Genomic DNA, 520,349 nt, shown 5'->3' on the forward strand with positions numbered 1-520,349 from the left:
GACTTCCCAGTCTGCAGAACTGTAAGAAATAAACATCTGTTGTTTATAAACCACCCAGTCTGTGGCATTTTGTTAGAGCAGCTCAAACTGGTGCAGACAGAGGGGGAGTGGCAGGGCAGCAGGGACGTCAGGAAGCCAGAAACCTGTCTGTGATCCCAGAGTGAGGTGATGGTGGTGCCAAGAGGTTGTTATGACTCTTGGCTCTCAGTCCAAAGATCCTGAAGCCATGAGAACCAAGAGAGTTTTCGAGGGGTCAGGGGTGGGCAGGGGTCCCACAAAGAACAGTTCTCAGAAAGCAAACCCAGGTGAGGAGTATGTAGGGGGTCGTCTCTGGCACTTTGGCCTGACTTTCAACAATAGCCCTAACTTTAACTCAGCTCAACAAACACTTATAGAACATTATTTTATGTGCCATACACTGACTGTACAAGACATTAGGAATACAAAGATAAATAAGAGTCACTCTCTGCCTCAAGAAATTTACAGCCTAAGGAGAAATCAGGAATGCAAACAAATAAATTCTAATACTCTCTAGGATAGGTGCTGGAACGGCTATCTAAGGCTGATGCTGTGGGACCACAGGATAGGACTGTGGGGTCAGCCTGGAGGGTCAGGGGAGGCTACACGGAGGAGGTGAAAGTTTATTTCCCCATTCAGAGAATGGAGTAAAAACCGTGTGTGCAGGGCACAGAGGTGTGCAAACACATGGCCTGCTTGGAGAGGCAAGTGTTTCGGAGGCAATTGTCAGAAGATGAGCTGGAGAGATAAGAGAAGGAAGCCTGAGAAGGTCTTTGAAGGGCCACCTAGGCTGTTGGAATTTTAGAAAGGCCACTTTGATGGTGGCCTGGAGGAGGGCTTGGGTGGGGAAGGGTGAGGACACCCCTGCGGTAGCCTTAGAAAGAGACAAAGCCAGTGTGGAGAAGTAGAGCTGAACCTTCTCGGCCAGGCTACCTGGGCTTCAGTTCTGGTTCCCACTCACTGTGTGATGCTGGGCAGGATCTTCAGGCTCACTGACCCCCAGGATGCCGTGTGTAAAATGAAGATACTAGGGAATATACCTTTGTGATTCTGGTGAGAATTAACAGAGATAATATTATCAGCTGCCTGATATCAGGGGTCCTGGCTCACACTGCAGGCACTCAATTAAACAAAGGGTCATCTTACGGCAAAATCGCAGGAGGGATGAGTTCGAAGTGAAGCACATAGAATAGCGTCTAGCACATAGTGGGCACCCAAATCATATTTGCAGTCTAACAAATTGAATCAAGGAGAAGAAGAAAAAAGGAGTCTAAGATAATTCTGAAAGCTCCAGAATGATCTCTGGATGGTGCTCTGACAGCCAGGGGGAGGTGCATGCTCAGGGATGGGTGGATGTGGCTTCCTTGGGATCTTACTTTTCTGGCTCCCATGTTCCACCACCCATTCTCCCCAGGTCCTGCAGGTGGCTTCATCCCTGACATCACAATCAGATGACTTTCTCCCTGGGGAAGGTGCTGCTCCTAGCTATATTTAATTCTCTATCCCATTTTTTAAAGGAAAGAAAAATAGATATTCCTGCGGGTACAACCCTGCAGCTTTCTGTGGGTGGGCGGCCATTCTGATATCTGGTGAAAAGGGATAGAAACAGGAGTCAAGCTCAATAGCAGAAAGGGAGCGAATCCATACTTATTGGGTACCTTCCATGTGATGGGCTCACAGCATTATTTTATGTAATCCTCGCAATCAGCTTGTGGGTTTTGGAATTATTATTATCATCCACATTTCACTGAAGGGGAAAATGAGGCCCAGAAAAAATAAGGAATTATTGTAAGGTCACACAGCTAGTGAGTAGGGAAAACAGGGTCCAACCATATCTACCAGGCTTCAAAATCCATGCTTTTTTTCCACTGCACCTTTCTAAAGACCCAGGGGCTAAGATAGTAAAAGGAAAGGACAGTAACACAAACACTAAAAGAAAGTGTCAGAGTATGAAAGAATAAAGAGTGGGTGGGGTGAGGGCACCTTTCTGGTGGGTCCCACCCTCTAGCCTTGAATGCGGCAGCACCTCTGGGCTAAAGCTGGTGCACTGTCTCCTTGGATGGCAGCTACGGGCCCAGGTCCTGCACTGGGCATCTGCCTGGGTCACTCACTGCCCTCTCCTCTTAGATCTCTCCCTCCACCCTCCTCCCTGCCCCAGAGCTCATAGGAAGCTGGCTTTCTTCACAGAGGCTCTCCTTGTTGCCAGCTGCTCACTTAGAGTCCTAGAGGGGCTGAGGCCAGCACACCAGGGACTAATCCCCAAAGACAAACAGACTGGACTGGTTAACCCAGACCTCTTCATGCACAGATTTAAACACTGAATGAGCTCCTGGAACCTCAGAGGCCCAATTAGGCCCAAAGAGACCCAGTTAAAGAGGGCCCTCTTCTGAGAGGCCCTCCCTGACTGCACCATCTGGAACAATGATTGTTGTTTTTATTGAGGGCTAACTATGTACCAGACAGTATGCAGAGCACATTACATACATTTCCTCATTGGATACTCAAAGCAATCAAGGTAGGTATTACTGATCCCATTTTAGAGATAGGGTGACTGAGGCTTAGATGGGTTAAATAATTTGCCCAAAAGCCCACAGCTAGGAAAGGAGGCAATGACAACATCTGAACCCAGGCCTGCCTGACTCCAAAGCATTCTTTATTTTTGTACATTATGATACGCTCTGTCTTACAAATATCTCCGTGTCCCCCACAGTGATGAGCCATATGGCAGGTATTCAACAACGTCTGATGAGCGACCAGCTGATTAATAGGGCATGAAGATGCTGGAGCAGCACCACCCACAGGAAGGGTGATTGGGTCCCACTAAGGAGGAGGGGCTGTGTGGACAGATCTGGGGAGTCCTACCCGGCCCTGCCCCGCCCTGCCCTCATCTCATTTACTGCTGAGGATGCGAGGAGGAAGGACAGGTCCTGGAAACAGAACCAGGTGATACCTTTGTTCTTTATCTCGATGGGCTCCCTCCAAGTGTCATCTGAAGCAAGTCACTTTGACTCTCCAAGCCTTACTTTGTTCATCTCAAAAATGAAAATGACAATTCTCTGCATAAGACACAGGGCTTCCTGGGACTTAATGAAATAATGGATATGAAGTGCTTTATAAACTGTAAAGCACCACACAAATGTGAGGCTTTGTGCTTAATTATAGGTGAGTGCGCACATGCCCACACACCCACATCTCTAGGCACCCATGCATTCATTCACACTCACAGGCTCTTGCTCCAAAGACAAATTAGCATCACGATGCAGCCCCTTTGAAAGTCCCATGCTGGGACCTCCCTGCACCTTCCCTCCTCCCTTTGCCATTACCCACTTAGACTGAGTGGGTTTGGGAAGATTGAGGAGGGGCTGAAGAGTTTCAAGGAGAAGCAGGTGGGTCTGGAACACAGACTGCTCGACCCACACCTGCCTGCTTTCCCTGCTGTTTGCGTTTGTTTGCATTTCCTTGACACACAGGCACCTGGGAACCACAGCGGCAGTCTGCTCCCTCAGAGGATGCTCTGTAGAGCAGGACTAACTCTGCATGGGAGGTTCAAATCCAGCAGCTTCCTTTGGCGCCTACAATTCATTCATTCATCCTCCCATTCAAAAAAAATTATTGAGCACCTACTATATTGGCACAGAACTGCACCTTCATGCTGGGAATCCAAAGACAAGGTAGTCAATTCCTGTCTTTGAAGCTCACAAAGGCAAACAAAGGAGCCGAGGCAATGAGCTGTGGAACAGCAGGCACATCCCGGAATGGCAGGAGGCTCCACAGGCTATGGAGTAGATGGGCTAAGCACAGCCAGATGATGTGACACTGAAGAGGTCAAAGGCAGGGCCCCAATCCCAAAAGACTTTCATGCCACACCCACAAGTTTGGACTTTATCCTTTGAGCAAGACTTTATCCTTTGAAGGAGATTGGAGAAGGGAGTGGCAGGAGCGAAGTGGATTTCCTTTCCTTTTTCATATAATTTTTTCCCTATTACCATATTCCCCTTCAAAATTAATAGCAGTTACGTAAATGTACTAAAGCCAGTGAAATAATATAATTGGTTTTATAAAGAAAACTTTCATAATTTCTCCCACCCCACTTCTAATTGCCCCAGTAATCTCTATACCAGTGGGTCTCAAAGTGCATTCCCTGGAAGAGCAGCGTCAGTATCCTCCCGGAGCTTGTTAGAAAGGCAATTTCTTGTGCCTCACTCCAGACCTATTAAATAAGAAGCCTGGGGTGTGCCCAGCAATCTGCTACTGTCCTTCAGGTCATTCTGACACTTATAAAAGCTTGAGAACCGCTGTCCTAGAGCACCCCAGGTGCCCAGTCATTCATCAGGCAAATATGAACATGTAGACATATATGCCGTTTTTAAACTACTAGTTTCTTGAAAAAGGCATCATATCCTTTATTCAGCAATCTGCTTATGTCATGTTGTGATACTCCTTCTAGTCAATAGACACAGAAATATTTGTAAATATATGTATAATTTCCCAGCGTATGGTTGTAGTAACATTTATTCAAACATTTATGGTTGGATATCAAGGTTATTTACAATTATGTCAATACCTAAAATAATGCTACAATAACTCACATAACTCACGTAGTCTTACATACCAGTGCTTTTATTTCCATAGGATAGACCACCCCCCAAAAAAGTAGGACTGCTGAATCAAAGGTTATGGTGTTTTGAATTTTAATAGATTGCCATCTTACTATCCCCTAACATTGTAGGAATATACCGTCCCATCAGCAAAACAGAAGATGCCTGTTTCATCACATCCTCACCAACTCTTAATCTTGTAGCTCTTCACATCTGCATTTTAGAAAGATCACTACAGCAATTCAGTGGAAAATAGATGTGATCCAATGGGGGAGAAGTACCACTGGAGGCCAAGAAACCAGTTAGAGGATTATTGGATTAGCCCAGGTGAGCGATGATGAAGGCCTGGATTAAGAGAGTGGCCGAGGATGTGGAGAGGAGGGGTCAGATCAAGGGAAGCACTTTCACTAATTGGTTCATTTCACCTGCCTGATAATGTGCTTTACAGATGAGGAACCAGGAGAGTTTGTTGTGGAGATCTTGTGACTTGCCTACATGTCCTAGGATTGCTGATCATTTACTAACCCATCTAAAGCTCATTCTAAGGGAATCCACCCCACTCCAAGCCCCCTGGGTAGCACATGACTCTGTTTTTCCAGCCACAGATGACTGATGAGGGGCGGGCATGGGACCTAAGAGTAACTGATCCATAGAAAGGCTAGTGACCTATGCTCTTGGAGGCTGAGGACGAAGATCAGGCTCTTTCTGGGTTTTGAGCAAAAACATTTAGAGGAAAATTGCCACTGGTGGTTGTATTAGTCTATTCTCACATTGCTAATAAAGACATACCCGAGACTGGGTAATTATAAAGGAAAAAGATTTAATTGACTCACAGTTCCACATGGCTGGGGAGGCCTCACAATCACGGTGGAAGGCAAGGAGGAGCAAGTCACATCTTACGTGGAGGCAGGCAAGAGTGAGCTTGGGCAGGGGAACTCCCATTTATAAAAAAAAGTCTCATGAGACTTACTACCATGCGAACAGTGTAGGGGAAATCCCCCATGATTCCATTATCTCCAGCTGGCCCCAGCCTTGAAACGTGGGGATTATTACAGTTCAAATTGAGATTTGAGTCAGGACACAGCCAAACCATATCAGTGGTAGTGGATGGTAAAACAGAAAGTTTGCGCAAAGATAGGGCTAAGGATGATGTGGGCACAAATAAGGTGAAATTATTAGGTGAGTAGAAATGAGAAGTAAGCAATGTAAGCTGACAGAATGGAGACAGAATAGAGCAGATGCACACAAAAAGGCCAAAATGCTGAGAGCGAAAACCCAGGCTGCCCAAGGGAGGCAGAGAAGCTGTTCCCAGGGGCTACTGTGAAACTAGACTCACCTTCACTTGTCTCCCACAAGGCTCGCGGAACCACAGCCCTGCACACCTACGAGACTCCACATCCTTGACGGCCCCTCCCTCCCCTTTTAGGGGTCTCTGTTCCTTACAACCCACAGCTCTGGCAAGAACAACAGGGCCACAGGGTTCTTGAGTATTAGAGTTCACATTTACCAAATCTAAAGTTCTTTTGACTCAAGCTACCCAAATTAAAAATAGTACCTTGGTATATCATTTACAAAGTGCTTTTTGTCTACATTATTTATTTTAATCTTTTCCCCATGAGGAAACAGAAAGTCAGAGAAATTAAATAACTTCCACAAGAGAACACGGTTAATAAATGGAGGGGGAAAGACTTGAATCCCGGCCATCTGATTCCAAACCCCACCAGCATTCCACTCCACCGTGTGAGATGCACCAGAGCCACAGGCCTGCTGCTCTCCTCCACTCCACTCCCCACCTGTGTCCCCTTCATCCCATGGCTGTGGTTCCAAGACCTCCTGCTCTGTGCTTCAGCTGGGGGATGAGAGTTCCAGTTCACATAAGATTTTTTTTTTTTTTTTTTGAGACGGAGTCTCGCTATGTCACCTAGGCGGGAGTGCAGTGGCGCAATCTCAGCTCACTGCCAACTCTGCCTCCCAGGTTCAAGAGATTCTTCTGCCTCAGCCTCCTGAGTAACTGAGATTACAGGCATGCACCACCACGACCGTCGAATTTTTTGTTTTTAGTAGAAATGGGTTTTCACCATGTTGGCCAGGCTGCTCTCAAACTCCTGACCTCAAGCAATCCACCTGTCTCTGCCTCCCAAAGTGCTGGGATTACAAGCGTGAGCCAACACGCCCGGCTCCAGTTCACATGAAATCTTAACAGATCCAAATTTCCAACTCATGACCCACACCTGGAGCCTGAATGTTCTCTGAGGAGGTCAGAGAGAGAGACACCTCCACCACTCTAGGGGGTCCTCCCTAAGTGTGTGACTCAGGGACTAAAGTCTCCATACCTTTAAGGCTTTTCCTCAATTAGATCTCTGTAAAAACACATCTATTTTCTTGTTGAAGTGAGTCATTAGCCTCCACTGAGACAGGAGCATGAATAGGTTTAAAAACTAAAAATAACTAACATTTATTGAAAGTTTATTATGCTTCAGGCATTGTGCTAAGTTCTTTACATAAATTCATTTAAAGCTCCCAATAACCCTATGAGGTAAGTATTATTATCCTCACTTCTCAGATAAGGAAACTGAAGCTAAGAGAGGTTAATTAACTTGCTCAGAGATACAAGGCTCATATGCAGTGGAACCAGGATTGGAACCTGGGCAGAGCACCCTCCCTAAGCCTGTCAGATTAGTGGGATCTTCTTACGGAGTGTGGGCCCTAAGGAAACGGATGGTGAGAGAGGGAAGTCTGCGGGTGAACAGCGAGGGGTGGGGGACACCCACAGTGTCTGGATCTCCTCAGGAGATAAGACATGGGCCAGGGTGTTAGGAGGTCCTGAGCATCTGGGGACAGGCCAAGGGCACTAGGTGACCAGCTTGGAGAGGCAGAGCAGAAAGAGGGATGAGATTCCACAAGGAGGAGAAGGGAAGGAAGAAATGGGTCCGATGAGGCAGAAACAACCCCTCTCCACACACTATTAGCTGTGGGCCAATTGTCATCCCTCCTAGTTGTCAGTCACTCTAAGGCTGCATCAGGACCAGTCTAAGGGACAAACAGGTACCACATCCCCAGCAAAGCCCAGGGGCAAAACATCCCACCTGGCCCCCACCAATCGCCACCCCAGCCCCTTCCCAGGGAAACTCTATAGGATTCCTGGTCTTCCTTCCCTGGGACTTTGCCAGCATGGCACTTACCCCTGGCTCGGGGATCAGGAGACCCTGGGTCTTGACTGTAATCTACCACCTGTGTGGCCATATAGCCCTGTGGAAGTCAGCTCTCCTCTCTGGTCTTGAGATGCCCCTCTGGGAAATGAATGCATTTAATGATGCTGTGATCCAGTTCCAAGTGCCCTGAAAAGGGAGAAGATCCTTGGCTCCAGAGCTAAGAGGACGTAGGTTCAAGTCCAACCTTGTCACTCACAAGCTGCATGACTTTGGGTGAGTTACAGACTAGCTTAGCACCTCACTTTCCTCTACTGTGCAATGGGATAAGCTGCTCTGCCTTTAACCTAGGCTTGCTTAAAGTGATGAGAACATGCTATGAAAACACTGTGAGATCGGTAAAGTTCTGTAGACACACAACCATGAGGACTAGATATCTGTGATTTCCTCCTTCCCCAGCCTCGCCTGAAGTTAGACCTGCCGGGATCTTATACCCCACCTCCAAAGCAGGCAGAATCCAGAGGATGGGATGGAGCCAGTGTCACCTTGTCCCAGGCCAAGGTCCACTCAGAACTTCACCCAAGGCAGGTGTACTCCCAACACAAGAGGTGGCTCTCCTTTGCCACAATTCCCAGAAGACTCTATGCCTCTCCTCTATCCCAATATTTGCCACAATTCCCAGAGGACTCTATCCCCTTCCTGTATCCCACAATTCCCAGAGGACTCTATCCCAATGTCACCTCTGAAAGTCAGTTCTGTTCCGTGGGCTGTAGTCACCTCCAGGTTGAACTCGGGGCCATGTGGGTTTGCAACAGGAGGTGCCCAGCCCCATCTGTTCTGGAAAGCAGAAAGAGCTCACTTCACAAACATCTCACAGTCCATTTTTCAAAGTTTGACGTAAATTTGCAGCCTTAGATTGGTTTTTGTTTCTCCGTACTTTGTTTTCTTTTTCGTGATGAATGGTTATTGTCAAGCTGGCTTAGAAGAAGCGATAGGCAGAAGGTGGGGGCTGGGGTGGAGATAGCACAGTGGTGGGTTTCACGGTTGGGTTATTGTTTGCATTTCTTTTTTAGGGACGAAAATGGAGTGGGAGGTACCCGAGGTCACAGCTGGGTCACATGAGATGTATACCAGGGTCATGCTGTAGCTCTCTTTCCCCTTCGTCCAGGCCGGGAGACACTGAGACCTCTGCCCCTTTCTGTCCCCACAAGTACATGCTGGTCTGGGAGACAGGCGGCATGTCACGGCTGCAGCGGCTGATGCTGTCAACTCCAGATAAATACAACCAAAACAGACCCAGAAAATTATTTCCTCTTAATGGAAAAATTATCAGGCCCTGAGCAGCCTGATCTAAGGGCTTTTAGAAGTGCACAGAGAAATATACTTGGGGCTTCTCTCAGCCCTCTCCTCCCCACTTCCCCTTTGGGGAGGGCTGTGCAGACACCACCTCCTCCCAGACTTCTCTGCTGGGGCAGGGCATGCACCACTGGCTTGAAGACAACAGCCTCTCAAAGATCTTGGATTAGGATCATGAAGACTGGCTTTCTTAGAGTCTTCAGAGGTGTGAGTTTAAAAGGACATTGGAAATCTTCCTATCCATCTCTCTCATGTCCCAGATAATTAAATTGAGGCCCAGAGAGAAGTGACTTGCCAAAGGCCACTTAGCAGCTGGACAAGAAATGAGATTTTTTATTCCCAGTTCTCCCTTTCCATTATCTAAAACAGCCTGGCCAATCCTAGAAGCTTTATGAAGCCTCTGACACCATTCAAACAAACATAGGCCTACAGGGGCCCAGGGCATTGGCTTTTAGGCAAGTAGTTGTCTTATTAGAGATGGTACCTGTGGCATATTATGTGATTTTCCACAGTTCTCCCTTCCTTCTTACCCTGCCATGGCTCCTAGTATGCAGAGGAAATATCTCCACCCTATTGACTTTGGGCTTGTCACTTGCTTTGATAAATGCAGTGTTAGTGGATGCACCATGAGCAGAAGCTCCAATGTGCTTGTGTGGCTTGGCTGTGTGGTGTGTGCTTCTGAAGCCTGCTATGAGGCTCCTGACCCCAGAATCAGCAGCACATGGAGAAGATTTGAACACAATTCTCAACCTAAAGCAGAGCTGCCAGCCCAGTCAACCCACAGATTTGTGAATGAGAAATATAAATGCTTGTTGTTGTAAGCCTTAGTTTTGCATCAGTGTTGTAGCAGAAATATAAATAATACAATATTCCAACGCTTCCCCTTGAGGCAAGGTCTGCCTAGGTTTCTTCTTCTAAGTCATCGGGATCTCCTTGGGGTTACAGAAGAAGAGAAAAGAAGGATCAAGAGATATTGGTAGGACTAGAAGTGGCCTTACCCTGGAGGAACCTTCACTTGCCTTCACTATACGGGCTGAGTGTGGTCCAGGTCTACCTGCTTCTTTTTCTCCTAGGGGTCCTCATGACAGGATGCCTATTATATTAGTCATGACAGGCTAACTTCTGTCTCAAACAATCCCAAAATCTTAGTGGCTTGACACCGTATGTGTTTATTTCTCAATCATGTCACAATCCAATATGGTGGTGGGGTTGGGAAGAAAGGCTGTGCTCTACAGAGTCATTCAGAACCTGTGGATCCATCTATCTAATGTCTTTATCATCCTTTAGATCCTCCACTAGATCCACTCCATCCAGCCAGGTACTGAGCAAAAAGAGATAACATAGAAGACCTCTTAGGGGATTTTGGCATGCATCCCTTTCACCTATATTTATTTGCCAAAACTCAGTTAAATGGCCCCATCTATCAGAAAGGGAAGAGTGAAGTGAATGTAGTTTGTGTGACAGGACTAAGAGGAGAAACACTGGTATTGGTCAGCAACCAATCTTTGTCACATAGATAATGTGATTCAATCTATGGCCATATGTAATTCTATCCATGGTTTATTTAAACACTCCCTCTTCTCTGCCCAGGGCAGCAGATTACTCTATAAATATTCCCTGTGGCTTACCTCTCATCAGCTCATGGAATTCCTCTAGGTTTCTCCTTCAATTGAAACTGCCTCTCTTCTAGTCTTCTCAGAGTCCACTGTCAAAAATCCAAATTCCTCCTCTATACCTAGACTCTTCAAAGCAACTTGTTGTACAGCCTGCCTGACTCTGGTCTAGTTTCCCCCTGGGGAGACTTCTTATTGGATCCACCCAATCTCACCTTCTTCTCCAGGCACTATAGCCACTCCTAATCTTGACTAGTCTTCTGAGATACCATACTCTGGCCATGCCAAGGGGAAAAACTTGCATTTAATCAGAAAATTGAAAGCTATTTTGAATTCTTGATCAGGGGAATGAAAGTAGTGTTTTAAGAAGTCATTTAGCCGGATGAACTAGAATGAACTGAAAGGGATTGAGACTGGAGAGTGGGAGAACAAGTCAGGGATCAACGTCATAATCCAGAAGACAGATGTTGAGGGCCTGAACTCAAACTAAGGTTGTGCGTTGAAGAGAAACGAGGCATTCAAGAGATGATTATGAAGGCAGAACCTATGGTTAGAGGTACATTTTGGCTTGGGGGATGGAGGGAGTTGGGAGGCAGGTCCACATCCCAGGTTTCCAGCCCTGGGCTGGCTGTGCATTTCCAGCATCTCTAATTGCCTCAGCCCACCTGCCGGCCCCTCCCAACTCAGCTCCACCAAGTAGCAAGACTGCCCAGCCCTTCCAATCTACTTGGAAGGAATGCGGAGTTACATTTAATTAAAAGTATCTACACAGAAACGAGATTAATTAAGTCTCTTTTACCCAGGAGCCCTCTCTTTGTGTTCACTTAAATGAGGTTTTAAATGTTGTCTCAATGTTATATCTGGGCAAGATTTCTCCAGACAACACTTCATGTGGTTCTGAGGCTCCCGCTTAGCTGGCTGGAAATTGTTTAGTGATGAGAACAATCCAAGGACAGTCTTCTCCCCCTCAGTCAGCCGAGCTCAGGCAGGTGGGGGACCTCAGGCCATGGTGAGTGGAATTCTGTAATGAAATGGAGGGAAGTTCTTTCAGACAAGAGCTGCCTCCCAAGACCACCTCTCAGTGCAGAACAGGTGGTCTGGGATGGTCTCTTGAGTCATGTTTCTGGAGCACTCACCTGATCAAAGTTGTTCTGAATACAAACATGGCCTCCTGTAGTGAAGTGGTGGAGGCAGCACCACCTACAGGCAAGATTCCTCTTGCAGTCAGCGTTTTGCTGGGACAGCCCAGTGCTGACGTTGGGAAAGAGGTTGAGAGAGTGTGAAGCACCCCAACCACCCTCACCATCCCTTAGGCCCCTAACCTTAACCCTTCACCCACAGATATTGCCACTATCTATGTGGCAATACCCTAGAATCTTTCTTAAAACTAGTTTTCCAGAAAAGTTCATGCAGCTGGGCCATTTTCAGAAGATTCCAGTGTGGTGCATTACGGAGATTTACCATCATGTAAGCCAAGTGTCAGAACCCACCGCAATGCTAACTGGGAGAGGTGGAGACAGGGCAGGCTTAGCTGCCATCATTACCTTACCCCTCAAGAAGTCTTAGCTAATGACCAGCCATAAGGCCAAAAGAAGCATAGCAGTCCCCAAGCCTTGAATTCAACCCTGAACTTTTTCAGCCTAATTATGACAGCAGTCTGTACATGCCCTTCCATTCCTGCCTGTGATGGTTAATTTTATGTATCTACTTGACTGGGCTAAGGAATGCTCAGATATCTGGTAAAACACTATTTCTGGGTGTGTCTATGAGGGTATTTCTGAAAGACATTAGCATTTGAATCAGTAGACTGAGTAAGAAGATTGCCTTCACCAATGTGAGTGGGTGTCATCCAACTGGTTGATGGTGTGAATTGAACACAAAGGCAGAGAAAGGGCTAATTTGCTCTCCCTGCTTGAGCGTAGACAGCCACCCTCTCCTGCCCTTGAACAACAATGCTCCTGCTTCTTGAGCCTTTGGACACAGAGGGAATTATACCTCTGACTTTCCTGGCTCTCCAGCTCACAGACAGCAGATTGTGGTACTTCTCGGCCTTCATAATTGTGATTCCCGTAATAATTCTCCTCATAGATAGGGAGGTAGGTAGCTAGACAGATAGAGTGACAGATTAGATAGATAGATAGATAGATAGATAGATAGATAGATAGATAGATAGATAAATATATAGATGATAGAGCGACAGATTAGATAGATGCAGTGACAGATTAGATAGACGACAGAGTGACAGATTAGATAGATACAGTGACAGATGTAGATAGATAGATAGATGATAGATAGATAGATAGATGATAGATAGATAGACAGATAGATAGACAGATAGATAATCTTATTGGTTCTGTTTCTCTGGAGAATCCTGACCAATAAACTGGCTCTAGGTTTATCATTAAAAAACAAAGGTGGCTGGGCACGGTGGCTCACACCTGTTATCCCAGCACTCTGGGAGGCTGAGGCGGTGGATCACTTGAGCCCAGGAGCTCGGAGACCAGCCTGGGCAACAAGCAAAACCCCGTCTCTACTAAAAATACAAAAATTTAGCAAGACATGATGGTGCATACCTGTAATCCCAGCTACTCGGGAGGCTGAGGGAGGAGAATCACTTGAACCAGGGAGGCAGAGATTGCAGTGCAGTAAGCCGAGATCACACCACTGCACTCCAACCTGGGTGACAGAATGAGACTCCATCTCAAACACACACACACACACACACACGCACACACACACACACACACACAAAGGTGATCTTTTTTGGATAAGACGGTCCCTTTTGCAGTGACAAACAAATATTCCACTTCATCTGTATTGCCAAGACTTGAATCATTATTAATTTCATTTGCTAAGCATTTCTTGAGCACCGAGAAGCATGAGGCATTGTGTTAGATGCTAAAGTTATAAGACCCCATGAGACAAAAGCCTCATTCTTGGCCTCAATTAACTTAGAGTCTCTGGAAAAGAAGATGACAACCAGGATGATGGAAGAACAGGATCGGCACTAGGAAAGACTTCTGCTCAGAAGAGATCTCCACACCATAAGAGTAGAGAAGAGGGGGCATAAACTCAGCCCTGGGGGTGCAGGATCTTGGAGAACTTCCTGGGAAAATTGTACGTCAAGCCTTAAAAGATGAGTGGAGATGATCTGGAGAAGGAGGTGCTCCACAAGACGAAACCTATTCTGCTTCGCCAGAGCAACTGGAGCAGCGTGGTGCAGTGCAAGACTCCAGACGCGGAGCGCGGCCACCTGCCACTTACAGACCAGCCAGCACTCTGAGCCCGAAGCTCCCTTAACTGCAAAGTGACGGGAATCATTTACAGATCTTGTGAGTATCAAATGGCACAATTTCTGAGCCTAGCTCACACCAGGCTCTCCAGAAATACGAATTTCCTTCCTTTGCCTCCTGTTCTGTCTGGTAAAACATGTTGTTTAAGTCAGGTGTGTTTGCAATAGAAACCAACTCTGGCAGATCTAAGCAGAAAATGAATTTATTTAAAAGGTGGCCGGGCACAGTGGCTCATGCCTGTAATCCCAGCACTTTGGGAGGCTGAGGCGGGTGGATGACCTGAGGGTGGGAGTTTGAGACCCAGACTGACCAACATGGTGAAACCCCATCTCTACTAAAAATACAAAATTAGCCAGGCGTGGTGGCGCATGCCTGTAATCCCAGCTACTCAGGAGGCTGAGGCAGGAGAATTGCTTGAACCTGGGAGGCAGAGGTTGCAGTGAGTCGAGATCATGCCATTGCACTCCAGCCTGAGCAACAAGAGTGAAACTCTGTCTCAAAAAAAAAAAAAAAAAGTGTCCGGTGGTCCCCAGTTATGTGGAAGGTAATCAGCAAATCCAGACTTGGAAAACAGGCGGAAATGAAGAGAGCCTATGAGGCCAGGAGTGAACATTACACCTGCCCCCTTCAGATGGTGCCACCAGCCTTGCCAGCACCCATCACAGGGATGAGGCTCCCCCAACCACCAGCATCAGAGAAAACTCTCCCTGGTCCCTGCTGCTTTGCCTCCTGAGTGGGTCAGCTTAGAGTGGAAGGTCAGACTGGCCTAGCCTGGGGCATGTGCCATCCATGCTTGGAAAACAGTAGCTGGAATTTCCTGTTCCTTTAGAGGAAAATCATGCTCTGCCTCCCACCAAGACTCAAATGATGGGGGAATCCCCATACACACTGGGCAGCTCAGATGCTGTAGATCCCACCCTACAAAAATAACCCAGCAGATGTCCACCACCACAGCCCTCCACCCCCACGTCCTCTCCTCCACAGCAGCCTTCCCTGTGCTGCCCACAGGACGGCCCGGTGGCAGGTGCTCCTTCCTCTTCCTGAACTTTCTCCCCTGCATTCACCATGGGCCCCTCCCACCCCAGGGTGGCCAAAGCATGGACTCCATGAGGATGAGATTCTCCAGCCCAGAGATTCCACAGCCATATTGGTGATGCTGTCCCTGTTTCCTGTTCCCCATCACACTCTGGAGCCCAAGCCCCCATTGATATGGTGAGCACGAGAGCTGCCTATAGCTAAAGATTAATTGGTGGGGGATTGGGAGATCTCTCTTCTTTAACAATGGGCTTTTCTGCTTGTATTAATAAGATGCCAATTAGGATATTGACATTTTCGGTTCAACCTCAAGTTATGCCCACTTTCCCAGAGGTAGGCCAGAGGGTGAGGCCCTCCTAACTGGGCTGTCATCAGTATGGACATCAGAGTGGCCTCCAGATGTGTGAGCCCAAGCCACTCCCTGAGACACTGGGAAGGCTGCTAGCTCTGGGAGGAAATTCAAATGAAGCTGAGCCCCTCACCCCATTTTTTTAGTTAGGTTCCAATTCCTTGGAGTGGCTTCAGGCAGTATCTTATTACATATGCCAAATGTTCTTTCAAAAAAAAAAAAGACACAGAGAGAAAATCTCTATTAGACATGAGAAATAAATTCCGTTTTAATTTATTTTCACTCTCCTCTGTATCTGCACCCCCTGCCCCACCCTTCTCGAGATCACATCTAATGTCATTCTCCCTTCTCCTCCAGTGGAAAATCCCAGCCCAGGAAGTCTGGACATCCTGGCACTCAGTTACTGGTCCTGCCTGGGCATGGCCACTTTCATTCTCAGGACAGGAGGAAAGTGGCGGAGTTATAGAGTACTTTCACACTAATAGTACGCATAAAAGGCAGGGGCTCAGAGGCACTTGGGGAATACATTATGTCTGCAGTTAGGTCCTCTCCCTGGGCCACCTGCAGAGAAGCCAGAGCATGCTGCAGTCTGTGCTAGAAGACGGACAAACTCAGGAATTATGGTGCACATCTTGCAGGCAGGCACTTCATCACACACTGCACTGTTCCACTTGCTAATTGAGTCACAGCCAGCCTGCGAGCCTCTTGAGGGCATGGATCCAGCTTCTAATTCTCCCCTAAGTCCACCGCTTCAAACACCATACTGAGGGCTCAGTCAATACCAAATGGTTGGCTGAACCCAGGAACATCCCCGCCAACCTGATCCTCCTTGGAGGCAGAGGCCCTTCCCCGGGCTGGTAGCTTGGTGAGTTTTGGGGGTGGGGATCTGAGCTTGCCTCCCCATACACATGGGCTTACTTCCCAGCTCCTGCTCCACTACCTGTGTGAGTTTCTGTGGCTGTGGTGACACAGGACCACCAACTGGGTGACTTAGAACAATAGAAATGTATTCTCCTACGACTCTGGAGGACTGAAGTTTGAAACCAATCTTAGGCTGAAATCCCAGGTATCAGCGGGGCCACATGCCCTCCCGAGGCTGTAGGGGAGAACTTGTGCTTTGCTCCCTGCAGCATCTGGGGGCTTCTGTGATTCATTGGCTGGTGGCTGCTTCATTCTAATCTTCAAGGCCAGCATCTTCGCATCTCTCCCTGCTCTGTCCTCACCTCACCTTCTCATGTGTGTGTATGTCTGTCTGTGCAGTGTGTGTGTGATCTCCCTCTGCCTCTCTTTTCTAAGGACACTCTGAGTATGATAACATTAAGGGTTCACCTGGATGATTCCCCCCATCTGAATGTGGTGGCATCGAAGGTTCAACCTAGATGATGCTCCTCACCTGAAGGTCCTTAACTCAATCACAACAGCAGAGTCCCTTTTCCCAAATAAGGTCACTCTCCCAGGCTGCAAAGGCTAGGACCTGAGTCCTTTGAAAGGGCACTACTGAGTGTGCTGCACTGCTCCTCATTGGCTCCTCTGGTCCTGAACTTCTAGAGAAGCCAGCCCTTCTGCAACTCAGTTATCCCTTCTGTGGTACAGGAATGATCTTCCCTGTCTTCCCACTTGTTCGAAGAGTGGTGGTGGAGAGAGAGGTTTTATATATACACATATATTGAAAGCATTTTCTGAGCTGTAAAGCCACACGCACATGCATGAAAATATTATTGCACTGGGAGAGTGGCAAGTTCAGCACTTGAGAAAACTATCAGATTTTAAAACATGTGAGGGAATAGGAAACCAACGTTATTCGAAAACCTCATTTGCACCCCACACCAAAGCCTCCCACCCTCCCTGCCTCCACTCTCCCCTGTGGCTGGAGGGTTGTGACAAAGGCCTGTCTTGGGGGTAGCTTTGTGGCCTGAAAACAAATCATCCTTCACAGCTTGCTCCCAAGTCCAATAAGCCAGAAGGAATTGGTAGAGAGATTTAATGATATGTATTTCAAGAAAAAGATGAAAATGTGTCTACTTTTAGGAGATGCAGTAAAAATGCATCAGGCCCACAATAAACTTTTCAGTGAAGATGCATAGAGGGGAAACATATAACGCAGTCATGGCAATAATGTCTCATTTATAGGGAAATCTTCTCAGAGATCTATTAGAATGTGCACCCCCAGCCCATACCTTTAGCACAGCCTCTGCAAACTGTGGGGTCTCACTCCTCCAGGTGCCTTCAGCCTCTGCGGGAAGCCTGTTGGCTCAAAGGCAGCCTGCCCTTTGGCCTCCCTTTGAAGGTCCCATAAGACACATAGGCTCAAACAATTTGCAGATCAATTACACTAGGTGTGGGCAACTACAACCCCAAAGACCAAATCCAGACCACCCCCTGTTCTTATAAGTTTTATTGGAACACAGCCATATTCATTCCATCTGTGGCTCCTTGGTGATACTACAGGAGAGTTCAGTAGTTGTGACTGAGACCATACGACCTGCAAAGGCTAAGCTATTTACTTCCTGGCCTTTTACAGAAAAAGTTTGCTGGCACCTGAGTTAGATTATTAGATTACAGATTGTCTTTAGGCAAAACTGCTCATAAAATTCACAACCGAATAATAGCTAACTTTGTTTAGCCTTACTGTGCGCCAGGCACGGTGTCATGCACCCGCTATGAATGCTACTGGATGTAACCCACATAAGCAGGTCTGCGAAGTAGTGCAGATGAGAAAACTGAGGCTTGGGGAAGTCAAGGAGCTTTCTCAAGGTCTCAACAGCTAGAAACCGATAGCACTGGGATTCAACCCTGTGTGTGTCTGGCTGCAAAGCCTCACTCTGACCACTGCTCTACTGCTCTAAGACCATCTTTCATGTTTCCAGGTGTGCAACTCCCAAATCCTCTTCCAGTTTTCAGCAGCTTCCAGTTGTTTGGAATATTATTTCCTCTACCCAATTCAGCACTTCCTGCATCATAGCCCACATACCGTGTCCCCTCTGATAAAATGTAGAGAAAAGGAATTCTTCCCTAGCCTGCTTTCTCATCTTTTCCCATCCTCTGCTCGCCACCAGGCTCCCGCCTTCCCATCAACTGCTGCTTGCTGGCCCGGCTGATTTTGTTGCACGTTTCTGCACGATCCTGCTTCCCAGCTGGCCCCCCTGCTGGCCCCACTCCTGGGTGCATTTCTGATTCTGTTCTGAGTCTCCAGCCTGCCCAGAGTGGGCACCAGTAGAGCTGATGGGAAGCGAGGCATTTGCATTCCACTTCCCTGGGCTGTTCCGATCTTACCTGCAATTCTTCTGACAAATCCTTATCAGCGATGCCCATGGCAGAGTCTGTGGTGACTTTGTTCATTCTTATTAGCTCTGCACAGATTAGCTCTTCACAGCGCTTGGCTGGTTCATACCGATTTCTGATAAATGTTTTGACTGATTTTCCTGACTTGGGAACAATGGGGGACTGGGGCTGGGGTGGAGGTGGGGGACGTGAGGAGAGGGGTGCTGGACAGGGGAAGGAGAGGGAAGCTTGGACGGGATTACATCTGGGCTATGAAATATTCATCACATGCCCGCAAGAGCAGGGTCAACACTGCTTCCCAGGAACAGCTTCTCCATCCAGGCAGCGCTTTGAAATGCACCAGCCCAGGCAGACTGGAAACACTACAGTACAACTCCCCTGCCCCGCCTCGACCTGAGAAGCTTCTGAGAGAAGGGGCAGAGGAAGTTAAAAGGAAGAAAAAACAAACCAGCTCACTTGGGCTTTGCTGTCCTCCTTGGTTCCTCCTTTCTTACCTGCTCTTCAAGAACAGCTTTTGATGGTGGAATGCTGATGTTCCAGGTAGACTGTTGCTTTTCTTTGTTCGGTTCCTCTTCTCCCTCTCCACTCCACAAAGCCTCCCTGGAGCTCCAGCCCACCCTTCCTCTTTTTTCCATGAGCTCCTCCAGCTCCCTAATTGTAGACAAACACTGAAAAGAGTGTTTTATCATGGTTTCCTGTATTTCCCCAATTTGAGTGGACTCTGCTAACAGACTTACTTACACTCACCACTACACCCAAGTTCCTAGCACAGAACGGGGCACATGTCAGAGATGTTCAAAACATCTTTGCTGAATTAAATATGCTCCATTTCCTTGGCAGGGTTGGCTAGCAGATACCACTACGTAAGCTGTACCAATGCGGGCATCAGGAAACAAGTTCTACACTTTCTTCCTAAGCCTAATTGAAGCTCTCTGTTTTGTGTTTTGTTTTTAACACAAGGCTCCAAGAGGCTACTTCCAATCAAATGGAATTGACTAGGAGGTTAAAACCTATTTGTCATCCTGGTTCTTTGGTGTCCCTCTGTAAAGTTCCTTGAAAACAGGGATCACCTTTAAATTCTAAGAGCCTGGTACCATGCCCAGCAGAAAATTAGTGTTTGATACATATTTGGAGATAAAAAAGATGACTATTCCCCTGCCTAAACATGCGAGTGAGTGTGCATTCTAAACTATCCCTGGGTCTACAAAGAAAAGCTCTTGCACAGCTTTCCATAAATATCTGGTCAAGGCCTACTGTCTGAAAATTCCTTCAGCTGTCTACCCCAAATCCTTCCTGCTGCCATGTAGGTGAACTGCCAGGCTTTTCATGCATGGCAGATAAAAGCTGTATGTTTTGAGAGGTGGAGATCTCCTTCCCTCTTCCTTCCCCACCGCCCAGAAGTCTAAACTCCAGTGCCCAGCTGCTGCAATCTGGAAAAACCCAACTCATACCAACCATATGCCCTCTCACTCCAGTCCCCAGAAGATGACCCCCTCCCTGCAACTAGAAGGCCTGGAAAGTCTTGGAGGCCATCTCTTGCTGCAGCCACCTGCAGCCACAGTTCACTCATTAGCCTTTTGCCAGATTTATCTTCTCCCCGGTAGCCTGCAGGGCTTTGATTTGTCCTCTTGTCACCAGGACTAATGTTGATGGCAGCACCCCCCGGGGGCATCCGGCTCTCCAGCCTCCTGCCAGAGACCTCAAGGAAAATGGATGAGCAACTGACCTGCAAAATAAATACCAGGCTTCTAGGTTCTGATAAAGATTAAATATTGGAGGAGTCATTTCAAATGAATATAAAAAAGCAAATGGAGGAAGCCTCTTAGACACCGCCAGAGTGAAATACAGGCAAACAAAGAGAGATGTCTTCGGAGAAGCTCAGTGGCAGGGAAGTTGGAGGCTCAGGATGCCATATCTTCACAAATACCCAGGCTTCAGGAAAGATTCCAGAACCGCCATCTCTGCTTCCCTCCCACTTCCCCACCCAGATCGTGAAGAAGAGAAAGTGCTAAGCTCCAAAAGCCTCATGCCAGCCTGACGCTGAAGTCAGCTCTGCTGACGCTGGCCCATCCAACCAAGGGAGAAGCCCCATTACTCAACACCATCTGCCTTTGGCACAGGGCAGCCAAGAGCCAGGATTATTGGCAGGGATGGGGTTCTGAGGCCCCTAAGGAGATAGATGCTGGGGAAGCGCAAGGTCAGGCATTGCTGAGGCAGAACGGGGAGCGGGGAGAAGCCAGTGTCGGCAGATGGAACCAGTGCTCCTTGGGCCTGGGGCAGAACTTGGTTCCTTTTCAGAAACTTATGCAGATGGATTACATATCCAAGAACCCCAATTAACCAGAATGTCATCTCCAGAATCAAAGGATGTTTGAGCTGGAAGGGAACAAATGGGGAGACAGAGTACACAGGAGGAGAAAACCTCAAATTGCCTCCTGCCTGCTATGGGCCTGGCATGTGCCAGTGTCTCCTTTAGTCCCCATGACAGCCCTAGGAGATGGGTATTGTTACCTGCATGGAATGCCCAGGCTAATGGGATTAGTGGCCTCAAGGTGGGGCAGAGAGAGAAAAGAAAAACTGCATTGACTGAGCTCTTACTACTGGCTGGGCGATGTGTAGACTCTTTATCTCTTTTTTTAATTTAAAATTTTTTAATTTGAATTTGAATTTCTCCTTAGAGACAGGGTCTCACTTTTCTGCCCAGGCTGGAGTGCAGTAATGCAATCATGGCTCACTATAGCCTCGAACTCTTAGAGTCAGGTGATCCTCCTACATGAGACTCCCAGGTGGCTGGGACTACAGGTGCTTGTCACCACACTCTGCTAATTCTTTTTTTTTTTTTTCTTGTAGATACAGTGTCTTGTTATGTTGCCCAGGTTGGCCTTGAACTCCTGGGCTCAAACCATCCTCCTGCCTCAGCCTCCCACATGCTGGGACTACAGGCGTGCTTTAACTGTACCTGGCCAGACTCTATTTCCTCTACTCCTTACAACCCTGTGTTGTGGGCAGAGTGACCCCATTTTACAATTAGGCAACTGGGACTCAACTGAGGTTGACAGTATGCAGTTTCAAAGCAGCGGTCCCAACTGTGTCTGGTTCCAATTTCCATTCTCTAACAGGGATGATTTGTAGACAGCCTTAGGAAATGGGGAGATATATTAAGTGTCACTGAGTTTTATGTGGAACTTCCAAGTTGGTTTGAGACATAGAAACTAAGCTTTAAATGGGTTTGTGTGAGGGGGAAAATTGTGGAGGGAATAAAATCTCTTCATCCTCTTCCTCCAGCAATGGTAACAGTCCAGCCAGCCTCCAGGGCCCTGACTCCCCTGGCCCGAGTGGTCACCAGGTGGTAGGACTATAAGCCCAAAGTGTTTTGTGGGTGAGCTTCTCTCACCATAGTCTCCATGTCTTCTCTACTCCACCCAAAACTGGGCTGCCAGACATGCTGGTTGCACAACTCCAGGGACACTGTTCACATAGGATACAAGCTTGGGGACACCGTGGCTGCCCAGACACAGCCCAGTCCCCTAATCTTTCCCCTTCAAGGGTGCCACTCTTTCCTTGGATGTAGTAAAAGGGGAAAGGGGTGTCCAGTAACAAGGGCCCAAAGGGCAACTTGCAGTGCATTCCCACCTTTGGGGATCAGGTGATCCTGTGATGGGCTGGCAGGGAGCAGCCTTAGGGCATGCAGATCAACCAGTATTGGAGAGTAGCACACTCTGTGCTGGCCACTGAGCACACAGAGACCAGCAGAAAATTCCCTGCCCTCAAGAAGCCTCTCACTGTCTGGTGAGGGAGAAAGATGAAGAAAGATCATGGGCAGCGTGGTCTGTAATGAAAATAACTTCGTTATCTCTGCAAATCAAATTACCCTCCCCAGCACACTCTCCCATCCACTTTTCATTCCATTCTCCCAAAGAGTCGATGTTGTTTTTTCCATTTTGAGTCAAGGAAACAAGAGCCTAGCGAGGTTGTGGGACCTGCCCAAAGCTAACCAGAAGCTGGTGACAGAGCTGGATGAAATCTGGGGACATTTCTTTCTGACCCTCTGTGACTCCATCCGCTGCACCGGCCATGCCTCTCTGGCAGACAGCAGGCCTGGTTCCTCCAGAGAGCCCAGAGCCCCCCTCTCAGGCCCCTGGTGGCCTTGCTGGCTCCAACAAACCAGGTCACTGGTCTGGCAATCACAGCAGAGAGGTTCTATTGAGTCAGGGAAGAATGAAGTGTCCAGACCAATTCCCATCTCCTGGCCTTCACTTCCCTTCATATTACTGTGCAACTGTTTCCTTGGGCACCAGGGCAATTTAGCAAGTGTATTTTGCATCAGTCCAGCAATTTCTGCTATTAACTCTCCCCAGACTTTCTCTGGGCTGCCTCTCCTGCTCTTACATGACCTCTCTTGACTGCAAGAGGCAATGGCAGCGCCACCTGGGGCCAACCCTGCTCTCCTGGGAGCCGGACCCACCTCAAGACGTCTCTTAGGGTGAAGCCGCAAGGCTCTGATGGCTGGCCGGGACCTTTGCTAATACAATTGCATTGCTTCAAAGCACTTTTACAGCAGATACAAGCAGGCCCATTTTACAAAGGCAGAAACTGAGTTGCACAAACCATACTTGACCTGCCACACTGAGATGCTGTCTACTGATTTCCACATCCAATTATGTATTTTTTCCCTCTTTCCATCTTCCTGCAAACGAAAAGCAGCCTCCTCCTCCGTTTTTCTCCACGCTTTGGCCCAAGGTGATATTCAGAACATTTAACATTTTCTAAGGCAAAGGCACCAACCAAGCAGAACAAATGCCTTAGGACCCAGCATAGTTCTGAAAAACCCCCTGATATGCCACGTTAAATCCTTCAGTGTCTACCTTTCCAGCTCTATGGGGTCTCAGCAGAGGGGCTGGGCAGACGGAGCTGGGGACCTTATGGAGGTGAGTCCATATGTATTTCAATATTTGATTAACTCGCACAGTCCTACTCCTGCAATATCAGCCCTAGTTGTGAATGCTAATACCATAGCATTCAATTTCAATCACTCTTTCCCTCTCCCTCCCTCCCTCATCTTCTCTCTCTCTCTCACTCTGTCCCCTTTTCTCTTTGGCCCTTTCTCTTTCTTTCCTTTTAATATAAAGATGAAAGTAAGGGGTGGGTTCATTCTAATAATTTGAGATGAGGACACGCCAAGATTTTCCGACGAACAAAAGGGAAAGTTAGAAGAGGCTGGAAATTACCGCATGCCTATTAAAAATCAGCCATGCTGAAGTAGTCCTGACTAGCAGGCAGGGCCTGCAGCTCCAGGGAAGTGGTACTTAAGGGAATCTGCAATTAAGAGAAGCTTGGATCCTTGCCACAGATTGCTTCCCTTGCCTTTTTTTATTTAAAAAAGAATCACAAAGCAGGAACGTAAATGGAAGATGACAATAATATAAGGTGACAGATGTTAGTTTGGCAGGGAACACCGGGAAGACCAAGTCACTTACCTGTAGCATCCATGCCACTGCCACGTGCCCAGCACTCCATCTCAGTCTGGAAGGCAGCAACTTGGTGGCTGTCCAGGGACAGCTGTCTAAATTCCTGAGAACTAGGCTCAGCGTCCAGGTCCCTCCAGCCCACCCTGGATAAACATGGGCATCTGCAGGCGGGACCCCCAGCCCCAGCGGGCATGCCTGCTCCAGGAATCCTGCCCACCACAGCTGTCCGGCGGGGTGGGGAGGATGCCACCACCCACAGCAGCCTTTCCAGGGACTTGGCAGCCCAGCCTGTCAGGAGCCCCATAAATCTTTGGAGAAGGCTCATTTCTGTTTTCAGGAGCAATTGACACCAGGTCCTGGGAGAGACCATTTAGCGCTAAGGGCTGGGACACTCGGGAGAAATAGATGGCCAGCTTTAGGAGCTGGCAGCTGCTCCATGCGAGAGGCCAGGCTGAACTGGGCATCATCACCACTTGGGGTGCTCACGAAACATGGACTTCCAGGACTCACCTTCAGATATTCTGAAAGTCTGGGTGGGACCTGCGGATCTCACACTCGTACATGAGTGTGCCAGGCAGGCAGGTCTGGGAACCAGTGGTCCCCGTGGCAGGATTTGGAGGCTTTTTCTTTCTAATGGCCACCCCATTGCTGCCACCGCTGCCTCAGTGCCTGCATCTATGGTGTGCCACCCTCAGTTATGTATACAAGGGGGGGCACTAGGAAACCTTAATTAGCCTGGTAGCTCTCACCATGGCACCTGGTTGAAACTGGTATTGCTGAGGAAGGGGTGTGTGTGTGTGGTATGTGTGTGGGATATGGGGTGTATGTGTGGGGTGTACACAGTATGGAGTGTGTGTGGGAAGGGTGTTGATATGGTTTGGCTCTGTGTACCCATCCAAATCTCATCTCTCTTTTTTTTTTTTTTTTTTTGAGACGGAGTGTCACTCTTGTCACCCAGGCTGAGGTGCAGTGGCATGATCTCTGCTCACTGCAACCTCCGCCTCCCAGGTTCAAGGGATTCTCCTGTCTCAGCCTCTTGAGTAGCTGGGATTACAGGCGCCTGCCACCACTCCTGGCTAATTTTTGTATTTTTAGTAGAGACAGGGTTTCACCATGTTGGCCAGGCTGGCCTCAAACTCCTGACCTCAGGTGATCCACCCACCTCAGCCTCCCAAAGTGCTGGGACTGCAGGTGTGAGCCACCACGCCCAGCCCCAAATCTCATCTCAAATTGTAATTCCCACATGTTGAGTGAGGGACCTGGTGGGAGGTGACCAGATTATGGGGGAAGTTTCCCCCATGCTGTTCTCATGATAGTGAGGGAATTCTCACGAAATGATGGTTTGAAAGTGTGGCACTTCCCCTTTGCTAGCTCGCTCTCTCTTGTAGCAGTGTAAGACGTGCCTCACTTCCCCTTTGCCTTCTGCCATGATTGTAAGCTTCCTGAGGTCTCCCCAGCCATGTGGAACTGTCAGTCAATTATACCTCTTTTCTTCATAAATTCGTCTCAGGTAGTATCTTTACAGCATTGTGCACACAGATGACCACAGGTGTTACGTGTGTTTATGTGCATGTCTCTGTGGTGTGTATGTAATCTATGTGCATGTGTGGTGAATGTGAACGTCTGTGTAGTGTGCGTGTGTGTGTGGTCTGTGTGGGGTGTGGAGTGTATGTGTGAAGTGCGTGGTGTGGTGTGTGGAGTACATGGGTATGTGTGTGGAGTGTGTGGTGTGTGCGAAGGGTGGAGAGTGTGTGTGAGTGTGTGTGTGATGTGTCTGTGTGGTATGTGGGGGATGTGTGGGAGGGTGGAGTATGCGTGGGGAGGGTGGTGGGTAGAGTCTGCATGTCTGAGATGTGGTGTGTGTTGGGTGTGGAGTATGGGTGGAAGGGTGGAGACTCTGTGTGTGTGTGGGGGGGTGGTATGTTGTGTGATGTGTGGAGCATGTGTGTGAGCATGTGTATGGAGTATGGAGTGTGTGTGCAGTGTGTGTGTTTGTCTATGAGACAGAGAGAGATAGTGAGAGATGTGGTGTGTGGGGGATGTGGAGTGTGTATGGGACAGTGGAGTGTGTAGGGGTGTGGAGTGTGTGTGAGACAGTGGAGCATGTGTGGGGTGTGGACTGTGTGTGGGGAGTGGAGAGTATGGGGGAGAGTGGAGTGTGTGTGGGGCGTGGTGCGTGTGGGCGGGTGGAGTGTGTGGGGGGTGTGCAATGTATGTGGGAGTGTGGAGGGTGTGGGAGGGTGGAGTGTGTGTGAGGTGTAGTGTGTCTGCGGGGTGTGGTGTAGGGGGGTGTGGAGTGTGTGTGGGAGGGTGGAGTGGGGGGGTGTGGAGTGTGTGTGTGAGGTGCGGAGTGTGTGTAGGAGGGTGGAGTGTGTGTGGGAAGGTGAGGTGTGTGTGGGGGGGTTGGGGAGTGGGAAAGGTGTGCAGTGTGTGTGGGAGGGTAGAGTATGGGGGGTTAGGAGTGTGTGCGGGATGTGAAGCGTGTGTGGGGTGTGGTGTGTATGTGGGGTGTGAAGTGTGTGTGGGGTGTGGAATGTATGTGGGGTGTGGAGTATGTGTGAGAAGGTGGAGTGTGTGTGGGGGTGTGGAGGGTGTGGAGTGTGTGTGGGGTGTAGAGAGTGTGTGTGAGGTGTGAAGTTGTGGGGTGTGGAGTGTGTGTGGGGTGTGGTGTGTGTGTGGGGTGTGAAAGTGTGTGGGATGTGGAGTGTGTGTGGGGTGTGGAGTATGTGTGGGAGGGTGATGTGTGTGTGGGGTGTGGAGTGTGTGGGGGGGTGTGGAGTCTGTGGGGTGTGGAGTGTGTCAGGGGTGTAGAGTGTGTGTGAGGTGTGGGGTGTGGAGTGTGTCAGGGGTGTAGAGTGTGTGTGTGAGGTGTGAGGTGTGTGTGGGGTGTGGAGTGTATGTGGGAGGGTGATTGTGTGGGGTGTGGAGTGTGTGTGGGAGGGTAGAGTGTGTGTGGGGTGTGGAGCGTGTATAGGGTGTAGAGTGTGTGTGGGAGGATGGAGTGTGTGAGGTGTTAGTGTGTGTGGGATGTGTAGTGTGTGTGGGAGGGTGGTGTGTGTGTGTGGGTGTGGAGTGTGTGTGGTGCTGTGGAGTGTGTGGGGTGTGGAGTGTGTGTGGGAGGGTAGAGTGTGTGTGGGGTGTGGAGCGTGTGTAGGGCGTGGACTGTGTGTGGGATGCTGCAGTGTGTGAGGTGTGTAGTGTGTGTGAGGTGTAGAGTGTGTCGGGGGAGGGTGAAGTGTGTGTGGGGTGTGGAGCGTGTGTGGGGTGTGGAGTGTGTGTGGGGTGTAGTGTGTGTGTGGGTGGAGTGTGTGAGGTTTGGAGTGTGTGTGGGAGGGTGTAGTGTGTGGGACAGTGTGGAGTATGTGTGGGAAGGTGGAGTGTGTGTGAGGTGTGGAGTGTGTGTGTGAGGGATGGAGTGTGGGGTGTGGAGTGTGTGTGGGAGGGTGGAGTATGTGTGGGATGTGGAGTGTGTGTGGGAGGGTGGAGTGTGTGTGAGGTGTGGAGTGTGTGTGGGAGGGTGGAGTGTGTGGGACAGTGTGGAATATGTGTGGGAGGGTAGAGTGTGTGGGGGGTGTGGAGTATGTGTGTCAGAGGTTGAAGTGTTTGTAAAGTGTGGAGTGTGTGTGGGAGGGTGGAGTGTGTGGGACGGTGTAGAGTATGTGGGGAGGGTGGAGTGTGTGAGGGGTGTGGACTGTGTGTGGGAGGATGGAGGGTGTGTGTGGGGTACAGAGTTTGTGTGGGAGGGGTGTGTGTGTGTGTGTGTGTGTGTGACAGAGACGCTGTGTGTGGGGTGTAGAGTATGTCTGCAAGGTTGGGCAGGAGAAGGGTACTGACCACAGGGATGGAGCCGGGCACTGACCCAAGCTTGCCTCCCAACTCTATGGGGCAGCCTGGCCTCCCTGACATCCTTCATCATCACTTTGTCAGCCTCAGCTGGTCACCACCCAAGGCCACTTCCCTGTAGAGCAGGCCCAGTTGCCTCTCTGGTCTTGATCTGTAATATCTAATGGCCTCATATAGCACTTTATGTTAATAAAGTTTAGAAACATCATTTCATCTTTATGGCAACTTGCATATCTTCATCTCCCAGATGAAGAAACAGGTTCAGAAAGCACAGGAGACTTCCCCTGGGCCTCACAACTTGTCAAGATGAGGCAGGGTGTGGCCCCAGGCTTGATCCCAGACTCTAAATTCCACGTTTTTTCCAAAGTCTTGTGTAGCGTTCGGTGAGCAGGGTTCAGGGTGCCAGCTATGTGCAAGGTGTGGGAGCCTGGGTTTATCAGGGTCAGGCTTGGCATTTATCCCTTAAGTAACTGGAGTAAGATCCTATGCCCTCTTTCAAGAGGACTAAGAATCATAGGACCGTTCAGCTCTTGCATTGCTCAGAGGGGAATGGCTGTTTCTCAGGATCCGTAACCCTGAACAGTGTCCTCAACTTGCCTATTTGTGATCTGAAACCATGGGGGCGGACACTCACAAGTGCACACAGTCCAGTCCTCTGGGTCACAGACACCAGGCCCCTTCCCTCACCATGCAAGAGCCTCTGCAAAGACAAAGACACTCCTCCCAAGCAGATGCTTAAAGAGACTCAGGTTGCTGGATTCTCCATGTTCCGGGAATGGGGCCGTTGTCCTGGACAGGTGTAGGAGACTGGTTAAAACATAGTGCAGCTGGCTCCACTGCGAATTCAGGGTCCTGGATTCTGGCCCACTGTTGTTGTTGTTGTTGTTGTTTGTTTGTTTGTTTGTTTGTTTTGTTTGTTTGTTTTGAGACAGAGTCTCCCTCTGTCACCAGGCTGGAGTGCAGTGGCACAATCTCGGCTCACTACAACCTCTGCCTCCCAGGTTCAAGAGATTCTCCTGCCTCAGCCTCCTGAGTAGCTGGGACTACAGGCGCCCGCCACTACGCCCGGCTAAATCTTGTATTTTTAGTAGAGACAGGGTTTCACCATATTAGCCAGGATGGATGGTCTCGATCTCCTGACCTTGTGATCCGCCCGCCTCGGCCTCCCAAAGTGCTGAGATTACAGGCGTGAGCCACAGCGTCCGGCCTCTGCCCCACTTTTGTAACTAGTGAGCGGAGTGACTTTAGAGTAGCTGCTTAACCTCTTTTTGCTTCTATTTTCTTAACTGAAAAGTGTCATGGCCACACCAAGCATCCTTTCAGGGGCAACACTGTGAGTCTGTGATTTCTCTATAGTCTCCTTCTTAAAAGTAGCAGTGAATATTTCTTGGGCCTGTACTATGTGCTAAGAGCTTTGTGCACACCATGTCATTTAATGTACATAATAAGAAGCTTTTATTAACCCTAATTAGTAAACAGAATACAAGTTCAGAGAGGTTAAGCAATTTGCTCAATGTCAAATGGCTATCAAGCGGCAGAGTGTGGACTCTAGAGCCCAGGACTCTCTCAGCCACCTTGTCATACTTTTTTTTAAAACCACTTAAGAAAAACATTTCTTTCTTTCTCTTTGAAACAATATTCCACTTCACAGAAATAAAGTCATTTTGGGTAAGAAGCAGAAAGATTGTAACATAATGAAATTCAATGCTATCTTTCAACCAGGATTATTGTTGAAATACACAACCAGAATAGTGTCATAGGTGACATCTTGTTATACTTTTGTCCCACAGAGTCTTCTCCTGGAGTGTGTAGTGGGTGTCTTTTGCTTTTACTAATGGGCAGCCATTTAGCCTTTTGCAGGGTAAAAGAATTCCAGTTTCTCTCTGGGGAATCACTCTTCCCCCTGCTTTGGATGTTGTGGGCCCCATGAGGTGTGGGGGTGGTAGGACTGGCCAGTCCTTTTCCTAGTACAGTGATAGCTTCTGGGATGCTCCTGTGATCTAGACAGCTCCAAGGAGATGCACAGACATTATTTAATAAAACAAACCTATAGGCCTGTTGAGAACTATGTTCTCTTTTGTTGGCATTGAATTTAGCCCTGGGCTTACAGCTGAGTCAGCCATCTTGCTTCCACCTAAGCCCTGCCTGAGAAAGAAGCTGACTTAGAAGACAGCAGGGCTGGCAGATGAAAATGTCACATACCCTTGACCACCCCACCCGCTGCACTCAGCAATTCCTGAAAATCAAGATCTACCCCCTGGAGTTTTCAGTTATCTATGCCAATAAAATCCTCCATTGATTTCAGCCTATTTGAATCCTGTGGTCTGTCACTCACCAACAGAAAAGTCCTAATCGATTTTTTTTTTAAAGCAGAGTGAAAAGAGTAAAAGTCCAATTATCTGGCTTCAGCCCCCCATCCTGGTGGGAGGGTGATCCACTTCCAAGGTGAGATCTCCATTCAGGAGCAGACCACACTCTCCTCAGCATTTCTGGAAATGCCTGCTCCTCTGAACTGAGTGAGCATGTGGATTTTATCCAAGAATAGAGGCTGCTTCTGGGGGCTGCCAGAATAACCTGGCTGCAGAGTACCAAGCCCTGAGTTAGCTGTGGAGAGGTAGCCCTTCTCCCTCCCTTTCTCCCACCCTGGGAAGAGCCAGTGCATCTGCAGTAGTGCTCCCTCTCCCCAAGCCACTGCTCTTTAAGGCCAAGGGCTATGGAACCCTCTGGAAGGAAATGTGAAATCAATCAATACATTTATAAATGAATGTAAAATCATATATGTTATGCGTTGAATTGTAACCCTCCAAAAATCTATATGTTGAAGTTCTACCCCTAATACTTCATAATGTGGCTGTATTTGGAGATAGACTGTGTTTTAAAGAGGTAAAATGAGGTCATGAGGGTGGGCCTCAACCCAGTATGACTGGCATCCTTATAAGAAGAGGACATTTGGACAAACATATGCATACAGATGGAAAACAGTGTGAGGGCACATTGGGAAAGGGGCCATCTACAAGACAAGGAGACAGGACATGGAGGAAACGAACCCCAGTCGCATCTTGGTCTTCAACTTACGGTCTCCAGGAGCATGAGAAAATACATTTCTGTTGTTTAAGCCACCCAGTCTGCGGTACTTTGTTATGACAGGCTTAACAAATAAATATAATATATGAAATAAATTGTACAAATAGCGATACAGGCTGGACATGCCTATAATCTCAGCACTTTGGGAGGCCGAGGCAGGAGGATTGATTGAGGCCAGGATTGATTGATCAGCCTGGGCAACATGGCGTGACCCTATCCCTACAAAAGTTAAAAAATTAGCCAGGCATGTCATTGCTTGCCTATAGTCCTAGCTACTCAGGAAACTGATGTGGGAAGATGGCTTGAGCCCAGGAGTTTGAGGCTGCAGTGAGCCATGATTGTGCCACTGCACTCCAGCCTGAGCAACTAAGCAAGGCCCTGCTTCTAAAACAAACAAACAAAAAAAGTTGATATAAATATACACTTTTTTTTTTTTTTTTTTTTTTTTTTTTGAGATAGGGTCTGGCTCTGCCACCCAGGCTGGAATGGAGTGCAGTGGCGTGATCACGCCTCACTGCTACCTCTGCCTCCTGGGCTCAAGCCATCCTCCTGCCTCAGCCTCCGGAGTAGCTGGGATTATAGGCACACACCACCACGCCCACCTAATTTTTGTAGAGATGGGGTTTTGCCATGTTGCCCAGGCTGGTCACGAACTCCTGAACTCAACCAGTCAACGCACCTTGGCCTCCCAAAGTGCTGGGATTACAGGTATGCGCCACTGCACCCAGCAATATATTCTCTTTCGGTCTATCATATATGTGTCTGTGTCTGTGTGAGCATATATATACGTGTGTAGATCTATACCTATCAGATTCATCTATATTCCCACATCTCTATCTCTGTCTTTGCATGTATATTCTTGCCTGGAAACTTCCAATGCTTCTTCATTGTCAGAGAACGGGATGTGATGCCTGGCGCTTGAGGCCCTACTTTCCTCTTCAGTTCCCACCACTCCAGTCCAGTTACCCTCTTCCCCCAACGACTGGGCTTCCTCAACACCCGCTCCTCCCCATTTCCCAAAGGGTCCCCTTCTTGGCACAAGCTGTTCCCAGCCGGGATGCCTTCTCCACCACCCCACCTAATGAACTTCTGCTTACCCTGCAAGGATGCAGAAATTGCACCTTGTCTGTAAAGCTTTCATCATCTTCCCAAGAGAAGATGAGTCACTTCCTTCTCTGTTCTCTCTGGCATTTTGTACACACCTCTATTAAGACGTTTATTTCATTGTGTGGTAATTATTCGTGTATGGGTTTGTCCCCCAAGCAGCCTGCCAGTTCCTTAAGGAAGGAACTTGTTCCCCCTCATCTTTGCAGCGGCAGGCACAATGCCTGGCACACGGAGGACGGATTTCAGGTCAGACGAAGAAGGCACAGAATCCAGGTGGGTGGGAGGGGCGCAGTGGGGGATGCCTGGGCTCCTGAGGCCGCCCGCTTGAGGGTGAGGGGTGCAGTGGGGGACTCAGCCCGCGATCGCCCTCGTGGGCTGTTTTCTCCCACCCCCTCCACCGCAAGGAAAGCCCGGCTGATTGGACAAACAAAAGCCTTGAGTTAAACGTCGTTGGCGGGAAGAGAATTGCAGGAGCTCTCGACAGCAAATTAGGTAACTAAAGCCAAGCGTGGTGGCTTTCGGAGATTAAATGCATTATAGATTTGCTAAACCAGAGGCAAGCCAAAGAAAAGGTAGTCAGATCAATGCTACCCTTCAGGCAGCCGGGGCGGCCTGGGGACGCGCAGCGTCCGTCGCGCAATCGCTCCAGCTTGAATGCGAGACACGCGGGTTTAATTTTTCATTTACAATCAAGACCACATCCCCCACCTCGGAGTCCCAGAAACACGGTCCTTCCTCGGGTTCTTTTCACAGGCCGCATCGCGGAGAGGAGGGAAAATTATCCAGAGATAATGGTGCTGATTATGGGACGGCAAGTGGCTGGGAAGCGCAGCGGACGCCTGTAGATGAGGAGTTGGGGAGGCCCGGGGCGTGCGCTGGGCAGGGGCATAGGCAAGGCCAGCCCGGTCCCGCGCTCCCGTCCCGCGGATTGCAGCCCCCGTTCTGGTGCCTCAGCCCTGAACCCAGGGGAGATGGCCCAGTTCAGGAGGCACGTTTAGACTTCGTTGAAAGTTCTTTTTTTCAACCCCACCCACCTTTTCATTCAGGAAAAAGAACAAAGAATTTCAGAATGCGAAGAACTCGGAGAAGGCTGTGGCCCAGAATGCCTGGGTACAGGAGACAGGATTATGGGAGCAAGATTCAGACAATCTGAGGACCTGGGTCCTGGTCCCTGCCCCCGAGGCAGACTCTCTTTCTTGCGTCTGGGCCAGACAGGGCCCCTGGTCTCTAAGGTCTGGACCTCAGAAGCAGGACCAGGAGCAAGTGAGCACGATCGTTCTCTCTGCTCCACAGCCTGGAGAGGAGAAGGTTAAAGTCCTCATGCTCCTGAAGAAATACCAGAAGGGGAGCGGGTGATTCTCAATCTCTTCTGAAAAGGAGACAAAAGAATATTAACTCGAGTTGCAGCTTGAGGGACTCAGATTCGACCTAAAAAAAGGAATTATCACAGAGGGGAGTTGTTAAAACATGAAATTGGATACAACAGGAGGTTTCAAAACCTCTTTTTCTATAGAACTTTAAAGAATCACAGTATTGCCTGAGTCTGAGATGAGCCATACATGGGGCCTCCTCAGAGGGTGGATGGACCCCACCACGCTCTGAGCTTCCCGACCTGATTGAATTCTCTCTACTGTTGATTGAGTTCCTTCTGTGGGCCTGGCTCGCATCCGGGCACTCTGGGCATGATGTTCCACTTAACCCCTGATTCAGACCTAGCAGGTGGGTGTTGTAGCCTGAAAACGAGGACACAGAGGAAGGTCACCAGGAGCTGCACATGAGCGTTGAAAACAACCCGGAGCCTGGCTGGTTTCAAAAGGCACACTCTGTCCAAGCAACACATCCTCTCTCCTTGGAAAGAGGCAGAAGGGGAGGTGAGGGAGTGTTGTCTCTGAGGGCATTTCTTTTTTTTTTTTTTTTTTTTTTTTTTTTTTTTGAGACGGAGTCTCACTCTGTCGCCCAGGCTGGAGTGCAGTGGCATGATCTCCACTCACTGCAAGCTCAGCTCCGCCTCCCAGGTTCATGCCATTCTCCTGCCCTCTGAGGGCATTTCTACACAGCCTCACAGGGGTGACACCCAAGAGGCGAGAGGCGTGATTCACGTGCTCCCTTTGCAGAGGTGGCTGCAGGGCCCCAGGCTCGGGCTACGGACATGAAGAGGGGCCTCACAGGACTCCTAGCAGACAGGAAGCACCCGACTCTCAGGACTTCAGAGACAGCAGCGCTGACAGCAGCCACCTGTGATCAAATATTCCTTTTGCTCCTTTTTCAGGCTTGGAGAGTCACTGCCAGAAGGCCACGTGCTTCCTGACAGCATAGTGGCACAGGCTGTTAAGTCCTGGGAGAGAGAGGCAGGGCTGCCACCCCTCAAAGGACAGAGGGGAGGTGGCCTCAGAGCCCCACTCACAGCCCTGGGAACTTGAATACCTCAAAGGCTGCAAAGACCTAGGCCCACACCCTGGCCACTCAGCCCCTGACACAACAGAAGCCCTCCTGGTCATATGGCTTTCAGAGAAAGGAGCCCAACTGCCACTGCTTTTCCCAACCCACTGTCCCCATAGGAATAGGAGGCTGAGATGCTCCTGGGTGCTGAATGGGAACCCCAGGCTAAAGGCGCAGAGGCAAGGCTGCAGGTGAGTAAGGAGAGAGGAGCCACTAGAACCAGGCACAGGGCAAGCAGCACCCACCAACTGTGGGCTTGGCATCCTTGGACACAGGGAACCTTTTTTATCCTCAGTTCTCTCATCTGCAAATGGCAACAATAACAATACCTATGTCAAAGGTAATTAGGAAGGTTAAAGGAGTCAGGGTCTCTAGAGTGTTTGGAACTGTGCTTGCAACATAAAAAGCACTCTACATGTGTTAACTGTTATTATTACCCCATTATCACTACTAAAACTACGACTATGAAAAGATAAGGAAGAAGCAGTATAAACACAGGAGCAGGAGAAACAAAGAAAAGGTCTTTTTTTTTTTTTTTTTTGGTAATATAATCCCTTACCAGAATCCTGTCCCTGGGCTCCTTCTGGGCTGTTAGAACACAGCCTTACTCTAAGGCTCAGGCTGCAGGGAGATGGGACTGAGCCCTCCATAGTCACCAAGTGGGCCCAGCCCAGGTTTTGGCAGTCAAAGTCTCCGGTCCCAGGAGCCTCCTTATTCCTAGCAAACTGGGATGGTTGGTCATCCCACATCACCTCTGAGAAGACAGCAGTGAGGCCCCACTTTCACTCACTTATGCAGTTGCTTAGTATGCACAGTACTGAGTTGAACATACTCCCTCCCTCCCTCTCTTCCTCCCTCCTTCTGTCTTCCCCTCCTTCTCTCCTTCCTTCCTTCTCTTATTTTGTTTATTTAGCTTAGATTCTGCTCATCCCCTCTCCCCCTTCATTTGCTGACCAGCAGCACACACATCTGCAACAGCAGAAACTGTGGCCAGCTATTAAGGGATGGGGTTGCTTGGGGAGCCTGCCAAATTACCAGGCAGAGTCCGGTGTCTGGAAGGGGGTCCAGTCCAGCTCTATTGCTTATTGTCTTAGTCAGTTTGGGCTGCTTTAACAAATACCATAGATTGACTGGCTTAAACAACAGACATTTATTTCCGACAGTTCTAGAGGCAGAGAAGTCCAAGATCAAGACAATGGCAGATTTTGTTGGTGGTGAGGGCCCTGGTTTAGAGACTGCTGCTTTCTTTCTGTATCCTCACAGGACAGAGAGAATGAGCTCCGTTCCCTTTATCCCCTTATACGGGCACCACCTCATCATGGGTTCCCTATTCTCATGACCCCATCCAAGTTCAATTACCGACCAAAGGCTCCATCTCCAATACAATCACATTGGGGATTACGACTTTGATGATGAATTGGGGTGGGCGGCAAACATTTAGTCTGTAGCACTTATTAATACAAAGGCTTTTGAATATTTTCACCAAGTCCAAACTCTCTCTGGATGGCCCTGGGGAACTAGCAACTGGATGCCCTTCGCTCCCTGAGGTGGCAGAGAGTAGAGAGGAGCTGCAGCTCCAAGCTTCCAGCCCTGGGTCCCATTCCTTCCAATGTGGGCTTAAGTGGCTGTGAATTTTCTAGGCTTCCTGGCAAGTTGGACAGACTGTGCCTTACTGTCCGGGTGTCTGTGTGTGTTTATTTAAGAGAAAGTGTGGAGGCCAGAGAGCAAGCAAAGGGCCAGAGTGCGGGAGAGAGCAGGCTTGTGTGTGCACAGGCAGGTGGGCAGGTCTGATTGACAAGATCAGAACAGAGCTCCTGGATTCAATCAGTCTCCCTCACCCTGGCAAACAATTCTGAGAGGCAATTAGGTGAGAGTGGAAGGGGGACTGGGGAGGGAAGCCAAGAAAGGGGTGCTTGGGGAGGGCTCCTAAGAGATGGGGCCCAGGGCTCTGGCCATAACCCTTTCCTGCTATTCCTGAGATCAGAGATTAGGACATGGAGGGGTGTCACAGTATCACATCTGGGATCCACAAAGCCTCTGTGCTTCTGTCCTGGGAAGCTCTGACCCAGACCACAAGGTATGGCCAGTGAAGTTCAGGTGGGGTGCCGTCCTCTCCTGGCACACAGTATGTGCTTCTAACATGGCTGACGTTCTGGCCCTTTATGCAGGGGCTTTGGCTGTTTTTCCCGCCCCATCCACCCTGATGGGGACTTGGTGAGTCCTAGGGAGTGGGCAGCACAGTTGAGCATCTCTCCCCTGCAGTCCTGCTCTGCATTGCAGATGGGAATCAGGAAGGAGTTCCGGAAGGACATTTCCAGGATTGCAAGTGTTGCCTTTCATTGGCTGTATTCTCTGACCTCCTCCTGGAGTTCACAAGGTACAGGGGAGGAAGGGCTGCTGACCACCGTCCGCCAGAGACAGCACTCTGGGTAGCAGAGCCCTGGGCACTGGTTCTCTGCCATCTGCAACCCTCATTCTGGATGTGAGCTGAGCAGCAGCTGCCTTCTGGAAGCTTCAATTGTAGCCCACGCCTCACAGAGGGAAGCAGTGCAAGAGTGGGGATGGCTCAGCGCTGGACAGTCCCCTTCAGGACTGAGGCAGCAAAGCAGTTCCAGGGACTCCCTGGGTCCACTGCCTGGGAAATCAATTGGGTCACCCTTGGTTTTGAAGAGGCGTGAGCCTGTCATGAGTATCCCAGACGCAAGCACCCTACCCTTGTCTTATTTATTTGTTTTACTTTCCCCATGAAAATGTAAGCTTCCTGAGAGCAAGAACTTCTTTAAAAACAAACAAACAAACAAAAAACACTCTGTCTCCCTAGCACTTAGAAAAGTGCTGGGCACAAAGCAGATTTCAATAAAATCATTCACCAAATGAAGGCATGAATAGGGAAGCATTATTATTCTATTCCAGCCTCATTTTACAGATGATGAAACTGAGATAAAGACGGGTTCATGAACTCACCCTAAGGATCCCTCCTAGCCTTAGGCTTTTGGGGAAGATGTGCTTACCAACAACCCTTACTCCCTGGAAGTTCTTCTGCTAGTCTGACTCGCTTCCTTCCTAATACAAGCATGGCTCATTTCCACCAGTGAAGTTCAGCTGAGAAACACATTCATCTGGAGTCCCTTGAAGTGAAGTGAACGTTTCCAGGTGAGGCTGCCATCTTGGAGGGAGGTTCCTCACCCCTTACTGGAAAGTCGCTGGTAGTAATAAGAACTGCCTCCACTATACATCTGTCTTTTTCTGCATGGAAGGGGAGGGCGCCTTTAAATTACTTTAGCTATAGATCTCACAATTACTTTCCCTCTCTCTAATTTGGATGTTAATGTATTAGCTGCAGCTTTGCCTTCTAGGCTAGAAATTGTTTTTCCCCCGCCCTGAAATTATACATCCAGATAGAGTAGTGTTCATTAAAGTAAGATTAGGAGAGGATAATATGTGAGAGGTATGTAATCTTTTGCAAATGGTTAGTAAATTGGAACTACCCCAATTACAATCTTGTTCATCACACAGGGCTGAATTACTCTGCCTGGGACGGGAGTCTCAGCCACAGCTCTGCTCAGCTCACATTTCATAAATATTGTATACACATGATATTCTCAGCCATCTGCTTCGCAGGTCGCTGGGCACGTTTTCTGACTTTCTGGTTGACTGCAGAGAGTGACAGGGCAGGGCGGCCATCCTGTGTGTTTACCTCAAAGCCCAGTGAGGCTGGCCTTCCCCTGGGGCTCTCCTGATAGCATATGCCTCAGGCTCGATGCCATGGACACACACCAGGCTCGAGGGCATCCTCTTTGCCCCCACTAAGGCCTTGCCACGGCCCCCAGGGTCTTCCCAAGCAGCGACCTGGGAGGTGTGCCTTGGGCTGTCCCTGAAGGGTCCATCTCTAGAAGGAACTTGGAGGCGGATAAAGGTGATTTAGAGAACCTGCCTCACTTCCTGGCTCAGGGTGGCTGGGAACTGGGCAGTGCCCTGGGTTGGCTGTGAGGTCCAGCTTCTGCCTCTCATGGGCAGATGGTCTGAGAGCATGGAGGGTGCGCCCTGCTTCTTACAGGTGTTCTGCTCAGCATCAGTGGCTGGGTCCATCTCTTCCTCCTACTCCTTGGATCTGACCAGAGCAGCTCCCTCTAAACACTTTGTTTCCCTAAAAGCTCATTTCTTTCCAAGAGAGAATGAAAGATGTGACTAAGAGCGAGGACCTTGGACTCAAAGTATCTGGGTTTAAATCTCTCCCTGCTATTTTTTTTTTTTTTTTTTTTGAGATGGAGTCTCGCTCTGTCACCCAGGCTGGAGTGCAGTGGCACGATCTCGGCTCACTGCAAGCTCCGCCCCCCGGGTTCATGCCATTCTCCTGCCTCAGCTTCCCATGTAGCTGGAACTACAGGCGCTCGCAACCAAGCCCAGCTAATTTTTTATATTTTTAGTAGAGACGGGGTTTCACCATGTTAGCCAGGATGGTCTCAATCTCCTGACCTCGTGATCCGTCTGCCTCGGCCTCCAAAGTGCTGGGATTACAGGCGTGAGCCCTGCCCTACTATGTACCAGTTGTGTGGTCCTGAACAAATAGCTTAGCCACTTTGTGCTTGGGTTTCCCCATCTGTAAAATGGGTAATAATTGTATCTATCCCATAGGGTTGTGCTGAGTTAATACTTAGAACTGCAACTGTCATACTGTAAATGCTCAGTAAAGGTTTGTCATTATTTCGTTGCAAAGATATCTTGGCTTTCTTCCTGCTGATTGCAGCATCTCCAGAAGACAGCATGCCAGAGAACGTGTGCTAGATGCGAGCTCTAAGCAGGAGGGAACCAGACAAAGACAAAGGGCTGGATCATTTTAAGTGTTAACAGTGTGCTCAGCACCATGTTTAATGGAGGTTACTTTATCCCATTCTCACAGTTTTTTGAAGCGTATATATTATTATGCCCACTGTACAGATGAGGAAGGTAAGGCTCAAAGCTTTTTGAAAAACAGACTTCCTGCTTCTGCCTTGTTTGAAATTTCCAGTTTGCCATTTGTTTTAGGATAAAATCCCAAATCCTTAACCTGGCCCATAAAATCCTCCATAATCTGATTCTAGCCCACCTTCTTGTTCACCCCTGCTCACTCTCGGCACTCCTATCTTATCGGCCTGTTCGTCAACATCCTACACCCTTCCACTTCCAGGCCTTCGCAGAGGCTCTTTCTTCTCCTTGAACCTGACTTCTCCTTCCCTTTTTACCTAAACAATTCGTATTCATCCCTCAGGTCTCAACACTTCTCCAGAGAAGTCTTCCTTGAACTGACAACCTCCAACACCCCCATCCCCACCTCCTAGATAAGGCTCCACTCACATATGACTTCACAGTAACCCATGGCTTCTTCATAGCACCTCTTACAACTGTAATGAAGTGCTCAACTGTGTGTGTTGTTTGTCTTACTAGAATGCAAGCCCCATCAGGACAGGGTCTGTGTTAGTCAGGAGAGACTGGACTCTGTGGTGGAAACATAAATCCCAAATCTTATGTTTCTCCCTCATGTAACGTGTCCTGTGGGGTTGAGCAAAGGCTTCTGCTCCACCTTGTCACTCAGAGATCCAGGACAGGGGAGGATTCAGTACCTTGTGTCTGCACCGTGTGGAACATTGACATTTTCAGTGGCTGCAGCAAGGCAAGGGAAACATTGGGGAATCATGTGGGCATAGGTAAAATGCAGGTGCAGCACAGAAAGGAGGCACGCACTCTGCCCAACTGCAAGGGGGCTGAGACCTACAGAGGAGCAGGTGGATTATTTGATCCGCCATAGGGTCTTAACCAACGTGTTCCCTTGTGTGTTCTCCATGTCTAGCACATTGCTTGGCACATAGTAGGAGCCCCAGAATATCAGCTGAATGAATGAGCGTGCCAACATAAGTCTATCCAGATCGCGTAGCCAGCACATGGTGATGGAGGTGGGCTTTGGACCACGATCCTCCTATTTGCAAAATCTTTGGCCTTTGCACTCTACCTTGTAGTCACTCCTGATTTATGGAATGCCTTTTTTCCTCCCCATGTAGAGAACAGAATATCATGCATTTAGCCACTTAATAGATTTGTTTTTCCTGATGAAGGTGATGAAAGTTGCATGTCCTCCAATCAGCCTTGCAATCAGCCATTCATCCACTCACCCAAGACAAGTGGCAATTCAAAAGCAGCTAACATTTCTTAAGTGCCTACTGTGTGCCAAGTGTGTGATTCCAGCTAAGGCACACAAAAGCTTGGTGAGGTGAGTGCTGTGTTTCCTGCTTTGCAGATGAAGACACTGACACTGGGAGTGAAGCCTGGACCCAGATGCAGGTCTGCTGGCTGAAGTCCAGAGCTCTTCCCCCAGAGCAGTCAGTGGCTGTTACAGTGGAGCAGGCATCGGAATCACCTAGAGGACCAGAGCAAATGCAGATGGCTGGGCCTTGCTCTAGTTTTCATTCAGTAGAAGTGGCGGGAGGAGGGGGGGGTGGCCTGAGAATCTGCATTTTTAATGCACTCTCAGGTGACACCAGGTGGCAGGCCCAGTGCCTATGTTTTGAGAATGGCTTCCCTACAGCATGCTGCCTGGGGAGGGTGAGGAGGGTTTCCTCTGTTAACTGGGCTCTGGTGTCGTGGCTGGAGGAGCTTGGGGGTCAGGAACATAACATCTCGGGTGGCTGGTATTTGGTCCTCCTCTGTGAGGCTGCCTGCAATCGAAGTCTGTAAAATGAAGGGGTTGGACGGGATGAGCTCTGGGGGTGCTCTGCAGATCTGACAGGCTGTGTTCTGTGATTGGATGAGCGAAACCAAAGCTACAGATTCCATTTAAGTCTCTTCCTAGGTGGGAAGTGCTACAGACTAAAGATTTTATAACAATAGATACCCAGGGAAGTCAAGGAGTTATCGAGTAGCCACTGTGTGCTCAGCATATTGGAGGGCTGTGGGGAATCCAAGACAAGTGTATGATATGACCCTGCTACTCCAGGTACCAACAGCCTGGTTGTGCAGACAAAACACACACTGGAAACAATGAGAGAAAAACGTGTCAGTATATAACCAAGTGCTAATTGGCGTGAACCTGGTTAGGAGCTACCTATGGGGTTTAGGGAGCCCCAGGGGGAAGGTAAGCCTCCTGGAACCTAAGAGTTTGAGAACCTATAACTAATATTTGTGTACAGCACAGTATTTTAACCCACGTGAGCCCCATGGCAAGGTGTGAGGTGGACATTTTAAAGATGAAGAAACAGACTCAGAGACTTGCCCAAAGTCAACTTTTATTAAGTAAAGAAATTGGGATTTGAACCCCAGCCTGCTGATAACAGAGCCCTTGCTCTGCAAAAGGTATGGGAGGTGAAGCAAGGGAGAAGGGAGGGACAAGCAAAGACGTGCCAGGTGCATTCCATCTAGGCCATGTGCAGAGGCTTGGGTGAGATGAGTTGGCAGAGAGGTTGGGTGAGCAAAGTGAATGTCAACTTGATAGATCTGAAAAGCCGCCCTGGGATCCTTGAGTACAATGAAAATACTAAAATCATGGAATGGGTACAAGGAGTGTTTTATTAGGTTGGTTCAAAAGTAATTGTGGTTTTTGTCACTTAAAAAATGTCATGGCAAAAAACGCAGCTGCTTCTGCATCAATCTAATACACCGCTAACACTTTCGTCTCATCCAGGGATGTTTGTGGGGAGTGGCCAGTGTTCAGATACATCCGTGCACAGTAGCAGAGTTACTCCAGATCCTGGAGGCTCTGAGTCTCCACCACATCTCTCCAGGCCACTGATGGTCCAGACATCTTTGTGTGAATTAGAAAAAAAGATATCCCTTCCTCCAAGAAGTTGCAACTCCATGTCAGGACACAAAGCTTGGCTAGAGGGTAGGCTGGATCAGTGTCCGCATCCATCCCTGTGCACCCCTTTGATCCTGTAGCTTGGTCAATTCCTAAGTCTGTACCGCTGCATCTTGTAGGCTTGTGTCCCTACCACTGTGTGTGCATGCACGTCCACACCACACACACACACGCACACAAAGGAGTATGCATAAACCAACACCCTCTCCTTGCCCCAGGGAATTCTTTACTTGTGGGGTAGGGATACCAGAAACCTGTGTGACTTCAAGCTGTTTCATTTCCTACTTCCCAGAAGGCTTTTTAACAGAATTTCTTCTAAGAGGGTTTGCTGGCTGGGCTGGAAGCAGCTACAAGAATGAAATCCACAAGGTCAGGGAGAAGCAGAGCAGGTGATGCTGTATGTATCTGACTCTAGGAATACAGTAACAAAGGAGATGGTGCAGGGAGGCACCAAGTCAAGGGCAGATGAGGCTTGGGAGGCTCTCCCCTCCCCCATCAGACTGTTAACATGGAATACAAAGCTCAAGTCTTTATTACCAGAAAAAAAAAAAAAAATAACAGTAGGAGAAGAGTGGGAGCCAGTAAGAGGGGAGAGAAGAGAGAGCCACATGCTGAAATCAATACCGCCCAGGACAAGCATTATCCCATGTGGAACACCTCAAGCCTCTGCCTAGAAAATTTGATTGGATCTTCAGAAAAACCTATTAGTGTGTTGTCAGGACCTTCTGGTGATAACTGACCAGCTCTCGCCAATCGATGCTCTTCACTTGTGGAGCTCCTGATTTTTTAACAGCATAATAGTTTTTTTAATAATGGGCTGGCTCACCCACTCCAGCAAGCAGGGAGTCAAAGTCAGACTCCCAACTTAAAATATAGAGAAACCCGATGCTCCAGCCACTTCTTCCTAATTGCACAATTACTTTATGAAGCACCAGGGATGGAAGGCTACAGTGGGGAGGGGCGGGGGGGGAGGTGTGTGGCTTTTTTTCAGTGAAGCGAGGTTGTTAAGAAAAGTCACAGAAGTAATTACACAAGTCAAAATTATTTACTAAATGAAAGCCATTCTTCACCAAGGAACCTTTATTTATTTTTTTATAAAGGAAAAAGGCAAAAATTGGATGATCCCAGGATGGTGAGGACATCATAAAGCAACAATGGAATTAGTCATCAATTATTACAGCTTTTTAATTTTCAACTCAAGAGAGGGCAACCCATACTTTCCTTAGGGTTTTAAAACAGCAGTATTTTTGCTCTTTACCGCGCCTTGGATCTGAGATGTCAAAGTACTTTACAAACAAATACCTCCAAACACTTTGGGATTGAGGCTTTTTACAGATGGAGAGCAGGGCCCAGGGAAGAAGCGATTTGCCCAAGGTCACGGCTGAATCAGAGGCACAGCTGGAAACACTACTCATGAATACTGGCTCCTGGAGTCGGAGCTCATCAACACCAGCCTGCCACCTCCCACACACACCAAAACAAAACCCCAAAGCCGGAAAACAGCAGCAGGAAGAAAAGTCACCTGCCCTCCACAGCCCAGGGTGTCCACACTGACAATTTGCTGTACACATTGGAAGCTGGGTGTGCAGGTCAGATATCTCTACAGATTGCCATTGCTGGACCCAGGAGAATCAGTCATTAATGAAAGCTGAAAGTGCACTCTGCATATTTGGGCAGATCAGCTTTCCATCCTGAACCCCCAGGTGTATATGTCAGAATTCTGGGCTTCCAGGAGGCGTTGATGGTTCATGCGACAGTTTGCTCTGCCTACGTGGCAGGTCTGGTTCTTTTCTGTGGTGGCTCCCTCCAGAACTTGCTCTACGTGCTCAGAGTTGCAGTGCAAGATTCAGAGAAGACACAGTTAACAAGAGAGGGAGAGAAAGAGGAAAAGAAAAGAAGGAAGACAGAGGAGAGACTGCTTTGAAACCTGTGCAGGCCCTAGAACCTCTTTTTGTGAAGCCTCCATTCCACACTATGTCACATACATTACAGTCCCACGTTGAATACAGTTTCTGATTATTTACCAGTTACGTTAGGTTGCAGTTTGCTGATGACAACGTTATGGTTTTGTAGATATTTAATTAAACATTTAATACATTTGATTTTACAGTTTTCTTGCCTTCCCTGGATTTTAGAGCTCATATATATACATTTTTTTCTTTCCAGGTCTCAGATATGTTCACAGGCTCTTGAAATGTTTCTATGGCATAGGCACTGTGCTTTCTGACCTTAATGGATAAAACAGCTTAGAGAGATAGGAGAAGGGAGACGTGGGGAAAAAATGATGTTGACGATGACAGAGCAAGAAACAAAATTTTAAAAACCAAACCCAAACAAAAATTTAACGAAGCATACAGAGGGAGTTCTCAAAACTTTAAAATTGCTGGTTAGAAAGAAAAAGGAGACCCAGGGCTTACCAAGATATTTCTAGGAAAGAGACAGACACTTGAAAGACCCATCCAACCACGGATGAAAAAAAATCTCTCTCTTATTATTCAATAATTTATTGAGCACAGGGCCAGATACTGCACTTGGCTTCGGAGATACAGAGCTGGATCAGATACAGTCTCTACTCTCAAGGAATTTACTGTTTTTATTGAGGGAGACAGAAAGGTAAACAAACAGTTCAGATATGTGATAAGGACACAAATTGAGGTAAGCATGAGGAATTGAAAAAGCACAGAGAAGCAACCCGAAGGATGCAGAGACATTCTCAAAAGGAAGAGGACACCCCTGAATATTCAAAGGCACAGAGGTGGGATAGGGTAGGGGCCAGGGGCCAGGGGCAGTGGAGGATCACGGGGTGACACTGAAAGTCCAAACTGAATTGATGGCAGATTGTGAGGATTTGGATTTAGGCTGCAGTCAAAGGTTAACCAGGAGTGGTTCCCTGGCAAGGGAGGGACTGGTGATGGGGCTGGGGAAGGAGGAGGGGAAGCCAGTCCAGAGGCTGCCACATTCTTTTGTTTGAAGGTAAAGGGCCTGGACCAGGTGAGTGACATGGAAATGATGCATTCAGGTCAAGTTTGATAAGCATTAGGGGGGCAATGGGCAGGAATTGCTAACCACTGGAGGCAAATAACCCAGGTTTCCAGTTTGGGAGACTGATCATGCTATTAAATCAGATGGAATATAAAGGAAGAAGTAAGTTTGGAGGAAGCTTTTCATTTCCCCAAGCCTCAGGATCCTAAAGCGGGTGCCATGCTAGGGGGGATGATGTCCCAAAGATTCCCCCGAAAAGTTGCTGGGAAAACCCAGCAAACACTTATTGGGTGTAGGGACACAGAGTCCGGATAGGTTACGAGTTTCCTTTCGGGTCCCTCTAGCCAAGACAGAAACACAGCTCTAGAAGCCCAACACTAGAAATCTGTTCATTCTGCCTCAGAAGAAAGGGGCTTGAAGTGAATAGAGACAGGGAGGGGGTGTGATAGATACTGCTAAGGCCACGTGGAGTGCAGGGCGGAGGCTCTGCTGTGATTCATGGTTGAAGGGAGTTTATTGGAAGTTAGCTAATAAAAGCTCCCAGCTATACTCAAGCATCTGTGTTCTCCCTGGCTGGCAACACACCCTACATAATAGTTGGTGTGATGGCAGAGTCGAGTGGAGACACAAATATCTATCCATCACACCAAATTCATTGGGTTAAACTCCCATCACCCAGAGCTGACCCTTTCCTTCCGGAGGAAGTAATGAGCTAGAAATAAGTGCTATCGGAAGCTGAGTCTAAGTAAATCTGTAATCACAGACATTTCAAACGGTAGCTTCCTTCAGTTTGGGCTTTTCAAACAGATGGATACTCTACCATGAAATTGCCAAGATTAAAAAGAGAACACTAGTTTAACACACATGGCTGGGGAAATGGCCGGGGCCATCTACAGAGCAGGATTCCCACATCTTGGCCAGAGACTTGCTCGGCATTCATGGGAGGTAAACAGCCCCAAAGAAAAGCAACTGCATTTCTTTCTTGGTCTTCCATGTTGGCAGAGGGGAGACAAATGAGGACACTCTGGTTTGGGGATGGCATGAATGAACCACACATGTCCATAAATAAACCCGGAGCCCTCCAAACACACTGCTTGTTTGTTCACACAAAAGCCAGCCTGGCAGCCCTCTGGCCCAGCCATGTTCACAGTTGGATCCTTAACGCACTGTGAGTGTTCAATCAAACTTTTAGTGGTGAAACTCTGGGAGCAGAAAGCCAGCTAAGCCCAAATGGTCCCTTTGCTTTTCCATCTTTTGTGGCTGCCTGGCTGTGCTCTTACGGGTTTTGTTGTCAACAAACTCCTGGCTTGCCTTTGAGCACTCCAAATTATTGAAAATGACTACAGCTTAAGACTGGCAGGATGATTGTTAAAAACAGCCCTGGCATTAATCATAGCTTAAGAGCTTTTGGAAAATGATTCTAATTCAGAAGGGGTGGCTTACAAAGAGCCTTGTCGAAAGTGAAGCAGACATCAAATTCTGAAAGGCAAAAAGCCTCCTTGGTACCCACACCTGGCTTCTTCTGCAATCCAGTTGGCAGAACTGCATGGGGGGCACGGCTTACCCCACCAGCTCACCCCATCTGAGACCACCTTGGGTTTTGCCCACGAGTCCTGTATCACCCCTACCTCTGATATGGGGACCTTGAGATGGGAGAGACTTCAGGGAGCACCAGCAGTTACAGTCTTCCTGGCAGTCCTGGGACTAAGGAAGAGGTGGCCTTGTTTTCTGTCAACAGTTGGCATGCCTTAGACCAGTGCTAAAATAAGCTGTGTGCATAGAGGCAGCTGCGTAGGCAAACACATGGTCAGCATTTGCAAGGAGCCAGGCAGGGCGACGAGCTAATACTTCTGCCTTTTGCCTGCCTGGCACAACAAAGGAGAATGATTTTTGCCATCAGCATTCTCCCTATCACGGAATCATTGCACAATTTAGTATGATTAATGGTTTCCATTTAGGAGAAGCTGAGAATGAAAACAGTGGGGGAGTGGTGGCACTCGCTGGGGGTGTCTGCGGGTGATACTAGAGTGAAAGGGAGAGAGAGCTGGCCGTTGCCTGCCAGCCTGTATCTTCCAACCTTTACTTCCAGGCACGACTGGGGAGACACGGTGGGGCAGAGACACATGGCTTTTGACATGCTTTTGCAGAAACAGTCTGAAAGCTGCAAACTTGTGAGGCACTGTTTGCTGTTTCATTCTTGCATCCTTCCCAATGTTTGTGACTGTGAAGCCACTCCCTTTTACCTGCCAAAGGGAGTGCCAATCCCAGAAGTTCCTAACTAAGGGCTGGGGCTGAGAGTGGTCAGGGCACAGTGATGAGGATAGTGGAACTAACTACACCACTTCTTGACATTCCTGATGGCCACGCGGGGATGCCACACAGGGAGGGAAGGACCCCACCCATGTGCTGGGACTGTAGGGGTGGCCTCCAACGTAGCCGTCTGTCTCTGGAGCACCCAGCTGGTGGTAGACCTAGTCTCAGCTCTCATCGGGTGGCTTTCCTGGGAGTTCTTCTTCTCCCCTCAGTAGCATCCTTTTATTTCCACTTCTGTAGGCTTCTTTTTGGGTCTCACGGCTGCTGCAGGTGAGTGGTGAGACAAAAGGTGCCATAGCCAGGGACTTGTGGGTGCTGATGGAAACCAACCAGGAAAACACAGAGAATTCAAAAGGGTCTGCATTTTTTTTTTTTTTTTTTTTTTTTTTTTTAAGGCATAGCCTTTGTAACTGAAGCCAGATAGAGAGAAAATTGGTGATCTTGGCTGGGGCTAACGTGACTCAAGGCCCTTCTCGATGCATTGGTGTCTCTGCAAGGAAATCTATTATTTTCCATAAACTGTCTTAAGCATCTCCCGGGCTACATTTCTGGCTGTGTTAAGAATCAAGCCATCAAGAACAGCTGTGAATGTTATACAATTTCAGCAGCAGCAATGGGCTTTGGCAGGGAAGTAGGAGCAAAAAACCCAAGTAGGACATTTCAGTTGACAGTAATGGCATTTTCCCTTCCTTGTCCAAACGATAAAAGATTCATGTTCCTAATTGCAACACTATAGCTGCCCTCATCACTTTATTCTGGGAGAGGAGGTTAGAGAAAACAGGCCTAGAGAGAGGGAGAGAAAGAGAAAGAGAGAGAGATGGATAGTAATTTCGTCACTAGCTAACAGAGACTGATTAGTGCAGAAGATTCCCTTCCATAGCAATACTTTTTAATCAGGTCTGCTGTGTCTGGGCAAACAGCTTTTGTGGATTAGCTAGACTTGCACTTGCCAGCATCCATTGCAGGTTTAAACGATGAAATACACAACTACAGAGAAAACAAACCAAAAAGAGTAATAAAGTCACACATTTCAATATTCAGCAACCATTAAGGGATTTAAATATTTGCTTGCTATTAAAGGCCTGCATTAGGCTCTTCCAACACCAGCTCTGGAAGACTGAAATATCAATTACGGATCAATTTTCCCCCTAAGTAAACACTAATGCAGGATAAACAGTATTAGAAGATGCAATCGTAACATTGCTGACTTCAGGATGGACTTCCTGCTGGTAACAGCAAGTTTAAGCCTGGTGATTAATTAACCTGAGAAGATAGCACTTAAGGAAGATTTGAGGCGGTCACGTCTGAAATATGACTGTGAGCCTGTGCACGTCTGGAGGGCAGCTGAAGTCCCGGGCCCAGAGAACCGGTTGATTTGCCCCTCAGTAGTGGTTCTCACCTTCCCCAGATCAACACTTCGAAGGATTAGGAGGGAGTAAAATGGGAGGCGCAGGTAGGTGTGCATGTGTGTGAGAGAAAAAGCAGTAGACAATGTCAGGTTCCTTGTTGGAATACATTCTGCATTTCAATAGGCAAGGCTCGAGTTGTATTTCCCAGCACTGACCACCAGGGGCAGTAGACATTTTATGTTTTTTGGGAATGAAAAAAATAAATAAAAACATAAAAATGAAACAAAGTTTCCTGTGTACTGAAGAGGCTGGAAGCTGAGGTTTGGAACACCTGAAAACAGAGAAGATTCTTGCTTTCAGGTCTCAGTTCAGGGATGCTCATGTGTAATGATGTGAGTGTTGGGTGGGGGGTGGTGGGGGGGGACTGAATCCTGCAGTTCCTATTAGAGGCACATTTCAACATTTTGAGATAAACACAGATAAGGCAAGGACTATAGTTTGCATTTTTAAAAGAGGCCATATTGCATTCTGAAGGCCCCTCACAATATATGATAGCAATACTAAGGCTTTGCTTGGCCATTACCCAAAATGATATTCCCTGATACTATTCCAGTGGGTCCTTGAGAATGATAGGGCCAATCGCTCTAAACTCAGGACTGGCTGGCTTGTCCCTTCACGGCCAACCTGAAAGCCACCTGTAGTAAGGATGGACATGCAAACATCAAGGTTTGAAATACAGCATCGGTGGCCCATTCAGATTAAGTGTAACGTAAGGCTCAGTCAGCCAGGTGCTCGACTCTTCTCCCTTTAATCAGCTGATACTTGCTGGGTGACTACTGCGTGCCTGACAGGAACTTTAATATGGTATTGACCTACAAGGTCATGGATGAGCCAAGAGTCCCTTCTTTCTTCTCCTGTACGGGGGGCCAGCGCTTCAAAAACTATACATGTATGGCTGTGAATACAAATTTCACCCTGAAGGAATGTGGCTGCCAGTTCTTCATGACAAAGGGCTGCGTATTTGGGATCCTGGCAAAAAGGTGTATTAATCTTGGGCATGATTTTATAATAAAACAAAAATACCTTCACTTAAGCAGGGTCTTTCTACCTGTAACACAGTGGCCACATGGTTTCTTTGAGGTTCTTGATGACAGAATCAAAGGAGCATTTCTCCATGGAGCAAGTCCACAGCGGTAAAAGAATTACATTTCAGGTAGACAGAGGACAGTGAAAGATTGCACCAATTAACACCCGCATATCACCTCAGGGTTCCAGTTGATGTATTTGGAGAATGCCAGGCCAAAACATTTGTGAAAACTCTCTGGGGGAAACGAGGGCCATTTTCACTCTCGTACGCACTCTTCTCAAATGAAGGAGTGGGCAACTTATCAAGATCCTTTGAGCGGGGACGGCTTCTAGCACCTTCTCATTTGCATACCCTGTGGAGCTCAAAAGGCAAATGTACAGCAGTCACCACCTCCTGTCTGCCTCAGCTCAAGGAACTTCTGGGACTTTTTTCTGTAGGGTACAGCTAAAGCTGGAGCCTCATGCTGCAGACAAGAGGGAGAGGGGTGGGGAGACTAAACATACTGCATGCCACGTGGCTTGGAATAAGTCTGCTAATGAATGGTGAAGAGAAAAGGGTCATTAAACCTTCTAAGTCGTGGTTTGCAAGGGCATGATGTGTCTATATGCAGAGGAGCCCTCAGAGCTCCCTCTGAGTAGTGACCGCTTCTTCGTAGCCCTGGGTAACCTTCTATCGTTTTAGTCACCATTTGCCTCTATCCTGTGACTGACATGTAATGAACAAGTAGTGTGTGTCTGGCACCTTTTTGGCTGAGCGCTGACTGCATATCTCACTGATCTTTCCTAACAACCTTCGAGGCTATGGTGATGTCCACCTTGCAGAGCAAGAGACTGAAGCCAGGTAGGCTGGGCTACTCACCCGAGGTTTCACTGCTACATGGTGGGACAGGGATCTGAATGCAGGCAGCCTCTCTCTAGTGTGTGCTTTTGATCCTTATTCTATCTCTCTGGGTCTTTTTATAGAGATGCAATGAATGAGTACTCCCTACTGCTCCTTGCCCTCTGGCAGAGGCTGGGAGAGGTCACTGAAGTATCGAGTCCTCTGCCCGGACTTTTCAGTACAGCCACAAGACCCATCCCACCCTGCACACGGAATTGCTTTCTTCTCCCCATACAAATCAGCAGGCTGGCTGGGCTTGTTGCCCTCTGTACTTTTGACTCACATTCCTTCTCCACGAAACCATCCTTTAAGATCCAGCTGGGGTCCCAGCTCTTTGTGAAGCTGTCTAGGGACTCACCAGCCTTCACTGATTACCCTTCTCCAGAAAATTCTCATAGCACTCTCTGGGCTTCTCTGTGTTCAGTGGGGCACCCATGGCTCAGGGTCACTTCAAGTTTTCAGGTGATGTAACTGATGCTCTACTTGGCCTCCAGAGACCGCCTTATACTTCTCTGCATCCCTCACCATGCTGGACATACAGCAGGTGCTCAATAACTGCATATCTGATTTTTTTTTTTTTTTTTTTTTTTTTTTTTTTTTAACAGAGACAGGTAAGAGACCAGGCCAGGATGGAAGTGGCTCAAGGGGAGATGCACAGCCTTCAGTCTTTCTGGAGCTTACCTTTGCTTTTCCTATGGAACTTTCCCCATGACGTGGCCAAGGGAGAAAAGGGGAACTCATCAACCACAGCTGAGGGGATGGTGGGAAAAGGGCACTTTGGGCCTGGCCAGACGTTATCTGCACATTTATAAGATCGGCCACCATGAAGTGTAGTCATTGCTCACTTCAGCCTGCAAGGCAAGGACGATGACAACAGAGCAAATCCTGCTGTCTACCCAGGCCTGGAAGTCTCAGCAACCTAAACAGCAAGTGAGAACAATCTTCTGCAGGCAGCCAAGCCAGTCCTCCACAGCTCACGTCTTCTTTTTATGAAAGGAGAGAGAACTTTCAAGGAAGAAGGCAGAATGAATTGTTAAGACACAAACTCCCAAAGTAAGAGACAGGTGGAGCAGCCAACACAGGGAAGTTGGTGAGGGTGGGGGGGCGGTGAGAGAGGGGATGAGTGCGGAAGACACATCTACGGGAGCGGCCTGTTCCGGCGGGCCCGCCACGACAGCTCGCACACCTGCACAAATCGCTGAGTCCACGTGGGAGCCCAGACTCAGCCACGGCACAGCACTTGGCTCACCTGTCCACTGAGAGTGGGGAAGAGAACAAGGACAGGAAGGATGAGCGGAGAAGGAGAGAGAGCGCGGCCCCCAGCAACCCAGCCGGCAGCATGTCCTAGCATCTACTGCCAGCGTTCCTGGCCCCGTACATGGTCCTAAGGAGGAAGCTGGGACCAGAGGCCCATCTCTTCTCTCACTCGGAGGCGTCCATAAGAAGTCCATAAAGAGATTAAAGGATCACTTTGTAACATTAATTTTTTTTTATTAAGAAGACAGATATTTTATAGTACTTCTTTTTTTTCTTTTTTTTTTTGTAAAAATGGTATACATGAACCAATACAAAATGCGAATGGGAACATATGGATATGGAGTTTCTTACACTGTAACATTGTCCATGTACACCTTAAAAACAGAACTGGCCTAAAGGGAAAAATAAGACGTCGGTGTGACTAAAGAACAAGCTTATTTGGCATCAATTATACATCCTTCATTATTTTATATTCCTTTAAAAAACACAAAAAACAAGTTTGTTCTTTCTTCACTCTAAAAAAAGTGATCAACCTGTACAAAGTAATACTCAACAATACATTTCAAACAGTGCACTGTATACTTAAGAAAAAATACATAAACCAATATACAACTAAAATCCATAATTTCCTGTTTTTGCTTTGTTTTATTATTATTTTTTCCAATGTGTGGGGCCTACACTTTGCAATCTACCTGAGACGGAAAACACCAATCGCAACACATGAACCTGAGACATGTCAACATTGTAAGCCATAAAGTTACATCAGGAACACTGCACTACTGTACACTTTTCAAAACAGAAAGATGGGAGGTCCCAAAAATGAGATGCCAATTCTGTGAGCAATGGTGTGATTTTTTTTTTTTGTTTTTGTTTTTGTTTTTCTTTTTTTCTAAAAAGAACAACTGAAAAAAAACCTTTCAACAACATGCTAAATGATTCTCACCCTTTGATATGATTATACTATGGTCGGAATGGGTGCTAAGGGCTCGGAATAGAGCTGCAGATTATAAAATTCATTGAAAAAGGGATGTTCATTGTGGCTTTTTGTCTTGGTTAAGTGCCTAGGGATAGGGGAGGGGTAAATAAAATGCTGCTCGATAATGGATTTTCTTTTACATACCAGTCCGTTCCCAAAAGGCCCCCATATTGCAATGGTTCTATCAAAGGTTAAAATAAAGACAAGAAAAATAAACATGTTTTCAAATAACAAAGAGTTGACACTTTTTCCCCCTTAAATAAATCAGCATAAGTTTTCCACATAATGTAACAATAGTAAAAATGCACCTTGCAAAATCCAAAATTACTCACTGAAAATGTAATAGAATATATATTTATATATATATATAGATCTATCTTTTTTGATGCCATCTTTCCATAGGGACTGTTAGCTGGAGTCTGGAGTCTTACCAAACATATGGTAAGAGTTTAGTTTCTGTCCTTCAGGACTACTTCTAGATTTCCTAGACGTTTCAGTGAAAATCCCCACACTTCTTTCTTTAAAACATGTAAATGGTAACGTGACTCCTCTACCTTTTCCCGAGGCTCCCCATCTAAGATATGTTCAAGGTCACTGATTTTAGTAGCTATGCACTATGGCTGCCATCATGCGAGGATCAGTAATTTTTGGCAGATGGTTCTTAAGGCTGAGGAAAGAGGCCAAGGCTAGTGTATGAAAGGTAAAAAGATAAAAACACTCACATTTGAGTTTTGATTAAGTAACTGAAAATCCGTACATGCTGTTTTTCCACCTCTGCTCTGACCTATCGAGAACTGAGAGCGACAGCAGACCAGTGTGAGAACAATACCAGCCCTTCTTTTGTACCTCCTGCCTTTGTCAAGCCAAATCTGAAGGAATGAAAGTTTCACACAGATTCGAGTTGGAAATCCCAGCATGACAAATATCTGTAATATACAGTACATGCAGGCCACATCCTACTGCCTTCCTAACTAAGCACAAAGGAAAAAAAAAAAAAAATCAACTCTGTCCCATTCAGTCATTCGCACAACAGACGAACTTGCTTTTTCCTACAAATTAGTGAGAAGTAAGGCCGATTGGGAAAGGTGGATGGAATCATTTGGAACAGAAACAACCAGAGCAGAACTGTATTTCCCCCCTCCCTACTTCCCCTCCTGTGGCAACTCAAAATTTGTCCACTTATATAAAAGGAACAGACCTCACCTGTCAGGTCTGTTTAGGGCATGGAAAAAGGAGGAGTCCTTTCTGCCCCAAACCTTTCTGGACAGCGTAGGGTATCTATACTGAGCCGTCTACAGATACAGAATTAAAGACAGTGAAATTCAATCTCATTGTGACACACCTCACTTGCAGATAACCCTGTACAGTAATGTAGTTCCACAGCAAACAGAACATTTTCTGAATCACAGTCTAATTTTCTAGTCTTCACTGCTCTAAGTATTTGAAACATGGGCAGCAGCAAAGAGTTTTCATTGTTTGTTCACCCAAATCTTTACGACAACAGAGAAGAATGCATTATGGATACACTAAATTCTGAACTATGAAATCTAAGCTGTGCTGGTTCTCCTTTTATGAAACTGAATTTGGAACAGAAAGCAGTTACCATAAAAATAAACAAAAGTAAAAAACTAGAACAGAAAAGGGAAGGAAAAGAGTCTAAGGAATCCCAGCAGGCAAATTCCAAAATGGGAGATTTTGGAAAAAATCCGAAATTGGGGTAGAGGGAGGAAATAAATGTGCACAAAGGGGGAAAAGAAAGGAACGCAACAAACAAACAAAAAACAAGGCACAGAATTTTCTGCAATCTACTGAAACTAAATCCAAGTATCCAAGTTTGACTTGGTAGGAAGAAATAAAAATTAAACAAACAAACAAACGAAAAAAGAGGTGTCAAACAGCAGAGTGTACTTTCCAAAGAACATTTTTTTTTTTTTTACACAGCAAATCCCAAGCCTTCCCAGTCTCACACCTTTCCACCCATTCATAAAAAAACACACGAATTTCTCGCAAGTTCCAATATCACTGTCTCTTTATCATCTAAATAGGGCCAGTTGGACACCTCATTGAAACAAAAAGGCTGATCTAGATGAAGTACTCTTTCTTTTCTTCGGAGTTGTTCTGTCCTCCTTCTGCATTGATTATAGCTGTGTCTGCGTCTGCTGCGTCATCGGCTCCTTTGGCTTCATGAGTGAAGTATGTACCTGAAAGATGAAGGGGTAAAGCACCGTGACTGTCTGATGGCCTCTGTGTAAAGTGGTACAGAGATGGCAACTTGCTTTATGGCCATCATCAGCCGAAGTGGTGTGCAGGCAGCAGAGGGGAAAAAACAATTGGAAGAAGAGAGCGGGGTGGGTGAGACAAAGGGGGATCCGGGGGTTCCAAAGGCACCACTCCAACTGAACCGCTGCGATATAATTCAGCAAATGAGACATTAGAGCAGTGATTATGACCAGAGGATGTCAGCAGAAGAAGACGTGAGTGGGAGCTAAAAATGCAGAAAGCTGGAGAGGGGCTGACTAACGTATAAACAGTAAACACCAATGACCAATGACCAGATATGTGCACGTACATTGTTAAAGACCAAAGCAAGGAAGAGCAATTAGCCAATAAATGAATTAGGGCCCTGATGATGCTTCTGTTGTCACCTCAGCTCATTTATTTGAACCACCGTCCCGTGTCTATATGAATCATTGTTGCCTACCCATAGGTGAGAAGGTGCTTGAACTTGCACAAGTATGTTTGATTTTCCTGTCTTCCACTTCAGAGTGAGGTTCCAGATTGAGAAAGAATTTGACATTATAATAGCAGGGATCAAGGTTTGGGATCTGTCTTAATGAGCAAGTAGGTCTCTCTCATCGTATAACTCTAGCCCGGACCCGGATTCATGGATTTGCTAATTGGCACAGCCACTTTATAATGACAATAGACAGACATTACACAGCTGGGGACACTCTTATCACCAAATCCCAACAGTTTACATGGAGAACAACAAAGACTGCACCTCAGTATGCTATATAGGTAGAAGTTAAACTGCCTACCATAATCAAATAATCTTCCTCCCATTACATACTGTATTCCTGAAGAGTCTTCTATTTAAAAAGGTTGAGACATTTGCTATATTTTCAGGTTTTCAAAGTAACAAATCTGAGAAAGCAAGAGGTCAAACGCTTCTCAGTATCCTTTTTTCTTGCTGCAGAGTGACACACATGTTCCCCTCCCCTGGTCCTTCACAGCTGCTGCTCGGATGCTGCCCTGCTCTCTGGCCTTACCTCCTGTCTCTGTCAAGCTTACCACCGAGAGGCTGGGAGCTCTTGGCCAAACAGACTGCCTCCTGAGTGTGGGCAGAGGGCGAAGTATGGACAGCTCTGATCGTCCTAAACTGTTTTATGCTTGAGACAGGCACTCTGTATCCTAAAGGTGCCTAAGTACCTTAGACCTCCACTGCTGTGCTCAAGGGACCTTCCCCCAAACCCAAGTTCAACAGTCAAGCAGTATGCAAGCACCTAGAAAACCCCGCAAGCTCATTGCACAGTGCTTGAGAAAAATAACTGAGAGAGACAGGGGCGGACAAAGAAAAGGAAGAATAAATTACCAAGAGGGAAGAAGAGGATCAGAGCAGCATGGGGCAGACAGGAGGGGCATTGGAAAAGATGATTGCCCATCCAGACTGCACAGTTGATAAGTGTGATGATTAATGGCAATTTAAATCAATTGCACTGATAATTTTAAAAATACATATTTATGCGGCTTTTAAGGCAAAAAATTTTCTTTAACCTGGGCACATCAAACCAAGGCAGTCTTCTCGCCATTGTGACCAGCTTACACAGAGTCTGGGGACAGGGGATAGGGGGAAATCCTCTGCCTCCCAGAAAACAGTAGGTTGTGGATGTGCTTTTTCCATGTTTATCCTTTGCGGCTTCATGCCACACCTTGCACACCAGCCTCTACTTTATCATTTTTCCTCTATCCCCAATTATGGATGGCAGAATAACAACTCTACAAAGCTTTATATTTAGAGAAAATCCAAATCAAGGAGTGCTACTCATCAACTCCCAGAGTCCTAATCAGCGGCTGCTAAGATTTCTGGTTTTGTTTTTTTTTTTTTTTTTCTCTTCTCTCTCTTCCAGTTTCAGGAATCAGATAGGCCGTGTGGCCACATACATCAAATTGCCTATCAAGGACAACCTTGTAAAGTCTCCAAAGGCAGAAGCTGTGGGGACACGCTGCTTCTGTCTGCTGAAGCTTTGCTTACCTTTATGTCTGGCAAAATAGCGCCCCAGAATGATGAGCAAGCACAGCATGGCGAACACCACCACCGCCACGACGCCACCGATCACGGCATGATCCACTGCCCTGATCGAGCCTTCTTCACCTGCTCGGGAATCTGTTAAAATCAGAAGAGGAATAGGGATGTAGAGCTTATTACAAGGCACCAGAAGCCCCGGCGACACTGTCTCCAGGGTCAGAGGGTCACCTTCTTTTTTAATGGAGGAGTCACAGAGAACAATCGAGATGGATCAAGTTACACTGAGGTAACAGGCTGACCTGTCCAGTGCTGAATCGATCTGTTCTCCCCACGAGGCAATTTCATGATAAGCAGCATAGGAGGGTTAATGCATGTGGAACAAGCTTAGGGAGGCAGGGAAGGAAGAAATAGTCTATCCGGCCCTGACCTAGTCTTAGCGTTCACTCTGTCTGTATCCAGTTGCAGAGCCTAATTAAGGGGGCTGACCTGACTATTTGAGGGTGCTCTGAATGACACCTTTAGGCAACAGAAGGGTACAGCATCTTTCTATAGACGCCCAATGACTTTTATTATCTGGTAGATTAGGGATATGCATAGGAGAAGTAAGGTGCTCAAAAGCCACAGTTGCCTAGAGATAAAACAAGGATTATAAGACTAAAGACAAATGACAGGCTTGCTACATTTAGGATGTATGAAGGAGTAAGCCTCAATTTAAAACCTAAAAACCTATTTCAAAAGAGACAGCAAGGAATAATTGTCCATTGCCACCAACGGTTTTTATTTTATTTATTTAACACCTTGCAATGCAATTAATTTTCCTTTATAAGCATCACCCCCTCAGGATGTCTTCTTCTGACTGAGGAACGACATGTTTGGCTGGGGAACAACTCCAAAATGAACCCAGAATGAGCTATGGTGATGCAGAATGGATGTATGGCAGTGTAAACAATTTTAATTTAGGAATGTGGCTACATCACCCCTTGCTGAAATCCTAATGGCATTTGAGATTTATAATGTAGTAAAAAACAATTATTCTCCCGTTGATTAATACATTAACATTTTGGAGTGGAAGCTAAACCATTGTCTTTTTTTTTTATTGAGTCAAGTACGACACCTCCATTAAAATGATTTACTAGCTGTACCTTACAATTTAAGCACAGCAGCAACAGAAACGGTAAAAATCTTTTAACTTTACATGATTTGTGAAGTCATATGTGAAGGATTTACCATTTGAATCTTTCAGTACAAGAAGCACATGGCCTATAAATCTGTCCCCCTTGCAGTTGCTGGATGCCTAAGAGAAATGCATTTCACCAGGAAGACTGAGAGTGCAAATTCAAGTCAATTTTTAAGAAAGATTTATCTCTGTCTCTCTCCAAAGAACAGAGCAAATCTCTGAAGCCTCTACCTCTAATAATATTTGAAGTTTATCGATCAAGTGTACAGATCCGTGACAGCTAAAGGTAATGGTGCTCTTTTGAGCCGAAACCTGATACAACGCTTTCAGCAGGAGGGCATGATTTACACTTTCTATCGATATTTCCAATTCTGCTCCGAGATTAAGTACTGAAGGATGTGGGGAAATAACTCGTGACTGAGGGTTCCATGAAAAGTGCTTTAATTAAAAGAGTTTAAATTTTAAAATGGAGTATTTAAAGTGTTTCATTAAGTTATCTTTGAAAGGACTACAGAAAAACCAAAACCAAAACCCAAACAGAAATGCCAAATCAGAGGCAGCAGCAGGTCGCCCAGGACAACAGGATGATGGGAGTTTAATTGGAGAAGGGAGCTGGGTTGGAGGCAGAGTGCACTGCAGCCAATTAGCCCGCTCTGAGCTGAGCGAGCCCCTCCAGCAACGTGTCTAATAAGCTCAACTTGAAAAGTGGTGGAGAGGAATCTCCCTCCTCAGCCAAAAGTGTTGCCAACTGCAGATGCTACAACCCCCATTGTCTTGAAAGTCATTTCAACAAGGCAGAACTCGGTCAAGGGATTTTTTTTTTTTTCCTTTTTAGAGACGACAAAGCTCGTTGAAGGGGAGCATTCCCCGTGGGGTGCTGCTGGACACGGGGTGTCTGCTGGAGGAGAGCGCTTGACACACTGGAGATGTTCAGTCCAACTGCACAGATGCAAAATTGCTCATGGGGGACAAAAGTAACAGAAAAGCCAGCAAGTTGTGTTTTCCTTAGGGAGCTGTCAAAATAGGGAATCTTGGGGGAATGAGAATTAACTCATCTCCAATGGCCATGAGCTTCAGACCTATTAAAATTTATGTGTCTTTCGATGAACTCTGTATGTTTTAAAATTGGGGGAGGAAAACAAGTGAGACTAGACATTGAGGACAGGGGAAAGTTAGGCACAAGAGGCAAGAGGTGAAGAGAGGTTCCAGGAAGACTGAGAACAGAGAGAAGCTTCGAGAAGCTGTCCAGGACAGTTCTAACCCATCTAGGGGAAGACACTATCTTGTCCACTCTTAATAAAAGACCGCCTCCTCTCCATGCCTAGACACAGGAATATTCTGGAAGCCTGAGGGGGGAGGGGGGAGGGGAGAGACAGAGAGAGGCTCTGTGACAAAGAAAAACAAAAACCTCCCTCAAACAAAAAGATCTCACGAGGTATATGTATCTGTGAGATTAATTTCTTGAGCCGAAACTCCTTACTTGACCTTTGCCCTCCATGAACTTTGAGCTAAATATGCTCAGTGTTGCTATTTTTCCCTGCACTTTGCCCAAATTAAACTAGAACCTTAGATGTTCTAGTTATCTTCCCCACCCTCAAGGACATACATATTTTACAGATACTTATTTATAAGGGTAATCTCTCCAGCTATCTTCTGATACCCACTTTGATCAGAAAGTTTACTACCACCAGTTAATCACCAAGACATTTCTCCTGCCTTCAATTACTGCAGATGGACACAGAAGGTAACTGATGTTTAATTTACAGGGAACACTGCCGGTTACGAGCGCCTCACCGCCTCTTCCCACCCCCACTCCCACCTCCTGGGTTTACGTGGGAGGTGTTAATAGAGTTGTGCCTGTTCACTGAGTGCCTCTGTCTTGGCCTTCCCTATGAAAAGCAGAGCTGTTTCTGGAGTCATCTCAGTCCGTTCTTTTATTTCCACGTGTGGGGAGGGTGGGGGAGTGTTTATAATGCCATGGATTGGCTCAAGGCAGCAGGGCCGGGGTGAGCTGCCTGCACCTGCGGGCTGTGCCTCACTCATGACATGAAGCAGCCGTGCAAGATGCTGCCCAGGGGGGAACTGGGCTACTGGAGTCGCACGAAAACCAGAAATGGAAGGAAATACCGAGCACTAAGAGAAGCATGGCTGCGACAAAGTCTGTCAGCTGCTTGACCTTTCCTTCCATTCCCAAGGCAAGGACTCTAACCAATTCCATGAGAAATGACTTCTAAGTGGGAAAGCTATGGGTTTCCCCATGAGCCACAGATCCTGGTCCTGCAGGGTGCAGACCCCTTCTTCAGGTCCCATGAAGTGCTGGCTTTCCTGGGGACATTCTCTTCAGATTCCCGGCTCATTTTCTGAATCGGGCAGGCAACGAAACCAGAGGCAGATTCTACAGCTGCCCCTAGCTTGTCAATTGAAAAATAAATGTGGGAGTGGAAAGCACTTTTAAACATGCCTGATGCTCAGGCATATGGACATCACTTCGGTTTAGAAAGCCATGTTTTCTTGTTCCCTAAGAGGCTACAAGTGTTCCTCTTACTAGTAACAAGTGTAAGAGTGTTTCTTTTCTGGGACTAAGCCCTGCCCCATCATCCTGAAAAGTAAAGCCATGTTTTTGCTTGGTGAATGGTTCCAGCATAAAGGTTATTCCAGCCTCAGTGAACCAAGCATGATTGCATAACACAGTTCAACTGGAGTTAAGAATCTCATCCAAATTATTTCACATGTGACCTCAGGTGAATTAGGCCTAGTCCTTGAATGATTCTGACTTGCAGATGAACCCTGTAAAGGTTATTGTGTATCGCTGTGTCACCCTTCACTCCTCCTCAGAGGTAGAAAGCTTGGTGTCCTTTTGGCAAAAAGACTGACCTTGGACTCTGTAGTCGAGGGCTTCAGGGCGGGCAGGCAGCAGTTGCAGGGAGGTGTTCCTGACAGCTCACAGTTGTGGTACAACCCTCCCTGCCTGTCGTGTCCCATCCCGCAGCCACTTCCATGGCTCTAAGTGTGACAGATAAATCATGAGGTGTTTAGTATTCGTGAGTTAGCTTTTCTTTTGGCAAAAAGCTGAAACAACTTGGCTCCAGGTGAGAGTTTACCAGCTGCTTGCAGAATGTTAAGTTGGCCACTACTGCTTGGGTCACAGCTTCAACAACCCTGGGCTCGCTTTAGCATCTTAGAAATTGCGGGACAGAGAAATCTCAAAGAAACTCCCAAGAGTGATGCCCCAAACTGCTCAGATTTCTTTACCTTGGGCCAGTTGACCTGGCCCGATCCATTCCTCATGGGCAATAAGAAGGGGAAGTTCTAAAGGCAGTAGTTCCCCAGGGCGTGACAAGAAAGGTGACTGCTAGTGGAACTTCAGTCTCCTTTCCCCTCCTTCTAGGAGACTTTTCTTTCTCTACTTGTTTTCATTCCTCAAACTCCTTGCCAGAGTCGTCTTAAACGCAGCACTCTGGCAGCCATGCTGCCTGTATTAAACAGGGCTCTGCAAGAGATCCTGGTTTCTATGGCTACTTTACCACCTGGCATGAGATGTGTAGCATAAACCGCCATGCAAATGCCATAATCATGGATCTGTGATAAGCCTAGAAGGCTCTGCTGCCAAAGTGGGGATCCATGGATAACTGGAGAGTGGCTAGTACATCCTAGACAAGCTCCTGGCAAATAGGGACTTTGGCAGAAGGACTCACTGAGCAGAACCTTCACTGCAACTGCTGCCTGCCCACCCTGAAGCCCTCGGCTACACAGAGTCCAAGGTCAGTCTTTTTGCCAAAAGGACACCAAGATTTCTACCTCTGAGAAGGAGTGAAGGGTGACACAATGATACACAATAAAGTATGCAGCATGAGGCATGACAGCCACATTGCACTGGGTCACCCTCACATCTCAAACATCCCTGGCTCAGGCTGTAAGGCACATTTAGCAACATGGCGCTTAAACGCACACTTTAACTCTTTTCATAGGTCATAAACTACCTCAGCTCTCATTTTTACGTTTAAGCCATGGGGAGGTTCTAACGGTATTAGTCTTCCTACTTCTGTTTAGGGACAGTTCAGATGCTCAGCGTTCTGTGCTTCCCCCATCCGTGGATGACTGGAGGAAAAGAATTGTTGCGGACTTTTTTGCAACAGTTCTGTCACGTGGCTCAGTTTTAGTTCCTTTCCTGGGTGGAGATCTTGCTGGACAAGTCAGTTTAATTACAAACTCTCAGAATCGGTGTTTGTAATGGAAATGCTGCCTCCAGCTTCCTAGGGTTGTAGGGATTAGTCTATTTCAGAGAAAGCTTAGTGACTATGATGTCATTTGTTACTTCTTGCTAGGAAGAAAGAAAAAGCCTGGTAGTGGATTTCCCAAATCTGAAGCAAAACCATAATCTGACCTAAAAAAAAAATGACACTTAAGAAAACCTGGCACCATCTGAAAAATGTAGCTACCCATTCTCATCATCTATTGTAGCTCCCGTCCATGGCAACAAAAATAAGTGTGCATTTTAAAAAGCACAACTTTATTACTGAAGGGGAACAAACTGAATGGCATGCGCTGACAAAATGCCACATTATTTGCTAATCCTAATATGTTATTCTTCTTTAAGATTTGCTTTTCTCAGCACCAATTCAATTATAGATGCTACAAATCCTTCTGACATTTAATTCCCTCTTGTCAGAGAGTAGTAAATGTATACAGTACATGCACAGCTTTCCCATTAAGATGTTAATATATATTGGAGCACACTAGCCTTTATGCAGCATAACCTTTCTTTTCTGTCTTCTTAGAAAGTGGACGAGAAGGAATAAACGTAAAGCAAGAAAATCATGAAGACTCCCATATAGCATCCCAGGCATCTACTACTACACGTCAGCTGCATTCAATTCTAGCAATGTAACTGCATCTATACTAACGTTTCAAAGGAGCTATGTTAAGCTACTTAAAGGAAAACTGCAGTGATCATCCTCATGGTGCCACCCAGAGCTCAGTATGTGTTCATTTAAATTAGAAGTACTGCACACAGATTTTGGCTGTACCTTGTCACTACTCAAATGATCAGGACTCAGGGCTCTCTTAGACTATCACTGGCTACATTGCTTTCCAGAAACAGGCCTGAACAGGGGACGAGCTAGGAGCTCATCTCCTGCATGGTCCATTGGAAAGAGCACTGGACTTGCTGTCATTTCTGGGACAGAACTTGAGCTTCATTACTTTTCTCTGTGACTTCAGGCAGGTCAATGAGGCACTCTGAGCCACTGAGTACAATTACGTACTTCACAGGGTCACTTTGAGAGGCCACTGTTTTCATTTCCTGAGCCAAATGAAAGTGCCTATTTGGCTCAGGGCTTGGAGTATCATAGGGACCTGGTGTTTGCCAAATTCAAATCTCCTGTATTAGAGCCTAAGGAGGGCTTTTCCAGTTCTTATCACCGACCCAAGGCAAATAATTACCAGTTCGTTAGGGGTAAGCGTGGTACTGCATACTCAGCATTGCCCACACATGGTAAGATGCCCAATAAACACTTACTGAGTTGAAGTCACCAAGTTCTTTTCATTTATACAGAATTGACAAACTGTGTAACTAATGGCTTAGCTGTCCTTTATGAAGGTCAAGGCTGTGGGCCTGGCAGGTGAAGGCCGTCTGATTCAGGTTTCGATTCGGGTGTACCATTTGAGTATCAGGATATTAAATACTATTGTAGCTAAATATGAAAACAAGTGTTTTGGGTTTTTTCTTGTTGATTTTTTCCCCTCTCAAATTCCTTGATTTAGTTAATTTAACCATGAGTGGAAATGACTTGATCCAACAGGATGCAAGATTTCTCCCAAGGCATTTAACACCGCCAGAGACACCAGAAGTCGTGCTTGAGTCCACTCTGTTCATCTCATGATAGCACAGATTTAGAAATGTGATCATCTTTTCCATTTTAAGCAACAGGAAGGCACTGAGGATGACACCAGAGTTTCCCTTAAAGGAATATACGCCTGATAAACAGGACAGTTGTCGAGTATTTCCAAACATACATTTCCCACTAGAATCTCTCTCTGGAGAAAGATGCTTCAGTGGACCTCAGGCATTTGGGGGTGTGAGGAGGATGGATTAATGAATATGGTGAAGTCACCCCAAAGCAGTGTCCAACCTGTAGAACTAGAATTCACACTCACCGTGGCCTGCCAACTTTTTAACTTTGGAAGAAAAGTTCCCGTTTGATGGTCTCCTCCCTTCCCACGGTGGAAACAGGAGCATGTTGGATTATGAGAAAGACCAGCAGCAGGATGCAGTTCAAACACATCGTGGGGAAGTCGTGGGTGAGCTGGCATGGACCCAATGTGATTTCTTCAGTCTACTGCCTTGTATGAAACTCAGTTTTAAAAGGGAATTGATGTGGTTTAACCTTTTCCAGCCATCACTTTCCCATGGCACTTAGGGTCACCTCCCAGGGGAAACTGATCCCATAATTTAGGGGAATCAGTGGGACAACAGTACTAAACTACTGAAGCAGAGTTTAGGTCTTCTTTGAGGAGAAAGAGCTTGATTTGATGCTGGGAAAAAAAATCTTCCCAGGTTAGTCAGCACATTGCTCTATGCCTGATGGGCTGCAGAGAGCCTGACTTTTCCCTCATTCCCCGGGTGCGCACAGTGAATTGAAAAGGGTCAAGAGGATTACCAAAGGCTCCAGCACACAGGAAGCTGTGGATTTCATAGGGGGAAAGGTGGCCCCTGCAAACCAAAGTCCTCTATTTCCTCTAGAGCCAGGAAGACCCATGCTTCGCTTCTCACTGTCTCCTAAGCAAACCGTTTAGCCGTTTGGGTCCCAGTTTCCTCATTTATAAATGGAGACCAAGAGCCCTTCCTTAACAATCTCAGGAGATTTTCATGAAAATCTTCTATTATCTGGCTCATTCTCATCTATCTGGGTCTTCCTGTCCCAATGGCCTTCCCTGGTAAACTTTTCTAAACTGACCTCCACCTTCTTCCAGCCCCAGCCCTCACTTCCACTTTATCCGGTTTTATTGTTTCACAGCATTTGTCACTGTCCAAGATTAACTCGTGTTTTGGGTCTGTCTCCCTCAGTAGGGTGTCGCGGTAGGAGAGCAGGGGCCCTGGCTCCTGGACGCCATGGCAGCTCCAGCTCCTGTTGGTCTTGTTCACTGCAGCATCCCTGGTGCCCAGCCCAGAGCCCAGCACAAGGATCTCAAATAATTTTGTTGAATGAATAAAGATCAAACGAAGTAATATGTGTGAAAGAGCTTTCTAAGTTACAAAGTATGATACAGATACAAGCCATATCATGCCACACTTTAGATTTATGGGCTATAACTTAAATATATCTATACAGCTCATCTGGTTTTTAATGTTTTATTATCATTATTGTTGTTATTACTCTACCAAGGGAATAAAATAGCCTGTTTGCCAAATCTGGGCCACTCTTTATGTGGGGGTTAGGAAAGAGTTCCCCCTAAATGGTACAGCTACTGACAGTTTCTCACACACATTTCAAGTAAGTTTAGCCAGGACTTAAGACACTCCCAGTAACCGGAAGGCCATATATCCCCACCTCCGGGACTGATAATCTAGATCAAAAGAGCTTTAAGTGCTCCTATTAGCTAAATGTAGGTTTGTTATTTTATTTATTTTTTGAGATGGAGTCTCTTTCTGTTGCCCAGGCTGGAGTACAGCGGCGTCATCTCGGCTTACTGCAACCTCCACCTCCTCGTTCAAGCAATTCTCCTCAGTCAACCCCTGCTCCCCCGCCCCCAAGTAGCTGGGACTATAGGTGCATGCCACCACGCCTGGCTAATTTTTGTGTTTTTAGTAGAGATGGGGTTTTGCCATGTTGGCCAGGCTGGTCTCGAATTCCTGACCTCAAGTGATCCACCCGTCTCAGCGTCCCAAAGTGCTGGGATTACAGGTGTGAGCCATCGCGCCCAGCTAAATATAGGCTATATTTTGAAGCCGTGTTTCTTGTATAATCCATTTAGGGGACTGCAGTTGGTTCACCTAGATTCTTCCTAACACCTAGATGAGGGTTAGCAAAGCCATTTAGAATTGCCCTCCGAGGCCCATGCTTTCTTTTTTGGATCGTGAGGGACATGTTGTAGGAGTTTTCCAGATCACTTTCTTGTCTGTAGGACAAGAGCTGATAACATGTTTTGAGGAATCATGACAGCTCTGGAATTTCTTTTTGGTGCCTTTGCTTCCAAATCAGAAGACTGATGGATTTCTTGAACTGTGCTGGAGGGCCATTTTCTGGCACACTGTATATTTACCACCTCACTCCACTAAACAGTTCCCCAAGGCCCCTCCACTGCTGAAGGGAGAGAGGCAGTTGGAGACATTTTGAAAAAGTTTTAAAATAAAATAGAAGGATAAATATGCTTAAAGCTATTCTATTCCACATGAGTGGCAATAACCACCAGCTGTCACCAGGAAAGAGCAGATGTAATTGACAAAACAATTCAAAACTCTTATGGATCCATCATCAATAAAGTTAACACCCAAAAAGTAAATGAAAGGGTTCAAAGTAGAACTGGGTAAGCTCCCCAGGCCTGCCAATAATTAAATCACTGAACTACATACGAGCATAATTTCTTTATGCAGATTAAAGAGGAGGATCAGCTGGGCAACTTGCTTTGCTGGGTGAGAATGGAGCACCATATGTTGCTTATGAAACTGTCATTAATGAAGGTAGCACTGGTGCGTGGGGGAGGTCGGGGCAAAGGGGACAAAAGGAAAATAGACCATCATTATTTGGAAGGAAATTGAGTACGTAACATTTATCCATAATATGGAAAGGAGGAAATTTCTACCCTGATGCAGCAGGGAATGGATGATATTATTCATTACCACAGTTTAGCATTAAATGTGCAACACCTACTCTAATTTATTGATGGACTGTTTAAGACGGGTGTTAACCGGTTTGTCTTGTATTATAATTGAATTCAGTCTCTAGGCTACAGAAATTTGAGAAGTTCATCCTTTCTCAATCAATATGCTCCCCTTCAGTGACCCATTTCAAGACAGCTTCATAAAAATAATGTATTTTGTTTTAATAAATTTAAACACTATGACAGCTGCTCAATTTTTATTGGTTGTTTTTTTTTTCCCTTCAGATGTCTCTTTGCTGCTGAGTGAAGCCAAGCTCACAATCAATAGTAATTGATTAATCAGCATCCCCTTCGAACAAAGGTGCTAATCAGTTTTTGATTAGTTCATCAAACCAGATGCAAAGGCAGCCCGGCCCAGCCTGATAGTTCATCAGTGTTCTACATGACTTACGGCTCCTGAGCAATATATGACTGCAGTGTTCCTGCAGGGAGTGGGGGAGGGGGACAACATAATTATTAATTTAACTGAATTATTATGAACACAAACAGTTGTTGGTTTATTGCTTCTGACTTGGGTGATTGATAGAACTGCAGCAGGGACCCATCTGACATGGCGCAGTGCTGAGGCCCAGAGTATTCCTAATTGATGATGCTGGTGGAAGGGGTGGATGGCTGATTCAGTCACATTTTCCTAAAGAGGAGAAAAATGACTTTTGCATATCTGAGTGATCCTTGTCTGGCTATTGTGCCAAGAGGGATCAGGGCCAACACACCCACCAGCTTTCTTAGGATCTTTGAGAAGATCCAATTGCCAGGGCTACTGTATCAAAGAGAGTTGTTTTCTTTACGGTCAACCAGAACTGAGACTGTCTATTACCAGAAATGCAAGCAGAAATTGCTTACTTCCAGCATCACATTTTACGTAGGGAGGACTTATCCACCCTTATTTTAAAATAAAACTAGGTAAATGTTTTTGCAACTTCTCCAACTACACCACAAAGAAGTGGCAAAAAATGAAACACTCTCTTGATTGGCTGTCTATCTTTCTAATCTATTTATTTATCTATGCATTGGGATTTGGAAATTCATTCATTCATCCAATAAGTGTCAACTGGGTACTTAGTACATGACAGGTGTACAACAGTGAACAAAACCAGCATGGCCTCCTGGAGCTTCCAGTCTGTAGAAAAATAAATCCGACAGCTAAACTCAAACTACAGGCTACATAACAGCAAAGTGAAGATATCCCTGAGGTTCGTCAGAAGCACGTAGTTGGCAATAAATCAATTGCACTTTGAAAAATCGAGTAGTACTATCTTATTCTCTCACCGGGTCAGACTTATAGTTAAGGACTGCACCTCAATAGCCAACTATTAAAAGGAGCTTCAGTAAAAGCGCCTCTGGAATCTTTCTTTCCAATAGGCTTGAGTAAGTGTCTACAGTCCTATGACTTAATTTCTCCACTGCAATAACAAGAAGGGCCTTGCTTACTGACTTATTAAGTGATGGATGGAAAGGTTTAAGCCATAGCTGGTTGGCAGTTAAGTCCCACAACATCATGGAAGCTCATATAATTGTTTAGCTCTGACCACTTTAAATCTCCTCCCTCCCTCCTTTGTAGGATATGCTTCTTATTCTGGATTAGTAACACCTAAATCCTGGAATCAAGCATGAAACCTACTTTTGCAAGAGCTCAGTGTGCTGTGAAAGAGGTCTGAGGTGGATAATTAGTTTACATCATGGTGTGTGACAAAACAATTGCTTCCCCCTCCTCCCTGCCCTTCCCCACCCCTGACTTCTAAGATAACTACAACATGGCTATTCTAGTCCCCTCCACAGAAGTAGGCAGTCAATGAGTTGCTTGTTTTTTTTTTTAAAAAAGATCTTGTCACATAATCCAACATCCTTAAATTGCTTTGTAATACAACAAAATTTCTCCCGACACATTATATATCTAGGACATAAACATTATTTGAAGCCACTGAACAGAGGGGCTTTAGTACAATCCCAAAGGTAACTTGTCCTCTCCTGCGTTAATTAAATTGTCCCCATTCCGAAATATAAATATCGCTACCACAGAGAAAACAGGTGAGTGGGTGACCGGGGAGGAAGACAGTATTGATACAAATTTGTTTTTTGTTAGTCTCAAAATCCACACTGATTGCTCAGCAAACCAAATGGCCATTTTGTAGAAGTGGATAGAGCACCCACAGGTTGGACACTGCAGTGCCTTACCTAATGACTAGCCCTTACCTGAGAGGTCCTCACTGTCCAGTTCTTCTGCGGAATTGGGCAACTGAGTAAGGCCTTACAAGTAAAAACAAATCGTTTTTCTTTTCATTCCTCGAGGGACATAAACAAAACACTTAAGAACTGAGGATGAATTTCTTTAAAAACATGAGCCAAATCTCTTGCTATCTATGTTTTTGATAGCATGAATGTATTAATCCATAAGTACATTTCTTCAATTATGTAATTTTGTTCTTAATACGCAATCGAGGCAGAAAGATTCCTCAGTCTCCACTGTTCAAAGGACATGAAACATGAAGGTGAATGCTTAAAATCACTCATTCGTAACAGCATGCAAAAAGAAAATCAATAAAGCCTGATTGTTAGCTGTCGATGCTCTGATATCTCTTAAATAAAAATGTATTTAGATGTTACATACTGATGTATGTACATTTTATTTCGCATTTTACTGTAAATTGAAATCCGCTGCCAATACTGACAAACACAGTTCATTATCAATTTATGATGATCTTGGATCACATATTTCAAAATGGTACAGCATCTGCTAACTGCAGATTGCAGGTTATGCCTTCATCAGAAAATCTGATTCGCAAAATGATTTTTTTAAAAAAGAGAATTTCATAAATCAATGGTATTCCTGAAAAATAAAACCCTCAAAGCTGAAAAAGCAGTTAGGTCAGGAGGTAATCAAATCGGGGCTTGAAATGCCTATATCCGAGTCAATTCCAATGCTGGCCAGCTGAGATGCTTCTCAGCTAGCTCTGATTTGAATTAAAAGGGGTGAAGAGGGAAGTAGATAAACAATGGGAGGCTCAGATAGGAGATGGTTTCCATTTCCTTTTGCTTTATTTGTGAGCTGATCCTTTAATGAAGTTTATTTAATAACACAAAATGTTAGACATTCAATGTGGCTTTACTTGTTCTTTGCTGTTCTGCTCAAAGTCCAGTGTGACTAACTGCTTAGGTCTTTTAAGTTGCACAGCAGTTTGCTCATACTTCTCTAGTCAGATTTGTCCCTTTTGAAGATGTCTGTAGACCTAATAAACTGCAAGGTCTTTGGAGAAGCAAGTTGTGTTTATTTTTGCATCTTTCCCTTCTGCTACAGCCAACCCACAAAGTGTATTCTCAGTGAGTATTTGTTGAATTAATAATTTGGGAATAATGCCCAATCAGAGCATAAAAGCAACCAAAACAAATGCTTTTGAAACAAGTAATGTCAAACTGATCACTATTTTTAAAGGCCCAAATGAACCACAACAGTCATGTGCAAATGATCACTGAAGCCTGCATTTTGTAAGTTGCTTTATAGAGAAACCAAACGAACATTGATAGCCAGGTCAATTCTGTGAAAGACGGCTGTCACACCATCAACCCTTGAGGAAGAAGAACTTCCATCATGACCCTTGGGTGCTAATAGTTAACAGCAGGTGCTGATTAAAAATGGGAAGATTTTGAGCCCACAGGTATTCCCAAACTATAGATTTAGGCAACTAAAGGGAAAGCAGTGAGCAATGCAATCAATTATAGAGGCAACTGAGTAGAGATGATATCCATTTGTTCTGAAATCTGATTGGTTGACAATATTCCTATTTCTAATTGGCTTATACATTGTATAAAGACTGATGAATACAATTATTTAAATAACTGTTATAAATAGGCAACATAAAGTACTCCTTTGTAGTTAATTATAAATTTGCAGTTCTCAGAAGGCTAATCTCTCACTTCTACCTGGCCCAACAAATATCAAAGCGTCCTACATATGTGCTTGGTGCCCACTGAACCACATTAAACAAGGATGTTTCAAGTAGGTAGCTTTACTGCTGAAGGCTTATTTCCTCGGGGAGGGCATTAGAAAGCTAATTAAAAAACCCAAAAAGACAAATATGTTTATGAAATATCATTGATATGCAAAGGTTTCCATTAAAAGCAACAGACAGTTGATATACACCTCATTAAAGTGGAAACTGTCATTTTTAATGGCATAAACTTTAAAATATATCAAGTTATCTGGAATCTACTGCTCGGATTACGTTCTAAAGCAGGAAGCCATTTAGGCTACTGGCATTAAATTTGTTTTTGTAGCACTATTATATTGTGTGAACCTACAATACTCTGCCATAGTTGGACAATTTCTGAATAAATATAATTCAAAAGAATTTACTGAAGCACTGGGTGTGCAAGTGGGGACGAGCAAAATTTATCTCCTAAAACTGATTTGGCTTAGGTATTTTTCTTTCATGTTAAAAATTATACACTTTTCATTTTCTCAAAGAAAAAGACAAAGACGTATTTTATGAAGCAGAGAACATTCTTCAAAAGGAGACTTCACTCTAACAATAAGTGGGAAATTACTTCTTGTGTATTCTCTTGAAACTTTCATATCATCCATTAAGGCCTCTTTCTAGTCACTGCTAATTAAAATGTATTCAACATATGTCTTTAAACTTTGTTAAACAAATGAAAGTTTACTTTTTGTCCATATGGGATTATTTTTGAGCAATTAATAAAGTCCTAAAGATGCAAACATGGTAATTTAATATATGCATGATAGCCATCTCTTCTGCAGAGATGAGTATTTAACTTTTTCATGGTGCTACAATGTGCTATAACATACCCTAAGCCCGCTCAGGTAATGCTTTTGCCGTTGTGATTCTTCCTTTTCAACAGTAATTGCTGGCTTCTAAAAGTGATACAATGTGGCCATTTAAAACCAGGGTAAGAAAAACCTCAAAAAATTAGAAACAGTAAGAAATTCTAGAGATATTAAATCAATTCAAGGTCAAATACGATTTAAATGCTTATGGGCTCAGTTTTTCAGGGTATCATTTTTTTTTTCCAGAAAATTTTGAAATAGAATGATCGAATAAAACCTCCAGAAAACAAAAACTTAGCCCACCGGCCCTAGTACCATTCCCATTATGAAAAACAAAGTAGGCGATGGTCTCTCTCTTACCTAAGCAGCATACATCTGATCACTTGGCCATATTATGGAAACTCTTACTTCCACCACCAGCCATGAGTTCAGACGCCCCCGGGAGTTTTAATCTAAAAACTCAGTCATCCTGTTCTTCCTGCTTTGTCAGCTTTTGTGGAGAGTTTTCCCTTCTTCCCATTAGCAGAAATTTGGTTCACGCCGTTAGACAGTAGCACATTGTTTCCAAACTGCATATCAAGGCTGAAACACAATCTTCAGGTCCTGCAGCCATTCGTAAACCTCTTGAGCTTTGCTCTTGTGTAGAACGTACAATGTCTGCAGAGTCCCGTGACTGAATGACAGCCTTTGAATGCCATTGTTATGTGCTCATACAGAGAGATGTACATAGAGGCACATACACAGATGGTGGACATAGCGGTTGTAGTAATGCGCACTGCTGGCTATGTTTCTTTAAAATGGGCTTAAGAATTTCCCCACAACTGAATATAAAGTATAATAAGAAAATTGTACGTGCTTTTAGAATTTGACCATGGTTTGCATTATTTATAAACGAGTCAGGAAAAGGAAGAGCTACAGGGGCAGTTTTCTAAGGGCTGTGCTCGTAGGGTACGAGCATGTAGCTAGCACAGGCCAAACATTCTGAAACCAAAACTGAAAATGAGAAATTATTCTTCAGAGGGGTTTCCAGTTTGCGTCTTACCACAATTGCATACTGAATTAAGAACAATTTAAAAACTCATTGGGGATATGAAAATTCATGAGATCATCAGCCTCTACTGTATTAAGAGGTGAAAAAGCAAGAGGACAGGTAGACTTGAAAATAATAAAATGGAGAGGGGAGAGAAGGGGCACAGAGAGAAAGAGAGAGAGACGGAGACAGAGAGACCTCAAACCCAGAGGAAGCCAGCTGACTGCAGTGCAGCAAAAGCACAAGCACTATTCCAGACCATGGGCATGCTGTCACCCGACCCCTCACATTGGGGAGGAGGGTGGGGAAGGGGAGAGGGGACACACAGGGCAGAAGGAACAAGGCACAAGACACAGAAGCGCCCACATATGAACAAACGAAAACCATCACACGCACCCACACATCAAGAACATAATGACTACACCATCCGTGCGTTAAATCACTCATGCATTTCTCAGACCATGTGGTATCAGGATTTGGCAGAGTGTTTTTTGCATTGCTCAACATGCACACATAACACAGGATTCTTCCTGTCCAGGCCTTAAGGATGAGCTCCAAAAACACAAATGCTCAAGATCCTTATTCAAAGAAGATCCCTTGTGTCAGCCTAGTCTAAAAATCCCATTCTTAACACTCACATTTATCTTTACTATCAGTTAAATCCTTAAAAGCACATTGTGGCTGATTGTTGTTTGGCTTTCTTTTTGGAGAAAATCCACTTGATTTTGAATCATGCCCATGCACTTCTAACCTTCCAATACATGCTTATTCCAATCAGATATTGGTAAGAACAAATGGTCAACATACATAAACAACTGGTATAAACTTCATACATACTCTAGCAAAACAAGCTTGAATAAAATATTTTAATGAGTCTTCAAAGGGAAAGCTTTAAAAATTTTTATTTTTTCTTTTCCTTTTTATAAAAACACAGAAATATAGAAGGAAATCCAGTATGAAAACTTTTAAGACCAAATAAGATGCCCATAGCTGATTGACTTAATGTCTTGTCATTTAAGTTGCTAAGTTATCAAACCTTTCAACATTTCTAGGCCCAGATCACCACAACAAACATCTCGAGATTATTCTCAAATGAATCTAAGTCAAATGGTTGCTGTAATGAAGAAGTTGGGTTTTCAGCTACAATTCATTAGAATAAAATCAGTTCTGTATCATCATCTCTTTGGAAATCTCAGATGTTGCTTTGTAATTTCCACCACGTTCTATTACCTTTTCTATCCTGACAACTGACCTGGAAGTTTTTCCCCGACATCAAGCAAAATTTTAGATATTATCTGGCTTTCATTACAGCTTCTTTGCTGTGGGTTAAAGAGTATGCTCTTTAAAACAGTGGCTGGAGCCCTTTGTGAAGATGCTACGAGGATTTTGGACAAGGTAAAGAATGTATTTATAAGTGTATTATACAGGGATCAGCCTAGATTATCTATCACTTTTCTATCCCTCTGCCATTAAGAAGTCAAATTCCAAGTATATATATACAAAATACAATAAATCCCTTGGCTCTAGGTGTATTCTTCATGCACTGCTAGTCAATAACATCCTACTGAGGTTTCACCAACTTGAACATCGTCTCCAAACTAATAGGAAGGCAGTTGCTTCTCACAGTACACAAACACCTCTATTACCTGCCACAGAAATGCTATAAAGTCCCATTCCAAGTGTCTCTTCCTTATACCACAAAAAGAGATCACCTTCTCTTTCTCTCTCTCCAGGGAAAGACCCGATTAAAACTAGTACTCTAAAATCAGGATCAGCCTGTAAGTTAACTTCTTATTTTTCAGATTAGGGGACAAATTTCCTACTTCGAATAGCCTATCCAACTCTGAGACCTACATCCACTAGAGTCACACTAAGAACATGAATTTTATTGAAGGGACCTAGAAAATAGAATTCTGGAGCTTTAGGAGACAAATGGTCAATATTTCTTCAAGGATCTCACAGAATTTAGGAATTGTATGGTTACATTATATCAGGGGTGTCCAATCTTTTAGCTTCCCTGGACCACATTGGAAGAAGAATTGTCTTGGGCCACACATTAAATACACTAACAATGATAGCTGATGAACTAAAAAAAAAAAAAAAAAAAAAAAAATCACAAAACAATCTCACACTGTTTTAAGAAAGTTTATGAATTTGTGTTGGGCCGCATTCAAAGCCGTCCTGGGCCGCAGGTAGCCCATAGGCTATGGGTTGGATGAGCTTGCATTTTACCTTGTAGTTAATTACAGTAAGCTCAAAACTTAAAGTATCTTAAAAAGAAACTTAAGTATCTTAAAAAGAATAGAATAAAATCTCTCTAACTACATTAAAATAACCCTTTGAGAATAATAGATAAAAGTCAGGAGGTGCTCAATTAATGATGAAATCTACAAATAACTGAGCTTAATGGACTGCAATGCCTGAGATGTAGCAAGCACTATGGGGCATTACCTTAGAAAGTGGAAGTTTTATACCTAATTGATTTCTCATGACTGTCAGCACACCTAGCCCCTTTAAGTTATTTTATGAACTTTTCCCTTTGCACCAATGACCAGAAAGGGCAGAAAGAAATAGGAATGGGGTGGGGAAGGATATATTGCTCAGTACCCAAGTTCGTTTTGCTTTCTCAGAATTCGTCATAGGAAAGTCAAAAGATGGGGTGACCTGCCAAGCATCAAGGCCTGACCTTCAAGGACAGCTCCTACAGAGCTCAGAGATTTTCCAACTGGTGAGTTATCAAATGTAGGTCTCTAAGTGAGTCAGTCTGTGCCAGGAAATGTTTCTCTAAAAGTTGAATTAACATGGCAGGGTTGGCTGATCACCTCTTGTCATTTAAATGATAGATTTCCACCCTGTACAACAACAGGCAAAGCGATTAAAGTAGGCCCTTTACCAAATAATTCCCTTGGATTCAATTATTAAAATTCAGCCCAGTTTTAAACATATCTTTTCTAAGCAGTCTTGTCAGGGCTAGATTTGAGCTAAGTAATAAAGTAATATACAGATGAAACATGATTCTCATTTTCTGATTGGAGAGACATAGAAAAGTTAATAGACTTATTCCAATCCAGTAAGTCATTGGTGAGATGGGGAAAAAGAGATCATATTTCCTGATGCCCCTCCTGAGCTTTGACTCACCCAGTTTTTATCACTTTGTGGTTAAAAACGTATTACTATTTTACCTGCAAGCCACACACACACCAGTAACTTATTTAAAGTCCCAGTTAATGCTGATAAAATTGACACATGGTATCATTCTTGGTTTGGAGGAGTTTTCTGCCAAATGTGAGCATAAAGTTATATGAACACATAGAGATTAGGAGTGAACCAGTGAGGGGTGGTGGGGTACATATGATTAGCAACATAATTAAAGTCATGACCTTTCTAAAGAAGAACAATGACCTTCCTCATCAGAAGCTCACGATTTTAAACAGGAATCTTCTTCCCTGGTCTACCCTTCCATCTCAACTTTACTAAGTGACACAAATGACTCCTCTTCAAGATTTACCTGGGACTATGGCCTATATATAAACAAAGCAACTGGGCCTTTAATTCAGATGTTACAATTTTCCTGCGAATACTCGTTTGTTTGAAGCCCCATGTATTTCAAGGTTTGGTGGAGTTTTGTAAGGAGGACTCTGTGCCACTGAAACTCCTACAATTCCAGCCACCCAGTGGGGAGAAGGTCTCATCTCAGCTTGCATCCATTGGGTACTGAACTCACAACAGAAATGACAAGACTCGACATCTTTTCAAACCTTAAAAAATTATAGTATATTTATGAGGTCAGTCTACTTGAAACATGATTTCCCTTGAAGACTACATTTCTCTTTTTCCCAGGCTTGCCTTGCCTCTCAGCAGTGCTGAGAAAGTAGATAAACAGTAATGTGATACCAACCGTGAACTGCTGGTTCTGTCGTCGCCGTTGTGTCTACAGACGGGAACAGAGGATTGGAGGAAGGGAAGAAACAGGAGGAACGGCATGCAAAAAAAGGGAAAATGGAAAAAAAATGGAACAGATAATATATGAGCAAGCTTTCAAAGAACATCGCGTGACAAGCAATAATAAATGAAAAGCAAAAAGCATTTGAAGTGAGTTGCACTGTTTTAAGACATGCCTTGAGCTCAAAGCTGCGAGCCAGTGAGGAAAACAGTAAATTCTTTGGTTCTGGGGGTCTTGCCAGGACACATATATTTGCTAGTCAATAGTCAGGTGGACATGCAAAGTGATGAGAAACACCAGTGCAAACTCAGTGGCTGGTAGATGGCTCTTAAAGCATCAAGGCTCAGGACTGCGACAGAAAAGCTCAGTCGAAAGGCTGGTTAAACAATGGATTCATAACATTCAAACATTGCCTTTGTTTTAACCCAACCCACCCGGGCACTTGGGCTTCTTGACTGCCAATTAGGCATCACTGACTCAATCACACTTTTAGGATCCTTTTACTGCTTATGCTCAGATGCCTGTAGATGAATAGACAGGTTTAAGTTTTCCATCCAGTGTATTATTTCAGCATAGTTTAGCCAGAAAGTTCAATTAACTGGGAGGCCATGGCAATGAACATGTTCAAGGTTTTCACAGATTAGTTTCTATACACACACACACACAAACACACACATCCATTCTTCACTCTAAAGCTCTTCATGTTAAAATCCAAGAGCAGAAGCCTTTAATGAAAACACCCAAGTTCACACAATCTGCCAAACGCTGCTTCTAATCATATGACATTCCAAAAATTTAAGTATCCAGCCATCCTTTCGCTCACAATTCAGAACCACGTTCACCATTCTGAGGGGCTGGGAGTCCTGCTTTCATGGCTGGAGTAGGAGAGAGTGCAGTTTTTTGTTTTTGTTTTTTTCTTTTTCCATTGCTAGATGAACTTGCTGTGGAAGGAAATGTATTTTGTCTTTTTCTTCTTCTATTTCTGATGCTGTTCAAGTTTTCTCCTTCTTCTACCAGGCTTCTAAGCCAAGCTTGCTGTACTTGCTCCTGTTCACAAGAAATTCCTCCAAGGAGCTCAAGGAATTTTCTCTTTATTTTTGGCTACAGGGGAAGTGGAATAAATATCTAACAAAATGCAGGGTGACATTCTTTTTCCAGAGTCATTTTATCACCACTCTTCTAGTCAACCTCATTCCAATGTCAACCCATCTGGCCATACTTTCATTTTGAGTTCTAAACTTCCCAGGCACATTCCTTCTACGACTCATTGCTGGCAAAAAGAAATGGTGAAACTGAGACAGGAGTTAGTTATCTCTAGTCAAATGGTGGTGGTTGAAGTAAGATTCTGGGTTAAACTGCAAGCAAGCAGTTCACTGTCCTTTTGTAGAATGCAGCTATTTAGCTGGCAATTGCTTTCATGAGCTGTGGAGACGCCAAAAGACTTTCTGATTCAACACAGGCAATGTTTAAATGCACTGGAACTTCATATGAAGCTTTTTTGGGGGGCAAATGAGCCTGGTGCTTCTGATGTATAAATGTGACACATGAATTCACACCGGCATTCCCCTTCAGTTGGCATGCTTTCCAGAGGATCCTATACCATCAAAAATTAGATCCCTTCTAAGGAGCCAGAATTAACCAGAAGTCTGAAAGGCCAATGCAGCTTAATATTACTGATAGCTTAGTTTCTGATGAATAGATGAAGGAAAGAGAAACATACAATATACCGCATAAGAACAAAATACTTACAAGTCAAGTCTGTGTGCATAAAATAGCAGTAAAAAACAATAAACTGTACAGTTGAAACACACTCTGTCACAGATTCTCCTGACACAGATGACACATTTCCTTAGTTGAAACATCCAAGTGCAGCATTAGGTACTTTAAATTTGAGGGGCAGGATCAAATGCCCATTTGTACAGAAACATTTATATGCATGTTAATACATTTTATAGATAGGCATCGGCTCCTTTCCAAAATTACAAAAAAGCAATCAACACTCTGGCTCATTATTTTTGTAGTAGCTCTTCTAATGTGCTTTCTTTTCTTTTCTTTTTTTTTTGAGATGGAGTTTCGCTCTTGTTGCCCAGGCTGGAGAGCAACGGCGTGATCTTGGCTCACCGCAACCTCTGGTTCCTGCATTCAAGCGATTCTCCTGCCTCAGCCTCCCGAGTAGCTGGGATTACTGGCATGTGCCACCACGCCTGGCTAATTTTGTATTTTTAGTGGAGACGGGGCTTCCCCATGTTGGTCAGGCTGGTCTCAAACTCCAGACCTCAGGTGATCCACTGCCTTGGCCTCCCAAAGTGCTGGGATTACAGGCGTGAGGCACCGTGCCCGGCATAAGCTTTATTTTCACCAGGTAAATACTTAAGTACAAATGATAGAAGGGCGGGGGGTGGAGTAAGACCTAAGGGTTAGAGTCATCAAAAATAATATCAGCATTAACCAGTGACCCCAATTTACTGTCTTCCTACATCACAACATCATGTCAGCTTTAAGATGAAATTAAACCAAGTGAAGCTAGGCGTCTGCTCCTAGGTGAGTACTAGAAAATAAATGAAGGAAAATCCACAGTGCATCTTGCTTCCCCGTTCTGGGGATGGGAAATCCATCAACTGCACCCAAAAGGGGAGGAAAGGGGGATGTTGAGAAGAAAAAACACATTCTAAAATGGTTAACAGCAAACACATGTTCAAGTCACACACACGATTACTGCAGCTGGAAATGGCAAAACCCGGAGCAGCAACGGGGTAGGAGACTGCAGGAGAAACACAGGCTGGCTACAAAGTTCAGAGCAAGATTGATGGTGTGTCTGGGGAGTCACTGACTCCATTTCTCTAAGAGCATCTGGTATGCTACTTGAACAGAGGTTATTTTCAAGTAAAGAATTAAGAAAACATTCTTTAGAAGTAACTTTGTGCTCCCTGCAGGAGACCACGATGACAGAATCTAATTCTCCTTCATAATTGCGTTATGACTTCATGCAGAAACCACAGACACCCTGGCTCTGAAGTGAGTGCAACTCTGTGAGGCAGGATTTATTAGGGTATCTTAATCAGAAAACTGGAGAAATGTGCAAACACACCCTGTGAATCAACTTGTGTGGTGACCATATTGTTGGGTAACATTCTAAGCGTAGAGGCAAAATGCAAATACTAAATTTCAATGTAAGTGATAAATGCTATAATCAGCTTGAAAAATGAAAATGTCTAATTGCCCTAACAAAGCCTTTTTAAAACCTCATCTTGCTGCTGCCTTAAAAAAAAAAAATCTTTGAGCTAGCCCATGAGAAAAACAGGTCACAAAAAATTGAGCTGGACTTATGGTGGTGTTGGGTTATATAGACATTTAAAAGGCCTAGCTGAGCTACTGTCTCTTAATTTTAATTACAAAGAGAGCAAATTTATTATACATTTATATTATATGGCCAAGAAAAAACAATCCCATCTTCTTGAAAACCCATTAAGTGTGTACGGTCTTAACAGTCACTCTCTGGCTATTTTATGAGTACAGTCAAACAAGGTATCCAAAGAAGGGCCCAGCAATATTATTTGAAAGATGCACATTCTACTCAAAATTGACTTCTCTTCTTAGTCTCCTAGTCCTACAGTTTATCAGACCCCATCTTGAATAAATGAAACATCACATACATTTATTGTGGCAGTATATTTACAAAATAAAAAAAGCTCTGACAATGTGTGAAATTAGAGACACTAGCAATTTAACTAAGTAGCAAAAAAAAAAAATAATACTGCAGGAGAGGCAGCTGGGCAATATTTAGTTGAAACAGTCATGTGTAAGCTCCACTGTGGCACATTCTAATCCTTTCATATGGATTCTCTCCAACTTAGAATTGTTCATTGAGTGTGACAGACTGGGGGTTTAAAACTAATCCATAAATTGGTCCATGTTCTCAAACACAACGGGTGCCATAAATGAAAATGAAAATCCTAGAACAAAATTAAATTTACAACCTTAAATATTTTTTCCCCCAATTGATCTGCGGTGCTCCTGCTTTACAATGCGCAGACTGCAAGCCTGCATTTTAGGGTGTGTTTGAGTAAGGTGTACATTAAAAAAATGCACGGTGTGATAACCCACAATCTACTCAAAACCAGAGCTTAATTGTAAAAAATTTAAATTCTCTCATTTTTGATTGTCATAAGCCTAAATGAAAGCATACTAAGCAGTTAGACATATTTTAATACACTTTCTCCCAGTTTATTTTCTTAACTAAAGTCAATAAGAAGCCAATGGGTTTTCTTAATTGAATTCCCCTTCAGTTTGTGTTATGGAGGTGCTTTAAATCTAGACACTAGGGCAGGCAAGGAATTCCCCTGACAATTTTATTTTCATAGTTGTGCTGTGCTGGCCAATATATATTAAATATATGGTGGGTTTTTTTTTTTTCTTCTCTTTCATGTTATTTGAACTCGATCGAAAACAAAAATAACTGCTGGAAAATTAAACTCTGGAATTTATTTTCTCCTGGTTTCCTGGCTAATTTTCTTTCCATCTATGTTATGTTTTAATCAAACTCCCCTGTCTTAGGGATGGGAGAAGTGGATAGGAACAGAATGAAAACTAAAAGGCCAAAATAGGAGAGACAGGATAAAGCTCTCTTCCTTGTTAAAGTCACCTCCCCTGTGAGTGAAGAGATTGTGTGCTACAGAACAGCAGCAACGGGGGATGATTTTTTTTTTTGGATAAGCAATTTCAAGTTTTGTTAAAAGCTTCTTCAGAATTGTTCACTAGTGCTGTTGTGCCCCTGAGATCTTTTCATTTGCAAACCAGATGTTCTGCAAAATAATAGGAATCTGTATAGTGGTTTCATTTAACAAGAAAAACAATTCCTATATCATGTTGTGTGTGAATGCTCAGTGGAAGGGGGTACAGAAAAGAGGAAGGCAGAGGGGAGGGAAGGAAAAGAAGAGGATGTTGCCACGAGGGTAGTGATGGAGACAGGAAAGAGGCTCTCTGTAAGTTGTAGCACATTTTTAAGTCTTGGCAAATTTTGTGTTAGATATGGGAGGGCTGGGTCCTTCCAGTCAAGTCTTTTATTTTTCACTACCAAGATAGCTGTAAACATCACTTTTTAATTCTGGGAAACCTGTATTCACAGTATTATTTGTTTGCATTGTTGATTAGGTCTTTAGTATGAAAACATGTCATATCTTTATCTCCAAGATTATTTTTAAAATAAAGAGCATAAAGTTATTGAAATTATGATAGAGGCATTAAAAACTTTTCCACTAGCATCACATTTCTCATTCATTTTTTAAAAAATATGGGGTCAGGTGGCCTCCATCACTGTAGTATTCAAGTCTTTTCTCATTCCCTCCTAAATCAATATAGGTCAAAAGCTGGTTAGCTATGTTGTTATTTGTAACAGGTTTACAATTATCAGGAAAAAAAAATGTAGACACTTAAGACAGTATGAAGAAAAATGGACACATACTTTTTGGAGTAAAAACTTGAAAAGGTGGCTTATTATGTAAAAGGTGGCTCATGAGTATTTACTAGTGCCCCCAAAATATTCTTGTCACTAGGTATACTGGCATATCAATAACACTTGATGAATATTCCATAAATGCTGAATGAAAAATAATCTTAATGAAGTAGATGTCAACTCTAGAGAAAAAGGCAATTTAGTAAACATTCTAGGATGAAGATGTGTATCTCCTAGCAAGAGTGGCCTAATCTATGCCTGAAACATAAATACATGCAAAATAAACACACATTGAAGATAGATGCTTGAAGTAACATTGGACCTTCATGTGTAACTTCCAAAATGCCATCCTTTCTTATCCACATTTTGTCCCTTCTTTGATGGCACAGACCAAAGTCCACTGTGACACTCTCCTCAGCATCTGCGGCACCTTCTGCCTGTGCCACCGAATCACCCCAATTGTACAGTATCTCTTATTGGGTTCCAATGTGTGTAACCTGTTCTCGCAACCACATGATAAGGGGTTTAGGGAGTATTTTGTCTCCATAAGCACTAGCATCGTGCTGTACATATTATGGGCACTCAATATTTGTTGAGTGCATAACTAAAAGCAGACCAGCTCTTGAACCATGCAAATATCAATAGCAAAGAGTAGGAATCATTAGGCTAAGACCCTGGGGAATAGCCAGCTGTATTTGGAGGAAAGCTCTCTATCATCATTTAGATGGTCATGACATAGATTCAGTCTTAAGGACAGGTGTGCTTCTTTGCTTTGTACCTAAGGAACTAAAAACATGTGTTCTGGTGTCAAGTTTCCCCACTTGGGCATATTCTATACATATCACTGAAGGATAAAGGCTATACCCACCTTCTTTATGTGATCCAATCCACATTACACAAAACAAAAGCTTATGATTTCAGACTATGAAAGCCAAAAATAATAATGTGGGCCTGGGGGTAGGAATCATTTGCTACAAGCTATATTGGTTTTTGAGTACTTAGATACCAATAAGAAAAGCCTGGCTATTTTCTTTTCCTAGGAACACAAAATATTTAATTGGGTACGTACTTTTAAAAGGTGGAAAACTCATTTAGAAATGACCTACTTCATTCTTATGAAAGGATTTTTTAATGTGTTTCACAATTTGGCCCTATAGCTATTCATTTCTTATTCTAAGGTGGTTTTAATTTTTTAATTTATGACAGTCACATGTCTAGTGTGACCTCCAGGTTGAACTCCTCCCAGCCTGAATTTTCTCTGTAAGTTGCTAAGGGTATTTAAAACTGAGTGTGGAGTCCTTTCTATGATATTCCTCATCAAGCATCTAACTCAAGATGCAACCAGGTACAAACAAAACAACAGCCACGCTAACTAGGAAGGGAAACACAACATGCTTTCCTGAGATGATTACAGGAAAAAGTTTGATCCAACTGGAAGACAGGGGCTAATACTATCACAGAAATGGGTAAGTTTATGTACACCTAACACACAAAGTCAACTAATTACAAAGAAAGTTAAAAACAAGACAGAACAAACACTCCCTACTCACTCACACTCCCCCACCTCCTCCCGCCACCCCAGCATGGCATCAGGGTTTTCTTCTATTCTAGTTTTTGACAGGAATCTGTGTGAAGGACTCTTACCCGGGGTAATGGCTGGCTGTCTCCACTTTTTCACAAAGGATTCCAGGGACAATTTAAATTATGCAATTTATGCTTCCACATGACAGCATATGTCTTCATGAATGAAACCACACGGACAATTTGACACAATAAAAAAAAGGAACAGGGGCTTGCCAATAGCAATAGTTGAAACAGAAATATATGGTCAGACTATCAATACACAGGAAAGAAAACAGACTCCAAGGAACCTCGTGGCAAATCATAGTGAGGCTCTGAATGGCTCCCAATCTAAAACTGTTTTATAGTTGGAAAAAAAATTTAATGGTACTATAATGGCTTAATGGTTTTAAAGCCACAACAAGTTGATACGGCAAGTTGACATCAAATACAGATGCTCCTTGACTTTCGATGGGGCTATGTCCCAATCAACGCACCCTAAGTTGAAAACATTGTAAGCTGGAAATCCATCTGAGACACCTAACCTACCAAACATCACAGCTTAGCATAGCCTCCCTTAAACATGCACAGGACACTTACATTAGCCTATAGTTGGGTAAAACCATCTAACACAAAGCCTATTTTATAAGGTGTTGAAGATCTTATGGAATTTATTGAATACTGTACTGAAAGTGAAAGGCTGTATGGGTACGGTTTCTGTTGAATACGTATTGCTTTTGGACCATCCTAAAGTCAAAAAATTGTAAGATGAACCATCATAAATCAGGGACTGTTTGTATTCCTTTCAGTACTTTAGAGACTACAAAAATTTCTCCCTAGATAAGGCCACATTTAGATGTGTGCCTTCACGTGTAACTCTCCAGACCTGCTCCGTGTAGGGTAAGCAGGAGGCAGAAAACGCCCTGTGCTCCCACCCATGAGGGGTATGATTCTGGGTGGGCAAAGCAGAGTCCGATTTGGCTTATAATTTTTCTCTCTGAAGGGTCTCCACGATGAAGCTTTAACATGTTTCAAGGAAGTCAGGCGACTCAGAACAGAATGTCAGTCTGCCTTCCTAACAAGGGGAACAATTTGATTATCCTGGTTACGGAAGATAAAAGATAACACTGGAACACTTCCTTTCAGAGAAATCAGAAATCAACTATGACTTCTCGAGTTTAAAAATATTTTTCTATTGCATGTGTACATTTTTCTTGTAATGAAACCCTGACCTAGGGAATGGGTTTCAGTTATTGCATTTGACTGGCAGAAAAGAAATAGATGACTGTGGACTTCTTTTTTTTTTTTTTTTTTTTTTTTTTTTTTTAAGCTCAGGCTTTATGTTACTGTCACCGAATTTGGCTGCTGCAGCTTTTAAGGCTAATGGTGGCTGTAATGTACCAAACAGTGCAAGAGAGAAGAGGAGTGGAAATTAATTTAGCTATCCATTTGTCAGGATTCAGACTGGAAGATTTTTTAGGAACTAATCTAAATCTAGGGGATAGCCTGGACCTTTAAAATGGGACACAGAATCATTCAGCTGCATAACCTTTAATCTGTTTGGAGAAAGGAGCAAATGTTAAATTCTACAAGTGTACTTTCTGGGCAAGATAAATATATATAAGACTGCTTGTTAAGACACAGTAAGCCTAGAAGATCACATCCATTAAGGCAACGAATTCTACAATGTTGTGTTAGTAGCAATTTTAGTTTAACTACTCTTGGGTGTGCCAGTGAGATTCTGGGCATTCATTACCACAAATGTATTTTGTGCGCAGGGAGGACTCAACTGCTAACATCAAGAGGCTAAAGTGCATCTATGAGATCATCTTACATTACCTTGAGCTGAGAGTCCAGTAGCAGAGAGACAGAAGCAAAGACAAGTTTCTGTTAGAGGTACCTTTGATGTGGACAGAAATAGAGCATTGTTTATTTTTTAAATTTCCTCTTAAATGGAGTCTCTGCAGTCGGAACTGTGATAACAGTGAGTTGTAGCTGTTTGAGGACATAAGATTAGCTTTAGTCTGGAGTGAAGGATTAAGAGCTGTGAACTGAAGCGACTCTGCTGAGTTGCTGAGATTGATTGTGAGGGGGAGGAGTTCAGCGAGTGCTAAGAAAGGTCTTAAAAAAAAAAAGCATAAGCTAGTGAGAAGGCCAGCCGCAAATGAAAAGTGTTGTTCCATATAAAAGAGAAATGTGGTTGTTTATATACCACGTGAATAAGGTCTCGACTGCCTTAAAATGTAAACCTGGATAGCTACCTAACTGGCACCTTCTAGAATGAGTGGTAATAAATGCTGGCTCATACCTGGGCAAGTTCTGCGAAGATAAAATAGACTGGTGATATATTTTCTTAAAGGGTTAATATATGTAGGGCAATGGAGAATTACGCAGTATATTTTACACTAGTATCTAAAGGGCACTTCACAAGAGTACGAGTCTAATTTGGCTTACGAACTGGGTAGCAGGCAAGAAATGTGAAAAGGTAAAAACCTAGTTCTTAGTATGAAAAGCTGATAGCACAGTTACTCTGGAAATCAGAGTTAGGAAGAAGCATCTTTGATATGCTGGTGAATAGTATAGAAAATGGAAAGAATCAATTCACTAGGTCAACAAACTGAGTTTACTTAAGTTTACAGAAGGAAGTAACAAAGAGCCAAAACAGAAACACACACAGACAAGAATCTAGGAAGCAGCCTGGTTGGAGCTGAGTTTAGAGTGAGACATGAAAACCAACTGATGGATTTTCAGAAGATTTTAAATTAAGTGCTGGCACTGATGGTTTTGTAACCAATGTTGAGAAGCACTGGCTTCCTTAAGGGTTCTTTTTTCCACTGTAATGGGTAGAAAAGTGAAGAAAACTGAGATTAGACAATCTGTTGTATATTCTATCAACTGATGAGGCCTCCTCTTTCTTTGAACACTCTGAATTTTCATCATCTCTATCTTACTGACTCCCATGAAAATTGGAAATGTCTCTAGCATGTCAATGAAAAGGACAGCAATGATATCTAGGGTGTTAAAAGGAGCTGACCATGAAGGGTGGGGAGTCAAATACTCAGTGTTCATAAAGAAGTCCAGAGACAGGGGTGGGTACCAGGGCACACGGTTCAGATACCTTGCAGTCTCACCAGCTAACAAAATGCAGCGGAAAAGTTACTCTTTCAAGAGATATTTTTTTCTCACAGAATAATTACTTTCACATGTTTTTGTGTTAAGTCCCTGTAAACACAGGTTGGGAAGGCCTTATCTAGGGAAATCCTTCATGTCAAGTGGACATAGTGTGGCCAGAAGCTTTCCTACTTAGGTAGGCAGAAGAAACCCCATGGCTCCCAGACAAGCCACATCAAGCAGTATGAGAGAGCCACTGGATGCCAGGAAGGGCTGGATGGCATGCCACCTCCCTCAGTGACAGAAACAAGAGACAGTAAAACTCATGCTGAATAAGAGTTTCAGACAGTCCAAAAAGATAAAGCCGCAGAGTTAGAACCACAGTGGCTGCCTCTTCCACTCTTCCAATATGTGACCGAGGGCAGGGAGGGGCACATGAGTGCTCAGCATGGAAAAGACAGTGACTCCCTCTGATCTCTTGTGACTACCTAGGCAACACAAACAGGTAGTATCACTTGTCAGCGGGTACTCTCTGGAGCAGGAAGGATGACTATGCATTTAGTAGCATGGCCCAAATAGGCACATTGAAGTTAGGTGTGTATATTTTCCCTTACATGGACTGAGATGAAACTAAGACAGAGACAAGATTGAAAGCCACAGTACTTACCATTTCATCAAACATGTCTAAGCAGAAGCTATAGGCGTGTTCTCTAGTAGCCAGCTGCCATTTTCCCTAGCATTTTGCTTTCAATAGTGATGCTTAAAAAAGAATTCTTTTATGCATAAGCTGCAAAATATCTGACGTACTGTTAAATGCTGGGATGTTTCTGAGGTCCTTAAGATTCAACTTAAGAACATAGTATCTAATGTCGTTGGAGTTCCAAAATAAAGGAACGATTAAATTCCAAGGATTTAAAGGGAACTTTTCGGCTTCTTTTTATACATACCAGAAAGACAATATACATTCAGGACATTTTCAATGGTAATGAAGATACCATACCTGTGATGATGGTAAGGATGGTGGTGGTGGTGGTGGTGGTGGTGGTGGTGGTTGTTGTGGGAGGAGGGATAGTTGTGGGGGGATCTGGATAGAAAAAAAAAGGAAAATCAAACCCACAATGCTGAACACAACAATGACCAGTAATGACAAAACAAAGGCATGAGGACATTGAGATGTTTGTTTGATGGCTTCCCCCTTTAAAACCAAAAGTTCTTTCCCTGCAAGATTTATGTCTTGTAATTATATCCCAAAGCCTTAGTTGGAAGAGCTGAGAAAAGAAGAAAAGAGAATTTTCATTAATGAAGTGAATTAGGGATGAGGAGATGTGAAGAGAGGGGAGGAAAAATCAAAACATACGACACCCCTCTTCCCTACCAGATTTCAAAGGTGAGGTTAAATCAACTCAGTACCAAGAGGGTACAATGGTTGTCATTTCGTTTCAGCTTTTACAGATGGCAGGAAGGAGGAGGAGGAGGTGGTGCTGCTCTATTAGGGGGCTCATATCAGCCAAGGATGAGCGTGCCCCTGCACACTTGCTCTCTGTGACTGTTAACTTCATTATTCTCCATCAATACAACCCAGCAGGAAGTAAAACTACTTCTCTACTCATAATAAATACAAAGAAGAGAGAATGTCACCACTAAATATCAAGTTCCAGGCATGTGAGATTTTACTGAGATTTTATTCTTTAAAAGTCAATAAATTTTACAACTTATAAATATTAATAAGTTGCCTTTGCTCATATTAAAAGCTTGACCTAAGTAGACTACAGTGATAAAACTGAAAGAACGTTTTCCATCTTGTAAACAAGAGAACTAAATATAAATGAGACTCGACCTTCAAAGCCAGGAACCTGATAGGGAACCCTCTGTCAGATATTTGATATACTGTATATTCTTCTATCATCTCAAAAATTATTTGGAGACAAGGGAGGGGCAAATATGAAAGAGAAAAAAAAATTCTAAGCCCAAATGATCAAACTGAATGTGTTAAATTGTCAGCAAGACTTTGAACTAAGCAATCATTCTGCTATAATAGAGCATAAGACGATTTGAAAGCTTTTGATTTTAAATTTTATCTAAAGCATGTCAACTTTTTCTCCCTGACACATCTGGTGTCCTTTTATCTTCAAGTGAGCTCTCAGATTGTCTAATTAATACATCAAAACTTTAATTATATACTGCACCTTTATTGGGTTTGGTGCAACTTCCCAAAAGTTTATAGAAATATTATTTTGGTGCTTGGTTGCAAAGTCTACTTAAAATGATATCTACCATCGATCAACAATCTGAGCTTTTAATTTTCCTCACAAATTGCTTCTCTCACACAAACACACTTGGATGAAATTAACAGAGAAGAATCAACTGTTCTGTTCAATGGGAGGCTCCGTTCCTTTAAGATGGGGATACAAGCAGTTTACACTTTCATTTAAAGCAGCCTCACGTGAGTCCAAAAAAGGATGTCGTTTAAAAAAAATCTCATTCTCCTCCAAGAGGTAAAAATGGTTAAGTTAGTGATTTTAAACTACCTTTTTAAAAGAAAGGCAGAATGAGAAATACGGTGATTCAGGCCATGTGTTCAGTCTTGCTCCTTCACACTTTTTATGGAGGCCACAGGTAGGGAAGCATTTTGTGACCTGGAAACTCATTTGGATGCACCTACACACCTGCTGCAGGTGTCAGCATAGATATAAATGAACCAAGTGCACTGACCCCTGAGCCCAGCACTAAAGACGTCCCGCTCCCTCCACTACACAACTAAACTATATCCAGAGAGGTGCCTGCTGCCCAGCACAGGGTCAGTTAATGTGATTTTTCTGTTTTGCTTCAATTACTATATCTACTACTGAAAAGGAACATTTGTTCCTGGGAGATTTCCCCTGATATACTATAATCCTATTTCTTTTTTTTTTTTTTTTTTTTTTTAGACGGAGTCTTGCTTTGTCGCCCAGGCTGGAGTGCAGTGGCATGATCTCAGCTCACTGCAATCTCCGCTTCCCGGGTTCAAGCAATTCTTCTGCCTCAGCCTCCCGAGTAGCTGGGACTACAGGCATGCGCCACCACACCCAGCTAATTTTTGTATTTTTTTTTTTTTTTTAGTAGAGACGGGGTTTCACCATATTGGCCAGGCTGGTCTCAAACTCCTGACCTTGTGATCCACCCACCTCGGCCTCCCAAAGTGCTGAGATTACAGGCGTGAGCCACCACGCCCAGCCTATAATCCTATTTCTGCACCTATTCTAAAAGTGTTGACATAAAGTGTGTGATGTCCACAATACAATAAGAGTAGATCTGAAGGTGATTTGAAAATATGATTATGAACCAAGGGGTGGACCAGACTAATGAAGACACAGACTTCAGAGAAAGGTCATCAGTCCCTCCCATTTTGTGCAAATCACACACTTTCAATTATCTTTATCACGACTGGGGCAACTGTTGTCCTTCACATCTGGCTAAAGTGACCTGAAAGAATTAGATTCCTTTAACAGGTAAAATAACTTCAGTGCTTAGATCATTTCTAGCAATAAGAGCAATGTGAGGCCACCACTTAAGAAAGTACAGAGTTGGAGTTAATGAGCTGTGCTTGACATGTAGAGGCTAAAAGAATAAAATCAGTTGGGGCTCAGGCACTAACCAGCTAGATTCTTCATGTGTAGAAGTTGCTTCTAGAGAGTTAAACTTTATGGGGGCTTGCTAACTTTTAGTTCATAAAATACTTCCAAAATTATGGTAGTAATACAACAAATCAGCTTTGGAAAGAAAATCTACTCAACACCTTCCCAAACTGCTAGAGTATTTTGTTAGTAGACTAGTAATACCTTAGGCTAATATTCTAATCTGTCATCCCAAGTATTGTTACTAGGACTGATTAGGGGAGATAGGTAGTATATTACAGATCTAGCAAATCCCTAGACAAGGATAGGTGTACCATCTTGGATTAGGGAGACATGTGTATGTAGCTGTGTCTGCCTTTAACAGGTGGATCCCTATATTTCTTGGTTTTCAGATAATGCACTCTGGCCCAGACAGTTAATTCTAAAAGGATCATCTCATATTGAAGGGGATTGTTCTACTGGAAAGCAGTGAGAATAAGAGAATATACAAAGAAAGACATACTTTGTTGTGGACTTTAGAGCCAAAGTATTTTGGTTCTAAAACACATTTAGAAACCTGGTGAAGTTGGGGAAAACTGTACAACCTTTCTGAACTTCAGTTTATCATCTGTAAAATGGGATCGTGATAATGCCTGCCTCCTGGTGTTATTGTGGAGATTAAAGGAGACCATGCTTGGAAAATCGTTACCATAGGGCATGGAATAAAGTGAGCACTAAATAAATGCTAGCTATAAACTACTATCCAAAATTATTCAAATATATCTGTCCATCAAACCCACAAAATGTTTCTTCTCTTGAAATGTAGGGGCAGTAAGTACAATAAATCAAAACTGTTTATCCAGATAACTTAGTGTTCTGAATCAAGGATGCACATAACAGACTAATGGAAATTTGTCACTGCTTTTTATAACCTGCAGTTTGTAAAGAGCTGGACTGAAAGCCAGTAAACCCGGGCAACAGCAATGTCGGGGACTCCCATGAGGCGCAGGCCCTTGTGTGAAGAGAGCACATGCAGAAAAAGGGAGGAATGTACTTTTCACCCCCGCCGAGCAGTCTGTGGAAAGAGGTGGCTCTGCATATCGCCAGCTGAAAACGGGCCATGCTGTGTCCCCTCTCACCTATGTAGAAAAGCTGTTTGCTTCACATGGATTTCCTTAACTACTGGGAGAATTAATGTTATTATGTGTGAACAGACATAATACAACCACGGACAACATTGGTAGTGCGTAAAGATAAAACATACTTCAGAAGTCTACAAATAAGGTGATTAGATGTGATCTTTTAATTTTGCATTATGCTAGGAAAAAAACCTCAGGTATAGGCTAAGGATTATATTTTAATATCCATGCAGATATGGTGTAAAGCATGCTTCTATTTGATTAAAAAGACTGCCACTCCTATTTTCTTCATAAGCAAAGTACCCTGGTTCTAAGACACTGTGGTGTGGATATTTCAAAGGTATAATTTATGTGTATCTAAACATTTATTCATATATACTTATATTTGGATTATTTACACTGGTAACATCAAGAAAAAAATACCCCCTTCACACACACACATTCAAATATTTATAACACATTGAAATGCCGATGCCTCTGGTTACTCATTCTTTGTCATGTCAGTTCATGGCTATTTTTTGGCATATGAGGCTTCAATTGAACAGAAGAGACTTAATTTGATATTATAAAACTAGAGAGGAGGTGCACATCTCAACTAAATAGAAAATATTCACCATGTGCAAAATCAACAGTAAGTTATAAACAGGAAGTAAGTTTAAGATGCCTGAAATGTAGTAGATGCTCAATAAATATCTGTTGACTAGAGAATAAAATTCATGATGTTTTAATAATCCTGTAAAATGATATTAAAAAAACAGACACATTTTTTAAAAAAGCTTTTGTTCTGAAGCAGTAGCTACAGGTGGTTCATGTAGCTACAAGGGACCTTGTATTTGTTCTGAGTATTTACTGGCTTACAACATCTTTTGGAATTAATAGCTTCATGCTGAAAATAGAATAGTTCTGCTCATCAAAGCAGGAGAAAGCTAGCCCAGGTATCATAGTAAAATACCACTGGGAATAAACTTTCTGAGCTGAAAAGCTGCTAATTGGTAAGGCTGAATGTTTCAGTCATTACTTCTAACGTAATCTCCATGGCTTGTGCCTGAGGACACAGCTTTCCTTCTCAGCATGACCAAAGACTGTGATCTAGTAGAAACACCCACCATTAGAGGGAGAGAAGAAAAGTCACTATCCCAGGTGGAGACACTAGGGTCCACCTCAGGCCAGGCTTCTTTAAGTTCTAGAAGGAAACCAACTGGTTTTTGATTTTCAACTTGACCAAAAGCTTTGAGAGTAAATCACAAGTAGCAGCTCCATGTGACTGACTCTAGTAGAAGAGCATTTTATCTTCTCACGTACCGTATACATACAGCATATAATCCGAGTGAGCTTTCCCCACTATGTTTGAAGCTTCACAGCGGTATGTACCATTATCTGTTTTGTTTAGGTTATTGATGAACAGGTTGGGCCCAGACAGTACGGCGTGTTGAGGCATTTCATCATCGACTCTCACCCAAGTTACCATCACAGGCCTGCAGGGGGAAGGGGAGGAAGACAAGTCACATTATCATTCCCCATTGCATCAAACTGCTCACCCACATGCAGGGTGACACAATTAATGAGGACCTACTGGAGATATTTTAAGTTCACAGAATTACAACTGTGAAGTCTCCAAAAATCTGTTTGGTATACAATTTTTTTCTTTTAAACACGATCAGGTGTTGAAAAACTTTGAACAGACCACAAGCAGGAGTCTCATTATTTCCAATTCATGTTCGACAAATCAACAAATAAAACAGTGTGCCTATTTTTATGCCCCGCTGTGTGGTTTCACACCAACTCAGGCAGGACAGACCTCACCCATTGTTAACATCTCATTAATTAGGAAAGAAATCAAGTTCTTGGCTAGTGATACATGCATTCATCTGATGGTTACTAACACACCAAGACTTGTTTAGAAGCCTCTTGTGATATTTAGATGGATTTTGAGTTTCACCAAAAGGAATGGACTTTTATATCTGAATAGTGCTTTTCTTGGGCCTCTGTTTGAAAAACCACCTTTGATTCTGGAAAGATGTAATCATTTCCTCTTCCCTTTAACCCCTCCCCATAACCTGCATCCCCCTACCCAGAATGCCACCCCTGTCTCTGATGCCCTAGTCCACCATGTCTATCTGTTCCTTGGCAAATTGCCTTCTTTACTGGCTCTCCAAGGCCTGCATATTGTGAGAACTTTCCCTGTGTGTGCACCTGCAGCTCCCCAAGCTCGTGGGTAGGGCTCTCAGGCTAATCACCATGGCATGCATTCCACATGGATCCCTTAGGGCCCAGGGCATTTGCTCATCAGAGACAAGTTTGTTTTAGTGATTTAAAGTGCCACATTTGTATCCATCAGGAAAAAGCAAATTTCATAAGATTCGCCAAAGCTAAAAATGCATACACACCAAGTATCTTTTGAAAACTTCCATTCTTCAAGGCACTTCCCTCAACCTCCTATGAAGTTGAGGCCACATTTAGAATTGTGCCTGAAAACTTTCATTTTGAAGGAAGGACAACAGAGATCCAGCACACAAGTGACTTCCTTCCAGTTCCTACAGCTGCCTCTAGGAGCAGCGACACGACAAGAGACCCATGCTTAATGATGAACGGATCCTCAAGTTAGCCCTGTCAAGTAGCATTCCAATTTTCAAATGGGATGTGAAGTTACAATTTTTCTTTAATTACACATGGGTTTGTCATCACAACCCAGTAAATTATTTAAAAATTAGTACTGCATATGTCCTCCTTGTAGGCAATGGCAAATGGGCCTGCCTGGCAATCAGACGTAATGTCCTGCTGCTTGACAGCTGAAACAATCAGTAGGGGTAACTGCTGAGAATCTTCACAACATTTAATGGCAAGTTAAATTACCATTTTTATTGTATGCAATTTCTTGAGAAAATAAATAAGTAACATGCTAGAAGGGGTAGCAGTAGAGTAATGTGAGCTTGCTCACACAACCATATACTGGTTCCTATTTGAAAGGAACAAACAAATCCCTTCTCTGGCATAAATGTCCTGAAGGAAACATGTAATTTACTGTCCCCGTGGCACATTCAATTGAACGAAGTACCTTCTTCAGGGGAAAAATACAAAAACAAAGTATAGGTTAGCAAGCCATAGACTGTAACTGTGGTTAATGTGGCCGAGCACGGGTATTGCAAGCGGCAAGAGGCCTCTGAGAATTTTTTTTTCTTACTCCATTGGATTATTCTGGAAGAAAGCTGCTAATTAGGGAATAATTCAAACTGTTTACAAAAAGAAAGATCTGAATCTTTGGCAGTGCTCAAACGAGAAAAAGATCACTCTGCTGAAGCTCGAAGCATTCAAAACCAAATAACTTGGAAACACCAGAGGGAAAGTGAAACAGAACCAAGACCACTTTCCAGCTCCTAAAGGTCATTTAAAACTCCACATGGTTAGCACAGAGGGAAGGAAATTCCAGCACATGGAGAGGTAAGTGCAAAGATAGGGAGGGTTGAAATGAGAAGAGAGAACCAACAGCAGGCAGAGCCCCCTTTGGCTTTCTGGTCTCTTGTCATAGATCATTCCTTAGTTAAAGTAGGGAGGCTTCTTTCCAGAGATTTCTGGGGAAGCTTTGTTAAGATGCTCTGAATTCTTTATATGAAAACTGTGATGACGCTGGCTAGCAAAACTCTTTGAGGGAAAAAACAAAATCATACTACGGGGACAGCAAAGGGAGCTCAATGCTGTTTTTTGTTGGGTACCACTAAAGTTTGAGCGTCCTTAATCCCAACATTGACCTATTATTCCATTTCATGAATCCTCAACTTGTTTTTTTCTTTCCCCCACTAAGGAACAGTTAAAAACAATCTTTACTAGAAACACTAAAGAAGTGTCCCCTGCCCAGTAAGTAAACTGAATAATAGTTAAAATGGTACCACTGTGTGGCTTTTTTTCTTGTATTAGTGATGATATATGTAGTTCCTCAAATTCACTTTGGATCATTTCACAGGGCAACTCAAGTGGCTCCTTTATACTTTCAATAAAATAAGAGTCTTAGTTGTTTCTTCTTTTTCTCTTATGAAGTGGCATATATATCCTCCTTAAGAAAAGTTCCTGAGCTTTTCCTTACTAACAAAAATATTTCTGGGAGTCAAGTATGAATGACACTTTTCTTTGAGGGAAGAAGATGCAAAATTAAAGGTAGGGCAAATTCATTTGCCTACAGCTGGCCCTAAACATAGCAGCTTAATGTAAGTCTTAAAACCATCTTTCTAGCAGCTTAGACATTAACACAAAAGGTGGCAGATATATCATTAGATTGTAGGGACACCAATAATTTATTAGGATTATTTTTTTGTGTGTGAGAGAAAATAGTCCTGACAATCATGTTGATAATAATAAAATAGAATTAGCTGAGATTTCAATCTTAGCGGGCATTTAATTTTTCTCCCAGTCCTGACCATTAAGAACTATGGATATTTATTTCCACTCTCACTGAATATTCTTTAGTTCCTGAAAAACCATCCATCCTTTGCAGCAGGAGACAGGTGACAGGCCAAGGACTGGTGAATGCACATGTCTGTGTTGTGACATTTACTGCGCATGACCCTCTGCCAACTTTGGCCTTCAGAACTTACTGGGGCTTCCCGATGGCTTCACATGTTAACTCAAGCGCGTCCCCTTCCCGGGTTAAGCCTTGTAGAGGATAAGTCATCTGAATGTGCACTTGAGGCTTATCTGTGTGACAAAAACACAAAGTATAATGTTTAGCAAATGATATCATCAGGCAAAATCAGACTCACACACTGCCTCAAAACCACAGTACCAGCACTTACTCTCTCCCATCCGATGCCTTCAGTAACACCCTTCTAATTAGTTGGTAATCCTGGCATTTGCTCAAATTAAATTGACTAATAACTCTAAGGAGTGAACCGCAAATAGATAAGAGATTCATAAGCCAACTGCGCCACATCAAACATTTCCTGTGAAATACATTTTGTTACACTGAAGTTTATCTCCAAACTCACTCAAGCTAAAGGAAACTCATTTGCCTTCATGCTGAGGTGAAGCCATAGATATCTGTGGTGCTCAGAATTGATACATTTTATCATATATCATATATTACTATGTGACAATATGTTGTGACACTGCATGTTAATAAATTTGCCTCTTCTATGTTCTTGTTTTCAAATGAGAAAGGCAGACTGAATGACTTTAAGAAAAAACAACTGGGATATTTTGGAAGCCCTCCCAGTGAAAACTCTGACATCTCAGTGTAAACATTAAAAAGAAAAAATACTGACATTTACTCAGCATCTACTCCCCTAGGAACCATCATTGGGGGTAGAATAAGCCTAGTTTTAGGGATGGGAACTCTGGTACCCACAGATTGAAGTAGCTCATCCAAGATCACAGAGAGAGAGACAGCCCCATAAGTGTATGTTGGGATAGATTTCTGATCCATAAGTGCATTTCCAATGGCAATCCATAATTAAAGCCAGGTATAGCTTCCTAATGCAGTGAGGTACTTAGGAAGGAGATATAAGTATTCTCATTTCCACCAGCTACTTAAAACTGTATTTGTCAGTGTGGGGATATGGCTATGAGAGCTGAATAATGGGAGGTTCAGGGAATAGGGAGGGAAGCTACAGAAGTTGGAATTAACATAGATACACATACAAATACATTAACAAATAAAATCTGAATGTAATTAGGAGATCGTTTTTTTCAGTGCTGAACTAACAAGCTATTAATCCCTAAATCGGTTTTCTCATTTAATTCTGTGGCTCTGTAAATGCATATTTTTGGAAATGTACCCAAGAGTAATAAATGTGAGAGGGCAAGACATCGGTTGGCTGAAAGGTCAAAATAATTACCATAGTTTTACTTTCTCAGACAATCATACCACCTAAACAACAGCCCCTTGGCCTTTTACAAGCTGTGGTTAGCTCATTAACATTCATCCTATGGAATAAGGGAGAAGATAGAAATATTACGGCAAGGCTCAACCAATCTCATCTTGTACACAGCTATATAAGCTGCACAAGGAAGTCCTCACTAGAGATAGCTGCTTTCTAGATGCATTCTTATAGTCTCTTTCCTATCACAAATCTTTCTCTCATGTCTCTAAAAATTACATGGCATTCAAAACCTTTTAAGAGAGCCCCCTTGTTCACCCACCAGTGTGCACTGCATACTGAGAATTGGTAGTGCTTTCTGAGAAGCTAAGTCTCTTGCCAGAGAACGTAAAGTTAACAAGCCCAGAAGCTCCAGCTGACCCTTGCAAGTTACACAGTTCTATTCTTGGACACGTTGGCAAAGAAACTGTTTAAGAGCAAAATGGTGTTGAGGTTTCCAGATACTGATAACTGGGTCGGGAAGGTAGTCATTAAAGAAAAGCAGAAATGCTTGTAAAGGATAAACAGGATGACCTTGAACCAGCACTGGGTGGCTCAAGAGCTCCTGGGCACCCCCTTTCAGAGACAGAGGCCACATATTAGGCTAACTACAACTGCTGGGCATCAGGTGTGGGTTTATTGTTTGTAGTCGTGTAACACACACACACTAGTTAGTGAAGTTTAGTTTTTAAAAAAGATACAAAAAAAATGAAAGAAGAAGGTTATGACACTGGACACACAGAAAACAGAAGACCTGCTACCTCACAGTTCATACCCAGAAACAGCAGCACTTACTAGAGTTCCTAGTTAGGGGACCTCTATCATTCTTACCCATGAACCTTCTGGGTGAGGCTAAATTTAAAGCCCAAAATTTGGGCTGAAATGTAACATCTGCTTATAGGTTAATCTCTGATCTACAGAAAGGCTACGTTTTTCATGCACTGCTGACTTTGGCCATTAATTAAGAAGAAGCAGAATGCTTGCTGGCCTATGTGGAAGGATTTTGTTTTTCTTCTTTTTTCCTTAATGTAATTTACAAGCAAACAGAGAGGGCATATTTTTCAGCATAGTGCACTAAGGATTTTACATGCTCAACTTCCATCAATAATAAAGACAGTGTTGAAAAACTTAATCCACCCTGCTTCTTCAGTACCACTGAGTTTTAGTTAAATGCTTTTTTATGTTCCTAATGAGCTGTTTATCAGTTGCCAATTATTCACATAAATTGGGAAGAACAAGCTAAGGATTTGTTATACCCAAAATTTATTTTAAAAACCATTTACTAAATCACAAAAAATACACCTTCAGTTTTGATAACTGATTTTCCCAATTTACTCTTTAAGTTCTGGAGAAACATCTACTATCTACTTATGGCTACAGCTGCCACAGTTACCGTAATAGCTGGCTGAAAAGGTAAGCGTTAGTCTTGCCTGCATTATACAGAAAAATGTTCCCCTCTGTTGACACATGCAGTATTTATAGGCATATTATCTGACCACGGGCAGATGAGCTATCCTCTCGCCCAGCCTAGGAATCAAATATTATAGAAGGTCTATGTGCCGAGATCTATCCCTGGGTGATGGAAACTTAAAAATAAATTCTGTTCCCCTTCCTTTGTCCTGAAAGAGAAACTTAAGCGTTTTCAACAGGTGGAATAGAAACCCTGGGATTCCACTGGCACCTCTAGAACTAAGGGACATTAAATTTTCCATTGAAGAGCCTAACTACGATATGAATATGTCAAAATACCAAACAATCCAGATGGCTGATTGAATAGCCCAGAGCTCATCATTTATATTTTAATTATGTTCATAAATCAAATGTTATAACCCACCAAACCTTTTCTGAAACAGAACCAGCCTCCAAGATTTATTTTTAAGTAATGAGGTAAAGCCTAGTACATTTTCTGGGGGATCATTTTACGCCTCGGTTGGTGTTGTAAGGCATGAGGCCAAAAGCCAGACGATACTTTCTACCCAAGTGCAATAACTGCCCAGAAATGTATCACTCAGAATGGCTTAATGTCATTATAAAATGGAACTGCTATATAAAAATAAGAAAAATAGTTAGGTCTGTACACTTAAAGAACATTACAGTTATAGACATGGCATCATCAACAGCCAATCAATTAGGTCGAGGGATCTGAGGTTTTCATAATACACTGTGAATTTTTTTAAACCCTGTAAAAGACATTTAGCAAGACTGCTATAGCAGACAAATTTGTTCATTAGTCAAAGTTGCACAGAGGGTTAAACACCAGGAGGCTTTAGGTCACACTACAGTAGCAACCAATTAAAAAAATAATATTAGAAAGACATTCTGATTTGATGAGACTTTCTTTAAATGTACTTTGCTCTCTCTATAAAGGGAAAAAATATATAAAAGGAAACTCTTAAAGAGGTTGGAATGGGTTGCTGGCAGATTACAATTGATTTCATGCCAGTCTGACCTTGCACCACATTCTGTGATCTTTTCAGAAGATGAAACTCAAGATTCTGAACCTGTATTTCAGTTTCCTATGTAAATGAAAAGACACAGTCTCCTCTGTAGGTCCAAACACTAACGTATCAGGTCTTTGCATTCCTTTATTTAGAAAAAGGTACTTTGCAGTTTCTTCATGACTGGGATGTCACCCTTCCAGGGTAGCAGAGAGGAGCAGAGCTGAGTCAGTGGAAAAGGCATCCTCATACCCTGGCAGGAGACATGCCAGCGGGAGACCTATTATCCCTGGAGTCCCCACAACCTTCCCTCTCTTCCTAAGAATTTCTAAATCAGGAAATGCAGGTGTCATATTTTCTTTGATGTGCTCAATGCAACTAGGTCCAGGGGCTTGAGTGCAAATCTGTTTCTGCAACTGCATTTGGGACACAGGCTCTTCTTCATGTTTCTTACTTAGATTTCACCCAATATTCTGAAACACCAAGGAGTATGGGGATTTGATGCTTGTGGATCAAGTGCTAATTGTTTCAAGTCCTACCAGGGAGAACTCAAGGGCAGCATGAGCACAGATGATATCAGAATGTCTGGGTAGCGGGTCTGGGTCAGCCCCTGTGCATTCAAGTGAGGAAGCATTGACTGAAGAGTCTTTGTCAATCATGGAGGATTATTGGAGTTTGGAGTAGAACGACAATGCAAAGATTAACCTGAGATTTGGTGAGTGTTAGAAGCTGTTTGAGCTCAAAGCAAGAATCAACCCCTACAATATGGCTGTCTAAATTGTTGGGGGAGGACAGCTTTGCAACTAAAGGAGGGCAATGTCTAGCAATGCCAGGTGACTGGGATTGGTGAATGAACGGAGTCACACAGAGCTCTCAGAGGAGTTAAAGAGAACATCTTGCAAAATATTTGCTTTCTATTGTCATAATACATTCATGAATAATTTTCACTGCCGTTTATTTTGTTTGTTTGCAAGGTGAAGAACCTCCTGCTGTTACATCTGTTGTTATGACTCATAGTACTGAAACTGGGCTTCCTGAAGAGGGCTGAACGATTGTGAGTGGGATGAGTCAAATCTGGTGGGACTGACGTAAGACCAATACCACAGTAGAATGCAGTCTTCTCTTGCTGCAACTTTCAGGTAGGTTTGTGGGTATTAGAATTACTGTTTACAAAAAAGAATCAAATTTGATCCCATGGTGTGGTGGCAGAAAGCTTTGTTCCCACTGCTTTTTAAATGGGGGTACATACTCACAGAATATTCTTCCATGTCTTGGAAGCAATTCTCATCATTTGTAAGCAAACACTGGGCAAGAAAATCCCTATAGCAAGATTTTCTGTACAAGAATCTTCCCTCTGTAACAAGAGAGGGGTTTTTTTGTTTTGTTTTGTTCTGTTTCTTGAAGTCTTGGTAACTAGAACGGTGCCAGGGACTGGCACACAGTAAGCATTCAAGACATAGTTGCTGGATGAATGAATGAAGGAATAAGTGAATGAGAAAGTGAAGAAACATTGGGGCATGGACTTCTCCTTCCACCTTTACTACTGATTAAAAAATAAATAAAATCAGATCACGAGTTCCCGTTAGTCCTCATCACAGAATATAATTTTGTTTTTCTTTTGGAAGGTCAATCCAGCCGCCCAAATCAGAGGTTCAGCCCAGGTGTTCTGCTTTACATATTTCCACTTCACCATACATTTATTTAGCACTTCCGATGTGTCTCTAAGTGGTGTCTTACAGGAAATCAGAAAGGATGTTGTTTGACCATTCCTTTTAGATTTTTAGATGCCAGCTTCACAACTATTTAACCTTCCACACAATCAAAATTTAACCTTGAGTTAAAAACCATTAAGTGAAGTATGTGCATTAGAAGACTGGTTTCACTATGTAAGTATTCAATGTCCACAGCCACACAGACACATCTTTTACAAATACATTAAGGTCAGTGAGATGAGAGGAGGTGGTTCTTAGTAAAACAGGCCTCTTTCTGCAGGGTATGCATTCAGAAGGCAGGTATAAAGGCAAAGGCTTTTCCCTTAAGGGTTATTCCAGTCTTGCTCACGATGTATTTGCCCAACACTCACTCTTTGTATTTTGAATACTGGTTACTCAGCCTCTTGACACTTTTGGTACTGCAGATTGTATCACTAACAATCTATAGTCCTTATAATATCAGGAACTTGGAACCAACACTACTCTGTGTTAACACAAAGAAATAATAGGTTAAAAAATTAGCTTCAATCGGGGTTCTTCATTCCTTGATTATTTCTCATAAGGAATCATAAATACTAAAATAACCTCCCTGAAACTCAATTCACTGCTTTAAAAAAAAAATAAAAGGGAGAGTGGGAGGAAGAGCGTATTCCGTTTAAAAAAAAAAAAAAAAGAGAGAGAGAGAGAGAGAGAGACTGGAGATCAGAGAGAAACAGGCCAAATCTGAAAACGCCAGCTATTATGCTCTGAAGAATACAACCTGGAAACAGAATTGATGAGGGAGAGGATTTGACATAGAAGCTGCTCTTGGGAACTAAGTGTTATCCTCCACTCCAAATAGGAAAGATTTTCTGATTTCCAGGTTTTCCTCTCTCCTTCAATGCAGGGCACTATCGATACCAGAGAAACATTTATTTTGGCACAGATAAAGAACAGGTTTTGATCATCTCCTCAATGCCCAATTTTCCTCCAGTTGAGGGAATGAAAGAAAAAAAAAAATCTACCCTTCTCTGGACCTTGGATGAACAGGGCTATGGATTTATAAAATACCTAGCTACATTCAGTCAATAAAACTCATTTTGAAAATGATGCCCACGTATACAATTAACTGTCAGATGATAATCAGAGCAGGCATGGCATTCAAGCACCCATTTCTAGAGTCTTTGTTTTCATTCTTCTTTTCAAAACTCATCTCTGAGTTTTCTTTCTTTTTTTAAAATATGCACAAACACAAAACCCTCAAAAAATGAGGATTTTTGCCAAACATTTTAAAGAGCAAGGCTATGATGGGTGAAAGCAGAAGCCACACAGCAGTAATTCAAGAGCTTCATATTCACCCCAGTCCAGAGGAAGGCTTTCCTCCCTTGTGCAAAGCAATCTGAATTCCATACTGAGGGTCACAGCTTTTCTTTGAATTCCCAGCTTATGTCGCTATGTGTTGCCACCTTGATGCTATTTAGACAGTTTTCTCTTAACGCTCAGACAGTGAACTGTTCCCATTTAAACAGGCTTTTATTTGACAAGAGTACATTCCCTCAGATCTGAAGCTCTACTAACCGTGCTACAATTGTATCACACTCTGCTATAATCAACCATGTTGTAAATTTGGGCACCACCACCTGTACAGACATTCGCAAGAAAAAAATGCACTGAAAGATTTTAGGGTCATACAGCTCGGAACATTAAAAAGCAAAACTGTTCTCTGCATAACATCTAAGGAAAGAGAGCTTTGAGCTCTTCCAGCTTGGGAGCATAATTATTTTCTGTTTTAAACATTTAACTGTGTGCTGCTGCTGTACCCTTGCTGAGTCTCAGAATGAAAGCTAGAAAACTAAGAGACCTACTGTATGTTCTTCATTCCCGGCAACGTTCCTATGAGAAAACCTTATTAATGAGCTTGCAAACGAGCACCCAACAGGGAAATGTCACAAACAAGAGCGGCTAATGCCCCAGAAAATCAAATAACTGAACACTTGGCTGATTGTGGTGCCTTTCATATTTATAATAAAAAAGGGGGGGGGACTTTAATTCACTGATTCTGAAGGGGTCAACACCTTGCTGAACAAAACAACTCATTTATTTATGTTCAGAAATCTCCAGATGATAAATTACATTGATGTTAATCACTTCAATGCATACTACACAATTAATATCTGTACTCACCAAAAACTTAAGGATTATTAAAAGTATGACAGCATACACATCTGGCTGATTTTTCACATAATTGGGCACAACAATTTCTCCTGGTATCACAAATAAGGGTCCTAACAAACAAACACTGCAAAATCCTGGTTCAATTAATTAGGACTTAAATCCACAAGACAAAAGCAATTCCAAGTTGCAGCTCAAGCCTTGTCTTCTATGCCATATGGTAGCACTCCATTTTAAGGACAGAGGTGCAACACTTCCTTTCTTTTTATCCTTCCTCTCTTTTTTCCCTGTCTTACTTAAAGTAAGATATTTAATGACATATAACGCAGGTTTTCATTATTTCATTTCCTTTTTAATAGTATTTTTTAAAAATTACTTGATGTAGAATTCAAATCCATGATCTGTCATTTAACCCTATTCATGTCCTGGTTAACATCCATTCATCTTAGATGGGGATAAAGAGAGGTTTCCATAAACCTTCATGGTGTAAAATCAGCCAGGCTTAAACAAGTGAGCATATTTAATACCAATAGTATCAGATTAGATTTGCCCCCAAGGTAGCCTTATTTACTCGGAGTAGACTCTGAGGTCCATGAATGGGATCAGTATTTCCTAGTGATAACCTATTGTTTCTCACCGAGAACATAAGAAATCTTTTTAGGTGACAAAGGAAAGGACATTGAAAAATATTAGTTGTACATTTATTTTAAAGCTTATTAGACACTATATATAACAAATGAAATGTGTAATTTAATAGATATTTTTACATAGGCCCTGGTTAGGATAAAGCAATAAAGTGACTTAAAGAAAAATTCTAAATCAGGTAAAAATACAGATGATGCATGAACATGGCAAATTTGTGAAAGTGGTCCTCAAATAACTGAATTTAGGAAAACCCTGAGGGGTAAATGGACTCCTTAGATTGTAAGTAGAATATGGTGAATATGTGATTGTATTCATCTTTTCCAGGTCTATAGCTATCAAAGGGTTTTTAAAGGGGCCAATGATCCCCAAAAGGTTAAGAACTGCTGACTTCAACGGCATGAGTCAACATTAAAATACAGGTGCAATGTTACTCCTCACAGGCATCCAAAATAATTCAACCTCCATGCAGAGTGGCTACTGAATAAATTATTCTAGGAATCTCATGTATTCGAGTGTCTCTTCTTTCCTCATGGTCATCAAAATATGGTGCTACTTGTCTGCAGAGAGAGGACGGCTGTGGGGGGCACTGGAGTTGAGCCATCAACAGCACTGGGCAATGACTGATCAGACTTCAGGGCCCAGTGACTGAGTGCTTCAGGCATTTGAGGAATGAAACTTTTTGTTACTGCATAGCTGCTAGTGTTCAAGGAGAGTAAAGCTGGTAGGAAATGATGTAGAGAATTCCAACTGTGTTTGAAGAAGCTACAAAAGGAATTCCTGGCTGACTCTGCAAAGTTCTCAATAGTGCTCTAGGAGTGGAGGGTAGTGAACTTTCTTGAGCACAGAGAGCCTTACTTAAGATATCAAACCAGATGCGAAGTTCCATTCAGGTTAATATAATGCATTGTAATTATCTTAGCTTTCCTTTATACAAAAATATTTTTCCTTATGTATATTCTGAAAAGTGGAATAAAGGCTAAAATATTTGTATGATTTTCTTGGATAAAAAACAGAGTCTCCCACAAAAAGGTGCCATATTAGAGTTTAAAGTATCAATTGGTGCATCCTTGTTTTTGGAGGGCATTAGAGTCACTTTCCTGCAATTAAAGGCTCGCAGTACTTTGTTAGATTGAAGTCAAATGGATTCAGATGTGGAGCCTTATTCCTTGTCTTAGAATCTACAGATTATGGAAACCAAGGCTTATAAGGATCATTATCAAGTTTTCCAAGGAGTAGGAGGTGTAGCGCTTGAAATATTTTGCATTTGGGAGTGAGGGTAATTTGGTAGGTGGGTGGGACTATATTCTATTTAAAAGATATTCTGGGAAAATACTGAAAGAGTTTAGGGGTGGAAACTGGGTGAATATCTACTCAGGACGTACAAAGGAGCTAATGTATTATTAAAGCTAATGGGCCCCTACAAGGAAAGTTAATGGATATTAAGTTTGCTTAAATGAATTACATATTAACAAAGTCACAAGAAATCTACTATCTGCTAATTTAGATAATATCTGATCATTTCCGTTTTCCCATTATAGGGACATTATACCACAATAGTTTTAGTGATATGAAAATTATAAGCATGATGCCCATATTGAAGCAGATTAAATGAATTAACGAGGAAACCCTGCATTATGTAATGTTAAATTGAGCCAAGCTCACGGAGTTAAGAAAAGGTTGGAATGGGATGGTTTCTTAGAAGCAACTTTTTATAACTTTTCCTGCCTTCCCATTTTGCTCAGATCATTTAGACAAATAATAGGGCTTGTATGGAGTTGAATGGTGGCTCCCAAAGATAAGTCCATGTTCTAACCCTTGGAATCTGTGACTGTAGCTGAATTTGGAAAAAAAGTCTTTACAGATGAAATCAGCTTAAGGATCTCAAGATGAGGCCATTCTGGATTATCTGGGTGAGCCCTACATCCAATGACAAGTGTCCTCAGAAAAACACACAGACGAGAGACCCACAGAGGAGAGGGGAAGGTCATGTGACGATGAAGGCAGAGAGTGGAGTGGTGAAGCCACAAGTTAAGGCGCTCCTGGGACTCCTAGAGCTGGAAAAATCAATGAACGATCCATCCCTACAGTCTTTGTGGTGGGAGGGGGTGTGGTCCTGCCAAAACCTTGATTTTGGACTTCTGGCCTAAAGCGTTGTAAGGAAAGAAGTTTCTGCTATTTTAAGCTACCAAGTTTGTGACAATTTGTTATGGCAGCCCTAGGAAATTAATCCAATGATTCACAAAGGGTAAAGCTTTTCCTTTATCAGACATCCAATCACTACCATCCCAACCAAACTCTGGTAACATTTCAGTATGCATACTCAAAGATCACCTTGATTTTTCAGAAGCCAAATACAAAGTGAGAAGCTGGCTACTTAGCCACAACCTTGGCATAAGAATGGCTTTGTGCAGAAAAAGACTTTTTCCTTTTAAGCAGAAGGGTCCAGAGGAGAAGATGAGGAAAACATATTCAGTCTACAGGGCATGGTAAGGAGAAAACCTCACTCACTACAATCTAGCTTTTATTGATGAAGCCATCAAGATTGTGGCAATGATCCCAAAGAGTCGACTTTTCAACTCATTGCTCTAATTTAAGCTAAAATAGAGGAGGAATGTCATTTAAAACAAAATGCCGACGTAAATGGGAAAAAAATCCCTTCTATAAAAACTTCAGTACTTATGATGGGATAAAAAAAGGGGGAAAATTACCCTAGATTTTGCAGTTGGCATAGAAATGATGACAGTCTATATGCAAAGAAATTAATTAAGTCACGTGTTAGAGCAGATTGATATTATTTCAGTTTTACCTTTGGGTTCAATGTAGCATTTTCAAATCCTCATTGGCACTCTGTAATATGGCAGTACAATATTTCAATAAAATAATCCTTTATTTTTCTAGCAAAAATAAGAATTCTATGTATACTATATAAAATGAATGCATTGAATAAATGGCTTCTGAAGAGTTTCTATGTAACTGCAACTCTACGCCCTCAGAATAAGATACCAGGGTACTCACACTGTACTTCTAGATACCGCTGGGTCTGCAGGTTTCCAGTGACCGCAGGGTGCTCCACCTGGCAGATCACTGGGACCCCATCGTCCTCCTTGTGCACCTTCAGCATCAGCTGACTGGTCACAGTGTACATGTCTGACCACTCTTCCACCTCCGATTTGCCTGGGGAACAGAAAATGTACCAAGACACCAGAGTTGGGTGAATTTCCATCAGTTTGTTTTTATGTCCTCCCCTCTGTCCTCTAACCCCAACATTGCTATTTTAACAAATATGATGGCAGTTACTTGGGATGAGAGTAACCTGTGGATAGTTACCTGATAAAGTTTTTATTTCCTTAATTTATGACTTTTCAACCAGGCAGCATAGTATTTAAGATATATTTCAAGTCCAAATACCATACACTATTTTTACTGAAATATATTATGTATGGTTTTTCTATCTTAAAACCTCCCAGAAAAAGACAGCTGAAAGTTGAAACATTCTGACATCTGGCTGCTCAAGGTATTCAGGAGGAGAAAAAGAAAAATGTTTTTCACCCCTACAACCATCTGAACTTGAAATATTGACTAGGCTGTCATGCCATTTAGAAATTCTAGGATATTATCCAAATCCCCTAAGTAATTCAACAAGCAGTAGAGTTACAAACAACCCCCTTTGCCTACTCCCATCATCAACAATTAAGAGAGAAAGTAACTAAATGGATTTACATAATTGAAATTGTAATTGAAATGTTTAAACTCTGAGACTTTTGGAAGACCTCAAAAATGCAGTGGCAGTGGGCTAGAGCAAAGTAAGATACAGGGCTTGGGGCCAGATGGGAGACACATCCAAGAACACCCAGAAAAGGAGGGAGGAGGCTTCCGGATGGAATGAATAGGCCAAGGCAGTCCCTTCCTGAACTCAGCACTCCCAGGAACATGGCACACCATTAACTTTCTTTTAATGTTTTGTACTTATCGGTACACATTTAATGGCTGAATTCACTTAGACAGAAAAGCAGAGAGGAAATGAGAAACTCCTTCCTTCCAAAACCATACCTAGGAAGTAGGAGATTAAAACAGAACAAGCTTCTTGAAACTTAAGCTGTTATATATAGATTTATCTGCTTCCAGATATAGATTTCTATATCCTCTTTCTAAAAGGGCTGATTCTTTCATTTCTCACGCTCTTTATTTATTTAACAAGCACATATACAGCACTTACTTTGGCCCAAGTATTAGCTAAATACTTTACAACTATTCCCTCTTTTCATCTTCATAAAAATTCCATAAAGTATGTAATACGATTAACCCTATTTTAGAGGAAACTGAAGCATGCCACTAGCATTTCTGTCAAACAATTAGAGGAGTTCAGCCCCTAAGACCTTTGTGCAGGGTACTACCTGCAGGGTAACTTTGAAAAGGAAGGAATCTCAATGCAGAAATACATGCGGAATTTAAGATAACTGGCAAAAAATGGTCAAATAGGGTATAGGCTGTCTCCTTTATCTGATGCAACACCTGAGGTGCCAGGTATTTGAGGATCCAGGACCCGAACCCGGGATGGCCCAGTACAGAGGTAAAGATGATCAGAATGGGGCTGAAGGAGCTGCCTTGTACTGTCATCACAAAATCACAGCCTGCATAAGAACAGACTGGTGAATTGGGCAACTGAATCACAAATTTCACAAGAAAGGTGGTCCCTGTAAATTCACAATTTAGATGAAACTGTTAGTCCACTTAGTGCAACCACTCTTGCAGGAAAGCATATAGTCAACACAGGTGATAGTGCAATAGACGTCAGAATGACTTGGAATTTACCATATGAAAGACTGTTAAACATTTTTTTAAATGTATACCCTGAAAATGTGGGCTTCTGGTCCCCTCTAGGTCTCTGCAAAAGACAGGGTAAAAGCAATTAGAATTGAAGGTACAGACAGAGACAGCCTGAGCTCAGGAGACAGCCCTCATGAAAATTTTTCCTAGCCTAAAGAGTTCTAGTTTACAGTTTTAGTTCTTTCTGGGCATCTGAGTAGAGCGACAGCTATCACCATGAACCCTCAAACAGCAGAATGAGGACATGGATTAGAAGAATAAAATGCTTTTATGCTTTGGCCTCAGACATATTTAGTAACTGATTATAAACCATATCTAAATGAATACTTTTGTTTCATGGGCATGTTTTGTATTTCTCCATGATTTTCACAAAGGCATATCTGCTAGAATCAGCTAACTACTTCAGTGTGTGGCAATCTGCAGCTTACCTTTTAGCTCTGTGTTCCCTTTGAACCACCTGATAGTCGTGGCTGGCTTGCTGGCCATAGCAGTGCAGTTGACTTCAATCTCCTCACCTTCCACCGCAGTGTCTTTCTGGATATCGATCATCAGATTACGTGGTGGGACTACAAATTAAACATATGTGCTTTATAAACACAGAATGCATTTTTGCATTGTTGCTATCAAAAAGGAGAAAAACAGTAGACATTCCTGATGGGAATTTAAATCATCACAAGAGGCGAAAAAGAAATACAAAGTAATCATCAAATAAAGTGAGTTATGCAAAATCAGTTAATTTAGAATTTCTATCCTAAATTTATGTTATAAAATAACCAGTGTGGCTGGGCATGATGGCTCACATTTGTAATCCCAGAACTTTGGGAGGCCGAGGCGGGCAGATTACCTGAGGTCAGGAGTTTGATATCAGCCTGACCAACATGGAGAAACCCCATCTCTATTAAAAATACAAAATTATCCGGGCACGGCGGCACATGCCTGTAATCCCAGCTACTTGGGAGGCTGAGGCAGGAGAATCGCTTGAACCTGGGAGGCGGAGGTTACAGTGAGCCGAGATCGTGCCATTGCATGCCAGCCTGGGCAACAAGAGCGAAACTCCGTCTCAATAATAATAATAATAATAATAATAATAACAACAACAACAACAACAACCAATGTCTCACTCTTATCACTGAGCACATTATATCAATATAGATATTAGTCACCAGTCATTCAAAAATTAACCAGAAAGTAGATATAAAAGGGGAGTACATGCTATTGAAATGATCATCCTTACCAGGAAACCCCAGAAAGCAGTATTTCTCCTTGAACTCAACTCTTGAATTTCAATCTTCAAATGAAAGATTCCAAAGTCAACGGAGCAAAGATAAAAATCTTTGAGTCCCTTAAAAGAATCACTCACCATAAAATGCACAGAAAAATTGTCTCAAACCAGTTCCATGTAATCAAATAATTCACAGAGATCCAGAATGTAATCATAACCTCTGATGGATAATGTAGTAATAAAGTCCTTTGGATATGAAGATGCAGTAATATAAGAAATGCCAATTAGTTTGCAGCAATTTTCCATATTCTGAATTCCAGTGCTCCAATTTTGGAAACCAAAGACGAAAGAGACTCTTAAGTGCTTATAAGTAGATTTACATATCAGAATTACAACCACCCTTCTGTAAGCATATTAAACATATATGTGATAAAATGGTCAAAATAACGGATTGGGAAGTTAAAGTACTGACTATCAAATCAAGAGTATGTAGTGTGATAGTGATAGTGATGGTGACAATGATGATGATGATAAAATATGTTATCTTTTATGAAACTGAGTTGACAGTAAAATTTCATATGCAACCTTACCTCAGGACTGAGCCTGTTGAAATAAAAATCAGTAAGAATACTGAATTTAGTACAGTGAATCTAAGAATATATGTCCTGACCACCATGAATAAGCAAAGACAGTTCCGAGACTTATGATTAATAAGTTTCTCAACTCAGAAGAGAAACAAGAAATTAAATATGTATAAACATGCCATCCTGATGATCAAGTTGAATAATAAATCTCTGATACTGCTTCAATAAATTATGGTATTAAACCAAGTATTTGGGATTTCCAACTGTTCTAGTCCACAATGTGAAAATTCTGCCCAAAGGAAGACTTTTACACTGAATTGGAGCAGTTGAAAATTCCTATAGAGAATGATAGAAAAGTAAAAGTAAAATGATTTGTTGCACATACTTCCTTAGCAAGATAGTGTTTGGTGGTGGTGGTGGCGGGGGGTGTAATGAGCAGAGCCAAAGGATCCCTCTTCTTTGTTTCCCGTGTACAAGGAAAACAACATTGCTCAAATGGATGTGTTGCTAATATGATATGGCCCAAATGAGTAGTTAAACATGGCAAAGAACTACCCTAGTCTACATTTTAAGAAAAAATAAACAAAAAGATAATTTAACATCTAATTTAGAGTTTCACATCTGCTAGCATTTTATGAGACACAGAAAGGCTTTAACAAAAGAAATGGAATGACTTCAACTAGCTGTATCTTTCACATAGTTCATCCATGCTAGATGACAGTCACGTAGGTTATAGATTTTCATCATACATACCTAGATGGTTGATAGGGGATACACAGAGAGACTAGATGTTTAGGACTAATAAATACTACTGCATTCTGAGTGCAGTATTATAGGAATATTTTTTACATGCTATTGTTAGATCAAATGTCAGAGGAAAAGCCTAAAGAAAATAAGACCTTAAAGAGTGGTATAAGAAAAAATGAAAACAACTAAGGTGTAACAAATATAGGAGTGTCTTCTCAACTAAGGAAGGAATGAAAGTAAAAAAAAAAAATACCTTTCAAGGTCCAGGAAAAAATAGGAGTGATGAAAATAATTTTTCATGTTGAAATATGCAGTGGTTCCTAATGAGAACTGTAATGGAGCAATGTAACTGATGGGATAGGAACTTAGGAAGGTGGCTCTCTTAGTATGTGACAAAGAGGGCAAATGGCTAAAGCCACTGGCAACCCGGGAAATCCCTAGGGAATGGACCAGATCAGATCCCACTTTATCTGTATAACTTTGGGAGAAACACTTTGATGCTCCCTCTGTGGAAACACGGGAATCTTCTTGATGCGACAGTCCAGCAGTTGTTAAAAGACTCCTCTATGTATCTCTGTTGAGTCTTAGTGGAATTTACCCTCAAACATACTCAGATGGTTGTTTCCTGTGTTCCTGGATACCTTTCCTTTATTCTCTGAGTTTTCAGGCTGAGCCTGGAAACCCCTTGTCTCTGTTTACCCCAAGCTTCTCCTAACCTTCACTACCTCGTTCATCTTCAATGATATTTCTCAGTGGAAAGTCTTTATTGCCTCCATTTGGTTCATAAAGATGAGGGTGTGTTCCTTCCACATTATCAATAACGTCTGCTGGTCCAAAGTAAGGAAATGAAAAGGGACAGGTACAGATAAGGATCGAGGAAAATTCACCAATGTCTCCTCCAGATTTCGTTTGGGGGCTGAGATCCTGACAGGCAGCTAGGTCCCCATCTGGATTATTTGTTGTTTGGCATTATCCAAACAACTGCAACAGATAAATTCTACTCTGTAACTCTTCAGAGTGAGTCCTGAACCAGTGCTAGTTCCTAGGATTATATGCCCAAAGAGCTGACATCATCTTCAAATTTAAGGCTAAGGTAAAAATGTGGAAAACTTCAGAAGCATTAGAAAATGTGCCCAGGTTTGAAGTGGCTCACGCCTGTAATGCCAGCACTTTGGGAGGCTGAGGTGGGTGGATCACCTGGGGTCAGGAGTTTGAGACCAGCCTGGCCAACATGGTGAAACCCTGTCTCTACCAAAAATACAAAAATTAGCCAGGTGAGGTGGCGGGCACTTGTAGTTCCAGCTACTCAGCAGGCTGAGGGAGGAAAATCACTTGAACTCAGGAGGCGGAGGTTGAAGTGAGTCAAGATCACGCCATTGCACTCCAGCCTGGGCGACACAGGGAGACTCCGTCTCCAAAAAAAAAAAAAAAAAAAAAAAAAAAATTTGCCCAGTGTAGAAAAATGAAGGGCTTATTCATTGTTGAGATCACCATCCTGTGAAATCACTGAATGATTTTTTTTTCCAAGCCCATAAATAGTTTTCTCAAGATTGTGACCAGTATTTCTGATCTTAGCTAAGGTTAGAAGAAGAAACAGGCATGTATACTGGGAGTTGTTTGGTTTATAAAATAAAATCTGATATTGTGAATCATAATAGTTTATTGATATGTTACAAAGCTGACTTTGCTCAGTTTTTTTTTTTTAAGAGCAAGAAAGCTTTCAAAAATATAAATGAGGTGATTTAAATCTGCTTTTCTGAAAAAAAAAGGGTTGGACAAGAAAATCTTAAAACTTATTTGGTCTATTAATTCTATCCTGTTTTTCCTTTAGCTTCACAATGTCTACTCTAATACAAAAGGTTAGTAAAGTATAAAAATCCATTTATAAGAAAAATGAATTAAAACTGCTGCTAACCAGAGAATATACTTATGCATGGTCCACTAAACAGGCACATTTAGTAAAAACTGCCTGCAGCCATTAATGAAAATAACCAAAGATATTTCTAAGGAGGTGCATATAGATGAAAACCTGAATGAAAATCACATAGAGGGAAATACTAGAAAACAGTAATGAAATGTCAAGGTTCTTCTCAGCTAACCTCAAATCTATAAGAGTGCTAATTATAAACATTACGCCTACAACATTTAACAAAAATCAGCAATATCAAGATGAGTCACATTAATTACAACAAAAGAGGAGTCTTAAAGCTGATCCAGTATGTGAAATCTCACTCTAAGACCCTTTAAAATAATTAGGTTCTCCTGTTCCTGGAATCTTAAGAACGAACACTAATCTTAGAAGGACAGGACTGTGATAATATTAGCTACTATTACCAGTAACTATATTAATCTTAAAGAAGTGTATTCTCTGTCTCATTCATCTCCTCTTATGAATAGTAGTATAAAGAGAGTCCTACGGTATGTTCTGGAGAAAGAAACAAAATCGTCACAAGTGGAAGGAATGAATGAATATCCTTAAAGGCAACAAATGCATACAAAATATCATAGGAGAGTCTTCAGATTTTACATGGATAAGATCATGAGCATAATAGTAACTATAGAATAGCATAGACAACATTAACAAGTACCCGCCTCCATATCTTATAATTATGCTGAAGTTTTTACTGAATGTATCAAATAACTAATAGACACATGCACTAAAATGAGCATCTTCAACCTATCAAGAAGTTTGACAGCTGTGTAAGTACGCATGGAGTCCTTTTCAGAGAACTGAAGATAGCAACGAAGATGCTACTGTCATTCTTCATTCATTGTAATATCTGAAAACTCTAAACCTTACGAGAAACGTTGGAATATACGAGTATCAGTGGAAATTGTCAGATTTTGGAAAATGAAGGACTCAAACACTGATGACAACAATTTTACTCTGTCAAGGAATCCTAGAGTAAATTAAATGGAAAGAATATTAAGTGAATGAATAATATCTACAGAAAGAATATCTACTACTTTTTATACTTGAAAGTGCTACTTTCAAGTATATTTAAGTTAATACTTCTATAAAATACAAGTAGGAACCTATTACTTCTAGAATAATCAGACCTCCAAAAGGATTACAGGCATAATGCCTCTCAAAATTCTAGTGCTGGCACACTGGCTCCCAAGCACATGGTGTATTCGGAGCCAAACTGATCCAAAGCAGTTGTTTTGAGAATAAATGTATCAGGCACCAGAAAATGACAGGCAGTAGTAACTGCTTGCCAATGGCTAGACATACTCCTGAAAACAAAAGATGTGTGCCTTTAGGAAAAAAAAAAATTTAAAACAAAAGCATTCGGTATTTAACTGAAAACAACCTAGACTGGAAGACACAAAGGTTGTAATTTTAAGACAGAATTGTAAGATTTATTCTGAATTCTAAGATTTTTGGTTCTTACTGAGTGCTTTGTAACCTGGGCAAGATGTCTAACATCTGTTATTATCATTTTACTTCTGTGAAAACAACATATAAATACGTAAAGGTATATGTAGTAAAATACTCTGAAAATTCAAAATGCCATAAATAGATTTTATTTTATGACTGTCACTTTTGTGGAAATGCCATAAACGATGATGAGTCAAAGGGTGGATGAGTGGATAGTCAATTTGAAGTCTATGCTGCTAATGACTTACTCCAATAAGCAAAGAGCATTTTCAAATACTCTGATACAAGCAGACAGACAGAAAACTTCAAATTTATGCTTGCGAATTTGGTACATCTGCAAAATACCAAAATAGTCATCCCACTAAAACCTCCCATGCTTACTATTTCTACAGGTCTAATCTGGAGTAAAACCACAATAGTGACAAATATGAATACGTGAAAGCCATCTATCATTAAACACAGACCAGATTAGAAATTGTATGGACTGGTTTTAAACACATCTTTCTAAAATTGATACTCCTCTTGTCAAAAACATATATGTGAGCATTAGGGTTATGTTTTAGCTTAATGAATAAAAAAAATTTCCCTTCTACAGCTGTGTTGAAGTAAAGTAATGAGGCAGCAGCTCAATATGTACATCCATAAATACATATATGTGCACACATACCAAGCAAAAATGTCCTTCATATTTATCTTTCCTCTTTAATCTTCCTATCATTACACTGAAAAGCTGCAGTCTGCCGCCTCAAATAGACTTTGATTCATCATCTTCCCGAAGGTGTAAATCAGAGATCTTGCCTCATGCTATAGTGTATGTCCTTGAAAATTCAGTTTCAAGAATCCAAATCAGCTGGTGTTATGCAGTAGAGTAAGCTTGTCTAAAGGTGACTAATTCAGACCACCTTCAACATAGAAATATCTGCTGACTATATTAAAATTGAACATGGAAACCTGGCTACTAGGATTTTGCTGAAACTCACAATCTGGTGATCATAAATGAAGACACTCAGCTCACTGGAGGTGTACCTAGCAGCCCGTCAACAGTTCTTTGCTTATTACCAGTTAAAGTGCTCTTAACTCTTTTATGTCCAATGACTGCAATTTGTGGCAAAGTATATGTTCATGGAGTATGATTTTTTTACAGCATAATCTAGAGTATAAGCAATAAACAAGGCCGTAAGTCAAGCCAATGAAAAGGAGATCAACAATATTAAAACGAGGATGTAACTCAGAAGGAAAAATCATTACGTGGATTTCATAACTGAGCTCTGCCATGGGGTATAGATTTGGTAGCCCATCTCCCCTTCTCCTGCACACAAGGAAGAAAAAAATCCCGGTAGTTAGAAGTAATAACATTTCATGTGGTGAGTGATTCATTTGAGGGCTCTAAATTCTCTTGATCTTTGCTTCTGAAGCTTGAGGGTTGAAACCCAAGAGCAGGTGGAATCTATAAAGACTGCTGATTGCCATTCCTTACAGCATTTGGTAAAATAGGCTATTTTTAAAATTCAGCAAGATGGGCGGTGATTCTTCCTGAAACAAGTTTGAACAGGAGAATTCACCATTAACCTTTTCCTTGCTGCTGTAAAAGGGCCATCTCTATTCCATTTCCCCGGGTAAGCCCCACATGCGTTTCTTACCCAGGACTGTGATGGTGGTGTAACTTTCCTGTGGGGGATCGGTATAGAGCTGGCAAAAGTATCTTCCTTCATCAGAAATTGAGACGTTTGTCAATGATACTTTGAGTTCACTGCTAGAAAAATTCAGCAACTGAAACCTGCTGTCCTTCAAAGCTGTGAAACAAAACAGAGAGTTAGTGATTGTGAGAAGGTGGACGGACAGTCTATTTTCCTTAATTATTTATTACATCTTGCTGTATCTGATACTTCTTGACTTACTATTTTGGGTGTTTGCAGTAACTTCATGTAGACAAATAACCTTGTCCAAAGGAAACTTACACATATCAGTGTATGTGTGAGTGTGTGTGTATGTGTGCGTGTGCATATATATATATATGCACACATATATATATATGCACACACACCCAGCTACGCACCCTTCTAACTTGGCACAATTCCAAATGCTGTCAGTTTTCAGCACTTACTCATACATGTTTTCAGGTTTTATACTAGAGATAGACAAAAAGAAAACAAAGGGAAAAAGCAGGTCATGAGTCCCCTGAAGCAGGGAGTGCCAGGGCCCCCTAGCCTTTGGGCACTGGAAGTTCAGGGACTAGGGCCTACAGCCTTTTAAAATGCCTCAAAAATTGTAAGTAAGGCCTTCAAAAAACAAGGGTTTCAAATTATGAAACAGAACTAAAAAAGCCTTCATATTAATTACAAAAGCAACATGAAAAATTATTTTAAAAACTTATAATCTAATAGCAAAATAAACCTAATCAACTTGGATGCACCTTAACATATTTGACGTGATTTGAGGTGGAGCTGCCAAAAGTGGATGACCTCGAGCCTACGGAGGCCTTAAACTGGTCCTGTGGTTTCCTAAGTACATTTGGCTTCACAGTATGAAACTGATTAAGCATTAAGCAGGAAATCAAAATCACTGCAAAACTGATACATGTGGGCCTCTTATTTAGTTCAAATGTTCTCTTTCAAAATCCTTTCTTAATTTTGGCAAAGACTAACTTAGTATATGACAAAAATTAACTTTAAGAAAAGAAGCTGGCTTATTTCCTTTTATCTTTCCTCAACCTTTTAAATGTTCCTTAGGTTTATCAACGTTTTCCACAGGTCATGAATGACCCTGAGGTATTGGGGAGGAAGGGGACAAGCAGCTGGGAAGAGACATGCTTCGCTTTGGTTAGGCACCGATGCTCTCCAATAACAGTTTTTGGTTTTTTTTTTTTTCAAAAGATTTGATTCTTGCTCTTACTAAGCCCTGACACTGATATGAACCATTTCTATTCTATACAAGTCCATTGCAATTTTGTTTTTTGTGATATTACATTTGGAAAGATTTCAGCATGTGGACACTTCTATATGCCAAAGGCTATGATGAGAGAAGACTTGGTTTTATGCTTATAGGCATTTATTGCCTTGGAAACTTCAATCTTCAAACCAAAGGGATTACCTTTCAGAATGCTGTATTTTCCTTGCCTTACCCTGTTGAGTTGTTTGTGTCAGCTAAGTATTTGGGACTCGATTGCAATTCACCTTGAATTACTACAATCAATTTCTATTGCAAAGTAAGACTGCCTTACTTTTAAAAGGGGCCATTCAAGGTTTCTATTAAGTAGAAAGATTATGATTGCCTGTCTCTTCTTCCCTCTAAAGAACTGACTAAACTTTAAGCATCTAACATTAAATTTAAAAAAGGTGGCCTTAGCAATCTCTTTATCAAGACAACATGTAGGTAAAAAAGTTGCCATCTACAACTATAGAGATGGAAACTTACGCCTGAAGTCCCTGAAATAAATGGTCTGCCTGTTGGGATTCAGTAGCTGAATCACAGAGTCGTCACTCTTATTGACTTGGCAACTGATGGTCGCAACCTCTCCCTCGATCACTGTCACGTCTTTCGTAAACAGATTCTGCCCATCACCTTAAAAAAAGGGAAGAAAAGGTCAGAGGAAAATTTCCATCAATTAAAATGTGATCAGTGGGATCTATTAAAGTGGGAACTAGGCATATTAGAAAATGAACACAAGTAGCAACATTTAGCATGGCTCTAATACCTTTCTTTGTAGTCTACAAAACGAGTCTGTTAATCGAAGACAGATCAAGGGACAAAATACAACTAAGCCTGGAATCATCATACTCTCAAAAGCTGTGGTACAAAAGGTTTCAGCCTCTAGTACTTTGTACTAGTTGAGTAGTATATTGAGGAGGTATTGGAAAGGTCAGAGTACCAGCTTTTGTGAATGCTGAATCTCTCACAAATGGAGTAGGGAAGATAGACACAGCCAACTTTAGCTTACCTGCCCTTGAGCTAAGCTATTTGGTCAGCCTCACAGAAACTCAAGGAGCCACTTAATAGAAGTAGGTAGGAGGGTTCAATAAATAATCTCGTCTTGTTAGTTGATGTTGACAGTCCCAATGTATAGGCAGTTCATCGTGTGTGAGTGAGTGACTCTTTGGGATCTCGATGAAATCCTGGGAAGGCTTAGGGTTCGGAGTTTGTTACTCTGCTCTCCGAAACTCACACCTTCATGATTCACCCAAAGCCCCAGGCATCTCTGAACTGACACCCCTATCTGCAAATCACCCCCCACCCCCTGCCAGCCATTTAGAAAATCTCCCTCAGAACATGTCAAAAAGTCGAGGCTTTCAGATTCACTGATATATAAGGATTATCTTCAGATCTGCCCTAGTTTGTTGCTTCTAAGATTAGTGACGGCAGCCTGGGCCACCTCATAAATGTCCTAAATGATCCACCGTACAGGTAGGAGGAGAAGTGAGTTCAACTCAGAACCAAAGGATGAAGTAATTCTCCAGTGTTCAATGTCACACCTGGCATAGTAGGGGATACAGAAGTATATGTTGTCCTAGCCTTTAAGAAGCTGCCACGTGGGTGAAAACCGATACCTTATCCCTACTTACAGAACAAAAAGTGTGGTATAGGCAGTAGATGTAATGGTCAATTGGGAAGGGGAGAGAGAGAGACTGCTTTTTAGCTGTGTGATCTCTGGAAAATTAATTAAAGTCCCTGAGCCAGTTTCCCATCTGAAGAATGGGGATAGTAATTAAAAGCTATCTCACAGGGCTGATGGGGGGATGAAAAAGGATAATAAATATAAAGCATTTAGCACTGTGTCTAGTTTCTCATAAAAGTGAATAAATGGCAGCTGCTGCTATCATCATCATCGTCATCATTTCTCTAGACATCAAATACAAAGATTTATTAAGCCATTATGCATTGGGAGTAGTGTGGATCCAAGAATAAGGCTCCTGCTCTCAAGGACCTCCCTATGCAGCTGTTTTACACCAACTCGGGGCAGATTATTTGCTCCTTAAAAAAATGTTCCCACATAAAGAAACAAAGGTCAAAGATAAATACTCATCTAAAGAAAATTTGAGACAGTATAAATAGAGATGCAATTAGAATAAATGGAAGGTTTCTACCTGCTATCATATTTCTGTTGAAGGATCCTTTTTTTTTTTTTTTCCTTTGCTAGGACACACTGGGAAAGTGTGAGAGGGGTGGCTAAGATGGCTCTAAGCCAAATCCACCTAGAAATAGACCAGCCCCTGGCAGAGGATTAGAAAAGAGGAAACTAAAAGGATAAGGAAAAAAAATTATTAGAGCCACAGATAGACAAAAATTTCTGATGCTTGAGGAGCAGACCAAAATGAAACCCAACCTCGAGCTCTAGGATCCAGGGAATTAACCCAGGTGTGAGAATGCAGGCCCACCGGGCTTGCAGTGAGAGGGTAAATTCCCGAAAGCTTGATCCAGCAGTGGAGGCTTAGTATGCCGAACAGTGTTACAGAATAACAACAAAGAGAAAAGGTGATCAGAAAAAAAAAAAAAAAAAAATGAACAGATGCTTATTTTTTCCTTAGTGCATTACTGTGACAAACACAGAATTCAGAACCCAGCTGGAGAAAGTTTATTCCCAGATTGGAGAAAAGAAAAAGGAGAAGAAAATTTCTACCAATCAAGTGAGGTTTTCAAGGTGGTTTTGCTGGCCCTGGCAAAAGTGTGTACAGAAAAGCTACCACTCTCACAGCCTCAGGTAATGCGCGATCTACTAAGAAAATTAAGAAAAAATTTAATTGTGTGATTCAAGGGCTATAACTGTCTTAAGGCATAGGACTTGCTTTGAGTAGACAAGAATACCAAACACGGTCTTACTGGGTTATGGGAGGGATTTCTTCTATCAAAGGAAGTATATTAGCAACATAAATAATCTTCAGTTTACAAAAGGTACATGTGGAAAGGCCTGGTGACGGGCATTAATCCTTTCAACATAAACCAAGGCCTTACAAATCCTGACTACTATCTTGCAGCCACTGGGACTTAAAGCCAGTTGCAATTCAATTATGCTTTAACAGAATAGTTCCTGTGGAAATAACTGTATGCTTTAATTTTAGCTCTTTATTGAAATCCTAAGGCTAGCATATTCTGAGAGTAGAATACTCCACTCATATTAAGGCTACAGAACATGTATATAGGGGATGGGAAAAGAGGCATGTTGTCCATGATTTTGTCTTTTAAGCAATGACAACAATAAAACAGAGTGAGGTTTTGTTTGTTTTCTAGAAACATTCTTAATCACTTATAATTGAGTACTATAAGGCCAGACTATTTTAATGTGTCACTACTGAGTGAATCATTCAGGTAAAATTTTTCCATCTGCAAATGTTTGCCCTTGCTGTGCTCTGGCACATAATGCGCTCTGCAAACCCATGGTGGTATCATCATCATGACTGTATTATTTTCTAAAATTGCTAAGGCTAACCTAAAATCCAGTGTCTCAGAAAATGCCAATTCCTAGCTATGTTAACATGGTTATAATACTAATGCTAAAAAATTATAAGTGATCATGAAATATTTTGCTGAAAGATATCAAAGGGCCTTGTCTGATGGTGGTGGCCCAAGGATGTCATTCTGTAAATATCACCAATAAATTATATGGGTCAGCTGGACGGCAGTTATGTTACACAGAGCTCCACACTTTAAGGCACCATAAGATGGCTGCAAAGGAATAATAATGACCTATTTATTTGAGGCAAAGGAAGTGAATGACAGTGATGAAAATACGGTATGTATGTCAGTACTCTTAACTGCCTGAAGCCTTTATGTAAAAATAATTTCTGCTCACATCCTCAAATATTTCTTCCAAACAGAAGAGTGCACTGTGACTTGATAAATTTCCCCTTGAAATAGATATCATGACAATTAGGTAGCTACAAAACACAATTTGATGTGTAGCAGAAGGGTACAAACAGGCAACTTTGGTGCCTTTCTTCAAGAATCCATTTTTAAAACCTTTCTGATTTTCTAAAACTCAATTAGCAGATATAATGTCAAGGCAGAAACAGGACATGTTCTGGGCAAAAGAAATCAAATAGGTACAACATACTGTAGCCATTAAATAAGGCTGTTAACAGGAAGGTGATTTATTTTAAGGGTGGAACAATATCTGGCATTTATAGACTAATCGGTGTATATGGGTGAGGTTTAGAAGACAGAATCCAACTGGATTTTTATTTGTATCAGCAACTATATTCCCTATAACTCCCCGATTTGCCAGACGATTCCTAAAAATAAAACTATGGCACTGGAGAGTCCCATTCGCTTACAATCAAGCTTCCTGTAGTAAACTAGAAGTTGTTAGGGCACTCATCACAATGAAGAGAAAGCTTATTGTCTAAAGAAAGATAAAATATATTTTTATGATTAGTAATGACCATGATAGCAGAGTTGTTGGGGTGGGGGTGCAGCGGGCACATAAATCCCCTACTAATTCAATCTTCAATTAACATAGTTTACAAATGCTTTCCTAAAACCTCATTTTGTTATAAACTCCATTTCAGTGACATTACATAAAACACTTGCCTGGATTGGAATCTATTCAGTCAACAATATGGCCACCGTAGGGAGGTGACAAGGCAAATCTTAAATGAGACATGAGGAAGGGAACAAATGTTTATCCAGGGCTGGGCACTGTGCAGGATGCTTTACATACTTTTCTCTCTCAAACTCCTGGAGTTTTCAGTATCCCCGCTTTAGAGATGAAAAACCTGAGACAGAGCGATTTAAATAAACTGCCTGATGTCATTCAGCTAAGTGGCCAAGCTGATGCTTGAACCCGGTTCTATCAGATTCTCCGGCCCACACAGCTTGCACTCTTTACCAGCCAGCATCAGGCTTTGATGCCAAGGTTCATACTGGCTCTGCCTTGGAAAATGTACTTGTTTTTAAAGAGGGTTGTTTGCCTATGAGCAACTTCTGATTTTTTTTATTTCCATATTTTATCCAGAACACAATTACACACTTTAAGATGAGAGAGAAACTGTCCTGAATGTAAAAGACCTTGTTTACTACTGCTTCCTTCTTTCAGTGCTCGGCACTCTGCCCCTAGAGAAAGCCTTTATTACCAGTGCATGGCGGCCTTTTGCCAGCACCACAAGCTCTCGCCCCCGCTGCCTGGCTGTTCATCAATAAAGCACTTCATTTACACCGGGGGAGTCTCTCTAGTCAAGACTATAATAAAAGGGCAAGTCATAGTTAAAACAGAATTGAGTTTATACTATGGCAACTACGTAAACTGTTACTGACATAGAGAAGGAGCACCAGCGACTCTTCACAGGGAAGACAGTTTGCCCAGAGAAAGGGCAAATACAGTCCCTTGTAGCAAAATCATATTAGGAAAACTAATCATATTAGGAAAACCTTCTGCTCTATGGAAGACTGAACCTAACATTAAATCAGCACATATTGTCTAAATAGGAGTCAAACCAAAACTATTGATTGTTAAAAAAAAAACATTCTGCTAATCAATATAGTAAGTTACTACTTTAAAAACTCTACTATAGTTCTTGAAATTTTACACAAATGAAAGGCTCAGGGTTATTCATTCCTACCCTCCTAGGTTGGAAATTTTCAAAGAAGCATGTTTTGGAAAACTTATTTTCTTTAGATGTGTGAGCCTTCGCTGACTTGAAGCTTCAAATGACTTGTCAATTATGCTCATTTCTGTTGGATACTATTTTTACAACCCTGTTCAGGGTGGGCCCAACTTGGAAGAAGAACCTCTAATCCCTACCCGAAATAAAACCATCACTAGTAGAGGCACTGCAATTCCTGCTAACGTTTCTGAGAGCTAGTACAGAGTTGAGTACGTTCAGGAAAAGAATGAAAAAAATTAAGATTCTGCTGAAACCCAGAGGGAAAAATCTTTCTAACTACGTATGTTCCCCCAAGTCAACGTAAACACAGTGTTCACTACAAATCATTAACAAAGCCATTAAGATTTGATTTCTATCTAAGCAATTATTGTCAGCATATTTTGTACATTTCCTTTAAAAGACTCAATCCTATCTTTCAATTCATTAAACTGTTCCCTGCATTTACAGAGTTTTATATCAAATCAGAAACCTATTTGAATTAATAAGAATTACAGTAAAAGTAATTTGAAAATAAATTATTCGAAGTTCAAGCCACGAAAGCGTTTGATGAAAGAATTTAGTTCTATTTAAATATTACAGTAACATTTTTAGGCATCCAATGTGCAGACAAGAGACAGTGAGAACCAGGGTCCAAAGAGAGGGGCCCATCAACTGTAGATTTAAGGTTAAGGGTGTGACCTCTTCAAGACAAATGCAATTCTTTATTTCTGAGACAGGCAAATATCAACCTGCATGAATACTTTAGTATTTATCTAAAATCAAAAGCAATCAATCTGTCTGCTGTTTACAAAGCCCCTCTTAACCTTTTTGATCCTCTCCATGTCTTGTTACACCAAACAGTTAAGTCAAATATGTTGATTGTCTGCTCCAAAGACTGTCTACTTAATGGTGAAAATAATTATGAATGCCAACCATACAGTTCACAGGCTTAGAGATAAAATAAACTAAACCAACTCAACAAATAATGGAGTGAACAAGAATATGTGACATTGACCCAAACACTTCATCTGTATCACCTTGTTTTTTATAGAACCCTATGGAATCCAGAATCAATAGAACTGAGTAGAAAGAAATTTGGAGATCAACTCTCTCACTTTAGGCCCAGGGAGCAGATAGGCCTGAAATCATATGACAAGCATGAGGCCCAGCCACGAGTAGATGCCAGACCCCCTGACCAAGTCATCAAGATATTTCTATTCTTGGCTCTTTCTAGATAACACCTTTGATTCATTGCTAATTACAAAAGCAATATGTGCTCAAAGGCTTTTGTTGTTGTTGTTTTGACAGTTTTATTTTATGTAGCATTTATAACACTGTATCCTATGGCATGGAGATGGTCAGGATCTCAAAAGAATCTTCTGCTATATAATTACTGTTGTGTCACTTGAGCTTATAAAAGGAAAAATATTTTATTTAATTTAACATTTTATAATCAGTAACAGGTGAGGCAAATTTTTGAATGGCAAGTTTAAGAGTAATCCTCCTCTGTGCTGGATTTTTCTTCAATTAAAATTGTTGATTTCCCCTGAATACACAACAAAAAATATCATCTGACACAACATTAAGCTATTCATGAATATTCTGTATACACGTTCTTGTTTAGCTGACTAATGGCAAATTAACGTTCTCTATTTTCGCTTAAACACATACTATAGGTATGTTTGATTAGCATTGAATTCCAAAAGCTGATTACTATGCATGGTTTGATTATGTAATTACATAATAGAGTATAATGGCTCCTTTGGAGTCATTATGATCTATATGGCAAATATGTTTCAGTTTTGCTATAGTTTAAATACACGTTGAAATGACAGCTCATAACAAGGTTCCACTTTTCAGTCTTATTGGGCATTTTCCCATTCATCCTAACATCTCCTTGACACCAATTAAGGTCTATTGTGTCAAGCTGCATACACTTTTGAGAAATTCCTTTTGTTTTCTTGGCATTCAAAGGAGGACATTAATTTTAAAAGCAGTATTAAGCAAAAGGCCTGGTTTAAAAAAAAGGCTGAAATTCCATCCTTCATCCACCCTTTGAAAGGTCTGCAGGGAATCACATCTAGTTCATTAATCATTGTTCAGACAACCACAAGGGGGTTAAAGATGGAATTTCACCTTTAAGTCCAAAATGCACATGAAGGGAGAATAGCCAAGAATACTGATGCTTAGGGTGGTGGCTCACCACAATGCATTCCACTCAGGGTCTAACTCAACAGCAACCACAGCAAATAACATGAAGACCCATTTTCTCAAACCTCATGTCTTCTAGTGTCCCTTATATTCTGAAATTCCTTTGGGGAGAGGCAGCTCTGAAATAGCACAGCAAGGTTTCTCCTTCAGAGTCCCCAGACTGGGTTTTCCACAGCTATAAGGCCAACAAAACTTACCTAGTGAATAGATTTTTGACAATTCCGCCCTCAACTTACACACTGGAAAGTAGTCAGGTTTTAAAACACTTACTGGAAAGAATTATGTAAATTAGGAAAAAAGTTATTGGAAAGAATTATGTAAAGTTTCTTTTGTCCCCATGAAATTCTTTAACATCAGCTGCAAGAAGAGTTATTTCTGCTTTTCTCTCCCAAGAGAATGATCTCCTACACCATGCCAAACCAAAGGTGACCAGAGTCTTGACTTCAAAGACTAATATGCATCAAACCATTTCTACCTTTGTGTGTATTGGTTTTTGACATTAAGGCTGAAGAACGGAGGTCAAGCACAGTCCAACTTCTATTTACATACAGGATGGGTATCTCTTGTGAAAGAAAACACTGATTAGATGGGTGAAAACTCTTTTCAAGGAAGACTGTGACAAAAGAAAATAGTTATAGCATCCCTGCCTGTACTATTACAATTTCAACCATCACATTAGCTGCCTTCCCTTTAAAAGACTGAGCTCAATATGACTTTTTAATCAGGGCCCACATCACTAAAAGTGCCAAACAATTACGACGCTGAAGGTCTGAGCTATCTGATCCCATAAAAGGAAGAGGTGCAATTCTCTCTATAGAATGTTTATGCGGAGTGACACCCATCCACTAAACTTGAAGATCTGAATTAGCTTTTCCATTAAAATTCACTTATCAAAGAAGCTAATGGCAAAAAAAGAAACAGGAATATAAAAATAAACCATAAAAGATAATAATAATCATTGAATCCTTTTGCTTTGCACACTGGTAGGTGAAAACCTGAGACTTTTTTCTCTCACTTCTTTTCATAGCTGGATAGGTTGCATGGGCTTTTCGTTCATAAGCAAGATAGCATCTTTTTTAGAGAGAAGATAGGATAACCCTGAAGAAAAACTCTCTCTAGTGGACAGGTTTTATGAGAACTAAAAGAGAGAGAAAAAAATCGAGCCCCCAAAGTAGAAAAGCCACTATTTCATTTGTTTGTGAGATGGCATTGAAATCACCTTGTGGAAGAGTCATTTTAAGCCTGCTAAATCTGCTTAGAGGCCCTTGGGAGAAGGGGGGCTCTTAAAAAATATTAATTAAACAATAACTGCAGCCATCCAACAAACGTGGACTTTGGAGAAGAACAATCTGAAGGCAGAGGCTTCTTATGAAACTAATTGTGTTGGCAAAGCAAGCAGTTTCTTCTCAATGGATTTGATTCTGTGATGCTCGTTTATGGCAAAAAAAGAATAAAAGAATAGTTTTAGATTGAGCTGCTTTAGTAGCAATTCAAAGCTGGGTGGTATTCCAGCATTTCAAAACATATGAAGTTTCTTTTAGACAAAATGGAGTTGTGCTGAAGGCCAATTGTTGATCTTCTGTATCAACCACTTTGCTAATGAACTTATAATATGATATTATACTCTAGGAAACATTAAGTGACTGCTTTCTAGAGTGAAAACCGGTTACACAAAATTCCACTGTTGACAAGCATGGACTATTGAGAAGGAAACTCACATTCTTTTAAAAGGGATGAACTGTGTAAATAGCAGCTGATAGCTGATAAAGCACAAACCCTCACTTCATCCGGTGTTGTTGGTCACAGGCCCCAAAGTTAGTTGAAGTCTGGGATAATAGGAAGCGACTGATTTAATTCAATATAGAACTATCTACATTTCCCAAAACACAAGCTATTCACAACTAAAACAAAAGGTTTACTGGATTAAAACTCAAAACACATATTTGAAAACCACAAAGGAAGATACAAATATTAGGTTCTACTGTTCCTACAAAATCTAAGGGAACTTAGATTTCTCTTTTACCCCAGAAGAGATCTTAGTAGCCAAACTACTTATTATATATACTGCAGCAGCCTCTGGTGAGCTCTTACTCTGTAAAAAATATAACATTGGCTTTCCCTAACCAAATTAAGGAAAAATTTAGGATTTCAAAGCTATGGGGATGGGTGACCCTACTGTGGTCTCTTCTACTTTAATGGATACTTCTCAATCCCCCTGAGTCGTAAGTATATCAGAGATGTAGGCTGTTCACAATACTTGCCATTACTAGTTATTCTTTGAGACAGAGTCTCCCTCTGTTGCCCAGGCTGCAGTGCAGTAGTGCGATCTCGGCTCACTGCAAGCTCCGCCTCCCGGGTTCACACCATTCTCCTGCCTCAGCCTCCCAAGTAGCTGGGACTACAGGCGCCCGCCACCACCCTGGCTAATTTTTTGTATTTTTAGTAGAGATGAGGTTTCACTGTGTTAGCCAGGATGGTCTCGATCTCCTGACCTCGTGATCTGCCTGCCTCAGCCTCGCAAAGTGCTGGGATTACAAGCATGAGCCACTGTGCCCACCCTTACCAGTTATTCTTTATAAAATTATTTAAATTGAATTTCTTTACAACCTCATCCTCAAGTCTCAATGGAGATAACATATGTATTTCCCTTATTTTATATATCCTAATTTTAAGTACCCAATTTAATATGATTTTCTCTTTGTTAAGAGGTACTGTGATTAAACTTGGGTCACTTTTCACTTCAGCTCACTAAAAGCTGGGTTTTTCCCCCTTTACATTTGTCTCCAGGGTGTTAAAAGATTAACAACTAGTGTAAGATATTTAAAATCATAAGACTGTAACGGGTAACAATAATTACTACATAAAGAGAAGAAAAGGAAAGTGGCTGCTATTCTCCACATGTATAGAGGCAAGAAAAACAAATTATTTATTTTCCAAAGCACTTATTATTAATTTTTCTAATATTAAGAAAACTCTCACTGCTATCTGGAGGAGGATATTCTTTTAATCATCTGCATGATAACAATAGCTAATGTATTTTTAAAATGTTTTCTATGCAAGGCGCTATGCTTCTTTTTTTTCCCTTTCTTCACATTATCTAATTTAAACCTCACAACAATCTTATGTGGTTCAATATCCCATTATCATCTCCATTACACAGACAAGGAAGCTAAGATTTACATATACTGAATAAGTGGTTGGAACCAATATCTGAATCCAGGTCTGTTTAACTCTAGATTGGGTGCTATTAACAATTATACTATATTAATAAGGTAGCTGAAAGGACAATAAGCTTTACGATGCTAAAAGAATGAAGGAGAACTAATGAATGAATTTATAGTATCTCATTTTTATAACTCAGGAACAAAACTAAAGTAACATTCTCAGCATATCAAGGAATCTGAAGCCAAACAGCCAATCTATCAGCAACCAGCATGTTCCAATATGTGATACTGATAAAATTAGCTCTACAACAGGGTCTTTAGTATTTAGAGAGGAGATGTCTGTTCTGCCAAAGGACCCAAACTCGAAAGGCAGCTCAACTCCAACTTAACGGCATTTACAGTACCTGCCTCAAGGGCATTCATTAGTATTGACAGTCTACGTGGCTGAAATGTGGCTGTAATAGCAGTCTCTCTCTACACCTCCTCATTCATTTTTCCTGCCAACAAGAGTCATTGAAAACCTTCCAAATTTAAAGCTTAGAGCCGACAGGACAAGCAAGTAAGGATATCAGTTGGAACACATCAGATATGGACTCAGAGTGAATGTCAGTTTCAACTGACATTACTACAGAAACAGAAAATTGGGAAGTGGGAGGGGAGAGGTGTTTTATATTCTTATTCTAGAGTGTATTCTGTGAGTGTGTGTAATATGGTTTGTTCAAGAAACAGCTGTAAATCCATGATAATCATCATGCTGAATAATGCTGCAACATTCAGCTTATCCACATCTCCTACCAGGAAGCCAAGCAGCTTTGAACTATTATATGAAATGACAATTTCTTAGCTGGAAAACTGGGGTCCATGACTAAGGCCCTTATTGCTGAGTTATTCACTCTATCATCTGTCAATCATAAAGCAAGTGCTAGTGGTTTTTTGTTTGTTTATTAGTTTTTAAAACTGGTTTCCTCAGTTGCTGGTCCCAGCTCAACCTGGGAAGACGTATAATAGAGGTAGAAAGCTCTTTTAAGCCACAGTTTGATGAAGGAATTGCATGTGGAGAGAAGTCAGTGGACCAAAGAGATTCCAGATTCTACTCTTATGCCTGCTGACTCCCCAGTGCAAAGCCTATGTCAGACAATTATGCACAGTAACTACACAAACTGGTGCCATTATAACAATAACTTGATTAGTATCATCTAAGTGTGGGCTGCTGATTAATCATCACTGAAATTAGAGATAAGTGAGAAGAACATTACCTATGACTTATTTTTCACTAATAGGGGGCAGCTAAGAAGAAATGAGACCATCGCACTTGGAAAACAGGAATTTTTGTTGTAGTTCTGAGCTTACTGGTGGTGAAAACAGGAAAACCTCTGAAATTCTGAATGTTTCTATATTTTAAAATGGATAAATGTTATCTCTCCAAAAGGATTATTATGAGAATTGAGTGAAGTAATGCCTATGAAAGTATTTAAGCTCCAAAAATGCTAAATAGAGAACTATGACCTTCTCTTCCATATTCTTCATCAGCATCACCACCATCTATGCACTCTCTGTCTATTTTATTAGGACCTTCTTATGATCTTCCATAATCTGCTGAATTTTTTTTTATTTCAGAGGTTTAGCTATAATTGTTTTAATTCTAAGGCTAACTAAAAAGCAGAGAGCAAATTAAAATATCTTTATCAAACATTTATATTGAATTGCAAATTAAAAACCACAAGTATGAAACATATAAGGTAAATAGCAGATGAGGGCAGAGGACCAGACATTTGGAATTGCAATCTACAGCATTAAAAACATGACTTATCGTCTGGGTTTCCTCCCTTTCTGTATAAGCCCATAAGTAGTTCAGAGAGCAATCACCATATTCAAAGGGTGTGAAGGGTGCCTAGTGTTAGGCTGATAATGCAATGCACCCTTCTCCCTGTAAAACCTAAAAAAAAAAATCAATATTTCAGATGCCAAACATCTTGAGGGAATACGGTGTTTCACAAAAGTCAGCTTTCCATATAACTAAACCTCTCTTTAAACACTGAGACTAAGACAAAATGAAATAAATGACAAATTGCACAAAAGCTTGCTGTCTTCCAATTTTCTCTGTTCTATGCTTCTATACAGGGAGGACATCCATGAGTTACTGAAATATGCACGAATACTTGGCCTTCCTCTAAGCCGGGGGTGTCCAATCTTTTGGCTTCCCTGGGCCTCACTGGAAAAAGAATTGTCTTGGGTCACACATAAAATACACTAACACTGATGACCCCTGATAAGGTTAAACAAACAAACAAACAACACACACACACATCTCATAACGTTTTAAGAAAGTTTACAAATTTGTGTTAGGCTACATTCAAAGCTGTCCTGGGCTGTATATGGTCTGTGGGCTGCAGGTTGGACAAGCTGGCCCTAAACAGTCTTAGCCTGTTCGGCTTGCACGTGTCCTCTGCTGTTTCCCTCGAATGCTGGCTGTCACATCTCACAGATAATTCCTGCCTTTAGGACTAAGTGCATGAGCTTTGAGAAAGCTATCAGGTATTGAGACCTTTCCTGCTTTCTAATGAGTTCCTGGGTATGTCTAAGATGTTTGGGGTGTCTGGAAACCTAACCTTCACTAAGTGGTGTGCTCCTATGGCATCACGGGACATAATTTTCCCCTTTCATTTGACATCAAACAAAGAAAAGTTGCACAGACAAAATTTAATTGAATAATAATATTTTGTTTAGTTTGATAACTATACAATGACACTAATAGATATTCTTAGGTAAAAATATACCCTTGAATGTAGGAAGCAAATCAATATGTAATTGATGACTGACAGTAGTTACTGACATAATTTCTTAATTTATTGCTTAATCAAACCCACCTATTACTAATCTACTCATCACAGCGGAAAACTGACCATGGAGGAATTCCTACTTGTCCTGTAGGATTGAGCTCAAAGCCATCAGCTTTCTCCATGAAGAGAGCTCTGATGACTGCCCAGGTTTCTTGATGTCTAACTCACACAAATCGTTATGTGTCTCAGTCTCAGTACTCATTACATGGATAGCTCTGTGATTATTTGTTTATAGGGTTATTTCCTTCATTTGATTTTGATCTGGGTTCAATCCTAGCTCTGCCAGTTATTAGGCAGACCTTGGGAAAGTTAAACTCTCTTAAGCCTCAGGATTCTCACACATAATAATGGGTATGAAATACCTCCCTTGCTAGGTTATCTTGAGGTGCAAATGAGATAATCCACATATTTGTACAGCTTGAGTCTTGACACAAAACCTGTGTGCCAAAAATATATATTGTTATTTTAATTATCTTGAGCTCCTTGAGAGCAGTCACACTATCTTAATCATCTTTGTATCTCGAAAGCATAATACAGTATTGGCTAAGAGGGCGAATGTTAATAAATGTTTATTGAATAAAATTACTAAATGATAAGCTGTTTTAAGACTTCATGGGTGCTAGGCGCTCTCACTTTTTGAAGTAACTGGTCCATATAACATCAAGACTTATTAAGTATCATCCATATCTCACACTAAATATAATTTTGAATTAAAATTTTCAAAGGGTTTTTGCTTTCAAAATTATTTCCAATTGTATATTTTATTTTGAAGCCAATACTTTTCGATATCTCGGGGATTTTCACAAGACTCTTGGAAGGAAACAGGCCTTAGTATTGGACCTAGAGTGCTAATAGAGAAAACAGCCCTACTTTAAGAAGTTCCTAATGCGCAAGGGAGACAAACACACACACACACACACACACACACACACACACACACACACACAGAGACAACAAACGCATACTTGTAAGTCACAAGTTACTAATATGCTATGGGTACCATAGAAAAGGATGACCAGCTCAGTTGGGATAAGGGTGCAGCTTCTAGAGAGGGGGAAGAAGGAGAGGAAATCTGAAAGGAGGATCGTGGCATATTTGGAACAATATGAAAAATACAGTGTGCTCTGAATAGAGACAAGAAGGAACGTTTTCTGGAAAGGTCATTAGGTCCAGATATTGAATGACATTGCATGCCAGGCTAGGGAATTTGCACTGTATCTTGTAATCAATAGGGGGCCATTAAGTGATTTTAATCCAGGGAATGATTACACCTGTATTTTGAAAGATACCTTCTATGTAGAGAGGGATGGGAGGCTGAGGAGGAAAAGGGCTGGAGTCAGGAGGATCAGTTAAGAGACTGCCACAGAGTGCTCAGGAGCTGATAAGAGTCAGGGAAAAGAGTATAGAGAAGAGGAAGCAGAACTCAGGAGAAGGAAAAGAGAGTGAGCAGGAGTCGAGAATACTTCAGAGGTCAGGCGCACGGGCTTTGGCATCAGTGTTCCCCTTTTAAAGGAAGAAATGAGCGTTACTTGCCTCTATAAACGTCAGTTAAGGTCTAGCTGCCTTCTAAGGAAAGACCAGCAAAGAGCTAATTTCAGAAGTTAAAGGGCAAAGGACACATACATTCTGCAATATGACTCAAGAGGGTTTTCCGTAGCACCCAATTGTACCAAAAATATAATTAGGACACCTGTCCACCAGTCCCCTCAGAGCTTTGCTATGCAGTGTTGTTGACCAGCAGTCTTGACAATCCCTGGGAGATTACTAAAAATGCAGAATCTCAAACTCACACGAGACCTACTAAGTCAGAAAGTGCATTTTAACAAGAGACTCAGATAATTCCTACGCATATTAATTTGAGGAGCGCTGGCCTGGAGTATATTAATTCCAATCATTCTTTTATATCACAGTCATAAACACAAGACTAACAGCTAAACCAAAGGAGATCCTAGAAAGAGAAATATTCCTAGATAACTTGTTTTGAGGAAACTGGTGAATCTTGGTGTAATGGGATAAAGAAGATCATGAATCCTAGCCACCAAATTAGGCCAGTTTCCAGGAATAAACATGTTTAAAAACAAATTTTTAAAAATTCAAGGTTGCAGGAAGATAAATTGATGTGGCTCATGGATAAAATCAATAGGAAACTGAATGTATCATTCTTCCTTAAGTTGCAAACAACGAGCAATGCACAGATGAAAAATAACAACAACCAATGCACAAATGAAAAATCCTCTCCCAAAGCAGCTAGCTGACTGTAACCAATGCAAATAGATTATTCTGCACTTAATTGCAAAAATGACTACTTCTAGCCAGCGCTCTCACCCTTAGTGGGGTCTGTCAGTTCACAAGCGGTAGCACCCTAGCTGAATTTTTGCTTACTTGGTTTTATTGTTACTGTGTGTTTTGTGTTTGTGAGCATTAGGCCAGTGAAGACAAAAACAGCAAATAGAGAAATAAAGCAAGTGTTCCAAAATGAAAACTGAAAAGAGGCTGCAGAGGTTTGTTATAGAAGTGATGAAATTCAGCTATATGATTTGAAGGCAGGAAAAAAATAAAAGCTATCTTACCCATTACAACAGGCCTTTTCACTCTGGCTAGCAGATAAAAATTGCTGTAAAAATATAGGTAACAGCATAAACCAAAGTTTAAGAGAAATAACAAGAGTCTTAAGCTTGAGGCAGAAAGAATCAGGCTTGGAATGAGCCTCATAGAATGTCCAGGAGAAGAAAAAGTAAACACCAGTTTCATTTCACACAGCCTCTTAATGAATATCCATGGATCAGCCTGGACTGCTGGCCCTGTTCTCAGTCACTGGAGTCAGCGTGCCTTGTGCCATCCGGATATAGGCTAACAGCATCGTTAGCAGCTGCTCACAGGGGGAAGTAACACTTACCTTGAAACCAGAGAATTCACCTCAGAGTGAAAGGCTCAGTGTGGGGGAGGTTCTTTCCTATCACTCTGAAAATTTATATACCTAGGACTTCAATTTGTTTCAGTTTTCCAGTAAACTTTTTTTCTGGTTGGAGGTGGGCAGGGAGAGAGAGCCAGCAACAAAATGGCCATTGCCATGTTCTAGTTCCTATTGTTTGTGTTCCTTAACATATGGCAATTGCAATAGGTTCACACTTACTCCTTCCTCTAAAAAGTTTGTTCTTATATGAAAGCTGTTAGCTGTTCTTACCACTGGTATGTCCAGATGCCTTCATTGCAATGGGAGCAGATCTCTGAACAGTTTTCTGCTGGGTTACTAAGTGCAGTTTCAGAGAGAATAACATTCTGAATTTTGGTCTCTTAAAAAAGTCGTTAGGTTTATGGGCAGTCATGCTTGTCACATTTAGAGTGTGAATTACGTACTTCCTGGAAACCCAGTTAAGCCCTCACAATTGTGCACAGCCATAATTTCTGCAGAACAAGCACCAACAATTGAGGCACTTTATTACGACTACTTTTCATGTATAAGATGCCAAAATCAACACTTCCAACTTTATACGGTAGTTTTTCTTTTTAAAAAAGTTTTTTTTTAATAAAGAAAAAAATAATCTAATGGGCTACTTGCTGTTCTATTCACTTTTTAGATTTGCCAATTTTTGAGTGACTGCCAGCACCAGGGACTCTTTGTAGCACCTTATACTTGGGATATAATAAAATCATGAAATGATTAAAAATACTGTGAGTGTAACTGCAGAAGGAACTATATATTCTGGGCCCCAAGGAAGGCCATTTCTTTGCAGAATCAGACAGACTCCATTTATGTTATTAAATTGTAGCACTATTCACTGTCCAGACTGGAAGCTTCCTGACATGTCAAAAGCACTAAATATGTCCAAAGCACACATTAGAACCTTAACCTTTAGAATGCTGGTATTCTCTAGCACTGTAACCAGAGGAGCATAGGAGTTAGTGTATCCAGTTCTATGACATCTTTTAAATGTCAAAAATGTTTATCTGTCAGAAAATGTTTATTTTTATCACTAATTCACCAGTGAATGAAAAAAGTATGAAGAATGTAGGGCTTGTACACAGAGTAAATTATTAGTATAAATGACAGGACCAAGTAATATTAATAGTAATAAAAGCAGCAGTTAAATGCTGCTGCTTTGAACCTTAGCTCTATGCCAGGCCACCCTTTTAAGGGTGTTTGTTGGTTGTTTTGCATACATCTGCATTCTCAAACGTTGTCACATGCATCAGCATCACCTGGAGGGCCTGTCTGCTGGGCCCTTCCCAGGGTTTCAGATTCAGCAGGTGCGAGGTGGGGCCCAGGCGTTTGCATGCCTAGTAAGCTCACAGGTGATGCTGACACTGCTGATCCAGGGTCTATGCTCTGAGAATTGGCATACGTAATCTAATTGAATCCTTTACCAACCATCAAAGTATTTGCCTATTTTATAGATGAGGAAACTGAGGCTTACAGCAGGGCTCTTCCACAGACTAACCGGATAAACTTGGGAAGGTTACTTAACTTCTCAGGCCTCTGAGGGTGATCATTTCCATGAGGACTTTTCTCATGGCCAGATCGTGTCCTTTCCATGTAAACGACCCCCTGACTTTATCCGAATGTTAATCCATGTCCCTTTTTTTCTGCTGCCCATTACTAGTACCGTATCAGCTCAGATTTATGATCTGCCAGCTGTGTTGTGATTAGATGTCATCCCTGTCTTTCTATTACTCCGATATTGATAGATAAAATTCTGTGGTGATGCATCGCCTGCCCTTTCAAAGGTTACTGCCAGCAGATGCTAGGAATCAATACAGTTCTTATCTGTCACAAACCACAAGAAAAGCATGGCAAACAAGGCTCAATGAAAGGCCTGTGAACAGGTCAAAGAGGGAACTCCGAGATGCACTCTGCCACCAGCTCTGTTTCCCGACCTACTCCAGAACCCAGCTTTGTTGGATCTCAACTGTCTAAGATTTGGGCCCTATAGCTTAGAGCCAGGCCCAGAGTCCAAAACCATCTTTGGTGAACCTTGTCATGGACACTGGCAGCCAAAACCAAGAAGCTAAAACTCTACTTTTATTATAACGTGTTACCAAGATCAATAAGATATCTGAGTTCTTTGGAGCAAGTACTAAAGAAATCTAAGGTTTCCTTTTCTCCCTCCGTCTCTCAAATCTAAGGAGATGTAGCAGTTCACATATACTTTTCCTTTCCTCCAACCATCTTTCAAATAGGAAGAGTCCTACTTTAGGGGAAAATGAAGATAAGAAGCACAATCATTTTTATTTTTAGATGATTGTAGCTCAAAGCATAAAGAAAAACAAATGGTAGTCATAGGTGCCCTAGAAAGCTTTTAATTTTTTTAAAGAACATGAAAAAGAGAAAAATGTTAACTTTCCAACTTTTTTTTTTTAGATGGAGTCTTGCTCTGTCACCATGGCTGGAGTACAGTGGTATGATCTTGGCTTACTACAACCTCTGCTCCCCAGGTTCAAGCGATTCTCCTACCTCAGCCTCCCAAGTAGCTGGGACTATAGAAGCGTGCCACCACGCCCAGCTAATTTTTGTAGTTTTAGTGGAGACAGAGTTTCACAATGTTGGCCAGGCTGGTCTCGAACTCCTGGCCTCAAGTGATCTGCCCACCTCAGGCTCCCAAAGTGCTGGAATTACAGGCGTGCGCCACCGCACCCAGTCTTAACTTTTTTTTTTTTTTTTTTTTTTTTTTTTTTTTTGAGACAGAGTCTTGCTTGGTTGCCCAGGCTGGAGCACAGTGGTGCCATCTCGGCTCACCGCAACCTCTGCCTCCCAGGTTTAAGTGATCCTCTTGCCTCAGCCCCCCAAGTGGCTGGGATTACAGGCACACGCCACCACCCCCAGCTAATTTTTATAGATTTAGTAGAGATGGGTTTTCGCCATGTTGGCCAGGCTGGTCTCAAACTCCTGAGCTCAGGTGATCCACCCGCCTCGGCCTCCTGAAATGCCAGGATTACAGGTGGGAGCCACCATGTCCAGCCAACTTTTTGTTTTTTTTAAAGGAAAGAGGTGCTTAATCTACAGATGAAAGCAGAGCTACGGTCTCTACCTCTCTGTTAGGAGTCTACTTCCTTAACGTTCGGTATAGCCCAAGAGGAGCTAAAGAAGGAGCTTTCCTCCAAACACTGTCCAAGCAGAAATCCTGCCATCTAAAGATCTCATCCTGAACTCTTCAGCATCGTTTTCTCCCTCTGTAACTCCTGGCTCCATGCCCTTCCCACCTCATTTCACTTTAGCTCTAGCCTTCTCCTTTGCTCAGTCCTGTCTCCATCTCTGAGATAATGGCTCTTAACCCTCTCTGTTTTTGTTTTTTGTTTTTTTGACAGCGTCTCACTGGGTCACCCCAGCTGAAGTGCAGAGGTGCTATCATAGCTCACTGGAGCCTTGAACTCTCTGGGCTCAAGCAATCCTCCTGCCTCAGCCTCCTGAGTAGCTGGGACTATAGGCACATGCCACCATGCCTAATTTTTTTACTTTTAATTTTGTTTAGAGACGGGGTCTGTCTATGTTGCCCAGGCTGGTCTCAAACTCCTGGACTCAAGAAATCCTCCTAGCTTGGCTTCCCAAAGTGTTGGGATTACAGGCATGAGCCACCATGCCCGGCCACCCTTTTGTTTTAATGTGCTTAGATTGACCTCTCTGGATTAGTCCCAGGACAGTCTCTAATGATCCAATGTGCAGAGAGTAAGACAGGTAGAGCTCAACACTCTAAGAAATGGTTCCCTTCCGTGGTTTGTATCAGGTAATATGTCACATCATACATATTGGTTGTACGCTGGATGTAACAGAACTCTCAATGGTTGTATCATACTGTATCAGGTAATATGTGGCCAGTGGGCCTCTCTATCTTTGTGCCTGGTGGCCTGAATGGCCGAGGCCTGGCCAGTTTTCAGAATAATGAGGAGGTATAATTGCTAACAAGACATTAGGTCAAATGGCTACATGAGAATGACCGACACTGATTGATGAGGGGCTGTGCTTGTTTACTGAGTCATAATCAATTTTAAGAAAAAGATTCCTAAGTGCTTTTTTTAAATTTTTATTTATTTATTTTATTTATTTTTTTCAGACGGGGTCTCGCTCTGTTGCCCAGGCTGGAGTGCAGTGGCACGATCTTGGCTCACTGCAAGCTCCGCCTCCCAGGTTCACTCCATTCTCCTGCCTCAGCCTCCCGAGTAGCTGGGACTACAGGCGCCTGCCACCACCCCCGGCTAATTTTTTGTATTTTTTTAGTGGAGACGGGGTTTCACCGTGTTAGCCAGGATGGTCTTGATCTTCTGACCTCATGATCCGCCCGCCTCAGCCTCCCAAAGTGCTGGGATTACAGGTATGAGCCACCATGCCCATCCTACCTCCAGGTGCTCTTAATCAGACCTTTGGTAGGTACCTTTTTGGGAATTTGCAATGTAGAGTCTACCCACTTGTTACATAGGCCAAGTGCTTCTCAATGCCTGAGACTTACAAGCTGTAAGAGAGCCTACCATGAGGTAGGCTAAATGTCATGAGGGTACACCTATTATGGGCACAATGTTTCTTCCTATATAAAACCATCAAAGATGTTATTTAAAAACATATTGAGAAATGGTATACAAAAATAATGCTAACATGAAATTATTATTTAGCTACACAGGGAGACCTAGACTAGCTTTCCTGAGCTCTGATTCTCATTTCAATTAGAGCATCTGTTACTGAACCCATACATTAAGAGTCCCAGGACCTCTGTACCACTACTTCTTAGAATTAATGCCTCTCTCAAAAATTAACACAGGGCAATTTCATTCTAATTATAAAAATTATATAGTCATGGTAGAAAAAGTAAAACAAAGTAGTATAAACAAATCCCACAATCCCATAACTCTGAGATAAGGATTAATATTTTAGTGTATTCCTTTTTCATTTTCATATGTTGAAGGGGTGTATGTGTGCAATGTGCACATCTACATAAATTCTGTAATTTTAATTACTATCTTATGTGTCCGTCATATAGGAATACGAGAAGTCATTTCACTGTCTCCTTTTTGTTTTATATTTACATTGTTTCTAAGTTTCTTTTTCTGAAAATGTTACATTGAAAAGACTTTTGTAAAAATATTTGTTCTTGTTTCAGCCTATTTAGAAAACATCTTTTTAACATCAAAAATTTCATGCACTCCAATAAGATTTTTTTTTTTTTTTGACAGAGTCTCACTCTGTTGCCCAGGCTGGAGTGCAGTGGTTCAATCTCGGCTCACTGCAACCTCCACCTCCTGGGTTCAAGCAATTCTCCTGCCTCAGCCTCCTGAGTAGCTGGGATTACAGGCACGTGCCACCACACCTGACTAATTTTTTGTATTTTTAGTAGAGACGGGGTTTCACCATGTTAGCCAGGATGGTCTCGATCTCCTGACCTCGTCATCTGCCCACCTCGGCCTCCCAAAGTGCTGGGATTACAGGCGTGAGCCACCGAAGATATTTTTACGATTCAGTTTTTTTAAATCACAGCAGCATGTATATATTTTGTGTCACACTTTTTTTGTCTTTTTTTTTTTTTTCCTGCTAAGGAAAACTCAAAGTAACAAATGATTCCAACCCAAAGGGATTTGAGACCCCTTTACTCCTTATAAAAACTCTGTGTTACCAACTAGGATTTTATGGATACATATAAACAACTTATGCTATTCTTACTTTTAAAGCACTCACTTTCAAGGCATTTAGAATCTAAAAGGATGAAATCAACTTCAAAATGTAAGTCATAAGTATGTTCGTCCCATAGAAAACACTGAACACACTTTAAATGAAAGATTAAACAATAGGCTTACTTATATTACAAAGGCTGATCAGGGAGCCTTTTGTGGTCTCCCACGACTAGGTTAAGTGCCTCTCCTGTGTGTTTCCATAAGCACCTCACTTGTCCTGTTTCAGCACTTATTCAAACCTCTGCATGCCACCCTAGGCTGTGATACAGTTAAAAGCAAGCGATGAACAAATATCTCCTCTGAACCAGGCATTGCGTACCAAGCTCTGCAAAGCCGTAGTGGATGCTTATTTTCTTTGTTGGTACTGTGTCTGGCAACAAATACTTCTTGAGTGAACAAATGAATGAACAAATGAATCAATAAATGAATGAGTTGATAAATGAGGATTCATTTTAGGGTTTCTTCACCTAAGCTTTTCTATGCCCTTGATGGGTCTTTTTTTTTTTCTTTAAACATTTTATTTTGAAATACCTAAAGACTTACAGAAAAGTTGCAAAAATAATGCAAAAAGTTATCATAAAGCCTTCTTCATCCACCTTCTCCTAATGTTAACATCTTATTTAGCTGTGGTACAGTTACAAAAACTAAGAGATGAATGTTGGTACAACACTGCATGATTGTGACAGTTTGAAGAGTACCGGTCAGCTATTTTGTAGACTGTCCCTCAATCTGGGTTTGTTTCATGCTTTCTCATGATAACACCGAGGTTATGAATTTGGGGAAGAATGCCACGGAGGCGACGCGCCCCTTCATTGCATCATATCATGAGGTACATGACGTCAAAGTCTTACTATTGGTGACATTAACCTTGATCCATCGGTCAAGGTGATGTATGCCAGGTTTCTCCACTGAAAAATTATGACTTTTACCTTTCCAGAGTCTGTTCATTGGAATTGGAGTCACTGACATCCAGCTCATCCTCACAATGAGGGGAATTTATCCTCATCTCCTAAGAGGGAGCAGTATTAAAGAATTTGTAGATATATGTGTATGTTAAAACCACCAGAGGAATTAATAAATATTTGGGGGAAAATACTTGGAGGCTGTGAAACTATCATGTTTCTCCTTAAACTTTCACTTGTTAATTTTAGCATCCACTAGTGGATCTTGTCTGCAGAAATTACTTCAGTGTTCAAGTGGTAACATTTTTATTTCTTTCACTCCTTAAATTGAAATTCTTCTGTAAGGAAGACATTTGTCTTTCCTCCCATTTATTTATTCAGTAATTTAATTATATCAGTATGGACTCATGGATATTTATTTTGTTCTTTGGTTTATAATCCAATACTATTATTACTAATATTTTTGTTCAAATTCTTTCACCTTTGACCATTGCGAGTTCTTTCTGTTATATCCAGCATAACAGAATTAAGAATTAAGGAGAACTTAAAACTAAGTTATCAAGAACCACTGTAAACAGAAACAGGCAAACAATGAAAAGGGAAGAACAGAAAATGAGTTAATTGAACATTTTATGACAAGATTTTTAGGAAAAGATAGAGGAATAGTAGTACGTTGTTTCAAAATAAGAACAACGATAGCAAAAGAGCTGAGAATCTGCTATAGTACTATGTCTATATATATCTTTTCTGATTCCAGTGTGACAGTTTACATTCACAGAAGGCAGCTGGGTGGTGAGGTCCCTGTAATAAGAGGAGGAAGATGAGATCGAGAGTCAAATTCTAACAGACTCAGATGCTCCCTGCAGACTGCTGCCTCCACCCCGTATGTTTAAATACTACTCAATTAGGATCAACATTCATTTTTTATTAATGCTCTTCTGAGACAATGGCTCTTTTATCTGCATTTTATCTTCCAGCTACATTAAGACCAAGGACACTCTCACAGAAGATCTAAAGGAGGAGACCCTGATGAATTGGGAGTTTAAAATACAAACGGAACTTCCTTTGTCAGTCTTGACTTGTTTTATTAACATCTGAAGGTTGATTTATAACAGATTACCAAGCAGGAGAGAACTGTTTGTCCAATCACTTTACTTAACACACACAATTAGAAAAAACAAACATTCAAAAATGTTTCCTTTCTGTGGGCTAATGGATGGCACATTCAGTTCTAAAATAGTCACTTCCATCTCTGTCATCTATTGTAGCAACCAAGGACAGGTGTACCCTATCTCAAGACCACAGAAAAACATTCTCTGCAAAAATGAAGGTTTCAGAGACCTAGTTTTTCCATGAACACAACAAAAGCTCCTGTACAAGGATATTTGTGCTGATGATGAGAGCTCTGGTGGTGGAACCAGATGGAGCTAGACTCAAATCCTGTTTCAACTTGTATAAGCTTTGTGACCTTGAGTAAGTTATTTAACCTAAGCCTCCATTTTGTCATCTATAAAAATGGAAATATTAAGAACCATTGTAACTGATGCGAGGATGAAACGAGACAATGAACGTGCTGTTTGACATTATAAGGATTCAATAAACAGCAGCTATCATATGACAATCATGATGATTTCTCTTACTATCCTTCTTTCCACACCTACACAAGAGAACAAGCTGGAATCGGGTGGGAATGGGGAAGGAGAGTCTACTGCCTGACCCCATTTACTAAACAAGGGTGCCATGAAGGTAAGTGAACAACACCACAGTATTTCTCCATCTCTTTGGTGGGACACACGCACACACTCAAACCATTATATTAGGAATGAAAAGTCTGTTAGCATTAAGAAAAATATAAGGCATTCACTAGGCTATGTTTGCTCTCGAAATATTGTTTACTGGACTGCCTCCCACCTACCACATGCCCCTCCCCTTCTTGAATATACACACTTACATCAGGAAAACAGTTTTCTGCCTGCCTGTTTTTAAAACCAAGGAATCATAACATCTCCCTATTTTTAGGAATTCAATACCAATACTGAAATTTCCCCTTTTCTCATGAGGAAAGGAAAGAAGTGACTTTAACCTCTAAGAGAGAAGGAACCTGGGTGTTGTGTTCATGGTGGTTTCTCCAGTGCCTAGACCAGTATCTGGCCCTTAGTCTTCCTGGGCCTCTGGCTTCTGGTCTATAAGATACAGGCTATGCCAAATCTGGGAACCTTGGGCAGTGCATTCTTGCTGTTGTATTTCCTTTATATTCTAGCTTTTCATTACTCAGCTATTTAGCCCTGCCTCTATCCACACAGAAAACGCTTTTGGTATGTATTTCTCATATTTTTACGTGCTCCAGTGTTCATCCCTCATAAAATCATGGAAAAGTTTCCCTGTCTCCACCATTGAATACACCTACCTGTGTTGTAAACACAAACACTACTTCTACAATACAGGTTGTCTAATCTGTATTTGGGACCAGTAGTTCACTGGGTTAATCCAAAAGAATGACTTATGGTGGGAAATCATAAAAAGAGATACACACATGCCATAAACATTTTGACTTAAAATATATGGCTGTACATTCATTTAATCTTTTGGTGTAAAGTCCAGGTCTTTTCTCACCACCCCTCCCCTCTCAGGTCTTTTCTTTGAGGTGGTTTGTTAATCAATGAAATGGATAATTGGTAACCATGTAGCTCAATTAGGAGGACAGTAGTCCCCAGTGGTCATTCCTGGACCACAGCCTCACATCATGAGGAAGCTTGTTAGAAATGCAAACTCTTGGGTGTCCTTTCGGGTTGAATGCGTCAGAAACCGTAGAAGTGGGGCCCAACAATGTCTTAATAAGCCTTCCAGATGATTCTGAGGCCTCCTGAAGTTTGAGAACCACCGTGGTAAGAGATGAGTTACGAAGGTGTGCAAAGGCAGCCTTACCCGCCAGCATTCAGTGTGCTGTGGGCATCAGCCAGTAGGATTTCCAGAGGGGCTGGACTGCACCAGTTATTCCAGGGAGCTGCTTATTGTGCTCAAAACAAAGGTAATATTACTCAGCCATGTCTTAACATTAGGTGGCTTTGACAGATGTTACTCATAGCAGTGAAATGTAACATTTTGAAGCATAAACCAGCATTTACAATGCTCAATTGTTCTAGAATACTATAACTTTTTCAGCTAGGATCTCTGTGCAGCACTCCTGTGCTACTGCCTGGGGCCTGCTGGAGTGCCATGTCTGCATTATGACAGTGAGAGCCCCGTGGGAGTGCTGGGTTCACAGGCCATCAGCCACGCAGGACTGGGCCACAGAGGAGGTTCAGTACCTCTCCATGAAGCAAGATGTACACTGAGTGTTGTCTTCCACATTTACCAACTTAATGCTTGTTCTATGCCAGCCAACAAATAGCAATCTTTCTTCTACTACTTAATTTATAGCCACATGAGTATAAGCATTTCCTGGGTTCTTTTATCATTCATAACTTTGTTCTGTCAGTAATATCTGTCATTCCGTGCAGCTCAGTAAGCTCTTTCAAACCCAAGATATCTATATTTCTAAATGGAATCTGAGATGAATTTTGATAAACATGCATTCTGTATCTTAATAAAAAAGGGATTTTCCCCCTTAACTACCTGCATATATAAATGTTTAAAAAGTTTCTGAAACCTGCCTTTGCATTAGGTGAAAATTCAATGTCAATATTAAAAATACACAAAACTAGGAAATTGTTTTAACCGTGATGTGATAAATAATAAATCAGAATACAAGTTACTCTGCGATTATGGGTTTTCTCCATTCTTTAAGCTTCTTGCCTGTTGCACATGAGTAGATCGACAGCCCTTTAACAATTATGCACTGCAGCAATCTTGTTAGGGCTTGATAAAACACTGTTACTGTCTTTGTCCCTGCCATGCAAAGATGCTATAGTAAAAGCTATGATGTACCAAGCTGCCATGCACTGAGGTGATGTACCCAAACAAGAAAGTTCAAAGCAAAATTCCAGCGGGTTAAATGTCAGTTTGAGTGCTTGAGGGCAAATGTAGGAGGTACAACCCAAATATTACTTTCTTTGTAGGCAACGCTCCACAATTATAGCTCAGACAAACTTTCGATTTGTTTGGCTGGCTAGCACACCATGCACTCTTTTGGATGCTAATGTATTTCAGGTGCTGAGCCTTTTCCACAAGCCAAGAGCTTCATTTTTAGCAGCCGTATTCTCAGACGAGGCCAGCCAGTGTGCTATCTCCTTGAGGGATATTTACTTACATATTCAGTTCAAATTTACAGTGCCTGGCTTGCGAATGAAATGCCACTTAGGAAGAGAATGCCATACCATTGTGGGAGATAAATCAAACAACCACTTCTTATTTTAGCACACGCTGGAAATCACACATTTCTAAAGCAGTATGTAGGTTATCTGCACAACAGAAACATGGTCCACCCCTTTCAGTACATTTCCCTGGCTACTACACAAACTAACCTAAAATTGCTTTCTTTTTTTTTTTTTTTTTTTTCTAAAATTGCTTTCTTCGGCAAAAGTCTCTTTACTGAAGAAACCAATTAACCCCTTTGGTTCCTTTAAAAAATATGACGAATATAAGGCAACATGGCTGGGTGGACAGTTTAACCTCCGAGAAGGACACGTGCAAAAGAACTCAGATTCAGGAACAGCCCCCTTGGAGGTCAGAATGATATTTATGACACGGTCACCGGGCTGAATTCAAACCTCAAGGGAATGAAAGTGAGTAAATAGGGTTCGTCTTGTTAGCAAAAGGATTATTTACTTCTGAGAATATATCGTTAACACATCCCAGGCTCAGAGAAGCAGTGGTTTCACACAGCTGCTCGCTTCTGCTGATGATGGCACTGAATCATCTCCAGTAAGTCTTTACGAAGAATTGTTTTTCCAGTAGTGTTGATGGGTTTGCATTGAATCATTCACACCACTGGCCTTGTAGCCAACAGCCCACATATTTGTGACGCAGCTGGCTTGGGGTAAGAGAGTGCCCAGAATTATTAGCTATAGATAACTACTAACAATTCAGAGATATTCTGTGTCCTTAGAAGAACATTCTTGATTTTTTACACTTGAGCTTCTTCAGTTTGGCCACTGTACTAAAGTATTTGCAGACTTTGGGATATGCATTTCAGCCTGTGAGGTGGAAAGGTTGCTGGACAATGCTAGAGGCTTGTTTTCAGGTCATCCTTTTCAGGCAAGGAAAAAACCAATCCTCACCACCACAACCAAATCTCTATCTGCACTCTTCAGATTTCTCCTCATTAAGTCTTAAAGCTACCTATTTGTACTAGGAAAAGGGCCACAGAAGTTCTCAGGCTCTGTGCTCAATAAAAAAAGCCACAGGTCCTTGAAGCAGGGAAAGGACCCTACCCCAGCTCAGTGCTCTGGAAGCACTATTGAGGGTAACCAGAGCAGGGCCCAGCACTGCCTCCATTTATTGCCTGCAGATTTTCTTCTTTGCTTTCTTGATGAAACTGTCAATCTTCATAATGGTGTTAGCAATCACAGGGATGTGCTGCGAAGCGGCTTTAAAGGCATCTGATAAAGAGAAAACCTGTGCTCTCCCGTTCCTGAGCCCCTCTTTAGAGTCAGTTACCAGTGATAAGGTTGGGCATTCTGACTTGTACAGAGTACAAGGAATTTGACTTGGCAAGTCAAACTGCCACCACCTCAACAGAATGAGTGGGGCTGCAGAGCTGCCGTCTTTTCAGTTCGACACACAGGTGGAACTTGACATCACCATATTGCGCTCTTCTGGTTGGCTACGTGGCCCAGCAGGAGGTAAACATGCTTGGGTGTCACATAGGGACCAGTGGGCTTTTTGGATCCCATAGTTCGAAGTATTTCTCTCCTCGGCCATAGCTTCTAGACTGGACTCCCAGGAACAATGGTTTCTATAAATGAGTGTGGCCTGGTGCAACTTCAGCGCTCCAATCTAAGTGTACAATCCACATGCTGTCATTCAAGCAAATCCAGACTAACCCAGTGGCCCACACTTGCTCTTGTGAAAACACACATGGCAGGATAGAGGCCCCAAGGGGTCATCAGAGTTCCCCAACTCTCTAAATTCCCCCAAATCAACATCAGAGACAAGCTACCGACCTGAGAGAGTCTGCTGTTTCTTCCCAGAGCAATTCCACACCAGCAGCTTACCCAAGCCAAGTGGGCAAATTATCAAACTGCAGCACGCTTCGATGCCCTCTTTGTAGGCCCTCCATTTCCGTTATTCAGGACTCCTGAATTGCAAACCATTCAAGGACAAAATGAGGTTTATGCTCCCAATTAGTTATTCTTGAAAACTAGGAGCTGTACTACACATTAAAAAAGGAAAACTGCTCAGTACATACTCTGTGGGGGCCTCCAAACAGCAGGTGATTCCATACACCATACGTGATTCAACATTTAAAGGCACCAAGGGGAGTAGAGGACAGGGTTGGAGCTTCAACTCTGACTCCAAACCACAGAAGCCAGGAAATTCAGATCAGAATTGCAAAGTTATATGAGATTTCATATACCATAATACCCATCAAGTCATGTGACTTAAAGCATCTGTCACTAGCCTGATATGCTTTCCCTCTGCAAACTGAAAGAATCTTTAGCCATGCCTATTTGTATACATTTGAATTGGAGCACCAAGAAGGAAAGCTACGTCCCTCTGGATTTGATGAGGCTTTTAAGAACAACCTCTCTACTCCGGTGTCTTAGGAAGAAAGTTGACTGCACCAAAATAGGTCATTTGTCAAGCGGTTATTTACTGAATTTTTCCTGCTGGAAATTATGCCCTCTGCAAGGAAGGTTTAGGCGACGAAGAGGATTTGTGTAAAAGTGTGCAGGCGTCAACTCCCACTATTTCCTTCTCTTCAAATACATCCCAAAAGGGACATGCATTTAAGTAGCACAGCAGGCCAGTATGACCAAAATGACAGCGCTCTTTCCAATTTAGACTTCTAAAAGAGAATACGCAGACACACAATAACAAAAGCCTTTAGTCTAGATTTCATATCAGACACTTTGATGAATAGTAGCCTAAAGGGCAACATATTTATAAGTTTTAAGTCTCTCCTGCAACACAAACTGTCCTGATTTATCCCTATGATAAAGGCAGTTCTGAGAGCTACTTTACCATATTTATTATTTTACAGAGGGGGAAAAATGTTGATTCAGCCCTCAATCTGCTACTGTTGGAGTTATAAATGTTGGTAACAGACCATTGCTGATGTCTATAAATATCAATCTATTCCCCATAACTTCTGGGCACCCCCTCCCCTTTTCTTCCAGAACATTTCCTTCTTATTCTTGTTGCAACTACAGGATTTGCTTTATTGGTGAAAACCTTAAAAGGAAGGAAAGAGTGGCCTCTTTGAAGCCCATCACTGACTGGATAGCTGATGGCCCAGCAAAGCTCCAATTCAATGTTTATTAAAAAGAAAGCTTTACAGACAAATGTTGATACCTCTTCTGTTAAATGATAAATGGGCATTCTTATCTCCCTGTACATATTCCCAACTCTCACCCCCACTCCCAATAAAAACGTTGGTATGGAATAATATCTAAGGTTATTAAGCTCGTTTATTTAAAATATCCTTCTTACTTTGGCCCTTGAATTCAAGAGAACATTCCCACTTTCTCTAAAATCCAGTCCACTTGGTTTACAACATGGTTAATAAATCACTTTTGGGATCTACCTCAAGTCACTGCTTATTTCAGCTAACTGTGAACCACTGGGAGTTTATTCATTAGCAGTATGAAAAACATCTCAACACAACCACCAGATTGTGTTTGTGTACAGTGTCAAAGTGAACTGTTCATTAGCATTTGTAAGAAGCAATCAAGTCACCAAAGGGTATTAAGCCAACCTGGATGAGGGACAGAGGCTTAGGGACTGATGTGTTAATTCACTCTCCTGGATTAAACATCCGAGATAGGTCCTTAGTACAGCTTCATCTTTATCAGGCTAAGCATCAGGTTAGAAATGGATGCCCTCTCAGGAAGTAAAGGGTCAAGTTCATTCTTATAGCCACTGCCAAATACTTAAATTGAAGCTCTGTATATAGTTTATGTTGTTGTTGTTGTTTTGTTGTTGTTGTTGTTGTTTTTGAGACAGAGTGTCACTCTGTCGCCCAGGCTAGAGGGCAGTGGTGCCATCTCGGCTCACTGCAAGCTCTGCCTCCCGGGTTCATGCCACTCTCCTGCCTCAGCCTCCCGAGTAGCTGGGACTACAGGCGCCTACAACCACGCCCAGCTAATTTTTTGTATTTTTAGTAGAGACACGGTTTCACCGTGTTAGCCAGGATGGTCTCGATCTCCCGACCTTGTGATCCACCCGCCTCGGCCTCCCAAAGTGCTGGGATTACAGGCGTGAGCCACCGCGCCCAGCCTAGGATTTTGATCAGTACAGTCAACTAATACTCTATATTGCTATATAATATTTGTGCCCATTATAGATGAACACAGGTTACAATCTTTTCTATTCCAAGAAGCATTTATTGGAGGTAGAAATTCTCAAGAGAGACTTTATAATACAAAGAGACTAAGGATTTTCAGGGCAGTTTTCAGAAGTTTCACTGGTACTATTCTTGGCTAAATTTGAAAAATGCTTGGTATAAACACTACATGTGCTTGTTGGATAGGCAGCCAAAGATCCACTGAGATGTGGTATTCCATGTGGATATGCATCTTTAATTAGTCTCAATAGATTTTGTATGTATTCAACATTAATCTATACCACCTGTCCCAGACTAAAAGCATGAAAATGGTTCTTCCTAATCACTCTTACACAGAAAATTACTCTGTTCCTTCTTCCAATAAATTCTGCAATCTCTCTGGAAGGTCTTAAATGTTAGTTTAATATCACTTTTTCTGGTTCATTATAGATTTTTTTTTTTTTAGGAACTTGCAAAGACCATTGCTCTATAATTTTGTTAAAGGCAAAAGAAAGCAGTTCACAGATGCATTATTAAAATCCCGACCTCAGACACAAGCAAGAATCTCAGTTCTGTGTTTTAATTGTGGTCAATGCATTTCTCATTTCTATTAAGCCTCTTAGCCAAAGGATTATACTCAGTTGCAACATTTCTCCAAATTGTGCATTCAAGTTCAGAAATCAGTGAACACTCTACTCTTGATTTTTGAGCTAAGATGAACAGATTTTTTTTTTGCTTATTATCTAATAGTAATGAGTTCCACATTTATTCAGGTGTATATAAAAACTGTTTTCATATTTTAAAAGAAAAAAAACATTAGTTTAATCAGTTAGACCTAACTAGTATACAGCTAGATTATTATGAGTTTAACCTCAAACAAACAAACAAAAACAAACTTTTAACTCTCCAGCATTCCATGAGGCTTAGATTTTTAATAGGATCTAACATTAGCAATTTGAAGAGGACAAACTTCATGTTATTCACAAATAATTCCGTATTTTTCAGAAATATTGAGACTCAAAATAAGATTATTTCTACGATGAAACACTTGAGAAGAGACCTATTTCGATCTAGTTTTATTTCCTGTAAAGAAAGGGGAACATCACACTCTGGGGACTGTTGTGGGGTGGGGGGAGGGGGGAGGGATAGCATTGGGAGATACACCTAATGCTAGATGACGAGTTAGTGGGTGCAGCACACCAGCATGGCACATGTATACGTATGTAACTAACCTGCACAATGTGCACATGTACCCTAAAACTTAAAGTATAATAAAAAAATTTAAAAAAAAAGCAACGACGTGAAGTTTTTACCATGGAAAGGCAGACAGAGAGAACAACTTTAACTTCTGCTCATTGGTAGGCTGATCAGAGGCCGTCAATGTCAGGGCAGGTAGGGTCAATACCGGGTCAGAAAGATAAACCTACTACAACAGCAGACTTGTTTCCAAGAAAGCTACTTAGTCGTCACACATGAACACAGTAGATATCCTAACAAGATACTAAGAGCTATTTCTGACATGAAGACTAAGAATAAAACTGTTTTGATCTATTAAGTGACCTACTGTATGATGATAAACATTCCAAAATGTCTAAATGGCTAAAAATAAAACCTTGCTTGACCACAACCAAGAGGCCTAAGACATCATCACTGTCTAGATAAAGAATGTCTATACTACAGTGGTGGTTTATTTTTTTTCCATCATATTAAATTCAGAAACATCTCTTAAATGTTCCTCATTAACTGAACACATTATTCGATTCTGTGCTACCTTTCAAAATAGCTCTTTTAGCTAGAAATGAGAAACAAGAAGTCATACCAGATATCAGTTCGATAATTAAGTGAGTTCACCAATATTTCAGACAGAGGGAAATAAATGAAACCCACTGATCTTTGTTACTAGAAGTATCATGATTTTTATCACATATTTAACCAAAGAACTAGGTACCTTAAATGCCAGTTACAAAAATAAATTGTATTTGGTTCTTAATTAAGTCTTTATCATCGTGTTTAAAAAAAAAAATTTAGCCCTGGGGTTTAGATTGTCATTTTATACAAAAGCAAATGGTAAATGCCTTTCTACATGCGAAGCCATTAGATATAATTATGCAATGGGTAAAGTGTGTATCACACTATAAATGTCATTTGGTTTTACAGTTATAAACTCATCAACATTTATCAAAACATCGCCTGGAGAAAGAATGAGATGGCTATAGCTCATGATAAATTCAATGCCATCTTTGAAGATACATGACAAAGGAGTGTCACAGTAAACACACACTGACATTACATACTAGAGTGTTGGTCTTCATACCCATTAAATAGAAGTTGTGTTCTCTCCAGAAAAGTCCCCCAACCACAGTACATTTTGGTGGGTTTCAAGATCTATTTTCCTCCCTGAAAATCACACTTCCTACCCGATGCTTTTCAACATTGACATAAGGTGTGCATAATTCCAGCCAACTTCTGCAGGTAAAGGAGCATGTGAATTCATCTAGATAAGCTTTAGGGTTTGATTTCAATTGCTTATTCAACCACAAATCTTAGTGCTTCTTAGTTAGTAATCTCTTAATGGAGTTCTGTTCAAATGGAAACACAGAGACTATTCCTGCTAGGTTCCCTTTAGACAACAGGGGTTTGTTTCCTATTTCTTGCTCTGAATCACGGAATGGCACAGGTGCTTAAGCACGAGCACCAGGCTCTGCCCGCACACTGTGTTAACAGTTCTCCTTTCTGAGTGCCATTTCACTATCCCCATCAATCTGGTAGTTATCGCCCAGGGAGATTTGTCCCTTGAAAAACAAAATGGCTGGGCTTAAAAAAGTCTACTTCTTCCCTTGTCCGCATTTCAGTTTCATACAACTTGTTAATACAAAATCTTGACAATGGTCCAGGGTAATAATGCCATTGGCAATGTTTCTGTCAGAGCCACTCCTGGCCTTTGCAGCACGGTGCTTAAAAACTGGGGGAGACAAGACAACAGCAACAACGAAAACTGGGAGAAATAATCACTAGCTCTTGAACGTGTAGTAAAGAAGGTAGAACCACAGGACGAGATTTTGATTTTATATAGTCCTCATAGGATTAATAACTTCATTATATCTTTCTTTACAGGCTGGATGCTTTAGATATCTATAAATACCGGTATTTCTTGGGTGGGGTGGCAGCCCAGGACCCCGCAATGACATCAGAAGTTCAGATCTTGTGTCTTCCCCCAGATCTGTCCTGCTTTCACCATAAGCGCTCTCCTTTTGGCCCCATCTTGACTCCTGCCCTGGGTCCTCTACAAAGTCCCTTCCCACGAATTTGTCTCAAGGCCGTTTGCTGCCATGGTATTTTCAGTTGAGGTAACTGAGGTCTGCAATCAGGATTACATTTCAGCCACTCTAAATGGTCATGCCATTTTCTTAACCAGCTCAAGAGAAAAAATGAGCATGGAAAAACTTGGGAAAACCCACTCCTTTCAATTTCACAAAAATCCTTCCCCACATTGCGCCACTGCCCAGAATCAGGCCCACTAACAGCATGGCATGGCCCCTCCCCGTGGGAGCCACATACAGTCATTTCTCTATGCCTACCTCCTCTCGCTCACGTCCTCTCACCCATGTCCTCCTCTCGCCCACGTCTTTCTCACCCCTTGGCTGCCCAATCAATTCCAACTCATTTTTCAGATCTCAGTGCAGGTGCGATTTCCTTCAGGAGGCCTTACCTCACTCCAACCTCCCTAGACAGGCTCGCGACTCACAACATCCTGCCCTTCCCCATCTTAGGACACATAAACTCGTAACATGCTTTACAACGTGACCTTAGGAGATAGATGCTTTACTGTTTCCCATCTATGAAATAGAGAGAAAAATTTCTGTCAATTCCATTTGTATGGCATATAAGATTGAAGATAAAAGGTGTACACAGTTCTTTGGTAGCATAGGGACACATGAATTCAAGATATAATTGTTGGCTCTTTAATTCTACTCTTGTATTTTGCAAGTAACTTATTAAAGAACTAGTGAAGCATAACTAAAAATAAAGGTGTTTTTAAGAGATTTTAGAGGGGTTGGAGGGGAGGGAATAGAAATGTATCTTAGTTAAAGGTTCATTTTAACTTCTCTAAGAGGACCCAGTAAGCCTTAATAAGGAGAAAAATAAGAATGCGTTAGAGGATAATGGTGCGCTTGCTACTTAAGGTTCCACGTTTCCTGTTTTCCACTAACGGAGACATATTTTTTTCTTTAAATTCAAGCTGGTCCCATTAGCTGCAATTTTCAATTTACTAGTCTTTTCAAATAGCCACAGAACATCCAGGAAACACAAAAATGTGTCTATTCCATGACTAAGGTTAACAGAAGCTTAGTTATTACCATTACTTGTATTTAATTTCAAGCTTGCCAACTCATAGCTTCAGAAGGAGAAAAGGAGAAAACAGGTTATTTAAAATTGATGTGTTTTATCATTACCCATCATTAAAAAATGATGCTGTTGTACCATTTCAGAAGTAGCAGGCAGTGAATATTTAATGCTTATACTAGTATTTATTAATTTCGCATCTCTACAATTCTTCATAGAATGACTATTTTAAATGACTATGATTTACATTTTTCACAGATGCTCTGGCATTTAATTTCCACTTGCAATGCATTTGTATTTGTGCTTAAAAAGCTACCCAGTAACACCTATAAATCGAGGAACTGCTTAAAACAATAGGCACCATCAGGATTAGGAGGGGGAAAGTCACATGTGTGGGCATTTGTTAAAGAGACAGCATATGGGAGAAGGAAAAGAGGTAGCTGCAGCATGCCACTCACAAATCTCTTTGTAGAATACATTAGATGAATGAAACAGAGCCAAGTCAACAGACAAAGCGGCGTGGAGACAGATAGAAAAATATACACAAGAATACACGCACAGATCCTCACAGTGAAAAATAAAATATTGTATGTAAAGCCATACATATTCATGGTGATTTGGGGAGCATCAATGTTATTTTTGTGTTCTCATTACATCATAAAACTCTGGAGGGCAAGAACTGTCTTATACAATTAAGTTTCCTTATTTGTCATGTACCTAAAAACTAACTTACAAGTATTTTTATTGACAAATATCTTTCTCTGACAATTAGTTGTTGATTAGAATGCTGCCAAAAGCCCCGTGGGTACAAATAAGCTGTTTCTACCCTAGATGCTGCTCCAATCATCTCTACACTAAGCCAGCATTCTGGTTCTCAGCACCCGAAAACCCTTATTTTCCTGCCCTCATACTGTCATCTGTCCCCTGTTTCTTCCCTGCACCAAGCATCCCACTAGCTCTGCAGAAGCGGAAAAAGAAAAGTCGATCTGTGCCGAACACTAATAAAGACCACATTTTCTCAACAAGATTGCATCCAGTAAATTGCGAGCCCGAGGGCAAAATACAGAATGGGGAAGGCTTGTCAGCAACGAAACATCTCACAGTTGGTAGCCAAAAGCCAGCTTGAGTAGACGGGAACATATTGCTGACCAGCAACACAATGCCCCACCACAAAGTAAGCCATAGCAACATCTTTTGCTCCTACAAGTTTCTGTTTTGTTTTGCCTATTAGTATTATTATGCAGCATTGATACCCTGAAAGCTCACATCAACCACCAAGCTCTAATGTTGTTACGGAGACTCGATGAAAGCCATGGCTTGACAAAATACACAGGGCTCACAGCTCCCTGAAATGCATGCTAAAGAGTAGGGTATGCTTTCTTCTTTAACAACAACAGAATGTGCAGAACACTATCATTAATAATAATAACAACAATAATCTACAGTCCAGTGAAATTATGGGGACTATTCCACTAAATGTCAAAATTAAAGCAGATCTTAACTAGTAGAAATGCTAGTTATAAATCCCTTCATCGAATTCAGAGATTAAAACAATACAATTACTAGGGTCGAGTAATTGTGAAAGATGAGAGGAAAGAAGCTCTTCTATTCTTCATAAAGTTCCTGCTCCAAATAGGTTTTATACGCCATCCTCATGCTTGGTTCACATGAAGAAGGCTTCTGTTAATGGAGGAGAGACTGCCTTTTGTAATATTTTTATTTTTTCCTCTCATACTCGTCATCAAATGACACTGACTAGGCATTTAGTATAGACTAAATGCTGAAACTACCAAAAAGAATAAACTGCATTCCCTTTCATCAAGGACCTTAGGATCTAGCTGTACAGACAGAATAGACAAAAAGAAGAATATGAAGCCATTTGTGCTAAATACTGAGCAAGTGGTCTAGGCACAAATCTCTGCAGAACTCCTTTCTCTACTGCTTGCCAATGTACTTAATACAAGATTCATCCTCATCCTCAGTTTCTTCCATCCCTGGTATCAAACTTCCGATGACCATGCCCCTCTCTACCTATCCTGTAATTCCCACCCCTCCCCAATCACATTTTCATCCCCTGCAGAGAAGCTTATCTCTACAATAAATTCCCTCACCACTATATCCTGTGGATTGCCATGAAACCTTGCCTGATTATGTTGCATAGAAGTGATCATTTCTGCCTCTTTAAATTCCATGTGCACTGTAATAAAGGGAAAGAATAATAATACCCGCCCTGTGAACTAAGATGAGAAAAAAATATGTAAACACTTCGAACAGTAACTAGCACATAGAAAATGTTCAGTAAATGTAAGCTATCATTATTACTAGTCACAGTTTGTTAGAATTGTATGTGGTGGATATAAGCAAGTAAAAGAAATAGAACTTAACCTCTAGCAACTCAGGATTTAGTAGGATAGATAAGAAAGGTCTTCATATAACTAGGATAAGGAGCAGGGCATAATAAAGATCATATGAATATTTCAGAAAGGACTGGTAGGAGTTAAGAGAGAGGAAGAAGGGCCTTATTTTGTCATTACTATGGAGGGTTCTGAATGCCAGAGCCAGAAATAGAGACTTTATCCTATAGATGTTGAAAAATGACTGAAGGTAGTTAGAAGTCGATGAGTATAGAGGGAACAGGGTAAAGAGGTACCACATTCCACAGTGTATTCCACGAAGAACAATTCTACAGAAGTTTGTAAGAAGGACTGAATGTTGTGTGATAAGGGTGGGAAATGCGGACCATGAAAGTAAAAAGACTAGCGAAGAGGTTACTGGAGCATTGCCAGGCAAGTCAATGCTGGCCTGAACCAGGGAGGGAGGAGCAGCAGTCTCCACAGGAAAGATCAGATCCTAGAATTACAAGGAAGGAGTTTATACAATGTGGTTGATCACAAAATGGTGGTGAGAGAGGATGGAGGGAATAAAGGAAAATGCCAAGATTGAGTCTGGAGGACTAGGACTTACTGCCGAAGATGGGAAGCCTGGAGGACGTGGGCAGGGAAAAGTAGATAATGTGTTCCACTAGCTGGATGGTGTGTAGGACTACATTTTCCAAGTGAGCTCAAGGGTGAAGCTGCAGATTTGGGAATCACCCAAATCAAGATGACAGTTGAGTCAGACCTTCAGAGACCACTGGTAAGACGATCCTGTCCCTAAGAATGTCATCCTCTCCAATCCCACATTCCACTAGCCCTTTGTGGACAGACCCTTTAACAACCCATAAGTCAGAAAACTAGACTCATTAGCACTTATTTCTAATTGTAATATATTAAGTAGACGTTTCAAGGTTGCAAAAATGGATTTGGGGGTATAGTCAATGCCTACCAATGGGTTGTCAAGTGAAATCAGATACTTAACATTTTTACCCACCTCCTCCCCAACCAAATATTTCACAAAGACCATGTAAGAGCAAAGTTTCAGGCTAAGAAAGGGGAATTATCCTGTACACAGTCCCAATTTTCTCCTGAATATCCAAGATCTACTTTATGCTATAATTGCTTTTCTTTTCTAAATGAAAAACAGTTAAAACCCCAGGGATTTGTACAATAGATTCTGTATTAGATAATGCAAAGAGATTTTGTTCTTTCATTTTACAAGTTATAGGTGAAAACTGAACTCTTCCCTTTTCTAAAGAAAAACATTTAAGGGCTGGGGAAACTGTTACAACTCTTCAGATTTTATTGTGCTATGAAATACCTTTAATGACATAATTCCTCTATGGTAAATGATATCCAAAACAAAAGCTTTTTGTCAAGGATGGGGTGGGGACAAATTTATAAAAAATATATGTAATTTTTCACACATACCCAAATATATTAAGCGCAGATCTTGCCATGGGCACCGCATTCAGTTTAATTAGAACAATATTCCTTCTTACATGTGAAATATTTAGCTCCTACCCAGCTCATCACGCTGCAATGTTCCCCTGTCCCCAAATGAAATTACGGCAAGCCAGTACCCTAGGATGAGTGCGTGACTCGCATACTGCACAGCTGTAGAAAGCTAAGCCCCTTCTCATCAAAGGACAGCAGACTTGGCCGCAATGCATGCTAACATCAAGCCACTGGATTTAATCCAGTTAAATACATGCCTCAATTAGTAAGACATTTGCTATCCAGTTAAGGATGTGAATCTTGAGTTGATAACCTCTACAGACTATCTTATTTCTGTGTTTCAAAAGTTATAAAGCAAGAGAAACAAAACAGACAGTGTGGTGTGTACAGGAAGCTCATGGATAGTGGGAATAGCTTTAACAAATATACCATCTTTTCTTTGACTCTATTGGACAATAGAGACTCATCAGTCACAGCCGGTCATCTCATTCTCCCAGAACTTGGTTTAGGTAGTAGATGTAAACATGGCCACAAAATGGAATGCCTTTTTCACTCAAATGGAATCTGAGCAGCTTTCTTTCTAGAGGGGTTATAAAAATAAGCTTTTTATGGCTTGCATCTCCAAACTGCTTTATGTGGCATAGTGATGAAAAATGCTGGAATTTGTATATAATGTAGCCACCAGATAAGAAAGCAGGAAACAGAAAGAACAGGGGATTAATTGTTAGTCCTACCGAATGAACTTTACCCTGATAAGGCAATCCAGTCCCTGTAGGCATAGAAGAAGAAAAAATTACAGCACTCTGAATACACAGAGAGTTATTCACATTGTATACAAATCAAAGCAGGCCTCCTGCAACAGCTACGACTCAGATCTTCACAGATCCGTGGTGTATCTCCATCAACAGAATTAAACAAGGCAGTCTGTTCCGAGTGGGCAGCAACATTGCTGACCAGGCTGGCAGACAGGAGGATGTCAAGAAGATACATTTTCTATCAAGATGTGGCTTTATCAACGAGTTTACTTATTTACCTAGGAATTTGGTCTTTCAGTGATTAATGACGAGGAATTCTACCATGAGAAGTGACCTATCCTTAATGCGTTCTGCTCAAAAACAGGCAGCTAGAAACTGCACATCTCCCTAGACAGTTTGTCAATTTCAGCTTCTCAATGGAATAGAAATAAGAGCTCACTAATGACAACTGCGAGGGCTATGGCCCCTCTGGCCTTGACCTAATGTTAGCTATAAATGGATTGAACTCCCGGTAGATTGGGAAAATCCACCCAACTACAAGACAGAATCTGTTTCTTTCATTATGGAAAAGGGCTACAGAAAGAACCACACTGTATCTTTTTGCCTGAGCATTCCTAAAGCTATGGGTCCTGGAAGATGCCTGACCATAGTTGTGTCAAGCTATTCTGAACAGACCTAACAAACTTATCCAGAGCGTAGGAGGCAGGCTCTTTTGTAGCACAGGGAATGCCCAGGAACTCCCAATAAAAATAATAAATCATGGGAGTATTAATTCAGCCAAAAGAGTTTAATTTTAGGGAACTGTCCCCCTCAAGACTTGAGCTTAAAGAGAACACTAAGATAAATGCTATTTTTACATCTTGCAGAAAAATAGATTTTTAAAACGGGGGCAAAGCCACTTTCAAAACAATTCTCAATTTTTTTAACCATTTTTCTATTATAAATTTTGCATGAATTTATTTCAAAGTTGTTGAGCTTTTAAAAATCGTGTGATCCAGCTTAAGATTCTGAATGGCCACCTCCAGTTTCATCTGCCAAATAATGAAACTTGTTCTTCAAGGAAATCATTTAGTTCTATGAGAGTTTAAAATGAGTCTGCTAAAAAAAAGATGGATCTTCAGATCCAGGGCAAATATGCAGTACAAGGTACACCTTAAGTGGAAATACATGAGCTGTCTATAACTACAGCAGTTTTCAATGAAAAAAAGCTTAGTTCCTAATAAATAAAAAGAATGTACTTTTCAGCTAAACAACTGATGTGCAAAAGGTAAGTTTAAAATCATAATACTATATTTAATGGCTAACTGAAAAAAAAAAGAACACCATGTCACTGACATTTAATCATGAGGTTAAATAAATAACTGGTTCATTTTTTGTTAGGTGTCCTTCTGTTTACAACACAATTTAAACTAGCTCTACAAAGTAAAACATGTATCAAAGACACACAAGCCATCCATCTTAGAGTTTTATTGAAAATGTTTGTCTAGATTTAATAAGATCCTTCCAGTTCCTTGCTTTATTATTTTTTTTGGTAGACTCTTAATAAAAAGAAGAATTACTGAATAAGTAATGCTGATTACCATGAACCAAGTACTATGGTGATGTCTTATATGGATTATCTTTTTGCTATCGTCACAGTAATCCTATGGGATAGGTTCAGTGAGTAATCTTATTTTGCAGATGAAGAAAATGAGTGGTTATGTAACATGCTTAAGGAAGCACAGCCAAACTGGTACCCAAGCCAGGATTCAAACCCAGCTGCATCTACCCTATGGCTGGAACCTTTAGCTTCCAGGATATTATCTTGTACTTTTGAAAATGTGACGTGATGACCTAGATACATGATTATGAGTAAATGTAAAGGTCAGACCTCATTATTTAAATATGAACACAATATAAGAGGCATCTTAAGTTCTGACGACACTATAGTTAGCAACTTGGGTTCACAATCACCAGTGCATTCTTATCACAACACTATAAAAACATAGCCCAGAATGCCCACAGCTTTGTTCCCTCATTCATTTCTAGGAAAGTGTTGGCAATTTGCTCTCTGGGGAGCTGTGATGGGAGGACCAATGGTTCTCCTAGGGTGTTGTTAGAGGAGACAGATGACCAAGGCAGCTCTCCATGGAGGCTGCATTTTGGGTTTCTGGTCAACACATCTTCATACACCAATCGCCTTAAATGGTCAAAGTAGCTGAGACAAGAAGGACTATGAATTAGGGAACAGTCAGGATCTTGGCAATTATTTACAGGGGATGGAAGAGGTTATAAATGGGGACATGCTTATATTAAAATGGAAACGAAAGCTAAGTGGGGTTAAGAAAAAATCCAGGGTTTATAGTAAAATACAGTATTCTACAGAGCATAGAAATTACTGGCCTTTAACGTACACCAAGGCAAATGGCCCCATGAATCCATCTTTAGCCTCTCTGTGGGCTGAATTATGCTCCACACGATATACTAAAGACAGCCATGAACAGCTTTTATAGCTTTGATGAATGGCTTTTTAGTTTAGGTTGCATTATGAGAACAAAACAAGTGGTTGTGAATCATAACATTTTATGGGTCTGCTGCTTCATATAGTTTTCTAAAATTAAGCCTCTAAATTATATTCTGCCCTCATTAGGAAAACAGTCCCTGAAAGAGGAAAGCATTTTAGAGGCTACGCAAAAAGAGGTGATGGTAGATCTGTGCCTGGAGAGCCTGAAGTATAATTAAATCGATGGGAGCTGAGGAAGAAAGGATAGGTTGGTAGAAGGAAGTCATGTTGCTGCCCAAGAACCCAGGGCCAGAAGACAATGACTATAATCAGCTGGAGTTCACTGCCCCTAAGCAAACAAGGTTCAGAGGCCAGCCATTTTCAAATTATAGAAGGTATTGGAAGGAACGCAGTGAGGGGAAGTCATCCCTGTGTAAAGCCACAGAGGTGGAGGGAAGGGAAGAGGGTCTAAGCAAATCAGTGAGTGTTTACTGAGTATTTACCATCCACTGAGTGCTGTTTAAGACCCTATAGGGTTTAAAAAGGCAGCATAAAAATAAAATGAAGTCCATTATCCTCAAAGTAGTTACCATCCAGCCAGGGAGATAACAGACAGAAAGAAAACAATGCAAGGCAGCAAAAAATTAAATGCCAACTTCCCTGGAAGCTACTAAAGCCACGCCAGACATTCAGGGCAAAGTGGGATCGGTGCAGAAGACTAGGCAAGGTCTGGGCAAGGCTCCCACAGGGCCCTGTGCCACCTGTCGTAGTGTCTACCATGCTGCTGTAAAGGCCTGGCCTTGCTTACAAGTCCCCACTACACTGTGAGGTCTCAGTACAGAGGCTTGCCCACCTTGTTCAGCGTGGTATCTCCAGTGCTCAAATGTCTCTTGAATAGGACTGAATGCAATGGACAAGTGAAGAAAAGCTTTAAGGGATCGGGTCCTAGACTTGCTCCTGAAAAATGGTAAAATTATTGAGGCTGAAAGTGGCGTTCCAGGCAGGGGGGCCTGTGAGAACCAGGGTGAAGATCTACAAGCCCAGACACTCTCTCTCTCTCTCTCTCTCTCTCTCTGTGTGTGTGTGTGTGTGTGTGTGTGTGTGTGTGTGTGTGTATGGTGAGGAGGCAGAGAAAGCAGACGTGGGCAGACAAGAGAAGCACTTGTAGTTTGAAGACTTTCTGCTCCTAGAAATGGGTCAATTATTTTGTGGCCTAGAGATGATCCAGTATTACATTATTACTAACAAAAATAGATGTGAATTATTTTAATACTACTACTGTCGATGTTGTCTGTTGCCAGCAGAAATAATTCCCACACACAGCACAAGAGAAGGGAACAATAGGCTAGCCAGTCCTTTACTAGAATAATGCTCCCGGCTTCCATTTCTTTTCAATAGATTTTCATGTCAGTTTCACTGCTCTACTTTACCAATTATTTAAAGGTTATAGTCAGTCAGACAAGGTTTGTCTAAAAAAAAAAAACAGAAAGGAAAAACGTAAGAGGAAGATAGTTTTCAAAAAGGAATAAAGCACATTCATGAAAGTTTACATACTGTAACCAAGCACAATTCCAAATGTCTAGTTCCTCCTTTTCTATTTTTTCTTCACCACTACAACCACCCCAGTCACTCTGATTAATTTTTTTTAAAAAAGAAAGAATACAAACATTTTCTAATGCTTTAAAGTTACAATGTAGGGTGTGCATTAAAGTCAAAGGTATTATGTATTATTTCATGCCCTAATATTTTTGATTTTTAAAGGAGTTTAGTTAAATAACTAATGTTCTCCTATTTTCAATACGTCTAAGTGGTTAATGCAGGATTTTCTAAGTTCGTTCTTATTAAATGAACTGACCAAAGTCTTTACTTCCTAGTTAAATGGACTCTATCCAAGAATGCCATGGAAGACAAAGAAATACAGCTGGTTCAGTGAGTCAATCCAACGAAGCATTCACCCTCAGCCTCTGACAGCTCAATCTCAATGCTGCCTGACAGTATGAAGGATTGCTAATTTCTTATGCTCTCACTGGTGGTTCTTAAATGCTCACCAATGAACCAAATGTTGATCAGTCAATGCCAAGGAATCAGAAACCAAATTGCCAACCCCCTGATTTATACAGTCGAAGGACTCAGGAGAGTATGACTTTACCTTTCAGGCTTAAAATCAGATCGAACACTTAGAACTTACTAAAACGTTTTAATAGACACATTCACACTGAAAACAATTGTGAACACAATTTATAATCTAAAGGAGAAAAACTAATATAGCTCATAATATGTAAACTTCGTTGTGTACCTACTCTGTGCTACAAATTGTTCTAAGTACTTTAGATACATTAGTTCATTTACCCTCAATAAAATCCCAATGAAGTAGTAGTCTTATCCCCATTTTAAGTGAGGAAGCTGAGGCACAGAGAGTTGAATAACTTGTTCAAGGTCACCTGGCTAGTAAGGAGTGAAGTCTGGAATCGTTGAAAGAGTTTTACAAGTGTGGTGTCTATGATGCAAGTTGGTATAAGGAAAGAAGAAAAGACATGGGCTAGAAATATAAAGAAAAATTTAACACTCACTGAGTGACTGCTATGTGTTTTCATATATTTCATTTAATCTGAAAACAAATACAAAGAGGGTATTCAGTAGCCTAAGTTTGATAGATGAGGTAGAAGAGAAATTAATGTGTCTAAGAGCACACAGGCAGCTGGGGTTACACCTGGAGCTTCTGAGCTCTCGGTGAACCCCTCCCTCTGAGCCACTGTAGCTCTCTCATCATGTGGGTCCTGTGGGGCAGAGCTTGAATCTTAGCATGAATCCCCGGTGCCCCGCCAAGAGCCTGAAACCTTGGCACTCAATATCAGCTTTTACAGAGTGATGTTACTTTACTTTTCTGAGCCTCAATATTTTTCATCCATAAAATTATCATAGACATGGTTGTTTTGAGGGGAAAATGAAATAATTTAGCAGAAAGCACCATGATATACTCAAAGGCCACAGACACCTGTCAATCGTAAAAGCATAAGTAACAAGAGACATAATCAGCTCTTAGTTCTTCAGTTCTTCTAAAAGAGGTGGTAGTTTAGATATGTGTAAATAAAATTAAATTTTAAAAATGTTTTTATATAATCTTTTTAAATTAGCAAACGAAATTGCTACTCGTTATATGCACACTGAAGTTTACTTTGCAACCGCAGCAAATCTGTAGCACCCATTATCATAAATTTATTCAACAAGGGCTAATATAATACTACAGTATAATCTTTTCTCCCCCACATCAACACTCACACACTCACACCCACACTCACACTCCAGAACAAATACACAAAGAGAACCAAAGGAAATTTCATTTTGTTTAGGCCAGGAAACACCTATTAGCCATTCTGTTAAGGCTCAGGGCATTCAGCTTATATACAAAACTGATTACTATATGCATTTTCAAAGGAGTTTAAATGCAGTGACCTGACAGTGGACACAATAATGAAACAAAAATTCTCATGACCCTGCTCAAAGTAATACTATTTTTAAAAATGGAAACCTCAGTAATATTTTAATTTACAATAAGTGCCTGCTTCAAACGCAGTCCATGGCTGCTTAGGATTTCTAGTTGAAACAGAACCCAACTGGGGTAAAACATACATTCTGGTAGTTCAATTTGTTATGTTCTGCATAGGGCCTGTCTTTACAGAACTACCTCTCCCCCCAGTTAAGGAACAATTTTGCCAATCAGTTTTCCTGGCAACTCAGCCTCACAAAAGAGAGAGGGAAAGGAAGAAGCAGGGGTGTTGGGGAGGTTGCCGCACCTCCTGTCACATCACTACTGATTAAAGAGGCTCCAAAAGAACAGAAGGAAAGTGCATTTCAAGAACAACAGAACCTTTCAGCAAAAGTACATTCGCCTAATTGAAAAGCTACTCGAAGCTGTTATTTTTATATCCCAAAATGCTGAATCATTCTTCAAACAATTTCACAAAATCAATAAAAGAGAAGTAGTTTCTCCCGACCCCTTCTCCCAACTATTGCCTGTTTGAAACACTGCCTTTCCTTTCTTTTCTGTTTAGATTTAGGGCCAAGCATCCAAAGAAAAGCAGGAACACATTGCATTCTCTCAATTAAGAATGACATGCTATGCAAGAAAAGGAGCTTGTATATCTTGCACTGAAGTTTTTCTTCTGAAGTTTATACACTGATATTCTACAGCACTGAAAACCAGGTTGATGGGGATGGAACTCTAACACCTGCCTCCATGGGGATGATTTCATTATTAGTTGCTGTTATTCTATTGAAAGGTATGATGGACGGAAGAAAGAAACGAAGAAAGGGACAGAGGGTGAGGGGACGGAGGCAGGAAAAAAGGCAAGCCCAGATTACCTGGTTTAAAACCAGAAAAACAAGATGGTCCTTTGAGAGCTCCACGCTCCTGGCCTCACAGGCACACTCTGCTGCTTCTCCAGCGCACTCTAGTCATCTGCCAGAAGAAGCGTTCAAACACAGTGAATTGTATTTGAACACTACCACACTGGAGACAACCAGGCAGCTGACAAACAGCAACAGAGCATCAGTTTTGCTTAACAGTTCTTTGGTGTGGTGAAGATGAGAGTGGCCTCTGAGATTAGGTTACTGAGAATTACTGAGTTACGAATTGCCACAAAACACCAAGTCTCAATTATCTTTACAAAAGGAATAGTGAAATGGATCATCAGAAAGGTTAACCTAACCATTTTTTTGGGATCCATAACATAAATCAAGATAGAAATGATTCGCTCAGTATCTATTTACTGAGACGTACTACATGCCAGGGACTCTTCTAGGTGTTGGGCATATGACGGTATATACATCCAAGTCCTTGTCTTCAGGGAGCATATATCCTAAAGATGGGAGTCAGGCCATAAATAGACAATAACATCATTATGTCAGGTGATGATCAGTGCTTTGAAAACTTTAGGAGAGTTGGGGCAGTGTGTGGGGAGGCTGATATTTCATATAGGGTGGTCAGCAAGGCCTTGTGATGAAATGACATTCTGTGTGAAGAAATTCCATCAGAATCTGGAGCATGTGAAGGAGACAGCCAAGTGAATATCTGTGAGGAAGTGTGTTTCATTCTAGGCAAATGGAGCAATAAAACAAGGGCCCTACAGGGAGAATGGCCTTGGTGTGTTCCAGAAACAGCAAGGAAGCCAGCATGATCAGGAGTAAGAGATGATGTTGGGGAGAGAATGGGTCATCTAGAATTCTAGCAGGACCTCACACATAGCTCCAAATGAAATACTTTTCTTCCAGAAGTCCAGGAGAAAAAATTACATTTTACAGCAAACATTTCAAAGGAACGACAGGGTTTTGTTACTTGCAGAATTTTATGAGTGCTTATTTTATGAAATCAACAATCACCTTCGGGATTTAAAAAAATACAGCATCACATTTATGATTAAGAAAAAAAAAAATCACCAACCCCTGTTTCTATATAACTTGGCTTTCAAATCAGTTTATGCTAAAGAGGGTTACATCAAAGACAAGCAAACTAAAACTACACTGCCCACACAACTTGTGGTCCTTCTCTGATGTACCTCTTCCTATTTCTCTCCCTTGTCCCCACTTCACAGGGCAGTCAGGTACAATGTCTTCCAAGTTCCCACAGTCTCTCAGGCATTCCTATATCATGGCACTTATCATGCTGCCCTGTCACTGTTTGACCCTTGTTTCCTTCCACTACAGATAAAAATATTGTATTTACTTCACTGCAATTGCCTCTCAATGCCTAAAAAAAGTTTCTGGAAACAATGAATGAAAAAGTGGATTGGTACTCAGCTTTCCCACCTTGACCTTCCTCTTTAACCTTCCCATCTTGACCTTCTCCACTGGAGGCAGATGACTCAGGTAGCTCAGAGGGAGCCTCAATTTCAGCTGCCCTCCTCCCTCCTGTTCCTGTAAACCTCACACTACCCCCAGGTTAGGATAAGGAACATGTTGATTTTGCTTAGCTGACTGTTCTCAGGAAGAACTGAAGAAGCCAGAAAAGCTTAAACGTTTCTGGAGATGAAAAATAAGAGTTATTGCCAGGCTCGGTGGCTCACGCCTATAATCCCAGCACTCTGAGAGGCCGAGGCGGGCAGATCACTTAAGGTCAGGAGTTTGAAACCAGCCTGGCCAACATGGTGAAAACCTGTCTCTACTAAAAATACAAAAATTAGCCGGGTGTGGTGGTGGGCGCCTGTAATCCCAGCTACTAGGGAGGCTGAGGCAGGAGAATTGTTTGAACCCGCAGGGTGGAGGTTGCAGTGAGCAGAGATTGCACCACTGCACTCCAGCCTGGGCGACAGAGTGAGATTCCATCTCAAAAAATAAAAAAATAAATAAATCAAGTTATTTATTTACAGATTTTCCTCTGTAATAATTGTCTACCTTTAAGAATGGTGGACGATCTACACTGACACTGTTTAGTATACCTTTCTGGTACAATGAAAATGTTCTGTATCTGCACTGTCCAATATGGTAGTCACTCAACATATGGGAGCACTTGAAGTGTGGCTACAGCGACTAAGGAACTGAATTTTCTTTTTTTTTCTTTTTTTTTTTTTTTTTTTTGAGACAGAGTCTCGCTCTGTCGCCCAGGCTGGAGTGCAGTGGCGCGATCTCCGCTCACTGCAAGCTCTGTCTCCAGGGTTCACGCCATTCTCCTGCCTCAGCTTCCCGAGTAGCTGGGACTATAGGCACCCACCATCACGCCCAGCTAATTTTTTGTATTTTTAGTAGAGAGGGGTTTTCACTGCATTAGCCAGGATGGTCTTGATCTCCTGACCTCGTGATCCGCCCGCCTCGGCCTCCCAAAGTGCTGGGATTACAGGCGTGAACCACCGCGCCCGGCCCTGAATTTTTAATTGTATTGAATTTTGCTTAACTTAAATTCAATAGCCATAAGGGCTAAGTGCTTTCTGTGACACACAGTGTGGGTCTAGAGCCTCCTACAAAGGTATCCTCTCTTTCAGATAGGTCAAAATTGATTTGAATGTAGATTCCACGAGCGCCACAGCGTCGTGCTCAGATCCTAGAACAGTGCCTGGGAGGACTTCAGTGAATGTGGAATTATGCATGCACATGTAAACAGATGGAGGGAAGGGCAGAAAGGTGAGAGCAGTGTCTGCAGAGGCCTGGTGGTTCTGCCTGCAGATAAGCTGGCATTTTCTATACACAGTGGCTCTGCAGTGTTGAGACACTTCTGAGGGGAATGTTCATCTACGTGGTCTATACAACACGCTACTGGGTTAGTTTTTTTTAAAAGCAGGGTATTTTTAAATTAGAGAGGAAAACAGAGCTGATGACTCTTGCCATAGACAGTGGCAGGAAGTCTGCTGGATGGAAGTCACTCAGCTCACTCCTCTGCTTTCCCTAAACATTTAAAAAGTCAGGCATACTGTGCGGGAGAAATGCATTTTTTTAAACCTCATTTGTGATTTTGAGTAGGAAATTAAAACCTGTACACAGGAAAAGAATGAAGCCCTGATGTATTTGATCAGGGGTGCTTTATGAAGAATTTATTATCAGGTAGGAATATCAAATGAGAAACAGAAACAGCACAGAAGCCCCAATAAAACACCAGCATTTGACAAAATAAAACACACACTGATGGGCTTGAGCTGTTGATGGCTGGGGAGATAAGGAAAATAAAAGGAGGAAATTAGAACAAATAAGATGGATGATGTAATTACGAACAGAAAACAAGTGGAGAGGAAGAGAAATTTGAGCTTGTTGGCTATGGAAAGTAAGCTATTTCAACTTGTTTAAATCCAAAGGCTTGTTTAGAGTTCACAAGTGTCATAAAAAACTCTATATTTAAATATCTAAACATCAAATTGGGCCCACAGTGGGCTAAGGGCTTGCATTGACTGGCATCCCGTCTTCAGCATACCAAAACATCTCCAAATAGAATAGCGCAGATCACCTTCAGCTGCCTGACATTAACTCTATACTGCTCCCCACTCCTTGTTCCCATCTGATTGCCTTCAAGATAGCGTAGTGCCCAACATGAAAGGATTACTATAGCAACATAGGAAGCTCTTTTATGGGCATGGAGGAGGCTCTGTGGAGTGGCGCAGGAAATCCAGAGGCGAGAGCAACGAGGAGTGCCCACTGTCAAGCCTTCCTAGAGATTCTTAACTGGAGGATGTGTGTTCCAGGAAATGATTAATGCTTTGAGGGAAAAAAAAATGTTCTAATTGAACATACAGTAATTCTGAATTTTCTCTTTGTGTGACAGATAAGATATAATCACTGAATTTCTTTCTCCAGAGGCTTTGTAGAAAAAAACCCTTTGTGGAAGCAATATCTTCAGTGTCTGAAAGATAGTCTTTTTATATGAAACAAATTCTGCATTGGGTTACTAAAAGCATCCACCTGCTTATCAATCTAAAAGCTGCATCTTTAAAGGTCACAAGTGAAGGAAAATCAGATAGACTCATTCTAATTCCTAGCAAACGGGAGCTCATTTCTCACCAATCCACCCCGCAGCGCTCAGTAGCATGACCTTTCACTTACAAAGAGAACAGCAGATTCTGTCTCTCATGTGCTAGCCTTCCTTCCTCTTCAAGAATTAAATGCAGTTTTGATATTATCATTACACACTTCCATAATATTCCACTGCCCAGGCCTATAAATTAGCATTGCTGTACCAAAATGCCCAGCCAAATCTCTCTCTCACCCTCACTTGGGCCTGCAAGAGAATATTAATTAATACTATCAAAACAGGGTTTAGTATACAGTACTACACAGTCAGAGAAATCTTATAAAACCTGTGACCTGCAGCAGTGAGTGACAAAAAAATTAAAAATGAATATTTAATTGCCTGTTGCTCTTTTAAATTTGGACTGACAAATTCAGCTGGGAAAATAATTCTGAGAGATTGCAGAGCAGCCTTTCTTTGGCATTTCTGAGAATATAGGTGTCTGCATGACATTAGGAAGTAATTGGTATATTGGGAACCTATGGAAAACACAATTGGGAGAATTTTTCACACCTAAGAATAATGAAGACTAGGGGCTTGTCTTCTGTTTCTTACCACCCACTGAAACAACAGCTGGAGGGGTCATCCACCTGGTGTGATGGCAAAAACACTTACTTCCGCACAGTCGCTGACAACCTTGTTCAAGTCTAAAGTCAAGGGATTCCAAATACATACAAGCACACCAAGATGGGAGTATTAAATGGATCAGAGGCAGTCATGTTTACATTAAAACTAAAAGTACCTGTAAGACTGTATCATTTCATTGTCAGAAGAAATTATTTTTTGTAGCTTCATGCAGTAATTTCAGGCAATGTGAATTTAATTGATACCAAGTATAGTAAGCTCATTAATAGTATGCAAGGAGAAATGATTTCAATGGAAAACAAAAAGCAGTCAATTTCACATCTACATGCCTCAACTTCCCTAATATGAAAGAGGGGAAGCACGGCACATCCTTATCTGAGGCCAATTTAAATTCTATGTGGAAGCCAGAACAAATCGGGTGCTCAGAACATTTCAAATTAGTAATAATTAAAAATTCAGAGATGACAAAGTTTCTCCTGAAATAATAATAATCTACACTTGTATGGCATGTTATGATATACCAAGTCATTATCACATTCAATCCTCCAAGGGATATGTGTATCAGGCAGAACAGACATCAGCATGCCCATTTTGTAGATGAGAAAAATGAAACCAGGGGCGGTAGTTCAAATGACAGGCAGATCAGTCAATGGGGGACCCAGAACTCAAATCCTATCAAAGCTTGGCAACCAGTGTCTTTTCCACTATCCTGAAGCAGGATTAACATTTGTTAGAAATATTGTTTTCTTTTTGAACATGTTGAATCAATATTGATATTCTAATTTAGGAGACAAGGACGCCCCTTGCTATTTGCATACTGTAATAGCCTTCAGGATAATTACTGGATAGATCTTTTGAAAAAAGATGCCACATGTTTACACTACTTCACTGCTTTTAGAAAAGTAGATATATGACATTTACCAAATGCTGCAGCACAATTAGCCATCATTTAAACTACTGTGAAGAAACGACATTAAAAGAGGAGAAGAGGCAGAAAATCAAAGTTTCCAATGACTTTTTTTATAGCTAAAAGATCCAGGGCCGGGTGACGGTGACTCACGCCTGTAATCCCAGCATTTTGGGAGGCCAAGGTGGGTGGATCCCGGGGTCAGGAGATCAAGACCATCCTGGCTAACATGGTGAAACCCCGTCTCTACTAAAAAACACAAACAATTAGCTGGGCGTGGTGGCGGGCGCCTGTAGTCCCAGCTACTCGGGAGGCTGAGGCAGGAGAATGGCGTGAACCCGGCAGGCGGAGCTTGCAGTGAGCGGAGATGGCGCCACTGCACCCCAGCCTGGGCGACAGAGCGAGACTCCGTCTCAAAAAGAAAAAAAAAAGATCCAGTATAACTATTCTGCCCTCCAGAGACCCCAGAAACTCTTCTGAAGATCTCTGAGGTTTCCATCCCTTATTCCACAGCACATGAACAAAAAACCCAACTTGTAATTAAAGTTTCTATCCTACAGTCTCATCTAACCCAAAATCATAAATTTGAAGCAAACATACAAAATGTTATACTGTAAATGCCCTGGAGCCAGTATTATTGAATGAGACAACCACAGTAGTTTTTGTCTCATTATTGCTTAATAATATTTATTATTATTGGCTATGATTAGTTGTGTTATTATGCTGCCTAAGCCAAGGATTTAGCAGACTTCAGTTAGTAATCAACAACTGTAGTTTAAGTCCCAAATTCAAGCACAGAAACAGAATAAGAAGCAAACTTTTTATTTCTCAGGCATAAGGCCAGTTATTCTATATAAATGATCTTCAGACTCTATGATTTAGAATCTGAAGGTACTCTACGGTCTGAACTCACAGGGTTCAGATTCTGTGATTTAGAGAGGTAAATAAGGAAATTAAAACAACATATCTTAAGTTATTTCACAAGCAAGAATCAGATATTGAGATTCATGATGGCTTCCTGATACCCACCACTGTTCAGTTTGGAGTATTAGGTGGGGTGAAGTATCTCAGCAGTGCAGGTAATAACCAGGACAATGCTCAGATGGCTACTGGCCAGGAAACATGATCAGGATGAGCCTGCCTCTCCAGACGTAGCCTCTGGTGACCCCTACCACACCCCTCTAGACTCTTCACAAGGAACCTGGGCTGCCTTCTCAAGTCATGCATTTGCCAGAGGAGGCCTCTGCTAGCACCACTGAGAAACACAGCCTGTTCTCCAGTGGTGGTGTGTGTACACCTACAGCCTCCACTTCCTCACCAAACCCTCCTTCCTTCAGCTCTTACCATTTTAATGCAACTGAACTACTGAAACTACTCTCTTGAAACAATTTCTTCTTAAACATTACACTCAATAGCCCGTTCTCATCTACCGCCATCTCTTCTAGTATTTAATACTGTGCTGACCCACTCCCACCTCAGCACTCTCCCTTTAACTTTGGGAAGGGCCTTCCTCTTCCTCTGGCTTTTTTCATTTTTTTGTACCACACCCACCTCCAATTCCTCCTTTGCTTCCTGCCCATTAAATGTGGCTATTCTTCTGAGGGTTCTTATAAGGTAATAAAATAGAGAGGGAAGCCTCAGGTGATTATAAAATTTTCAAAAAGATCTCAAAAAGCCTAAATAAAAATTTTACTTGTGATAAGCCTCCTCACTCATACACAGAATTATGTCAGCTCAGCTGGGCGCAGTGCTCACGCCTGTAATCCCAGCACCTTGGGAGGAGGAGGTGGGTGGATCATCTGATGTTAGGAGTTCAAGACCAGCCTGGCCAACATGGTGAAACTCCGTCTCTACTAAAAAAAATACAAAAATTAGCCGGGCATGGTGGCATGCACCTGTAATCCCAGCTACTCCAGGAGGCTGAGGCAGGAGAATTGCTTGAACCTGGGAGGTGGAGGTTGCAGTGAGCCGAGATCACGCCACTGCACTCCAGCCTGGGCAACAAGAGTGAAACTCAGTCTCAACAACAACAACAACAAAAAGAATTATATCAGCTCAATGACACAGCAATGCTTATTAGTTAATCTAGTTTGCTTAGAGATGTTTTATCAGATGCTATCAATTCAACCATGAATTGTTTCTACACTCTGACGCATTTCATCCACTCCCAACTCCATGTTGACAATAGAGTCCTGGGCACTTTCACTTGCATCAGTGAGCATTCAACAAGTTCACGGCAAAATCCATCACATCAGTACGTCCACCTGCTCTTCCTTCTGGCCTCTCTCTAAGTTACTTTCACTCCCTCATTTGTGATCACTTGCCCTGCCTTTGTACATTCCACATCCTTGAGGTCAGTCTTCATGTCTCTCTCCCACTGCTTCTGCCCTGGTTAAAGTACTCAGTACTCCTTGTTGGACTATTAGGATCTCCCAGGCTCCACTCTCTGCCGTCTGCAATCCATACTATATGCTTTGATCAAGATATTTTATATATATATATATATATATATATATATATATATATATATATAATATATATGTATATGCACATATATAATATACACACATATATAAATTCTGCAATTTCCCTTCTTAAAAGGCTTCAATTACTTCTACTTCCTGCTTTCTACTGAAGAAAATCCGAAGTTCCTAACATAATATTCAAATCTCTAAAGGATCTACTACAATCTGCTTTTTCAGCATGATTTCTCATAGAATTACTCTCTCCAGGTTTTTGATCAAACTAGCCTACAACATACTGTTCTCTCACCATGACTTGGGGTTTCCTGTTTCTATGCTTTATCTAATGCTGGTCCTTCTATTTAGAATACCTTCAACTATTAATACTATATTCTTAAATGCTACAAATCTTCCTCATTTGTCAATGCTTAACTTAAGGGCTCCGCCTTTCATAAAGGCATTTTCTTTCTTTTCTTATATATTTTTTAAGAAACAGGGTCTCACTCTGTCACCCAAGCTGGAGTGCAGTGGTGCAACCATAGTTCACTATAACCTGGAACTCCTAGGTACAAGTGATCCTCCTGCCTCAGCCTCCCGAGTAGCTGGGACTACAGGTGAGTGCACCCATGCCCAGCTAATATTTTTTGGCCTTAGTAAGACAGGGTCTTACTACGTTGCCCAGGCTGGTCTTAAACTCCTGGGCTCAAGCAATCCTCCCATCTCAGACTCCCAAAATGCTGGGATTATAGGCATGAACGACTGTGCCTGGCCCATAAAGACATTTTCTATTAGCCCCACTGGAAGTGAGTTCTCCCTCCACTGGAGTAGTGCTATGCCTTAAGTTTGCCCGCACCAAAACTCATGTTGAAATCTGGTCCCCAGTGTGGTGGGTTTGGGAGATAAGGCCTAGTGGGAGGTGTCTGGGCTATGAGGGCAGATCCCTCATGAACATCTTGGTGCTGGTTCTTGCTGCTTTTGCAGTAGTGAGTTCTCACTCTGGTGAGACTGGATTAGCTCTTGTGGAAATGGATTAGTTCCCTAGAGAGTGGGTTGTTATAAAGCCAGGACACTCTTCAGGTTTCCTCCTCTTTGCACGTGTCTGCATCTCCTTTGATCTTCTCTACCATGTTATGACACAGCATGAAAGCCCTCACCAGAAGTCAGGGACATGCCCTTAAACTTCCTAGCCTGCAGAACCATGAACTACATAAATCCCTTTTCTTTATAAATTATCTCACTTTGGGTACTCTGTTTTAGCAAGACAAAACAGAATGAGACAAGTACCATGCCGCTTTTTGAGTATTTTCTTATAGAAATCAATGTATAATGTTTCTCTTATAATTAATCTACATGAATCTCATCTTTAGAGTGTGGACAGTATCTCACTCTTGAATCACACACAGTCCTATACATAATGGGTTTGTCTTAATAAGTATTTGACAAGGGAATACATAAATAAATCAGTGAATTAAATTCCTGACTTTCTACTGCCAATTTTTTAAAACAAATCAGTGTTTAGCAGATTGCAGCATCTATGTAGAACAAGCTTCTTTTGTATCCAGTAAATATAATGCTTCAAGTATTCCTATAGTACATTCCCCTCCTTGCTATACAGTATTTGGCTTTGAAGAATAAATTAGCACAAGGGTTTCACTGGATATGCAATAGAAAATTAGCTTCTCATAAAATGGTTCAGTTCAAGTTTATTAGAAAGCTCTCAGTTTTACTGTTTTGCTTTGTGGGAAATTTTGTGTTAACTATGATCAGAAATGGTGGAAAGCAGAGCTGCACTGACAGACCGTCTAGGATCAGAGAGACCTGGATGATGCAATTAAAAGGTGGACAGACAGGTAGACAGATGTTCAGCTGCATGATCAGGAACAAGATTGTATAAAAAAGGCTTCTTTGATCATTAGAGATACTGCTGTAATGAAGCCCTGGATACCTACTCGGTGTTTGTGCCGGCTCTCATCTCCAGCAGGTGTCTTATAGAGAAAATAAGGCAAACACAAACAGATCCACTGCCAGCTAGTCAAAGCCGCTTGGCATTTTTTCCTGTTGATTAAGCCACAGATAAAATCATACATGTTGTGCTTCTGACACAGGCAGAGTATGCAATTCCTGAATCGTTACAGAATACATCTTTCTGAAATATTTCAGCATCCATTACTCTACTGAGATCAAGAAACTAATATATGTTCAATAGATTATCCTATGTGATCCAATGCATCCCTAAGGGCCAAGAACATGACACAAACTGTAAGCACCAAAATGGATTTAAAAGCCAAACACACTAAAGGATGGTGAATTTGAGAAATGCAGGTAAATTGTGCATGAGTAGACAGAACACTGGGGTTTAAGAATAACTAACTCTTGGTTATGTAGAAGAATGGAGAGCTGCACTAATGTGGAACAGCCAAAACGGCAGAGCTAAATGTCATTCATATTTACCTCTGGACTGCACTGCATGGTCCCTTAGAAGTAACATTGGCCTCTCATTTCTGCATAGTTTAAAATAAGAGTGGATTCTCTCATCACACAGAGGCAGAATATGCAGTTTGTGAATTGTTACAGATTCACCACCAACTGACAGGGATGTAGGTGGTAATTAGGGATTCTCATGGGAATAATTGTTGCCGTGAATAATCCACAAAGTAGAGACTTAGACACAAGTCTCAGCAATGCTACTGACACCCTTCTGTATTGGGCATGCCAATTTATCTCCTTGTCTTGGCTTCCTCATCTGAAACACAGAAACAATTTTAACACTTGTTATTTGTCTGGTAGGGATTTTAGGAACGTAAATAAGATGCTCTAAGAAGCTATGTGATTCACAGTAGCATCATTTCTTACTGAATCTCTTGACTGATTCTGGCTCTAAGGATAGAATGAGGAGAAGAAGAAAGGGAAGGAGGCAGGAAGAGAAAGACGATGAGACCCAGTCACTAGATCCTATTTTCATGGCTTGGGGCAGAGGTGAATGCCTCAGTAAATCACACTTTCAAAGACAGATGGTCCTCTTTAACAATAACTTCTCCTCCTAGTCACCACTTCATCTTGTAAGAGACTTTAGCTCCGTATGTTCATGAATCATTGATCCTGTTACAATTGTAATGACACAAATCTGAAAGATATGATGACATTTTACCAGCGTGGTGAGTTTTTGAGAAAGAGTTGGAAAGATGCAACATTTTAAGTTACAGGTTGGAAAATCAGCGAAGACACCATTGTTTTCCTATTTCCTTCTCTACAGTTTACAGTTACAAAGCTCACTCCCAACACACTTTAATTAGCCACTCACTGTCACGTGGTATTTACTAAATATAGAAGGATGAGGAGAATGGCTGGCTGCCCTCCTTCTCGGTTACAGTGGTTCTCTCTGCACTAGCTTTCCGTGAGCAGCCCTTTGCACCACCACTTGAAATCTCAATATTATAGCCCACTCTCTGATGTTACCTGAACACTGCCAGGTCAGACTCTCTCGGAATACTAATATCAAGAAGATCACCATGACATCTGCCTACTGTAGGTAACAATGACCAACCATAAAGGTAATCTTAAATTGGGTTCTCTTTCAAGATATCACTAACTCAAATTGCTTTTGTCATAGTTCTTTTCAAAAAAATATTTTCAATTTAGAACTGGAAGGAAACATGAAAGACTGGGCCTGACTGCCCGTGAAGTTCACTGCTATTGCAGTGCTAAATGGGCATAGACTGGGAAGACAAATGAAATAAGACAAATGCACACTCTCCCTTATGCTCAAGTACAGTATTTAATACAGCTGAACATGGCATTTATTTTTATCTTTGACAGAACCACAAATGGCCACTGACTTTATCTGCAGATGGGATATTCTCAAAAATATTTTCTCCCTGCCCCACAGGGAGAACAAATTTTTTTGTTTACCAGCAGTGAGAATTGGTGAACATGGTGTATGTACTTTTTCTCCCCTTCAACCATCATTAAAGATTAAACATCAGTAACTCAATAAATTCTAGAAATAACAGCTGAAAATGCATGAGAATGGCAAGACCAGACACCAATACGCATCATGGTGGAAAGATGTTTAAAAGGTATGTCCTGTAAATTAGGAGATATTTATATAGTATATAGAATCTCAAAGTTGCACTGCTTTATTATTTTGAAATCCATTCTTATATTCCTGCAGAGTTTTGCAGTCTGACCTATTTGTCTTAAGGTTGGACTCCATTATACATTCTTAAGAAGCAGAAGCAAGACGGAGATGGCCTTGAAAATCACCATCAACATTGTAATCAGTCTCTTTGATAGAGGTGATACAGAGCACTGACACTTTAGCCGCCATTTTCTCTTAAAATGGTATTCTCATTCATTTGAAGACAGAAGCAGAGGACCCTGCCTTGAATTTGCAATGTTTAAAAATGGGAGAAATACACTATTTGATTCAATGTTCAGACATTAACAAAGTGCATTCAAGGAATCTAAATCAGAAAAAAAGGAAAGAAAACTTAGTTTGTAGTAATCTTTCCATAAAAGCATCCAAAATTCCTTTCTGATTGAAAACTGTGATTTCAGATTAGCTACTCTAAATGTATTATAAAAAGCAAATGCAACAGACTTTTTTTGGTTGATCCAGCCTAAATTAGGCTACAAAAAGGGAAGTAAAACATTAAAACAAACACAAACATAGATACATACAACTCTCAGTACTGTTAGCTACTCGGTGATGATGTGAATAACATTCCTAGAGACCTCCTGAAGATGAGAATTTTCAAGGGGCTCCTGCGTCTAAATTATGGTAATAATTCCTACCCTCTTAATCATGAATGGTAACTACAAATAGAAGATAGAAACTCTTTTCTTGGCTTTTAGGCTTTAAATACATCCTCACTTTAAAAACAGATCCCATCATCTGTCTTTAGACAGGAGTGTGTTTACTCACAGGAGTGAAGGTCTAAGATGCTGCCTTGAGAAAGATAAAATTAAGGCATCAAAGAATCCAAAATACAATTTTATGTTAATATCTGGCTTCCTTTATTTTATACCAATATACAGTGAATCTTACTTCTTAAGCATATATATCACAGAAAGCACATACTATCGAAATTCTGTCCTGAAGAACTCTTGAAACAAAATTTGCTGGAGTAATATTTCTCAACCTATACAAAGGGAATGCTCGTATCCCTATTTACAATGTACCTTAACAGCCTATGTCTAGCATCATTATAATTAAGAAGCAAAACTATGAAATGGAAAGACAACAAGAAAACGAGCACATGGAGGGCTGCTTCCTCATAGTTTCACCATGATCATCACTGATTATGATCATCCGGAAGAGGTGAATACATTATTTAAAACTGTGAGATATGCATGTAGGCTCTGGTCATAAAACTACATTTGTCCTAGTAAAGCTCAATTTAAGGTTGGGCTCCAAATTGCAAAAGTTCCGAGGAGAAGGGAGTTTCTCTAACCATCTATGAAGCACTAGCCTTTCCCTGAGCAAAGCATTTTGCCTCCACCGCCCCCCCACCACTCAAATAGAACTTTAGCACCTCCTTTATTGCTCACAGTTTCTCTTGTACTTCAGGGGATTTACACTGAGTGAGGGCAGGAGAATCCCTAGTCTAAAGCAAAATTCTGTATTGATATTTAGGATGATTTCAGCATCAGCACATTAGACTGAAGGCATGGATGAAAGATTGTGGTTATTATTCCTAAAGCTGACTCACCCTCACAGAAGAGCCCACAGCTACTGAAAAGGGTTCTATTTTTTTTCAAAAGAGGGATAGGATAGTGTGAGTTGGCCATGGCAAATGAAAAAGCCCAGCTTCACTTTCTATGTGTATGACACAGCCCGGGAGGGAAATAGGCATGACAGTAATGAGACTTGGGTGTTGGGAAGTTTAGTTTGAAGAGCAGAGCACTAATGGTTTCCAGTTGAGATGTTCAATTCAGTCCTCTTACTAGTCTTACTTGAAGTCAAAACAAAACAAAACAAACAAATAAAAAATAACCCTAGTCTTTCAGAGTCTTTTGAGAGTGCATCACATAAAAATATCTTGTGATCATCTACAAGGTGCAACATCACATTTATATCATATAAAACTGACATGTAGACCTTTGTACTTTACTGATCATATAGCCCCCAAGCCATGTTCTGTGAGCAGTAATATGATACAGTGCATAAAAGCTGGAATTCTAGGCTTAGACAGAACTTAGCTCCAAGTTCCAATCCAGACTTCGCTGTTCATTTGGTGTGTGACTTTGGCTTATTCAATTTCTCTAAGTCTCACCTTCCTCAACAGAAATTAAAAATAAAACAGTAAAAAAGAGATAACAGTACACACCCCATAACATTATAAGAATTAAATAGCAATGCACTCAAAATGCTTATCACAGATCATGAGGAAGTTTTTTGTTGTGACAGAATTGTTCTGTGTCTTGAGAACATATATATTTCTTAAAACTTCAGAACTATACATACACAAAATAAAATGTTACTGTATAATTTTGAAAATGAAATGAAAATATATATGTACATGTAAAAATGATATCAGGTAAAGCATTCAGTAAACGCAGACACACACACACATACAAACACATTACCACGGTGCCTAGTACCTAATTTGAAAATGTTCATTACTACACACGGACACATAGAGGGGAACCACACACACCGGGGCCTATTGGAGGGGGAAGGGTGGAAGGAGGGAGCGTATCAGGAAAAATGACTAATGAGTATTAGGCTTAATACTGGGGTGATGAAATAATTTGTACAACAAACCCCCTTTACACAAGTCTTCCTATGTAACAAACCTGCACATGTATTCCTGAATTTAAAGTTCAGAAAAACAGAAATGTTTCTTATAGTCATTATGTGAAATAGAATTTCTCAGATTCCCATGTTTGTAACCCCAAACCTATAATAAACCTACAAATAGCAAGTGCATTTTTTAAACTGATATATCAAAGAAACTTGATGGGAGTTTTCCAGATTTTTCCTACGAAAATACAGTGGGAAAGGTATTATGGAGTCATATCAGGCAATTCAAACCATTATATTTTCTAGATTTTGTGAAGTTTATAGTATGTGTTAGCTTTGTAAAGTTTGTACTTTGTTGTTATTTATTTTCTCATTCTAAATAAATGCTCATTTTCTTACCTAAAAAAAGAAAAAAAGAAAATGTTCATTATTGATATAGTTTTTGCTACTGGGGTTATTGTCATTAGCAAACCTGATAGAATATAGGTAACCAGGGTGACAAAAATAAAGGAGGCAACTGGTTGGCCCAGGAAAGGTTCTCAATGAAGGGAGATGGAGTGATAGACAAAGGGTGATGCACTGGGTCACCATTGGTGACCCAACGGTGGCAGCATTGGATTATAGCCAGGAGTAAGGCTGTGTATGAGTGGAGCAATGTTGCCATCTCTGTGCTGCTTCCAGGTTAGGAAGAAGACACATTACCAGTTGCAATTACAAGATGCCAGAAGAAAAAAGGAAAGAAAAAGAGCAGCTATTTCTGCTGCTAGACATGAAAACAAACCAACTGAGAAAAGTGCTTTGATGAGCAGAGTGTATGCTGCTGGGTGTGTGGGCTGGATTCTACCTCATCCCCCAAAAGGGGGGCAACAAATAATCTCCCAGGTTCAGATGGGTGTGGTACAAAAAAGCCAGCCAAGTATACATTCTCTTCTTAATAACCTTAAATCCTGTCCTCCTTTCTAGTGTAAACGTTCAGCATATGAAGCTGGAAAGGGGAATACTTTTAAGGAGGCAAAGTATAAGGGAAACAATTCAATACCAGATTCCAGTATGCATGTAATCACTGAGATTTTCTATGCCTGCATTTGAAAAAATGATGTTTTTGCCCAAGAGCCAGTAAGTCATTGGCTGCCACAGATCATATAATGTGTTGACGCTCCCCGGTGGGCAAGCAGACAACAGGAAAGCACTTATCTGGTTGTGAAAATGCATTCCTTCTCCATATGCAAGTCTATTTTTCTTCCTGCAATAAACTACATTTATTTGATTCTGTATCTGATAGTTTTATAGTGTTTGTTCACATACTCACTAATTTGCAAGATTGTGTAATTTGCATGGGTCTCATAGGTCATTAGTGCAAACTAACAGCATTCTGTAAAAGATAAAGCAAGAAAAACTGGCACTTTGTCATAGTGTACAGGTAAACGTCACATCTCAATTTAGGAACTTGACACCCCAAATCTACTCTTTCCTCGGAGAAGAAGCAGATTTTACTCCCCCTCCCCACAACCCTGTGCCCTACCGGGAGATGGGAAGCATTAGTGAAAGAGATTCTAACCTACCTCTTTAATCTCCAGGTTGTGATATATTTTGAGAATATACAACTGTATTCATATCCTGGCGCTTGTCCACCCTAAATAGTTTACCATTTATATTTGAACCTGAAAAGAAGGCACAAAGGCCTCCTTCCTATACAATCCCCTAGGCCTTCTTTTTGGCATGGAAAGCACATACATTTTTGCAAAATTATTCAGTGTATACAGCTGCATTCTACAGTTTTCATTAAGAATTCAAGAGATGAAAACTGTTGGCTTCTATAGGAAAGTGACCAAATCTACAGGGATATTATGTACAAATAGTCTGGTTAGAATAATAAATGCTGCATGTGCTTTATAATGTTAGACATGTGCAACATGGATTCATTTGTGATCTGAGTCTCAGATTTTAAAAAATGGATCTTTGCCTGCCTTGAGATAAACTTAAGTAAATAATGTTTGCCATCAACTCTAAATGAAGAATGACAGTTAAATTTTATAATCATCTTCACAGCTTCAGGACTTACTTTATATTTTCTCAGGCTCATGACCCAAAGGTTGCCATAGCAACTAGGAAATCCTACCTTATCAAGCGCTTACATTTACATTCCTTGCAGCAGCTCCCCGTTATGAATTAAATCCATCATGGTCTTCTATTCTCAAAATAAAAAGTTCTTAGGATTATCTTGCAGAAACAAGGATCAAATGCTTTGATAGAAAAACACCATGCAAAAGTTAATTCAATGGTGGTTTTCTTTAGGAAGAGATATAACTATGGCATAATAAACAGCTTATGTCCAAACTTCCTGGCTTCAAAGAAAACTTAAATAGAGATATTGTGCTAAAAATGACACATTTACTCCCTATGCATTTCATCTTAGAATTATCAAAGCAATAATCTGATTGGATATCATACCACAAACAGGTATACAAAGAATTAAAATTGTGTAAGATAAAACCCTGTTACATACGCTTATAAATATTAATAACATAACAAATGTTAAATTCACAACTCAAATTAAAAAAAGGAAACAAATGACAAGCTTCACTTTTATTAAGTGCCTATTGTCAGACAGTTTTTGTCCTTGATTTTGGAGTAGTTAAATTACCAGGTAATATGAGGTCACTGCCTTTTTGCTTATGGCTGTATGGAATCATTATGTAAACAATGGCAAAAACCTATCAACTGTCCATCTCTGACAGAAATGAATGGTAAATTATGACTACTCCTCTTAGTCACAAGTACAATTCAAGACTGCACAGACTGTCTCAACCATGCACGAAATAGACACCTAGACAGGAGACATAGAAGCTCACAGATGGTGAAATGAGAACTCACTCAACTAAGTGGGGAAACCAACTTCTGAGAGATAACACCGAAATCCAAATCACCCGGAGCCCTCAAATCAAAGCTTGACAAGTGCTTAATATGAGATGATGTTGAGATAGAAAAAAATTAGATTCTAGCCTCACCTGCCATGCAACACCCAGAAGGCCACAAGATTATCTGGACTCCTGCCTACGGGCGCCTTCCAGCTCAGACAAGTATCTGATTATATACACAGACCTCAACCCAGTTCGCATTATCAGAAAGCACTTTCCTCTCTCACTGGTTTTAATATGTATCTATCCAATTCTGTCTTTGAAATTCCTCTCCTTTTCTGTGTTTTCAGTCCTCTGCTTCCTCTAGTCAGTTTTTGCTTTTTTGTCCTTTTGGTCTCTACTGCTTATTCTCTGCACCTTGATTCTCAATCTTTTCTCTCCTCTCTAGCTTGGAGAGCCACAGCACAATGAGATAAGGGATAAATAGAGCATTGGCTGGCCACAATGAAAGAGGCATTCTTTAAAGTTCTGTTAAAATCCAGTTTCTTCTACCAGCACTAGCTCCCTCCTCCCCTCTGTGTTTTCTGCAGCTAATAGGGAACTAGTATCTTGACTTGAGATTTTTTTAGGATGGGCAACAGCCTTAGAATTCTAAGGCATTCAAAAAGGTGAAGCACCAAAATACTTTATTAGTGACTCATGTTAGAGCTAGAAACAGACCAGCCAGTCATTCGTTTCAGGATATTTAGTTCTGATCAAATTCTGCTACAGTGTAAAAAGAATATGCCAGCCTGGGCTACAGAGCGAGACTCCATCTCAAAAAAAAAAAAAAAAAAAAAGAATATGCCATGTAAACTTTCAGGCACTATAATATATAATTTTGATTATATAGAATTCCTACACATTTTCCTATATATCAAACCACTTTCAGCAATAAGCATTACTAAACTTCAAAATTTTAATTAAGGGATATTTGCAGAGGATATATACCACACACACACACACACACACACACACACACATACCGTCATGTGCCATATAACAATGTTTTGGTCAATGATGGACTGCATACAGGATAGTGGTCCCATAAGATTATAATACTGTATTTTTAGTGTACCTTTTCTATGTTTAGATATGTTTAGATACACAAACACCATTGTGTTACAATTGATTACAGTATTCAGTGCAGTAACATGCGTACAGGTTTGTAGCGTAGGAGCAATAGGCCATACTATAAAGCCTAGGAGTGTAGTAGACTACACCATCTATGTTTATGTAAATAGACTCAGTGATGTTCACACAATGACAAAATTGCCTAACAACACATTTCTTAGAATGTATCCCTGTTGTTAAGCAATGCATGACTACATCACCTACTAAGATTAATGGTCATCTACTCACTTCTAGCAGTTCTATATTAAAGACATAGATATAACAGAATTCTTCTAAAATTTTTCATAGTCATTGGTACAGAACAGAATCTGGGATAACATTTATCTAGTACTGAACGTGGTATAAGAGAAAGGCCTTGTTTTCTATGTCTTAGACTTCCGGGTCATTAACAAGTAGGATTGTGTAGGACTACTCTTAAAATTAGTAAGCAAGATGAAGTGTCACAGAATTATCTCCCCTGACTAAACTTAGAAGTTAACCAAAGCTTTAATACAAGGGAAATTTCTGGAAAGCTCTTTGATAAGCATGACTTCACTATCCAGTAATGAAATTCACAGACATGTCAATGTCCAAACATATAGACATGCAACAGTTTTAATTTGGTTAATGCACTTTCTATTCATTACTGGGCCTCAGTAAAAACTCGATATCCAACTTATGGATGCATTGCTTAATTACCCATGCTTCACTTTCAAATTGAGAAGGATTTAAGTTGTCCATCAATATTCCATGCAGGGTAGCATGGAGTGAGTGAGTGATGTAGTCAGAATGTCAAAGAGAGAGCTGGCATCATGCAATAGCATTCAAATAGTTACAGTATTTCAGGCCAATCAAATGCACATGATATTTATAACATATATTTAAATGCTTTCATTTCTACTTATCTGGATTTCCATATTTGAGGGCAAACTTAAGTTTCCACATTGCAGAGATAGTTGTTATAGATATGCCCCTAACCCATTTAAAAGTAAGTGTTGGCTATACTTGGTAATCAGCATTTACAATTACAAGAGCCCAAATAATTTTTAGCAATTTTCCTTTGCAAAAAGTAACTTGAAAAGTTTAAATGTCCCAGGTATCCAGATCTTGCAAATCAGAAAACATGTTCCTCAAAGGGACCTATCCTCTCTCAGCAAGAACACCAAAAATGCAGTTACCCTGTTTCCTATGAGACAAGAAGACAAAAAATATAAATACAAAATTTAAAAATCAGAAGAACATTTTTAAATGAATTTTCAACTATTTAAGCCAGGAAAAAAAAAATATATATATATATATATGCTGAGACCCAATTACTAAAATAGGCTAATGCCAAGGTTGACAGTGATCTTTATGTTGCTTCAGGTCTTTAGGATTAACTAGATCCTAAGTATTCAGGTTCTTCTTGTCCTGCTGTTGCACATCAGTCTTTGAGTCTATGTAAGGTGAGACTTTAAAACTTTGAAGAAAAATCACTGGAATTTATAGATTTAAAATTTTAAGAGAGGATTACCTTTCACAATAGTTGCCTTGAAGGGTCATATGTTTATTCCAACATTACTGTCATTGGTCCTGCATATTTTCAACTACTCCTTATATCCTTTCCTTCTATGACAATCAATGTGTCACACCTATACCCTAGTGTTTGATAGCTACAACTGGGCTTTCTTTTTTAAAATCCACAACTTCAGTGTCCACCTTAACAGCATGATTCCAAATAACTTTGGGCTGATTCCAAATAAATTATCCTAAAAAATAAAGATCTGCTACTTCTGAGACTATTCAAATAATACCCAAATAAAATTCACAAGGAGAAGTAGAAAAAAAATTTTTGCTCAACAGCCTCAATAAAATAAGTCTACATGAACTCCTAAAATGATTCCTGTAAAAGACACAAACTCTCTCTCTGTGTGTGTGTGTGTGTGTGTGTGTGTGTGTGTGTATATCACTCATAGGTGTGTATATATATATATATATACACACCTATGAGAAGGTTTTTGTCCTTAATTGGTGAAAGTTTCCAACATCACAACAGAATATTTCAGTACTCTGGAGCAAAACACTCCACTGTCTATTGAAGAAACCCAACTTGCTTTCTAGAAATAATTTTTGAAAACCTCATGATTGAAGCTCAGACATAAAAAGGGTTAAGTCAAAGGCAGTGGTAGATGCTTCATATATACAGAAATTGTAACCACTGTTAATTCTTTATCTGTCTTTTTACTCAATAAATATACTAGAAAAACTTTAAATGAAGACAATGCAAGATAATTTCCATTTCATGCAAAGCTGATCTGTGATATGGCACGTCTGCAAAACAGTAGTGTTAGAGTGATTTTTTTCACAAAGTAACCTATTTTTCACATTTTAGTTTTCTCGTAGAAAGGTATAGATATCTATGGTACCAACAACTTTTCTGTAGAGTGTGAGTGCTATTCCTGTTACACACAGTATAATAGTAACACAGCAATCTTTTACTTTTTTCCTTCCTTCCCTCCCTCCCTTTTTCCTTTCCTTTCCTTTCCCTCTTTCCCTCCTTCCCTCCCTCCCTTCATCCTTCCTCCCTCCCTCCCTCCCTTCCTTCCATCCCTCCCTTTCCTTCCTTATTTTATTCATTTATTCAATCAACAAATATTTATTGAAGCACTATGCTAGATATGAATGATGATTTACCTCTCTTAATTTTAAATTATCTATATAGACAATGAGTATTCAGTTAAACTATGTGTTACACAAAAGGTAGAGATTTGCTTCTACAAACTGGCAAGAAACATTTAAGCAAGATGTAAATGGTATTCACAATTTAGAATTAAGTCAGAAATGCTCTGCTGAAACCAATAATTTGGGGTTTCAATTTTCTTTTATATTCTTTATTCTTATACAAGCTATAAATCATATCACTACCCATTCATTCTTCCAAGATATGAGAACATTTAAATGAAAAGTTCTGTTTATTCTTTCTCCAAACCAGTGACTAAATTTAAATAAAATGTTCTTAAGGTTAAAGAAACATGCCATTTCTTTTAAAGTTGTCAACGCTCCAAAAAAGTTTAGAAAAGGAAAACCAAAAGAAAGATTGTCAATGCATAATTTTAAACATATAAGATTAGCTTTAACCCATGGGCTTTTTAATATACAAGCCAAGAATGCTGTCAAAGTAAAAATGAAAAGAATAGGTGAATTGGGGAAAAAAGTATCGTGAAATATTACTGCTTTTAAAACGGTTCATTTTCTTTGAGCTAGGTATTTATGCCAATTCAATCATTCAAAGAAGTTTAATAACGGATTTCAATCAGTCCTTTGTTTTTCTTTTACTTTTTGTCAGTTAGGAAACACGTATCTGTTTTTATGTTATGTAGAACTGAAATGGGAAATCCAGAAATGCCGAGCTTTTCTTGAAGCTAAGCAGTGAGGTTTGCATCTAGGACAGTCAGACACATGGACTAAAGGGCCAGCCGTGAGATGTTAGTTCCGGTTCTATCCCCCGGCCGTGTGACTTAAGGCAAGTCACTCAATCTCTGTGAACCTCCACATCCTCACCTATAAATGGGGATAACAACAATATCTATCTCAAATAACTGTTGCTGTGAGAATTACTGAGCACTTTCTATGTGCATAGCATGGTGCTAAATTCTACTGATACTCGAGAATAATCCCTAGCCTCATGCTTAGAAATCCAGTCATGGAGGGAAAGCAGATGCTGACACAGCTGGGTTTACTGTTGTTCTTTAGTATTTGAGATGGGGTAGTTAATGCAGAATGGCATGGTACAAACTAAAAATACCAACTTTGGCAAATGTACTATTCAAGACTTGTTAAGTTTCTCTATTACCTAAATGTTTATTTTTATTCCTTCGATGGGAAAAAAATAAAGGTAAGAAAGAATCATATATGCACGATGGGGAAAGGCAAGTAAAGGAAACATATTCATAAGTAAAAGGTCAAGGTTATGCCTATAAAACTTCATAAATAGCCAGAAATAACAGAGAAAATGGAAATGTCCAATTTATCTGGAATCATCATGACAGTTTTTAATTAAATTATATTGATGAAAATATTCCAGAAGTTAATAGAGTACCTGCCTTCTTAAACAGAGTGAAAAAAATAATAATTTTACCATTATTGCTGACTCAAGTCAACACTTGCATCCTGCTAAGTGTTATCAAGGAATTCTTCATGCTACTTGAGCCTACTTGTATCTAGCAGCACCCCCCAACTCTGTACCTCTCAAACCTCAAATTTTCTAGTTCCCATGTATGTATGGGGGGGTGGAGAAAAGATAACAAAGACAGATAAGATTTTGAACAAGTTCTACAGGATTGTAAAATTAAGACAGATTTGCTGTCGGTGAAACCCCGGGGCTTTTCTTTGAGTAGTGTGCATAGGCCTTAATGCAAAGACTGTGTGACACCTATGGCAGCTGGAGGCCTTTCTGGTTTACTCCTAAGCCGCAGCTGTGTTCCAGGTAGCTGAGGTTATCTGATACATGGCCTCCAGATAAGTGAGGTGGCACTGCACCTCATCACTAGATCTTAGAAAGAATAGAAAACAAATACCTGCTTCAATAAAAGGTTAGCAGAGAAATGCTTAAATACATTTCAGTGTCTGACCCAGAAATACACACTTTAAAATGAAGAAAAAAGAAGAGTAATATTTGTGGGTAACATAAAAGTCTGTGGCATCTTATCATTTCAGTGTTTTGTGCAAGCTTTCAGAACCATCTGATACCAGGAGATTCTATTTGTTGTTACAGGCATTACATGCTGGATAAACAAACAAGTACTACTTTACATAGTTCAACTACTTCGTGATATGATATCCCTACAAAGAGAGAGAAAGATTATCTTATTATCTCCTGTTTTCCATGACTGTAGATAGCTATCCTAACTTTCCCTGAGTTCTAGTCATGGTAATGAAAGACACTATTTGACGATTTCTGTCGAAATGAACTATTTAACAGTAAAATCAAGTAAAACAACAACAAATAGGTAATAAAAATTTTTAAAAGATTTAATAATCATGGAAGACGTCTCAGGAAATGAAAAAATCTACAACGATCCTCATGATTGTCATGACTAACATTTGTTGGGAGCTTACTATGGTGTGAGGCACTGGGCTAAGCACTCCACAAAATATAATCATCCCTCGGGGATCATCAGGGGTTCAGTTCCAGGACCTCTGCATATACCAAAATCCATGCATATTCAAGTCCTGCCATTGGTCCTGCAGAATGTGAGGATAGGAAAATCTGCCCCTAGTGTAGACCGTGGGTTTCATATCCCGTAAATACTATATTTGCCATTCATGTTTGATTGAAAAAAATCCAGGTATAAATGGACCCACGCAGTTCAAACACATGTTGTTCAAGGGTCAAATATATCTCATTCAGGCCTCCCAACAGTCCCAAAAAGCTAAGTCCCATTATGCCCCCAGTTTGACAGATGGGAAAACAGGCTGAGAGTGGGCATGGAGCTTGCAGAAAGTCAGAGACACCTCAGTGAGGAAAACTCTCTTTTTCATGTTATCATTTTTATCATTTTAGACCAATATACATGGTATCTGTATGTTTTCTTGATTTTTAAGAAAACTAAGATTAATCAGATGAGCAGTGATGGGCAACAAAAAGATTCCCTATATCCAGAAATCACCAATACCAACTTATTTGTCCAAACTTTAAAGGAATGTCATCAGATTAGTTTTCACCTATCGGCACAAGGATAAGATTTTCCTACTCAATGTATTTAATATGTTTCTTCATCTTTTAATTTGTTCATCAACTATTTAGTGACTAGGAGTTCCATGAACATGAATACAACACATTCCCGTCCTACAAGAAGCTCACAGTCTGGTACAGAAGAGAGAAATGTAAACAGAGTATTACAGAACAATGTGACAGTGTAGTGACAGCCATAGGAGCTGCTATAATAAGTGAGCCGGGAAAGGTGGCAATTGGTTAACTACCAGAAAAAGAATGATTAGTTTCTTGCTCCAATGCCGCTTTATTTAAATTTCAGGGACTCTATTTTTGGATAACTCAATTTAACATGCCCTAGACATTAAGCACATTCACAAGACAGTTAAAACAGACTAATATCACCACTAGAGAGGTGTGTTTTCTCTCCATCACCTCTAGCAAGCAATTCTACACTGAAGCATCTCATGTTTTGATTACCGGAGGGTAGGATGCTAAATAAATACACTGCTGGAATGTACTAATCCATTAGTAGTAGCCTCAATATAGCTGAAATCACAGGACTTATAGTAAATCATACTCAGGAAAAACACCTACTTCTACTTCATGCCGTATCAATATTAGAGCAACAAGATATATCAAGGAAGAGTATATTTAAAATAAAATTACATTCTACATAAAACAAAGAGCTTAGAACACACTTGATTGATTTCTTGTCCCCACCTTACCAAAAATAAAACTCCAGGTGATTTGTATTGGCACAAAACCAAAATTAAGTGTCTAGTTGTGCTAACACCTAAAACATCAGATGACTAATAATCTAAATCCTACCTTAAAAATAGAATATATTGCATAGCAAGAACTCTGACAACCCTTTGTTTGTGGGAACGTAGCAGAAGAGACTAAAGCCAGTCTAACCACAGGTTAAAATGTCCAAAGATTTTGATATATTTCACCCTAAAGCAGCCAAGAGATGGCTGGGAGTATAATTTCTCTAAACAATGTGAGCAGAAAATCAGACAATGTTTCTAAAATCTAATCAAAGCAGAGGAAAGTATGCTGTAAATGATTTTTTAGATCCTTGGAGAAAAAAAAAACTAGAAAAGCAGCAAGCAATAATATTGGCAACAATTTCTCATGTCACCTCAAGAATTGCTTCTAAACAAAGATCCTGAAGGGAAACCTAATTTTACATTAGGCAGTGACCATCAGCATATACTATATAATAATATTTGCAGACAACAGTGATTATGCCTTCTGGGTTTTCCTATACAGTGAATGACTAGCATACCAGTAGTACATACAATATCTTCCCAAATGAAGAAGAAATCACAAATCTACAAAAATGTCCCTATTCTACCATGTGTCCCAGACATAAAAAAGTGGAAGGAAATGAAGCAACCATTCAAATGTTAATTTATCACTTCAAAGGGTAAAAATATGTCTGTGCAAACTACTGAGTCCTTGACATTAACCAGAAGAAGGTAAGCTGAATGCTCTGCCAGTTAGTACAATTTATAAATAGCTTGGACCCAAAGAAACCTAAAGGGGGGAAATTATCATAGATAGTACTAGATATTATTTAAAGTCTAAGATCAACTAGCTTTACAATATAAAGCTGCTGGACAGCTAACTGACTGGGAAAAACCTAAGGTCCAAGAGACTGCTAACTGTCCACTAAATCCATTTTCCTCTTCTTCCATGCAGCCTGGCACAAGGCTGGCCTGCTCCTCTGCATTTCCTGGTCTTCCCTGAAGCGGGGTCAGCCAGGCGACTAAGTTCTTTTCCATGTGGGCAGAATTGATGTGTGCCATTTCCAGCCTAGTGCCTGAGGTTGCTCCTCCTGTACTTTCTCCTTCCTCCTTCTGGGAAGCTGAAACAGTAACACCAGAGTGCCTCCAGAGTGACATGCAAAAGGTGGCAGAGCTGCCATTAACTTAGGTCACTGAACAACTAGATGAAGCCAACCCATCCATAGATCTGGACCACCCACCCTAGACTAGTGAGTGAAGGTAAGAAAATTTCCAAACATTCAAGCTATTGTAAATGTGAAGCTCTCTATCCTCACTAACACAATCCCAGAGAACTGCTGATAGAGATGCAAGATATTGATAACAATATTATGGATAATGTTCTCAACTGACTAGTCATGAGTGACCATGCATCTTCAAGGTCAACAAGTGAGTCCACTGGGGAACTAGTACCCCAGGAAAACCTGTACAAACGCCACCACTATGCTCGTATTAGCAGAGGGAAAGGCAAGAGTAGAAGCCCTTCTCAGGATTCTTCACTCAAAGCTCATGGGGAAATACTGTGAAAGGGCACATGGGGGGACACTGGGGGAGAGAAGAACAGTCAGGAGCCACTAAACAATTAAGTTAATGAGCTCGGGTCCCTATTATGCATCAACATGGTTGCCTTTTCTTCTCATCCCCAGTAAATTATTTCTTCTATGAATATAAAAAGTTCACACGCATAAAATAATTGCCCCTGCCCTTCAACTTCAAAGGACATGCTTCACTATAAGTAATACAAGTGAGCCTTACTAATTTCTGAGAAACATAAGCAGAGTAGATAAGTGAGCCCTCAGAATCAAGAGTCTATGACTAAGACTATGCAGTATGACTATGTAGAAAGTGCTCATTCCTCGTTTGTATATGAAAGATTTATTTTAGGTGGCTTTCCAAGGTACTATGCTGGATGTCATGGATATGGTAGTAAACAGAGTGCCCATAATTTCTGTGCTCAGACACTCTTAAAACTGGAATTCTCTGAGCCAGCTTGTATGACAGACATAGCACCAGTGGAAGGCAAATGGTAACAAAAACACCCACCAAGCGTTCATTCACAAACCCTGCCAGCAGGAATAAAAACTGCAAAGATGATTTTGTTTCATAGGCAAAATGACCATACAAAAACAAATAACTTCTCAAGCTAAGTCAATTTTGACTGTGACATATTGGCATCTAGAACAAATGGTCACTTTCAGCAGAAGCTTGTTTCATAAATTAGGGGAGAAAGTTCATGAAATGTTAAAAATTCCAACCAAGCAACTGGGATGTAAATTGTGATCGGATTTGGAGTTGACACGTTAAACAGTTTAATCTAGGTACAGCTCTCAGCAGTGCTAGGCATATGCAAGAGAAACAGATGCTTTGAATCATTTCAAAGTACATCCCTGTCAGAAATGTCCTTTGTGACACTAAAATCAATTTCCTACGCCTTTACTAACTGTTCTACCAAAAGAAAAAGGAGGGAGGAAGAGAAAAAAAAGGACTCTTTTAATGGAAACGTCTTCCCACTGAGGCAAAATTAAACCCAAACCTATTAAACAGTACAAATTTATGTTCAATTTTTATAATTAGTGTTTCTTTGATAGAAAAGATGGCAAAAGGACAGGATGGGACACGACACATTTTCATTGTGGAGAACTACAAAGTTTTTGACTTGTCCTGAAGAAATGAGAGAAATCCAACAAGAGTTGTTAATGTATAAAAATGAGATTCCAGCTCCTGTCCAAACTAGCCCAGAAAACTGCATGAGAACAGATTCTGTTTTACTTGGGAATCTCAACTACTTATACAAACTCAGAAACTTTTTTTTCCCCTCTCATTGCAGATTGTTAAATTCACATGGCCACCTCTCCAGAAAACCTGCAGTGTATCTTTAAATATACTTTTTGACAGGTGCCTGTATCGTTGCCTTGGAAATTCAATTAAACACACATCACATATGTTTAGCCAAAAAAAAAAAAAATGGAATAATCAAAACACCACCAAACAAAACAAAAATGGGAACACAAACTGAGTATCTAAATACTATAGCGTGTCACAACTCTCCTGAAAAAGAGGAAAAGTTTCTCAGTCCCACTACCTGGAGCAACACGAATTAAAAACACAATTGTTTCTTTCTTTCCCATTTTAGTTATCTTGACCTACCACAAAGCCCATACTTTTGCTAAAAAGGGAATAAGTCATAATACAGTGCAATTTTCATTCAACTGGGAGGGTGTTTTCTGCATGCTTCTCTCCTCTTGCTTCCCGGTGTTGGTTTAATATGGAGCATTCCAGCTCCTCCTGTAGACAGGCATCCTGCGAAGAGTCTCCAGAGAGTCATATCCCACCAAAACCCAAATAATTTGGCCAGCCATGAACATGCCTGAGAATAATGCCCATTTTCCAAAGGATTTTGTCATTTACTGGACTAAGATACACACATTTTTTAAAATGCTCAGTATGTAAGGTTTTTCAAGTTATTTGGCTTTGGGGGACTCACCCCTACTATTTAGGGTCAGCAATTACCTTGCATCCTATAATGTCTGATCACAATCAAGTCAGCTAGAAACATCTCCACAGTGAGTTAGCTATGTCTAATGAGAAAAGTTCATCTTGGGAGAGTGAGTAACTCAGTTGCAAAGGAGGCATTTAAACATCTGAACAAGGCTCTGTTCACCTTGTTCAGCTTGTTGATAGTTTTCATTCTTTCCACAATGGCCAAAGAATAGAAAAGGAAGAGGCAGAGGTTTGGGCTACAGTGTGTGATAGTTCCGAGGCGGAATTCCGATCCTTCCATTTGGCACCTCCTCTTGCTAAAGCCAAGAGGAGACATGGGCACAAAAGTAGCAGCAAATGCAAAGAATCTTATCCAGACACAAGCAGCAATAAATTCATCCTTAAAATGTATAGTGTTACCGTGAATAGTCATTTTGAGCTAAAACCCAGAAAACTGTTATGTTCCTTTAGTGACGCTATCTGGTCACCTCTAATGCAATGATACAAATGCCAAAAATCTCTCCTTAAGGCCCTGAGAAGACTTGGACCAGAGGAAAAGATTTAGCATATGAGACAGCAAGAGAAGCCATCTTAAGGAAGTGTTCTACTAACATCTTTTACAAGGAATAAAACTGACTATATAGCAAGATAAAGTGAGAGAAAATGCAACGTGCTATACTGACTTCCTAGTCAGCAAAAGTTAATGAATTGCAGATCACGAGCAACTCAATGTAAAACCACAGTGTGTGCATGTTATGAAATTACTCCACAAAAGATTGCTTAAGCAAATTTACAATGAAAAACAACATCAAAACACCAAGGAAGTGGAATGAATATAAATACGAAGCACACTTAAACACCTAGGACATTTATTTTAAGAAGGCGGAAAAAACGGCTCCTCAACCTTCAATGACTTTTAAAAACTATAAAGGAGGATCAGATAAGCATCTAGGTCTTCTTCATAACAATATATATTTTACACAAGCAAGTAAGCCCAGATACAGAAAATTGATCTTCAATTGCCCCTGCAGCCTTGCAGACAGCATGCAAAAATCCAACCGTGGACAGTCTTTAAAGGGTCAAACTGAATACACAACACCTGGAGATGAACACGAAAAATTTAAATAGGGCCTGTGGGTCTCTAAAGAGCAGTTTTTAACTGGCCTATAAGCTAATAAGAGTGGTTATAAACTGTGAACAACCAATGCCCTACACGAAGGAACATTTATCACACTAACACGCCTGTAAAGTGGAGAGGGTTCATCCACATGCTCTCTGCAGCTTCTATTAGAACGTTAATTGTTCATACTGAAGAAAAGGAGACATAAGGAATGGCTTTTACCATCACGTGTTAAGTTTATTTTTGTTCCTCTGACCAGTTCCCAAGGGGCAGGAGGCTAATGACTGTTCTTCATCATCAACTGCAAAGGATATTTACATCCATCCTGTAACCATGACAGCTGTGTCACTAATTCCCTAACTACCTCCACCACATGAACCAATCATCTGGCATGAAGCTGCAAGATGGAGTGCCCTGCAGTCATTATTCACCAAGCACTTTCATTAACAAACTGCCCTTAATTACAGTGGTAATTGCAAAATTATTTCATAGCAGCAATTATTTTTCTCAGCCAATCCAGGCTATATAAGTAGGACATTGCCTATGAAAATGGCATAAGGCCAAGTAATCTATGACCAAAGATATGTTTTAATTGTACTACCAACTTAGTTTCAAAATATTGCATCAGAGGGCTTTGAAATTACATTATACATCCTATTACACACTACACACACACACACACACACACACACACACACAATAAAAGTAAAGCTAACCTTCCCTACTTATTTTTTTTAATTTGAAAGCAAAATGCGTACATAACATTCACATTAAGTACCTAAACTAATGCTACTGTCTAGCAAAGTAAAAATAATGAGTCTCTATATCTAAACCTATACTTTCAGAACTGCTGAACAAACTAACCCATCCATTAGAAATGCATCAATTCCCTTCCATCCATTCCTTTTACTTAAAAGCCCTTCGTTCTTTCATATTCATACATTTAGATACTCAGCTATGATAAGAAATACTGGAATACCTGTCCATCTGTTGGCCTCATAAATAAAATCACAAAGGAGTTTCCAGAAATCACATCCTAATGTTCAAAATTATAGGCTGAAACACATCTATGCTTAGTTTCCTCAAGTTTCAACTTGAAAATTCGTAAAAATTTACCCTGAAGATGAAACTAGAGTCATAATGTCCTATTTGGGGAATAGTGAATTTTCAGTGAAGTTAGAGTACAAGAAGTGTGTGATCTGGAGACTAGGGAGATGTGGCGGAATCAAGATTAAGCTTTTAATACTTCAATCAGACTACATGAAGACATGAATACTATTCTAAGGAGTTTGGATGTGATCTTGTAGATAGTGAAGACGGGTAGAAGGCAAGGAAAGATGACGGCTTGAATTCAGATACGGGAATGGAAATGGAGGGACAAGTTTGAGAAATCCATGAAGAATTTTGCAGGCAGAATTATACTTGATGACTTTTAGGTACAGACAGCAATAAAGACATACTCAAAGATTGCTCTGAGGTTTCCAGCCTGTTGGAATAGGTAGGTGGTGAGCTAGGTAATGCAGTAAGGATCTGTAATACACATAAGCATTTTAAGTATCTATAGGACATTAACCTAGAGATATTAAGGAAGTAGCAAGAATAATAATTAACATTTATTGCTTACTTATATGCCAGACACTGTGCTTAATGCATTATATGCATTAACTCACTTGATACTCAAAACAATAGGATCTTGAATTAGATCCTGTTTTTACAACCATTTTTTATAGACAAGAATGCTGAGGCTCAATGAGATGAAAGGATCCAAGGTCACTATGGCAGAGAATGCTAGTTGCCTCACAAACATCCATTCTTCTTTCTGTCCTTGGTAACAGAACCCCTCTTTTTAAGCTGTGCCTGGTAAAGATAACATTTCCTACCTCCCTCACATCTAGGTCATGAGCTTTAAGAGGAAGTGTTGCGTGGGTTGGAAAAGAAACTGGTTGTGCCAAAAGCAGCTCTTCTTTGTCTTTCCTGCTGCCTAACAGGCAGCAGCACTGGCAAAAACTCCATCTTGGACCATGAGATGACCATCAGTAAAAAAGTCACCAACTGAGGATGGTGAAGCAGAAAAAAGAAGGCTGAATTCAAGATTTTTGTGGAAGCACCATACGTGCCCTGGATTGCCCATCTCTCCACTTCTTTCTACTTTAAATAATGTTTTAAAAAACATTATTTAAATCACTATTTTGGTGATTTTGCAGGTAGAATTATATTCCCATTTACTCATTATATAGGTACCCTGCCAATTCTTTGGGAGCCAAAAAGTACTCCTAAAATAAACAGTCACACGGCTAATAAGTCACGTAGTCAGAAACTGAAGGCAGTTCTTTGATTCTAAATTCTATGATCTTAACAAAAAGGGCCAGACTGCTCAAGGGAGCAATTGAGGCTATAGGTACAGATTGTCAATTATTGGTTTATGTACATCCTGACAGATGTTGTTACTTCCTCTAATACAAAAATAATGCAAAAATGCATCATTCAAAAAAGGTATTGCCATTAGATAAACCATGTAGATGATGAAGAATTAACATCTTACCAATTTTAGAGAACTAAAATAAATAATCCTAACAACCCTAAAATTATCAAACATAATTTTATCTTCCTGTTGGGGCCTTATTTGGAGATTCTGTAGTGTATTTTTATTAAACAGAGCTACAAAAAAATCGGCAAGTTACCTATATGCTGAGTAAACGGGAAACAATCTAGTTCCATCTTTTCTAAACTTTATTTATTTATTCATTCATTCATGTATTTTTTAGAGACAGTATCTCGCTCTGTCACCCAGGCCGGAGTGCAGTAGTGCGATCATAGCTCACTGCAGCCTAAAATCCTGGCCTCAGGCGATCCTCTCACCTCAGGCTCCCGAGCAGCTGGGAGTACATGCCACCATGGCTGACTAATTTCCTTAAAATTATTTTTTATAGAGACGAGGTCTCTCTATGTTGTCCAGGCTGGTCTGGAACTCCTGGGCTCAAGCAATCCTCCCGTCTTGGCATCCCAAAGTGCTGGGATTACAGATGTGAGCTACCATGATGAGCACTTTTCTAAATTTTAATTAGATGAAAATCTAGTTCTATAAAGAAATGAAATACCAATGATTTTGCAGTAAAGCATGTTTCCATATAAATAAAATTTGCAATTTCTTGTGTCAGAATCTTGAATAATTTATAGGATAAAATCAGTTATTATTTTGAATTTCCTATGCAGATAGGTGTTTATAGTATTTCCCTATACTGTATTATAAACCAGTATTAACTAAAAGGTTAATAATGTTTTATTCCTACAAGAAGAATTGCAGAATTAGTGTTTAGACCTACAGTTTTATCTTCAATGCTTGAGTATCCTGAAGTTGGTGGGAATCCAGAAAAAAAAAAAGTTTCATTTAATTAAATATAAGTCAGGTCTCCAAGCAGAAGGATGATGTAGTCACATGTTTTTGTGATGAAAATACCCCTAAAAATAGAAGGAAAGAGATTCCTTATGTAATATAGGGGAAAAATCAATATAAAATGTGGGTTTTTCCAAAGAGAATTTATATTCTCCTGTTAAAATATTATTTTTGAATTTCATTATTTTACTAGAATTCCAAATCTAGTCTTCCTTTGTAGCAAAGACATGAGATAAATAATTATTCTATCTAAAGCAACCATTGCTATATTTTGTAAAATCCACATAGTTCATACTTTTAACAACATTACAGCCAGTAAGTGAATGTATTTCATTTTGATGATTTCATATATTGCATTAATGAGAAAAATTGAGGCATATTATCTTAGGTTCTAAAATATTGTGCAATTGTAAGTTTTATGCCAGCCTTCAAGTAATTCAGTTTTTCAAAGATAGTAAAGGGAAAAGAATCTGACCTAGGCAGTCTATCCCTTAACAATGAAAGTAATTCTACTTACCAATTTGGTTTTCTTCCTAAAGAGTTGCAAGATTGGTAAGAAGTACTGGATTAACTCTATATTATCTCTGCTTAGGTATGTTTTCAACATCCTATGGAGTAAATATGCTAGTGGTAAGTGCACAGTACTTGGGGAAAAATGCATTTTGTAGGACACTCTAGGCCCTCTGTAGTGACTAAAAGCAAACATAATAAAACAACCTGACATCAATTCAGTATTTCTCCATTTACTGAAACTTCTCTGAGCACTTTAATACATGCAAATCATATTCCAATGCATTTTTAATGTTTGACCCAGATTACACGAAAGAATACTAGGGTAATAAAAATCTTCATATACTTTATTTGCAAATATTGGAAAGTAAAGATGGGTAGTAAATGGCTACAGCCGTTATGTCATGGATTCCTCTCCTTAATATCCTAGTTCCAGTAGCTGCTAACTACTAAAACTCCTGTGGAGTTCAGGTCCTTTTCTAAACTGTCCTCCAAGATTTTCTGACTACATTATTACAATGTGTTTGTCTTCCTGGTAATTTTGCAACAGTGGCGTGATACTCCAGGCAAAGCATTCCATAGGGTTAGAGTGCTGCTTGAGGAAACCAGTGGAATGCAATCATCACCCACAAATGCACCATCTGCTGTGTCTTACTGCTTAATTAAACTAAAACTGGTAGGTTCTTAATTCTCACAGCTCATAAAAATAAAGGTCACAACAGAGCACTGGCATCATGCATCATCCACATAACATACAGTCGCTAAAGTACATTTTGCCAACCTATCACTCAAAAGAAAAAAGAAATATACCATCTAGCTGGCGTCAAAGCACAGAATGATTCTATCAGACTGACATCAGATCAATGACAGGACAGCTGAACTGTCAGCCTAAGTGAACAGGAGGACAGAAGCTTCAATTCGTGGCCATTGTTCTTTACCTCTCTCCTGTAGCACTTGCCAAAAACAATCCTTCCACACACTGTAACAAGACCACTCGTGAATTTGTTTGTTCAATCATCCACTCATTCATTCTTCAACCATTTATCAAAGGCTTACATATGCAAGGCATTGTGTTTAGCATTTTGGAAGACACAAAAATGAATCTGACGCAGGCTGTTAAGCATATACAGCTGCCAATGACTTCATTAGATATAGTCTTATGTCAAGTATATATAACACTTTTATGGAGATATAATTCATATATCACAGAACTCACCTGTTTATAGTGTACAGTTCAATGACTTTGAATATATTCATAGAGTTGTGCAACTATCACTACTATCTAATTTCAGAACATTCTCTTCATCCCAAAAAGAAACTTTATATCCACTGATAGTCACTTCTGGTTCGCCTCTTATCCCAACCCGTGGCAACCACTAATCTACTTTTTGTCTCTATAGCTTTTGACTTTTCTGGAGATTTCACATAAATGAAATCATAAAATATGTGGCCTTTGGGCTTCTTCCACTTAGCATAATGTTTTCAAGGCTCATCCATGTCATAGAATGTATCAGTACTTCATTCTGTTTAATGGTTGCGTAATATTCTGTTATTTGGCTATACCACATATTGTTTGTTCATCAATAAATGGATATTGGATATTGTTTCCATTTTTTTGATTATGAATCATCCCTGCTTAATAATATAATGCATTACATTATAAATAATAATATAATATTCATGTACATGTTTTGCACAGACACGTTTTAATTCTCCTGGGTATATAACTAGGAGTGTAACTGTTGTGTCATATTGGTAACTCTATGCTTGACACTTTGAGGAACTGTCAAGCTGTTTCCAAATTGGCTGCACCATTTTACATTACCACTAGCAACATATAAGAGCTCCAGTTTCTCCATATCCTTGTCAACACCTGTTATTGTCTTCTTGTTAAATTCTAGCTATCCTACTGGGTCTGAAGTGGTACTTCACTGTGGTTTTGATTTGCATTTCTCTAGTGACTAATGGCATTGAACATCTTTTCATGCTTATTGATGATGTGTTTATCTTCTTTAGATAAATGTATTATAATTTTGAGCAACTTTTAGTCAACTATTCGGTAGAAATATATAAAATATTGTATCTATAATCTTCCAGCACTGTGTGACATTTCCCAACAAGCCACTGATGTATTTTCTTACCCTAAGTTACTTTTGATGTTTAAATAAAAACTCTAAGATAATATCTAAAACCAGTCTTGAAATTCCACAGCATAAACATGGAAGTGGGGTGCAGGGAAAGTAGATGGGTGAAATTTCACTTGATTAGATAGCTCTTTCTAGCCAACAGCCCATTTCCCAAATCTACTAAAAGTCAACTAGTAAGAATTTCTGGAGCTAAATGATGCGGAAGAGGTTGAGTTACAGAAAATTCAAGATGATGAAATGATGGTAAGAAGAATAAAGCACAGATTCAGTTTCAGATGAAGGAAGTTCACGAAACGTTACAAAGGTAAAGCAACTTATTTGGACTTAGTAGTAGAGAGGTGTTGAACTGAGAAAGATAACTAAGAATTATTTCCTAGGACAGTGGATGATTATAGTATCGCTTGCCCAAAGGAAGAGGGAGGAGGAAAAGGAGAACAAAACAAAACGTAAATATTCTGAAGGAGGATTCATTATGTGGCAGTGGTTTCTGCTGCTCTTTTAAGAGGAGAGATACGAAAAAGGAAAAAAAAAAAAGTGGGATCAATCTAATTTGGGCCACAATGGACTTGGTCTAGGATATGTTAAGTTGCTGTTCCAGGAGAAGCAGATAGCCATACAAAGAACCCAGAAGGAGTTCAGGAGAGGATCTGGGTTAAAGATGCTGTGGGAAAAAGAAAGAGCCACAGGCATTCATATATGAAGGAGAAAAACCCTGCATTCTTCTTAACTCCTTTCAAGCCAACTCACTCTTGTTTCAAACAATGGGGAACAACTTAACTCAGTGATATAGTTATGAGATGCTAATGAATGAAAATAATTGATTCTAATTATCTCTTCAACACCCTTAATGTACCCGTAAAAGTAATCACATGTCTTCCTTTAGACTTCTCTGAACTGCATCATGCATCTTGAACTTTCTTTGCTATGTAGGTTTTTAACTACCTAACATTTTTCTCTAAATAAGGCAAAAGAAAACAAAATCAACAACATCAACAATAAAAATGATGATTTTGGTGCCATGCTCTCTCCAACAAACAAAAGAAGGCAAAATTGTGAGTAAGTCAGCACTAGTACTTTTACATGCTATATACTACAGAGCCCCAATCGGTAAGTCTGTTCTCTCTTGTTGGTGTGTTCGTGGAAAAGAACATGACAGCAGAAACAGACAGAGACCTTAAAAAGCAATTAAGGGTGAGGAATCTCCTGCCAAACAGCTAGTGCAGATAGAACCTTTTCTTCCATAGACCTTAGCCTCATTCCATAGCCAAGAAAAAAGCTTGATAAATACTATATGATGAACAAGTGATAAAATGTATAAAAACTGCGATGAGGAATGACCAATGGAAGAAACCAGGTGTCACTCAGAGACTGAGTGGGTTATTGTGCTTCCTGTTTCCTGTAGGTGGCGACAAACTCCTTGAAGAGGAAACAGAAAGCAAAGTTAAAAGGCTGGTGTGTGTCTAGATTGAAGCGCTGAAGAATTTGCTTGAGAGTTGGCAATTTCTCCTCCAAGGCAGCTCTTCTTCACTGGTATTGGCAAGCTCTAGATTTCAGAAGTGATTCACCTGCGCCACGTTATTTATGAGCTGCTTTTTCCCCTTTAAGTGCCCAGCTTCACATTAACAGTATGAACAGCTTCACTGCAGAGCTCAACCGTGCCTATCACGTAAATGGAAGGTTCGTTAGAGCATCTATTAAGAGGATTTTCAAAGGCAAAATAGCATTTTAAAGCCATTAGCATCCCTTAAGTTCTATAGAAGAAATGTTAACCAACTGCTATTTAAAACCATCAACCAGAAATGGCCATAGGTCACCAACAATCCCTTAGATTATCTCCCCAGAGGGCTCTCACACCTCTATATGCTCCCGATCTTTCAGGCCTTGTAGTGAGAGAGCATCAACGTGAACTCTAGGAGCACGTCCCAGACGTGCATCTCCTGGAGGCAGCCAGGGCTTGGACATCAGTCATCAATAAGGGTCCTTGCCAAAAAGAAGTGGTGGGGGGCAGCAGGAAAGCAGGGTGCTTGGTCAAACTGCAATAAAAGCAGGATGAAGAGAAGGGTGTGTCTTGGAGGGCATACACAAGCAACCAAGAATTAGATCTTATGTCCTAGGTTTTCACTATTATTCTCAAGATACAATTTTTATAACAAATATTTTCTGCCAACCTCTTAAAATTTTTAAACAACAGCAGCCAAGACTGACTTCTACTCGGCACAATTACATAAGACCAAGCAGTGTGTTGCTCTCATTTTTGAAGCTTTGTTTTAAGCTCCCTCATTAATCTTTCAGTCTTTTCTCATCTCTGCCTGACTATAACTGCCCTGAATTTATCCAAGCCTGCAGAATGCCAGGCTCACTGGAGTCTAAATCACCAAGAGCTGAATACACAGTCCACTCATGGGACTCTACACTTCCATCAGAAAGAACCAATCACAGCTTAGGAGAGGTAAACCTCTTTTTAATTGTATTCTATGATACTAACAGGCATTCATTACACATGGACCTTAAAACAAGATTTGCTCTTGGCTGCTCATAATTGTATTTCTACAGCAGTTTAAACCGTTGGCACCTGCAATTGCTAGCAGGCCTAGGCTAAGAATTTCTATTATCCCAGTTTCAAGGGTTACATTTAAAATAAAACTCAGAGGGGCAAAACATTACATACACACATATTTACACAAATTAAATACTATGCACAAGTCAATACCTTCTGCACACAAAACTACATTAAACTCAATTAGCCCTAAGCAAAACTACAGGAAGCAGGTATTCTATGAACCAACGGAGCTGTTCTGTATAATAAAGAATATAAAAGCAGCTAGATTATAGAGTTCTGCAGAACTGTCAATAAATGCTTTTAAAGAAATCATTATCAACACTGATTTCTAAATTAATTAACTTAAAATTAACACAAAACAATCCAACCCAAGGTATTTATATATAAATAACCTCTGGTTTCTGGGTTCTAATAAAGAAGAACTTTTGAAGCATGTATGTATGTGTATGTGTGTCATTCAGGGCTTTTCCAGAAGGATATTCCTAAGTCACAAAACAGCCACCAGACTAAAGTACAATGTCCTTCTTGTTATGGTTTACTACTTGATTATGACCAAAATTAAATTATACAAATATTTCACTAAATATCTTCTCAAACCTTATAAATATTAATATGAACTCAATTTCCTATGTGCCCAGCATTTAAAAATCCATTTAAAAATCTCAGAAACTAATTTAAGATTTCCATCTAGAATACAAATTAGCAAGTCCTCTTCCTAGCTCTGTTTTGCTCAGCACCCATATCTGCACATTTAGTACTAAATGTCAGTTGGTAGCACTTAAAGATGATGAATATTAAAAGCATGCTTCTGCCTGCTAACATATTAGAGCTTGGCAACCATTGAATTTGTCATAAGCTGCATTTTCAGTGAACAAACGACTGCCTTTAAAACACCAAAGCATTCGGTAAACTCCCAAATTGTGAAAAGGGTACACAGAGGGTGAAATTTTACTATCAAATATGTTATCTGAGAGGACTGTATAAAATTAGAATCTTTTTTAAAACTTACCACCGGGCTATACTTTCTAAAGTACTTACTTGAAGATTGTATCTGGATAATAAATAATAATAATGCCAGCTACTATTAATCAAATATTCATTATGTGTCAGGCACTGAGCTAAACATTTTACATATAAAAACATACATACTATTTTTATATACATGTTATCTTATCTACTTGCCATCTTTACATGCATACTATCTAATTTGCATATGTGCAGGCTACCTTTACATATACGCTATCATGTCAGATTCTCTACTCCATGACATAAGCAGTGTTGTTACTTCCAGAGGGGTTAGGTGACTTACTTGAGGTAATAAGCAAATGAAAGGCAGATCAGGAATTTCGACCCAAGCCTCTCTCTCCAATCCCCTATACACTACCATGCAGCCAATTTTCCAGCAGATAAAACCTCCTGCAAGGCTGGCACTTGCGGGATGCTGCTCACTCTATCGGGTCCAGGAGCCTAATACCTGTTTATTTTAAATCTGCATTAAGAATGCTTTTTCATATACAAATCTTGTTTCTGCAAGGATTCATTCATCCAGAAGACTGAACAAAAAGTACACTTTTGATTGGAATACATAAGAGTTTTTTTTTTAACTTAATTAAAATGGCTTGTTAGAATCACCTATTCAGCATTTGGAAAACCAGCTGGGTTATTCTGTCAAACCTCTACACAACACACCTACTGAGACCCAACTTCATGACTAGAAGGCAGGAGAGTATAGTGATGTGGACTGAACTCTAGAACAAGAGTTCAAAATACGGCACTATCTCCTACCAGCCTCATGTGACCAAGCCTCAGTGTCCTCATTTGTAAAGTGAAGATTGTATTAGTACCTACTTCACAGATTACTGCAAGATTAAATGAAATTATGCATACAGAGTACCAGATACATTGTAAGTACTCAATAAATGTTAGCGCTTGTCTGTCTTTGGGGTGTCAGATTCTATCAAAACAACTTTACTACCTTCTTTGGAATGCTATATGGTTCTTTGTCTGTCTATTAAGAACTGTCTTACACTCAGTATTTTTTTCTGCTTCATTTTATGCCATCAGCTCTACCGCTCTACAAAGCATTCTAAATTATCCTTCTGTTTCTCTGGGTTTTGAGAGATTCAAATCCTTTTTCCAAATTATATACTAAGATCTTCTTTCTGAGTTAATTTTCCTAGCTGCTTAATCACTTCTGTTGACCTCCGATTTTTTTTTTATATCAGATTGGCCAAGTCTCTCTGATATGAAGACACCCAGAACGAAAATCCAAATTAACCTTTTGAGGGCCTAAAACTTAGGACTTATTTACGTCTCTTCTGATTTCTGCCTTCCCCAGCATTTACTACCATGTTCATTACTGCATGCTAATCTCAACATTTCTTCCATGGCTTACATAATGACAGATGTTTTGTCCAGATTTCACAGTAAATTTAATGGGCGAGAAACAGTGCAATTATTTATAAAGTTATTGTTTGTAGATGAAATTACATTTTCCAAGTGTATAGCTAGTTAAGTTATACATGTCTTCATTCCTTCAACAAGTATTTCTTTAGTGCCTACCATGCACCATGACAGGTGAATCACATACTTTTTGCAAAAAGACAAGGCAATACCTTATGTGCTAAATTCCCTTGTCTGCCTACATCACAGAGTTGTTTGAAAGGAATGTTGTAATTTTTATGAGTCAAATTAATTATATACTATCTAAATATAAATATATATATACACACGCACACTATATATATATGTGTATATATATGTGTATATATATGTATATATATATGTGTATATATATGTATATACATATATATATATATAGAATCCAATCTCTTTTGGGGGGACAAAAGAACTTTTAGTGGGCTAAAAAAGTCCCTAAGAAAGTTGTCAGTATATCTTATGGGATGTGGTAAGAAGATGTACATGAGAGACAAGGAAAGAAAGAAGAACAGTTCTGTTTCTCTGTAGCCGGATGAGATTATGGCATTTTATTTGATTCTGTTTTCTATATTAACTTTTATGGGCATCCTGTTTTTTACTTCTATTAGTTATTTTTATAACTTTAATAAACCTTCAATAAATTTTAATGAACTATTAAATTTAAATAAATTTTATTAAACTTTCAACCACCACTTAACTACTCTCAACATAATCCCAAAAGATCATTTTAGTCTCTCTTAAATGAAGGACAAATAATTTAGCACTTTTATACTTCCTTACTCTACCTGCAAGTTTTCTAGTTAGAAAAAAAAATCTGAATATTTTTCAATGTTGATTAATAATTAGAAAGTGTACCTGGAATGTAGTGTGGTATATCAGTACCCAAGATCAGGTCTTTTAGAACTGAAAAATGTCCCTCCAATAGTTATCACAGTGGATTGTTTTGCTGTGTCTTCCACAATAATCTCCATCAGTTTTAGGTTGGATCTGTGTCTTTCTAGGCTTTTTTGTTGCAGTCTGGGCATTTTTTTGAAGTCTATCCTCTATCACTATGAAACGGGAGAGTTCCCTGACCCCCCTCACAAGACATGCAACAGGGGTGTGGCTCGTCTGTTGGGCTGCTGCATGCTCTAACACCTTATGGGAGGGGGAGCACACAGAAGGGCAGGTGCAGGAGCCGGGGAGAGCACTTTTGGGAGCTGATCCCATAGTAGCGTCTAGGGCTGGGTGCCCGTGACTCCCAAAGCCCCAGTGGGTGTGCTACAGTGCTCTTTTAGCTCTGCTGTCCACAGACAGCTTAAGTGTTAACCAGCTCAGTGCCCTCTTGGTACCTGGGATTTTGTCCAGTGTCCAAGAAGAATCAGGTCACACAGACAAACTGAAGGATGGTAAATGCGGAGGATTTTATTGCTGGATGGAGATGGCTCTCAGCAGGATGGATAGGGAGCCGGAAAGGAGATGGAGCGGGAAGATGATCTTCCTCTGGAGTTTGACCATTCCATGGACCATCTCCTCTCCAGCTATCCCCAGCTGAACTCCTCTCGGTGTTCAGATGTTCCTTCTCTTCTCTCCTTCTCTACCACGTCACTGCTGCTCTTCTGCTCCTCTGCTCTTCTGCTTGTGGAGCCTAGGGTCTGGGGTTTATATGGGTACAGGATAGAGGGGTGCAGCAGGCCAAAAGAGAACATTTGGGTGTGAAAACAGGAAGTCCTGTTCTCATTTAGAGCCATGGGTTTCTGGGCTTGAGAGTGGGGCCTTTGCCAGGGAACCACCCTCTTTTACCCAGTATTTCCCTGCCTCCTGTCCATATCAACTGGATGAATTTTCTAAGTACAGTCAGCTTTTTATTTACAATGGAGATTTATTTTATCTACTATAATTTTCACTTCGTTTTATTCTTTTTAAAGTTCTCATTTACTAGATGTAAACTCTTCAGGTATCTTACTGAGTTTACAAAGCACAGCTTTTATAACTGTCTCATAAAGGAAAATTGTTTCAGAAAGATATTGCTGCAGATCTCTACAATTTCTTTGCTTTGGAGCTGCAGAATTTTGTTTTAATTATTCATCTATAATGTGTGATTTCATTTCTTTTTTACATCCTTGGGCTTGGTTTGACCTTGGCCTTTAGTGCTTACCATGCTTCAGGACTGCTTTTAAGTCCTTCCCAACGATTGAGTTACATTAATGAGTTTGATGCGTGTCTTCAGTACCCAACATGTGCTAAGTACTATTCTGAGTGTTGGGGATTCAGTGAGAAGGAATATACTCCCACCCTCATCTCTTCCTTCCCCACCCTCATGGAGCTCAGTCTAATGGAGGAGACAAGAAAATCCTACACTAGTGACCGCATGTAGACGTCTTTGCAGATGCCCTTGTGTTCAAAGTGGAGCCAAAGGATGATTGGAAGCAGGTGCAAATCCTGGTTCTTGACTTTCAAGCACCTAAATTCACAGACCAGCCCAGAACCTGGGTGGGAGCCAGGAGTCAGTTCAATGAGAACCACCTCCACCCAAGAAGGAGCATGTTAGCAGCTGTTACAGAATCAACTAACACTCAGCAGCACTGGACATGAACAAAAGGGTACAGGGTACATGTTGAGCAGGATTCCATGACTAGTGGCTGAAACAGGGAAGTGAAGAGGAGGAATCAGGTTGCAGGTTGGGGGGCCTGGTGAAGAAACGGCAACTCCATCTGATTTCAACTACAGGAAAGAATGTAAAAATTCCTTCCAGAAACTAGAATGGGCTCAGTGCCTGCCACTCATTGTAGTTACTTCTGGGGATTTGGTTTTTTTGAGACAATTTCATGGGCATTTTAAAGGAAATAAGGAAGACATTGTTCATAGCACTTCCACTCACTCTGCTATATTCTTGGAAGTCAGTGGTTCAATCTCAAATTAAACTTCTCACTAACATTATGTTCAGTTATTTATGCTCTCTAAACAATGAGTGTTTTTAGGCAAAGATTTCCTAGCCTTTCCAACTAAACAAAAGAGCCTCCCACACACAGAGACACACATTTCCATTCTGAAAGCCCTGCAGGCAGATCTGTGAAGCTTGCCATCATAAGACTCATTTAATTTTAAATTAAATTAAGGGCCCAAAAGGTAAGCACATTGTTCAGGTTATTCCAACTAATGTCCTAAACTTACAATTTCAATGATTCTCCATCCAGTTGATGACTCCTACTATATATAATAAAGAATTCATGAACCATGGAAACAACTGACAAAAATAAAATAAATAAATATCACTCATGGCTTAGAAGAAAAAGCATTCACACAGTCCAGTTCCTAACTCAAATAGAGTAAATATGTGCAGAAAATTTTTATCAAGATTTTACCAAGTCTATACCTGTAAGGAAAAAAAATGGGTACAAAGGCTGATTTTCTAATAGAAATAAAGGTATGAAGGACCCAAATTTCTGACCACTATCAGGTGACACACATACAAATATTCACATAGGCAGAGCTAGTTGAGATGTAACTAAAATGAAATATAGACCTTTTTTTTTGTTTTTTTGAGTTCAACACAGCCCTAAGCTTCCCCTCCCCTGCGTGGGGAAGGATCTGATAGATTTCTTTATTCTACATACATTTATTGATCCAATTGTCCCAGTTTTTATGAAATTTACTAACAATGCCCAGGTGCCTGAGCGTAACAGTCGGGGAAAAAAACAGGAAAAGAACCTGAGTTGGAAATTCTCAAAGAATACTATGTGAGGAAGTCTGCAGGGTAAGCACAATCATTATTGAACCATCTGAATAGTTGTGGGCTGAGTACGGAAGCAGGGATTCGAAGAGAGTTGCCAGCCTCTTCCCTCCCCTATCTTCCCATACTGGAAAACAAGGACAGAACAAGGAATGGAACAAGGAATGGAAGAGAAGACAGGTTGAGGAGAAACATGGATGGGGCAGGTAGAAGTTAGAAGGCTATTTCAAAGAGGAGACTAATAGAGTTTGAAATATTCAAAGTGGAGCAGATCTATTAGGTGTGGCATGTGTGTGCACAGCCAAAGTGAAATGAAGATGAAGGTCATTTTAGTTGAGGGATTTAAAGAACTACGAGATCTGGGTATTAGTAAAGCCATCAAAAGGAATGCTCTACTTACTGAGGATTCTGCATTGAATCACTGAGGGAAAAGTCAGCTGATCTTAAAGCAACCACGGTCCCAGAAGTGTTATTAGGGAGGTGAGGTGCAGCAGGGGTGGTGAGAAGTATGTAAAGTTGGAATGGTATGGCACTTACATATGCTCGATAACGTGTCAATTTCCACATCTAAGAATGGAGAAGATCATATTGATTATAGGGGAGTACCCTTAACCCATCCTTTGCTTGACGCCTCCACTGAGCAGAAGGTAGATTAGAGTGGTATGACTGATTTTTGTAAACTTCATAAATTTAAAGTCCTTGAGAAATAAAAATATAAATAATCTGATAGTAAATGAAGAGGGTTAAAAAATATATTTAATCCCTACTTGTCAACCCAGGAATACAGAGAATGGGGGGAAAAAAGCGATGTTCCTGGATCTCCCTGCGCTTCCCTAAGACCATCACTCCAGCCAAACACTAGCTGACATTTTCTCCCCAGGAACTCTTCACTTCTCACTCTATACACCCTGTGCGAGGTCCTCCTCACCTCACCAGTCCCAGACTAGAACGTCCAATTGCTTACTGGTCTTTTCTCCCTGATGTCCCATCAGTTCTTCAAAATCAAAGCTGTTTAGCAAATTCCTCCCCTCTTTTCCAATCTGACTGCAACAAACTCAAGGCCAACCATCTTTTCTTACCTGATTTTCCCAATGGTGTCCTAATTAGCCTCCTACTCCCCTAAAACATCCTCTACACTACCACCAGGGCAATCTCTCTAAAGGACGATCTGATCAGATCACTTCCTCACTTAAAACCCTCAAAGGCTCCCAGTGCCTACAGGATGAAGCACAAAACCACTTAAGCTCTGAGTCATGCTCTTCTGTTGAGAGATCGAGAGAGAAAGAGAGAGAATGCCCAACATGCCTCCCTGAAAATCATTGGGAGGATCAAATAAAAATGTATGGAGAAGCACTTTCAAAACTATAAAGCTTATCTAGTGGTTCTTAGTCTTTATGAGATCACAATCCCTTTGGAGAGTCTGATAAAAGCTCTGGAGTTTTCTCAAAAACACACATCCACCTACATGTAAAATTTGGCATCCAATTTCAGAGCATCCATGATTCCTCAAAGACAATCTTGACCAACAACCTTACTTAGGTATTTTATTATTTTCACGTTGGTATATAGAATGGGAGTCGGTATCATCTTGATAGCATTTCCAGCCTTACAAACAAGCAAGCAGCTCTACTGTGGGCAGTAACATTATTCATGAAGATGTCTAAAATATTCATCAGCAGAGTCACTGGGCACATAGTAAATATAGGCAGAAAATTAGTACAGTAGTTAGCGTATAGGCTCACAGTCATTTCATCAGAGTGCAGCTGTCCCTACACACAACTGTTAGAAAAGAACAGGTTATTTTGAAAACAATCAGCTGAATTGAGTCAAAAAACTGACCAGTGGGCCTTCATTCTAACTGAATGAAAACGAAGTGAGGTTCCTTCCTTTTCATACAGCTCATGGATGCAAAAACACAAGCTATGCCATAGCATAAATGTTCATTATGCATGAGCCTGTTTCTTGCAGCTGCATCTCTCATGACTTGGCTAAGGCTGTATTTGTCTATATGTCCTTCTACATGTTTGTGCATATTTACACTGTGTATTTTAGTGCTCAAGAAAGCAGAAGGCAAGGAACAATGTTTACTCTGCATGTTTGTACAGGACACATCACACAGAACTACAGTGATGTAGTATTTAAGGGCAGCAAATTCAAACTCTTCACCAGAGTGTGGACCTAAACTCCACATCATAAAGAATTGATCACATTTCCCTTTAGAAAGAAGAATATTATCAGCCAAGTTTCTGGTATCAACCAATGACTAAACCTTAAGTCAATCACAAGTGATGATACAGTAGTCCCCCCCTTATCTGTAGTTTTACTTTCTATGGTTTCAGTTACCCTGGGCCAATGGGGGTCTAAAAATTGATGAGTACAGTACTCATCAATTGATGAGTACCCCATCAGGTGATGGAGAGACCACATTCACATAACTTTTATTACAGCATATTGATATAATTGTTTTATTGTTGTTGTTAATCTCTTATTGTGCCTAATTTATAAGTTAAGCTTTATCATAGGTATGTATGTATAGGGAAAATAGTCTGTATAGGGTTCAATACTATCCTCAGAATCAGACATCCACTGGGGATCTTGGAATACATCCCCTGAGAATAAAGGGGGACAACTATATGCCACCAGAATATCACCACAAACATTTATCAGTGTTTTGAACAGTAAATACACATTCGAGTAGTCTATAACATCACATACAAAGGGGCTCAGTGTAATAGGAAATATACACACTGAACATAAAAACTAAATGTGTTCTTAACAGAAGACTGGCCCCAAACCAATGTCAGCCCTTTAGAAATATGCATTTAATTAACTGTTTTTTGCTTACCTTCTGAAAATTAATATTTTTGGCACATATATTTTAAGACATAGCCCTTGGAAATCTGAACTTATATCTTTCTCTTGATAAATTTCCAACAAGTAGTCATTAGAAATCACTCCAAGTCCTTAAAGATGAGCTTTTCAAAAATACTTGCATTTCCCTATTTTGTCACAAGATGGCAATCTCATGCACTGGTAAACCATAAAAATTCATAGGAAAATTTAATTTTACCACGTCAGGGGTGTGGTTCTCAAAGTTCATAATGTCAGGATCACTTTAAACTCTTAAAAATAAAACTGATAATATTTTTTAAAGAATCTTATGAATCCACTTAATAAACCCATCGCGTGTTAACACAAAGGACATGTTTTTGTGAAAATAACTACATTTTCCACAGCAAAAAAATTAGAAAAGAATTTTGCAAATCTAAAGTTTGGCTTAATAGAGAACAATTGGCTTTTCACATTTGCTTCTTCATTCAATCTGTTGTGATCCATTGTTTATGTTGAAGTATATGGGAAATAAAATAGCCTCATGTATATATATAGTTGTAAAAGGAAAAGTATTTTAATAGTCTTTTCAGATAATTATGGTTTTATTCTCCTTTGATACTATACCAAAACTCAACAAGTGGTGGCTTCTTCATGGTTAAATTGGATTGTGGAATCTGAAACCACATCAAAGAACTTCTCATACTCTGTCACATTAAAATTCATTAGTCAATCCTGCACTTTGAATGGATCTTTTAGCCACTCATGATGTTTTAAAATCATGCACTGGTCATTTGGAAAATATTAGTTCACTGAGTTATGCAGCACTCTTCCAAATGGTGACACATTTCATTATTCAGTATCAAAAAAGTCACATTCATTAGTATCACCACCAATATCATAAGAAAAGTCAATGGTTCATTAGGAAGCTGTCAAGTTCACAGAGGAAGATGCAAGTTTTAAAAAATTCACATTTCCACTTGAAATCTTTAATTTTATCACTGACAACAATGTCCATTGTTTCTCTTAAAATGACAGGCTCACTGCTTTCCAGAAAATGTCTGCCAAATACGCGTCTGAATAACTATAGTTTAACTCAATCTCCCCAGTCTTCTTCCTTGAGACAAGTATGTAGCAAAAATGCTTTATTTGTAATTCTCCTTCACACAAACTATTTTTAAAAACATGTAACTCAAGGTCAAGCTTTCATAAAATTAATAATTTTTACTGCTTCATCAGGGATATTCTTTTTTACTGTATGTGGAGGTGAAGAATACAATGACTTCTAGGACAGTTTAGTGCCACTAACTCGATTCAGGCTAAGGCTCCCACAACTTTCCCCACCATTGCTTTTGCACCATCAGAGCAAATGTCAACACACCCAAAAAAGGCAATTACGTCTTAGTATTATGAGAACAGTTTTCATCTCATCGATCCCTCAAAAGGAATTTGGGAGCCTCCAAGGATCCATGGACTGCACTTTGCGAAACATGCTTCAGAGGTTATAAAAGACTTTCAATTTATGTCAGCATTTAAAAATAAAACCGACTGCCACATTTGCAGAAAAAGAACAAGTGGGAACTCCTAATACAGTAAAACCTCTATTACTAAAACACTTGGTTAATGAGTACCCTTATTTAATTTTCTGATTAACTCTTCAATTATACCTACTCTTGGTTTCTACCCTTTCTGAAAAAAATTTAATTAATCAGAACCAAAATAAGTCAGGAAACACTAGATTTAAGTTCTTTCCTGATGTGTTTGTTCACAATTTAATCCTTTTAAAAGGATTACTAGATTTCACAGCCAGAATTAGAAGCACTGTCATTTCACAGTAGTAAGGTTAAAAATAAGTATGAGTGTTTTTCCAACTTTTTCTTAAAGAAGTGGAACATTAGTTAACATTTTACATGGCATCTCAAGATGAAAAAAAATTAAATTGAACTTATTCTGTCTGGTTGAAACATACTCTGTTGCTGTTATTATTAGTAACCGTTAAGTAAGTACTGACTATATATTTGAATTTGTAAGAACTTTACATAAATTACCCATTTCATTCAATCCTTACACATTTCAAAGATGCCATCTTCAAATTAACCTTATCACCATTTTACAGATGAGGAAATTGAGGTACAGAGAATTAATTAATTAATGTTTCCACTAATACAACTAGTAAGTAGCTAAACTGAGTTTAAAACCAAGTCTGTCTAAGCTTGGCTGAGTCCAAAGATGAAATTCTTAATTCCCGGCTCTTTCAGGGTTTTTCAGGGCCAGCAGCTCTGATATGCTTCTGCAACTAGGTCCTTGATGTTCTCCAGTTCCTTAGCTTCTGACTGAGATTTAGCTGGCATTATCAGTGCTTAATACATGTGCTAATTTGATAGGTTGTAGACATTAGGTGTTGCAGGTAACAGAATTTCTTTCTTTCCACATAATTGTCTGTCTTCCAAACTTACCAACTTGCTATCCTATTAGTTCTCAACAGCACCTCTCTTTTCCAGAGAAACCAACTTGCTCATGGTTTCTCTTAATGCACCACAGACATTCTTCCTCCACCATTCGACCTGCACCCCTCCTTTCTGTGTATTGAGATCCTGCCTTCTATATTTCTATTTCTGCCCCAAGACTTAGGGCAGGCATTCTGTTTCCTTACTCTAACCTCCCTTGGCTCTTTACTAATGTTTTTTCTTAATGCTGTTTAACGTTTGATATGCATTTGTTATGTCTTCCCAACTAAGTTATACATATATTTTTTTCTTTTTTGCCCTCTTTGTATTCCCCATGACTTCTATCACAATACTATAAATAAACTAGAGGGCCACAGATGTGGTTAAATTAATACACCATGGAGTAGTGATAATAATGCTGTTGTGATAATGGTTTATTAAAAATCCATTTCTCAGGAAACTTTTAATAGATAAAAATGTTATGAGAGGGTCATACTGATACGTCTAGTAATAAATCACCTTAGGGATGACCAGAGAAAAACAATTACCATTACTGAACTGAGGTTGAATTTTGACTCCGGCTTTTAAGAGATTGGTTGGAAATAACCTAAGCTCAAAGCTGGTAGCATACTGGTTGGCCCTAAGTGGGTATCTCGGGTTGTAAAATACTGGTCAGGAAGACTGGCTCTTCTCAGATGAAGCGAGTAGATGAATTGAGAGAAAGTTCACACTTCTACAAATGTTAGCAGGAGGAAAAGGAGAAAGAGGAGGAGGAGGAGAACATCATTACCACCATCATAACAGCTAACACATGTACGGTGTTACTATATGCTAGAAACGATTCTAAGTACTTCGCATATGTTAACTCATTTAATATTCACAAAAACCCTAAGAGGTAGAAACCATTGTTAAATATCTTTTATAGACAAGAAAATTAAGTCGCAAAAAATTCAAATAATTTGCCTAAGGTTACTTACACAGCTAGTAAGTAATAGAGCCAGGATGCAATAAACTCATTTAAACTGTTTAAATATTTGCCTAATACTAAATTACCTAGTGTTCATGTCTCAAATTTTAGAGAAACTACCATTTGGAGAAAGACTTAAAGAACTAATATCTAAGGTACACACCAGTGTACTCTATTTTACCTTGAATTTACTGTCTTTTAAAAATAGATTATAAATCCTTGAACCCAACATGTTTTCAAGTATCATAATCACTTCAGCCTTTGGAAGGCCCCCACTGACCAACGGCAGATGCTCACACGTAGGAAGCACACTGTGTCTCCGCCTGCATAACTGGTTATAGCATCCCTACTGTGGTGTGTGCTATGGCTCAACTCTCCTTCAGTATTGGGCAATTACATCTCACACTGCTTTGTCTCCAAATATTCAAATTTCTTAATCCTTCCTGGCATAAAAGTGATAAGAAGAGGGGAGGAGACTGCAAGTGCTATATGCTTTGTAAGATCCTGTACTTTCTATTTTAAAGAGGTCTGTTCCACCTTCTTTTATTTTTTTTATTTTTTTTTTTTTAATTTTTTTTTTTTTTTATTATACTCTAAGTTTTAGGGTACATGTGCACATTGTGCAGGTTAGTTACATATGTATACATGTGCCATGCCGGTGCGCTGCACCCACTAACGTGTCATCTAGCATTAGGTATATCTCCCAATGCTATCCCTCCCCCCTCCCCCGACCCCACCACAGTCCCCAGAGTGTGATATTCCCCTTCCTGTGTCCAAGTGATCTCATTGTTCAATTCCCACCTATGAGTGAGAATATGCGGTGTTTGGTTTTTTGTTCTTGCGATAGTTTACTGAGAATGATGGTTTCCAATTTCATCCATGTCCCAAGTCAGTGTGGCGATTCCTCAGGGATCTAGAACTAGAAATACCATTTGACCCAGCCATCCCATTACTGGGTATATACCCAAAGGACTATAAATCATGCTGCTATAAAGACACATGCACACGTATGTTTATTGCAGCACTATTCACAATAGCAAAGACTTGAAACCAACCCAAATGTCCAACAATGATAGACTGGATTAAGAAAATGTGGCACATATACACCATGGAATACTATGCAGCCATAAAAAATGATGAGTTCATGTCCACCTTCTTTTAAATAACCATCTAAACATGGTGTAATTAAAAAAATCAAACAAATGTAATCATAACTTCATGGAGCTTTTCTCATACCTGCTTCATAGAGGCCACCCCTACCTTCTGCCTCTTCACTAATTTTACTTATGCAGAGTTTAGTTTTCATTTTTAACATGTATCCAATTATTTCATCATGTATAGTCATACAAGCAGCTATCTAATATCAAAGTATAGAAAATGAAAAAAAGAATATTAGATCCAAAGTTTAATTACAAATTGGGCAACTTTCAGCAAGTCTCTTCACCACCAATTAAGAGAGTGTATTTCCTTTTAATTTATAGCACAGAATAAGTAAATCCAAGCTTTGACCAGAGAGCTCGGACACAAACCCTCTTCAATTCACTACCTCTCATGCCCAACTGAGATTCATAGTATTTTAGTATAAAAGAGGTAGAAAAAAAAAAGTATTCATCCCTCCACGTATTCTAAGTTATTCTTTTGTTTCCAATAAGATCACTAAAGTACCTCAGATCAGATTTCAAATCAGCCTACTCATCAGGTCCACTCTACCATGCCAGACCAGGCATCCAAGTTATAAAGATGAGATTCCAAATTACCCAGCTGCCATAAAGCTCGCGTTCCCGTGTGAATCCTGAACTCTGGCTGACGACATCTGGAGTCCACTGCAATCATGTGTTCCCTCAATGACTGAAAAACCTGAGCATAATGACTACCTAAGATTCATATCTGTACATACCCAAAATGTTTATTAAATAGAAATAAAGATAAAATAATGTGTAGGTTTATGGCTGTATTTTTGCTTTTATGGCATTTGGGTCACTTCTATGATTATCTCTGTTCCATCTTTGATCACAAATGCAAGCTCTATTGTTCCTTTAAGGAAATACAAAATCTTTCATGACAATCTCTTTTAGGATGTGTCTTTCTAGGAACACTCTGAAAAATAACTAGAATTGGCAATGCTAAGAGTTTTTAATGATGAAGCTTACTCAGTTGCTGAAATGTATTAAGTGTTTTGGGGTGGGGTTGTGGAAAGAAAAAAAAAAAAAAAAGCCAGGTCATAATATACGCCATATAAGGGGGATTTATTTAAAATCAAATTTCCCCTGGTCTCAGAGTGGAGTCACACAACATAATAAATATTATATATATATATATATATATATATATATATATTTTTTTTTTTTTTTTTTTTGAGACAGAGTCTCACTCTGTCGCCCAGGCTGCAGTGTAGTGGCGCAACTTTGGCTCACTGCAACCTCTGCCTCCCGGGTTCAAGACATTCTGGTGCCTCAACCTCCCCAGTAACTGGGATTACAAGCATGTGCCATCACCCCCAGCTAATTTTTGTATTTTTAGTAGAGACGGGGGTTTCTCAATGTTGGCCAGGCTGGTCTCAAACTCCTGACCTCAGGTGATCCCAGCCTCCCAAAGTGCTGGGATTACAGGCATGAGCCCACTGTGACCAGCCAGAACATAAAAAACTGTCAATACATGCAAATGGAAGAAAATGTTGTTATAAAGTCTCTAAAATGTAATATATTTCAAAAAGAATGAGTTCCCAGGCCTACTTAAGAACTGATGACATCGTCGCATTCTAAAAAATTAAATTCATACTAGCTCAAATAGAAAATGTTCTAAGTTACCAACTCTCAGACTGATGGTAAAATCTGCATATTCTGAACTACTTTTTAAGACTTGCATCCTCCTAGGTCATTATCAGTTTATTCACTTAACAAATATTTCTTGAGTATATTTCTGTTGCCGGCACTAAGTATTATTTCAGTGACTAGGATAAGCTTATATTCTGATCAATTTAGGTGGCCTCCTCATGAGCTACAATGAAGCAAAAATAAATAAAACTCAGTAAACAATTAGTAATGACAACTACCTTTAATTAATAAGATTTGAAAGCTTTAAATAGGATATTTATTCTACCTGCAGAAATGTTAAAGTTAAGTAGAATATAAAATAAACCACAAGATAACCTCTATATAAACACTGTTCTCCATCAAGGAATGTGAGAACTAGAAAATTCTTTGTTTTGCAATTTTCAGTTTCAGTAAGATAACAAAGTTTACAAAGAAGCACTGTGTTTTTGCTCAGGAGATAAAACATTAATCTAACTGTTGACCTAGAAATAACATACAAAATTATAAATTTGTCACATGAAAGCTTTAGGGAAACAAGCAAACTAAGCAGCTCACAGCATTGGTTCGTGGTGGATTTGGGAAGACCATGTATTTACCGGTGTGTGACAGAGAATAATATAAAGATCCTTTTTTCATCTGTTTTTGAACAGAAAATAAATAGCAGAACTTCCCCTTAACCTTCTGGAGTTCAAGTCTAACACATGCTGAAATAACTGTCAACTCTTATATATGTAACTTAAGTCCCATAGCAATGCAAAATTACCAATACAAACTTAGTGAATTGGGTTGGTTGCACATTATTATACAAACTGGATCAGAATACAATTTACTTCTTGCTTATCAACATAAATGCTTTAACATCTAATCCAACGTCTTAGGCTAAAATTCTATAAATTCATAAAAAATGCATACCCAATATATAAGATCTCCAGTTATATCCATCTACAAACAAAAATAAATTATGCCAGCCATTTGTCCTGTCACTGAAAAATAAGTAACAACTGGAAAGGCTTTAACTTACCTTAAAAATTGCGACTACATTAAAACACATATACTTGTAAAGCCTTGCCATCAGATCATACCAACAGATTAACTTTTCTTCAGATAAATCAGATTAAAGTAATCATGGAGAACCTAGAAACTGAATTCCAATTTGACCAACTCAAGAGTTGTATGTGTACTCTGGCCTGAATCTGTCTTAAGTAATACACGATGTAGTATCATGTTTCTGAGAGAAACTAGGAAATCCAAACATTGCCTGTGTCCTGAAGGAGATGGAAGGAAGATAAAGAGATTCTACATGGAGGAACAGAGTGAGTGGAGAGAAGATAAGCTCCTTACCGGTCTCTAAGTCTCCAAAGTCAAGGGCTAGTATATGCACTTAAACCCTAAGGCCCCAGTGACAGAAATGGCCATATGACAAACCTTGCTATGCCAAGGATATGCTTCACTATCTTCATCTATCAAAACACTATGCATCATAGATATCTAATTTTTTCATCTCTTGCATGAAGTCTTTCCTGATTTCCCTCTGCTGAAATTTCTCTCTTCAAATGATGTGTTTCCATAGTACTTTGTCCCTTTTCAAAGATATATCTCACATTGCATATTTTACCACAGTTAGTTTCATTTCTTAACTCTCACACTAGATTACAAAGTCAATATAGACAAAGAAATGTTCAACCTTATATAACCTCCTCTGCCTATGCTGGTAAATTGCACCTACTATGTGTTCAATAAGAGCTTGTCTTTTTCAATATACAAAACTTTGTAAAGATTAAAGACCTTGTAGAAAGTCAAGAGGAAGATAGCAATTTCACTTCTAAGAACTTACCCTAAGGAAACATTCATGAAGAGATACAAGGGGTTATGTGCATGGATGTTCATTATCATATTATTCTTCATTATGAAGATTATGATGGTAATAATGAAAATGATTATCTTGTATTGTGTCCTTATTTGAAGTCAAGCATTGAGAATGTACTTTATCTGCATTATCTCACTGAGTTCTCGTAGCAGCCCTATAAGGTACAGACTGTTATCTAAGCTTAGAAAAATTAAGTTAATTGTCCAAGGTCAAACAACTAGTAAAAGATGGAGTTAGAATTTGAATCCAAAAGGTCAACTCTCAAGGCTATGATCTTACATATATAGAGCTTGCCATGTGCCAAAGACTGTTCTAAGTACTTTACATATCCACCCTCATTTAACCTTCACAGTAACCCAATGGGGTAAGCACCATTATCATCCTCATTTTACAAATAAGAGAACTGGAACACAAAGGTAAGAAGTTTATCAAAGATCTCATAGGTAAGAAATGGAAGAGCTCAGATTTAAACCTAGACAGTCTGGTTAACTTATACAGTCTCTTCCCATTTATAAGAGCAAATGACTAGCACTGACCTAAATATTCAGAGACTGGTTTAAATACATTTATGAATATATAAATGAATCAGCACAATAAAAAGGGAAAAAGCTGGGGACTATCAATATCTGCATTTCTCAAAATTATTCTATCAGATTATACACATCATTTATCCTTTATTTCTATAAATAATGTTCAAATCTGTATCATACAGATTGTAAAAAAAAAAAAAAAAATAGCATCGAATACAGAAAAAGCACTTAGAATGAAAATCACAAGACCTGAGTCTCAGGCCCAACCATGCTACCTATTATCTCTGTGATATTGGGCAAAACTTTAACGCTTCTGAGTTATTTTTCTTCTCTAATAGGAGTTACGATTGAGTTTCTTCTTAGTGTCAATATTCTATATAATCTCAAAATAGCAGACAAGAGACCTGTTGCTCAAGTCAGTACTAAAATTTGGTAATTAATAAACAAGGTAATATTTAAGAGTTTAAATAGAGTATCGTGGAGCTTTGTTAAAATTTAAAAGTTGTAGACAGAGAACCCCAAACACTCACCTACTTCCAAATGCTTACTATGCTCAATTCACTTCTGGTCTCCTTACAATGTGACTCAAGATGTAAAAATGTTCACAATCAGTTCAGCATTGATATGGACACAGAATTCAAGTTGACCTCTACTAATTTACCCCCGCCCTCTCTGGTTTCCCACCCTCAATCCAAATTGCAAGAGTAAAATCACCTATCCATTCTATACAAATCACCTCCAATCCAATCTCTGGTACTAATCGCAGTCCCAAACTTCAATGTCATATCTTTGTTTGCTGGATATTTCTCCTTTAACTATCATTTCTCTAAGTCCGGTCCGCCAGGCTTAAATATCAGTAGTCTTTTACACCCTCCATAATTTACTGATTCTTAGTACTTCTCCCATTACATTGTGGATTATATCTACCAGAAGCAACATCTGCACAGAAAAGGTGTCCCCCTTCTCCATTGTTTCAACCATGGCAGACACCACTAACTGTTCATAGAACTCCTCCCCTACCTCACCCTCCACTGAGGCCAGACAAAACTTTACAAAATCCTTCCTATAGTAGTGTACTCCAGGGAGCCACTGCCATTGACTGGAGTCAGGGTGTGAGATGAGGCCCATCCCTCATCCTGATCTATATATTTTTGCCACGACTACTCCTGACACTCTAATACAAACCATTTCTCATACCCTGACTAGATTACTACAACAACCCTCTCTAATACAAGTCTTTGATACTCAGACTCTTTGATACAAGTCTCCATTCAGTCCATCCTTCACATGGTCTCTCTCCTGCTCAGTCATCCTCAATGTTTCCCCATTACGTGTCTACAGATAAAATAAAAATATATTCCCCTTTGTCAGGTTTCAAGGTACTCTACAATTTGGCTTGAATCTTCCTTTCCAAGCCCATCTCTCACAATTCTCCAGCATCCCAGGTTTTCATGCATTCTTCAGTGTTAAAACTCTCTCATCAAACAAAGTATTCGGCAGAATCCCAATAAACTAAACTGACAAAAAGCACCATCTGGGCTGCAACAGGCCTAGGCTGTCTAGGGACAGCAAACAATTTGGTCCCCTTTGTCCCACAGCAGGGGCTGAGGCTCTTCTGCACGACCACAAAAGACTGCCACCACGCTGACCAAAGAACATGAGGAGAAGCTAAATTAGACTCTTAACCAGCACTGGTTTATAAGCACTTCTGAGACTACAAAATAAACCAAGGGCAGAACTAATCAAAAGAGCCCAAACATTTAAAACCAGAGTACAGCAATACACACAGATGTACCCCTCCTCATACATAAATTTAACATGATTTTCCTCTGCTCTGAAAATGTCAGTGCTCAGCAAGGGACAGGACAAGGTTAAGAGAATCTGACAGAAAGAATTGGATGGGGTTGAAAGCTGAAGTCCTGTAAGTTTATCTACACAAGCAGCACAAGTTCTCCTGGCATATTCCCAACTCAGCCCATTGCCCTCCAGCTGCATAATAGCAATAATTTTTTTAAACACCCTCATTCTGTCCTACCACATCTCATAATGTGTAAAACTCAGCTGGATAGTGTGTAGGATTTTGTCAAGCTGTCTTTAATCTTTAGCTTTACCCACTCCCAACAACTGAGCTGGCAAGTACTTAAGTTGCTGATGTTTACATCCTGTTTGTTTTATTATTTGTTTTCTGAGAAGCACTTTGGGTTGATAGAGGCCAGTGGCTAGGGGGACATTTGTCACAGCCTCACTGTGCTGCTCCATACCCTTCCAAGGACCCTCTTGCTCTACCTCCCAGATGCTCAAGCATTTCTTCACTCAAAATTATGTTTGTGTTTCAACTTGATTTTTTTTAACTCTAAATTTAAAAGGAAAATGTACATGCATCTAAGCAATTATCTGAAAAGATAATAAAGTGAAGTCTTCATTAGGTTTCCAGGATGTCTTTTCTTTGTATCCTCATTATGCCTACCAATTCAGTACATTATCTGTTGATCATCTCTACTGAAACCAGACAGCCTCTGATGGGCTCTTCTGCTCACGTGAATCATATTACCTTAAGAAGTTCCTTTTTCCAGAGACTTCGGTTTGCAAGCTGGACAGAGAGCAAAGTGGGGTGCAGCCACCTCTCAAATATCCACATGTGGTTCAGCATTATCCCTGACAGCCTTTTAATCCCAAATTGACTTACCTTGCCACCCACTGCATGGCTTGGCTTGTATTCAAAAGATACGTGCTTAAGGACTGCAAGTGAATGTCAAAGTCAGAATAAGCAAAACAGAATTGGATTAACCTACTGGGGTAAAATTTCATAAAACATTACAAAATCAACTCTAAATAACTTCAGGAAGCCATTGTGGGTTTTTGGTTTTTGTTTGTTGTTTCTATAGAGATGGGGTCTTGCTATGTTCCCCGGGCTGATCTTGAATTCCTGGCCTTAAGCTATCCTCCCCACCTCAGCCTCTCAAAGTGCTGGGAATACAGGCTTGAGCCACCACACACACCTGGCCTGCTTATTGTTTTGTTTTTTCTTATTTTTTTCCATTGTTGAAAGACATTTCATGAAACTTCTTTTTTGTTGGGGTGAGTAACAGACAGCTAACCAGCACTTTCTGAATATCAACTTTTCCCAGGTTTCTTTAAAATGAATGAAAGCTGTCAGAGAGAGGCCCGGATCAAGCCAAAGGGTCACCGGCTAACCTCTGGAGTCCCCCAGAATCCATCACACCTTATATGGGCTTGCCCCACAATTCAGTTCCTAAGTTTTTGTTTTGTTGGTGTTCAATTGTTCCAGTTTAGAAGAGTGACCATTACTAGCAACAACTGTTAGCAAACTGCCTGAATGACTTTCTTTGACCCAGATCAGACTATGTATAGCCGTATTTAACAAAGAATAATAATACCAAACATTGTCAGAAGGAAAAAACAAAAAAAAACCCTATTGATTCATCCTAAAGGTGAAAGAGACAGAACGAAATTTAGAGTACCTAAACTAAATAAGCATATAAACATATACTCTCAATGCAACACCAGTAAACTAAGATGCGGGTACAAGTGAATAAAACAATCTTCATTGCCAACACAACGCTCCAGGATAGACTGCTATAAAGAATCTAAACTTCTTTTGCATCCTCAGGTCAAAGGTCATGGATGAACCACAGTGACAAGCAGGCTTCCTGCGCCAAAGACAATCCGTTTACTCATCATGTTGTGGGGTACTAGCCCCCCCAACTGCTTCTTGGCATACGTCTGACTCCCCTCCTTCCCCATTATACTCACCCATTCAATAACTTAATGAGACTGACATAAAGCTGAGAGCAGGTGTGTGCAATATGTTGTTTTCATCTCCCCACTTGGAGTTATTAGCACCTCCCATCACTCAATTTGGCAGGTCCATTTTAATATTAGCATCACATACAAGCTGCATCCTTGAGAAAGGAGGCCATTTCAGACTTTTCTGGTGAACTATTACTTAGATAATAGAACATTTATTTTATGTCATTATAAAATTAAACTTTACCTCTGGGTCTTTAAAGGCTAATAGTTCAAATTCCCTTTTTGACATGCAAGAAGATAAGATTTTCCTGACATGAAAATATAAAAGGGCATTTTTAACCACTGTAACAATTCTGCTAGGCTGCTTAGTGCAATGGAATATTTTTTCAACTATATAAAAACATGTACATTAACATACTTTTGAAAACTACACCATGTCACTCATGTAAGGAAAAGTTTAATGCCCTCACTATACTGCCATGCTACAATAGTTTTACATCTCAGTTATGTACATCCAAAGTAGGATTCAGAATCATTCACAATGTCAATCATATATATGGCACTGCTTTAGCCAATAGTATCCTCCATTACACAATTACAATCTGTTTGAAGAGAAAGAAAAACATTTGACAAAGTGGTGCACGAAAAATAAGGCGAACATATGATATAATGCTCTACTTCCTTTTACACAATTTCATATATTTTGAGGGAGTGCAGGAATGTATTCAAAAGAACAGATTATTCATTTTTGGAAGTTAATTACCTATTATTAAGTTCTAAGTACCATGGGAAATCAGTGTGAGCGTTTGAGTAGTGCTTGCCTATTGAAAAGAGAAACCACACCAAGATTTCTTTGTTAAAGGTAAGGTAGGTTCTTACTAAAGCCACACACATGGGTTACTTCTACATAAACCTTAACTACCAGAATAGAGTTGACATGATTGAAAAGATTACTATAAGAAGTTTTCTAAGTTTGCTAATAAAGATGGTAAATTACTAGGCTGAAATCTGTCATTTGTTAATCAAATTTAATAGTAATTTCTTCCTGCAGACACATGCAGAAGACAAATTATCAATTTCTGTAAATCATAATTAGTTCAGAGGCAGATTCCAATTCTCCTAAAGATTAGCTCCGTGTAGTTTAAATTAAAGGCACTCAGTTACCACACAAATTGTAGAAAACCTTACCCTTCACTGAGGTACTTGAAATCTTGGGTTATGACCACTTGAAGGCTTGCGGTAATAATTCAAAATGCTTTTACTTTGTTATATTCACCGGTGCCAATTTTCACTAAGTGCACAGGCAAGAGACTGTGTAGAGGAGTATCAAACGCAGCTCTTGTCTGCTATGTTTTCCCCCATGTAGATGGCTTTGCTGCCACTGAGACGCAAGGCCCTTTCCAATCTTTAATTTTCTTTAAGAGTGGATAAGTGCCGTGAGCAAAACTGCTCACCACTGCTCTTGAGGTGCTTATTTAAAAAGAAATAAAACATGATTAATTTCAAGTGCTTTACAATTAAAAATATATGACAGGAGGGTCATCTGGGCAATTTAACTACATCGGGAAGGGTCATGGGCCTCTGAAGTTTGAGAAACCGTGAGCTAGACTCAGTGCATGTATTTATTGTCACTGGTAGCATATTAGATTATTAAAAGGGACATGCTAATGTGACATTTTACTATTACAAAGGAAACTCAGTACTAAAATTAGAGCATAAATCAGGCAGATATACTTCCAGACATGCAATCAACTCTGTCTTCCACTTATCTTCCTTTACGCATCAAGGGGTTATATTCGATTTCATTTTGTATTTATTTGTTAACTATATGTGTCGCTCCTTTCTAAGTTCAATGTGAGTAACAAAAATTCAGCCGCATCCCAGTAAAACAGATTTAACTTTAATGCACATAAAGCAAGGTGGTTAGGATGTCAGAAAAATATACTTTAAAAATCAAGACTAAAATATAAACCTATTAGTTTTGAATATTTATCCAGATTACATTTCATATGCAAGATTCTCTTCAATAAAGCTTTCTTCTTTATTACAGGAAAGTATTTCTATGCATAAAATAGTAAGATTTGTCTTTGAAAAGAGCATGACAACCCAACCAATTCTGTTCCTAAAACAATGGCTAGTTTGGGGGCGTAAACAGTAGACAACATAAAGTAAATCACTGTCAGGAAATAATAATTAGCATCGTAAAAATAACCTCCACTGCCTCAGCTGACTAATGCACAATGCCTGTTCAAGCCCGTATTTCAAATCTGAAAGTCACCAAATGAAATTAGCACTTTCATTCCGAAGCCAGATTCTGTTGGTATTTTTGCCTGGAAGGAAAGGGAAACCATTTCGTACACTCTCACTAATCCAAAATAGCAAAAACTTGTCATCTTTGTTGCTTAAAGGGAAAGCTGTTCAAGGGCTTGACAGACAAGAAGATCCCAGTTCAATTCAGCATCATTCTCCTTCCTGTCCTCCCTATTTCACTGTTCTAGGTCCCTCCATTAGAGGGATTAATGACTCATATTTTGTTCAGAGTATACATGTCTATGGAACTGTCGGGGAGGTAGTTCACAATAAAAAGGCCAAAGTCATGGCTTTACACCACATGGGCCAATTAGTCTTCATTTGTTTCATAGCCTTACCATCTTTTTCTTTGTTTGTTTTGTTTTTTGTTTTTTTGAGATGGAGTTTCGCTCTTGTGGCCCAGGCTGGAGTGCAGTGGCATGATCTTGGCTCACTGCAACCTCCGCCTCTTGGGTTTAAGCGATTCTCCTGCTTCAGCCTCCCGAGTAGCTGGGATTAGAGGCATGTGCCACCATGACTGGCTAACTTTGTATTTTTAGTAGAGATGGGGTTTCTCCACGTTGGTCAGGCTGGTCTCGAACTCCCAACTTCAGGTGATGCACCCGCCTCAGCCTCCCAAAGTTCTGGGATTACAGGCGTGAGCCACCGCGCCTGACCAGCCTTACCATCTTTAACATTAAAGATGTATAGCCTAGCCATGCCATGGCAAATGCATGCTATTGGTCAAAAGGGTGATTCAGGAAGTATGTGAAAATGGTTCAGTGGATATTAAAGGGAAGGAGGGAAGAAGGCAGGGAAGGGGAGAGGTGGAAAGCCAGGGAGAGAGGAGGTGCCCTGTAGAAATCCTAAAAGTGCTTTGCCTCACTATCTGAGAGCCTATGACCATTCTTTTTTTCTTTTTTTTTTTTTTAATAAAAACCACAACATATTTAGGTCATATATATTTAAACATCAAATAGGAATACACAATAATTAAGAAAATGGCTAGCTGGCTAATTTATTCTGAGTTTGTCCCATACTAACTAAAAAAAAAAATTAAATCTATATAAAACGAAACAATGCTTATGAATTAAACACTGTATTTCATGCCTTAAAAGAACTTAGCGCATTAGCAATTAGCATTTTCTTTGTTTTGAATTCATTGAATTTATATCATCCTTCAACACTGTTTAGCTAAAGCAAACAAAAACAAGAAAATCACATTATTCTTTCTAAGCCATATAAAAGTGATCTGGAAAGTCACGTTTAAAATCGCTATCATGGATTAGCTTAAGGCAATTATTTCACTTGCCGCATTCTTTTACGAGAAGTTAAAAAAAAAAAAAAAAAGTCAAGCTTCTTGCCTAACAAGAAAAATGAAATCCCATTAGTTGTGTTTCCAGTGTATATTAACATTCCTTTTGTTTAGAAAGGTTAATATCCCCCAAATAAAGGAGCATACAGTGCCTGTTAAAATAATTACATCATGACATTTTAGAAAGGTTGGCAGATAGACATGGTTGCAAAAGCAAGGAAACAAACAAAAAAAAGTAAAAGCGAGTAGTTTTTAAATTATCTGTGACTTCAAAAAATGAAAAAGACTGGAAATTCCACCATGTTTGCAATTTCCTGCCACCTTGTCTGGTCTCTGGTATTTGGCTTTTCTCCTTCTTCTTCAATATCTTTCTGTCATAGAAACTTAGGAAGACGTACCTTCATGCTCTAAATCAGATGATCTACTATCTGAAAAGGAAACGACAAATCTGACAACAAAAGAATTTCACAACAGATAGGCAGTTGATAGCATGAGGCACTAACATTAAACCCAAGTCTTTCAATGGCCACTTGGAGTCCCAGGGTACAGAATTTGGTGTCACGATAAAAGAATAATTTTTGTATTCTAGCAAGCTGATCTAAGAGCCCAACATCAGTAAGACTGAAATCAGCGAGCAATGAAGTCTTCAGATTCTCCCCTATAAGACCTAGAGAAAACACTTCAAATTGTATGCAAACAAAATACAGAACTCTGGCCCTAATGCTTGAGGCAGAGAGAAGCAATTCTCCAGATATGTAAAATAAATTATTAATCTTTTAAACCTCTGGACACACAGAAAACATTCTCTTAATCAAAAATAGGCACAGTAGTAATATAAAACCTAACCAGCATGCTCTTTCTCATTCTCTAGGGCATAGGAGCCCCTCTGCAGCTCTGGAATTGGACGGCCTCTTCCTGCACTGCTCCCAAGAAAGTAGTGAATGAAGTAGGCAAGACAAAGATGAGGAGGAAGAAAGACAATGGTTTTCCTCACCACCACTTAAACCATAGGAAGCTTCCTCAGTTAATGACAGCTCAACCTCTGGACAGCAGGTCAGAGAAGCTAATTGAACAAGTACTTTAGGAGTTTATTAATATTCCCAAAAGTCATAGACTGCTTTACATCCGCAATTCCCAATAATGCCAATAACAAATTGTGCAGATGTAGTGATGAAAACACCACTGCCTTAAGAGTCTAAAAAAAGAATCCAATAAAATCAAATTAAAAGCCCCCAAGTTACCATAACAAAATCTCTGAAACTGTATAAATCTACTAAAGGGAATTCAGTGCAACATCTCACCTGACAGTTTCATAACAAAATTGTGACGGAAAGTCTGTCCCAGTTCTATACAAAAGTGGAGTACTGATCCCTTTGGCAGAGGGCTTGTCAGCACGGAATGATGATTCTAAGTCCCCATCTGATGCAGATATAGTGCCCTGCATTTAAGAAGCAATCCTCACGCACTTGTGCAAGAATGAATGAATGAACCAATGCATGGCTTACATGGAATAGTCTTCTAAAACAATCTCTAACACATCTAAACTGATATTTTTATATAACTGTCACAGGCTATGCAGAGTGCTGGATAAAATAGAGGAAATATTTTCTTTTCCCAGAAGCCAGCTAAGAGCTCATCTCCAGGAAAAATATTACAGGATGAGCAAAGTAAATTCCTTTCTCTTCCATATTCAAAGAATATGTGTTTCTTAGTAAAACAACAGAGAAGACTTAGGAAGAAGAAGAGGAGGAGCAGGAGAAGGTAGAAAAAACACAGCATTGTACAGTGATGGGCACTGTTTTTAGTATTTTTGTGTATTTTACACTAATTGGCTTAATCCTCACCACTGCCATATGAAATAGATATTATTATTATTATCCCCATCTTGCAGTCGAGGTAAGACAGAGGTAAGTTTCACTCAGCTAGTGCCTGTCACAGCCAGATTTCCAGGCCAGGCAGTACAGCTCCATAGTATTCCACGGTGTATATGTACCACATTTTCTTCATCCAATCTGCCACTGATGGGCATTTAGGCTGATTCCATGTCTTTGCTATTGTGAATAGTGCTGCAGTGAACATATGCGTGCATGCGAACTTGATTTCTCTTGAGATAACTTTTGAATTATTTCCTTATCTTTGTGTTCTGGACTGAAAATGCTAAAGGCTTTTTGAGTTTGATAATTTCTATTTATGTAATTCTAGCAAATTAAGCTTCTACAAGATGTAGAGAAGTGTTTTTGTTCAAGAAAAACGGAAATGGGTACAGACAGGATTTCTTTTAACTGGCATGAGTGGACACATTAGAGATGTTTAGGGAAATCTTCTCTGTAATGTACTGGTGATGAATGACCCATGTTACTGTGTTTATAACAGCACTGTCCAACAGAACTTCCTGTGTTGGGAATACTTTACATCTGCATTGTCCAATACAGACATCACTAGCCACATGCAGCGATTGAGAATTGCAATGTAGCAAGTGCAACTGTGGAAGTGAAGTTTTAATTTTACTTAATTAAATCTAAATAGCGGCATGTTGCTATTTAAACTTAAGTTTAATTAATTCCATAACATTTTGTTAAAGCTTTCTTTTGGTTCAGTTAATGGAATGCAAGACTGTTATATATGCCACTCTTTGAAATCAACTCTTAGCAAGCTCCTTCTCTCATGTCAACTTCAATCTTTAGTGCAGTTGGCCAGAAACTAGTAAGATTCCCAGACTGAGATAGAATACGCAGAGAAGTTGAAGGGTGACTTGAGTTCATGCCTCAATCCATAATCCAATCCAGCTTTTATCAGAGCTCTGACCTGGAGGTTCAGGGAGTGGTATTCAGATTCTCATTCTGCTCCTCCTTGCATTGGGAAAGGAGGGTGGTAAGTGGGTAGACGTGATTGGTAGGATGGGATTTGAGCCTTCCTGAGTCCCTGGATATCGTCTCATCCCAATTCCTAACAATCAGGAACTAGGAGTATTCAATTTGTAAGGATTGTTAGGTATGTGAAAGGCATGGCACAAGATAAGGCTAAAAAACTAGGCTACGGCCAGACTGTGAACCGAAGCAGTGATGGGCTGTTTTTGTTTGTTTAAAATCATGCACAGGAAAGAAAAAATCTAGTGTCCAGCACACAGTACAAAATTAATAAACATTTAATCTGGCAGCAATATCTCTGCTGATCTGGAAGCAGAAGAGACTAAACAATAGGGAAAACAGTTAACAAGAATCTAATGCAGTGAAAGAATTTCAAAAAATTACTGAAGAAGGTGAACTGATTAAAAGATATGGGGAAACTATCATTTACTAAGGACCTACTATGTGACAATCATGCTAGTCATTATTTTAATTAGTTCTCACGACTCTATAAATTAAGCATGATTATTCATGTTTTCAAATTGAGTAACTAAGGCACAAAGAATATGTAATGTTCCGAAGGTCACACAGTTGATAAGAGATCAAGTGAATATGCAAGCCTAGATCCGTCTGCAACAGAGGACGAAGCAACTTCTTTCCACCCACATAACCCTGATATTCTTAAGACCTGGAAATAAACTGGACAAGGCAGGGCAAGGAAGGAGGGTCAAGAAATGGTAGGAGGTTACTGAGCCTTGATGACGGACCCTTCTACTAGGACAGCCAACAACTGCTTAAAGCCCTGATGGGAGCATTGGAGACACAAACTTCAATAGGACACAGTCCTTTCTTTGAAGGGATTTACAGGTGGCCCAATAATTACAATATAAAGTGACCTAAGCCCTAAACAGCAATAGGGAGGTCATGGGAAAGAGCCAAGTTTATGTATATCACATATATCTCTGAAAACTATAGGACTATAATAACTAGAGGTTTTCAAATAACACTGAAATTCAAGATAACCACCTTCAGAGTGATTCAAGATAACTGTCTCCAGAGTGTTTCTCCATATCATTAAAAAAGGACTCTCAACAAATTAGTAATAATTAACTTAATTATAAGATTTTATGCATTCATTTCATTCATCCCAATACATTATAGAAAGAATTTCCCTAAACATCTCTAATGTGTCCACTCATGCCAGTTAAAAGAAATCCTGCCTGTAATCATTTCCCTTCTTCTTGAACAAAAACACTCCTCTACATCTTGTAGAAGCTTAATTTGCTAGAATGAGATTAATAGAAATTATCACTCTAAAAGCCTTCAGCATTTTCAATCCAGAACACAAAGATAAGGAAATCATTCAAAAGTCATCTCAAGAGAAATCAAGTTCTCATGCACGCATATGTTCACTGCAGCGTTATTCACAATAATAGCAAAGACATGGAATCAACCTAAATACCCATTAATGGCTGATTGGATAAAGAAAATGTGGTATATATACACTGTAGAATACTATGCAGCTATAAAAAAGAATGGATCATATCCTTGGCAGGAACATGAATGGAGCTGGAGGCCATTATCCTTAGCAAACTAACACAGGAACAGAAAAACCAAATACTAATTGTTCTCACTCATCAGTAGGAGCAAAGTGATGAGAACACATGGATGCAACGCAAAAAGGAGAACAACAGACACTGGGGCCTACTTGAGGGTAGAGGCTGGGAGGAGGCTGAGGATCGGAAAAAATAACTATTGGGTACGAGGCTTAGTACCTGGGTGATGCAATAATATTTACAACAAATCACTGTGGCGTAAGTTTAACCATATTACAAACGTGCATATGTACCTCTGACCCTAAAAAAAAGGTATAAAAAAGAGAGAGAGATCAAGTTATAGGCAAACTACCTACAAATCAAAAACTAAACAGATTTAGCTCAAGTTTAAATTACTAACACACACACACACACACACACACACACACAGGCACAAATTCAGAAAGCAGGCTGATTTTACTGAACAGTTCTCTTATACTTTATGCATCGTATTACTCTTTTCCTGAGGTAGGTTTTGTTTATTTTTGTTTTTTGTTTTTTGAGACGGAGTCTCGCCCTGTAGCCCAGGCTGGAGTACAAGTGGCGTGATCTTGGCTCACTGCAACCTCCGCCTCCTGGGTTCAAGTGATTCTCCTGCCTCAGCTTCCTGAGTAGCTGGGATTATAGGCATGTGCCACCACGCCCAGCTAATTTTTGTATTTTTAGTAGAGACAGAGTTTCACCATATTGGCCAGGCTGGTCTCAAACTCCTGACCTTGTGATCCACCCACCTTGGCCTCCCAAAGTGCTGGGATTACAGGCGTAAGCTACCGCGCCCGGCTGAGGTACACTATAATATAACTCACATAGGATAAGAAGTTACTAGCCCATTTTATGAAATTAATATTCTATATTTTCTAAGTATTTCCCATATAATTATATGATTTTATATTATATATATTATATAATACATATTATATAATATAATGAGGACAGTAAGGTCAAATAAGTTGACCTAAATAACCTGCGAATTTGGAAGAAATTACAAGCAAATATAAAAATATTAACAATTTTGATACATCTAATGTCTCCAAAAGCAAAACTACAGGAGGAAACGACAAGTACCCTGCAGTAAAGCAGATGTCACTTACGAACATTTTTCACTGGCCCTCCAGCACCTGACACAGACCATGGCACATAAAGTGTCCTTGATAAATATTTTTTGAATGAGTAAATAAATAAATAGGGGAATGTCAGTGAATGACAGGTCTAATGAAATCAGTGGTATATTCCATATCCTTATAAGGGATTTTTTTTAAATGTGGCTATACAACATTTCAAGTATTTGTTTAAAGTAGCCCTTTCAACAGGGAAAACAGCAGTCCATGTAAATCCCAATGTGACCTCTACCTAATAGTATATGAGAAATAACTACTGCTTTTAAGCTAAACTAAAAAACTTTTGTCAGTGTTTGTGTTTAATGTACTACTATAAAATATACACACGAGACAAACTGATGCTGTAATGGCTTTTTTAAGAACACAAAAACACCAATTGCCTGAAGAAATATATATATTATTTTCAGACATGTAACCATTCTTTGTATTCTACAATTCTTATAAGATAGCATTATAACCAAAAGGGAAGACTAAAGTGTATTCCAACTGTGTTATAACATTACAATGCAAACATTTTTGTAATCCCTTTTTGGAATTTTAATACTGGCTTACAAAAATCAACTGTCTTTTAGAGGAATCTAACAAATAATACAACTGTGAAGAAAATTGAAATATATGCTCTCTTCATCCCCCTCCTGGAACAAAATCTCCAATATGACAATGGAGAAGCAATGTCCCTCGGGCCTTTCAGGAACCCCAGCTAGATGTGCTGGCAGAAGCCCAGGCTCCCCCAAAGGCATTCGCTCCTGCTGTACCCCAGCCTGCTTCCCATTCAGGTTTCTGCCAGTATAAACAGAGCCACGTGTAGGAAAACAACGCTGCTCTATTAATACCGGGAAAGTAAACAGAAGGAAAAAGATTTTCCCAGACTTTCAGCACTGGGTTCATTCATTCAGTTTTAAATGTTTACTGAAGTTCCCATTGTGTTGAAAGTGTGGGGCTAGGAAGTGAGTCTTATATCCTTGAAAATTTCCCTGTCACAGCTTTAAAAATCTATACAGGCCATAAGGAGATGCCAAAGGGTCCAAGCGCAGAGGTTACCACCACAGACTTTCAATCAGTCAGCCTTGATTTCGGTGTTGTCCACTTATTAGCTAGTGGTCTAGGGCATGTTACTTAACTGTTCTAAGCTCTGTTTTCTTTTCTGTAAAATGGGGATAACAAAATTGCCTTTCCCAAAAATACTGTTTGTGACGATTCATAACATAATGTATTTTGAGCACAGCACCCAGCATATGGCAAGTGCTCAGTCAATAATAGCTGTCTGTGCTTTAGCTAAATAACACGTCTATTTACTTACTCAAAAGTATTAAACTATGTTTAATATAGTATTAAACTATATTCAAACTATGTTTTAATTTAATGAGTACTTAATAGGAACCTCTCACAGGTTAGACATTGAGAACACAGATAAAACAGAAAAAAGTCTGTCTTTTGGGAGCTTACAGTCCAGTACAACAGACAGACACTAGATAATTACTTGATTATAATGTGGTAATTGCCATAAAATTGCATTTTATTCCTAATAGCTTGATTGAGGTCTAATAAATGCATAATAAAGTCCACATATATGAAGTGTACAGTTTAATGAGTTCTGGCACAGCTGTACGCAGCTGCAAAACATCACCACAATCAAGAGAAGAAACATACTCATCACTTCTAAAAATTCCTGGTACCCATCTGTCATCCTTCCTATAGCAGCACCATCCACCACCTCTCAAGCAGTCATTGATCCTCCTTCTCTCACTCATTGTCATTTATTTTGAATCTTTAAAATAATTGTATAGAAAAAGATTCATAAAGTATTGTATTAGCCCATTTTCACGCTGCTGATAAAGACATACTGGAGACTGGGTAATTATAAAGAAAAAGGCCTCACGTGGCTGAGGAGGCCTTACAATCATGGCGGAAGGTGAAAGGCATGTTTTACATGGCAACAGACAAGAGAGAAGAACAGAACTTGTGCAGGGAAACTCCTCTTTATTAAAACCATCAGATCTTGTGAGACTTATTCACTATCACGAGAACAGCACAGGATAGACCTGCCCCCATGATTCAATTACCTCCCACCAAACCAGGTCCCTCCCACAACATGTGGGAATTACGGGAGCTACGATTCAAGATGAGATTTGGGTGTGGACACAGCCGAACCATATCAATTATTACACTCTTTTTATCCGGCTTATTTCACACAGCATAATTATTTTGAGATTAATGTATGTCACATCAGTAATTTCAAAACATATTGCACAACAAGATCACCTAATCTAGTCTACTGTACGTAGACCTGTACCTTTTCCTTCAAATATCATCTCTCCACCTAAATTCATCCCTGTGAACTCTAAGGAGTATAAGTAAATCTAAAGTTAGCCACTTTTCTAAGAGTTTCCTTTGCAAATGCAACATGCAAAATACTATTTCCCTTATCATTCACTGCTTCGCCCACCGAGTATTTCATACCAACTACTATTTCTATTGTCAGAACATAAAGATAAATGTTTTGTGCTTCCCATATCAAGCAAACAAAACCAAGATGAGGAGTGAGTTTTCAATCAACCCTCAAAGAAGACTCTCAGGATAGATTTGTATACATACATGCATTACCATCTTGTTAATATACTACAAAATGAAGGCACATCTGTGTGGCTTTTCATAAGATGGTAGAAATTTTTGAGAAACTGTTCCATACAGGTTCTAGGATCTAAAATGTTGTTATGAAGACTGACAGTTTTCCAGCTGAGTGGCCAAGTATATCACTCAAAGGCATGAGCTTCTGATGGAGAATCCACGTAGAGGGAAAGGACAACTATTCCCTTTAGCAGATTATTAAGTAATTTGGGGATATAAAAATTAAATTAAAATTTCTCTTTCATTTTAATATGAAATTTCTTGTAATTCTCACTAGTACAATGTATTAAGATGAGATGATATTGCTCGAGAACCAAGTATAATAGTTGGTATATAGTAGATACCCCAATAAAGCATAGCCATGTCAGTAACAACCTTGATAGAAGACCAGCCCAAGGCAAAGACATGACACAGTCATATTAGAAACTTCCTTAGAGAAATGGGTCCCACCGTGATTACAGTGACTCCTACATTTTTAATTGGTCATTCAACAAAATTGAATATGTCTTATATTCAGCACCAAGCTAGTGTGCCAACAAATATTTACTGAGTGTCTACTATATGCCTGGCACCAAAGAAAGCTTTTTTTTAAGGATGAATCAGATAAAACGCTCCTGACTCAATCTTTGTTGAATGTTTTAAATTTATTTAGTTTAAATGTAAGAGAATGGCACATGCAAACACTGACATATTTGCTTTGTACTGTTCCAAATACAGTTTCTCTCCTAGTAGGGTTAAGTTTGAGACCTACGAAAATAATAAGGCATGTGCTAAATCATGACATTACACAAGCTTCACCCAGTGTTCCTCAGTTATCCTCACAATTGCCTTGATATTTCAATTTCTAGGTATCCTTCATTCAATCACATGTTGAGAGCCTTGAATAAAAACCACAACAATGGTTATATCCATTCATTGTTCACCTACTATGTGCCAGGCCCTGCCAGCTTAAATTCTGGCCAAGAGCATTAATCATGTAGAGGAGAGGATAAAGAAGCCTCTCTTTGGAAATAAAATAATATACCTGCTACTTTGACATTTGTATAAGTCACAAATCCAAAAGCTGACACTGATACTGTATTTGTTATTGAAGACACTTAAGAGCAGTGAGGTACAGTAAGTATAACTATAATACAACTGAGCCATCTAAAAACAACTTGCACTTTTGCTGACTTTGTTGGCTGCATCCTAACCAAAAACGTACAGTGAAATTAAATTATATTGCTGATAAGAGTTTTATGTTCCTCGGCATAGATGAAACGGTGCATTTGCCAAAACCTGCTAACACTGCTTACATGATTATTAATGATAACAGGGCCTGTACATGAACAGCATCAAATGGGTTACTTGAGACAGTGATGGAGAAAACTATATACACACATATTCCAGATGAAATCCTAGAATTAAATGCTGACACCAAAAAGGCATGCAGGTTAAGCGACTACGGCAGATGAAAATATATCAAAGCCAGATACATTTCCTGTTGAAATTTCCTTACATTCCATGACTAAATCCTAATGGCCACAAGCAGCATTGCAATCTCTGATTGTGCTGATGCACAGAAAGGAAACTGTACTTGTGTGGTCGTGCTGTCAGCAGAACCCCTAGACAGAACATAGTTGCAGTCTTAAGGCAAAATAAAAGTGTCTGGAAGGCAATTCACACGTTTTCACAGGAGTGCCAACTGTGACCTTGAGCCCCTTCTAAAGGTTCCTCTGCCTTAAAAATCTTACTAGGTTCCTAAAACCTACTCATAAAATACAGCAAGAATTTTATTTTATGTTTTTTAAGATTTTAACTGAACACTAGGATAAAACTGTCTTGATACAGTTGTAGTCCTCACGGCAATCACTATTTACTGACTACATAGGTACTAGGCATTCAGAGTATTCAAACTATGTTTTAAACTATCATTTACATTTTGATTAAGAACCCCCAAAACATTCTATAATGTCTATATGTAATTAATAATGCCCTACTTCTTGATCTCAAATTCTGCAAGAGCAGGGTGGGGAAAGAGGTTGCTAAAGAAATGGAAAATAAAAAAGTACCCTGAAGCAAAACAACCACTCAGACAACATACAACATTGAATCACCGTCAATATCTAGTGCTTGTCTGTGAAATCTCATTAGCAAATCATCCTTTATAAACTAGAGCTACTGACAGGATTCAGGACATTCAGAGCTGGGTACCTGGCAATTCTCTTACCAGAAAGAAGTCAGTAGGATTATAATGAAGTAGTATCAGAGTTGCAGTTAATCTATAGCCCATAAAGGAAATCAGAATGTATAACTCAGATTCTACCTATGACTATCCAGCTCTCACTTGAAACATTTTAAGAGTCCCACAGTAGATCCAGCACTGTGACTGCTGGATAAAATTGAGTGACTTGTATTTTGTTGAAGGTGACCCTGAATGGTGTATACAAGCCAGTATTTATGACTGCTTATGATTCTTCACCATATTTTGCATGTGACTGAGAAGAAAGCAATTCTAAGAGCCAAATTTATTTCGAGGAAAATGCCTATTATGTCTTCAGATTGTGCATATGTCTGTCTAGGCATATGCACACCCACAATACACCCGTGCATGCCAAAAACACTGCCCCAAATCACACACCCAAACCTTATTATTATTATTTTTTTTTTTGAGACAGGGTCTTACTCTGTACCCTAGGCTGGAGTGCAGTGGCACAATCATGCCTTATTGCAGCCTCGACCTCCTGGGCACAAGTAATCCTCCTAACTCACCTGCCCAAGTAGCTGGGACATGGGTGTGCACCACCACACCCGAGTTTTTGTTTTGTTTTGTTTTGTTTTGTTTTGGTAGAGTTGAAGTCTCTCTCTGTTGCCCATGCTGATCTCAAACTTCTGGGCTCAAGTGATGCCCCCACCTCGGCCTCTCAAAGTGCTGGGATTACAGGCGAGAGCCACAGCACCCAGGCCCTAAACCTTATTTTTCCATATTCTGAATAATCTTAAACTCTGTTGACTGAGTTTGGGTAAAGGTAGTTTGTTTCATTTAAATACTGGAGAAATATTATTCAGAAACAAGTCCTAACAGTGGCTTGTAATAAACTTTTCACTGAGGTTAATGATGCCTACATCTACAGAATATTGATGAGGCAGAATTGCCTAAGAAGCACTTAGTATAAAATAAAATAAAACCAAGTACCAAAACATAGTCAATTTCCTTTGCCCTATCTTATACCACTGAGAGTTAACCAGATTGGCCATTTGGAATGTTGATTCTCAAAAAAATGTACCTTGATATCAGAAAACTGACAGTTTGTATTTTACTTTTTAAACCCAACAAGGCATCCTGTTTTCTGTCTTATCTTCAAGAGAAAAGGCAGCTAAGTACAATTTCTACAGGCCTCAAGAGCACTGCGACCTAGTCAACAAAAATAGTTTTAATTAACAGATAAGTTTGCAGTTTAGTTGGTAAGAAATTTACTTAAAACTGTTTTAGGGAAAAGCCTGGAGAATAATAGTATAAACAGATTATTAGAGAGGTTTTTTTTAGTATCTCTATTATACAGTCTTCCATATCGAGGCAGATCTTGGCAGAGACAGATGGCCTAAGCCTCTATTTAACAATGGATGATTAAAAGCAAAGGAAAAAAAAGGCAAGATACTATTTAATCCTTCTTCACAAACAAACATCAATAAAGCAATGAGGTTATTGAGTATTTTTATACTTATAACCCCAAAGGAAGTACTCCTCACTAATTAAATGTATACTGGTACCATCATTACTTTTACAAATCCAATGTAGATATTAATTCTATTATAAGTCTACCTAGAAAATGTGTTCAGTTGATTCTTCATTCAATAGTCAAGCTCCTACTAGGTGCTAGGTGACAGAAATATAGAGCAAAGCTGTTGTTATCTGCTAAGGAGACTGAACTTCATGTTTATCTCATTCACCAATTTCAAGTCCCTACCAACAAAAAAAATCACAGATTCACCCAATCCAGATCAATCTTCCATTAAGAATCAATCTTATAAGCCAAGCGGCTGAGGCTCTTTAGCCTCTTGTCACTATACTCAAAGTTCCTTTGGCCCCACTGAGTGAACCTGGCACCTGTTCCATGATCAGCAGGACGTGGCATAGCTAGTGCCAAAATACCGCAAGCATTCAAGCACCAGTGACCTTAAATCGAGGTCATTATTACCATCTCCTACCGTTTTTCTGACAGTTGGCTGCTGTTCTCTGAATGTCAGAATCCTCTAAATTCTACTGCATCATTCAACTTGTGGACCAAGGTTGATTAGGGGTGCTCCAGGTAACGTCTTTTCAATATTAAAGAAAATAGTTCCCTCTCTTCTTGTAAGAAATGGGTTAAGGATTCAGAAACTCTGGACAGTGATCGATTTGTTTGTTTGCCCACTCCATTTTAGGCTAATTTTCCATTTTAAGCAGCAATCTGGATGACTAAGTTAAGAATAATAGAAAGAATAAGATGAATGCATACAAAAGCACAATTGAGAAGGCTTAAGATAAACAGAAATTTGTTTCCTTTGATTCAAGGTCCACTGATCATTGCATCAGTTCAACTAGGAAGTCTGAAGAATGCCTTCATTCACTAATGGGAAAAGGTAAGATTCTTGGACTATTTTAGTGCTTTATTGGGGCCTGAATCAAATGACCTTGGGATTGTGTGTTCTTATAATTTTAAATACAGTCATGCACCACATAACAACTTTCGGTCAACAATGTACAGCTTATACAACAGTGATCCCGTAAGATTATAATACCATATTTTTGCTGGACATTTTCTGTTTAGATATGTTTAGATCACAAATACCACTGTGTTACAATTGCTTACTATATTCATTACAGTAACATGCTGTACAGGTCTGTAGCCTAGGAGCAATAAGCTGTAGCATATAGCCTAGGCGTGTCATAGGCTACACCATTTAGGTTTGATTAAATCCACTCTATGATCCACAAAAAAAAAAAATCTACATTTTTGCATTATGATGACATTGCCTAACAACGCATTTCTCAGAACATACCTCCATCGTGAAGCAACACATGACTGTATATCTGTGATCTTTCTCAGTGAAATTTCAGATATGTTCATTCTTATTCTGTCTGGCAATGAGTGTGTCTCAGTTTCAAAACCTACAGTTCTTAAATTATATGCTTCTATAAACCTCTTTTCTAAGGCCAAGTTATTTCAAATGTGTTCCTAACATTTACATTTATGCCCATCCTTAAGTCTCCTTTATACTTGAAACCCTCCCAATTAACATTCTCTCCTATCCATTTTCCACTCTTTTAATTTTCCTTTTTAAGTAATCACTTGCTTAAATCAATTCCTTCCATGTATTCCCAATGGAAACACCTGGACTTGGTCTTGTAGAAGCACACATCTATCATGGCCATAAATGTCACCATTTAAAAAGTCTTCATGCATTTTCTATAGTGGGGGAAAATATAAAGCACTAGGAAGAAAAAAAAAAGCCTTTTTGTTTAACTTGTTTAGCAGGGACCACATCCACTCTGGTCATATTATACTTGTGACATAGCATATTGGTATCTATGATACTTCTTGAATCCTGTCACTGTCAGTCAGTAGTAACACTTAAGTCGTTGACAGTTTCACCTCTGCAATTTTATTTCACATTTGGCACATTATCACTCTCTACTGTTGAAAAATTTTAAACAGCTTCACAAAGCAATCAATTAATATACCACATACATAATATATGTACAAAGTAGTAAAACGAACAATTCAGAACTTATTAATGTTGGCGTGTACCTCATTTAATAACAGTTTTGTTAGTATTTACTTAGCTATATCTGGCTTTTCATTTGATAAAGAGAAAACAATATTAAATATTATATTCTTTATCCATTTTCACCTGTAGCTATTTGTAGATGTTTATGGAAAAACGTGACAGGCTTAATGAAGCGATGATGATGTCCATTCCCTCTGTAGAACATGCCCTGATGTGAAGGGCATTCTGCAGAGTCATCCTGGTGGACTTCTCTAATGTACCCAGGCATGGCTAGCCCCACCAGCTGAGTCACACATTCACAAGTGTACTGGGTTTGGTCCCAAGCCTCTTTACTCCAACTGTATGAATTAAATAGTATGTGAACAGATTATTCCATATAAATCCATGAAATACGAGGTAAACAGAAAGTGATTCATTGTTTCTATCAAAATTAAGCAGAATGTTTGAATGGCCTTCATCAAAATGAGTCATTAAAAAATACTAAAGCTGATGTAGGTTAGATAACTAAGAAGTTTTGGGGAAATTTAGTAAAAATCTAGGAGGATTCTGCATTTAGATTGGTTCCCAATATCTTTAAATTACCATGCCAATTTAGAGAGACAGAGATTGAAAATCATAAAGATTAGCATTGTGGGTATTGTTTATACAAGAAAGATGTCAGGGAATTTCAACTAGGCCTTGACCTAATATCAAATATTGGCAAATAAAAAAACAAAAATATATATATACAGATTTAATATTAACATGAAAAGTAGAAGGTATGTATTTATAATTTGTTATGACTTTTTTTGATTAACCAACTACTAGCATCAATCAAACCAGACAGGAAGACTTCTACAGTAACTTTTTAATTACCTCATATATTAGCTAAGATGTTCTGAGCGCGGCAAAAAATAAAAAAAAAATTCTTTGTTTAAACCCCAAATATATAAACATTTTCAAAAAATCAAACAAAAAAGCTGAAAGGCCCACATTGCTAATCTTGCTTAAACTAAGAATCAATTTTTAGGATAAGACCATTTAGAAATTCAGGATCATTAACATGGGAAGATTTTACCCAAGTGTCCCACACGGTCACAATTAACACTGGGGCAGCTGTCTACTGATTGATTGGGCATTTGTGGGAACACAGAATAGGTTTTATGTATGAGGGCCATTGCCATAAACTGCCAAGATTAATCTGCCCACTGTGTGGTAATATTTTCATTCAGATTAATGACTCCTTTTTGCCAGGACACATTTATTTCTGTCACTCGGGTCACATGTTATCATCCAGCCTTGCACAGATAGCACTGGCATTTTCTATACTCTGCTCTGACCATATAATGCACGCACATTTGGAATCATCAGAAGCAAACATCACATTTCTCCGCAGCACAAAAACAGGTGAACAAAAAGACTTGCTAAGCAAATTGCCTGTCTCAGTGCCTCCTTGATAGGAAAAGTCAGGAACCTACTTAAATATTTATTTTTAATTCCTCTGGCTAAGATTCTGACATGCAAAAATACAAAATGCATAGCTTTTTAGTGTCAAGTGATGTCCAAAGCAACAGGCAGTGCATTTTACACACAGGTCATCTGTACAGGATTTTGTAAGGTTGTAAAGAGGCTTAGTCTACTAGTACCTGGGAGTTCATATCCCCTCGGAGATCCTGAAATGTCTCTTTGTATATGCAGAGAGTTGCTAATTTTTTCCTTTCTTCCACTCATCACACAACATGCAAAGAAATACGTCATTTTGTTTCCAAATCTGTGTGATGTAAAAAATGGCACTAGAGAAAGGAAGAGAAATAGCATCCCAAGGATACACTTGTGTTCAAATTTCTTAGAACATGCATTTCCTCCAAATAAGGCAATTTACAAAAACAAAACCAAAAACTTTCTTAAGATGTCAAATGAGGAGTAACACAGAGGAAACTGGAAATATATGACTTGAGTTACTCAAAGTCAGAGTAAGTCAACACCAAAAAAAAAGAAACAAAAAAGGCCTAAATTACCTTTACCCCTAAAGTCATCTTTCTACATTATTTCACTAGGAATTAATGTGAAATAGTCTGAAAAGTGCTGAGCATATTTAAACAATTTTATGTGTGGTCAATGCTTCCTTTGAGTGTCCTAACATCTTGTCAGTTGGAATTTAAAATATTTCAGACTTTGGGATAGGCCATGCAATGTTACCCAGATATGCTGAACAAAACAAAAGTCTTAATAACTTATGTAAAGCCAGGCACAATGGCCATGTGCCAGTGGTTCCGCTACTCCAGAGGCTGAGGCAGGAGGATAGCATGAGCCCCGGAGTTCGAGGCTGCAGTGAGCTATGATTGCGCCTGTGAATAGCCACCGCACTTCAGTCTGGGCCTCATAGCAAGGCCCCATCTCTAAAAATAATCATCATATATGTAAGAATTTCCAAGACTTCTCTTTTGTATGATATCCTGAACGTTGTTAGAGATTAAAAAACAAACAAGGTGTGCTGGCTAGACAACCTATTTTCTCTGAGAAAGGTATCCAATGCCCACATGGAATTAGTTTTTGTACAAAGAAGTTTCTTTCCATTTGCTTAACCTACAAAGGATGAACCTATACATCAAATCAAGTGTTCTCTTTAACATGTGCTTTTTAAGTGTTCATTTACATTTTCTTTTTATTCTAATTATTAAAATAATGCATATTATAGAAAATGAAACAGAAAATAATAAAGGAGTAACGAGAACACGAATCCCACTGCCCAGTCAACCACTGTTAGCATTTTGTTGCATTTCTTCCACGTTTTTCTTTTCTGTATACTTTTAGCATACTTATATGCATATAAATTTTATATATTTTAACATGATTTTAAGAAATTATTCAGTAGTCTTCTGATTTCACTTTCTGTAGTTTAATAAATTTTAATCAATTCTCTGGAAATGCTTAGAATTTCTTAGAAAAAAAAACAGTAAGGTTATCTCCAGAAGTAGATACTTTATATATCCAAATTCAAATTTAAGTGAATCCTGAATATAAGATGATCTCTCATTTTCCATATGAGATGATTTCCTCAAAAAATAAGTTTTTTTAACAACTTGTTTACATTAACTTTTAAGACTGAGATTGAAATGGTTAAATGTCTAGGTATAGTATTTCCTTCATTTAGTTGTAGGCACATTCAAAATCACATGGCATATTATAGAACATATTTAATTTAGAAAAGCTCCTTGTTTTCTTTCCTCTCACATTTCATTAAAAACTCCCCAGGCACAAAAATGTCTTTATTATCACTAGAGTCTTTTTTTTTTTTTTTTTTTTTTTTTTTTTACTTTCCGGAGGAAATGGTCTTCCCTTCCAGATTGTTTGGGGGATAGCCGTTTTTAAAATTCAGGTGTGGCACGGTTACCACAAGTACCAATTTGCTAAATAGCAGGACAGTTTGTCATAGATCCTGCAGGGGTTGTGATCTCCATAGCAATGACACTTGTGGTGTTGCTTTATCTGTTCTTAAAAAGGGTTGTTTACAATAATGCCCAACACTTGTCGTTGTGAGGTCATGACCAAATTACTAAATTTGTGTTAAATCTTTCTTCTTTATAAATCTGATTTTACCAGTAACTTCTTCAAGCATCATAAGCAAACATTCATGAAAGCCATTTTGATGTTCAAAATAAAGTACTGTAATTGAAAGATTAGTCAGTAACATGAGAGCCTTTGTAAGAACCTGAATATATGTAATGACTTCTTTTTTGAATGATAATGTTCTGTGAAGAAAATCCTAATATTAGGGGCACATACAGTAACAAGAACACCTGAATAGCCCATAATAATTTTCCTTGTAGCATATTTTTGTTTTCCTATCCATCTTTGGGTTAACATGACTCTGAGACTAAAAACACTACTACAACAACCATATTTTGTGGGTAAATAAATCTGAATAATAACTCCTAGTACAGTACTGTCCAACAGAAGTTTCTGCAGTGTCAGGAATGTCCTATATCTATGCTGTCCAACATGATAGCCACTAGCCACAAATAGCTATTGAGCACTTGTAATGTGTCTTGTACTACTAAGGAACTGAATTTTTAATTAACTTTAAATTGAAATAGTCAAGGTGACTAATGGCTACCCAATTTAGTAGTGCAGTTCTAGAGGGGAAGAGGTCCTCTTAGTCCTTATAGCTCCCCAGTGCCTAGCAGAGTGAAAAAAAATCTAAAAAAAAAAAAAAAAAAAAAAAAAAAATTAGGTAAGCAATAACACTTTGTTAGATGAATCCTAAAAACGGAAGCCTCTTTCCCTTTATAAAGGCATCAGGGAATCATTGTAAGTAGCAGATTGTCCTAGGTACAGGAAAACTAAAATGCCCCTAATAGCCCAATCTCACTGCAAACATGCCACTAAAAGAAAGCTAATTTCCACAGCACCTTCTTTGCCTATATCTCCAAGGGCACCTTCATATATTTCTTATGGCACCTTCTTTGAAACCTTTGGGCAAATGTGAGAAACATTAAGAAAGCTGTAATTTTTAAACTCTCCTAGGATTCTATGGGAGTGGTTAATCGGTTGTTCAGAGCAAGTAATATGAACTGGGCATGTAAGATTTTATAATCCTATTTGCCTTAAGAAGCCTGGCAGAGAGTATTGTTTAACTTAACAAAACATAGTCACAGTTTTATTTTTCAATTAAATTTTAAAGCCGGGAAGAAAAATATCTCTCAGATGTTTAGAGAAAGAATAGCTAACAAGTTACAAAGTAAATTAAAATATAAAAGTATAATCCCACATAAAATTCTGAACAAATTTAAGGGCATATTGGCATCCTGGAATCTCTGTAACAAAATAAGTAGATTTGCAATCACCTAATATTAACAACAGAAATAAAATTCAACCACCTCACTCACATGAAATTTCTCAATTCTTTAATATCTTTACAGGTTTCACGGGTCCACAGCTTTGGTTAGGCAGAAAAAACAGCACTGTGTCTGATCAGGCTTCTGACTCTAATATTAACAGAAGGGAGAGGCAACAGCAAAAATTGAGCTACAATACACAATTCTGAAATGCTGCCACGGAAAAAAGACTTAGCACTTTTTCCTACCATTTCCATTTTCTTTGCAACAAATCTGTCCTTTAAGACTAAGATGTTAAGATATGACTTATCCTTGCTGAAGCCATCTCCTTATAAATGCAGATCTCCCAACAGGCTTCATAGCCCTGATCTCTCCTTCAAGTTGCTCCTGATTCAAGCTGATAATTTTGCTCTCTTTAATCCAGTGAAACTAAATAAGTTCTTGACACTTCAAAAAGAATTACGGGAACAAAAATTCTCTCTCCAGACAAGTACAGGTAAGGTTCTAATCTATTGATGGGTAAAGTGTTCCTTATATTACCACAGAGATGCCTAGAGGGGTAAGAAAGAGATCAGAGCAGATGTATGGCTCTGGTCCTTAACCACAAACTACACAAGTTATAAGGAGAAAGCTTCAGGTTCACAGAACACTATAACTTGTGGCTGCTGATATACACCAAATGTTTGTATCCGCCCAAAATTCATGTTGAAGTCCTAAGCCCTGACGAGGGGGTATTTGGAGTCAGTCCCTTTGCAGGAAATTGGGGTTAGACAAGGTTATAAGGGTGAGGCCCTCATGATGGCATTAGTGCCCTTAAAAAAAGAGCCATCAGAGAGCTTGCTGTGTCTTCCCCCATCACATGTTCATGTCCAAAGAAGAGGTCATGCAAACACACAGAGAGATGCTGGCTGTCTATAAGCCAAGAGAAGAGTCTCAGAATCAAACCAATCTTTCCAATGCCTTGATCTTGGAAGTTCCAGCCTCCAGACTTTGAGAAATACATTTCCGTTGTTTAAGCCACCCACACTATGGTATCTTAATATGGCAGCCCAAGCAGACTAATACAGCTACACTATCTGTACAGAGGAATACAACCTGGATTTTATAGTTATCCACCCTGATCCCTATATATTGACCTCTGAAGGAAGTCAGAGGCACCCACAGTGAATACCTAATGTTACTGCAACTCAGCTATTAAAGAATTCAGCATTAACTACCGACAACTTAACCTACATTTAAAACTAACGAAGACTTCCATTTCTCACCAAAATGAAGTTAACAGGGACAAGATTTACTGTCCTGCCTGAACAATAACAATTATAAAAAAGGAGATGGGGTGCAAAATAAAAGCAGCAACACTTCATCAGCAACAGACCCATATTTCAAGCAAAGCTAAAGGAAGTTATCAGGCAGAGGGAAAATAATAGAAATATAGGTTGACAGGGAGGAAAAAAGTGCACCAAAAAATGCACTTTATATATAGTAAATATGTAAGACTTTTTTGTTATTTAAAAGATATTTTAAATTATTTTTAATTTTTAAAAGATAAATTGAATAAACAATAATAATGTATTGTGGGGTTTATAGCATATGCATAAAAGTAAAATGTTTGACAAAAGTAACAGAAAGGCTGAGAGAGGAAAATAGAAACATACAGTCATGAGGTTCTTAGACTACAAATAAAGTGGTATAACATCATTTGCAAGACTTTGATAAGTTACAGATATATACAATAAGCTCTACAACAACCACTAAAACAAAGAATTACAGCTAATAAACCAACAGAGGAGATAAACTGGAATAATAAACAATACTCAACACAAAATAAGACAGAAAAAGAAGAAAAGGAGAACAAAGAGCAGATGAGACAAATAAAAAGAAATAGTAAGATAATTTAAAAATTAATCATGGGAGTAAGAACATTAAAAGTAAATGATCTAAACACGCAATTAAAAGGCAGAGCTTGTCAGACTGGATTTTTTTTTTTTTTTTTTGAGACAGAGTCTTGCTCTGTTGCCCAGGCTGGAGTGCAATGGTGCGATCTGGGCTCACTGCAAGCTCTGCCTCCCGAGTTCACGTCATTCTCCTGCCTCAGCCTCCTGAGTAGCTGGGTCTACAGGCACCTGCCACCACGCCCAGCTAATGGATTTTTTTTTTAAGTAGACCCAACTACATACTTATAATAAGAAAATCACTTTAAACATAAAGACTAATAGGTTAAAAGTAAAATAATGAAAAAAGATACATTGCATCAACACTAAAACCTAGTGTAAATGCTTCACTTAAGCATATATCTTGTACCTTTTCATCTGATATCATCATACCTAAAACCTTGGCAATGAGTTCATGTGATAATGGTTAAGAAGAGTAAGAAAAATGCTCATTTGAAGTTTACTTTTATATCTTTTACAAAATTAGCAGTGAAGGTATAATTCATTGTTACAGATATCCCCTAGTAAGATCATATAATATATTCTTCACAGAATTCAATGCCAAAAAAAGTCTGTACTCCATGCAAATTCATGTGCTTTCTTTAATCAGATAAGTATTCTATGAGCCAAAGTTTTCCCTTTATGTCTTGGCTAACAAACAGAAAGCTCAAAGCCAGACTAAATTAACAGAATTCTCACTTCCTTCTTCTAATCATTTTTGACCTTTCCTAAAATTATTTTTCTTATATTGTACTTTTGGAAGCAACTTTGAATTCTTTCTTTTTAAGAGTGTGCTTTATAACAGAAAAAAATACCAGGAATCAGACTGAGCAGTTGCTCCCCCACTTATAAGATGTGTGATCTAAATCACAGAGGTCAAATAATTGACCTGAAGTTCCATTTTGCATCATAAATTGAGAATTTCTTTGCCTCCCTCTCAAGAACATTGATAAAAATGTGAAAGTTTGCAAATTTAACATAAAACAAAGCTAATATTAAATGAATGTAAAAGATTATCAAAATTAATGTGGTTAAATTTTTAACCAAAGTCTGATCTTATGGTGTAGTCATTTCCAGGCTAATTAACTTCTTTTTCACCTATTATCAATACAAATCAATTAGAAGCTAAATGTTCAGATATAGATCTATAGTCTACTCTAAGAGAGAGAAGTGATAAAATGACCAGCCAGAGTCAAATTTTAGAACTCTGAATGCAGAAACAAGAACAAGGAAAACACTGGAACTCTCAGGTGAGCATGGATGAAAGAAGGCATAACCTAAACCAGGCCTGGATCTGCAGAAGTATTCAAGATGGGCCCCAAAGGCTTGTGAATTCAGGTATGCACCTGTTACTCCTTTGATTGTCAATTAACATTTCTGCCTAAGAGGAAAGAAAAGGAACAAGGGTACAAGGACATAAATTGCTCTGATATTTTATCAAATGCAGAGTTGCCTTTAAGCAAATCTACTCCAGTACCAGGCATTCTGCTCAAAGCAATGAGGGAGGATTCTCTCTCTGGCCTTGGGCAGAGCCTTAGTTGTGAGGTTCACCTGTATTTTAGCATTTCAAGCGGTCAAAGATAACTGCAGCCTGGCTTTCACAGAAGTGAAATAACTCAACTTTACTGTCAGATGCACAGACCAATGAGTTAAACAAGAAAAGAATTCAGATTGTACACAGGTGGCTCATCAAGAATATGGTCAACCTTGGCCAGGCGCACTGGCTCATGCCTGTAATCCCAGCACTTTGGGAGGCTGAGGCAGGTGAATTACTTGAGGTCAGGAGCTCTAGACCAGCCTGGCCAACATGGCAAAACACCATCTCTTCCAAAAATAAAAAAAGTAGCAGGGTGTGGTGGTGCACGCCTGTAGTCTCAGCTGCTCCGGTGGCTGAGGCGTGAGAATTGCATGAACCTGGGAGGTGGAGGTTGCAGTGACCCAGATCATGCCACTGCAGTCCAGCCTGGGTGACAGAGCAAGACTCTGTCTCAAAAAAAAAAAAAAAAAAAAAAAAAGAAGAAGAAGAAGAAGAAAGAATGTGGACAATCAACAAAGAAAAGGGGGATTCTAAGAAGAAAATGGGAGGTTCCATTTAAGTATCTATAACATAAAATAGTTCGTAAAAAATAGATCAGTGGTTCTCATCCTTGGGTGAGTATCAGAATCACCTGTGGAAATTGTTAAAAATGCAGATGCCAAGCTTTACCTCCCAGAAACTACTGTGCGTATGATGTATCCCAGTTTAAGAATCTCCAATGCTGGTGTCAGGATTTTTCACATGCATGAATGAAAACACAAATACATGATTTTAAGTGAAAGCTACGTAGTCTTGAATTTGAATTGGAAGAGTCAAAATGGAGTCCTTATACATTTTATCTTTAAGACAACAACAATACATTGCCTAGTTCTGTACACTAAAAAGATCTAAAAACAGTGACCTATCCAGTAGGAATAAGCACATCCCAGGGACCAGAGTATAGTTTCTAATTTTCCACTAAAAGAAATGAGCTTCTAGGAGAAATAGCTGATTCCAGGTTTGAGGCAAGAACAAAACAAAACAAAAAACCTTCTAAGATGAGCCTGGAATATCTTATCGCAACCAGAAAAGGATATTAGCAAAGATTCTGGGGTCATAATAAAAGAGTCTTCCACTAGCCAAAAGCAGGATAATTTGAGCATCAGTAAGAATAATAATTGAATGGATTGAAGCATGTTTAACCCTATAAATTCAAAATAATACTAAAGCAAAACAAAACTTTCATAAATACCTTTGAAGGGTGCTGAGAACCAACTAATTATTTTGAAAATCAGTAAATAAAGGTAAAGAATCAGTCATTTGTCTGGCCATTCTATGTATATTGCACTTAAGTTAAATGATAAGGGGAAGTTTCTCTTTATGAAGGAATGGCAGAATAAGATCCTCACCATTTTGCAGCCCTCACTGAAAGAATAAATCTACGCAGTGATCTTCAAATGGTTACTGACATCACATGCATACAAAAAGGTACAGACATTATATACCTACCTATGAAGTATTCTTACCCTTTATACCCTCCCATACCCCAAAAAAGAAAAGTAAGCCTGAATCTCATAGACTTATTTGACTAATAAGAAATAAAAAAATTTTTAAAAAACATGTTAAACAACATCAGGAAGACATAATAAGCAAAATCAGACTGTGGGCAATTATGGGACAAGCAGTCCAGTTTCTTAAACTTCGAGGGAGAAAAAAGGGATGAAGAAGCTATAGGCTAAGAAAAACTTGGCGTGCTAATCAAGTAGTTATACTCACGGACTTCATTTGACTCTTGACTCAACAAATAAAAAGGTTTTTTTCAAAGTAATAATAATATAAGGCAATTACAGAATTTTAATACTGCCTGGATATTGTTGGTACAAAAGTATTTAGGTAAGAAAATATTATTGTGGTTATCTTTTTAAAAAAGAATCCCTGTCTTTTAGAGATACATACTGAAATCTTGATGGAAAGATAGTACAATGTCTATAATTTTCTTTAAAATGATCCATGGTTGGGGGAGTGGGTGAGATTACAGGTGAAATAATATTGGTCATGAGTTAATAACTGTTGAAGTTGAGTGATAAGAACATGATATTCAATACACTATGCCCTCTGCTTTTGTGTGTTTGACATTTTCAACAATAAGAAGTTTTTAAAATGTCAAAAGCAAAAGCAAACAAAAAAATGTAGAACTATGGCATTATAGTTCAAATCCTGGTTATCACTGGGGAGGAAGGAAGCGCAGTAATTTTGAGAGGCCATGAGGAAGCCTTCTGGGGTGCTGCTGGCAAAGTTCTTGACCTCGGTAATGGTTACTCGGGTGTTCATTTTGCGACAATTTACTGAGCTGCACATTTACACTATGTGTACCTCCCTGGTGTTATACTTCAACTAAAAAATAGTTAAGAGTAGACTACTATTCAGCAATATGAACACAGAGATGTATTTGATACGATGACAATATTTAATACTTTGTGATGTATAATACTTACATAGTGTTTAAGAAAGGTATGGACATTAACCAAATGGAATAAAACAATGTGTTGTTAAAGTTGTAGTCTCTAATTATATTGGAACCAATCCTGAAACATAGACCCATGACAGAATCAAGATATATTGCACGTAGGGAGTATGCTAATAATAATAATAATAATAGGAAATACTTATGAAATATCTATCATATGCCACTTGAGTTAAAAGGTGGTTATAATTTCTCTTAACAAGTCTCTCGAATAAGCTATAAATACTCAACTTACAATATTAAATTCATATTTGCTGGTATGCTGTCCAGCATATATTTATTGGTATATTGCATAGCACAAACATGAAATAACAATTCTTTCTATTTAATAATTAAAGGTGGTTATAATTATTAAATAATAAATAAATTAGAAGTTTGCTATACTTTATCTTTCCAGATAGCAAACTTGTAATTTATTTTGAAAAAACAAAAGTGAGAAGCCATGTTGCTTGGTGGTCACTAATAATATCTTTGGTGTCAGTCAAGATTTGAATCCTGGTTCATCTACAAGCTATAAGACAGTAAGCAAGTACTTAATCTTTTTGTGCTTCAGTTTTCAAATTTGTAAATGGGGAAATAGTGCTATAAGCTCTGGCTACCATGAGGATTAAATGAGATACAACTCTTAGCATAATGCCTGGCAAACAATACCTGCACATTAATGTTAATTACTATATATTTATTACTGTTATAACATAAAAGGATATCCACCTGCAATATCTCCCTTGGTAGCATTTCAAGATATTCTTCTAAAAGAAATATGATGAGAAAATTTTTTAAGATTAGAGGATGTTTCTACATAGTTTCTACAAAAAATGAAAATTTCAAATACAGGGAGAAGACAAAAGAGAGGTATGGCATAGTGCAAACAGAGGGCTAAGAATTTAGAAAGCCAAGATACAAAAAAAGCTAAAATCAAAACATAATTGCTAAATGGTTTCAAGATGAAAAAATAAAACTGCTTCTAAAGACTTGAAAGTTTACATATCAAAGCAGGTTTAGAAGAAATTATTCAATAGTCATAAACCACTGATTGAGAGAATCGTGTCACGTGGTATAAAAACCCGTGGGAAACCTACCTGAACCAGAGAGCCATGAAAAGTACATGAAGCTCTTGTCTGAAGCAGGTACCACTTACCTGAGTACAAAGAAATAGTGCCAGCCACCGGGGATTCTGTCAAGTAATTCCACAGGACACTGGTGGTCTTGGTGTCTCTCTGAGTCTCCATAGCTTCTCAGAGCCCACAGGACTTTTAAGGTACTTAAATATGTGGTATATTTTGACAACAGCATGTTTTATAAGTCATTTGTCATCAGCAAACTTTAGACAAGGTTAATGAAAGTTCTGTCACTTTAATGTCTAGCCGGCTTTAAATTACAAATGTCATGCGCCATGACTAAAGAAAGGGCACTGCAATAATACCATAAACCATCATCTCCAGGGACATACAGGTAATTGCATAGCTCATTAAAAAACTGTTTTAATTATTAATTGACCGTGTCAGAGTTGTCCTTTGAAGTCAATTTTAATTTTTTTTTCCTTGCAAGCATGATGATTTCAAGCTGACCTACAGAACTTTGTGCATCACCTACAACATTGGCAAGGGTGGCTGAGAAGAAAGCTCTCCAATACTTGAAATTATTTTCAAGTCACTTGCAAATAATCTGCTTACTGGGAGGAAGGAAACAGCAGAACGCTTCTGAGAGGTCTGGTGTGTTCCAATCACCTATAGAGAGAAACCACAGGACTAAAAATAAATGAATAAATAAAAATGCCCAGGAGTTACAGCAAGTATGCATCTTTTTGTTAAATTTTCTTTCATGATGACACAAAACAAGGACTAAAAATGTTTGCAAGAAACCACAAGGTGATCTAATCAGAACTTAGCTAAAATTACAAATCTGACAATGAATAAAATTCCCTACTTAATAAATAATTCTAGAAATAAGCTGATAATAATCGCCAAAGCTCAGTAGTCATTCAAAATGGGCAACAGTAATAATTCATATACCTAGGCCTATCTTTAAGTTCCATTATTCAAGAAGGAAACTAGTATTCTCACTTTATTTTTTTCTGAATGAATCTAGAAAATACTTTATAGATAAGAATATGTCCACTCTTGCAAAAGATACCAGTGGCAAGCTTCAGTGTGAAAGAGACAAGTATCCATGTGTCAGATGACAGAGTTGCCACTGATTTATTAGCAAATTGAACTTTTGCTTTAAGAGAAAAAAACTTCTCAAAATCTGTATCTGATAAATTAACCCAGTCCTTCATGAACACCATTTCAAAAAGACACTGCCAACCTTAAGTTTGAATGATTCATTGTACTGTAAATATTTGAGGTGAATATGTCTGGTAGCAAGTGTCTGAAACAAGAACCCTCTTGCAACACAACCGAAAAATCAACGGACAATGTATGAGACAGTTAGGGTGCAGTAATGAAGCTGACCTCAGACTATTTCCATCAATACAAACACTGACAGCAAGTTTGTTCACCAAGTTTTCAGGGCCAACAACTTACAATTCAAACCTGGGATCAATTTATGGACTCTGCTATTGTTAATGACCACGCAGGGAGAGTAATACCAGAAAACTGACAGCATCCTCAGGACTAACAGATCATCTCCCAGAATGTGAAAATGAGATAAGTCAATTCCGCCACCTTGTCTGCACCTTGAGAATTAAACAGCAACTACCAACTGATATCAGAAATTACTCTCATTGGAGGTTGAACACCTGATTCTCCTTTGCCACATCAAGCAGAGACTGTCAGATAAGAGAATGACAGGAAAATTCATTCCATCCACATTTCCTGCACTATGGAAAACTGCACGGATACAGAGCAAACCATCAAAGAAGTATAAGTCAATAAGTACATAAATATATAAATAAGAAAACTAAAATACAGTAAGAAAGGAAACTACAGAATAGGGGTCAGCAAACTAAGGCCTGTGATCCAAATCCAGCTCACCATGTGCTTTTGTAGAGCCTGGAAGCTAGGAATAGTATTTGTCAATGGTTGAAAAAATTCTTAAGAATATATCACAACACCCGAAAAACACATAAAATTCAAATTGCAGTGTCCATAAATAAAGTTTTATTGGAACATAGCCATGCTCATTCGTTTACATATTGTCTACAGCAGCTTTCACACTACAACAGCAGAGCTGAGTAGTTGTGAAAGAGACCGTATGGCCCACAAAGCCTAACATATTTACTACCTTGCCCTCTACAGAAAAAGTTTGCCAATCTTTGCTATAGTAGAATGAGACCTAAATTCCTAACCTTTGATGGCACATTACGTGAGCTAGCCCCATCTTCACCCCTTCAAGCAATCCTGATATTTAGTAATTTAAAGAGGTTCCCAAAAGAGGAGATTTCACAATAAATGATAAATGTCTCTAGCTAGATGATGTAGCATGAGTGCTTACAAACTGATTATCAAGTTTTGTCTCTGGTATACACATATAAGTGCAATGCAATGTATAATATTCTAATTAAATTAAAGAATGGCTGCACAAGCCATGTTTCTATTAGCCAGGTCTTATTTGATTTAGCAGCAGTAATGAATGCTGAATCAGGTTAGGGTTGCTAAGATTATCTGGCTTTGCCAATCTACTAAAATTAGGATAATAAAACTAAAGATATGTAATACTGAAGACATTTAAAAAGAAAACTCGTTTATCTTCAATTAAAATATCCACAATACTGACAATAAACTTACTACTCTTCCCTATAGAAAGGTTGGGTTGAGGAAAACAGCACATTAAAAAGAAATTCAGTCCAGCATGGGGACAATGGAGTTACATTTTAGAAGACCAAATGTAGTCTGATTTTCTTGTGATACCAACATTTCCCACATTTGTGTAAAAAAGCAACAGGGAAAATAAAGAAGCTCACAATATTCACTGACTGACAAAGTACTGCACTAGATTTTTTGACTCCAATAAAGCTAAGCCCCTTACATTGAACAGGGAAGGGGTGGTGATTGTGTTTCTTGATATAAGCAAAACCCTGTGTTATGAAGACATGTTAAATTATTTACTTGTTTGAGCCACTGGGAGGAACTACGTGGTCATGCTTCTGCTCAACTTCACTTTTTGATAGTAAAAATGAGATTATGACTCATTTCATTCTGCAGATTTTATGAGTTTATTGACACAAACACAGAAAAACAAAAACTCCCTACAGAAACTATATCAGTCATCTTGGTATGTTATAAAATACAGTATCTTTAATACTATTTGTTTTAGGCACCAATTAATTTTATGAGGTAATAGTAAAACTGCAGGCTCTTCCTCCCCCTACAGTATAGACTATATAATAAAAATCAACACATATAGGTCAGATCAATGGGGTGAAATAAACTATTTGAAGTCAGTTCTGAAGACGTACTAGTTCCGGTCCTTAAAAGACATTGTATTCCTAGGGTTTACAGCCCCTTCGCGTTTAAAACCAGAGCATCCAGATGCTACACTCAGAAAGGAAGAAATACAGTTCCTCTATTTCCTTATTTCCATAATTTCAAAGATGTAAAGTGAATTTGGAATATAAGTCAAACAGGAAACCAAGAAAAATACAATCGGGGGAAGAAAGAATTATAAAATGGTCAGTTGGCAGCCGAAGAGAAGTTACACAAAACTGCACTTACACTAGCTCTGATTTTTGAACTCAAGCAATTCTCAGCCCTCGCATGCCAGTCCTGATTATTCTCTTAAAAGTGCTACTGTGTGCCATCTTCAAAATATTAAACCATCCATCAGTGTACGTGATCCCATTAAACCATCTCTGGGTACGCTATCCAGCTGAATGAAAATGAAACCCTAATGATTATCTGAGATGGAAACCAAGTGATTTAAGGGGAAATAGAAAATGTTTTCTGAATTTATCAAAAGGCAAACAATATTTTTACAACTTTTTCTATTCTCTACCACCAAAATAAATAAATTAATTAAGCAAACATTAGGCTCCCTTGCAACTTTTAAATACTAGGATATTAGCATTAAAAGACTATGGCTGTCGAGGCCCTCTTTCATTTTTTAGTAATAGCTAAAGAGGAGACAGTGAGAACACCATAATTAGAGGTAATCAAGCAATAGCTAGATGATCATACGTGTATGCTGAAAATGGAACTCAGGCACTCATTTTGGATGAGAATCAAATCATCTCCAGGTTTCATCTCTGAAGTATAACATGATTTAGGCTACATAAAATGAAAAACAACTACAGAGAGAGAAGCTACCTCTAACTTAAATAAGAAGCTTAATATTTGTCTAAACTCTTAATTAGCAATACTTTTTAAAAATCCAAAACAAACATATTCCTCTTAGTAGTGCTAAGAGGTTCCCTTTCATACAAACCTTAAAAATAAGGTGGTAACAGGCCAGGCAAGGTGGCTCATGCCTGAATCCCACTTCGGGATTCTGAGGCAGGTGGATCACAAGGTCAGGAGTTCGAGACCAGCCTGGCCAAGGTGGTGAAACCCCATCTCTACTAAAAATACAAAAAAATTAGCTGGGCATAGTGGCAGCCACCTGTAATCCCAGCTAGGGAGGCTGAGGCAGGAGAATCACTTGAACCTCGGGGGTGGAGGTTGCAGTGAGCCGAGATGGCGCCACTGCACTGTAGCCTGGGCAACAGAGTGAGACTCCATCTCAAAAAAAAAAAAAAAGAAGGTGGTAACAACAACTTTCAAGACTGTGCAAAATGCAATTCCAGAACAAGATGACAAACTGTAAATACCATTCAGGGTCAACTCTATTCTAACTACAGAGGAATAACAACAGGAAAGCAGACAGTAATGCACAAGGTTAACCCACTAATCACTGAGAGTCCACAACATGTAGCAAAAACAGTACAAGCTTTGAAATCAGATAAACCTAGGTTCATAGCTCAGCTCTAATTTTTACTGAACTATTTGACCTTGGGAAAGTCACTAAGCCTTAGTGAGCCTCACTTTCCTTATGTATAAAATGGAGACATCTTTCTCATTCGGTTGTTATAGGGATTAAAAGAGAAACCATATGTAAACTATTGAAAACAATACCTGACACACGAAGTACATTAATCTTATTCCCTCCCCTCCACAATTAAACAAATAGTGACTACATGTGAGAATGTGCAAGGCTATGCTAGGGCACCATTCCTCAAGTGTGATGCATGAGATGACTTTTAAGTGGTATACAAATAAAAATCTATAAGTTCTAATAATAGGATTTTTTTTTTGAGACAGAAGTCTCGCTCTGACACCCATGTTTGAGTGCAGTGGCCCGATCTCGGCTCACTGCAACCTCTGCCTCCCGGGTTCAAGCCATCTCCTGCCTCAGCCTCCCAAGTTGCTAGGACCACAGGTGCCCGCCACCACACCGGGCTAGTTTTTGTATTTTTAGTAGAGACAGGGTTTCACCATGGTGGCCAGGCTGGTCTCAAACTCCTGACCTCAAGTGATCCACCCGCCTCGGCCTCCCAAAGTGCTGGGATTACAGGCGTGAGCCACCGTGTGTGGCAATAATTAGGATTTTAATGTAAATATTAATATGTATTAAAAGAAGATACAGCCCAACAAACCTGTAATTTCATGGCTAATACTGATTTGCATGAGGTTGGGTAAAAAGGTAAACCAATTTAAAGAGAAATATTATGTAAATAATAATACTGTTAATATAAAGATCCGGGGTAAGTCACACAAGAAAAAAAAATACATTCTAGGAATATAAAATGCACACGAGAGGTTTCCTGTCCTCAAAAAGCTTACAGCTTAAGGGCTGTGCAGATCAAGAATGAGCAAACAAATGAAATACCCCAAGTAAGAGTTCAGAAACATGTATGTTATATTCAAGAAGAACAGTGCTAAAAGTCCCTCTCTTCTTGGCTCTTTTAACATGTATCACATATAAAAGCTCTTTAAAAATAAATGAGTTTAACAATTGTCATGCTGAGTTGTAACATAAGCTGATTTGCAAGTCCTTGTATAGTGGCATGTTAGAGATTTTATGTTAAATCTTCTCTTTGAATTATCCAGGAAATCATTATTTTCTCACCTTTATTTCCTTTATAGGAAACTAAGAAAACAAAGGTTTCTGCTGGTTTAACAGCCAAATCACTCAAGACACTTGGAGCAAAACAAGGAACAATCTACTTAAAACTGTAAGATCCAGGAACGCTAAATAGTTTTAGACTTCAGCAAGTATCATCCTTAGAGATGGTACACGTGACAAGAATAAGCTGAATTTGCATTTGAAAATAGAGTGAAACAAACCAAGTCTCCCTTTAAAGGGAAATGGGTAGCAAAATAGGGAAGAAAAAGAAAAGGACTTTACATGTATTCCCAAGGAAAATCACAGACTCCTTAAAAGCTCTCACAATAGGCTAGCCCTTCTTAAAACTCTGACATATCTTAAAACAAAAGTCTTATTATCATCTCCTAACTCATACAATGTATTAACTTTTGCTTCTTTAATCTATTTTAAAGTTGTCTTCCTGCATGATTCTTCTATAACATTTTAACAGTAAACCTGCATCATGTCAAAATTTATCTGTACATAGTATTAGTTTAGATAAATAAACAGGTAGATAGCTACAGGCAACTGAAGCTATGTTGAAAGGGATCGAATGCTATCCATGCCCAGGAAGCGTACAGCTCTATTTCAGAAATGTACAAAAGGAGAATATTCAATGCGAAAGGAAATACATAAAACAGAATAAGTGAAAAGGTAACCAGCAGTTACATTCTCTGAAATACAGTGAGATATGCTTCTATAGTTTGGACCATACAAGGTAAGAGCATGTTAATGGCTAATTAGGATCCTGTATTAGCTAATAGGCAAGAAGAATAAAGCTTCAAGACCATATCACAAAAATCACTGTCATACTGACATTCATTCCAAGTGTCGCTACAGCATCGATTTTCTTAGAAGCTTTATGATTCAGCTGCCTTTGAACCACAGAGCAATGCCCACCTGCATCAGTGGCTAAGTACAGCTGTAGAACAGACAGACGTGGCAGACTTTAAAAATTATCTTTTCCCCCCATGACTTGCTTAGAAAATATGCACAGTGCAAAAAAGTTTATAAAAATTGGGTTGGAATTTTAGAGAGTCTCTAACAGAGTTTCTTAGGAATTTCTGAAACACAGATTTTATTAAAATCCCCTGTCTTCTGTTAACCCAAATGGCTGATCTTTATTCTGGTTCTTTTGCATCTGAATTTTTAAGTTAATCATCCTTAATTACCTTTCATAGCAAGAGCCAATAGCAAAGGACTGAAAGAAACAGGTTGGAAGCTCAGTAGATCCTAAGGTTTCCCTAAGAGCTCCTGGAAAAAAAAAAAAATTGCAACTGATCTTCATCTGTGTAGAGAAACACAAATCCCAGGGTCACTGCCACTAAATCGGCAGACCAACGTGATGAGCACTGCCATCAATATGGCTATTCTACCTTGACTTTTGAATGTCAAAAATAATATGGACAGAATTGACTAAGCAGTCTCCGAGGTACTGCCTTTAAAATTTTTAACTTCATGGCCATTAAATATTGAACAGATAATTGGATTTATCCCCTTCAGTGCTTTATGGATGTACAAAGTACCTACCTTCTCCTGTTTTATTCAAATTAATGGTGCTCTTTTAAAGTGTCTGCCCTGAGTGCACACTATAGCCGACTCATTAAAAGGATGCTTCATCTTCTGCTTACCAACTCTTTTCTCCATTTGCAGTGAGAGGGCAAAAACCACACTCAAACCCACATTGACAGTTAAGGGCAAATCCATTGAGAGTCACCCTTAAACCTAGACTCTTCCCTCCCTAAACTCAAGTACACAGTGTGATTTGGCAGTCGATTGGCTGTTATCACAGAAAACCACAACACAGAATCCATTCATTCTGTTTTTAATTAAAACATTTACAAATGCTTCTTTGCAACTGGGTAGCTTACTGCTACATTTTAAAATCAAGTTTGAAGAACACAGGGATGCCAGTACCTCTCTAGAGGATTAGCCAAGTGAAACCCTGGATTGTGTATTGGACAAGGAAAAAATATATACCCATGGAAAGGCTGTGCAATTCACACTTGTGATAAGGCATTTCTATCAAGTATGACTAACACCTACAAACGTACAGTCTGAAAATAACTCTGGTGGAGGTGTTAGTGGAAAGGGGTTAATGGAAATAATGTTTTCATTTTAAACAATATAAATCCACAACTGGCATTCCACTGGCCCGTGACCTCCCTTTACCCAATCCTTGTTCAAGTCATTTGCTAGTGTAATTGAAACCTTCTTTGAGAGTCTTTAGATTTCATTTCATGTTTTGGGGACAATACAGCTAAAAGACATTTACCATCCATCTTTCTTAACATTCCTAATCTAAATAGAAGACCCAAATCTAAGACTGTGCTTTTGATGGATCACTCGCCTCCCTATACAGTAGAGCTTAAAGAGATCCTATTATTGTTTTCAGAACCCTTACAGAAAACATACATTCATACTCATTTTAGTTTTTACCACCTAGCCACCTAGCTGAACAGCCTTTATTTGTAAAATGTGCTTTCCAAAAAAAAAAAAAACAGATTTTCAATTAAAAATTTCAAAAGAACAAGTTAGAAACAACTGACCCATTAAATGCAGATGGGAAAAAAGGCTTAACAAGATAACACACTAACAAATACACAAAATTGTGGAAATAGGATTTGCTGCTCCTGAGTACAATGCTAAAAATATTCCAAAGCTTTTTCTATGTGTGAGTACTTCTAATACAGGTCTCCATCTGTTCATTTCTCTCAAGAGTTGAAACAGACAATAAAACAATGCCTCCAGCCAGCCAGCAAATGCCTTCACTATGACTCTACTAAGGGACATGCATCTGAGAATCATCTCAATTATTCTATTACATATTTGAAAATATGATTTTTACTTTATGTTTGCCTTGGAATGTATACAAAGTCTGTCTAATAAGAAGTGGACCAATTCATAATTTATAACAAGAAAATGTAAAGGATTAAAGAAAAAAAAAAAAAAAAGCCCGCCACAGGTACATATTAAACTGGGGCTAACTTAATCAAGATTTTGCAATCTGCCAGAAAATTCCTCCCAAATATAAGTAGATAAAGCCTTAATTTCACCACTCAAATTGACTGCCCAGACCAGCTAACTGGCTGCACAAAGGCAGCCTCCCTTCATCTAAATTTCTAAGTTCTTTGACTTAACAAAAGTCACAACTGACCAGTATAAAAAATAGAAGCAAAGCTTGCTGACAGCTCCCTAGACTCTACCTTTCTAGTATCTTTGGTGTTCAAGCTACTTTATTTCTTCCCTGCATTGGGATTTCCTGTATAAGAACAGGATAAAACTGAACACATTCAGATATTAAGATTACTTGAGTTACCTCTAACAAAATTACCTGCTGGAATGAAAGAAGCAATTTTGAAGTTTGTTGCCACCCTTAATTCTACAAATCAAGATCTGTCCTAGAACACCATTTCACCTTAACCTGTCTGGCAGTTCATTAAGTCATTCAGGATTAACTGTTGTGAGTCCATCATTCCACAAACCCGTTGTAATTTTGAAAAAGAAAAGGACATGAGACTATTGCATGGGCAAAGTCCATAAATTCCAAATATTAAAAAAGAAAGCTTATATATCTGACCACAACCCTAAGTGGGAGGAACACTTATATCCTATGCAGAGCTGGAATATATGTCAGCCTTTATATTAAATGTATTTTTAAGTCTTATTGTTAAAAAAACAAAGACACATGTCTTAGTCTATTTTCTGTTGCTTATAACAGAATACCAGAAACTGGGTAATTTATAAAGAAAAGGAATTAATTTCTTACAGTTATGGAGGCTGAAAAGTACAGGGTCAAGGAGCCACATCTGGTGAGAGCCTTCTTGTTTGAAGGAACTCTCTGCAGAGTCCCAGGACGGCTCAGGGCATCACATGGTGAAGGGGCTGAGTCCGCTAGCTCAGATCTCTCTTCCGCTTCTTATAAAGCCACCAGTTCTACACTTCTATTATAACCTATTAGTCTATAACTCATTAATCCACTAATCCATGAATAGATTAATCAATTCATGAGGGCAGAGCCTCATGACCCAGTCACCCCTTAAAGGCTCTACCTCTCAATACTGCCTGCCATACTGGGAATTAAGTTTCAACATGAGTTTTGGAGGAGACAAACATTCAACCAAAGCAACATGTGATCAAGAGCTTAACCCTTGAAAAATGCATATAGTTGATATACCCACTATTCAAAGATGTTTTCAAAGTTAAACTAGAAGAGTGGGAACTAATGAAATTTATCACCAGTAAGCTAGCATCAAGAAGTAAAATATAAAAACAACAACAACAACCAAGTAGCAACAGTGTATGGAAGCAGGGAACATAACCCATTGTACACAGACAAAGGGGCTAAGCAAGCCTCTGTCGTGAAGTGCCTGTCACTTGCCTTATCTGTGAACCAAACATCTCTTATTTTCTACTATACAAAAAGCTAAGGCTGGTCACAAGAATCAAGGGTTGCTTTTCTTCTCTTTGAATATCTAATAAGTATGCTTGATTAAAAAATAAAGTTGATCATTTTAAACTTGAAGAGATGAACCCCATTTGCTATAAATAAATGACCAACTTCTAGCAGTAATACATGTCTCAGTATACCTTTATACAGAGTTTTGAATTTGGAAAGCATATTAGTGTTCCACATATTCAAAAAATAAAATTAATAAACAAAGATGGGAAAGATAAAAACCTAAAATTGAAAGGAAAATGAAGCAAAGGGAAAATGAAGCAAAGGGAAATTGTACTTCAAATTAAAAACATAACCACTATGAAGAGAGGTGAGAAAAAGAATAATATAAGTTACGAACTCAAAATTTTACTATCTACCCTATTCTAAGAAAGTGTGGAGGGAAAACATGTCCTGAACTTTTTAGTAGGTCTTTTTCTGTAGTAGTATGGGTGACATAATTTGAATCTATTTTTAGATGTATTAAAGGACTGAGTAAATGAACAAATGTGTTAGGCAGCAGGGTTTTCACTGTGGAAGAATAATACATTATAGAATGGAGATAAGCATTCTCTGTGAAAATGGTTTGAACTTGGAAGTATTAGTGTGAACTCACAATTCCTAAAATATGTGCTTGTGTATGCACACATGCATGTGTGTGTATATTATTTTTCCTGTCTCCTAAAAAAGGCCTAGAATCAAATCTACCCTGTTAGTAAGCAGCACACCTAGCACCCCAATATTGGTTTCTAATACCTTTCTCCTCTAAAAAAAAAACAAACAAACAAACAAAACTACCCAAAAAACAAAAACAGAAGTCATCAGAGAAATGGTTGATTACAGGGCTAGGGCAGGGAAAGGACAAGATAAGCCTAGCACATCTCACACCAGAAAAAGTTAGTGCTGAGAAAATGATGGGAGCATATTAGAAGAACACAAGAGACAATCTAAAGGGGCCCCCACCAATTAAATCTAGGACAATTTGAGCACCAAAATAATTAAGAAAAGTAGTGAACTATACACCACTAAAAAGGGGAGTCTATAAGTCAATACGACTGACAGACAGGCAGACAGACAGATAGATGGATAGACAGACTGACAGACAATGAGAGTGGGTGGGTGGATGGGTGGATGGGTGGATGAATGGATAGAAAAATTCTTTATAGGAGAATGCTAACTACTGACTGGTAAAGGTTGATGAAGTGTTATAGTTGGAAAATCACCATAGAAAAGACTGGTTCAAGCAAGGATCATCAATAGATGTTAAATCTAAGGGGTGAGTTTTGAAGAGGAACAAGATATTTGCATGCTCTTAAAGTGCCTTCCCACGGATTGCTTATTAGTTGTAAGGGTTAATATAGTAACTATACAGTAGAAAAATCAGGCAATGCCCTGATCAGATAACCAAAATTACTATCACCAACAAAGGGTAGAAGGACATTGGGTACCTCTGGATGTAATAGTGTAATCTCCAGAATAATAGTGAAGGACATGTTACTTCAGTATTATTCTGGTTGGGAATACACAGCCTTAATCTCATCATGACAAAACATCAAACTCAAAACTTTTTTACCTAAAAAATAAAAGAGGTGGGGGAGTTCTGTATATTTTTTAATGTCAATGTCACAAAAGACAAAGAAAGCCTGAAGAACTGTTCCCCATTAAAGTAGATTGAAGAGACATAACAGCTAGATGCAATATGTAATCCTGGACTGGATCTTGCACTGTAGGGAGGAAAATTGCTATAAAGGATATCATTAGATCAACTGACCAAACTGAAATATGGAGAATGCTGACAGAAGATTAGATAAAAGTATTATGTCAATGTTAAATTTCCTGAAGCTAATAATTATACCATAGTTACATAAGAAAATCTTATTCTTCGGAAATATACTCTGATGTATTTGGAGGCAAAAAGACATGGTGGATGCAACTTACCCTAGAATGGTTCAGAAAAAATGCACAGAGAAAGATGGAAGGGAAAAAGATAAAGAAGGAAGGAGTGAAAAAGACAGAGGGAGAGTTCACAGACACAAATGATAAAGCAAATGGAACAAAATGTCAATAAGAGGCGAATCCGTGTAAAATGAATACGGGTATACATTGTACTATTTTTGCAACTTTTCAGTAAGTTTGAAACGATTTCCAAATAAAAAATGTAAACAACAACAACAGACAAACAAAACAATGTCTTCACTCACACAGCCTTGTGAATTTAAAATAACATACACGGTGTTCCTAATCTCATAACTTTATTTCTGGAAATATCACCTCAATGTGGAAAAAGTCATATGTGCAAAGATATTTGTCAAAGCATTGTTTATAAAAGCAAGCAACTTGAAAATACCACATGTAGTTTTCAAAAACTGAGGAGAATGGTTAAATTATGCTATGTAAATTCCAAAGAACATTATGCAGTATTTAAATGTGTTTACAAAAGTTTATAACAATTGAAAACACATGACATGATATTAAGTGCAAACAACAGGACTAAAGATGATACATATAGCATGATCACAACTAAGTAAAACAGGCAGATAAAAGGAAAAACCTTAGACAAAAATGCCTATAAAGAAATCCAAGAAACTATCAATATTGGTCATCTGTTCCTAGGAGATGGTTCATGGATGATTTTTTTTCTCTTCTACTAATAATTAATTAGATATATAATCTAATAATTATATAATACAAAAGAAGCTTTATTCTTTAAATTATAGAAGTTAGTAGGAATAAGTTACATTTACTTATCTTCAGGAACACCTGTTATGTAAGTAAATTATACTGTGGATGTGCGACTATCAAAATCGAATCTGAGCTACTTGTAGTCTCAAAGATGGGAACTAAAACAGAGAAGTCATAGTCATACTAGGAGACAGTCGTAAGTGGTACTTATTTAGAGTTGTGCATCCACACATTCATGAGCCATTAATGCCTCTTTTCTCCTTATTCTGAGCCATCAGAGGATAGTGGGATTACTGTGTACCCTCCCATCCCACCTCCCCCCATGTCACAGGAGAAAAAAGGAAAAGCAGTGGTGCTTACAAAGATGGAGCATGTGACAGTGGCTTCACTGATTTCAAGCTATTAATTTTTGAGCTAAACAGTCACATTTCTTACCACTCCTGCTCAGAGTATATGTTCAAGCTGAAATTCTCCAATATTCTACAAGTCGAACTGGACAAGCCCAATTATATTGGGAAATGGTGATATTCACTGAGAGAGAGGGAGAAGGGGAAAGGGTTGGGGGGCAGGGAGGAGAGGGAGGAAGGGAGGCGAGAGAGAGAAGGAGAGAGGAAGTGTAGAGGAATATAGGAAGAAGAGAAGTAGGGGACAGAGGGAGAGAAGGAGAAAAGCAGGGGAGAGACTGAGGCAGAGAAAGAAGGGTAAGAGAAAACACCTGTGCTTTGAAAAACTAAGTGACAATGATCAGATGTAAGTGTTTAGTTAACTGAAAGGCTGAAAGGAAAACTGAAACAGCACCACCATTCATTTTCTAATAGGTTCCCGGAGTCACCAGCAAAAGGTTAGGCTACTCTTAAAAAAAAAAAAAAAAAGGTTGGGGGAGGGTGGGAGTATTAAGAGAATAGTGTATAGCAAAACAAAAGAGGAAGTTTCTAGATTAAACAATTATTACAGCTCAGTTCCTGTTTAAGACCTTCACATTTGTGAGCATTTAATTGTATTTATTTCTAAATGTACCCTGGTTTGAGTAATCTTGAACTATGAATCTCATAAACTCAGCCAATAAAATAATTAAAATTCTTTTGCCAAGTTGATATGTATGAAAAAGTCAAACACTTCATTTAAAACTTATGTGAGGCACATTCATAAGAATACACTAATTTCTCATTCAGATTTCAAATTGAATCCATTTAATGACTGCCGATAGCAAAGCAATAGAAATGCACAGAATAGTCATGCAATCGACAATTACCCAAAGTTCCTCTCATGTTTTATGAATCAACAATTGTCTCCTAACTTGTGAAAGAAATCAGTGTGAATTAGCGTCTAGAATCTTATAACCTGTCTGCATTAAACTATAAAAAAAATGAGTACAATTAGACATACAATTTAAAGAATTCATCAATTTAAATGAACAAAAATAAAGAACTTCTCTGTGATCTCATGTTCCTTTTCAAGACAACACACTCTCAGGGCTGTCTGGTTTACCACTATTTCTTCTTTACATTCATGTTCTTTATCAGCAAAACGATTACAATGGTCTTTCAGACTTGAGTGATGAATGACAAAACAACACAGTTCCATTCTAAAATGTGAATGGCCGTGGAGCACAGCTCCAAAAACGAACTGCAATGGTTATGCCAGAGAATAAATAACATCCAGCAACAGAATCAAATTCTAAAATTAAGCAAGAAAAAGAAGTAGAAATAAAAGGAGAAGGAGGAAAAGGCAAAAGAGAAGAGGAGGAGGATGCGGGAGGGAGAGAGGAATCCAGAAATTTCAACACCTGCATCATGAAAAATGTTTTTTCCTTTTTCCCCAAAACAAAACAACACTAGCACTTACTGCAAGACAGATTATTTCTCACCAGGTGGTGAAGAAATCTCACTCCACCCTCAGATTCACACTGACAAAACTTCTCTTACAGCTATGCACATTCTGACATACAAAGGCCACAAACTCAGTGCTCTGGTGCTACAGCTGGTGGAGCCTGATTAAAGGCAGAGTTCCCGCCCATGCATGCAGACAGGAAGATCAACTTACAGACCCCTTCAACAGTGTACAGCAGGGCTCTGGACCAAGGTGATTCATTTTAGCTATCCTAAAAAGGAGATCACCCACAGAGCACAGAATTAAATCTGTGTTATTAAAAAAACAAAATATCAGGCCCACACTAACAATATCACCACAAAGAACAAATATTTCTATACAAGAAAAACAACAAGTCGTTTCTGTTCACATGTCATATTCTCATTACAGCCAGTCCTAACCATCCCATTTAAAATTGTAATCCTTTCCCTAGTACTCCTAGTCCTTCTTACCTTGCTTATTTTTTTCCATAGTTGCTGTCATTCTTAAAATACTATACAATTTGTTCATTTATTGTGTTAATTGTTTATTTCTTACTCCCCACTCAAATATATGTTCTATGCAGGGGGAGATATTTGTCTATTTACTCCAGTGCCTGGCACGTAATAGATACTCAATAAGTGTCTGTTAAATAAATGAATCATTCATTAAGTTCAATGATTTCTTAAAGCTTTTCCTATTCAAGCAGAAAAGGCAAAAATTAGGCAGAGAATTTCTAAAGAGTTATAATAGGACATATAAAGGCTTATTACCTCTACTCTAAAAAGCCTATTTACATTGATTAAACACCACACAGACACACATATACGTACACATTAAACATTGATTCAGAAATGGGTTAAAGAACCTAAAACCCTACTGAAAAGAAAACCAAATGGTTAATAAACTTTTGGAGGAAAACAACCTCGCTGACAGCAAATAAACACAAATTAAAGCAAAATTATATTTTTCCTCTGCATAATTATCAGATACTTTAAAAACTAACATTCGCATTCCCAAACACAAATGACCATGTGGTGAGATGGTCATTTCCAGCCAGGAGGAAGGAAATCAAGACAACCATTATCTGACCCAGGAATTTCAATTGTGAAACCTGCAAAGAAACACTATATAATAGAGGCAAAGATCAAATACAAAGATATTCATGAAAGCAGTATTTACAATAGCAAAATTCTGGAAAAATCTAGAGGATTAAAAGTGGTGAAACAAGCCAGGCACAGTAGTTGTGCACCTGTAGTTCGCATGTGCTCAGAAGGCTGAGGCTCCTGGGCCCAGGGAGGATCTCTTGGGCCAGGAGCTCAGGGCTGTAGTATGCCATGCTTGCACCTGTGAATAGCCACTGCAAACCAGCCTGGGCAACATAGCGAGACCCCATCTCTTCCAAAAAAAAAAAAAAAAAAAAAAAAGGAGAAATAGCCCATTCAATTATGATACATCCACAAAATTAATTATTATATAGTCTTTAAAACATATGCTTGAAGAATATTTACAAAGACAGAAGACTGCAAATAATACAATATTAAATAAATAAAAACAAGAAGAGTCTAATCTGAACTAGGCATGGTAATATGCATGGAAGGTGAAAAATATTAATATCAAGAATATTTTTCTCTGAGTGGTAGGATTATAGCTGAATTTTATCCTCTAAACTATACTTTTATGGATTATCTTTTTTATCAACATAAAGATATTCTACCTTTAGAATTAGAAAAAAATTTTAAATGAAACAGATTTCACAGAAGACTGAAGGAAAGAAAGACTTAATAGAAAAGTTGGGATAAAATATACTTTTCGGGGTTGTCATTAATCAAACAGAAGAATGAAGTCTTAGTAAATAAAGTATTAGAAAAAAGAGCAAATGTTAACAGTATCTGAAAAAAAAAAAACATAGAGGTAGCATTTTTTAAAAACAGAATGCATTCTTATTCCCCTATTAAAAAAAAATCCACAGCTCTGAATAACCTTATAGGGTCCATTCATTCCAAAATTATCTCATTAAAATTTGTATCTTAAAATTCAATCTGAAATTTGACAAGGGATCTTTTCAGTTTTAGTTCCTAATCCACATAGCTATGAAAGAGGAACAAACCTGAAAAAAATGAGAAAATACAAAGCATTATGGCATTAGCACTGTCCTTACCATGAATATAAACTAAAGTTACTGATAATAAATGGACTTTTCAATAAATCAGCCAAATACAGAGTCACCGACCACGGTAATAAATCATCTGCTATGAAAAGGCTGAATTTATTGAAGAAAAAAAAAGAAAACAAAAAACCTTTCTGGATGGTCAGAAGAAAAAACTACCCAAGCTCTTAGGGAAGCCCTTTTTCATAGTATGTACAGGTAGAGTAATCATTTTGACTATCTAAAACAAATTCAAACATTTAGAACAAAGACAATGGTTGTGCTTACAGATCTAGATCTACAGACTTAACATCTGCACATGCTCATTGGAAATCTACAAGGCAGTGTCAACAGAAATATTAACATCCTTTGCAGTCATCTTACAGCACTGCTTTATAAAATTACATCAGATCTCTATCTAAAGCAAGTATTAGAGCTATCCATAGATGCAGTAAAAGAGAATGTGAAGGAAAAGTAAGAAAATTCAAGCAAACCTATTACTTTTCTTTTAAGCTCAAATATATTTCTTAAGGCTAAACATCAGAAGCAAGATGCTTGGATACCAACACTTTCCTTTATGACTTTAGCTTTCTATCTAGCTCCAGAGGGAAAATCATGTTTACAAGAACCACGAGACATGTGAAAAGCAATAACCAAGATAAATGAAAAAAAAAATGCCGGGTTAAGTTTTAGTCAGAACTTTATTGCAAAGGTAGTTTGTTTTATGAGATGAAGAAATCTACTTCTCGTCTTCTCTAGCGTTACATATTGAAAAACGAAAACATGATTAAACTATTCTTTTAATGTCATCTTATTTATAAAGAGCTTAAGGAAAACAATCTGCATGCAGACTGAGCACACTACAGAGATGGTGCATAGTGTGGAACCCAATGTCAAAAACTAAAGTTCAATTTCCAGTGCTAATCAAGTTTCTGAAACAGGAGCTCTGTTGATTTCCCTACGAGCCACATGACTTTGTTTTATAGTCTTGATGCAAAATTTCCTAAAATTTTGAAGCCAATTTTTTTAAAAAGTAGAAAATAAAAAAACAAAACAAAACGCTAGAGATAATTAATGTTCATCCATTATTCATTCCAAAAGAAAGGGAAAAATTCGTGGGTCAGAGATTGATTACTTTTATAGCATGTTCTTATACAGAGGAAATGAGACTTGGCATAAAGTAGGAAGGGGCACAACAGATTTATAAAAATCAAATACACGTGTGATATTTAGACTTGCCTTTGATAGTTCAATTTTCAGCTATTCATATATAGAAAGCAGAAAGCAAACTTGTCTGTATATTAGAATCACTTAAAGATATTTTTTAAATGCCAAAGCCCAAACCACACCCCCAAACAATTAGATCACAATCTTTGGGGGTGACAGCAGGCATTCAGGATTTCTTGATGCTCTCCAAGTTTGGGAATCATTGACGTAAAGTACAGAAAACAAACAAATTCTTCTACCTTCTTTCAGATTTCTCATTGGGATTATCCCAGAGAACTGAAGGGGGAGAAAAAGATAAAGGGAAAAGGAAAGAGTTGGGAAAAAATTACTAAACCAATGCATTAATCTACATCTGCTTTTTAAAGCAAATCATTTACACACATACTCACTGCTGTTTCTGAAGCTGGCTCAACAAAATGCTGAAAAAAAATCATTATAGAGGTACATGGCATATTATGCTGACATGAGTTTCTACAGCAGAGCCCCAGTCCTTTAAGAAGGATTTGGGTGAGAGAGCAGAAGACAGATTATTCTCATAAACACAAAAAAAGGTATGCAGATTCCAAGGTGACTACCACAGCTTTCTAGTGACAAATCGCCAGCAATCGGAGATGTTTGAAATGTGAACTTGCTTAACCTTGCCTACTTTAATGGTTTATTTTAATAAGGGGAAGGATATTAAAACTCTCTATTAAGTTCAAACATGGAAGAAGAGGGCAAGAAAAAAATCCTAAACCCTGTAATTCCAACTTTTTTTAAAAAAGACTCACTGTAGCTAATTTCCTAATTTTACATATTATTTAAACATAGTCCAAAAGATTTTAGTTGCTACATAGCATTTTATTCTCCTTCTGTCCCGTATTTCTTTTTTAAAGAAATGATTTAAGGTACATGCATTCCATTTGTACCATTGGTTCATGACATTCAAAGAGTTCATCATGCACACAGGATCACCTGTGTACTTAGCTTAACTCTGTAGAAATCTCTCATCCCTAGGAAAGAACCTAGATTATTTTTATGCCATCCAAATGGGAGACTGTCCCAGATACCAGATGATGAAGGGGCCCCTGAGGGACCATAATGCTAACGTGCTATGAGCACTACAAAATTTGACTTCAAAGATGCCTCTCAGTTTGGCAGGGCCTCCACATATGTCTGTGAATAATAAAGATGTGGTTGTCATTGGTGGTGGAAGCAAAGGGCGCGTGTCCTTGTGAATGTGACCACATTAGATTTAAGATAGAAGAAAGTCCTTTACAAGAAAACCAGAAAAAATGGTGTATCAATTTATGTGCTACAGACATGGTTGTGCTTCATTACTGTAGCATAGGATTAAAAACATAAATCTTGACCACTCTTCAGAGAGCCAGGGTTGAGCTACATAACATTTTTTCCTTAGTGCTGGCTTTTTGGCATTTTGGTCATTTCAACAATATTCGTTGGCCAACCTTCAACAAGTCACCACTTAACTAACTTTATTTATTTATTTATTTTTAGGAGCACATAAAGGTGAAGGGAATACTTCTTTTCCAAAACAGATATGCTGGAGATTAACTTTAGAGTTGTTCTATTTCATCCTAAATTTTCCACTGCTTCTGTCCTGCAGTGAAGTCACAATACATCTGTGACAGAATAACTCCCATGGCAACAGGCTGACATCATAAACACCAGATTAAGACTTGGCTGCAAAGCCAAAGGAGATGATGGGCTGGGAAGGAAGAGGCTATAATTCAAACAAATCTCTGCCATAATAGCTATGGGAATACTAAACATTACTGGCCAAGTAAATTGCTTTCTGTATAAGCGTTCTCTTTTTTTTTTTTGAAGTTTGCCCCAGTGTGAAAGTCTCTCTGTAAGTCAAAACCTTAGCATTATTTTAATGTACTGTGCTGTATTTAATAATCTTATGCTTCAGACATTAGTCTGTTACCATGGGAATGACAGCAGCATAAATACAGGATTATGGCTATCAAGCAGGAGAAAAGAAATTATGAATAAGCCTCGTTATGTTCAATAATTAGCAGCTACATGGAAAAAAACAAAACCATGAATTTAGGTTGATGCATTTATCTCAGTGTTTGAATACAACTCTGAGTGTGTTATTGCTTTAAAATGAGATTCTAACAAACTGCCAAAAACTTCTTGACTAGCAGTTGTTACTCAGTGCTATAATTTAAAAATTCATCCTGTCCATCTCTTTTTTCTCCTATTTATATTCTTCCCCAGCAGAAGATTGGTAACTAATGGGTAATACACAACATTCCAAGATAGATTCTGGTATCTTGAGCCAACATATCAGGAGAATGGTACAGAAAAACTGAACATTACCAGCCCCTCTACCTTAGCTAACTGCAAAATGAACAACTTCCAAGGACTTGCTGCTACTCTCCCACAAAATGAAAAGTCTATGTATCAAGATGTAGAATAGTACAGCTAAGCACAAGGCTCCTCCCCAGTCAAAGAGGAGCAGAGAGTGAAGATCACTATCAGTAAAAGCGCTGGCCTAGAGTTCCATCACTAAACTGATATGTAACCCAAGGCAGGTCTTCTTTCTTTGAGTTTCAGTCTCATCATCTTTGAAGTGAGAATAACAGAGCATAAAAGTCAAACTTGAACCAACACATGATCTGTATAGCTCATTTTTTTATTCTCAATGACAATAGAGACATTGTACTCTATCAGTTACGTTAATGACTAGGAAGTGTACCATACAGTTGGAACTCTTAACAGGCATGCACCCCTTTGCTAATTGTAGAACAGATTAACAAAATGGTGGATAAAAATTTTGAGACTAGCAAAGATGGTTAAAACAATACCTCCCTAAACCCAGAGACTACATCCAAATATTGAAGAAAGTACTGCAGCAATGCCACAGCATCAAGTCTTCCCTGAATATTTGGGGAAATGGGCACATCGCCATACTTTTGGCATCCTATGGAATCACTCACCCTCTCTACAAGAGTATCATTACTCATTTTCCCATCCAAATCAGATGACAAGAACGAAATCTTAATCTACTCATAAACCAGTAAACACTTGACTAAGATCAACAGCTCCTTGGTACTTTCAAATTTCCTTAATCCCCTCTTCCGTGAGGTTTCTGCATTCAATGGCAGTGGCACAACACATCATTGGGGGAAAGTAATTTTAGAACGTGCCATCCAAATTAACTGGTCGTGAATAGGCTCTGATTAAAATATAAAAGGCTTTTAAAATAATTTAAAATGATTCACTGGAACTAATTTGGAGATATTTTAATCTCTGAATGTGCAATGAACTGTAGTCTCCCTTGGCCCCAGCATCTCCTTAGAGAGGAACATTTCTTGTCAGGCCTTATGCCACTGGATTAGAGGTATTTGAGCCATATGAACTAAAATGGCCATGCCTGAATCTCCCCCTGACTTTTCTGACTTGTGTCTCTCCAACTTAAGCATGGTTCTCTTCCACGTTCCAAACCAAATTGTATATACTTCCCCTCTCAGTGAATATTGCTCATCTGTTTACTAGGCCAGATAGCTAGATAATTCTAAACACAACAATGTGACAATTATTTAAAGAATCACATGAGATCAAACAATCTCAGCTTACATTCTTTAGTCATTTGTTTAAATTCCATTTTAGATTAAACAAAACAATATTTTCCCAACCTAATATTCTAACATATTTATTTACAGGGATTCCACTAAGGCCACTTGTGAAACAATATCTAAGCCACATTTAACTAGGCTCTTTTAATGTGACTATGACATTCAAGAAGATGGCTGATGCTTTAAAAAGTGCCTACTTAGACCCACTACAGATTCCTTTACAAAATCCTTTGGTGCCTGGTCTCCAAGATTTCCTGAATCTCAGCCAAAGACCCTTCAGATAACAGGAGGGAGAGTTAGTCTCTATTTTTATATGTTCTAGACATTGTTGTTTCTTTCTGAGCCATGGGATAGAGCTGGAAAGAAGAAATGAGCAACAAAATCTATATATTGGAGCACTGTGATAAGGATAGATATTCCCTGATTTAATCTTCCCAACAATCTGATACGTAGTTATTATTACACCTATTGAGTAAATGAGGAAATAGAAGAAGAAAAAGATATCCAACTGAGTTATCACACAGTAATGAAAAAGTGAAATTCAAACCTAATACAACTCCAAAACCCAAGTTCTTTCTGTTGTATCCTTACGAAAATCCAGTCTTCTTGAAAGTTGGAAGCTGGTCCTTTTATTCTTCTGTGCAATCTCAGAGACTACACATACAAAGAGTTCTTAACAAAACACGTATATCAAGTAAAAGAAGCAAAGTGTTTACAAGAAATTATCTAGTTTCTTTTGTCAAGCCAATCCCCTGGCCCAGACCAGACCAGAACAGAGCACACATGAGAAGTATGACTTACTGCTACAGCATCAGAGAAGAGGAATGAAACCCTCAAAATCCATCCATTTTGAAGCTGATGTATCCAAGCATAAGATTGTCACTTACCTAAAAGAAATATGAGAGAAAACACCATTATTGTAAATGTAGACATTCACCTCTCAGAAACTTTACCTACTAATATATTAAAACACACTTTAATTTTATAGTCAATGTATCCTGAGCACCATAGTATAAAAAGAGCTGTTTTTTTTCATCTTTCAATTTTTCAAAGCCATCCTCATTCTTTTTTTAACAGAGTATTTAAATTCCAGTCTTTTTTCTCACCTTTACCTGGAACAGTCTAACTTTTTGTGATGATAAAACATCTTTAAAATTCATGTATCTTCTCTCCAGAAAAATCACATATAGAAACCCTCTTTCACATAGCGTTAGCCAGTTCACAGTCCACCTGCGGTCTACCCACTGACCTATATGATGAACATGACATGAGAGCAGGCTGTAGGATATCCCTGAATCTTACACATGCTGCATAATTTGCTTTAGAAGCCCACAAAAACTTTAAATTTCCAGAAATGTGTGATGTACATACAAAATTCTGCACCCAGCCTATATAAAATGCTCATTCTTTTTCAGAATAAATGACATATCAACAAAGAATTGGTCGATACTAGGTGGCAAAGAAAGTCTCTAGAAATAGCAAAGAAATGCTAGCTACTTAGATGCCAACTAGGTCTGTTGGCTATAAAAACTTAAACAAATTAAAAACAAACAGACCAAATAATTACCAAGAAAACCTAAAAAAGAAAAACAGTGTACGTGTGTGTCTGTGTTCTACATCAGGATAGGGAAGAGGCAGGCACAACCAGATATTTCAAAATATTATACAGCTTCTACAAGTGAAAGAGTGTGGTTTTGCTGCGTGAAGAAACAGAATAGAATAAAACAAAAAGCTCAGAAAGTGAAAAAAGTATACATAGAAAATTGGTATATGATGAGACGTCACATCTCAAATCAATGTGGGAAAAGATGGCCTTTTTAATAAATGATATTTGGACAACTGGACAGCCAATGGAAAAAAATTAAATTGCATTCATACTTCACATTATATATCAGAATACTGTCAAAATCAGACCTACATATATATATGGTGGTGATATATATATATATATAATATATATATATATCTCTCATATATATAATATATATCTTTTATATATATGTATCATATATATGTGTGTGTGTGTGTGTGTGTGTATATATATATATATATATATATATATATATATATATATATATATGCTTATTTGCTGGTGATATATATAAGCATGTAAAAAGATGCTCCACATCAGATTTCATCAGGGAAATGCAAATTAAACAACAATGATGTATCACTGTATGCCTATTAGAATGGCCAAAATCCAGAACACCAATAACACCAAATGCTGGGGAGGGTGTGGAGCAGTAGGAATGCTCAGTTACTGCTGGCAGGAAGGCAAAATAGTACAGCCACTTTTGAAGACAGTTTGGCAGTTTCTTAAAAAAATAAACATACTCTTACCATACAATTCAGCAATAATGCTCCTTGGTATTTACCCAAGAGTTGAAAACTTATGTCCACACAAAAACCCGCACGCAGATGTTTATGACAGCTTCATTCGTAATTGCCAAAACTTGTAGGCAACCAAAATGTCCTTCACTAGGTGAATCAATAAACAAACTGTGGTATACACAGACAATAGAATAGTATTCAGCGTTAAAAAGCAATGAGCTATCAAGCCATGAAAAGACATAAAGGAACCTTAAATTCATATTAATAAATGAAGAAGCCAAACTGAAAAAGCAACCATACTGCATGATTCCAGCTATATAACATCCTGGAAAAGACAAAACTACAGAGACAGTAAAAAGATCAGGGGTTGGCCAGGCGCGGTGGCCCACGCCTGTAATCCCAGCACTTTGGGAGGCCGAGGCGGGTGGATCACGAGGTCAGGAGTTTCAGACCAGCCTGGCCAACATGGTGAAACCCCATTTCTACTAAAAACACAACAATTTAGCCAGGCATGGTGGCGCACGCCTGTAGTCCCAGCTACACAGGAGGCTGAGGCAGAAGAATCGCTTGAACCCGGGAGGCGGAGGTTGCAGCGAGCCGAGATTGTGCCACTGTACTCCAGCCTAGGTGACAGAGCAAGATTCCATCTCAGCAACAACAACAACAAAAAGATCAGGGGTTGCCAGGGATATAAGGGAAGAAGGAATGAACTGGCAGAAGGCAGATGATGTTTAAGGCAGGGAAAATACTGTATAATGATGAATATGTGTCATTATACCTTTGTTGAAACCGACAGAATGGACAACACCAAGAGTGAACCCTGATGTAAACCATGGACTTTGGGTGATAACGGTGTGTCAGTGTAGGTTCATCAACTGCAACAAATGTACCACGCTGGTAGAGGATGTTGACAACAGGGAAGGCTATGCATGTATGGGGACAAGGAAATCTCTGTACCTTCTTTTTAATTTTGCTGTGAATTTAAAACTGCTACAAAAAATTAAGTCTTTTTTAAGAAAAAGCCCAACACCCCCACAAAAAAAAACCCACATAACTTTTGAAAGAAAACTTGAAGTCTGTTATAAAGTTAGAGAAAAGGCAGATCCAGAAATAATAAAAAATAACTTTGTGTACATAAAAATGTATTTTATAAAAACCCTTGTGCATAGCAAAATAAAACAAAATGCCATCAGCCAAAAGACAAATGATATACTTGGAAAAACAATGTTCGCAACCTATCACAGACAAGGGAATTATAATGCCTAACATATAAAAAGCTCCTAAGGTCCAGGTACGGTGGCTCACACCTGTAATACCAGCACTTTGGGAGGCTAAGGTGGACAGATCATGAGGTCTGGAGGTCGAGACCAGCCTAGCCAATATGGTGAAACCCTGTCTCTACTACAAATACAAAAATTAGCTGGGTGTGGTGGTGCGTGCCTGTAGTCGCAGCTACTCAGGAGGCTGAGGCAGAAGAATAGCTTGAACCCGGGAGGCGGAGGTTGCAGTGAGCCAAGATCATGCCACTGCCCTCCAGCCTGGGCGATAGAGTGAGACTCTGTCTCAAAAACAAAACAAAACAAAACAAAACAAAAAAGCTTCTAAGAAATCTAAAAGAAAAATACCAGCATTCCCACAGAAAAATAGGCAAAGGACATAAACAGGGAGTATACAGAAGAATAAGCAAAAATGGCTCAAAACATGTGAACTGATGCTCAACTTTATTCATAATAAGAGACATAACATTTTTTTTTTCACTGATCAGATTGGCAAAACTCCAAGTTTGACTACATACTCCGTTTATGAGGCTGAGGGGAAATAGCACCTTTGTATGTTACTGGTGAGAAGGCAAAAGGGTATAAAACTCTAAATGAAGGGAGTTAGGTGCTAGCAGAGATGTAGAAGTAGATTTATAAATCAGTACAGAGGTAAACATAACTCACTAGAGAAATGATGGACTCTTCAATAAATGGTACTGATAGAACTGCAACTAACAAATGTGGAAAGGATGATGGGAATAGAAATCATTTAGCAAACACCATAGGAAAGAATGCATGCTAAAATTACAAAGAGAAAAACAGTAACTTCACTGTGGAGAAACGTGGCAGACACCACCTTAGCCAAATGATTGAAGTTAACGTTGCCAATAACAGGATAAATGGGTATTATAGACTTCCTCATACGTTACACTGAGGACACAAATCACATTCTTGCAAACAAATGCATAACAAATTCAACCATGAGAAAATATCAAAAAAATCCAAACTGAGGGACATTCTTCAAAATATCTGGCCAGTACTCTTCAAAACTATCAAGGAAGGTCATAAAAGACAAAGGTGGAACTGAAAAACAGTCACAGATTAAAGAGACATCACTAGTCAATGCAATGTGTAATCCTGAATCGAATCCTGGAGCAGCAAAAGGTTGTTAGTGAGAACAACTAAGAAAATTTGAATAAAGTCTGGAGATTAGATAATAGTACTGAACCACTGCAAACTTTCTGACTTGATGGTTCTACAGTGGTTATGTAAGATGTTAACATTTGGAGAATCTAGATGAAACGTCTATGGGAATTTTTGGCATTGTTTTTGCAATTTTTTTTTTGGTAAGTCTGAAAATAGTTAATTTTTTTGTTTTTAATTTTTTTTGTTTTTCTTGAGACGGAGTCTCCCTCTGTCATACAGGCTGGAGTTCAGTGGCGCTATCTCGGCTTACTGCAACCTCCACCTCCTGGGTTCAAGCAGTTCTCCTGCCTCAGCCTCCCAAGTAGCTAGGACTACAGGTGTGTGCCATCATACCTGGCTAATTTTTGTATTTTTAGTAGAGACAGGGTTTCACCATGTTGGCCAGGCTGGTCTCGAACTCCTGACCTCAAGTGATCTGCCCTCCACAGCCTCCCATAGTGCTGGGATTACAGACATGAGACATTGTGCCCGGCCTGAAATTAGTTTTTTAAAGTTCAAATTGGTTTTAAAATTTCAAAAACAAAAGTCAGTTTTTAGAAAAAAAAAAAGTATTTTTTTATGTGTGTTTTTCAAAGCAGCATGGAAACAACCAGATATCCTCATAGAAAAAAAATAAAATTAGGCTGGGCACAGTTGCTCACGCCTGTAATCCCAACACCCTGGGAGGCTGAGGCGGGCAGATCACTTGAGGTCAGATGTTCGAGACCAGCCTGGCCAACATGGTAAAACCCTGTCTCTATGAAAAATACAAAAATTAGCTGGGTGTGGTGATGCACACTTGTACTCCCAGATACTTGGGAGGCTGAGGCAGGAGAATTGCTTGAACCCAGGAGGTGGAGGTTGCAGTGAGCCAAGATCATGCCACTCCACTCCAGCCTGGGCGACAGAGCAAGAATCTGTCTCGGAAAAAAAAAAAAAAAAAAAATATATATATATATATATATATATATATATATATATATATATGGCCCATTTGCATATCATACACAAAAATTCCAGATAGGTTAACAAAAGTAAAACGCAAACTTTTAGAAGAAAAAAAGAGAAAGGGAGAGAAAGTACCTTTTATGACCTCAGAAGTAGGAAAGGCTTTTTAAATAAGCAAAAAGCAAAACCATAAAGGAAAAGATTGAGTTTGCCTGCATTAAAATTAATATAAAAGTTTTATAAAACAAAAAATAACATAAATAAAAATAAAAAAAAACAAGCCATATACTTAATTGCATATAACCCGCAAGGATTAGTATTCAGAACATAAAGAATTTCCACATTTCCACATTATCAAGAAGGCCAGGCACTGTGGTGCACGCCTGTGGTCTCAGTTATTTGGGAGGCTGAGTTGCGGGGATCACTTGAGCCCCCGAGGTCAAGACTGCAGTGAGACACTCCAGCCTGGGCAACAGAACAAGACCCTGCCTCAGGAAAAAAAAAAAAAAAAAAAAGACAAAACAAAATAATCCAATAGAAAAACAGCAAAGGATTCGGCATTAGGAAACTGAGAGAAGAGAAAACTCAACAGGCCAATAAATGTGAAATGATTCTCAACCTTACAAGTCAGTGAAATGCAGATTTTTGTTGTTGTTAAAGAGTCAGTGTCTCACTATGTTGCCCAGGTTGGTCTCAAACTCCTAGGCTCAAGCAATCCTCTCACCTCAGTCTCTCAAGTAGCTTGGACTACAGGCATGCAATCCTGGCTAATTTATTTTTATTTTTTTAAAGACGGGGTCTTGCTGTTGCCCATGCTGGTCTCAAACTCCTGGCCTCAAGCCAACTTCCTACCTCGGCTTCCTAAGTAGCTGGGATTACAGGTGCAAGCCAGTGTGTCCAGCAGAAATGCAGATTAAAACAAGAAGGTATGTTTTCACTACCATCAAATCAATGAAAATTTTATTTTCTGGCAATACCAGTACTGGAATTGAAGAAGATACGAAGCTATGAGAGTTCTCCCACAGCACCTATGCTACCAGCCATGAGCACAATCACGTGGGAGAGCTTTATCCAAGAAAGCCAAAGATGTCCAAAGCAACTCCACTTCCAGGTGTTACCCTAGAGAAATTCCTACCCACATTCAAAAGTAGAAGGCACACAGAAAGACACATATAAGAATGGTCATCCTTTCACTGGATGTAACAGTCTACTGCAAACAAGAAAGAGTCCATCAACAGGAGAATAAATAAATAAACAGCGATATTCACAAAACATAAAATATATATAGCAGTGAAAATAAGTGTACCAGAGCCACAGGCATCAAGATGAATCTCACCAATGAGTATGAAGGTAAAAAGCAAATTTCAGAATACAACAGCATAACAGCATTTATATCATTATGTTTAATATTTTATCTAAAACATGCAAAAATACTACACCCTACAGACAAACATGTTCGTAGGAAGATGACTGAAATGGACATGGGATTGATAAACAGTAAATTCAGGATTATAGTTCAATCCTAGGAGGAAGGATAAGGAGTAAGGTGAGGGAGGGGGCAGACACGAGAGAGGACGTCCAAACACGGCATAGTGTTAAGATGTGACAAAGCTAGGCGTGGTTCTATAAGCTTTTCTATATATGTGAAATATACAACTTCAAAAGGCATCTGCATCATAAAATGTAGGCCTTTACTCTTAAATGATTCTTCAATTAGCTTTTGCTTAACTTTGGTTTCTTCAGTTTTCTCATGGGGATATTTCTTTTCTCCTTGACTTTATATTGGTATAAAAATGTAAATGGTATCTTTAGACCCCATATGCTAAAATTAGGGCTGCCTTTTTGTTTCCTTAAAAATATCCAAATACTTCCTCCCTCATTATTCATATATTCACTCGCTTCCTTAAGGATTTCTATTCAGAAAAATTTTAACCAAATCCCTCTGGAGTATGCTAGACCCCAGAATATATAAAAGATGTTAAGATGTTTTAAAGAGGTTTGATTTTTAAAACAAAACAATTAAAAAAAATCCAGATCATTTAAGATGCCTTTACTGAAGATTAAACTAACAAAATCCCATTTCCATAATAAATTTAAAGAATAAATACATGTGAAATATACACTTTTAAAAGGCATCTGCATTACAAAATATTTATAAATATTATATATTATATTTATACATTATAATTATATAATGTAATACTTATATAATTACATAATATTATATACCTTATTATAATAAATAATAAAATATTTATAAAGAATAAATATTAGGTTATATATTACTAAGCAATTTGTATGTTAAGAAGTGATATGGCCAGGCGCTGTGGCTCACGCCTCTAATCCCAGCACTTTCGGAGGCCGAGGCAGGTGGATCACCTGAGGTCAGGAGTTCAAGGCCACCCTGGCCAACATGGTGAAACCCCATCTCAACTAAACATACAAAAAAATTAGCTGGGCATGGTGGTGGGTGCCTGTAATCCCAGCTACTTCAGGAGGCTGAGGCAGGAGAATCACTTGAACCTGGGAGGTGGAGGTTGCAGTGAGCCGAGATTATGCCATTGCACTCCAGCCTGGGCAACAAGAGTGAAACTCTGTCTTAAAAAAAAAAAAAAGAAAAAAAGTGATATATAGTCATAAAATGCCCCCACAGTTGAAGCATGGTAAAATGTAATCATCTAGTGTCGGGTGTATGTACAAGAGAGGCACTTTCCCATATCACACTAAAGTATTAAGTGTGATTGCTGCTGAATTTCACCAGGATTAACTGTAATGATTCACTACCTGAAAGATCAACATACTCTAGCCATAGACATGCTACAGAGGTTTGGGCGAAGGCTAAAAAAGACCCCATTCACCTCTTCGCTGAACTTTTCCAAGACTGCGGGTGCTATTGGTTGATAATGTTAACAATGAATCCATTTCTCTGAAATATTAATTTCACAAGGCAAAATAATTTAGTTCTATGGTTCCCTAACCTTGGCTTTTGGTCTTTGAAGCTGAACCGCTGGATGAGTTCAATGCAAATCTACCATCACCATAAGGAGAAAGAACCAAAGCACAGGTATGGTGTGTGGGCCAGCAGCATCTTGGTATAGAAAGGCTGGAGCATTTGTTTTCATTAAGTGCTGCCAAAATGCCTAGATATGCACCCAACAATCTGATATTCCACATTAGGAAGGTTTCAAAAATCCAGCCAAGAGGACCACTTTTATTTCAAATTTAACTTCGAAAGGATGAGCTATCATGTAAAGGCAGAGTTGGCCAGGAACGGTGGCTCATGCCTGTAATCCCAACACTTTGGGAGGCAGAGGCAGGAAGATTGCCTGGGCAACATAGTGAGACCCTGTCTCTACAGATAATTTAAAAATTAGCTAGGTATGGTGGTGTGTGCCGTTTGGTCCTAGCAACTTGGGAAGCCAAGGAAGGAGGGTCACCTGAGCCTGGGGGGGTTCGAGGCTGCAGTGAGCCATACCATCGCACTCCAGCTTGGGTGACAGAAGGAAAGTAAGACCCTGTCATTTAAAAAAAAAAAAAAAAAAAAAAAAAAAAAAAAAGGCAGAGTTGAGTTGAGTTTTTGTGTATTGAAGAAAGGTAAGCAATTTTAAATGCCAAAAAAGCTCCTTAATTATCAAATTCCTAAAAAGTCTTCTTGCTCTAAAAGGGCTGGGTGTTGGGGGGTGGTAGTAATTTGCCTGTAGGCTCAGAAACTAAATGACAAGTTTCAAGTTTCAGCCCTAAGCAAATTTTCAGTCAAACAGAGCCGTTTTAAAAAAAAACTCTAAAGGAGGTGGTAAATGTTGGTATTGGCAACAGCTTAAACAAAAGCCCCACTCTTTCTTATTTTTACATGTGAACACTGGAAATGAGAATGGAATGACGTCCCCCTTAAAAAATAGTAACACTCCAATGTATTAACTTTCCTCTGCCTAAAGGAAATGTGTCATTTTTAGTTCTTCAAACAATTTTTCCCCCAAGCACAACAGCTCATTTCTTTATACTACAGCTAGTTGGCTGTCCCTGATCAGTTTAAATCCCTGCACAGTTCAAGATCTGGGACTGAAACCAAAAGGAATAAATCAATGAAGGCCTGGATTTCTATCCCACTATGCAGGCCAGCACTCTTCAAAGATGTGGAGCGGCCAAAAGCTGTGGAGAAGTTCCCAACTGTGTTGGTTACTGACCTAAAATCACATGACATAGGAAGGATATGCCCCCATCCCAATCCTGAGAAATCTCATTTAGTCCTGCTTTTACTATGCCATATTACATTACAAAGGTTCTACATAGCCCCTCCTCCTAGTACTTATTCATAATCAACTCTACTCCAAGAAAATTAGTTAAGACATCCATTTCTTATGTGAAAGGGCTCCTAAATAGTCCAAATCTTGAGCTAAAAGAAGCCAATGTTATTTCATCACACAGAAGCCAGGGGCAGAGGGGGAGATGTTGGCCAGAAAAATACTTATTCCAACAGAAAAGTTACATTTTTGATAGTGTTCCAAAAAGAGAATATTGGCAGGAACCTCAAGATTTTGTGCTTTCTGCTGCTACTGGAATGAAATAGATTTTCGTTTTAATCCGGTAATATGAAATAAACCAAAAGCATACAGATTGGCAAATACCAACTCTAGTTGCACAGTGTCACATGTCACACATCATCAGCCCAAGGAGGTCAAAAAGGGAGCCCAGGCAGCTATAACGTATATGAAGAGATGAACAATGAACATTTTTAAAATCCTGATCTAGTGAGAAGGCATAAAGGAATCCACCTGTGCAGGAGACTTCAAAAGCCAGATAAGAAAGAAGAAAGAGGCTTAAATGGAAAATTCATCAACAAGTCAAGAATATAATAAAGCACAACTCCAATTTCTACAAGAACACTGGCATTTCAGGCACTCAAAGAAGACATCACAACACCTCTCTACATAACACACAAAGACAATGTAAAATCCATGCAGCACAGAGTCACTTTAGCAACTGCCAGGTAGCGCTAATCCTCAAAGGAGATTTCTTAAGAATTCCCGTTCTTCACTTTATCCCTTATTTTTCGTTTTTTTTGTTTTGTTTTGTCTTTCTTTTCTTTCATTGTTAAATATTAGCATACCAAAGAAAGGAATGTTGAGAAACAATCTTCATTCATTCACTCAAGGGGCTGAATCTAGTCCTCTTGAATCCAAGTGGCCCACCAAGATAAAAGACATAGGAATTATGGGTTTTTAATGAAGCAGTAACCCAACTAAGTAACTGGAGAAAAGTTCAGGAAAGGTGCTGAAATCTGACCTGGTGGTCAAAATAATCCACGGAGAATGCATGCAGTTTTAAGGAATCTGGGTTCCTTGACCCTCAAGACGATCTTCCTCAGCAAATGCTTCCATAAGCTTGAAGAAAAAAAAAAAAAAATTCCACTGCCTGCTCCCAGATATATAGCATTAGGGCAGGGATAAATTTCAAGCTGGCAAAAGTCCAAACCCAACAGTTGCAGCTGTAGTAGCTGCCTTGTTTACAAAGCAATTCAGGAAGCTTTTAGAGGGCAGAGTGCACCAGACAGAAGGGGGTCTGTACGCAAAACATGGATGCATCCCAATGCTTTCAGAACAGACAACACATCTGTTCCCAGGTCCCCCTTGGAAACATGCCGCATACAAATCCAAGTCAACCTTTACTGCTCATGTTTTTTCAGGAAAACATATCTACTTAAGCACTCAAATCAAAATTATACACTGTTAGTTATTGGGCCCTTGGGCCATCCCCAACATCCTAACCAGAACACTGAATACAACATGCTGCACAATGTTTTGAGCAGACTCAAATCAACTATGACCTGAACCTCTCTGCCCATTAACGATGCTAAGCCTAAGTGTGTCTTCTATTACCCTTTTAAGACTCTTACAAATTGTGCTTCTTAGCTTCTCTCCGATAACATCTATGTCCTGGACAATTATGTGGGTAAAGGACACATCGGAAAATTAACCTGTGTTATCCTCATTATTCCCTCACACTGAGATTTCAATAACGTAACTTACTTCTATTCCCCTTTAGTCCTCTATAATGTTGTACCCTTGCCATTTTCATTTTCTTGCATTGTTTAATTTAGAATTCCTCTCTAAGAAAAATAAACAAAGTCTAGAGGCAGAATGGGAGGGTGGGGGGAAGAGCAACAGAATAAATGCTGAAAAGGAAGCAGAGGGTGCATTATGTCTGTTTACAGAGCTTTAAAAAATGTGAAATGATGAGATGGACAAGAACATGACATACAGATGACGGCAAAAAAAGCAGAAAGGTGCTCTTCGATGTTTAAAAAAAGGGAAATTTAGCTAAGAAGGAAAGTAACCAAACACATAAGAGACAGAAGAGAAAAAGGTTATTTAACAGATGAGTTTAACATGGAGCTTAACACATTTAATAAACAAACAAACAAATGAGTAAAATCTGTGCATTCCAGGGTGTGGCTGGCATACAGCAGTGTTGCTCGCATACACAGAACCATGACAAACTTTTCTTCTATGGGTTCTCTGGGTGGAGTATTTGATATAGCCACAGTAAAAAACAATCATAATCCATTTGCTGCCATGACCATAAAAAGGATTCTTAAATGAAAAAGCATATATACCCTGGTGACAAACCACCGTAGATTTACAGTGTGAGAAAATATTCAGCATAAAATCCTAACTGTGTCTTTGTGTAAGCAGCACCTATACAATAAATCAGCATAGAGCCCAGCTCTGCCATGACTCTATGTAATTACACATATTAATTACATGTTTAATCACATATATTAATAACACCCAGTCTATAATTACAATGTATTCATGTAAACCTAATCAAGGAAAACTAGAGGATTTGCATAAAACTTGTAATGAAAAATATAACGACTACACTAACAAGATAGGGAGATGAATGCATGTCTGTGACAAACTGTTTGTGTCAAGAAGAACAGAAAGTGATTCTCTTTCCTGAACATTATTTCAGGCCCATTTAACACAATCTGTACCACTCAATGAATGTGCAGTACCCTACACACATCAAATCAGATTTGGATAATGTTCCTGACTTCAGATAAAATTTCATTACTATATTTAGTTATGGAATGATAGGAAAGGCATAAATTTTTAAACTTAATAAAAACTGGAAATATGTTAAGAATTAGGAGAGCCTTACTACAATCTGCCACATGAAATCTAAACAGCAAAAGAAGGCCTACCCAGTAGGGACCCTGTAGAGTCTCTGACTGAATTTCACCCCTAAAATAAACAACTAAGAAAAAAGTACAATTCTTTGTGGCCAAAGAAAGTGGAAATTCTATTTTATTTTTTTTTATTATTTATTTTTTTGAGATGGAGTTTCGCTCTTGTTGCCCAGGTTGGAGTGCAATGGCACAATCTCAGTTATCAACGATTTGGGGCCTCTAATTTCAAATACCCTCACTGGTAAGCTGGAACTCCCTAAGTCAGTGGTTTTATTTCTCCAAATAGGACCAGAGTTTGATAAAAACAAATACAAAGTAAATTAAAACACAGGAAAGGCTTTGAACTCAAATAACTTAAGACTGAAATTCCCTTCATTCTAATTGCCTGGTTTTTATGAAGCACCTCTTGACAAGACTAAAAACAGAAATTTTTACAAAACCACTAATAACAGACTTCAAGATTTTTTTTTACACATAAAGCTTGAAAATATGCTAGTTCACTCTTAGCAATATATGCTTTTTATTCTCAAAACTAAGTTGATGTGAGAAAGCATAGAAACAGCTTTATAATGCGAACTTAAGCAATTAAAAAATGAATCCTGAATCTGCTTTTATAAACAGCTTTATGAAGCAAATTTAAGTATTTTAAAAAATTATTTTGAATCTGCTTTTGAGAACAGAATTTCACTCTGTTGCCCAGGTTGGAGTGCAGTGGCACAATCATGGCTCACTGCAACCTCTACCTCCCTGGTCTCAGGTGATCCTTCCACCTCAACCTCCCAAGTAGCTGGGACTAGAGGCAAGCACCACCATGCCCAGCTAATTTTTTAAAATTTTTTTAGAGATAGGATCTTGCTATGTTGCCCAGGCTAGCCTTGACTAGCCTGGTACTCGGGCTCAAGTGAAACTCTCAGCCTCCTGAAGTGTTGGGATTACAGGCGTGAGCCACTGTGCACAGCCCCTGAATCTGCTTTTTAAAAATGATTCAAAATTGCTTGTCTATATGAAGGAAAACAATGCAATCTTCCAACCAATTCTAAAATAAGGAACTTAGTATAAGACAAATTTTAGCAGTAAGACTGTACTTCTCTCTTTCCCTGAGAGATAATAATCCACAGGAGGGCTGTGCCACTTTTGTGCCGACTACCTCACTGGAGTTACAAATGCAATGTGGTTGTCAATCCAGTGAGGTCTCTAATCATTTACCATTAATCTATCCTAAGCCAATTTAAAACTACAGGTGTTTTACAAGCATCAAGGGTCTTTCCCCACTAAAGACAGCTAATAAACAGCCACGCACCATAATGGAAGAATGCAATATTTTCCACAAGAAATGATATCATTTATCTTTTCCAAAATTTTATTCACACCTCAATTACTGTTCATCTGTCACCATCACTCCTAAAACCTGAAGCAAGTAATCAACTGAAAGATAAATTCTCACTGCAATTTCACTGTATTTACACATGAGAAAAGACATTTAAAAGTACCATTTCATTCAGCCATTAAATTATTTACTTTCAGGTTTCTTCGTAAAAACCTAAAGAAATATCTGGTTTATTTACCCACAGGAGTGGGGCTGGGAATAAAGAGACACAGGAGGGAAGAGAGGGTGTGCATAAGAAGCATTTAATACACTTAAATGGTTAGAAGACCTAAACATATTTGCTCAAAAATATTATTAGTTTTTTATATATCATTCAACAGCAAACTTAGGTTTTTCCTTCAACAAATATTTCTGAGATTATTACTTCGTTGACAACAACAACAGAAGACTTAACATTCTCATGCCAACTTAAAGCAGTTTTCTTCACATTTCCTTCTTCTGCAAAACCCCTATAATATTCATAATAATTCTTAAACAAAAATCAAATCACAATAACTCCTAACATTTATTGAGTGCTTACTATGTGTCTGGCACTGTTCTAGACACTTTGTACATTAAAATCTTGAAAGAACTCTATGAGGAAGATATGATAACTGTCTCCATTATCAACACAAGAAAATTCTAGCATGGAGAGATTACAAGACTTGAAACATGATCACACAGGTAGTAAAGGGTGAAGACAGGACAAAATCCCAGGGAGTGTGGCTCCAGCTCAGTTCTTTTTTTTTTTTTTCTCTGAGACAGAGTCTTGCTCTGTCGCCCAGGCTGGAATGCAGTGGTGCAATCTTGGCTCACTGCAACCTCTGCTTCCAGGGTTTAAGTGATTCTCCTGCCTCAGCCTGTGGAGTAGCTGGGATTACAGGCACACGCCACCATGCCCAGCTAATTTTTGTATTTTTAGTAGAAATGGGGTTTCACCATGTTGGCCAGGCTGGCCTCAAACTCCTGGCTTCATGATCCACCCGCCTCGGACTCCCAAAGTGCTGGGATTACAGGTGTGAGCCACCACACCCGGCTCCAGTTCAGTTCTTAACCATTATGCTAAAATTAATCTCAAGCTGATTTCCACCATCAGTCTCATGATATCACACTCATAAGGAATAATTCCTTATGCAAATACTGCTTAAATAAGTATATACACACACACACAAAGCATACAATTGTTAATCTGTTAACTAAGGCAAATGCTGCCTTAAAATGAAGCCCTCTTCTAGAACCATTTGCTTATTTTTTGTTACATCAATTATATTTAGCCCAATGGACTTTTATTTTCATGAAAGTAGATAATTGCGGAGTAGAAAAAAAACACCCAACACTTCAACTATGTAAAGAACATCAATATGATATTTTTACTAATTCAGGGAGCCCTAGTTATCTTAATATTCATCATTTAAGCCCCCATAGTTAGAAGGCCAAAGTCATCATAAAAGTAACACAGAAACCACTTAAAAAATTAATCCCCACCCAAATTAACACAACAGTCTATCTCTGTCCACAGAGTTATATTCTTTGTAGGTCTCTGGACGATTCTATACCACATATACAAAGAAAACAGACTGCAATATAGAAGTGCAACTCTTAAAAAAAAATAATAAATAATAAATTTGTAAATCTCATCAAAGGAACAGAATTTGGTAAAATCAATGAAAGTGATGATAAGACAGCTTGAATAACAAGCCAAATCATGAGCCAAAGAGTTTCTAGTAAAGTTAGACCAAAGAACCACTAGAACGGAAAAGTCACAAGAATAAATTCAGGCTAAACACTTACAATAAAGGGAAGGACACTGTGGCATTTGTCATCCAACTTGTCAGAAAAATTGCCCTGGAAAACAATCAACACTTCATTCTTGCTCATTCTAAGAATTGGCACATAGATGCAATTATAGTTTAAATGTTGTTAAATATAAAAGGTATTCCTCATTATTAGTTTCACTTCCACAATGAAGTTCAAGCAAATCTCTTTTTCTCTATTTACTGTGAAATTCCGGTGCCTGATTTAAGTAGATTCACTTAGGTGACCTTTTCTAGGCATCAATTATCCCCTAATAAGGAGGATCAGCATTTTAAAAGGATCTACGACTTTAGACTTGGATGAGGAAGAACTAGCATATATATCTTCTAGCAGAGTGGTCTAATGAGGGAAGAGTTTTGAGCTTGAAAAATTGGTTTCAAATCCCAGTTAAAATATGGAGTGGTTGCAGTGACTTTGGGAAAATCTCTTAACCTCTGACAGTTTTCATACCTGGAAAGTGAACTATTCCCTACCTCATAGTACTATTATGAGATAACACATGAGAGCAAACGAAGTAACACATATGAGAGCAATTTCTAATCTATAAATGGCTAACCAAATGTTGGCTATTCTTAAATTCATCACCCTTTCTCTATATAACTGACAGTTAATTTCACCAAGTGGTCATCATTCATATATTATATACTGATTATTTGTTGCACCTGTTAGATCCTATGGCCGGTAGCTAAAACCTAAAAAAAGAGATGTTTTAAAGAGTCTGCTTGAGTTACAAGTTTTCAAAAGTTAAGAGAAGACATATGCAAGGCAAATAAGGAATATGACAGAACAGTTATAAAGACAAGGAACGATTAAAATTTTTAAAAAGACTGATTCTGGACAGGCCCAGTGGCTCACATCTGTAATCCCAGCACTTTGGGAGGCCAAGGCACGTGGATCACCTGAGGTCAGGAGTTCGAGACCAGCCTGGCCAACATGCAAAACCCAGTCTCTATTAAAAATACAACATTTAGCCAGACATGGTGATGTGCACCTGTAGTTCCAGCTACTCAAGGGGCTGAGGCAGGAGAATCACTTGAACCTGGGAGGCAGAGCTGAGATTGCTCCACTGCACTCCAGCTCAGGCAACAGAGTGAGACTGTCTCCAAAAAAAAAAAAAAAAAAAAAAAAAAAAAGACTTTGATTCTAAGTGGGATAATCAAAGTAGCCTTCCTGGAAGAAGCTGCATGAAAGAAAAGGCCAAGGTGATCTTAGGGTAGAAAGACCTTATATCTGCCTCACTGTAGTTGGTGCATCCTACTCCTTTTGTGTTCATACAAAAGGAAAACCGAAAACAAACAATGGTAAGAAAACACCACAAGGCTTGTGAAAACTTCAATTCATTATTATCTACTGTACCAGCTGCCATGTCTGGCATGCAGTTTAAATACTGTAGTGGCATAGCTCTTCCGCTGATAATGCCAAGTCAAACCATTAATATACAACTCCACAGAAGACACTGACAGAAAATTTTAGCTCCAGGTCATGCATTTATGAAAAGATAATCAAAGACATATTTTTGTGAAAAGCAGGAATCATATTCAAAGCTGAGTATCTTTGGCCAATTGTCCGCTGCTTTCTTATATTAAATCTCCAGAGTGAAAAAAATATGAAACAATATATTTCTATTTTAGCCCATCAGAATCACTAAACCCTGATATGAAGTGAACTGTTCAGATTGTAAACATGGAATGAATAAATCTGCTGGGTAACAGTAAACTCAAGTAGCACAAATCACATCTAGTATTCTTGTAGACTCTCCTTATCAGTATTTAAGCAGCACAGACAGAACAAGCACAGATAAAGCACACTACACTATTTAAATTCATCTGGCATCCTGGTATCCTAGTATTCTGTCCTACACAAACCTAGATGGCTTATTTTCAGACTCAGCATACAGTCACAGTACTAACTTGTTGAGTTTACCATCCAAGACTGTAGCCTCAAACCCCCTTCATGCTGGTCAGTTGTAAGGATTAAATACACACACACACACACACACACACACACACACACACAGATAGATATTGTACTCACAGTGTAAAAACTCAGGCATGCAACAAGACATGACCAGCTAGTAAAAAAGGAAAATTAGAAAATGCTCTAAATAATATTTTGACTTTTTCAAACTATTGATATAATTATTGTTTAGACTGAATCGAATCAGCCACAGGGCACTGAATTTAATTGACAGTAGAGATTAAAAAGAGGGAACAGTCTCTAAACCAATACAGTAAAAGCATTTTCAGTAAGTTGAGGGGCTTTTGAGATGAATATTTATTAAATGTAAACAGAGATTTTATGATAATTCAATATGGAAGTATAGGTGTGTTTAAGAAACACAGGAGAGGAGGAGACATTTAGGAAGAAATGTGGGCCAATATATACCTTTCTTTAACCATCCAAGGGAAAATAGATTTCAACTCACTTGAAAACTGTCTGGCTGGGGACTACACAATTTCCCACAGTAGCTCATTAAACTGTTATATCACCTTGACAGTCAATTCCTGCAAAGTTAAATGCAAATCAAAACATTTTTAATTGAATCATGCATTACATGACTAAGGGAGCTCACCGTTTACGGGAAACTTGTGGTGAATCTTTACAAACTAATTCATGACTATGCTAAAGTACCTAACTAAGTAGTCCTCCTTATCCTCAGTGGATAACTTCCAAGACCCCCAGTGGATGCCTGAAACTCCGGATATACCAAACTCCATATATCCTACGTCTTTTCCTATACATCATACCTAAGATAAAGCTTAACTTACAAATGAGGCACAATAAGAGACTGACAACAATAACCAATCATAAAACAGAATAAGTAAAATGAAGGTGACTTGAGCATAAGCACTGAAATACCTCACAGTCAACTTCATAACCAAGACGGCTAGTGAGAGACCACCAGGCAGGTGGCGTACACGGTGTGGAGATGCTGGACAAGGGGATGATTCACAACCCAGTGGGACAGAGTGGGATGGCTTGAGATTTCATTATGCTCCTCAGAACAGCGAGCCATTTAAAATTTATAAATTGTTTATTTCTGGAATTTTCTATTTAATCTTTTTGGATCATGTTTGCCATGGGTAACTGAAACCAACAAAAGTGAAACCATGGGCAAGCGGGGGCTACTGCAGATCATGCCTGATAGATTTAATTCAAATTTTAACATACAAGTCACCCTAAAGCAAACGACACCTGTAGTGAAGATGCATTTATCCTTATTATATTATAGTGTGGATCTGATTACCTCACATTATGGTTTGGGTCTGACTATATAACATCTAATTCAGATGCGGATAAGAAGCAATGTTAATGAATAACAAAATAATTCAACTTGACGTGAAGAAAAATTTTGCTCTCCTTCCTCTTTTACCTTTTGCACATTAAAAGATGTCTTTCTTCAACAAAGTGTGATCTTACAGTAAGAGAGAGAACATTTGCCTTGCCCATCCTGGAATGCAAAAGTCACTTGTGGCTCAATGGTTATGCTCTATATATTTTGATAATCCGAAAAAGAAAATGAAACTTCTTTAATAGTATAGCCCGAGGGTATAAGGGGAGTGGAACACGCAAGTGGTTAAGATTATTACACTTAACAAGAACGGCCAGTCTACTAGTCTACTGCTTCATGTAACCTATTTACAGTCAAGATGGCTATATTTAGAAAAATCCTATAGTACATGAGAACTGAGAGATAAATATCAAACTACTACCCTTACAGGCTTCCAAAAAAATTCTATTAGCCTCAGGAAAGCATAAGCCATTGGGGGTTTGCTTCAGCTAAGCTCTACAGCAGAATCTGGACCAGAAATACTATTTCACATTATATATTTAAAAAAAATTCGTGCTGCAAATTGCATTCAGTGTAACACTTTAAACTGTTCCATATTTGAGGTCAGAGTTTATACATATTAATGTCAAAGAGCCTATAGCCCAAACCCCAATGTTTGTCACTACCTGAAAAATTAAATTAAATATACCACATTAAAGGACCAACCAAATCCTATCTCCATTACACCCAAGCCAAGAGTGAGGCCTTGACAATAGAATTGAAGAGATTAGGGTTTAATTTACACAGAATGACTGCAATAAAACAATGCAAATGTGAGACTTTACAAGAGCAAGTACTTAAAGCACGTCAAGACAAATATTTACATAAACTATATAACATCATAGTCTACTAAAGATAAAAGATTCAAGAGCCCATTGAATCATAATTTAGAATACAAATATTACAGAAGAAAGGAAAAGGAATCTGAACTGTTAATTGGGTCCCATAAATGAATGCACACTGAAGGTTTTTTTGAAGACAGGTGATGATCAATAAGGGGAGAAAATGTAAATGTATTCACAAAAACTAAAATGGGTCTCTAATTTTGCTATGCTCTGCTACAGAAGCATATGCTACTTCCCAGAAAGACCACTTAGAAGTTTTTATACTTAGAATTTCCTTCCTCTTTCAACCCATCTTTATGCTGTTCACAATTACACAGTTTTTGCTTTTCTCTAGTTCCTAATAACTTCTAACCATTTGCTTCTAATAGACTGCCCCTTTGTTTGGGTCACCTCTCCACATTCCCTTCTCACAACAGTGTTCAATCCATCATACTCTGAAGTACACAAGTAACTTTAGAAAACATTTCTTCCTTTTCCCCTCTTCTTCAATCCCAGTAGAAGATTCTTTAAAAATCCAAAAAGTTTGTTTGTGACCCTTTTGATGCCCCTCCCCTGCCTTTAAGAAACACACCATAAAGAGACATAATCCTTTTGAGTCTTTAAGTTCAAACTACATTTAACAATTATTACAAATTACAATTATCAGATATTTCCAGTTTGCAAAAGTCTCCCAGTTGGTGAAAGCTCTGTTTTCAGGTTCATAAAGCCAATACCCCATCTTGTCTTTTAAAGTAGGAAATTAACTGAATTCTCTAAAGTATTAAGAAATCTTTGACCGTGAACCCGAAAATGAGCCCCTGAGACTCAATAATCTGATTAGTTAAACTGGGTGAACACGATGACAGAATGGACCTTAAATGGGAAAATCCAGAGTTGGGAACAGATGCTAAAATCAGGAAGTGGCTGATGTCCAAACCCAAAGTCAGTGGCCTTTCTACAGAAATTAATCAACGGGACACATTTTTGTCCTTAGCCACTTTCATCTTGACTGTGCCCAAGCTCTGAATGTTTATCTGCATAATGAGTTGATTTCTTGATCAATAAATTCAGTTCGAGCCTTCTCATGACCTGGTCCAGAACCTCATGCTCTCCTCCATTGTTAACTTGAGACACATGTGAGATTATTTCTCAACCAGGTGTGTATACCTGGGGTGCTTTTTAAAATATGCACATGCCCAGGGTCCCACAACTACTGAATTAGACTCTCCAGGCAAAAGCCCCTAGAAGCAGGCATATTTCTTAAGCTCCTTTTCTCCTTAAGCTCCTCTGAAACATACCACTGGTTAAGAACCAATGACTTAGAATTTAGAACAATGTGTATAGTGTAACAAGGAAAGACGTGTCCACACAGGAGATCACCACACAAGCAAGGGGACAAGTTATAGCAGAAAACTTGGAATTGACTTGCTCCTGATCATTGTGAACTTCCTCCTGCTCCTCAGCTGGTTAAAAGCTGTCAGCCAAAGCTGGCATCCCGGGGTGTCACAGGTGTATTGATAATTGACTCAGTCTGTTTTGTTTACAATTTTCTGCCCAACAAATTGCATGTTTCTGCAGATGTCTAACAAATTCAGGACATTTAATTCCTCAGCTGCCACCATCCTGCTGTTTCCACCCTCCTCATCCATTGGTTACGATGGTGTCCAAAGACACATTCACCAGCATTAGAAAAGGTCATTAAAAAGCTCTTACAACCATCTGTACCCAGATGGACAGGTCTCCAGCCAAAACAGGAGAGGTTCCTACTCAAAGAGGCCCAGAGGACCTGACTACATGCAGTGCCGCAGTTGGTTTTTTAATTATTGTTTGTGGGTCCTGAATTATTTACATTTGAGCTGTAAATCTTAATGACCCATGCCGTGATCTTCTTGGCTTACTGATGATGAACAAAGCCAAGGCTGTTTCGTTCTCCTGATTCAATGCTGCTGTAGGATGAGGGCCAAAGAAAAGTGCATCTTCCTAAATCGTCTTACACTGGTTCTTGGAACAAATCATTCTTGCTTGGATCCTTGGCTAGGTCATTTGCCATACACTTACCAGTTAATTCCCTACTGCTTTCATACTCTATCATCCAGTGGAGCATTTTCTATGCAAATGACTCACTTGTGCAGGGATGTTTTTTAATGCCTTTTTCCTTGACCTTTGCATTGCATACAGAAAAAATTTAACTTAATGTTAAAACAAACTGCAATTATTTTCTACAGTGGGTCTATAACATGTTGCACATTATTCAATTTGGTGGCACCAGCTTTCAGAACAAAGGGTTTGAAGACCAGAATGCGCCCTGGCAAAGTTTGGCAAGATCTTTGAAACTAAAACCAAAAGCACAGAAACAGAGAGTCAAACGGCCTTGCTAAAACAATCTTGCCCAGAGAAATCAAAGCAAGCCAGTGTTTCAGCTAACCTTAACCAAATGAATGAGGGAAGAAATGATTCTTTTGCTTACAACTACTTGACAAGTGGGAGATGTCTCTCTTAACTACTGACCTTCAAAGCACTAGGAAAAATGAATTCTGAATTCTCGACCTGTCGCATCTCAACACAGCAGCTCAGCCACACCTTTTCACAGTAGCTGCAGTGCTTCACTACACTATTTCTGCCTGCCCTTCAGAACTCAAAGCAGACGCGCTCACCAGCGGTGCCAAACTGTTAGACTCATCAAGTTTATGAACACTGCATACAAAATGCAAACATTTTCTTCCATTTGGGCAAACATTGGCACAGGAAACTTTCTTTCCAATGTTAACAGCAGGGAGCTTAAATAAAAGTTCAGTTTCTAGAAGGGTGGGGGAGAGAAAAAGCTAATTCTAAAAATATGTCATCAGCAGCATGCCATTGCCAGAGAAAATTGTACATGTTTCTCTCAAGCACAGTTCACTCAAATGAACTTGACAGCTTTGGAGATCACTTAAAAGAAAGGAAATTTGTTGCATGAGGCCTGCCAGATATAAAAGGGATCACGTCTCAACAGATAAGACTTGATAGATTCCCATCTTAAATATTTCGGTACGATGATTACATAAACTCAAAATTAGGGCTTTGTCACAGATCCGCACACAGGCTTATGCCCTAAGGGTATGCTTCCAGCCCATTCATGGGACTTGTCCTTGAATCTAGCAATTAACTTTAAAATCTTGCTACTGTCATCAGGTCCCCAGAAAATAAATTAAAGGACATCTGAGCAAACAAGTAAAATTACGCAGCTGAACTTAAAATCAGCAGCTTGCTTCTTGTCCACAGGTGTGTCCAGGCAAGATAAACGAGTTTAACTGGGTTACAAATTACAGGTGTCAGTGCCTTCTCTCAAATCCACCAAATGCTGGAAAATGCCGCTCTCAGACAGACTATTTCCTAAAAGGGGACTATTCAGGATAGTTTTCCATTTAAACATAATACTCAAGTTGCTGAAAAAATACTGTAAAAATCAGGTGTGAATATGTTCGTTTGACCCGAAGCTGCAGCTCTCAAACATCTGATTAAAAGGAAAAACAGGCAGGCATTACAACTCCCCAGAAAGCCACAAAAATAAAAGGCTCCATCTTCAAGAAGATGATCTCCAATTACAACACTATGCTGGTTTGAAGAAATGCCTGATGCAGCGGTGAGCTGTAACATACCAATCAGAAAGCTTTCCCATCTCAACAGGGACAACATGGCCACTAAACTACCAAGTCAGTTGTAGAAGCTGAACACATCTATTTGTTATCTCATCCTCTTAGCCATAACCTACATTTCTGGATCCTGGTCTAAATTGAATAGACCCTTTTACAAGTGCAACTCTTTGGAACAGCACAGATAGTTCGCTGTGCCCTTTGAAAACATAAGAGAAAAACTATAAGCTGATCTTTAACATTAAATATTTAATGTGTTTTTAACACATCAGTCCTTTCGATTTAATTCTAGACTTGATGCACCTGTCAGGAAACTGACTGCTATGATTTTATTGAAACTGTACATTTTTCTGACACTCAGAAACGGAAGATTTTCAAGATTCTGTTTGTCAGAAAACCCCAAGCGAAGTTCAGTTTAACTGTTTTTAAAATATATACTTGGAAAACACTTTCTCCTACAACAAAAAATGAAAAGAAAGTTACTGAACACAGTAAAATATAAACCTAGAAAACGCTACGGTCTGTTTTTTTTTTTAATGTTTGTGCATTTTTAATAGAGCAAAGACAAAAGTCGAGGCCTTAGTGCCAACTGGATAAAATTTAAATGAGTTTTGATTTACATACCCATCAACCTTCAACATTCGAGTGAACACCTGAAGAGGACAATTGTAATGTTAGTTTGATGCTGGAAATCCTACATTTCCATTAAGTGACAAAATCACAGAACATGCATACATGATGTGACCGTATTTACAAACCACAGTAATTTTGTTATTTGAGTTTCCCCCCTCCAGAAAGATAATCCTCAACTAAGTGCTTTTAACATTCATCTCTATGGCTTGTACTTGCCCCAGGAGAAACTTAAAACACCCGTTACTTAACAAGAAGAAATGGAAAAGAACCATTTAGACCTAACAAAACCCAGAACTAACTTTCTCCTTACTATGCATGGTGACAGAGAAAGCTGCAAAGAGGGCACATAATTTACATTAATACATTATAAGCATTTCCAGGAGGGGCAACAATTTTAAAAATACACTGTTATCTATCCCCCCACCTTTTTTAAATTTGAAAGAGAATATGCTTTCTTTATCCTTGCATCATAGTTCTTATTTTATCAAGAGTCTGATGGTAACCTCACTTTGAACCTTATTAGGTAATATTGATTTAAGTAGAGGGGAACTCTTGAAGTTTTTACTCATCTGAAATGCAGAACACATACATGTTTTACCAAAAGGTTTACTATGCATATTAATCTTTTATGCATTTTATTTCTCCAAGCGTGAAAAGAAACAAGTTGAAGTAATAGAGGTTGCCAGGTGTTGGTGGCACCCATTCCACTGTAATGACAGCCATGACTTAAGGTTTTGTCTCGCTCTACTCTTCCTATGAATTGCAAATCTTCAGGTTGCCACAGCAACTCTATATACTGACAGGTAAGCTTCAGGAAGCATCCTGGTCATCGTTTCCATCTTGTTTGCTCTGCCTCATAGCACTTCAAACTCCCTGTTGAATGGGAGTACCAGGGGATGGTTCCCCTTATTCTAGTGCACTGTCCAGTTGCAGCAATTAATCATTCCTGCTTCTTGAGCTGACATATCGAGGTGGGGAAACGACATCCTAAATGAGCAGAGCTGATTACCTGGGAAAGCAATTCTTCAAGATAGCACAGCTAACTAATAGCTCCATCTGCTACACATAAACACATTCCAAAGCCCCAGAAGTAACGTCAGAATACAGCTAACAGAGTCGGGTCCTGTATGCCAGATTTCTGTGTGTCATCACAGGTCTCTGACAAGCACAGAAAGTACTTGAACTTTTCTTCATCTCTAGGATAACAGGTGCTATATCATGTTAGGATCACAGGCCACCCACAGAGGATATTTTGGTAGAATTCTCAGTTTGACCTTGTTGTTTTTAATGTAGTGAAGTTAGACTTCCATATGAAGCTACATATACTATACATAAAGAAGTAGTAAGACAAACCTGTAGGAAAACACACTTTTCTTTTTTTGTTGTTTTGTTTTTTGGGTTTTTTTGAGATGGAGTCTCGCACTGTCTCCCAGGCTGGAGTGCAGTGGCGAGATCTCTGTTCACTGCAACCTCTGCCTCCCAAGTTCAACAATTCTCCAGCCTCAGCCTCCCAAGTATCTGAGATTACAGATGTGCACCACCATGCCCAGCTAATTTTTGCATTTTTGTAGAGAGGGGGTTTCGACATGTTGGCCAGGCTTGTTTTGAACTCCTGACCTCAAATGATCTGCCCACCTCGGCCTCCCAAAGTGCTGGGATTTCAGGCATGAGCTACCACGCCCAGCCAGAAAACACACTTTTCTATATATACAAACAACAACAACAACAAAACCCATGATCCAGTAAGGATAAGAAGATTTTCTATTCCCATCAAAATATGCATCAGTATATAGTATAAAATATGTGCAGATTGTTTTAATGTGACTAGACAAAAAGAGAACCTTTAAAGATCATGACAATGCACCCCGATTCTGTAAATTAAACAAACTTAAGAAGACTGTGGTTAGAATTCAATAAGCTCAGCAGATAAAGACAATTTGGCTACAAGAAACAGGGCCGTACTAAGCTATTATTATAGATGAAACGATAAATGGCTCCCTGAATGTTTTTAAAAATCTAAATAACTGGCTGCTTCTTAAGTCACCACTACAGATTCTGTCCGCTCTTTTATTAATAAGTCTTTGATAATATAAATCAAACTCTAACATCTCAATGTTGAGTGCTTAAGGAGGCTGCGAGTTTCTATTTTCCTAACCAAAGTATTGCCATTTTACAGTAGCAGCATTTAACAGTGCTTCTGTATCAAATGAGAACAGGCTCCAGTTCTTTCCACATTAGCTGTGATTTTAATAACATGCCAAGCCAAACAGGCTAGCGTAATAAGTTTCATTGCACCCACTTCAACAACAGATAAGCACCTCATTTTCATACAGTTTCCACTTGTTGCTAGGTAACCGCATCGTAACGAGACATCTCTAGGCATTATGCAGAATGCATCCTCTTCACCCAAATTTAATGTGCTTTGGGCATTAAATACTGTTATTTTAACTACACCTATCACTCAAACAGTTTAAGCTTTGGGTTAGATTGCAACATAGGTTTGTGGGATTGTTGCTTCTGAGGGGATTTTGATGTGCGGAGTTTCTAAAAGATAAGCCACAATAATATGTACCTCTCTTCCAAACCCACTGCATTATCCAATGAATTAATAGCTTGACACTTCATAGAAAGACAAAGTAAACCCTCTCAAAAGATGTCCACACTATGCCCTCTTAACAGTAGACAATGTCAATTAAAAACTTCCTTACTGCTTTACGTGACCATGAAGGGAACTTTGTAAGCAGGGGTCTGTGTGGAGTTGGCCTTCACCTGTGGGCTTCAAACAGAAACCCTTTAACTAGGCGCATCTAGGCCAAAGCGGGAACCCCATCTGTCAGCCAAACAAACCAGCTTTCTGCTGGAGGAAGGGAACGCTCTGCGGGAACAGATGCAGCCCGACCTAAGACACTGAAGGACTCAGGTGACAAGGAGGCAGGAGGGCTACCTGCAGGAAAGGCAGCAGACACTGACATTTTAAAAAGAAAATAAATCTTAGCAGCAGCACCAGGCATCTCCCAAACACGAATTTTCTTTTGAGCTTCAGGAATGTTTTATCCTACATGATTAGTGGATGCTAGAAAAATGTTATATCGCCTCTTGCCAGTGGGTTAAAATGATCTCTCTCACAGATGATATAAAATTGAAGAAACTAATTACAATTAGTAGTAGTAACAAGACACAGGACCAGACTCTGACCCCCGGCCCCTTTTTCACAGAGACTTTTGATTTCAGTCGCTTCCATGTCACCCAGAGTAGGGCTGCCCCATCTCTTCAGAGGGTAGGGGAAGTGGGGTGCACACTGTAGCTTGACCACTGGCCTTAACTAAGTCTTAGCCTGTAAAGAAAGCCTTTCCCCTTTTATTTTTACCCCTGTGCTCTGAGAAGCAAGAGTTCAAAGGATTTTGCCTCCAGATCCTCTTGTAGGTGTACTTAGCGCAGAAACACCTGTGGCTGGAGAATCACCCTTTACTCTCTTTCCGCTAAGACAAGGTCACTCACTGCATCCTCTGCTGCACCAGTTGAGTTTCATCCATAATACTCTCTTCTTCACCCACCCTCCCCTGCTTCCCCCTTTACCCCCTCTGGGCCCCTCCACAGCTTGGATGGTTTAGCTCATTTTGGTTCTTTTTAAAATTTGGATAATTTCCGTTAAAATGACAGGACTGGGTCTCTGCCATTCACAGGGATGAACTAAGATGAAGCAGGAAGAGGCATGTGATGGGTAAGACAAGAGCCAGGGACAGGTTGCTGTGTTTCCTGGCATGTATATTAACAAATTTCACTTAATCTGTTCTAAAACTCCATGAAAGGTGCAGATAGGAATGCCACAGGAATACAGGAGGATATAATGAAACGATCTTTAGTTTTGTTCCATAGGAGAACATTACTTGGTTCAACTCTGTTCATTAAAAAAAGCAAAAACCTAGTTCCCGAAACAAAGTTTAAAATGACCAGCAGCCAAGCATAGCAGATATAAATTAAAATTTACAATGTGCACCCTCTATGGCCCAGCAATGCCATTTCTGGGTGTGTATCCTAAAGAAACTCTCACACATGTGCACATGGAGACACGCAGAAGAATCTTCACTGAAGAACAGTTTACATGAGGAAAAATCTTCAAACAACCCATATGTCTATCAATTGGGGAACAGCTAAACAAACAGAGGTATATGTGTGCTGAAGAAAAAACAAGGCAGCATTTAAATGGAACAAGCAAAATCAGCACGTAGCAACATGGCCAGGCTTCTAGGACACTGCTGGCTGAAGACAGCAGGTGTAGAATGATGAGGACAGAATGATACTACGTATGCTGTCCCATAGGGTTTCTATGGATTTTACGTTTATGCCTCTATCTAGAAGTAGAGATGATAGATAGATGGATAGATGATAGATGACAGATAAGATGATAGATATGGGGGCAAACATAGAAGAATACAGAAGTTAGCTAACATGGATAAGGGGTCATCAGTGGAGACTTTAGCATTATCTAAAACATTTTGTAAAGGGGAATATATTCATGTATTAATCGACAAACAGAAATTAAAGAAAAAGAAAATATATTAATAATGAAGTACAATGTAATTAAAGGGCCAGGCACGGTGGCTCACGCCTGTAATCCCAGCACTTTGGGAGGCCTAGGTGGGTGGATCACAAGGTCAGGAAATAAAGACCATCCTGGCTAACACGTGAAAGCCCATCTCTACTAAAAATACAAAAACTTAGCCAGGCGTGGTGGCACACGCCTGCAGTCCCAGCTGCTCCAGAGGCTAAGGTAAGAGAATCCTTAAGCCCATGAGGCGGAGCTTGCAGTGAATCAAGATCATGCCACTGCACTCCAGCCTGGGCGACAGAGCAAGACTCCATCTCAAAAAAAAAAAAAAAAAAAAAAAAAAGAATGTAATTAAAGGGGATGTCCACAACTAAAGAAAATATGTCTGAGTCTTCCAAATGTTGGCAAAGGGCTATTAGATGAACCTGTTCTACCTCCTCCAAAAGAGATAATTTTGAAAAGCATTGCAAAGACAAAGGTACAAATATTTATGAAAAAACGTATCATTAGATTGTAATCTTATATAGGTTTAAAATATCTAGACATTTCTGGGTTGCTATCTAGATATTTATGGGTTCCTTTAGAAAAAAGTCAACTTTACCAATGTAACTACCCTACTACCATGTGGCAATACATCCACTAAATGGAAAAATAATAATAAAATCATAATTCTTATAATGCCCTCAGGATAATTGGCCATGGGAGGAAATATATAAATGGGACTCATTTATATAAAAAAGAATTCATTAAGAAAGGCAAGAGTCCTTGCATCTGGTGAATTTTTTTTTAAGAGTTTGGAATGATGCCTAGAAGTCATCAGATTTGTTGCTCATGAACCCCCATCTGTCATAGCTTGCATCTAAACTATATATAGCTCTTATTCCCCAAATCAATATGTTGTGTGTTCATGTAACCTAGCATCCAGTCTAGAAGCCTTGCAATTGTCTATAAGCTCCTCAATTCTTATTTTCACTATTTCTTGCCTTGTTATAATTCTTAATATACCACTGACAGAATGTAGAGATATCATTTTAAAGGTTTCACTCAATAAAGCTTAGCTATAGAGAAAAAAAACTAGCAGTGTGTGTGTGCGTGTGTGTGTGTGTGTGTACGTGTGTGCGCATATGAGCAGACTAGGAAATCCAGAAAGGATAAAATTATAAAACATCGTACTATGTTGCAATAAAAAGGTTACTGCCTCAAAGGATTTCACAGGAAAATATTTTGGACAAGATAGTTTCAGTAACATCTCACGTTTGAGGCCCAGTACGTGGCAAGCCCAACTCTCCAGAGTGCCAGAGAACCTACAAGGGAGTATCTAAGTCACTCAAATGTCTTGGTTCCATGTAAGTGCTACTGAAGTCATGGGAAAGGATGACGAGCTGTCACCATTTACTCTATTAACATACTTTTCACACACTTCTAATAATCTTGGTTACCTTGATTTCCAAACTACAATAAAATCAAAATAAATTTTTAAAAAGGGAAAAAGCAGAGAGCAAAGAAACAGAAAAAAATGATTTATTAAAAATTGCTGAGAACTAAAAAAAATAGCACTCTCTGAATGCAGAATGAACAAAACAACAAACCCATATAACAGTCTATATGCAACATATATTATTATTCTAAAAGATCCTGGCTGGGCGCGGTGGCTCATGCCTGTAATCCCAGCACTTTGGCAGGCTGAGGCGGGTGGGGATCCCCTGAGCTCGAGACGAGTCTGAACAACACAGTGAAACCCCATTTCTACTACAAAAATACAAAAAATTATCTGGGCGTTGCGGTGGGCACCTGTAATCCCAACTACTCAGGAGGCTGAGGCAGGAGAATTGCTTGAGTCTGGGAAGCCGAGGTTGAGTTGAGATCGTGCCATTGCGCTCCAGCCTGGGCACAAGAGCAGAAAAAAAAAAAAAAATAGAAGCCGAAGTCATTTATTTAAGTAACATTGAAATCAAACATTGTTTTTCAAAGGCAGAGAATTGTGTATTATATTTTAGAATAATTTTCTTCAAACAGTATGCACTAAGCTCTGCTGAGCTCTACTGAGCTAACAATGCCATGAGGTTACAAAAAATAATAAAAAATTAGAAGTAGATAATGTGATTTTAGGTGGTCCTAGTAATAGTAGTGTCCAAAGCAGGGATGTCCATGAGAAAACTCAGTGTGGTTTGTTCCCTGCTTACATCCCCCAGACCCGGAGCAGTGTCTGGCATGTACTCCTCTTGAAAGGATGAGTGTTACAAATAAGATGAGGGCGTGAGGGGGGATGAAATTTATGTATCAGCAAACTGGAAAAAGAAATGAACCCAGGATTTCTCCACATTCTACAATCCTATAGTGCAAATTAAATGTCAAAAAAAAAATCATACCAAATAGGGTAACCTTTGGAAAAATAACTTGTAAGGAACCCCGCAAATGAAACATTATGAAAAGAAGGTAATGTCAAGTAAATTTAGAAAGAGGAGAAGATACAAAAAAGTAATGTCTTTAAATGCATGACTTATTCATAAGGCTCTATAGCTTCCACATCTTGTCTCTTCACTTTCTCATTCTCCTCCAGCCATTTCCCTCCAGCTAAAGGTGGAGGAACTATCCTATAGAGATAGCTAACGCTGGGCGTTTAGAGATCCTGACAATCTTTATTTATTTAAGATTTACCTCAAAACTTCATTTGTTACTTTGAAAGGTTTTCTTCCTATAATGTGTTTCAAAAATAAATTCCATCAACATTAAATCACATCTTCTTGAATTATAAACCTATCAAGCTTGGAGAATTAGCCTTAAGCTGCCAACATCAAAGCAAAAGAGTCCTGCCTTAGTGAGAACCACCTACCTGATTTATAGCTCTGTCCACTGCATTCAGAATCAGGCTAAGTAAAAAACAAAGGGGTTATCAAATTTCAGTAATTAATATGAGTAAACATGAGTTGAGCTAACAAAAGCAATTACTTGGAGTTTTAGTACTATTATCTCAATATTTCATGTTTTGCCTTTTTCAATGGAAAGCAGAGATTAAAAATGAATGCCGCAGGACCAGAGATTTGGTCATTTCATTCAATAGTTACCATCCACCTGTATAGCACGGTTGACAGCTAATTTAATACTCTCCTCCAGATAAAATAAATTACTCTGACTTAGTTTATAAGGAATAAAAGACTCTCTAGTATTTTAACTCATTTTCGATATGAGAAAAATCACTTAAATTTTCTGAATTAAAATCGACAGAGAAGGTAGGAGGCAGCAAATGTTTGTTTCCGATATTGTCTTTACATTTTGCTGATATTGCTGGAAATATTTTAGTTTGATATTATCTTCTGGCTTGGAACTGCTTCTTTTTGCACTTCTTATTAGAGTTGCAACTGAGTACTTTCACCACCTTAATTACATTAAAAGGAGAAAAAAGGGTAAGAACTACAATGTCCTTCCTAAATGGCACAAAAAAAGTACCAGAAAAACTGGAAAACAGATTGACAACTACTGTAAAATATATGCAAAGTTTAACTTTGAAGACGCAAAATAAGGATTATTTCGTGTTATTTAATGTCGGTATGTCATTTATATGGCCTCATAACTATATTATCCTTATCTTCTTCTTAACGGCCCATACCCAGCCCATCACCAAGCTTGTAGATTTAACCTCCTAAATAACACTTTTCAATTCCACCTACCTCTCCATGCCTACGCTCAAACCCACCACCACCCTAATACAAGCCACTGTTACCTCTTGTCCAGACAGTAGTTCTTTGTACCTGTCTGCAGCCACTCAAGCCCCTCTACAAGGTAACCACAGTGATTTTTTTCCAGAAAACATCTAGGGTCATGTTACCCCTCATGAATTGCTTCAGACCCTCAAAGGCTTCTTATAACTCTTAGAACAAGGCCCCCAGTCCTTCACACAACCTGAAGGGCTTTAAGCAGTCTGAACCTTCCTACCTCTTCTCTCCTCTCTGCCCAGATCTCTGACTCCAGCTAATGGCTTTCTTTCAATTCCTTTAAGGCACCCTGTTCCCTCTGGAAAGTTCTTCCTGTCTTTTTCAACCTGGTCACACCAGCCCTTCATATCTCAGCTCAATCTTCACTTCCTCCACGAAGCCCTCCCTGGCCTACCTGATCAGATCAAATGCTTTTGGTGCATGATTTCATTGTACCATGGGCTTCTCCTCCATGACACTTGTATCATTTACAATTGTATATTTGTGTGACTGTTTGGTTAATAAATATTATACCATATATATATATAAAACCATATATATAATATATATAATACCATATTTTGAGACAGATTCATGCTCTGTCACCAGACAGGAGGGCAGTGGCGTGATCTCGGCTCACTGCAACCTCTGCCCCTCCTGAGTTTAAGTGATTCTCCCACCTCAGCCTCCCTAGTAGCTGGGACTACAGGTGCACGCCACCACACCTGGCTAATTTTTGTATTTTTAGTAGAGATGGGGTTTCACCATGTTGGCCAGGATGGTCTCGATCTCCTGACCTCATGATCTGCCTGCCTAGGCCTCCCAAAGTGCTGGGATTACAGGCGTGAGCCACCACACCCGGCCCTAAATATATTTAATAACTGATCCCTGACCATAAGGAGCATGAGGGCCAAGTCTGCTTTCGCTCACCATTGTCCCTTTCTCCCCATCCCACAAGTCTTTCCCTCCCCAATGCCCAGCATCTAGCACATACTAAATAAACAAAAATCTCTTGAATTAATGAACTTATGCATTATAATTATCCATGTGGGATCAGCATTCCTTAGTGTTCTATGAGGTCAAGGATTCTCCCTTTTGCCCACTTGGCATCTCAGCATCTAGCCTACAGCCTGGCTGTAGACTGCTGATCAATAAGTGTTTAATGAACACCTAAGAATAATAAACAGAATTTTTTAAAATATAAAAGTAGTAGCTCTGCCCATCACTTGGAATAATTAAGAATTTCAATATTTGTATTGCTCAGGAGAATCAATTACCCAAACTTCCTGCACGGTTGTTATATGAGAAGGGATTTATTGAAATGGTGGTTCTGATAGCCTACGGGTATTACACATCCACCTACTTAAAACTGCTCCCTTTAGACAAATGCAACATACCCAGCTCACGCATGACAAACGAAAATCTGTCCACACAAATTTGTATTTAAACAAGAGTCTATCGGCTTACAAAGAAAAAGAAATTAACTTAACTTTTATGCACTTCTGAGAGTTTGTTTTCCTCTCGGATTCACAGAGCACAGTTACTCAAATGATCAAGGCCTATCTTCCTAGTCACAACCAGGTGAACAAAAGGAATGCTCGTATTTAAATAGCATTCCAAATCATGGTTACCAACATCCAACTTGTCAAGTTCAAGATCCCTTTAATAGATGTGTAAGTCACAAAGTCTTAAAATACAGCCACACAGCTGTTTGGAGTTTTGGTGGTGGGGGAAGACACAGACCACCCCCCCACCCAAACATCACACACACACTATGAGACTTCCTCTGCTGATTGCTGTACAGTGACTTTTCTTCTTCTTCTTCTACAAAGCCATGCAGATAATATTTCAACAATAACCACACATTTCTCCCTGTGGTATAGACACATACAAAATGCATTAGGAAAAATGCCAATAACTGAAATGCTTTTCTCAGTAGCTCTATTCAAGTGAGTGTCTCACAGGTGCCACAGAAGTGCACAGCTTTCTGAATTTGGTTCCAAAGGGAGCTCAAAGTCAATAAGCCTCCTTAGCTATCATCCAGCATGACTAAATCACTCCAAGGGCAAACCTTTTTGAGTTATGTGACCATTTCTTTCAGGGAGTTTTACCGAAAACGGCATGCCATAAACCAATTTAATTCAAGGTAACCCAAGCTGCTGGATGAAAAGGAGCCCAAGAAAGGAACAGAAGGAAGCAAACGCACATGTTTTGAGTTACACAGGATCCTCAATCACATACAGAAATGAGCACAAACAGACCAAGAAGGTTCCCAGGACCTATATAAGGTATCACTTCAAATATAATCCCCACTTCCCATATTAGAATAAACTTGCCATTATGTTGGGATTTCTGCCTTTTAAAGTGGAAGAGCTGAGGAAATTCTTTGCGAAAGAGCATTACACTGTGCAAACACGTCGGCTGGTTCAATGATGTTCAGAGGACATTTTAGGATGCCTTTTATGTTGTTCTCTTGTGAGCCTTGGACAGGAGGACAAGGGAATTCTCCACTCAGAAAATACTCAATTATTTTAATAGGATTACATTTTAGATTGACAATGTTTCAAATAGCCCCCTGAATTTATTAACCTGCCAGCACTTCAAATAAGTAATTTTAATGCTAAGATCTTTTAAGTTTATGTAAATGATTGGCAGTAAGTCAAAAAAATTTCCTCTAGTCTTCTGAAACATGACACTCTGGCCGTCAAGTGGAAGTTCATGAGCTTCATGAGCTCAGTAGTAAGGACTTTCACACTGGCTTCCCCATGTCTATGACTTGCCACATTTTTAACTGCATGAGTTTCTCTGATCTTTTATTTTTTTATCACTCCTCTTTGGTTCCCAAAAGCATATTCTGGCTTGATTAAGACACAGGTTGATTACAAGATCCAACTGAAACTCTAACGAAGGTATCATACTCTTTGGTCCCTAATGCTTTAATACTACTTCACCCCAACCCTCCCCTTTTGCTACAGACAAAACAGTAATACATATATAGGACCTACCATATGCAAGGCACCAAGCTAAGTGCAGTTAATCAGCCAACTGACTTACATTGCCCGACGCTGACTACACACCTCACAGCGTCAGACAGACTGGGTTGAAATCTAGTCTCTGCCATTTATTATGCTATCTTCAACAAGTTTCTTAACCCACCAGGACTGGTTTCTTTTATAAAACAGAGATGAGAACAGTTCTCACTTCATAGAAATCTTGTGAGGACTAAGGGAGATAATCTGGGTACAGCCCTTACCCCAGCGTCAGGGTGTAGTAGGCATTCAGCAAGGACTTGGTCACCATCAGCCCTTCCTGTGGCTGGTTTTCACCTCTCCCCCTTGCCACTCTTCAGGCCACTGAGAATTCGTACCGCAGCCCCAAATAAAATGGAATGAACTATACTCTCTGTAGGAGTTTTCCTGGAGAGTTGAATTCTGACAATTGTATCAGTTCTCTAAGTATTTTATTTTATTATTATTATTATTATTTTTTTTTTTTTTTGAGACAGAGTCTCACTCTGTCACCCAGGCTAGAGCGCAATGGTGCAATCTTGGCTCAACACAACTTCCGCTTCCTGGGTTCAAGCGATTCTCCTGCCTTAGCCTCCAGAGTAGCTGGGATTACAGGCGTGTACCACCATGCCCAGCTAATTTTAGTATTTTTAGTAGAGACAGGGTTTCTCCATGTTGGCCAAGCTGGTCTTGAACTCCTGACCTCAGGTGATCCGCCCACCTCGGCCCCCGAAAGTGATGTGATTACAGACGTGAGCCACTGTGCCTGGCCCTCTTAGGATTATTGTAAATGTTTCACTTTCTCACACAGTTACTACCAAATTTAATTATGATATGGTAAAGCTTCCAATTAAGCAACAATATGGCTTAGAAAGCATAGACAGTAAAGGGTCTGGAACTGGGGTTGGCAAACTATGGCCTACAGGTCAAAGCCAGCCCAAAAGCTAGGAATGGTTTTCACATTTTTTAATGCTTGATCAAAATCAAAAGAATAATATTTCATGACACATAAAAATTATATTAAATTCAAATTTTCAGTGTCCATAATAAAAGTTGTATTGGGGCTGGGCGTGGTGGCTCACTCCTGTAATCCCAGCACTTTGGGAGGCCGAGGCAGGCAGATCACTTGAGGTCAGGAGTTCGAGACCAGCCTGACCAACATGGTGAAACCCCCTCTCTACTAAAAATACAAAAATTAGCTGGGCGTGACAGCTGGTGCCTATAGTCCCAGCTACTCAGGAGGCTGAGGCAGAAGAAGCGTTTGAACCTGGGAGGTGGAGGTTGCAGTGAGCCAAGTGCACCACTGCACTCTAGCCTGGGCCATAGAGTGAGACTCCGTCTCAAAAAATAAATAAAATAAAATAAGTTGTACTGGAACAGAGCCAAGCTTTTATGTATTTCCTATGGCTGTTTTTGCATTACAACAACCGACCTGAGTGATTTTGCTGGAGATTATATGGCCTACAAGACCTAAAATATTTACTATCTGGCCCTTTGAAGAAAAAGTTTGCCAGTATCTGGCCTAGATCAATGTTTTTTGGCTTGGAAAAAGCTTAGCACACGACGGTAAACATCTAAGAAACCTACAAAATCTCTGCAAAACTACACATGGTATTACTTGAGTATCTCTACAAAGACACTCTGCAAGAGAGCTTACACTAACCTACGCCATGGTGACAGGGGCTTTAATTGACAAAGATAACTACTGTTCTATTGCATCTTACTCACTGACCCACTTCACCCTGTTAAAATAAATTAGAATATATAAATACACACATACATACATATTCCCCACATAAAGTAATGCTCACTTTATGTCCAACATAGAATGTAAAGAAGCAAAAGGATCCCAAGTTCTCCATTTTTTTCTAATTCTGGTATCTTTTATAGATTTTTATGTAAGATTTTATTTTTATTTAAGAAAAATCTAGAGGTTTTTCCAAAAGTGTTCCTGAAAACACAATTCACCTTCTTGAGTTTCTTTGCTGCTTTGCTCTCAGATAATAATTGCAATTCTCATATTCAACTCCCCCTCCTAATTTACTGGATTTTGTTTTGGGGGGACCCACCTGGCATTCTCTTCCTGACTCTCTGCTCTATGTTCCACGTTCCCTTGTCATGAACTGTGATTCTTTTGTACGAAAATACAGCTGAGGTAATAACAATTACAACAAAATATGTGGTTTACTCTGTCCACTTAATTCTCAGTGGACAGGTTAGCTTCTCTCTCCCATGATTTGGCAATTTATGCACTTAGCTATCAGGAGAATCAACTAAGAGAATGAGGGCAGACACATGCAAATTCATCCTCTGTTGTACCTCAATGGTATGGTATGAGAGCTGTGCCTTCTATGTGTATAAGTTTCTGAAAGGGTGGGGCTTTGACATACTAATCTGCAATCCTCTTCCACTTGTAACATAGTCTGGAATGCAGCAATAGTGTATTTAATTTTTGTTGAAAAAAGGCATCTTCCAGTGGTCAGTAAATAAATGAAAGCTGCTACAGAAGGTACTTAATCTGATTTGAACTCTGTTCATTTTACTGATGAAGCTGACAAGAGTAAAGTGAACAAAGTTCTGTGAAAAGCATTGGCAATACAGATAGGAAAGAACAACAGAATCCAAGGAATTCTTTTTGTAAGTGAGTAAAACGTCTGTTAGAGAAATCTGAGCAGCATCAAGAATTATATAGACTAATATACACAAAATCCAGCAGAGTAATAAGTTCTAAGAGAACTTACATGCTTGGATGAAATGTTTCTTCTCACTTAGAGATATTTCTACTACAAAAGATAGGGTAATGGTAAGAAATGCAAGACCTGCCCCAGAGGTGGAATAAAAAACTCTTATCACATTATTGAATACATAATTCTGAGCTTGTTCAATCCTTTCTTGGTCTGAAAAGGAAAGGCTTTTTCTTTTCCTGTTTTAAGGAGAAAACGGGGAAGACAGCTGGGCCTAGATAGACAAGACATGAGTCCAATTCTCTCTGGACTTAAGAAACTAACACCATTTAAAATTACACTTCCAAACCACATCAGCCAAAAACTGCCAGTTGTTTCCCTCTGATTAATTTGGGATATTTCTACAAAAACAAATCAGCGCAGGAAGACATTTTCTCACTATGGCATGCTATCCTAATCTCATCCAAAAGACATTAGGTAACCAACAGTTTCACAGAAGCAGGAGAAACGGGAAGATACCAAAGCGATGGGCAAATCAACATCCCTTAAATTATCTTTCATCACAAAACATTTGACTCCCAAATCTTCACCAGACCAAAATTAAAATTCCAAAGTTGGACTACAGAGGAACTAAAAAAATAACATGCTTCTTGCTGGTTTGCTTTTCTTCGTGACCATTTTCCTACCACAGATTTTATTTATTACCATAAAAATGATACTTGTAACAGGAAGTTATGGTGTAGACTTTACACCCAGCTCATTATCAAGGCAGAGGAAAGGGGAGAATTTGAGGAAGTGTTTCTATTCTCAACCAAAAGAGGTACATATGTAATAGAGAAAGAACTACAAAATCAGGGAAACTCAGCTAACAATACGTAGCTTTAAGGCTCCACATGAAAGAAAACAGAACTCCAGGAGCACCGTGTAACGCCTGATTGCTGAGCGAATGTATTTTAGCATACTAGTTGTCACAGCAAGTCAGTGGGATTTGAAAGCACATTTCTGTTTTGACATCTGGCCCATAACAAAATTACTATTGATCTGTTGTGAGCTTCCAGCAAAACAGTATAACCTAGTCTCAGAACAAAGAGTCATCCACTAAATAACAGGCAATAATCATCCTATATCTGTGCCTTTAGTTCAAAATCACCACTTTGCTTGTGTTCTGCTTGGTCCATTTTGGGATAAGCATTCTATTCCTGAATAGGGTTTCCAGATCTTTTTTTATTTTTAATGAATCTTACCAGCCCAGGATTAATTCTGTCTTTCAGTAGCCTGGTGGCAGCAGCAGTATAATGCTGACATCTACCTTGTGCGCACACTTCGGTTTGCTGCTGATTCTGGAAACTGACAGGACAAGCATTATTTTCCAACAGATGTTCTACAGGCAGTGGAAGGCAACGATGAAACAAATCAGACAGTCAGAGCTGTTCACAGAGCTTTGGGAAATGTAAAAAAAAATAGAAGAAAGAAAAACCATTGGCCTCTTGTCTAACTTATTTTCATAGCTCTAGAAAAATTTATAGGCAAGTGCCACTCACAAATGACACAGCTTTCATTAAAATGATCATTTAGAATTTTTAGTAGGCTACATTTTCTAATGATACTAATAAACTGTTAGAGAACTTTTACATAATATGGTTTGATCAAAAAAAAAGGTCCATTTATAGAATGCTTTAGTTGGATATTGATTATATGTTGTCCCAACTGGTAAGTATCCACCTCATTTCAGGCCTTGGCCATATGCATCCTCAAATATATCACTGCCTCCTTTTCAGAACAAAGCTATATTAACCGAGAAGCTATCTGATGGTTTCTTTTGCCTGCATCAGTCAAAAAAAAGACAAACAATATAGATCAAGTGCATCTGTTCTCTAGACTGCATTGATTTGTTGCATATGTGGTTAAATCCTGTCAAGCAATCTTAAAGGTGAAGCATTATCATCAGAGAACCCACTCTGGGAGGGGTGCACTGGGTCTTCTACCTGCCACGCACAGCAGCTACAAAACTTCACCCAAACCAAAAAGACTTTTGAAACATGCGATCTGAGCCCCCAGACCTACTTCCAGCAAAGGGCTTTTAGTAAAATGATGTCATAAGTAAAGGCTAACCAGGTATCCATTACCACCAAAGAGAAAACTGGCCCAAAATGTAAAAGGGTAAGTGGAGGCAAAGATAATATTATGGACATACAGAAGAAATTCCTGTTCCTAAACGTTTCATGTCATGGCATTTCAAGAAGAGCCTAGATAGGTGTCCATCTCAGATGGTTTGGGTATAGTCTTGACTGCAGGGAGGAGGTATACTAGCTATCCCACCCTGTTTTAGCAACTGTTTTATTACTTCAAACATCTTTGCCTCCTAGTTCCTCTATCCTGCCCTTGTTGGCCCATGAATCACCAATTTGCATAGATGAGTACACTGAAGCATTGCAAGTATTTTCTCATGGCCTCAAAGGACGTGTGCTGTTGACAGACTGCAGCTGAAAAGGACCAATTACTTAACTAATGTTTTGCAGAGATGTCCACATGCTGACCACAGCAATATTGAAGGCATAAATTATTATGCAAAGTCATGAATGTACATCCATTTCAGAGTTATCTACGGGAAATTGTCAGGTCGACTTTAGTGACAAAGCACAGCCAAGTGGTGTTTTGAGAGAGAGAATCCATAACACTCCAGTAGCACAGAAGGTCTTTTAATAATATCTGCACTGAGAACATGAACAATTGCTCATTTTTCCTGGTTTATTTTTTCCCATCAAAACATTGGAGTAGGGCTCAGAATTTCTAAAGTAAATCAGACTTTTAATAAATTCTGTTATGCTTTTATTATATGCTAATAAATTTCTTTTTAAAATCTGTTCCCTGAATTAACAGCTCCATAAATTCAGCTCTACAAGTGGCAGAAACCAGAAAGTACAGCAAACATTTATCCAGGATTTGCCAGGGCAGGCTTGATTTCAAATATTCTACCCGTTTATACTCATAAATTACTTAAATGTCCCAGAAATTCATATATTTTAATGTCCAAACTGTATCTTTAAAATTTCCATCCACACATGGTCTTGGCAAAAAATTAGTTGGCATAATCATCTTTTTGGCATTATCTTTTGTGCTCTAATTTTGGCTCAGAATACATAATCACTGTATGGATACGCTAAACAGCAAACATTTCATCTCCTGACAGAGGCTTTCCCTATCCTTACTTACCACACGTGATAAACTGTAATTGTTTCATTGCCTGTATTCCCACTCGATGCTAAGCTCTTGAACAGGGATCCTATCTGTCTTGTGAACCATTATTTCCCAATCTCCAGCATTGTGCATAGCACATGATAGATGGTCACTAAATACTTCCGGAAATATTTGAATGAGAAAATCAATCAAATTCAAAGAAAGAAATTATAACCTGGAGTTTACCAGATAGATCTCAAAGTCATTAAACAAATGCAATAAGATGCTTTACTACTTCAGAGATAAGAACTGTTCCTCCTCATATATAAGCATTCATGTATTAAGTACACACAGACAGCTAAGGGGAGTTTGGAGGAAACACCACTGAATCCACAGAGGGAGGCATTAGATTCAACAGGACCCACAGGCCACCATTTGAATAATCACCCAACTTATCCTTGTTCTTGACATTTTCCTTCTGAGTATCTGAGAAAACTGTGGATACTCAGTCGCTTTGGCTTTCATTCATTTTTATTTTTATTTTTTTAAGATAGGGTCTCACTCCATTGCCCACGCTAGCGTACACTGGCATGAACGTGAGTCACTGCAGCCTCAACCTCCTTGGCTCAAGCAATCCTCCCGCCTTGGCCTCCAGTGTAGCTGGGACCACAGGTGCACATCACCACACCTAACTAATTTTTTTAATAGTGTGTGGAGACGGGACCTCATTATGTCACCCAGGCTGGTCTCAAACTCCTGGGTTCAGGTGATCCTACCACCTCTTCTTCAAGTACAGAAACCTATGTCAAGTTTAGTTCAAGATTTTATCAATCACTGATTTTAGCAATATGGACATGGTGTTTTTTCTTCTGGGAAAAAAAAAAAAAGTAAAACTAATGACGAGGGCCAAAGGAGTGAAGTCCTGCCTGCTCATGCTTGTACCTATAGGCTTAGAAATCATATACATGCTGGCTGAGGGCTTCTCCCATTCCATGAAAAGGGTGGGGTGTGTTGTATCTCACAGAAATGATGGGACACACCAATGAAAATGATGACTCAATAGCCTTGAAGTTTTAACCATTCAAATACAAAATGTGTAAAGTTTGCAGAGATATTGAATATAAGACAAACACAGATTTCAAAAACAAAAAACCAGAATGCTGTTTCACCTCTACCCAAGACATTTAATAATGATAACTGTAACTCCTATGTGGAACTGCAAAAACACTGAAGAAAAGATTAAGCTCACTGCTTGGAAACAGTAGGTGGTTTTCTATCATGAAATAAAGATACATTGAGGAATTTTTGTGTGAGAAATTTATCACTATGCTATTAAATTTGTGAATATGATCAAACTTTATAGAAAATGAGCAAGGTACTGACTTACTCACGCCAATCACTTGGATGCTACAGGCTAATATCCAGATAGAAATATGGACTCTGAAATCAATGAGAAGTTGTTCTGGGACACCTCTAGCCCCTTCCGTTATTTTACAATTCCCCAAACCCTGCATCAGGCAACTCTTGACAGCCCTGAGAGTTTCAACTGATCTTAAGTTCAATGGTCAATGTGTAATCAGGCATCCTAACAGCTATACCTATAGGAAAAACAAACAAGCAAAAACAAACAAAAAAAACCCATGATAGTTCTATTTTAAGCTGATGAGAACAATACACATTCAATAATGTATATTATTGAGGACTGGGCATTGTACTAGGCACCCAAAATTCTATGATGCATTACGATCTGATCCCTACCTTCACAGAATTCAGTTCAGCATGGAGCCAAGTGAACACCAAGGAAATGTAATATGGTATATAAAAAGTACAGAAAGATAAAAGGCATGTGCTAAGTGGTGGGAGAGAGGGCCAGGTTGAGTCAAGGGCATGCACAGTCAAGGATGTCACACTAGATGGATGGTGACAAACAAGGATTAGACCCTGGGAAGCAAGGCAAGGGACCAATGAGTGAACATCACAGAGAATAATAAATACAATCATAATATATGAAAAAGCATTCTAATATTACAGCTACCCAAAATGAAAGGGCTCACTCTAAAGCTTTGGGATGTTGTACTATACTGAGTCCAATCCCTAAGGTCCCTTCTAACTCTGCAATTCTATGACTGACCAATCCCAAATCCCAACACTCCACCCCCAACAAAATGACACAAGAGAAGTTCTCATTTATGTCACAAGCGAATAGACAGAAAATCATCATCTCTCCATCAGTGCAGGTACATTAGCCAAATCCGAGAGCTCTTCTCCCATTGGAAGACCTAATGTAGCCTTAAAAGTAGATACCTACCACAAAGAATGATTTATGACAGATCGGCAATTACGTGTGTTTATTTCATTGAGTTTACTCCTCCTATCACTCCTGGGAAAGAAACTAGGAAAACCATTTGCAAACTGCTAGGGTTTTTTGCTGTTTGCCAAGCTAGACTATATATTAATATTCCCAGTAAAGAGCTTGACTAAAAGTAACTCTTGATATTATAACAACTCTTACAAAAGGCTATTTGCTGCTTCTGAAACAGGAGACTACAGTCATTAATAAGGATAAGCGCAGCTGTTCAGTCCACCACCCCTGAGGACAAGATACATGATTTAACACCTTTTACTTAACAAGGTTCCCAGCCAAAAGAATCCATTTTCATCAGTATGTTTATAAGCTTACTTGCATATTCTAATGGCAACAGTACCAGATGACAGTTTTATAAGTAGATACAAGAGGGTATCATTTCTCCTCTAAGCATATGCCAAGGCATACATCTGAAGAAAATGTTGCCTTATTGTTTATAATGTACTTCAGTACCTCTTTCATTGAAAATTAAGTTTATTCTGAAGCTAAAGTCGAGTAAATACAAATATTCTTGGGCTGGGAGCCAAAGGCTCCTGTGAATTACTAATTAGGTGAATGAAGGGGAAAGGATTTGAACACCAAGGGAGAAAAAAAAATCTGTACATAGATCTACACAGCTAATAGACCTCATCCATTAACCAGCTTCTCCAAAACCAAAACAACCGATCTTCTGACCATCATTCTCACCACCACTCTCTGTGTTAATTATACATCAAAAATAAATCAGTGACATTTTTTGATAATAAAAGTAATGGCAGATTGTACAATAAGCAGAAAGACCCAAAGCTGTGTAGCCTGGGGAGAAAAAAGGGCTTGGAACCCAGAAGTCAATGGTTCCAATCACAGCATTGCCTCTCTCTGGAGTTCTTAATATCATTAGTAACCTTTGATCTCAATTTCTCCCACCTGGAAAATTCAAAGGCTACCCACTGCATGTAAAATTTTTCTATATGGAATAAATAAAACTACACACATAATTGTAAAGGGTTTTAGTGTTCTCAGAAGAGACTAGACTTCAATATTGTTAAATAATTTTTAATTACAAATAGTCCCAAAAGGAAATTTTAAAAAGCATTGAATCAGTCATTCGAAAAACATTTTTTGCATACCCAGTATGTGCCAAGCAGTCTGCTAAATTTGTGGATGCAAAGATAACTCAGCCAAATAGAAAGGTATCCACAGTACCAAGATTTCAAATTACTGGGGAACATGAAGATGAAGTCCGGCAAATTACAACATGACCTATTAGAAGAACGGACAAACTGCTATGGGAGCACGACTTTTGGGGATACCCAACTTTTTCAGTATCACTTTAAGGCAGGAGACAAAAGGTGGTTGGTCGGGTCTTTTTGTGTGTCCTATATTTCTAATAAATCACATTCTGAAATCCAAATTAACATAGTCTGTAATCAACATTAGGACCACTAATATAACTTCAGTTGGAATTAAAGAAATACGGCTCCATGCAATTCTAGTAATCAAAAAAAACATAAAAGAAGAAAATGAGTATAGCTTCCAGAGAAAACCAAAGTAAATCCCAACCAACACTCAGCGATAAAAAGAAAAAAGGAATTCATTTGGAAAAATGCATTCCAGAAGAAATCAGTAAAGAGTTAATAAAGCCTTCTGCAAACTTAAGAGAAAAATATCTCTATAAAAACGTACATGTAATAAGGCTACAGATCATTGGTTAGCTGCCAGAAAAATGATGGAATATGGTATAGTTTACTTATTTCTTTTTAATGGCTCCAACATTCCACCTGAAAAATTGGTCCTGGAGCTGTATAATTGGGGATAAAAATTAAATGACAGTTTCCATTTGTCATGATGAAAGCTGATCACTTGTGTTTTTTCATTTATCCACACTGACTAAAGTGGTTCCTTACGTCTACCAAGCCAATCTTTTTCCGAACAGTGAAAATAATGTTGTTACTAAACTAAAGGGAGAAATGGAATCATCTGTTGGCATCTGAACATACACTTCATTCAGGTTCCATAGTTCTCTGTTCTGTATGTCCACACGACTAGAGGTAGGGGCTAGAGGACAACTTCTGGGAAGTCAATAATGTAATCTGAGACTAGGCCATTGGTCCCATTTTCTTATTTACAAATATTGTGAAATTAAATCGCTAATTTTTCACATTACTAGTAGAAAATCAATTCGCCTCTCTTCCTCATGTTTAAAAGTCAGCTTAAATAGCAAAGGTCAGTAAGCAGATTAGGAACACTAGAGGGAGAAATCAACCATAGCTTCTACGTAAGGAAGATGGGATGTACAAAGCTAAAGTTTGTTGTTGCTGTGACATATTTGCAGGGGGCAGGCACGTGGAGGGGTGAGGAGAGGCTATGTGTGAAGCACAGTAGGGGACTAATGACTATAACATAGTGACAAACACAGTTTTAATCTCAAAACATAAAAAATATGTGTTTGGCTTTTGCTCATCCTGATCTCAGAACGTATTTGGAAGGGGGAAAGCAATTCTCAAAAATGTATTTAAATGACTAAAAATAGATTTATGTCAACCTGTCCTGAAGTATATGCCTTCCCTTTCATTCTAGACTCAGGCTGATTTGGGTTTGACTGGGTTTTCATCAATAACCTCTGTCTAGTAAAGTGTCTCAAAACTAGAGTTGAACTAAGCAATATAACATAGCAGTGATAAGCAGTCGGCTTGGGGACAGACCACTACTTCCCCACTTACAGCTCAGGACCGTGGGCCAGTTACTTAACTGGCTCGTGCCTCAGTTTCTTATATAGACAATAGAGGTAATGAGAAGGCTCTGAATATTAAAGAAATTAGTAAGTATGAATTGCCTGGAATAATGACTAGCACATAGTAAATCCATAATAATGTTATACTATCACTATTATACCATGCAATCATTGTTTAAAAAAAAAAAATCAAAGAACCGTGTAGCCCGAAAGTTACTAACAAGAAATTTAAGGGGCCAGGTTCAGTGGCTCAGGCCTGTAATTCCAGCACTTTGGGAGATTGAGGCGAATGGATTACCTGAGGCCAGGAGTTTGAGACCAGCCTGGTCAACATGGCAACACCCTGTCTCAACAAAAAATTTAAAAATTAGCTGGGCGTGGTAGTGTGCACCTGTAGTCCCAGCTACTTGAGAGGCTGAGGTAGAAGAATCACCTGAGCACGGGAAGGCCGAGGCTGCAGTGAGCCGAGATTGTGCCACCGCACTCCAGCCTGGGTGATGAAGTGAGACCTGTCAAAAAAGAAAAAACGAGAGAGAGAGGTAATACAATTATAACAATGTACTGCTTTAAGACAGAAGAATATGTGCAATCCAAACTTATCAAATAGATAAACTCCAGGGTGATTATTTACATAAAAAGTATTTACTTTATAAAGATTCAACTTGGAAAGGACTTTCCTTCAGTTCAAAAGGGTGATATTACTAAGTGCCTGTTAGATATCTAGTACTACCAGTAATTTAAGGATGACTAAGACAGAGTCCCTGCCTTCAAGGAGCTTACAATTTCATGGGGAATAATAATATCTATCATTTATAGAACACCTACTATGTGCTAGCAAGTGTACAAAGTGCTTTACATATTATTATCATTTTCCTTACTCCTCATCAGAATACAGGGGTCAGGCATTGTTGTTCTTATTTCACAAAGGAAAAGGCTAAGACACAGAAAAATAAATTACTCACCTAAGGCCTCATAACTACTAAGTTCTGAGGTGCTAAGATTCCAACCCTTTTGGGTCTGAGTCCACAGTCACATTCTCACTAGCACATCACACTGCCTTCCATTTATTTGTAATCCAGCAACTACTTGCCAGGGACAGGATCAGCAACTGAAGGCTCACGTGTTTGGAACTGCTGCCAAAAGATGTTAAACTAGAAATAGGCACTGAGTGTTTTTAAGATGAGAGGAGCTTTATAAAGGCCATTCCCCTTTATAGATTAAAGAATGGATAAAAGAACTAAGTCCCAGAGAGGTTAAGTAACTCACCCAAAGTCAAGTGATAAAGGAGTTCTAAAAGTTATAGTGTAAATCAGTATGAAAATGACACTTCTTTTACAAAAATTTGAGGTATGAATCTATTACTCAAAAGTGAGATAAACCTATGTAGCCTAAAAGGGCCACTGCTCTTTCGAAAGAGCAAGGCTGTACCCTCAGCCTCGACTAGGAGACAACCAAGGGTTGCATGTCCTGGAGGGGTATCCCTGAGGAGAGAAGCTAGGTTGAGAAAAAGTAACATTTCAAATAAAAAACCAGGATCCATCATCGTCTGCCCCTACCCTCCAGGGAACCCAATTTGAGACCCCTGGGAGCTGCCAAATGAGCAAACAGGTATGAATCCTGAACTGTAACTGATAATAACACAGCTAAGGTACAGCTAGAAAAAAAGAGGTTTCAGGGACTCCACTAAAGTAGGTACAAACTATTCCTTTAAGTTTCAGAATCTGATATATGGTACAAACATAACAGGTACTCACCTGCATAACTCCCCTCATCTGTAGGACCAGCTGGAAGTGAACTAAATAATGAATAAATAGTGATCTCTAGTATAATACCTAGACAAGAACATATGGCACAACTGCCAGTTTCTAGACTTGTTAGTATCTGTATTCCAAAAAGGCTGATGGAAAGACATGGGCCTTAGAAAATAGCAAATCTAATTTTGAAATGTGAACCTGCCATTTATTAAGTATATGACCCTGAACAAGTCACTTAATCTCTGTAAGCTTAAAGAAATCTTTTCACCTGTAAAATGGGATATATAATCCCATTTCACTACTTCTAGTCTCTTTAGGATTAAAAAAGCAGCAGCAAAGACTTCTGTGCCCATCATCAGTTTATTGCCTCTCAGCTTCAAAATCACCCTTTTTGTCTGCTCTGTGAAAATGGATCTGGGCCCTTCAAATGTTTTTCCTTTACCCTCGGACACAAGGTTAATCTTTATCAGTAGATGGTGCTGGAGGCACTGAAGCTTCTCTAGCATCCATCTACAGGTACACACAGAACTGAGCTTCTCTAGCATCCATCTCCAGGTACACACAGATTCCCCAGTGCCTGGATCCTGCAGAGCAGAGCAGCCAGGAGCAAACGGTGGCTGGTAGCTTTGCTGGCACCCTCCTCAGACAATTTTGTATCAGAGTGCCTCCAAAGAGACACCTTCTCATGAATGGTTTTCCCCAGCATATTAGAGGGTGGAATTCCAGCAAGTTTCACAGCACCACAGCAACTTCTCTGCCACAGTGAGCCATAGCTGTGTCCTCTCCAATACTACCTGGATCTCAGCTTGGGAAAGGTGTTCTTTCTTAGGTGCTCTTTCTTAGCACAGGGTAATGGTTGCTCATTAGATCTGCTGTTTCTACATTCTTTACAATTCTCTTTACTTCTTACTAGCAAGTCCCTCATTATTCCAATACCTTGTTACAGTTAACGAGTCACAGTAAGCTTTCCCTATTCAAATTACTGTGTGGTTCCTCTCTCGACTGCACACAGATTAATACAGTTTTCTAGACCAGTGCCTGGCATACAGTATTCCATAAACAGCACATATCATAAGAATAACTATAAATGATTGAGTACCTCTCATCCCTATTCTTAAAAGGCAATTGTTTCCCTTTCTCATTCTGTTTTGATTAGAATATGGGCGTATTTTGACTATCAAAATTCCTATATGGTATAAGTAGAATATGAATAAGTTAGGGAAAAGTGTGAATAAGTTAGTTCCAATAGTTTCTGCTATAAATCTGATTAGAAAAAAAATGAGGGCTGCCTCAGAATTAACTGTCTCCTTATTCAACACACAGCTTAGAAAATTCTTTCTGCAACTTGCTTGTCTGACCTAAAGACAATGCCACAATGTGTGAAAATGCCTGCTTTTTCTTGCCAAGGATATTCCCAAAATGATCTAAAGAATCAAATTGATTAATATATAAAACATTAAAAAATTAAGTAGTAACCATTTTTTCTCATTTTTCAACTCATAAACTGCAATATTTTGAAAAATTATAGAAAACAGAACATTTCCCAGCCAAGAATAACCCATTAATGTGTGTTGGGGGGTAGGAGGGGGTGGGGTGGGGTGGAGCGCCACTCCCAAGAAAAGAAAAAGAATGGGGTTACTAGCAATATCACAAAGTCAACATGTATTTCCTCCTCTTGCAAATGTACCAGCTTAATTCTTGGGTAAAGGAGTATAAAAATACATTATTGAAGGTGTCATGTATTATTGGCACATATTGTGAAATAAAATTACTATAAAAATATAGAAGATCTCAAATGTATTAAGTTTCTACTTCAAATTCTTTATTTCAATCCTCAGGATTATTCTTCCCATGAAAGAAAAGCTATCACCTTAGACACAATCCCATGTCATCTGTATTTTTACTTCTGTCTGAAAGTCTCGCCTAATTACCAATTTAACAAGGAGCAGAGACCAAGAGGGAAAAAATATCTCATCATCTTTTATGCAGGCACCTTGTCCAATTTCAAGAGCTAACCCCCATCTTAAAACGCCCCAAAATAGATATTGCAAGCCACCAGCGGACCCCAACATAAAGCAAGACTCCTCATTAAAAGTTGGAATGGAACCTGCCAGGTATGCCTGCAGGGATGCTCAACAATAGCGGTTTATATCCCATGCCTTTTTCAACCTAGATTAAATTACTGACAAAATGGACAGACTACCCAAAACTGTGAGCAATACATTTTGCCAATGAAAATAATGATTGTGCTTGGTATAGCACAGATGCTCTCTGCTCAACTTGTCAGCATTTTCAGCTAAGAGGCTCAATGGTCTTACCAGACAACCCTTTCCCTGCCAAAACCAATAAGCCACCTTCATTTCTTAAGCCCCCTCAGGGCTTTGAATTACTATCCATTTTGCACTTAAGGTCAGTCCTGTAAAACTGTGTTTTCCCCCTAGAAGAGTCATAATCAGAAGCAGCTCCAGCCTAACACCAGCCTACTTAAAACTCAGATGGAGAAAATTCAAGAATATGTAAGCTTCTTGTAATTTTCCCCTGTCAGTTTTTCAAATTTGCATTCTTAAAAGTTGCATCTACTGCTTTAGAAGGCAAGGTGCATTTCCCGACAATGCCACCGAAAATGCTTTCGGTGTTTTATACGAAAACATGTATTTCCCTAAGCCAATGTCTAACAGAGGAATATTTCAAAACAGCTAAACTTTATAGTTCCAAACATTCTAGAGAGTTCAACAGTCTCATTATATATTATAGTGACATACACATGTGCACACACATCCCTTAAGTATGCATTTTGCTAGATTTTATTTTTCATTTTATGCCAGGGAAAACACAATTATGCCATATCTCTTTATAGGAAATAAAACCTTTCCAAGAAAAACAAACCTGGCCATTTTTTTTTTCATTCATTCATTCCATTCATTCACTCATGGAATAACTCCTCACTCTAAAAACCTGCTAAAAACGCTGAATGGAAAAAAAGCTGCTTTCACCCCTCCCTATGTCTTTCCATACAACATGAGAATCAGGCATAGTGATTCTGTTTGACCCAGCAAGTTCAACCACCAAAAATAAGGTCCTTTGCCTTAAGGAGGGGTGTGACAGGTGCTAGTTTCAAGAAATAACTTTCAGCCTTCAGTGGAAGATACTGACAAGAGCACCAATCATAAAATACTGGTCCGCACAGGCCCATCTTTCTGTTTCCTTCACTTGCATCCAAATCCAAGTTTCCAGGCCCAGTCACTCCTACTTATCTTTCTACTTCCAGGCCTCCCACAGTTTTTAACTTCATTCATAGCCTTTATTCCTAGTTCTAAAACTGTGCTTCTATCTTAGTAATATGGTAGGAGGAAACCTGCTAAATGCATCCTTGATGCTGATGTGATCTTTCCAGTTATTGAACGTTTCATTGAATTTTACACTATACAACTTCAAATGCGGAAAGCAGCCAATTCATTTTGTTAACTGTTGTTCAGTATAGATAGCCAGCTCCATAACTATACACTTTGATTTGGTACATGAGAAAACGTATTTTTCATTACATCCCTTATCCTCCTAATGACATTTCCAAACAGGATTTTAAGAACTGTGAAGCAGAAATAAAATTATGCTCAAGTTCCAAAGTGATCTCATGGAATGGAAAATGGCTATCATTGCCAGTGAGTATTAACAGGATTCAAAGCTTGCAAGTTTCTAGTTCAGAAACATTTCTCAAATAACGATCATCTTTCAAATGCTCCTTACGTTACCAATCACAACAGAAATTCTATAAAAGAACTTAAGGGACTATGGTGAGATCTTTCCCCCACAACCCCAATTCCTTTATCCTGTATCCAGAGCTCACCATCAGCTTTGGTGTACCTCCTTCCTTTTTAATCATCAATCAAGGCTAACATTTCAGTTATCTGAATTTACACAAAAACCTAAAGGAGCCATTACATTGCTTCTGTAAAGCTCATTCTGTGGTGACTTTTAAATAGCTTTAAGAATAATCTGGAAATAAAAATACTGCTGTAGCAAGTTTTATGTCTTCTACACACATATGCTAGAGCAATTTCCTTCTCCCAGAGATAGAAGGGAGGAAAATGTCTAAACTTCATAATAAGCAGCCAATTATAGTCAACTGTCATCTTGGTTGTATTAATTATCTGCCTTGCCTAAGTTATCAAGACCTGAAAGAAGCCTAACAGCCACTTATTTTATATTACGATTGTTCCACTATGGAAAGGGCTGTAATTTTTTTGAGGGTCTTTCTGCATTGATACAGGTATGTAAGAATTCAGCACAATCCCAGGGTTTTACCACGTGTAGCCATTTGAAGATACCCGTTAAAGCCACAAGGCTAATTTCCCCTTCTTGATTATCCTACATTTGCTGAGGGCTCACAAAGTAGGAGGTCCCAGGCGAAAAAGGACATAGGTAGCAATTTGTGCACAAGTCCTAAACTTCAGTAAGTTGTATGAAACAAAAACATTATGACATTATTAAAGTAGCAGCAGCAACTACTGTTATTCATTCAAACATCCCCTACAGACCACTTAACAGGTATAGTGTAGTCATTGGCTTCAGTTTAAGACATGAGCAATCCCCACAGAGATTGTTCTTGAAGTAGAGACACCATGACCATGGAAATGGGGGAAACAGTTTTCCTTGCTAATTTAGGCATATAAGAGGAGGTTCCTAACCAGCCTGGGCTTCTTTCCTAACTACAGGGAAACAATCAGAGGAGTCAATATGTATAAAACACCGGTGGAATTAGGATTACACTCAGGAAACCATCAAAAGCCAGTCCCCTAGAGAGTCCTGGAAAGAGTCAGGAGAGCATCTGGGGCTGGAGGGGAAAAAAAAAAACTTTTTGGAAATTTCCTCAAGGCAAGAATGGAGGACCCAAAGCTGGCTGTAACTTCTGGAAGAGAAACCGAGGGAGAACTATTCAAGGAATGAATATGGATTAACTTACAAGATATGTCCTCCCAGGTCTAGAAGGTACTCCATTTACTTGTTAACTATCTTGACCACGTTAATTTCTTTTTTAAAATTTCTAAGGTTTGGCGGGGCCAGCGGGGTGGGGTGGTGGGGTGGGGGGGTGGGGGGGCTGGGAATCATCCACAAAGACAAGCTCACTTACACAAGAAATAAAGTGAAAATCACTGGTTTTGACACCCACTTGTTCAGATGACCCAAGATTTCCTCTGATTATGTGAACCAGACTTTTGTTCCAGTCTCCTAGCCCAGAACCTATAAAATCCATTTGAATTACAGCTCACCAACTGCACTTTAACCCGGAAACTAGAGGTGAAAGTCAAGTGCTTTATCTACTCAGACAAGCAGCTTCTCCCCAGATCAGAAGCGTTTTAATGAAATGAGACTTAAGTGAATTGTTGACATAGGCATTAAAAGTTGTCATTTAATATCAACAGTATGTTTGATTTGTACACAGTTATGAAATGTCATTCGGACCAGAGAGTTATATTGAGGTTTACCACATTATAGGGATGGATTTCCAGAGGGAAGTGAGCTGATCTGTCTCAAAATAAAATGTGTTTACATTAACACTTGGGGGAAACAGGCAGCCCTGCAAACATAGATGGAGAGATAAAAATAAGACCAGCACAAAACTCAACTTGGAAGAATAATAGAATAAAATATAATCTCTAGGCTCTGTGCATATGTAATATTTTACTATACTTTTTTTCCACCTTTTAAGAGATAAAGTACAAAGTTTACATTGGTGAGAAATATCACTTCTGGGTAAAATCTATTATACTTTGGTCTCCAAAATAATTTTTAAGGAGAAAGGGTGGGAGTGATTGACATGGGGATGGAAGAAAATACTCAGGAGGTATCATTGCTTTCTTGAAAGAAAAGCCAAACCTATAAGCATGTAATGCTTTGCAGTATAAATATATATAATTAGATAAATTTTATCTAACTAACCAGGTAGATAAAATTACATTACTAGTTAGTCTAGGTGTGATAGAAACATTCTGGCCTCATAGAAAAGGAAGCACTCGACCAGGTGCAGTGGCTCATGCCTACAATCCTAGCACTTTGGGAGACTGAGGCAGGCAGACCGCTTGAGCCCAGGGGTATGAGACCAACCTAGGCAACATGATAAAACTCCATCTCTACAAAATTTACAAAAATTAGTCGGGTGTGGTGGTGCATGCCTGTAGTCTTAGCTACTTGGGAGATGGATTGCTTGAGCCTGGGAGCTCATGGCTGCAGTGAGCCAAGATCAAGGCTGCAGTCCAGCTTGAGTGACAAGAGTGAAACCCTATACCCCCCTCGCCCCCAAAAAAAACCAAAAAAAAAAAACAAGAAAAGAAAAGAAACAGCAGCACTTATCACGGGCTATGTGCCTTGAACTGTTTTCTCCAGAAGTGGCTATGAGTTAGGCCAAATAACTTACTTGTTGTCATTGTTTTTGTTTTTGAGACAGAGTCTTGCTCTGTCACCCAGGCTGGAGTGCAGTGACAGGATCTCGGCTCACTAAAACCTCCACCTCCCAGGATCAAGTGATTCTCCTGCCTCGGCCTCCAGAGTAGCTGGAACTACAGGCATGCCCCAACACACCCAGCTAATTTTTGTATTTTTAGTAGACACGGGGTTTTACCATGTTGGCCAGGCTGGGCTCAAACTCTTGAGCTCAAGTGATCTGCCCACCTCGCCCTCCCAAAACTTACTTTCTTATCACAAATCCAAGTCAAAGAGGTAGAGCCTCATCAAGTATTTCCTGCCATGCTACAACCTAAAAAATGAAATTTAAACACTGTAATAATTCCTTAGTGTCAAGATTAACTGACTCAGCTAAACAAGCACTGGCACTTTTGGGAATGGATTCACTTATAAGATATATCCTTCTAGGTCTAGAAGGTCCTCCATTTGCTTTATGCCTTATCATTTGACATGAGAATAGAGATGAAAGAGAAGTTCATTCATTGGTCATTTTTTCTAAAATGTTCTTTAAAAAAAAAATAAAACAAAACAAAAAAAAAACAAAGCCTTGCCTCTTCATGGATTTGGAAGCAAAATTAACAAAGGTCTCTCTTTTGGAGAGTCTAAGTCTAAGCAATTAAAGTTGACTCTAAGGAAAACTTGAAGGGAGCTCTTGCAGCATAAAAAAAAAGTGATGAGCTTTTGTTTACAACAGATCTTAATTCTTTATCTTTCACTTGAGGAAGCTGTAAGGTCTTTGGCACTTGGCTAAAAATAGCAGAAGTAAAACAGGTGACAAAGATGAATAGCTCCCAGAGACACAATTCAAAGCAGAGGAATTTAAGAAAAACTTCAGTAGTGCCTGCAAAAGATACTTTCCTGCCAGGTAAATCAAAATGGAAGTAAATTCCTCCTCTTGGGACAGAATCACAATTTGCCAGACAGACATTTCTCTTTCAACATTTCATGTTTACTGTAGGGCTAAATTTTTGAAAATACGTTCATCCTCTTAAAAGCTGGTTTTGCTATAGGGTCAAAAGAGTTTCATTGTAATCTCATAAAATGTGAAGATCCTACATCATATCAAGTTCCAAATTCTTTGAAAGCTACTGGCAAAATGGCAAACCAAATGGACTTAACATACATACCTGCTGTCTCTGACTAAAGGCCAGGATTCTCCCATCCATGGGCAAGGTCCTATCTTCTCTTGGTGCAGCCAATAAGGCTTTGGTCTTTCCAAGAGTTCATTTTAGGTCAGGCAAACAGGATTTGGTCAAAGATCAATTCTTCAGTCAATTTCATCCTAAAAGATGTGCCTCGTACAGGAGCTTATATTGTATATCTGTCCATCTATCTTAAGGGACAAGTGTGGCACCCTATCTTCTGGTATTTTAGAAAGAAATCATTTCCCTTTCTCTCCCAGTTTCCTTGCCAGCCCATAAAATAAGAACTTTCACCTTCTTGGAAGTGCTGGAGAGGAAATTTCTAAACCTTCCTTCAATCCATAATGATAGAGTGAATAACTTCTCTAATAGGTGAGACTGGAAAAAGCCTCAAAGGAGTGGCAGTGAATCCTTTCTAGACTCTTTATCAGATACATTCTTTTCTTTTTTCAGATTCTTGTTATTAACATGGCAAGTCCTTGTTGGATCTCATCAGCTACTAGCTTGAGGTTTCCTTCGTTTCCAACCAATTGCAAAATCAAAACAGAAACTTAAAAGACCGCATAAAAGATGCTTTAAAAATCACGTGCAACTCCCACTGAAAAATTCATGTATTTCTTTGGATGTCTTCAGTGAGTTTTGGGAAAAAAAGAAAAAAAAGTGGAGGGTGGTGGCAAAAGTATCTCTAAGAAAAGAGGTACTTCAAAGGCAAAAAAAAAATCATATATATATATAGAGAGAGAGAGAAATATTGGTCTCTGGTAGAAAATGCCCATATATATCTCTAAATAGTAATGTACTAAGAACTCAAAATGTAGATGAAGCCCCTGGAATGTTCAGTGACAATTGCAACTGTGGAAAAGATTCCAGTAGAGTCAAGTTTCTTAAGAAATTCTCTGAATATGCCAGGAAAGTCACACATGTTCTGTGGCCAGAGTAGCCAACACTCACACCTGATGAGCCTTGTCCCTAACTAAACAAAACAACTTTAAAATAACTTCCCTACAAAAAACAAAAAGAGACAGTCCCTTCAAAAGCTCCTCCCCCTAAGAGGAAAGAACCTGTTAATTTGCTATGTGGCCAACATGGTGAAGTACTTCACAAATCGCTGGTTCATTAGCATTTCTATCCACAACTTTGTATTCAAAGATCAAGTTGACAGCAGCGTGTTGCGTGCTCTGCATTCTTATTTGGAAATGCCAATAACTGGCGGGATCCAGAAGCAACTCCAGGGTTCAAATAAGTTCCCTCTGAGAAGTGGAGCCTTTCATGCTGAACATCCTACAACTGGCATAGTGGCACAGTTCTAAAGAGCAAAAAGAATGGAAGTTGATGTCCTGAGGTGATTAGTTTCTCTCCTGAGCACTTAACTTTTTAAAATTAATGATGGTAAAGGAGCCATAATCTTAATAGTTTCCAGCAAGGATCCAACATGTTTGAATCAAGTATAGTAAAACAAATGTGGGCCCTTAAAGATAATACACCCAAAGATGCATTATTGCCATTAAAGGAGATAAACAGTAAGAACTGGGTAGATGAGGCAATTACTTGCATACTTACCAGATATGAATATACATAAAAGTATGTGACTTAACCATTCTGTAAGACATTTTAAAAGACACTGATACAAAAAAAAAACTGCATATAAAGTAAAATTAGGAGGTAACATTTAGATTCTACATACTTGATAGGGTCAGGGAGGAGAATAACTACACTTTAATTTTTTTTTAATTACAGTCACAAGTGACATATATACAGAGGCTAAAGTACAACCTCAATTTGATTTTATATAATTTTATCTTAAGTCAGATGAGTTTGAGTAAAAATGTTTAAGTAAAAAGAACATTATAAAAGTCTCATTAAATTATCATTAAAGGCTTAGCACTTGTATATATAGATAAGACATAGGACTAGTTGAATGTTACAGTAGAAAGAGCACTGGATAGGAAATGCAAAAAACCTGGACTTTAATCCTGGCTCTTCCACTAGCTGTGTGATTTTGGGTAAATCACTAAAATCCCTTATAAAATAGAGACAGTAATCCCTGTCTGCCACATAGGATTTTTGCAAGGATCAAGTGAAATAATGTATGTCATGTGTATTATAAACCTCAAAAACACCATATCAATGTAATATTTCCAATTATATTAATGTTAAGATTAGGGACACTGGAACATTAACAGGTTCCCAAATAACCAAGCACTTTCTAGATTTCAAACCTACTGTTGATCATGCTGTTCCCTCTGCTTAAAATGCTTTGCCACTGCCAGACTATCAGCTCAGTAAGGACAGGAACCTCTGTCTTATCCACCTGTTAATTCCTGATTGTTAACATAGTACCTAAGTGCAGACTTCATAGTTACCACATACTGAGTGCCTACTAATTGCCAGGTACTATATATTAAGGGCTTCTACATACATTTCCTTAATCTCCTCCACAACCCTAAGAGGTGGCTTACAAAAGAGAAAACTGATCCTCAGAAAGGGTAAATAACTTTGCAACGGTGACAGAGCCACATAAGTGGCAGAGTCAGAATCCAAATCCAGTCTTTCAAATTCCAAAACTGTATTCTTTCCACTCTGCTGTTTTCCTCTGCACATTAGAGGTGCTCGATAAGTCGAATCTGGTAAAAGTGTGCATTTTAACCATAATATACATAAAAAGACATTACTCAAAGTATTTGGATACAATCTAAAATTTCAAACTTGACTTTTAAAATCCATGGACTTAGCCAGGGTAAGAACTCCAAAAGATGTTGCTGGATTTGCAGATATATCAAAATACAAATGAGAAATTCATTCTTAGTTAGCCAGCACAAAATGGGACTGAAAATTCTGAGTGAGGGGTAGGAGAGAAAACCCAGAACCTTTTGTCTTGCCAGCAAATCCTTAAATAATTCAGCTCCCATTTATTTAAATAATTAAGCAATTGCAACTTTATTTAAAGAGCACTTACATGAATCTAAATGTCTAGGCTGCCAAGAAAAGTGGAACAGACTTTAAAACCTCCCCCCTATACCTCCTTTCTGAGCAGAAAACCAGCCTAAGGAGTTTCAGCCTGATAGGTAATTGTTTTGTAAAATTAAAAGTCACAGAAAATTGGAGTTTAGAATGGGAAAATGTCATCTCAACCGTAACACTAATAAAAACGGCTAATGAATAAGTGCATTCTGGCAAGAATATATAAAAACTGCAAAGCCCAATGTGGACAGTATGGAATACAGAAGGAATACATGTGAGTAAACATAAAATGAGGGATTATCCTTATTTGTGAAGAATCCATTCCAGCAGGAAATTGAACTAGAGACCTTTTGCATCCAAGAGCAGCATGACTACCTGTGGCGTTTACAGAAAATATTTATGGGTGTACTCTTCTCTTTCCCCTGTGGGTCTCAGCTGTGGAAGCAATAAGCTGATGTTTGGGGGATACTAAAGTCTCTCTCTCTCTCTCTCTCTCTCTAATTACACTGAGCTCTGATTAATTTTCAAAAGTATAAATGCTCATATGTAGTGAGGAACAACGTAACTATAATTATAAAGGCTTTAAAACAATGAGCTATGCTTTACCAATATGTTCTACAGCAAGCAGCAAAAGTGAAAAGCAACTGAGATCATCACATCCCAGCTTTGTTAGGTGTGTGATCTTCAAACAAGAAAATGTAATCTATCCAATGCTCAGTTTCCTCATCAGTAAAATGAGGATAATAGTAGACACTAGAATAGGGGTGAGAATTAGATAAGACAATAAATGTAAAATGTTTACTTAGCAGGGTGCTTGGCAGGCAGTAGGTATTCCTAAATGTTAGCTGTAATTATTATTATTATTATTATTATTATTATTATTATTATTACATTATACCCTGCCCCTAGTCCATGCAAGCATTTTATCTTGCAAGCTAGACAAAAGTCCCTGGAATCCACTGGAAAGTCCTATATAAGGGGAGAGTGTTTTCCCCCCATCCACATTTAGCATTGATCTCATTTCTAGGGGTTCAGTAACCACATACCTCTTCAGGAATACCACTTCTGTGGCTTGTAATCTAATGCATGTACCAATAACATCCCACCAGACATAATTTCCATTAACAGGTCCTCCAGAATCAGATAAAAGACTAGCCCAGATATCAAACTCAACTGATATTTCCATTTACATATTTCTAAGTTAAGGCATACATCCTCACAAAGATCTAATAGATTTTTTAAATTAATCAAAGCCCTTCAAAGTTAGAACAGAGTAGATACCCCTTTTCACTTCATCTTTGCATACAACGCATAGCAAGGCTTCACAATTCGGTTAATCACTCATCATGTAAACAAAGAAACCTCTCGAGAGCCAAAGAGCAACATGTGCATGGATTCATGATGCATAAGGGTTTTTAAAACAGGAACAATGCAATCTATTCACCAGAGAAGAGTACACTGTGCCAATTAAATATGTTGGGTTCCATAATTATAACTGCAATAATGAATGGAAAGGAGTGTTATTGCTGCACAATGCACTTCTGTATTCCGGTCAGTGATCTGTCTCTGGTCTGATTCCTTCAGATTTTCCTCTGATTAGATCTTACTGCAGATTACTCTCTACTATCAGTGTATTACGTGTGTTCTCCCCACCCAACAAAAGGCCTAACTTTCACAAATAACTAAGGTGAAAATATTCTATTCCCTTGATAGAGTTTTATACTTTTTAAACATTGAATTTATAGCTACAATGTCACAATTACATTTTCCAAAGAGAAATGAAAAAGCTATGAATAAATTTTCACTCAGACCTGCCTTTCTCTCAAGAAAAGAAATGTAGAGATCTTCACCCATCCCCTTTGCTTCCCAGAGAGAGAGAGAGAAAGAAAAGAAAGAGAGAAGAAAGTGAAAAAAAGAGAGAGAGCATACTCTGAGCAAAGATAAGGAGGCTCTTACTTCCCTGCTGGCAGTCCAGTCTAATGGTGGCATGGACCAGTTGATTCTTTCCACCACTAGTGAACCTGAAGAGACTAAATTGGAAGGATTGAAAAGACTTTCACACACAAAGTTAATTCAAAATGGTTTAGTCACTACTTGCAACCATCTCAGAAATCTGAAGAATTTCATTCTGGACCATATGTGCATATGGTTTTCTCTTATCCTCACACACTTATGCTTCAGTGGGTTCAATAAATTTTAAAAATAAATTACCTCCTACTACTTCACCATAACACTCAGACTTTCTGGCCTTTCCATACTCAGGCCAGACTACTTCTGTGTGTTTATATATAATTTGTTTAAGCTTCTATTAAACCCTCTACTGATTTCCCACAAACAGGATTTAAATTTTGGAACTGAAAATGTACTTAGGTGCTTTGGAACCTGCAAAGCAGATCTGAACACCTAGCACCCTTTTTTTCTAGTTGGCAGGTAGACTCACAAAAAAGATTCTGTTTCTAGAGAAAGCCCCCCTACCTTCCAAACCCCCTCTCCTGAGGTTTAGGCTATCGTAAGCTTCTCAGTCTTACTTCTGGGCAGCAATTGCTGCCGCACAGCTAGTCTACACAAGGGTTGAAGGACACCGCACACCCACCCTTTTAATTTCAGTTTGCTCTCTAACGCAAACCTTTTCCCTTTGGCCATGGGTATTGGTTCACACAACGTGAACAGCTCTTAAAATCAGTCCCAAAGGCCAGGCTTTTCAGGTGCTAGAAGTATGTCACACAATACAATATTTACAAATAGCCCAAAACAATACAACTCAACTACACACAGCTTTACTAGCTTGACAAAATCCTCTCCCACAAGTAACCAAGGGCTATAGAAATACTTGGGCCAAAAACCATGCATTAACCTTTCGCTACTGGATTTACATAATTTTCTCTGAAGATCTCTAAATGCACTGTCACCAGAATTGTTTTAAGTGGCAATAAATAATGGAACTAGAAATGATAATAACAGCCCTAATAATAACAAAAGTTATTTATTGAGTAATTAACATGGTGAAGCATCATACTTTCTTTCTCTAATGTACCTCTTATTCTCCCTTTTCTCAGCTCTGGTGACAGTACTGCCATGATTCTGGCCTGGGTCACTGGAGGTAAAAGTAACTTTATACTGCCTATGCACTAGAAAGAAAGAAAAAAAAAAACACAAGGAAGCACTTATATCAACTGGACACTGGCTCAATGTTTTCCATTTTTCTTTTTCCTGAAATCCATATACAGCCACAGCCTTGTTCCTTTCAAGTACGGATTAATTTATTTCAGGTTCTGGGCCTATGAACCCATGCTAATTTGCATGGCTAAATAGAAAGGCTCCAAAAACAATTAGCAAAAGATCTTTAGTAGGAAGAGATCTTCTAAGCCTGCTAACCAACCTGAAGTAAAATTTCAGTGTAGGCATTCATTCATTCAATACAGATTTACTGGGTTCCTAACGTGTACCTGGTACTGTGCAATGGAAATGGAAACACACACACACACACACATACTTGTATTATATAATAAGTATATATATAATAAAGCTCCCAATCTGTCAATATTTGTGGTTTAGTAGGGTGATTTAAAACTCTAAACATAATTGGATAGTATACATCTCACAAAAAATAATAATGTAGTTGAGATAAAGCAAAGGTTGTCAGGGAAGGTGTCATCTTCATATAGGAAGGTAAAGGGTAAATAATATCTCAAAGAATGGATATGGGAGAAGATAAAAGCTGAACAAAATTCTTAAAGGTGAGAAACTGCAAACTGTGGAGAATCGCAAGTTAGGAAAACAGGTGAGCAGCTAACGGGGAATGGTATAGACCACAGCCATGAGGGAATAAGAAACTGACCCTGAGCAAAGCAAAAGGAAGTCCGGATGTAGGCAATGTTTTATTACCAAGGTCAGGAAGATCTGGCAACTACTTGCACATGAAGCATGAAAAGAAGATGAAGATGTCTGCAGAGATTTAGGTTCAGGGGCTGCCTAGGTGAACGGCGGTGAGCTATGAAAGGAAAAAGAAATGAATATGGATGAACCTGTTGAGGGACTTGCTTTTTGGTGATGGCCATAGGGGCAGCCTTTCTAATTTGGGGTTTTGTATTTTGAGTATATTTGTATATTTGCTTGGGAAGTGAGATAGTGAATAGTTGGAGGTAAGCTCTTTTTTAAACAGGGAAGTTTGAGAGGGCAGGGGGACTCCCAGGGGTAGCAGGAACAGCAGGTAGTTGACAATGCAGTTCAGGAATTTAAAAAAAGAAAAGAAAAAAGTTGGGCTGTAGGGAAAAGCAACACTTGAAGTTGTGAGAGGGAATAAGATCTAGAACACCAAAGAGAACCCATGGAAAAAGGGAAGCAAATAACCGAGGACAAAACACTGGGAAACATTTAGCCGGTAGAGGGAGAAAAAAGAGCTAGCCCAAGTGCTGCCAAATAATGCTATCCAAAGAGGTACAGGCAGTGCTGCAGAACAAATGGAGGAATTTTTAAATGGAAACAGAAGTTAATGGTGCCAAATACTGTGGGGCGGGCAAAGAAGATAATGCTTAACTAAGGGCCACTGATGCTTGGTGACCTTCGAAAGTTTCATTTCAGTACAGCGGAGGCAGCGGCAATTAAATCGTGATCTATTTCAGAAAGCTGACTGCTTCCGCCGGACAAATGAATGGCTGAAAAGCAGCCCAGGAAGAGGCGAGAGTTAAACCGGAAAGGAACCGCCTTGCATATCACCTGCACTACATACAGGGCTAAATGTGAGCACCTCGGGTTATCTGTGAGTTCTCCCACTCGACAGAGTGACGCTCCTTTGGCTGAATCACCCAATCTGGCTTGCAGGCCACCGTGACCTGTGCTCAGTAAGGTGTACCGACATCATCAGCGGCCTCTGCTGACAAGTGCCGCATCTCATCTCACACAGAATTAAAACAGATAACACCAGAGCAGAGCCCCATGAACCTATTAAATATTCCACAAATAATTTATTTTTGATGTGGAGGAGGAGGAGGGAGGAAAGTAAGGGACATTAGAAAAACATGATTATGTTGAAAAGTATCTGAATATCAACGAGGTAAGGGTTATAATCACAACAAGACTTAATTGTTCTGTCCAGGCAGAGGCTGGGAGCCTATTTCCCTGACTTTCAAGGCAGGAAGGTTTAAGAGAGGCCCTTCCAGTTTGCGTGGCAGTCTATATGGCTAGCACCTAGACCATCCTCTTTTAAAAGGTCCACACATAAGAAAGGCAGTGGGATCAAGAATAGAAAGGGGAGAAAGAAGGAAAGGGGATGAAGCAGGATGAAGAGGGATGAAGTAGTAGGTGCCCACTAGGGAAGGGGATGGTGACTGGGAAGAAAGGGGAGAAATAAATTGAGCTAGAGCTCATGGGCTCCTGTAAAATAGGCACTTGGAGATAGCTGGCAGGAGTAGCTTTACTTCAGCATGGTCTCTACCCCTTTAAGAATCTAGTTTTAACACAGACTCTCCCCAAAAAAATGCATGCAAAATATTGCATGTTATTTCTGGGGACTCACCAACCTCCTGAAGGCTATTGATTGATCCTATGGACCCCACTCTGGAAGCCCTCTGCTTTAACTCATCAAACTTATTTTTTCAGCACTTAGACACCTCTGACCACAGCCCTTGAAACAATTCTATCCCCACCTCAGTTTACTAATGTCTTTCCTCCAGAAAAAAGAACAGCTCAGACTAGCTACCAATGTCAACATTTGTTAAAACATATAATATTTTTATATCCTGATTTAAATAATTTCTTAGGTGCCATTCACCTCTGGTTTAAAGAAAAAATCAATTCAAAGCAAAAACTGATGTCACTGTGAGTTCTTTTCACCTAGACACAGCAGACAACAAAACAACCTCAAAAGAGAATGAGATATATATGTACATTCCTGTTTCAGAATTGTATTATAGGAAACAATACAGATTTGCCTTCCTTTCCTTTGTAAAAATCCAGGTATCTGACATTTCACTGCCATTGGGTTCTCCTATGAAAGGTTATGTTTTCATAATGGAAAAATTCTCACTGACCCAGTGGGGTTTCTACTTCCTTACTCATCAATTACAATCATCTGCAAATTTCAGCTTGCTTTAGTGAAGTACAGCTAAGTGTTTTAACGCTCCCAACCTGCAAAGGAGATAAGACCAGTAAAATGTCACATCCATTTTGTTATCTTTCAATCTACACCTGGAGCCTGAAAACAAAAAGCTTTTTTTTTTTGGGCCGGGGGCGGGGTGCAGCCAAATTTTCTATAGAAATAGATCCTCAGCTTTCCAGCTGCCAGGTGCAAATTAATTTTTCTCCCAATTTTGGCCCAATTGCCACTTGCAAGAAATGCTATATTATCCCATAGGCCTTTAAGTCCCTGAGATGAAACATCTTCAATTCAGACCTTCCAGTCTTGTTTGCTGAAGTCTGCTGACAGAGACTGGAGACAATCTGCATCTATTCCCTTTTCCTTTACATTGAACCAATTAGCAATGTTAAATATTTAACACATTAGTCTTATTTCACTGAACAAAACAATCCACAAGCAGCCTAGGTAGTGGCAGTTCAAGACAGGAAATGGATCAGATGTGGAGAAAACCGAAGGAAGGGAAAAGTATGTTATAGGTGCGTGTGTATTTTAAAAAATATAAAAGTCTATTCACAGTTCACTAAAGATGGATTGCTTGTTTCTTTCCTTCTACTGACAGGTCCTGAATCTTTATGGAGAACATTAAATTAAAGCGCATAATAGGTTTATGTAGTGTACTGCACGTTGGAGACATTAGTCATGTCCCTTAAGCATTTTTCTCATTTTCTAAGCCTGACTTAAGCTCCATTTCCCCATTGATGAGGGAAGGCCAGACTAACCCACAATCCACATCTGCAGTCTGGTGTGCCATTTTTTATATTTGTCAACAGAGGCTGTGTCCTAAACTCAAAGACCTCATAGATTATTATATTTCTGGCATGGTTTACAGAAACCAGTGTAAAGCTAATAGGGTCATTCAAGTGGAACTTTTTTGTTTTTCACTCTTCCCTCTTCAAAACACACTGTGGCATTAAGGGGGAATAAAAAGAGAAAAAGAAAACAATTTACAGTTGTCTTGCAGAACCCTGACTGAATAGATGAGTAGGGCAATTTCTTCTCAACCACATAGGCCAAATTTATATGTAATACAGCCAGAAGCTTTGAACCAACAATACCAGATCACTTAAAAGATGTTGCTCAGTTATTCTAGAACATTCTATGCCAGTATCAGCATCCTTTATCGATCTCCTAATCTGGTACCATGTTTTCAAGAAATTTCCAGGAGGCACTCCTATCTACTGGGCATCAAGTTTACAGCATTGTTGGGCTGACCCAGAGGAATGCTATTTAAAATATACACAACCTGTACAACCACTTATCTGGGCATCTAGGCAAATCTGATGCTAATGAGGAAGCTGAAAAGAACAGGTTGCTTGCCATGTACCTAGATTTCATTAGCATTATACAGACTCCTGCATCATATTATTTTTATTGTGAAATAATTAGAGCCGTTGATCTCTGCCTATGAGTGCTACTACCTCAGCATACTACATCCGGGCTTGAAGAAAAAGACATTTTGATAACAGTCAAAGAGAAAAACAAGATTACTGCAGCAAGATTACCCAATAACTTACTGCATGAATTTGGGCTAGTCTCATTATATCCTAGATCCAAAAAGCTCCATATGATGAACTTACTGGTTCTAGATAGCTCTGTTCTGAGTGACATGAGAGGTGTTTAGTAAACTTACAATCAGTAGAAATAAGATGTCTAGTTAATGTCTTGGCATATGACACCCACAACCTTTCCCCAGGTATTAAAAGAAGGAAATAAATGTATTTAGGTTACAATAGCTAACACTAATAGAGCCCTTACCAAGTACCTTCTACCATGAAAAGCATATAGATATAAAGATAGTCCCATGACCTCATGAGATAGATATTATTATCCCCATTTTACAGACAAGAAAACGAAGGTTCAGGCAGGTTAGGTTACTTGCACAAAGTCGCACAGTCGATATCAGAAAAAGACAGATTTTAATCCTGAAGAGACTTACTTCAGAATCTGCCTCCCTTAGATTTTTTTTCCCCAAGCATTCAATTTTGATGAAACAGCCTCTATAACTTTTTACAGGCAGGAAAAGTAGAACCAGTGTTGTAAGTTTTAACCTGGGAATTTGGAATGCCTTTGCCTAGGTTTTTCTTAATGTTTTGATGAGCACCACTGGCTTTAATTCTATAATAGAATTCTGCTAAAATGGATAACAAGTAATTTACAGACTTCTAGTTCAGAGTGAGCAACAAACATGACTTCCATGTATTCAACCCATAATGGATTATAAGACTCCAGCAATGTGACTATGATTTTCAGAGAATGTTCATTTAGCCATACAGGTAATTAGTAATTTGTTATTTAGTTTCTGGTAAAGACATGATGAGCCAAAAAAGCTATGAAAAAAAAACTTCCACCATTTCCCCCACCCTGTGGCACCCCAAAATCAAAACTGCAATGACTTGTAGCATCGTAAGTCTGCAACAGTTCCTGTCCACCAGAGTGAATGAAGGCAGAACTAGTTTGACATTTCCTGCTGGCTGTGATTAGAGCATCTTTTAATGAAGCTCACTTCAAATCATTTTAAATCCATTTGCTCATGTCAACATCAATGTACTCAGCATTATCTACCAATTAGTAAACCGGAAAATATTCTTTAGATAATCTGAAATCTCAGTAAAATATTCAGCATGCCATTCATTTACTACAAACTGCCCTGTAAAAACAAATTAGCAAAACCAGCTGTCACAGGACAACATAAACATCCATTAATACAACCCAACTACTTCAGTCGCTGGCTAAGGTTTTTCAGGAAAGAGAAAACATGGTGGAAATATAAATCAACAAGACTTTCAAATGTTTAGCACGTGTCTTCAGAATAACATGTTGCACCAATATTAAGGTGTGCATTTACCTTCCCCATGTGTGAGATCAAATTTGGACGAGGAAGAAAAGGGTTAAATGAAACACTCTTCAAAATTCTTTCAATTAGGATCTCGAGTTTTTGTGCTGCAATAAGTCTAGAAGGCCAAAAGAGTTCTAACATTTGTCATGCTTCATAAGGATCAGAAATATCAAAGAGCATGAAAGCTGACCAAATATGAATATGATTATGATTATGCAAAGGAAAATCAATTGAATCGTAGGTCTCAGATTTTGCACAACCCACTTATATACACTGCGGAAAGCACCACCCGAACTTACAGGAAACCTGTGAGTACATCACTTACCAGCCAACATTGACTCGTCCTTTCCACAAATCAGCCTGACAAAATTCTATAATTTAAATATGGCAATATTTCAATAGCCACCTTCCACTTAGGACCCTTTCAGTATTTTTCATTTTAATGCATTAGTTATAAATAAACTGCGGCAGCACCTGTTAAGAGGGATTAAAAATGCTTTTATATTATGAGAGACCGGGTGAGAGCTTGTTCTCTGATGAAGACACTCATGATATGCACAAGACGTCTGTAGTGGAGGAGCAGTATTCTTCAACAATGATTTCGATTTAAGAATCTAAATTAGGCTTCAGTCACTGATGACTACTTCTACCTTCTAAACGATAGGGAACACTTCAGAGTGGGTACCTAACACAAAAACTGCCAATCATGAACTGGAATGAGCTCGAATACGCAAACCCAACTGATTGAAGATAGAAAGGCTTGAAGGTGCAAGGCTGCTCTTTCCTCAGAAGAGCTATGATCCCAAAATGATGGATTAAAGTACCAGAACCAGTACACAAGATGACCACAACAGTTTCACAAAATATTTCCTAAATGCTCATGGGGCCACCCAACTATGAAGCTGTTCAATTTCCAGGACATTTCCATTCTGAGATGCACTAGGCATATTAAGGCATAAAGAAATAAATACACTTGAAAACAGGTGGCGTGTCCCTCAGCCCCTCCTCAAAGGCTGTGTTGAGCATGGAAAAGAGAGAAGCCGTAACAGGGACCACTTAGGCTAAGACCATTGTAATTTTAAAATTGTCTCAAAGGAGAAAAGAAATCTACAATACTCTCATCCTATTCTGAGTGAATGAGTTTACAGGGTTTTCTCCTTACTCTTCAGCAAGCCAAGGCAAACGCCTAAGGACCTTTAAACAAAAGAAAAAAAATCCAAAGAACTTTAAAAATTTTTTAAATCACATACCCAGTCACATCCATACATCCTCTGGAGAGAAGTCATAAAGTTGTCTAAAGTTTACATTTCTCTTCTTAACATTAATTATTAAGAAAAGCATTTCATCTTGATTATAGCCACCAATAAAAGTGAATATATTCTATAAGTACAAAATTTCATAACCAGGTGCTACACTCAGCTTACGGTTTGCATATAGAAAAAGATGTAATAAAACAAAAGCATTCTGTATCTGGTATCTACAAGAAAGATAAGTAAACTGTAATGATAATTTACAATTTTGCACATTTTAATTTCCTACTTCCAGTGTTTACCAAAATTTTATTTAACAGTAAAATAGATTTTGTGAAATAGATACATGTTCATTGGGGGAAAAAATCAAGACACAGAAAATTACAAAGAAGAAAAACTGTGAGCATCACAATCTCAGTCTTATATTCCCAGCACCACGTTACATGAGATGAGACGGGTGCACTGGAAAGAAAAAAGCTTGAAGATAGTAGATTTGAAGCCTTCTCCAAAATAATGAAGACTCTCCTAGAACAGGTGAGTTGTGAAATCCAGAAGAAAAGAACAGACAAAACTTCATGAATAGGATATTTGTTAAAATCCTAAAAGACTTCAATTTTAAAGAAAGGAATTAACAACAGTTTCATGAAAATGGCCAAGGTACCTTATGTCTTACAGGGGTGTGTCTGTGTGAGTGCTGTGCATGTGTTTTTTAAGAAAGGCAAAAGGGTCTATGGATAATGGAAGGGGGACAGCACCTTACTGTAGTTTTGTGGGTTTTGAGTTTTTAGAAAGAGAAATCATACAGGCATGCTCCAAATTTTCATTTATCCCAAGGTTAGTAAATGAACATAAGTCTACAGGAAAACCCAGACTAGGGCATGATACCTGTATTAGTCTGTTCTCATGCTAATAATAAAGACATACCTGAGACTAGGTAATTTATAAAGAAAAAGAGGTATAATGGACTAACAGCTCCACATGGCCAGGGAGGCCTCACAATCATGGCAGAAGGCAAAGGAGGAGCAAAGTTACGTCCTACATGCAGCAGGCAAGAGGGCATGTGCAGGCAAACTCCCCTTTATAAAACCATCAGATGTCATGAGATTTATTCACTATTAAAAGAACAGTACAGAAAAAAACCCACCCCCATGATTAAATTACCTCCCACCGGGTCCCTCCCACAACACGTGGAAATTATGAGAGCTACAGTTCAAGATGAGATTTAGGTGGGGACACAGCCACACCACATCAATACCTAAGATGCAAAATATACATTCTGCACTATTGAACTCTTATAGAAGCTCTGATTTCTACTTCTCTAATTATAAATATGGCTAAGTATACTCACCTTTCATATAAAGCACTTCAGCCACTCCTCTATAAAAAATAATAATAGCTGACATTTACCTACTTACCTAGCACCTTCTATGTCCCAGGCATTGTTCTAATAGTTTTACATATATTAACTCATTTTAATACAACAACTCTATGAGGTGGATGCCATTATCCTTCCCCATTTTATAAATGGAAAGACTGAGGCTCAAAGAGATTGAACAACCTGACTGAGATCATGTAGAAAGGAAGTGGCAGAATCAAGGTGTGAAACCAGGTGGTCAGTCTCTTGTTCCACATAAATAAGCTGTGGGAGGCAGTGCTTTAGGATGACATGAAACTGTAAATTGTCTACATGCATTAAACCGTTTCAAACTACTCTGCTACTTGGTTCTTTATTTAGTTTTTATTCTTTTCCTAATCATGAGGAAGTGAAACTTTTACATAACCATACTATCCTCAACTTCTGGGCTTTTTTTTTTTTTTTTTTTCGAGACAGAGTCTCTCTCTGTTGCCCAAGCTGGAGTGCAGTGGCACTATCTCAGCTCACTGTAACCTCCGCCTCCCAGGTTCAAGAGATTCTCCTGCCTCAGCCTCCCGAGAAGCTGGGATTACAGGCACCCGCCACCATGCCCAGCTAATTTTTGTATTTTTAGTAGAGACGGGCTTTCGCCATGTTGGCCAGGCTGGTCTTGAACTCCTGACCTCAGGTCATCCCACCCGCCTCGGCCTCCCAAATTGCTGGGATTACAGGTATGCGCCACCGTGCCCAGCCCTGGGGCTTTTATTTTACCTTCTGCTTCCATGACCTTGGTCATTAAGCAGAGCAGCAATTTTCTAATCAGCAAAATAAAAAAATAGTAATGCCTACTTTTTACTCTTATCAGCAAAATAAAAATAATAGTAATGCCTACACTGTGAGATATGATACAATGCATGTTAAAGTATTCTGTAAACTACAACATGCCAGACAAACGTTAGCTGCTATTATAATGATTAAACTTTTCATAATGTCATCTTCTCTCCTTCTCCATGTTAGACCACTGGACAGTTCCATTAATTAGGTGTGTTAGGAAAAGAATAAAAACTAAATAAAGAACCAAGTAGCAGAGTAGTTTGAAACTGTCTTCAATAATACTGATTAAACTAGCCATTGGCAATGAAACAACATTCTTGGGAGGGCATTGTGTCAAAAAGCCCATTTAACCAGCCTAATTTATTCTACTGGAAAAAAACCTTTCAGATACTATTAGAAAGTAAGCTATCATCCATTAAAACTAAAGTTGAATGGAAAATTTTTAAGAAATGCAATAGATTTGTCAAAAAGTCAAGTAATATTTCTTACCATTCATTAACAATTATAAAGCACTAAAACTTGAAGCCCTGTACAAATTAGGACATTTGCACAGACCAGAACCATGAAATGCCATATATATATATCATTCAATACATTTACTAAGGGCCTACTATGCAGCAAATAGAACTGCTTTTGTGGAATGATTTTTTTCTTTAAGTGTGCTGTCCTGGTAGAGTTAATAAAAGCTACCATTTATAGAGCACCTAATGTAGGACAGGGATTGTACAAGGACATTACCTACCAAATCTCACTTAATCCTTGCAATATAACAATCATATGAAGTAGACAGTATTATCCCAATTTTTTATCAGGAAACTAAGGTCAAACAATGGGAATCAATCACTGGAAGAAGTGAAGGACCCCGAAGTCAAAACTGGTCCCCCTCTCTGCAGTACGTGCTCCCTTTCCTCGTGTCAGCAGAGGTGCCCCAGACTTTTTAACCAGGACACCCTCCAACATCAGAGGAGAGGGAATTAATGAATACCCTGAGTAGCCTAAGACATAGCCAAAAGCTGCCCTAGCACAAACATCTTCATTCTTGGCTATTCATGTACATTTTCCTTTCTACTCAGGGACATATTTGCTGTGTTGACAGTTAAATTTTTTTTTCTCCGACCTATTAGTGAAATTGACAGACCAAAAATTTGTACCAAATATAGCCTGTGCCATTTTGGGGGAACACATGTCTGTCAAAAGGACAGAACATACATACAGCAGTCAACCAAAGTCCTTACAGAAAAACATGATCAACAAGGAGAAAAGAGCAGAATATAAACCAAGCACCTATTGCTCAAACAGTGAACTGAGACTGCCTCGAGGAAGTGAATTTTGGGACTGACATTTTAAATGAGGAATTAGAAGTGACTAAGAAAAGGAGATGCAGGTATTCAAAATGAAAAAGCTCACAGAGGCTGAGCAATGGAAGTGGGCTGAAGAGAGGTAGGGCTACTCAGCCTTTCACACTGAGTATGTGAATCTGGGTTTACACAGTACACTGGTTCTCAAACATTAGCTGGTGTCAGAATGACCCCAAAGGCTTGTTACACACAGATTTCTAGGCTCCACCCCCAGAGTTTCTGACTCAGCAGGTCTGGAGTGGGGCATTCTAACATGTTCCCAGATTCTGTTGACGCTGCTGGCCTGGGCACAATATGGGCTGAGATCGGAGGAGAGATGGAGTTTGTTGACTGGAGTGAACTGGAGGGTTTCAAACGTGAGATGGCAGTGAGCTATACTTTAGCTTTCAATCTGCAGAGATAGTGGGGGAGAAGGAAGACACCATGGATGGAATGAATAGCAAGACCAGTGGTCATAAAACAAGAAAGATTGGGTTGGGCATGCAAAGAGTTCATGTACAGAAGCTAGCAGGCATTAAAAAGGTGAACGTAAATCAAGGGAGGAAGAAGAGGGCAAGGGGCCATGGCAGGCACTGCAAGGGGAAAGAGGAGCTAGGTCCAAACCAACCAGGCACAGACAATCAGCAGAAATTGACTACAGATTTGACCACACCAGGGTCCCAGAAAGAGAGAGTCAAAAATGATTCTGAGGTTCCAAAGAGCAAGTCTATCTTCAAGAAAATAAAGGGGAAACTGAGAATGGTTGCTTATTTGTGAGGATGAGGAGAAACGGAACTCAGTTTTGTGTATAAGTTACCAATATCAAAAGGTCATCCTAGTAATTGTATCCTATAGCTAAGTAGATGTCAGAGCCCAGGGAGGGAAATTAAGTTTAACAGTGGATCACAACACAGATATGGGTTTGGAGTCATTTGCCTTTGGAAGAAAGTTGGATCTGTGACAGTAAATGGGTTCTCAGAAGGAAGAGCATATATTAGAACAGAGTACCCAGGCTGAAATCACTAAAGATGCCCCTCAAAAAACATATATATGTATATAGGGGGGGGTGTGTGTGTGAGAGAGAGTGCACATGCACGTGCACATGCATGCCTAGTTATTAACAAATCAATGTACAGGCTTAGTTTGTAATAATCAGAAATTAACTAAATATGACATTCTTCAAAATTCTCCGGTTTGCCAATATTGAAATGTTAATTTATTATTCACTGCCACAGTAGTGTCACTCTGTAACCTCTTACCAAGTTCCTTGCATGAGCCCTCTGGATGCAAATCACTCTTAGCCCATCTGTGTTCTCACATGCACAAACCCTAACATCCTTTCCTTGCTGTACAAGGAACATATATTTATGTTGCTCTATTTAAAATAAAGAAAAATGATATACAGCTACCTTGGATTTAGAAAAGAATATTATACCTTGTTAAAGATATTGAAAATTAATTATGTCTGGTAATTAATGGCCTAGAAAGCGAAAAAAAACCTTAGATTTCTTATTTCAGATAATTTTCTGTGATCTACTTGTCATATGTACTCTTCCAAAACCATACTGTTCAGTTTCTTAAAACCAAACATTTCAACCAGAAGCAAAATAACTAAGGTAAGAACAGGTGCTAACATAGCTTCTCAGCACAAGTTTCATAGTCAGAAAACTCGCCCTAGTTTAAGTATTAATGCAATCATTTGCTAGCTGAATCATCTTAGGCAAGGTACTTAATTTGACTAAGACTCCTTTTCCTCATCAGTAATCTGAGGTTTAAAAAGTAAGCAGGCCGGGCATGATGGCTCACGTGTATAATCCCAACACTTTGGGAGGCCAAGGCAGAAGGATCGCTTGAGGGCAGGAGTTTGACACCAGCCTGGGGAACATAGCAAGGCCCCCTATCTACAAAATTTTAAAAAATTCGCCAGGCGTGGTGGCACACACATGTAGTCCCAGCTACTCGGGAGGCAAAGGCGGGAGGTTCACTTGGGCCCAGGAGTTCAAGGTTGCAGTGAGCCATTATGCCGCCACTGCACTCCAGCCTGGATGACACAGTGAGATCCTGTCTCAAAAAGAAAAGTAACTACCTCAATTGGCAGAAAGATAGACAAGCTTTAATCAGAAAGAATCCAAATACAGAACTACACAAATATGGTCAATTGACTTCTGACACAGGTGCAAAGTCAGTTAAAAGGAGTAAGAATAGTCTTTTCAACAAATGCTTCTGAAACAAATGAACATTTATAGGCAGAAAAGACAAATTTCAATGTATACCTAATACTTTATACAAAAAGTAACTCAAGATAAATCACAGACCAAAAAGCAAAATCTCAAACTATAAAACTTTTAGGAAAAAAAACAAGACAAAATCTTCATGACTTTGGGTTAGACAATAAGTTCTTAGTTACCTCATCAAAAACACAACCCATAAAATATAAAATTAATAAACTGGACTTTATAAAAATTAAGAACCAGCAAAAGACACTATTAAGAGACTGAAAAGAAAACCTACAGTCTATGAGAAAACGTATGCAAATCATATATCTCATGAAAGGCTTATACCCAGTACTCTCAATACTTGACAATAAGAAAATGGCCTAGTTTTTAAAAAATAGGCAAAATATGGACGGGCACAGTGGCTCACACCTGTAATCCAGCACTTTGCGAGGCCGAGGTGGGCGGATCATGGGGTCAGGAGATCAAGACCATCCTGGCTAATATGGTAAAACCCGGTCTCTACTAAAAATACAAAAAATACAGGCGTGGTGGTGGGCGCCTGTAGTCCCAGCTACTCTGGAGGCTGAGGCAGGAGAATGGCGTGAACCTAGGAGGCAGAGCTTGCAGTGAGCTGAGATAGCGCCACTGCACTCCAGCCTGGGTGACAGAGCAAGACTCCATCTCAAAAAAAAAAAAAAAAAAAAAAAAAAAATTAGGCAAAATATCTGAATAGACACTTCACCAAGATATTCATATCGCAAATAAGCATGTGAAAACTTGCTCAACATCAGTAGTCATTTATTGCAGCACTATTCACAATAGCAAAGACTTGGAACCAACCCAAATGTCCTTCAATGATAGACTGGATTAAGAAAATGTGGCACATATACACCATGGAATACTATGCAGCCATAAAGAAGGATGAGTTCATGTCCTTTATAGGGACATGAATGAAGCTGGAAACCATCATTCTCAGCAAACTATCACAAGGACAAAAAACCAAACACCGCATGCTCTCACTCATAGAAGGGAATTGAACAATGAGAACACTTGGACACAGGAAGGGGAACATCACACACCAGGGCCAGTCGTGGGGTGGGGGGAGGGGGGAGGGATAGCATTAAGAGATATACCTAATGTAAATGACGAGTTAATGGGTGCAGCACACCAACATGGCACATGTATACATATGTAACAAACCTGCACGTTGTGCACATGTACCCTAAAACTTAAAGTATAATAATTAAAAAAACCATAATGAGATATCTCTACATACTTACTAGAATGACTACAACTAAACACACACACATATACTGACAATATAGTGTTGACAAGGATTTAGAGAAACTGGAATCCCTATATATTGTGGTGGGAAAACAAAATGGTACAGTCACTCTAGAAAATAGTTTGGCAGTTTCTTAAACATGTATAGTTGTCCCTCAGTATTCATGAGAGACTGGGTCCAGGACCCCTTCTCACACCCAAATCCTCAGATGCTCGAGTCGCTTATATAAAATGGTATACTATTTGCATAGAACCTGCCCATACTCTCCTGTATACTTTAAATCTCTAGATTACTTATAATACCTAATAGAACGTAAATGCTATATAGTTGTTATACTATATTTTTTATTTGTATCATTTTTTATTGTTGTATATTTTAATTTTATTTTTTTTCCTCTCTACCTTAGGCTAAGAATTTTTATTTTTTCAAATATTTTCTATCTGAAGCTGGTTGAATACACAGATGCAGAACCTTTGGATATGGAGAGCCACCTGTACTTATCAAATGACCTGGCAATCTACTTCTAGGCATTTAGCCAATAGAAATGAAAACTTATGGCTCACAAAAAAACCTGCACCCAGATACATAGCCACATTACTCGTATCGCCAAAAACTGTCAACAGCCTAAATGTCCTTCTGTGAATGAAGGGATAGACTATAGTACATCCATACACCAGTGGAATACTACTTGGCAATAAAAAGAAATGAACAACTGATAGATAGGTACATAGAGTAACACTGATGAATTTCAGATGCAATATATTAAGTAAAAGAAGCTACATTCAAAAATTGCATCCAGTATGATTCCACGTATATGACATTCCAGAAAAAGCAAAACTATAGCAACGGCAAACAGATCAATACGGCTGCCAAAGGTTAGCAGTTGGAAGGAGGTTTGACTAGAGAGAGACACCATGAGGGGATCCGGGTGAGTGAGGAAACTGTATATTGACTGTGGTAATCATACCACTGTAAAGTAGATATACAATTCTATGCATGTGTCAAAATTCACAGAACTCTACCCAAAAAAAGTAAATTTCAGTTTATGTAAATTTAAAAATAAATCCTTAAAGGTGTAAATTAAAATTACTGCTAGCAAAAAGGTTCACTCTTATAAAATAGTAGTGGGAACTCAATGAAATGATGAATGTAACTTGCTCATAGTAAGCACTTAGCAAAATTTTTAATTATTATGGTATTACCAAAGTCTCAGTATTTAATATGCAATTCACATTCAAATTAAATCAATATATTTATCAAGAACCAATTATGTCCTGGCACAGAGTTGGCTTCTACAATATATACAAGCCATATATAGTATCTGTACTCTCAAGAGTCTCAAGAATATAACTTATATTCTAATTTTATAATATAAAAACAAAGGTTAAAATTCAGTTATAAAATTATCTTGGTCAAAGTCAATACTAAAGTATCTAAACTAAAAGATGACCAAGACCAGATAATCCACGATCATTTCCATGTGGTTTGTAACTATACTAGAATGATTGGTGATTTGTTTGTTTGATTGTTTGTTTGTTTGTTTTTCCTCTGAGGCAGGTTTATCTTAACTTAGAGGTGGAAACCCTTTGTTACTTAGTCCAGTGTTACAATGGGTTTGCATGCTCTCTGCATGCATCAGGAGATGGCAGCAGGAGGGGGCCAGGAGCACGCTGCGTGGTAGGAGAACATGATCCTAGAATTAAACATTCTGTAGGGCATAATTTACACTAAGAAAATGCAGACCTTATTAGCATCACCGGATACACAAACAGACTACTCAACATTTACACAATGATAAGAGAATCAGGGTGATAAAGACTTCCTAGTTAAAAACTCTCCTGGAAGAACGATAACTTAGAAATCAACAACCGTATATATCTCATAATGAGGTACTTAACTTTGTCATCCTACTATGCCAGCAAACAAGCCATGGGGCACACATAATAACTGAGAGTTAACAGCATGCTGACGTCCACTGAAAGAGACAGATGACACTCAAGAAATACATAACATCCAAGCCCTTTGGTAATTTTATTTATTATAATCTGCCACCTTCATATCAATGATTTTCAAATGGTAAATCTTAAAATAAATATAATGGGCCACATCCAGCATTTCTTTAAAAAAAAGAAAAGAAATAGACTAGAACTGAAGAGTACAGAACAGAGTCGGGCAGGATAGGGCAGGATAGCATAGGGTAGACAGGATAGGATGGTGCACAGATTAAGGTGGACAGGATATAGTGGATAGGTTTGGATTGATAGGAAAGGGAAAGGAAAGGAAATATGAGAGCACAATGAAGAAAAAAATCAAGGTACACAGAATGCAGTAAAGGATAAATACACCATATAAATTTATTGTGCATACAGTTGCATGGATCATGGAAAAAAAAATTAAACACTGCCTTAAATCTTATCCAAGGTATAATAACATCTTAACCAAAACCTCTTTAAAGGCTATTTCCATTCTCTTCCCAAGGACAAGAATCCAATGGTTATTTCTAAGAAGAGGAATTGCCTATCCAGCTTCATGTAACCAAAGCAGACAGGAAGAAAATTAAAAATGTAAGCCTGTTTTCTAAACTTGCATTAAGTCAACAGATCCATAAAATATATCCACAATGTCAACACTGTGACCTAAAGTCTACCTCACTTTGTAGCTTTCTCCTAACAGATATCATCACTGTATTGAAACAGTAAACTTCACAGCAAGGGTCTGGAATAGTGATTTCTGCTCCACTCTGTGTGCTAACAAACTAAGCTTATACATTGAAAATGGCAATAAACGGCCAGACCATGTGCATTTTCTTCCTAATCCTATTTGCATTGATGACTCCTCTGCAAAAAAACAAACTGGCTGCACTGGAGAAGTGTCTTCTCCAGATTGCTGCTGCAGCTGGGGTCCAGGCAGAGCCTGGGACCAAACACACACAAACACAAGAAAACTTTACATTCAGTGCAATGGAGGCAGAATCTAGAAAATTGCATCCAGATGAAATCCTGCAGAATACAGATTCCATTCTATTCTTGTCCTTGGGAAAAGGGTGGAAACATGCTTTTAAAGAGGTTTTGGATAAGAGGTTCAATTCTACTCAAAATTAATTGCCTAGGAATTAAGTCAAAAAGGTAATAAGTTAATGCATTCCTGATCATTAATCAGAAAGTATCCTTTGTTCAAATTCTACATTAAAATATTCCAGTTTTAAGAAATTTCACGTATCCCAATAATCATTCAAATACTTTTAAACTATAAATTATACATAAAATTCCTAAATCTTCTGGTATTGTATATGGAGATCATATAATTTTAAAATAAAACAAATCTAGTAATCAGGCCAGCAATAATGCTTTAAACAAAAGACAAAGTCCATCAAAGCATACTCAATAGCAACTAAAATGTAAATAAAACAGGTTACCTTGCAAAGTGATAATCTAAAGTAAAGGATATATTCAGAAAATAACTGAAAATGTGAAGAAAAAAAGGGGTAAATATCTAGAAAAGGCTTAAAAATCTGTATGATGTTTCAAAAGACATAAATATAAATACCTCTTTAAACTCCTATGTATCTAGACAAAAACAAAGAGTAAATAAACGATTACTGCAAAGCCTAATGTATTTACATACCACACCCATTTCAACTGATCTTTTTAGACCCTTTAAATACAGCTTTGTATCTTCTCTCTTTCTCTAATTACCAAGGTAACCCAAATTCACTACAGAAATTTTAAACAATATGCAAAGTTAACTCAGAAAGTAAAAGTCCTTCATAATCTCACTCTCTAGAGATAGCCATTGTTAAGAGCTTTCTGTTGATTCTTCACATTTTAAATGAATATGCCAATTAGATAGTATGCATTATAGATTAATTATATATAAAATACTTACACAGTGTTCTACAGTATGCTTTTCTTCACCTACTGATACACCCTGGAAGTCTTCTCTTGTCAGTAGATATAGATCTACATCACTCTTTTTAATGGCTACCAAGTATTCCATTGTATGGACAGATCATAATTTATTTAACCAGTCCCTTACTGATGGACATTTGGATTGCTTCCAATTTTTTGCTATTAAAATCTATGCAGCAGTTACATCTTTCTACGTATATATTTGTGCACTTGTAAAACTATGTCTGTAGACTGAAGTGATTTTGTTTGGGGGTAAAAGAATACAATAAACGTATAAAAAATTATTCACTTAGCTTTAATTCACACTACCATAAATCATCTAGAAGTGGCAATTGCTCTAATTGCTTAATTATTTTGATTTTTATCTTTAAGACTTTTTTGAGAATAATTTATTCTACTCAAAATTAATTGCATAGGAATTAAGTCAAAATGTAATGTTAACATATTCCTGATCATTGATCAGAAAGTATCTTATGTTCAAATTCTACATTAAAATATTCCAGTTTTAAGAAATTTCATGTATCCCCAAAATGATTCAAATACTTTTAAATCCCACTTTAGACTTGGAAATTCATCTTAAATAGATTCACTGTAATCACAGTTTCCTATTTGTCTTCCAAAAAAAGAAAAACACACAAGGATCCCCATCACACATAGAGCTTCAGAACCCAACCCAAAAAAACGTACAAAATTGTCCCTCCTAAATGAGTACATAAGAAATTCAAATACAAAAAGTCATGACATTTGGAGTCTGATTTCCAATAAATAACCCTGGACACATTTCATGGCAAACAAAATACTTGCTGAGAAATATAGTTACCAGGGCAACCATAACTGTCCTTTTATGTTTTATTTATCAATTGTGTTGCTGAACTATTCTCATTCTTGGAAACAAAGGGGAAAAATGTATTATAAACAGTGATAATTAATTAAGGTTCCCCTGCTCCAAACTAAATCACTCCTACCAAATCTGTGTTTATCCAAAAGACATTCTATTTTCTGCTTCTTAGTTCTTGTCTAGGCTAAGGACATGGATGGTAGATCCCAAAGAAGCATTCACAAGTTAACAATATTAACCTTAACACTCTAGATGGAGAGACTATTAATATAATCATCAATTCTCAACAGACAACAGGAGAGATATGGAAATTCTTTGCTGTGGCATCATCACCTAGTAAATCCTCTTGAAATATGGAATGAAAGAATTTTAAAATGTGTGAATAAATCTACTTATCTTTAAAATTATAAAGTTTGTAAGAACAGAAATTCCAAACATTTCAGCATTTAAGTTTTACCTTTTTACAGGTCCCAAATAATATTCTCATCTAATCCAGTATCATCTCCACTTAAGAAAAGATACCTAAGTCTATTTATTTTTAGCATCCTAGAATACTGTTATACCTGCTTGAACTCCACAAAGAAGAAAAACAAAACAAAACAAAAAACTGGAAGAGAAAGAAAATGGTGTAGAATTCCCAGTGTACAAAATGGGAAATTAAGAGCATTTATAATGAGTGGGATTTACTAATAATCCTTATCAAGGAGGTAGCAAGGGAACAACAAAGAAAACCCTGAGCTGCAAGTCAGGCCTGGTCTTAGCCCTGGCCTTGGATCCACTTGAATAAGTCATTCACTTTTCTGAGCTGGTCTCCTCATTTACAAGATGAGGGAGTTCTGTGTGCTCTCTAAAGTCCCCTTCAGCTCTAAATTTCCATGATACATTGACCTGCCTTCCCTCTGAAAGGGAAGGAAGATATCAAGGACATCTCAGACTGGTCTCTGGGAAGAGTGACATTTCAGTCTGCTGCTCAGACAAGGATAATCAGCACACAAGGGGCCTTGGGTCACTGCAACGTAATGTTTCCAGCCTCAGCTGGTTGCTTCCTAGAATTTCTGAGTTCTCCTGGAGGGAGAACATTTCAAACCTTCCCAGTTTCTCACCCTGCACAGCTCCATCTCACCATCAACAGGTTTAGCATGGGATCCTACTTTCCCAAGAAGGTTCTCCCTCCCTCCAGGCCTCAGCCCTGCAGGGTGCAATCTTATCTACATCCACCCTCCTTCTTAAAGCCTTGCCCATTATCTCCACCTCAGAAGAAAACAATGGTCTCTTGCCCCCACCCCTCTCAGCAAATGCCTCCTCCTGAGCCTCATCATGGCCCTTGATGGTCAGTGATCAACTCTCACTTTCCTATTTTTCATCTCCCTCTGTAATATCTCTTATTTTATGATATATATAAACCTTCTCACACCTCCCTAATTCAAAAAAATACATACTTTAAAATTTCTCTAAGTTCTACACCTCCTTATTTCCAGTCCCCTTCTCCCTCACCCTACCTTTACCAGTCAAGCCTCTTCAAACATGTGTCTACAGCATGCTTCCTATTCTGCACTTCCATTTGCTCCACGCATTGCCATCTGGTTCCCACACTCACTGCTGCACTAAAATTGTAAGGTAGAGGTCCCCTATGAATACCTAAGTTCTATAGCCATGGTGGCCTCCCTTATCTTATCTGAATTCCCTGTAGCATTTGACACTGTGGCTCACTCACCTTCTTAGATGCCAAAACAAAAGGCTTTCCTGGCTTTCCTCAAAGTCTCTTGACAGCCCCTTCTTCACTCCTCTCACTAGTTCATCTTCTTCTGCCTACCTTTAATTGTTGACGTTCCTGACATTCTGTCCTTAGCTTCTCTTCCTCTTCCATATACATTCTTCTTAGGAGATCTCATCCATGGCCATGTCTCCAAATGAGTGCCACAGAGTGCTGCTAGGTATCTTCACCTGAATGTGCCTCCAGCTCAACTTCTGCAGGGTCAAGCACATCCTCTTTAATCCCAACACTGTCTGCTTTCTAAATTTCCTGTCTTAGTTACTACACCCATCACCTACTTAGGCAGCCAAGCCAGAACCTGACCATTAACCTAGACTCCTCCTCTTCCCACTCTCTTGATCAGTTATGAAATTCTACTTTCCTAAACATATCCTGAAACCAACTTCCTCCCAAGCTGCCTAGCAACTACCTGGGTTCTGGCCCTCAAAATTTCAGCTGGCCTTCCACAGCTGCTCCCTAACTGCTCTCCTACCTGAGTCTCTAATCCTCCAGATTCGTCCTGCACCCTCCCGCTCCCCTCATTGACACTCTCCATGGAATAAAACCCAGACTTCTCTTTATTACCAAGTTGGTCCTGTATGATTTGACAATTGTGTACCCTCTCCAGCTTCATATTTTGGTGCTCCTTCAAAGGCTATTCCCCTCAGCCATAGCAAACTATCTGCAGTTCCCAGAATCCCCCATGCTTTTGTCTTTCCGCCCATTATCTCTCTACCTGGAAAAACTCCTCTAATACCGTCTCTATCTGGCTATCTCCTACCTACCTTTCAAGGCTCAACTCAAGAGACCCCCTAGAAGTCTTTCCTGACTCTAAGTCTCCATAGTGAGTTAGACATTCCTCTTCTATGCTTCCACAGCACTCCTGAACTATATCTATTATGGTTCTTGGCACATGGTATTGTTATTTTTACTGTGTCCTGCAAAAACATCTAAAATATAAGTTCCTTGATGGAAGAGAGCCTATATAATTCATCTTTGTAAACCTAGTGCTTATCAGTGTCTAGCACATAGTAAGTGATACACACACACAAACACATACACACACAGACATGCATGCATTTTCTCAAAAGGATGAGGACAAAATTTAGTCACATTAATTTTAACTCTTAAACAGTACTTCCTGAAGCTTCTCTATATTCACTGTAGCCCAGAGCCTTCTTGAGTTGAATCACAAGATGATTTCATTTGTCATTGGAAGTAGAGGTATTTATAAACGTGTTTCTCTTATAAGATGGTTAATTCTGTTTGGAAAATGTTTGCTGTGCACTAGACATCATGGAGTCCCCTAAAGAGTTAGCTCCTTTAAGGAGCTGACAATCTCACAGAATCTGGAAGATATACGCCAAGAAAAAGGTTGTAGTGAGGTTTTGGCATATATGCATTTCTGTGCATTAATATTTTTAAAAATATAATAAAACGAATAGGACTACACATGAAAATTTTGTTTTCAAAGAAAATACTCATTCCTTATATTAAGATTTGGAAGTTAATTCAAATGTCCTTCTGCCATCTCTCAGTTTTGTTAGTTATTAGGCTTTAAATCACTGTCATTGGGCAAGCAGTGAACACGGAATAATTATTTCATACTTTTCCCTCTCCTTCTCTATCATCTTTAAATCCACAATATCTCAATCCAACTGATGTCAGTAAATCCAGTCTGTCCCAACTTTTCTCTAAAACTCTTAAAACTATTTGAATGAGGTGTTGAGCAGCTGTCAGTTATGGATTTGAAAATAAAGACGAGTCTGAAAATTATACGTTCAGTATAAAAAGATTAGGTGAAGCAATTCAGAACGTTTAAGAACTTTAAATCAAGTTAAAAGCAGTTACTATGGCCAGACCTCATGAAGCTCTGCTTAAGAGTTGCATTAACCTGGCAGTCAAAACTATTTAAAATGAATAATGTTTTTTTCACATTTCACTCACTTTCAGCATCACACACACACAAAAATAACAATGTGAATTGGCATACGGCAGTAGAGTCATGTAACAGTAACCTTCAAGATTTACCTTCCTAAGGACAAAGCTAGAGCTATTAATCTATGCACTAGATGAGCTACACCCATCTAAGGCCAAAAGGGGTAATTCTTCAAATGAGGAAAGGACTATTAAGATATTCCAAAGGCTTTTAGACATGAAAAGCAAGAGGAGAGTCAAGAAAAATTCACAAGCCCACAATAGCTCAGTCCAATGTTCAATATAAACCTACTAAATTTGGAGTGAATATCAATATAACTCAACCCTCTTCCAACCTCCTCTCACTAGTTAAAAATACCGATGAGCATGAGAATTTGGCTTTTTAAATGTTTTTTAGTCTAGAGCTATGCAGCCCTATATGGTAGCCGATAAACACACATGGCTACTGACCTATAAATTAATTAAGATTAAAAATTCAGCCCCTTAGTCACACTAGCCACATTTCAAGTACTAAATAGTCACACGTGACTAGTGGTTACTATACTGAACAGCACAGATATGGACTATTTCCATCATCACAAAAGTTCTATTAGACAGCACTGGAGGCATAGCCAGAAAAAGGATGCCAAACTAGCCAGCCCAGGTTCCAGAGCTCTACTGATCAACTGAGCACTTTTTGGTCATCCTACCCATAGGAGACCAGTCATCTCCTAAAGGTAACATGCAAAATGTCCACAAGGATGTGTCCTTTACATAAAGGAGTTAAGAAAATGCAGACTACAACTCAGCATGTTTCCACATTAGGCCTGAGCTACACTCTCTCAACTGTAAATCAAAAGGCTCCCACACATCAATTTCATTCATGACCCCCTACTAACTAATATGGGCTAAGGAACCATGCACAGTCTTTCTGGATGTCGTACAGCATGCTGAAAACCAGGGGGCAAACATTAATCTACCTAAAGAATAGGAGTTGCCATTAAGCTGACCTAGATTCTTCCTGCCATCCGGAAAGTGCTCCCTGTGCTACACTAGGATTTGTTTTTGCTCTCTGGTGGTACTTGTTAAAAGCTGCACATGTCCAGAAAAACAGCTTCCATCTATCCTCCCTCCATGCTTAAGCCTGCCAAAGCTGCCATTGGTCATGTGAAATACAAGGATAGTCGTGAGGTTTATTAAGTTTCTCTGTATCCAACAACTTCAAGTATCTTAATTAAACATTTTAAATAATATGGACAGGCTGAACTGGCTCTTTCTAGTTCCCTATACCATGGTAAAGACACAATTTGGCGTACTGGTATGCTACAGTGAGAAATGGACTCCAATATAAAAACCTGGGCCGGGCGCGGTGGCTCATGCCTGTAATCCCAGCACTTTGGGAGGCCGAGGCGGGCGGATCACAAGGTCAGGAGATTGAGACCATCCTGGCTAACACGGTGAAACCCCATCTCTACTAAAAATACAAAAAATTAGCCGGGCGTGGTGGCGGGCGCCTGTAGTCCCAGCTACTCAGGAGGCTGAGGCAGGAGAATGGCGTGGAACCGGGAGGCAGAGCTTGCAGTAAGCCGAGATTATGCCACTGCACTCCAGCCTGGGCAACAGAGCGAGACTCTGTCTCAAAAAAAAAAAAAAAGAAAAGAAAAAACAACCTGGAATCTTGTTCCGGTGTTGCCATATCCTAGCTTTGTGACTGGCTAAATCTCTAAGTCGAATCCATTTGCTTAAATAACCTCTTCCCCAGAGTTCATTCACTTTCAAGACAATACACTCACCTTCGATGATTCTTCTGCACCTTGGTTAACAGGCTTTCACCCCACACCAATCCTGCCCATCTTCCACCTGGTACTGACTCCCTCCTTCTTCCACAACTTTAACTTCCAGTCCTCTGACTAGTCCTTTCTGGCATTCATCACAGGCTGTTTATCTTGTTACCAACACACCTTCCTTAAGATTCAACCTCTCTGCAGCACCCCTTAAGGATCTCTCATACACTTCTGCCTGTCTTCAGCACCTAATACAATGATTGGCACACACTGGGCCTTTGAATAAATGTGTATTAAAGAAGTAACTAAATAAAAGCATAATGTAAAACTTTTGCTACCATCTTGATATGGTTTGGCTGTGTCCCCACCCAAATCTCATCTTGAATTGTAGCTCCTGTAATTCCCACGTGTTGTGGGAGGGACCCAGTGGGAGACAACTGAATCATGGGGGCGGTTTCCCCCATACTGTTTGCTTGTCAGTGAATAAGTCTCACAAAATCTGGTGGTTTATAAGGGGAAACCCCTTTAACTTGGCTCTCATTCTGTCTCTTCTCTGCTGCAATGTAAGATGTGCCTTTTGTCTTCTGCCATGATTGTGAGGCCTCCCCAGTCACATGGAACTGTGAGTCCATTAAACCTCTTTTTCTTTATATAAACTACCCAGTTTCGGGTATGTCTTTACCAGCAGTGTGAGAACGCTAAGACACATCTCTTTGCAGATGACTTTCAAATCTGTATCTGCAGCGCTGCTCTCAACCTTTCTACTAAACTCTTATTTCAAACTGCTTTCTAAACATTTCTACCTGAATGTTCCAGTGATAACTCAAGTTTAACATATCCAAAACCAAGTTCATTGCATTCCCTTACTAAACCCACATATAACATTTACATTTTTGTTCATTAGAGTAGTCATTCTCCTAGTCATTCAAGTCCAAAATCAAAGCACACCTTCATTTCTATTATTTGTTTTCCCTCAATCCCCATTCTCTAGTCAGCCATCAATGGAGGCTCCATTCTACCTCCTATTCTTCCTTCACTGCCCTAATTCAAGTTTTTGTTGTCTTGCTTGAACTATTATACTCCTAACCAATCTCTCCATTTCTAATGGAAGATCCTCTCAATTTCTAATCATTGTAGGACTCATGAACCTCTCAATTTCTTATCATTGCAGGATTCATATTCCTAAAAAACCAACCTGATGTTACTTCACTGTTCAAAAAATTTAAGACTCCCCAATGACCTCTTGAATTTATTTATTTGTTTATGTATTTATTTTTTGAGACAGGTCTCACTCTGTTGCCCAGGCTGGAGTGCAGTGGTGCAATCACAGCTCATTATAGCCCCCATCTCCCAGGTTCAAGCAATCCTCCCACCTCAGCCTCCCAAGTAGCTAGGACTACAGTTGTACACCACCGGGCAATTTTTTTATTTCTTGTAGAGACGGGGTCTCACTATGTTGCCCAGGCTGGTCTCAAGCTCCTGGGCTCAAGCAATCCTCCCACCTAGGCCTCCCAAAATGCTGGGATTATAGGCATGAGCCATAGTACCTGGCCTTGAATTTCATTTAAACCTGACATTCAAAGTTTTTCCACAGTCTGGCCCCAAACTATCTGTTGCTAATCCCATCTCTCACTAGCCATTTTAGTTTTCCTACCTGTAAGCCTTTATTCACATGGTTCTCCTCAACATGGAATGCCTTTCCTTCTCACCTCTTTCTCAATAGCAATCCTTCCCATATTTTCGAGACTTTGTTTAAATGGAAAGCCTTCTAGGCATCCCCACTCCAGGCTAGCTCCCTCCTTTATATCCCTCTAATGGAAAGATAGAGGTGCCCGTGATCTGAAATCTCAGCTCCTGAACCAGTTCTCTGCTGTGGCCACAGTCCCACCTTCCAGAACCCCAAGGAGAATACGAAGAGAGGAAAGGTCAGGCAAATAAGTATTCTTTGTTACTGCCTACGGCTTTGGTCTTAGCCCTGATGTGCTCTCCCAGTAACCAGGCTTCATTTGCTCCAGCCTTGTTGTTTGGAAATTGAAAGATTCATTAAGTCCAGTGGTTTTTAAACCATTTTTTAAAAAAGTAAAACACTTTTTTCAAAGAGAATCTTATGGGGGAGATCCAATGTATGAACATGGAGTTTCTCTTGTTGAAATGGTAGAGTGCTTTGGGAACTAGCACCAGATAAACGTTATCAAATGAATTTAACTTCGATCAGTTATTCCATTATAAGTACATTATATATTCATCTTTTTAAAAAATTTATCTTTTTCTTGCTCCTTTAGTTCATGAAAAGTTCAGGTCAAAATCTTGAAGGTGATGACCTCATTTAAAAAAATCCTAAAACCTTGAAAAATATTCTATTAAAACATAACTCTATGCACTCACCTTATGAAACAAGGATAAAGAGATGTAATCACAGGTAAATTAATATGAAAATGGGAGATCATTTTCGGTTAAAAAAGGTGAAAAAAAATCTGCTACTATCTTAGTCTGAAATTCTAACTTTCTAGATCTGATTCATGCTGTTGCATGAATGGAATATAATGCTTGAGGAATAATAATTCAAAAGGAAAAGAAAACTGAACAGTGGTTAAAGAATCATCAACTTGTTTTCATGCAAATGACCAGAATAATGAAATAAGCAATCCTGCCGACAGGCCTACATGTAATTGTTTTTAAATAGGATGCTTGAAGCATTAGCCACCTAATTCTAGAAGAAATTGATTCATCTTTTCTTCTTCTTGGATAATACCAATCATATACTATACATTAAGACACTGACAAAAATTTGTATTTCAAAGATACAATTTTTCTTGAACATTGCCATCAAATCATTATTTACTTGACAGTAGGTCATGCTGAAAAAGATATATCTGCTGAGAGTTATGATGGAAAGAAAGGTTAATGCCTCTAACTTAAAAGGTCCTTTAAAAGGCAATCCCTGGAAAAAAAAAAAATCTACCAAGAAAAAGAATATGGCACTTGGTAGAAATCAAGGAAGACATAGCATTCCTCTCAAAACTTCAACTAATTGCAATAATCCACTCACAATGCCTAAGAAATGCAAGCTGTGTAACCTAAGACAATATAGAGCTATGTAGCTACAAGGCAAGCATCAATAAAATACTAAGATTCTCCATAATTCAAAGCATTTAAAGTACCAAACACAGACTAGGCTGGATGCAAGCCTTAGGCAGGGAAAAGGGAAGTCTAAATGGATGGATGTGACTATGAAGGGAACACTTTAGAACTAAGTCATACAAAAACAAGTTATGAGAGGCCCTCCTCCCCCTCCCAATAATGTCAGGAAGTTAGAGTTATTGAGTAGGCATCACTTATGACAGTGAGAAAAAGGGCTTGCCACCCCCTCCTCTCAAAAACTCCTTCACAAGGTCACAGATACATCAGTGTTACAAACGCATTTAAAAAATATTACAGCAATAAACTCTGGTTAGAGTGGTTCCACCTCTATATTCACAGGAAAGAACAAACTCCAAACTTCTCCTAAATTAAAAGGTAATGTTAGCAAACACATACTCTCTCTGCCTACACATGAAATCTCTCCCCTCTTCTACACAAGACCAAAAGGAAACCTACTTTCTGTTTAAAGCTAGATCAGTTGTAGGCAATTAACTTTATAAGCTTAACTTTGCCAGTCCTATTTCACAGACTGTATAGTCACACAAATAGTGGAAGCATCGCCACAAAACAGACTGCCTTACCCATGTCATTTTTTTAAACACAGCAAAAAGCCATTTCTCAGGTTTGATCCGATTACTGTGATCTATTTTTTGATCCTGTAGCCACTGACTCCAGATACATCTTTATTACTGTACAAGGAAAACTGTTACCCTGAGGTTTAAATTTCCGTATGTTCACCATGCCTCTTCTAAGAATATATATATCTCAGTTTTAAGACAAGCCTCTCATGAAAGCTGAGGTGAAGAGGAACAGATGACCTCAGAGATAAGTTTCTTGGTTTGTTGCTTCAACTCTAAAGTGACGATATAGCCTCAGCAATGACTCAAAGTCTAGGTATCCCAGGACTGTGAAGTGATTAAATAAATGGAAAGAGATTCTCTTATCTGGACTGCTAGACTAAATCTCTTTAATGATTGCCCAACAACCAAGTATGAACAAACACACTAGAAGTCATTCCTTCAAGATACAAAAGTCAGGCACGTTGATAGCTCTTCATTCATTATGGGAGAACAAACAACTTCAACTAAGAATTATAGCCCTAAAAAAGCTGATAATAAGACCACCACTAAATTAAATTCATAGACACTAAGGCCTTGGCATATTCTGTATCCCAACAACCAGTATTTATAAGAAATGAAAAGGATAGGATATATACATATTAGAAATCAAATTGTGTAAAAAATGTTAAATGTCATGAAATGGTTAGAGAAGTTGTGACAGAAGTTGAAAGGAAAACATATTCAAGCTGAGAAATTATGTAAGACTTAAAAACACTGGACTTCGGTCTTTACATATACATGGGATTTAAATATGCCTACGTGGAAGGTATGAGGATAGGACATGTCTATTGGTGGAAACAAGTTGGACGAAATGTGTAGCGGGCATATAGAAGAGACTCAGGCCATTCAGAGAAGTCTGTTTGATAGGAAGGAGGAAGATAAGTTAGGAGTAGCCCTTAGGGAAGTACAGAAGAAGGGTTCAAAGAAAAGATACCTAACCAGCCTGAGTAATCATGGAAGTTTCCTTTCAGAATGCAGTGCTTGAGGTGAATCTTGAGAGAGATGTAGGAACTAGCCATATACATTAAGGTGCTTAAGGTAGAGGAGGTAGCATATAAAAAGCAGAGAGGCATGGGAGAGCATGGTGCATCCAGGACACATTTACTCTGGTAGTCCTAAAGCAAAAACAATGGTGTGGAGAGCCGGCGAGGCCAAGCATGAAGGACACTGCAGGACACACTGAAAGAGGGTAAGCCTCACCTTTAGGGTGCCAAGAAAAACATTTAAAGTTTTGAGCAAGAAAGTGACATCTAAGGTGTATTTTAGGAAGATTCCTCTAGAATCAGTGTTAAGGATGCATTACAAGGAATGAGGCTAGCAGTAAATGAAACAATTAAGGGGCTGTTATACCATTGTAAGTCTACTTTCCTCGTCTGTAAAATGAAGACAGGCAGGACCTATAGCTAATATAGGGGGAGATGATAACAAAGGAGGGAATTCTCTATGAGGACTCCCAGGTTTATTTAACTCATTGGATGGATGGTGGTACCCTTCATCAGAATAGGAAACATGGAATAGAGGGAGATGTGGGAAGAACAGATTTTTTTTTTTTTTTTTTTTTTTTGAGACAGAGTCTTGCTCTGTCGCCCAGGCTGGAATGCAGGGGTGCGATCTCAGCTCACTGCAAGCTCCGCCTCCCAAGTTCAAGCAATTCGCCTGCCTCAGCCACCCGAGTAGCTGGGACTACAGGCGCCTACCACCACGCCCGGCTAATTTTTGTATTTTTCAGTAGAGACAGGGTTTCACCATATTGGCCAGGCCGATCTCGAACTCCTGACCTTGTGATCCGCCCACCTGGGCCTCCCAAAGTGCTGGGATTACAGGCGAGAGCCACCATGCCCGGCCAGAACAGATGTGAAGTTCAGTTTTAGACGTCTTGAATTTTAGGAAAATGCAGTTAAGTGTTTAAAACTGTGGGTTTTGAACATAGATATAGTTCAGATCCTGGTTCTGATACTTACCATTTGTGTTTCTTGGACAAGGGACCTATTACTGTCCTCTCCTCTTCCTCTTCTGTAAAATGGGGCAACAGTGGTAACTATAGGGTGACAGTGAGGATTAAATGAGATCATGAATACAGACACTAAATATAACTGCTGTTTTGTCATTCATATTATTTGAGATAACTGGAACATCCGGACTGAGATGTCCAAGAGGCACTTTTAGAACATAGTCTGAGGTTTAAATGCAAAAGACATCTTGGTTGTGCACTTAAAAGTAAATTATACTGCAATTAAAAAAAAAAGTTGGAAGAATTGGGGTTTGAGGCATTTATTTGCCAACTTATTGGATAAGGAGAAGGGTTAAAAAAAGACAGCCGATCAGAAGCAAGGTAAGGCATGGTTATTAAATATCAGAGACACGTTATATTGTATGAAAAGGGCAATCCTTATTTTCTTGCAAGTAACTTGATGAATTAAAAGAAAAAAAAGGCCGGGCGCAGTGGCTCATGCCTGTAATCCCAGCACTTTGAGAGGCCGAGGTGGGCAGATCATCAGGTCAGGAGATCGAGACCATCCTGGCTAACACGGTGAAACCCCATCTCTACTAAAAATACAAAAAATTAGCCTGGCAAGGTGGTGGGTGCCTGCAGTCCCACCTACTCGGGAGGCTGAGGCAGGAGAATGGCATGAACCTGGCGGCGGGGAGCCTGCAGTGAGCCAAGATTGCACCACTGTACTCCAGCCTGGGCAACAGAGCAAGACTCCATCTCAAAAAAAAAAGAAAATAAAAAATGAATTCCTTCCACTATCCAAGTAAAACTATGAACTTGGAAGGAAGAAATGGGAGAAAAGTGAAAATAGTAACTTGGAACCAACCCAAACTTGGAATAAAACTTGGAACCAACCCAAATGTCTATCAATGGTAGACTGGATTAAGAAAATGTGGCACATATATACCATGCGATACCATGCATCCATAAAAAAGGATGAGATCATGTCCTTTGCAGGGACATGGATGAAGCTGGAAACCATCATTTGGAGCAACCTATCACAAAGACAGAAAACCAAACACTGCATGTTCTCACTCATAGGTGGGAATTGAACAATGAGAACACTTGGACACAGGGCAGGGAACATCATACACCTGTAATGGGGTGAGGGGCAGGGGGAGGGATAGCATTAGGAGAAATACCTAATGTAAATGACGAGTTAATGGATGCAGCAAACCAATATGGCACATGTATACCTATGTAACAAACCTGCACGTTGTGCACATGTACCCTAGAACTTAAAGTAAAATAAAAATAAATAATTAAATAAATAAAAACAAAAGGCTTCTAAAGTAAAATACAGCCAAATGAGGAGGAAGGTCATCATAACAAATACGAGAACCTAGGATTTGTCAAATAATACATATTATAGGCAGATATTAACAAAGGCTGTGTGAAAGTTTAAGAGAATAGAACACTACTCATTATATTTTCAAAAGGAAAAATTGAAAGGATATACAAGAAATGTATGAAATTGGCAACTATAGGAAGTTGGGTGGGAATGGTACAAAAAACATAGGGAACGAAATGAGAATGGACAGTTTTGATTTTGAGCCACGTTAATGAGTTATATGTTCAAATTATAAATCAACAATGATAGGAAAGAAATTAAAACAAAATATAAACAGAAATAAATGATCCTAACTGTATACCTATTGATACATAACACACACACAAAAAAACTAATCTGTAAATTTGTGAACATGATACTCATCTACCCTCAGTGGGATCTATTTTAAAGACAAAAAGAGTGGCAAAAAATCCTGCGCTCTACTTGGTAGATTTGTTGTCTACAATGGTCTTGGTGGAGTAATTCCAAAACTATTTTGTACTAAAAAGACGTTGCTATCACTGGGAAACAGAGTTTTCACCATGGGAGAAAGAAAACACAAATAAGGAATGGGAGATGGAGAGAAAGTACCCTCAGATGTTAGACTGGAATTGAATGTATTAGCATGACATTGTGATTTAAATGAATAAACATTTTTAAAATACACTCACACAGTTGACCCTTGAACACAGGGCCCCTACCCCCATGCAGCTGAAAATTCACATATAACTTTTTTTTGAGACAAAGGATATTTTATACACACACACACACACACACACACACACACCCTTGTTTGCTCACGGAAAAGTTTAGAAACAATGACAAGTCAGTAGCAATGAGCACAATTCTTAGATGTGTCCGCTGTCTAAATATCATTCTTTGACTAAAAGGAATCAGGATTCCTTGGAGAAATAACTGATTCCAGGTATGGGGGCAGGAAAATACAATGTAAACATAGATATCTTCTTGTGACATGAAATACAAAAGAGCTTAAAAATTAATGAGAATATATTAAAAGGATACAGGAGCCACTCTGAAGGGGTTCCCACTGGCCAAATCCGATGGTAATGAAACATACCATACTGAACCCATTGTAATTTTCTAAAAAAAAAAAAAAAAGAGGGGGAAGAGTAGGGAAGGCAAGCTCTTCTTTATTCAGAAATGCCTCTACCCAAGTAGAGGAATTACAGAATTAGAAAATCACAGTTTTATAACCACGGACATAATATTTGATTCAGACAAGGTTTACCAATGCTGCTCAATCCATTAAGTAAAGGGCCATTAGAGAACAAGATCTTCAGGCTCAAAACTAAAGAAGACAGAGGGCTCTTCACAACGAAGTTTGCTCACAAGATATGTATACACAAGGTTACTTATTAATTATAAAGGGACAAAAATGGAGAACCCTACAAATTCACCTACACTCAGTAACTAAATTTATATCTTGAACCAAGGATCAAGCTAGTAATAGGGCAAACTGATATTATGTCCCTCTTGAGGCAGTGTTACAAGGAAGTTGGCAGTATCAGCTATGCAGGGTTCTTGCAAAAGATGTTTAATCTGAACTGAACCATGAGGAAATGATCAAACAATTTGTAGAACTACAGAACATTCTACAAAAGAGCAGGTGGATTCATCAAAATGTCAATGCCATAAAAGATACCCCTTAAAAACTCCTTAAAGAAAAAACAGGTGGCAAGCAGGGTAATGGTTCTAGATTAAAAGAGACTAGAGACCATATCCAATGTGTGATCTCTGATAGATTCTGCAGCAGAGAGAACAAAGTAACTGGGGAAATATGAACATAGACTATATAATTTCAATGTAATAATGGTATTGCGTGTGCCCAGGAAAATGTCTTTATTCTTAGGCGCTACATGCTGAAGTATTCATCATGATGCAATGTGCTTTCATGTGGCTTAGGGAAGAAAAAAGATGAGTATGTGTGTATACATTATTGAGAGAGAGAGAGAAAGCAAATGGGGAAAATGTTAACAGTTGATGGATCTAGGTAAAGTAAATACAAGTATTCATTGTATTCTTCTTTCAAGTTGCCTGTGGTTTTGAAATTTTTTGAAATAAAAGTTGAGGGAAAAATAGACTAGAACCTTCTGAAAGACAAAGATGAACCTAACACAGTGTCTGGTATAAAAGCAGATACTCAATTTTAAAGTCATTTTTAAATGCTCATTTTTCTACCAAATGTCTTATGGGTTAGCTACAGAAACACCATTTCTTTATTAAACATAGTATATAAAATATAAAAAACTGCATGAAACAATATGTCCTTTCTGTATTAGAAGACCCAGAAATTAGAGATTATAATCATTGTCAGTTTCCCCAAGATTACAAAATGATTCCATTTACTTATCAAAAAACATTCAACTCCAGTTAGGATCTTGCTGTCACGGTGTTCTTCAGTTTCACCTTAGAGATGACTGAGTACATCCTGAATTAATCCTTTTTACATAGTATTTTCTTTTTCAGTATTCCCTAATGTGGAAGACTTACAAAAGTTATTATTATTAGCAGTAGCCAGAGAAATAACCCCCACCACTAGGTATTGCTGTTTTAATAAAAGTGATTGATAAATAGAGATAGGTAAATAGGCAGAAAACACTTCCTACTTAAGAGTGTTCATATATATTATTTTATTTTTGCCATCTTGTAAAGTAAGCAGTTTGATTAAAGCACTGGGTTTTACTATCCTGTAATCTTAACTGGGTATTCCACTTGCCAACCTGGCCCAGAGATGGAGAGATTTGCTTCAGGAAAGGGAAATAAACAGCAACTAACAATTATGTGATTACTAACAAAACTAAAGAAGACAGAGAGCTCTTCACAATGAAGTTTGCTCACAAGATATGTACGTACAAGGAAAAGTGAAATTCAGTGTATTTAAGCTAATCTCTACTTGAACCTTTTAAAAGATAAAACCATTTGAGCAGTAATTTAGTACTAAATTAACTTGGTTTTTTTCTCCCTATCTTTGAAGTTTTCATTGTTTAAATAAGGGTTTCTGCAAGAAAAATGAAGCAATGCTCCTTTTTTATTCAAAAGAAGAAATCAAGGGGATGACTTGTAACATCCAGGAGGCTGGATTTATACAGCCATATTCAGCAAAGAGCCAAATAAATATATACCACATAACCCATTCCCCAAAACTGTCCCAAAATACTTCAAGATAATCAACTTTTAAAATCACTGTATTATCATGCTGCATAGCCTTTTTCTACTAGCAAGAACTGAACTCTGAAGGGAAGGGTGTCAGGCAAGCAAAAAAGGAAGGAAGAACTCTGGCAGATATTGCTCCCAGATAAAGGCTTTGAAAAGATCCTTACGATAACAAATTTAGCAGGTAGACTGAGAAAGAAAGGTTTCATTTTTTTGTTTCTTGAGCCAGTGATAATCCACCCTCTATGTTATCTACCAAAATGCAAAATGTAACTAAATTCCTAGACCTGTCCCGATGCTGGCCTGGCAGTGACTGATGGCGGTAACTTCATTTAGCCAGGCAGCTCTGCTCCCAAAGTCAAACGTGTTGAAAACACTAGCTAATAAAGGCCTGGGTTTTAAAGCACTTCCCTTCCATCTCTCTGGGTAGATTTTTTAGGATTTATTTTATTTTATTTATTATTTTCTGGTAACTAGGTAACTACACGCACCAGACACAAGCACCAAATACTCCTCTAAGGTGGTGGTATCTCTTGGATCATCTTCAGAGGAGCCAATCTCATTCACCCCAAGTCAGCAGTTCCACATGAGGCCCTCTGACTGTGACCCTTAAAAAGTCTTCCTACTTCTAAAGGACTTCACTTTTTGTCTGAAAGTCTTACTTTGACAGCTTGTAATTTGTTTAGTCAATTACACAATTTTCATGCTGTAGGAAATCCCCATATTCAAATACAAACTACCAAATGGAGACAATACATTTTCATGAATGTATTGTTTTAAATTTTCACGAAAATCATGGCCATAATATCAACACAGTTTGGCTTAGCATCAAGAAACATAATCATGTATAAACCTGTGAAGTCAAGAAAGAAACTTGTGGGTTGAGGTACCTTTTAGGTAAGTATGTGTTAGTTAAAATGAAAGATGTAAAAGGAAGGTGTTTATTCTCAATGTAGGCAAAGAGAAATCAGCCATCCTACACCTACAAACCAAGACAGTTAGTTAAGGGAAAAAAGATAAAGAGAGTATTTTATGCAAAGGTAACCAGCTGAAGGCTGATAGGCAGAACCACTTTCTTCCTCAGTTTCACTGGAGAATCATCAGTCTTCCAGTCCCATCAGGATTAAGCTGAAAAGTAATAAGAAATGAGGGCAATAGAGAGGGAGTGGGAGAGCAATTGAGGAAGAACAACCTAAAGACAAAACAGTGTGGAGTTTGAATCTGATGCAAGAAGTAAGAATTTGAGATTAGGTTTCTGAATGGGAAATGTTATGATCCTGTCCTGAAAAGAATTAGAATTGCAGTAGCTAGCAGAGGACTAGAGTAGGGGGAACTGGCTAGGAGCCTCCTGTTAGCAAAACACAGTTTGGAGAGGGCACTGATGTTTCCAGAGAATGTCACTTAGAAACAATCAGCCCCATTTTATTTCAGTGCAAGCAGGAAAGCTAAGGAGGGGAAAAAAGACTCCAAATTTAGGGGCCTTGGAGACCAGGATGTCAATGGTGTCATTGGTAATAATGGAGACTTTGAGAAAAGTTGATACCTACTGCAAAAAGATTAAAGGTTCAAATTTTTTAAACGTTAACTTTTAGGTTAATCCCAGCCAAGTGGAGATATGGCACAGACAATGGGAGTCAGGGAACTGGAGAACCCTTTGTTTTCAGGCAGATTCTTCCCACCTCCTCTAGGGACGGCATAACTCAATTCCAACTAGACACTGCAGTCCAGTGCTGGACAGCCAACGAGGAATCAGAGCACCTACCTTCCCAAGGAAGTCTGCCAAGAGCAAGATACTTATTCTAGGCATTTTTAAAAGTCTATGTCACTGGAATATCAACTTCAAACACTGAGTAGCATTTAAATATATATCACAGCACTTTCATTTCAAGCCTATTTAACATTTCTGAAATACCTAGATCAAAATGTTAGGTCAAATGCCTGTATTCCAGTAAAACATCTACTAAAAGAAAAAATTTCTCCCACCTTATCTCCCTTAAGATAATCACCTCATTCAAGACACCTGTCAGTCATAACAGGTTTTTCTCAGTGCTGGGTTTTTCTCAACCTTAACACCAAGTTTCTTTTGAGTAATAATAAAGGCCACACGTCATTTGAGCTGTGCATTTGTATAAATATCTACATCGCCCTTTTTTCTAACCCTAGTTCAAGGCCAACTGCACCAAAGCTTTTGAGAACCAGCACTTGGAAGATCTTCAAAGAGAAACTGCCCATTAACCACAACAGCAGCTGCTGGCTAGAGCCTGCAATTTAAATCTCTGAAAAAGAAACTGTGGCTTCTGAAATTTAAACAAGGAGGTGCCACTTGTAATTACAAACATTCCAGTGGGTTCCTTCCTTCATTGATGGTTTCCAAACTAAGGCTTTTTATTCGATTTTGCTGGTGCTCCCCAAATCGTGAATGTAGGCATTCCTTTGTGCTTTTCTTGTGGCCTGGTCAACTCAGAGGGGGCGGTGCAGGGGGCAGGTTTTCACCTGTCCAGGGCCATTCGGACCCCTCAAAATCATCTCATGCATAATTCCCTGTTTGTCTGGAAACAAAAAAACCAAATGTTAAATGCTTCAGATTTATAGTCCATATTTAATGAAATTTTTGAGAAAGAGCCTCAAAAAAAAAAAAAAAAACCCTCACATTTCATGAACCTTGGAAAACGGAACAATTTTCAGAAAAACCAAAGACTTTTTGAAATTAACACTGAAGCATTCCAACATTTCTAGCTGAAGTTAAAAATTCACATTTTAAATCAATGGAGCAAATATTAAGAAGTAAAGGTAGTAACCTTTTCTCTCCCCACCATCCTTCACCACCATCCCACAAAAATAAGGCCCAAATACTTACAGCCTGATGCATGAGTTTCCCACACCAAAGAAGGCATTTTGTGATCACTTCAGTTACAGAATAGCGGCTGAAATTAGCACTTAGCCAGTTCGAAATGGAAAGAGACATTTTTATTTTAAGCAATATATTCACAAAATGCAAAGGTATTTATACCATGGAGGCCTTTAAAGACAAATATACGAATGGGGTATCTCATAGTCATCAAACTAACATGAGCCTTTCCTACAGAAGTCCTCACATGGACGGTAATCATTATGGGAACAATTGGAAATGGCCAGTCTCGCCAACGGTGCTTTCCAGCGCACGCCACAGTTGAGGGACTAGCTACAATTACTGCATATTTACACAACTGTATTTGCACAACAATAAAACTCATCTTATCCGATCCAAACAAAACCTTGCTCAAAATAAACCAAACCATAGGAGAAGGTCTCCTCAGTAGAAGCAATAATCGTGCTGTAGCTTCTCTGGCCTCTGCCTTTGCTTTCACCAACTGCAACAAGCCTTCATTCTCTCTTCCTCAGTAAAGCTAAGGCAAAAATTCGGTACATCCAGGTGAGAATACTGTGCGTACGGCCAGATAATAATACTGTGATAAGGAGTGGAAAAAGAGGGGCTGTATCTTAGAAATCATTCTAAAAGTAATTATGGAAGAAATGATAGGATGTTCAGGATTTATTTAAAGTAATCTGAGGAAAGGAAGAAGCACAGAGGGGATAGAGCGACCAGGGGTGGATAATTATTGAAACTGGGTGATTTGCATGCATGGTTAAATATGGTATTCTTCCCACTTTGTATACATATTTGAAATTTTCCATAATAAAATGGGAAAAAAGAAAAATCTGATCAATGTAAAAAAAAAAGTCATCCTTCGAAAATAAAACTTTTTTTTCTTTAAAAAACAACAAAAAAAATTCTCAGCTTTTTCTTGGTTTCATGAAAAGAGGCAAGTTCCTGGTAAGAAAATCAAGCTCTGTTCTTGTTCTTAAGAACATTTCCTTTTTTCCTTAGTTATACAGAACCAGTTCTACTGCTAATATTAATCCTTGAAAAGACAAATAAAAAACTGTAGAAATCTAAATCTGAGCCTTCAGAAGCCTGGTTTTTGCATATCAGACTTATTCCAATGACACAAATCCAGATTTCTCCCCTATGAAGGTGCTTTGGATGACATTTCTGTTGCGGCTGCCAAATAAATTCCAGAGGTTTCAGGATCATTTGTCAACACCAAAGACAATATTACCAAGAACTGGTCCTTTCTTCCCAGAGGTCACTCCTCTGATCCATGGGTTTATTACCTAGAGCAACAATTAATCTTGCTGCCTTCAAAATACAAAATATTTTTAGCCAAGATAGTGTCTATTCATGATCCATATCTCTGACCAGGCATCCTTGCCAGGAGGCGGAACAGAAGGTCCACTGGCTGGACATCAAGGGACCTGTCCCTATCCAGGATCTGTCGTTAACCTAGCCTTAGTTCAACTGCAGAGTAAGATTCTTCCCTCCCTGGCCTTCGGCTACTTTACTTCAAAATGGGATTTCACCAGATGATTTCTAATATCTTTCCCCTCTCAAAAATTCCATGATTATAAGAATCTCTAATTCCTCAAAAGGTAATATTTTTAAAAACAGCTTTAGTCCCAAAATGTTACATTTTCTATTACATAATTTTTAATGTGAATATGAATATTGTATGTGGGCAAGTTTTTGTATCCTGTGCATATATATGTATATATAAGTATGTATATGTATGTATTTGTATCACTACTTATACATACACACAAACACACACACACTGATACCATTAGGTGCTTATATGGGACTAATTGCTTCCAACTCAAAGCAGCAAATTTTCAATTCTGCAACAGATGTCGCTGTGTGATTTCTCCTTTCTGTGCTGGATTTTCAGTTAAAAATGCCCAGCATAATGGTCAAAACTATTCTTCCCAAGAAAAACGTACAGCATTTGAATCCTTTGGATTTATTTTGAATTTTCTTCATCTGCTGGTAAATTTCCATTCAAATTATAGCATTGATTAGTTTGGCCCAATTTAAGAGAATCCCCACATTAAAATGCACCTTTTGCTAAAAACAGACACACACACACACACAAAATCATTTCTAAAATGTAAATTCTAAGTGACCAATTAGGCATTAAAATGTCACGTACAGAAATCCCAAGAGAATGAGACAGTTTATATTCATAGCAATCTTATCAATTTTTAAAGCCTAAAAATCATTTAGCAATATAGGCCAAGGAATAATAAAAATTCACTTATGTATGAGACTAAAATGTACCAGGTGTGGGAAAAAGTCACTAAAAACTCCAAGAGCACCATCAATAAGAATACAATTTTTGGATGCTGGTTTTCACAGCATTTCTTTCCAAATAAATAATAAGGCTAATGTTATAATTGCAAGACATCTTACCAATCTGACATTCACTATCAACCACTTCTTGACACATGTCATAGAAAAGTGACATCTCTTTCCCTTCAACCAATATATCCTCCAACAACATCAACCTCAACAGGTAGCTAGCATTGTCTTCTGTTGAAATTTAGAGCTGGAAGAAAGGATTTCACAATCTCTCTGTGGAGACCCAGGAATCCGTTACCTTCTGGGATTTTAGAGAGTGTGGAGAGAGATGAGCAGGCAGTGAGCCGGGGACCAACTCCGATAAGAATATGAAGTCAGGAAGTGAGAGAGGAAACGAAAGTGTCCTGCCTGTTGGCGTCTTCCCTGTCCCACTCCCCTTTACCAGGAGGGCCATTGGGGAAAACTGGATAAAGCATGTACAACATCCATATGAATAAAGCTCTTTGTTCCAGAGAACTGCCTGCTCTTTTATTCCCCCCCTTTTTCGTATTTGTTCATTTCAAAAGATTGCTCAATGGGTCTCTTGTTCCTCCAAAACGTCCCAGGCAAATAATGCAAGCTTGTCTCGTCACACAAGTCACTAAATGAAGCCTTGTGCGTCTCCAGTGACACACTGTAAATATAAAGTGGCATTAATGAGGGATATTTTATCAAATCTATCACAGACAAGTGCAAGTCCCTACTGCGGCTATTCAATCTGATGCAGGGAAAGGCAACAATAACAGGGCGGCACTTTTGTAAAGTCTCTATCCCCGGTTTGCAAGCCCCAACAGGCCAAAGCAAGCAAAAGTCAGCCCCCCTCCTTCCCATCACCACCATAAATCCCCCATCCACCAGCCATCTTCTCTAATCCTGAAAATGATAAGAGGGGGGTGATCAGCTACTGGTTCACTCGGGATCGTAAACAACATCATGCATGCACCTTGAACGTATAACAGGCGTGATTAACACTGTGGAGTGAGCTTAAGCAAACCCATTTTTACTGCATTTCATTAACATCCATTTCATCCAAACATCACAGGAGAAATGAGAGGAGATTTTCTGCGGGGGATGGATGGCTTCAGTTACAGGAGAAAACAGAACCAGGACCCACGCACGATGGTCCTAATTCGCTTTCCCAGCAAGGATGTAAACGAAACAAGCCTAATGAAGTCAGATGCACCAACAGGTTTCTTTAACCCTGGGAGTGGGAACTGGAGGCCTCTGAGAAAGCTTAAACAGAACTGAGGAGGAAAAGTCCCTTGGTGCCCACCTGAAATTTACCCCTGGGGTATGGGACCCCGGAATGAGCCAAGACCTCCTCTCAAACTCACCACGAAATATATATATATGCATTAAGAGAAAAAAATTAAGAAAGTCATCTCATCTCCTCACTACAAATCATACCCAATTACTTTCTAATTTGAACACAATCTGATAACCAGCATACAAACAGGGATGTACACAAGAGCAAGAAGCTGCTTCCATGGTAACTGGCAACAGAATTTTCATGTAGCTTTGACATGCACGGTTGAGTTCCAGACCGCTCCTAAGTCAGCATATATCCCTCGCAGGGAAGGCAACTTCTCACCGCGAGATAGTTACAAATATAGTACCGTTGCTACTACCCGGTGCCTTCAATGAGCAGTCTTGACAGGGGAGGCATAATCTAATCCTACTTCTGCTGCCAAGCGTCATTGCACGACTCCCATTTTTAGTCAAAAAGCAATATCCCCGACCACAGCTTTCCACCGCCCCCCGGCTTTTTTTTTTTTTTTTTTTTTTTTTTTTGCAGCCAATACAAGTCTATTGTTGCCTCTATTATGCGCCAGTTACCGAGCCTTTACTCACGCTCACGTTTAACTGACACTGGCGCTTTTTACAATGCAGCAGCACGAGGGATCTCTTTCAGGAACATTTTATTGAACCCATCCAGTCAGAGGCATCACCTGAAATGAAGTTGTAACCACACCGGCATCGGCTGAACCCAATTATCTCGTAACTCATAAATTAAGAATTCACAGAGGAAAAACACATAAACAACATCCGGAGACAGTGGCATGGAGGAAAAAAACCCTCAGCGCTGGAATTGACGCTGCTGCCAGACGCCCCCCAATAGGTTTCCCAAGCCGAGCTCCTTTGCAAGCCTATTTTGGGGGCAAGCAGCCAACCCGGCGTCCCCCAAATCTCAAGCTAGCACCCCCACACATCCCCCGTCTCCTACAGCGTGTCTCCTGCGGTGTTTACATAACTGTGTGTCCTCTAGCGTGTAAACAAAAGGCACAGCCCAAGCGGAGAGGCGCCCCTGAAGCAGCACCGTGGCCCCAACGCTGTGCCCGCCCGGGCCTGGGGCTCCGCAGGTGGGGGCTGAGCTCTCGGCGTCCTCCGCCACTTGTTGCTCCCGGGTCCTGCAGCTCTGGAGCTGCAAGGAGGGGCTTTGCAGGCTCAGAGCCCTGCTGCATCCCCTCCTGCATCGCCGCTCGCACCCCGCGGCCCCGTGCCACTCGGTCCCGGCGCCCGCCTGGAGCCTGCAGCAGGGGCCAGAGGACGCCGCGCGGCTGCCAAGCGCGGCGAGGTGGCGGGAAGGGAGGCTGGGTGCAGCACAGCCGGCCTCTCCGCTGAGGAAGAGCTCCGGCTCCCTTTTGTTAGCAAAAGCAAACACTGCCCTCTTCTTTCCCGACCGCGCCAACGCGCCCGGCACACGGGCAGCCACACATCGGGCTCCAGCCGAGTGCTCGGTGTCTTCAGGGAAGGCACCGGGCGTGCAGAGCCGCCCCTGGGCAAATTCCCAAGACTGCTCTTCACGCAGGGAGCGCGCGGAGGCCCGCAGGGTGCCCGCCTGGCCGCAGAGGCCGCGACGCCCCCTCCGCCACCCTCGGGCCGCCGAAAGAACGGGCAGCCGGGAAATCCCGTGTCCCCACTCGTGGCAGAGGACGCTGTGGGGCGGGCGGGCTGCGGGCTCCCGGCGCCTTCCCGCAGAGGCGGCGACAGCGGCCGCCCCCCCCGCGGGGCCGGGCCGGGGAACTTTCCCCGCCTGGAGCCGGGCCAAAAAGACCCGCAGCAGAGCCGAGGGGGCGGAGGGCTGCGAACGGCCGGAGGGAAACACGAGAGGCGTGCAGTTTGGGGACAGGGGAGAAAGGCAGAGCGCGTTGGGGGAAGGGGCAGGGGAGATCAGACAAGTCTGGGGATGTCCTGGGGACCGGGGAGAAATCACGCCGCGGGCGGCTGGGAGTCAGCCACCAGGAGGCTTCGGGGATGGAGAACTGGGGGGGCCCTCTGGAGAGGTGGGGGCGAATGGACAGCCCTGGGAGGTGGGAGGACCTGCAAGTTACGGGGAGAACGGCGAGTTTAGAAGGGTCCGGAAGGGTTGAGGTTGTCTTTGAACCATCCCCTTCCCCCATGCTTTACAGCCCCCGGGCCCCCCATTCTCACTCCACTCTGCACCCCGCGCCAAGCCGGGGAGAGAAGGTGTGGGTGCAGCCATCCCTGGGGACTCTCATTCACACTTAGCCGGGCAGGGGAGAAGGGGCTCACAGATGCCCTCAGCCCCTTCCCTCTCAGCCCTGAGTTTCCTCTCCACACTCCCTCCGCTTCGGATGTAGGAAGTGGGGGGAGGTTGTCATGGAAACGTTTCCCCCCTCTGTGGCCAAGGCTACTGGGGTGCCTTCGGAGATTTAGGGGCCAACCGGTCGGTGCCCACACCTACCTGTGGGGATCAGTGCCGCGGCGGAGAAGAGCAACAGCAGAAGCCGGAGCCGGAGCCCGGGAGGCGCCGCCGCCGCCGCTGCCGCCGCACACTGGGATCCGCTCGGCAGCACTACACTCGCCATGTCGGGCACCTGCCTCAGACTGGCGGCGTTGGCTGCCTCCGGAGCCCGAGCGGACAGCTAATGAGATGCTAATGACATGCGCTGGAGGCGGAGTCCGGGCAGACCAATCACAGCGCCGCGAGCCCAACCCGGCTCTCGGAGGGCCTCGCTCCCTCCCCCACCCCGCCCCCTGGCGCTGGCGTTCGGCGGCGCGCCCGCGCCACCTAGGGGCGGGGCCAAGGGGAGGGGCGTATGCAAATATGTTTATGTTAAAATTCGGGTTTTGCTTTCCCCGGATCAAGGAAAAAGTGTTCTCCCGGGCGCCTGGCGTGCAAGGACTCGGGCTCCAGGGGGCGGGTCTAGCTTCTTGTACACCTTTATTAGGAATGTTTATAGCAATCGCTGTATCAGACCGACGACTGGAGAATCTCCCTTAAGAGGGTCCTCTGTCCCGCACACCGAGTGCATCTGGCCTAGCGAACCAGACGTTGCAAATTTCCGTCACTCACCTTGCACCGAAGGAATAGATCTTTGGGAACGGGGGCTGTGCGGGAGTGGAGAGTAAGAAGGCAGGTCCCCGGATTGACAAAACAATCTGGGAGAAGTGCATGCGTGCTTTGCACGTCCGGCGGAGCGGGAGAGCCCGCTCAACAGCCTAGCGGTAGACTCGGGGATAGTTGGAGAAGGCAGCCGTAGAGTCGGGTTCTGAGATTTTCCAGTCGGTCTTTTTGCGGCAGAATCTCGGGAAAGGTAGATCGAGGAGGGTATGCTCAGGCTCCTCCGCTTGTCGAGGGTCTCCTCCCTGGTTTTAATATATAGGTGTGTGTTGAATATATGTGTGAAATATTTGTAATATTAGATATTTAAGATTACACAACAACGGAAAAAATTAGTCAAGGCTTCAGGTGAAGAGCGGGGGTGGTGGGAGTTGGGGAGAGGGAGTGTGGTGAAGGCAGGGTCTGCCGTGTTCCTCCTTCGGGGCTCAAACCCTCTCACTCCTCCTCTGCGCCCCCAGCCCTTCCTAAGGAAGCTGGGGACCAACAGGTGCTCCGAGCTTCCCCTGTCTCTGGGAGAGCCTCTCCTGCTAAAGCGACTTGCATCTCCGGACTCACTCTCCCTCCCCGAAATTCTCTTTGCTTTCTTTTCAGCCAGGCAGCCGGCTCTCTTGTTTGTCTGCTTTTTAATTACTTATTTTCTTCCCCTCTAGAAGATCGTGTGCGCTCTGACCCTCTGTTGCTCAAGCATCAAATTGAAGGACGAGCCATATTAAGTGTAAAGGTTTATAATAATTTAAGTATTCATAGAATGCAGAACAATAAGATGTAGGAAATACAATTTGCATAATAAATATCAATATCACAACAGCTAAAACAAACCATGACAAATTATCTGTGGCTAAATGACCAAGAGATTACTGAATGTAAATTGCTAAGTCTGAGCTATAGTCTAGAAGAGCTGCGCCAAATGACTTCCCCAGCCTTCTGTCCTCATCTTGCTATAAAATAAATAAATAATACATATCAAAAAGGAAGTCATGATCTGCCAACCCACCAAATGAGTTACACTTAAAAACAGCCTCCTATTATCCATTATGCATAAACTAATTTCGAGACTGCCCGGTCTTCACAGCCCTGGATATTCTGCTCTGTAATTACAGGCCCCGATGCATGAACTGCAGGCAGTCCTTCAGAAGTGGGGAAAGCTCCAACAGGAGAACAGCACTACAGGAGACAGGAAACCATTGCCACGTGGGTGCCAGGATAATGCCCAGTCTGCAAAGTCCTACCCGTTCTTACTACCTCTGGCAGTGAGGTACCTGGGTCGGACCAAATAGAGAGCAAAGTTCCACCAAAATTGGAATAAAAAAGTTAAGGCCAGCCGGGCACGCTGACTGATGCCTGTAATCCCAGCACTTTGGGAGGTTGAGGCAGATGGATCACCTGAGGTCAGGAGTTCGAGATCAACCTGGCCAACACGGCGAAACTCCGTCTCTAATAAAAATACAAAAATTAGCCAGGCGTGATGACACACACCTGTAATCCCAGCTACTCAGGAGGCTCAGGCAGGAGGATCACTTGAACCCAGGAGGCGGAGGTTGCAGTGAGCTGAGATCGCATCATTGCACTCCAGCCTGGGCGACAAGAGTGAAACTCCGTCTCAAAAAAAAAAAAGTAAGGCCATATGTATGCTGAAAGTGATATGTAAACTATAAAGGCAGGTCCTATATGGCAAGAATCCTGACACAGAGCCTGGCACATAGTAACATTATTATCTGCCGTTACTATTATTACTACTCTTGCATTCACTGAATTCTTAAGTATTCTACATGCAAAATCTCATTTAATACTTGAAACAATCCCCAAGGTACATACTATTATCTTTCATTTTATATTTTTTAAACATGATTAGAAAGATTAAGTAACTGCCCTAAGATTACAGTCTCTAACTTGCAGAAAGAGCCTATGCAATTAACCACTGTGCCTTTCTAAATATCCGTAAAGTGAATGAATAAATTTCACATTACAATGCATGAATAATAAGCAAAGGATAGCTACATTTTTAACATAAGATGAAAATATGCCAGCAACCCAGAAACATTTTTTTTTTTAACTAACAGAATTGCAGTATACTCCTAAGGAAAAACATTCCTCATGAAGCTGAATCTCCAGGAGAATCTAGCCAGGCCCCAGTCCTCCCACACTCGGAACACAGTATGGGGACATTGGAAGATGTAGGGTGTTTTCATCTCCCTTCATTCTCTTGGCACATCAAATGAACACCTACTCAAATTTCCAGTTGGCAAAGAACAACATGGGACATTTCTGTAGGAAATGCTAATGTCGTATGATTTACCTCACTAGAGGAATGCAAATAGCTTTAGAAATTTCCACCAAAATGTCCCCTGTGCCATAAGGTTAAGGAACTTGCACGTACAATTCCCCAGGTAAAGAAACTGAGTCCTGGGGCACATTTAGACTGGGTCTACATGCAAGAAGCAGAGCAGAGAATTTAGGATTAAGCTGTTTCTAGTCTATCCACTAGCCACACGCCTTTCCTACCCCCAGCTCCTTCACACTGAAGATCTCGCCAAGCAATTTAACATATGGAACATGTGAAGAACGCATCAAATTCCCGCAGCCGCTAAGTACAAGTTATGACTACTCTGGCTTTCTCATAGTAAAGCTCGTCATTTTCTGCTTCATGGACTAGAACTCCTCGCCAACTACAAGTTCCAAAATTTTCCCCTTTGCTACATGGATTTAACCAATTTTGAAAACCAGATGGTGTTTTTGCCATTTATAACTGATAATCAATTGTTTTGTGAATTTAATTTTTCAAGAAAGAACTGAAATACTTATCAGAATTACAATCTGGGTGCTTCTTGTGTTTGAATATAATTGCCAGAAGCACCAAGAGCCCAGGTTTTCCTTTTCTTTTTTTCCTTTTGTTGTTGTGAGAAACTTTAAAGAGCAAGAGTGAGAGCAAGAGAGAGAGAGACCTTATATTGTTTGCTTTCACTAAAACAGTTAAGAAACATGGATAAACATATATGAAAAATGATCATTAAAAGATGATTCATGTTTTGAGGATACATCAGAGACAATCAATGAGAACTAGCAGCATCTCGCTTTGTAAAGGACTAATTATTTGAGTACCTAGGTATAAAAAGCAACAAAGACAAATGATTAGGGAAAAGAAAACAGTATTTGGAGTCAGCATTTGCCCCGCAGGTGGATTATTTAAGTACCTATAGAAAAGTGATTTAATCTCTATTACGGACTAAATGTTTTGTGTCTCCCCAAAATTCATATGTTGAAGCTTAAACTCCCCCCATGTGATGGTGTTTAGGAGTGGGATCTTTGGGAGGTAATTAGATTTAGATGAGATTATGAAGGTGGGCCTCCATACTGGGATCAAAGTCCTTATAAGAAGAGCAAGAGATACCAGAGTTCTGTCTTGCCGTGAGCATGCACCAAGGAAAGGCCAGGTGATCACACAGCAAGAAGGCAGCCCTGTGCAAGCCAGGAAGAGGGCCCTCATCAGAACCCAATGGTGCCTTCCAGCCCCCAGAAGAGCACAAAAATAAATTTCTGTTTTTTAAGCCACCCAGTCTACAGTATTTTCTTATATCCTCCTGAGCAGACTAAAGCAATCACTAAGCCTCAGCTGCCGTTTTCAAAAGGTGCATTAAAAGTATCATAAATGTCAGCTTTTGATAGAAAAGCATTCCATACATTCAAGTAAGTTAGCAATATATTAGAATATTGGACTAGATAGACTATTGGTCTCATTTAGTAGCTCTTATATACTTTGATTAAGATTAAGAAGCTCATCTTTAGGGGTATCAATCAGTCTATGAATCTTTATGAAATATGAAGCCAGCTAAATACATATTTCTAAATGTGTAAACAGTTTACCCAAAGGTTTATTCTTCTAGTGTCAGAGAGTTGACTGTACACTCTTGAATATCAAAAGTCAAATACCAATTTGAAGGAAAGTACTGAAGCAGGTTGCAGAAAAACCACACATGAACCAGATCAAGGAGCAGCCCCAATTCCCATGGAAGGGAATTTTCCATTGGGACTCAAGTCATCGTTTTTTCCAGTCAAATATCTAGGAATATATCCAGATATATGTGGCTGATCCAAATACGTATTCAGTAAAAGAAAAAACATTGTGGTGTACTTCCACTGAGCAGTCACCGTTACATTTTGGGAATACAAAGGCAAATGAAAAACTGTAGCTACTGCCAAGGAACTCAGAGTATAGTTAGGGGAGGCAAAGTGCACCACAACTATCATATGTAATAAATGTTTTTACAATATGTGCACACAGCTCTATGTGAACACAAAAAGGAGGCACCTACTCCGGAGGCAAGTATGAATATGTGTGTGTCTCAGAACATTTTCACACAGGAGAAATTCTTGAGCCAAGTCTTAGAATTTAAGTAAGAGTCCACAAGTTAGAGAGGGATATTATTGGGGCAGGGGGGAGGTGTGACGAGAGGGGAAGTCATTTACAAGGCCCAAAAGCTTGGGACAGCATCATGTATATTTGAGAAATTACAAATAGAATGGCCGGATGGCAGATTGTCAGAGGATGAGTGGCATGAAAGGAAGCTGGAAAAGATACACAGGGACTAGAGAATGTCTTGATTAACCTGCTAAAAAGTTTCAATATTTATAGGTAATTAGAACCCATTGGTCTGGGTGCAGTAGCTCACACCTGTAATCCCAGCACTTTGGGAGGCTGAGGCCAGTGGATCATTTGAGGGCAGGAGTTTGAGACCAGCCTGGCCAGCATGGTGAAACCCATCTCTACTGAAAATGCAAAAATTATCCGGGCATGGTGACACGTGCCTGTAATCCCATCTATTTGGGAGGCTGAGGCACGAGAATTGAGACTTGCTTGATACCTGGGAAGCAGAGGTTGCAGTGAGCCAAGATCATACCACTGCACTCCAGCCTAGCAGCCTGGGCAACACAGTGAGACTGTCTCAAAAAAAAAAAAAAATTGTACTTGCAGCATTGGAGTAGATGTTGGTGTCATTCATCCAAGACAGGTATGGGCACATGGGAAAGGTTGGTTTGATCGTTTGTTGTTTGTTTGGGGGATGGGTGCTGGAAAGAAGATAATTTTAACTTGGGGCAAGGAGGCTTTGAGATGCCTTTGAAATATTCAGCCAGACAACTTAGCTGGGAGTCAAGAGCATGTAGGTAGAAATTGAAGTCATGGACTTGAAGGAGGGGAGGAGAGTTTCACCCAGATAGAATATATTGAAGGACTTTAAACAAAATAAGCTAGGGGTACCACTATGATGAACACCAATTATTTAAGGAGTGGACGGAGCTTGAGAAGGAGGGACATGGGGATAGGAAAAGAATGAAAAGAGGAAGGAAGCCAAAGAGGGAAGATGCAAAGATTAACCATGCCAACTGCTCACAGAGAAGTCTGATGAATATATTTCACAAAGATTATCAAAGGTTAGCATTAGAGATCAGATCTTCTTATGCTAAGGTCTAGTATTTGATCACCTCACAGTCTACATAAACAGTTTGATTAAAGTTTGACAAAACAAGGAGAGGGATATGTGCTAATTTTGCTTACCCTCCCAGTAGGGCAGGAAGATATGTTTGCTAGTGATTTTCTAATATGGAAGAAATAGCTTTAGAGTTTTTCAATTTGACATTCAATTTCATTGACACTGACAGACAGCCTTGGGTGGGATAGAGGGATTGTGGCAACTGAGGTAACTCAACTAATTATCACATATAGACCTTAGTTTTTATTTCCAAACTAAAATGTGATTGGTTATGATACTGTAAAAGTTTTCTTCCATACTTTAGAAGTAATATATTCCTGATATGATATCATAATTGTCAGATGAGGCTTTGTGATAATTCCATAGCAGTACCGCACAACTTCCCAGGCAGCAGGATTTCAGCAAGATCCATTAAAAAAACAGATATTGATATCTATAGATTTTCATAAAGCTGCAAATATAAAATAGCCATATTATGAATATGAGATTGTATCACTCATGCTGCTAAAAGATGACAATGGTAATATAACTTTTTGTAATATGGGTTGTAAACAGGACAAGTTCTGAATAGAAATTGTCTCAATAATTTATCTTGCCGTCCCAAACAGGAAAACGTTTTAGGAGAATGTTCTCAAAAACCAATCACTGGGGCCTTATGATGGCCCTGTCCAACTTTTCATGCTTGTTCCCCTGGTTTCAAATGAAACTTAAATTTTTCAACTGCATTTTGAACTGGAGATTCAACTTTTGTTTTTTCCTTCTTTCTGGTTGTCCCTGCCTGACTAGTGGGCAACTTAGATATTTATATTTTTGCACCAAAGTGTCTATATTTTTTCATTCTTCAAACTCTGTCAATATAAATCAGACTATTGTCTGACTCTGTAATGAACAACAAACCCTAAATTTCCAAAGGACTGCATGTAGTTTAGCAATGCAACTCACATTAAAATCAATGCCTCGCTAAATCCCATGTAACTCTTTGAAAATGTAGGGGTTTGTCAAAAGGGTTCCAGAAGAGGAATAATCATCTTACTCTTTTGCAGATTTAAGTATTGCAAGTTCTGTCTTTTTCTTTTTTAAAAGTTACTTTGGCTCTCCAAGGATGCCTCTCTATCAGCTAGCAGGAACCCCACGTGGTGCTTTGAATATCTTCTTTTACCGGTCCCCAGACTGTGAAGAACTGAAGTTCAGTTTGTTTAAAGATCATGTTTTGAAGAAAAGCAACGCTTAATTTCAGTCTTTCATGTTCACTGACAGCATTGTCACTTGCTAAGCTATTTCTCTAAGACTTTGGTTACAGTACTATATCTTTCTATATATTTTATTTATGTGGCTTGGTCTGTGATGAATAACACATTTATGCAAAAATCTCAATATATCTACAAGATGCCAATAAACAGAATGGGCATACTCTCCTATAGTGCAGTTAATAAAATACAGTAAATAGCATATAGTTTCAGAGGCAATTAGTAGAGTTTGTGGCTCCAATTACAAAAAAAAAAGCCCTTATGATTTCTAATAATTGTTATTTATCTTTCCTCTGAAGTGGTCCTCTTGTCTGTGTCAGCTGTGGCCTAGAAACAGCATTGCCAGTGGGGAAGGTATATAGTGGCTGCTCACCACACTAGGATGAGAAAGAGAAATTGAGGATCAGGACCCTAGAGCTAACTACTCTTCTTGGAGAGCTACTCCATGGGGCTTTGGATTGATCTTATTCTGCTCTGCCATCCACTCATGTCCTCCCACCAGGGTCAATTACCTGGCTTCCCAGTTCACACAGCCAACCTGAACAGTATATTTTGCTTGCTAATGTGAAGGAGAGAAAATCTCATGAAGTCAATTCAAACTTAGAAAGGGTTAGCAATCCCAAGTTGGTAAGGTGTCTGGCATATTAGTCTTCTAAAGATGCATTTTGTAAAGCATGATCATCTTAGCACCAGGTGCCACCAACTCACTCCATGCTAGTTTAATACCTGTTTGATCATGAAGCAAGCCCAAGGGAGGCTCCCAGGTCATTTGTCCACTGTTCTGTCTCGAAGCAGTGCCAATGGATCAATGTCCTGCTCCTAAAGAATCTCCCAAGTAGGCTAAGATTTGATATCCACAGAACCCAGGAACATTGTGCATGCTTGATATTTAAATGACTCTGCCCCTCTTCTCAAACTTACAAGGTATCCATCACACTTATATTCAGGATAACAATGTTACGCTGGTAAATTACATGTGTTCAGCATCTACTGCAAATAGAATTTCTGATTTACAATTTACAAAATTATCTCTTCCACCCTCTGGGTTTACATTGTGGCTCATCCAGAGGCTTTTATTCAATATGTGTTTTGTTATGAAGATGCAAAAGAAAAATGGAAAGCCCCCCGCTTTTCTTTTCCCCCTCCTCCATCGAATGCACTAATAAAGCAAAGTTTTTTGATTTAGAAGAAATCCTACTGAGGTCCTAAAGGGGTGTCATCACAGTAAAATCACTTCTTCATTATCTGATTCTTTTCCCAATTGGCAGTGCTTTACAGAGAGCCATATTCTTTCAAAACCAATGATAAAGGGGTATTTGGAATAAACAGAAGAGCCCCTAGTCAATGAATACCTCAGATTGCCATGGATTGTGACTTTTAAAGCCAGTTCCAAGGAACTCAGCCTTTTTATCTTCAAATGTTCAAAATTAATTGCTGAGCCATACAGATGGGTTTTCTCCCTTCACTAAAATTGTCTTTAAAATCACTGAGGTTTAGACTGTGCTTTCCGTGCAGAAGCAGAGGGGCGGTTATTTCTAATGTTTTCTTCTTCCTTTTTTATGATATCATTGATTTATTTATTTTAAATAATCGAGAAAAAGAGATGTTTTTGCAGAGGGCAAGAGGGCTGAAGCTAATGTACAACCATCTAGTACACAACACCAGTTCAACTCAATTATCTGGGGTCTGGGGAGACTCCAACCTGCCCATTTCTGTTTCTCAGAGGCAGGTTAAAAATCACCCAAATGGAACTGGTTTGCCGAATCAGGTTACAGTGGCCGATTCCATATTCTCATCATTTTTGAAAGATTGCTCTTCAACTCTGAAAGGCATTGCAAATAAACACACAAAAAAGAAAAAAATCCACTTTCTCCCTGGAAAGATACAACCTTAAGGTAGCTTAGCACTTAGACCCTAGCCTTTCCTGCAAAGTTCAAAAACTCAGAATCCCTGAAAGGACACTCATGGACACCTAGAAGTCACAGTAGAAAGACTATGACCATAGCCCGCTACTCACTAATAAACAGTCTTTTTATTTCAGGAATTTTATTGGATGTCTTTTTAGGTGTCTAGACCACTATAAAATCCATCATTTATAAGCATTTTGCATTTCAGTTAAGCCCTCTACTCTTGAAGGAATTATCATTTTTCTGAAGGTTAGTGGCTCATTCTCTTCACAATTAAGCTTATTTATTATTAAGGGAAAAGAAGCAAAAAGGAGAACAGGAATAAATTAATATTTTTAGAAACTATGTGCCAGGAAATGTGTTAGCTTGCCTTAAATGCATAATCTTTTTTTTTTTTTAGAAGCTCCCCCTTTTCTTCCCTCACTGATAAGCGTATCATATAAAAGGCCCTTTCTGGCAGAAAAATTTGAAATCGGCTTATTCCGATTCTAAAAAAGTTAAAGGGACATTATTTGAATTTTTGCTGAAGGGTTCCAGATCGTCAAACTACTTCACTGGATAAAAGGAATAATAGAGATAGGATCTGTATTCAAATGCTATATTACTATTTTTTCTTCATTAGTTTGAAATGCATTTTGACAAAGGTATACAAATTTTAATCAGAGCTGAGAAGTATGGAATAAGAGAGAGAAGCATCAATATCTCCCTCAAGGTTTAAGATATTTTTTTCCCAATATCTCTCTTCATGAAGCTCAAATGTTGAATGGACCTGCCTTCATCTTTCTTTACAATTGCCTTCCTGGGTATTTTAAAATTAATCAGTCAAGCAAATATTTATGACCAATATACTATGTTAGGCACCAAGAAAGTTACAAAGATGTAAAGACATGATCTCTTATCTCATGTTGAGATAATTATAAATTATCTCAAATAATTTATAATCAAGTTAAAGAGGCAAGATCTTGTGAAAAGTTAACTTATAGCTCAAGGCTATATATGAGAAGCTTCTAATAGGTAGAGGAAAAGGCTATGCAAATATAGTAAAATCCCCTTAAACAATTCCTTATGGTACAGATTTAATTACATCAATAATCAGCTTATGTACCTTATACTAACAAAATCAAAAGATCTTATATGACATAATTGACAATAAATACAAATAAATCTCAAAAAACAAGACTACGTGTATACATTCAAATAATATACCTACTTATATTGCTGCCTTGTTATTCTGAATTGTCAATCTGAAAAAGAAAAAACTGGATGCTAAATTTGCATATAATTTCACTTCATATAAAAAGGTACCTTCTTGTTTCATGCCTTTTTCTCACTTCCTTCCCGCCATTGAAAACTCAAAGGTCACGCACAGTGTCAGGCTGAATAATGCTCTTTTTCCCCCACAAAAAAAATTCAGCTTCTAATTCCTGGCCCCTGTGAATGTTACCTTGTATGGAAAAGGAGTTTTTGCAGCTGTGATTAAGTTAAGGATCTTGTGATGGGCTATCCAGGTGGGCTCTATGTGCCATCACAATTATCTTTATAAGAAGGAGGCAGAGGAAGACTTGATATACACACAGACACAGAAGAGATGGTGAAGATGGAGCAGAGATTTAAAGATGCTGGCCTTGAAGATTGGAATGACATGGCCACAGACCAAGAAATATCAGCAGCCATGAGAGGCTGGAAGAGGCAAAGAGCAAATTCTCCCATAGAGCCTCTGGAGGCTGAGCAGCTCTGCTGACACCTTGATTTTGGCCCAGTGGTGCTGATTTTAGATTTTTGGTCTCCAGAACTGCAAAAGAATAAACTTCTCTTGTTGTAAGCCACCGACTTTGTGGTGTTTGATATAGCAGCCTTAAGAAAGCAAATATAGACACTAATGTTTATTGAGTGTTCACTATGAACTATTCTATATGAAACATCTCATTTAAGTCTTGTAACAACTATTATTATTAGGATGAGGGAATTGCAGCTCAAAAAGGTGAGAGCAACTTGCAAAGATTTATCTCACTTCAAACAAAGCCCATGCCCTTTACACAGTGCTATATTTTCTCAACACCTTTTTCCGTTTGTCTGTTATTCTCATGTCACGTTAAGATAACCCAGGCTGACATGAAGTATAACCAGCTTCAACATGTATGTGTATGGATTTCTTTCTTTTTTGTGTGCTCCACAGGTTCCATTCTAATCCAACAGATACTCTCAGAACCTTAGTTTGAAACAAAACAAAAAGCACCATTGCCCTCTTGCTGTGGAACCTGGCAGTGATTTGTCCCTAAGGGTCACCCTTTGGAACATGTCCTAATAGCTTCACCCCTACCTGCCTGGGGAAGTCATATCTCAGCCCTAGATTGAAAATTTCTTCCTGTCTATTGCTGCAAACACACAAATCTGATCACAGTGTGTGCTGCTAGTTAGCATTTTGGAAATGGAGGCTTTCTCATGGAGAAGAGGGATAGGGAGAGGTAGGGAGGGAGAAAGTTAATCTTGTCTCTCTTTCCTCTTCGTCTCTTTGATGGCTGCCCTGGTCTTTGAAGTTGGGTAAATACACAGCATGGTGGGAGGGGATGCCAGCTGCCCAGACACCACTGGCAGAAGACCGAGGAGCGGTTGCCTTCCCTCCCCAGCCTGGGAGGTGTGCCCTATTGCAGCATTTTTTGCCTGGGGTATTCCACATTGAGAGCTTCCAAGTAACGAATCCCACCCGGTATCCTGGTGGTGAGGCCTTAAGCAGGATCAGCTCTGGACAAGAGTTTTATGACTCTTAGCATTGTCTTCTCACCCTATATTCCCCTCTCCAGGTCATTATCTGGACAAGAGTTTTATGACTCTTAGCATTGTCTTCTCACCCTTTATTCCCTTCTCCAGGTCATTATCTGTGATGAAAAAAAAAAACTGGGAAAGGCCATCTGTCTCCTTCTTTTTGTTTCTTTACACCCTCTTCTCTGTGTCACTTCCTTTCCAAATTCTTTTGCAATTTCAGGGGCTGACCTCTCTACCTCTTCTTTTTTCTTTCTATTAAAATGTTAACCTTCTACATGGCCTAGTCAAGCCACAAGCATTCATTAAGCACCTACAGTGTACAATGCACTAGAGTTTGTGCTGTAATAAGGCTTAGCTTAGTGCCAAGGAAGTAAGCCACAGCAGCTGCATGGAAAGGACAACAAGCAAGTAGCAAAGTGCTGTGAGTAGAATCCAGCTCAGCCTTTCCTTCAGAAAAGAAGAAAAATCTTTCAGAGGATAACTGTCTACTGCAGCAGACATGCATAAATGCCATCAAAAGAATCCAGAAGACTGCAAAAGAGATCCCAGGAGATCTTACTGACCAAATGATTGGAAACAGCCAAAGGTGGAGATAAGAAAGTGGAGACAAAACAAAATTCGAAAGAGGTAGCTTTGAAAGGAAGAAAGAAATGGAGACTCTAGCAAGGCAACTAGTTAAGACTCTATGAAGGAATTGAGGAAGGGGCCATGCTTAGCAAGCCACAAGATTAGGAAGAAACAATTACAAAAAAGAGGTCTTCTCACAAAGAAGGCAAGCATCAGCCATGAACAAGCTCAAGTGAAAACTTCTGAGGCTGTTTTTGGATCCTATTAGGTACTGCCTTCCTCTCCTTGGGGACTCACCTGAAAATTCATATTTATTTATTTATTTTAAAGAGACTGGGTCTAGTTCTGTTGCCCAGGCTGGAGCAAAGAGGCACGATCACAGCTCACTGCAGCCTTGACCTCCTGGCTGCAAGCAATTCTCCTGCCCCAGCCTCCTGTGTAGCTGGGACTATAGGTGTAAGCCACCATGCCCAGCTTATTTTAAAAATGTTTTGTAGAGATAAGATGTTGCTATGTTGCCCAGGCTTGTCTTGAACTTCTGGCCTCAAGCCATCTTCCTACCTCAGCCTCCCAAAGCACTAGGATTATAGGCACAAGCCATTACACCCAGCCTGAAAACGCTTTTTTTTGAAGAAGCTTTCCTAGTTTAAGGAAGCAATATCAATATGGCTACTATGTATAATGATAATAATTAAAATTTATTGAACAATTACCATGTACATGCCAGGGTTTATGCTAAGTGCTATATCAAAATAATACTTTCTGTACTAGGGTTATACTATTATTACCCACATTCCCCAGATAAGGAAACTGTAGATTGGGAATATTAAGTAGTTTACCCAAGGTAACCATTAGGAAGTGGCAGACCCAACCGGAAACCAACTAGGAACTTGGACTAATTCTGAAGTCCATGTTATATGCCAAAGATATGGTAAGTAATATGGGTATGTGCCCACATGTGTGCACACACACACACCATCTAGCATCATGTTTATGGTAGGGTTCTCTGTAATACCTCTTCGGTTTTCTTCAAATCCCCTGATGCCATGACATGGCTTCAACCAATGTCTTTCTGCTGTTCTTTCTAGAAATGCTGGTCGGTTGTCCTAGGAGGCATTAATGCTTATCATGCCCTCCATAACATAAAAGTATCAACTCATCTGTAATTCCCTGTTTTCTGGACCATTTCTTTGAACACACCTTGATTTTCTGGGAAGGCTTTGTTTTAATACTCAACCTAATACTCATCCTCTTTGCCCCGGGGTAAAGCCGGCATATTACGTGCACGATTTTTTTAGTCTTTGAGAGTCAAAACCAGTTGCCAGAATACAAAATGAAATAACAAAAGAGAAGCTATAGGTTTCTTTATATGACAATGAAGAGCTCAATGGCTGACTGCACTGCAGTCTGGTGCCTTTATAGTTCCTGGCTGAGAATGGACTGTCTGCCATGTTAGCTCAACAGTGCTCAGTGCCTCTTAAACTTGAACATGCATCAGAATCATCCAGAGGGCTTGTTAAAGCACAGATGACTGGAGCTTCTAGATAGCCAAACATGTGGAGGTTCCTGGAGGGTGGTGCACCAAGGGAGGACATGGAAGCTCGGCGCCCCTTCCCTCCACTACCCCAACAAAATACCAGAAGACTGAGTCTTACTCCCTGAGTTCTTGATTCAGTAGTGTGGGGTGGGGCTCTAGAATCTGCATTTCTGATCTACCAAGTCCCCAAGTGATGCCGAGACTGACTGCTGACCTCAGTGGCACATTTTAAAAACCACTGGTATCAAGAAATTGATTTAGAACTAAATAATGTTAGAACTAATCTGGGTTGCATGGGACAGTGCTAAATGGGGGTCTATCTATATATCCATATATCCATATATATCTCGTATATCTACATTTATATATACGTATGTGCATATATCACAACATATGTGAATATGAATTTATAACCGTTCAAAACATGCTTAGCCAGATCATTTCTCTTTATCCACATAATTTCCTCCATGGAGTAGCATTCATTATGACATTGTGTGTCTGAGGCAGTGGACTCTGAGGTCAGATAGGCCTTAGTTGACATAACCGATCTTCCAATTACTAGTTGTGCTTCTTTGGACGACTCACTTTAAGCTCTCTAAGATTCATTTCTTCATTTCTAAAACTGAAAAATAAGAGTGCATACTTCATGGTGGTGATGTGACGATTAATGGCTATAACGCAGGAAAAGCGCCTCACATGTTGACACTTGGTAAATATTCCACAAACACAGGTGCAATTGTTCTAGTTCTACAGATGAGGCACCAAAAGAATAAGGGACTTGCACAAGGACCCCCACCTGCTGGGGGCAAAGCTGAGCTTCCTGATCTAGAGCCTCTTTATTTGCAGGCCTGGACTCCCGTTTGAATAATTCCAGCACATTGCAGATTCTATAGACAGCTTTGGGGATGGTGGTACCTCAGTTAATGAAGCCTCTGGGAATGAAGCTCTTTTATTCCACATTTTAAAAGCAAACAAAAAACCCTTCATAAATCATTTGAAGAAAAGCTGCATGTATTCACAGCTGCCCATGACAAAAATACCTCTGAGCACAGCTTCTATTTGTCCCCTCCCAGTTGAATGTAAATAGGGCTCATCGCAGGCAAACCTGTAAAGACGAAGACGATTCCTTTATTCCACCTCAGTGGCAAATGTCAGGTGTTCTCTTTCCTCCTTTTCCTTTTCAAAATAAGAAAGTGTCTGCTATCAGTCATTTGCTCTTATTTGTAGATTGACTTTAGCATGAATGAGCTTCAATGTACAATCACATCTGTATTTTAAGTCTTTCATATTTAATTATGGGAACCAAAACTTTTTCTTCATTAGCATAAATTTCAGGCATTAGCTGCCAGACAGAGAGAAATGAGGGAAGTTAACAGAACCCTGGGATATCTTCTGTTTCCCCGAGATATTAGACGAATGAGCTGGGAACTGTCAAATTCTTTCTTCCAGACAAGTGGCTTAGTGGGGTGTCGGATAGGATGAGGTGGGTGTGGGAGGCTCCCAGAATCTCCATGAACAGCCTCTCAATTTCCCCAAGTAAAAATATAGGTAAAATCCATGTGCTTTCCTTGCAAACAGAATTTGAGGACAGTCCTCAAACTCCACCCAGCCAGATTGCCATGACTGCAGCCCCTCTGTAGAAATTTTGAAACAATCAGGGTTCCAGACTTTCTCTCTGCCCCCTCCCCTCCCTTTCTTACCTGACTTGAGGCTGGGCTCCTTCTTCCAGTCTAGCATATGAAGTTGGACAAATTACTTGGCCTTTCTGTGTCTTGAGTTCCTGGATTTTGAGATAGAAATAATATGTTCCTCACTGGAAACAGTGAGAATGATAAGCGATATTATAAATAAGGCTCCTAGGACAGATCCTGTACTTCAAGGACACTTAACAAATGCTTATTTATTCATTCCATTTGTCAGTCTGTCATTTGGTCAGTCATTCAGGTATACATTTTTGTATATATAATATGAGCCAGGCACTACACTGGCCACTGGAGATGCCACTTGGGCAAGGTATTGTTCTTCTCATTAAACATATCAGCTAATGCAGTGCTTCCCAGCCCTGGATGTGCAGCACAATACCTGGTGGGATGAGTTTCCCTGGACCCCACCTCAGAGCTAACTCAGAGCCTCTGGGAAGGAAACTGTTTCCTTAAAAGCCCCACTGATGCTTTTGAGGCATAGCCAACATTGAGAACCACTCTGGGGGTTAAGTCGGTTCTCTTCTCTTCTGCCAATCCTCCCACCACATTAATCTGGCTCTTCCCCTTCCTTCTGTTTTTCCCAGGGAGACAAGACAGTTTAAGTTTCCTGATGCCTTCTTTAGTTATTTTAGTTACCATTTTATATTTTGACTACTATTTAATACTGTTTTAGTCATAACCCTTTTTGCCTAGAATCTTGGCACACACCTTCTACTACCCATGTATTTCTATGTCTGGTAATGATTCTTTTTTTTTTAAGACAAAGTCTCACTCTATTGCCCAGGCTGGAGTGCCAGGGTATGATCTCAGCTCACTGCAAGCTTTGCCTCCCAGGTTCAAGTGATTCTTGTGTTTCAGCCTCCTGAGTAGCTGGGATTACAGACATGTGCCACCATGCCCAGCTAAATTTGTTGTATGTTTAGTAGAAACAGGGTTTCACCACGTTGGCCAGGCTGGTCTCAAACTCCTGACCTCAGGTGATCCATCCACCTCGGGCTCCCAAAGTGCTGGGATTACAGGTGTAAACTACTGTGCCCGGCTCTGGTAATGATGTTTATCACATAGAAGTTATGGGATGTGTCGTTTTTGTTAATAGAGATTATACCTGTAGACTTACCTGTTCCAAATGGGTTGGGGTTACTGTCTCTAGAGGACTCACATTCATTCCTGTCCTTTGCTCTCCATCTTCAGGCTCCTCCTCCAGCTCATATTAAAGTAACAAATTGTGGTAGTTTGAAACTCAAGTTTCCCATTCATATCAAGATAGTTACTGGTTGGCAAAAAGACATCTTTGGGTACCAGAGGCCTTATGATTACTAAGTTCATACCAAGTGCTATAATTATTATGATGATTTACCACTCAAAAGCCCCTCAATAGTACAACCAAGTCCTTCAAAGATCTATCCAATTTAGCTTTGAATCAATACCAAATGTTATCCAAAAGTCAAGTTCTGTTGTAAGACACTAGACCCATGACTAATCAATAGACAGATAGACAGATATGCAGGATATAGGCTGGTCAGTTATAATTCTAAGCTGCCAGTTTAAAAAAAAAGAACAGAAAATAAAGGAAGAGAAAGGTTAAAATCCCTAGATTGGATGGAATGAGCTGAAGTGTTTTCAAATGGATTTGAGAAACTGAACTGTTCCCAAGCGGAAAGATAAAATGTGAAGCTGCAGTCAGTCTGGCTTTCTGGCTCGCCTAACCTTTTTACTGCTGGATAATGAGGAATCAGCTATAATTTAGACACAGTATTCTTTTCACAGATTATACTGAAGTTGGGGGGAGAAAGGGGAAGAGAGAGAGCCTCACTTTATAGTCTTGCATCATCTCTCTCCAGCAGATGAGACTAGAATGCCCTCCCCAAGAGGCACATGAGGGGAGCATTGCCCTCTGTGTGTTGTGACGAATTTCAAGTCAAGAGGGTGCTTGAATTGGATTTATTGCAATTGGAAGCAAAGAAATTGTAATCTTTATGAGCCAACGACATGGAGCCTTATAATAAGAGAATGAAGGATCATTTCAAATTTAAAGCAAATTAGATTACTGGGGTCAAATCCTTCAGCAGAGACATCGTGCCTTCAGAGCATTGCTCAGCTATTTGACATCCTCCTTCCACCCCAGGTTTCGCATTAACATTTAAGTATTTTTTTTTTGTAAAAAATACATTTAGTACTTTTGTGGAGGGAAAGTGTCCTAAAACTCCAAATGATGAATAGATGGAACAAGAGGCACCTACCAAAAGAATTCACTAATCTCTATGCTAAGCTAAGACTTGCCTTTATTTACTCTAGACCTTCAAGAAACCTCAGCAGGTTATCTGGTAAAGTATTAAGTCTCTAGGGAGTAGCATATACAAATCACACGGGAAAGGGTATCTCACTTCCACATTTTTTGTAGAAGATTTTCTAGCTCTTTCAGTTGCTTGTTCTGGTATTCGATCTCTGAACAAGACCAATAAGCTCTGTCTTACCCAACTCTTCTCTTACAATTTAAGACTTTGTCTCTAGCCTGTCCTTTTTATTTACTGCTAGTCTTTCAAAATCACCCATCGCTAACATTGTTCTAAGCTGGGATATTGCCTATAATTAAGTTTCATTCCCAGTCAAAGATCTTTTCCTTATCATTTAGGCTTGCTTTAAGGAAATGTATGAGGCTGGGTATGGTGGCTCATGCCCATAATCCCAGCACTTTGGGAGGCCAAAGAGGATGGATTGCTTGAGCACATCAGTTTGAAACCAGCCTGGGCAACATGGTGAAACCCTGTCTCTACAAAAAAAAAAAAAAAAATACAAAAATTAGCTGGGCATGGTGGTGTGCACCTGTAGTCCCAGCTACTCAGGAGGCTGAGGTGGGAGGATGGCTAGAGCCCATGAGGTGGAGGTTGCAGCGAGCCAAGATCATGCCACTGTATTCCAGCCTGGGAAACAGAGCTAGACTGTGAGAAAGAGAGAGAGAGAGAGAGAGAGAGAGAGAGAGAGAGAGAGAGGAAGGAAGGAAGGAAGGATGGGGGAGGGAGGGAGAGAGAGAAAGAAAAGAAATAGAGAAAGAAAAAAGAAAGAAAACATATGAATTGACATCTATAAGTATTATAATACTTACATAATAATATTATAATACTTATATTGACATATATAAGTATTATAATAATTACAATACACATCTATCTTGCTATGGATCTGTTTTTTTTGTTCTGTTCCTTCCCTAACCAAGAGCCAGTATCTCTCCTTTCCTTCAACCCCATGTCTAGCTCTGCATCCCTATCCCCATATTTTAGTCCATGATCCTTGGGGTCTACCCACTTCTTTCTACTTTCCGTTTCTTGTCTCTCTCAAGGAATTGGTAAAGTAACAAGAAAAAGATTCTAGTTCTAATCCAGTTTTGTACTGTGACTCATTGAAGGTTAAAACAAGGAATGCGAACCCTGTTCTGGAATTAATAGGTTTGGGAGTCGAAAGATTAAGTAAACAGATGACATTTTCCATTCTTTCGAAGTTTCAGCATTAGAACAACGAGTGGCTGGAACTTTAACGCTTTTTCTCTTCTAGCTCTGTCAAATCTGTGAGTATAAATGATATTTGTCTTCTATCCAATGATCTCAACACACCTTGTTAACATATTTCAATAATTACCCCCATTGCAGAGGCAGAAAGTGAGAGAGAATAATTAGGAATTGGGCCAAGTTGTTCTCGGCAGTGGTGGCCAGAATTGGAGTCAAGGCTCTTTATCTCCTAGACTATTTACTGTTCAGCCAATTCATCCCAAAGAGACCTCCTTTGCCCCTTTCACCAGCATCTCCCTTGAAACACAAATGGGCCAAGAAGACTCACAGCTCTGGAATAGTAATTTCTCTGCTCTGAAGAAAGTTCTCTCTGGAGATCCTTTGTGCTAAGTGGAGGTTTAGATGATCCAAACATTTAAGTGCATATTGATTGCAGTCAGATACTGTACCCTGACCTGCATCACAAGTTCTGGACTGTATTTCTCTGGGATACTAGCTTTTTATGTAATAACCTTCCACCACCTCCCCATGGAACAGAGTGCAGGCCAAAATCAAAGGCCTGGGTAGGGGTCAAAGTTTTACCTATTAAGCCGTGCAGGAGCATGACCTTGAGAACCAAGTTTTGCATTAACTTAATATTGCTACAGAGTCTTTAAAGAACCTAAATAATTGGGCCACCATTCTGCCTAACTCACTCTTGTTTTGTCATTCTTTTTGTTGTTGTTGTTGTTTTAAATCAAGACTAAGATTAAAAACAAAACAAAACAAAAGACACCAGAAGTGCAGCTCTCTCTGTTTATCCAAGTTGTGAGGTTATGATTTGCTCATATCCAACTCTCATTGTGAGGAGGATTGGGATGTTTAAGGAACCCAAACTCTAGAGACATAAGGAAGAAAGGAGCTTTCGAGATACAGAGGAGTGAAAGAGTGTGTTCGGGTATCACAGAAACATAAATCTTTGAGCTGCAAGAGACATTAAAAATGATCTGGTTCAGCTGCCTGTATTCAGACATGGAAAGGCATTAGAGTTTCTCTTTATCTGGGGGAAACTGGGATTCAGATGAGATAACTGGTTAAGTGATTTGGCCAAGGTCACACAGTTAGCAAGTGTCAGAATTGGGACTCAGCCCTGGTGCCCTGCTTCCAAGCACAGTGCTGGCAAAGGAGAGCCCAGCTCATCCACAGAAGGGCTGTAAATGTTCCTTCATCAGAAAAAAACTACCTTCAGGCCAGATGGCTAGGGTTATAAAATTAATATTAATTTTTTTTCCTAAAAGCTCTTTTAAAATGGAGAATGGATCAGTGTAATCAAAAACTCTGTCCAAGAAACATGAGATGTGCATAGGGTATGATGCTGTCAAGGACAGGCTGGCAAGAGGTGCTCCAGAAGCTTCATGGACTTCATACCAAATTATTATAGTGATTTCAATCAGCAGATGAGATTCTGCAAACAATAACATTTACAAGGTAATCTCCATTCAAAGCAATTGCCATTTCCCAAGGGCCAATTTGTGGGAAAGAGCATTACCATCCCAGGGAAGATGTACCTGCTTCTGAATATCTTTCTTGTCTTCAGTTAGCTTTTGGTTTAACATATGCATATAATACATTCTTGAATTTACCTGCATCCACACAGAAACACGTATGTTATGAATATGTAAACACATAGGGTGCTCAAAAGGCCGCAAGATAGTTCTGTAGGATCTTAATCATTATATGTGTAAGTTCCACACTTGCTCTACCAATAGTAAAGAGCAAAACAGTGCTGGGCAGCAGTGTTCCCATATCAAAGAACAAAGTTGAAACTCCCATACAATTATGTTTGATCACAGTAGAAGGTGAAATCATTAGATATTAGCGAGGTGCAGTGGAATAAAAATGATGTGTTAGCGGGGGTTCATTACACTGTATTTTCAGAGCCAAGAAGATCAATGCGTTCATGCATCATGAATTAGGCTCCGGCTTTAGCCTTCCCTGCTCTCCGGAAACCCAACATGATCTATCACCAGCCATACATCACCGTTTCAGGATTGCACATTAACGAGAAAGCTGCAGTTTCCGCCTGTCAAGCTGACCAGCTGCTTCTTTCTCTGCAGAAGGGGAAATATTTCTGGTTCAGGATTTTACTTTTAAAACACAAAGGGGCATCAGAGGTCACTATCAGCTGGGCAGTCATATGGTGTAATATTTGTGTTGTCCCAATGCTCCGATTGATGGTCCTATCCTTCCTGGTCTCTGACCATCCTGGATCCAGGCCTGCAGGACTCACTGCTATAGCTTAGATGTTAAATAAGGACATGGCTCACGTGACACACCTCAGGTCTCCTGGAGCACACCTTCTCCCCACCTCCCCACCCCAGAATTTGCCTAACATCATTGAGTATATTTAGACATCTCAGAGGGAGGTCCATATGTTAAATGTCCCCCTTTTCTATACCCACTACCCCTCTATCTCCTGGTCCACACCCCCTCCCACCTTTTTCCTTTACAGAGGCTCTTTTACTACCCAGCAGTTTGCCACTAACACTTTCCCTTCATTTATTCGCAGTCCACCTCACTTCCCCCCTGCCTGACCCTACACCTGCTAGTGCGGCCCCTCTTCCCTGCTGGTGCTCAGATACCCGCAGACAGTTCTGATCGCTGCTTTTAATCGGCATTTAGCCAGTCTGTCCATATTTAGTTCTTTTAATCTTTCCTCATCATTCAATCCCTCCAGCCTCTTCATCATCTTTTTTTTTTTTTTTTTTTTTTTTTTTTTTTTTTTTGGTGTGTTGCTCTTTCCTGAGTTTTATCCAATTTGTCTATATCATCCTTCTGGCTGTGACATGCCCACCAGCCCCGAACTCCATAACTGCAGGAAGAATGGCTATTAAGGCTTCGCTCCACCCTTGTCTTCTCCTCTACCACTCACTCAGGCCTCTTCGTCACTTACAGAATAAGCAAGAGAAGTTTGTAGGTAAATTTTGGCTGAGCAAGGCCTGCCCCTTTGCTGTCCAGCTCATGGCTGAAACACAAGTAAGGACAATAGAAGGAGTGATGTCAGAACAAAAGAAACTAAAGTCAAGTACACATAAGAACTTCCCAACAATTGTTCCTTGGGGAACAGAAGAGACCTTGACCTCATGTGCCTGGACTCTGGGAGAAGAAGGCTGTCTGAGGAGTTCCCTCTGCTCACCCAGTTTTAGCCAATAGGGCTTGCAGGGAGCATCATGGTTGATGACTTGGTGGCTGTGATTGCCTCTGGGAAACCAGCCTCCCTCAGTTAACATATGGTATAGGATGAAACAGCACCTGGAAAGGGGTGTCTAGTTCCATCTGTGAATATGAGTAAGAACTGGCTGGAGGCAGTGGAGGGCCTCAGTTCAGTGGATTGCAGCTTTATAAGGTTGAACTCAGTAGCAGAAATTATGGACCATGGGCATTGTTTATAGGAAGACATTTACAGAAGGAGGCATATTGTTGAGATGTGCAGACAGCAAGATCCCAGGTCCGGGTGGCTTGTAATCCAGAACCATTGAAGGAAGATCTTTAGGAAGAGAATTTGGTCAAAGCTGGTTAGAAGCAGAGAGATTTTTTTTATTTGAATGAGTAAAACAAAGAGCCATATCTTAGTGATAGACTTTCTGTTTGTTAGGAGTTTTGAATTCATTCTTTTACTTCATTTATACCACTTCTCAGATGTCACTTCCTTAGAAAGAACTTCCTTGAAAACACCATCTAAAATGGTACCCTACTTAGCTTTCTGTCCACTTCCCTGCATATATATATATATATATATATATATGTTTCATTGGTTTAACACTTGATTATTAAATACTCCTGCCAGAATGTAAGCCACCTGAGAGCAGGGATTTTCACAAAGCAGCAATAGCAGTGCCACACACTGGCCCTGTGTTTGAGTGTGAGCTAACTAATGGCTATCCTGCTTTGTTTTTTGTGTGTTTTGTGTTTTTGTTTTTTTCTCCAGAAATATGGAGTATGCAGATCCCAGCACAGACTCACAGGATCTGGTTCATGCATAAATTGGCAAGGTTTAAGTCAGCCTGGTTCTCCTGGGATTCTTAATCAAAGTTTTGCTGAGCCCAGGGTAGGGAGGATGAGTTGGGAAAACCTACCCCTTCCATATTGTTTCCTTTTTAACAGCTTGAAGTGAGAGAAAAATAGTCAATTGTAGAAAGAAGGAAGTGGAAGGCTCAATGCCCCCTCTGCCTCCCACAGGCTGCCATCAAACCTGTTTATCCTGTTTCACTTTTAAAGCCCTGTTCCAAAGAGAGCTCTGTCATTGGCTCTTTCCCCTGTGGAATCACAGCTGCTATGTTTTCAAATACCACCCTGGTTTTCTGAATGGCTTAAAGCTCATTAAGAGATAGAGAAAGAGTTTCTGATTCTCTCTAAAGGAGTACTTCCCTACTCCATGCCTAGCTCTGAAGGCTAGTGGGCTCCCCGCTGTCACTCCACTAATGCCAGTAATCTGCTCGTAAATTCCAAAAACCTAGATCCAGGAACCCTGAAACTTGTGTTCATATTATAAAAATACACTTTATATATTTTAGAGTTGCTTTATCTCTAGCTATACAATTATACTTTTTTGTTTTCTTTTTCATTTTCCACCAATGGTAGGACAGTTCTCCAGGTGGCCTCAGACTGACCCAGTTCTTCTCCTTTCTTCCTTGCAGTTCTCAAGACTAACTGTAGGATGTTCTGGGACTGCAACATCCTGAGATAAGGAAGGAATGACAAGAGCAGCCTGGGCCCTGTTCCAGTTCCCCCTTAGAAACAGGACGTCCTTCAGTGCTTTAGCCCAGCATGTCATGCGGCCTCTGGGAATAAAACCCAGGGTAGGCTGCTTTCTGGAATCTCTTAGCTGCCGTGCAAGTGGGGCACGTGCTGATGAGACTCCATCCATCCACGGCAGCTTTCCTGAGCCTGGAGGGACCAGCTGGCAATGAATCGTAGGCTTTTGTTGTTCCTTGCTGTCTGTCTGGAAGTCATAAATCCACTTCATATAACTCGCTGCATATGAGCGTTTTCTGTCTCACTGGACTCAGAAAAGTTGGTAACCAGTGCACAGTGAGCCTGCTTTACATCAACCACTGGACACTCCATGAGAACCTGAAACTTTACTGACTAGCCCACTGCATCTTAGACTTAATGGCTGGTGCATAGTAGGTGGTCAATAAATACTTGTTGAATGAATGAACAAATACATTTCTATATCATCTGGTCCCCTTCTCTTAGATCAGCTACTCCTAACCCTGGATATGCATAAGAGTCACCTGGGGCACTTTTAAAATTCTCCCCTATCTGGACCCCACTCCAGACCATTAAAGTCAGAATCTCTGGGGTTGTGGTCTAGGAATCAGTATTTTTAAAAAGGTCTCCAGGTGATTCTAACGTGCGGCCAGGTTAGCACGCTCCCCAGGTGATTACAGAGTACGGAGCTTTCACTCCAGTATCTGTGTGTTTTATATGTCATCTCCTGGGCTAGGAAGGACCATGTTTGTGTTTCAGAAATAGCACTCACTATAATTATTATATCTTGAGATTCTGTGGCCATGGTTAATTACTCAGGTGGCAAGGGGGCAAGGGAGATGAGGTAGTACCAGAACCTCCTATTTGGAACATTTGATAGGGAAGCCAACATATCTGCAAGTATGTCTGGAAAATGGTCTTTTCAGTTGTAGTGCAGATATGAAGTTGGTATCAGGGGATCCATGGGAAAGTTGCGAAGTTACCTGCCAGAAAGGAGAATAATGTGGTAAAAGTAAATTGGAATGAGGGTGTTTAGAAGTTCAGACAGATGAGCAGTGGATATCAGTGTGGTCTCTCTGCAGGCTATCAGGGCCCCAGGAAGTTTGATGGAGTTTAGGTTGGAACCATTGACCTTGGGTGGTTAGAAAGGGACTTATTAGTACAAAAGCAGAGACTTCCAGGACAACAGAGATTGGTCAGGCTGGTGCAATAGGAACTCAGGGAGGAGATTAAAACAGAGACTTCTCTACCCGAATCAGGAACTACCAGGGAGCCTGGACTCAGAAATAAAGTTGGAGCTGTCTAGTTCTGTGGTCAGCATCAGGACAGTAAACCTAGGTAATAACATAAAGGGATACTCAATCTTAAAACCATCAGATGCTTGAAAGGAGATTTAAACTACTTAAACAATTCCTGCCATGTCTATTCTGTTCATCAGCGCCTAGCAGAGTACCTGGCAAGGAAGGGTTCTCAATAAATGAGAAAGAAAGAAGCTGGAGCAGACTTGTGCCTGTGAGTGAAGATTGTTAGTAGACTTGGTTTTTGGTGTTTTTAATAGCTTTATTGATATATAATTCACATACCATACAATTTATCAATTTAAAGTGTACAATTCAATGATTTTGGTACATTACATTATTATTAAGTTTTTAAATTATAGTGCAATGTAGATGACATAAAATTTTCCATAGTAACCAATTTTATATGTATTATTTGTGACATTCGTTATATTCACAGTGTTATACAGCCATTGCCATTATCCATTTCCAAAACTTTTTAATCACCTCAAACAGAAACTCTAGCAAGCAGCAACTCCCTTACCTTCTTTCCCCCAAGTTCCTGGTAACCTCTAATCTACCATCTGTCTCTACAAACTTGCATATTCTAGATAACTTATATAAATGGAATCACGCCATATTTGTCCTTTTGTGTCTAGCTTGTTTCACTTAGCGAACCTAGTTTTGAGGTGCTGGAAGGGTAGTGGAATGATGGGGAAGGGGAAAAATGGACCAGTGCATGTTTTTATATTGGTGGTAGTAATGATCTTGTTGCTGCTTCTGCTCATAAGAAACACAGGTCCTGTGATTTTTGCTTTGATTTGCCAATGCTCTGAGGGCTAGCATCAGCCCCTATCACCACCCTCTACTCCCTACCCCAATCACCTTAGACAAAATTGGATTTTCCCTTCAGAGTTGCTTTTCAAACTGGTACTAGAGCAAGTATTAAGAAGCTGTTGTAGCCTCCTGATTAATATACGTCTTCATAATAATTAATTGAAGGGATGCTTTGAAGTTCTGAGATAGAGCACAGAAATCATTCTCTTTCTGAAGGCAAGGCTGGGACTTCCTCTGCATTCGCAGCCCAGAGAGAGGGTTGTTTTCAGCTTGGACAATCAGCTCATCCCAGGCTGCTCCTTCTTGAGGGGAGGAGGAATAGCAAGAACCCTTCCCATTGACTGTCTCCCTCCAACCTCCTCTCTGCTATTTTCTCCCATCCCCTCAGCTCTCTCTATCTCTTAGGACAGCAGCCAAGCTCTCACACTGCAGCTGGGGGCGCAGCTGAGCGGCTGGTGTTCACGTTGGGCCCTTTGATGAGGAAGTATTCTCACAGCAGATACAGAGGCCTTGCCAGGGAGGAGAGACCATCATGAATGATTATTGCAGCAGAAGGTCAGGGTCCTTCTTGGTAGAAAGGTGCACCGACTCCATCAGTCCAAGTGGATGAGGACATACTCAAGGTGATAGATACAGCCTGGTGGCCCAGGTTTGTTCTTTCTGGAGTCTCTAGACAAAGAGAACCAAGGGCTTGTGATAAAGAAGAGGATGCACGGGGAGAGGAGAAAGAGAGTCTGAGAGATGAGACTGCTTGGGGAAAGAAACGAGAGAAAGATGAGGGAAGCAAGGGTGGAGAGGTGGCTTTGCCTGAATCTAGATAACACCCACTAATCCCACTGCCCGACTCACATTTCTTAATCAGGCACAACTGGAATTCCACGAGGGTTATTTGTTGGGGAAGGACCTTGATAATCTGGAGATGGTCTCTAATAAATGATATAATATATGCACACACTTGCAGAATAAATCCTCGTTGGGTTTTCATTCATTTAGAGGACTGCGGATTTGATCTCACCGCTCTGGGACAAAATCAACTAGACTGTGATTTATAGCCAGGGTCTATTGGTTCAGGTATCCATCTTGAATGATATCTGATGGAATTAACTGTAGACAAACCCCAAGCAGGCTATTATATTTAATGTGGTTCTAGCTCCAATTCCTTTCTCACTAAGAATTTAAAAATTTTAGCCAAGCAGGTCCTGTTTCTATTTGAATTCTTTTCTCATCTTCTTGGTTCTTTATCTTTCACTATATCCCCTGCTGCTTTAGCCAGACCACCTACTTTTGAATGGTTGCTTCTTTTTATACCAATTGTAAAAAGAAATTCTCAGTCTCTTTGGCAGCAATTTCTTAAAGTTTTCCCTCTAAGTACAGAATCTCCATTAACTGTATTTCTGTAGCTCTAGCTACTGCTGTTTATAATAGCTACTATACAGGTCCATGTAATACTGAACCATTTGTGAATTCATTCTATGAATTTTCCATGTAATTACCTATAACTCTAACAACATTATTTTTTTATAAACCGTAGCCTTACTCTGTCTTTCTGCTTCGTGTGTTCTTTGAGCCATTGTGAGGCATTGCGAGGGATTTTTTAGTCTCTGACTTATTTTTTTGTAAAAAGAGAATAACTCCTCATCTTAGTAATAACTGGAAAAATTTTCTTCACCATATAAAACACATTGACTATATATTATGTCTTGTGTTACTTCATTTCTAGGTGCTTTTTACTAAACAACTTCATGCTCATATCCATGTGAAGATATGAACTTTTATGTGTAGTGAGAACACAGAATTAAATGATTGAGTCAGTTGCATATTTCAGTGAGAGGTTTTATTTTTAATTCCATAAACTGGGCATCAAAACAAGCAATATAAAATGTTCCAAAAGAGGTCTTGAGACTGTCTCCATGGAGGAACTGTGTTCTTCCAGTAGGAGACCTTCGTTCAGAGAGAGGCATCTTCTGCACTGTCTTGTTTCTCCTCATTGGACCTGAGACTTCGCTCGGCATAGTTGAAGTTTCTTCTCTGGGCCTTTTGGAATGAGTTTGCTGAAGGTGGGGCTAAGGAAGCTGCATGCAGTTGTATCATGAATAACACAGTTTTTAACTGTGTGGGACCATTACATGTGGATTTTTTTCAATCAAACGCGGATCAAAAATAAGACTATTGCTGAGATGTGAAACCTGCGTGTACGGAAAGCTGACTTTTGCTACAGGTAGTTCTGCAGAGCTGACTGGTGGACTTGAGCATGTGTGGGCTTGAGTATACCCAGGGGTCCTGGAACCAATCTCCCATGTATATTGAGGGACGGCTGTAACTGTTAGAATAAACAGTGCTATCAGCTACTGCAGATAAACCCCTACACCCCAGTCAGTGGCTCAGCAACAGAAGTCGATTAGTCACTCACATTATATTTCAGTGAAGCTGGTCCTAGTCTCATGGCTTTCCATGTGGCAATTCAGGGACAAAAGCCTTGTCCATCTTGTGGTCTGCCCCTCTCCAGACCCTCAGACTCCTCTTCGTTCAGCTGGAAGAGGAGAAAGGAGATCTGGGATTATAAGAGAGAAGATTTTTTTTTCTTTTTTTTTTTCAGAGATGGAGTCTTGCTCTGTCACCCAGGCTGGAGTGCGGTGGCATGATCTCGGCTGACTGCAACCTTTGCCTCCTGGGTTCAAGCAATTCTCCTGCCTCAGCCTCCCGAGTAGCTGGGATTACAAGCACATGCCACCACGTCCGGCTAATTTTTATATTTTTAGTAGAGACAGGGTTTCACCATGTTGGTCAGGCTGGTCTCAAACTCCTGACTTCATGATCTGCCCACCTTGGCCTCCCAAAGTGCTGAGATTACAGGCATGGGCCACCGCACCCGGCCGGGAGAGATTTCATGGGCCAGACCTGTAAGAGGAGTACATCTCTTTTGCTACCATTTCATTGTTCGAAACTCAGTCACCTGGTGGCACTTACTCTCAGGGAGGCTGGGAGATGACATCTACCTGTTTGCCTAAGAGAAAAAAATGGGCTCTGCCGAGTATATCACAATCTATGCTGCAGGCTGGGACCGCTTTCTGGCTTCACTGTTTGCCTCTGGTTGCCCCATATGTTTGGGCTCCTTCTCTCCCTATCGCTCCAACATGAGGAGAGGACAGCAGCCAACATGTCCCTTAGGCCGGTTAAATCATACCATGATCCTCATGCAAGGGGCAACATCTGTGTGCTGTGAATCCATCGTGTGTCAGGCACTGTGCCAGGGAATGTGGACAGTGACACACAGTGTCCCGAGGAGGATTTAGGAACACCTCGGTGAAACAGAAAGATCCCTCCTCCTGTGGGAAGAATCCATGGGATGGGGGGCAGGTGTAGTGGCTCACACCTGTAATCCCAGCACTTTGGGAGGCCGATGTGGGCGGGTCACCTTAGGTCAGGAGTTCAAGACCAGCCTGGCCAAGATGGTGAAACCCTGTCTCTATAAAAATACAAAAATTAGCCAGTTGTGGTGGCGGGTACCTGTAATCCCAGCTATTTGGGAGACTGAGGCAGGAGAATCGCTTGAACCTGGGAGGTGGAGGTTGCAGTGAGCCGAGATCACACCACTGCACTCCAGCCCTCCAGCCTAGGCAACAGAACAAGACTCTGTCTCCCCCTACCCCCGCAAAAAAAAAGGAATCAATGGGGAAATTGAGATTATTCCAGAACACACTTCCCTTCTTAAAACCCTTCAATTAGTGCTTCCCATCTTCCCTCATTCCCATCCCACCATTGACAAAATGAGAAATCTAAATTTCTTGAGCTGATTTATGAGGTTCTTCATGATCAAGCTTCCACTCACCTCTCACTTCTCACCACTCTTTCTTTCACACCCCAACCAGGCTGAAGTCCCTGTAGTTTCCTAAATGCTCCATGCTTTCTTTTAGCTCCAGGTTGTGGGGCACATTATTACTTGCCCTGCTTTGGAATTCTCTCCCCTCCCTCTTTGCTTGGCAAATTCTTTTCTTATTTAGCTCTCAACCTGGATGTCATTTCTTCTAGGAAGCCTTCCTTGCCCTCGCTTCACTCCGCCAGGTTGAGATAAGTGCTCCTGTTTTGTGTGCCCACGGAGCTACTAAAGTTCTTATCTTAGTGTTTGCCCTTTTAGTGTCCGTACTCTCCAAACACTGAGTCTCTGAGAATATTATCATTGTTCATGATAATATCTTTAGCACCTGATACAGTGCTGGACCACAGCAGGTACTCAGCCAACAGGTGAAGCTCTGCCACAGCCATGCTCCCCCGTAACAGCTTCCATTACCATTACCTACTGTCTTTCCCACCCATTTGTAATTTACACCCACAAGAGAAATCAATGAATTTCCATCACTAACCCTGATTTTCTGTTTTGTTCTTGTTACTTTTTGCTCTTCTTGGAACATTTCACTTAAAGTGGTGACTTCCCCTGCCCATAGCTGCGTGACGTAATGAATTGTTCCCGGGTTCCTCGCCCAGGTATCTGAATGCCAGCACATCCCGCATGTCGCCTGGACATGGATATCCATGAATTGCCAGTCCTTCCCGGTTGGTCAGGGTCTCTCTCCTCAGCTGCTTCATATTCTCACAAACACACGTGGACAGTCCTAACTCAAACTTGCCAGGGAGGACGCGGTCTGAAGACATGTGGACGTGGGAGCCTAAACTTGGTTTGGGCTTTGCTGCCCTCAGTTAAAGAGTCAGTAGATGGGTTTGTTGTAGAGACTAGCACTCCTGGACCTGTGAGGCTGGTTTGGGTCCAGGTGCCTCCCAGGCAACGTGGAGCAAGGTTTTCTTTCATGAGTCCTGAGAAGTAGCCTGCATGATAACTGCAGAACCATGCGTCACTTCATTGATTCCTTCATGCATGTATGCATTCATTTACTCAACCAATACTTATTGGGTTCCAACTATTACAAACATTGAGGATGCAGAGGTGAACAAGATAGAAAAAGCCCTTGCTCTTTTTTCTAATGAGGAAGAGAGAAACTAAGCAAATACACAGAATAAAAAAAGAGACCACATATAAAGTGATTTCATACAGCAAGATGTGCTTTCTCAGACTTCTTGGAGGGGCCATATTCTTATTGCGAATGGAGGACTTAAGCCCCTCTTCTTCATTTGAATTAAGGTTCTCCCCTCAGTTGATAAGATACCCACTCCCTTTTAAGACACTCAGAGTGCTCTGCAAATCTGCATCCACAAACCTCCTGTCCCCCACTCCTCGCAAGAAGCAGCTGCTCTCCAAGGCCATGTCAGCCCATTCTTCATCCTTCCTGAACCTATGAGCAAGAAGTCAGGCTATCAAAAACAGCTGGAGCAGAACTGGGCATCATTTGTGTTCCATCTGTCAGGCTTCACCTGGTTCCCAGGCTTTGTGCCTCTCTCCTCCCTGAGCTGAATCTACTTGCCTGCCAGATCTGCAGGCTCAGCTCTGCCCCAGGCTCTAGGATCAATTCTGACTTCAGGCAGGAAGAATTTAAGCTGCTGCAGTCCAACTGTGTTGATTTGGTCTTGTCACCCTGGCTGCTTGCTTCTTGTCCCTAATCTTGTGCTTCATTCTGACAAGTGGATTGTCTGACATATGCCTTTATCCCTAAGTCCTTCCTTGGTTATTTTCCTTCTACTCAGGCCCTCAGAATCTGAGGACATTCCTTCTCAGACAAGTGTCCTGCCCTGGCCTCCAGTCTCCTCAGGGATTACATCTTGTCCTTTTAGCTTGCTTCCTATAAACAGACATCCCCAAAGGTGTCTTCCTGCCTGCTGGGACTTCTGTGTGTTGCCCATATTTGACTTATTTCTTATGTGCATCTCTGCCCATCTACGTAGTAGGTGACCCCTAATATTTCCTGCTGAAGCCCCGGAGCTAACCTCCGGCCCCAACTCTCATATGGTCCCTGAATTGATGGCTCTGCGCTCCCCTTAGGGCTTGCCACACCTGAGTAGATGTCTAATTCCTGATCTCAGAACCCCTGCTGTCTTTCCTGTCATAATGCAATTAATCAGACCACACCCAGCTGTGTTCTAAGATAGGACTCTGCCTTCAACTTGGGACACACCATCCTTCTTCCATCTTTTAAATTCCCCCAGAGGTCTCAATTGAATAATCAAGAAAACCCAGGGTATCTGATAATCAGATGACCAGGTAATGGAGATAGAGGCTAATGGAGTTTCCTTAGCTTAGCTGGGGTTGGGGAGGCGGGGGAGGGCAGGAACAAAACCAAAAAAAGGAACAAAAACAAAAAACAACAAACAACAACAACAACAACAAAAACCCAACAGATCAGGGCAGCTGTAAGTGAGACATGGCAACCTTGCTAAGTAGGGATCTCAAGTCCCTGTGGTCTGAGGACAGATGTCCCATAAACCCTCATTTATATTGGGTGGTTCATTCTGCCATAGGAAGTTTATCTTTCTTGTGCTGGAAACCAGGGGAGCTCAAGTGGGAGCCCTCCTCTCTAAAGCTTGCCCCATGCCCAGAAAAGGAGCCCCACTCCTCACCTCAAGGTGATACTGTTTAAATCCAGCATTTGCAAGCCTTGTCTTCACAGTCCTGACCTACAGCCCTTGCTGCTTCTGTACCTGGTCTGTACCTAACCCTCGGCTTTGCCCGTCTGATTTTCTATTTGCTCCAGCCAAACCTCTAACTTTAATGCCTTAGTTTCTGCTTCTCCTGCTTCCAGTTACCTTTCTCTTCTTTTTCTGACTTACAGCATTCATTCATTTATTCATTCAAGTTCCCTGCTCCTAAGGAGCTTGTAGTCTAGAGAGACAGCAATTGCACAGTTATTGGTTATAGTTATGAAAAACGTTACACAGAAAAGTCTGAAGATGCTATGGAAAGGTGCCCAACTTCCTCTGGTGGATCTGGGAATGCTTTCTGAAGGAAGGGAGTTTTAAGCTGTCCTTTAGAAGCAAGAAGAAGGGACTCTGGGAGGCTGGGATGAGGAGGCAGGGGGAACATGAAGAGCCTTTCAGCCTCAAAGGAACAGCACGGACAAGGGCCCTGAGGCAGGCAGGGCTTATCTGTGTCTCTCCTCCTGGCTCAGCATGGCCCACCCTGTCTACACAGGAACCAACAGCTGTCTTCCTCAGCCTGAGAACCTTCCCTTTTGTACTGTCATGGAAGCCATGTGCACACATCCTGGAATTCCCAGGATACTGCCCAGTCTTGGCTTTTGAGCTGAGCATTGAAGGGGCAGTTGTAGGGAGTGCATCCAGGGAATTCGAGATCTTTATTCTCTACACTGGGCCTACATGAATGGGTAGTGAGCATTTTTGGCCTTGGAGAATTCATCCCAGGCTCTAGTGTTCCTTATGCTCCCCAACCCTGACTCTTTGAGCCCACCCTTCTCTGCCCAGGCTTCCAAGGTAAGCATCTGCATCTAACGCAGTGCCTGGCTCACAGTCAGCCCTCCACAAATGCTAGCTGATTTGATTAGATTTGACCTGGGTCAATGTAAATAGGTGCAGGAGGAGAAACAGAAGAGAGAAATCAAAGGATGATGACTATAAGGGGAGCCGTGATGTAATTTTAACCTGAAAATTGTCTGTAAATAGTCTGCACAGTTTATTCAAACCTCAGTCTTTCATAATCCAATTATATGCAAATGCCCCTGTGGTCTTCCTTACCATCTTGAATACCTGGATAGAGCATTTTGAAGAACCACAGTGGAACTCCTTGAGGTAAGAAAACAAAAAAGACAAGGAATTCAGGATCTTTAAGTTGAAAGACAACAGCAGTCGTTTAATACAAAGTGGAGGCCAGGTGCAGTGGCTCACACCTGTAAATCCCAGCATTTTGGGAGGCCAAGGCAGGAGGATCCCTTGAGTCCAGGAGTTCGAGACTAGCCTGGGCAACATAACAAGACCCTGTGTCTACAAAGATAAAAATAAAAATTTAGCCAGACATGGTGGCACTCACCTATGGTCCCAGCTACTTGGAAGGCTGAGGCAGGAGGATCACTTGAGCCTGGGAGGTTGAGGCTGCAGTGAGCCAACTTGGGCAACAGTGTGAAACCTGGTCACAAAAAAATTTATATAATACAAAGTAGTCGCTTCTCCAGTGGAGACAGCTGTCTTCAAACCTCCTTACACATCTGACAGGTTACAAGCATTGCCTTATTCCATTTTTGGAAATTGCCAGCTAGTAGAAATGCCTAATGTTGGGGCAGAGTTGTCCTCTCTTTCTTTCTCTTTTTACTGCAAAAAGTTTTATTTCCATTTGGTCCAAGGCTTGAGAAAAAGCTCCAAGGTGGTTAAAAAGCTGCCTAGTGGCTGGAGGGAGAGGCTCAGGCAGAAGCCCTGACACCTTGAAGGGGATCCTTCAGAAGTTTTTGGGCCCAGTAGGCTCCTAGTCATGCCTGAGGGTGAGCCTTTGGAAGAGGAATTTGCCCAGCCTGGCCTGGGGGCCAGTCAACCTATCAAGGTTGGTCAGGTGGTTGTCCACCTTCTTGATGAGTTTCACTTCCTCATTGAGGAAGTGGCTCTCCAGGAAGTCAAGATATGGAGGTCTGTGTGGGCAGAACCCAGGACATGAAGATCTAAAAGACCCTGGTTCAGCTTCTTCTCCAAGGCCGTGGCGGCTCCCATGGCATCCAGGGTTTTACCCCACTCATCTTGAGGTGACTTATGGATGTCCTGGAATACAGCACTGCTGCCACACTGGTTTTGTATCTTCAAGAGATGCTTGGAGCTCCGTGCTTCTCCTTGTCCAATTCATAGAAGTGGCCCACAGCTTCCAGAGCCACATCATCATGATGGAGACAGAAGCCCAGCGAGAGTGGGTGGAAGAGGCTCACTGATGCAAATTGACCAGGAGGTTAGTGGCTGCCTCCACGTCGGTGGAATAATTCTGATGAATCTGGGAGCTTCTCATTGGTTGGCAAGAAGGAGCTAACCACAACAACTGTGTGGGCTGATCCCAGAAGCAGGAGATGGCCAAGATGATCCCGGAGTTTGCAAGTGAAGAGGAGACTGGAGGATGCTCGGAGGCTGGAAGAGAGGGAGTCCCCGGGTCTGTTCCATCCAAACACTGTTGAAGAAGAAACATATTCATGGGACTGCTGAACACTCTGCCTGCCATTTCTCTTATTGGTGTGAGTTCTGTTTTTTGAAACCCTTTCAATTAAATCTGATTCCTTTTCTATATGATTTCCATTTGAATGTTGGAAGATGGCCATCGAGTCTCCCCAAGATGGAGAACCGCCCATGTTTCCTACCACGCTGTGGAGCCCTGTCCTGCTGGCTCAGCTCTGCACAGGCTCTGCGACCATGGGAAGGAACATTGAGAGCCCTGAATTGCAGGCACCACTGGCCAATACTCCCAACCCCATCACTAGGCCATATCTGGTCACGAGGACTAAGTCATGTAGTCTAGCCCCTGTGACCATATTTATTCTCTAATTCCCAGATTTCTGTTTTGTCTCCCTGCCTGGGATCCATTACCTTGGATTGGGGCCCTGTCTTACCTCACAAGGCCTCCCTAGGAGTAGAGCCAAACCTCTGTCCCTGTAGGTGAGTCCCCAGCAGTTGCTGCCAAGTTCTTCTGCCTGCCTTCTCCTTGGCCCCTTGCCTGCTGCCAGACTCCACTGGTCCTTTCTGGTCCTGTCTTTGACATGAACTTCCTGCATGGCCTTGGATTCCTTGTTTTCCAGCCAGCAAATGGAAGGAGTTTTAATGCATTGGTGGATTTAAAAACTAACCCCATCTAAGAATCACCTGGGGGAAACTTTATAGAGTGCCAGTGTCCAGGGCTGGAACTGGGATGAGAAGTGAAAGGTGCTTAGCATGCAAAATGTAAAGTGCATCCCTCTCTGGTGCCAACTCTGCCCTGGGAGGGCCCTGAGAGTGACTGTCTCCTTACATTTGCTCCCCTAGGAGCCTGGCTTGCTTTACCCTGGCCCCAGTCCTGCCATTACCAGGACAGTAACACCAGAGATTCTAATCTATGTGGTCCAGGAAGAAGTCCCAATAATGGTATTTTGAAAAACTAGGCAGGGGTTAATGTGTGTAGCCAGGGTAGGGAATCGCTGGACTAGGTGGTCTCTCAGGGGTCTGTCACCCAGGAGAGGGCTCCAAGACCCTGGGACTCCTAACTATATTCTTCTACCCATGTTTGGCCTTGGGACTTTGCTAGTAGCTTGTGATGTCCTATTGTTTCCTGGAGAGTATGTCTCATTTCCAAACTCCAGCCAGGCTCAGTCAAGCCCATCCTGCCCCCAAGAACCCCAGGCTAACCAGGCCTTTGTTCTGACCAATGTCTTCTCCACTTCCAAGCAAAGCTTCCCTTAGATAGCCAAGGTTCCAAACCCTCCATTCTGTTGGCTCGCCTTTGGATATGTTCCAGCTGCCTGTGCACCGTCTACGTGATGGGATGGGGAGGCTTTACAATACTGAAGTATTCGGGTACATTTTCATTCATTCAACAAGCATGTGCTGAGGACCTGTCCTGTGCCCTGCACTGTGCTATTTGCTGAAGAGTACAAAGATAGAGTGATATATTCATGCCTAGGGTAGCTTATGGTACATCAGCATTTCCCCAAATGTGCTCTGATTGTTAATGGATGTTATACAAAAGCAAAGCAAAACAAAACAAAACAACAAAGAACACTTCTTGGTAAAATGATTTAGGAAGAACTGAGTTCAAATCAACAGGTTTCTTTATTGCAGGACTTCTCAGAATCTTTAGTTTGCTAACATATACTGTGTATCTCCATAAGAGAAGCTCAGTATAATATAATTCCCAAATATATTTGACCATCCACTTAATATGAAATACTCCAAAAGGCACTTTGGATAATGCTGTCATAGAATGATAAATCTGGAATCAACTGTAATTCTAGATATGAGAGCTCTAGTAATGTGATCCAAGGTTGCATTAGCTCTTTGAGCAGCCACATCACTCTGTTGACTTCTCAGGAGCTGTAAGCTGGCTAAAATGCTTGGGTCTTTTTTCACACAACCATCCTTAAGTAGGTCTTTCTCTTTCGCTACTTGGGCTATCGACTTTTTGGAAGTGGAATATAAGGCCTATCAAGTTTAACTTTATTGGTTCGGGGCCAATAAAGTTAAAGGAGTTACAGAGGTTGAGATCTTTTTTATCTGAGTCCTGCCCGCCAACATATCAGCTAGGTTTCCCTGCTATGTGTTGCCTACAACGTAAGTGAGTAGGCCTTCTTTATCTTCATCCAAGCCTCCGAAGAATGTGGTGAATGTGACAGATCTCTGTATCGCAACACCAGAAATCTTCCTTGGAATTGGCATTGATCCTTTCACCTACACCGCAGTCATGAGCTGTGTAGCAATGTTTCAGTCGACCATGGACCACATGTGTGACAGTCGTCCCATGAGACTATAATCTCATATATTTATTGTGCCTTTTCTATGTTTAGTTATATTTACATATACAAATACTTATCAATGTGTTACAATTGCCCACAGTATTCAGTACAGTAACATGCTGTACAAGTTTGTAGCCTAGGAGAAATAGGCTAAACCCTATAGCCTAGGTATGTAGTAGGCTATAACACCCAGGTTTGTGTAAGTTGACTCTATGATGTTCGCACAATGACATAATCACCTAATAACCCATTTCTCAGGACATATCCCCACTGTTATCGATGCAAGACTGAATTGGTGTGCAGTCATGCAACAAATTCACCTAGCTGAGCCCTAACCCTTAACTGGACTCATGGCCCTTCATCTGGGTCAAAGGATAACATGAGAGTTTTTGGGAAATCCTTCATGGAAATCCACATTCCTTTAGTCTACCAGTCTGGTTATACTTCCAAAAAGAAGAAAATTAGGCTAATTTGTCATGAGTAAGTCAAAGGTTATTTTATTTTTGTGGTTATAAAAGTAGCCTATGCTCATTAATAGAAAATGTGGAAAATATAGGCATTTTTAATATTAATTATTATGAAGAAAATTAAAACTGCCCAGTATCAAACCACCTAGAGATAGTCACAGTTAACTTTGCTATGTCTCTTCCTTTGTTTTTTTGAGACAGAGTCTCACTCTGTCACCCAGGCTGGAGTGCAGTGGCACCATCTCAGCTCACTGCAACCTCCTACTTATTGAGTGTCTTCCACGCATCAGGTATAGTTCTAGGTGCAAAAGTAAACAAAAAACACTCCTCCCTCAAATTCCTGCTCTCATGGAGTTTGTATTCTAGTCGAGGCTTATAAATAAATAAATAAATACATAAATACATAAATAAATAAACACAATCTCCCAGGATTCAAAAATATCCTGCTTTTTTTTTTCTCCCAACTTGACCTTATATTAGAACTATCCCTGGAACGACTTCGTGTTAATGAATCCAGGCCAGCTTCTGATGATTCCTATTTTCTTTACTAAATGTCTGCAACCATCTCTTTAATGGGGCAATCTTTGATTTTTTTTTTTTTTTGGCAAGGTCTCATTCTGTCACCCAGGCTGGAGTACAATGGTGTGATCTCGGCTCACTGCAGCCTCAACCTCCCAGGTTCAAGGATCTTCCCACCTCAGCCTTCCAAGTAGCTTGGACTACAGATGCATACCACCGAGCCTGGCTAATTTTTTTTTGGTATTTTTGTAGAGATGAGGTTTCTCCTTGCGCCTAGGCTGGTCTTGAACTCCTGAGCTCTTGAGTTGGAGAGGAGTTCCCCTCTCAGCCTCCTAAAGTGCTGAGATCACAGGTGTGCGTCACTGTACCTGGCTGTTCTCTTTTTTAAGAGATAGGGTCTTGCTATGTTGCCCAGGCTGGACTCAAACTCTTGGGCTCAAGTGATATTCCTGGCCTCAGCCTCCCAAATAACTGGGACTACAGGTGTGCACCACTGCACCCACCTAATAGTGCAATCTAGAATTTTGCGGAGGGTTGATATGACACTTACCAAGTTACAGTCTCCAGAATGCAGCTTTTACCTCTCTTCAAAAATGGGGACAAATGTGCATATCTCCAGTTACTGGATACCTTGTCTTTTTCACTATTTCTCCAAGATTACAGATTATAGTTCCCCAGTTTTACCTTTCTGGGATGCAATTTGTCTAGGCTTTAAGACATGAACTCATTTACAGATATTCTTTGATTATCTCTCCACCCATCATGAGCTTCAGTCTATTCCTGAGTTTGTTCTACTCTTCCAAGATTGAAGATTAGTCTTCTTGGTAGACAAGGTAGAAGTAAAAGGAGTTGCAAAGTTCTGTTCTCTCTCTGCTGTTTATTAGCATTATGTCACCTGCCGCAGGTAGTGATCTCTTCTCTTCTTCTTGCACTCATCTTGAAGGGGGAAAGGCTGTGGGAGAATCTGGAGTAAAACCCTTTTATTTTTCATTAGTCTGTTAACTCTCATAAAAAAAAAAATCCTGACAGTATTCTTGTAGGACTGAGTTAATGTGCTGCCCTTTTGTATTTGCCTACTCCCTCATTTTACAAATAAGAAAACTGAGTATTATGTTCAGTAAAGGGCATTGCATAAATCGGAACCTAAACTAGAATTACAGTATTTATTTGATTCAACCTTGCAGTATCCGAGAGATTAAAAAAACCTTGCAAGAAATGGATCACTAGGGGAGAAAAAGGACCTCAGGAGAAATTTAATTGAGAACCCCTCTCATGGGAGAGGACAATGGATTTCACTGAATGAGCCTCAGATTGTAGCAAGTTTTCCCTGGTTGCAGACACCTCACAGGGACCATTCTGGTCTGTTCTGCTTGGGGGAATGGCAACAGCCCACTCCCTTTGCCTTCAGCATAGGGCTCCAACACAGGAAGCCAAACAGCTGGTTCTTCATAGGAAGCCACCCCAGCCCCATCTCTTCATTAACTGAAACCCTTCCTCGGGGGAGCAGTGACAGCTCCCTGTGAATTGGCTATTGGCAGTCATGCTGAGGCTTCTAAGCAGCTCCTTGTTAACCTTGAAAGATGACTATTTTAGTTTTCTGGAGTCTCTGTCACCACCTGCAGACAGAAGCAGATGATTTAAGAGGTGAGCAGGTAAGAATTTTGTGACCTTCAAACAGAGATGTCCCCAGAATCAGTGGACAGAGTCGAATCACTACATGACTGTCTGTCTTTGTGTCCTGGCTTTGTCCCCAGTCCATTGTGTTAGATAAGAGGTTTTGTGTTACCCTCTGAAGGGCTGGGTTTACTAGGCAAGCTCAGAAGGCATCTACAACACTATTTCTCTGTAAACAGCCTTTGCAAATGCTATGTTAGTAACAGACCTGGGTGGATGCCATTTTGGCATTGAAAGTGCCATCTCTTAGGGCAAAGGCAGTGTGGGTAGGCACATAAAACATAAAATCCGGTTAATTTAGTCTATTTAAATGTATAAATAAATAAAGCTATTCCACTAGGGCATTTTCTAAACCCAAACCAGGAAACATAAAATTCTTTGTAATAAACAATAAAATACAAACTTTGTTTCATTTTATAGCCAGAAGAGTCAGAAGAAGGCCAAGGAAAAGGAGAAAATTGAAGAAAAAAAGAAAAGAAAAGAAAGGAGGTTAGAGATGAGAGCAGGAGAGGAAGAGAAGGAAAGGGACAGGCCAGTTAGGCACCGTGTCTAAGGGTGCTGCCTCCTTGATCTTCTGTCTCTGAGATCATACCCATCTGCTTGTTAATACTTGAGTGGATTCTTGACTCTAAACTCTACAGGGACAGCAACAAGGTGGATTACTTCAAGACTTACCTGACTTCCTGGAATGAACAATATGGTTTATTTATAGTTAACTGCTGCATCTAGGAGACCCGCAGAACTCTGGTTGGGTCCTGTCCCCCTAGCCAGTTTGGTCTGATATGCTCTGAACCCTCTTCTTGTCCTGCTGCATCAGCACTGACAACAAGTCTTCTTCTGCAGCTCCTGCCACTGTTAATTTGGACCCGTCACTTCCTTGCAGTAGAGCTGATAGGCCAACTGCAGAACCGTAGTCTGCCTCCAACTGTTCACTCTAGAGTATACAGATGTCTCCCTGTGTTTCTTCTACTTTAGATATTTCGGCCATTTGCTATCACACATATTCATGCGAATGCAGGAATTTCACGAGGTACAATTCTCTTCCAATGTAAACCTGTTCTGTGAATGCCTTCTGCAATAAAATCCCTCTACAAAATGTCTGTGGATGTCTGTGAATGTCTTTCCCAGCTGTTGTAGAAGGGGTTTTATCATCTTCCATGGGTTTAAACAGGAAAAGAGTAACTTTTGGGTGAAGAGCTGCCTGGAAGACTTCCCCCTTCCATTAGTAGCTCTTTCCTGTATGGTTGCATCCTGAGTCCAACCAGCAAATGGCCCTCAGCCACAGCAGCTGTGGCTAAAGCTAGTTTTATTCTAATTAACTATTTCCTTCTTACTTACACGGAGCCCATGCTTTTCCACTTTCCCTTGATTCCTGACCTTGTTTGCCACCATCCATCATTGGTCCTACTCAGCCTGTTATGCCTTCCATCCAAACAGCATCCATTCTCAATGCCAGCCCAAGCCTCAAGATCTTGGCTTCCTTTGTACTTAGTGCACTGGCCAAGTTTCTATCACCTCTAATTTTCATCTAGGTCTCATTCGTACTCTGAGGCCTAGATCATCCCAGTAGTTCCAGATTCTAGGATTTTAACCAACACCCACTTGGACCATGTTAATCAGATCAGTTTGTTCCAACAATTTCTTTTTTCACTCCCTTCCTTGTGCCTATGACTAACTTGTAGCAGGCCCAGTGTCCTCATCAACCAACCATAAATGCTTGGGGTTGGGTTAACACCACAGATGAAACCATCCTCTTTCTTTCTCTCCCACTTCCCACCAAAATCAACTGCTGAACATTTACCAACATCATTAATAGCTGTGTCTCCTTTGAGCTGTTCAGGATAAAGCCTTTTCTACACAGTAAAGAATGCATGCATGCAATCATATTTATTGATTTTAATCTCCATGGGGTGCAGGTGAGGGGAGAGGTATATTTCCAAAAATTTAGAGGTGTTCCAGAGGAAATAAAATCATTAGGATTCTATGAAGTTTGGCTAAATAATATGATCCCATTGCCCATTATAAAAACTGTCTTGGACCAATAGTTCTCAAACTTTAATGTGAAGAAAAATTATCTGGAGATCTCATTAACATGCAGTTTCTGATTCAGTAGGCCTATGGGAGAACCTCAGAGCAAGCTTCCACGTACTGCCAATACCACTGGTCCCACCAGTCTGTAGACCAGCCTTGAGTAGTAAGGAGCTAGTGCTCCTCCCACACTGGGCTCTAGACTTGTTTGCATCCCAGGTTCCTCTCACCTACCTGAGATTTACCATTTGTGACATGAGAATATTGAACTGCCTGATCTCTTATCCCCTCACAATGCTAAAATGCAAGGTTCTGTATACACCCTTCTCATCTCACATGTCAACTCTTCTCTAAAGTCTTCCCCAGTTCTCCAATGGAAATTCCCATCCTGAGTTCCATACTTCAATTCAATTCCATTTAGGACAGTTCAACTCAATTCAGAAGCCTTCACTGAACATTTTTTATGTACTAGGTGTTTTCTTTCTTTGAGACTGAGTTGATGAGGATGCTATTAACCAAAGTGGAAAGTTGAGTTATATAGATGGAAGAGGAGACTGGAGGAGAATGTGTAAGCAAGTTCGTATTTGCCAAAATAGGTTTCATATTCCTGTAATTTGTAGAAATGGAGAGGTAGTGTGGCATGGTAGCCTCTAGAGGCAGACCACGCATGTTTGGAACTCACCCCTGCTGTTCATAAGCTGTGTGATCTTATGTTAGGTAATCCCTCTATGCCCCCATTTCCTGATTTTAAGATGAGGATAATAATGGCACCCACCTCATGGAGTTGTTATGTTGTTACGAGTAAATGAGGGCTGGACGCGGTGGCTCACGCTTGTAATCCCAGCACTTTGGGAAGCTGTGGAGGGTAGATCACAAGGTCAGGAGATCGAGACCACCCTGGCTAACACGGTGAAACCCCGCCTCTACTAAAAATACAAAATATTAGCCAGATGTGGTGGCAGGCGCCTGTAGTCCCAGCTACTTGGGAGACTGAGGCAGGAAAATGGTGAGAACCCAGGAGGTGGAGCTTGCAGTGAGCAGAAATTGCGCCACTGTACTCCAGCCTGGGTGACAGAGCAAGACTCCACCTCAAAAAAAAAAAGAAAAAAAGAAAAAAAAAGAGTAAATTAGGGTCAATACTTATAAAGCACATAGACTGTTATTGGTACATGGTATACCAAAGAAATGTTTTTCCAACAAATATATGTTCTGGAGATGTCATTCAGAAAAAGTCCAGGTAGGAGATATGGATTTGGGAGCCGTCTGTATTTAGGAGCAAAAGATATTTTGCAGAGAGAATGTAGGCTGCAAATTGAGTGGCAAAGAAGGAAGAAATGGATTCTTTAGGGGATACCAATATTTAAGGGGCAAGCAGAGAAGGAGATGCAATGAAGGAGACTGAGGAGTGGTCTCAGAAGTAAAGATGACCCAAGAGAAAGTGAAACCAGAAGCTCAATAACTAGAGAATTTCAAGAAAGAGGTAGTGGTCAACAATGGCCAACACAAGTAAGATGAGGAATAAAACAAAGCTGTTTGTTCAGATGGCTAAGAAAGCAAGTGTCAGACCACATATAATTTTTATTTGTGTCTGTCTTCACCCCTAAGCCATGAGTCCTCAATGTAAGGGGTCAAGTTTGTTATTCAGCCTTGTATATCCAGAGGCTAACACATGCCTACAGCATAGCAGGATGTTCTCAGTGTGGTCAAAATATTATTTTTGTTATGAGACTCTCTAATGACTCCTGTTCCTTCGAGGTCCACTTCACCCTGCTTGTCTATTAATAATGAGACAGTAAACAAAATTGAGAGAATCTCATTTCCTGTCCTGTCCTTTTTTCTTGGGGGGCCCCCAAGGAGAAGATGAGGCCAGTATTTCTTGGTACTGGACATCTTTTAAACATGAGACTGGATGATTGCAGAAGTTGAGATGAGGTTATATGAGGGCTGGGATGGGGGGCAGCTGTCTGGTAAAAATCTCAAGGGAGATAATCTTCTTGGGGTTCACAGCATCTTTCTTTCAGCCTAATATGCACTAGCAGGGTCCCACAGCTTGTGCGCTGGGCTGGGCCCCCAGGTGGGTCTGTTTCCAAGGCTCTATGGTAATAACCATCTTCACTCCGAGGAGACCAAATGCCCATATGTTGTGGGAGAAATTCCTCTGTTGGGTAGTAGTTGGGCTAGCCCCTTCCCCAGATTCTAGGAGCCTGGGTGACCACTTAAGGCAATGGTGATGGCCCAAGATTCTCGTGGTGGGGTTCAGGTGAGGGCAGAGTGGAAAGTCCTGGGCACACAGTTCTATGCTTGTTTAGGCATCTGCAGGCTTGTGGGATAAATTGAGAATGGCAGGAAGAGGAGATGGTGAGCCAGAGGAAGGAGGGGGAGTGTGTGGGTTACAGGACTGCAGAGCCCCCTGCTGAGAAATTGTAATTCTGGCCCTGTGGACCAGGTAAGAGGGAGGAAGTAAGAGGGGGTGGTGGGCTGGGAAGGTGGAGCCGGGGGAGCTCTGATTCATTCTAGTGTTGACAAATAGGCTGGATTCCTTTCACTCGGCTGGACTTTGCCCTTTCAGGATATACAGCCAGCGTCAGCACACTGCTAATGGGGCTTTGAGAGTCTCCTTTTGATGAGCACGTCCCAGAAAGCAGGTATTAGCCATTTCTGCTGGGGAGGCAATGAAGGCATTTGCAGCTGAAATCGGCTTTCCTGGCTGCCCTAATAAAGCAGAGACTTTCAAAGCCCCATTAGCAGTGTGCTGACTGCAGCTTTACATCTGGACTAGCCCAGTTTAGGAGGGGAGCGCTGGGCACTCATATCCTGGACCCCAAGGAACAAACTGCCTCTGACCAAAGCTAGCTTCTTTTTCATCGACACACTGTGGACGCCATAGGAGAGGAACCCTGTCTCCCTATCCTTGGGATGTAGCTTGGTGCCTGGCACAAAATAGACTCCCAATAAACGTTGATGGAATTGATAAACGAGTTTGGAGGGGGGTCAGCTACTAAAAGGACCTGGAGCACCACATTATGGACAGCTCCAGGCCCTTGGTGAGTGCTTAATATACATTTATGAGATGGATGACCGACAGGTAGGACAAACAGCGGGTTGGGAAATGAAAGGAAAGGCTGATGTGAGAGAAAAGGAAAAGTAGCTCCTCCCTCTGTCCCCCACCTGCTGAATTTTCTACAAGTAGGAGACTTCAGAGCCTTCCATGTCTCCCCAGAGAGAAGCCAGAGGAACTTTTTCTTGTTAGGCCCCAAAGGTGAGGAATGGCACGGGGGAAGGAGGACCCCTGGTTGCCAGGCTCTTTTGCAAGTTCTATATGCGGAGAAATCTACGTAGATGGGAAGGATTTTCACTTTCTAGGTGATGTAATGGCGTCTCTCATAAGTATGTGCCTTTTGCAGGTCCACAAACATATGAATGATAGAGCCAGAGTTCCAGTTCAAGTCAGTCTGCCTTCCAGGCTCGCAGTCTTTCTTCCCAGCCACCTCCAGTTTTCCCTCTGACCACAAAGCCCATGAGGAGTGTCATTCTGAATATTCACTGACTCTAGACAGATGGCCTTTTCTACCTGTTCTACAGGCGTGCACATGCCCTTCGTCAGAAAGCAGTCTAGAAGTCGTTCATCTCCACTTTCCATCATCTTCTTCCTCTTCCATGACCCTAAGCACACTTCTGGAGGATGGGTGGATGGACCAGCACGACAGCTAGCTGTTAGTTGCCAATTTCCGTCAGAACAGATAATGTTTCTCCAGGTGGATGGGGCTTCCCCACCTATCCTCCTATTTTTCTGAATACTTTCTGGTCTGGTTTCAGACCAGATCTTACAAGAAGCTCTGTAAAGGAAAATACACAACAAATAATAAGTGGAATGAAATGGATAAATGCATAAAGACCTAGCTGGCCAGAGCGGCCTGCCCTCGTGGGTTTATCTCACATACCTGTCTTACTCATACACTGCCTGGTCTCACGGAGGCCCTCTAAGTCACTGGTGTGTGACTGGGGCTCTTTGCCCGGCCGTTCTGCCACTTGAAAATTTCCAGTCAAGATTTAGTCACTGCACATTTTTGAGAGTCCTCTAATCAGAGAAATTAACTCTCATCAGACACAGGAATTAATCTTTGTTAGTGTTGTTGTCAGTCTAACTTTGCCTTCCTCAGTGCGAGACGTAGAGAGAGGGACGCCCTCGCAGGGAGCTGCTGCCACCATTGGCAGAGGACGCAGGCAGGCCTTCACTGAAAGAATGGGGGGTGACCCCTGCTTCTCCCTGAGTTGAAGGGTGTGTGGGATCCCCGAGGAATTCTCTGGCGTTCAGCCCTGGGCTGTGCTGTATTCAGGGCTCTAAAAACGCTGGCCGACTTGAATGTGTGAATACAGTTATGGCAGGGAGGGAGGGGAGGTGCTTTGGGAAGGATACCACAGCATAATGGGAACAAGCTAAGAATCAGATGACAGCACACGATGAGGGGCGGTGGGGACAGGGTTCTTTACTGGTTCACCAGTTTGTTAAAAATACGGACCTGTTTTATTTATTATTTATTTATTTTTTGACAGGTCTTGCTTTGTTGCCAAGGCTGGGGTACAGTGGCACGATTTCAGCTCACGGCAACCTCTGCCTCCTGGGCTCAAGTGATCCTCCAGGTAAGGAGGCTACCTTAGCTCCTGGCTAATTCTTGTATTTTTTGTAGAGACGAAGTTTTCCCATATTCCCCAGGCTGGTATCAAACTCCTAGGCTCAAGCGATCTGCACGCCTCAGCCTCCCAAAGTGCTGAGGTTACAGGTGTGAGCCACCACACCTGGCCCAGACCTCTCTTTTGAAGTCATCTTTCAATGGGTGTGGGTGTGGAGTGTGTGGCAGTGAGGGCGGGGACAGACCCTTAGCTGCATTTGTGGAAGTTTGGGACCAACTTCAAGATTCAGAGAATCATAGCCATTTTGGTTGTAGAGAAACTATAATGCTCAGAGAATCAGATTGCTGCAAAGTAAATAAATGTGATGTTAACACCATCATCCATAATATATATTTCATATCCTCTCATTTGCTCATGAAAAATATATTATGTAGACTTGTCTATTATCATCGTATTCATTCACTCATAGCACTTGATTTTGTTAGTGTCAAGCTATCTCTATATTCAAGTCAGTAGTCATCAGCTATTGTCATTAGCATTCTAGAACATCTTTTCACTTTAAGTTACATTTTCTTATATACGTGTTTCTTTGGCAGGATTAGAAAATTTGGGGGCCTTTGTTTCTGAGTGAGGAGTAGTAAGGAAAGCACTGGGAACCAGGAGAGATGACTTCCATCTTGTCTTCTCATGGCGTGCTCTGTGACCTTGGAAAATTCACATCCTCTTGCTGGTCAGTTTCTCCATCTGTAAAATGTTGGTATCAGACAAGATAATCTCTAGGGTCTCTTCTAATCTTTACTTTGTCTGTGAGTTGTTACTGAGAAAGTAGAGCAGGAAAATGGACTTAGATATCTATGGCCCAGAAGGAGATCAGAGTTTCTGGATAATTTGGGACACAGTGGCCAGCATATAAGTTGCTCCGTGGCCACATTTCAGAGCCACAGGAGGATCCCACCTGGATAGGGCTGTTTCATACTCTCCGTTTCTTGGATGATCACTTTCTCTGCTACTGGGATTAAAAAAAAAAAAAGAAAAAAACCTCCAAGACAAGTCACTTTCTCATTGGCCTGTGACATGCTACATGAACCATCTATATTATGGATGCAACCATGGATGCTGCCAACGTTGATTCATACCTTGGCGACCTCATGGATCACTGACAGCCATGCCACCTGGCAAGCTGCCTGGAATTCACCAGGGCCTGTCAGAAGCCCCAGCTGCACCTCCATTTTGCAGGCAACCACAGGCCTGGCTTTCTACCCTTGGGTTTTAAGCCTACTATTATCAGTCTAACGAACAATCACATCCTCAAATCAAAAGTCAGGAGTTCTAAGAGGAGCAATGCTGCTCATGGAACTGAGTGGTGACTTGCAGAAGTACAATGAGATAACAAAGTGTCTTTCAGACATCTTTTCATAATCCAAAGCCCTAGGTAGCCGATAAACAATGCACCGCCAGCCAGGCTGAGTTCGTGCTATCTTGTTGACTGAAGCATTCATTGTGAGGCTTCCTGGGCATCCTATTATGGGGGAAAGGAGGACTCTGACCATTTCTGCATAGTGTACATTAATCTGAGGGCTGCATGACACCTTTACTTCATGGTCTTTGTCTCATCGGGTGTCGCGAGGGAGGGCGAGTTGCTCTCTCTGGTTTTGGACACTTGCTTTTTGATCTTTTTTGCTGCCTTTGATTTTTTCCTTTTGGCTTGAGGAAAGGTGGGTTGTCCTGGATAGAGCCTTGTGCCTGGCTTAGCATGCCATGCGCTGGAGGAGCATAACCCTGAACATTCACCAGTGGGTCCAGGGCCAAGGTTAACAGATCTCCTTTCCTGACCTTTACGCTCAAATGATCTCATCAGACCGAACTAGGCGCACAGCTACAAAATACGCCCCCCCCAAACACAACCACCTCCACCACCACCGCGGTTCTAAAACTCCTCCCACGAATCGAGTTGCAAGAGATTGAGGAAGGATTAAAGGGAGAAGTGACTGAGTAATAAAGGTCAATGTCATTTTCTGAGAACACTAGCACGTAGAGAATATTTGGCACCTGACAAAGTGGCCATTTCCCAGACTTGCAAGTTGATCCCTATGTAGGGCTTGAGTCTTAAAAGAGATAATACCACATGCTTCAAATATAATAGACAATGGGACTAAAATAAATTTAAATAAGCTTTCCCTTTTCGTATTTTTTCTATGGTTTTATGAAAGTCAGCAAGCAAGGCTACAGAGGAAAAAGCAGTAGTTTTGAAATCAGACTGGAATTTGAGTTCCCATCATTTCTATGTTCCTGTTTACAAATCTCTAGAGTGGGGCTGAGTCAGGTGGCTCATGCCTGTAGTCTCAGCTACTTGGGAAACTGAGGAGGGAGGATCACTTGAGTCCAGGAGTTCCAGTCCAGCCTCAGCAACATAGCGAAACTTTTTCTTCCCAACCACCCCCACCTCTGAAAAAAAAAAAAACTATAAAGTGGGGAATAATAGTACTTTCTTCATTATTGTTGTGAGGTTCAGGGTGTATGTAAAGGGCATGGCACATAATAGGTGCTCAGCAAATAAAAGTGTTACTTATTCAGGAGCAATATATACATATATGTGTGTATATATGTTTGATATATATCAAATATATATATCATTTTATATATAATCAAATATATATATCATTTTATATATACATCTCAAATATATATATCATTTTATATATACATCTCAAATATATATATCATTTTATATATACATCTCAAATATATATATCATTTTATATATATATCTCAAATATATATATTTGAGATGGAGTCTTGCTCTGTTGCCTAGGCTGGAGTGCAGTGGTACGATCTTGGCTCACCACAACCTCTGCCTGCCGGGTTCAAGCAATTCTCCTGCCTCAGCCTCTCAAGTACTTGGGATTACAGGCACCCACCCCAAAGCCCAGCCAATTTTTGATAGAGACAGGGTTTCACCATGTTGGCTAGGCTGGTCTCGAACTGTTGACGTCAAGTGAGCCGCCTGCCTCGGCGTCCCAAAGTGCTGGGATTACAGGCATGAGCCATCACGCCTGGCCTTGAATTGCTTTTATTGCCCTTTCTGTCCAGATTTGCCAAGAATCAACTATCTAGGTGTAGTAAGAGACTGAGTCTCTGAATGGCGAAAAGGGCTAATTTTGCTACCCTGGGGTTGGGAGTCTTTATGATTTGTTGTGGAGATGGGCAACTGCCTCACAGCCAGTAGGGAATGAACACTTTTTGTATATTCCTAGGTAGGAAGGAACAGCAGTGGCTTGGGCCCTGCATCTGGTGTAAAGAGGAATGCTGACCAACCTTTAACAAACTCCCTTAGGACCACATATGTTTAAGAATTCAGAATTTTTCAGATTTTAAAAAAGTAGTATGGGCTGGGCATGGTGGCTCATGCCTGTAATCCCACTTTGGGAGGCTGAGGCGGGAGTAACACTTGAGGGCAGGAGTTCGAGAACAGCCTGGCCAATACAATGAAACCCCGTCTCTACTAAAAATAGGAAAATTAGCTGAAGGTAGTGGCAAACACCTGTAACCCCAGCTACTTGGGAGGCTGAGGGAGGAGAATTGCTTGAATCTGGGAGGCGGAGGTTGCAGTGAGTTGAGATCGCACCACTGCGCTCCAACCTGGGTGACAGAGTAAGACTCTCAAAAAATAAAAAATTTAAAAAGGTAATATGGTGCAGTTAGTGTATATTATGTAAGACCTACAGCAGAGTTTGGGGCAATAACTTCTGAGCAAAAAACATTCAGATTTCTATAACAAATATTTATCTTAAGTGGGATAAGTGAAGCCTACAAAGAAACTCAGGGCAGGTCAGGTTTTGCTACCAAATGAGTTATGAAAAAATCTTTTAGTATTCAGAGCTTTTTGGATTTCAAAACTGCATTTTGTTGATTTATAGTGATAATAGAGATGACGATAAATAATAACCCAGTTGCATTTAACAAATATTTTCATTGTGTCAGGGTCTCTAAGTGCTTGGCATCTATTTTCTTACTTGTTCTGTAACAGTCTTGTGAGGTGGGTAGTATTGTTTTCCTTTTAGTGATGAAGAAAATGAAGCTCAGAGATATTAAGAAACTTTCCCCAGAGGACGCAGCCATTAAATGGCAAACCTAGGATTTGAACCTATATTCATCTGATTGCAAAGCCTATGCTGGTAAAAATCAATCAGTGTTTTTCCCTGCATAGTAGAGGTTGCCTCACCTTAGAGTCAGAGACTTTGTCTTGTGGATGATAGAACATTTGCCAGGCTATTTTAGCCCCATGATTTGAGCTGGGCTGGAAGTGTCCTAAACTGACCAGTAGTTGTGCCATATAAAGGGATAAGAGGTCAGTGGGAGTGGATGATGGATGGCATAAACCTGGCCATTGCAATATGAGCATGCTGGCTGTATTGACACGAGGCTGACCCAGACAGACTTTGACCTTAGTTTGATCTCCCACCATTCAAGAAAAGCTTCCTTCAGCTTCAAATGGCCTTACTTGGAGCTCAGCTGTACAGAAAGGGTAAGTGAGCTGTCTAGGCCCAGACCAGGCCTCATCTCTGTGTGTGTGACGTCTATTGTTTGGGTAGAGTACTACAGAAAAAAAAAAAATCCTAATGAGCCTTAATATGGGAGGAAATGGCCATCCTAAAAATAACGCCAGGCTCTGTGGAGTAATGACATCATTAGGCAACTCCAGCCTAGAGGGATTCTAAGCACTTTTGACTAGACATTTTATTTCAGCACAAGATGTATCAAGTAGATCTATTATGCTTGTCAGCCCAAGCCAGGGTTGCAAGGCAAGAATTAAGTGAAAGGCTCATGTGAAGGGCCATGACACTTCCTTTAATCACATTTTACATAATTGGAATAGTTGCTATTTCCAAATCTTTGGCTGGGCAGTCTTCATGACCACAACAAAACAGATCTGGGAAGAGAAGAAACTCTATCATCTGGAGAGGACCTGGCATTTTAACTTAATTCTAAGTCGTGGGGAGGAGAAGAGGCCTGGGGAACTGGATTAACCAAGAGCTGCTGACAAAGACGGAAGTAGATGTCATGGAGAATTCCTCGGCTCTGGGATTATCCTCCTCTTTTTGGCTGACAAGTGAGCAGAAGGTTTTCTACTTCCCATGGTTTTTTTCCCTAACAAGTTCCTAGGATCATGCATGAAATAACAAGGCTTTATCATCTTCTGTTTAGCTTTCTCTACTTGGCCATGAGCTCAGGGAGGCCAGGATTGGATTTATGCATTCCTTCCTCCCCAGCACTCAGCATAGTGCCTGGCGCGTATTGTGATGCTCAATAACAATGTGTTGAATTACTTTGGGAGGTCATGGCAGGAGGATTGCTTGAGCCCAGAAGTTCAAGACCAGCCTGGCAACATAGTGAGACCCCCGTCTCAATTAAAAAACTATATAGATCTAGATCTAGATTGTACATATATATATAAATTTAGATCAAATGCCCATGAATTAGTTTTGTAAATGGTGAGGGACTATTTTGTACATCTCTGTTTGTTCACTTGCAAGAGGTTATTATTAATGTATCGTAGCCCCAGGAATAGAAGGGGAAGCCGGTCCTTCTCCATCAGAGCAGTGAAATGTGCACTGGACTAGGGGCAAAGAGACCTGCATGCCATGGCTTCAGTCAAGTGGTTCTAACAACTCAGGGTCCCTTCATGTAAAGTAATGATAAAAACTCTTAGTATCTCCTGGCTTCACAGAGGGACCAGCAGAATACATGACATTAAACCTGACTGTAGTATGGAGACAAATCAGCCTGCTATTAAAACTCAGGCCTAAAGGTTCTTTCCCGTTTCCATTGCACTGGTCCTGGACCTCTCACGGGTTCATCTCCCTGAGGAAGCAGGGAAAGTGAGGGGTGACCACTCTTCACGTGGTCTGGCCACATGCCTGGCCATGCGCTTGTTTTTCCCCAGAACAAAATGTCTGTTTCAGCTCCCTCGTTCCCTCCCTCCCTTCTTTGCCCTCCTTTCCCACTTGCAGTCCTCACTCAGCCTTCCCCTCTCTTTGCTCTGGCCCCCTGGGGCCTGTCATAATTAGAAAAGGAGGAAAGGGGGGAGCCATCCTAGCCCACCAGGGTTTTAGAGGGAGTTGGGACTACGTGCTGGGAACCCAGAGCTGCAAAGGTTTCAACGTCTTTCTTCCCTTTTAACCTGGGACTTTAGCAGGCCCTGTGCTAAAGTCTGGGAGGGGCCAAGGTAAGGCCAGGAACACATGGCTTTGCATGTGAATATGTACATAGCAAAATGTGAGTATGTGCACATGTGTGTAAAGATGTGTATGGATGTGGGTATGGATTAATCATGTGTTGTGCTTCTGAAGCGAGAGCAACGCAGAAAAGGATTCTTTTTAATCCAGAAACTTTAATCCATGTCATCTTTGGGGTACAAATTCTCTGGGGAATCTTTTTGTACTTACCCCTCTTTCTTTCCTCACCTCATTGCCCCCAGGCTCTCCATTCTACCTTAACAAAAGGAAAGCAAAGTTTGGAGTAGATGGGGGAGGCCTCCCAATCCTTTCTCCCTCCCTCCAAACCAGGTGTTGGCTTGAGACGGCACCATAGTCGCTCGCAGGGGGTGGATGCTGGCTTCCCACCTTCTGCGGAGCCACACCACAGTCTCGCGCCTATGCTGGCATTTTCCTGAGCAATGCTGAGGGGATCATTAATCTGTCTCCTTGCTATTTGTCTGTCCAGCCCAAGGGACAACTCTGGCCTATAAATCAGCTCAGTATGAAGTGGGAAAATAAAGAAAGGGATACAAGAAGGAGGAAAATAGCCATTGAGAAGCATACAGATCTGAGGTGTGAGACCCAGAAAGTGAAGGAAGAAGGAAGAACGCTCTTTTGAGGAAATGACATGGAGAAAAAATTATACTAACATGGCAGGGCCAGATCTGGGACAAAGGAGATCTTGAATCTGGTCTTCAAGATGTTATTCTAAGCTTCTTGCTTTAGCTAATCTCTCTGGGCTACAACTAGGCCATCTGTTAAGGTGGGATCCCACCATGCACTCACTCAGCTTTGTGCATTCCTGGAAATTAGAGCATGTGCAAAGAAACAAAACAAATTCATACATGCAAATTATTAAAACCTTACATATTTCCTCATGCAAATTAATTAATACAACGTACTCATGTTGAAGATTTCTAAGCAGCCCTGTAGGAACTGGGAGGCAATGCAGTCAGTGGGAAGGACATGGGCCTGGAATCCGGCCTCATAAGGATTCTCTCCAAGTCTCTGTCCAGTCTGTTAACTGTTGGCCAGCACCTCAGTTTCCTCATTCTTTAATATACTTCTGAACGCCAAACTTCTGCACTGATGGAAGTTGTGACCACAGTGATATGAAGCACTCTCATTCCTCTCAGTGAGGCTTCCACATCTTGGCAATCATTCACAGGCACCTCAGCTTGAAGGGAGAAAGGGCTGCCTCAGTGTGGGCCATCACTGTGGGTCCCAGCTACAGCCCATTGCTTTCTAGGCCACATGGGCTTGACCAATCCCTTCTGGGACAAAGTCTGCTCTAGGGGCATTGATATTTGCAGAGGCAGTTTGGTGGCTTAAAGAAGAGGTCCCCAACCCCAAGCAGGAGGTGAGTGGCTGGTGAAGCTTCATCTGTACTTATGTCCACTCCCCATTGCTTGCATTACCGCCTGAGCTCCACCTCCTGTCAGATTAGCCATGGCATTAGGTTCTCATAGGACCATGAACCCTATTGTGAACTGTGCATGTGAGGGATCAAGGCTGCATGCTTCTTATGAGAATCTAATGCCTGATGATCTGTCACTGTCTTTCATCATCCTCAGATGGGACCATCTAATTATAGGAAAACAAGCTCAGGGCTCCCACTGATTCTACATTATGGTGAGTTGTATAATCATTTCATTACATATTACAATGTAATCATAATATAAATTAAGTGCAAAATAAATGTAATGCACTTGAATCATCTCAAAACCCTCCCCTGCACCTCCAGTCTGTGGAAAAATTGTCTTCCACGAAAATGGTCCCTGGTACCAGAAAGGTTGGTGACCGCTGGCTTAAAGAGCTCAGGCTCTAGAAACAGATGGGCTTGGGTTTAAAGCCACTGGTGAACTATGTTGCCTCTGGGAAGATCCTGAGCCTGTTCTGAGGCCCTATAACCACATCTGTGAAATGGAACCACAACACCTGCCTTTTCTTGTGAGCATTAGGGATAGTGCATGGAGAGCACATAGGACAATTCCTGAAGAACAGAGACACTCAGTGAAGGACAACATTTACTATTATTGGACCACTGGAGTTGAAGACTGGAAAAGAGGATGAATGGGAATGAATACACCCCTCAGGTAGACATCTCACAGAGCTGGTAAAGTGTGTGTGCTTACTTTTTTTTTTTTTTTTTTTTTGAGACAGGGTTTCACTCTCTCACCCAGGCTGGAGTGCAGTGGCATGATCTTGGCTCACCGCAACCTCTGCCTCCCAGGCTCAAGCAATTCTCCTGCCTCAGCCTCCCAAGTAGCTGGGATTACAGGTGCACACCACTGCGACCTGGCTAATTTTTGTATTTTTAGTAGAGACGGTTTCACCATGTTGGCCAGGTTGGTCTCGAACTCCTGACCGCAAATGATCCACCCACCTTGGCCTCTCAAAGTGCTGGGTTTACAGGCATAAGCCACCATGCCTGGCCTGTGTGTGCTTACTTAGTGAGCTTGTGCACATATGTGTACATGTGCATGGGTCTGACTGATGTGTTAAGTGTGTGTGAAATAAGCGCATTTGTGTGTAAGAATGTGTGATATGTGCACACGTTTATGCACAAATGAGTGTGTACATGTGTGCATATAAATGTAGTTTTGAGTGAGTGTGTGAGTGTGTTTGTGCGTTGGGGTACTCACACTGACTAGTGCTCCAAATAGACTTTAGCTTTATTCATGCTTCTCTCTCCACCTGAAGTGTTCTTCTCTCCTTCCCTATCCTGTAAACTCCTTTTGATTTATCAAGATTCAACTAGTATCATCTCTCAAGCCATCCTTGAGCTCTTTGGGAAGAGTTGATCATTCTTCCCTGTGTTTTCCTCTGCTTTACTCTAATTAGAGTAAGCTGCAGGTGGAGGCATTAACTGTATGACCTCTAGACTCAGACGTTATAGGTTTGAATCTTGGCTCTTCGACTTGTAGCTGAGTGATCCCAGATCAGTTATCTGACCTTCGGAAGCCTTAATTTTCTTATCTATAATATGGAAATAATGGCGTCGTGCTCATAGGATTGATAGGTTTAAATAATACAATGCATGTAGAGCATTTCACATGGCACCTGGTTTGTAATAAGTGCTCAGACTGTATCAATTATCATCATTACTCTTACGAGTGTATTTGTCACATAGTATTAAAATATTAGAGGTGGCCAGACATGGTGGCTCACACCTGTAATCCCAGCACTTTGGGAAGGCAAGGTGGGTGGATCACCTAAGGTCAGGAGTTTGAAACCAGCCTGGCCAACATGACGTAACCCTGTCTCTACTGAAAATACAAAAATTAGCCAGGTGTGGTGGTGGGTGCCAGTAATCCCATTGCTCTGGAAGCTGAGGCAGGAGATTCACTTGAGCCTGGGAGGTACAGGTCACAATGAGTGAGATCGCGCCACTACACTCCAGACTGGGTGACAGAGCGAGACTGCGTCTCTCTCTCTCTCTCTCTCTCTATATATATATATGTATGTATATATATATGGTTCATTTTCATATTTGTTTCCCCAAATCTGTGAACTCCCTGACCATAGACTCTTTCTCTAGCATCTATGCAGTAGCCTGACATCCAGTAGCAGTTTAGTAAACATAAAGTAGTACTACTTATCTCTTCTCTTCCCTATTTCTATTTTTTTTTCCCATCTTAGCCTCTCCAGACTCCCTTTTATGTTACCATCAGAAGGAAAACTTGAAGGCTAGAGAACAGCCTCATTCCCATACAAAAGACATCCTCAAGCAACACATAAAGATCCACACTGTATCTATACTTGGCAGGCATTTGGCTTAGATTTATTACATCACCAAGGCTATTTTTTCCTGCAGTTGTATTCAATGGCCTCAATTGAAACACTAGAAAGCCTCTTCTGGACCATCAATGAGTCCAAGATCAAAACTTCTGGTAGGACAACACCCTACTGTTGCTGCTCCATAGAAAATACCCTCGGCCACCCTGGTCTACTCATTCCCCAAACATGCAACACCACGTGCAAAACCAGGTCCAGAAAGAGAAAAGGCCAGCTTGCCACAGAAAACTGACCCCCAGAAGTCACAGTGCAAAATACATACAAATAAATCATTGTATAGGACACAGGCTACCAGCCTCTTCAACTTATTATCCTGCCTTTGTTTTCTCCCATCCCTCCTTTTCCTGAAGGGATCTGAACTGGAGGCTCAGGCACATCCTAGTTTCTAAGGCAGTCATGATTGGGGCAGGGACTTCAGTGCAATCATCTGGTGAGGATGAGAACTAAGTTATGTTCTCTGACACTCAGGATTTGGTGTGCTTGGATGAGCACTGGGTACCCAAGAAACCTCCTAGTCAGGGCATTTCCTATGCTTCTACTATTATTCAATCCATAGGCCAAGACTTCTGCTTTGATGCACCACTCTGTAATTTTCTCCCACTCTATAATTTTCTGGGCTCTCTGTCTGGTATTACTAAGCCCCTTGCAGCTGGGACCGCTGCTCTGAAACTCATCAATGATGGGGTCTCTGGGAGGCCATCTGCTTCTTATCTGTCTTTCTTCCTGGGATTGGTTGCATCTCTACATCCCTTTGCCCATTGCAAGGGGCTTGCCGTACATGGATGGAACATGGATGCTGTATCCCCTTCCCTTTGGCCTCACCTCATCTCATCTTTTGAACTTCTCAGACCTGTGTTTGGCTTTGCCCAATTTTGTATAGGCAACAAGCATATACATACTAGACTCATTGGGCCCACCCCAAGGTCCCAGCCAGTAAAATTTGGCTAATTGCTCCCAAAGCACTGAGGACTACATGAAGCAGTGTAAAAGTTGTATGGCTATCTTCATTGTTCCTTGTAAGGATAGGTTAAGCTGCCATTCCTAAGCAGGTTTGGCTGGGCATGCATTCATGCTGGGAAGGGAAGAGGTGTGAAAGGTGGTAGCTGAAGAGCAATGTAGACTATAGGGAGGCCTGGTGTATTAATCAGAGTTCTCCAGAGAAGCAGAACCCATAGGATATATAGAGAAATATAAGAGGAGATTTATTATGGGAATTGGCTGACACAATTGTGGAAGCAAGAAGTCCCACAACCTGCCATCTGTGAGCTGGAGAACCAGAAAAACTGGTGGTGTAATTCAGCCTGAGTCTGAAGGCCTATGAACCAGGAGCTCCTGTATTTGAGGGCAGGAAAATACACATGAGTGTGTATTCGTGCACATAAGTGTGAAAGAGAGACGAAGAGAAATTCAGTTTGAGATGTGTTCAAAGTCAGGTGCTTATAGAGTATACCCAGAGAGTTTCCAGTAAGAGATTAGATCTACAGTGATAGAACTCAAGGGAGAAAACTGGGTTACAGACATAGACTTGGGAATCATCGAGACCCCTAAGGTCATTGAATCCATGAGTCTGCCTAGGAAGATAGTGCAGAATGAGAAGGGGGAGCTGAGTCTTGAGCCTGGAAGATTCCCAATATTTATGCTGTAGGCAGTAGAAAATGAGCTGCCATGGAGTCTGAGAAGAAGTACAAAGAAAACCTGAGAAATGTAGCCTTTCCAAAGCCAAGGGAGGAAAGAATTTCAAGAAAGAGGAATGATGAATAAGATAAGGGCTGAAAAGTGTCCATGGGCTTTAGTCACAGACATCACTGGTGATTTAGGAAAGAGATGTTTCAGTTTGGGGCAAAAGTCAAACTGGTGTGGATTTTGGAGTAAGAAGGTGAGGACATTTTTAAAAAGCTGGCTGGGAAGGGAAGAGGTGTGGAAGGTGGTAGCTGAAGAGCAATGTAGCCTACAGGGAGGCCTGGTGTGTTAGTCAGGGTTCTTCAAAGAAGCAGAACCAATAGATATATACAGAGATATAAGAGGAGATTTATTATGGGAATTGGCTGACACAATTATGAAAGCAAGAAGTCCCGCAACCTGCCATCTGTGAGCTGGAGAACTAGGAAAACTGGTGGTGTAATTCAGTCTGAGTCTGAAGGCCTGCAAACCAGGAGCTCCTCTATTTGGGGGCAGGAGAAGATAGCTGTCTCAACTCAAGAAGAGAGAGAGAATTGACCCTTTCTCTGCCTTTTGTTTGTTTGTTTGTTTGTTGTTTTTCTATTTGGACCCTCAACAGATTAAATGGTGCCTGCTCACAAGTTGGTGAGGACAGATCTTTACTCAGTCTAATGATTCAAATGCTAACCTCTTCCAGAAACACCCTAACCCAGAATAATGTTTTACCGGCTATCTGGGCATCCCTTAATCCAGTCGAGTTGCTACAAAATTAACCATCACAGTCTGCTTGATTGTTTTCTTTTTAATGGAAGAGACTTTAGTGTATGTGATTCTTCAAGGAAAGTAGACAGGAAGAGTTAAGTATCGAGGTTAGAGAGGGGATTCATGATAAAGAGAAATTCCTTTTTTTCTTTTTGGAGATAGGGATCTCACTGTGTTGCTCAGCCTGGAGTGCAGTGGTGCAATCAGCTCTCTGCAGACTTGAACTCCTAAGTTCAAGTCATCCTCCTGTCTCAGCCTCCCAAGTAGCTGTGACCACAGACATGTGACACCACACTAGGCTAATTCTTTTTTTTTTTTTTAATTTTTAGGGATGAGGTCTCTCCACATTACCCAGACGGGTCTCAGACTCCCGGGCTCAAGCAATCCTTCTGCCTCAGTCTCCCAAGTAGCTGGTATCACAGGTGCATGCCACTATGCCTGGCTAATGAAGAGAAATGTGATGCTGAGCACAGGTGGAAACACGAGCTTTCGACAGGAGAGGGACCCCTCTTCACCTTTAGACTAGATCTAGCAACCACCTATTAGAGAGAATGACCAGAAGGATGTCAGGTGGCAGATCAGTGGCCTACACTCTTAACGTTTGGCAGAGATAATCCACACAGACAAATTAGAGTTGCCTGAACTTGAAATATCTAAAATAATAAAACTCTCAAAGTGGCATTTCAGGGACTCTGACACACATCCGCAGTGACCCATGATGGTACAGGAGGGGTTGCCAATGACCCTGAAATGCTACTGTATGGTGCCTGCCTAGTGCTAATGGGAGATGGAACTCTTGCCTGAAGAACAGGCCCACTGGGGAGGTGCTGCCCTCCCAGGGGTGCTGGGCAGGGGTCTTCCCTTTGGGGACTGATTGCAAGGTTCCTCTGACAGGGCCTTTCCTTGCCCACTACCATTTTTCTTCATTATTTCTGCTATGTCACCCGTCATGTTGTCAGTTTCCTCTCAGAACGGCGATAAATGGCGCCTCTCATGTGCTGTCCTTAGGGGACACCTGTTATTTATTTCCATGATGGGCAAGATGCCATGGCTAATTAAGAAAAATTGTGGGCTGTCCACAGCCAATCCATAGTTGCCTGTCAGCTCAGCCCTACAGTCCTTCACCCCACATTGGAGCCATTTTCCCCACTGAGAGCTTTTGGGGGTCAGGAGATGAGAAACAATGGACGCCCCTCCCTTCCTTCATCCCTGAAAAGTTCCACACCCCATTTCCTGCTAAAGTACATGGGAATCGTAGGCCTATGCTGGAGGCCTCTTCCAAGCCTCAGACCCCTGAGGGCAGGGGGAAGTCAATCAGGGCCTTTCCTTCTGTTCACCCTAAGAACCCTGGAGACACGGCCGGCAGAGGAGTGTTCCCTCCCTCGTGACCTGGCAGGGAAAGAAAGGCAGGTTTCTGGCCAGGGCCACACAGACACAATGACCTAGAAAAACGAAATGACACCTTGCTCCTGCACAGGTTACCTGACTCAGCCTAGTCTCGGCTTCTCTAAACAATAGATGTTGCCGGCTGCACCTTCTGGAGTCCCCAGATTTCCAGGCCCTGTAAAAAGTGGTAGAAAGTTGGTGTGTGGGAGTCGGGGGAGAACCTACTCAGGAGAGGCAGCTCCTGGCCTCTGGGGAGCGAATGGTAGGGAAGGGACTCAAGATGAAATGGGGCAGGGCGCAGTGGCTCACATCTGTAATCCCAGCACTTTGGGAGACCAAGGTGGGTGGATCACTTGAGGTCAGGAGTTCAAGACTAGCCTGGCCAACATGGTGAAACCCCGTCTCTACTAAAAATAAAAAAAAAGTTAACCAGGTATGGTGGCCGGCGCCTGTAATTCCAGCTACTCGGGAGGCTGAGGTGAGAGGATTGCTTGAATCCAGGAGGTGGAGGTTGCAGTGAGCTGAGATTGCACCACTGCCCTCAAACCTGGGCAACAGAGCGAGACTCAAAAAAAAAAAAAAAAAAAGTTGCTGTGGGGTTTGGTGGAGGTTAGAATGGGGCACAGAGGGATGTGGATGAGTCTTTCTCTCAAGGCTTTTTTTTCTTTGGGATGCAGTTTCACTCTGTGGCTCAGGCTGGAGTGCAGGGGCACCATTATGGCTTGTTGTAGCCTCAACTTCCCAAGGTCAAGCAATTCTCCCACCTCAGCCTCCCAAGTAGATGCGACTACAGATGCACACCACCATGCCTGGCTAATTTTTAAATTTTTTGTAGAGATGGGGGTCTCACTATATTGCCCAACCTGGTCTTGAGCTTTTGGTCTCAAGCAGTCCTCCTACCCTGGACTCCCAAAGTGCTGGGATTATAGGAGTGAGCCACGTGCCTGGCCTGAAGAGTTTCTTACCTAAGGGGGTGTCATACTTCTGGGAGGATATGAGTGGAGGCTTGCCCAGGACAGGAGAATTGCCTGGATATTTCCTGTGCTCTTGAGACCCTGGATATTTTGAAATTCTTTGCGGGAATTTTCTTATAACTTCAGATGCCCAGGTGGTATTCTTTATAGTCCTGACAAAAGAGGCAAAAGGCATAGGGGAAGGGAGAGAGGCAGGTGTGACTGGCCTTGGGAAAGCTTTGGCTGAAGATTGGATCAGCGATTTGTGCCCTAAATGAAGGCTGGGGAAACCTGAGTCCGGTGCCTGGAACTGCGATATCACTCATCATGACTTCTCCCTCTGTCTGGCTTGCACGACTTCCAGCCCTCCCTGCTGGTCAGGCTATCAGAGCACTGCCCGAGAAGAAATTACATTGTACTCAGAGACGCGATAACTTCAGAGCAGCCTGTTTTCTTCACACTGGGACACAGTGCAGCCTCCCCCTTTTGTCTCCACTTTGATTCACATTGTACCTATTTTAACACACAGTCCAGGACAAAAGTCCAGTGTGTGTGACTCCCTCCTCCAGCTCACCCTCTGGTGCTGCTCCCTGCCCACATCGGCAGAGATAGGCACACCCTGCAGTGATGTGATCTGGGGTTGACATCCTAAGGACCCGACTGCTTCAGGAATTGCAGATGTTCCCATTAAAACCAGCAGGGCTAATCTGAGCACAAGTTGCTGTAATGCTGAAGGAAATAACAGTTTGCTGGGTTTCTCTGACTCCCCAGGTCCAGGAAAGAGAACATTTACAGGGAGGAAAAGGAACAAAGAAGAGAAAGGAAAGGAAGTCTACACACATGGCTGTGTGGTTTTGGCCCTTATTTCACCCAGACGAGGCCAGTGGCGATTGCATACTGTTTTCTGCACAACCAGATCTGCACCTAGTCTTATAGCTGCACAGTTTTGTGGGCAGACACAACTTCTAGACATCACCGGGAAACCACAGGAGGAACCTTGTGTTCTAGATCCATCTGGGGGATGAGGGTTACCCCCAGCCAAGTCCAGACCAGCCTGGGTTCTGTTGCCTTGGGTGGAGGGTCCCACGGGCCGGGGGAGGATGCTCAGGCAGCAGGGAAAGACAGATGGGAAAGAAGCCCTTTATCATCCCTGGATATCTAGACCTTTTGAAACATTCGGTCACTATTTTTTGTTTTTTTGGTTTTTTTTTAGGCAATGCTGTCTCTGAGCATTGGCCAGTTCTTGAAAGGTCGGCTGTTAGGGTGAGCAGGATTTGCAGAAAACAAAGGGAAAGAAGTATACTAAAGAAAACAATACAGAGACTCAACAAGACTTGAAAACTCTAGAAATCTGAAACTCATCTGGCAGACTTGAGACTGTGACTCTCATCATGAAGAGTTTATGGCAGAGCAAACACAGAGTGCAGTGGGATAGGGAAGGCGGACATAGTAGAGTCCCTTTCAGCTCCCATCCAGTCCAGAGTGAGCACCCTCAGCTCACCCAGGCTGTAGAGTGAGCCCCATGGGGTGACTGCAGCTCTGCCTGGCTCTGCCATGGTCTGAGCCCTTGGGATCCCAGCTGCCTGTTCCAGCCACACTCAACTCATAGGCAGCTCTGACAATAGCTTTTCCCACAGGATCAGCCCCCTTCAGAGATGACTTCTCAGTCTCTATGAGGACTTGTGTGTGTTAAAGGGCACACAGTCTGTAATATAGGTATAAATGCAGCATCTACTTCGGCAGAGTTTTTCTGAATCTCCATAATTCTGGATACATTTTCTCCAGGATTGGGATTCTCCATCCAGGTCTCTCATTACTTCTGTCTTGAAATCTATATTCTTCTTTTCTCAATTCAGTCCATTTCAGAGAGCAGATGATATTTAAACTGGGCCTTAACATGTGTCTAAGAGTTCACCAGGCAGATGGCATTTGCTGTTGCATTCACTCACAAGCATTCGTGCCTGATTCTGAATGCCAAGCACGGTGCAAGCATTGGGTTTACAAAGACGAGGTCACTGACTTCAAGGAAGATACAATTTAATGCAGGAGACAGACATAGAAATAATTAACTATGATAGAAAGCTGAATGGAATAAGGGCTAAATAGCAGCATTTGAAATGACTTCTGCCTTGAGATTCAATCTGCTGCTGTCTGAGTCTAGGCTGAGCCCCTGGCTACCTGAGAAGTATGTCTATTGTCCTCTACCTCTTCTGAACTAACTCAATATAAGTCAACCTTTTATTTCTTCCTCTGAATGTCTGCCCTATTCCTCCTGCGAAGAATGCCTTGATGTAGACTTCTTTCAACCAAATAACAATAATGATCAATTTCTGAATGCCCAGTGATTCACAAATATCTTTGGGCCTTGGAGAAGTCATCGTATTAATAAGTGTGAGAACCTGGATTTACATCCCAGTGTGTGGAATCTTAAGTGCTCTTACTACTACGTCATCATATTCCCTTATAAGTTGAATTTGGGGTTGAATTGAACTACTCAACACCAATTTGGAATGAGATGGGGTGAATATATATATATATATATATTTTTTTTTAATCTCATTTAATCCTTGCAGCAATCTTATGAGTTCACGATGATATATACTTTCTTGGAAGTATAGAGACGTATCTTGTTTAAAATTAAGAGTGATAGTAATACTGGACAATTCCATAGTGCTTTAAATTTTCCAAAGATCTTGCACACACATTATATCATCTCATCCACTTAACCACTTACATATACAGTCAGACGGCACCAACATTAGTTACCCCAAATATATCATCTATTCAAATAACTCATTCACGGCAGGCATTCTTCTAAGTGCTTTACGTATATTAATTCATGAGACCCTACAAGAAGTCATGGTTAGCCAGGTGTGGTGGCTTATGCCTGTTATCCCAGCACTTTGGGAGGCCAAGGTGGGTGGATTGCCTGAGCTCAGGAGTTCAAGATCAGCCTGGGCGACAGAGTGAAACCCTGTCTCTACTAAAATACAAAAAATTAGCTGGGCATGGCAGCATGTGCCTGAAATCCCAGCTACTTGGGAGGCTGAGACAGGAGAATCGCTTGAACCTGGGAGGCAGAGGCTGCAGTGAGCTGAGATTGCCCCAGTGCTCTCCAGCCTGGGTGACAGAGCGAGACTCCATCTCAAATAAAAAAAAAAAAAGAAGTCATTCTTATGATTACCATTTTAAAGATGAGGAAACTGAAATACAGAAGGGGTAAGTAACTTGCCCTGGATTACAGAATCAGTAAGTGCAAAACTGGAATTTGAACCCAGGCAGTCTGTCTCTTAAGTGCTGTGCTATACTAAGAAGGATTCCTTCTGCTATTTTTTGAGCCAGGTGTCCTAGCTATAAGGAGTCAACTTTTTATCCCAGTTCCTAGCTAGCTGAAAAATCCAAAGCTTGTATGTTTGACTTATGTCTTAGGTGTTTCTAGGGGCAAGATGTGCTGTAAGTCTTGAGAGGTGACCAGGTAGCTCTAGGCAAAAAATGTATATATTAGGCATGAAGTTGTATAAGAGCATGACATTTTGGGGGAGCAGCATTCAGCAGGCTTGGTTATGGGTGCATAGGCTAGAATAATGTAGATGAATATGGAAAGTAACGTGGTACCAGATTGTACAGGGTCTCATATGCCATGCTAAGGAATGATCACATTATGCTGAAAGTGATGGGGATCCATGGAAGAACTTTAAGGAGGGGATTATAACTAACAGATTTTTTCTTTAGAAAAATTGTGCGGGGTGCAGTGGTTCACACCTGTAATCCCAGCATTTTGAGAGGCTGAAGCAGGTGGATTGCTTAAGCCCGGGAATTTGAGACCAGCCTGGGCAACATGGAGAAACCCTGTCTCTACAAAAAATACAAAAAAATCTAGCCAGGTGTGGTGGCACTCGCCTGTAGTCCCAGCTACTTGGGGGGCTGAGGCAGGAGGATCACCTGATCACCTGAGCCCTGCAGGTGGAGGCTGCAGTGAGCTGAGATTGCACCACTGTACTCCAGCCTGGGCAACAGAGCAAGACTCTGTCTCAAAAAAACACATATTCTTGTATCAGTATGGAGGATGAAATAGAGGGGGAGGAGGCCAGATACCACAAAGAGCCTTTTGCAATGGTTCAAACAAGAGACAATGAAATTAGACAAGCTGTGAGGTGGTGACTACCATCAAGCTAAGGCACTAGCATGGAGAATAGAGAAGATGGGATAGGCTTGAGGGCTATTTGAGAGAAAGAGACAAGACTTTGTAAATGGGTTAAAGAGAAGGAGAGGGAGGATATGTGATTATTTCTCACATTTTTCTCTTGACTAACTTGGGAGATGGTGATACTATTAACTAAGGGAATATGAGCGTAATAGGTTTTTATGGGAGAGATGATCAGTCTGGTTTTGAAAACTTGATCTTGAGGTGCTCTAGGGAAATCTAGTTATAGGTACTTAGAAATAGTAGCTGTTTCTTACAAACCAATAAATAAAAGAACATCTTTATAGAATAAAATGGACAAAGTAAACAAAACCACAATTTTCAAAGGGAGAAATACAAGGAACAATTAACAAAAAATTAACAAATAAAAACTGAAATTCTTTTGAAATAATGATAAAATAAATGGGCAAAATGAAAAACAATGCTATTTTGTATTCTTGGTAAGGGTTTGGGAAAACTAATATTCTCGTCCATTGTTGGTGAAGAACATACATTGGTACAATCTTTCTTTTGAGGACAATTTGACCAAATGTATGAGCAACTTTTTATTTTTATTTTTATTTTTATAAAGACAGGGTCTCACTGTGTTGTCTAGGCTGATCTCGAATTCCTGGGCTCAAGTGATCCTCCTGGTTTGGCCCATCCCAAAGTTCTGGGATTACAGACATGAGCCACCATGCCCGGCCTTGCTTATGAGCAACTTTAAAAAGGTTTGTATGTTTGAACACAGCAATTTAGCCACAAGAATGCCATCACCATATTGTTTATGATAGTATAAAATATTGGACAAGGCTAATGTGCAAAAATTAGAAGAAAAGTTTAAAAGAATTTTGATAGTCATGTCATGAAATACTGTGCAGTTATTAAAATAATGGTGTAGGATTATACTTAGTGATCTGGGAAGACTACAACAAAAAATAATCACCAAGCAATGTTTAATTATGTCAATAATATTTGGTCAATATGTATGGCCAATATTTTAGCAAAAAAGATAGATTTTTATACCAAATATTTAATATTTTGCATACAAATGTTTATAAAGTTAGAGATACATCAAACTATTAGTAGTGATTATTTCTGGAAGTTGGAATTTCAGGTTTTTGCCTTTTGGATTTTCTTTGTTTCCTTGCATTTCCCAATTTTCTACAGAAATCACGTATTACAGGCCAGGCACGGTGCTCACACCTGTAATCCCAGCACTTTGGGAGGCCGAGGCAGGCGGATCACCTGAGGTCAGGAGCTAAAGACAGCCTGGCCAATATGGTGAAACCCCGTCTCTACCAAAAATACAAAAATTAGCCAGGAGTGGTGGCGGGCACCTGTAATCCCAGCTACTCAGGAGTCTGAGGCAGAAGAATTGCTTGAACCCGGGAGGGCGGAGGCTACAGTGAACCGAGATCATGCCATTGCACTTCAGCCTGGGCAACAGAGCAAGACTCCAACTCAAAAAAAAAAAAAAACAAAAAAACCCAAAAATCGTGTATTACTTGTGGAATTTTAAACAGTAACTTAAAAGTCTAAAGTTTTGGGTAATCAAGATTACTTTTACAGAAGGGATGATTCTGAAGCTTAGCAGGTGATGAGTACTAAAGGTGAAGAATTGGGAGTCACTGGCTTATAGATGAGAGTGGATGAAACAACCCAGGGAGAGCAGGCAGAGAGTGAAAGCAAAAACTAAGCTGGATGCTGTGGCTCACACCTGTAATCCCAGCACTTTGGGAGGCTGAAGTAGGTGGATCACTTGAGCCCAGGAGTTTGAGACCAGCCTGGCCAACATAGTGAGACGCTGTATCTACAAAAAATAAACAAAAAAAACTTAGCCACACATGGTGGTGCGCAGCTGTAGTCCCAGTTACTGGGGAGGCTGAGGTAATACGATCTCTTGAGCCCAAGAGGTCGAGGCTACAGTGAGCTGTGATTGCACTACTGCACTCCAGCCTGGGTGACAGAGTGAGACCCTGTCTCAAAAAAAAAAAAAAAAAAAAAAGCAAAAAGTGAGCCCTGGAGATTAACAAGATTTATGGAGTTAGTGAAGGGAAATTCATTAAGATTTCCTGAGAAAGAGTAGTAGGAGGAATGGTGGTTGATCAAAAGCAAGTCATGCTCTGTGATAAAGATCAAAGAAGAAGAAGGTTTCTTAAAGAATGAAGTGATCACTGTGGTGGGCAACAAAGAGGTCCAGTAGGTTGAAGGCTGAAGGGCGGTTGTCGGGAGAAAAAAAAGCAGGTTGGAGAGCTCTTGGATGACTCTGGTCTGGGCTGGGTGTTGCTGCACAGTGAAACATTGGAGATGGCAAGTGGAGTTTACTCTCTGAAGGATCTTTGTGGGTAGGAAGGCAAGAGGACATGGCTTTTGGGGCGGAAGCAGAGTTGAATAATGGGATGTTTTTAACAGAAGAGACTTGGGATGTAATTAGGTTGAGTTAAGGGAGCCATTATTAGCAAAGAAATTGAAGAGATGAGGGAAAGTGGGGATGAATAATGGACAAGATTGGAGGGATGTGGGAGAGGAAGAGATAAGCGTACATGTGGGTGGATTGGCCTGGAACTGAGAGAGTGGCTAGTTCTGGAAGAGGGAGGATCCGCCCTTTTCTGCGGGGGAAGAGGGAAGGCATCCTGAATGCTGAGCTGAGCTGCCCACATCCACACATCAGGACTGTAGGATGTGTCCTCCCAGCTGCTGGGTTTCCCCTCTTCTTTGAGAATGGCCTCAGTTGAAGAGTCGCCTTAAGCAAGGCCACAGCTCTTCCTGGGGCCTCCCACATCTTGCTCTCAGAAGGGTCCTCTGCCTGGTTAAAAGCTCTGCTGAGACTATCTTGAAATTCTCAGTGATTTTATCTTTGAATTTGTGTTTTGTTAATCTGATGGGACAATGGAGCACACGTGTGAACAGAGGGAAAACGGCCCAGATGAATGCCCCACATTTCTTGCTACCTCCTTTGGATACAGCATTCAGGATCACCGTGAAACTTCCAGAACATGCTTAATTTGTACTCATTTTGAGTCTCGCTGCGTTCTCATGTATCGTGCCTTCACAGAATTCCGTGCTCATGCTTCCTATCAACATGTCTATGACCGAGTAAGCAAGACACTTGCAACCCACCAGGCCATACTTTTCATTCATCCAGAACTTGCTTTGAACTCAGAAAGAAGGCAGTGGCATTCTAAGAAGCGCAAACAACCAAGAAGCCCTATCATATCCCTTTCTATGTGCATTACTTTCCTGTATTAGCCAACCACTTATCCTGAAAATGATGACATATGAGGAAAGCGAAAAACAGAGCAACACATATTTCCTTTCCCTTTCAGTCTTTGCTTATTCACCAGTGAGCCAAAGGTAAGAAGTATTGATAGAATGTATGCATACCAAGAAGTGAAACAAAACCAGTTTTGTGCAGTATTTCCACTGTTCTGGTAAGAACAAGATACAAGTATATGCCCAAGCTATGAAATTCCAGTGAAGTGATTCTATATGTATGTGTGTGTGTGTGTATTCTTACATTTGCATCTAAAATTGGCATTGCACAACATAAAGATGAACAGTAAAATTTATGCTAATGGTTTAGAATTTTAACTTTACTTACCTCTCATGTTTTATAAGTAATAAAGTGGTTTTTTTTTTTTTTTTTGTCTTGAGACAGAGTCTCGCTCTGTCACCCAGGCTGGAGTGCAGTGGTGCAATCTCAGCTCACTGCACGCTCCGCCTCCCAGGTTCACGCCATTCTCCTGCCTCAGCCTCCCAAGTAGCTGGGACTGCAGGCGCCCACCACCACGCCTGGCTAATTGTTTTTTTAAGTAGAGACGGGGTTTCACCATGTTAGCCAGGATGGTCTCGATCTCCTGACCTCGTGATCAGCCCGCCTCAGCCTCCCAAAGTGCTGGGATTACAGACGTGAGCCGCTGTGCCTGGCCATAATAAAGTATTTTTAAAGAAAAAAGCTAATAGCAAAGATGTGGAATCAACCAAAATACCAATCAATGATAGACTGGATAAAGAATATGTGTTACATATACACCATGGAATACTATGCAGCCATAAAAAGGAATGAGATCATGTCCTTTGCAGGAACATGCATGGAGCTGGAAGCCATTATCCTCAACAAACTAATGAAGGAACAGAAAACCAAACACAGCATGTTCTCACTTATAAGTGGGAGCTGAATGGTGAGAACACATGAACATATCAGGGGGAACAACACACCCTGGGGCCTATGGGGGGAATAGGGGAGAGAGAGCATCAGGATAAACAGCTAATGGATACTGGGTTTGATACCTAGGTGATGAGTTGATCTGTGCAGCAAACCACCATGGTACACCTATGTAACAAACCTGCACATCCTGCACATGTACCTCAGAACTTAAAATTCAGGAAAAAAATAAACAAATAAATAAATAAATAAATAAGCTTTACAGGTGTGGTGGCTCACACCTGTAATCCTTGCACTTTGGGAGGCTGAGGCAGGAGGATTGCTTGAGTCAGAAGTTTGGATCAGCCTGGCAATACAATGAGACCCCATCTCTACAAAAAATTCTTTAAAAATTTAAAAAAGAGAAAAAAGAAAGAAAAAACTTTATAGGCGAGTATATTAAAGAGTACTTTTCCCTCCCTGCTCTTTGAACAAGGGGTCCTGAATTTTCATTTCCCACTTGGTCCACAGATTATGCAGCTGGCCCTGGCTGGGAGCCTTGGGCAAATTACCCAACCTTAGTTTCTTTATCTGCAAACTGATGAAAAAGATGAAGACAGTTAATATATATAAAGGGCTTTCCATAGGGCCCAGCAAAAGTCATGCTATGTGTTTGCCACTGTTATCAGAAAAGTAACTGTGTGGCTGAATCTGGAGGTCAAGGAAGGACCAGAGGGGTGGTGGAGAGAAGATGGGAAGAGTTTGGAAGACTAGAGGTCTGGAAAAGGGAGATGCATGGTTCTAAAGGAGCCACAGGTAGAAAAATGAGAAATTGGCTTTAGGGATCAGGCTTTTTAAACTTAAGGGTTTGCTAATGAAACAGTTCTAGGTGATGACAAGATCCAGGGTGTTGCCATGGAAGTGGGTCACTTAAATGAAATGAAGGTGAAATTTGTCGGTCGCGAAGGAAATCAAGAAACTGCGAGTTCAAGTTATTAGATGAGGCACCTGCTTGGAAACTGAAGCCATTTGGGATGATGACAGAGATTTGGGTGGGAGGAAGACAAGTGCTAGCGGTGGAAGTTCTGTAGGAATCTGCGAGAGTGACTGAGGTCAGCAAATGGCTTCAGTGGGACTGAGAAGAGTGTGGCAAAGGGAAGAGCAGTTGGATGTTGGAGCTCAAAAGAGGAGGAGCAATTGAACGGAGCTGTTTGTTTCAACATGAGGTTTTGCTCCAAAAGGCTGAAAACAATAGCAGCCAACATTTAATATAGAAAGTACCAAAAGCATATCCTTGATCCCAAAGGCAAGTAGAATGAAGCCCAGGACTAATAGGAAAACACCAAGCCCTGATTGGTAGGTAATAGGGTCACAGACAGAAATGTGAGCCAAAGATCAAAGAACAGCAAAGCAGAGGAAGCATGGGAACACAGAGAGTTGGGAGATAAGTGGGGAGAGGTCCAATAATTGGATAAGGCCATCAGACTAATAAGGGATCCAGTTAAATGTCTGGTCATCCTGCTGGCTACAGACATTGTACACAGCGTCTGGGAGCCTGGAGGAGCTGTGGAAAGTCCATTTTACCTCTGCCCCGCAGCGGGCATCCCTTGCCGCCAAGTTCTCTGAAGGCAAGCAGCCCACCTCCCATCAATGAAATGGTGAGCAAGTGATAAAAACATGTCCAGAACATTTCTCTGTCTAAATCAAATTGTAGCTGGTCTGAGTGCTCGCTTCAGCAGCATATCCACTAAAACTGGAATAATACAGAAAAGATTAGCCAAAAAAAGAATTATAACTGGTCTGACACCCCCGAGGTTGCCAATGTCTGCATGTTTTCAGAATATTCTCACATAAAAAACAAACAAACAAAAAACAGCAACAACAAAACTTGGGCTTCTCAGGTCTCAGAAGGTGGAAGTGAGGTGTCCTCTGTTTGGTCCTGTCTATGATGCTCTTGGCTGTGCTCCTCATCCAGGTCCACACAGGTGAACTGATACCATGGAGACTCCCAAGACCATGGCCTGGGTGCTCAATCCTCACGGACACCCATGGAGCCCTCCAGAGCCACCTGATCCTCCCTCCTCAGAAGATCTGCATTCCCTGGGGTTCAGGTATCTGCCTCGATGGAAACCACAGGCCTCTTCCTTCTCCTCCTTTCCCTTCCTGAGTATCTGGCTATCCTCTTCAGGGTCAGAGGTAGGCCCTCCTCCTCAGCCAGCCCTTTTCATTTCAAACCCCACACTACACACCCACCAGGTTTCTCCCCTATATGTCAAACCGCATTTAATCGCTTGGTCGTTCCCGAGTTTAGCAAAAATAATGGCATCTGGCAACTTCTCCTTTGTTCTATGAAACAGAGGTAAATGTTATTAACCGAATAAAGAAACTTAGACCTCAAGGACACAAAAACCTGGAAGAGAGATAGAAGGAGGGGTGGGGAGGAGGAAAGGAAATACCTTTCGTGCCTTTGTGTTGAGCCTACTGCAGAGAAAAACAAGACACAGGTAATTTCTGAGTCAGTTATTCTGCTCCATTAAAGTCTCAATAAATTGCCTTGCTATAATGCAAACTCTCTGGAATGTGAGCATGGTCTTTGGTAGATTCAGGATTCACCCCTGGAGGGGAGCATAATGAAGACATGGAACTAGTTAGGTGTCCCAGAGGCCTGTCATGGTGGCTGGGGGAAGATGTCTGAGTCTGAGACAGGAGCTGACCAGGCCTTGGGCATCTGATCCCCCAGAGGAGCCAAGTTCTCACTGTGCCCAGTGACCTTCCCGCAGTTCCTCAGAAAATGACATTAAGCCCAATCACATGTGTTCAGGCATACAAATGGATATCAGAAAGCATTTGCCTGAGGTTGGGGGTGAAAAAGAGAATGTATTTCTGAGCCAAATACAATAAGCAAAGTGTGCAAACCTTCTCAGGATTGCTTATTAGCCAAGGGAAAAGGGAGTTAGGGAGAGTGATTGGGGAAGGAGATGAGGCTGGGAGTCCTGCAGCCACAGAATCTGAGCAGATCCTGGTCTTTGCTCTCATTTCAGGTAACAAGATGGAAAAGTTAGAGCCCTTTTATTATTTTTTTTTTTTAATGAAGAAAACAGCCCTCTTGGGTTTCTCACTCCCAGTTAACACTCACCACACTACCTAAGCTCTTAACTCAGGGCCAGGGTCAGGGAGAAACTCTGAAAATAATAGCAATGGCTGCATTTTGCCCAGAAGCCACATCTTTTTTCTTTGTGCTTTCCTTGTTTTCGCCTCATTCATTTCCAGAAGTGGTAGCAGGTCCATGCTTTTTGTTTTCGGTGGCTGTGTGTGTGTGTGTGTGTGTGTGTGTGTGTGTGTATGTGTGTGTGTCTTACAACCCTGGCAAGGGGCATAAGTAAGAAAATCAATATTTGTTTCAAATGTGAAATTTACAGGAAGGGCCTGGGGGAGGAGAGAGAAGTTGAGGCAGATGACTGGAATGCTCAGAAAAGAGGGGCCTTTTTGGAGGATGGCCAGCCATCCCCTGAGAGAGGAGCCCACCTCTGAGGGAGGGGCTGTCCTCCAGCTGCTCAGGCAACAGACTGAGGCCTCGCTCGGGGAATGGCTTCATGGAGGGCCAGGCTGAGACTGTGGTGCAGGGGACCACGGGCAGGAGGGGAAGCTAGGAGTGAGGCTGGTAGGTGGACTGGGTGGGCCTAAAGGATTTCTTTTAGGGAAATGGTGGGGACAGCTGTGTACTGCCCTGGAAATATTGCTTTTGATGAGATTGTCAACATTGCTTGACAGATGCACCACCAATCTTTAGCCAGATAATTCTCTGGAACCATTAAAGATACCCTGGGGACTGTCCAGTCTGTGGGCTGCAGTGTTGACGGCTGCCACCCTAATGACATCAAAGACAACATCGATGGCGGCGCAGAGGAGTGCCCAGCTAGGTAAAAAGTACAAAGGAAAATATTTCGATAAAGGACCATTTGACAACTAGTAACATAAATAAATACATAAATAAATAATAATTAAGTAAATAAACTCACTCCCCAAGGGATAAAGTCACACTAGTGCCAGGGCAGGCTCAACATCCAAAGCTGGACCTTACAGACCATGGAGATTCTTAACTTCAGTTAGGAGGCAGGGCTTTGCTTCAGGGAGGTTCCTATACTTTGTCACAGGACCTCCTGCAGTGACTCAGCTACAGAGATGGCTACAGTCCTTGAGGGAGAGGCAGAGAAAGCTGGCAAGAGTTATGTAAGATGGTGGAACCCTGGCCATGTGGATGAAGATTCAGGGCCATTCTCTAGCCCCAGACTCTACCAGGGAACCAAAGCAGGAGCCCACTATGCTGTCTGGGCCATCATGAGTGGGGCCATCTGAACCTTGGTGAGTACCTAGGTCACCCAAGCCCACTAGATGCTGAACTGAAGATAGCAAAATTCAGACCGTGCCTCCTTGTATAGATGGAGCTGTCACACGCCCTATGCTGGGGTCAGCTTCTACTCAGAGTCTAGGAGAGTGTGAGCCTGCAGACGAAAGGTCCTTGAGGCCTACAACCGAATGGGACTGAAAGCTAGCAGGGGCTGAATAGACCCAGGGAGAGAGAAGGATGGGGAAACCAGCACACAGTGGCTCTTGCCATGAGGAAACAGCAGGAGACCAAGCTGCCTCTGCAAGTGGAGGAGAAGAGTATGGAGCAGAGCCACAGCCATGCAGAGCTCTGCTGCCAGCTGACCTTGGGATCCTCCGGAAATAACCCAACCTCCATGCACCCTAGTTTCCTTATCTTGGGGAAATCATATTTTATAGATAAAAATCTCATCTACAATGTAGGCTTATAAGAAATACTCTAAAAACTTCTTTAAATCAACTGGAACCCAGTTCTTGGTTCATATTCTTCTAAGCAAGTGGATAATTATTTCATCTTAGTCATTGAGGAGACTCCCCACCCTAGGGCTGTGCAAAGGTCCTGGGATCTTATGCAGTGCAGAGGCATCTGGAAGTCTTTTATTCATCCGGTGACTACTTTTTGACATCTGCTTGAACCAAACACTGTTCCCGGCACAGAATGTATGAGCAAAAGAGACAGAGTCTCTGTTCTCAAGAAGTTTACGTTCTGTAGGGGATGGTAAGAAAGGGGAGGTGTGTGTCCATGTGGTATGTATCAGATGGGGGTAAGGCAAAAGATGTGTAAACAAATGAATCAACCAATAAATATAATGATTTCAGGGAGAGGCAAATGTGGTTTTGCAGAACCCAATATATAACATACCTGTTCCCAGCCTGTGTTCTGAACGGTTGGAGAGACAGATATATGAGTCAGACAGTGGATACCCAAGCACCATGGCTAATCACAGCTAGGTTGGAGGATGTGGCTCCAGCCCACGGTTGGAGTGCAGCAACCATGAGCTTCATGGCACTGTACCCTGGAATTAGGCAGATTTGCACATCCAGTTTTAGGCAGTGATGGTTGACCACAGGCCTCCATCTGCAAGGGCAGAGCCTCTACCCCAAAGCCTACTTCCTGGCTTATAGACGATCAGCACTCATGTTCTCTGCCTGAAGTATGTCCCAGCAAGAAAGGGAGGGGCCCATGTAGTCCCAGGAACTTCTCCGAATTTGCCAACCAGATAAGACACACCTGCTCTGCGGAGGAATGGGTAAGGGCTGGGGAGACCAGTAGTGTTACTCTGTCTGATGGAAGGTCCTTCCCATGGAAGGGAACCTTGGGACCTTGTCCCCTCCTAATGCTATGGGGTAAACAGTGTAGGATGATAGGCTGGAGAGTGAGGGGTGGGGGAACATGGTGATTACTTTAGCCTGAATGGTTAGGAAAGGCACTCTGAGGAGGTGACATTTGATTAGAGACCCAGATGATGGGAGTGAGCCACTATGTGAATATTTGGAAAGGAGCTCTCAAGACGTGGGGGTGGGGGTGGGGGAAGTGGGGGGAGTGGGTGGAGGCTCTAAAGAGGGAGGGAGTTTGGTGTGTTCAAGGAGCAGAAAGCCAGCCAGCGCTGCTGGAGTGAGTGAGAAAACAGGCAACGATGGAGGCTAAAGTCAGTAAGATAGCAGAGGCTGGCCCTCTGCTTTGTCCTATTCTAATGGCAAATCGCAGCTTCTGAAGTTTTCTAAGTGCAAACCAATTCAGCACCAGGCAAGAGTCATCCTTCCAGAGAGCTCACCTCTCTTGATTCCCAGACTCATGTTTTTTCTGTTATCATGTGCGGTCTCTTCCCAGAAACAGAAGGATTTGTTATCCCTGCCCTATCTTCCTCAAACAGTTGTGTTGAAGATGAAAAGGTAGAGCCCGTGACAAAGCTCTGAAGAGTTACAAGTGCAGTTAACCAACTCCTAATTAGGCTGTAACCCTCCACTCTTGCCTTGCGGCTACGGGTTGTGGCCAGAGGCTCAACTTGGGGTCAGGCAGCCTAGGAAATTGAAAAAGAGGTAGGAGATCCAGACATGACAGAATCCAACCTCCCCACTTTTAGAGGAGTTCAGATCAGCAAGGAGAGGCAGACTGGTCAGGTAGCAGAAGAAGTGGGGTACACCCCAGGACTTTGGGTCCCTAGAGTCCTTTCCATTGCCCTCTGTGAAGATAATGCCTTTGTTTTGCTAACATAGGTTCCTTTCTTAAGTGCCAAGAATGAATGAATAAATAAGCACTCGTGGAGCCTCTATTACGTTTAAAGACTTTCTCTTTGTCCTGGCTCCACATTCAGTACCTCGCTTACTCTTTTTTCCTCTCCCCTCTGTCTCCCTCTTCCCCTCCCTTTCTCCCTCTTTTAATCTACTGTGATCTTGAGCCTCCCAGATACTCTGTTTTCCCTTCTACATCCAGGCCAATCGTAATTGCCCTCCCTATGGTACAGGGTGATTGTGAGATTTCAATGAGATAACAAATGCAAAACACTTTGTAAACTGTAAGGTTTTACTAAGCTGTAAGGAGAAATGTTTTTATCATTAGCCGAGGGAAGGTAAGAGCCCCTCAGGATGGGTGAGCAGCCCCTACTTGCATACAGATGCAACCTCCCCTGCTCTTGCTTGCCTGGACTCCCCCTGCCCTCCTACCAGTTCCCTGGCCTGTAGTTTATCTTCCTGCCTCTGTTATTTTTTCCCCCCACTCTGCTTCCACCCCCAAGCGGAACTCAGCCCAGACACAGCAGCTGATAGTTAGCAAAGTGCCTGCTTTTTAACCTAATTATCTCAATGGGCTTGCCTGGGGCACAGGGGGTCAGGGAATGGATGGGAGGTCACACCACAAGCCTCCAGGTCCCCTGGGAGTAGGCGGCTCCTCTGGCAGCCTCCCAGCACTCTGGCTGGCCACACCCTACACAAGATTTCAAATCTATGCTGGCCAGGAAGACAAAATAAAAACTCAGAGGAGTAGGTTCACAGCAAGGTTTCTCAACCTACTCTAATTTGGGCCAGACAATGCTTTGTTCTGGAGTGTTCTGAGCAGTGTAGGATGTTTAGCAAGATGGCAACCAAAACTGTGATAAACAGTGACGCGAACACACCCGCTCAACTTTTTCATTATTTTAGTGTTAATCTATGGGTCTATTCTCTAAATGCTGCCATTTTGCTCTTGATGTGCTGTGTGTGTGTGTACATGTGTGCACATGTGCGCCGTAGCAAATGACTGGAGGAGCTGTCCCCAGTGAAACGCAGATTGGCTCCGATGTGATTGATACACTGAACAACGTGAGCATAAAGCAGACTTCACGTTTGCTTATGCACGATTCTGGCCTCCAGAAACGCTAGGTGAACACAGAAAACTGAACCAGCTGCAGTGAATATACCAAACACACGCACACACATCAAATATCTTCAGAAAGAGGGAGCGTGAGCAAGCCAGCACACTTTCCTTGTCAAACTCCTGCACTTTTCCTTTTTTGCCCAGTAGATGGGGACGGGGTGGAGAAGAGCTGGTCTGGAGGTGGGGAGGCTGGGTGGAGTTGAGTTACAGCACCAAGAGCACCCTGGGCTATAAGGGAACTAGAATGCAGTTGTTAGCAGCAGCGAATCTGCATGGGTCTGCAGCAACCTCAAGTCTCCTCAGAAGAAAGAATTTGACCAAGGGGCATAAGGCAGAAGGAGAGACCCGGGCAAGCTTCAGAGCAAGAGTGGAAGTTTATTAAAAAGCTTCAGAGCAGGAATGAAAGAAAAGTACACTTGGAAGAGAGCCAAACAGGTGACTTGAGAGATCAAGTGCGTAATTTGACCTTTGATTTGTTTTTTGTTTTGTGTGTGTTTTTTTGAGATGGAGTTTCGCTCTTGTCGCCCAGACTGGAGTGCAGTGGCGTGATCTCGGCTCACTGCAACCTCCGCCTCCCGGGTTCAAGCAATTCTCCTGCCTCAGCATCCCTAGTAGCTAGGATGACAGGCGCCCACCACCACACCTGGCTAATTTTTTTGTATTTTTAGTAGAGATGGGGTTTCACTGTGTTAGCCAGGATGGTCTCAATCTCCTGACCTCAGGTGATCCGCCCGCCTCGGCCTCCCAAAGTGCTGGGATTACAGGCGTGAGCCACTGCACCCAGCCTGATTTGGGGTTTTATACGTTGGCATACTTCTGGGGTCTTGGGTTACCTCTCCCCTGATTCTTCCCTTGGGGTGGGATGACCACGTGCTCAGTGGCCTGTTAGCACTTGGGAGGGGAGCTTGCACAGCGTGTTTACTGGAGTTGCGGGCGTTCTTCCCTTACTAGTCCAGTGTTCCTAGAGGAAGGTCACATACCAGTTAAATGCTGCCATTTTGCCTCTTGGTGCGCATGCCTGGGCCCACTCTCCCAACTCCTGAGATCTTATCGGGCAGCTGCTGATCACCAGTTTCAGGTGTTTTGTTTGTTTTTGTTTTTGTTTTTTTTTGTTTTTGTTTTTGTTTTTTTGACAGTGTTGTTCTGTCACCCAGGCTGGAGTGCAGTGGTGTGATCTTGGCTTATTACAACCTCCACCTCCCAGGTTCAAGCGATTCTCCTTCCTCAGCTTCCTGAGTAGCTGGGATTACAGACACCCATCACCATGCCTGGCTAATTTTTGTATTTTAAGTAAAGACGGGGTTTCACCATGTTGGCCGGGCTGGTCTCAAACTTCTGACCTCAGGTGATCTGCCTGGCTTGGCCTCCCAAAGTGCTGGGATTACAGGCATAAGCCACTGCGCCCAGCCCCAGTTTCAGGTTTTTTCTATCTATTGAAACTGCCTTTCCCTGGCATTGGCTGTAACCAATTATTATTTTAGACAGCTAACAACTGCCTGACCATCACCTGATGGTCACCTGACATTCCTGGTGGTAGGGGGCCCTCTCCTGCCCTGTTCACACCTGACTACATACCGTAACAAAGTGATGAAGGAGCTAGGAGGAGGTAAAAATGGATAACTTGAACCAATGGGTAGAAATAAGAGAGCCAAGTCAACTGGAGAAGGATTTTGTAACAATCAGGGCAATCATGGAATGGATTGGTTGAGTGTTTCTCATTCCTGAATGAATTTAAGAGGAGGGTGTGTTGTGGAAGGGAGGACAACAATGGGTAGGTGTTTTGACTGAAAGACCCACATGTTTTTTTCTAACTTTGAGGTTCCATAATGTTGTGAAAGCTGCTGTAGGAAATGCCAGTTTTGAACAAGGAAGTGAGTTCCTAGAATGGGTGCATTAAGAGAATTAATCTGGAAGTTCTGAGAGACACATCAAAAGAGGTAGAAAGGCTCCCAGAGGAAAGGCCTCATTGCAGAGACCTAGTCATAAAATCATGGGGACATAAATATATGTGCCAAGGCAGAGACAGAAAGAATGTGGGTGAGTGGGTGCTAAGGAAGAGGAATGTGACGATCAAGGGGAGAGCTTTTTCCTGGGTCCTCTGAAGGTTCTCTGAAAAATCAACTCACAAAAGGTAGAATAATTAGAGAGAAGGCATACAAATTTATTTAATGTATGCACGGAGTATTCATGGGAAGGATCACAGAATAATTACACCTCAAGGTAGATCAGAAGCTTGTACACCATCCTGGCAAAATAGGTTATGAGAGGAGAGAGAAGAAGAATTCTGTTGAGGGGATTACTAAATGAACGGGTCAGGGAGCAGAGATCAACTTGTACGTAATCTTGCGAAAGGGGCTGTTCAGGTGTGGTGATATTCTTGGTCTTAGAGGGAGGGGAATTAAAAAACAACCGCTTCTTTTGATGGGTCTGTGCCTTAGATAAAGGCTTTGGGAGAGACGGTTGGGGCTGGAGGCCAGGGGGAAGGTCAGAGAGACCTTGAGGCTTCTTCAGTTTGTCATGACAAAGTACCATATTTTGTGGTATCAGTTTCTGAGCCCCAACAGGAACTAGCAGGATTTGGAATTGATCAGATTTGGGGAAAAGTGTGGAGAAGAGGAAGAAGTAATGAGGAGGGGGGACCCCCCACTGTCATAAACATAGATGACTAAAATGATGGTCAACTGTGGGGGAAGATGATAAGTGTGGTTTTATGCTATGCTATTTTTGAGAAGGTACGTGCTGTAATCTGTTTAATGATAGGTTTTATGCAGGAAACATCACTGTACTCTAGAAGCATCTAGCACGGTGCTGGGCACAGAACAGGCACTACATGATAATGGGTTGACTATTAGTTGCGAGGTTCCTGGTGACAAATCCAGGCCCAAATATCTCAGGCAGTGTGTGTGTATGTGTACATTTTCATTTCAGAGCTCTCGATGACTCATTTGGTGGGATAAACAAATTCATGTGCCATTCTGAGAGAGACCACGTTGGGGTGGGGGTGCGGAACAATGGGAGAGGCATTTTATAGTTCATCACGATATTGGTATCTACAGCTCATTTTGTACATAAGTATTAATAGCACTTCCAGGATTTAGACAAATTAAATGTTGAGTGACAGTGAGGCATCCAAGTAGAAAAGCCCAGAAGGCAGTTGGAGACACTCAACTGGAGCTAAGGGAAGAAGTCAGGGCTATTGCTTGAGATATGAGAGATGTCACACTTCGAGGAAGAAGATGGGAAGGCTGGAGAAGCAAGGGACCCACCTGAGCCTCAGGCAGGCCCAGTGAGAAAAAGGAGTGAGGGAGTGGGGAGTGGGAAGGCCAGTGAAGAAGGCAGTCCACTGTGTCCAGGAGGAGGCGGAGGGAGGAGAGAATGCTGTCAAATGCTGCAGGGGATGAGGGAGAAGAGCTCTGAAAAATGCATTTAATCCGGCACAGAGGTAGGTTTCTAGGTAACGGGGAGAATGTAGCTCTAACGGAGTGGTGAGGATGGAGTGCGTATCGCAGGGTGTCACCAAATGACTGGGCAGGAAGAAGACGAGAGTAGGGGTATGAATGGACAATTTTGTCTGTGAACGGAAAGTGAAATTTAGAGATGTGTGGTTAAAATAAGTGGTTCAGAATGTAAGACCTCAAATAATACAAAAAAGAGTTAAGAAGATGTCTTAAAGGACATTGAATTTGAGTTGGGTGCTAAAAAATGAGTGAGCTCTGGCTGGGTGGAGAGCAGTGAATGGAAGTTTCAGGCATGCATTTGCCTCATGGTAACATTCTGGAAATCCCCAGGGTAGTGAACTGAGTTTGAGAGGCAGAGCGCTTTGAACTGAATACAGTTCACGTCAACGGAGAGTGGGACCTGGTGCTGTTTGACTCCAGGGTCCTCTGATAGTTGGAAGAAAGTTAAATAATAGGTAGCAACTATCAGCTTATGACATACAAATTGTTGAGGTTGAAAGCTCAGGCCTTGGGGTCAGAGAAACAAACCTCTCGAACTAACTTGGAACATCTAGATCACTTAGGGTGCTAGGAGTGTGGCCTTGAGCTCCTTACTTATGAAATATACATAGTAATACCTCCTTCAAAGCGTCGTTGTAGGGCTTAATGAGTTTAACACAAATGGCCCAGCTAACCATCTTTTGTACTACAGAAAACTGATGTTAAGTGTTTTTGTTTTTTTTTTTTTTTTTTTTTGCGGAGTTTCACTCTGTCGCCCAGGCTAGAGTGCAATGAGTGGCGGCATCTCAGCTCACTGCAACCTCCACCTCTTGGGTTCCAGTGATTCTTCTGCCTCAGCCTCCTGAGTAGCTCAGATTATAGTTGTGTGCCACCACGCCTGGCTAATTTTTGTATTTTTAGTAGAGATGAAGTTTCACCATGTTGGTCAGGCTGGTCTAGAACTCCTGACTGAGGTTAAGTTTTAACCAAGGTTGCTCAGCCAGTATGGAGTGGGATGAGATCAAACCTAGTTCTCCAATGCCAGAGATTGTCCTCTTTCACTTGCTTTCCTTCTCCCTTCTTCACATTTGTTAACTACTTTTTATAGGCTGGACTCTAAGGGGTGCATGCATGTCTCTCTCTCTTTCTCTCCTGTGCCTTTAGTCACATGTGGTGGGAGTAGGGTGGAGAGATGGGTACAAGGATAAATAAGGCATAGATTCTGTCCTTGAAGTGCCCGTGGTCCAGGCTAGTGGGGAAGGTACTATGCAGAGAGGTAATTAAAATAAAATGTGATAAGCGCAAAAATAGACTATAAACAGAGTGTCATGGCAGCCCAGGAGTGAGATAAACTCTTCCTGGGAAAGCTGGGAAAGGCTGCATAGAACAGGTGATGCTCATCTTGGATCCTGAAGAATAAATCAGCATTTGTCAGATAGAGATCAAAGAAAAGGCATTGCAGGAGAGAAGAACACAATGCAAAGGCCTGGACTCCTGTGGCAGCCACAGCATGGTATGTTCAGGAACAGGGCAAGCTCAAAAGCTCAGCATTTGGGGTACATGTCAAGAAGAGAGGAAGATGAGGCTGAAAAATGAGGTGGGGCCAAATTGTCAAGGGAGAGTTTCATGGTGGGCCAAGGAGCTTGAGCTTTATTTTTGGGTGATGAGAAACCAGCAGAAGCCTTTGGTAGGGGAATGAGTAGGTTTAATTTTTTTTTTCTTTTTGGGAGTACCAGTTTCATTGACATACAATTCACAATTCACCTATTTAAAATGTAGAATTAAATGGTTTTTACTATACTCACTGAATTGTTCAACCATCACTACAACCAATTTTAGAATGTTTTCATCACCCCCCAGAGAAATTTCATATCCTTTAATGGTAAGAACACCCACCCCTTCTTCCCCCAATCTCTCTCCAGCTCTAGGTAACTGTTACAGTCTCATCTGTGCACCATGATGTTGCAGTCTCTTGTTGTAAGGTATCACCCCGAGTTCTTTGTCTCAAGACCAGGAGAATTAAGGAGCATGGACACAAAAAGTGAGGTTGAGGCGAAAGTTTCATAAGTGAAAGAAAGCTCTCTGCTGCTGAGAAGGGACCCGGAAGGGGGTTGCTGTTTTCACAGTTGAATGCAAAGGCTTCTATAGGAAACCGATGAGGGATTAGTGTCTCATTTGCATAAGGTGCAAATTTCTCGTCGCTCCATCCCGTCCTCCTAACGCACATGTGGGCCCTTAGCTTGAGTTACTCCATATTGCTTTGTTCCCCTTCCTGCGCATGTGTCAGGGGATGGAATTTTCTATTATGGGCATTTCCAGGCAAGTCACCTGTGTAGCCTTTCTTATCTGTGCAGCTGTGGGCATGTCTTAGGCAAGTCCTCCTGTGCAAGTTCCCTTATCTGTGCCTGCAGGCTGTTTTTTTGTTTGAAAATATTCAACCGAGGACCTACCCTAACTGCCTGCCTGCTTTTTTTTCTTTCTCCTCTCTCATAACCAGTTATCTACTTTCTGTCTCTATAGCTTTGCCTACTTTGGATATTTCTTGTAAATGAAAGCATATAATATGTGGCCTATTGTGACTGCCCTCTTTCACTTAACATAATTATTTCTCCGTGTTCTAATTGTGCTTCATTCCTTTTTATTGCCAAATAATATTCCATTGTTTTGGATATGCCACATTTTGTTTATCCATTCATCAGTTGATGAACATTTAGTTTGTTTCCACTTTCTGGCTAGTGTGAATAAAGTTGCTATTAACATTCATATACAAGTTTTAGTGTGGACCTAGGTTTTCATTTCTTTTGGGTATATACCTAGGACTAGAATTGCTGTATCATATGGTAACTCTATGTTTAACAATCTTATGAGAAATTGATGGACTGTTTTCCAAAACAGCTGTACCATTTTACACTCTCACCAGCAATGTATAGAGGTTCTAATTTCATTACATCTTTGCCAACTCTTGTTACTATCTGTCATATTTGTTTTTCAGGAGGCTTGCTAGGGCATCAGTTTGAAGGGTAGACAGGTGTAGACCCCTTAGGAGGCCGTTTCAGTGACCAACATGAGAGATGATAGCAGAACTGGCTGCCAATCTGGCTAATACTGTTACTGACTGTATAGACTTCTTGATCCAATTTCTCTCTTGTGGATCTACAAGTGCGGACTTGAGCATTCTACTGTGAGGAAGAAGTCTCCTCTCCCCTTCCATGGGGTCCCATTGAAGCCAGCAGGAAAGGATTTCAATCAAAGAAGAAATATACTTCTGGTGTTTACTGGTACTGTTCTCTTCGGTTACATGGTAGTTGTGAGGACTTTCCTAGCTCAGCTACATAACAGGGATTAAGGAATTTTGCCTTGTTTTCACAGGGAGGTACTCAAAATAGACAAAATCTTCTTTGGTCAGAGAATGAGATGGAAAAACAATCATTAACTCTGGAAAGCAGGATAATGAGTTCCTTCTTATGGGATTGAATCCAGTGGATAAAATTCTCTGGGCCAGCCTAGTCAAGACTCCAAACCGGCCTGGCACGGTGGCTCACGCCTGTAATCCCAGCACTTTGGGAGGCCAAGACGGGTGGATCATGAGGTCAGGAAATCGAGACCATCCTGGCGAACACGGTGAAACCCTGTCTCTACTAAAAAAACAAAAATATTAGCCGGGTGTGGTGGCGGGCGCCTGTAGTCCCAGCTACTCGGGAGGCTGAGGCAGGAGAATGGTGTGAACCCGGGAGACGTAGCTTGCAGTGAGCCAAGATCGCGTCACTGCACTCCAGCCTGGGTGACAGAGCAAGACTCCATCTCAAAAAAAAAAACAAAACTCCAAACCAGTACCACCTTCCAATATATGAAGCTCAGCTAACAAAAACACTCTCTGATGTAAGAGTTTCGAGAATGTCATTTTTCCATTTAAGTCTTTACTACGCTACCAGTATTCTCCAAGGTCCTGCGTTAGTCCCAGTCTCGCCTCTGTGCAGTGGCCACATGATGGTTTTCTGTTTTCTCAGGAAGGCTAAGGCTCACCTACAGATTCCTCTTGCCCTGAAGAGACAGTAGAGGCCCAGGAGACTTGGAGCAGTAACACTCAGTGTCAGTGAGCCTTCTTTCATTTGATGAATATTTATTGATTCTCAACCGCACGCTGTGCTCTGTGCTAAGTCCTCTTGAGCACTGAACAAGACAAACAAAGCCCCTACCTTCAGATAACTTTCAGTCCAGGCAGAACCTTCATAAAGGAAGAGAAACACACACACACACACACACACACACACACACACACACGACATTGAGAAAGAATATGTGTATGTGAGAATTTAGGCTTTAGTTAGAATGCAGTCACTTGCCCTTGAATTAGTTAGAATTGTTTAGCAAAACAGTACTCCTATCAGCATCAAAGGACTGTAGGGCTACAGGGCAGACTTCCCTCTCCTGAAACAAAATGGAAGGGCTTGCAGGTGTATGCGTGTGTGTGTGTGTGTGTGTGTGTATGTGTGTGCGTGCTTGCGTACACATGCATGGGAGGGGGTTCCTCCAGGCAGGAAAATCCAGAGGGTCCTAAAGCCTCTTCTCTTCAATCTCCAACCCCCACCCTCCCACTTCAAAATGTCTAGATTGTTACAGGGCAAAGGGACAGGAAATTGTGGGTCAGCAAAATCCCAAGTTTATAAAAATAAAGCACACACCAATGCAATAAAGTGTGTAAGACAAAGACTTTCCTTTAGAAGTGGGAGCTTGAAAGTGCAGGAGATCACAAAAAAACAAGGAAGCGATGCTTCTCTCCCAATTATTGTGCACTCTCAGCTGTATTTTGTTGACCTCGCTGATTTCAATCAGCTTTCAGCACATCCAGCCTTCACCTGCTATGAATCAAAACCTGGAGGGCTCTCTGTTCTCTGTGCTCAGAAAAAAAAAAAAACCCTTTGATAAGGTTGTTATGGATGCAAGGCAGAGCGGGTTGGGCTGGGTGCTTTTCTTAGCCTGGCATTACACATTTATGATGCAAACCAATGAAGAAGCAAGGGCTCAGAGCGCAGGGTCTGGAGAGGGGGGCCTGAGGCGCAGGTGGGGCGGGGTTTGCCTTAGGGGAGTCGCTCACCCCTGTTTGTCTTTCATTGTTGGAACAAAAGGCTGATGAGGGAAGGGCAGGTGCTGGAAGGCTGTGACCACAGGTCTCCTTTGAGGAGCTTAGGACTGTGAAGCTCAGTTTAGGACTTCTATCATGATCTCTGGGCTCCTCCATGGATTGACTTTTCTCTTAGGAAGGTGAATGGACTGACGATTTTGAGCACTAGAAACCTCTTTGGCAGAACATAATCTCCATGAAGGCAGGGATTTTTTTGTCTGCTTTGTTCACTCGTCTGATGTCTAGAAAAGTACCGGGCATAAAATAGGCATTCAATTAAGTATTTGTAGAATTAATGAACGGCTAGGCATCCTGGTTTTTAGGGCCACCCTGACAGGGGTGCATAGTATAAGATCATTTCTTCTTGGCTTTGGTGAATTTAGGAGCTTTTCTGGGCTCCAGGCTGCTATAGTGACTGCTGCTGGGGGTGGTTGGGGAGGATGATAGTGAGTGTGGGAGACAGATGGTGGAGGAAAATCAGGTGGTTCAATTAGCTTGTACTAAAAAATACAGATGCTCATATACATATCACCCACCCCGTAACCGTCTGCTCTTACCAAGGGAAAGAGCAGAACCCTCCTTTTCTGCTTTCTCCCACAATTAAACCCCCAAGCATATGATTTTTTTTCAAACTTCCTTTCTTCTTCAAGGCTACCCATAACATTACTTATTCCTATTTGGATGCTGGCTATTTATGTAACTTTGATTTTTCACCTCTAATATATCAGTTTTCTCATTTGCAAAATGGGCTTCATAAAATTGATCTCATCAAGTGGTCAAGAAAATAAATGAATTAATGTATGATCAAGCCCCTAGCACGTAAGAGCTGCCCCATGTATGCTAACATTGCGTGCCGTAGCTACTACCACTAAAACTAATTATTGTTCCTCAACACAAATATGAGTCTAAGATTGCTCTTTGTGATTCAGGCCTGAGGTGGGAAGAGGGAAGAGGAAGACAGCTGTTCTTGACTGGGACCATATTTCCTGAGGGCAGATGTCCCTCTTCTGATAACAGATTCCCTACCAGTCCTTTCTCAAGGCCCAGACTGATCAAGAGCCACCATTGGGTTTCTCCAAATGGTGGTGCCCAGGACACAGGGTGTTTTCAGTATTTATTTATTTATCTTTTGGGAGATGAAGTCTCACTCTGGCACCCAGGCTGGAGTGCAGTGGTGCAATCTCGGCTCACTGCAACCTCTGCCTCCCAGGTTCAAGCGATTCTCCTGCTTCCATCTCCTGAATAGCTGGGGTTACAGGCATGTGCCACCATATCCAGCTGATTTTTGTACAGTTAGTAGAGATGGGGTTTCACCATCTTGGACAGGCTGGTCTCGAGCTCCTGACCTCAAGTGATCCGCCCATCTTGGCCTCCCAAAGTGCTGGGATTACAGGCGTGAGCCACCGCTCCTGGCCCTGTTTTCAGTGTCCTCCAGTGACTCCCCTTACTTCTCCTTGGGAGCCAGGTCTCACCACTTAGTGCTTCTTTAATTCTCCCGACATCCCCTGCCATGTTTTGCATGTAGTATGGTGTTATATTTCAAATTTGACATTGGATCTCATGATCTAATGAAAGATTTGGGGTTGCTTTCAGGTGGGAAAGCCAGTATGGGAGGCTTGGGGAAGCAGCAGGATGAGGTCCTGGACTGGGTAGTGACAGCAGGCAAGTCACAGGGGCAGGTAGCCTGGGCTCACCTTCCTGCCCCAGCCCTCATCAGCTGTGTGATGCCAGACATGTTATGAAACCCCTCTGTGGGTCAGTTTTCTAGTCTAGAAAGCAGCAGTGATGATCCACTCAACAAATATTTAGTAATCACCTCTGTGTGCCAGGTACAGTTTACAAAAGGCATTGACATCACAGGTCAATAGATGAGGATCTGCACGGAATAGATGAGATAGTGTATGAATTACACTCAGCTAGAAAGCATGGAACATGCCGGGCGCGGTGGCTCACGCCTGTAATCCCAGCACTTTGGGAGGCCGAGGCAGGTGGATCATGAGGTCAGGAGATCGAGACTATCCTGGCTAACAAGGTGAAACCCCGTCTCTACTAAAAATACAAAAAATTAGCCGGGCGCGGTGGCGGGCGCCTGTAGTCCCAGCTACTTGGGAGGCTGAGGCAGGAGAATGGCGTGAACCCGGGAAGCGGAGCTTGCAGTGAGCCGAGATTGCGCCACTGCAGTCCGCAGTCCGGCCTGGGCGACAGAGCGAGACTCCGTCTCAAAAAAAAAAAAAAAGAAAGCATGGAACACATGTTAGCTATTGTCATTATTTCATATGGTTTAGATGCCAACATTTTGGAATATCCAGGACTTGTCATTGGTTCTCTTTGTTAGAGAGAATGTATGGAATTGGAATTGTCTAGAAAAACAGGCTATATGGTCAGTGAATCTGTCCAACATATGCTTCCCTGCAACTCTTTGCACCTAAGAACCTTGAAGTTACAACAGTTGCTTATGGCTTGGGTCTTCCATTATTCCAGCTGCAATATGTACCTAACTCAACCCCACTGAATCTTCCTCTCTGCATTTTTAGGTAAAACCTCATTAACGTAACTGCAACAATGAAGACATTACCTAGTAAGTATGTTCTACTGAAATCTCACTGTTTTGAAAATGCTTTTAAGATATAGTACCTCATTGGCTCCAATGGCCAGGGAGGCCTATGCCTGATTGGAGTGTGGATAAAGGTGACACTAAGCCCCTGAAAACTGTCATAACCACATTGTGTTTCAAGTTTGAGAGCGTAATGGTTTATCCTTTGTCATCATCTACAGCATCTAGGCTCTTTGCCTAGAAGAGTTTGTGAGACTCCCCCTCCCCAACCCCCCCAGCCCCACATTGTAGACAAAAAGGTTATAATAGACTGTGTGTGAGTTTGGGGATCAAACAAATAAGCATTCAATTCCAGGTATATCACTTGGGGAAAAGGCCTAGTAGCTTACTGACCTCAGTTTTTTCCAAGAGAAAATAGGGCAACAATATATATTCCAAAGAGTTGTATGAGAATTACGTGTCTATAGTAAGATGTGTAGCATGCCTCCATAAATATTCCTTCACTTTCCTCTTCTCACCCTCCTCCTCCCCACAACACCACCTTTCCTGTGTGTCCCTAATGTTCTCTGGGGTTGATCATCACCCCTTATCTCCACTATGTCTCGAGTTGTGGAGTGTGTGTGTGTGTGTGTGTGTCTGTGTGTGTGTGTGTTTTGTGTGTGTGGTAGTGGAAGCGGGTGGGGAGAGACAACATGGAGCCTGGCTCCTTCTCTGCTCTGTCCTGCGGGAGGAACCTAGCACAGCAGCCCCACGCAGCTCACATAATACCATAAGTAAAACACAAACAAAGCAGAGGTTGTTCTGCTTGTCAGCCTCCAAGACCATATGGAGCTGAGACATGATTGTATTACCTCTGCTATACTGCAGTCGAGCTAAACAGAAAAGCCATAATAAACTATTCTGGGAGGTCCCTGAGCTCCACACACAGAACACAAACAGATAAACAAGAGGGTGGCTGTTTTTTTTTTTGTTTTGTTTTGTTGTGGGGTTTTTTTTTTTTTTTTTGAAGGAGCACCAGAGAAACAAGGGAGAAAGTGAGAAAAAAAAAATGGAGGGGTGCGGTGGCTCATGCCTGTAATCCCAGCACTTTGGAAGGCCGAGGAGGGTGGATCACCTGAGGTCAGGAGTTCGAGACCAGCCTGGCCAACATGGTGAATCCCCATCTCTACTAAAAATACAAAAATTAGCTGGGCGTGGTGGCTGGGGCCTATAATCCCAGCTACTGGGGAGGCTGAGGCGGAAGAATCGCTTGAACCCGAGAGGCAGATGTTGCAGTGAGCTGAGATCACGCCATTGCACTCCAGCCTGGGCAACAAGAGTGGAACTCTGTCTGAAAAAAAAAAAAAAAAAAAAGGAAGAAGAAAAAGGAAAAAAGAGAATGGGAGAAAGTAGGAAAGAGGGCTATGGTTCAGGACCATTTTAGTGGAACTGCTGGATCAATGGAGCATTGCTCCTGAAAAGATTTATACCCTCTGGGGGACTCATGGTTTCACCTAGGCAGAGAGTAAAATCTGATTGTAAATTTAACTTCTCTGTGGTGTGTGTCTATATTTGTAGAGGAGTTGGGAGAATTGAAGAGGAAAAGATGCCACACAGCATTGAGGAATATTTGGAACACCTTTAAGTCTACCCATATCTCCTTTCCTCTTTCTCCCTCCTTGTGTCCCTCATCCTCATGATTCCAGTCCAAACAGGTTGATGAGACTCATATTTTGTGACACTGACTAGACTCTTTACTTCAGCAGGGTTGGAGCTGTGGGCTCAGAGAGAGAGAGAGTGTGTGTGTGTGTGAATGTGTGTGTGGATATGTATGTGCAAGGAGTGAGGGTGGATGGATAGAAGGGTACACGTTCAGATAGAAGCTATATTGCCCCTGGGGTTGGCAGGCTATATGCCCACTGGGAGTCTTCCCAGACCTCAGGAAAAACTAGAGAAAGTAAATCAGGAAGAAAGACAAAATAAACAAAAACAAAATAAAACAAAACAAAACCCCACAGCCACAGCCACCCAAGCCTTACAATAGGAAAGAAGGATTCCCAAAGTGTCAACAAACCCATATGGAAATGTCTGCAAGATTAAAAAAAGCAAATTCCCTGTTTGAATGTTGTTTCTCCCAGGTGTGAAGGCAGGTCCCAGCACTTTGAGAACTGCTGTCTGTTTTGAAAGTGTGTGTAAGGATAGAGTTCAAATGCAATGCAACCATCAGCAGTAATTACTTTTATGTAGCCACTACCTCCTACTCAAACATTATAGCCACTTTTTCAAATTCTTAACTTATAAAAGCCATATACGATGGCAGTTGAGGATGAGGGATTTTGATTTAGACAAACCTGGGTTCAAATCCCAGTCTGACACTTATCCATTGCGGGGCCTTGAGGCATCTAGTGTAGGAAGATGGTATAAACAGTCTTGGGGAAGCAGCCTGCTGCTAGCCTCAAGAGCAAAATATAGAATTCTACTCTGTGGAGGATCATGGGGAGAAAAGGAGCAATTAGATTATCTGATGGATATAAATGTTTGAAAAATTATTGCTAGGCGATAGATCAATTGGAGTATTTGGCAGTGGTCGTGGGGAGTCCATTTGACCCCTGAACAACAGAGACTTGAGCTCCATGGTCTACTTGTACACAGGTATTTTTTTCCAACTAAACGTTGGTTGAAAATACAGTATTTGCAGGATGTGAAGCCTGTGTACATGGAGGGTCGACTTTTCCTATAGGCAGGTTGCTCAGGGCTGACTGTGGGACTTGGATATGCGTGGATTTGGACGACCTGGCTCAGCAGAGAGCAATACTTACACAGTCATCATAGTATAAATGCAGATGATTGATTCAACCCCAAATGTGATATAATTACACCAGAAGGATAGGTGAGAGATAGTAGGAAGAAGGTGGCAGTGTATTAGAGAACAAAATTCTCAATTGCAATAAAAGGAATTTAGTAGAAACTGTCTAAAATGGTTAACTTGAGAAATAGCAATATGAATATGTTATTTTAAATGGTAAAGGTAAATGCCAGTAGAAATTGCTAAGAGTTGAGAGAGGTTACCTCTGTGGGACTGAGGAGGTAAGGAGGAGTAGAGCTATTGGTTGATATGAGTCTTTTAGTACGACTTAATTTGTAAAACCATGTATATAGATTACTCTGATAAAAACAAAATTAATTTAGAAAGATAGTACATACAAAGTGCTTAGCATGGTGCTTGGCACACATTAAAGTCTTAATAAACATTAACCAACATTATCGGCTGGGCACGGTGGCTCACACCTGTAATCCTAGCACTTTGGGAAGCCGAGGCGGGTGGATCACTTGAGGTCAGAAGTTCGAGACTAGCCTGGGCAACATGGCAAAACCCCGTCTCTACCAAAAATACAAAAATTAGCCAGGTGTGTTGGAGTGTGCCTGTAATTCCAGCTACTTGGGAGTGGTGGAATGTGCCTATAATTCCAGCTACTTGGGGGGCTGAGGTGGGATAATCGCTTGAAACCTGGAGGCAGAGTTTGCAGTGAGCCAAGATGGCACCACTGCACTCCAGTCTAGGTGACGGAGTGAGACTGTCTCAAAAATAATAAATAAATAAATATAAATAAATAAATAAACAAACATTAACCATCATTATAGAACTAGACTGTGTAGGAAAAGATTATTTTTTCCATTCCCCCTGCCTTTAGTCAGGCCAACAGCTAAACTCCCCCACAGGGCTGGTGATATCATTGGGTAAATCCAGTGACTCTGCCAGCATCAACCATCTGTGTGACTTTGGTGAGGCCTTTTCCCATAGTCTATAATAACCTCAGCAAGGTTGAACGTCAGGGCCAATCCTGGGCACAATTGCCACATAGGTAAAGTTGCTGTAATAGGCTTTCTGTCCTTGTAGAAGGCTGAATAATGGTTCTACAAATATGCCCATGTCTTAGTCCCCAGAACCTGTGAATGTCATTGGGTATTTGGCAAAAGGGTATTTGCAGATGTGATTAAATTAGGGATCTTGAGATAGGGAGAATATTATCTTATTATCTTGATGGGTCCAATATAAATAAAACAGTCTTTATAAGAGGGGAGCAGAGGAGTCAGAATCAAGGATAGTAGGAGATAGGACAACAGAAGGAAGAAACTGGAATGATGAGCTTTGAAGATGGAGGAAAGGGCCATAAGCCAAGCAATATAGGCTGCCATGGGAATCTGAAAATGTCAAGGAAACAGATTCTCCCCTGAGGACCTCCAGAAGAATCAGTCCTACTGACCTCTTGACTATAGCAAGGTGAAATTGACTTCAAACTTCTGACCTCCAGTCCTGAGGAAAGTATGTGTTGTCTTAAGCCACTAGGTTTGCCATAATCTGTTACAGCAGCAATAGGAAACCAAATAGAGTCCTAAGCCCCCCAAATTTCTCTCCCTTTCTCTTCAGCTTCTACCATCCAACCAACATAAAGCAAGTCTGGTAACCAGGGCCTGTCTGGGAAATGGGAAAATTTGTTTGCATTAAAGTGTTATGAGTTGTTGTATAGCTTTCCAAGAAATTTTACATCAAGAAAAAAAGATTCCAGGAAGAGAGCATGAAGAACAGAAATGTTTTCATTCACATTTGTATTTCTAGTATAGTCGGCCCTCCATATCCACAGGTTCTACATTCCTGGATTTGGCTGATTACAGATCAAAAATATTTGGAAAAAAAATAAAAATAAAAATACAACAATAAAAAATGGTACAAATGAAAATATAGTATAGCAACTATTTATACAGCATGCATATTGCATTAGGTATTATAAGTAATCTAGAGATGATTTAAAGTATATGGAAGGATGTGAGTAGGTTATATGCAAATACTATACCATTTTATATAGGGACTTGATCATCTGTGGATTTTGGTATCTAGGGGTAGGGGTCCTGGAAAAAAATCCCCTGCAGATACCAAGGGATGGCTGTACCTACCACAGTGCTTGGCCAATAAACAATTGCTGAAAGAGTGAATGAGTAAGTAGCTAAATACATAAACGAATAAATCCCTGAATAAGGACCCTAGACTTAAAGAAGCATTCCATCACTGCTCATTAGTCAAAGATATTTAATACTTCTTACTGTTGAGAAAGCCTTCTTGCTGCCTAATTGAAATCCCCCAAGCTGAATTTTAAGTGCTGTCTTTTTTATCCTCAGTGGATTTAGTGAACATCTGGTGACCAACCAACATCTATTAAATCACTCACAGTTTTCTTTTTTCTGGCTAAATCTCCATTCAATGAACTATTCATATCAGTCTTCTCTTGTCATGGTCAGAGCAGGCCAGTTTCAATGGTGGGCTTTGCTGTGGGCTCGCTGGCTAAAAGGAACTACAATAGAATGGGGTTTCTATTGTATTCTAGTTCTCTAACCTTTGCACACATTTGTTTAGGGGCTATGGACAGAGAGATTCTCCTGTCTTTGTTGTCAGCATTGTGCTTAGAGAAAGTAGAACAATCTGAGTCACATGTGTCAGTGGCCTATTTCTGTAACCTGTGGAGGCACCACACTGAGCAGTTAAGAGTATGGATTTTAGCCTCTGATAAACCTGAGTTCAGGCATGGTTCTCTTACTATCTGTGTGGTGTTGGGCGGATCACTGAAGCTCTCTAAACTTGATTACTATCGTCTCTAATACATAATCTCTAAAACAGGAAGCTTGTAATGTTGTTGTGAAGATTAAATTAGATAATATAATTAGCACTCTTAATTGTGCCTGGCCCTTAGTGAGTGCTTACTAAATGTTAACTATTAATGGTGAAGAAATTGGGAAAGGGTGTGGCAAAGCTTGCTTTTCTCCTTCCAGGACAGTCAGGGCCATTCACGGGGTGGAGTAGGGTGGGGGATTCAGGTCAGGTTATCTTGGGCAAGGAATATCATCATTCATTCATTCATCCATTCATCCATTGCATGCGCTTTTATTTTGTGCCCTCAAGGCATCCTCAACGAAGTAGGGAAACAAACAGATAAACTTACACTTGTGAGGCCCTGTGATAAGGGGTTCTGCAGTGGCTTCTAGAGAAGGAGATGTTTGAATGAGTTTTAGAAGATGAATAGGTGCTACTAGGAAGAGATATTGGCATTCCAAACAGAAGATGAAACAGAACATACAAAGCCATCAAATATGCAACAGCACAACGGGTCCCAGGGGATGTAAGAGGGAAGTCATAAAAGTTATTTATCCTATTTCAAGTTTTCTACTTTCTTTTCTCCCCCTTCCCCTTCTACTTCCTCTTCCCCTTCCCCTTCCCCTCCCCTCCCTTCCCCTCCCCTCCCCTCCCTTTCCCTTTCCCTTTCCCTCTTTCTTTCTCTTTCTTTCTTTCTTTCTCTTTCTTTCTTTCTTTCTTTCTTTCTTTCTTTCTTTCTTTCTTTCTTTCTTTTCTTTCTTTCTTTCTTTCTTTTTTCTTTTTCTTCCTTCCTTCCTTCCTTCCTTTCTTTCTTTCTTTCTTTCTTTCTTTTTTCTTTCTTTCTTTTCTTTCTTTCTTTCTCTCTTTCTCTGTCTCTCTCTTTCTCTCTTTCTTTCTTTTTTGACAGAGTCTCACTCTGGCTGGAGTGCAGTGGCACCATCTTGGCTCACTACAATCTCTGCCTCCCAGGTTCAAGCAATTCTTGTGCCTCACCCTCCTGAGTAGCTGGGACTACAGATGCATGTTACCATGCCTGACTAATTTTTTGTATTTTTTGGTAGAGACAGGGTTTCACCGTGTTGGCAAGGCTGGTCTCAAACTCCTGACCTCAAGTGATCCAGCCACCTTGGCCTCCCAAAGTGTTTGGATTACAGGTGTGAGCCACTGAGGCTAGCCCAGTTTTCTACTTTCTTAGTATTTGTTGGTGATATGGTTTGGCTCTGTGTCCCCACCCAAAACTCATGTTGAGTAGTGATCCCCAGTGTTGGAGGTGGGACCTAGTGGGAGGTGATTGAATCATGGAGGTGGTTTCTAAAGGTTTAGCATCATCCGCCTGGTTCTGTCTTGTGATAGAGTTCTCATGAGATCTGGTTGTTTGAAAGTGTGTAGCGCCTCCCTCTTTGCTCTCTCTCCCTCCTGTCGTGCAGGACGTGCTGGCTTCCTCTTTGCCTTCCTCCATGATGTAAGTTTCCTGAGGACTCCCCAGCCATGCTTCCTGTACAGCCTGTGGAACTGTGAACCAATTAAACCTTTTTTCTTTATAAATTACCCAGTCTCAGGTAATTCTTTATAGCAATGTGAGAATGGACTAATACAGCGGACTTGTACTTGGCCTCCTTAGAGTTGGGTTCCACTCTATGGCCGTTTGACAAGGAGTAGTGAGCAGAAGTCACTTGTGCTAGGGCATTTTATTATTGACATGAAAACTTTCCAAACTCTCTTTTCTTTTATTACAGTGACTGGTAATGTTTAAGATGGCAGCTGTTCTCTTAGAGTAGGTGTGGAGAGAGGAGACATGGAACAGAGTCCCTAGTTCTGTTCTATTCCATATCGTATAGTTTACAGAATAATACCTCTTATTGCTACAAGTCAGCAAGACTTTGAGGTCGTTTGTTACTGCAGCATAACCTACTCTATCCTGACTTGTCAGGTAAATATAGCTTAAAGAAATAGCAATATTTGGTTTCCTTTTCCCCCCTTTTCAGACCCACCCTCACTCTCAAGACATAGGGCAGAGTTAAAGAATTTCAAAGGCAGCTTTGAATGAGAAATGTCAAAAATGAAGACTGTCCATGTGTGTGCAGTTGGAGTTCCCACCCAACTCTTTGCCTTTGGCGAGGGAAGGTATTGTTCAGGGATTGGCTGTAAACATGGTGCTTTGGGTTTCCCTGGCGGCAATTGCCTCCCTGAGCCACTGCCCAGCACCAGTGTGTGGGTTCCTCCAGCTGGGTCCCACGGTGATTCTCCATAATAATGATGCCACTTTCCTTTGCACAGTTCTCTGCCCAGGGTAATGTGCTTTCACATATTTTACTTCGCTGACACATCACAACAACTAGTGAGGTTGGTGTTATGATTAATCTCATTTCACAAATGAAAAAACGAGGTCAAAAAGGTTATGTGACTTGTGCAAGATCACACAATTAGTAAATTTTAGAGACATGTTTCAATTTGGGGTCTGCTGATACCAGCCTATGAATTCTTTCTGCTCAATGTCTTCTGCCTCCCCCTACTATTTTTTTCCCCACCGAGGATGGTTCAGCCTGCCTTTCTAAATACACCCAGAAACACAGAGTTTTCAATTCATAATAGTGATGGCTTCAGGGACAAAGTGAAACAAACAAACAAACAAAAAAACAACCTTGTAGGAAGTTTCTTTCCAGCTATTCACTTTTTTCCCATCAGAAAAAAATGTAAGGGGTATCGTTATGATCTTCCAAATACTTTTATTATAAATATGCAATGTCTATTTGTCCATCCCTACACAGACCCAGATTTTAGCTTTGAGGAGCTTAGTCTTTTCCGAGTCTTTTCTACTGCAGAGCTTTGGCTCATTCTAGAATGTTTTAGACTGTAGCATACAATTTTTTTTTTTTTTTTTTTTTTGAGACACAGCCTCGCTCTGTCTCCCAGGCTGGAGTGCAGTGGCATGATCTTGGCTCACTGCAACTTCTGCCTTCTGGGTTCAAGTGATTGTCTTGCCTCAGCCTCCTGAGTAGCTGGGATTACAGGTGAGTGCCACCACGTCCTGCTAATTTTTCCTATTTTTAGTAGAGACAGGGTTTCACTATGTTGGTCAGGCTGATCTCAAATTCCTGACCTCAAGTGATCTGCCCACCTCAGCCTCCCAAAGTGCTGGGATTACAGGTGTGAGCCACCGCATCCTGTAGCGTCCCTTCTCCACGGAGCCTTTCCTAATCACCCCAAATCTATTCTGGTTTGGTTCTTATCCTGTAATGTCTTCTATTATGCCTAGCTGTAAACATGTCTGACTTCCTCACTGAAATGTGAGCTCTTGGTGAATAGGGACTGTGACATACACATTTTCGAGGGGGCTGATGTAATAGATTAGAAGGCCCTGGGTTTTAGCATGAGCTCTGTCATTTGCTAAAGTCTGTAGCCTTTGACAAACCATGTCACTTCTCTAGGCCTCAGTTTTCTTTTTTGTAAAATATGAGTGTTGGGATAAAGGCTTCAAAGGCCTATGATCTCTCACATGCAAACATTCATATCTATGTGCAATTTCTTTAGAAATGATTCAAAATATTTATCAGATTCTTAAAGAGGTCTGTAATCTAAGAAAGTTTACAAAACAATAAAGAATATTTGTTTCCTTCAAGCTCTAACATTCTGAGACTGTTTTTAAAAAATCCATCAATCAATGGAGCAGAACAGAAAGCCCAGAAATAGACCTAACACTTATATAGTCATTTGATTTTTGACAAAAGTGCAAAAGCCATAAAGAAGGGAAAAAAAGTCTTTTAACAATTTTTTTTTTTTTTTTCCTGAGACAGGCTCTGTTTCTGTCACTAAGCAATCCTCCTACCTCAGCCTCTTGAGTAGCTGGGACCACAGCTGCATGCCACCATGCCCAGCTAATTTTTTGTTTTTCATAGAGTATGGGTCTTGCTATGTTGTCCAGACTCGTCTTAAACCCCTGGCTTCAAGCAGTCCTCCTGCTTCAGCCTCCCAAAATTCTGGATGACAGGCATGAGCCACCACACTGGCAACAATTTTTACTGAAAACAACTGGATATTTATATGGAAAAAAAATTTTCCTTGGTCCCTACCATATATGAAAATTAATTTGAGATGGATTACAGACCTGAATGTAAAAGCTAAAACTACAAAGTTTCTAGGCCAGGTGTGGTGTCTCACACCTGTAATCCTAGCACTTTGGGAGGCTGAGGTGGGCAGATCGCTTGAGTCCAGGAGTTTCAGACCAGCCTGGGCAACCCGGCAAAACCCCATGTCTACAAAAAATACAAAAATTATCCAGGTGTGGTGGCAAGCACCTGTAGTCCCGGCTACTAGGGAGGCTGAGGTGGGAGAATTGCTTGAGCCTGGAAGGTCAAGGCTTCAGTGAGCCATGATCGTGTCACTGCACTCCAACCTGTGTGACAGAGTGAGACCCTGTCCTAAAAAAACAAAGTGCAGTGGCTCAAGCCTGTAATCCCAGCACTTTGAGAGGCCAAGGCAGATGGATTACTTGAGGTTAGGCGTTTGAGACCAGCCTGGCCAACATGGCGAAACCCCATCTCTACTAAAAAAATACAAAAATTAGCTGGGCGCCATGGCACACACCTGTAGTTCCAGCTACTTCGGAGGCTGAGGCATGAGAATTGCTTGAACGCAGGAGGCAAAGGTTGCAGTGAGGAGAGATTGAGCCACTGCACTTCAGCCTGGGCAACAGAGCAAAACTGTCTCAAAAAAAAAAAAAAAAAAGAGGACTGGGTGCCAAAACCAGCCTGCCCAACATGGTGAAGCCCCATCTCTACAAAAAATACCAAAAAATCAGCCAGGTGTGGTGGCATGTGCCTATCATCCCAGCTACTTGGGAGGCTGAGGCAGGAGAATCGCTTGAACCCGGGAGGCGGAGGTTGCAGTGAGCTGGGATAGTGCAATTGCACTCCAGCCTGGGTGACAGAGCAAGACTCCATCTCGAAATAAATAAATAAATAAATAAATAAATAAATAAATAAATAAATAAACGAATAAATAAAAGAACTGGCACAACACAATAATGAAAAGACAAACAACATTAACAAAAAAATGGGCAACAGATTGAAAAGATACTTCACTAAAAAAGTTTACAAATGGCCAATAAGTACATGAAAATATACTCAACAATGAGATACCACTACATGTCTATAAGAATAGCTAAAATGTAAAAGGCAGCCAACATCAAATGTTGGCAAAGATGAGGATTAACTGTAACTCTCATGCATTATGAGTTGCAGTACACAGACACTTTTGAAACCAGTCTGGTAGTTTTTTTGTAAAACTAAACATATATCTATCTTATGATGCAGCACTACCACTGCTAGTTATTTATCCAAGAAAAGTAAAGACAAGTATCCGTAAAGTGACTTGTAGAAGATTCATAGCAACTTGATTGATTAAAGCCCCAACCTGGAAACAGCCCAGGTGTTCATCAACAGGAGAATGGATACAAATAAAAGAATACCACTCAGCAGTAAAAGGGAACAAACTACTGATACATGCCTCAATACAAATGAATCTCAAAAATGTTGTGCCTTACATTGTGAAGGAAGGCTGGCACCAAGAGTACATACTGCATTATTTTATTTATGTGAACTTCTATAATAGGCAAAACTAATATAAAGTGAAAAAATCACAACAGTGGTGTCTTCTGGAGGACAGGAGTGGGGTTTAATTGGGAGGATCATGAGGAAAACTTCCAGGGTGATGGTCATGTTCTACACCTTAATAGGATTTTGGTTTACACATGGGTATGCATTTATCAAAGCTCATTGAATGTTACACTTAAGATTTCTTTCTACTTTTTGAGACAGGGTCTCACTCTGTTGCCCAGGCTGGAGTGTGATTGAGCAATCTTGACTCACTGCAACCTCCACATCCTGAGTTCAAATGATTCTTCCAGTTTAGCCTCCTGAGTAGCTGAGACTACAGGCATGCACCACCATGCCCAGCTAATTTTTGTATTTTTTGGTAGAGATGGGTTTTTGCCATGTTGGCCAGGCTGGTCTCAAACTCCTGACCTCAAGTGATCCAAGAAAGTGCTGGGATTATAGGCGTGAGCCAACACACCTGGCCGATACACTTAAGATTTGTGCATTTCATGGTATGTAAATTTTTCTTTAACAAAAATAACCATAAACAAATACTGAAGACTAATGATTTGCATGCTGAAGTGTTTCAGGGTGAACTGCACTGATGTCTGCAATTTACTCTGAAAAGCATCCAAAAACATAAGGTAGATTGATGGGGGATATGAGAGATGGCTAGATGGTCGATGGACAGATATGTGATAAATATAGAAAAATGATAATTGGCGAATCTAGGAGGTGAGTATATGGGCGTTCACTATACAGTTCTTTCAACTTTTTTGCTATGCTTTAAAACTTTCATAATAAAATGTTGGGAAAAATATCTGTCGATCTGAAACCAATAACTGACCAACCAAATGACCGAACAGCTAACCAATCAATTAGTAAGTCAGCTAAGACAGTGTTCCCCAAACTTCACTCATTTGGATACTCCCCATACCGTTATTTATTTAATAGTGTATCTGAACGTGACTCAGTTTTATTTTATTTTATTTTTTTGAGACAGAATTTTGCTTTTGTCGCTCAGGCTGGAGTACAATGGTGTGATCTCAGCTCACTGCAACCTATGCCTCCTAGGTTCAAGCAATTCTCCTGCCTCAGCCTCCAAAGTAGCTGGGATTACAGGCATGTGCCATCACGCCTGGCTAATTTTTGTATTTTTAGTAGAGATAATGTTTCACCATGTTGGTCAGGCTGGTGTCGATCTCCTGACCTCCCAAAGTGCTGGGATTAGAGGTGTGAGCCACTGTGCCCAGCCACGTGACTCATCTTTAAACTTATGTTCTACCTTAGCCTTATCCTGAGTAATAATATCTGTGAAATTAAGTGTCTTATATTAGTTATATTTATATAATACAATACACATTAATATAGCTAAACGTTAACTTTAAAATGTTCACACATATACCATGTACAATTATTTCACTTACCCTCTAATATATATATATCACACTTTAGAAGTTCTGATCTGTGTTTGGTGCTGTGGGGGAATTAGAAGTGAGTCATGTGGTCCCTGACCTCAAAGGACTCCAGCACGCATCCCATCAATCTGCAGAAGGAGAGGACAGACTGCAAAAATGGGACGAGCCTCGGGGCTGGACACAAGTGGCTGGGAAACGTCCGCAGCAGGTCTCATTCCCCGGGAGGCGAGGATGAAAATTACAGGTGACACATGGGTCAATGGCCTGTCTCCTGACTCAAGACACACAAGGAAGAGACTCTTTGAAGCCTCAGGAGCAGACACTCAATTGGATAGCGCCTGGGATTTGAAGGTCTGCCATAGAGTCCGAAGAGAGGGGGAAAACACACGCAAACCACCCAATCACAGGGACCCCTGTGGCTCCTCACCCACCCTCCACCCTCCACCTTCCACTTATTCCACTCCTCTCGATTGTCAATTAAAATAAACAGCCTTGTATTCCACGGCCTGGCTTCAATCTATCTTGGCTGGGAGGATACGCACAGATTTGTGGCAGTGCCTGAAAGTCCTTGCTCAACCTTTTTAATATCTGAACAAAGCAATCAAACCCGATAAGATCTAGCGAAGGCAAGATCAATCTTCTGTCCCCGGGATGGAAGCTTATTAGTCTGTGGCCCACATCATCAGAGTTATTGTGCCATGTTAAATTTATTGGTACTATCTCACCTCATTAAATACTTAAATAGACCTGACAGGACAGAAAAACGGGCTTTTTAATTTTTTTCCTCTCTCCAAAGGGAGCTGGTGTTTCCCATGTCCCAGTTCACCTCTGCTGCAGCTGTTGGCAAAGAAGTGAGAAAGCCTGGCCCTGCGCAGAAGGTTCGGGCCGGCTGCGTGGCGGCTCCCAGGGTCCTCCTGACTCTGACCTGCCTTGGGCCAGAAGTGAAGAAAGCACCTTGGAGTGTGTGTCCATGAGAAGGAGGTGAAGAAGAGGCAGAGGGCAACCATGGCATTTATTCTCTTTGCCAAGTTACCCAAATCTGTGTGACTTTTTACATTTTCTAAGAGAAACCTCATCAGTCATTTAGCCAGGACAATTGCCAGAAATAAAGGTCGGGCTCACTGAGGAGAGAGGAAATAGGGAGTGTGTAGGGGAGTGTGGAAGTGGAGTGGGGGCGAGCTCACAGCAGCTCCCGTCCATCCCCCAGCACTGGGGCTTGTGGTCTTTATTTAGCAGATAGCCCTGGTATCCAGGGTTGGATTCCAGCCAAGGCCAGGATTTCCCCAGATTCTGAGCTAGAGAACTTGGCAGGCTGGTGAAGCCTTGCAGAGAGCCACTAGCCTGAAGGTTTCAAACAAATTACAAATGATGAGAGGTGGGAGTCAAAGAACGCGGATGTTGCTTGGTCCTATTTCTTTCCCCAGACCCCCTCATGACCATCCCCCAATTTTGTGTGTGTGTGTGTGTGTGTGTGTGTGTGTGTGTGTGTGTGTTCAGAGGGCAGAGTGCAAATTCAGGAACTCGAGAAACTTTGCAACCTAGAAAATATTCCTTAAACAGTTTCATCAGAAGTTGATTATTTTTTTTCTCATTTATCAAGCCAATTTTCTTCTCAGCCAAGGTGATTTGGGACACAGCCTCCCTGCATCCCCTTCCTCTCCTTATATCTCTACCTGCAGAGAAGGTCTCTTTTCTCCAGCTGTTTCCCTCTCCCAGCCGAGGTCCTCGTTTGCACCTTGTTAATAAGGTGGGCAAAGGGCCAGGAAGCAGCTCTTGGGTGCCTTCCGTTCCTAATGTCCTAAATGGCCATGACACTGTGCTTAATTTCCGTCTTAGTGCAATGGCTGGCGGGACATCAGCGGGCTGAGACCCGGGTCCTGTGACAGTATCTTCAACCGTGGCCATCAGCCTCCCTGTAATTAGAAGCCACGTGGAGCCCGCTGTCCTGCAGTGCCAGAGCTCCGTGGACTTATGTAACTGTCCCCCTGTTCAGAGCACAGGCTCTTTACAAGCTCTGAGTCTCCCAGCGTTAAAACAGCTATAATCCTTTGCCCACCCTGGGAGGGAAAGCAGGCCATGACCAGATGGGTTATCTATGTGATCAGCTTAGAATAGTGTGGGGCACGTAAAACCCTGCGCTTGTGCAGAAAACCTAGATGGTTGACATTTACCAACTGGGGAGCGTCACTCTTTATCTTTTTTGGAGTGTTCCATAGTAGACTTAGGGAAGTGAGACGGTCAGAAGCCCTGGGTGGGGACTTCTGTTGCTTTCAGTGCACATCAAAAAATGTTAAGTAGGGAGCAAAATGGAATGTTAAGCATTGTGGTTGAGCTATGTTGGTAATGAAAGACTGCCAATCATGACAAGGGTTTTGGGAGAATTGGAAGTCTGCCTGAACATGTGGATATAAAGACCCAGTTTGGTTTGAACCAAAGGGGGGTTTGGATGGTGGGTGGGGGAGGGTGGAGGAGGTGATTAATTACTGCCTGGGTGGCAGTATTTCTTCATTTAGAAGTTGCAGCCTCAATTATCTTTAATTACTTCCCTGGTGGCCTTAAATCCAGGGTGAATCCAGAATGGGGGTCAGCTGCTGGGGTATGTGTCTCGGGTGGGCTGGCAAAAGGTGGGCAAGGGGTTAGAGGGTCACTTTTGGGCACACGTGGATGGGGCTATTTCAGATCATCCCTTCCCTCCAGGACTCAGTGATAGAACTGACAATAATCAAAACCTGAATTAATACTACCCCAGATACACAGAGCATCTTCAGAGGAGTGCAGTGCCTCTTCTGAGTCATTTGTTTTTGTTTGTCTTCATTGACCCATTAGGGGGGCCAGAAGGTGTGAGTGGGGACTCTCCTTCCCATTTTATGGATGGACAAAAGAAACCACTTATATCTATGCAGCAGGTTGGAGGCCATGCTTCTCTGCTTTTGTCTGAGCAATCTCCTCTCCCAAACCCATGGATAGGAATCACCTAAGGTGCTCATTAAATATACAGATTCCCACACTAGATGTATGGGATAGATGTATGGAATCAGAATTCTCAGGGGTGGCCAAGGTTTTCAATATTTTTAACAGGCTTCCCAAGTCCCCCTTATGGGACTGGCATTTGGGAACCACAGCACCAGGCATGTCCTTACATTCTAAGCAGGGGGAGACCAGCTCCTTACCTCCTGGAAGCCTCCTGATCCCTGTGCCCTCCTCCTCATTCTGCAAGTTTTCAAACTTGTCAGGGCTGGAGATGGTATTTTCAAAATCCAGGTCTCATTTGCGAGGCAATAAAAAAAAAGAGAAAAAAGTGATCTGAAATGTGGCAGGCTTTTCTTTAACATCTGCCTACTTGCCTGGGGGAGGATGAACGTGGGAGGTGTGAACTTATAGAGCACTATGAAAGGGAGGTGAGCTCAGGTACAGACGTTCACTCTCCCATCTCGGAGCTTGAGTCGCCTTATTGGTAAGATAGTGGGATTGGTCAGGGCAATTGCTACAAGCCCTTCCTTCTTAGAATTCTAGGATTCTCCAGTCTTCAGGCCGAACTTATTCCCCCATGGCCTAATATCAGGGAAGAACATTTCAGCTTCTAGGTGTGGAAAAGAAGTTGGAGCACCTTATGTATCACTCACAGCATAGCCTGTTGCCTCCTCAGCACAATAGGAGTCTCTCTGGCCTCTCTTCCATCTGTCTCCCACTTCATCTCTCACTCCATCCCCATTAAACAAAGATGGGGTCCCAAAGCAGATCACCCCACCCCTTGTCCAAATAAAGCCCCTGAAAATCATCTACTGATCTACTCTCTGTTGCTCAGGATGTCTGGGCCATTTTCTGCTTTCATGTAGTCCTTTCTTCCCAGACTGGAGAATTTCTTTTAGCTTCCTACTCCATACTTGAGTGTCGGATCCCCGGGTGGCCCTTCTTAATTTATTGAATATAAATTATGCTCTCAGAGACAAATATCTCTTCCCTTCCTGCTTCTTATGATCTTATTGCCCCCAACTCAAAATGCAGGACACTTTCTCTCAATGGAATCTTATGCATCCAAGTTCTCAGCTACTTCAAGGCATTAGGAAGAGTTAACTGGCAAGTTGCTGTTGTCTCTTTTAGCCTGGTTCCAATGCCAGGGGAATTTATGAGTTTTATCCCAGGCAGACCTCAGGATGACTCCAGGGTATTTGGCCTTAAATAATAGAATTGCTGTTCACAATTGACCACTGATTAGCATCTGCTTGTAGCTTCATAAAATATGGTCTTTGGGAGAAAAGCTGGAAATCCTGACATGACTACTTTGCTGTTTTTATTTTTTTTTATGCTTTAAGTTCTAGGCTACATGTGCACAATGTGTAGCTTTGATACGTAGGTATACATGTGCCATGTTGGTTTGCTGTACCCATCAACTTGTCATTTACATTAGGTATTTCTTCTAATGCTATCCCTCCCCTTTCCCCCCCTTCCCACAGGCCCCAGTGTGTGATGTTCCCTGCCCTGTGTCCAAGTGATCTCATTTTTCAGTTCCCACCTATGAGTGAGAACATGTGGTGTTTGGTTTTCTGTCCTTGTGATAGTTTGCTGAGAATGATGGTTTCCAGCTTCATCCATGTCCCTGCAAAGGACATGAACTCATCCTTTTTTATGGCTGCATAGTATTCCGTGATGTATATGTGCCACATTTTCTTTACCCAGTCTATCATTGAAGGACATTTGGGTTGGTTCCAAGTCTTTGCTATTGTGAATAGTGCTGCAATAAACATATGTGTGCATGTGTCTTTATAGTAGCATGATTTATAATCCTTTGGGTTTATACCCAGTAATGGGATTGCTGGGTCAAATGGTATTTCTAGTTCTAGATCCTTGAGGGATCGCCACACTGGACATGACTACTTTGAATTCAACTGAAGAGGCATCTACTGATGGCCACTATGTTCCCACCACAGTCCTGGCCACTACAGATGCAGGAAGACACCAAGAGGAAGAAGACATAGACCCTGCCCAGTTAGTAGTGATAGGGTGCAGGGTAGTTGTATCTGAAACATTCAGAGAAGCAAAGCACAGTTAAAAGGACCTTCAAAAGTTGCAACACTGAAAGTTTAACCCTGCCCTGTGACAGGGTTAAGCTACAAGCATGCAGTGTCTGCTTTGAACTCAGTATATTGGAAAATATTTCCTTTCCTCCCTAAGAAGGGTAGGGGGTCTCTCCAGTATTTTCACAAGTACGTAGCGAGATTCAGGCTTTTGACAGTGGTGAGTTCCTTTTTTTTTTTTTTAATGGAGGATACTGACCTTTGTCAATACGCAAAGATAGAGAGGTCTGTGTGCTAAAGCAGGAGGTTAAGAAATCTGAGAATTTATGCCAGATTCACTGATTTCCTAATTTATTCCCTGATTCATGTATTGATTCTTTGATATACTGCCTGATAGATTAATGATTAATTCATTTATTCAATAAACATCATTGGATTTCTTTATACAAGCTCTTATCCAGGAAAATCAAGCTGAATGTTTTTCTTCCTTCTGGTATCTCTTTTCTTGGTTTTCTTCCAAAGCAATTAAGAGAAGGTAGAGAGAGGGGAAGATATCGAATTTGACTCCTCTGGGATACATACCCTTCCCGATGCCAGTCCCCAGAGAAAGAGAGGGCCTTGAATGTGGAGAGAGGGAGAAGCATCTTCTTGGCATCTGAATTCCTCTCCTTTTCTTTGTCTGCTTCTCCAGCCCTCTCCGCCTTTGCTTGTTCCTTTGTTTCCTGAGTTTTTCAGGCTGGGGCTGGGTGGTCTGGAGGGATCAGCCACTCCGTTTGCCCCGTAGTTTCCCCAGTCTTGCTATCCTGCCTTCTTCCGCAGCAGTCCAGGGAGTTGGAAGCATCTGGTACTCCTGTCTCCTGAGAGCCTTTTTAATATTATTTCATTTCTTTTAACCTTTATTAAGACAAACATTGAGCATAGAACAGTCTATACTCCCACTAGAGACACTCTCCATTTTGATATTAAAAAACAAAACAAAACAAAACCTAAACCCACCCAACCTGAGGCCTGGAGGAGAGAGAGAGGAGATAAAAAAAAAAAAGAAAAAGAAATATCCTAGAGATATTTTTACCTTCAAAGATCCATCACTCATTACTGCATATCACAGACACGTCTACAATCTCATCTTCTTACAATTCTCCGTGAAATAAGTGTAAATGGAAAATAATACCCCATTTTGAAAGTTCAACAAAATGTCTCTATCCACCAAATGTAGCCCCAGCTGTCTCATTTTCAGAAACAAAGCCTGATTTTAAATAGCAGCTCACCACCCAAATAAACACCGGCAGCTCTATCCAGCTCCACACGGCAGAGGCTGTAATTGCCTTCCCAGGCTACATGGAATGGCCTTCTGTGATGGCCAAATGCCCCAGCTCCAGCAGGTCTTGGGGGGGTTCCCTTTGTAGTGGGAGAAATCATAGACTTTTGTAAACATTTAAAGCTGTCTCTTCCTTACCACTTGGGGATAGTCTCCTAGGTTACCAGCCCCCTTGGAATCCCCTTCCCACTGCAGACCTTAGCATGCATACACTGTCACCCCGAGCAAGGGATGACGAGCGAGGGATGACGAGGTGAAGAGAAGGCTCTTCGCTCTGGAGCCAGTGCCTGATTTCCACTTTGATAGACAAATGGCGTGTGACTGTAGATTGGGTTCCCTGCGGTGAATGGAAAAGGTGCTTAGAAACACAAAGAGGGGGAAAAGCTCCTACCCAGAAGGTTTAACCTCCCTTTCCTAACTAGCTCTATGGCAATGAGCAAATATTTGAGATTCTTGGCTCCTCATTTTCTTCCAAGCTCCTGTCTCTGTGACTCAGATGTTCCATGGGAAGTTCAGTGTGTCCCAAACCAAACTCCTGCTCTTCTTCTGATCTTCCCCACTTCAGTTAGAAGCAACTCCATCCATCCAGTTGCTTGAATCCTCTCTCTACTCCACCCACATCTGATCTGACAGCAAAACCTATTGGTTTTACCTTCAAAGACAGCCAGAATCTGATCCATTCTCTCCACTACAGCCACCTTTTCCTAGGCCCCTATCACTGCTACTAATTGCCTTCACCTTTGCCCTGATCGAGCAGCAGAGTAGGGTGGGAAAAGCACAGAATCTGGAGCTAAACTGCCTCCATTGAAAACCTGGTGCTGTGGCTGACTAGCTGTGTGACCTAGACAAGTTACTTATAACCTCTCTGTGCTTTCCTTTTCTTGGTGTAAAATGGGAACAATGATAGGACCTATGTCTTAAGAGTTGTTGTGAGGATTAAATGATTTAATATGCAGAAGGGACTTAAAATGGTGCCTGGCACATAGGAAGTGCTACGTAAGCATTAGCTTTTATTACTGTTGATATTATTCCTAGCACAGCCTCAGAGTGAACCTGTTGACACATAAATCAGGCCATGTCACTCCTCTGTTCAAAACCTTCCAGTATCTCCCCTGGGATAAAATCCAAAGTTGGAAAGGCAACGAGGCCCTAGGTGAGCTGACCTCTGGTACTTCCTCTGTTTTTATTCTGTTCCAGCCTCGTGGGCCTTCTCACTTTTCCTGGCACACACCAGGCAATTCCTTCCTTAGGGTCTTTTCACTTGTCATTTCCTCTGCCTGGAACACATTTCCCCAGAGAGCCTCATGGTTTGCTCTCTAACCTCCTTCAGATCTATTCCAAGATCACCTTCTCAGGGAGGCCATCTCTGACCACCCTATTTAAAATTAAACCCAAATAATCTCCATTCCTTTTATTCTGATGTAGTTTCCTCCCTAGTGCCTATCACCATCTAATATACTATCTATTTTACTTATTTATTTAGTTTGCTCTCTGTCTCTTCTCATAAAGGTTGTAAGCCACATGAGTGTAGGATATTTTTGTCTGTTTGTTGACTGATATATTCCCAATGCTAGAATGGTTCTTGGCACATAATAGACGCTCAGTAAGTATTTGTTCAGTGAATAAATATAAAGACAGTTAAACCTGATGATCTTGAAGACCTCTCCTTTGAGATTAACGTTCTACGATTCTTTACCTGTATATCTTCTTATGTGTGGAGTAGAGATGTTTGTAGTTATCCCATCTAACAGAGGTTAAATGATTTTTTAGGAGCTGCAGGAATGCTGGTAGCAGAAACAGTTCCAGAACCTGGATCTTGTGACGATGATTTCAGTCCTCTCCCTTTCTCTTTTAGCCTCTGCTAGCCCTGGATTGATTCATGTTTACTAAAAGGATGGATAAACAGACTCCTCTCATCCTTGGGAAGTAGGTAGGAGACAGTAAAATGAGGCTGGTCTGAGGAGGAGCCTGGAGTCTGTTTGATGAGTGTGAGGCTGATGCAGCGCCCAGCCGTGGTTGAAAGGGTTCATCGGTGCTTATGCTGGGCCATGAATCACCCAGATGATTCAGACGCTGGGAGGCCTGTCAGGGGAATCTCAGATGGAATTGATGTATCAAGGTGTCGCTCTCTCTGAGCTATTTATCGGAAGTGACACTGAGGGAGATTGACAGGCAGTCACTGGACAAATAGGTAGATCACAGGCTCAAAGAGACTCCCTGTGGTACCTGTTGTGTGAGACAGGAGCAAGCCTCCACAGCGGCTCCTGCAAACTTGGCCAGCAGGCCCATTGCAACAGCAGGCAGGAGTAGTGTTGGGCGAACAGAAGTGATCCAGCCTCAGGACCTCATGGCCACTGGGGGTGGGCGATATTCTTATTTGTTTTTGTCTTCTGCTTTATTTCTTTTTGCCCTATCAGAGAGCCAGCTGGATCACTCCACATCATCCCCTGAGGTCAGCATTAAAGGGGCCCAATGGCTATACAGAGAATGTAGGTAGACCAGAACGCAATGTGTCACTGAGCTGGGGATGTGGGGTCCATTACATCTTCTCAGACCTGCACCAACCTGTCCACTTCCCACCAATGCAGTAATGATGGTCAATGGTTATTGAGCATTTACTTCATTTCTGTTCAGCCCTTAACATGACTTAGATTATTTTGCCTTCACAACAGCCAAATGAGGTAGCGGTTATATTCCCCATATTTGAAGCTAAAGACATGAGCCTCTCAAGGTTAAGTTACATGGCTAAACATTGACAGTGGCCGAGCCAGGATTGCAATGTAGGTGTCTATTACTCAAGGCCTCAGTGTTGACCCCTAAACTTCACTCCATAGAAGGTCAGAGCCAGGCCTCGTCCCACTACTCAGCTAAGCCTTCCAAGTGCACCCATGAGGCATTTTTCCATTACTTTCCATTACTCCCAACACAGATGCTTAACCAAGCCCAAACCCATATTCCTTCTAATCCCCTTTCTCAAAGGCTTTTTTGTGTGTGTTTGTGTGTTGAGCATAGTGCCTGTCTCACAGCCAACATTAGATGAATGTTTGTTGAATAAAGAAATGACTTGGCTGGGCATGATTGCTCACATCTATAATCCTAGCACTTTGGGAGGCTGAGGTGGGAGGATAGCTTGAGGCCAGGAGTTCAAGACCAGCTTGGGCAACAAAGCGAGACCCTGTCTCTCTATAAAAAATTAATAATAAAGAAATGACTTGTTTAGACCACATCTCAATGCCTTATACCTGTTTTCCCTATCCCAAGTTTGTCTCCATACCTGTTTTCCAATCCACATCTCTCCCCACTTTCAAAGCCTAATTTATTTATATTTGAGACAGATCCATGCTCTGTTGCCCAGGCTGGAGTGCAGTGGCACGATCTCGACTCACTGCAACTTCTGCCACCTGGGTTCAAGCGATTCTCATGCCTCAGCCCCCCAGGTAGCTGGGACTACTGATTGTTGTATTTTTGGTAGAGACAGGGTTTCACCATGTTGGCCAGGCTGGTCTTGAACTCCTGGCTTCAAGCAATCTGCCTGCCTTGGCCTCCCAAAGTGCTAGGATTACAGGTATGAGCCACGGTGCCTGGCCTCGAAGCCTAATTTAAATCTTCACATTCTTCATTTGATTATAAGTGTACCTTGGTGCAAAATGCAAGGGACGACTTGACAGAGGATAATAAATGCCTTAGAAATATGTTTATCCTTTGGCTCAGTACTTTTATTTCTAGGAACTTATCCTAAAGAAATAATCATACATGTCCATAAAGAGCTGAGCACCAGAATGTTCACTGAAGCATTGTTTAAGGTGGCACAAACTGGAAATCTCTGAAATGTCCAATAACAGAGGACTGGCAAAATTCATACACATTCTCTTTTACATCCATGCAAGAGAATTATTAGCAGTCATTAAAAATAATGAAGATATATATCTATTGACACAAGAAATTAAGTGAAATAAGTAGGTTATAAAATAGTACACCCAGAATAATTTGATTTTTATTAATATTGTATGAATATAAATACATGTATCGAAAAATGTCTGGAAGGGCATAGATCAACCTGTAGAGAGTCATTATCCTCAGGTAGGGATTATGGGTGATTTTTATTTTCTTCTTTTTACATATTCATTTTCTAATTTTCTGCAAAGCGCTTGTTTAAAAAAGAAAGAAAAAGGGGATGTTATCTAAGAAATATTTCCTGATTGCCTCTCACCTTCCTTAATCCTTCCTAGATCTGATGCTCCCACTGCCTGGCACTGTTTTAGCATGCGTGCTATTAGATCAATTGTAAGGGGCTAAGATTGTTCCCATAGGTGATTTTCATTACCTTTATAAACTCCTTGAGAGCTGGGGTTCTCTGTTTAATATATTTTTTTTTTTTTGATACGGAGTCTCATTCTGTCACCCAGCCTGGAGTGCAGTAGTATAATCTCAGCTCACTGCAACCTCCACCTCCCAGGTTCAAGTGATTCTCATGCCTCAGCCTCCCGAGTAGCTGGGATTACAGGCACCTGCCACCATGCCCAGCTAATTTTTGTATTTTTAGGAGAGACAGGGTTTTGCCATGTAGGCCAGGCTGCTCTCAAACTCCTGACCTCAAGAGATCTGCCCACCTTGGACTCCCAAAGTGCTGGGATTATAGGCATAAGCCACTGCGCCTGGCCCAATTTTTTTTTTACTGCAGAATTTAGTATAGGATGTTGTTCTTGGGAGTGCTACATTTTTTCTCCCCTCCCCGCCAGCCCCCATCTTTTATTCCTATGAGGTAGACAATAAAGAGAGTTGAATTCACCTTGCCCTTGGGGAAGAAGGAAGATGAAGACATTTCCCCCGGGCTGGGCAGAGGCCCAAATTAGCCCATGAGGCCAAAGGCAATAAATAATCCCCGGACCTCTGAGGTCAGGGCCCTGCCTCCTCCACAGCCACCCTGACCTGCATAATGGGACCACAGGCAGTTATGATTCATGCACACACTGCCTGGGCTCCTGCCAGCCCGGTCTGAAGAAGCTTCACAGTTGGAACTGGATAGGCCTAAAAATATGGCCCCCCAGGGACAGCTTGGGCCATGCTCTGGGGAGCCTGGTGGGGCTAGAGGCCTGGAGAGAGTTCTTAGAATCAATACTGGAAACACAGGGCTGATTCAGCCTTCTTCTGTCTGCAGCTGGAGCCCCAGGGAGAAATCAACAGCCATAACCCAACCAGACAGAGCAAAAAGAAATGAGTTTAAAGCACCAGAAGGAGGACTTAGATAATAATAATGCAGTGAGTGGCTTGGGCAGCAACTGTTGCAATAATATCACCTCCCATTTGTACAGGACTTTACTGTGCACAAAATGCTCTTACATATATTATCGTATTTGACCCTCAGGACAACCCTGTGAAATAGACAATCTTTGCCGGGATTTTCAAGTGAGAGAGTTTGGAACTCAGAGAGATTAATCAATTCACCAGAAGTCACACAGCTAGTGAGAGGCCAGGTCTTTTGACTTTACAATGCTAAAAGGGGATCTACCTGAATGAACCAGAGGACATACAGAGCTAAAGAATAAAGAAATGTCATAGTTATCTTTTAAGAATAGAAGACTCCCCACTATGTTTGGAGGAAGTTCAGATAGAGAATCTGGCTGGGGAGGAAATAAAATGACTCCCCAAAGCCTCAAGCTTATACCAGGGCAGGTGGGAGGGCAGAAGGGCTGTGCCCATGAACACCAGAGTGTATATTTTGCCTTCAAACACATAATCTCCTAGCACAGTGACAATAGAGACTTGGCTTCTATTTTTAGACACCAGTGGATGTGGAGGATGGGGTCAACGATGGAATTCTCAGCTCAGGCCTTAGACAAGACCCTCCACGGTGCAGTGTGTGCATGAGCAGAGGATGTAAGGAACTAGGGTGCAGGGAGAGTCAGACTAGTACTTATGAGATCTCAGGAAATTAGAAAGAAAAATAAATCTCTGAGTTTGTTTTTGTGAGCTCCAGAGGGGGATGGCAAGAGACTCAGTTGGGAAAAGCCAGCCAGGAAAACAGCTGCTCTGCCCATTCTATGAACGAAGAGGATGCATCCCAAGGGCCTATTTCCTCGTTCTAGAGAGTTTCCAAGGCAAGGCCTGAGTGAGGGTTTTTTGTTGTTGTTGTTTGTTTTGAGACAGGGTCTTGTTCTGTGACCCAGACTGGAGTGCAGTGGTATGACAATGGCTCACTGCAGCCTCGACCTCCCAGTCTCAAGTGGTTCTCCTGCCTCAGCCTTCCAAAGTGCTGGCTGGGACTGCCGGTGTGAGCCACCATGTCTGGCCCTGAGTGGATTTTCTCCTTGCCTCACCTTTCATTTCCTGCCCAGTGGAGTGAAGAGGATTCTCCAGGTTTCTCAGCCACCACAGTTGGTATCCTTACCTCCATGAGAATTATTCATACCCTGTGAGGTGGTGAACTGGCTTGATGGGCCTCTCTTCCTGGGCTTTGTGAGCCTCAGGAATGCTGCCCAGCCAGGCCCAAGTCCTGGTCTGCATCATCTTTGCCTTAAGGAGGATGGTGCAATCCTCCATCCCTTGGCCCCAAGTGCTCAGACAACTTTGTTTCAAGGAGCAGAGTACAGTCAGAAAAACAGAAACCACTCTAGGCATTTCAACAGAAAATATTTTATACAGGGGCTTGGTTAAATGGAAGGAAGCAGTCCTTACCTAGGTCTGGATGAACAATGAGGAGAACCTGGGGTTACCAGAACCGAGAAGCTCCGAGGAGGAACCCTGCAGCACTTGGAGCTACACCTCAAAGCTGGGGGTGCTGCCTGGGTGCTGCTGCTGCCTCTGAAGCTTGAAGGAGGGGCCCCAAGGCTCAGAGTTCTGAGGTGTGACACAGCTGCTGCTAATATCTTAGGAGCTTGGGAAGGGGCTCTGTGGAGTGGGGACTCAGATGTCCAAGAAGGGGGCACTGCCTGGCTGGTGCTGTGACCTCTTGGGGGGCGTGCAGTGAGGCTGGTATTGGGAGAGCCAATGAAGCTGTCAGTTGGAAGCAATTACTGGACAGAGCTTCTCTCCAGGCACGACACTGGCAGAAGCACCAGGCAAATAGGGAGCAACAAATCCTTTCTCATCTCCTTCAGCTTTCTCATCTCCCTCTAGCTCCCGCTAGATGCAGAGCCAAGCAGGAGCTAACTGGCAAAAGAGAAATGCAATTTGTAGCGTTCCAGAGCCTGTGTCCCAAAGCAGAACAGAGAAAGGTGGGGCATCCTCTGATTCCCAGAGGATGTATTCATGGGGGGATATTTTCCAGACAGGCATAAGAAACCTCAGAAGGTAGTTTGGACTCTCTTTCAGCCCATGCACTTGGCCATCTGTTTGAGTCTCTATTGTCTGATCTGTCAGTTCTTCATTTTCTATGACAGGTCCTGGGGCTTTTATACACTGCTTTTATTTATTTTTTTTAAATGAGAAGTTGGGACCACATCTCATTTTTATCCCTTTGGGGATCATCTTGATCCTCTGCTCCTTGCCCCAAACTGCACAAAGCCCACTTCCAAGTGATAGGAAAAAGGGAGATTCAACTGTCAAACAATAATAGCAAGATATTATCAATGTAGGCCTGTGATTGTGTCATATAAAAAATAAAATACACACCAGTTAATCAAAGCACTACAGACACTTTTAAGTAATCCCACTTTGGCTTTGCATAACTCCATACACTGCCGGCAGTGCTCTTGTCTACCACCAGAGACCATAATATACATCAAAAATTCTCCTTTAAATTTATTTTCAGTAAAGATTGGTCTTTTGAACTGCGGCAGTGGAGGCTTAAGGGTACAAAATCTCTCTCGCCTTTTTCTCTTTTCTTTTTCTGTCTCCCCCATCTTTCTCTGGTAGGGCGGTGACTCTGGGGCAGGGGAAGGGAGCAGCAGTGGGTTCCACACATCCTGTTGAAACTTCTGTCCTTTGCATGGATCAGTTCCTCTCATCTGACACTTGATTAAGTCATTAAAGCAGGAAGGTGAAGAAAGGTTGAGCTGCAGCAAAAAGGAGAGAGAGACAATTCCCTCCATTTGCTTGGGAGAACGCCTCCAATTGCTGGGCCCAAGGATGGTCTTGAGCTACCCCAGCTGGGATAACACAAACTTAAGGCTTTCTTAAAATCCCAGATTCTGTGACATGTACAACATTGGGTGCTTAGGGGCACAGATGACAACCCCACACCATTGTGGAATCCTTTCTTGCTGCCGTCACCAATAGGACAATGAATGAGATAGCCTTCCCAAATCATAGGGGGACGGTGGCAGGTCAGTTTGTCATGACAAACAGTATATTTTAGTGGCTAAACCTTACTCCTAGGTTTGAATTGGAATTTATTACTTCATAGCTGTATGACTTGATGTCAGGGATTTTTAAAATTGTGGTTAAATATACATGACAAAATTTACCATTTTAACCTTTTTTTTTTTTTTTTTGAGGCAGGGTCTCACTTTGTCCCCCAGGCTGGAGTGCAGTGGTACGGTCATGGTCACTGCAGCCTTGGCCTCCCGGGCTCCAGTGATCCTCCCACCTCAGCCTCCTGAGTAGCTGGGACTACAGGCGCATGCTACCATATCCAGCTAATTTTTTTTTTTTTTTGTATTTTTTGTAGAGACAAGGTTCTTCCACGTTGCCCAGATTGGTCTCAAACTCCTGAGCTCAAGTAATCCACCTGCCTCAGCTTCCCAAAGTGTTGAGATTACAGCGTGAGCCTCCGCTCCTGGCCCATTTTCACAATTTTTAAGTGCGCAGCTCACGGGTATTAGGTATATTCAGATTGTTGTGCACCCATCGCCACAGTCCATCTCCAGAACTTTTTTAGCCTCTTGAATTGAAACGTTATACCCATTAAACACTAATTCCTCATCCCACTCCCCACAGCCCCTGGTAACCACCATTCCACTTTCTGTCTCTACGGCTTTGTCCATTCTAGGTATGTCACAGAAAGGGAATCATGTAGCATTTGTCTTTTTTGTGCCTCGCTTATTTCACTTAGCATAATGTCCCCAGGGTTTGTCTGTGTTGCAGCGTGTGTCCCGGATGTCAGTCTTTGCTCTAAGTAGACTGAGAGTTGCCAGCTCATATACTCTGCTCCCTTGCCCTGCCTCAAAATGAAGAGTGGGCTAAGTGAAACCTATAGGGGGAAGAATGAGAATATATCCATAGACTCTTAGAGGTGAAGGGGATCTTAAATGTCATCTGATTCTACCTCCCACCATTGGGGGACATCCTCACTGTCAGCTCTGAGCGGGAAGGTGGACTGGTAAGAGTGGTAATCCTCTATATTTTTAAAGTAATTTATATTTTTTCCTGAGATGTTTCTATCCATGATTTCACTGGATCCTAACAACAATTCTAATATAGGTCCAGGCAGGTCTTATTTTCCTGGAAACCAAAGCCCAGAGGTAGAGTTGAATTTGCTTCTGAACAATTGTGACGGAGTCTCTTGTTTTTTAGTCTTCCATCCTTTCCCACAGTAGCCCAGGTTTGCAGACCTGTTTCTATTTCATTCTTTCTTTCTTTTTTTTTTTTTTTTTTTTGACAGAGTCTCACTTAGTCGCCCAGGCTGGAGTGCAGTAGCACGATCTCAGCTCACTGCAACCTCTGCTTCCCAGATTCAAGCGATTCTCCTGCCTCAGCCTCCTGAGTAGCTGGGACTACAGGCGCGTGCCACCAGGCCTGGCTAAATTTTGTATTTTTAGTAGAGATGGGGTTTCACCAGGTTGGCCAGGCTGGTCTTGAACTCCTGACCTCAAGTGATCCACCTGCCTCAGCCTCCCAATGTTCTGGGATTACAGGCATGAGCCACTGCACCCAGCCTCTATTTCATTCTTTATCCAAGGTTCACTTGACTCTCCCAATTTTCTTGGAGTTATCACTTCAAAATCCCAAGTAAGCTATATGAGCCTTCTAGATCATGTCCCAGAAAAAGAAAGGTGCTGCTTAGGAATTGTCGGATTTGAGCTGGGGTGAAGCTAAGAGCTCAGAACAGGGGGACCCCCTGCACTAGAGATTTCACAGCTTCATGAAGGCCACCATCTTGGGAGTTGGGAGATTCTTCTGGCATTTGAACTAAATTCCTTCTACAATAATAATAATTGTCTTCTGTTTTATCTTGAGATCAATGGAAGCAGAGAGGAATAGCTGCTGTCAATTACGCTATACCTGTACAAGACAAATTTCTCACCCAACCTCCTTGCCCTTGGCTGAATCATCCAATCCTGAACTTCCATGGAGAAGAGAGAAGTCCATGGACAGGGATTTTCCTCATCAGCTGCTCCTGACCACAGTATTGGGGTTTGAGTGCTCAAGGTGCCCCTAAGGAACCATCCCAAGGGTATTTTCCCTAGAGGTCTCTTAAGAGTTGGGTGAAATTTAAGAAGAGCAAGCTGCCTTCCATCTGCTATCCCCGGGGTCATGTGCCCCCAGATGGTGCAGGATGAGTGGGGGCAAAGGGCAAGGGGGAAGTATGTCAACTGGAACATCACAGAAGTCTAAATAAGGACTGTTCTGTTTGCCATCCATCTCTTAATTTTTTGATCTCACTAAAGGAATACAACCCTATAATAAACACTCCAGCCTTACATAAATAAGCACCAGCTTGCAACTGCCTCTGTAGCCAGCTCACTGGATTCCTGAGATTAAGAACACAGGTATACCTCTTAGAAGGTGTCACAGCTAGGAACTATAAAAGTCATCCACAATGAAAGTGATGAGACACTTGGGTGGGTAGCCAAATGGTGTTGGGGTGGGGTCGGAAATGGGGTAAATGCTACAGAAACAGCTTCCCTGGGGATAAGAAAGCCTAGGAGAAATGCTGGTGTCTGAACAGTCCAGATGTAGGAACAGTTGAAACAATCTTATTTGGGCTTGAGCAGCCAAAAGACTCTGGAAATCCAGGTCTGAGCCTCTGGAGCTTTCTTTTCAGCTGCCCCAGCTGCACATTCCTGAAAAGCCAGCACTTGCACGAGGCATCTCCCAACTCAGACATGAGTCACGCCAGCTTATTTTAAGTCCTGACCTCTTCCCGGGAAGGGACTCTGACATGGAAAGCCACGTGCTGTGAAGCAACCATGGACCCCGGCCAAGGGAAACAGAGGCCCCCAACAGCTTCCTGACAGTGTCCTTCCCAGAAGCCCAGTGTGAGCAAGGGCCAGGAGCAGCTGTGGGCACTCATGCCCCCTCCCTTGCCAGGGCGGAACAGTGGGCCGCACCACACCAGCAGCTCTTGTACCCACCGTGATGCTGCTGACGGCTGGGGCAGGGGGTGCCAGGCAGTGAGGGAAGCCCTGTGTGCTCCTCTTTCCAGGACTCTGGCCTTGGTTTTCCAGTCCACACCAGATTGTCCTGAAAGGCTACTGCAGTCCTTTGGGGATAAATGGACAGAGGGAGTATGAAGCCCATGCTCTCTCAGCCAAATGTATTTAAGCCTTTTAATAATTCATATCCCCATTTCCATACACAGCCCCACTTAAAGAGGGATCCCAGGGAAACCTAAAAGCTTTTCTGATTGCACCAGCTCATCCAGCATCTTCATAAAAGGTTCTCAACTGGCCTCTCAGAATCGACGGCAGCAATGCTTATGAAGAAAACTAATAGTTCCAGCTGGTAGTCATTGAAAAGTCACTTAATATTTCTCAGTGCAAGGAGCTCAACTTAATGGGACACAATGTTTTTTCCCTAAGCAGTTGGGAAAAAAAAACCTTGACATCATATTAATAATGTCAAGTTTTATTGGCTCTCTTATTTGACATGATATTAAACTTTTCAGGCTCTATCTCGACTGAGGTACAAGGTTGTTAAAATGTGGACAGATTGGAGCGCTACAAAAATGTGGCATGGAAGAAATGCCTGTCCAGGTGAGTGTAGAGAGATGGAAAGCCGGTGACATGGGGCTTAATAGACAAATCTACTTTGCGGAAAAACTCTTAGTACGTCACCTCCTTCCCTACACTGCCTTCTTTCTGAGACCGATGATGCAGGCACCTTAGGGGAAGATGGGGCTTCAGAACTCTATGGCATAGGGTTGTTCATTGTCCTCTGCAAGTCTAGTTTTCTGGACAGAATAAAGTGAAGACATCATGTTAAGACAGATTACAGTCTATGAGCATAGCTTTGCTCCATAGCACCTCCTTGGGACAGAAAATTCCCTGGGTTTCTCCTTTTTTTTTTTTCTTTTTTTGAAGGAGTCTGGCTCTGTCACCCAGGCTGGAGTGCAGTGGCGTGATCTTGGTACACTGCAACCTCTGCCTCCCGGGTTCAAGCGATTCTCGTGCCTAAGCCTCTCCAGTAGCTGGGATTACAGGCATGCACCACAACGCCCAGCTAATTTTTGTATTTTTAGTAAAGAGATGAGGTTTCCCCATGTTGGCCAGGCTGGTCTCAAACTCCTGACCTCAAGTGATCCGCTCGCCTTGGCCTCCCAAAGTGCTGGGATTACAGACGTGAGCCACCATGCCCTGCAACTCCCAGGGTTTCTAATAATAATAACAATAGCTAACTAACATGACCTGGTGCAACCATGTGTCTGACACCATGCTAAGTACTTTCCCATGTTTACCCCTGTTGGATCCGCACAAAAACCAAAAGAGTTAGATGTTATTGTTGTCACCATTGTCCCCATTTTAAGAAAGAAAACTGAATGAAAGAGGCATCGTATGATTTTCTAAGTCTGATGGCTAGTAACAGACCTGGAAATCCTATTCAAATAGGCTATAGCCTGAAATTATATGCTTACCACCCTTCAATATAATGGGAGCCATTATGAAGATGAAATATGTCACATATGCAAAGTCTAGGGACCCCAGCCTGGCCCTTGGACCTCTCCCTACCCTGGACACCCGTCCTCTTTCACCATTTTCACTGTTGGGGACTGAGAGGCAACCAAGAGGGAGGTTTATCCAGCAGGCAGTCAGCACTGACTTCGCCTGTCAGGCGCAACACCATAAATAACATATTTTAACCAAAGAACACCCCAGCAACCCAATAATGCATATCTAAAGCCATTTTGACGTTGCAGAGATACAGTAATACTTTTATGCTTTGTTTAAAGAAATTGTTTGCAGCATATTTGTAGTGAAATCAGTCCAAAGAGTTTATTTGGGATGATTGATTTATAGGAATCCAGCTCCCATACCCAGAGGATGACACTTAAATCATATCTTCTTTTCATTTATAATAAGGAACAAAATGATCATATTTTGACAAGTCTGATCATTTTGGGGGTTGAGCAGGTTCCCTCAGTGGGCTCAGTCTATAGCTCACAGAACTGATAGAATATTATTATGTCTCATTAAAATCAGCTGCAGCTGCTTCAGATGGCGGCCCCAAAGAAAACAAAGCTGCTGGCAGTTTATCCTAGAGTAGTCAGTCTACCTACTGATTTTTAAGAAGGGGACAAGTGGAAATCTTTTCAGTTGTGCTTGCCAAAGCCCATCTTCCCTGGGTTTGAACTTAGAACATCTCCTTAAAACAGACCGGCCCCACCTAGGGCTGACATCACAAGTCTTTCTGTGTCCTCTCTCCCCGCTTGATGCTACAATGCTGCTGCAGCCTCTGGCCTTCTGACCCCACAGAGGCTGTATCCCATTTCTAGGACTAATGGGAATCTAAACTGCCCAGGCTTAATGGGGAGGGTGACATTTGCTGTTTTGGCACCTGCCTCCTCACTAAACCAAACAAGCCGGTTTTGTAGTTCTCATTTGTTTCCAGATTCACAGCCGGGGCAAAAGCCGCCTGTGTCACATCCCCAGAATCTGTGCTGTTATTTCCATATTTGTGTTCAGCTCCTGAGGCTGGGCTTTGGGTCATGCTGAGCAAAGTCTGCCTTCTGCCCTGTCTGAAAGTCCCCTTTCGCTCCCCTGCGAATGACGGCAGGACTCCTCTGCTGGTCTCCCCATCAGACTGGGGCCCGGCCCTGTACCGCTCCCACTTCTTGAGAAGTGAGCTCAGTCTGTGACAGCCACACAGTGAAAAGACCGGAAAAGTTCTCCCGGAACAAAACCTCACCAAGTTCTCGGGGTCCATGGCAGTCTGCGTAAGAGTAGTACAGTGAAAGAGCTTCCTTCTCTCATCTCCCTCTTTCATCTTCCCTAATCCCCTCCCCTCAACTTATCTTTTTTTTCTCTCTGCCTCCAGCCCCCCTCCTCTTTCTATTCACTATCAAGAACAGCCAATTTAGCGGGCAGCCATACAGTTCCAGCAGAAGGCCCTGGGATCAGTGGCTATGGGGAATGGCACAGCCAGAAGGAGAAATCAAAGATGAAATGAGCATTTGGATCTTGCTTAAACTGAAGTTTAGCACCCTCTATGCATTATTCATGTGTGACATCGTCACCCTCTTCTCTACACTCTCCACTGAGCTACAAGAGAGCCCTGAATCCTCATGGCTTTGAAATAATTTGCACAATGACACTGATCTATCTTCAACCCTGCAAACGCCCCATAGAGGGCCAAGTTTTGGTCTGGCTCAGGTACAGGTGCAGGTCAGGTCAGCATGAAACCACAATCATACCCTTTTGGCAAGACACTTCAAGGAAGTGGGTAATGATTCACATTTGGTGTTTAGCTTTTGATACCTGTACCAAATGGTCAAAACCCTAAGCAAGCAACTGGTCTTGATTGGATTGTTTAAAAATATGAATTATTGACCTTGGGCAAGTCATTAGATTTCCCTGAGCTTTGATGTTCCGTCTCCAAAACTTGGAGTCCATGATGACTTCCTTACAGGGATGCTGTGAGGACTGAATTAGTTAATACGTATATGTGGACATGCTTTGTAAACTATAAAATACTGAATGAGTATAAAAGCAATTTAAAAAGGCCGAAGTGTATCAGGCATTCACGATGTGCTTGGTATTATGCAATTGGCACTTACTTGCTCATTTAATCTTCACAGAAATCCCCATGAGGTTGATACTATTATTCCCCCTCCTTTTTTTTTTTTCATGTCAGGCGGGTAATGTGCTGACGTTGTAACAAGGTTTGAAGGAGGCACATCTCACACATGTGCCTGAACACCCAATCATCTCGCTTATGAACTACAAAAGGACCTCCCCTTTCTTAAGATGAGGAAATTCAGGACACTCAGAGAGGTGGTTAAGGGAAGTCCAGAGCTGAGATTCTAGTCTAGGCTGTCTCTTCCCTCCCACTTTGCAGGTACCCATTCCAGACTGAGGAGCAGGTAAGTCTCCTGGCTTTATGCAGAAACACAAATATTGATTTACCAACAAGTCAAATATTTTCCCCTCCTTGGAATGCTCCTAAGCTGGAGGCACTTGGACATCTTGGGCCTCTGCTACTTCATTTACACTGGTTTTCCATTGACCTGAATGGGTGGGCCAGTGACTATTTGCAAGGTTGGTTGGGAAGGGTTGGCTCTCAGCTTGGGATTCCTAGAACAGGTGCACTTGGGGGCCTCCTCTTGGCCTCCACCTCTGCGGATCCCAGGGCCAATCTTTTGTCTCAACCCATTTTCTCAGGAACTCATCTAAGAGAGCTACCCCCTGGCGGGAGTAAGCTACCATCTCCAAGGGCCAGCACAGAACTTTGGGAGTGCCAATTGTGGAGAGAAGGGGGTGTTAGGAGAGATCGTCCCAGAGGATTACAGTGACAGGACACTTAGCCCTCCTCACAGGCACGAGTTTGGAATAATTACCCAGGGCAGACTCTCTGAAAGAGGAGGTAAGCTGGCTAAGGCTCTTAGAAGGCAGGCCTGATGACATTGTTATGTATCAGTCCAAGGCTCAGGACGCGGCGGGGTCAGGTATTAGCTGATTATCTGATTCTGTCAGCAGAGAGCTTTCAGTGAGTCCACAGAGCCAGCCCCCAGATTTCCGCACAGAAACGCTAAGCTTAGACACCTGCAAAGGAGTCCTCGTGTGAAGTTCTGCCCCTGGAAGGTGTCCTGGGTACTTACAGTATCAGCACTGGAGGCAGATCCTGCAGCTCCGAAACACCCTCCAAGCTTCACGTTGCCACACGGTTCTGGGAGATGAGGCCATGGCAATCTGTGGCTTCCCTTGCTCCTGAACTTGAGCCTCTGATTCCCTCTCCTGTTGGAGGCTTTAACACGGTCAGTCTACAGACACCAGTTTTGGCTGTTGAAAAGCTTTCCACCTCCAACCCTGCTGGGGGTGGAAGAGAAGGACAGAAGGGGAGTGAGGAAGAGCCACTTCTGTGACAGAAATCAAAGCCAAGGCAGGCAGACATGTAGGTGGACTTGAGCGGCAATTAATTCTTTTCAATCAGGAGAGAGGCCCAAATGACAAGAGGAGGCACTAAATTTAGACATAAAGAAGAACTTACTTGGTTTTGAAGGTTAGCCAGGATACCTCTAATAATTGTGTTATAATAAATATAATTTTATTATTTACTATATTTACTGTTCTATCAACTTTTCTTTTTCTCTTCTTTTCTTTTTTCTTTTTGAGACAGAGTCTGACTGTGTCACCCAGGCTGGAGTGCAGTGGCGTGATCTCGGCTTACTACAACCTCTGCCTCCTGGGTTCAAGCAATTCTCCTGCCTCAGCCTCCAGAGTAGCTGGGATTACAGGTAAGTACCACCATGCCTGGCTAATTTTTGTATTTTTAGTAGAGACAAGGGTTCACCATGTTGGCCAGGCTGGTCTCGAACTCCTGACCTCAGATGACCTGCTCACCTTGACCTCCCAATGAACTTTTTAATATTGTGTCACTTAATCCTTCCAACTACCCTATGAGAGAGGTATGATCATTAGATTTCTATTTTACATCTGAGAAAGCTGAGGTCCAGGTAATTTTTTTTTTTTTTTTTTTGAGATGAAGTCTTGCTCTGTTGCCCAGGCTGGAGTGCAATGGTGCAATCTCAGCTCACAACAGCCTCTGCCTCCCGTGTTCAAGCAATTCTTCTACCTCAGCTTCCCAAGTAGCTGGGGTTACAGGCATGTGCCACCATGCCTGGCTAATTTTTTTTTTTTTTTTTTTTTTTGTATTTTTAGTAGAGACGGGGTTTTGCCATGTTGCCCAGGCTGGTCTCAAACTCCTGACCTCAAGTGATCCACCCACCTTGGCCTCCCAAAGTGGTGGGATTACAGGTGTGAGCCACTGTGTCCAGCCAGGTCCAAATAATTGAAATAACTCATCTAAAGTCAGCAATTTGAAAGAGACAGAATCAGAATGTAGACCCAGGCAATCCGATGCCACAGTGCAGGCTCCCAGCTACTGTTTTCCAGGTGCCTCCATAGAAAGAATGGAGAAATGCTGGGGAGAGCTCCATCTGGCCTAGTTGGGTACACACCCGGGAGACAGAGGACTTCATGGAGGGCATTCAGGCTGTGGGGATCTGTGAATGTGGCATTGTCACTGATGTGGCTCCTTCCTTTTTTCCCTTCCCACCCAATTTCTCCATGTAGCACCCCTCCCACAAGCTAGCAGGAGGGTGGAAGTGAGGATGAAGGATCCTTGTGGAAGCTGAGTCCAGCCCAGGATGCCTCTGCCCACTTCTGCTCTGCTCTTAGCACAGGTGCCTGGCTCCCACCTGTTGAGTTACAGGCCACTGACTTCCAAGTCAGGCCAGGAGGTCAGTCATCTTTTCCACCGATCCTCTGCCCTGAGCTGAGTTATCTCGCACAAGTGGTACCCACTGGACCCCGTAGCTCTGGCCCTGCTGGAACTCCCTCGCAGCTTAGCAGGGGTTTTAAATCTGGCCCATGAGGCCTTGTCAGTTTCAAGAGCCCCCCCTGACCTTTTAATAAACATTTCCTTTGTTATCAGAATTATTTCCTAATTCATTCCCTTCTGTCCCTGAAAATCTAAATCCTATTTAAGTTAATGCCCTTCATTTTCATTTATAAAGACAGATACAAAATAATTATTTCCTATCTCCGTGGTTTCCTTATCTCCCGTCCTAATAATGCCTTCAGCAGATGAACATTCCCTGTCAGTTGAAACAGTTGGAGTGTTTGTTTTTTTCACTCTTTAAAGAAGAAAAATAAAATGCTTTCTCAGGCTTTGTCTCTTCTCTTCTCCTCTCTCCTCTTTTCTCTTTCTGCCTTTCTCGGCTCTTTTCTTCTCACTATCTGCTTTTCTCCCGGGCGCCCCCTCTCCCTCTTCTGACCCCCACAGTGACCCTTTCTCTCCCTCTCCTGCACCCTCTCCTGCTGTCCTGGCCCTTGCCCAGCCCAGTGTTGCTGGGCGCCTCTCATTTTCCTGTCCGTAGTGCAATTTCTCTGCGGCCTCACATCTGAATTTCATCAGCCCATGAGCCTGCCTTTGAGCTCAGGTCCCCCCAGCTAGTAAAACTGGTTTGGATGAGCAGACGCAGTCTCGAAAAGAAACATTCTTTGGTTTCCTCTCATGACAACTAGTGAGCAGAGAATTCACAGTTCCCTTCTCCGGGCGCCTCTTTGAAGTGTTTGATTGAAAGGAGAGGGGATGGAAAGGAATGGGGTGATGGGGGTTGGTAGTGGCGGGAACAAGGATTCCAGCTTTAACTAGCAACTCTGAAACCAGCGACCCAGACTTCCGGCGACCCTCTCTGTTCCTTGCCCATCTGGGTAGGGGAGATGCTGACTGATTTTTGGCTATCTGCACCAGATCCAGTCTTCCACCCTCCTCTCTTTTGTTTTCCAGTAAAACTCAACACACAATTTAAATCCAGGGTTTGGGAGAAAGTCATTAATAGAGTAGCTGATTTTAAGGGAACTGGTTCTGTTCTCAGAAAGCAGTTGTTCAAATCCTAACCATTAGCACATGCTGAATGCCTTCTATATGCCAGCTATGTAAATGATTTCATTTACTTCTCATGAGGACCCTGTGACCTAGCAGCTACTGTTTCCCCATTGTATGGATGAGGAAACTGAGGCTCAGAAAGACTGGGAAACTTGCTCACAGCCCTCGACCAGCAGAGGTACAACCAGGCCTCGAATCCAGGTTTTGCTTCATATCCCTCACTCTCTGACATACAGGCCTTCAAGAGAAAGGATTTCTGTCACTCCTCTGGCTTTAAAGTCTTTGTCAAGGCCAAGAAGGAACTATGAAGAACTCTTCTGTGACGGTATCTAACAGGTGGTCTCTGAGCTCTTTTATCTTTGGTAGAGAATGCAGATTACTAGGCACAAAGATTTAAAAAAACCCACGAGAGAAAAATGTTTGAAAGCATGGTGCTACAGAGAGGTCAAGGACTAATGGATGGGGAACGGAATGTACCTACATCAAGTCCCTTCATTTTATAGTCAGGGAAACTGAGGCCTAGCAAGAGCTGGGTCTCACTCCTGCCTTCACTTAGCTCAGCAGCTAAGACTTGCTGAACCCACAAAGAGCTTTCCTTCATCATCTGGAGGGAGATACGGAAGCCACCTAGGGGTTACCCCAGAGAGGCCAGGAGACTTAGAGTAAAGAAGGAGCGTAGGATGGCCAGCAATGGCCAGAGGCTTCAGGATAAATGAGCAGTCATGAGGTAACACTTCTAGACTCCTAAACTCTGAAAGGGTAAGAGTCCCCATGGCCACAAGTCCTAAAAGAGGTACCCATTTTTGGTCAGTGGATAGGGCTGGTTAGCGAGTGCCACCTTTCTTTTGGCTCCCTGGCCTGGGGTACCTGATCAGGCCTTGGGGAGCAGGTGACCTGGTTGCTCATATCACTTGGGCTCAGTGACATGCACAGGACCTTGCAAATACGATCAATGCAACGTTTGTGCAGCTCAGGCTGGAGGGCAGGAAGGATAATGTCAGCAAGGAGGTTCTCATAGCTGGAGACTATTTGCAAAACAGTGTAAATCAAACAACTCTTTCATAAGAGTGGGACACGGGGACCCAAAACCTTGGCAGTTGAAAGAACATCTCCCAGTTTGATGTTTGAAAGGTGATAAGAAGCCTTCCTGTCTCCTTGTCATCCTGTGATGCCACCATTAGAACCATTTTCTTGATTCTAGGAAGCACCTCTAAAAATACATATATGTAACTATTAATAGTATAGAAAAGCATGCTAAGCCATGGGTGTAACTGGTTTGATGTGGAGCCATGAAGGACTGGGGCTCCAGGGCAAGTATGGTTTGGTAGGTGTGTGAGTTGCTAGCCACGGGGCAGAGGGTGGATTTTGAAATTATCTGAGTATAAGTTCGTTCCTTCAGTGGGGAATCAGGACCTTGGAGAAGGAGAGGAATGGGAGAGGGCTTGGGGAAGGGAGAAGCAATCCTACAGTGTGTCTTCTGCACACAAAGGAGGCATGGCTAATCTCACATTGTTTATGACCACTGCTCTGGAGTGAAGGGAGATGTTGCATAGTGCAGAGAAAAGCAAAAATGATCTGGGAATGACCAGAGCTGGGTTCTGGTGCCACAGCTGTTTCTCAGAGCTTGAGTTTCTGGTCCCATAGAAAGAGGGTGTATAGTTATCAGAATTTTCCAAACCTCAATTTATTCACACACTATTTTCATAAGTTTCATCAGAGCTTCAAATATATATTTTTTCAATTGGCTTTTTTTTTTTTTTTTTTTTTTTTTGTGAGATGGAGTTTCACTCTTGTTGCCCAGGCTGGAGTGTAGTGGCATGATCTTGGCTCACTACAACCTCCATCTCCCGAATTCAAGCAATTCTCCTGCCTCAGCCTCCCAAGTAGCTGAGATTACAGGTGTGCACCACCACACACCCAGATAATTTTGTATTTTTAGGAGAGATGGTGCTTCACCATGTTGGTCAGGCTGGTCTCGAACTCCTGACCCCAAGTGATCCACCTGCCTTGGCCTCCCAAAGTGCTGGGATTACAGGTGTGAGTCACCATGCCCGGCCTCAATTGGTTGACTTTTAAAATTTGTCCTCATTCTGAACATACTAATGGGTTTGCTGTGGAAGTCATACTGTGTCCGGAATTGGTGGGTTCTTGGTCTCATTGACTTCAAGAATGAAGCCGCGGACCCTTGCGGTAAGTGTTACAGTTCTTAAAGGCAGCGTGTCCAGAGTTTGTTCCTTCTGATGTTTGGATGTGTTCGAAGTTTCTTCCTTCTGGTGGGTTCGTGGTCTCGCTGGCTCAGGAGTGAAGCTGCAGACCTTCGCGGTGAGTGTCACAGCTCATAAAGGCAGTGTGGACCCAAAGAGTGAGCAGCAGCAAGATTTATTGCAAAGAGAGAAAGAACAAAGCTTCCACAGTGTGGAAGGGGACCCAAGTGGGTTGGCACTGCTGGCTCAGGCAACCTGCTTTTATTCTCTTATCTGGCCCTACCCACATCCTGCTGATTGGTAGAGCCAAGTGGTCTGTTTTGACAGGGCACTGATTGGTGCGTTTACAATCCCTGAGCTAGACACAAAGGTTCTCCACCTCCCCACCAGATTAGCTAGATACAGAGTGTGGACACAAAGGTTCTCCAAGTCCCCACCAGAGTAGCTAGATACAGAGTGTCAATTGGTGCATTCACAAACCCTGAGCTAGACACAGGGTGCTGATTGGTGTGTTTACAAACCTCGAGCTACATACAGAGTGCCGATTGGTGTGTTTACAATCCCTTAGCTAGACATAAAAGTTCTCCATGTCCCCACCAGAGTAGCTAGATACAGAGTGTGGATTGGTGCATTCACAAACCCTGAGCTAGACACAGGGTGCTGATTGGTGTGTTTACAAACCTTGAGTTAGAGACAGAGTGCTGATTGGTGTATTTACAATCCCTTAGCTAGACATAAACGTTCTCCAAGTTCCCACTAGACTCAGGAGCCCAGCTGGCTTCACCCAGTGGATCTCGCACTGGGGCTGCAGGTGGAGCTGCCTGCCAGTCCTGCGCCCTGCGCCCACACTCCTCAGCCCTTGTGTGGTCGATGGGACTGGGCGCGTGGAGCAGGGGACGGCGCTCGTCAGGGAGGCTCGGTCTGCACAGGAGCCCACAGAGGGTGGGGGGAGGCTCAGGCATGGCGGGCTGCAGGTCCCGAGCCCTGCCCCACGGGAAGGCAGCTAAGGCCCGGCGAGAAATCCAGCGCAGCGCCTGTGGGCCGGCACTGCTGGGCGACCCAGCCCACCCTCCGCAGCCGCTGGCCCGGGTCCTAAGCTCCTCATTGCCCGGGGCCGGCAGGGCTGACCGGCTGCTCCGAGTGCAGGGCCTGTGAAGCCCAAGCCCACCCGGAACTCCAGATGGCCCGCAAGCGCTGTGCGCAGTTCCGGTTCCCGCTCGCGCGTCTCCCTCCACACCTCCCTGCAAGCTGAGGGAGCCAGCTCCAGCCTTGACCAGCCCAGAAAGGGGCTCCCACAGTGAGCGGCGGGCTGAAGGGCTCCTCAAGTGCCGCCAAAGTGGGAGCCCAGGCAGAAGAGGCGCCGAGAGCGAGCGAGGGCGCACGCCGTCACCTCTCAATACTTTCTCTAACGTATATTGAAACAAACTATTAAGTTCATTTAAGGCCCATCTGTGGGCCACCTAAAATTCCCTTTTGTGTTACCCATTCAGGAACTCTGGGCCAGGTGAGCGTGGTCCACTCCTCCCCCATTTCTGTGACTCTATGGTGTTTTACACAAGGGAATACCTTCCTTTTCCTTTCTAAATGGAGGACGGGATTTGCAGAAGCTCTGAGTCCCTACTGGGAAAGAGAAAAAGATCTGCATGTTTCACGGATGCTGAAGCCAGATTCTGAGAGGAATGACAAAGTCATTGCTAATTGCAGCCAATTACTCTATCGGGTGGTACTGGTAGGGAAAATGACTTTAAGTCTAGAGTTGCCTTGGAAAGAATTACCATACTGGTAAGTAATTTTGACTCGAGTAATTTTTAACGCTAAAATTTGCTACAAGTACTTTGAGAATTAAAAAAAAAAGAAGGCCATGCCTTCATTAGAGCATAATAAGGCAGTTTTGTAATTAATAAGCTAAGCTACTAGTCACACCTGTAATTTGGGGTATGAAGATAAACGTTCACTATGTATTCTTTGTTTCTCCTTTTTCTGAAGAGTGGAATTATTTTCTTTCAGTTTCCCAGGGCCTGAGAAAACCCACTGGAAGGTGCCCTAGGTTTTCCAGGAGACCTTACTTTCTCTTCATCCCTTAGACTAAAGGCACAAACATCCACTGAAAAGGAATGAGACCGTGTGTCTTCAGCTGGGGCTTCTAATTCCTCCTGTGTCTTCTCCTAGCCATGAGAGAGTGGCTGGTTTCTTCTGTTTTCTGTGTGCCTCAGTTTCATCATCTATAAAATGAATATGAAGTGAAATGGCCTGCCTGAACACTGTGTGTGTGTGTGTGTGTGTGTGTGTGTGTAAACTCTAAGCTGCTGCTACACTTTTTTTTTTTTTTGAGACGGAGTCTTGCTCTGTTGCCTAGGCTGGAGTGCAGTGGGGCCATCTTGGCTCACTGCAACCTCCACCCCCTGGGTTCAAGCAGTTCTCCTATCTCAGCCTCCTGAGTAGCTAGGATTACAGGCTCGGGCCACCACGCCTGGCTAATTTTTGTATTTTTAGTGGAAATGGGGTTTTGCCATGTTGGCCAGGCTGGTCTTGAACTCCTGACCTCAGATGATCTGCCCACCTGGGCCTCCCAAAGTCTGGGATTACAGGTGTGAGCCACCGCGCCTGGCTGCTGCTAAGTCTTTAAGCAAATACAGACATGATATAATTTAATGAGTTTATCATTTTATTTATTCTCACTCATTAAGTACCTAGTAAACACTATCACTTAGTCCTTCAGTCCATCCATCTATCCACTGATTCACATTTTCAACAAATATTTATCAAGTATCACTTATGTGCTGGATGCTGAAGGCGATACAAAAGAAGTGTAAGGGAGAGTTTCTGCCCTCCAAGACCTTATGACTTTTTTTTTTTAATAAAAAACGATGTTGGCATATGAAAGTTAACTAGCAACATGATTTAGCAGGAGCCAATTACACCATGAATGATGCAGAGGATAAACATTCTAAGAAGTAACTTTTATATTATATAGTTTCAAATAGCTAGAAGGATATTGAATGTTCCCAAGACAAAGAAGTAATAAATGTTCAAGATGATGGGTATGCTAATTACCCTGATCACTATACATTACATATATATCTATCAAAACCTCATTATGCGCACCATGAATATGTACGATGATTATATATCAATTAAAAAAAAAGAAAAAAGGGAAAAGAAAAAATCCTTTGAAAAATAATTTAGAGAAGGAGAGAAAGATGTTTGTAGGGGGATAGATTAAGAAACAATTGGGCAAGAGGAGACTTGAGCAGGGTATTGAAGGATGAATTCCATTTGTGTTGGAAGAGAAAATGATAAAGGTTAAGAAATGGGCATTTTCAGCCGGGCGCAGTGGCTCACTCTTGTAATCCCAGCACTTTGGGAGGCTGAGGCGGGTGGATCACCTGAGGTCAGGAGTTCGAGACTAGACTGACCAATATGGTAAAATCCTGTCTCTACTGAAAAATACAAAAATTAGCAAGGTATGGTGGCAGGCACCTGTAATCCCACCTACTCGGGAGGCTGAGGTAGGAGAATCGCTTGAACCTGGGAGGCGGAGGTTGCAGTGAGCTGAGATCGCTCCATTGCCCTCCAGCCTGGGCAACAAGTGAAACTCCATCTCAAAAAAAAAATTTTTTTTTGTATTTTTTTTTGCATTTTCGATAGAGTATCAGCTCTCTGCCATCTACTTGCTGTGGGACTTTTGGCAAAACTGTTAACCTCTCTTATCCTCAATGCTTTCTTCTGTAGAATGGGAGTTGGCCTGGTTGCTATAAAACTTTACGATCCAGTGAAAAGATAATCTTGACAAGGGAAGAGCATGAGTGATTTCAGTACAGAGGCAGGGGAAAGACAATGACCTTCAAATGACCTTTCCTAATATGCCCAGAGTGACTGTTCTGCATCAGGAAGCATGGGCTATGTTTGAATTGAGGGCCATAGCCTGGAGGTCTGATCCGAATTCCCTTTCCCTGGACTGGAAGAAACACAGTCTCACTATCTTGCCAACAACTGCCTGTGGCAAATTCAGTACCCGGCTTGATGCAGCATTTGGAGGAAAATTTTCCATGAAAACAAAAGTTTTTGCTTAATTATTCAGCACACTCATGCATTTAAAAATACTGTCCACTCTCTAACTAGCTGTCTTTTTAATAAAGCTTCTTGTCTCCCAAGGAGCTCGGCTCCCATTGTCTAAGGCTTCTTTATAAAGAACTCTGGGCCAGGCATAATCCCAGCTGTCCCTGGGTTTAGAGTGAAGCTTCCCCAGGCAGAGTGAGGTGTCTGAACTGCTTTTCCACAGAGATATGAGGAAAGCACATCTGAGCTCCCTAGGGGCTGGTGTAGGCAGAGTGTGGATGGCCATTAGACAGTGAGACAAGGTCATTTGCCCCTAGCGTGGCTGGTGAGTTTAAGGGGATCAGAAAAGTCTTTCTCCATACTGTTTCTTCATCCAATTTTATTTATCCATTCATCTGACATCTACTCATCTGGCCATCCATCCAACACATATTTGTTGCCTACTGTGTACCCAACACTGTTCTATGTCCTGAGACCATCTGTACAGAGAAGAATCAATGTAGAACAATTTTCAGAGGAAACTGGGAATTTTTCTAATGGCCTAGAGGAGACCTTGCAGTTTTTGCCTTTCCCCAATTTATTATCTGATTTCTTTGGAACTTGCTTGATGCATGGCGTTTGGGAGACCTGGCTCCACTGATAGAGATTATCTCATCACGAGGAGGGGTGTCAGACCTCAGCTCCCAGAGGGCAGAAACGTGCTTGTCTTGCTGACTTCATGCACAGTTCAGCCCAGCACTAGCTCAGCAGAAGGTGGATAACTGAAGGATCTGGATGGTTAAATGCTATTTATCAAAACAGCAGCCCACTTAGATACCAGAGTTGCCGCATTTAATGCAGTTACCAACCTACGTGTGTCCCCTTAATATTCTAGCCTACTTCCCCAGTCTCCTTGCTGAAGATGCCAGGAACAGCAACATCAAAGAAAGAGAAAGTGCCTGAAGTTGGAATAGTGAGTCATTCTGGAGTGAAGCCAGCGAATTGGGAGGGGCTGTCACTTTGCCCATGATCCTGCCAGAGGGTCTTTCTGCCACCATTTACCTTTTCTGAGGCGCTGACTTCTTTCTAGCAGGGGTGGAGACGTGGGTTGGGTGGTGATGGTTTGAGGAATGGAGTTTGCAGTCATCTCCAACTCTGGGCCATAGAAGGCAGTTCAGGCTTACCAATCATTTGATTTCCACAGCTAAATAGAGGACAGTGAGAGGACAGTAGCATTCAGAAAGAATTTAGGTAGACATTTGGGAGGACTTCCTGACTCTAAGGTCCCAAAGAGACTGAAAAGTTAATGAATTAGCCATGGCCATTGGTTTCTTCATCTGTTAAACTGGGATAAATTCCTATCTTGAAGGTGGCTATAATGACAGGATTTAAAGAGATAATGTATCTGAGGGCCCCAAGCACAGTGGTTGACACATAATAAGCACTTAATCCTTGTTGAATCTCGAATTTGAATATGATTCCTGGAGAGGAAAGAGAGGCTTCTTAGAGAAGGCAGCCTCTAAGCTGGACCATGTACATTGCTAAGAATATTTTGGCCAATAGGATACTGCTTTTTAAGGATTTCCCCCATGGACAGTCCATCTTGCAAATGACTCTTCTGATATTGACTTTAAAAATAAAATTGTTATCCTGAGCCTCTTTTGGAAACATAAAAAACAAAGTGCAAAGAGATCACTGCCGTTCTCAGATTCTGTGATTTGCCCATACCAAGAGTCAGAAGGTCTCCAGAGCCATTGGCACTGAGATCTGAACATAAGCTATGGTTTCTGAGCAGGTAGGAGAAAATAAAACTCCAGTATTTTGTCAATAAGTGCCTTAACTCGGTATTGCTAAGCTTATTATTTCCAATTCCCTATTCTTTTCTTACATCAAAAGTTAAAAGAGTAGGGATTCTCTACTTTGTCCCACTAAAGACAATAGAGTAGATAATAGGATGGCATTACAGCAGTGCAGATTTATAGTAGACATTGGCAAGAACTTTGAGATAGGAAAGAAGGGATTAAAATTGGACTGGATAGCCAGAGCTAGCCTGAGATTCTTTTTCAGACATCTTCAAGAATGGGAGAGGCTACTGTCTACCTAACACAGGTGCCTCATAAGATTACCTTGTAAGATTTCTTCCAGATCCAAGATTCTCCAGAGACAAGGCTGAGAAACAGTTGTCATGCTTAACTTCAGAAGCTGCTGAGCGTGGCCAGGGTCAGAAGCGGTCCCTTCAGAGGGACCTATGTTTTGTTTCTGCTGCCATTTGGTAAAGGGAGTCACCAGACTGGGAGAATCGTTTGACAAGTGAGGTCAGGGAAATGGCAATTTTTGATCCCAGGTGGCGAGAAAGCCTCCCAGTGAAGGTAAACAGAAGTGGAGATAGATCAAGGGGTGAGGGGTCAGTCCATTAGAAGGCTGACAAGGCCAGCTGTCTTCTGGAGTGTCTGGAGGGAGGGATGCTGATGTGATTGACCTCAGTCTTGGGATGGGAGCAGGAGCGGGGGAAAGGACGTGAGTAGCAGGATGGAGGAAGGAGACCACGGCAAGAGTGAGAAAGGGGCATCTCTAGCCCAATTTCTGCACATGGATACTGCTAGCTTTGGGCAGTTTAGCCTTGTGCTGCAGTTGTGCCAAGTGGAGTTGAGAGGTTGGCTAAAAAAAAAAAACCCAAAAAACCTCTTACTCATTTGCATGTGGTATTTGCATCTCATTTGCATATATTCACTTAATGTCAGATGTGCACAATTTTCCAGCTTCTGCTTTTTCGCCTCCCCAACTTCCCACCTTGTGCCTTCATCTTCCTTTCTCAACACCTCTTCCTCACCCCATGAGTATTTTCTCCTTATTGTGTTCTCTTCTTCCTACAAAGTAGTATGAAGAGCACAGCTTTGCTTCCGGGTAGAACTGCACTTTTGTCCAGGCTCCTCCATGTATCTGTCTTTTGGTCCTCAACAAACCTGTGGTCTCTCATATGCTCATCTGTAAAATGGGAACAATAATATCTATGTCTCAGAGTTGTTGTAAAGAATAAACTAAATAAAATTAGCATAAAGCACCTGGCCCTGCAGTAGGAACTTGACAAGTTGTGCCAGTTCTGGTCCCAGCTCTCTCTTCATGCCTTCTATATCAATTTAGGGAAACTGCGGCGCTGGAGTTGGTGTTTTCCTTGGAACTGATGGATAAGCAAGTTGATTCTTTAAATCGTCATCTTTCTTGGTCATGTGTCCAAGCTGCATTTACAACCAGGGGAAGGGCAGGAGAAACAGTGTGAACAACAGTGTTCCTTTTGGACATCTTCCAGTGTCTTCTAACTGAGGGCTTTTCTCATTCCTCTTCCCCAGTGTCTGAAGCCTGAGGATGCCCTGGTTCCTAATCCCAGGGCAGGGCAGACTGCTTTCTCTGTAGCCTCCCAGCTTCACAGCAGCCTGATCTCCAAAGCCTGGGGCACATCCCCAAATCCCTGGCTCCACCGCTGTCCCTGATGAAGATGCCTGGGTCAGCTTCCAAGAACCTCTTGCTTCTCTATCCAAACAGCATCCTGGCATCTCACCAGGCACTGGCTTCAGAGTTTGTATTTTGGGAGATGTATAGCAAGGAGAAAATCGTTAAATCTCCACTCTGCATCCTGAAAAGTAACTTCTGTGAAACTCTCCTTCCATCTCCTCATCAATTTCAGTCAGCTGTTTTTGTTTTCTCTTTTTCTCTGAAGCAAGGGCAAGGAGTTGTATTGTAAAATGATAGTAGCTGATGCTAGAGCAGCATTTACTATGTGCCACTTACTGTTCTAAGCACTCTATGTATATGATTTCATTTAATTCTCATGACAGTCTTATGAAGTAGATATCCCCATTTTACAGATGAGACTAAGAAGTTTAAAAACTTGTCCAAGGTTTTACAGCTAGGAAGGACGGAGACAGAATTTTAATCTAGCCAGTCAGCTCCAAAATCGATTTTCTTAACCACTTGTCACAGTGGATTAACACAGGGAAGATGTGTCTGGAATGAAAAGTAATGAAGGTTTCCAAGTTTGGGATAAGAAATAACAGAGTCATGTTGTAGTAAGCGGGATTAGGTGGGACATCAGGTAGAACTTTCTACTTATAAGAATTGATAGCAGGGCTAGTAGCATCGTATGATACCCTGGTAGCAAATGGTGGCTCTCTTAGAGTCTGCAAAAACCACATGTTCCTCTGTGTGGAGGAAAGGCGATATCTATAGGTGAGGAGCTGGGACTGGGAAGAGGATTAAAGACTTCTGGAAAGTGATCAGAGAATCGATCCTCAATCAATATTTGGTGAGTATTATGAATAGGGTACTTAAATAGGAATTTGCTGAGATTTTTTTCTG

The 520,349-nt window shown here is 41.0% G+C and overlaps 1 protein-coding gene, 3 long non-coding RNA genes, 1 other non-coding gene and 2 pseudogenes across 18 annotated transcripts, besides 11 other annotated features; 3 read left to right on the top strand and 4 right to left on the bottom strand.

Annotated features, from left to right (window-relative positions):
• Positions 43,532-44,074: an enhancer, noted in NCBI's record as "NANOG hESC enhancer chr11:115035341-115035883 (GRCh37/hg19 assembly coordinates)". NCBI's record gives its function as "activates a minimal SCP1, AML or CMV promoter by ChIP-STARR-seq in primed H9 embryonic stem cells {active_cell/tissue: H9 hESC(primed)}" and the evidence as "EXISTENCE:reporter gene assay evidence [ECO:0000049][PMID:30033119]".
• Positions 48,147-383,326, bottom strand: CADM1 (cell adhesion molecule 1). Of its 13 annotated transcripts, none has more exons than NM_001301043.2 (12): positions 383,182-383,326; positions 119,185-119,331; positions 117,411-117,563; positions 110,264-110,401; positions 108,024-108,182; positions 96,803-96,902; positions 93,519-93,691; positions 88,485-88,568; positions 77,317-77,349; positions 69,799-69,852; positions 57,555-57,686; positions 48,147-55,503 (listed from the first exon to the last, which is right to left on the bottom strand). In NM_001301043.2, the coding sequence occupies exons 1-12, from the start codon at positions 383,303-383,305 to the stop codon at positions 55,385-55,387; spliced, it is 1,416 nt and encodes a 471-aa protein (NP_001287972.1). In that variant the 5' UTR covers positions 383,306-383,326; the 3' UTR covers positions 48,147-55,384. The 13 variants fall into 13 exon arrangements, with proteins under 13 accessions (NP_001287972.1, XP_047282651.1, XP_016872946.1 ...); XM_047426695.1 differs by lacking the exon at positions 383,182-383,326 and adding an exon at positions 166,314-166,415; XM_017017457.3 differs by lacking the exon at positions 383,182-383,326 and adding an exon at positions 135,743-135,952.
• Positions 87,731-88,930: an enhancer, noted in NCBI's record as "MED14-independent group 3 enhancer chr11:115079540-115080739 (GRCh37/hg19 assembly coordinates)". NCBI's record gives its function as "activates an origin of replication core promoter dependent on BRD2, BRD4, P300/CBP and CDK7 cofactors, and independent of MED14, by STARR-seq in HCT116 cells {active_cell/tissue: HCT116}" and the evidence as "EXISTENCE:reporter gene assay evidence [ECO:0000049][PMID:35650434]".
• Positions 101,451-102,259: an enhancer, noted in NCBI's record as "NANOG-H3K27ac hESC enhancer chr11:115093260-115094068 (GRCh37/hg19 assembly coordinates)". NCBI's record gives its function as "activates a minimal SCP1, AML or CMV promoter by ChIP-STARR-seq in naive H9 embryonic stem cells {active_cell/tissue: H9 hESC(naive)}" and the evidence as "EXISTENCE:reporter gene assay evidence [ECO:0000049][PMID:30033119]".
• Positions 149,738-150,239: an enhancer, noted in NCBI's record as "NANOG hESC enhancer chr11:115141547-115142048 (GRCh37/hg19 assembly coordinates)". NCBI's record gives its function as "activates a minimal SCP1, AML or CMV promoter by ChIP-STARR-seq in naive H9 embryonic stem cells {active_cell/tissue: H9 hESC(naive)}" and the evidence as "EXISTENCE:reporter gene assay evidence [ECO:0000049][PMID:30033119]".
• Positions 163,740-164,034: a silencer, noted in NCBI's record as "tiled region #15022; HepG2 Repressive non-DNase unmatched - State 23:Low, and K562 Repressive non-DNase unmatched - State 24:Quies". NCBI's record gives its function as "represses a minimal TATA promoter and a strong SV40 promoter by Sharpr-MPRA in HepG2 and K562 cells {active_cell/tissue: HepG2 | K562}" and the evidence as "EXISTENCE:reporter gene assay evidence [ECO:0000049][PMID:27701403]".
• LOC105369509 (uncharacterized) lies at positions 212,488-219,350 on the top strand. The gene is made up of 2 exons (NR_135108.1): positions 212,488-212,529; positions 218,886-219,350. It is a non-coding gene; the product is annotated as an uncharacterized LOC105369509 (long non-coding RNA).
• Positions 275,667-276,569, top strand: CADM1-AS1 (CADM1 antisense RNA 1). 2 transcript variants are annotated; one of them, NR_135103.1, is made up of 2 exons: positions 275,667-275,802; positions 276,177-276,569. It is a non-coding gene; the product is annotated as a CADM1 antisense RNA 1 (long non-coding RNA). The 2 variants fall into 2 exon arrangements; NR_135102.1 differs by having other exon boundaries at positions 276,180-276,569.
• Positions 355,126-355,793: an enhancer, noted in NCBI's record as "NANOG hESC enhancer chr11:115346934-115347601 (GRCh37/hg19 assembly coordinates)". NCBI's record gives its function as "activates a minimal SCP1, AML or CMV promoter by ChIP-STARR-seq in primed H9 embryonic stem cells {active_cell/tissue: H9 hESC(primed)}" and the evidence as "EXISTENCE:reporter gene assay evidence [ECO:0000049][PMID:30033119]".
• Positions 383,352-383,511: a silencer, noted in NCBI's record as "silent region_3918". NCBI's record gives its function as "represses an Ori minimal core promoter by ATAC-STARR-seq in GM12878 lymphoblastoid cells {active_cell/tissue: GM12878}" and the evidence as "EXISTENCE:reporter gene assay evidence [ECO:0000049][PMID:35858748]".
• LOC105369511 (uncharacterized) lies at positions 397,827-399,131 on the bottom strand. Its single transcript, XR_948048.2, has 3 exons — positions 399,049-399,131; positions 398,454-398,524; positions 397,827-397,970 (listed from the first exon to the last, which is right to left on the bottom strand). It is a non-coding gene; the product is annotated as an uncharacterized LOC105369511 (long non-coding RNA).
• On the bottom strand, positions 417,629-418,494 carry FTLP7 (ferritin light chain pseudogene 7; annotated as a pseudogene).
• Positions 454,866-456,065: an enhancer, noted in NCBI's record as "MED14-independent group 3 enhancer chr11:115446673-115447872 (GRCh37/hg19 assembly coordinates)". NCBI's record gives its function as "activates an origin of replication core promoter dependent on BRD2, BRD4, P300/CBP and CDK7 cofactors, and independent of MED14, by STARR-seq in HCT116 cells {active_cell/tissue: HCT116}" and the evidence as "EXISTENCE:reporter gene assay evidence [ECO:0000049][PMID:35650434]".
• On the top strand, positions 456,960-457,154 carry RPL12P46 (ribosomal protein L12 pseudogene 46; annotated as a pseudogene).
• Positions 464,753-464,822: an enhancer, noted in NCBI's record as "active region_5545". NCBI's record gives its function as "activates an Ori minimal core promoter by ATAC-STARR-seq in GM12878 lymphoblastoid cells {active_cell/tissue: GM12878}" and the evidence as "EXISTENCE:reporter gene assay evidence [ECO:0000049][PMID:35858748]".
• Positions 505,993-506,096, bottom strand: LOC124902826 (small nucleolar RNA U13). Its single transcript, XR_007063011.1, has one exon. It is a non-coding gene; the product is annotated as a small nucleolar RNA U13 (small nucleolar RNA).
• Positions 512,480-513,025: an enhancer, noted in NCBI's record as "H3K27ac-H3K4me1 hESC enhancer chr11:115504287-115504832 (GRCh37/hg19 assembly coordinates)". NCBI's record gives its function as "activates a minimal SCP1, AML or CMV promoter by ChIP-STARR-seq in naive H9 embryonic stem cells {active_cell/tissue: H9 hESC(naive)}" and the evidence as "EXISTENCE:reporter gene assay evidence [ECO:0000049][PMID:30033119]".
• Positions 513,026-513,571: an enhancer, noted in NCBI's record as "H3K27ac-H3K4me1 hESC enhancer chr11:115504833-115505378 (GRCh37/hg19 assembly coordinates)". NCBI's record gives its function as "activates a minimal SCP1, AML or CMV promoter by ChIP-STARR-seq in naive H9 embryonic stem cells {active_cell/tissue: H9 hESC(naive)}" and the evidence as "EXISTENCE:reporter gene assay evidence [ECO:0000049][PMID:30033119]".

This window comes from Homo sapiens, chromosome 11 (genome assembly GCF_000001405.40).
Source record: "Homo sapiens chromosome 11, GRCh38.p14 Primary Assembly".
Lineage (NCBI taxonomy): Eukaryota > Metazoa > Chordata > Mammalia > Primates > Hominidae > Homo > Homo sapiens.

Bases quoted from the DNA above. Each gene is read 5' to 3' on its own strand.
- CADM1 (XM_017017457.3), bottom strand. From the start codon at position 135,884: ATGACTGCCCATAAACCTAACGACTTTTTTAAGAGACCAAAATTCAGA. The intron at 93,692-96,802 runs GTAAGTTCTGAA...TTCCCCCTGCAG, and splicing joins GAAGCCATCGGGAAGCCCCA to GCCTGTGATGGTAACTTGGG. The intron at 55,504-57,554 runs GTAAGCAAAGCT...TTCATCTTTCAG, and splicing joins CTATTTTGCCAGACATAAAG to GTACATACTTCACTCATGAA.